The sequence below is a fragment of the Macaca thibetana genome, chromosome 6 (genome assembly GCF_024542745.1).
Source record: "Macaca thibetana thibetana isolate TM-01 chromosome 6, ASM2454274v1, whole genome shotgun sequence".
Classification (NCBI taxonomy): domain Eukaryota; kingdom Metazoa; phylum Chordata; class Mammalia; order Primates; family Cercopithecidae; genus Macaca; species Macaca thibetana.
The window spans coordinates 162,454,642-163,031,357 of record NC_065583.1 but is presented as its reverse complement, the minus strand read 5'-3'; the positions used below and the strand labels follow the sequence as shown (position 1 = coordinate 163,031,357).

Sequence of the window (576,716 nt, the reverse complement as noted above, 5' to 3'; positions counted from 1 at the left end):
CACTCAACAGGCAGAACAGAATAAAATGTGAATTTGTCTTTGGGGCAGTATATAATTCCATTTATTTTTTCTGTCTTGGGTATCCTTTCATTTCTTTTTCACACAACAGCTTTCTTTGATTTTCAAAAAAAATGTGCCATGTAGTATACATTTATTTCTCTTTGCTCCCCCTCATGGTGTGGGGGGAAAAAATTCCCTGAACAGATGTTGTGTTACGATTGCCAAACTAATTTTGCTTTTGATGTTCCATGCTCAAAGCTACTTTTTGGAGAACACATTGGTTAAATGTACTCCTTGTTGTGTACTGTACATTTAATAGCAGGAAGACAGTTGGAAAAGTATTATAACGCAGTTCCTGAGAACGCAAGTGTGGAGCATTCAAAGACAAGTAGAAAGAAAAATCTGGCAGAGTCCGCATGATGAGACACAAAGGTTGCAGTTACAAGTCTGTTAGCTATTAAAAACAATGTTACATTTTTAAGAGGTATACATAGGAATGAAATGCTCAGGGCAGGGAAGAATTTAGCAACATCCCAAAGATGCAACTTGATAAACATTAGAAGTTAGAATAAAATGAATGAAAAAAATTTCAAAATTAACAACAAACAATTCTCAGGAAAACCGCCCCCGAAAGCAGTTAGCAGTGAATCTGCAAAGGTTAGGCTCTCATCTTCCAAAACAAAAACACATATGCATGTTTTCTTTCTAGCCTATATCCTCTGTAGTGAAAAGTGGAAGGTTACAATCAAGTTTTAGTGAAACACAGCGTATCCTTAAAAGAAGTTACTACCAGCTTGGCCATTTTCAACCGAAGAGATACCGAAATGATGGACAGAGAGATGAGTGAGATAATAAGTGAGATACAGAGCTAGATGAAGGTGCTTGAGGTTTTATGATGAAATGCAATGCACAGGAAACCAAAAAACACAGAAATAAAAGATGATTATGGAATGCGGATCCATTGATTGCTCTTGAGAGAGAACACAATAAAAAATAGTTTTCACGGGCACTGTATTCGCTTACTAGGGCTTCCCTAACGAAGTAGTACAGACTGGATGGATTAAACAACAGAAACTTAGTTTTTCACAATTCTGGAGGCCAGAAGTCTGAGATGAATGTGTTGGCAGAGTTAGTTTTATTCCGAAGTTTCTCTCCTTGGCTCATGGGTGTCTGCCTCCTCCCTGTTTCCACACAGTCTTCCTCCTGTATCTGTATCTGTACCTGTATCCCAGCCTCCATTTCTCATAGGAACATCAGTCATACGGGATGAGGGCTCATCAGTGACCTCATTTAACCTTAATTACCTCTTTAAAGACCTAGTCTCAGCACGGTGGCTCACTCCTGTAATCCCAGCACTTTGGGAGCCTGAGGTGGGTGGATCACGAGGTCAGGAGTTTGAGACCAGCCTGACCAACATGGTGAAACCCCGTCTCTACTAAAAATACAAAACTTAGCCAGGCGGGGTGGCGGGCACCTGTAATCCCAGCTACTCAGGAGGCTGAGGCAGGAGAATCACTAGAACCCAGGATGGGGAGTTTGCAGTGAGCCGAGATTGTGCCATTGCACTCCAGCCTTGGGGACAGGGCGAGACTCTGTTACAATAAAATAAAATAAAATAAAATAAAAAACCTAGTTTCCAAATGCAGTCACATTATGGGGTACTGGGGACTATGACTTCAACATATGAATTTGAAAGTGAGGGGGATAATTCAGTCTAAAATATGTACCAAATAAAGTGACCCAACATTGAACACCTGTTCAGCATCCAGAACTGAGCTACATGTCAGGGTTACACAGAAGTGGTCTCTGGTTCTTGTCCTCAAGGACAGACGCTCGCAAACAAGTGTGACAGATATTGCATATAGATCTCTGTACTAACGCATTTAAAACACCCTGCATAGAGCACTAGAACGTATATGTTTAAAAAATACAAATGATTGAATAAGTTAATGAAATTGAGGAACATATGCAGAACGTGTGACATTTGAGCTGTGACTTGAAAAATAAACAGGAACTCAGTAGACAGAGAGCAATTCTTTTTTTGTTTTGTTTTCTGGAATAACTTTCATTTTATTGTACTTTATGTTCTCGGGTACAACGTGCAGGTTCATACATATGTATACATGTGCCATGTTGGTGTGCTGCACCCATTAACTCGTCTTTTACATTACGTATATCTCCTAATGCTGTCCCTCCCCTCTCCGCCTCCCCAAAACAGGCCCCAGTGTGTGATGTTCCCCTTCCTGTGTCCGAGTGTTTTCATTGTTCAGTTCCCACCTATGAGTGAGAACATGCAGTGTTTGCTTTTCTGTTCTTGCGATAGCTTGCTGAGAGTGATGGTTTCCAGCTGCATCCATGTCCCTACAAAGGACATGAACTCATCCTTTTTTATGGATGCATAGTATTCCATGGTATATATGTGCCACATTTTCTTAATCCAGTCTGTCATTGATGGACATTTAGGTTGGGGAAAGGATTCCTATTTAATAAATGGTGCTGGGAAAATTGGCTAGCCATATGTAGAAAGCTGAAACTGGATCACTTCCTTACACCTTATATGAAAATTAATTCAAGATGGATTAGAGACTTAAATGTTAGACCTAAAACCATAAAAACCCTAGAAGAAAAGCTAGGCAATACCATTCAGGACATAGGCATGGGCAAGGACTTCAAGTCTAAAACACCAAAAGCAATGGCAACTAAAGCCAAAATTGACAAATGGGATCTAATTAAACTAAAGAGCTTCTGCACAGCAAAAGAAACTACCATCAGAGTGAACAGGCCACCTACAGAATGGGAGAAAATTTTTGCAATCTACTCATCTGACAAAGGGCTAATATCCAGAACCTACAAAGAACTCAAACAAATTTACAAGAAAAAAACAAACAACCCCATCAAAAAGTGGGCAAAGGATATGAACAGACATTTCTCAAAAGAAGACATTTATGCAACCAACAGACACATGAAAAAATGCTCATCATCACTTGCCATCAGAGAAATGCATATCAAAACCTCAATGAGATACCATCTCACACCAGTTAGGATGGCAATCATTAAAAAGTCAGGAAACAACAGGTGCTGGAGAGGATATGGAGAAATAGGAACCCTTTTACACTGTTGGTGGGACTGTAAACTAGTTCAACCATTGTGGAAGACAGTGTAGCGATTCCTCAAGGATCTAGAACTAGAAATACCATTTGACCCAGCCATCCCATTACTGGGTATATACCCAAAGTTTATAAATCATGCTACTATAAAGACACATGCACACGTATGTTTATTGCAGCACTATTCACAATAGCAAATACTTTGAACCAACCCAAATGTCCATCAATGACAGAGAGCAATTCTAAAGGGTATGTCAGGGAGGAACCATGGCAGTCCAGCCAACGCACAGAAATATTAGAGGGACTTAGTCAAGGCTTATGGCACCCCCAAGGAGCCATCAAAGCACAAACAAATGAATCAATACAAAAGTCATTAAAATGTTCTAAGAGATGTAGTAATATATTCTAGACAATTAAGGGAAAACTTAAATTATATGTAAAATCCTACTTTAAGGTTGGGTCTCCATGAATTTTTGATCAAACTGTTGCTCCAACTTTAGAATCCAAAAACAGTTCTAAAGAGTACATTAGGAATTCCTGATCCTCCTGGTATTTGGAACAGAGATAGATGTAAGTTAGAATGAAAATCAAGCTAACACATTTGCACAGGTATATGGATGTGATTTTATGTACATAAGGTATTTATCAGGGACTCACCATATTGAAATGTTCAGAAAAGTTAATGCTATTTTCATTCTCATTCATCTTAAGAGAAAACTCAAGATTTTACTGTCTCAGATAACCAAAAAGATAATTCTTTTAGTAAAGATGGTGAGTACGAACTTTCGTGTGACTGTGTAAACTTTGTAAACTCATCAACTGAGAATATACTCATCTTTTGAAAAGTGGATCTATTCCAACTCAGTTTATTTTTCTGATCAAGGTCAAAAACACATACCTTGGGATGCTATTCATGTAGCTTAAATGGAATTCAGGGGAGTCAAAAAGCATAGGGCTTCATGTTGATAAGTGATTTACATCTGATTCCTAAATTAATTATGTATATTAATTCCCACATTCTAGCTCAGCCTCTCAAATACCACAATATTTATTTGTCATATACCCCATTTCAAAACACCCAGAGGAAAGAAAAAGGCCTTGTTATTCACTCCAGACAGGGAGCAACCTAGTTATCTATCTATCCTGAGGCACGCAGCTCCCCAATTATGTGCCTATTCTTGTGTGAGCTTGATCTACAGATAGTAGTAACTACAAAGGTCCTAAAACCAGGTCTCTATGAGTTGACATACAACAGGTTGAGAATAACTGAAACCACAATTCTTCAGGAAGGTCTGAACACAAGAAACCATTAAGGATATATAGTAGATGTGACAGGAATGTCCAGGCTCTCTTCTTTAAAAAACAAAACTGTGAAGAAGGAGGAAAGCATTTTGATGCTGAGTGTCTTCTATTTTCCTGGTCCCATGCTATCCAGCTGGAATGCAAGCTTCTTGCTTCAGAGCCATTTACTGTACTCTTAGAATTTGAAACCACATTTGCTCAAAGTGTAAATTTTTAATGATTGGATGTTTATAAACTGATATCTTCAAGATAACTTGTCTCCATTTAATAAATTCTATAAATTAATACATGTGGTGATGTGACACTGATGCTCTCTCTCACCCAACCCACTGGATCTGGATTTCCTGGACCTGGCAAGGAAGGATACAAGAAGAGTACAGAGAATTTGTAGCAATGAAGGGCCAAGGAAGACCCTCCTGTAAACTATCTTTAAGATCTCCAGCATTTCCTGCGTGGCTTATTAAACATGTCACCAGAAGAATTACACCAGGACTTCAGTGTTTCATTGTTTTTCTCCATCTATCCAAGACCAAGACTTAGTATGTTACATTCAGTAAAATATAGACTGATCTTTTTAATTTTGGATATGAGACTTGATGCCATCCATAAACAGAAGCATTTGAAATATTCCCCATATTAGCACAGCATCCCACCACCTCTTAGGCCTGTCTCTAATTATTTTGTCCAAATACAGGACATTTTAAAATGCTAACACAAATGTTAATGAATATTTCATATGCAATATAAATATTGTACACATATCTCTATGCACACAGATGATCATAATGTATTTTTAAACAGTGACAATGGTTGTTTTACTGATTATTATATCCTGCTAACTAACCAAATTTTAGAAATATATAGTTTTTTTCAAAAATTCACAAACTTACTAAAAATAATAAAAGATAAGCACTATCTAACCATTAAGTATTCCAATGAACTCTTTGAGAATATAGAATAGAAAATGTAGTAACATCTCAATTACCTATGTAAATGGCCTTCTGATTTCTGCTATTATCTATTTTTGGCAACCACTATTCTAAAACTGCATTCCCACTTAAAAAATAAAAGAAGAAAAACGTGCAGACGTGTAAATGGAATTGAAGGCTACAGTCATGGGGGAGTTTCTAGTTGCTAGGGAAACCAGATCCTTTGTGTGCCACATTTAAATGCTTACTCCTTGGCAAACTAAACATGGCTTGGTGACTTTTTGTGAAAAACAAAAGGTAAAATTATATAAAAATATATGTATTAAATAAACAGTAAAAAATTGTTCTTCCAACCTGTGAACATTTCTATTCAGTCAGCACATCGACTGAAATATCTCACTGTTGTTGAGAAATAAAAATAATACTAGTGGACACTATAGATAATACCAGTGAGCAGAGCTGAAAATATCAAAGCATTATTAAATGTTTATACTGTAAACATATACAAATTATTTTTTAATCAACAAACATTTGAGTACCTACACTGCGCAGGCACAGAATTAACTGTGATGTTTGTGGTTAATGCTGCCCTTTGAAGGGATCTGCTTACACCAGCTACTCACTATCAAATAAAATACAGTATAGAAGAATCCAGGGCCATGTAAAGTTATTATGAACACTGCCCACCAAAGCACAATTAGGTGTCATCATGTTTATTTCACAGGCATCGAATCAAATGCTCAGAGGGATTAAATAACCTAACCAAGTGTCCTCCTAATCATTTTTTATGTGTAGACATAGTTCCAATTAGAATGCATGACTTTTGAGAATATGAAGAATGAATTATGCTAAAAAGGGGGAAAAATAAAAGATATCCCATTGATATTCAATGTGTTTGTGGTCATTGAATTATGACTTGTAAGTTATATCTTCTGACTGTCTCATCTGACGCTTGGATCACAGATTCCGTCTTCTCCATGCAAGAATGGATCTGGCCTTTGTCTGTTGCTTCTTTTCCTCCTATAAATCCCCTTTCACATATCCTATCTATATTATCAATCCCATCTCTTTTGACTCGAATACATGACTCATACTTAGCATTGTTTGCCTCATTTTCCTTTAAAGGCAATCACAAGTAGGGTTTCATGTTTATTAGGCTTGTCTTCAGAGGTTTCAAGCACTGGATAATTCCCTCCTCAGGTTCACTCCCCATTGTACCTCCCCATTTGCCTTAAGATTCTTCATTCTTAGGGCAATGCATCATCTGCCTATTCCATAAAATGTTGTTTTCCAAACCAAAGATGACCTTCATTTGATTTCTTTATTCAAGACAAGTATTGTTTACACTTATAATTTATAATTTCTTATAAAGAAAAAAAGTTATATAATTTAGGAGTTATTATTTTTACACTCTATTCAAATAAGATTTCACAATTGATAATTTGGGAGAAAAAAGAATCATGGTCCACTTAGAACAGAATTATTGGGGTCTGTTTGAATGACTTATACTTATTAGAAAACTAAAGGGTTGGTTCAAACATGCTCAAAGTTTTTATTTGCGAAGGATAAATCATCTGTATCTGAGAAGAAAAGAAAAGAACAGAAACAAAAGAAAATATAAAGATAAAAGAGAGGCAAATAATAGAGGAAAAAGCCGCCATGGGTAATTCACAGGGAAAATATGTGGTAGGATTATTTTTTGCTTTTTGCTCTGTGACTTGGCAAAAACAGAAGAAGGAGTTGTGAACAAAGAATTTAAAGGAAAAAGAGAAATCTTTCTATGAATATCTTTCAATCAGGAAATTTCCATGTTTTTCTCCATGTATGGGAGGATCTCGTACACTGACACATTACACAAGTATGCAGATGAATTTGAACAGAAATATGAAATACCAAGATGAGCCAAAGTTTTTAAACCTGGAAGGAAAATTGAGAAGATAAACTTATATTAAGCAGCAATTTACTAAAGTATAATCTGTAATAGTAATGAATTTAAGTGTGCTTGCCTTCCTATACAATCCTCTCTACCTGTTTCATTTTTTTTTTTTTTTTTTTTTTTTTTTTTTTTTTGAGACGGAGTCTCGCTGTGTCGCCCAGGCTGGAGTGCAGTGGCCGGATCTCAGCTCATTGCAAGCTCCGCCTCCCGGGTTTTTACGCCATTCTCCTGCCTCAGCCTCCCGAGTAGCTGGGACTACAGGCGCCCACCACCTCGCCCGGCTAGTTTTTTGTATTTTTTAGTAGAGACGGGGTTTCACCGTGTTAGCCAGGATGGTCTCGAACTCCTGACGTCGTGATCCGCCCGTCTCGGCCTCCCAAAGTGCTGGGATTACAGGCTTGAGCCACCGCGCCCGGCCACATTTTTCTTATAATGTCAGTATTTTAATAATATGTTTATTGCTTAAATAATTATGATGTTTTTACAAACCATAATTAAGCAGTTAATTACTATATTTCTGTTAGAGTTACTGTGAGAGTTTCGTTGCTTTACCAGGATGTTTTGGTAAAAAATGTAATGTCCAATTCTTGACAGCAAACCCTAATTATGAAAAATCAGAATGGCCTTGCACTGCCTCAAGGGTACAAATTATTCAGATGCAAGTGTATGGAGAAAGAACACGACACAGATCGAGTTCGGTTCTAAAGCTGAAAATGTACACAGTGGAGAAAAATCTGGATGCAATACCTAAGAGCAACAAGAGATGCAGGACGTTTCTGGCCTCAGAAGGCCCCATATTGCTGCACTTGGAGCAGTCACCTGTCAGAGTTAGAGCCTCAAAGTTAAGTTATGAGAGATTTCTTCCTACAGCTATTAATGCCTAGTAAATGTCCAACAAAACTGGAATTACTTGTGCAGAATATTTTCTCATAATGAGAGCTACTATCTGTTATGAGCCAGGAAATATTTTGCACATAAATTACAACTAATAGTAACAACAGTCCATGTATAATTAGCCTTAGTTTACAGATATGGAAACTTCCCTGGGTGTTCATGTAGCTGGGAAAGTGACACCATAAGACAAAACTGCAGGCAAAGAGTTGCTTGATGTGGAATATGAAGAAATGGTTATTGACACTGGAGACTCACAAGAATAGATTAGTATTTTCATTATTCTTAGAATGAAGTGCCTTGAACAGAAACATATTGTCATTTGATGGGATTCTTGTGTTGTCAGCAACATCTTCAGGAATCTATTAAGACTACCACAGAAAATGAAATGCTATTTTGCTGCTGAAATTTTACCAGTAATTTTATTTCTGATAAAAAGAAAATGAGTATAGAGTTATATAGACTGGTGTGCTGTTCCTGCTTTCCCATTTACTACCTAACTCACATCAGGAAGGTTAGCTAACATCTCTAAAGTTGAGTCTCAACATCTGTGAAATGATTCCTTCCTCACAGGATTGGTGAGTGTTAACTGAGGTATAATATATGGAAGAGTCTAGTGTGGGAACTGCCATACCCTTTTCATAATACATATGTGGTTTAACAATTAATCTTGTATTATGTCTTTTTGGCTAATCTTATTGTTCCAAATGGATTGCAAGTTCATAGAGAATAACCCATGTCTGAACATTCTTCAATATCTCAGGGGAGACTTAGGATACTGCTGGATATAATGTAGGCACTGAAAAACTCCCAGTGATTGGCAAGTTCAAAGAAAAGCATCATAACAACTCTTAGTCTGCCCTAATAGCTCTTGTATGCCACACTCCTCCTTCTACATCCCATCCATGGACTCCGAGGAAATTATAGAAAGAAGTTACAGGGCCATGTATATGTCTCAAGGGCAACTTGGAAACAGGGGATTGGGAGAGTTGTAGTATTCGACAGGCAAGGCTGACATTGTAGCTCCTGGAGGAATGATGAAAATAAATCAGGTGTCTGAAGGCTTTCAAGCCTGGAGAAGGTGGTGAAAGGGCTCCCCAGGGTTATACTTTGAGTATTACATGCATGCACCCATGAAACCTCCACCGTGCTACAGCAGGCTTTGCAGGGCACAAAATGACAGGTTCTTTCCCCAGAAACTCACTTTTTCTTATGCATCACCTTCCCCAATTATTCTCATAAAACCAGCAATAGTAGTCACCTTTCAAGAGATAGTTGATATTCATGGCACAATATTTTAAAAGAAATGAAGAATTTGAGGCACCCTGGTGTTGCTTTCCTTCTTCAAGCTCACTGAACAGTTGAGACTAGAACCCAGAAAGTTTCACATTTCTAGGTCAAATTTCTCTTAATCCACTTAAGTATAAGGTATTATTTGATGACATATATACGTACCCACATATATACATACTCATGCATACATATTTATACATATATACATATAAGCATATGTATTAGTATATATACACATATGTGAACATTTATAGATACATTCACACATATTTACACACACACATATATAATTTGGAGGGAATCAATTATCCTCAGAATGAGTTTTCACAGTAAATATAATAATCAAATATGGGAAAATAATTGACACTCTAAATCATATGTTGTAAATATTCATTAGTGTTGTGTAACTAAAATTCCAGCAAGCTAGTTCATAGCAAGTATACTTCAACAATTCAATATTTGTGTATCTATTTTTAAAACAAGTTTAAAAATGGAAAACTATTATCAAATAAATTATAAAACATTTTTTTACATTAAAAACACAAAAACAAAAATGGGTTTTGATTTTGTTAGCTGTTTTAGGGAAAGCTTTCTGTATTTTAGTTTAGAATCAATCAAATTTGTAGCAAGCCAGCCCTAGTAAACTTGTGAATTCAACAAGTTTATATAACAAGTAGTATAACATACATGAATAATTGTTATGTGACATACTTAAAATCACCTTTCAATCATACTTCTTGCTTCTTTAAATAGAAAAATGTATAAAGTATACAAATCAAAAGTCATCAGTATAAATTATAATTTCTCTTGGAAATTAGAGATTTTCCATCTTTTTCACTTTTTTACCCTGGGGAGTGGTGGACATAAATAGGAGGAGAAATGGCTGTCCCCGACGATTTGAAAGGTAGAGAGAATCAAAGATGGAAGAAGTGAAGAAAGAGGAGGCTGGAATTATACCTTCTACTTGGTGGAAGGCCTGATGACTCTGAACTTGCCTCTCCTCCTCAGCTCACCTCTGCCCACACCATCAATGTGTCTTTCAGGGCCTCTGGCTCCTGTAGGTACGTAAATATCAAGTCTCCTAGCTTAGAGCTTTCCCAAAATGGTAACCTACAATTGACTGACTAGGGCCAAGACAAGTTAATTAACCTCTGTGGGTCACTTCAAAATAAGTTCCAGAGGAATTAAGAGTAAGGGAAGTGCAGGCTAGGTAAATTAATGCCCTAACATTTCTCCAATCCTTCAAAATCCATTGTTCTTAATTGAAGACAGAGCCAATCTCTGCATATAATCATTTGCTCTCTGATTCAAGGAAAATCCAGAGAAACTTTGTTAGCAGATGCTCTGTTGTTAGAAATTCATTGCAAAGATAACTAAAACCCTGAAAAAAAATGCAGAAAACATGCTTGCTTCTAAGAAGACATCTGAAGGCAAAGAGAAGTCTTCATTCATTTGGAAAAATTCCAATCACCAAAAGATGTTTATTTTAATGAGTTGTCATGAGGTGTTAAGAGGTATAGAGATCTGTGCATTGCCGAAATTTGCCCTTCTTCATCCATGACTCTCCTTCCCTCTAGAGCTGGTGCTGATGGGAATAAGAGCTCTTTCTTCTAGTGCTGTTTTTCTTCATCTTGCTTTGGTGAGTATAAAAACTAACTAATCAAAAAATACACTCCCCCAAGAAAAAAAATGTGCATGTCAAAAAACTATACCTTGGCCACAAAAATCTCAAATTTCCACTCTAAAGTTCTTTTGCATAAAATTTACTTCTACCTTTCCTTTCACGCTCCGAAAAAATGAATTGTATGACCAACCATCTCCATTGCCTATGTGCAAAATCAGACTTTCAATTAAGATCCCGGTGAAAGTGAACTATATTCCTCGTGATGAATTCCTGGAATTGGCTTGAATTTTACCCATATCATTCTCACCCTTGGTTCTTTAAACTCACTCAACAATATTTATGAAAACCCTAGAATGTGTAAAGCACTGGAAAGAGGCAGGCGGGATGCCTTAGAGAAAGGCCAATCTTGCAGACAACTATTGAGGTAAATCCAAGAGCACAAAGGACACGCTTACCTGGGATGAAGTTGCCTCCACACCCCTCCCTCTCCTTAACCCTCACAGCACCTTCACCACTCTATGCCTTGGACCAACTAGACTAGTCTAATTGCTTGCTTGTACCTCCTCATCCCAGTCATCACATGAGACCCATGACTCCAAGGTCATTCCTCTTTCCCTGGATGTTAATCTTCATATTGCTCCAGAGGCTGCCTTGCCTGATCCCATTACCAACCCTCCATCTCCTGACATATTTTCTTTCACCTAGATGAAACTCTAGGCAAATTATCAACCGTAACCCTTAGCCTCAACATCTTCTCTGAAAGTCCCCATCGCCTTCTAAACTTGCCTGAAACCTGGCTCTTCCTGAGTACAGGGATTCCCTTCCAGACCTCTTGAGCTGTGACTGTTTACTCCTCCACTCCCTGTGTGCTATGGGGTCTGGGGCTGGAATGAGTGACTCTCCTGTTTACCATTTCTAAACACTTTTCCTCTCTTCCCCATCAAAAATCCCAGCATTGAATCATCCTGTGCTTTGCCTCCTTGGCCTTCTTGGGATGGTTACCTCCCACGCCTCTCCCAGAAGAGTTCAGCTACTGACTACTGACACTCTTTCCCAATACTTTCCTACCCTGCCACACTTCCCATCCTTCCAACAATCTGGTCTCTCAATTCTTTCTTTAAAAGATCCCCTTAGCCCCACCTTGGCCACTTATTCCCATGGTCATAAATTATTTTTATCTGAATTTCAATAATCCTACACATCATCACTATCTTTTAACTTTTCAACCCACACTGTCTATAAACACAATCTTAGGTTATGGACTGAATCTTTGTGTTCCCCAAAATTTATATCATTTTCTTCCATTTTTATTTTAAGTTCAGGGGTACACGTGCATGATGTGCAGTTTTGTCACAAAGGTAAATGTGTGCCATGGTGGCTTTGCTACACAGATCATTCCATCACCCACGTATTAAGCCCACAAGCCATTAGCTATTCTTCCTGATGCTCTCCCTCCTCCCACACCCACTCTGACCGGCACCAGTGTGTGTTGTTCCCCCTCATGTGTCCATGTCTTCTCATGATTTAACTCCCACTTATAAGTGAGAACGTGTGGTGTTTGCTTTTCTGGTCCTGCTTTAGTTTGCTGAGGAGAATGGCTTCCAATTCCATCCGTGTCCCTGCAAATGACACGATCTTGCTCTGCTTTATGGTGGCATAGTATCCCACGGTGTATATGTAGCACACCAAAATTCACATCTTGAAGCCTTAACCCCTAATGTGAGGATATTTGGAAGTGTTGCCTTTGGGAAGTGATTAGGTTTAGATGAGGTCATGAGGGTGGGGCGCCATGCTGGGGTTAGTGTCTTGAAAAGAGGAGAAATAAAGGGCAGAGCGCTCTCTCTCTCTCTCTCTCTCTCTCTTTCTATGCACCCCCATCCCTCTCTCTTTCTGTCATATGAGGACACAGCAAGAAAGTGACCAGGAAGAGGGCTTTCACCAGGAACTCAATCTTCTAGCACCTTGATTTTAGACTTCCCAACTTCCAGAACCATGACAAGTATATTAGTCAGGACTCTCTAAAGGGACAGAACTATATATGAAGGGGAGTTTATTAGGAGAATTGACTCACACAGTCACAAGGTGAAATCCCACAGGCTTTCTGCAAGCTGAGGAACAAGGAAGTCAGTTCCAGTCTCAAAACCTCAGAAGTAGGGAAGCCGACTGTGTAGCCTTCATTCCGTGGCTGAAGTCCCAAGAGCCCCTGGCAAATCACTGGTGTAAATCTCAGAGTCCAAAAGCATAAGAACTCGGTGTCTGATGTTCAAGGGTAGAAAGCATCCAACAGAGGAGAAAGATAAAAACTGAAAGACCCAACAGATCTGCTCGTTCCACTTTCTTCTGCCTGCTTTATTCTAGGCACCCTGGCAGCTGCTTAGATGGTGCCCACTCAGATTCAGGGTGGGTCTGCCTCTCCCAGGACACTGACTCAAATGTTAATGTCCTTTGGCAACACCCCCACAAACACATCGAGGAACAATACTTCGCATCCTTCAATCCAATCAAGTTGACACTCAATATTAACCATCAGAAGAAGTAAACATCTGTCGTTTAAGCCACCTAGTTCGTGGCATTTTGTTGTAGCAGCCCAAGCCAACTGAGAAACTGAATAATTATTTAAAACCATCCAGACCTAGAATCTATTGATCAACCACCTTTTTAACTTTTACTCATCCAAAACATCTTCTTTTTCCCTTATCCAGCTCATGTTACACATTCAATTACCATAATTACTCACCTGTAGGCAACTTCATCTCCCTCACTTGTCTCTTGCCTGTTTTACCAATTTCCTCCTTCCATTCTTTCTTGGACCCATTCCCATCATGTTTTTGCCTCCACAACTTTATAGAAACTGTCTTTCTTCAGGCCACCAATCATCATCATGATCATGATCATCATCATCATCATCTTAAATCTAATGGTCATTATCTGCCATGACCTATCAGCAGATTTCACAGGACTGATCCTCACCTTTTCCTCCAAACACTTCGTTCTCTTGGCTTCCAGGATGTCTAATCTGCTTTGTTGTCCTCATATCTCTCTGTCTCCTTTGCTGGCTTTTCCAATATCCAGTTTCAAAGGTTGGAGTTCCCCAGAGCTTATTTGTTGGATTTCTTCTATTTTCATTCTACACTCACTCCCTAGTTGATCTCACTTGCCCTCATAGTTTTAAGTGCCCTCTATCTGCTGAGGGTTCTCCAGCTCTCTCTTTATACCCCCAGCTCCAACTTTTTCCCATGCCCACATCTCCAATTAGCGTCTTGATTTTTTCACAGGACACTTAGTAGACATATCAAAATGTACTTGCTCAAAATAAGCTTCTAATATTTGGCCAAAATCCTCCTGCAGCCTTCCCTGCATCTGTTAATAGCTCCATTCTTCCAGTACACAAGCCAAAAACAGGTAGTTGTATTAGACAGCTTTTTTCCTTCACACCCCCTGTCCAATCTGTCTGAAACTCATTTTTGTTCTACCTTCAACTTATATCCAGAGTTTGACCATTAATCATATATTGTCACATACCTAGTTCATACCACCATAATTTCTAGCCTGATTTACTTCAATAGCCTCCTATTTGATCTGATTTCTTCCACCCTTTCTCCAAGGTAATCGATTTTCAGTGCAATATCAAGAGTAGTCTTATTAAAGCTGCAGCAGACCAGGTCTTCCATTTACTCAGAACCCTCAAATGTCTTCACATATAATCAGAGTAACAACAAAATACTTATCACCCACAAATTCCTACCTTATCTGGCTCCCTATCACCTCTCTCACTTTTTCTTCAACTCTTCTCTTCCTTACTTGCTCACTTCAGCAATGAGGGCCCCTTGATGTTCCTTAGACATACTTGGCACTGTCCTATCTCAAAGACTTTGGGCTTGCTTTTCCACCTGCTAGAAAGCCTCTTATCCTAAGTATCTTCCTGGATGGTTCCCTCACTTAGTTTCTTCAAAGTCACATCTCAAGGATGTCTTTCCTGGCCATCTTCTGTAAGTTTCAATGATGCTCTTTATTAGCTTGTGTGCCACCCCAGATTGGGGCACTTGCCTTGCTTTGCATTGGAGCAACCCTGATAATAGCTAGGCCATTCCCACAGCCATGGATCCAGGTTACCATCATTGCCATAGATTGAGGAACCCCCTGTAGTCCCAGCCCCTCCTGTTGCTCATGGTTACTGAGCATCAGTGTCTTGCCTCTTGCCTTCCCCATGTATGTCTCCTGGCGACTTCCTTGCAGCCACTAAGTCAGAGACCAAAAGACCCAGCCAGTATCCCTGCAGACACAACCTGAAGCCATCAGTTCACCTCCTCTCCCCTCCATCTCCTCCCTAACACTCTGCCCTGTGACACAGCTGCTTTACATCCCTCTCAGAAGAGGTACTTGGACAACCAACAACCGTCCATCCACAAACAGTGGCAACTTCAATAAAACACCTTCTTATCTTTTCTTCCCTTTAAATATCAATATTATATTCCAAAAGTACCACTCTTAATATGTCGCTCTCCTGGTTTAAAACCCTCCCACAGTTCCCCTTTGCCTGCAGAATAAACCAGCATATCCTTAAAGTGGCACTGAAATTTGGCAATAATCTCCAGTCTTTTCTTTTACTTGCGCTGTATTCCAGCCAAAATAAACCAATCACTACTCCTACACCATATCCGTAAGTTTTCTAGCTGTGTTTCTTGTTTCATAACTTTATCTCTTCCAGAAGAATCCTAAGGACCCTCATTTCTTCCTATAAAACATTTCTATATTTTTCTGATCCAGATCAAATGCTCCTTCTTTTATGAAGACTTCCTTGATTCTCATTTCCCTGTGTGATAGCTTGTAATGTGTTTCCTAGTATTATTAGTTATTCACTCATTTAAACTTTTCTTTTAAATTCTAAGCTCCTTGAGGGTAAAGGCAGTATGATCTATCTCTACCACCCTTCCAGTACAAAGTTAAATTACATGAGCACATGATATTTGCTCAAAAATGTTAACTCTAATCAAACAGCAGAGCAAGCTGTCTGGCAACACTCAGAGAGGCTGCGGTGTTCTATAGTTCCTGAGGCTCAGTAATACTGCACAAAATCAGAAAAAAGCAAGAGGCCTGGGGTCAGGTTGATTGGTTCTGATGCTGCTATTTAACACCTCTGTGGTTTACAGCAATTTTTTTCCCACAAGTCTCTTGTCCCTCCTAGGTTCTGCATAAAAATAACAGTATCTACCACACATGATTCTGTTGAGAATTGTGTACCATTTTAAATGTCTGGCCCAGGACCCAAAACTTCATGTCCTGATTTTGCATTCTAAACCTCCAAGGCCCTGGGCCTCCCTGTGTTATTTCTGATGCAGCAGCCTTAGGTCTCACAGTCACAAGGACTATGACACTTGGAAGCTGCTGGACATGAAGTGTACTCCACTGATGGGACTATGGGCTGTGCGTCTTCTCCACATCCATAAGAGCCTCAGGCCAAAGGACTTATCGGCTACAACAAATGATGAGTTGGGCATGAAAAGCCCTTCTCATCTCTCCTCATTGAGTTCCACATAGAAACATCACAGCCTACGAGACTTAAAGCCAGAAAGAGAAGATGTGCCTTTTTAAACAATCAACTTAGCAGAGAGTGTGGAAAATAAAACCTCAAAGGAACTTCACAGTATTTTTCATATTTATTTCCTCACAATGTCTAAACAGTATTACAGAATTGTGCAGAATTTCTGAGACACAAAAAAGAAACAGAATAATCCATGAAGTAGGATGAAAAGGGGAAGGAATTATTTCCTTGTCTCTAAAAGAATCACATTAGAACTTCTTGTGCTTCCAGTAATAATGTTAACATGCCGATCTAAATGCATCTTGTCTTCAAGCTTGAGATTTTGTGTCATAGTAATAGAGGTTTAAACAGTGTTTATAATTATATGAAATTGCATGGCTTGGGAGTGGAAAAGAACTCAGGCAAACTTCATCAACAACACAGAAGAGGTGAAAACTCAGAAACAACGTATTAGAAATCAATACAATCCCTTGTGAAATATAGCATTTCACACACAGAATCATAAACTCAGCCCACTGATAACGTTAGCTATTAATGCCATGGCAGAGGAATTAATTTCGTTTGGAGTAAAAACGTCACTTCTGTGACTAAACTTCAAAGATGTCATTTTAAATGAAGAGAACACTGTATTAAAGTAACTCAAGCTGACACAAATTTATTTCTCAAAACAAACATTTTACTGGAAGCCCATACATTTCCAAAATTACTTTGCTTTGTAAGAAAAGTGGCTGACCTTGAGATTATGCTACATTCACTCAAAAAACCTGAAGTCATTGCCCGTGAACAATGTTTAAGTAGAGAGGGAAACCTAAACACATATTTTTATATTACACTTACACATACAAATATATATGTACTTGCATATGCAAATCTATTTTTACATATGTGTATGTGTACGTATATTTATACCTAAGACTCCCTCAACCACTGACTGATAGCCCACAATCTATGTTCTATTTATCTTAGAACCTCAGCATTTGGTTCAGTGCCTTGAATGTAGTAAGTGATCCGTAAATTTGTTCTGTTTACCTGCAATCTTTACAGGTCAAGTTGCCTCTAGGGATTTAACAGATTCAAATATGTCAAATGTCTTAATGAAATAAGGTCAGAAATTTAGAGAGCTGACCATACCAAGTAGACAAGTATTCTATTATTACATTTCTCAAAAGAACAAAATCTTATCAGGGAGGTAGGTATAAAGAGGTTCTTAAATGTGCCATAAGCATGCTTCTAATCTACCAATTCTTGATTGAATGAAGACCAGCAACCAGAAAGTATGATTTTTGTTCTCTGAAGATCATCTAGATTAATTATTGAGGAAACAAAGAGACAGAAGCCACATACTGAGTCCCTTGGTCAGTGTACCGAGACCTGGATCAGGGAATCCAGGGGGAGAGCAACAGCAGTGATCCCTCCACCGATGGGCAGAAGAGGACTCTCAGGTGTAGTCAGCACTAATGTGAATGGTTATGCAAGCAAAATATTACTTCCTGGTTCCATTTTTGCATATCTACTATGTTCCCTATGGAATGCATTCGTAAACATAATACACAAAAATCTGTCATTAGACTCTCTTGGGGAGAAACAGACAATGAAATATAAACACAATAAATAATTATATAGTGAGTTTGGAGGTGGTGGTTTCTATGGCAAATAGAGCTGGGAAAGTAGAACCAGAAGGGCAGAGGGTGATTGCAAATGTCAACAGTGTGGCCAAGTCAATCTCTTGCAGAAGGCAATCCATGAGACAAGCACATAAAAGGTCGAGGGATGAACACATCTAGAGATGAACTTAAGCCCTAAAGGAAAACTATTAACTAGAAGAGAGATGAGCATTTGTATCTAGACATACAAGTATAGGTGGAGGAAATAAAAAGGAATAGAAGAAAGTAGAGAAGAAAATAGAGAGCATTGTAATACTGAGGCTGAGAGCTGGATCTTCCTAGATAAAGAGCTTTCTTAGGTTGAGCATCATAAAGGGGGTGGTTAAATAGTTCTGTATTTCCCCTAATCAAGCTCCCAAGATGTAGGACAAGGCACTGCAGGGGCCACCTGGAACTTTCCTTTGGCTTATACTTGTACTATTAATTGAACGCTTTGAAAAGTATTGCTGGACTGACTAATGAATATTTCAGGAAGCCCAGATATATCTGTACAGCATAGTAATTAAAAAAGGAGGAATAAAACACATATTCATCAGAAAATTAATATTGCTGAAGGCTGATTCTTCTGAAGAAATGCCAGGTGACCTTGGGGTCTAAGGGTTTCAGGCCCCTGGGCTTCAGTGGATTTTTTATACATTTCCATCTACGTCCTTGGGAGCAAGCAGGAGTACGCCACCTCATTCAGCCCTGCCTCAGTCGGCGTTCTCCAGCATTGCTCTGTCAGCATTCACACATTCATTCTGTGCTGAACATTGTGACGTTCAACGACAGTGCATGGTGATCCCTAGCAGTTACTGTTTTTAATTGTCGGTGTTGTCACCACAGAGAAGGCAAATAGAGGAGAACATTCCAGACGTGTGTGTGTGTGTGTATGTGTGTGTGCACGTGCATGTGTGTGTGTTTAGAATGAAGTGGAAAGATTGCAAGTACAAAGACCAGAAAATGTATGACTAGAGAAAAGTTAAAGGGTTTTGTAAAATCAATTTATATGCTTAATCTTGTTTCATATGTATTATAGAAAGGGTTTTGCATATATAGGTGTTTACAATTTATTTTTAAACCATGAAAATATTTTCATGCATGTTTAAAGACATGTCATTCAAGTGTTAATAGCATGTTTCTCCAAAGTGAGTAAACTTGCAGAATTTGGGACAATGTTTAGCACTGAAGATTTCTATCTCAAGGAGCCCTAGCTAGTTATAGAATGAACTCTGCTCCAATCTATCTTGTCTCCCACTTAGCCTGGTTGATAAAGGCAAGACATCAATCAGGAAAGAGCATAACTATCTAGTGTTTTAGGGAGAAATATGGACACCTTAGCAAGAACATGAAACTGTTTTGGAATAATTTGAGTTTAGAGAGTTTAGAAGAACATAGGTCAAAAACATAACTTCTTGAAAAATGTCATTGTCATAGAAATCAGACTCTACACTGGAGGGATGCAGTCTCCTTAAAAGTTTCAAACAGGATTCCTTTTAACAAACACTAAACTGATAAATATACCCTTAAAAGCTGTGATATTTAGATGCGTAAAATCTAAATGTTCAATAAAAACAAATTTTGGTTACATAAATACATGCCCAACATATCCAACTGCCCTGTCAACATTCTCTTTCTCTGTAAATGATAATTTCTCTGTAAATCCAGTTAATCAAGGTGACCTCCAAAAGTGCTGAATCCTAGCTCTTCCTCGTATAACCCTCTTTCCTCCAGCAGAAATCTCTCCTCCTTTCCATTCCTTTTCATAGCTCACCTCCAAGAAAGCTAAGTGTGCAGCTGATATGGACGACAGGTGGTTAAGAGCTGTGTTTCTGGATAGTGCAGACGTGGATTTCAATCTTGGTCTGCTACTCACCTGCCGTGTGACCTTGAAAGTGACTACTTCACCCTTCTGAGTCTTTTTTTTTTTTTTTTTTTAGTTGAGATGGAGTTTCATTCTGTTGTCCAGGCTGGACTGTAGTGGCATAATCTCAGCTCACTGCAATCTCCGCCTCCCAGGTTCAAGTGATCCTCCCACCTCAGCCTCCCAAGTAGCTGGGATTACAGGCATGGACCACCACACCTGGCTAATTTTTGTATTTTCACCATGTTGGCCATGCTGATCTCGAACTCCTGACCTCAAGTGATCCACCCACCTTGGCCTCCCAAAGTTCTAGGATTTCAGGTAGGAGCCACCATGCCAGGCCTCCATTCTGAGTCTTAACATCCTCATCTGAACTGAAGATAAAAATAAAACCTACTTCATACTTCTGTGATAATTAACTAAAATAACATACATAAGGCATTTGGCAATTAAGTATTCAATAAAATTTAAATATTATTATTGAGCATATTATTACTACTAGATAATGGGCTAGGAGGGAGTCACAAACAGGCCACGTGAACTCATGTGAAAAAAATATTAAATACGCTGCTCCATAATTGCATTGTAATATCTAAAAGCTACAGCAAAAATACATATTTATATTTTCCTGTCTTCTGTAAGAATAAAATGTTTTGACATCTAAAAACAATTGACTTTTTTAGGATTGGGCAAGCAATTGAACACTAAGTGACTGTCCAGTCAATGCATGCCACTTTGCTTCATGTTTCACTGAACTTTCATTGACATTTGTTTTAACATGGACCAAAGATGGATGAAGAAGGATAGAAGGGGACCCATCTGGGAAGGCTGGGCCTGAGTTCATAATGTGATATTTGCATGACATGGCATTACTTGTCCCTCACTTCTTGTCTGGATAAAAAAAACACTACAAAATGTAAACTACCAATGCATTCTTCTACTCCCAACAAACCTATCCTCCATCAGAGTTATCTCTCTAAAATGCAGAAAGAAATTTAATCCCCAATTGCAGATACATTCCCTGCCTCTGTAGAATTTAGCACAGGACCCAAGGCCATTCACAAGCCAATGCTATGCCAGAATAATCTATTGCTGTTTCTAATCACAAATCCAAGACTCTAACCACCCCTTACTAATCAGAGCTCCCAATCGAGTGTGTCATACAATCTCATCACGGCACGTGCTTCTCGATCTATCGAAAATACCCGAAAAGACTGTTTCTTGACCTAGTAAAATCCACACTGTCTTTCTCCTCCTCTGTACCATCTCCAGTTGTATCTGATTTTGTCACCTCTCTGTGGATCTGGCTAACAGACTCAGAGTATTAGGGTGAAAAGTAGAAGCAAAATATTTCTTGCTTCTGGACTTTGTGGTAGAGACCAAAGGGAAAATACCGAAATTTGGTGCCTGAGAATGAGAATGAAATTTAAATTTGGGGAGTCCAGTCTGCCTTTTCCTATACCAATAGTTATAAATTACCAAATATAACTACATAAATAAGACACAGAAGGGAAAAGATGAGGGGAGATACTGGTAGGAGTCACAGAGCTAAAAATACAAAACAGATACAGGCAATAGGAGGCCGTCTGATTGTCATGGGATAGTATTGAGATAGAAACAGGGATGCGCCCCCCAGATTCCCCTTCAAGGAAGAACCTTTGCCTACCTATCAGCAGACAGCTTCTGACTACCAGCTCCTTCAGTCTTCCTCTCAGCCGCAAAGAGCTTCCTTGTCTAAGGGACTTTGGAATCATCCTTGACTCCTATCTATTGTAGTCCACACTCAAATTGACTGGCAAATACAGTTAGCTCTGCCTTTAAGCTTCTCATCAGCACCTCTACCATTGCGATCTTAGTCTCAGTCAGTGGCTCTCACTGGGAATGATTTTGCCTCCTAAGGGATATTTGGCAATGTCTGAAGATACTTTTTTCTTTTCATAAGTGCTGCGATGCTACTGGCATCTATTTGACTCTCTACTCATTGATGAAGCCAAGGATGCTACTAAACATTCTACCATAAACAGGATGGCCTTCTACAAGAAAAATGATCTGGGCCCAAAAGTCAACAGTGCTGAGACTGAGAAATGCTAATCTGAGCCACCACCACCTCTTACCCGGGTGACGTCAGTACCTTCCTCCAGACTCCTCTGTTTCTTTTTCAGTCTGGGTTATCTTTCAAGAATATTAACTGGTTCACAGCACACTACTCTCAATTCTCTAAGGTTCCTCATCACATTAAGAATAAAATTTACAACTCTTGCCTTGTCCGCAAGGCCTGTTTGAGTTGGCCTCTGACCACTGCTCTGACCCTTCTTTCTACTTCTCCTTCTACTCTCCCTGGATCACTATTCCCACGTCTCATTGGCCTTTTATCGTTCCTCCAAAATGGTAGGGCCCTCCTGGCTCAAGACACGCATTCTCCCTTCAGATTTTTTCCAGGCCACATTCTTCAGCTCTATGTTCAAGTGGCCCCTTTTCAGAGAGGCCTGCCATGACCACTGTATCTACATTGCATCCTTCCCTTCATTGCCCATCACCCTTGTCCTGCGGTATTTTTCTTCATAGCACATATCATAATCCTAGTTTGTATTTGTTTATCATTTATCTGTCACACTATACGGCAAAGAACTTGGTCTTCTTTGGTCTCCACTATATCCCCAACACCTCAAACAATTCTGGCACACAATAGGTCCTCAATAAATATTTGCTAAATGAATGAATGTATGAAGCTACTTGCAACAGCTTTCTCAACATCTGTGTGGGAAAGTGGATTAGTTTCAAGAGTAGCAGGGAGGGCATGGTGGACTGTTAGAATATAAGTTTCCCCCATAGGCTGCTGGATCATTTCTGATTTGGTGTTAAACTATTTGTTCATTTATATTTCTTTCTACCATTAAATAATATATTGATGTGACCCTAAGAGGTTAATAGATATTCAGCTGGTATTTTTAAATTTTTATGTCCTATAATATCTACATTCTCCTCATCCAAATGTGACATTTTTATAGTAGCAACATTCTGAAAGTGGTAACTCTATAAAAAATACTCTGTCACTAAGAAGGGAGATTATGATTCTTTTGCCTATTTTTAAGTCTTTAGCAATTCTTCTCTTGAAACCATCTTTTAATATACAGTATTTTCAGAGGAACTTTGAGGAAATGGAGCAACATATTACCCACAACTGGGAACAATTCTGTATTTTCCTATTAGTTCTTATATTCCAGGTAGTGAACTTGAGCTTATTTCCTGATGAGAATTATGGTTAAAGCATGACTGCCAGCCACCTCCTAGCATTGTGGATATATAATGCCATGCTCTCCATCCGTAATCTCCTTAAAGCTTCTTCAGCCTTCACTGTCTTTCCTAAATCTTTCTATCACTATGAACTTTGTTGCTTCAATTCCAGAACATGTAGAGTTTCAAACAAAAAATTACACCAGAAAAAAGTTTTAAATGAGCAAGGAAAATTTTATTCAAGCTACTGCAATAGAAGAAAGAAAATAACTGAACTCAACTTTACTGAAACACTAGGCAGGAGTGTTTTTAAGTACTGGGGCGAGCAAGTGGAAAAGTACTGGAGGACATTAGGGGTGAGGTTAATTGATGGACATGTTGAGCACATTGAGTTATTTCTGAATTTGCAAATTTTTTTTTCTTTGTGATTAAATCACCTATGTCTGTTAATTGACTTCCATCAAAATTAGACTCTTATCCTCCCATAAAGAATGGAGATGGCACAGGGGCACTATCTTCTTTGATGTTTACACTTCGGAGATGGCTTTCAGGCCCTTAAGAAAGAGATTTTCTTGGCTATAAAATTGGCAAAAGTGTGGAAATCGATTTACATATCAAAAGGACAGAGAAAGTATTTATAATTGTGTTTTTCTAAAATTAAGGCTCTAAGAAAAAGGGAAATCAGGGCCTATGGTCAAGAAGAAACCTGTCTAAAGTTTAGTCAACCCGAAAGGAACATTAAGTCTGCTGGGGTCAAGATTGCATTATTAGTAAACTGCTGTAGATGCATCCATTTTAGTCAGTACAGTTGTTGACTAGAAGTCTCCATTATTGAATTCCTATCCCCATTTCCATGAAATCAATTATCTATTATAGCATGTGTGTGCTTATGTGTTGTGTGTGCCTTTATAAAGGACCTTTGGGGACTTTGGAAGGGTTCTTGTTGTTTTCCCTGCTTACAGCAGACTGAATGTTTGTGTCCTCCCAAAATTGATATGTTGAAACCTTAATCACAATGTGATGTTATTAGAGATGGGGCCTTTGGGAAGTAATTAGATCATGAGAATGGAGTCATCATTAATGGTATTGGTATCCTTACAATAAGAGGCCAGAAATCTAGCTAGCTCTCTTTCAGCCATATGGGGATACAATGAGAAGTCAGCAAGCTTGCAACCTGGAAGGAGGCCCTCATCAGTAAATGACCATGCTGGTCCCTCAATCTTGGGCTTACCAAACTAAAGAACTGTGAGAATTAAGGGTTTGTTGTTTATGCCATTTAGTGTATGATATTTTGTTATGATAGCCTGAGCTGGCCAAGACATTGCTATGGGCTCTATTTATAGGCAATATTATCTCCCATATTAACTTCAATATAATGATTGATATCATTAATTTTATCAACAAGTGAGGTTCTATAGAGGACTTCCAGACCTGGTCTGGCAATGGCCAAATGCGGAAATTTCAAGGACAGCAAGAAACCCTCACTAGATCCCCTCACCTTTGTGACCTCCCTAGAAAATGTGCTGGGGCTGTCTGAGCATATTGATTGTAAATTCTCAGTGAAATTTATGAAAATTACCCTGGAGCTTCACAGGTCTTGCAGCTCATAAGACTACATTCAAACACCTTTCTCAAATTAAAAAGTTACTGTCAATTCTGTGATTCAAGTAATTGAGTGCCTGAGGAAAGAAAGCCACTGCAATGGAAAAGGAATGCAGACCTTCAGGCTGCTGTCTTGCTTTGGCTCAGCGGATGCTCCAAAGTTGAGATAATAGTGATGTAGGCCCCCATGCTTCTCCAGAGCACTGAGCAAGAGTGTGAGCCCTGAGTTTGAGAATAGAGCCTCTTGGGTTCCCAGGGCACAGAACTAAGTCAGCTAAGACTTCCATTGTTGACCTCATTGTCTACCCATTCAACAGAAAAAGTAATATATTCTATTCTTCCAAATTAATCTTCTAAGTCACTTAAAAAATAAATCTCACGCAAGTGGATCTTCCATGTAATAACAAAATTAATTGGATAAGGTAGTTGGAGAGGGAGGCCTTCAAGATCATGAGAAAGAAATGAAAGACAGTATGCAAGAAGCAGAAATATATATATATATATATAATCTCAGCTTGTATTCAATGGCGATTAACACAGAGAGAGACCACTTTGCACACATTAGCTTATCAATTTTCACTATAATGCTTTTTTCATTACCACTGTAGTAAATTGGAATATTGTCCCAATTCTTCACTATCTTATCATAAATTACAGAGACAACCACTGCCCCTGCCCCCCAACAATTTCCACCTGCTCACATGTAAATAAAGCTGTGTTCAAAACACGTTCTTAAAATGTTGAGAGCTGGAAACTGAATTAAACATTGATGTTTCTGCCTGCTTATGGAAAATTCGTATTTCCATTTTATGGTGTTTTCTGGAATTGGACTTTCTCAAAGCTTTCTTTTACAAAATGGAGAAAAATGCACACAAACTCAGATGATCTCATGCCACTAAGAAATTAGCTGTTTAACAATAATGTGAAGGATTTCACTGAATATAGAATTCCAATAAGACATATTTATATTTCTCCTCTTTATGAAAATAGTAACAAGTCAGTAGCTTGTCAATAAAATTAAGTATACAAATGCTCTATTTTCTGGCTAGTTCTCTTCCCCAATAATAACAGCATAGCACTTACACATCAATTGTACCATAACCTTAAATGAACTAAGGGCTATAGTCAGCAAAGTCAGAACAGACATACCTCAGGTGTGGCTTTGAGGGTAAAGATTTCACCTCACCTAAAGACTATTACTTCAGATAATATGTACTAACTATTGTAAAGTACCAGATATTATACTAAGCATGTAGCATTATGTAATTTATGCAAAGTTATACAAGTCTGGCTGGGCTACTTAAGTTAGTTTCTATTCTAAGTCATAAACTTTATATTAAATGGTATATACCTTTTAAAGAAGGAGTATATTTATATGATTCAAAAATAAAAACTTTAAATATATATATAAACTTTAAATATATCTATTAAATATTTATAAAGTTTTTATTTTTGAATATATATGATTCAAAAATAAAAACTTTATATATAAACTTTAAATATATATATTAAATATGTATTAAATATATATAAAGTTTTTATTTTTGAATCTCATATATATATAGTGTCCTTCCAACCCTTGTCCCAAATCCACCCAACTTTCACCACCATCTTGTATCATGACAGACGATTACAATTTGTCATCTTTTGTGTATCATACCAAAGTTCTTTTTGCATATCCTCTATTGATTTTAGTTTAATAAATAATTCTCAGCCTAAAATGCTGGTGTAAAACAGAATAAAGTAATATTTCAATAAAAGCAAAAGCTAGTTTGATGATAAAATACTTTTTACTGAAGTAGATACATTTTTCTATATCACCTTTTCTTAATACAGCTGAAGTTTTGTAACTCTATTTCACTACTTCATTTTTAGCTAGGGCTCAAATCAATCAAGAAATATGCCCATTTGTCTCAAACAGGTTTGGCAAATAATTGTGAATTACACCTAAAGGGGAATCTAATTTCTAAAGAGCAAGCATAAACAGAAATGAATTTGCAACGTTATTCTCAAATCTAGTATTGATGTTTCACAGGTGTGCTAATTAATTAGAGGATCAGATCTTATCAGACACAAAATGTTCTTTGAGAATTCACGTGAAAATAGAGTTCTAACTTTCTCTGTTACATTAGTAACTGAGATTGCCACTGCAAAGGAAGGAAAGAGATTACTGGTAATTATTATCCAAACTGAAATAAGAAGCAGAATTGCCAAAAATGAAAGTAGGACAAGCTCATACTTTATTGTCAGGAAAATTTTATTGGGCCTTGATTTGATGTCCTACATTTGTTTTAACTTCATCTTTCAAATAATATTGTCTGTGACTTCCAAAGAGTGACAATGTAGATAAATGCTTGAAAAGCTAAAATTAGGACAAAAGTCTCATAACAACTTGTCAAGATTAAAATATGTGTCATAAGAACATGGTTGTGTTTCTTAATTGGTGATCATTTTAGTTGACTATTGCTGTAATAACCTTGTATAACAAAGCACACCCAAGTCCCGTGGCTTATAACAACAAGCATTTATTTTTCTCCCTTACACTTTTGCAGGTTGGTTATGACGGTTCAACTCAGGCTATGGGTCAGCTGGTCTTGGCTCTAGGCTACACGTGGACTTCAAATCTGTATCATTCATCTCTACCTTGTCCTTGGGCAAACCCAGAGCATGTTCTTCTCACAGGGAATGTGCTTTCAAAAGCACAAGAAAGCAAGGCAAAATAACATCAGCATATTTAAGCCTGCAGTTTGTGTCACATCTCATGCAATGATACAAGTCACATGGCCACGCCCAATATGGAGCATATGCTGTATGGGCTAGTACTTCAAAGCTCCCTGGTAAAAGTGAATAATTTATAACAAGATAGTGAAGAATTGGGGCAATATTCCAACCTACTACAATGGTAAAGAAAATAAGCATGATACTTTCAGAGGTTAGAGTCTTTGGCAAAACTTCGGCATATCTTGACTGTCTAGCTGTAGAAAAATACCAAGAATTGTCTGTAGAAAGCCAAAGCCAGATAACAGGTTAAATGCTAGCTTTAGTCTGCAGATATATTTATACATTTATTTAGGCATTGGTTCTTCTAAAAAATATCAAATGGTTCCTGATTGCTCTTCCAAAAACTACCAAATGCTGTGTAATTTTCAAATGCATTGTCTAAATGTGACAATGGAGACACATTTGTGAGAAACAGGCCATGTCCCAATAGATGTCACACCTAGTAGTGTAAGACACTTAGAATGTGTAGGTACAAATGCTTTGAATGTTAGGAAACAGAATTATCTATCGTTATGCAAGCATTAAATACAAGCCCTTAATGTAGTCTATAGAGTGTCATCACCAGATTTGATGTTTGTAAATATCACTCTGTCTTGTGTTGTAGTGAATAAATTAAAGGTAGTCACGGATCAGGAATGGATAGGGTAGACAAATTAAGATATCACAGGAGTAGCTTAAGAGGATAATATTAATAGCTTTGACTAGGATGGTTGCAGTCAAGGAAAAGAATGAAAAGTTTAGGAAATAGATCCAACACATTTGATATTGGATTAATGAATGTGGAGGTGAGAGAGTCAGGGAAGTCAAAGGTAGCACCAAGTCTCTCACTTAGGTATTTAAACAGATGACATGCTTTGCTTAGATGTGAACAGTGGAGGAAAAATAGACAAGGAAGATTATAAGTATTGCCTAAGATGTAAATTTGAAGTGTACATTTGGGATATACAATGGAAGGTATATAGTACACATTTGAAAATGTGGTCTGAAGTTCAGAAGAGATCTCTGGTCTAGAGATGTAAATGTAAAAGTTATATGCATAAAAATGGTAATTGAAGACATAGGAGTAATGAGATCGCCTAAATATAGATTTAAAAGGAAAAAAAAAAGGCCTTAAAATAAATGCTGAGGAACACCAATATTAAATGGTCTGGCAGAGGAGGAGGTTGAACCTGAAAAGTCATTTTAGGAAGAGATGACAGAGAAACACATTTAGGAAAATGTGAGTGACAAAGCCAAGGAGGAAAAATTGCTTCTAAAAGGAGGAAGTAGTCAGAAGTGTATAGCACTGCTGAGAAGGAAATATGTCAGGTGAGAAGCACCCTGTGTATTTCATGACCTGGAAGTAATTGGTGACCTATACAGCAGCTTTAGATGAGATGAGGCATAGAAGGTAGAGTGTAATATAACAAAAATGAGAAGAGGATGGGGAGAGTACATAGCAAGTGTAGAAATTCATTTTGTGGATGAGATCAAATATAGACCAAGAGGCCATGTGGAGTTTAGAGAAGACATTGAGCATATTTAAATTATGATGAGACTGAGGCAGTAATGAGGCAGACTTTGCAGATAAGAAGACAAGGTGCATAATCAATAAAGCAGAGTACTTGTAAAAGGCTCAGGAATGAGATGCAGGGTGCAAGTGGAGATAATGGTCTGAGCAGAAAGGAAGATCATGACCGCCATTGAATTAGGAGAAACAGATTGATGTAGGTGGAAGGAAGTTTGTACATTTCATTGTCAGAAGTAGATATATTTCCCTTCTAAGACTAATATTATATTTATTTCATAGTAGATCAGGTCAGTTCCTGGGGATGAGGAATGACCACTAATAATTACAGTTACTACTTACTGAGGATATACTATGTGCCAGCCATTGTTTAATAGAGGCCAGGAGGGGCCACTTAATCACTAGAAGACAGAAGTACTCAATTACCATAATTGTCAGCAAAATTTGAGCACAGGTCAGGGGGACTTATCTATAGTAACACTATGCCTGCTGAGAGGCAAAACAAAATGAGCAGCCATTCAGAAAAAAAAAAAAACAAAATTGGGGGAACATTGAGCGATGTCAGTGAGGATGGCGGAGTATGAAGCTCTGAAAACATTTTTATTTGTTTAAAAAAATGAGAATATTAGCCAAAAAATGCAAATTAAACTTTTTCAGGACTCTGACAATCAAAGATTTGCAACAATCCAGGGAGCACTTCTTTGAAAAAATAACTGAATCTTGCTAAGAGAAGTAAGTCCTGGTATTTTAACTTACCCTATTCCTATAATACCCTAAGTCCTGGTATTATACGTACCCTATTTTCACTTATTCCTATTCCAATCTCCCCAGTTCTGTAGGAGCCTTGAAAACCAGCAACTTCACAATCACAATGAAAACCAGAAGACTAGCAACCACTGGAAGGGTTCAATATGTTTGACTCTCTTCTCTCCTCTCCTCTTAAATCCCAGTTCCAGGAAAATGTCATTATTTGATTTCTCTGGAAGTTCCCTGGGAAACTCCATTTGCAGAGCTTGTGTTTATTTGACCTGACTCAGAGTTTACCTGATGCAAACAGCCTTTTTCTCAGGAGTGTTTGCAAAAAAAAAAAAAAAGAAAAGAAAAGAAAGAAAGAAAGAAAAGAAAATAGTACAATTGTTTAACATCATTATTGACTGTGGCAGTGATAACAATGGGGCAAAAAATAAGCTGACCCCAAATTTTTTTAAAAGAACAGCTTGTGAACTAGGGGTCCATAGAAGACTTTGAAAAGCTTTCAGGGAATCTGAAAGGCCATGCACTGGCATAGGGCTGTGTGTATGCTCAGGAAACATCAGGAAAGGTCATAAATTATCATCCCTGGCTGACTTTAAGGCTCTTTGCAAGAAGGAAGTTAAGGCTAAGATAAGAGTTGTAAACTGCCTGAGACGTGCCAGCACACACAGAGCACACACAGAGAAACCCTCAGCAAGGCTCAGAGGCATTGATTCCAGGAATTTAGGTAAATCATCATTACCTGACCACTAACCTAACCAAGCAGAGGCTGTTTTGGCCACACATAACTAAGAAAGCAGAGTTTAAAACAACAAATTCAGGCCGGGCCCGGTGGCTCACGCCTGTAATCCCAGCACTTTGGGAGGCCGAGGCGGGTGGATCATGAGGTCAGGAGATAGAGACCATCCTGGCTAATACGGTGAAACCCTGTCTCCACTGAAAATGCAGAAAATTAACCAGGTGTGGTGGCGGAGCTTGCAGTGAGCTGAGATCACGCCACTGCACTCCAGCCTGGGCGACAGAGCGAGACTCCGTCTCCAAAAAATAAAAATAAAAATAAATAAATAAATAAATTCAGAAAAGTGACCAAACAAAGCAACAACAGTAGAATAGTAGCAGCAAACAGCAGCAACAGTAAACTCTGAAGTGACTAACAAAGCAATGGCAACAGAATAGCAGCAAACAACAATAGCAATAAACCCTGAAGGGGCAGGGAGAATCTGATTTCCAGAGCTGCTATTTTGTATATTTTAAAAGTCCAAATGTAACCAAAAATTTAAGGTACATACAATGAAGCAAGAAAACTATTGCCCATACGTAAGGGAAAAAAAGGCAGTCAATGGAAACTTCTTGAGTAAATTTAGACTTTGGATTTACTAGACAAACATTTAAAACCAGGTTTTTAAAAATTATTTTTATTTTACTTTAAGTTCTGGGATACGTGTGCAGAATGTGCAGGTTTGCTACACAGGTATACATGTGCCATGGTGGTTTGCTGCACCTATCAACCCATCATCTAGGTTTTAAGCCATGCATGCATTAAGTATTTCTCCTAATGCTCGCCTTCCCCTTGTCCCCAACCCCCAACAGGCCCCAGTGTGTGATGTTCCCCTCTCTGTATCCATGTATTCTCATTGTTCAACTCCCACTTATGACTTAGAACATGCAGTGTTTGGTTTTCTGCTCCTGTGTTAGTTTGCTGAGGATGATGGTTTCCAGCTTCATCCATGTCCCTGCAAAGGACATGAATTCATTCTTTTTTATGGCTGCATAGTATTCCATGGTGTATATGTGCCACATTTTCTTTATCCAGTCTATCATTGATGGGCATTCGTGTTGGTTCCAAGTCTTTGCTCTTGTATATAATGCTTCAATAAACATACGTGTGCCTGTGTCTTTATAGCAGAATGATTTATAATCCTTGGGGTACATACCCAGAATGGGATTGCTGGGCCAAACGGTATGTCTGTAAAACCAGCTATTTTTAATATGTTAAATAAACAAACAAAAAAAGTCCTTTTAAAAAATGAAAGAAACATATGAGAATAATGTATTGACAAATAGAGAATATAAGTAGAAATAGAAATTATTAAAATATAGAAATTATGAAGTTGAAAAGTACAATAACATGTTAAAAATTTCCTAGAGAAGCACAATAACTGAAGAGAGCTGGCAGAAGACAGAATCAGCAAACTTGAAGAATGCTCAATTGAGATTACCCAGCTTGAGAAATAGAAAGAAAAATTAAAGAAGAAAAATAAATAGAGCCTCAAAGACCTATGAGGTGCCATCAGCATACCAACCTACGCAAAATGGGAGTCCAAGATTGAGAATTGAGAGAAAAGGGGGCTGAAACAAAATTTCAAAAAATGATGACCAAAAACTCCCCAAATTTGATGAAAAGTAGTATTTTAAACATCCAAGAAACATAATGAACTCCAAATAATATAAACTCAAAGATATTTACACTAGACATGTCATAATCAAAATGTCAAAAGACAAAGATAAAATCTTGAAAGCAGCAAAGAGAAGAATTCATCGTATGAAAGCAATCCTCAATAAGACTAAAATCAGTTTCTCTTCAGGAGTCATGGAGAGCATACAGTGGGAAGCCATACCCCAAGTGCTGGAAAATAGACTGTCAACAAAGAATTCTGTAATCAGAGAAAAATCCTCAAAACTAAAGGAGAAATTAAGACATTCCCAGATAAACAATTCCTTGTCCACTTCCCAAAGCTGAATCAGTTTAGACTCAGAAACCGTTGCTTAAAAAGGTGGTCATGTCCCCAGAAAAAAGGTCCCTGCAGCATCACAGTGTGTGTAAAATGTAATGATTCCTGTACTCCTTCCACAAAGAGGCCTATAACCATTTACCTAGATAACTGCACTGAGGAAAGAGAAATAGTCAGATACTTTGAGAGCTACTAGACACAGGCTATATGTTGGTAGCACCTGGATTCTTAAAAGCATTGTCATAGCTCCTTATTAGAGTATGGTGATGTAGGGGCCATGGTATAAGACCTTATGAAAATTTTGGCTTACGGTGTATTTAGAGTCTATGAACTCACTCTGTCGTTATTTCCCGTTTCCTCATGTATAATTGAGACTGATATATGTATTGGTCCATTCTCACACTGCTATAAAGATATTACCCAAGACTGGGTAATTTATAAGCAAAAGAGGTTTAATTGATTCACAATTCTACATGACTGGGGAAGCCTCAGGAAACTTACAATCATGGTGGAAGGCAACAGGGAAGCAGGTACCTTCTTCACAAGGCAGCAGGAGAGAGAGAGCATGCAAGGGAAACTGCCACTTTAAAACCCATCAGATCTCATGAGAACTCCCTCACTATCATGAGAACAGCATGGGGGAAACGACCACCATGATCCAATCACCTCCCATCATGTCCCTCCCTTGACATGTGGGGATTACAATTCAAGATGAGATTTGGGCGGGGACACAGAGCCAAGCAATATCAACATACTTGGATGCTGAAGTAACCCATACATTGGATTTTTGGTCTCTGAAATCAAATCTCTCATATTGGGGACAGTTCATCAGAGGCCTTTGAAACTGAACCATCCAGAAGCTGGTCTGATATGGAACTGGAATGGCCTATTGAAGGTGTCACTGAAGTATCATCTCAGAGGCAAAACTATGCAAGGAGTGGGTGTCATCCTCTAAGATGCAGTATCACGTTGCATCAGAGCCCTCTATCTGGTGTCACATTCCCAATATGAAAAATGCATGGGTCCAGGAAACAAAGGATGAAAGCAAGAATGATCTCATTTCCCAATAATCCACTGGGGATTTTGTGCTCCCCATCTCTGCAACACTGGACTCTCTATGGTTAGAGATCCTAGACCCAATGGGGGTTGGGATGTGCCCATTTGCTGGAGGACACAGGAAAGGTCCTATTGAATTAAAATCAGTGGCTGTTGCCAGGGAACTTGGACTTCTTGTGTCCAAGGACTAACATGAAAGACACAGTCTCTTTCAGAGACAAATGACCTTGAAAGGTGGAAAGATCTACAACTTCTATCACGCAGTGGAGTAAGTAGCAATATGTGTGAAACTGATGTGATTCCATTTGGGTGCCCTTTTGTAATCTTGCCCAGTTGTGACTGTAAGTAAATAAATGCAAAAACCCAAGCATGAGAAAGTGACACTTACCAGAAGTTCAGGTCTGTTGGAAATAAGAGTTTGTATCATATCACTATGACAGCCACTGAAATCAGCAGAGGAGCAAATGGAAGGCAACAGGAATTTAGAAATAAATTTAGTAAAGGAGGGAAGAAGTGAGTACCCATTTTAATCCTCAGATCAACTGTGGGAAACAAGACCATGTATCTCTCGTCAATATGAGACTCCTTCACAGGCAGTCGTTGTTCCAAAGCTCCCTGTTGAGCTGTCTGAAACTTCCTGAGAGCTGTGTTACGGTCTGAGGCTCTTCCTACCCAATCTTCCTTCATTCTCACCCTCCCTTCACAGGTATAATGCCTGCATCACAACCTAAAGCCTTTCTCTGTTCACTCTCCTGTTTATTTTCCCCAAATTCAACCTCTGGCATTTCTAACCTACCTTGGCATCTACTTCCCAGAAAACCCAACTCCCTCACCATAAAAAGGTGTCAAGAGCCACAAGACATTATCACAGATGGTCAGTTGAGTCACGTAGACAGGGTAAAGAGACTGAAACGGAAGATCACTAAGCCCATTTTTACTTCTCATTTTTACTAAACATAAACAAAATTCCTTTAAAACTTTTAAAACATTTGTCTTCATTCTTCAGTCTTCAAGAGAATATTGAAGTTTAAATCTGGATATAGGAAAAATTTTTATTAAGTTCTGTGATGCCTCTTTCCCCTTAAGGGAAATTTAAAAACTGACAGTAGTTTAGGTTTAGACATTGGAGAATTACTGATCTCAATTGTACAAGAAATTTGAGGCAACGTTATGCTTGTCAGTAGAACCTAGCCACATGAATGTCATAATTCCTGTCAATTAAAATAAAGTCGTTGAGCCAATAATAATAAGATCCTCTTCTTCTGACTGGGTCTTAGGAGAACATATCAGTGTGGAATAATCACTTCCTCTGGTTTAACAGTCTTCAGTGAAGGCCACTCAGAATCAAGCCTGCTTCTAATGGATCTACTGGAGAGGTGGTAGATGACGGTACAGTGAGTGATGGAGGGCCAAGGAAGGTCTCCATCTAGACACTCCATTTACTTGTTCAGATAATACTCTGGGTCCTAATTTAAACCTAATGACTTTCCTGTATGAATAATTCAAGCAACAAAAACAGAAAACTCTCTGCAGACACGGTGTCAGGGTATGTTAATATCACATCAATGTCCAGCCACATCCATTTTAAGAGAAGATTCCTAAATCATGAAAATAACCTACAGTAACCCAGGAGTAGAAGATGGAGACAAAAGCTCAGTTCAAATAGCTAAATCAGTCCCACTCAGCCTCCATGAAATGAAGAGTGCAGGGAGTAAAACCAAAAACTCCTGGGCCACATAAGAATGGGTAACTATTGCCCTTCATATCTTTTCCTTCTCTATCCACAATGCTCCCAAATATTCCTCTTTCTTTTCAAAAAATAAATAAGTAGTTGGTTATGAAACTGTAGATACACTAGGGTGAATTTAGCTAAGCCTAACTTAAAAAGCGATTGTTTAAATGATACCATTCCACTAATTGAATGAAGCTTAAACTCTATTGGATTAAGTTAGTTGTGTGGCATAACGATGAAAAAAATAGGACTTCAGTGGCAAATAAATTTACTGTTAACATGCACTACAAAATCATTTCTTTGTCAAGCTGCCTGTCACCTTTAAGAGTCATTCAAAAAACATCTGTGTAGTAATTGTCACCTAATCTTAGCCTTGGGAAGTGTGTAAGGTTTGAATGGGTGGAGAGAAAGACTGATATTTCATATGAAAAGATTAATATTTCACATGAAAAGGCAAATTTGCAGATTCAGGAAGTTATTAATCAGTGGATAATTGCATAGAGATGAGGAATGATTGATAAGACAGAAGAGTTTAGATGGAGACAGGTTTTTTATTTTTTAAATTTTGAGATTTTTAACAAATAGCCTATTTAATTTTTTTTTTTATCCTTACAACCAAGGTAAGTGATATCATCTCCATTCTGCAGATAAGAAAACTAGGATTTCAAGAGACTATCTAGTCCAAGATCACACTACTAGAAGGTTGACAGGCTAGAGATAAAAGCTCAGGTCAAATAGCTAATTCATCTCCATTCAGCCTCCATGAAATAAAGAATCGTAAGGAGGGGCATGATACCAGAAAATCCTGGGCCACTTAAGAGAGATTTTTTCACTGCTGGATAAAGACAGTGAACTTTATCCTGCAGGCAAAGGAGCTACAGACTCTTCTGTGTTTCAGACATGATGTTGAAAGTGGATTGTTATTCTAGTGGAAAGTAGGGTGATTCGTTGGGGATGAAACGGTGGTCCAAAAGTGGGAGGGCTTTGCGAGAACTCCAGTGCCCACCGCTTGTCTCCTTGGCTCAGCCTGCTCTGTTTATCCTTGTGGGGCTAATGGAAGAGACCTAAAAGATGTAGTTCACAGTTGCATTTTATTTCTCCACAACTACTATTTTTCCTCTTCAATTAACCAAAGGATAACTTGGAACTATACTTTTTGTCTTATTTCCTCACTACCTTTACATTTAGAGTCTTTCTAGAGCAAGGTATTTTGCACAAATTTCTAAATAGTAGTTTATAGGCTAGCAACTTTGAAGTCTATAGGATCTCCAAAAAGGGTTCTGTTATTTGTCCCTTGAACATGTGAACATTTTTTCAAAAACTTGCATGTTTATGCATAAGAGAACCGAAAGAACATACCCATGCTCATAGCAGCAGGATTCACAAGAGCCAAAAGGTGGAAGTAACCCAAATGTCCCTCAGTGGATGAAATGAAGAAAATGTGGTATATACCTAATGGAATATTATTCAAACGTAAAAGGGAAGGAAATCCTGCCTCATGCTACAACATGGATGAGCCTTGAGAACATTATACTAAGTAAAATAAGCCAGTTAGACAGACAAATACTATGTGATTTCACTTATATGAGTGATCTAAAGCAATCAAATTAACAGAAGAAAAAAGTAGAATGGCAGTTGCTGGGGCTGTGGGGAGGGGGAATGGGGAATTATTGTTCAGTTGGCATAGAGGTTTAGTTCTGCAAGATGAAAAAGTTATAGAAATCTATTGCACAATATGAATTTACTTACTACCACTGAACTTTACAATTTAAAATGGCTAGGATGGTAAATGTTATGCTTAGTGTTTTTACCGTAATAAAAAATATTAAAATAGAAAAAATACTTATTCACAGCAGTACATCCTTGAATAGAACATTTCATGATTAAACATCATGCCAACTAGGATAATAAAAAGTACTTATTAAGCACAAAAATAAAAATAAGAACTGAAAAGAGCTGTTGATGGAGCAGAGCTTTGCACTTCCCTTGGGTCCAGAAGACATCTAATGACAACCACAGGTGTGAAGAAGGCAGGGACTGAAACCCAGGGTTCCAGTGAGAGGTTAACATTCACTGAGTTTACGGATACATCAAGCGAGGCTCTGCACTTTTATTTGCTTTATTGCTTTTTTCCTCTCCCTAGACCCTGGGCCTAAATGCAGACATGATGGATGCTCTTGTCATATTGTGTGCTGATAACTGTCAGCCTTCCCCTCCCATTCTCACTATAATTTCCTTTAGGAGGTTTGACTTGCTACTGGCTGAGTTCGGAGAAAGCCATTCTTGTCAGACTTAGGAGAAAAGAGAGAGAAGAAATATGGATTTGTGAGTCCAGTTTAAATGAAGAGGTAGCACTTTCCCTGGAAATATTAAATTGGAGGCCATGATTCAGGCTTTCAGGTTTCACTCTAGTTATTCAGCTTTCACTTAAAAAACAGGACTTGGAAGAAAAATATAATCTCAATATTTATCAAAAACATTCAGGGAAAATCATCCCAGTGCTCCCTTGAGAATTAACAAAAAATAACAATTAATAACATACATTTTATTTCACAGATGCCAAGTATTTCAGGTGCCCAAGATCTTAGGAATTGTTAATTGCATGCATAGTCCTTTGAGGAGGACTGTGTGAGCCATGTGGCCTGTTTAGCCAATCAGGAAGCAACAGGGAATGTCATAGAGGGAATAATTGATGGGATTAAATATAATGCCACGCGTTGGAGGCAGATCAATCCATCTCATTTATAAATGAAGGGCCATCCTGACAGCCAGTATCTAACTAACACAATAGGGAAGACAAACATGAATTTGTTTCTAATCTGAAGATATTCTGAAAGCAACTAATTGAATGGTATTCAACATTAGTGCTTACAATTTGATGTACAGATGCCACTATAGACATGTCTGAGAAAAGTTAACAAATAGAGGAAGCTAAGTAAATGGTCACCCCAATTCAATAATAATATGATTTGGCTATGTCCCCACCCAAATCTCATTTTGAATTCCTGCGTGTTATGGGAGGGACCTGGGGGGAGATAATTGAATCATGGGGGCAAGTCTTTCCCATTGTGTTCTCATGATAGTGAATAAGTCTCATGAGATCTGATGGTTTTAAAAAGAGGAGTTCCCCTGCACAAGCTGTCTCTCTTTGCCTGCCACCATCCACGTAAAAAGTGACTTGCTCCTCCTTGCCTTCCGCCATGATTGTGAGGCCTCCTCAGCCATGTGGAACTGTGAGTCCAATTAAACCTCTTTCTTTTGTAAATTGCCCAGTCTCTGGTATGTGTTTATCAGCAGCATAAAAATGAACTAATGCAGTAAATTGGTACCAGTAGAGTGGGGCATTGCTGAAAAGATACCTGAAAATGTGAAAGTGACTTTGGAACTAGGTAAAAGGCAGAGGCTAGAACAGTTTGGAGCGTTCAGAGGAAAACAGGAAAATGTGGGACAGTTTGGAACTTACTAGAGACTTGTTGAATGGCTTTGACCAGAAGCCTGATAGCAATATAGACAATAAGGTCCAGACTGAGGTGGTCTCAGATGGAGATGAGGAACTTGTTGAGAGCTGGAGAAAAGGTGACTCTTGTTACGTTATAGCAAAGAGACTCGTGGCATTTTACCCCTTCCCTAGAGATTTGTGGAACTTTGAACTTGAGAGTGATGATTTAGGGTATCTGGTGGAAGAAATGTCTAAGCAGCAAAGCATTCAAGATGTGACTTGGGTGTTGTTAAAGGAATTCAGTTTTAAAACAGAAGCAGAGCATAAAAGTTCGAAAAATTTCAAGCCCACCGCAGAAATTTGCATAAGTAACAAGGAACCTAATGCTAATCCCCAAGACAATGGGGAAAATGTCTCCAGGGCATGTCAGAGGCCTTCACAGCAGCCCCTCCCATCACAGGCCCAGAGGCCTAGGAGTAAATGGTTTTGTGGGCCGGGTCCAGTGTCCTGGGTGCAGCCTAGGTACTTGGTGCTCTGCATCCCAACTGCTCTAGTCGTGGCTAAAAGGTGCCAACATAATGCTCAGGCCATGGCTTCAGAGGGTGCAAGCCCCAGGCCTTGGCAGCTTCCACATGGTGTTGAGCCTGCAACTGCACAGAAGTCAAGAATTGGGGTTTGGGAACCTCCACCTAGATTTCAGAAGATGAATGGAAACACCTGGATGCCCAGGCAGAATTTTGCCATAGAGGCAGGGCGCTAATGGAGAATCTCTGCTAGGGCATTGTGGAAGGGAAATGTAGGGTTGGAGCCCCCACCCAGAGTCCCTGCTGGGGAACCACCTAGTGGAGTTGTGAGAAGAGGCCACCGTCCTCCAGGTCCCAGAATGGTAGCTCCACCGACAGCTTGCATTGTGCGCCTGGAAAAGCCACAGAAACTCAATGCCAGCCCATGAAAGCAGCCAGGAGAGAGGTTGTACCCTGCGAAGCCAAAGGGTCAGAGATGTTCAAGACCATGAGAACCCACCTCTTGCATCAGCATAACCTGGATGTGAGACATGGAGTCAAAGGAGATAATTCTGGAGCTTTAAGATTTCACTGCCCTGCTGGATTCTGGACTTGCATGGGGCCAGTACCCCCTTTATTTTGGCCAATTTCTCCCATTTGGAATGGTTGTATTACCCAATGCCTATATCCCTATTGTATCTAGGAAGTAACTAAGTTGCTTTTGGTTTTACGGGCTTATAGGTGGAAGGGACTTGCCTTGTCTCAGATGAGACACTGGACTGTAGACTTTTGAGTTAATGCTGAAATGAGTTAAGACCATGGGGGACTGTTGGGAAGGCACGATTGGTTTTTAAATGTGTGGACATGAGATTTGGGAGGAGCCAGGGTGGAATGATATGGTCTGGCTGTGTCTCCACCCAAATCTTATCTTGAATTCCCATGTGTTGTGGGAGGAACCTGGTGGCAGGTAATTGAATCATAGGGGGCAAGTCTTTCCTATGCTGTTCTCATGTTAGTGAATAAGTCTCATGAGATCTGATGGTTTTATAAAGAGGAGTTCCCCTACACAAGCTCTCTCCCTTTGCCTGCCACCATCCATGTAAGCTGTGACTTGCTCTTCCTTGCCTTCCACCATGATTGTGAGGCCTTCCCAGCCATGTGAAACTGTAAGTCCAATTAAACCTCTTTCTTTTGTAAATTGCCCAGTCTCAGGTATGTCTTTATCAGCAGCATGAAAACAGACTAACACAAATAATATCAGAGGAGCCTCTGATTTAAAACCTCAACATATCTTGTCAGCGTCCCAATAACCAAGGCAGAATATGTTGATCTTTATCAAGTGGTAATTCCAAAAAGTTTAGAGATTTAGCACAGGTAAGCTCCATTGGGAACCATCTCAATCCCTTTGGAGAAGCAAAATTAGGCTGCAAACCTCAACCAAAGAAAAAAATCCCAGGAGATAACCTATCTTTTATTTTTTTCAGACCTTCAGTTTCCTAAAATTTTATAGATTTTAACTCAGTGTGAACATAAAACATTAATATCAAATTTAACTTCTTGGAAAATAAAAGTTTGCTTTCATTTCTTTTTTTCCCTGGTATACTGCTACACAAGTCAAAGTTAAAGACGCTCTAGAAAACCCAGGCAGCAATTTTATTACAGCTGGCTTTTGAAAGTTCACAGAAGGCTGCAATCATAAATGTCATTTTCATTAGAATAATGTGAAAGGTTACATGCCACACAGAATAAGACAAGACTCGGCCGTGGTTTACCATCTTTGAGTTTCCCAGTGTACAAATGATCCCTCGGGCCTTACAGCCACAACACCTCACAGGCAAACCAAATTGAATATATGTAAAAGAAAACCCTACTGGAAAGAATGCATGAGATCCTGGCAGCAAAAATTCTATGGAAGTTAACATTTTCTCATTTAACATACTCCCTCAAAAAAAAAAACAAAAAAAAACAAAAAAAAACTTGCCCCAATGCTCAGCATTATGCCCGGGAACGCACTTCTAAATCTGCAATGTTTGGAGCTACATGATAAAGTAACAGCAAGAGCTCTCTTTTCTGAACACATAAGCTGATTTAAGACCACAGGAAAGACCATCTCCGGAAGGAAAAGGAACTCTGTGTGTGTGTGTGAGTTTGTGTGTGTGTGTGTATGTGCACATGTGCACACACACATGCATAGTCAGTTGTGTCTTGTGCATTTATGAGTATTCCTGAACAATTTTAACAATTCTAAAATGTCACAAGAGTTTGGCTTCTTGTTTATCATTTAAAAAACCAACTAGATATATTGAACCAGGATGCCAGTATGAAATTTAACTTTCCATGGCAGCGCCAAAGTGGACAATACTGGGGGCTTCTGGTCACCAGTATCTGCATGCCCCCTCTTCATCTTCACTTGGGTCTCTGCTCACACCCATCACCTCCTCAGAAGCTCACCTACGACTCTCTGATAAGACAGCATACACTTTCCCTGGCAAGGTTAATTTGATGAGTCAACCTGACTCGGCTACGTTGCCCAATTCTTTGGTCAAACACTAATGTCGATGTTGGTGGGAATGTATCTTGTAGACATGATTAACATCTATAGAGGACTTTAGATAAAGATGACCCTTGATAATGTGAGTGGGCCTTATGCAACCAGTTGGAGTTCTTAAGAGCAAAAACTGAGGTTTTCCCAAGAAGGAATCTTGCCTCAAGACTGCAACGTAGAAGTAGTGCATTACATCAGTCCCATGTGGGAAAGAAAAACAAAAAGGAGTAGTAGTCCTTAGATTTCCAACCCACCTAGTCTATCCTACAGATTATGGACTTGGCAACCCTCACAATTACAACCACATGAATCACTGCCTTACAATGTCCGTCTCTCCCTCTCTCCTTCTCTCGATATACATATATACTTTACTGGTGATGTTTCTCTGGGGAATACTGACTGACACAGCCTGCTATTCTGTAAGTTTTCCATCTGACCACAGATCTGTCTGTAAAGCAAGGTCACTATATTGAATTGACCTAATCCAATTTGGCCCATCAAGAATGGTCAGATACTTTTGATAAATATCACTTGTCTCTAGCAGTTAAAGTTACATGAAAGTTTTAAGCCTTCTCTTCCACTACCTGGTTACTAGGGATTTGTTACAATGAAAATGTGTTTTAGATGAAATAAATAAAGCAAACTTTAAACAAAATAAACAGATTTTAGCTTACTTATAGACATACATTCTATTGGTTCTGTTTTTCTGCAGAAGTTTTATGGATACATCCCCTTTCTCTAATTCATCATTCTTCCTAACAATTGTCAGCACCTGCTAAAATACATATGTGTATGCTTATATTTCATGAGTACCTAAGACAGTGTCTGGGATCTAGAAGGCACCCAACATATACACATTTATGGGATGCATGGATGAGATGCTGACTTTCTCCAGTCACTAAAATGCTTTACACGAATTAACTCATTTACCACTTCCTTCCAGCTAGCTTATGAGATGGATGCCATGTTCTGCTTCCATCTCAGGTGCTGAAACTTGGTTGTAGCAAGGTAGAGGGACTCCCCAAAAGTCACATAGCTAGCACAGGTGAAGATGGCTATTAAACCAGGAAGTTGGTCCCTGCAGCCCAGGCTCTCAAACACCACATTCTAAATCCTCTTGTGGGACTTTTCAGCTTCAACAGGATATTGTTTAGAGAGACAACCTTTTTTTCTTTCAAGTTAAAACCACTAATCACATATAATAATAAGGTTAAAATATTCTGCTAAGTCCGTGATCTTGGGAATCTCATGTGATTTGGAGGCACTCTGTTAGACTAAAAATGAAAAATTTTTAATTTAAAGGTGAAAAGAGGAAAAGGAAGATAAAAAAAGGAACGTTCAATATCATCAGATGTTAAATAGACTTTAGTGAAAATAGTTTCCAAAAAATTAAAATAGAGCAAATGGGCTCACTGCAAAGATTCTAAAAGGAAACAGAGCTGAAAGATCATGGGAGATGTTTGAAAATGAAATAATTCTATCTTCACAAATTATCCTAGTGAGGAAAAAACCAATAAGGTAGCAAAATCTAACAAGAAGGCGGCAGAGGCACAGGGCGATTCTCTAGCAAGCCGCAGAATATGATGCATGATAGAAATAGCAGCCACAATGAAAACATTTTCCCTCTGGCCACACCTTCCACCGGTCCCAGCTTCTGGTTCTGAGTCTCCAAGTCTGGTTAAAAACTGACTCAGAGTTTCTGGGACTCTGTCCCCACCTAGAGGCCTAACAGTAAATAAGAATGAGGGAATTGTAAAATGCAGAGCCGCAGTGCCTGAGTAAACACAGCTATACTCATCACTGATAAAACAGCCTTTAATTATTCTGTAAGCACTTACGAAAGGAAGGGAGCATGCCTAGGAGCCAATAGCAAGTATGTCAACCATGGAGCTTTCTCTTGGGATACCGAGCCTTGATTTCAGCAACATTTTTGACAAAAATTGCTTGGATAGGTTTGTGGACATCATTAAAAAAAAAAGCATGCTGGATTGCATGGTTAGTTAGCCTGATAGCTGAATAAGCAATGGTGTCCAAACATTGTGGATCTCACATGATGATATCTGACAATGAGTCTCCATGGTACTGGGTGGCAAGCTACAGACACTGCAAGGCTGGCATAGGTCTGCCCATACCTGATTGGAAGGCAGGTATCTTTATCATTAATAGCTTCTCACTCGAAACGTTTGTCCCCTCTCCTTACTCTCCTCCTAGGCTTATGTCTAAACTTATTTTGCTACTGGGATAAAGCGGAGAGGAGTCAGTCTCTGTAACTGAGGCAGAGTTACATGTCCAAACTACATACACATCTGACAATGGCCAGCTGCAGAGACAAAGGGGCCAAAGCTGGTATTTGCAGATGGCAGCTTGGCCTCAGGCCCCCAACTGAGCACTGCCTATAAAACTGTCTGACATTGCAGGTCTACAGGGTTGCTGTGGTGTGGTCAACACCTCACCCCCAGCAAGAGGTCTACCCCAAAGTCTTTGGGTGGAATTCCTTTGTCTTTGGGGAGATTCAATGGGGGCTTCCTAGAAATCAGGACCCTCCCTAGCTACATCTGTTGTCATGGAAAGGTCAGATTTCCTGTCCCACCAATCTAATCCCCACGGGAAATGGGTCGGACTTAAGGTTCTGGAGATGGTCATGAGCTTCTCCCAACCAGCTCTGTCATGTTTCTACCTTCTACAAGACTTCCCTGGTGCCATTGGAGCTTGTCTACAGGTACTGTCACTGAACAACCACCAGATGAAATTGAGTCTCAGGCCCCAAGTTCAGAAACACCACAATCTTTAGGGGAAATATGTCCAGTGGCCTTTTCCTCAGTGGTAAGAGAAAGAGCCACGGCTCTCTGAAAAGCGTTTGTTCTCTGAAGACCCTCAAAAACATTCTGTTCCTAAAGACCCCTCCTTTCCCTTCCAAATCTCTGCGAAGTCATCTCCTTAGAGTGTAGGGAAGACACAGTGAGGCTGTCAGCTCCTTCGGCAGTTCTGGCTCAGGTTGTTAAGGTCTTCATTGAGCCTGGACATTCACAGTCAGTGCGAGACTGAAAAGCAGCATTTAATGTGTCAAGTTATTGCTACAGAAAACACTGTATACGACCACATTACACATGCTAAATACGAGTAAACAGTGGGATGTGGCTGCCATTAGCTGTATGCTATAAAGATAGTGAACTGTTTATTGTCACCCAGGCTCTCTGCTCCCTGGCCCACCTAAAGCACTGTGCTGGGCAGACCAAAATGCCTTCCCCCTGAAAAAGAGTTTAAGAAAGCAGAGACCAGTTCTGGGTTGAGTGCTGTCAGAAAGGAAGGGGGAGGCAGTTCAGAGCTCTGATCTGTCATTTTTCCCTAGGAGTAGGAAGGATTTAAGAGCCCACTGCTGTTAAATCACATAGCACAGGCCCAAGTCTTACACTCTGCCTCTCCTAACTGCCTCTTACTGAGAGGCCCCATGTTTCCTCTGATGCTTATTTTCCCACATTGTCACAAGTTTGATAAACTTAACTTTGACTCTAGTGAATTTATGGCAATCTTTGTCTAATGCAAATGGAAAACCAGACACTGTTGATTGCCATGTATTGTTTGAAGAGGATCTCTTGTCTTCCCAAACTTCACTCTGCATATAAATCAAATCGTCGTTTTGTTAAAATGCATACTCAGATTCAACAGGATGATGGGGGTGGGGCCTGAGAGCTTGTATCTCAAGCATGCTCCTGGTGATGCCCTTGCTCCTGGCCTAAGGCACACACTGAGTAGCAAGGATCTGGTGCGCTGGATCTCAAACCAGATATTTTTTTAAATCACCTGGAGAGCTGCAAAAAAACTACTGAAACTTGGATCTCACTCCCGGAGATTTTGATGTAATTACCACCATCAAGGCAGATGATTCCAATACGCAGCAAAATCTGGGAAATATTTTCTACTATCCTATCATAGAGTGTGGAAGGCATTGAGGAGCTAAAATATCAGTTGCAAAGAAACCTGTACAGATGAGCTGGGGCATGAGAAGGAAGAGAGAAAAGACGCAGAATTCAGAAGTATTTTGCATTTCTGGGATCACAGAAGTAAGAAAGGTGAGCCAGGAATAATGGCATGCTAAATAAGGTTATAGGTCTGGCTAGAGTGTGCTTAGTGCATTCTATGTTGCCCTGGTAATAGGCTTTTAGCCTGTGATAATGATGATAATGTGCAATCTACATGTAAATTAAATAAACAGTAATAAAAGACAGAGTTCTGGGAGTACGGTCAGCTCCACCATGAAGAAAGGTCAGGTAGGACAATAGAGGTTTTGAGCCACAGAAAAGAATGAAGACACAAAGAGGAAGAATATAAATTATGCATAAAAGAGCTAAGCAGCTTATGTTCTCCTAGGGCTTCTGGGTCCTGCTGACCTATAGTTTCTCCCACTGCCCTAGGTCAAATCAATATATGTAATAAATTATGCATTTACTTCCCTCACCTTTCTACTCTTCAATTATCACTTCTGGAAAGCGAAAGACATGTGCCTTCCCTACAATGCCCAGAATAAATCTGTTCCTTGACTCACTGATTCCAGCATCACCATCATCCAGCGCATTGGGTTTGTCCAGATGAGGGATCAGAATCAGAAGTCAAGAGAACCACCAAGAAATATGGTGATGAATCCTCTCTGCCGTGCACCCAGAGGTCACTACACCTGCTCATGCAAGAGCCCAGCTGCTGTGGAATTTTCACCACCAGTAGTTTCCATGAAGGATGGCTGCCTTTGCTTTGAGATGCCTCTGCAGAAGCTACCAAGGTGAATTTATCAGTCTCCAAGGAGCCTTGTGTTTGAACAATGTCATCCCAAGCATACTCCCCAATTTCAGTAAAGATCTATATTCTGCTGAACCAGATAAATGGACCGCTATAAATACAAAGAGAACATTTTTTTGTTTAATATCAGATTCCGATAGATACGGATGGTAGCCTTCAGCCTATTGCCTTCTATGACTTTTATATGTGACCCTAGCCAGTCCTAAAGATGCGCCTTTTCCTTAAGCAAAGTAACATGTCTGGATGAGAATAGTCCCTCCTTAGAACATCAAAAGCCCTCACTTGCTCTCACAGTGGAGCAGGATGCAGCTAAATAATTTATGAATACCTCAGCTATATAAAGGAAATTAAAGATGACATTTTTATTCTTTAACATTCTTCTATTCTCCAATGCTCATTTTCTCTACTGATTATGTATAAATTCCTGAGGATAATTCCCACAGCACACAGAGCTCTGATCGTGACTACTAAGATCAAGAATTATTTGTCTTTGTGATGATACCTGCAGGAATTGGCCAGGGTGACAAGACCAGTCTCACTGGGGTAAGGGGCACAGATAGTGTCTGTCTGGGGACTCAGATTCTAGAGCACCCAGGCCACCCAGCTCCTTCTGGTTGATCTCTTAAATTTCACTCTTGAGTGATTGTCCCTTGATCTCATTTGAGAGCTCACGTTTGTGCTGTGTTTAATTGTGAATTAAACATCTGAGCAAGCATTCTTATTTCAGCTCAGGAAAAGCTGAAAGAAAGCTGAGCAGATGAAGATAGTCAGGGTATGGAAGAATGACTTCCTCTCTCTCTCAAAGACCCAGTTCAAGCTTCTCCTATTGCTCTGTGAACCTCTCACCTCCTTTCTCCCTTGTCCCCCCACTTCCTCGCCTAGCCAGACAGGAAGGAAGCTGAAGGCCAGCAGGGACCCTAGGCTCCCTAAGAGGAATAGCGCCCAAGAGGATCGCCTGGTGGAGGTCACAATTTGAACGGATGCTGCGGATGCTCCCAGCTCTTGCAAAAGTCAATGCTTCAGAATATACTGATTTGCTCTTTCTTCCTCTCATTCATCTTGATGCTTGCAGTTGCTAAAAAGAGAAAAAGCCTTCAGAGCCTAATCAGAAGTTAGAGCTTCAGCAGCTTCTACTCCTCAACACATACTCCCGCCTGGGTCCTCTCCCACCTTTCTGTTCTCACCTTATTCACGAGGCACACCTTTCTAGAAGAGAACCAATAAAAATAGCAGCAGTTGTAAAACAATGTTTTATGTGTTGTTTCAGGTAAATATCTGTCTCACAGTAGGGAAAGCATTTCCAAGCATAGAAATAAAGAAAAGAGAACATAAAGTAAAAGATTGATGGGTTTGATCACATAAAAATTTAAAATGTTTATGCAACAAAAGCTTCCAAAAGCAAAATCTGAAAAACACAAACTAGAAAGAAATTGGGACACCATAAATAACAAGACAATGAGTCATTATTCCTAATACATAAAACGCTCTTACACAGTAGAAAGAGATGGATACGCCACTAGGAAAATTGGCACAATGGGAAAGGCTGATGCACAAAATAAAAAAATACATATGGATGATAAAAATATTTCTTAAAGTTCAACTTATGGTCAAATCAAAGGACTTTAAATGCCAGGCCCATTTTTAATGCATCATATACGCAATTGTTTTACAATAACACTCGGTATTAGTGAGGTTATAAGACAGTGGATATTTATATGCCATTAGTGAGAATGTTACCTGTTACATCCTTTTTAATAGGTAATTTACCAATATGCATCAAAATTCTTAAAAAAATTTCTATAATGTTTGCCTTACTAACTCTAGTTCTATGAATTTACTGTGAATTTACTGTGAGGAAACAAAGATATAAACAGTTATTTATTAATAAAGATGTTAAACACAGGGTCAGTTATAAAGGAGAGAGAGAAATAACTTATATGTGTGACAGCCTAAATCTTAAACATAAGTGGTATGTAATATCCAGAACAAGAAATATTTGTCATTCATTAAAATCTGTATTTTAAAATGATATTTGATGATAAGGATAAATATTCACACTTTTAAAAATGACTTAAAAGTTATGAACAGTGTGGTCTATAAACCTGCTTCTATTTATTCATGAATGTGTGTGGGAGTGTGTGTATCCCTCGAAGTGGTGACGCATACACAGTGGGGATCCAGGAGTAATGTGACCAGTCAAGACTAAAGCTTCTCATGGAGCTTTATTTTTCTGTATTCCTCCAATCTATAATTAATATATAAATATCTTCAGAAAAAAATAAAATTTTTAGAAATCATACATGTTTTAATTGATCAAAATGTCATTATCCATTATACTCTGCAACAGAATATCCAATCTACTTTTTAATTGCATTTCTATCAAAATTGCCATCAAAGGGGCTGTGGCCCTGGAAGAAAAGAATATTTCTACATGACAAACCCAGCAAACACTGTGCCCTCCGCATTCGATCATACTAACAGACAACTCTTCTAATAATGTTTGAATCTGTTACCAGCCGACAGATAATAGGTAATCCCCAAACTCCAAATTAAGGTCTTAGATACTTTAGGCTGCTGTAACAAATTACCATAGCCTGGGTGGCTTAAATAACACTCACTTATTTCTCACAGTTCTAGGGGCTGGGAAGTTCAAGATCAAGGTGAGGGCAGATTCAGACTGCACATGGCCATCTTCTCATTGTGTGGCCAAGAGCAAGAAGCAGCTCAGGAGTTTCTTAGGTGCTCCAGAGAACACCTACATGAGGGTTCCACCCTCATGACCTAATTACCTCCCAAATACCCCACTTCCTAATACCATCATGTTGGGGAAAATGCAAACATTCAATCTATAACAAGGTCCATACACGACCATTATAAAGATCTCAAATATTTTTGGAACAGTGCCTATTTTGAAGTAAGCTATAATTATAAAGCTTTTGGGGTCAAACATGGTGGTTCACACCTGTAATCCCAGCACTTTGGGAGGCTGAGATGGGCAGATCGCTTGAGCCCAGGAGTTTAAGACCAGCCTGGAAAACATGGCCAAACCCCGTCTCTACAAAAAATACAAAACTTAGCTAGATGGCACATGCTTGTAGCACCAGCTACTTGGGAGGTTGAGGTGGGAGAATCACTTACGCCCAGGAGGACTAGGCTGCAGTTTGTTGTGATCTCACTACTCTAGCCTGGGTGACAAGGCACGTCCATGTCTCAAAAAAAAAAAAAAAAAAAAAAAAGCAAACATATGTATATATATATATGGCAAAAAGTTTGTAAAAATTGCAAGACTTAAAAACCACATTGAACTCTATGGAATGAAATTACTCAATGTAACTGAATTTTTATGTTATTGTATTTCTTCACCTTTATCTGGAATTTTTCTCCTAGAATTGTCAGATTTAGAGTGGTTTGGAGATTTAGCCTTCAGTGGGATGGGAAAGTACACTGTGAGGAGAGTTCTTTACACATGGCATCCCTAAGCAGCCTATGACCAAGCTCAAATATGGCATTTTTCTATGTCCTAATCCAACTGAAAAATAGGCATTATAAAATATTTCTCCATCTGGTGATGGCACATTTTCCACATGGAATCCTCCATCAAATGTCATAATCTCCCAATTGATCTAATTTGGTCTACATTTTCTGCTCATCTTTTGTTCTTTTAAGAAATGGCAGTGCCTTTACAGTTTGTCTTTTGTGGTAAGCTGCATCTTTTCCAAAGTGCAGTGATGTGTGGTTCCCAAGATGTGTTAATCCTGGTGAGATTTACCTTTCTCTCCTAGAGATTTCACTAAGTACCAACCCGCTCCTGGTGTTTATCATTTTAATGAGTAGCCTTAAAGAGCATCTCCTCAAAACACACTTTCAGGGAGTCTCCTAAAAAAGCTAATGTGAATTCACCGATCCTTCAATATTTAAAGACATTTCATTAGGAAGGATTTCTTGAGCCATCTCTAAAGCAAATGTAAGAGCTCTGATTTCTGTCTCACATTGGCAATAACAGAGTTAATTTAGTCAAGTCACAACCTCTCTAAGACTTAATTTCTTTTCCTGAAAAATAGAGAGTGGATGCATGTGTGTGTCATGTGTGTGTTATGTGTTCATTATATGGAATATAACCTAGAAGGATGCATACCAAAATGTTAACAGTGGTCACCTCTGAGCAAAGAGATGATGGGTGGTTTAAGCTCCGCCTCCCAGGTTCACACCATTCTCCTGCCTCAGCCTCCTGAGTAGCTGGGACTATAGGCGCCCGCCACCAGGCCCAGCTAATTTTTTAAATCATTATTATTTTTAGTAAAAATGGGGTTTCACCGTGTTAGCCAGGATGGTCTCGATCTCCTGACCTCAATGATCCACCCGTCTTGGCCTCCCAAAGTGCTGGGATTACAGGCGTTAGCCACTGTGCCTGGCCTTTAGATGCTTTTAAAGGTCTAAGATTTAGTAAAATAATAGTTCGAATACAGTTTTATAATCTAGGAACAATACAATATTATAACTAGGATTATGAATTAGTTCCTACACTTAAAAGTAAGAGTTCTGAATTAAAAAGTAAAATCATGTAGGCTGGGCAGAGATTTTAAAAATTATAATTATCCACATTGTTCAGAAAAGACAAAGAAAACATCTTTTTATCTTTTTAACATCTTTTGTATAAATTTACAGAATATCATCTTAAAGTAAAAGCTGGGAAAAGAAATTTTTTTTTTTTTGAGACGGAGTCTCGCTCTGTCACCCAGGCTGGAGTGCAGTGGCGCAATCTCGGCTCACTGCAAGCTCCACCTCCCGGGTTCACGCCATTCTCCTGCCTCAGCCTCCTGAGTAGCTGGGACTACAGGCGCCCGCCGCCACTCCCAGCTAATTTTTTGTATTTTTAGTAGAGACCGGGTTTCACCGTGTTAGCCAGGATGGTCTCGATCTCCTGACCTCGTGATCCGCCCGCCTCGGCCTCCCAAAGTGCTGGGATTAAAGAAAATTTATGTGCTCCTTGGGATTTTTCAGATTCAAGGGCATTTGATAAATTCTACCCTCTTTCTCAGCAAGTTATAACCCAATTTAAAACTAAGATAAAATAGTAAAGCAAATAGAAAATCAAACTAGTACCCATATTGCTGCTAAAGCTCATATTGGAGAATGCAGCATATGTCTGGTACAAGCAATTTTCTGATGCTGAATCCCCCAGTTGGACTGACTAACACCCTGTCATTGCTGTAGTACCGGACCATGCAGCACTGAACCACAGGGACAGGCCTCACTGCTAAGCTAACTCATGACAGCAACTAATGGAGAATATTTGCAATAGACTAAATGTTTGCGTACCCCCAAAATCCATACATTAAAATTCTACCCCCCAATATGATGGAGGAAGGGCCTTTGGGAGGAGGAGCCTTTGAGAGGTGATCAGCTCTTAATAACAGAGCTCTCATGCATAAAATGAGTTCTCTTATAAGAGATGGCCCTTTCTGCCATGTGAGGGCACACTGAGAAGACACTCTATGAGCCAGAAAGTGGACCCTCACCAGACGCTGAATCTGCCAGTACCCTGATCCTGCACTTCTATCCTCCAGAGCTGTGAGGAATACATTTCTGTTATTTAGAAGATACCCGGTCTATGATATTTTGTCATAGCAGCCCAAATGAACTAAGACAACAATTGGTATCAGTAACTAGAACAACTCCCAAGAGGAAGGGGAGATAAAGCCACAGACATAAATAAATTCCCGCCTTGTACTAAATGGTCCGTTAGGAACACATGCAGAAGGCATGAGTTAGCGGGTGAAGACCTGTCAATCAAGAATATTGCACGGGCAGTCATTCAGCGAGGATTAATAAGTGTCTCCTGTCAATCGAAGCAGGCGTCTCTGTTCAGTATCTTGACACCACTGGATATTAAAATATTCCACATCCATGAATTTATTTTTGATCTTACATTTTCTTTAATTCAGAAGTATTTTTTTATTTTTTAACTGACAAGTAAAAATTGTATGTATTTATGGTATACAACATGTGATATATATCTACATTATGGAATAGCTAAATCAAGCTATTTAACATGTACATTTCTTTCATATGCTTAATTTTTGTGGTGAGGACCCCTAAAATCTACTAGCTTAACAATGTTTAAATATATAACACATTGTTATCTTTAGTTGTCATGATGTACAATGGATCTCTTGAAGTAATTCCTTCTAACTGAATTTTTTTGTCCTTTGACAAGTATTACCCCAGTGCCCCTATCCCAAGCCTTGGGTAACTGTCATTTTACTTCCTATTTCTTAAGTGAGAATCTTTTACGTTACACATATAAGTGAGGTAATGAGGTCTCTATCATTCTGTGCCTGGCTATTTGCTATGGTTTAAATGCGCCCTCCAAAACTCATGCGGAAACTTAATCCCCAATGTGGCAGTATTGAGAGATAGGGCCTTTAAGAGGAGAGTGGATCATAAGTGTTCCGCCGTCATTCATGGATTAATTCATTCTTGTTTAATAGATTAATGGGTTAATGGATTAACAGGTTATCGTTCAAGGAGAATGGGTGGCCTTGTAAGAAAAAGAAAAGAGACCTGAGCGTTAGTGTGCTCAGCCCCCTTACCACGGGATCCCCTGTACTTGCTCGGGACCCTTCAGAGAGTCTCCATCAGCAAGAAGCTTCTCACTAGAGGTGACTCCTCAACATTGAACTTCTCAGCCTCCACAATTTTAAGACATACATTTATTTTCTTTATAAATTACCCAGTTTCAGGTATTCTGTTATAAGCAACAAAAAATGGACCAAGACTGTATTTCTCTTAACATAATATCCTCCAGGTTTATCTGTTTTGTAATAAATGACAGGATTTTGTTTTGTTTTGTTTTACTTCTTTCTAACTTTCAGTTTCAGTTTGGGGATACGTGTGCAGGTTCATTACATGGGTAGATTCCATGTCACGTGGGTTTGGTGTACAGATTATTTTGGCAGCCCGGTAATAAACATAGGACCCCCAATAGGTAGTTTTTCAATCCTCACCCTCCTCCCATTCTCCACCCTCCATTAGGCGCCAGTGCCTGTTGTTCCCTTCATTGTGTCTATGTGTACTCAGTGTTTAGCTCTCACATGTAAGTTAGGATATGTACTATTTGGTTTTCTGTTCCTATGTTAATTCACTTAGGATCATGGTCTGTGGTTCCATGTGTGGTGCTGCAAATCACAAGATCTTATTCTTTTTATGGCTGCGTAGTATTCCATGGTGTATATGTACCATATTTTCTCTATCCAGTCCACCGTTGATGGGCATGTATGCTGATTCCATGTCTTTGATACTGTGAATAGTGCTACGATGAACATATGCATGCATGTGCCTTTATGGTAGAATAATTTATGTTCCTTTGGGTATATACCAAGTAGCGAGATTGCTGGGTTGAATTAATTGCTGCTGTAAGTTATTTGAGATACCTCCAAATTGCTTTCCACAGTGACTGAACTAATTTACATTCCCACCATCAGTGTATAAGCATTCCCTTTTCTCTGCAACCTCACTATCATCTGTTACTTTTTGACTTTTTTTTTTTTTTTTTGAGATGGAGTTTCACTCTTGTTGCCCAGGCTTGGGTGCAGTGGCACAATCTCGGCTCACTGTCCCAGATTCAAGCAATCTTCCTGCCTCAGCCTCCCGAGTAGCCAGTATTACAGGCACCCACTACCATGCCCAGTTAATTTTGTTGTATTTTTAGTAGAGATGGTGTTTTGCCATGTTGCGCAGGCTGGTCTTGAACTCTTGACCTCAGGTGATCCACTTTGTAATTCCCAAAGTGCTGGAATTACAGGTGTGAGCCACCATGCCCAGTCATTTTTTGACTTTTTAATAACAACCATTCTGACAGGTGTGAGATGCTATCTCATTGTGGATTTGATTTGCATTTCATTAATGATTAGTGATTTTGAGCATTTTTCCATAAGCTTGTTGGTTGTGTGTATATCTTCTTTTGAGAGATGTCCAAGTTCTTTGCCCATTTTTAAATGGGGTTGTTTATTTGTTGCTTATTAATTTGTTTAAATTCCTTTTAGATTCCAGATATTAGACCTTTCTCAGATGCATAGTTTACAAATATTTTCTCCCATTCTGTAGGTTGTCTCTACTCTGTTGATAGTTGCTTTTGTTGTGCAGAAGAAGCTTTTCAAGGGAGCTATAATTACAAAGGTCCCATTTGTTTTTGTTTTAGTTGCAATTTCTTTTGGAGCGTTTATCATGAAATCTTTGCCAGGACCTATGTCCAGAATGGTACTTCCTAGATTTTCTTCTAGGGTTTTCACAGTTTTAACTTTTACATTTAAGTATTTAATTCATCTTGGGTTGATTTTTTTATATGGTGTAAGGAAGGGTCAAGTTTCAATCTTCTGCATATGGCCAGGCAGTTATCCCAACATGATTTATTGAATAAGGAGTCCTTTCCCACTGCTTGTTTTTGTCAACTTTGTTGGAGATCAGATGGTTGTAGGAGTGCAACTTTATTTCTTGTTGTCTCACCTATTCCATTGGTCTATGTGTCTGTTTCTCTGTGAATATCATGCTGTTTTGGTTCCTATAGCCTTATAGCACAGTTTGAAGTCAAGTAGTGTGATGCCTCTGGCTTTGATCTTTCTGCTTAGGACTGCACTAAACTTTTAGGCTCTTTCTTGCTTCCACATAGATTTTAGAACAGTTTTTTTTTCCAGTTCTGTGAAAAATGTCATTAGTAGTTTGATAGGAATAGCACTGAATTTGTTCATTGCTTTGGGCAGTATGGCCATTTGAATTATATCAATTTTTCTTATCCATGAGTATGAAATGTTTTTCCTTTGTTTGTGTAATCTGTGACTTCTTTCAGCAGTGTTTTGTAATTCTCATTGTAGAGGTCTTCCTTCTCCCTGTTTAGCTGTACTTCTAGTTATTTTATTCTTTTTGTGGCTATTATGAATGAGATTGCATTCATGATTTGGCTCTCAGCTTGGATGTTGTTGATGTATAAAAATGCTGAGTTTTGTACATTGATTTTGTATTCTGAAAGTTTTCTAAAGTTGTTTATCAGATCTAGGAGCTTTTGGGCACAGACTATGGGGTTTTCTAGGTACAGAATAAAATCATTTGTGAAGAGACAGTTTTTCTCTCTTGTTTTTCTACTTCCTTCAGGTGTAATGTTAGATTGTTAATTTGAGATGTTTCTAATTTTTTGATGTTGGTGCTTAGTGCTATAAACTTCCATCTTAACACTGCTTTAATTGTGCCCCAGAGATTCTAGTATGTTACATGTTTGTTTCCAATAGTTTCCAATAATTTCTTGACTTCTGCCTTAATTTCATTGTTTAACCAAAAGTCATTCAGGAGCAGGTTGTTTAATTTCTATGTAATTGTATGGTTTTGCGATATCTTCTTGGTATTGATATCTATTTTTACTGCACTGTAGTCTGAGAATGTGGTTGTTGTAATTTTAGTTTTTTGAATTCATGGAGAATTAATTGAGGGCCAAACACATGTTTTATGTTAGAGTATGTGCCATATGCAAATGAGAGGAATGTATATGCTGTTGGGTGCAGTGTCCTGTATCTCTATGTCTGTTAGGCCCGTTTGGTCAAGTGTTGAGTTTAGGTCATGAATATCTTTGTTAGCTTTCTGCCTCAATGATCTATCCAATATCCCCAGTGGGGTGTTGAAGTCTCCCAGTATTTTTGTGTGGTAATCTAAGTCTCTTTGTAGGTGCCTAAGAACTTGTCTTATGAATCTCAGTGTTCCAGTGTTGGGTGCATATATATTTATGATGGTTAAGTCTTCTTGCTGAATTGAACCCTTTATCTTTATGTAACACACTTCTATGTCCTTTTGTATCATTGTTGGTTTAAGGTCTGTTTTGTCTGAAATAAAGATAGTAATTTCTGCTCTTTTTTGTTTTTAATTTGTTTAATAGATTTTTCTCCATCCTTTTACTTTGAGCCTATGTGTGTCATTACATTTGAGATGGGTCTCTTGTACAGAGCATACAGTTGTGTTTTGCCTTTTTATCCAACTTACTACTTTGTGCCTCTTAAAGTGGGGGCATTTAGCCCATGTACATTCAAGATTAATATCGATATGTATGGATTTGGTCCTGTCATTGCATTGTTAGCTCATTGTTATGAAGACTTGATTATGTAGAGTTTTACAGTGTCTATGGTCTATGTACTTAAGTTTTTGTGGTGGCTGTTAACAGTCTTTAGTTTCCATATTTAGCACTCCTTTAAGGACCTCATGTAAGGCAGGTCTGGTGGTAACAAATTCTCTTAGCATTTGCTTGTCTGAAAAGAATGTTATTTCTCCTTCCCTTGTGAAACTTAGTTTGGTCGGATATGAAATTCTCAGCTGGCATTCCTTTTCTTTAAAAATGCTGAATATAGGCCACCAATCTCTTTTGGTTTATAGAGTTTCTGTTGAAAGGTCTGCTATTAGCATAATGGACTTATCTTTGTAGGTGACCTGCCCTTTCTCTCTATTTGTCTTTAATATTTTTTCTTTCACATTGACTTTGGAGAATCTGATGACTACGTGTATTGGGGATGGTCATCTTGGATAGTATCTCACAGGACTTCTCTGAATTTCCTGAATTTGAATGTTCATCTCTCTAGCAAGGTTAGGGAAATTTTCATGGACGATATTCTCAAATATGTTTTCAAGGTTGCTCCCTCTCTCTCTTTCAGAGATGCTAATAAATCATAGGTTTGGTGTCTTTACATAATCCCATATTTATTGTAGGTTTTCTTCATTCTTTTTTATTCTTTCTTCTTTCTTTTTGTCTGACCAAGTTGATTTGAAGAACCAATCTTCGAGCTCTGAAGTTCTTTCCTCAGCTTGGTCTATTCTACTGTTAATACTTGGGACAGTATGAGGAAAGACTTCTAGTAACTTTTTCATCTCTATCAGATCAGGCTGGTTCTTTCTCAAAATGGCTATTTTGTCTTTCAGCTCTTGTATAGTTTTACGGGATTCCCTAGATTATTTAGATTCAGTTTCAACTTTTTCCTGGATCTTGATGATCATTGCCATCCAGGTTCTGAATTCTTGTTTTTGTTATTTCAGCCATTTTAACCTAGTTAAGAACCATTGCTGGGGAGCTAGTATAGTTGTTTGGAAGTAAAAAGATATTCTGACTTTTTAAGTTGCCAGAGTTCTTGTACTGGTTCTTTCTCATCTGTGTGGACTGATGTTTCATTAATCTTTGAAGCTGCTGTTCTTTGGATGGAGCTTTTCACTTTTATATTCTTTGATATCCTTCAGAGTTTGACTGTGGCATAATTTGGGTTCAGTCAACTGGCTTCACTCTGGATGATTTCAGGGGGCCAAGTCTCAGCTCAGCGCTCCTGAGCTGTATGCTATAACCCTGAAGGGCTGGGACTAGGCCCATGGCTTTGTCCTCTGGCCCCTCAAGTTTAAGCACCTATTGTGCTGGTGGGGCTGAGGTATTCCTGGTCCTCTGGTAACAACAATCCAGTGGGAGATGCCAGCAAAAGCGCTTCATCAGGGCAGTAAAGTTCATGCATACATTATTGTGTTGGCAGCAGCTGGGAGGCTTTAGTTCCATGCACATGTTTGCAGGCTGCCAAAGCAGTGAGGAGAGGCTGTGGGTAAGACTGTGCTGGTGGGGATCCATCTGCAGAAGTGCTCCAACAGTTAGATGGGTTTTGCCAGTGAAGGAGCTATAGCAGTGCCCAGGTGGGCATCCAGAGCTGTGTTGCAAGTGGGCATCGCCAGGCAGGGACCCCAGGAGAGGCCGGCAGACAAGGGATGCTCAGATCAGACTGATCTTGTCCCATGGGAAAGACAGCCCTGCTTTGTCCAGCTCTGACAGTCAAGAAAAGCCAAAGCCACCTAGAGGAACATGGTGAGCCTTAGGGGATGGGTGTCTTTGGCTGTGCTCCACTACAGCTATTCACATGCTAGACCCTCTGAGCTCTATACAGGCTGGAGTCCTGTTTCTGCCAGCTCTCCTTGCAGATGTCGCCACTAGCTCAAATCTCCATGGAGTCATGAGGTCTCTTGCAGCTAGGATTCTGGGGGTCTGTGACAACAGTGGGCCACCCCGTGACCATTCCACCCACTCCTTCCCCTGGAGTCACTCAGGGCCAGGAACAAGTTCTGGTGCTCAGCAACCTTAAGCAGGGTTCCCAGACTCCACTTCCTTCAGTCCAGGGTCTGCATCCTCCATCTGTCCACTCTCAATGTCTTCCTTGTGAAGACCTGCTTGGAGTGTACAGGTCTTTTTGACAGTCTGCTCTCAGTGAAAGAAACTCTTCTCTGATGAATCTGGTCAGCCATCTTGGTCCCAACCCCACAATTTCTATCTTAAGGCTCACTAGTATTCCATTGTGAATATATACCACATTTTCTGTATACATTCATCTGTTGATGGACACTTAGATTGATACTGTATCTTGGCTATTGTGAATAAATATGGGAGTGCGGATACCTTTTCAACATACTAATTTTATATGATTTGGGTGCACACCCAGTAGTAAGATTGCTGGACCATATGGTAGTTCTATTTTTATTTTGTTAAGAAACTTTCATACTGTTTTTCATAGTGGTTATATTAATTTACCTTCCCACTAACTTGTGCAAAAATGACTTTTTCTCCACATCTTTGTCAACATTTGTCTTTCCTTTTTTAGATAGTAGTCATTCTAACAGGTGTCAGTGTCAGTTGGTATATTACTGCGGTTTTATTTGCATTTCTCTGATGACTAATGATTTTGAACAGTTTTTCATATACCTGTCAGACATTTGCATGCCTTCTTTGAAAAATAGTTATTTAGGCCCTTTGCCCATTTTTTAATTGTGTTACTTTATATTGGTCTGTTTTCATGCTGTTGATAAAGACATACCCAAGACTGAGAAGAAAAAGAGGTTTCAATGGACTTACAGCTCCACACGGCTGGGGAATTCTCAGAATCATGGTGGGAGGGGAAAGGTACTCCTTAAATCTCATTGTGGTAGCAAGAGAAAATAAGGAAGAAGTAAAAGCAGAACCCCCTGATAAACCCATCAGATCTTGTGAGACTTATTCACTATCACGAGAGTAGCACGAGCAAGACTGGCCCCCAAGGTTTAATTACCTGCCCTTGGGTCCCTCCCACAACACATGTGAATTCTGAGAGATACAATTCAACTTGAGATTTGAATGGGGACACAGCCAAACCATATCATTCTGCCCCTGCAGCTTTTGAGTTGTTTGAGTTCCTCATACATTTTAGATATTAACTCTTTATCAGATGTATGTCTTGCAAATATATTCTTCCATTCCATGGGTTGTCTTTGCAAGCTGTTGTTTTCTCTGCTGTGCAGAAGTTTTTTAGTTTAATGCAATCCTATTTGCCTATTTTCACTTTTATTGCCTGTGCTTTTGGGGTCATAGCCAAGAAATCATTGCCCAAACCATTGTCCTGGAATTCTCTCTCTATGTTTTCCTCTAGTGGTTTTACAATATTAGGTCTTATATTTAAGTCTTCAATCTACTTTGGGTTGATTTTTTACACAGAGTGAAATAATGGTTTAATCTCATTCTTCTGCATGTGGATATCCAGTTTTCCCAGCACAATTTATTTAATAAACTGTCTTTTCTGCTGTTGTGTGTTCTTAGTAACTTTGTTAAAGATCAATTGACTGTAAATGTGTGGACCTTTTTCTGAGCTCTCTATTCTCTATCCCACTGGACTACGTGTCTGTTTTTATGCCAGTGTTTTCATTACTATAGCTATGTAGTAGATTTTGAAATCAGGTAGTGTGATGCCTCTGGCTTTGTATTTTTTGTTCGCGATTGCTTTTGTCATTCAGGGTCTCATGTGGTTTCATACAAATTTTAGAATTATTGTTTCTATTTCTGAAAAATGTCATTGGAATTTTCATAGAAATTGAATCTGTGGATTGCTTTGGGTAGTATAAATGTTTTAACAATATTAATTCTTCCAATCCATGAACACAAGATATCTTTCCATTTATTTATGTTCTCTTTAATTTCTTTCATTAGTATTTCATAGTCTTCAGTATACAATTTTTCAACTCCTTGCTTAAATTTATTTGTAAGTTGGTTGTTGGTTTTTGTTGTTGTTGTTTTGCAGCTACTGTGAAGGGTATTGTTTCTTTTATTTCCTTTATGGATAATTCATTGTGTATAGAAATATGAAAAATTTTATGTTGGTTTTGAATCCTGCAACTCTACTGAATTCATTTATTAGTTGTAATAGTTTCCTGTGGAGTCTTTATGATTTTCTCTTTATAAGAGTATGTCATCTGCAAACAGAAAAACAATTTAGTTTCTTCTTTCCAATTTAGATGCCTTTTATTTCCTTCTTTTACCTAATTGCTTCAGCTAGGGCTTCCAGTATTATGTTAAATAGAAGTGATAAAAGTGGGCATCCTTATCTTGTTTTTGATCTTAAAGGAAAAGCTTTCAACTTTTTACTGTTGAGTATGATATTAGCTATAGTCTGTCATATAAGGCCTATATTGTGCTGAGCTAAATTCCTTCCATACTGAATTTGTTTAGAGTTTTTAGCATGAAAGATCTTGTGTTTTGCCAAATGCCTTTTCTGCCTCTGTGAGACGATTATATGGTTTTGTCCTTAATTTTGTTAATGTGGTATATCACATTTATTGATTTGCGTATGTTGAACTTTTCCTTGCATCCCAAGAATGAATTTCACCTGATCATTTTAAACAATCTTTTTAAGGTGTTGTTGAGTTCAGTTTGCTACTATTTTGTAAATAACTTTTGTATCTATATTCAATAGGAATATCGGCCTGTAATTTTTCTTTCTTTTGCTGTCTTTGCCTGGCTTCAGTATCAGGACAATGCTGTCCTCCTAAAACAAGTTTGGAAGTATTTCCTCCTCTTCAGTTTTTTGGAAGAGTTTGAAAAGAATTGCTTTCTTTAAGTATTTGGGATAATTCAGCAGTGAATCCATCAGGCCCTGGGCTTTTTCTTTGATGGAAGACCTTTTATTATTAATTCGGTCTCCTTACTCATTATTAGTCTGTTCAGATGTCTATTTATGATTTAGTCTTGTTAAGTAGCACGTGTCTAAAAATTTGTCTCGGCCAGGCACGGTGGCTCAAGCCTGTAATCCCAGCACTTTGGGAGGCCGAGACGGGTGGATCACAAGGTCAGGAGATCGAGACCATCCTGGCTAACCCGGTGAAACCCCATCTCAACTAAAAAATACAAAAAACTAGCCGGGCCAGGTGGCGGGTGCCTGTAGTCCCAGCTACTCGGGAGGCTGAGGTAGGAGAATGGCGTAAACCCGGGAGGCGGAGCTTGCAGTGAGCTGAGATCCAGCCACTGCACTCCAGCCTGGGTGACAGAGCGAGACTCTGTCTCAAAACAAACAAACAAACAAAAATTTATCTCTATTCCTTCTAGGTTACACAATTTGTTGGTGTATAACTGTTCATAGTAGTCTCATGATACTTTGCGTTTCTGTGGTATCAGTTATAAAGTTTCCTCCTTTATTTCTGATTTTATTTTTTTGAGTATTCCCTTTCTTCATAATCTAGCTAAGGGTTTGTTAATTGCGTTTATCTCTCAAAAAAAAAAAAAAAAAAAAAAAAAACACCTTTTACTTGTGTTGATCTCTATTGATTTTCTAGTCTCTATTACATTTATTTCTGCTCCAATCTTTATTATTTCCTTCTGTTAATTTTGGACTTAGTTTGCTATTCTTCTTTCAGTTCATTGAGATATAGTGCTAGACTGTTTATTTGGTATTTTTCTTCTGTTTTGAGGTAGGAGTTCATTGCTATAGACTTCCCTCTTAAAACTGCTTTTGCTGGGTCCTGTAAGTTTTGTTATGTTGTGTTTCCATTTTCATTATCTTAAGATATTTTTAAACTTACCTTTTATTTTTGTCTTTGACTTGTTAAAATAAAGATGATAAGTCTGACCTAATGAACTCTTTGTGGTCATAAGATAACAAATTGTAAATAAGACCTAAGTCCATGCCAAGCAGGGGTTAAGTTACAAACGCTTACATTTAGATAATAAACTATGTTTTAACTGCCATAAGACTTTTTCTTTTTCTCCAGCAGCTAAGCAAGCAATGGCCTCAAGATAAACAGTACAAAATAATTGCCACTCATTGATCACCAGATGCGGACTGACCACTCCCATTCCATTTCACAAGTCATAACTACAGCCTTGATTGAACAAGAAACTAATTGTAGTAACTTTCTCCTGCTAAAACACCACAGAAAGTTTTGGCCAGCAGCCAAAGTCTGCACATAGACTTTTCTTACCTCCTGTAAAAGACCTCCTGAGGTAAAAGCCAAATTCCACCTATTTTATTGTTAAAATTGCACCCCAAAGTGAACATGGCTTTTATGTATGTTTACTAAATGTTTTCTCACTATGCAAATATTTTCTCACCCTTATAAATATTCCTAAACTCCCCACTCCTAGCTGACTATGTGTGCTAAGCAAATCTTGCAAAGCTTAAAGTCCAGATTTTCCCCATTTTTGGTAGAGTATATACTCTTGGTTTCTCCCAGGTCAAGCTATCCAGATTTGTGAATCATATTTTATTGAAAAATAAAGTTTCTCTTTGCCTCCTCTGTAGATCTCATGATATTTTTGATAACAGGACCATTGATTCTTTGAGAACCTCTTGTTTAATTTCTACATATTTATGTATTTTCTGAAATTTCTTTTATTACTGATCTCTAGGTTTATACCAGTGTTCAGAAAAAGATATTTGATATTACTTACATCTTCTTAAATTTGTTAAAACTTGTTTTGTGACCTTACATATGATCTGTCATGAATTTTTCATTTAGCTGAAACTTATTTAATAACCAATTACATGGTCGTGAGATAATTCTAAAATATGGTTTACCCTTCACTGCTTTCTTAAATGGAGTTAGCAAGCATAATGGTAAATTATTTTTTTCTGCATCCACCCCTTGTCAGTATCTGCCACCACACTCAAGTTCCTGTGTATTCTAGCCAAATGGCTTTCTTAACTCTAGAGGATTTACCTAATGCTATGGTTTTAATGTCCCCTCTAAATCTCATGTTGAAATTTAATTGCCATTGTTACAATATTAGGCAGTGGAGCCTTTAAGAGGTGATTAGGCCATGAGGGCTCCCCACCCCCGCCCATGTGTAGGTTTAATTCCTCTAAAAGGGAGGCTTTGGGGAGTAGATTCTCTTTTGCCTTCATGCACTGTATTAGTCTGTTCTCACACTGCTATGAAGAAACACCCAAAACTGGGTAAATTATTAAGTAAAGAGGTTTAATTGACTCACAGTTCAGCATGACCGGGAGGCCTCAGGAAACTTACAGTCATGATGAAAGGCAAAAAAGAAGCAGGCACATTCTTCATAGGGCAGCAGGACAGAGTGAGTGCGAGCAGAGGAAGTGTCAGACACTTATAAAATCTTCAGATCTTGTGAGACTAACTCATTATCGTGAGAACAGCATGGGGGAACTGCCCCCATGATTCAATTACCTCTAACTGGTCCTACCATTGACACATGGGGATTATGGGAATTTTAATTCAAGGTGAGATTTGCAGGGGGGACACAGAGCCAAACCATATCACGCACCCTTGCCCTTTGGCCATGTTATGACACAGGAAGCAGGTGCCAAGCAGGTGACAGCACCACATTCTTTGACTTTTCATCCTCCAAGACTATAAGTCAAATAAATCTCTATTGTTTATAAATTACCCAGTTTGCGGTATTCCGTTATATCAGCAGAAAACAGACTAGGAGAAAACTAGTACTGAAAGATGGGATTATTACAGTAACAGACACCTGAAAATGTGGAAAGAGCTTCAGAACAGAGGCTGGAAGAGTTTGGAGGAGCAGGCTAGAAAAAGCCTATGTTGTTATAAATGGAGCATTAAGCGTGATTCAGATGAGGGCTCAGAACAGGAAAGAAAAGTAGGAAGAGTCTGAACTTCTAAGAGATTACTTAAGTGGCATGATCAGAATTTTGGTAGCAATATGTACAGAAAAGGCCATTCTGATAAGGAACAAGATATTGAAAGCTGAAATAAAGGTCATCCTCATTATACAATTGCACGAAAACCTGGCTGAATTGTGTCCATGCCCAAGGACTTCATGAAATGCAGAACTTAAGAGTGATGAATTAGGATTTCTGGTAGAAGAAATATCTATGCAGCAAAGTACAGTGGCTACTTTTATCCACATACAGTAAAATGTGACTAGAAGGAAATGGCTTAAAGATGGAACAAAACAATTTGGAAAATCCACAGCCTGGCTGTTTAAAGAGTGAAAAGGCACATTTAGGAGAGCAAACTAAGGGTGTGTTCAAGCCACCATTTGCCAAAGAGATTAGTAATGATAGAAGCCAGACAGATGCTATTCATTAAGACAATAAAAGAAAGACCTCTAAGTCATTTCAAAGATCTTCAAGGCTGTACCTCCCATCACAGGCCCAGAGCTCTAGCAGGGCAGAGTGGTTTTGGGAGAAGAATCCAGGATATCCTCCATGGACTTACTGCCCAGGGCCACCTCAAGACTGTTTCAACATTTCAGTGCAGCACTCTTTAGCTACTCTAGCCATGGCTTAAGTATGCATATGTGCAGCCTGACCCACCACTTGGAAGGCATAAGCAGTAAGACTTGGAAGCATCTATGCAGTGCTAATTCTACAGACATACAGAATGCAAGAGCTGTAGGGGCATGGCTGTCTCCACCTAGATTGCAAAGGACATTGTAGACAGCCTAGGGGTTTAGGCAGAGAGTTGTGGCAGAGATAGAGCAACTGCGGAAAGCCCCTGCTAGAGCAATGCCAAGCAGAAATACAGGGTCAGAGTCAACACAGAGAGTCCCCACTAGGGCACTGCCTAGTGGAGTTGTGGGAATAAGGCTACCTCAGAGACTCCAGAGCTGTAAGGCTAGCAGCATATAGTGCCAGCCTGGAAGAGATGCAGGCAAGAGACACAAACCTATGAGAGCTCCTGGGTGGGAGGAGTCCAGCAAAGCCAGAGGGACAGGGCTGCTGAAGTCCTTGCAGGCCGACCTCTACCAACTGTACCCAGGATGTGAGACATGGAGTCACAGAGATTATTTTAGAGTCTTAAAATGTAATGTTGGTCACCCCGTTGGGTTTTGGGCTTAACTGGAATCAGTTATCCCTCTTTTCTTGCCTCCTTTTCCTTTTTGGATTGATAATGTCTATCCTATGCCTATCCCATCATTGTATTTTGCAAGTTGATAACTTGTTTTGATTTCTAAGCTCACAGCTGGAGGAAATTTGCCTCAGGATGAGTCATGCCTTGAGTCTCATCCGTATCTGATTTAGACAAGACTTTGGGCTTTTTTTTTTCTTTTTTCTTTTTTTTAGATGGAGTTAAGCTCTTGTTGCCCAGGCTGGAGTGCAATGGCACCATCTCAGCTCACTGCAACCTCTGCCTTCCAAATTCAAGTGATTCTCCTGCTTCAGCCTCTGGATTAGCTGAGACTACAGGCGTGTGCCACCACGCCCTGCTAATTTTTTTGTGTTTTTAGTAGAGACAGGGTTTCACCATGTTGGCCAGGCTGGTCTTGAATACCTGACCTCAGGTGATCTAACCACCCCGGCCTCCCAAAGTGCTGGGATTACAGGTGTGAGCCACTGTGCCCGGTCTGACTTTGGGCTTTTGAGTTGGTGCTTAAATAAGACTTTGTGGGCTATCGGGATAGAATGCATGTATTTTGTATGTGAGAAGAACATGAGTTTTAAGAGTCCAAGGGGAAAATGCTATAGTTTTAATGCCCCCTCCAAAATTAATGTTGATATTAATTGCCATTGTGACAGTAGTAAGAGATGAAGCCTTTACTAGGTGATTAGGCCATGGGAGCTCTGTCTACATGTGTGGGTTTAATGCCTTTATATGGGTACTCTCTTGCTCTTGAGTGCAGTCTCTTGTCCTTCTGCCATATATTAATGCAGGAAGAAGGCCTTCACAAGACACGGAACAAATGCTGGCATCCTGTTCTTGGACTTTCCAGCCAGCAAAACTGTGAGCCAAATAAATGTCCATCGTTTATAAATGACCCAGTCTGTGGTATTCTGTTGTAGTCGCAGAAAATAGACTAAGGAACCTACCATAGTGGCATGGAGTGGCCAATGTAGAAACTTACAATTCGTCTTTAGCTAGAGCTCAGAGACTTAGGTGGAACAAAGTTTCTAAAGCCTATTCCATAGAGCTCATTGTAATCTGGTCTTAGTCTTCTAGTTTCTGCTTCCTTCATGGAAGATGAACCCAGCACAAAATCAGGTCCCTGTCTAATCTTGCCAACTAAAATTAGAGCAAAAACTAAGAGAAGGCAGCTCTCCCAAGCCCACTCACTGGGAAGAAAACTTTCCAATAAAGTTGCCTCCTCCAAGACTGTTAGATTTATATCATTTAACTCCTCCAGTCAGGAACCTCATACCCATGGACCTAGAAAAAAAATGGGGGGCTTCTTGTATTTCCTTGGTAGTGAAATTTTTCTTTCTCCTAATTTTTATGTCTATTGTAGCTCCATTCTTCCATTTCTTACCTACCAGGATCCCTCCCTTCTGTGGGAGTGGGAGAAAGGGAAGTCATAGAGCCGAGTGCTTGTTGTTATTTTAAGACCACTGTTATAAGCATCAATTACTGCAATGGGTTGAGACAGACAAACCTGGATTCAAATTGTTGCCCCACAAGTGATGTAAGGATTTGACCCAGATCATGATAGTTCATTTCTTTAAGACTTCATTTCCTCTGTCATAAAATGGCAAATAATGCCTCTGTCATAGCACATTAAATGACTTAGCATGGTACCTGGCAAAAAAGTAGCTCCTTTCTTCTCTCCCTGTTGCTTTTAATGGGTATTCAAATAAACAGGCTGACTGCTCCCACACAGGATATCCTCAGCAGTACTCAGCTTTTAAATTCTTGCCTCCTCTTTTGTTGCCAGCTGACACTTCTTGCTGCTGCTGTCTCTTCAGCTTCTAACCAGCTGCTACACTTTTTAGAGCATTTTTTGACTGCTGGCTAAGGGTGCCTCAGCCCTCCTCTCTTGGCGTAGAGTACAGAAGCTTTGTTACAGATTATCAGTTTGTAGTGGATGTTTGTCATATCTGTTGCTGTCCAGCACCTTTTGAACACTTTTCCTGTGTTTCATTAACCACCCTCTACCCCTGAGGCCAGTTACTAAGCTAGTGTCTTAACACAAACAAACCCTTCTATATTCTGTTTTGTGATGCTGGACTAGCATTCTGTAAACCAGCATCTGCTTTGTTGGCTGCTTCCTGTTGGATTATTTCAAAGGGAATCTAGAAAGAGACTGCAAGTCTTGAGGAATAAAAAGAGACACTGTCCTTCTCTTTGACTTCTGCTCCTATCAGCATCACTCAAGCAAATCTCCTTCACCCTGGCAGTGGCACTTCATTCTGGTAGTAGCAGTTGGTTCCCGTTTGCAATTTTTCTACTTGCACAATTAGCCCCATTGGTCCTCAGCAGAGTCAGTACCAATCAGCCAGGTAGCTCTCCCTTCTCAGGACTCTGAGTCCCAGCCCAATGGCACCACTCATCTAGGAATCTAAATTTTAGTAACTCTAACTTCTTCCTTTTATTCCCAAGTCCCAGAGGTGCTATCTGTTTCTTGCAGGTGCTACTCTATATACTACTCTATATTTGTGGAGCTTTCGCCTTTTCAGTTTCCTAGTCAACAATTCCGTATTAATGCATTTATTTGCATTAAAATACCTCTTTAAAAATTGGTCTGAATATTCAACCCTGACAAGACCCTGACTACAAATCTCTATTACAAGTCCCACCTCTCTGAACTCACTTGCCTAGTGACCATGACGACTAAGGCACAGGCCTTTGCCAGAGTGCCCAACTTGTACCAGTTTGTCTGGGACATCCCTGGTTTTAGCACCAAAAGTCCCAAACCAGACAGTTGGTCCACCTTCCTGTGGCCCATGTGTCAACAATCAGATGTATCTCAGAATATTCAGAAGAGAGCTATCCAGGGATTTCATTTGTAATTTTTTTGGATTAGAATTAAGATATACAGAAAAAGTCTGTCATATCTTAGTGTTCAACAAATAAGCATATTACCCTTGACATTCTGTAAGTATATTAAATCTGTGACACAGGGTCGTTGAGAGGATGACTTATATTCAGTATGCACTTTCTATCTTCAACATGATTATATTAGTCTTGCTTGGGGTGTATTTTGCCATAGCAAAATACCACAGATGGGGGGTCTTAAACACCAGAAATTTATTTTCTCACAGTTCTGGAGACTGGAAGTCCAAGATGAAGGTGCTGGCAGGGTTGGTTTCCCATGAGGCTTCTCTTCTTGTCTTGCAGTTGCCTTCTTGCTGTGTCTTCACATGGTGGAGAGAGAGAGAGCTCTCCGGTGTCTCCTCCTCTTCTTCTAAATCCACTAGTCCTATTGGTTAGTGACCTACCCTTACCTACCCTATCCCTTAAAAGGTTTTATCTCTAAATACAACCCCACTGGGGATTAGGGCTTCTATATATAAATTTTGAGGGGACACAATCTAGTTCATAACACTGATCATAAATAAGCTGGGGGTATAAATGTTGTCCAAAATCCATGGAATCTGTTTTTAAATTAATATAAATAAAATAAGAGCAATTCTTATGATCAAAATAGTTTATTTTTTATTAGTTTAAGCATATTATACCTGTATTCCCTTACCAACTGCATACCCAATAATTTTTTCCTTTAGAGATTCATGTGGGATCCATTTCACTGACATATGAGTTGACATCACTTGTCTGAAAGAATGATGCAGTTTTTGAAAGATGGAATATGAAGTGTTTCCCATATCCTTTCAGCAGGTCAGAAGTAAGATTTAATGGCCTGATGTAATTTACAATCCTCATACCATGTGTTTGAAATGAACAGCGTGGTTTGCCTAGTCTGGCTGTGAATACCTGTCTTGAACCATTGCTGAAATTACCGAAAAGCACCACTGTCTATTGTGGGAAATGCGTTATTATGATTACAGCTGTACTTTAGATGCCATTATGTAATATTTTGTCAATGTGAAGTGTCTCATTAATTAATTCTTTTTGGGTTTTCAAACAGGTGCTAAGGGATGCCATCACCAGGAGAAAGGAAAACAACTTATCCCAAGTAAAATGGGGATAATTCCCACCCCTGCCAGTTCCACAAAGCTTGAAATGAGAATGTGGACATGCTAAAAGCATTGGAACATTTAAATTGAAAGAAAATCTTGTGGTGTATATTTTGTAGGTAAAAAGTGCGATGAAATTGCATTTCTGGCAAAGCAGGAGAAAGAATGATGGCTTAATCTTATTAATCTTGTTTTTCTCAAAGTTTAGGCCTTTTTCCCGTTATGGTAAGGTTGCCATGACAATCCAAGACAATTGAATCTCCCCAGGACAGAATGATTCATTAAGGTGAGGGCAGAGAATGAAGGTAATTATCACATCTGAATCACTGCCCCAGGGCCTTACCAAGTAGGAGATGTGACTTGTCAGTGTGTTACCAACAGAAAATTTTGACCACTATAAATGTCACCAATTTCATAGCTCTTGTCTTGGCAGGAACAATTGCAACCCAATGATCAGACACAGAATATTATGAGTCAGTTAAACAATTTCCTTAGCTGAAGATTAGTAAAAAGTGGGCATTAAATATTAATTAAGATAATAGAAGGGTAATGCAAAAAATCACATTCAGGTTTTTAGTCAGCTCAGCTTCCCTGCCTTCTCTCAGTCATAGCACACCCAAAGGTCCATGCCTCGCTTAACATGGTGAACTACTATTCAACATTTAATTCTCAGTTAAGATTTTGCATTCTCTAAAAAGATTATTCTGGCAACCAAAATCTAAGGGCAGCATGGAGTTCCATAGTCCCCTGTCCCATTCTTATTAAGGATCTTCCCATGCTGTTTGACTACTGACTTCTCTGAATCACCCCAGTGGATTATAAGGTTATAAGGAAAAGAAACATATTTCTCTTTCCTCATTCATTCATTTATATATTCAGACAATCAACAAATATTTATGGAATACCTGCTACATGCCACCTACTCTTCTAGAAACAGGGACAACACAGTGGCAAAATGGGAATGTCCCTGACTTGCAAAGATTGCATTCTAGTAGAAGAGACAAATAATATGTTAATGCATGTGCAAAATAGTGTCAGGCAGTCACACTGTGGCTCCTAGCAATCTACGATAGAGGAGAGAGAATCAGGAGGGCATTATCTTATTTAGGGTGGGTGGCCAGGTAGGGCCATGCTGAGGAAGTGGGAGAGATGCATGTAACTACCTCAAGGATTTGCTTTCTAGGCAGAAGGAAAAGCAAGTGCGACGGTGCTAAGTTAGAAGTGGGTTCTGCTGATTGAAGACATAGCAAGGAGGCCAGTGTGACAACGCAAGAAGTGAAGACCTGTAGAAAATATGGGAGAGAGGAGGTCAGGAAACAGACTTCGTGGGTCTTTAGAACCACAATAAAGATATGAGAATTTAAAACTCCGGGGGAGATAGGAAGCCTTGATGGTGTTTTACTGGCTGGGGATTAGGTTAACAGTGGAAGAAAGGGGAGCCCTTAAGAAGCTACTGAAGGAGTTCAGGCAAGAGGGGATTATGTCTCGGAGTAGAGGCGTAGAAGCAGTGACTGTGACAGGCAGTTAGATTTAGGACGTATTTTAAAGGTAGAGCCAATGGCGCTCCTGACAAATTGGTGAAGGAATGTTACAAAAACAAAAAATAAAGATGACTCCTTTGGGCTTGAGCAACTGGATGGTACAAAGATGCCATTTAACCAGGTGAGAAATGCTAGGGAGGGAACAGGTTTGCACAGGGAGGAGGGAATCAGAAATTTTGTGTTAGGAATGTTAGTTTTGAGAGTGGTATGAATAATATCCGAGTAGAGATATCAAGTAGGAAATTGAATATAAGCAGCTGGAGCCTGTGCTACACATTTATGGATCACTGGAATTTAAAGGGCATTAAAGCATAGGATTGAGATTACTTAGATTGGGGTCCATGAACTATGGCTTGCAGCCAAATCAGGGCACCTTCCTGTCTTTGTTCAAATGCTGTATTGGAATACAGTCACATTTATTCATTGAGACATTGTCTGTGGATGCTTTTGTGCTACCATGGCAGAGTCGAGTAATTGGTGACAGAGACTGTGCACCCAGCAAAAGCCTAAGATATTTACTGTGGTCATTTATAGAAAAAAAAAAAAATGCCAACTCCTGACATAGAGATAAAGAAGAGAGGAGGTCTGAGGACTGGGCCATGGGATCATCCAATGTCTCAGAAGTCAGAGAGAGGAGGACACAGATAAAACAATACAGAAGGAGCAGGAGTGAGACAGCAGAAAAAGATTTTTTTTTCACACTTGTGCTCTTCAGCCCTAGAACAGAGGCCACACAGAGAAGATGCTCAATAAATATTGATGAGATATCAAATTAAGGAATAAATAAAGTATTAAAAAATTTAAGCAGCCGGGCGCAGTGGCTCATGCCTGTAATTCCAACATTTTGGGAGGCCGAGGCAGGTGGATCACAAGGTCAGGAGATCGAGACCATCCTGGATAACACAGTGAAACCCCAGCTCTATTAAAAATACAAACAAATTAGCTGGGCTTGGTGGCCGGCACCTGTAGTCCCACCTACTCGGGAGGCTGAGGCAGGAGAATTGGTTGAACCGGGGAGGCAGAGGTTGCAGTGAGCCGAGATCATGCCACTGAACTCCAGCCTACGTGACACAGTGAGACTCTGTCTCAAAAAAAAAAATTAATTAAATAATTAAAAAACAAAAAATTTAAGCAATTGGAAACGTTTTGCATTCCAGTCTGCCAATATGGTAGTCTTCAATATGGTCCTTTAATATGATCCAGTTTTCCATATGATCCTTTGACAAAATATACTGAGGCTACCATGAGGTTTTTAGAGGGAAAAATGATATTTTTAAACTCAAGTACGGGTAAGATGAAAACAGCAAACTCCAGACTCAACTTTTGATCTTTCAGATTTCCCTTTTCATCCCAAAAATAGCTTCTGTGTACTGTTATTGCAGGATCCACAACAGAGAAGAGATGAATCAAAATGAAAGCGCACCAATTCACACTGCTCTTCACACCCCATCACTGCAGACGATGGGCACTTCAAAAGCCAATTTGTGTAGTGTAATTTATTCTAGCTGCCCAGTGGAAATAAGTAATACCCTTGGGCCCTCTCATCATGCAGGTTATTTTATTTTTTAAGTTGGGTGAGCATTTCTCACATCTTTCAGGTGCACTGGGTATCTAAGAGAAAAATCTCTCACCCTGGGGGTTATGTGTACTCTGCTTCCCAGGACTCAGGCTTACTACCAGATGGACTATGCAGCAGTTGACCCCTTTCCCTGCATTCAGCTGAGAACCTTCTTGAACAAGAAGCCTTCATGAGACAAAGGGTGAATAGGAAAGCAGTTCCCAGTCAGGAACCCCTTCGATATTTTACAGGATATCTCTATCTCCAACATATTCCGTAATGCCAAACTTTCTATAAGATATTAAGGAAGTACATTCGATGTTGATAGTAATAAGCATCAGCCTGCACTGAGAACCTGCTTTGCTACATTGCCTTAGGAAATCCTTACAACACACTTTGGAAGAAGAGTTATTTTCTTTCTATACAGAAGGTCACTTGAGCTCAGAGAGGCGTGGTAGACTTATTCACTATTACCCAACTTGTAATGTGAAGAGCCAGATTGTTACCCCAAATCTTTGTGATCCCAAAGTTTCAGGCTTCTTTTTTTCCATCGCCCCGTGCTTCTGCAAGGCACACTACTGAACTATAAATGGAATAGAAAATAAATAACGTTCCTCAGGACTGAGTTAAACAATTTCATTGTCCACTCAAAGCATAGATCCATTTTCCTCCTGACTTGCTTGGGTGGCAATAAAATCAACCTCAAATCAAAAGATCTAATGTCAATAAATATTACTGTAATTAACTTAGGTAGTTTTTGAGACTCAGACAAGCTATCAGTTCAGTTTGATTGGGTAAGATCACGTAGCAGTGTCTAATTTAGAAATCATGCATGGTTACATTGATAAGCTTTCATTTCTGCCAAACTTTATGTCAAGTAAATGCTATCGACCAAGAAACTTCAGGGTGCATTTCCTTAATCTTTACTAATTATTCTGTTGACTAAGTGAAAATTAAAATTCTTATCCAGAACAAGCACTTTCTAAGAACCATCTTGTGCTCTGAGGCATCCTTCATGTGAGGTAGCAGATGTCTCACCTGATAGTCTTTGGCAAAACTTTTCATCTTTAATCTGCAGGTTTAAATTCTGCCACGCTGTTTTTTAATCATCATTTAACTTCTGTTCTTACTGTTTCATTTATCCTGCAGTTCCGAGTGGAGCTGTGCGATTCTGGAAATAATATTCTGTAGCGGTAAGTGTGCTCATTTTAAAAAGTAGAAAAAAATACTTTCTCACATACTTCAAACTTATAAACTATTCCAAGGTACCTACTTTCCCCTCAGCCCTGCAAAACATCATTTAGTCCATCTGTCTTTTAACGCAATTCATTTTCTTCTCTATTTCTTATTTATTCATCAGTTCCCACTTAACAATGGTTAAAAGAAATGGGGTGATAGGTCTTTTCTCTCTACCATATTCTGTTAGATTTTTATTAAATTCATTATAGTTTTATAACACTTTATCAGGAAGCTATCATATGCTTTGTACAAGGATAGATAATTTGGTGAATATGAAATATATATGTTATATATGTACATACATACTCACATATATAAAACAATAGATTATAATTTCAGATTGTAATAGAGATGCTCAACCACTTCTACAAACTTGGCTAAAAGACTTTATGTTTCTGAATAGTCATCCTCTTTGAAGTTATTAGCTGAGGGTAGAAGAGGCCACTTACTATCAGTTCATATCCACACTGGTAGACAGATTATCGGGCGCACAAAGATGTCCACACCATAATTCCTGGAAACTGTCTCTGCAGATGTGATTACCTAGAAGACCTCAGAGTAGGAAGATTATCGTGGGTTATCTTGGTGGACCAGATGCCTTCGCAAGAGTCCATATGAGAGGGAGGCAAGAGGGTCACAGTCAAGGAAATGTGATGATGAGAGCCGAGTAGGGAAAAGGCAACAAAGCAAAAAGAGAGAGCAATTGGAAGGTGTTGTGCTGCTGACTCTGAAGATAAGAGAATGAGCCACAAGCCAAGGAGTGCTGGCAGCCTCTAGAGGCTCAAAAAGGCAAGGATTGGATTCTCCCCTGGAGTCATCAGAAGCATCAGAGCCCTGCCAACCCTTTTTAGATTTCTAACCTATGGAACTCTATAATACATTTGGCTGTTTTGAGCCACTAAGTTGGTGGTAACTTTTATAGCAGCAACGGGAATCTAATGCATCTACCAAATCAATTCTAACAAAGAATAAAATGAGAACTGTCATAGTCAGGTTGCCTTGACACTGGAGTTTGTGCAAGCAAGGCTTGTGCATAAAAGAGAACGAACCTTCACTGATGTCCATGGCTGTAGGCCAGTACCTCGTGATCCTTAGGGTCATTGTGTTACATGGTAGTATCAACCTTTTGTGGTTTTGCAAGTCTCAGTCTGTGTCTCAGAAGGCAGAGCATATGTGTTTACCATAAAGGAGAAATCATTCTCAGTGTCAGTCATGTGAATACAGGCAAGTCTTCAAAGCTGTGAGTCCAAGAAAGGGAATTCAGTGCCTCCCCTTTGATCTGGACACTGAGGTGACAAACCAGAGCAGAAGGGCTCAAAGCAAGCTTTCTCCTGTAGAATCATGCCAGGAACCAGCAAAAGAAGACCTTGGAAGCTTGTGATTTTCCTTAGGAACCCAGCTAGCATGCCTGGTCTACAATCCTGAGGGACTGACTGTATTTTATAAATGCATTTACTTTCATCTCTTACTTGTCAGTAAACTAGGAAAAAAGTTGCATTTTTTTTTCAACTTTAAAAAAATGCATTTTCTCATGGAATCTGTAGGATATTTATGCAGGAATTGTAAAAGATATATATAAGGGATCATCTCTCCACATCTGAGTCAGTATTTTATAGGAAAGGCCACCATGACTGCTGGTACAGCAATTAGAGAATAATCCCAAGGAGAAAGTGATTTCCAGGGATCTAGTCTAGGACGGGGACTGGATGCTCTTTTCCACCAGCTCATTCTCTTTCTTCTGATTATCTTGAGAATGCCAGTTTCATTTTTATTGAGAAAAGCTGCATTTCAGGGCAGCACAATGAGTGCTGTGGGAAAGCAGGAGCACACTCACATGGATTGGAAAACTTAAGGGCAGGAGGGAGACAGGAGCCAAGTCTTAAAAGGTAAAAGGATCTGAATAGATAAAAAGGAGGAAGGAGAATGCACTGGGCAGAGAGATGCCTGTGAGTGTAGGGAAGGCAGCAGGAATAAACCCCACTGTGTCCCTAGAGTGCTGACTGGAGGGGAATTAAGGCAGGACCAGGAAGGACTGTAAACTATTACTAATGGGGTGTGCACCAGGAAGCCATTCTCTCTCCAGGAAGTGAAACAGCATGATGACATTAGTGTGCTAGGAAGGCAGGTGGCAGTAAAGAAAGACAGCATGGATAGGAATATTGACCAATTTCAAGAAAAGGCTGGTGCGCAAGGATCACTTATGCAAGCATGGTAGGCACAGGGAGAGAGAGGAAGATGGGATGAGCCTGATAATACATGGAGGAAAACATGACAAAGCTTAGAATTACATTGGATGTAAGAAAAATGGAAATAGATGAGGGTACCTTGATAAAATATGAAGAATTTAATAAGGCAGGTATATCAGTTTGTTAGGGCTGCTATAACAAAGTACTACAGACTGGTGGCTCAAACAACAGAAACATATTTTTTCACAATTCTGGAGGCTAGACGTCTGAGAGCAACGTGTCAGCAAGGACACTTCTCCTGAGGTCTCTCCCCTTGGCTTGTAGATGACCAGCTCCTCGCTGTGTCTTCACGTGGTCTTCCCTCTGTACCTGGTCTCCTCTTCTTAGAAGGACACCAGTCATATTGGATTAGGGCCCCCTCTAATGACCTCATTTTAACTTAATGACCACTTTAAACACCCTATGTCCACATACATCATACTCTGAGGTACTGAGGGTTAGGACTTCAACGTAAGGATTTTAGGGAACCCAACTCAGCCCCTATCAGTAAGGTAAATTGGGGAGAGGAAGCAAGAAGACAATTTTAACTTTGAACAAGTCGAATTAAGGAGCTATCAAGCCAGCCTCCTACAATCTCCTGCTATGAAGGTTCCTAAGTAGCAAAATTACTTGCAGTCCCCAAAGGATGATTCATTTGTTTTAGCAACTGTGAAAGCAATAAAATGTTGGGAACTCTAGAAATCAATTTCCTATGGATCCTCAAGCCCAGAGAGGCTCCTAATTTTCTGCAGCACTCTACGACGCTTTTATACCAAAATGTCTCACAGTGTCTCACAAAATGTCTCACATTAGCCCCATTAAATGCTGTGTAATCACAAGCTTTCTGTAGCCAAATAAATTTGAGAGGTCCTGCATACTATTGTATCCCTCCTGGAGAACCACAATGCACATTGATAAAGGCAATTAGAAATCTTTCAGCAAATAAATGGCAGGGTTTGTTTTTGCTTAATCTGCATTCTCAATCTGATTTGACCATAAATACTTTTGCTTAATATAGTCTTTTTAATGTCCTACAGAATAGGGTTTTGTGAAAAGCTGTTCTTAGACCTATTTTGAAACTCAAATTTTGGCCTCAATGTCCCCAGAGTAGGATTTTGTGTATAACATCATCAGGACATGAGATAGCCCTCTGACACCTAGAAATAATGTATGCTGAAAGCACCAAGCTATGGAACCTGAGATAGGGAGAAGAAGGTAATGAGGGTAACTGTTCTCTATTGCCCTAGGTAGAAAGAATAATGCCCCCTACCACACCCACACACACACACACACACACACACACACACACACACACACACACAGATCTCTACATCCTAATCCCAGGGACCTGTGATTAGGTTGCTGTATGGCAAGGGGAAATTAAGTTTGCAAATGAAATTAAGGTTACTAGTCATGTGACTTTAAAATAAACAGATTATGTGGGATTATTCTGGCAGGCCCAGTGTAATTACCACTTTTCTTAAATGGGTGACAAGGCAGTAAAAATGGCAACATGAGGAGAACTCCATGGCCATTGCTGGCTTTGAAAATAGGAGCAGGCCATGAGCCAGGAGGTTCTGATGGCATGTGATATGGTTAGGCTCTGCATTCCCCCCCACATCTTATCTTGAATTATAATCCCTATAATCTCCAGGTGTCAAGGGAGACACCAGGTGGAGGTAATTGAATTACGGGGCAGTGTTTCTCCTACGCTGTTCTCACAAAGTGAGTGAGTTTTATAAGGGGCTCTTCCACCTTCGCTCCTTGCACTTCTCCTTCCTGCCGCCTTGTGAAGAAGGTGCCTTGCTTCCCCTTCACCTTCCACCATAATTGTAAGTTTCCTGAGGCCTCCCCAGCCATGCTGAACCGTGAGTCAATTAAACCTCTTTCCTTTATAAGTTATCCAGTCTTTGGCAGTTCTTTGTAGCAGCGTGAAAATAAAGTAATACAGTAAATTGGTACCACAGAGAGTTTGGTGCTACTATAAAGATACCCAAAAATGCGAAAGTGACTTTGGAACTGGGTAACAGGCAGAGGTTGGAACAGTTTGGAGGGCTCAGAAGAAGACAAGAAGATGTGGGAAAGTTTGGAACTTCCTAGAGATTTATTGAATGGCTTTGACCAAAGTGCTGATACTGATATGGACAGTGAAGTCCAGGCTGAGGTAGTCTCAGATGGAGATGAGGAGCTTGTTGGGAACTTGAGCAAAGGTGACTCTTCCTATGCTTTAGCAGAGACTTGCAGCATTTTGCCCCTGCCCTAGTGATCTGTAGAACTTTGAAATTGTGAGAGATGATTTAGGACATTTGGCAGAAGAAATTTCTAAACAGCAAAGCATTCAAGAGATAACTTGAGTCCTCTTAAAAGCATTCAGTTTTATGCATTCCCAAAGAGATGGTTTGGAATTAGAACTTATGTTAAAAAAAGAAGCATAGCATAAAATTTTGGAAAGTTTGCGGCCTAATAATGCAATAGAAAAGAAAACCCCATTTTCTGAAGAGAAATTGAAGCTGGCTGCAGAAATTTGTATAAATAATGAGGAGCCAGATGTCAATTGCCAAGATAATGGGGAACATGTGTCCAAGGAATGTCAGAAACCCTCACGGCAGCCCCTCCCTTCACAGGCCCAGAGGCATAGGAGGAGAAAATGGTCTTGTGGGCCAGGCCCAGGGCCTGGCTGCTTTGTGCAGTCTCAGAATTTGGTGTCCTGTGTTCAAGCCATGGCTAAAAGGAGCCAATGTACAGCTAAGGTGTTGCTTCAGAGGGTGCAAGCTCTAAGCCTTGGCAGTCTCCACGTGGTATTGGGCCAGCAGGTGCACTGAAGTCAAGAATTGAGGTTTGGGAACCTCTGCCTAGATTTCAGAAGATGTATGGAAAGGTCTAGCTGTCCAGGTAGAAGTTTGCTGCAGGGTTGGTGCCCTCATGGAAAACCTCTGCTAGGGCAATGCAGAAGGGAAACGTGGGGTCAGAGCCCCAACACAGAGTCCCCACTGGGGCACTGCCTAGTGGAGCTGTGAGAAGAGGGCCACTGTCCTCCAGATGCCAGAATGGTAGATCCACCAACAGCTTTCACAATGGGCCTGGAAAAGCTGTAGACACTACGTCAGCCCATGAAAGCAGCCAGGAAAGCTTTACCTGCAAAGCCCCAGGGGTGGAGCTGCCCAAGGCTGTGGAAACACACCATTTGCATCAGTGTGAACTGAATGTGAGACATGGAATCAAAGGACATCATTTTGGAGCTTTAAGACATGACTGCCCCACTGGATTTTAGACTTCCATAGGGCCTGTAGCCCCTTCACTGTGGCCAATTTCTCTCATTTTGAATAGGTGTATTTACCCAATGCCTATACCCGCATTGTATCTAAGAAGTAACTAACTTGCTTTTCATTTTACAGTCTCATAGACAGGAGGGACTCACTTGTCTCAGATGAGACTTTGGACTTGGACTTTTGAGTTAATGCCAGAATGAATTAAGATTTTGGGGAGTGTAGGGAAGGCATGATTGGTTTTGAAATGTGAAAGGGACATGAGCTTTGGGGATGGGGGGCAGGGGTGGAATGATATGGTTAGGCTTCATGTCCTGACCAAAATCTCATCTTGAATTATAAAACCCATAATCCCCACGTGTCAGGGGAGGGACCAGGTGGAAGTAATTGAATCATGGAGGCAGTTTTCCCCATGCTGTTCTTGTGATAGTGAGTTCTCATGAGATCTGATGGTTTTATAAGGGGCTCTTTCCCCTTCACTCAGCATTCTTCTTCCTGCCACCTTATGAAGAGGGTACCTTGCCCGCCTTCAACCTCCCCATGATTGTAAGTTTCCTGAGGGCTCCCCCATCGTGCTGAACTGTGAGTCAATTAAACCTCTCTCCTTTATAAATTACCTAGTTTTGGGCAGTTCTTTATAGCAGTATGGAAATGGACTAATACAACGTCTAAAAGCTGGAAAGGGCAAAGAAATAGATTCTCCCCCTTGGGCCTTCAGAGTGAATACAGCCTTCCTGACACCTTGGTTTTAGCCCACTGAGATCATTTTAGATTTCTCACCTCCAGAACTGTAAGATAATAAATTCATATTATCTTAAACCACATTTTTTGGAAATTTCTCATGGGAGTGATTAAAAAAATTAATACAGAACCTCACGGGATAATTTAGAAGGCTCTTATGAATTGTTGATTTCTAAAGGTAAGTTACGTCCTTGCTAGAGAAGTAACATAATAGCTAAACACAAGTGCTTAGTATTTATTTTGCATGCCAGTGATATTTATAATCTAGCTTTGATTATAGGAGAGCAAGAGCAATGCCATCCTAATTATCAGATCTTCTTTGCTGATCAGAGAATAGTATATCTGTTATTTAGGGATGTTTTATTTATTAATTGGAGTTAATTTTTCAGAGCAAATCTGTGATTAAAACTAAGATGATAGAATATCATGCATCAAAGACATGGACTTCATTTGATTCACTCAGACCAGGGTTCAGTCACACCTACATTTGTTACTCACCATGCTGGGCTGAACATTTCATTCCAGAAATATTGATTGTGCTGCACCCACCACCACTTCCCAGGCACTGTGATGGAGACAGGCAAGGTTTCTGCTCTCATGCAGTTTACATTCCTGTAGAAGTGAACAACCAACAAAGGAAGCAAATAACTAAATAATATTTGCCTCTCAGGCAAGGGGTGATGTGTTCATTTCCTGGGGCTGTGTGGATTTAACAACAGAAATTTGCTGTCTTACAGTTCTGGAAGCTAGAAGTCTAAAATCAAGGCATTGGCAGGGTTGGTTCCTTCTGAGGGCTGTGAAACGGAACCTATTCTACGCCTCTCATGTAGCTTCTCATAGCTTTGGGTGCTTCTTGCCTTGTAGACGACATTCTCCCTATGTCTTCACGTTGTCTTCCCTCTGCATGTATGTGTCTCTAAATCTAAATTCCCCCTTTTTCTAAGGACACCGATCATACTAGATTGGAACTCACCCTCATAGCCTCATCTTTACTTGAGTATCTGTAAAGACCCTATTTCAAAATAAAGTCACAATCTTAAGAACTGGGAGTTAGAACTTCTATATCTTTGCAGGGTGGGGAGCACACCCAATTCATAACAAGGAGGTGGGGAAGACCCTGAAACCCACTCAGTGGAAGTAGGGAGGTGCTAGTTGAAGCCATGGAGATTCCTCCAGCCAGCCCTTCCTGCTGTTATGCTGGGAGAGCTATGGCTAACAGCACCATCTCTGGCTGTGTGATGGTTAACACTGAGTGTCAACTTCATTGGACTGAAGGAATCAAGTATTGATCCTGGGCCTGTCTGTGAGGGCGTTGCCAAAGGAGATTAACATTTGAGTCAGTGGGCTGGGTAAGGCAGACCCACCCTTAATCTGGTGGACCCAATCTAATCAGCTGCCAGTGAATACAAAGCAGGCAGAAAAACGTCAAAGAGCAAGACTGGCCTAGCCTCTCAGCCTACATTTCTTCCCTGTTAGACGCTTCCTGCCCTCAAACATCGGACTCCAAGTTCTTCAGTTTTGAGACTCAGACTGGCTCTCCTTGCTCCTTAAGCTTGCAGACAGCCTATTATGGGATCTTGTGAGGGTGTAAGTTAATACTTTATAAACTCATATATATATATGGAACATATATATACACGGAACATATATATATGGAACATATATATATATGGAACATATATATACGTGGAACATATATATATATATATGGAACTGATAGGAGATATATATATATCTGTCCCTCTAAAGAAACCTTACTAATACAGGCTGTTTTGCAGAGATTATTCTTTCACTTGCTCACTTATGCTCTCCCTGGTGTTAAGCTCTCTCAAGTATACAGAATCCCTTCTCCAAGGTCTTCTGAGTGTTGCTTACCTTCCCTTGATTTCACCATTACCCAGAATCTGCATAATAATATTGAACCTAATCATCTTTCATGAGAGGACGCTCTTGCACAGAAAGATCATTAGCTGACATTTGATTTGGGGTTGGGTGAAATTATGTCTTCTTTGAGCATTTTCAGATATTGTTTGGTCATGTCTGAAAATGAGAGGACTGCGTAACAATGTACATATTTGTGTGTTGCTTTATAAGAAACTTTTTCATAGATATTTTACATTTTGTCTTCTCAGTGGCTCTATGGGGCATAAATGAATATCCTTATTTAATGAAGACAGCCTCAGAGACATTGCCAGCCATGCCTAAGATCACAAAACTCCTCAGTGGTAGGTATGAGATTCGAACACAAGTTGGTACGGTTTCGCTTAAGTTCATCTATCACTTGAAATTATTTGAAATTGGAAAATACAGTGATGGTGAAGGCTAATTAAATACTAGAATGTGATCCTCTCACTCACTAGATACATTTTTACCAAAATCATTCCTTTCTGCTGCATCACACTCCCTTTAGATGAATTGAGAAATTGTCACTTTAGGATTTCAGCTCCCTCCTGACTGCACAGCTAATAAATCTTTCTTCCCTGTAAGAGACATGTCATGATCAATATTTTCCTGTGCTGAAAACCCTACGTTTTAATCACAAAAGATCTAGCTTCGAACTTCATTCCATTTTGTTCACTTTCATTCTCCTCGTATTGAGATTTTTAAAAAAACACGTATCAAAAGAAGTTTTCAAAAGGCAGATTATCATTCCCACATGGGGAACTGCTCTAAATGTGCTTTAGAGAGAGCTTGATGCTGCCAAAATGGCTCAAAAGGCTAACAAGTCCATGGGTGGTTATTAATTGAGAAAGATTATTGTCTGTGTGCTCCAGAGCAGGAGGGAAAAGACTCTGCTCATTATAGCTCTACCCTCTGTTCTTCTCATAACCTTTGCTGGAACTTGCAAGGTGGCAGGCCAGTCCATGGGCTTCAGGCTAAAGGAGGAGAATGCTTAACATGAATAGGTCAAAGAGCGTACTATCTCATAATGAAATCTCAGAGAGAAGTACTTAATTCCAATGCTGGAAACTTTGAAAAGGTTAATGGCAGGGAAAAATCCATGGCCAGAAGACAGACAAATTCACACCTATCCAGCATGTGCGGTTGTTACCTGAGAGGAAAGCTCTGTGTGTTTAACCACAACATGAAAGTGAGGAATCAAATTGCCGGCATGACTCACGCTTCTTTATTTCCTTGATTATTGCCCACATTGAATGTATTATTTGGCATAGTGGGCTTCTCAGAATTTTGATAAAATTACATGACTTCCGCAGTGAGAATTGCATTGGTTTCTCTATCCTTTTTTCCACATCCTGCCATATCATGACAATAAAACACACAAGGACTTCTAGCAAAAGGCTTATTAGAATGTTTTATTACCAAAAAACCTCTTTATCATATGAAACATAAACGCACTGGAAAGTTTTCAAAAATGGCTTCTGGTTTTCCCTTGAAATTATAATAAAATGTGATGAAAAATGCGGTGTTGTCAACCATTTAGGAAGGAAAGTTAATCTTGAGCCAACAACCATATCTTTCAAATATCTCTCCAAATAGCGTGCAAATCAATGTGGTATTTAGAACTTTGATTTCCAGGAAAGAAAACTGACATCCAATTCAACTGGAGCTTTAAGAGGGTTAAGCTCTTAGAGATGCCTGTTTTGAAGTCAATTTTGTCAACCACACCAAAAATGACTATCTTAAATCTCTATAGCTCTTTAAAAATTACCAAAGACAGGTATGATGTCCTCTGACCCCCTCATTCAACTTGAAAGGTAAGAAAGACCAGGTGTATTGTGGTCTGAATTTTATTAGTTAGGAAGTTGAGGCTCAAAAACGCCACACAATTTTCTTTAGTTTCAGACAGTAATTGACACACCTGGGACTCTGGTTCTCTGTGCAGGCTACATTATAACTCACTGATTAATAAATATATTCTACTTAGCCCAAGAACTGTTAGATGCTTCCAAATCATCTGCAGCTTCAGTTATCATTCAAAGACTGATGATGCTCAAATCTATCCCTTTGGGCAGACCCACAGACTTGATTTCACATACTTGGATATCCCATGAGCTCTTCAAATTCGACATGTTCAAAATTAGATTCACCTTCAACAGGCTACTCCTAATAGCACCATCACTCCCTTGGTTGGTGAAGATATGTGTTGCAAATAAATTGTTGGAGGGAACTTTCCAATGTAGCCAAATGCTATTCACTCAAATGCCTCTCTTTATGGTCTCAGCACTGACAAAGGCACTGTGCCATTCTGTATCTCCTCCCACCCCAGGATGTGTTTACACACTGTGTCCCTTCAATATTTTGAAGTCTTTGAAGACAAGGACTATGTAACTGTCACTTGATGAACACATCATATTCTATGCTAAAGTTTATCAGAAATCTCTGAAAAGTTTTAAATTTAGAAAAAAATGTGCGAGGCTGGCACAGAGGGTCTCTGTATACTTCACACATTTTCCCCTATTATTAACATCTCATGAGTATGCTACATTTGTCACAATTAACAAACTAATATTAATTATTATTAACTAAAGCCCATACTTACTTAGCTATCCTTTGTTTTTATCTAATGTCCTTTTTCTGATCTAGGATTCCACATGACATTTACTTGTCATATCTATGTAGGCTGCTCTTGGCTGTGACAGTCTCTCACACTGTCCTTGTTTTTGTTGACTTCAAAAGTTCTCCAGACAATGGTCAGGTATTTTGTAGAATGTCCCTCCATTTGGGTCTCTCTGAGGTTTTCCTCATGGCTTGACTGTGCTTATGGGTTTTGGGGGAAATACCAAAGGAGTGAAGTGCTGTTCTCATCATATGATATCAGGTGTACCTACTGTGATCATGAGTTATCACCAGTGATGTTAACCTTGATCACCTGGCTGAGATAGTGATGATCAGATGTTCCACCATAAAGCTACTCTTTCTCCATTCTAATACTGTGCTCTTTGGAAGTATGTCACTATGAGTAGCCCACACTTAGGGGCACAAAGTATAATACTAAAATCATTTGGAATCCTGCAGAGGAGATTTGTCTCTTTCCTCCCATTGATTTTGTAAAAGGAAAATAAATTGTGGGGTCCCCAAACCACTAAGCGGGAAAAGTCAAATGGAATCGCTTAGGACAAACCTTCCTCCCATTCTATCCAAAGTCATCTCTCTGCTCACTGAGATAAAAGCATATCTAACTGCCTCCTTTGGAAAGGCGAATCAGAAACTCATAAGAATACAACCATTTAATCCCTTATCTACCAATGACCTGGAAGCCCCCTCCCCACTTCCAGTTCTCCTGCCTTTACTTCGAGTTGTTCTGCCTTTCTGGACCAAACCAATGTTCATCTTACACATATTGATTGATATCTCATGTCTTCCTAAAACGCAAAAATCCAAGCTTTGCTCAGACCACCCTGGGCACATGTCATCAGGACCTCCTGAGGCTGTGTCACGGGTGCACGTCCTTAATTCTGGCAAAATAAACTTCCTAAATTGACTGAGACCTGTGTCAGATATTCAGGGCTCACAATTAATTTATTCAATCATCTATTCAATCATTTATTTATGTCGGTATGGACTTATGGATATTTATTGTATACTTTGGGTTATAGATTAGTACTTCCTTATTTTGTTGCTCAAATTGTTCCACCTGTGGCTACTGGGCACTCTTTCATCTGGAAAACCTTTTTTATTCACAAAAAATATATACAAATATAATTTACGTATGCAAGGCTGATTTTTACAATTTGAGAAAATAACATATGCCATGTAATTTAGATGCTTAGGCCCTGACTTTAATGAACAATAACATTGGATTCTGGGTTTTTTTTCCCATGCTTTCCCCTCCTTCCTCCTTTTCTTATTTTAACAGCTGTAAAAACATATAACCCTTACTGATCTTCGTATTGCACCTAACTAATCACCACATCCAGCCTGGCAGGATAATGAAAGATTTTTATCTCTTTTACGGATGAGAAACTAAGACACAGAACCACTAAATGATGTGCCCCAAGGCTTTCCATGCCACAGTAGGGAAATGAAGCCTGCAATTCATCAGGCCAGTCCAGTCCTCCTGCAGCATGCTGGGTCACTGTGGCCTCCCCCTTTCCGATAATGGTGGGCCTTGCAATCAAGGTAGTTATCATGCCCTTTGCAAAGGCTGCACCTTTCCTGCAAAGGTTAGCTGTTGTTTTGCTGTTCCTCAAGCATATTTTGCCTCCCCCTGCATATAGAGCCCAACAGAGCAGGAAATTTCAGCTGCTTCTCAGGACCACCTAGAGTTTTAAATTCCCAGCTCCCCTAAGAAACTTTACAAATAAGCTCCTCGTTTTTGCCCCGATCCGCCAAGACCTTTATTCAACATCCAGTTGCCTGTTAGGTTTAGCCTTCCTTTCAAAACAAACAGGATTCATTTCTGTTTTGAGAAGTTAAGCCCTACTAAGCCACCGTCCAACGCTGACAGGAGATGAGATTTTGAGCTCCCAGTGCTGCATTACATAGGGAGGGAAAAGGAGTACAGAAAAGGAAGATAGAAATGGTGAAATAAAAATGCCTGGGGTTCTAATCAGCACTTTGCCTGTAATTAGCTTCCTGATCGCCCCCTGGCTCCCTCTGGGCCTCAGTCTCTCCATCTGTAAAACACAGTCTATAGACATCAGAGCCTTTCAAGCCTGGCAAATTAAAGTCTTCACAGGGATAATTGCATCTTAGACATAGATAACTGGAATAAAAGTTTCACTAACTGATACCTTTCTACATGTGTGTGTTCTGATATATTTTTAACTTAAAAAATTAATTGTATATTTTAATTGACATAAATTGTATACATTTAGTGTGTACATGATGTTTTCATGTACGTACACATTGTAGAATGGCTAAATCAAGCTAATTAGCGTATGCAATACCTCATATACATTTTTTTGTGGTGCTATTCTGAGAGGTCATGTTCTATTTCACAGCACTTTTAAAAATGCAAGTGGTCTGGGACTCAGTACAATTGGGTTTCCCAAGCCATTAGCAGATCATTATCTGCAGTTTCCTGAGCGACTAATGATACAGGAGTTAAGAAGAAATCACTTAGGCAGATAGTAAGGATATGGGAGTCCTCGGTAAGGCTCTTCTTTTTCATGAAAAGCAGCCCCAAGACACGTTCTAACAAAGCGGAGCCACAGACGTAGGCAAGAAAACCGGAAGCTTGCATGAGTGAATGCTGGCAGGAAGGAGGGACTACACATGTTCAAGATGGCGGCTCCAACTTCTCTTCTTGTTGTCAGCCACATATACTGTAAGGAGCAGACAAGATGGTGCAGAACCACTGGAAAGCCTATTTGCATAATAAGATTAGGGTGGGGCCACCAGCCTTCCCTGTGCACTATGTAAGTGTCATACCTGATCGAACCAATCTGTAAGCCTTATGTAAATCAGGCACCTACTCCTCAAACCTGACTATAAAATTCGGTGGATCCACCACCAACCACCAGTCCTTTCCACTTGGAGATCCATCTCTCTATGGAGAGAGCTTTTCTCTTTTCTCTTCTCTTTCTCTTTTCTTTTCTCTTCTCTTTCTCTTTCTCTTTCTCTTCTTTCTTTTCTCTTCTCCCTATTAAATCTCCACTCCTAAACTCCTCATGTGTGTCAGTGTTCTAAATTTTCCTGGGTTTATACCCCACACAATGTAGCCGCTTCACTAACAGATCATGGTCTAAACATTCCAGGGCTAGATGGTGTCTGAGATGCTGTGCAGCATTCCCTTGCCAAACTTCTAAGTCAGGGCTGACCCAGATTCTTAGGTCAGAGCCGACAAGTGCATCCTGTAATCCTGCCTACTTTGCCCTGGATTTTGTCCTGACTCTGCAGGAACCACCTGTCCTTGAGCAAGGACCTCAACTTTCAGAGTCTCAGTGTTTTCATCTTTAAAAGAGGCCTATTGTCAGGAGTACATTAGAAAAATGCTCGTAGCAATGCCTAACATTTCATGCAAACTATGTGGTGTTTCTATTGTCATAACAGATTTGAGGAAAAATTCTTCTTATCTGGATCTGAGGCATCTTCCCTCAGGAATGAAGGGGAGTAGTGCAGGCTGCCCCGGGGAAGGGTTGTGGGGAGCCAAGTAAATTTTTGGTGTGCTTTTGGGCCTGGTTCTCTCTTATGCCAATTGGCTGTATTTTTAGGATGTCTTAAGTTATGTGGGTGCTGAAAGTTAGTCAGTTCCCTAGATATTCCTCAACCAAGTACATCAAGTTGCCATTAAATTGTAAAAACAGTATCATTTAATCATGTGATTGTCATACTGAAACCACATTTGCACAAATTAAAATAGTGAGAAAATTATGACAGTGAAAGAGATCTAACCAACCTCCAAGCTGCCCTTGTTCATTCCCGGCTTTAGGCTGAACTAACTTTGGGAATAATTTAGTTTTTTTGTTTGTTTGTTTTGCTTTTTCTGTTTTGTTTTTTATTATTATACTTTAAGTTCTAGGGTACATTTGCACAACGTGCAAGTTTGTTACATACATGTGCCATGTTGGTGTGCTAGGGAATAATTTAGTTTATAGTTTAAATGGTAATAACCCTTCCCCAAAACTAAACTGCCCTTGTAAAACTAATCAAAGTTCACCAGGTTAGGAGGATGAGTGGGGCTTGAATTCTGCTAAGATGTAGGTAGTCAGTCATATTCCAGAGGTCACAAGATTTGCAACTTCCCCAATTCACTATTGTAGAAACTAAAATTGGTGTTTTGAGATGTCCTTTCAGGCTTTTGTATTTCTGATGACCAGATGGCCCCACCCACATCTGAAACTCTTGGCTTAACTAGTCTTGTGGTCCCCACCCAGAAGCAGACTCAGCACACAAGGAACATTTTCCACATCCCAACCAATCAGCAGCACCCATTCCCTTGGCCATCAAACTGAGCTCCTTTTGAAGAGGCACTAACTCCAGGGAGGTGGGGGGTGGGGTTCTGTTCCTGCAGACCCCTGATTCGGTGATGGATGAATAAAGTACACTGACACACAGATATTCTGCTCTGCCAGTCCAGCTGAGGGTCCAAGCCACTCATAGGCTCTGAGTTCTGTAAACAGTTGCAACTTGGCCTCATCAGATAGTCAGGCTCGCATTTGTTCAATAAGACTGATTAACAAAAGTTGTGAGTAAACACCACTAGAGGGTTAAGATTAAAGGCCAGATTCTGAGGCTTAAAGCACACCATTTGTGGGTAATAAACCTCCCCAACCCCGACAGCCTCAAACCTCCCCAATCCCGACAGCCTCCCCCTGAGTAGGAGGCAGTAAAGTACTGAGGTAGGACAAAGGTCAGTCTTAAGCCCATATAAGTAAACAGGTTAGTAAGCTAAACTTCTCATATTCCTTTGTACTTGCAACCTAATCTTTCTGGCTCCTGCAAAGACACCCTGGCTGCCTTCAGCCAAGCAATCTGAAGCGATGCAAACTTTCGGGCATTCCAGGAGAGTTTTTGACTATTACTATAACTATCTTTAATATCTTTCCCACCAGCCTGATTGAACCCCAACACCAAACTACACTTTAGAAACCCTAGCTCTGCATTTTGGGGAGGTTAATTTGAGATTGATTTGTCTACAAGGCATAGCCACCTCTTGTCAATTAAACTCATTCTTTATTGTAATGTCATGGTCTCAGTGAATTGGTCTTATCTGTGCAGCAGGCAAGAAGAACCCATTGGGTAGTTACAATACCCTATAAAATAGAGGAATTTAGGCTGAAATTAACAACAGAGTCATTTTCAAATCCTCTTTTACTTTGCCTGGAAATCTCCCTCACGGTCTTCTTCCCTCTGTCTTAGACCCTTCTTACCTGTCCCCAATCCCCGCATTCACCCATCCAAGGTTCATGGATAGCTCATCTCCAGGTTATTCAGCCCTCCAAGAGTGTTTTCAAGTAAGAGAGCAGGCAGCCCCATCCAACGCAAGCAGCCCACTTTGTCAGTAGGTGTCATCTTTGAATGAAGCCTTCTAAGAGGAAGAAGGATTGTTGCTACCCTCCGTAACACAGCAAGCATAACAGAAAATTCAAATGAAAAATAAAGAGCCTACATTCTCCCTGTTTAAAATAAGAGACTTCTTCCCTTTTCTTAGAAAAATTATTGTAGAAAATGTATAATTGTAAATTATTTCTCTATCTCTCTGAAATGCTTATAAATCATTTTAAAATCTACATAGAGGCTAGGCAGGGTGATTCATGCCTATAATCCCAGCACTTTGGGATACCAAGGCAGGAGTATGGCTTGAGACTAGGAGTTCAAGTCCAGCCTGGCAACGTAGGAAGACCCCCATCTCTACAAAAAATGTTTGAAATGATAGTAAATCTTAAAAGGTTTCTTTCCGGTGTTAAGACCCAGGAATGTCTTTCTCCAGGACCCGAGAGCCATCTCTTTGAAATGCAATCATCAAAGAAAACAGCATCCCCATCTTCCAGTTACGTGGGAGGATAGGAGCCTAACGGGTGAGCATGTTACTCCAAGATGTAAAACCAACCCCACTATAAGATACATTAAGTTTATCTTTCCTTTGGATACAGCCAATTAACTAATATGGATGGTCTCTCCAATTATAAGGTGAATTTAGAATGAACTGTGTGTGATAATAGCACTGTCAAGTCCTACTTGAGAACTGGTTATTATTGATTATGTTGAGAAAATGTGTATGTAGTGGGTTGTATCTGCATGTCTATATAAAATTTTTTTTTCGTGTCTTCACACTCTCTTTAGTGAATTGCCTGTGACACACATTACATTTTGGTTTAATGTTATTCAATGATAAGTGTTGGAGTCCCTATGAGGGCCTGAGGCAGAAATTCAAATGCACAGGACTTATTAAAGCGATGCTATTGGAGAAGGGAAACAGAGGAAGGAAAACAGAGAAGGGGAATGATATCGTTTGACTATATGTCCCCACCAAATCTCATGAGGCCTGGTGGGAGATGTCTGAGTCACAGGGGTGGATCCCTCATGGGTTGATGCTGTCCTCGTGATACTGAGTGAGTTCTTGTGAGATCTGGTTATTTAAGTGTGTGGAACTCCCCCCCCCAACACACACACACTCTCTTGCTCCTGTTTTGTGTCCCTGTGACATGCCTGTTCCCACTTAGCTTTCCGCCATGAATAGAAGCTCCCTGAGGCCTCCCCAGAAGCTGTGCAGATGCTGGTGACATGCTTGTACAGCCTGCAGAACCATGAGCCAATTAAATCTTTTTTCTTTATAAATTACCCAGTCTCAGGTATTTCTTTTAAGTAATGCAAGAACAGCCTTATACAGAGGAAGTCCAGCAACAGTGTGGTCTCAGCTGGAGACAAACTTCAGGTTGATCCCACAGAAAGAATCTGGAGCATAATCATAACACAAAATCCTCCCACCTCAAAGCAAAGAAGCTTCCATTCTGCTCCCCCAAATTAATCAATTGCTTGTTCAGAGCTGTGTGTGTATGTTTTCTGGGTCAAGGTGACTCCTGTCAGCTGAGGGCAATATTCCAGAAAAGAGGTTACCTTGAGCCATCAGCAGCCAATTCTCTAGCAGTTAGTGGGTGGGTGCACAGCTTCTCTTCCGAGCTGATATTGATGCCCAGGAAAATGGCTGGGGAAAAATAAGCAAGTGCAGTGAATTAGCACCTGTTTTAAGGAGCCAAAATCATGTGTGAGGAGGTGATCTGGATTGTGAGGAAAAGACCACCATGACCTCCTTCTAGGCCTTTAATCCTATCCAGCCACTTCTAAGCACACGGAAAGGATCTTCGCTTCTGCCTTGCCCCCTTTCCAGTCTTCTTTCTATGGGAGGATGGCAGCATCATTTAGAGGACTTCTAGTGGCCAGTGGGAGCTCCTTTCAAAAGTGTGAGCAGACCAGCAACTGCAATATGATTCTGGGGTAATGCCAGCACCAAATAGAGATTAGAGTTTGGAAAAAGAGCAGCATTGGGCAGCCAGCCCATGCTACCTCTGTGAAATATGCCGTGCTAGATGTTACAAAAAGCCAGGAGACAGAACCATTATTAGTCCCATTTTACAAATAAGGAAATGGAACATAGACCCTTTAAGCAAATTGTCCAAAGTCTTGGAACTAGTGTAAGTGGAAATTCTAATCCCAAACCTATGATTTCAAAGTGCAGATGGTAATCTCTGTAGTATAGTATCAAAGACACGAATTCTGTTTCTGCTCAGTGTGAACTTAGGAACTCACTAAGTATCTCTGACCCTCAATATATTCATCTGAAATGACATATCCTAACACAAGTCCTACTGCCTCAGAGAATCAAGCAACACACCAGATATGAAGTGGCTCAGAAAGGTCTAAATCTTTTATTTTGAAGTAAAAGTATAAGCATTGTTAATTACCCTGACCATGAAGGGGATAAGAAATCAGAGAAGAAGCCGGGCGCGGTGGCTTAAGCCTGTAATCCCAGCACTTTGGGAGGCCGAGACGGGCGGATCACGAGGTCAGGAGATCGAGACCATCCTGGCTAACACGGTGAAACCCCGTCTCTACTTTAAAAAATACAAAAAACTAGCCGGGCGAGGTGGCGGGCGCCTGTAGTCCCAGCTACTCGGGAGGCTGAGGCAGGAGAATGGCGTGAACCCAGGAGGCGGAGCTTGCAGTGAGCTGAGATCCGGCCACTGCACTCCAGCCTGGGCGACAGAGCGAGACTCCGTCTCAAAAAAAAAAAAAAAAAAAAAAAAAAAAAAAACAACAACAACAAAAAAAAGAAATCAGAGAAGAGTCCCGCTAAATGGAAAATCATAAACATACTAAGAAAACAACAAAGTAGAGAATTGCTTGGAGAGCCTTCCCTGGCTTCCTGGCCACCATGGAATCATGGAGCATACTCCAACCATGGCACCAAGTGAACCCCACAAGCTCCAGCAGAAGCATCTTCCAAAGGGCTCTTGAGTGTGCCATTCACATGAAACACGTGCCTGTCTGTGAAGATCCAGGCTGTCTCTTGGTGACATTACAGGGATATTTTACATCTGCGACCTGACAAGTGGTTTCCTGCAGCATCCTTATGTATTTTATAGTTTTTATTATATTTCTGAGCCAGCAGTGATAAACGCCTTCTAGAAAGAACCCTATTCTCATGTGAAAAGAAGAGAAGGGATAAAAAATAAGCAGGCTTTATGGCCACAGGAATGTTTGATGTCTGACCAGCACTAACTGTTCCTGTGTAGAGATGGAAATTTTTTCAAGAAGAATGTCAGGATTGACTGCATTCACCTTGAAACATTGGTCCCTTTGGGCTGTAAATTTCTGCAATCTCTGGAGGCAAAGCTATTTGGAAGGGAACAGCAAGGGCAGGGCAGGGGGTGGGGAGGGAAATAATCCTCACTTCAGTAGCAAAAAGGAAGATCTCCTCTGAAGCTTAATCTTGGGCAATCTCAAGGACAAAATACCACTGATCTATACTGGCCTTCTGAATGAAATGTATAATTTGTTAGGTAGAAATTTTAAAACTACCACCCTCTCCAAGTAAACAAATCTTATTAGAACAGTTTAAAATACCAATGTACTTACTCCTGTTTCACCAGTGGGAAACGATAATTCTGAAGAATTACGCAATTTAAAAACGATGAATTATAGGATTTTAGTGTTGAAGAATCCTTAGATAGCAATTTGTCCATAATGATTTATAGTGTAGGAACCCCCTAAAACCAAATCCTGGTTTGCCATAATAAGGATCCTAATTCCCAGAGTCCATTGAAAAAAGTATCAAAGAATGAGATATAATATTATACTAACTCTTCCACCTGTATCTAGAGGACTAGCCACAGTGACAGTATGTATAGAGTTGAAAGGACCAGAGGTGAGAAATAAAATAGATAAAGCAGCTGAAGTTGGGAAAATGGTGAAATCAATGAGTTCTTCAATGTAATCTGTGTCTACCATGGGGTGAAGGGAAGGCTTCTCTGCCTTCTGAAGATCTACTGAAAATGAACTGACAATAGGCAGATAAATAGGAAAAAAAGGCATACACATTGATTTAACATGCGTAAGCACAGGGCAATTGCAACAGAATGATTTCCTAACAACCCGACGAGGTATAGATGCTCACATACCCTTCTGTCAGAAAGGAAGGGGAGATGAGAGTAATGTGGTCTTTTTGAGGAGTGATAAATGACTTTTAGGGGGAATGAGTGGGTCCAATGCTCAGATAATGGTTAGCAAGTGATTCTCTTTGGGAATTGAATGGGACCAGAGAACAGATAATAGCTTGGGACAAAGTTCATCTGGGTTGTCGATGTGGGGTTCAATTTTTAGTTTCTTTCTCTGTGATGTGTGATATATCTTTTAATTTTCTCTGGTAAATGACATTGCACAGGGGTGATTGAAGGCAACTGTGTTCCTCTTTGGTGGGTCCAGTTTCTGGGTAGATAAGGAACTTCAGAGAACAACCTTACCATGTGCTTTGAGAGAGACAGAGGGTTGAAGAACAGGAGAAGGAGGAAGATCAGAGACCTTGTGGCTGCTTCTTTAGCTCAGCGAGTCAAAGCACCGTATTTTGGGGTACGGTTTTCTGAGCCACAATACTGCTGATACTGATGAAAATATAATTTTATATTACGTACCAAAAAAACACAGTTCAGTTGATGCACAAATTTTAGAAACTCACTACTCCACTTAACATAAACTAGTTCATAAAACTTAACAGTAGAATGTAAGAAAAATGTTCATTTATATATGGTATCATAAAATCTAAACTAGAAGAATCTCCTTCCATTTAAATAACTATCTAACAAAGAAGGGGTAAATTTCAGAAACCACAGCTGAAAAATACCATTTTTCTTTTAATGGTTTTGATCACTAGCACTGCTGCTCAGTCACTCCACATTTTAGACCTGCAATAATCCTTCCCTCAGCCCTCCAGTGTTCTCTCTTTTGATTGGAGTATATATACCATTCGGTTTACTTTGTGTGATATTTGCTTTGACTGTTATCTACTTCATTCCTGCCCTCCCCTTCCTACTTCTTCTTTAAAAAAGAAAAAAAAATTGGTGCTTGTTGAAGAAGTTGGATTGACAGCCCAAGAGACCAAAATCCTCTGTTTATCCAGAGAAAAAAATAAAGAGAAAAGCAATGAGACTGAGAGCTCCCTGACCTCCAGTGTAGTTCACATTACTACTGAATCCCTGGCTCTCAGAAAGCTCCCACAGAGGTATTGGTGACCTGTGAGGCAAGGTGCAATGCTGGCTGTCTACTGGGGAACTACCTGTCTTGGCATTCAATGTGAGTGGTAGGATACAATCTGCAAAGAGATATGAAACCCATAGGTCTCCTAGCTGTCTCATTTTTACCCCAAACTGCAGTGGATTTGGCATAATTCAGATGCCGCGCTTTCAAAACTTGTGTGTGTTTGTGTGTGTGTGTATATGTATGTGTATGTACATATGTGTGCATGCATGAGGATGTACATACCTGTAGTGCATTCTCTAACTTTCAGTGTATTCTATAACCTAGAAACCTTGTTAAACTGCAGATTGTAATTTGAATAGTCAATATGTAGCCTGAAATTCTGCATTTTGAACAAGTTATTTGGTGATGCTGAGGCTGCTGACTCAGGGATCACTTTTTTTTTTTTTTTTTTTTTTTTTTTTTTTTGAGAAGGAGTCTCACTCTGTTGCCCAGGCTGGAGTGCAGTGACGTGATTTCGGCTCACTGCAAGTTTCACCTCCCGGGTTCAAGTCATTCTCCCACCTCAGCCTCCTGAGTAGCTGGGACTACAGGCGCTCTCCACCATGCCCGGCTAATGTTGTTTTTATATTGTTAGTACAGACAGGGTTTCACTGTGTTAACCAGGGTGGTCTCCATCTCCTGACCTCGTGATCCATCCGCCTCAGCCTCCAAAGTGCTGGAATTACAGGCATGAACTACCGTGCCCGGCCCCAGGGATAACATTTTGAGTGGCAAGGGTTATGTTTACTAGAGAAAGACCAGAGGTATTTGCTACCCGTCAAATATAGTTCCTCCCTCAATTATTTCTAGAGTTGGTTTCATAATAGAAATAAGGAAATTACCTTGATACTTCAGCCATTAAATCCCTCCAGGGTAAACATCATCATCACTTTCTGTATTGGCTCATTTTCATCATGGTGTCAAACACTGATGGGATAATGAACCTATGACTCAGGAAGAATCGACGTTTGCTCAATATATGTTCTATTATGTACAAAGTAACAGCAGTACTTGGGCCATATGGCCTGTAGAGCCTAGGCTACTCATCCCTTGCCCATATCCTTAAACCTGGGCTGTTAGCTGGTACAAAACTGCTTAGCTGGTAAGGAGCTTGCTCTAGGAGCCTCCAACTGACAAGAATCATTTATGACCCTACTTTCAGCTGGAGAGCTGACCGCATTTCATTCTCCAAACAATTGTGTCATTTTGTCTGCTTTTATCATAGTGGTTGTTTCAACATGCTACCATTTTGGGTAACAATGACTAATATGCCTAAAATTTTATAAAATAGCTACATAATGACTCTTGTCCATGAAATAAATGTTAATTTTTTACTTTGGGGGAATTAAGCACCTAGACTACTAGTCTATCCTCAAGGCAGAATCCTAGGGCATTTGCTTATATAAAGATGTGACAAGATATTCATTAGTATTAACTTGTCAAAATTTTAAAGTTTTTTTCCTCGTAATTGTGAGCCATTAACAATAAGTTTGACTCATGATGGAACTGTTCAGCTTCTAAGGGACATCTTTTCCAAAGTGGTATAAAAATCCATGGATAGGAGAAGGACATTGAGGACACAAACGTTTCCTATGGAATAATTTTTTAGGGTTAAAATTTGAGAGTTTCTGAGTGGAAAATTCTCAAAGGGTATCACTATTTGCAGACCTCTTTTGAAAGATAACTGATGTGGCAGAGACACTGTCTCTCCCTATGACCACCAGAAACCTTATACATATCTCAATGGAGATATGTATAAAATGGCATTTTATATGTCATATTTTATACACATACATATATGACATTCCATGTCATTTTTCCCTTTGTCTTTTAAATTTTTAAATTGTTCTGTTTTTTAACCCAGTATCATGTGCAGATCAAGACAGCAACCATTAGCCCCTCACGTCACTGCCCTTGCCTTTCCTCCTCTGAGCCTACACCTTATTTTCAATGATCTCTCAATATGACATTATTATACATTTATGTCAAAAGAAATGACTTATTCTCTCTGCTCTGGGAAAACAAATAGTATCTTATTTTTCTAGAGGGTTTCTTTTCATAAGACCAGATTTTTGCTCTTTAAATACTTTCTAATTTTTAAAGACTTTTTCTTAACAATTAAGAGAAAGATCTTCTGAATTATACAATGAATTCTGTTAAAAATAGAGCAGTAGTCACTTCTCATATTCAATCAAAATCATGCTTATTTTCAAAAATGTCTAGGTTTGAAATCACTGGATTAGTGAAGTTGGAATATTCCATAATAAGATTATCTTATATATGAAAAGGAGTTATATGCTATATGTAAAGTATGCTATCTTAAAAATGTTTACTCATTTAGGCCTAAGATTTCTAAGCCCTCATTTAACAGCCTAGTGGTCTAAAAGCATATCTCCCAAAACTGCTAAAAAGATGTCTACAACCAAATTTCCTAAATTGTATTCTTCATAAGACCAATTATGGGAATTAGTAGTAGGTATCAATTTCAGAATAAAAATTTATAGTCACTTAAATTCAAAAAGCACAAATCCAAATAAAGTTTAACAGACGAGTTACTGCAGAGCTGCTCTGAGCTTTTACAGATTCATACCAGAGACTGGCTAGGTACTGGCCAATTCCATTTTCTATTCCAAGACACATAGACTACATTTTCCAGCTGCTTTATTTTTAGATTGAGGCCATGTGACTGATTCTGTCCCATAGAATCTGGGCAGAGTGATATGTGCCATTTTCAGATCTGACCATCAAACATGCCACCTCATTATCTTTCACTCTTCACTCTTTGGGAAGCAGAATTCAGAGCATCCCTTAGAGAACTCCAAGGAAGCTCTAGAAGATGAAGCTACCAGAAAATGGAAGGAGCCATATCTTTAAATCACCACATAGAAGACCACGTCTTATAACCCAAGTGAAGCCTTTCTTGTGTGAAGCCACCAAGAAGTTAGAGATGCTTGTTACAGCAGATGGCTTCAATCACCCTGACTAGTACATGTGCTAAGCACTCTGAATCTCCAAGGAGTGGATAAGTAGATAGCATTTCCTAAAGTTAATTTCAAGTGATTTTTCTTTCATGCAAAATTTTGAGATATTATTTTTCCACTAGTTTAGTCCCATCATGAATGCCATTCACAAGCCTTATTCTATAATTAAGTTTCTGAATCAGACTTTCTCAATGTAATCTCATAGCAGAAGAGGAAAATAGAATAGTCCATCCAAGAAATGTGGCAGAAGGGGAAGTTGAAAATATTTAAAAAATGAGAAGACATGACCTGCCATTGTTGTGAGCAGGCCACGTCAAAAACATGGAAACGATTGTGGCTGCCTCTAAGAACAAACTGGTCCCTGGCTGACAGACAGCAAGGAAATGGGAACCTCAGTCTTTTAACTGCAAGGCAGTCAATTCAGCCAACCAGCTGAAGGATCCTGGAAGTGGATTATTCCCCAGAGCCTCCAGAAAGGACCACAGCCCTGGCAAAAACCTTGATTTTTCCCTTTTGCGATTCTAAAAAGACCAAGCTGAGCCATGCTGCATCTAGACTTCTGATCTACAGAACTGAGACATCATATATTTTTGTGGCTTTTGAGTCAATAGTTTGTAGTAGTGATTACAAACTAATATAGAAATTGGTACATTAACGTAACAATTCCTTCATCTCCTCCCAGTGGAGTGATTACTCTAAGCAAGCCAGTAAGTAGTAGCAATGCAAAGTTAAGACGAAACGGCTCAGGGCTTTTATCCTTCCAGCCACTGCCCCTCCACCCCACACAGTGTCCCAGGTCACTGGGCCTTCCATCCTCACCTGGCTGTCGGGAGGCATCCCTCTTCTCCCTGCAGGGGCTGTCAGAGGAGGCCTAGAGTGGAGTCAGGATTTTTACCATCACACAGCAGTAATTAGGCCACGTTCCCTGTGGTGTCAGAGGTGATCATGTGGGGAACCAAGTTCCACATCCCTCTCAGCAGTGATAAGGAGGCAGAGGCCCCTCTACCAGGGGTCATGGAGTTTAAATGGAGAACCTGAGCCAAAGAGAAGGAGAGTTTAAAAGAGGGGTAAAATCAGTGTCAAATCTGACACACACAAAAATCAGGTAAAATAATTGTTTGCAAAAGCTTCTATTGTGTGTTATTTGGAGACCACTGTGACTTTAGACAGAAAGTGATTTGTAATGGAGGGTGGGGTTGCAATGGATAATCTTCTGAGTGTAATTAACATTATGTAAAAGTAGACACAAAGTATAATTTGTTGTTTTTAATAAAACTTGACTATGAAGAAAGGTGTAGGGAGATGACTCGAGGTAAAGAGAGGGATGTCTGTTATACAAGAGGAAAGAGACATAGCTCTGCTTATACAATGAAGAGAAAAGGCCTTGAGAGAAAAACAGGTGAACAATTTCCGAGCAGGAGTGATTGGCTGTTACCGTTCTCGGCTGTTACAGTTCTCCAGAAGACCATGGGACTCCAATTACCAAGGGATTAGCCTTGACTAGGGAAAGGCTTCTGTCTTGAAGACAAGATTGCAGACCAAGCAGGAAGGCTGAGCAGAGAAACCTGCTTTTAGTAGCAGGGAGTCCAATCAGTAGAGTGCTCCTGCAATGGTTTGGGGATTTTCTCAGGAGGTTAGAGGCACAATAATTTCCTAACAGTAAAGAGACAGAGATGTTAAGTGTTTTTAGGATTGCGTAAGACAGTCACAGTGAACAAGTATAATTAAGGACTGAGTCTCTGATCAATAATTATAATAAATTAAGGTAACAATGTTTTAAATAGTGTTTCTTTTGAGCATTTGCATTATTTTGAAAAATCATTTCTTGTCTTCCCTGGTAATAAAAAAGAACATTAGTAAAATTGCAATGTTTTGCCAGTCATTTTAAAAAGTGAATTATAGCTCTGCCATCTCCTCGGTATTTTCAGCCAATTTCTACAATTTATTTGGGAAGCGTAAACCAAACAAATAAGCCACATTTTCAACTACACAATCAGGAAGGGAAGATCACTTAATAACATTTCTCTCCCTCAATCAGTGCTAGGCTGCAACATTACTCATTGGTAATAAGTGGCATGTTCCCCTTTTTTTACCTCTATCTTTATTTTCTTATTTGTTAAGAACAGAGCGCAAGTGTGACTTCCTGTCCTAGTGAACGAGAGTCCAGTCCTAATCTGAAGAACCCAAGACACACAGTCTGTTGCATAAGTGTCAGAGACATCCAACATACAGGATATTTGCTTGGCGTGATGCCGCACACCTGTAGTCCTAGCTACCCGGAAGGCTGAGGCATGAGGATTGCTTGAACCCAGGAGCTCAAGGTTACAGTGAGCTATGATCCTGCCACTTCACTACAGCCTGGGCAACAGCGTGAGACTCAGTCTCTAAAAAAAACTAATAATAATTAAATAAGTAAGTAAAATAACCAACACACAGGAGCTCAGAGACAGTGAAGCAGGAAGGGGGCGTGTTACCATCACAACAACCAGTCTCATCAGTAAGCCCTGGAGAGACCTGAATAGAATGAAAATGTGGCTGAAGACATGCAAGAGAACAGAAGCCTGATGAGAAGATCCCTGGACTGAAAAAGAAAAAGAAAATCATGTTTAAAGCTAATAATACTTAACTGAACAATCTCTTTTCTCTCTCTCCCCACATCCACTTTGATACTAATGTCACCTATCAGCACAGGAATGCCTTCTCCTAATTCCCAATGCCTGGACCGAGCAAGAGAGCAGTTCTGTATACATTTCCAAACTGTATATGTCAGCATGACTAAGTACATCAGGCACACACACTGTCTCAAGCTCTGTCAAATTGCACTTTTTTTGTTTGTTTGTTTGTTTTACCATGGGTTATAATTGAACTCCACCCGGCAGTGAAGTCACACTGGGAACATTTAAAGACAGGCTGGAAACATAAAACACTTACATATTATCTTGTGAGGTAATAGAGCATCTCTTTGTATTATGATTTTTTCCACATCACGAACTAAAGAAGGAGTCATGGAAAGATTCCAGGAAAGTTAGGTGATGCTTGCCGTGGGTCCATCACACTTTCGTCAAGGGCTTCTTCAAGATACTTGACTACTTTGGAGCTCAGACATACTTAAAAGGGAAAATTAAATTAGGTCTTTGATTTGTTGAGGTCCGTACACATTCAACAATCTAACGAAAGTGTTGGGCTCCAGTTCTGAAATGTGAACTCTATTACGACACGAATTTCAGAAGTGTCATGAGTCACTGAAGTCCAGTTATGGACTGTATTATGAGTTCATTGTATCCCTCAAATAATACGTTCAAGTTCTAACCCTGGGTACCAGTAAATGTGACCTAATTTGGAAACATGGTCATTGCAGATGCAATCAAATTAAAATGAAGTCACACTGGAAAGGAGGAAGGAAGGACATCCTAAACCCGATATGATTGGCATAATAAGAAGAGAAGAAGAGACAAAGACACACAGGGAAAATACCATGTGATGATGAAGGCAGAGATTGGACTGATGCATCTACAAGCCAGCAAACCCAAGGATTGCTAATAACCACCAGATGCTGGAAATGGCAGGGGAAGATCCTCCCCTGGTGCCTTCCAAGAGAACATGATCTGGCTGACACCTTGATTTCAGACTTTTAGCCACTATAACTGCGAAATAACAAATTTCTGTTGTTTTATGCCACCCGGTTTGTGGTGCTTTGTGATGGCAGCCTTAGGAAGTGAATATAGATTCCATGGCAAGAAGCTCCAGACAAAGTGCTTGCAAGGTTTCTCTGTCTCTCACATCCACACACACCCCATCAGAAAATTCTGCTGGCTTTACTGCGAATTACATCCAGGATCTGACCATTTTCACTAATTCCCATTCTAGTTCTCTAGTCGAAACCACTGTCCATCATCTCTAGCTTAGATATCCAGATATTTCTCAATGCTAGAGCTAGTCAATGCTAGGCCACACACACCATTACTTATTGCTAATAAATGTCATCTTCCCTCTTTTTGTCTATCTCTTCAGTTTCTTTCTTTCTTGTTACAAATCAGTGTGGACTGAAAAACAGGACTTCTCAACCAGGAGTTGGCAAACTAGGTCACATGGGTCCCATCCCACCCAAAGGTGCCAACTTTCCAGGGGAATTCCCAGGTCTGCTATGCCTAGGCCAGTGTCAAGGCTCCTGAGAGATTACACAGAAGCTGCTTCCCCAATCTAGAGCCCTTTGCATTTACAAACTTTGTTCTTAAAATTTTATTGGAACACAACCATGTCCATTCATTTATGTTCTGCCTATCATTGCTTTCATGCTACAATAGCAGAACTGAGTGGTTATATGAGAGTATGGCCTGTAGAGCCTAAACTATTATTTGGACCTTTACAGAAAATGTTTTCCCACGTTGCAGACTATATGGGATCCTGGAATTCTCTGTCCACAAGGCTCAGAACCCCCTTCTGGAGGTAGATGAGCTTCTTCTCCAAATCTACTCTCTCAGGGATAGACTGTGAGCCAGATGTGTACCACTGTGCCTTGGCAGGAGTGGTCAAGGATTGGTGACTTGCTGAAGTGTGGTGTGGGTTATGCTTGGACATGCAGACTGCTGTGTCCACACACATAGGTGTAAGTTTCCTGGATTGGAGGATGAAGTTGGGAATGGAAAGAAAATGGCTCCCCTATGCAACCACATTCCAATGAGAAAGTTCACAGGATCCAAGAATTCTAAATTTGCACCTGGTCTTATTGATTGCTATGAAGATGTATTTGCCAAGGTTGGAGGAGAAAACACATTTTATTTAACATATTTTGGGGTGATGTATGACTTTATAGTCATGGGCCACATCATAATGTTTCAGTCAAGGACAGACTGCATATATCATGGTGGTCCAGTATAATTATAATACTGTTGTATTTTTACTATACCTTTTTATGTTCAGATACACAAATGCTTACCACTGTGTTACAATTGCCTATGGTTATTCACTACAGTAAAACTCTGTAGGCTTGTAGTCTAGGAGCTTTATGCTATACAGTATCGCCTAGGTGTGTAGTAAGCTATACCAGCTAGATTTGTGTAAGCACACTCTATGATGTTTGCACAACATGCGCAACAATGAAATCGCCTAATGACAAAATTGCCTAACAACACATTTCTCAGAATGTATGCCTGTTGTTAAGCAATGCGTGACTGTATGCGGACATGCAGGTTGTGAACTTTCACTGGACTTGTGCACTATTAACTGTTAATGGATCTGCATTAGGGGAAGACGGTGGTAGACTTTCAATTCCATTTTCTATAGATTAATTAAACTGGAAGTTTCTTTCCATAGGACATACAGCCTCTTGTACTCCTGCACAGATATTTTATAGTAACCATGGCCTAGACAGCTGTGGTCAGAGAGAACTGAGATTCCACTTCCATCCAGGTCAGGAATTGTGCTATTTTCCTTACATCTCTGTGATTAGTGATTACAGAAATTGATAGCAGGCAAAATTGGAGCATATTTGACCCCAGAATAAGGGTCCATTAATCTATTGATGTTCTGTAAACTCAATTGATAAGAACAAGGATAAGGATTAGCTATTTTCAAGTTCTCATTTTGTTGAAACCGGTGGTCTTTTCAGCAGCCCATCAGAATTTGCAAGACTATCTCCCAATTCTTAGAACCTTCATCAGCAGAACATGAGTCAGCTGTGAAAACACTTGTAATTTATTCTTTCTTTCATTCTATTTCCCAACAGGTGAATTTAGACATAAATCCTTGTAATTACTGTGTGTTTATATACTTTAGTTATCTTATCAAGCTTTGCCAGTGGCCACCGTTACAAGTTGCTCTGGTAAAATATTCCTGATGTTTGCTATTAGAAGAGTCACTGTTGAGTTTTCAGCCACAGATTCTCACAACATTCATTCAAGAGATTTTCAACAAGAACCATATGCCAGGCTGTGCACATAAATATAATTGCTAATTATGTACCAGTGTGGACATATCAGCTCACAACATAGATGCAGTCCATGCTGTAATGGAACTTATGATCCAGTAGATGAGTCAGAAATTAAACAAAAATTAGTGCCAAAAATACCTACATGAGCTTTTCTTACATGCTACGAAGGATCAGTGAAAGATTTATAAACCAGTTATGAAAGATGAACCAGCCCTAACTGGCAGGGAGCAGGGTAGGTGACAGAAAGCTTCTTTGAGGAAGTTACATTTAAATGGAGGCCAGTAGAATGCAGAAATGTTATCTGAGCAAAAACAAAGTGGTTTTAAGGGCCCTGCAGCAGGAAAGAATGAACTTTGATTAACTGAAGAAAAACCAATGTGGCTGAGGAGAAATTAGCAAGGTAGAAATGGTGTCAAAGACTGAAGAGGGGTGCAGGAGCCAGATGAGAGACAATGAGTCCTTAACGCATCTGAGATGGGCTGGATGGTAGGTTTTTTAGTCATAGTAAGCCAAATGGCAAAATCAATGATATTATGCAGGTTTGTATATATCAGGAAAGAGAACAAATTCCCACATTTTTAGTGACAAAAATCAAGATACACTACTACTACTAATAATAACAGGTAAGTATTTTTTGTAATACAGCTCTATTAATAAAACAAACTTCTTTTGCAGGAGGATAACATATTGCTTAATATGGCTTCAAAGTGAATATTTCCTATGACTAAATTGATTAAATTTTCTGTTTTTTATCTTTGAAAATGTCTTTTCACACATCTATGTACTAGCAAATACTGATCTGAATCCATGAGCACATGATTTTGTTTGAGCATTTTCATCATGTAGAACCAGGCATTTATAGAATTCTACTACAGTAGGTTCTTCTCTTGATATTTGCTTTCTAGCATGTCATTACGTTGCAGATTCATCCTTTCCAATGGAAGGTTAGGTGGAAGCTCCTCAATGCATAAATCAATTTTGAAATACAAAAATTCCCTTGGCACTTCCATTAAAGTCCAGAAAGTACTGCTGAAATTATAAATGGAGTCTGTGGAAAAGTTGTTTGTTTTATTATATTAAATGGTGCTTGATAATCTTTCTTCCAGAGTCCTAAGGAGGGACAAAAATGTAAGATTCTAGCCCACAATTAAACGGTAGTTTGTTACCTTAAATGATATGCGGTTTTGTCTATTTTAAAAATGTTTGCCTAGATGCCTTAGCAGAAACCAAAGTTTCAGCTATCCAGAATTCAATTTCTATTTCAAACATTATCACTATTCTTTCTGTTTTAGATAAAAATATTTTGGCTATTTACCAATCATATGGATAAAATAAAGGGAAACATAGGGCAAACAATTCAATTGTGGAAGAAATTGAACTGAAAATGTGTAACCTCCTAGGTTCACTTCTTTCTTAGCTATTCTCATAGTGTTTCTCATCATAGGTGAGTTCTTAACATAGATATTCTTTTAGTCAAAATACTGTTTTATTTCAAGAATCTCAAAGGAATTATCCTAAACCCTTTGATGGCAAAAAAATGTTCATCATAACAGTTTCACAGAATCAATCCTAAGTACCTTAATGAAGAAGAGAATTTAAAGAGTTTTTTTCAGTCTTTTCTGGGAAAACATCCCACACACTGACATGACTGGGTAGAGGGATTTACTGTGATTTTGCTTCTCATTGTACCAAAGCCTTATTTCTTCCAAGACAAGCAAAGGAACAGAGGAACAAAGCAACATTGGTAAGTAGATTTAAGAGATAAATGCTGAAGTTAGAAAATGATCCCTAATAAATACTCTTCTATTTTCATTTTCTAAAACTGCATAACAAATTCCCATAAAGTTAAAGGCTTAAAATGACACTCACTTACTAGCTCGTAGTTCTGTAGAAAATCCAACACGACGTGACTGGGCTTTCTGCTAAGGTCTGAAATTGGCCTGGCTGAGTGCTCATATGGAGGCTCTAGGGGAAAACCTGCTTCCAAGCTCATTCTTGTTGGCAGAATTTAGATGTCTCAGGTTGAAGGACTGAGGTCCCCATTTCCTTGCTGACTGTTAACTGGGCCAGTGCTCACTTCTTAGAGTCAGCCTCAGTCCTAGCAAATTGCAACTCCCTCCAGTAAGGCCCACACAGATAATCTCCCTTTCTTAAAGTCAGCTGTGCCATATAACACTTTAATCAAGGAATAAAAAAAGCCACCAAATTAACAGTGCTAGAGATTGTGAAGAGTGTGTACACAGAGAAAGGGGCGATGTGGGAACTATTTTAGAATTCTACCTACCACAACATCCCATGATACTCCAGTTGAAAAACAAAAGTTCAGATACTCGTATATATCTGTACACATACATCAAAGTGAAATTAGTTTTCCTTTCTGATTTTTCTTAAATTTCATTTCTGAATCTCAAAAAGTAATCTTCATACTAGAAATGATTGTATAGCCCAAGATTTGTAGCTGAGTACTATGATGATTCCATAAATAAAAATGATAAACTATCAGAGGGCAGAAAAGCTTCATGGACATGAGATCTCAAATAATAATTTCACCTCTAAGGCTAACATCACTCTTCTTTCAGCCAAAAATTTCTCACCTAAGCAGGTTCCCTACATAGATTATGATAGTTGTGAACATTAAGCTAGAAGTTTGCAACAGTGACTATTTGTGAAAGTAAGACTATTAAAAATATTCATCGTGTTTTTCTAGAAAAATAAACATTTTTGGAGATGCAAAAAATGTTCTATTATGGGGAATGCTAATGTATTGGGTAAAGAGAATCCATTACTTCCCAAAAAATACTAACTTGTAATAGGGAGGACACTAAAAGTGAATGCCTTTAAAATTATGACTATTATTAACAGTTAAAGTCTAAATTCAAGGACAAACCAATGTGAAACTGCCTTTGCAAAATTATAGCAGTGAGATAGATCTAACATAGCTGACTCTATCTTTGCTCATCTTTGCTCACAGGCCAAGCTAACTATGGAAGGAATTTAGCTTATAATTTAACTTTAAAACAAAGATGATAACAGCCCTTCCCAAAACTAACACCCTCCTCACTCAGGGACAAGAATGGCCTGTATAGCATTAATGAAAGGCCATAAGGCTGGAATTGTGGCAAAGGCCTGAATTTGGATAAGACCTAGGCATAGTTAAATAATAACTAGTCAGTGTCTCCTAATATACTTACTGCTCAGGAGTCATGTAGCCAGACGTCACAAGATTTGTAACTTCCCTAATCACCCCTATAAATGACATCACTATTTTAAAAACCTAACACTGGAATTTCAGATACTTTTCAAAGTCTGCATTCTGGTGGACTGACTGATGCCAACCAGACTCATGACCCACACAAAAGAACGGACTCAACTGGTTCTGTGATCCTTACTCAGAAACTGACTCAGCACATTAAGACAGCTTCAACACCCCTAAAATTTCAACCCCATTCAATCAGCAGCTCCCATTCTCTAGCCTCTTGCCCAACAAATTGCCCTTAAAAACCCTAGCCTGAGTTCTTGGGGAGGCAGATTTCAGAATTATATCCAGTCATCCTTATGCAGCCTCCCTGTGAATAGTAAACTCTTTCTCTGCTGCAACACCTACTTTCCTCAGTGTATTGGCAATTTCTGGGCAGTGGGCAAAAAGAACCCAGTTGGATGATAACAAATGTGTTAAGGATCTTCTTATCCATGTATTATTAAATTGTGTCTCTTTTCTAAAATATAGGTCAGACCAAATAAATCCTTTAGCTACCTTATTTTTTACATTGTCATCTAGCTAGTATTTGATGTCTAATGCTAAACATATTTTATTAATTTATTTCAGAATTTAGACAGCTCCCAACACATTTTAGGTATTTAAAGGTAGTTTTGTAACTTAACTGAATTGAAAAATATTTTTAATGGTAACATAGTATAAGGCCACAAAGAAACATAAAATATTATAATAAAATATTGCATACTCATATATATTTATTCATTGATAAAATCATCAAAATACTTCTGAATATAAAATATAGAATTTTTGCTGTGGTTACTGAGATTCTATTCAAAAAAATCAGGTAATCAGCATATATAAGCATTAAATTAAAAAAGAATGTATTTATAGCAGGAGAAAAAGATTGATTAAAAGCAAGAAAACAGTGTACAAATCAATTCAAGATTATGAGGATTGGCTGCAAGGTTGTTTTGATTTCAGGATGAACTTTAAAAACAAGACTTTATCTCAGTTGCCATGGAAAGTCAGTTTTTCTGTGCTGACATTGGTTTGCAATCTATGTCTTTCTGATTAACATTCTTTCTGCTAATATAAAAGAAGTCCAAAAAATTAACTTTTTGGAGTGAGAAAGAAAACTATTATTAGATGTCTCTAAATTGACTAGGATAAATTATACTTATTTTCTTCTCCAGGAATAAAACCTAACCCAATCAACTGGCTGCCAGCTCCCAACTTTCCAGTCTGTTTCAGTTATCTTTGCTGCATAAAAAGCCATCCCAAAACTTGATCATGTAAAAAATACACCATTTTATTCTTGTGTATCGTGTGGGTCAGACAGCATATGGTGGCCATAACTTGTCTCTTCACAATGTCTGGGGACTCAGCTGGGAAAACACAAATGACAGAGAATGACTCATACCACTCTGGGAGGGAATCATCTGGAAGCTTCTTGGTTTTCTTACCTGTAAACTGAAGCATTTGAACATAAATAAACTATGAATTCCCTTGTAACACTAAAAGTTTTTATTAAACGTTTTTTCCTCTCTTATTGTCTGCTTTTTTGTTGTTATTGTTAATTGCTTGCTTCTTCGTTACTATTTTTATATAGCTTTACATATGGAAAGCAGGCAAGTTGAAACTGTATTCTGAAATGAGTTCACCAACAGAAATGATGGTAGATGAAGATAGTCCCCAAGCTATCCTTATTTAATCCAGCTGTATGGTATTGCATTTCAGCAATTTTTTGAGTTTGATGGTTTTTCCTAGTTCTTCCTTTTGGGAGTAGAGCATGGAGGGGCATTCCTGGATTAAATTGGGAACCTACCCACAATTAGTAAGATGTGTCTTTGAGTAAATGTGCTCCAAGACAATAATTGGGACTCAGGAAACATGCAACCCGACTTCACAATCCCCAGACATACCTGTAGTGAGATTAGAAATCAGGTAAACTACATTTTTCTCTTGAAATAAGCAGAAAATTCTGACTAACCAGTCAAGAGGAAAATCCTCATCCAAAAAGCCTTATTAGGAACCTAGTCCAAAGAAAGATAATTTTTAATCTCCAATAACTATTTCCCCACTTCTGGTATGGCTGCTATTTACGGGCAGCCTGGCAAGCAAGTGCACCTTTGGAAAATTAGGACTGTCCTGTCACCCATCTGTCAGTCCAGTGGTATTGCAGACTGCCACTGACCACCTGCATGGACTTCTCTGCACAGAATTAGGACAGTCCAGCTGCTGCCAAGTCTCTTTAGAGTCTGAAACACCAGTTAGAAATCACAATTGTGCCTTAAAATTTGAGTTTCTAGGAAAGAAGAGGTGGCGGTAGATGAAATAATGGTCTATTTAGAGTTAATAAACCTATTCATGTATTTTCATTGCACTTGTAACCATAGACAGGCCAAATTGTACAAGACTGAACAAACAAAATCATCTTGAGTTTCACAGATACAATAGGAAACGTAGTAACTTTGCAGCAGGGAACCAAGTAAAAGGCAGCCACGGTTCTATTCATGATCTAAGGTAAGTGAGCCTTGGCTGTCAGAGTTAAGAGTTAATTTCTCAGGAAGTGGCATGGGGTGCTGTCTACCTTGGACTCCATCATATCCCTAGAACCTAGTACAGTGCTTGGTACCCAGAGGGTGCTCAATACATTTTTGTTGAATTGGGTGGACTTAAAAGGCAGTGAAATATATGGAGGTCAGGGACATGGGAGACCTGAATTCTAAACTTAGCTATGCCAAAGTTTTTGAGGCTTTTTGTTAGTTTATCTACAAAATCATAAATGTGGAGTGGGGCTTTCCAATATGTATTTTAGTGCTAACTCATCTGACTCTGTGATTGCTATGTCTTTGAATTTTGGTAACAATTTGAGCAAAATGAAAGTACTGAAGATGATCCTCAATCCAATCACTCAGATTTCACAAAATTTAGGACAACATAAGCTCAAGTCCTGTGGGAGGAAGGGCTACCATGAGCACTCTGTCACCATTCCCCAACACACAAACTTGTACAACCTTAGCCTGCAAACTGGGTAAACCCAAAGGCCCTCCCTCTGTAGAGAAAGACACCAATGCTCTCCTTGCTGTCTTCAAAAGAGGACTGTGAGGTATATTTGTAGGATTTCTTAAAATTCCTCCTTATAAGGGTAAATTTTTGCCAACACCATGAGAAACCCTGGGAGAAATCATCTAACCATCCAGTAGAACAGAGCCAGTTATTCTAGGCAAGCCTCACCCTTAACTGTGCCTATCTTCCTGGTGAAATAGTTCCTTGTTCACCATTTATCTATCATTTATGCTTTCACCTCAGCATTAATGTTAAAGTATAAGATAATTAATACAAGGTATCCTGTTATCATAATGTAAAATCAGTATATCAGTATCTGACCTGTTTGTTGAATAGCAATTGCCCAAATAATTTTTAAAATAAAATTATAGTGCTATGAAAACCAGTGATGCATATTGAGTGTGTGGGCAATGTTGTATCAATGAACAAGAGAGTCAGAGACAATTTTCTTTACATCAAAATGTATAGTGTCCTTCGTATATTGTGAAGTTGCCACTGCAATGTGCCTACCCAGTGGGAACTATGTTTTCCCACCTTCTCTTACACTCAGGTGGCCATGTGAGTGGCTCTCATCTATGGAATATGAGTCCAAGTGCTCTGTGTCACTTTTGGACAAGAGTTTCTAAGAAGCAAGTTTGCCTTCTCTACCCTCTCTTATCCTCTTTCACAGGACACTGAGGGTTTAGAGATTATTAGTCTACAATATGAAAGAAATCTGGGTCCCTGAGTCACTGCAGGGAGACAAGCTAATTAGGAGCATTTACACTATTGATTTGTTACACAATGAGATTCAACATCTATTATGTTTAGTCCTTGACATCTTAAGGTTTATTTGTTACAGCAGCTTGTATTACCCTAACTAATAGACTGAAAAAGTGAATACAATCGCCTAGTCTCAATTTCCTCCCAGTGATGTAGAGACAATAGAAGCCACCTCAGAATACTGTTGTGAGAGTAAATGAGATAACAAATACATACATGAGCAGTCAGTCTGGCTCTTGGTGTTCTACAAGTACTCATTAAATAATAAGTACAATGTCACTTGTGCCTTAATTTTCCATCACTCCTGCCATCTAGGTGTAATGGCAATCCTTCAAAAAAGATTATAATTAATTTTGTAAAAATAATAATGTTTAATTCCTGTGATTGATCCCTTTCTTTGTGGACATTAGGGGAAAATGTTAATTTAATACAGCAGACCACCATTCATGCATCCCCCCCACACACACAAACACAAACACACAAACATCAAAAGCATAAAACCTTCCTTTCCAGCCAATAGTGTTTGCAACTGCCACAGGTCTGATTTGAAAGTAAGAGTGGAAAGATCAGAAAAAATAAACAACAGAATGCTCACACCTAATAACTCTTCTTATTAGTTTCCTTCTCATTATTGCCACTCAAGGACATTTCAGCCTAAGGCTTCAGAATAAAACACACACACAAGCAAAAAAACACACACACAAAATAAAATTGCACACCACCAAAAACTAAGGATTGTTTCCTTGATCTTGATTGCTATAACTGCATCCATCTGTCTCTGCGGCTTCAATCAAGATAATGAATTTTGTGGAAAAATCGTTAAAATATAAATTCCTATGCTATTTTGAGGGAATGTATGCCCATGAAGAGCACTTATGAATTTTAAACTTATGCTGATTGTAAATTTCTCTTGCACCATATGACCATTAGGATATACGTAATTCAGTTTTTAAATTGTTTTTAAAAAGTCCATTTTGAAACCAGGCAGTACAGTCTCATAGATCAGCTGAAACACTGGACATTGTCTTGTGAGTTCTTTGCTCAGTTTACACCACACCTGGACGTCAGCTGTCCCTTGCAGAGTTGGGTCATCCCCATAGGCATAATGGATTTGTGTGTTGTGATCAAGTCCCAAACATGTCTGGTCAGTCAAACTAAAACAGAAAGACGGTCTGTAAATTACGCACAGTGCTGATGCTTATGAGGCATTTTAATTTTAGAAAAATTATGTGCTATTTTCATCTTGACTATGATATAAATAATATTAAATAATTTAGAAAGTATAAAAAAGAAAATTTCCCACTTCAATATTCAAAACCTACTCCCGTTAGCAGGTTTGAATTATTCCTCACTATGTGTATTTTGTCCAGACTATGTGCCATTTTTTACACTGTGACATATAAAGTCATAATTAGGTGTTCTCCAAACATCACCTTAGCAGATGGTTTACAATTACTAGAAGAGCAAGAAATTTACTTTCCAGAGCCACTCTGTGTGACACTAGCAGAACTGGTTTATAGAGCTCATGCTGTGTGGTTGAGGATTTTTCTTTAAAAATAAATAAATAAATAAAACCCTTGCAGTAAAAATGTTATATGTTCAGGCCCAGGAGCATGCTGGGTGAGGTCAATTTCTCAGGCTTTTCTCCCCGTGGAAAACTACCAGATACCATCCCCTATGGATTTACTGAAAAAAACACATGTTTATATTCTCTCCCCAGACATCTTCCAAATCTGTGTGTGTGAAAGAAAATTTCTCAGCACAATTCTGCTTGTTTTCAGGTTCCGTACTGATAAACAGAAGAAAATGATGCCTGTAACAATAATAAATGCCAGAGAAGGAGAAAAATTTTTGTTCCAAAGTCTCAAACTACGGTAGGTGATATCTTTGAATGAACAGAGAGAGAACTCTTGGGAGTAGAAAGTTAGGAACTTTCTGGATCACGTGGCAAGTCATTTATAAATAAGGGCATTGACTGAAAACCACTTAAAGTATGTAAGATAAAATAGTATTAAAATCAGATCTTAAGTGATTACATTGTATAAGATTAATGAGATAATTGGGGGAAATCATTTAGGTAAAAAGAAGTTAAAAATTGAAGAACCCGTGTATATCAATTTCCTGGGATGGTTGTAACAAAATACCACAAACTGGGTGAGTTAAATAATAGCAATTTATTGTCTCGGTTCTGGAGGCTGGAAATCAACACGTCGGCAGGGTTGGTTCTTTCTGAGGGCATTGAGGGAGAATCTGTTCCAGTCCTCTCTCCCAGCTTCTGTCAACCTCAAGTTGGATTGTAGATGGCATTTTCCCTGTGTCTTCATGTCTTCTTCCTCTCCGTGTGTCTGTCTCTGTGTCTAAATTTCCCCTTTCGTTAAGGGTTATAATCACATTGGATAAGGGCTAACTCTGATGACTTCATCTTAACTTGATTTTCTGCAAAGACCCTATTTCCAAATAAGGTCACATTCACAGACGCTGGAGGGTTAGGACCATTTTTACACCCTTTGAAAATCAGTAAAATACAGTATATACCTATGGTATTTAAACACCTGTTTTAAAATACTGTGCTATATCTCACAACTAGCACACTGTCTATATCAGTTTTTTTTTATAATAATAATAACCAAAACCAACAAAAAGCCCCCAAACGAACTTTAAGGGTATTAACCTGAGACATTTTCTGCTATTTTTATGTATGAGTTTCACCATCTATAAGACATGTTTGTTGACAATTATTAACTCAGAAAATTACACATATAACTTATAATAAAAGAGGTTTTTCCTTTCTTTTAGTTAGTAAGCTGAATTTTTAGATTTTCTCTTTTTTTATGGATCAGCTGGCAGCAATTTCTATATAAAGCTTTTTAAAATTCAGGGTCTATCTGCTGTCTTTATCTCAGCAATTATTTTACGAACACAAAGAAGTGAATTGCCAACTGGTTTTAATTCTATTCTTGGATCTGGATGAACAGCATTACTCTATAAAGGCGTTTTGACTTTGGCTTAGGACACACAATCTTGGAATGCAGCGGTCAATGTCACCGTTGCTCTAGAGATCTCAAACAGCACCTATTACGACTTTTTCATTTTGTAGACCACCTGAACCCCCATAAGGACCTAAGTCCCCACTAGAATTTGGGAAAGTCCTGAGATTTGGAAAAGTCCTGAGATCTCTCTTCTACAAGACATGGAAAGCACATGTCAGCTGGGAGCAATGAACTAAAATTTGTTGACATTGTATACTCTACCTAAAATCTAGAACTTCATACACCCTTCTCAGTTTATGTCAGAATAGCCTGTCAGACCCAAAGCAAAGTACAACTTTATGATTTGCCTTTATAAAGGTTCTGTGTGTTTTTTTAAAACAACTTGTCTGAATGAACTTGCATCTTTCAAAGCCAGAATTATTTCAACTTTCTCATGAGCTGTAAGTTGTCAGAAAAAAAACACGAATCATTTTTTTATGGGCTTGACAATTCTATTATTATTTTCTGTGGGCTTTGCTGTTATGATATGATACAGGTACAGGTACACATAGATATTTGTGTCCATACATGCCTCAACCAAGAAGAGGAAAGATGGGATGGAAGGGAAAGGGAAGTGTGGTGAGTAAAATTCTGAGAAGGTGGTCAAGATGCCCAGACTGGTGCATACTCCCGTGTAATCCCTTCTTCTGGAATATGGGCAGGACCCATGAATGTGAAAGGATATCATTTTCATATTTAGATTACTTTGTAAGGCAAAGTGAAGATAATTTTGCAGAAGTAAATGAAATCCCTAATCTGTGGACTTTGACCAAATCAAATGGAAGATTATTCTGGATACCCCAGCCTCGATATATGAAGTACTAGAGAGCTTCTCCTGCTGGCTTTGAAGGAGCAACTATTCTGTTGTACAGACGGTCTGTGGCAGAAAATGGAGAGTGGCTGTTAGGAGATAAATATGACCCCCAGTCAACTGCCAGCAAGAGAGGGGAGCCATCAATTCTACAAATGTGAGGAAAGGAATTCTGCCAGCAATCTAAGAGCACAGAGAAAGACTCTGGCTCTGAGATCACACTGACCCTCACGCCAACACTTTGATTTTGACCTGGGAAACCCTGACCTGAGGACGCAGCTAATCTGTGGCTGTGATTTCCTGATCCCTGGAAACTGAAATAATAAATGTATGTTACTTGAAGCCCTGTAGCTTATGTGGCAAAAAACAAGGAATACAGGAAGTCTTAGAGGAGAAAGATCCTGGAGAAGAATGGAAGGAAAATTCATTCGACACATGAGGTTTACCTTTCTCATCCACTCTGTTTTAAGATTTCCCATTGTTTGGCAAACAATACTGACTGGGCCAGGAGGAACACACCTGGGTATCTGGAAATATGTTAATATATCTCTCCTTTTGTCCCCATGGCATTTTTTTTTACAGTGATGAATGTTACTATGGCAACATCACAAGATTCCAAATGATTTTTCTGATTCGTTGAAACAGTAAATTAAGGCATGCAGTGAGCAATGCTTAGGTTCAGTGAATGGTCCAGTCACTGGCTGCAATAAATCTGCTTCCATTGCTCCACCTGCTACCTAAAAACCTGCTGGTAAAAAGTCCAAATTAGATGGAATAGTTTTTACATGTATAAAAGAGTCATATCCACCATGAGAAGTATAACTGTCCATATTACAGATAGTTAGTTACAATCACTGAAATAATTCTTTAAGCTATCTTAAAACTTAACTCCAGTGAAACAGTTTCAATTATCTTTGGTTGACTATCAATACAGCAGCAAGAAAAGTCATTCATGTATTTAGTCGTTAGCTAATTGTTTCCATTACAAAACTGGGCACTTCTGTTAGGAGACTTATTTTAGCAAAACTAAAAAATTTGACCTAATCTAAAGGGTTTTTGTTTGTTTGTTTGTTTGTTTGTTTGTTTTGTTTTGTTTTGTTTTGTTTGAGATGGAGTCTCACCCTGTCGCCCAGGCTGGAGTTCAGTGGCCGGATCTCAGCTCACTGCAAGCTCTGCCTCCCGGGTTTACGCCATTCTCCTGCCTCAGCCTCCCGAGTAGCTGGGACTACAGCCGCCCGCCACCTCCCCTGGCTAGTTTTTGTTTTTTTTTTTTTTTTGTATTTTTTAGTAGAGATGGAGTTTCACTGTGTTAGCCAGGATGGTCTCGATCTCCCAACCTTGTGATCTGCCTGTCTCGGCCTCCCAAAGTGCTGGGATTACAGGCTTGAGCCACCGCACCCAGCCATCTAAAGATTTTCAAAAGGTAAACAGAGCTCCCAAACAAGTGAGGTGTCATTTTGACAGACACCTGATCACAATTTAATAAGGACTTGATCCTTAAAATATTCCTAACCACTAGATTTAAAAAGAAGAACAATGCAGTAAAACCTCTGAGAGGCTTCTCATCATGTCATGACTTCTGGGAAAGCCATACATGTCCCCAGGCCCACAGGGTGAATTGCAATCAGTCTAAGCCAGCAGTTATCAGTCTTTACCTCTCAGCTGCATCTCTTGGAGAACTCATTAAGAACAGCTTGCAAAGGTCAGCTCCAAGAGTTTCTGACACAATAGACTTGAGATGTAGCCTGAGAACATGCATGTTTAACAAGTTCCTGGGTGACACTGATGGTACTGGCCCAGGGAGTCAAATCTGAGAACGATTCCAACCGTTTTTCCACCCAGTAAGTGATTCATTTAAATAGAGGCCTCTGCTACCTCTGAGCATTAAGGTGGGAAAGCAAATCTTTCCAAAGTTTTGGAAAGATTTTCCAGGATTAGAACTGAGACATACAGCAGGCTTTCTCTCTTTCTTGCTTCTGAACTTTGTTGACTTCATCTGATGCCTACAATTTGGGCGTTTATCTATGGAAGAGTCAGGTTAAAAGAACAATCCAACAGCAGGTTGGAGAGGTAGAAAGAACCTGGATTATGCAGCTGTTGAACTGCTGAGCTAACTATCCCTACAACACTCTGCCTCTGAACTTGTTATTGTATGTGATTTATTGGCTTTATGCCACTGTTGGTTCAGTTTTCTGTTACTCAGTCTAAATCTCCATAACAGAATCATCAAAAATTGGAATAATCTATTTGTATTAAAGAGTTTGGATTAAATGAGAAACAATCATCATTAATTAGAATTGTTTATTATATGCTCCACACATTATTCATGTCCTGGGTCCTGCTGCCTTAGATATTTAAATAATCAGTCTCCAGTTGTGAAAACTGATCAAAATTCAAACAGTATTTTGATGAATTATGAGAACTGAAGGAAAGAGTGGAACAAAATAAAATTATTAAAATGTACAACTAAACTTAGAAATATATTGCAAAATATTAGTATTCCAGACATTTCTGAGTATATGCATTACTGTCACTAGTGGGAAGGCTAAAATGAATTAACTTATTCAAATTAAGGAATGTGACAGTTGGCTTGTAAGGAGTTTTTTATGTCATTTTACTTTTATTCAAGGTTAATGAACTGTTTTATTAAGATGATTCAGAGGCTTCAGGCAACCTATTTTGCAGAGGATTTAGCACCTGAGTGTCTGCCTGCCCTGCCCTCTGAAGAGCCTAATCCTGCCAATGGAATGGGAGAACTCATCCTTGGTGTCAAAATGGGTCTGGGCTTTAGGTTTCAAGTCCACGCTGGAACTCCTGTTCTCATTAAGAACTCTTTGGGCTGTGTATTTCACAATGGGATATTTGGCTTTGTACATTTTGGTGAAGACATCATCCTGGGGACTCCAGCTCCTCAGCCTAGTAACCCGTAGACTCATGAGGGAGTTTTGCAGGAACCAAGGACTTCTTAGGCTATCCCTGTGGTGGAGGTTTTCCTGGTCAAGGCATTATAAGGGGGCTCCTCTTCCCTAAAATCCCTTTCTCAAAGTGACAGCAAATGCCACATCCTTTGTTGAAATGTAGCTGTGTTGATCATTCTGCTACCTGTTGCCACAGCACACAGCGACTGCCCAGTCCAGGCTGCCAACAGCTCTTGGGCCAGATCAGGCCAATGCCAGCTCCAGGCAAGCACCATGGCCAGCGCCAGCACCATGGCCAGCGCCAGCACGAGGCGGTGCATCCTGGGTAGCAGAGTCCTCAATGCTGCCTGGCACGCCTGTCATTTTGTCATTTCATTTGGAACCTACTATGACAAGGCCTACCTTGCAATCCTAAGGCCCAGATATTTGTAAATGAAAATCCACCAGAAAATAAGTTTATTATTTTAATTCATCCAAAGTATATCAATCCCACCTGTGGGAAAGACCCTAGAAAGTTTATCATGAATCCTCTACTATAGGAAAAACAACAGGAGCTTCATCTTGAGTTCTGTTCTAGGTAGTTTGGTCACTGCAATGCTACAAGAACTTCATTACGAAGCAGCTCAGGGGCTTTCCGGGAGGTTTAGACATACTAATTAGTGTTCTTTTTTCTTTCTTTCTTTCTTTCTTTCTTTTTTTTTTTTTTAAGAAAGTAGTTTAGTTGTCCTGTCAAGAATTGTCAAAAATGATGTCAAGGCCAGGTGCTGTGGCTCATGCCTGTAATCCCAGCACTTTGGGAGTTCGAGGCAGGAGGGTCACTTGAGCCCAGGAGTTTGAAACCAGCCTGGGCAACATAGCAAGACCCCAACTTTACAAAAAAATTAATGGTGACAAATACACTTATGTAGAGGCAGAGAGATGGAGGAGTTGATCTGCTGAGATACATTTAAATAAGTCTCATCACTTTTAGAAAACACTTTATTCTGAAGTCTTTTCAAAGGCAAAGTTCTCTTTTGATCTTTGTGTATCACCGCCTCTTTGTTCTGTATTGCAAGTTATTTTCACAGAATTTCTTTGGCCATAAACAGAAGAACTGTATATACTTATAAAGTACGAAGAAATTTTGGTTAATCAGTACAAAAGATAGTTACAATGAATAAATAAGACCTATATTTGCTAGCACAACAGAGTGACTATAATAAAAATTAATTTAATTGAACATTTTAAAATAATTAAAAGAGTATAATTGGATTGCTTGAAACACGAAGAATAAATGCTTGAGGGGATGGATACACTATTTATCCTGATATGATTATTATGCATTGCATGCCTGTATAAAAGTATCTCATGTACTCCATAAATATATACACTTACTATGTACCCATAAAAATTAAAAACGAAAAAAAGAAGTCATTTGAAACGTGGTTTTCAAACTGTGGCTCTACGAAAGAATTTAGGCATTACCAAAAGAATAAAGAATAAAGTATCTTCCAACAAATGATGACTATTTGAACTGCCTGAGAAAACTACTCAGCGAGCCCACCATATTTATATAATACTATTACCATAATATTTTGCTGTGTGTGCTTTTTCTTTAAAAAAAAAAAAAGTCTACCGTTAAGTAATGAAAATGCAGCACCAAAGCTGATAGAATATCAGGCAATGTAAAAGTTTTAGAAAAAAATTTACTTGTATTCATTGCTTCTCTAGACTCTAATGTTTACGTTTTTCAGAATGTGTCTTATTTCCAATTTGTACTTGTGCCCCTTCTTCCAGTAACTTTGAAAAGTTTTGATCACTTATTCTTCTCCTTGTGAAAAAGCATCCATGAGATGTTCATTTTAAGTTAATTTGTCTTTAAATAAAATGTATGTTTTATTTTAGAAGTAATACTCAGAATATTAGAAAACAAGCGGAAGAAAATATAAAAGAAAACCATTTACATCCTCAATATCCAAAAATAGCCAATACTAATTTATATTTTGATAAATTACCTCAAAGTCTTTTCTGCTGATTTTAATCTCTTCATTTTTCCAAATTTATCAATTTAGGTTCATTCTCTGGTAATGGTTTCTCACTATCCCTAGCTGTTTTCTCTATGTCTGACTATTGACTGTTGGTAGTCTTCAGCTTTTGACCTTAAGCCTCTTGTAGTCTCATGCAGTACACCCTCAGGTTAATATGATCAATGAGCTGATAAATCCAAAACAAATATATTCATTTACATAACATTTTAATCATTACATCCATTTTTCTATTTGCTTACTACATAGCTCCACCCAAGTGTCTTCAAACAGAAACATCCAAGCTTGCCCTTTCTTCTCTAATCTTCTAAGATAACTTTGGTTGCAAATAAGAAAAAAAAAAAAAACAAACTTGTGGATCCAGGATAGGATCAAAAACTCCAGTACAGTTACTAAGTTGGCCTGATCTTGTTCTACCTCTCAGTTCTGCCAGTTCCATTTCAATTTATTTTATTTTATTTTATTATTTCTTAAGTTTTGCCTTTGTATAGATAGTCATTTGTGGTTACTAATGGCTGCCACCATCTTTCCCCACCACGTGCATCTGGGTCCTAGTCAAGCAGAAAATCTAGAGCAGAGCTGTGCTGCTATGATGGAGGTGATTTTCCCAGCATCCTCTGCAGAGCTCTGAGAGGGACTCGACTGGACTGGCCTAGGTCACATGTCTAACACTGAGCCAATCACATTGGCCAGAGGAATTCAATGGGCTGCTCTGTTCTCCTCAGGCTGGCCTCACCCTTCTCAGGGTTCCTGGATACCTTATCATGGACCGAAAGTGGGGAGGGAGAGACAAAACCCAGATAGAAATCAAGCAGATGCTGGACAGGAACAAATACCATTTCCCTCTCTCCTTTAGTTAATGGCACTCGATCGCTCAATTCTAAAAACTGACATAATATGAAATGCCTAAGTCTTTCTCCCCATTGTGGACACATGGTCAACAACCCTTTCACTTCTATTCCTGCAATATCATACGAAGTCTTTCCCTTTCTGCATTCCCATGGCTGTCTCACACCTGGCTTTCACAGATCTTCACAACTGATTCTTCCTGCAGCTTGCAGATAACCCCAGCATTCACTGGGCCTCCAGAGTGATGTATGTAAGTGTAAGTATGATTCTGCCCTTACCCACTGAGTGGCTCCCATTGCCTTCCAGACAAGTGCAGCGCCTCAGTGCTTCCCTTCGGGGCGCGTGTCCTCAGTTTTGCAGCACTACTTTGATCATATCCCTTCACATACACTTAGTTACAGGTACATCAGCTGATTTTGAGTCTCCCAGACAAAACATTGTCTCCTGTGCCTTCCTCCATTGCAGCGCTTGTTTTCTCTCCTAGAATATCTTTCTTTCCTAGCTCCCCGCTTTCTACGATTTCCCACCAGCAGTTGAGACAAGCTAATTCCCACTGTATTTGTTTCCTGTTCCTGCGGTAGTAAATTACTATAAACTTAGTGGCTTGAAACAGCACAAACTTATCCTCTGATAATTCTGGATGACAGAGGTTTCGAATGAGTCTTATGGGGCTAAAATCAAGGTGTCAGCAGAGCTTCGTTCTTTCTCGAGACTCTAGAAGAGACTCTGTTCCTTGCCTTTTCCAGATTCTAGAGAGCGTCTGCCTTCTCGTGACATCCTTACATCTGCAGTGTCAGCAATAGCATCACTCTGCGTCTGCTTCCATCATCACACTTGCTTCTTTTTTACTTTTTTATTTGTAATTTTTATGGACACATAATAGTACATATTTATGGGGTTCATGTGAAATGTTGATACAAGCATACAATGTGCAGTGATCGAATTAGGGTAATTGGGTATCCATCACCTCAAGCATGTATCATTTCTTTGTGTTACAAACATTCCAATTCCACTCTTCTAGTTATTTTGAAATATACAATAAATTCTTGTTAGCCATAGTCATACCTTACTGTACCACTGAGCACTAGATCTTATTCCATCTGTGTGACTGGATTTTGGGTCTATTCACCAACTGCTCTTTATTCCCGCTCCCTTCCTCTACCCTTCCCAGCCTCTGGTAATCATCATTCTACTCTCTGTCTCCATGACATCAACATTTGTAGCTCCCACATGTGAGTGAGAATATGCAATATTTGACTTTCTGCATCGCGTCTCCTTCAGTGACTCTCCTGTCACCCTCTTTTGCTTATGAGGATACTTGTGATTACCTTGGATCCACCCAGATCATTCAAGATAATTTTCCCCATCTCAATATCCTTAACTTAATAATTTCTACAAAGTCTTTTTTGCAAAGGAACATATTCACAGGTTCCTGAGATTAGGACATGAACATTTTTGAAGGATCATTATTCTTTCGACTACACCCATATATCTTCTAAGAACCAGCTGCAGCATGACCTGCTTCTACAAATGTGTTCCAACCTCAGGTCTATTCTGAGTTTCCTCTGGTTACTTGCTTACTACTCTGCATTCCTCTACTCAAGCCCTCAACACACACTGTCTTTTATCTAGTGATAATGCCCAACTCCGTGTCTGGCACAAACAAGGAAATCAGTACATGTATTATAATTCTACAGTCCTCTGACCACCAAGCTAAAAGATCAATAATTTTAAATTCCTGTGTCCTAAGCTAATCTTAATGTGGACAGTGTGAGTTACAGTGAAATTATTTTATATTTGAATGGCATTTGGACAACGTTCACTTTACCTTTTACTAAATTTCAAACACACAAATTTGATTTCTGACTTTCAGTATTTCATATGATATTTCATGTCAACTAAGAAACAGAAACACTAAATCTTTAAACAAAGCTTAAAGTTACTTCTTGCTTTCATCTATTCTGACAGTTATCACTAGTTCCACGTACTTCCTAGGAAAAAAAGTTCTAAGAAAAACAACTAAAGAAATGGTGGAAAGTACACAGTAATCCAACTCATAAATATGTGTATGACAGGAGTGTATCTTGGCTTCAATACTCTCCAACATTGACTCAAATGTTCCTTCTTCATCCCCTCTTAGAACCCTGTCTTGCCATCTGACAGAGTTACTTCTCAACTTTTGAACCACACATGGATCTAGAGATGCCATGGTTGCCATGCGAGAAACTGTGTGAGGCCTGTGGCCAAACGACACATAAGAAACCCAATCACCACCCCTGTCTCCTCTCTTTCATTAGAAGCTTCAAAGCAATCTCAATCATATAAGGTGTAACATGGTCATAATTCACAGGAGAATACTTAAGGCTCAATGAACTACTTGTCAAATGATAGAAAAATCAGTCCAGAAGAATTGTCCATAGATGGTTTTGAGTAAGAAAGATGTTGCATCCCCAGGAGTTCGTTGAAGAGGGAATCTGGCAAAAATGGGTAAGAAGGCTGTGCAGATGGTCATCATGATATTTCAGTGGAACTAATGTTTCATTATGTTAAAAGACTCAGTGTGTGTAACAGTGAGAACATCACTGCTCAGATTTCTCTAGTGACACAGTCCACAAAAGAGAAAATGGTCCCATTGTGGGTGGAGGTGTTTTCTAATTAACCTGCTTGGAATTGCTCATTACCACAGCAAGCAAATACCTGGAATTCTTCGTTCCTGATTGTGATCATAGAACCTTTATCTATGGTTGTCAACTGTATTTTTCTGTTGCCTAATATCTACTTCCATAGCAAACAGCAGGTGTCATGGTCTAGTTCTTATTTGTTCCACTCATCGTTGTATCCAAGTATCTGTCTAATGGTGTGTGTGTGTGTGTGTGTGTGTGTGTGTGTGTGTGTAGTCGTGGTAGTAGTAGTAGCAGTGCTTTGGTTTCATCTCATGGGCAATAAAATAATACTTTCATTGACCAGGGTACTGATCCACATATACTATCTCTTTAAATCATCCACTTTGATTCAATAGATCAATAGAAAACAGAAACTTCACTTCATACTCCATAAATTTATACAGTTATAAATTGTCAGTTTATGAGAAAAACAGGATTTTTCTGAAAAGCTATCATTTTATAAATTATATAACACATACAAATCACAGTCAATTAGAACTGAACTACACAGTTTCAGGTAAAACTAACCCTCCCTATAAATCTGTCTTCTTAAGTTCACTGGCTGCTAGCCAACCATATGGCCCTCTTTCTCACTCTGAAATCATTTAGCATTTATAGAGAAGAAAGTTGAGTATCTGTCTATCCTAATCACCTGCAAAAGATACTCATTAGATTGTGATTGTGATTTTTACCCATGATTATCACTATTGAAGATTATAATTAGGAAAGGTTTTGCTTGTTTCTTTGTTCATTTGTTTGTTTTGATTGGAAAGTCATTTGGTGTTAGAAAAAAATGAAGTGTGAGAGTATTCGGTTTGCATCTAATATTTAGCATATAGTTTGACATGCTGGCTTTTATTTCTACCTTAACTTGGATCACAACCATGAAGAATTTATTTTGGATATATAATACAAGGCTGGTTGAACATTTGAAAACTATTCACAATAAAATCCATCATAATTATAGGAATTGAGACCAAAAAGGCATTTGACAAAATTCAACACCTATTCATGATTAAAATCTCTCAGCAAATGAGGAATATAGGTAAATTTCTACAACTTGCTAAAGAACATCTACAAAAACCCTACAGCTAACATTGTACTTAATTGTGAGAAACTGGATGTTTTCTCCCTAATGTAGGGAACAAGGGAAGGGTCTCCCTTCCTATTTGACATCACATTGGAAGTCATAACTACCGTAGTAAGATTTTTAAAAAGAAATAAAAAGTATACAGATGGGGAATTAATCTATCCCTTTTTGTAGATGACATCATTCTCCGTGTAGAAACTCTCAAAGAATAGACCAAAAAAAAAAAAAAAAAATTCTGAAACTAATAAGTAAACATAGCAAGGTTGTAGAATACAATGCTTTCTTATATGCCAGAAGTGATCAACTGAAATTTGGAAATAAAAACACAATCTCATTACCAAAAAGGAAAAGAATTAAGTTCTTAGGTAGAAACCTAACAAAATATATACTAGGTCTGTTAATAAAAGGTTACAAAACTTTGAAAAAAGAAATCAAAGAATATCTAAATAAATGTAAAGTTACTCAGTGTTCATGGAAGGGAAGACTCAGTATTGTCAAGATGTCATTTCTTCCCAAATTGAGATATGGATTCAACACAACCTTCATCAAAAGTCCAAAGGCCAGGCGCAGTGGCTCAAGCCTGTAATCCCAGCACTTTGGGAGGCCGAGACGGGTGGATCACGAGGTCAGGAGATCAAGACCATCCTGGCTGACCCGGTGAAATCCCATCTCTACTAAAAAATACAAAAAACTAGCCGGGCGAGGTGGCGGGCGCCTGTAGTCCCAGCTACTCCGGAGGCTGAGGCAGGAGAATCGCGTGAACCCAGGAGGCGCAGCTTGCAGTGAGCTGAGATCGGGCCACTGCACTCCAGCCTGGGCGACAGAGCAAGACTCCGTCTCAAAAAAAAAAAAAAAAAAAAAAAGTCCAGAAGGTGTTTTATAGATATTGACAAACTGATTTTAAGCTTATATGGAAAACAAAAGAGTTAGAATGGCCAACACCATACTAAAAATGAAAAAAGTTGTACTCATGCTATTCACTTTCAAACCTTACTATAAACCTACAATAATCAAGACAATGTGATATTGGCAAAAGAATAGGCACATTGTCAATTTTAAAAATAAAGATCCCTGCAATGAACATAGTCGTGAATGTATATTTGCAATAGAATGATTCATATTCCTTTGGGTATATACCCAGTAATGGGATTGCTAGGTCAAATGGTATTTCTGGTTCTAGATCTTTGAGGAATCATCACACCATCTTCCACAATTGTTGAACTAATTTACATTCTCAACAATAGTGTAAAAGCATTTCTATTTTTCTGCAACCTCACTTGTATCTGTTGTTTCTTGACTTAAGCCATTATCCTCAGCAAACTAATGCAGGAACAGAAAACCAAACACAACATGTTCTCACTTATAAGTGGGAGCTGAACAATGAGAACACATGGACGCGGGGAGGGGAACAACACACACTGGGGCCTGTTGGGGGATGGGTTGTTGGGGGAGGGAGAGCATTAGGAAAAATAGCTAATGCGTGCTGGGCTTAATACATAGGTGATGGGTTGCTAGGTGCAGCAAACCACCATGGCACACATTTACCTATATAATAAAGCTGCACATCCTGTACATGTACACCAGAACTAAAAATAAAAAAATTTTTAAAAGAGCCCAAATAAAGAACCACACAAATATAATTAGTAAAACTTGGACAAATGAACAAAGGCAACTCAATGAAGAAAAAGTGTACTTTTCAATAAATGTTACTGGAACTACTGGAGATCCTTATGCAAATAATGAACCCAGAAAAAGAAAGACCTTATGACTTTTATTTAAACTAACTCAAAGTGGACCAAAGACTTGAATGTTAAATGCAAAACTACAAAATTTTTTGAAGAAAACACAGAAGAAAAATCTGTGTGACCTAAGTTTGATGATAAGTTTATAAATGCAAAACCAAAAATATAATTCATGAAAGAAAAAACTGATAAATTGAATTGTGTTAAAATTTAAAACTTTTAATCTGCAAAAGACACTCTTGGTAGGCTAGAAAGACAACCTATAAACTGGGAAACAAAAATTGCAAAACATATCTGTAACAAACTTACCCAAAATATAAAAAGAGCTCTCAAAACTCAACAATAAGAAAACCAACAACCCAATTAAATAGTGTGCAAAATATTTGAGCAGACACCTCACCAAGGAAGATACACAGGTGGTGGACAAGCATACAAAAATATGCTCAACATCATTTGTAATTAGGAAATTAAAAATTAAAATAAGAATGAGATGCCATTAACTAAACACCACCTATTATTATGGCTATGTTTTAAAAATATCAACACCAGTTGCTCACAAGAATACAGGGAAATGGGAACTCTTATTCATTACTTGAGGGATTGCAAAATGGTATTTCAGAAGACAGTTTGGCAGTTTCTTACAAAGCTCAATGTGGTATTAACATATGATGTAGTAATCGCACTCCTAGATTTTTACCCAAATGAATCAAAAGCTTATGTCCACACGAAAACCTGCACATAGATGTTTATAAGAACTTTATTAATGATCACCAAAAACTGGAAACAAACAAAAAGTGCTTTAACAGGTGAATGAATAAACTGATATATCTGTACAATGGAGTATTATTTGTATGACACAGAAATCTTAATTGCATACTGCTAAGTGAAATAATTCAGTCTAAAAAGTCTACATACTACTGTGTGATTCCAATTACATGACATTCTGGAAAAGGTAAAACTGTGGGGATTTTCAGATATTTGGAAGTATAGAGGAGAGTTGAATGGGTGAGCAGCGGGAAATTTTTTAGGGTGGTGAAATGGGTTACTATGTTACTACAATCATGCATTCATGGTGCTACACATTTGTCAAAATTCATAGACTTTAACAGTGCAAAGAGTGAACTTTATGCAAATTTTAAAAATATCTTTTAGAGAGTAGGGGTATATCAGGATGGAATGAAGAATGTAACAAAATAATTCTATCAAAAATACATAAAACCACTTTATTGACTGAGGTGAGTTCAAAAGGTGCTGACCAAAGTAACATTGGAAAAGAGTGAAGTCTGTAAAACCTAAAGACAAAAGAAACTGCACATAAACACCACACTCTAATTGTTAAAGCTTTTTTCCAATTCTGGGTACAGATTCATAACACTAATAATGCTATATGTTTTTACTGGAATTGAAAAATTAAGCACATGGATGGCAGATGGTGAGATCCAGGTCTCTCACTGTTGAAGTGGGAACTTACAGACAGACCAGAGGAAGAGGCTACAGTGATCCATGTGGTAATGAATTAGAGCTTAAACTCATGTTTAGCTTAATAAAGGTACAGATTGTTACACATGGAAGTCCTTATAGAGATGTGTGCATAAATGGGCTGGTATACATATATTTCCTTGTTCTATTCAGCTAGGAAGGCCTAGAAGCAAGACACCTCAAGAAGCGATGAGCACACCTACTGCCCAGATATTGGTTTCTAATGCCATTCACCAATGAAAGGAACCAGGAATCCTTTGGAAAAATAGCTGATTCAACTACTAGGATAGAAATACACAAGATGAGCCTGAATCATCTTATAGTGATGAAAAGTAGAGAAGTGCTAAGTGTGTGCGTGTGTGTGTGTGTGTGTGTGTGTATATATATATGTGTGTGTGTGTGTGTATATATATATATATATATATATATACATGCACATGCACACACACAGACACACACACAACATGGCCAAAGCTAAAACAACTTGAGCCAAAAAACAAAATAATATTAGTTTATAATCCAGAGAATAAAGTAAATGTCCATGAGAAACCTCAGAAACACTAACTTTAGTTAGATGATCCAAGTTAACATCAACAGTAGTAAGTGATATTGAGAGTATGCACTGTTGGTATGATGTGCTAAAAATTGGCACTTTACCTGTATTGTCTTCTCCAAAAAAGCACCACATAATCCAAGTCTAATTACAAGAAAAACTTCACACAAATCCCAACAATTAATAATGTAGATTATAATAAGTAGAATAATGGAACATTCTGCAACATAACTGGCCCAAACTCAAAACCTTCAAGGTTATTGATATGGTTAGGCTTTGTGTCCCCACCCAAATCTCATCTTGAATTGTAATCCCCATAATCTCCATGTGTCATGGGAGAGACAAGGTGGAAGTAATTGAATTATGGGGGTGGTTTCCCATGCTGTTCTCATGATAGTGAGTGTGTTCTTACAAGATGTGATGGTTTTATAAGGAACTCTTGCCCCTTCGCTTGGCACTTCTCCTTCCTGATGCCTTGTGAAGAAGGTGCCTTGCTTCCCCTTTGCCTTCTGCCATTATTGGATGTTTCCTGAAACCTTCCCAGCCATGCTGAATTGTGACCCAATTAAACCTCTTTCCTTTATAAGTTACCTAGTCCCGGGCAGTTGTTTATGGCAGTACGAAGATGGACTAATACAGTTATCAAGAGCAAGTAAAGTCTCAGAAACTTTCTCAGCCAAGAAAAACTTAAAGAGACATGATAACTAAATGTAACTTACATTGATTGGTTGGGATTCTGGAATGGAAAATGGATATTAGGGGAAACATTAAGAAAATCAGAATAAAGTAGGACTTCAGTTGGTAGTAACGTATCAATATTGGTTCATTCATAAAAAAAATTTACCAAACTAATATAACACATTAAGAATAAGAGAAACTGGGTGTAGGGTATATGAGAACTCTATAAACCCCTTAAATTTTTAGGTAAAACCAAAATTGGTATAAAATTAAAAGTTTATTTTTTAAAAATAGCATTAAAATTGATAAAAATACATTTTACTCTCCATCTTATGCTATTTGATATGGTTTGGCTGTGTCCCCACCCAAATCTTGTCTTGAATTCCCACATGTTATGGGAGGGACCTGGTGGGAGGTGTTGAATCATGGTGGCAAGTCTTTCCCATGCTGTTCTGGTGATAGTGAGTAAGTCTCATATGACCTAATCGTTTTAAAAAGAGGAGTTTCCCTGCACAAGTTCTCTCTCTTTGCCTGCTGCCATTCATGTAAGATATGACTTGTTCCTCTTTGCCTTCCTTCATGGTTGTGAGGCTTCCTCAGCCACATGGAATTGTAAGTCCAATTAAACCTCTTTCTTTTTTAAATTGCACAGTCTCGGGTATGTCTTTATCAGCAGCATGAAAATGGATTAATACACTATTCTTTTCAATTGGTTCCAACTCAGGTGTTTTATATACCCCTACTATTCACCATCAAACCCCAACATTCATCTCAACAATGAGGTCTACTTTTGTCTTTGGTGCTTATGATTGAGGAGAAGGTGTCATTTCTTAGGACTGGCTTCTGAGGTGCTATCATTCCAGCGAAGTTTCTTAGAGCTCAAGGAAGTAAATATGCCTTTGTGTTGAAATTTAGGACACTATTTGCATTCTTAGTTAAACCAGGAACAGTAAATCAACACATTTTAGTTATCAAATGATAAATTAAAATGAAATATACCAAAAGTCAATATAGAATACTGAAACTTGGCCAGGCACGGTGGTTCACGCCTGAAATCCCAGCCCTTTGGGAGGCTGTGAGGGGTGGGTCACTTGAGGTCAGGAGTTCAAGACCAGTCTGGCCAACATGTGAAACTGCATCTCTACTAAAAATAATAATAATAATAATACAAAAATTAACCGGGCATGGTGGCATGTGTCTGTAATCCCAGCTACTCAGGAGGCTGAGGCAGGAGAATCACTTGAACCTGGAAAGCAGAGGTTGCAGTGAGCCAAGATCTTGCCACTGAACTCCAGTCTGGATGACAGAGCAAGAATCCATCTCAAAACAAACAAACAAAAAAAAGGAATAAAGAAATTTGTTTTTCTGAAACATTTCAGTTCATCTATCACTGTAACCATTCTTGTGTTCCATTTTAAGGGACTAAACATAAAAAGCTGAAATTTTAATCACCAGTCTGTTTTGATACAAATATTTATGACACTATGGTTTATTCAGTGGGTATCTAAGGTTTTTAAAAGAAATGTTTCAACAAATTTCTATTACTTACCTCATTTTAATATGTGAAATTTCTTGTAGTTCATTAAAGTTAAGTCAATGTGCCTGTGGTACTACTTTATGTTTATGAACAATATGAACATGCCCAACTGCAAAAATTGTGTAAGCCACTTGATGCTGAGTTTGTGGTTGATGACGTTGGATTTTCTTATAACAATCAATGACGTGAAAGATATTCCTCAAGCTCAGTGGAGAGGAAATTCTGAAAAATTCTCCTAGATATTTTATGCTATTATTAGGCTTATAACATCCTTTCTTTACACAAGTTATGTTGTTATATCTGTCATATCTTTCCTTGATTTGCATGACCAATTTTTTGGAAGAAAAAATATTCATAAAAAATGGATCTAAATGACATATCCTAAGCTAGGAAAACTACATAATTTTCTCTCAGATCTAGAGACTAGCACAATTGCTGTTTATTCCTTGCTTTAAAAGACGCTCATTACTATGGACAGCCATGTGTCAGTTAGAATATTTGTTGAGAATCACTGTAAGAAATCATCTAAGCTGTTGACTAAATGCTGATTCATTTGTTACTCAGCTGTGTACAGAGGAATCACAGCCAACTGGTGATTATTCAGCTCTTTAGTTTAGCAAATAACTGAGTACCTACTTCTGTACATGTGCTCTCACTATGTCAGAGAGCAGAGGTCAGCAACGATCTTTGCTAAAGGGACAGACAGCAAATATTTCAGGCTTTGTGGGCCATAAAAAAAAAAAGTCACAGTTGCTCAACTCTGTTGTATCATAAAAGCAGCTAGAGAAAATATGTAAAACAATGGATGTGGCTGCATTGCAATACAACTGTACTTACATCAGGCCTGATTTGGCCTGTGAGCTACAGTTTGCCAATTGCCCTCATGGAGCAGGGAGAATGGGACAGAGAATTGAGATGGCAGAAACTGTTCACTCTTTGAAGTCTACAATGTACTTTGCTTCTTTCTCTGCCTGGAAAACTCAGTTTCATTTTTCCATGCTAGCTCACATATTCTTTTTCTCCATGAAGTTATTCTCAGGTTCACCAGATAGTTTTCCGGATTTTCACTATACTATTGTGACTACTAATTTTCAAATCTGCTGTTCTTGCTAAACGATGGGCTCCTTGGGAAGAAAAGCACCTCTGTGATCCAATCAAAGGCATATTGTATACAATACGGCCAGTTCCCCTGGAGTTGAGCAACTTGGTGGCCCTTCTTGGGGATAGGAAAAATATCTTATCTCTGAATCCTCATCATAGAAGAGTGTCATTATTTAATGAACAAATAAATATAAGGAAGAAAGTGATAAAACAACAGCAACAACAACAAAAAAAACAGAAACATGTTCCATGAACTCAGAAGAATTAGAGAATGCCTTCAACTGGAGAAATGAGAGAAAGGTATACAGAAGTCTGAGTGAGGAAATGTAAAGCAGGAAATAGCATCTATTGTAGACCCTGTGTATGGCAGGCAGACTCCAGCATGGCCTGCAATGATCCTTGCCCCTGGATATTCACGCTCTGTGCAATCCTCTCCTCCTGCTTTTTCGCTGAATATAATGACATAATTACTTACTCAAATGAATAACATAGATGTGGTGAAAGATCTCTTCCAAGATTAGATTAAAAAGATACTGTGACTTCTGATTTAATCACTCTCTCCCTCAATCACTCTGAGAGAAGCCAGGTGACACATTGTGGACTCTCATGGAAGGGCCTTATGTGAGGGAACTGATGTCTCCAGTGTCTCCAGCCAACCTCCAGCCAGGATCTGAGGCCTTGCAGCAGTCACAGAAGGGAGCTTGCAAGTGGAGCCTTTATGAGTGCAACCTCAAGATGATAGAAGCTCCAGCAGATACCTGGATTGCAACCCTGTGAGAAACTCTGAGCTAGAAACACCCAGCTGTCCTGTTTTGGGTTTCTGACTCACAGAAACTCTGAGATAATACATGGGTGTTGTTTTAAGCTGCTAAATTTTGAGGTAACTTGCTACACAGGAATAGATAACTCATACATCATGTTAAGTATTTTAGATACATTTTCCCATTAAATCCTCACAATAAACTTACAGAGTACACACATTAGTCAATTCTACTAATGCTATGGTTTGGTTGTGGTTTATCCTTGCCAAAACTCATGTTGAAATGTGATCTCCCTGTATGGCAGTGTCGGGAGGTAGGACCCAGTGGAAGGTGTTTGGGTCATGGAATGGATGGATCCCTCATAAATCCTTCTTACGGGAGTGAGCTCTTACTCTTACAGGACTGGATTAGTTCCTATGAGAGCAAAGGTGTTACAAACAGTCCGGCTTCCTTGGTTTCTCTCTTCTACTTCCTCTCTCTCCATGTGATCTCTGTGCACATTCCTGCTCCCCTTTCACATTCTGCCATGAGTTGAAACAGCATGAGGCCCTCACCAGATGCAGCTGCCCAATCTTGGACTTTGCAGCCACCAGAATTATAAGCAAATAAGCCTCTATTTTTTATAAACTACCCAGCCTGAGATATTTTGTTTTAGCAACACGAGATGAACTGACACCCCTGATAAGGAAATAAAGGCTCTGGAGACTATTGAGTCTGTCCAAAAATGCCCGGTTATTGAGCAAACATGCCATTCAAATATTTGCTCTTTCAGTAACCACACACCAGAATAGACATGAAATAAGGAAAAAAATGAGGCTAGAGAAAGAGACTGCTCTAAAAGTCACCATGTAAAGTCTGCTCTATTTCAGCAGACCCTGAAAAAACATCAGTGATTTTTGTCCTGTTCACCATATAAGCAAGACCTATATAGCATGTCATCATGAAATCAACTTGTTTTAAGGAGTCTCTCACTATCTCTTTAAATCTGCTCAGTAAGACTATCCTTCTTCTCTGGAAAAAAGAAATGCTGAGTCTCATAACATTTTTGGTCAATCTTAATTGATAGAAATGGTTACTTCATCCCAGATATAATCTTAATTCAGTGATTAAGATTATCACATTTAATACACTGGTCAACCCTTCAACCCTCATTCAGATGTAATGCCTTGCCCTTCTTTCAGCAGCAGGTGGGCTACTGGGTGCCTGCAGGCAGCATGCAACCGACCTTTTATTTCTACCTCATGATGAATGGCTGTCTCACTTGCCAGCTGATATGTCTTATCCACCAGGATTGAAGTGGGTAGCAGTGGGAAGGAAGAATATGGTGGGTGGAAGAATTCATCTTTGTCTCATACTGTTGGGAGAAGGTTTCGTAATTTCTGGACCTAGAAATTACTTGAAGTTGACTTCTCACATACTTTCTTCAGAGTCTTCTGTGCCCCCACCCACCCTCACGGCCTGCAACAACCTTGACAGAATCTGGATCTTGCCTTCAACTAGCCTCTCCTCATCCCCCGTCAGCTTCTATCCCTAGCAGTATTCTTCATGCAACTTTACTTGGGTCCCTCCACCCTAACATCTGCTCTCTGGAGGGGAATCCTCTTTCAAATCATCCCAGACTCATGTTCCTGTGGAAGGTACTGTGCACTGGCATCCTGGGTGTAGCCCTTTACTCGGCTGTAACATGCTGCCTCAGCTTCCTCTTGCAGGAGCTAGGAACCATCCTGAAGTATCCTTCAATGTCAGGGAACATGTAGTGCCCCCCATTGAAGCACCCCTGTTTAGTCTTGAAGATCCTCCCATCTCTGCTGATTGCCAGAGGGTGGGGCTCACAGCACAGCTCTTTCCAATAATATCCTCAAAATCATCTCCCAACTTCAATCTCCAAACTCATCAAAACATTCCTTATGGGTGGGGAATTTCAGAGTTATGAAGCTGACTCTCCGATATCTCCTTTGAAGATCTGTTTCTAGTCTATAATATTGCTGAAATTTCAACTTTAACATCGAGTTACAACACAAGCAGAGTTTCGCTTTAGGGGGATTCGTCTCATGTATGTGGGTGAAATTGAACTTGGAAGGCACTGAGGGAGGGAGACATAATAAGCAGCTATTGAATAATCTAAGCTACAGACAACTGAGGGCTGAACTAGGGCAGCTGTAGTGGGAATGAGTATAGAAAGCTTGTTTCAAGAGTCATGGATGAGGTAGATCAGTAGGAACTGAATTAATGTGAATAGAAAGAGGGGCTTGAGAGCTGGAAGGAAAGTTTGGTCAATAATGGAAACCAGAAGTCAGAAGGAGTGTATTTGAAGGGATAAATAGGCTGATCAATCATGTCGATCTTTAGGTACTCTTGCAATATGAGGTGGAGATAAACATCAGTGAATTAGAAAATGGGCCTTAGAATTCATTAAAATAGCAAAATCATCTGCATGGAGGTAATTACTGAAACCCTAGTAGTCACAAGATTAATGTTACAAAGTAGGTAACAGTAGAAAATGACTAAGAAAGGGAGAAAATGTTCTTTTTCCTTGAGATAACAAAAACTCTCAGGAAAGTGAAAACCCAGGAAGAAAGCAGGACTTTAATGAGAGGTAGTCATTAGAGTCAAAAGCTGAAGACAGGTTAAGGGAAAAAATACTCCTGAATACAGCCCTCAGGAAGATGTCCATCACCAGAAATGTTTCAGTGGAGTTACTGAAAGCCAATTCCAAATTCCGAGGGTCACAGATTGAATGAATCCTTAAGAGGTGGAGGCAAAAAATGTAGATTTATCCTGGGGAATTTGTTAGTGAACAAGAAGAGATCTCTAGAGAAGATGAAAGGGTCTAAGGTACATTTTAAAATAAGGATATTTGAATACGTTTGTAGGTAGAGGGGGAAGAGCCAGTGAACAGAAAGTTATTCACAGAAGCAGAAGAGAAGGGCGCTACCAGGGAATCAGGATCCCCAAAGTTCTGCAGTAGGACGAAGGACAGGCACAGGGAAATGGGCTGGCCTTAAAATTACACAAAAGCACATCTCCTAAACTAAAGGGAAACAATAAAATGTGGGAAGAAAGCTCAAGACACAAAAGAAGAAATTTGAGAAAGTCCAAATTAAAGGGTTTCTTTTTAAACTTTTAATAAAGTAGCAGGTGTGGTCATCTGGGAGAATGAGGAGATTAGGTGTTGTTTTCTTGCAATGAGTAAAAAAATTTGAAGCCTCCACTGTGTGGGATGGAATTTTTTAAACACAAAATTAATCAGACACCAATAAAGGATATTTCGTAAATACCGAGGATTCAATGGAAACTAACCTCTTCTTCCTCCACCCTAATTCCATATTAATATCAGTTTCTTTTTTCAGGGTTACTGATGGATATTAGGCTGTGACTTTCTCTGGAAGTGCTTGTCAATTCAAGTAGAAGAGTGGAGAAAGCAGATACAGAATTACTCTGGGCAGGCATTTTTCAAAGTAGTTGTGGATGTAGGTCAGGGTGGGGAGAGAGCGACCTCTGAGTGGCTATCCAACCATTGGTCCTGAAAGCAGACAAGGAGGATGAGATAAGGTGTCTACAGTTCAGCCCACAGGGATATCAGGTGTAGGGAGATCCCCTGAAACTATTACTATGGAATAAAAGATGAAATGCTCCCGATTATTGTAAATACAAAATTGCATGCAGGATTGTGTAAAGACAATGCCAGGTTGGGCTGCCAGAATGAGCCAACAGCGCATGATGTGCTTCCCCCTGCAGAGTCTATAAACGGACGTGCAGTCAGGGAGGTTTCACATCACCAAGATTCCTATCCCAGAAAAGCAGATGTTCATAGCTCTGGGAATGGAATGTGACCCTTGTGGTGAGCCTATAAATAGATGTATGAGGGGCACCTGTCCATATGGATAAGATAGGGCTATAAACGCCCTCATCTTGTCACAGCTCTTCTAGGCCTCTTTAGGGTTAAGGCATACTGCCTTCTGAGAATTTCTGGTCTAACCGGTTGTTTAGCTTCACGTCCTGTTTCTATGGATTGTTTGTAACCAGCTTTTGCTGCAACTGTTACTGCTGATTAATATCTTGCTAATCACAGGTTATGGAAAGACTGTTTCTGTTTTAAGGCTCTGTTAGAAATTACTGATGCACATACTATATTGTAAATTCTTACCTCTGTATACTGTCCTTCTGCATATAGATGTTATATTAAAGAATTACTTCATCCCCTTGTGACCATCTCACCTCATAATCAAATGACCCTAATTCCCTCACTAACCTACCCCTGCCCTCACTAAACTGAATAATAAATGCTGGTATATCCAGTGCATGGGCGGCACTGTGGGACCAGAAGGCGGTGACCCCTCTGGACCCAGCTTTCACTGTCTTGTGTGTGTCTATTATTTCTCGACCTGCTGATCTGCCTGGGAACAAAGAAAGAACCCCACTGCATTGCGGGCTGCTGGCCAGATCCCACAATAGTCAGGTGGAGGTGGAAGGGCGACAGGTAAGAACCAGACAGTAGTCCCGAAAGAAGGGCTCGAAGTCTCTCAATGTTTGTGGAATCAAGAGCTGAGAAGCAAACTGAGAGTTCTCAATTAGAAGACCAGAGAATGCTTAGGTTGTTTGTTGTGTGTGTGACTGCTAGGAAGGGGAGCATAACTCCTGATATTCCAAGCCCCCGCAGGTGGTCTTCCCATTTACTCTGCCCCACGGGTGGTCCTGTGAATTTCCTGATTGCTGACTTGGGAAGAAAAAAGTCAAGTGCTTAGGTCAGCTTCTACCCTTCCCCTCTGGGGTACTAGCTCCCCTCAAGAAATGTATCATCTCTGCCGCTCTTCCACAGTTGAGGTACAGCTGGAATCAAACATTTTCCGCAACTGGCCAGTTAATTGTAACCGGTTCTGCGGTTCTGGTCTATTTGACCCTCACGCCAAGCTACATGTTGAAACTTGGCAGTTATCAATTATTTTATTTTCCACGGGTCACTTGAGAGGCAGGAGAAAGAAGTGAATTTTTTTCATGGATGCATCCGGGGACTGTTAACAGCCTACTGAGACCTCCTGACATCTGGAATTCTTCTGGTTTATTTCAGTTAGAAGCTGAATCTAGAAGAGAACCCCACTTAAACACTGTCCTGTTCCTTTCCAGTCCCATTTCATAGACGCCATGTGCTTAATCTGAGGGTCACGACTGGTTCTCTGATGAACGGCCAGCCATGGGCAATGCGGGATATCAAAGCCAGCCACAAAGAGTCAGCTGGATCTAATTCTACTTGCTAAGGAAAGTTTGCCAGTAACAGAAAATTATTCTGACTGGCTCTTGGTTTTAAAAATGTGTAAAGAAGGATAAAATTGGTCATATTTTTGTCAGAAGAAAATATTAAGGTCTGGCAGGATAACAAACAGTAGACTCAAGAAATTTAAATTTGGCGTAGTAGATAAAAAAGAAACTCTCACAACTTAAAGCCAAGTTATCTTAGGCCCTTGCTTTGGCTGCACAGGTGGATAAATACACAATCATTGCAGTGGCCATTGCCCCAGCTCCATATAAGGGAACAACTTTATGACTGTCTTTCTAACTACAAAGGTATAAATTCCAAACCCATGCTACATCAAGTTTACATTATACGTGTAGTGTTTGAAAATTCTATTTCTGACAATGAGATTGTTTCCATAGTAACTAATGCACTCCTAAAGGGGGGAAAATGTGCACCAATTTCACACCAAAAAGTAAAAATTAAACTAAATAACAGCAGATCATGGCCATTTCATTAAAAGGTTATTTTCTCACAAATGGTATTACAAATCTCACATGCTTCTTTGAAAAATAATATCCTCTTCCCCATCCTTGTGCCTTCTCACTGAAAGGCATATGACAGAAGACCTTTGAATAACGCACTGAAAAGATTCATCAAGAACCCCCTAAGTAAATGAGAATGAAGGTAGATGATTATAAGGCATACTATAACTTAAGTGATATTTTGTTTTATGAGGTTCTATTATAATAATAATTTCCACCTCATGTATAAGGGAAGCACCTAAACAGAATTAAATTTAGGTGCTAAAATTATATTAAATTCTATTTAAGCTCTAAATTTCAGGTAGCTACAAGAAATCTTGGATCACAAAAAATTATATTTATCATATACCAGTGAATATCTTTGAATTAATTCCTTTGCCATTAATTTATTTTGCTGTTGTTTCAGTTATAAGAAAAGTTTTGAGCAAATATTTACTTAATTGAGCTTATTAAACCAATTTTTTTTCTCTTTAGTCATGTTGAATCACTGTAGTATGAAAGATAAAAGTGAATTTATAAATTTTCATTTAAGCATGTATTATTATTAAAACAAGGGAGGCAGGGCAAAGGCTAGAATTTAGTTTTGGTTAATTGAATGTGTCCTACTCTAACAGCCTACAATAAACAAGTAAATTTAACACTAACACTGAGATTTCTTAAAGTCATGGAGTCTTTCTGCAGCTAGATATCAATATCAATCCTTTCGTCTGATCTTCTCACTGCTTTCTATGTGGTGTCTTTTTCTTGCCATTTAGAAATAATATCTCCAATAAACATTGAAAGCATTATGCTTTGTATTTTCTGTAAACCACCAACTTTGAAATCTGTGGAATAAAGTCATATATACTTTCTAGTCATCTCTCCTATTGGCATCCATAACAGGAATATGAAAAATGTGAAATAAACAGAAATAGAGGAAAGTAAACTTGTATCCCAAAAGGTGTGAAAATATCACCTTTCTTTTATGAACAATACAAGAGCAAGGCAGAGTTCTTTAAACCAAATGTTATAGTTGTAACTCCAGACAGTAAAGCAACAATAAGATAATACAACACGAAGAGAAATTAGATGTAGATACTAAACAGATGGATGATACATAGATGTTCCTAGAACAGCTGCTACAACAATAATACTTGAACAGTCTTTGGGAAAATTTAGGAGATTACTTTTCATTTCTTCAATGAACTGTATTTAAGATTCAGATCTAATAAATATTGCCACTGCATTCCTACATGTGCCTATTAGCCAATCTGAAGTACAATAAACTGAACATTCATTTTTAAATGTTTGCAGCTTATAATGGCAAACACATTCAACCTCAGGGTCACTGCTGTCATTATCAGATTATGTCCCTAATTGATCACAAATGGCCATAGCTTTCCCAAAATGATTCTGTCCCCAAATGTTGTTGATTACTATATACAGCATTCATCTGGAATGATACATGATTTCCAGTGCCATGTGAAAACCATGTACCTTGGCTCCTCTTTGGAGTAACCCAATCCATCAAAAATCCAGCCAAGCCCAGAAGACATTTTGGGTTTTGCCACACATGCTAGAAAACTGACAGCTGATGGAGGACCAAGGCTCCATTTTAATGAGTCTCCCCAGTGTTGAATCCATCACTGCCAGACTGACAAGTATCAAAACTTGGCACCCGCCATTAGAAATTGTTTAACCTAGAAGTCTGCACAGTGTAAGGGTTGAAGAGCTGCCAGCCTCAAAGTTTGTAATAATAAAAACTTGCTTAACTAAGCCACGTAACCAAGTGATACATCTGTCTCACCAGGAAGAGCCCTGAGGACTGAAGCATGAAACACAGGCTTTTCCATACTTTTAGCAACTGTAAGTAATTATTTAAAATGTTCTTTTGAATTTCCAGGGTCCAAATACTGGGTACAGAAACAAAGCATTTAAGCCAGGCGCAGTGGCTCGAGCCTGTAATCCTAGCACTTGAGGCCAAGGCAGGTGGGTCACTTGAGGTCAGGCATTCAAGACAAGCCTGGTCAACATGGGGGTGAAACCCTGTCTCTACTAAAAATATAAAAATTAGCTGGGCCATGGTGGCAGATGCCTGTTGTCTTAGCTACATGGGAGGCTGAGGCAGAAGAATCACTTGAACCCAGAGGGTGAAGGCTGCAGTGAGCTGAGATTGCACCTCTGTACTCCAGCCTGGGTGACAGAGGGAAACTCCATCTCAAAAAAAAAAGAAGAAAGAAAACATTTAAATCTATAAATGCAAGTTATTTGTGTGAACAATTATTATTTAGAGAAACGAATGCAAGTATAGCTAAACAGCACAGGCCCACGTAGGAAGATCTGGAGCCTAAAACAAAATCGACTCTTTATCATAGGAACGACGATTGTGAATGGCCTTGTGATGAAAGGCCTCATGTGAGGTGTGGTCTCTAGGGTATATGAAGAGAAACATATACTGGTCACCAATACACATGTGTTTCTCAACATGTCCCAGGCCCCTTGTGGTTAGCAGGAGGTAGGTGCCTATTCTGGACAATGAGTCCTGTGTGGGAATGAAGTGTGCCACTTCCTGAGTGGTTGTGGGTTGTCCACATGCTCTTCCCCTACTACAGTGATCCATGTTTTGAGATGCCAATGTCACTGAATGGTCGTGTCTCTGTAGGCGTGGGTCTCTAACCACCACCACCAACCCTCACTGAATGTAACATAGGGAAGAAAAGGTTTGTATGTATGGCCACTGAGTTACTGAAATGAATTTGCTGCTGCCATATTGCTTAATCTTACCCTGGCAGAGAAGGCTGAGAATAATTAATGACCCTCAGGCAAACAATGTAAGAGTAGAACAATCTCAGTTACCGAAACAAGAAATTCCCTATGACTAAGAACAAGAATTTTGCCAAGGCCATGGCCGGGGACAAGGTGGGAGGGAGGAGTGTGTAATGTAAAAGTACCGGTAGAGATCTTAAAATCCCATCTTTCAACAAAAGGGATTGTTTCCTGAGACAGAGTGCCAAGCTGGCTACTATAATTAATTTAAAATTTTAAATTGAAAAGTTTAAACAAGATTCATACAACGAGCAATTCCCGGTTTACTGTTAAAATTATTTAAGTAAAATACTAGTGAGTCAGTCCTCTCATGCCGAGTTGATTCTCAGATCATAGTGGCCTCAGTGGAAAAGAGCTTCAGGTAGCAGGAGTTGGTTCCAGGCCAGATTCATGCTAAGCCTACCTCATCTGCCTATCAGCATAGAATAAATCTCTTAGCCTTCTGTCCAAAAATTTTTCATAGAAATTTAATGTCTTCAGTATTGATAATAGACTATATCATTTGACGGTATTAATACAGCAGTACTACTTAATGAAAATCAGTTCATAATTTTTTTGTTTCCATATATTTCATAAAACATATATTCAAAAACATTTCTGATCGCCTTTTGAAACACAGCAACCAGCAACATGCAAAAATAAAAGTTAGAATGTCTTTACCTATTGGTTTTGGCGAAGACAAATAGAGGCCTCCATCTTTGTGCAAAAAATGCATCAATATTGTTTTAGCCAGTGAGCTTCAACATGACGAAAAAAGAAAACAAGAAATTAAAAGTGAATTTTGATTTAAATTTTGCCCAGATACAAATTGGTTTTGTTAAATTTAGAATTAGAATTCATCAAAACACCCACATTTGTCTTTAAAATATTAAACCAGCAATTTGACAGATTTCTTTCTTTCTGTGTTTTCTTTACAGCCTTGATCTGTTATGTTATAGATAGAACTACATCTAGTTTTACTAACCAACATTCAGATGATTTACAAAAGAAGAGGAGGATCACCAATGAGGAAGGCACCCCGAGATTTATGAAGAAGAGGTATCCTGATAAGAAACTGGAATTTCATATGGAATGAAGTCTCATAGTCACAGACCAAATATTTTCTGGTCATATATTTTGGCCATTACCAAATTACCACCAAATGATTGACTCAAATTGATCCAAGCAAATGTCGGAAGCTGCTTTCAGTTAGTTAAAACAATGATCAATTTGCAAACGATCGAGTATTTGATATGAGTATTATTACAAATAGACACACTAGATCTGCATAAAAAATACTTTGATTTGATTAACTTACCTAGACAACTAAATGTTTAAAGTCATTTAAAGATTTTCTTTCTGGTAGTTTTTGCATGTTTTTGCAAAAAAAAAAAAAAGAGTTAAGTTCTTTTACTTTTTATGAATTAGTATAATATTTTATACCCCTGACTTTTAAGCTGAAATATTAAACCATCACTTTGGTTGTTGGAAATCTGACGGCAAATATATGCGCATGGTCGTACACATCACATACACAGGCGGCTTTAGAATACCATCCCACTTAAATCAATAGTGTAAAATTTATTGACCTAATTCTATCTTGAGGAGAAGGGAAAATGAGCAGTGGTGCTTTCTTATGACTTATGATTTTTCATACAGAGTTTCAGATTTGTTTATGATTATAAAGAAATCTATCCACTTCATGTCAAACTGATAAACAAATAAGACAGGGAATTACCAAGGGAAAGACATAGTTTTCAAAGAGCCTATAAATAAAAACATCAGAAGATATTTTGTGTTTAAAGAATTCAGGAACATTAAATTATTTTAAAATCATACATTTTTTCCTAATTATCACAGTGTCAAATTACTTATATGGGCAAAAACTGTTTCTGCATACATGTTGTGTGTACAGGAACACACACATATGTACACATTCCTCAACATGTCACAAGCCTCTTAAGCAAAGTGACATTAATTCAGCAGATGTGTTTTAGCATATCATGAAATTATAATAAAATAAATATGATAAAATAATAATATTAAAATATAATTAACTGTCAACTTACATACTGAGGTACCTGATTGATTTGACCTTCTCACAGAATCAACATTCTCCTCCATGTAAATGGGTCACTTAGTAACTATTTGTTGCAATGATATCACTGAGCTTATTCTTTAAGTCAATCTTGGCTCCTTCATCAGCCACCTGATCTGAAAATACAAGATGGTAGATAGGCAAGTGGACCAGCTTGTTAACCTTCCTGGGACAGACACCTGGTCTTGGTACCTCCAGCCAGGAGAGACATGGGGCTGTGATCCAAGGGCCAAGTAGAGAGAAAGAGGTATCCAGATTAGAAACAGGATATGAAATATGATATGTGACAAGAAAGATAAAACAATGCTGATTGAATTGGATAACCAGAAGAAGCAGCAAAGGAACAGAATGGGTCATAGGAAAGGTCTACAAGGCATTTCTGACTTCCCTAATATGACAAAACACTGAATCCCAGGTAGGAAGAACAGCCAAACTCCAAGTCCCTGAAAAAAAGCTGAGAATCATGTTCCCCTTAGAAATCACACTCCCAACAGAGTCATGTATTTATGCAGAAAACAGAGATGGGGTGTGATAGTTAATATTAGATGTCAATTTGATTGGTTTCAAAGACGCCTAGATGGCTGGTCCATGGACTGGGAGAGGAAGACCCACGCTCAATGTGCCTGGGCATCATCCAATTGGCTGCCAGCATGGCTATAACAAAGCAGGCAGAGTAAGGTGGGAGCACCTTGATGCTGGGTCTTCTGGCTTTCTTCTTTCTCCCGTGGTGGAAACTTCCTTCAAGCTCCTCCTGCCATTGGACATCAGACTCCAGGCTCTTTGGCCTTTGGACTCTTGGACTTGTACCAGTGGCTTGTCAGGGGCTCCCAGGCCTTAGGCTACAGACTGAAGCCTGCACTGGCAGCTTCCCTGGTTTTGAAGCTTTCGGACTTGGACCGAGCCACGACTGGCTTCACTCTTCCCCAGCTTGCAGAAGGCCTGTCGTGGTCCTGTGCCTTGTGATCATGTGAGCCAGTTCTCTCTAATAAACTCCCTTTTATAAATACATACATTCTATTCTTTCTGTCCCTCTGGAGAACCCTGACTAATACATGGGGCTTCTCCCTATTTTACACTGTGGCCTAAGTAGAGATAACCCCACCTTTTCTGTGCTTCTAGCTCACACAAGGATGGAGAGTCAAAGAATTTGTAAGGTCTAAGAAGGGGAAAAAGGAAATAACATAGAGTTAATAAATTGCCATAAATTTAGTTAATCTGAGTTACCAGGTAAACCAAGACAGAGTTCCTCAGTCCTTTCTAATAATAGGTAGCTGCTGTGAGGAATATCTTTACATCTTTACGGAGATGCTGACTTCAACATTATGGTCCTCAAGAGGATTACTGCAGCTAGCTTCATTGTCTTTTTCCATTTGAAAAGTAGATGAAGCTTTACTCTTTAAACAAATCCTATTATAACCAATCTAATCTACATTGATTGTTTGCTCCTCTGACTTCTTAATCTGCATAATATGTATACACTCATTTTGACATTTAATTCTAGATTCTCCTAAATAATATTGTAATTGTCTAATTTATTTCAATGAGAAATGACAATAAGTTCTTTCTTTAAATTTCCCACACAGGACTCAGCATGTTGTAGGCATTTAGTACTCAATCACTTGAATTATATGAAATCTACATGCTCTATGAAAGATTTACTTAAAGTGATTGAGCAAGGTTTAGCAAGAAGCCATTCTTTCCATGTATATTAAAATTATGTTATAAAAAAGCATGTTCTTATAGAATCTAAAAGGTAAGAAATAAGTTTTATTATGGCCTAAGAAGGGCTTAGTTTAACCAAGAATAGTGACTATATTTGATTTTCATTCCCAGGGAATCTGACTTCATGACTTAAAAGTCGCTAAAACTTTTGGCACCTATGTTGTGAGAGGCACTTTGGAACGGCATAGCAGAGATGTGAAAAATGGTGGGTGTGTTTTGAAAGGATTGGGCATGGGAAGAGACTTCTTCACCACTTTACCTAATTGCTTACCCAGTTATCTGCTTCAACCTCCAGTTGCTCACCAATGCCTGGGAATATAAATCTGAGTCAATCTTCTTTTCATTCAGTCATTGATTCTTTGATTTATTCACGCAGCCAATATTGATTACATGCTATTTTGTGTCGGTTGCTTTGCTGGGGACAGATTCATTCACAAGGCTGTCAAGAGCCCTGCCCTCATTTTCTCACATTCCAGTGATAGAGAAATAAACAAACATGCAAACTGATAGATAAAAGGGTAACTACGAACTACAAGTGCTAGGAAGAAAATAAATGAACCAGACAATAAAGTGAAAGCCTCATTAGCCAGGGTGGTCAGGAATGGCTGCATTAAGACCTGAATGCTAGAAAACAGCCACCCATGCAATAAGGCCGGTGAAGAACATTCCAGATATTGGTATCCCCGGATTGGGCCCTATCCTTTCTTATCTACTTGTGTTAAAAAGGAAATCCGGACTATTTCTCCACACCATTTCTAAGGGCGGAATTTCAAAGAGTTGGGCTGTTCCCTGGAAAAACACTTAGGTTCCTTTCCAGCACCACTCATACAGTTTTGCAGGTTTTTAAAAGTTATATGCATATCAGTGTACATAGGAAACTAAATGCCTCAATATACTGACAGTTTATCAGGAAAAAAACCTGCTCTGCACAGCCCATATTTATCTCATATCCCTTCTCCTTTATCACTTGTCACTCGTTCACCTCAGTCCTCTGAGAGCTTTTGATTATACGGAGCAAAGAAGCACACAATTGGCTTTTAACGGCAACTTCTCATCAGAAGCAAAGATGTGATCCTGGCCCCCCAAAAGCCCATCTTCTCTCAGACAGCATCACTTTGTTTTTCCACTGTCTCTGACAATTAAGTCAAGATTATACATTATTGTAAATGAAAAATGAATTGCAAGTCTTGAATTTAGGGCAGTTAGATTGGAACAGACATTGGTCTTTCTTTGTTTCTTAAACAATATTTCTTTGCATAAATGGGACAAAATGAGAAGGAAAACTCATCATCTTTAGACTCAAACAACCCTGAGTTTAGATGCTACTGCGTTATAGAATTGCTCAAGCTAAGAAAGAAAATACCTGTAGCTTAGATCTTTATTATTTTGAGTTATATTCATTAAAGAATTTTTTGATTAATTCTGCTTAAGGGTAGCATTTGATGGACAGAATTAAATGAAACCCTTAGGTTTTAAGGTATTAAGAGATGACAGTAAGGTAGCCCCTGATTGATCATTATGCCTGACTTGAGAAAAGAATGGAGCATTGCCTGGAGTTCATTTCATATGAGAAATTTCAGCAAGGAGATAACATTTATAGAAACAGGTTAGTAGGTTAACATTAACAAAATTGCACTGAGATATTAACTGTCATGGATATCAAAGGTCTTCCTGTCAATGTTTAACATGGTAATCCATAGCAGTTAATAAATAATTATTAGTTACCCCTTGAACTCTCTGTGACTTGCTCTAATTGTTTAATCTTACTATAAAATCAGTCCTGTCTACCTGCATTCAAATGAAAGATTTTAGCTATCAACTATGGATACATTTCTCCTGTAGAATTTTATTTCAGAAAAGACAAAGTTGTTTGTTAGAAAGAACTTATTGCTTTTGTTCTCTACGTGGATGTATAAATCATACAATATAACGAAGCCATTTTTTAAAGTTGCAAAAGAACAGCAACAACAAAAAAAGTCCTCCATATTTATTTATCCCTCTTGGAGCTTTAAAAAAAAAAAGATGGCCAAACTAATTTTTGTCCAAAAAATTACCCCTGGGCTTAACAGCTTGTATAATAAGTTACATTTCAGCCTTGGAGGGAAATTTGACGAACCAAAGTATACCCTTAGAAAACCAATGCTGTAATGGAGTGTTTGGTAGTTGTTACCTGTAACTACACCATGTAATGTAAACAGTTAGAAGAAGTAGGAATGAGAAAATTATGTTTGCATTTTTTTAAGTTAACTTGGGGAACAAAGCATATCTCTAGGTGCAAATTATCAATCTTTATAAAGAGCTTCTTTAGTTCTTCTGAATGTGCATGTATAATATAAACACTATTCGATAGGAGTATAACCCACTAAATATATACCAAAGGGGGAAAAGGAGAGTTTGGTGCAAGTATTTAATGTTTTCCAAGTAAAAACTTGTTGCTGTTGAGTCTAGTATAAAAAATAGCAAGACAGTTATATGTAAAAACAAAAAGAAAAATATTATAACAAAAAAAATAAAACCTCCCTTGGAACAGCACATATCTGAGATTACTACTCACTCTTCTCATTGGCAACCTGAATTTAGATTTCTTGTTTGTAGCCCAACAAGAATTTTTCAGACTGACTCCAGAGTCTTCCACAAGGTAGACCAGAAAGTGGCCCACTATGCCAGATAGTAATAGCCCAAGGAGTTTAGACAGAGGTCACTGCCTCATGAACAGGTGTGCAATTACAACTGAGGGTTTCCCTGAAGAAACAGAAATATCTTGTAGCACTCTCAAAAATCTCTAAACTAGTTTGAGGTCTCATGTTTAAATCTTTGATCCATTTTGAGTTGATTTTTCTATAGGGTGAAAGGTAGGAGTTCCAGCGTCAATCTTCAGCATACGGCTAGCCAGTTATCCCAGCACTATTTAATGAATAGGGAGTCCTTTCCCCGTTGCTTGTTACTGTCAACTTTATTGAAGATCAAGTGGTTGTAAGTGTGAGGCTTTATTTCTGAGTTTTCAGTTCTGTTCCCTTGGTCTATGAGTCTGTTTTTGTACCAGTGCCATGCTGTTTTGGTTACTGTAGCCTTACAGTAGGTTTAAATTCAGGTAATATGATGCCTCTGGCTTTGCTTTTTTCTTAGGATTGCTTTGGCTATTCAGGCTCTTTTGTTGGTTCCATATGAGTTTTAGAATAGTTTTTTTTTTTTTTTTTTTTTTTTTCCTAATTCTGTTGAGAATGGTGTTGATAGTTTGACAGGAATAGCTTTGAATATGTAAATTGCTTTGGGCAGTATGAGCATTTTAATGATATGGATTCCTTCAATCTATGAGCATGGAATGTTTTTCCATTTATTTGTGTCATCTCTGATTTCTTTCAGCAGTGTTTTATAGTTCTCCTTGTAGAGATTTTTCACCTCAGTGGTTAGCTGTATTCTTAGGTATTTTGTTTTCTTTGTGGGTGACAGGATCTGCACCCCAAACCAGAGCATTATGCAACATTTCCATGTAACAAACCTGCAAGTGTACCACCTGTATGTGTACCTCTGTATCTAAAAGAAAATCGAAATCACACAGCTCAAAGTGCTTACCAATGACTTCCCAATTACTTCTAGCCACCTGTGGAGACAAAAGTGACTCCATCTTGGATGCTAGTCTGCCATGTTGACTTCTGATTAGCCTCAGTCCCTTGAATGCCTCCTGATTTCTACTTTATTTAGTGTGCGTGGGGTGAGAACATGTACTCCTGCTTTAGATCAAAGCAACCCAACCTTGATACTATTGCACAAACTGTAGGCTATGACACACAGCATTCTTGCCTGTTCTAGAGGGTTGTCTTTAATTGTCTTGTACGGACCATGTACTCCTTTCCCTATGGTATACAAGCCCTGGGTGTGGTGGGGTTGCTGTGCACAGATCTGTCTTGCAGCTGCCCAAGACCATGCTTCTGTCTGTAAGTTCCCCAATAAAACACCCTTTACTGATAAAATAAAATAAAGATTGAAAATTTTAAATATTCCCTAGGTGGCCAGGCACAGTGGCTCAGGCCTGTAGTCCTAGCACTTCGGAAGGCCAAGGCAGGTGGATCACCAGAGGTCAGGGGTTCAAGACCAGCCTGGCCAACATGGTGAAACCCCGTCTTTATTAAAAATACAAAAATTAGCCAGGCATGATGGTGCATGCCTGTAATCCCAGCTACTCAGGAGGCTGAGGCAGGAGAATCGCTTGAAGCCGGGAGGTGAAGGTTGCAGTGAGCCGAGATTGCACCACTGCACTCCAGCCTTGGCAACAGTGTGAGACTCTGCCTCAAAAAAAATAAATAAAATAAAATAAAATAAAAATTCCCTAGACTAATGCCAAAGCACGAATGGAGGGGAGTTTTCTCAATAGTAATTTACTCCCAAGGAAGTGTAGAACTCGAGTTCTGACCTTTCCCTGGAGGCAGAACTGCTTGGGGTCAGCTGTGGCCCCTGCACTTACTAACTTCCTGACCTTGCACAAGTTACTTAAATTCTGCTTGACTAAAATTTACTCATCTGATTATGGTTACAGTATGGTTATGACAAGAAAGTATACAACATGTTTTCATGTTGGGCAGAGGATATAATGTTACAGGGAAAAATGGTTCTAATGTTAAATAAAAAAAAAAAATGTTAAACAGATCCCAAATTTACAAAACGGTATATACTGTGTGTGTTTGTAAACTTCCTTTAAAATATTTGTTTAAAAAATGCCAAAAATTTGTGCGACTTAGGTTGAGGTAGTGGGAGTCGCAAATGAGGGAGAGGCGTTAGAGAAGTAGTGGAGTTTTCATGTAGGAAGGAGAAATGAGCTGATGCAAAAAAAAAAAAAAAAAAAAAAAGAAAAGAGAGAGAGAGAGAGAGAGAAAAAAAACACTACATAGGAAAAAGAGAAAATCCTAAAGATATAAAATGACCTTGGCGAGCTGAGTATTCGAAGGAACCCTGGAAGAGAAAAAATTAGAAAGTTACCGCAACATTAGGTGAAAATGGGGTAAAGGATCATGGGAATTTCCAAGTTTTGATGTATTATTTACTGAATGCTATGAATGCATCCTGTGTTACCTCATCTCCACCTAATCTTGTGTTTCGCTTTGCTTTTTCTCCTCCAACAAACATGGTAAAAGTATACATAGTTCCTTAATTGTATGCTGGGCTTCGTCTTTCTTCAAATCAGACACCCATCTTAAGTAGTCCTCTGAATAATCCTGATCTTATATAAATCACATACAAAACATTGTATAGAAATTGCATTTTATTTTTTGTATAAATTGGATTCTAATATACACACATATATTCTTTTAGCTTGATTAAAAAAATGACGGAAATCTTCCCATATCTATAACCCCACACTTACTCCATTATTTATTTTTTTCTTAATCCATAGTATTTCATAATGAAAGTGGACCAGGTTCTATTTACATTGTTCCTACGCTCCCTTTATTACAAGCAACACTCTAGTGAATGTCCTAATAAATGTCTCTCTGAGTTTATATGCAAGTATAATGAAGAGTCTTTGTAGATTTCTGGATGTTCGACGCTGACAGCTTTCAAGCCTCACGCCACCCCCTCTTCCCCTCTTGCCCCACATCTGGGGAAGCTGATCGAAAAGCCCATGCTTTCTCTTCCCTTATGCCAGTAGGAAATTCAATTCATGCAAGCCCTGGCCCCACACAAGAACCCACTAACTGCAGTTAAATTCCAAGCCACTCACTCTTCTTTTTTATTTTAATTTTTATTTTAAGTTCCGGGGTACATGTGCAGGATGTGCAGGTTGTTACACAGGTAAATGTGTGCCATGGTGGTTTGGTGCATCGATCAACCCACCACCTAGGTATTAAGCCCAGCATGCATGCATTAGCTACTTTTCCTAATGCTCTCCTTCCCTCCACGCCACCCCCGACAGGCCCCAGTGTGTGTTGTTCCCCATTGCCACTCACTCTTCTTTGCTCTCTCAAGCTATGTCACCCTGCTTGGGAGCCTGCTCGGCTCTCTTCAGAAAGCTTTATTATGTGATAATTTTTTTTCATATTCTCTTGGCACATGCGTGGCATCTAGATATCTGCACCAAATTTGAGTAGGTACTGATCCCATCCTTCCACAGGGGAACCACAGGACAGCAAGTATTTATGTGGAACTTAGTTCTCAAGGTAGATATTCTTTATTATTATTATTACTATTATTATTATTATACTTTAGGTTCTAGGGTACATGTGCACAACGTGCAGGTTTCTTACATATGTATACATGTGCCATGTTGGTTTGCTGTACCCATTAAATGCAAGAAATGCAGCCAAAGACACCCCCAAAGCTATTAATATAGCCATTTATATTGGCTATATAAATTTATAACACCAACAAGCAGTATAATGGCCCATTTTGCTACATCATTACCAACTAGATATAATAGTTTTTTTTTTTTTGAAACTTTTGTACCCTCATAAGCCAAAAGGGAGAATAAATATAGAATTCACTTGCCTTAATTTCTAATTCTCTGATTGATAATGGTTGATAATCTTTTCATTTATTTGCCTGCCATTTGTAATTCTTTCTGTATGCATTTCTGTATCTTGTCCTTATTTTTCATATGTAGGAACCCTTGATTTGTCAGTACTATTGGTCTTCATTTGTAGTACATATTGCATATATTTCACTCATTCTAATTTTAGTCTTTTAACTTTGTTTATGGTGTCTTTTTCTATAGGCAAGCATTTAATCTTTATATAATTCAATCATTCAGCTCTTTTCATTTTATCTTTTTGGTGTTCAGTCACGCTTAGGAAGGACTTTCATACCTTAAGATTATAAATTTGTCTTCCCGTATCTTCTTTTATAGTGTTTATAGCTTCATATAGTTTTCTTACAATTATATATTTAATTCATTTGCAATTAATATTGAAATATGTCATGATATAGTCATTGTGTTTTTCCAGATGAATGCTTAGCTACCTTACTATCACTTATTAAATATTTGACTTTTCTAGTCTGGCTTGAACTGCAAATTTTATCATATACAAAATTTTCTCATTCCATATATATGGATATACACATTTTTCATTTGTGTGCATAAGTACATATAATATTTCTGTACTTTGTTTTGTTTCATTGAGCTATGTGACTACTCATTATTTTTAGAAATGAAAGAAATCTATCTTTATAATCATAACCCATTAAAAAACATTACGTCCACTTCACCAGGAATTTTTTTCAAACTTCCAAATTTTTTGGCTATTGTTTGTAATAAACTTAAACATTAATTTATCAGATTCCATACAAATTTCTTGTCTTTATTTCAACATCATTTTAGATTAATTTTTAAAAATGTGATATCATTATTTTACTTAGTCTTTCCCTCCAGGATATAGCATATTTCTCAATTTCTTGAAGTTTTCTACAATTCCTGAAGTTAATTTACAAGTACTAGGTTTTAATAAGCACATAGTTACACATATTACGTTTCCGAATGTAGCACTTACATCAAATGTGTATGTTCATAGTAGCATTTCTTTCTTTTTTCAAACTGCCATAACTAACTTTTTTTCAAACTGCCATAACTAACAGTAGTATTTCTTTCTTTTTTCAAACTGCCATGTCTCTGTAGATAGTATTTTAACGTCAGGAAACTATTGTGCCTTTACAATAGAAAAACGTAGCATTTCTTAATGTATTTTCTAAATGTAGTCAGATATTTTGGGTACTTTTTGACATTGTTTGATCTATCTTTGACTGCCTTCACAGGAATTAGAGGTTATTTTAATGTAGAAAACTCTACAAAAGAAACAATTTTTGAATTATATTTTTAAGTATATTTTGGTAATCAATACTTAATACGGAGAATTTTCTTACAATCAAACAATTATTTAGTCATCAGTTGTTTTATAAACTCAATGTGTATAAATCACATTTTCTTAAGTTAAAAAACCTCTACTTTCTGTTAATGTTTTCTATCAACAGTTTGCACGCAAATTAATTTGTGTAAATCAATGGACTCATTTGAATGTTATTAACCCTCAATACTGCAATTAGTGGCATTAGTGTGTTAGGAAACAACAACCATTTAAGGAAAGCAGATGCTAAGACAAGAACATCAGGGATTTAATGACGAGAACCTTCCTCATTAACAATGCTGTTTGTCCCAGATCAATGAGGCCAAAGTAAACAGGAAACCAAGATTCTATAATCCAGTCAATAACAATATGTGGTAACAATATTAATCTCTTCGTAACCTAGGCTTACCCTGCTGTTTAAAAGAAAAACCTTATATACCTTTTGAAAATTTCTCGGAATTGATGCCAAAAAAGGGAGGTCCAGCACCTAGGAAGTCGAAATAAAAAGTCTATTATGAAGTGTCAGGAAGTTTCTGTACGTTTCACAGTCCATGAGTAGAAAAGAATTATGTTAACAGTGATAACCCAGATATCTCAGGTTCTTGTCTCACATAAACATCAACTCTTAACAGTTAAACCCTTAAACGTTCATCCATCTCAGCTGGGTGCGGTAGCTCACACCTATCATCCCAGCACTTTAGGTGACTGAGGCAGGTGGATAACTTGAAGTCAAGAGTTCAAGACCAGCCTGGCCAACATGGTGAAACTTCTCTACTGAAAATACAAAAATTAGCCAAACATAGTGGCAGGCGCCTGTAACCCCAGCTACTTGGGAGGCTGAGGCAGGAGAATTGGATGAACCTGGGAGGTGGAGGTTGCAGTGAGCTGAGATTGTGACACTGCACTCCAGCCTGGGTGACAGAGTAAGACTCCATCTAAAAAAAAAACCCAAAAAACCAAAAAACAAAAAAAAAATTCATCCATCTCTAAGAATGTCTGGAATTTCAAGTCTCACACATAAAGACACGAGTAAATCTACCCAGTTTCATATGATCTCCAATGTTTCTGACATCTGCTTTTGTGAGATTTTGTCTACCCTCTTCCTCCAGGACCTCTCTAGGCGCACCTGAGTCCCTGAAAACCAAACCTGCATGCCTGAGGCTAAGTTGGGGAGACTATCTCTGGTGGGGAGATTATCTTTTCAGGAAGCTGAAGTCTTAGGTGTGAACAAGAATGTATTTTGAGTCCCTCAGTTCCCTCTGGAGGTCTCCTCTTCTATAGGACCTGGGCATGAGTTTTATATAATAATTGTCTTAAGTATACACATATGCCAGGAATTGTGCTAAGAATTGCAGATGCATAAATGAATAAGATATAGGCTGTGACTTCAAAAGACTCGTGATCTAATAAAGGTGATGCATATTTTAGAAAACAAATAAAATACAGAAATAGACCAAAATTACCCGATTGCTCTTTTTTTTTTTTTTTTTTTTTTTGAGACGGAGTCTCGCTCTGTCGCCCAGGCTGGAGTGCAGTGGCGCGATCTCGGCTCACTGCAAGCTCCGCCTCCCGGGTTCACGCCATTCTCCTGCCTCAGCCTCCCGAGTAGCTGGGACTACAGGCGCCCACAACCGCGCCCAGCTAATTTTTTGTATTTTTAGTAGAGACGGGGTTTCACCGTGGTCTCGATCTCCTGACCTTGTGATCCGCCCGCCTCGGCCTCCCAAAGTGCTGGGATTACAGGCGTGAGCCACCGCGCCCGGCTCCCGATTGCTCTTAATACATGTTTGCAGAAGTCACTTCATTGTTAGTCACTACTGCCTTATATTGTCTTGAAAGTGATATTGCTACCCTGTCAATATGTGTCCTTCACACCTTTGGGAGGCTCTACAAGCACAGTACAATTCAGCCTTGATATTCAAATCTTTACTCTGTTAATGAAGACAGGAAAAGCACGCCCATTCTATTTATCCAAAACTACCTCTCTATTGGCTTGCCTAACAGTCAGGAGTTGTCCAGAGAAAAAAATAATCATAGTTTGACAATTCCAATATCCCCATATTCTGATGTATGTTTCTATTCTACAATAACCCCTTGATTTTCACTCATGTCAAATACTTTGTATTTGTATAATATAAATACAATATTTATATTATAATAATATAATGCAAATGAAGAATGTAGCTTTTTTGCAGTAACTTATTTTCTGTCTCTTAGGAATACTGTTGATAATAAAGTAGGAGGAAGAAAAGACAATCTTCTGGCATTCTAATGTTCACAGGTAAGCAGGGTAATAGGGTGGTCTTGGACTCAATTTTTACCACTCTACAAACCAAGTTTAAGTGCTGACACCAAATCTGTTAACACATTCAAAAATCAGGTCTTTAGGGTTTAGGTTCTTAGCATATGGCCTCTTCCACGTTCCCTAGACGTTAATTCCTAATTTACAATGCAGCCACTGAGGAAAAATTGTCAAAGCTTTAAACATATTGGAAAAGAGAGGTTTGCTATCCACTGCCAAAAGAAAAATTAAATACCTATTGAAATGCATAACAAAATACTTTATCATCAGAGGGCAAAAGTAGCTTTCAGTACTTTATTTAAACTTACATATGTTATTACTGTCTGGCAAGTAAAGTAGCTGAAAAGCTTTCTAGATGTTTCCTTCACTTCATAGAAAAAAAGTGATTTGTTAATGTTTTCTTTCTTCCACAATGGCACTAGACTATAATTATACAAAATCCCTTATGCTGTAACGAGGAAAAAAGAATGGGAGTGTTTACATGTTTAAGTGAAATTCTTATTTCCCTCAAATTCTGCCACAATTTTTAAAATGTGTTTTTTAATCTCATATTCCAAAGTCCCCCATGGCATATGCTACCTATGAATAATATTTTTAAACCCACATATGCCAAAATGCTGCTACTGTTCTCACATTATTAGTCAAGTAAAGTTCCTAATTCCACATAACAAAATGTTCCCAACACTTGAAAACACTTACAAAATTTTGCATTTTTCTTGAGTTCCTTTTTACCCTGAAGCTCACAAAATTAATTTTAATTTCCTTGAAAAACACCATGAAACTAAAAGCAGATTTCGTAACACCCATGAGCCTTTAAACAATAGCCCAAATTGACAGTTTGTATTTAATCTTCGTTCACCACTGCCTTCAACTTCTATTCTAATAAATGTTTTTGCCTTCTCATTGGGCCTTTTTACCTGCTGGCCCCATCTACGTAACATTCAACAGCTTTTAGCCCAATCCATTTAGCCTCTAATATTCAATTAAAACCATAGAAGCATGCCCAGGCAAAGGCGAGATACAGAATAGGAGAAGACTGAATCTCCTCCTCTTTCTACTGTGCAATTTTCCAACATACCACTGCCCTTCCAACCTCTCTCCACCATATTTGAGAACTACTGATGGACAATCTCACCTCTTTCTGGCTCTCAGTTTTTGTTTTCTCATTTTTCCAATTCTATCTTCCTTACTTGCTATTCTATGTCATCTCCCTGTTAGCTCAAATCCTCTCTAATTTTCTTCTCTCTTTTGAAATGGAGCCACACACACACACACACACACACACACACACACACGCGTAAGAACTAAGGGGGAGAAAGTCAAATGTCTGTCTTTGGGCTATCATCGGAATTTTCATTGACTTTTGTTGTTGTTTGAGAAGGAGTCTCACTCTGTTGCCCAGGCTGGAATGCAGTGGTGTGATCTTGGCTCCCTGTAACCTCTGCCTCCTGGGTTCAAGCAGGTCTCCTGCTTCGACCTCCTGAGTAGCTGGGATGACAGGTACCCACCACCACACCTAGCTAATTTTTGTATTTTTAGTAGAGACAGGGTTTCACCATGTTGGCCAGGCTGGTCCACTGACTTTTTCTATTGCAAATTTTGTTCCTTATTGTCTTCAAATATCTCCAGGGCTGTTTCCCACCCTGTCCCACCCCCTCAATCCAAACAGCTAAAACCTGTCATATATTTTACCTGAGGGTCACTCTTCATTCTTTGTCTAGCAGATCCATCTATTCTGGTGTATCATATGTACTTCAGCAGATAGTTAGCCTTCCTTCAACTTTAAAGTAAATAATGTCCCCTTGCCTTTGTTCTGTGTCAAAGGAATTATTTTATTTTGGGAAGTTGAATCCTTTGGTGCTGTCGCACATCCTCTGAAGTAACACTGCACATGTATGTTACCTGTACCTAGAGCACTGGGAATTTAGTATCCCTTCTCCCCTCCAGAAGTAAATATTGTATGCAAAAACGCTGAAGACTCAATAATTCAGAGAATTCATTCATTGTTCAACAATTACAATAGTGTGTGGAGCCTTCCATATGCCAGTTGTGAAGCTAGGCATGGGAGATAAAAAGATAAATAAAAAGCAATCTTTGCCCTCAAACACAGTCCAGTGAGAAAGGCACACAGCACCACGTGGTTAGTTCTGTGATTGTGACTGTCAAATTATGTTGTGTGAATGTGGAGAAAGGTGCCTAACCCAGAATGGATGCATGAGGTCCTGGAACATTGCCAGGGTGAAGTGACACCGTAGCTGAACTGAGTTTTGAAAGATCAAAATGAGACGGTGAGAGGTGAAAATTGAATTGAAAGGGTACCACGAAAATGTGCAACATTTACAAACATCCTGAAATGTGAAAACTGAGTGGATGGGGAGTAAGGAAATGTGAAGAGGTTCAGATGTTGGGAGCTCGACACATGAGCGGAAGAGGAAAAGGGGCCAGATACTGACAGGTTTTTCATGCCGAACTACAAAGTCTGATATTATCTCAAAGATAACAGGGAATTACTGAATAATTTACAGCAGAAAAGTAGCATGATCCTGTGTTAAAATGTTTTAAAACCAGTGTTATATAAAGTATAAAAACATCATCTTTGAGGACATTCAAGTGCATTCCAGCTCCACTGTTGCTTACCTGTTGGACGTCAGACAGATGTAAGGGGTCTGAACTCTACTTTCTTCATTTATAACTGGCAGCACAGCCTGTCAGTTTGTTGTTATGAGGATAAATGACAAAGGGACCCTATTTAAAACATCTAATCTATGACCTGTGTGCGGCTTACACTCTGCTTGCCCTCCCCTCCCCCGTCTCCCGTCCCTTTCTACTCTTTTGTGACCACTCTGTGGCCTAGAAATCTGATTCTTAAATACTGAATTTTTCCTGGCTCCCTGGGTCCCTGCTTCATAGCCAATGGGAGGACCCGGCAGGGTAAGGAAAAAACTCCTTCTTCCCTTACCCTTCAAATTTCCAACTCTGCGACTCCCAGGGTGGCTCTGCATCCTGTCTTTTTTCCCTCTATCTTGCTACACCTCTAGAGTTTCTCATTAGAGTGTCTTTAGTTGATAGGTCTGATCTGAGTAGAATTCTTTTTCCCAACGGAACTCCATCTATGCACCCAGCCTATAAACGGCCATTGACTACAAATTTATAGAGATGACCCAAACACCAAAGAGTGCTTCCCATGCCAGCACTGTATAACATGTGCGATCCCAAGGGAAAGCAACGTTATCATGTATTAGTAGCAGTCTTAAATGGAGTACTAATTCTTTTTCATTAGGGTTATAAAGAATAAAGAATGGCGAGTTGTTGCTAAGCAGCTGGTGTGAGGCTCATTCTTCAAAACCCATTGCTTCTTTAATTTTGAATCCTAGAACTTTCCTCATGAAATAAGTGCTACATGTGGGAGAGGTGAGAGTACATCTGCCATCATAGCTCTTTTTGGTGCCAAAGTCCCCGCTGTGGGAAGACAGCAATCTGTTGTAACTATTAATATTGCAGAAGGAAAATCCACAGTAGAAGAAATTTGCAGAGTCAAACACCCTACAGTCAGAACATTAAAAAGTTAAGAATTCTTTAGCCAGAATGGTGTATCCATATTTTGCTAGTAGCTTAGCGACATATTAGTCTAGACTTAAATTATTTTCACTGGTTTTGACAAGAAAGAACATTTTTTTTTTGTGGGAAAGGAGGCAAAAAAAAAAAAAAAAAACCCTCTAAATCATTTTAAGAGCTTTAAATTCAAGGGAAATTCTCCTTATTTACTGAAATATGTTTAGCCAGATCTTAGTGTAATAGAGAATTTCATAAACTCAAGTATTCTTGATAAACAATGGACACAGCGAGCATAAGACCTTCTTTGTGTATATGAAAGTCGTCCCATGAGAAAAAATGGACAAGCATGGCAATTAAAAATTCTTCATGATGCTGGAAGATGAAAAAAATGTGGACAACTGGTTAATGATCAAGTAAGCCTGATAAAGTATAAAAGAATAGATATAAATCAAGTAGGAGAGTATTTTATCTGTCATGTCAAGTTTGTATCTTGTAAGTAGAAAACACTCAGTATCAAACAAATATGCCTTGTTAAAAAAAGGATGTCCAGATTGAGCAAAAGATTTTAAAAAAACAATGAAATTTTCTTCTTAATCCAAAGGATTTGCCACTCTTCAGGATGTACTGCTTTCTAGAATGTGTTATATTCAGGCATAAAATTGTTTTCTACTTTGCTAATCACTTCAGAAATGAGTTTTGGGCTTGAGATGAAGGTTGACAAGACAGAAACTGAAAACTGAACTTTTGCAAATTACAAACAATAATAAGAAATTAGAAATAAAATACAACCTTTGGAATTTCATTACAATTTTGGGGAAAGAGATTTCAAAACAACACACATAGAGAAAATTGTTTGCACAAAGGGAGTCTGATTCAGATATTTTAAAGAAAAAGTAGGGAAACTTCCAACTGAAGATAGCCAAGAGATCACACGCTTTTGCCTTTTTTTGAAACCAATGTCCCACTGATGTGACCAGAATATAATACAACAGAGGATAAATCACAGCAGAATCAGAAAAGGTCTTCACCAGCAAACAAGATGAAGAGAAATTTCTCAAAGATATAGAACTGATGGAATCAAACTGATGATAAAGCCCAACAAAGGGAACCCAAAATACAGGCATCAGATTGGACTAAGGCAAAGGACGTTTCTACAGGAAAACCACCATTGTCAGGGTTGAGAGTAAAGGAGGATTCTGAAGTGCCTGAATTCAAATCCAGACTCCACCACCTCCTACCTGTCTTGGTGTCTTTAATTAAAGAATGGGAATAATAATAGTATTAAATTCAGAAGGCCATCCCTTAAATAAATACATGTCTTGTTATTTTGAAACAAATATATAATGACAAAGTAAATACATAATTATATTAATGTCACTAGCAACCAATAATTTCAGCATGAGTAAAAAGAATACAATCTTAAAAAAGATTCCTATGAAAACATGATTTGTTTATATCTGTCAATGTGTATGTTTCTAGAGAAAAGAAATAGAAGTTGTGAAGTGCCCAATAGTAATGAGCGCCTCTTAATGCCTACATTGTGTTTTCTAAATACCACACTATACTAAAATTAATCAAGACCCCTTGGGAGAAAAACGTATAGTTGAAAATTTGGGAGCAGGAAATGTACAAGGTTCAAACATCATTTTGCATTAAAAAGCAAAAGATGGGGTGTGGTGGTTCACATCTGTAATTCCAGAGCTTTGGGAGGCTGAGGCAGGAGGATCACTTGAGGTCAGGAGTTTGAGACCAGCCTGGGCAACATACTTTTACTAGATATTGAAAAATTGCTCTCCATAGATTTTCTATAGTTTCATTCCCACTAGCAATAAAACAGGCATGTGAACACGCCTGTTTCTCACTTGTTCACCAACAGAGGATGTGTCAAACTTGTAGTATTTGGTCAATCTGACAAATGAGAAATGGTTTCACAATGTAGATTTGTATTTTTAACCACCTTAAAGTGAGTGAGGTTGATCACATTTTCATGTTGAATGACTCTTTGTACATCTTTTTCTGTAAAATGTATCACATTTCTTGCTTATTTTTAAATGGTTGTTAGTATTTTCTTCTCAAGTTTTAGAAAGCTTTAGTATGTACTAAGTGATATTAAAACATTTTCTGTGACATAAACCATAGTATTTTTCCCAGTTTTTCTATTGTTCATGGCATTCTTGAATGAAATAAAAGCAAATTGTATAGGTGTGTACAAAATATGATATTCTTTTATATAAAAACATTTGTATGTATAAGCATATTCTATTTATATATAATATGTCATATATAGTATATAATCCATACTATCTACTATGTATAATATAACATGTGGTGCATTATATATTCTGTACCTAGAAGGGTATATACAGAGTTCATGTTAATGATTATCCTGGTAACTGGGAAGGGTAGTCATAGGGAACTTCCACTTTTTATCATGTTTGTTCTGTTTGGCTTAAATTTTTTCAATAAGGAATATGTCCCTCTTTTCTGCTTCTTAAACAAACAAAAAATGAGAGTTAACCGTTAGTTTCGAAGTTTTCTTAAAATACTTTGCCAATATCTAGGCGATTTATGTGACTTAAGGAGAGAATTCTGCAAGTGAACTCTCAGTGTCTACAGTCCAAAGTAAAGAGGCGACGTAAGAATTTCAAAAGAATAGAGCTTTCTTCTTGACCTTGATTCAATCGCCTGAAGAAATAAGTGTTCTATTAATTGCTTTCCTGGCACGTTTCAATTGTTCCTGTCTCTGCAGCACATTGTTAGCACCATTTCTTTTCTATGTATCAGCTCTGATCGTTGCCTTTAGCAGTGAGCTTGGAATAAATTTTAATACGAGAGACCCATTTACTCCTTGCTAATTTGGTTTCATAAGCCACAGTGGGGACAAGTCATTGTTCTAGTGATAATACGAGGCTATGATGTGTTTTCTCAGATATGTAATTAACATATTTCCGTTTTATCTCGGTAAACAAGCCAGGCTAACAAATTCAATCCAAAGAATCAGGAATCCTTACATAGCTTTGAGGAAAGCTAACATTAGCATTCTAAGACTTCATTTTGTATCTCTCCATGGAGACATAATAAACGGGAATTACGTCATACAATTTAGTCTCTTAATGATTTAGAGAGAACTTTCAAGTGTTTCAAAACTGTAAGAGAATGATGAATATGCAACTTGAGCCATCATACCTAGACAAATGGATTGTCAATTCCTACAGCATTTATTTCAGAGGTTATCAACACTGCCTTCTGTCTTTTCTGAGCTGCTTTGCAGAGTCAGAATTGTCTTTGACCAACATTAACAATAATGACCAGGTCCTGATCATATATCAGCTTGCACTACACCACTTTTGAAATGCCGAAAACTCTGTGAGAGATTTTCCTAAGTTCTGCCACTTTGCTAGTGTTTGCTACAATGATGGGAGTATAAAGACACATCAGCACCTCTAGTATGACCTTTACATTAGGATGCTTACATTAAATTGAAGCTCCCAAACCACAGCTGAGAAACTTTTGCTTCTGGAAGCATCCAAATTCCCCCTCACTGATTCACAAAGATCACCTGTGAGTCAGCATTCACTGCAGACAACCACGGGTTCCACACCTGTGTAAATTAAATTAACATCAGCTGCTTTAACTGAGGAACCCCGAAATCTCAGTGGCTTAATACAACAGAAATTTATTTCTGGCTCATATAACAGTTCAATGTATGTGTTTGCAGGGGAGTTCCGCAGGTTGCTCAGGTACAGACTCTTCCATCCCACCTTTCTGCAACTAGATGTTGACATCCATGTAGCAGAGGGAAGAACAGAGACAGTGGAGAAGTAATCTCTGCTTCTTAGTTACATGGGCCCCAAAGTGACAAATGACATTTCTGCCCACATTTCATTGATGAGAATAGCTGTATGGATTCACTTTCATGCAAGGTAAGTTAGTACATGTAGTCCTTGGCTACTCAGCTGCTCCCAGGAATTGGAACAATGGAAGAAACTACACAAATCTGGTAGCCATGTCTACTACAGGATCACAGAGCCTCGCTGCAGGAGACTCAGGCTCAGTATAACTGAGCTTCCTACGGTCACACATCTGAGCTGGATGTGTGTGTCCTGGAGGACTGAAGAAACAGATCTCTGAGGATGCATACAAACCACGAATCAAACCATGCAGCCCTGAGCTTTACCAGGAAATATGTGTAGTTGACAGAGACACAAGGCTTCCAGCTAGGACTCCAGTTTTTGTGAATATGATGAACAAGATACTAGGATGGTTCTGCCTACTGCCCAAAGAATTCTCCACATGACTCATGCATCATGCCTGTGGCACCTCCACTGTTCATTATTTCCTTCAGCTTAGGACATGGTGCAAACACTTCTGGAAAAGAAAATAGGGTAGGCACTTATCATCTCTTAAAGACTGGTGTGAAACTCTGGCCTAAAGGCAAGGAGTACATGCAGTTGATGCTGTTGGTGCTCTGCCCTGACCCCTTTGCACTCAGATTGACCTACTGCCCGAGGTACTGCTCCCCAACTACTTTGAGTGTTGGCTGCTCGTGGCCCACAACTGTCCCTTCTGCAGACAACTGTCCTCAGCCTAAAGGCATCAGCCTTTCCTAAGAGATTAGGCAACCTTTACCCCAACCTGGGACAGCCCACAGCCAATCACTGACTGATAAGGGGTACAAAAGCCAGCTCCCGTATCTCAAAATAAGCTGAATCTGTGGTGCAGATCATGCGCTCTGGAGCATTCACTGGGACCAGGATGATGCTGGTCCCCTGCCAAGACCCCGTCCATCAGCATTCCCCCATGTTCTATCCTGCTTCTTCACTCCCCTTCTCCCAAGAGCCCTCCTTCAGTACATCACATGCATCTGAATCCCTGGCTGTGCTTCTACAAACCCTGACTTAAGATACAGGGGCTAGTTTTGAAGGAAGGAGAATGGAAAGGTACACTCATGGCAAGGGGAGACATTACTTACTTACAGAGCTGCCAAAGGGCCTGTGCTAACCAGAGTACTACAGAAAGGTACTGAAAGGGTGACCTTGAAAGATGATACAGAAGAGGACAAGAACGAATGCTGCCTGCTTTGCTCTCCGGGGATTTGGCACACACTGATTCATAGGAAGAACCATGTTGTAACAAAAGACAGCAACAGTCAAGAAGGTGCAGGGCTATAGATGTTGACAGGCTTTCCAAATGCTTTCAGGGCAGCAAGGCAGTGATGCACAATCCAAGCCAGACCAACTGAATGTCTTTGTCTTTTCATACAAAGCCCAACACATTTTATTTCTATTGGATTTTGAGGCTTTCTACCCAAACTCATAATTCTGTCTCCCATGGAAATTGCTTAGTGGCCTCCACCTCCCTAACAAACTCTTTTTTGATAAATTGGCCCCTCTGGGAGCATAGTTACTGTAGAGAAAGTAGATTTGTTGCTTTGTATGCCACTCAAATCTGTACTTCTCATAATCCTGAATCTCTTTCATGCTCTCCTGTCCCTGCTGTGTCTCCAGAGAGAAAAGGACCAGCTAGAGGCCAGGTCCATGATGCAGAGGGATGATAACACACCTGTGGTTTTTGACTTATCTCTTTCCTTTGCCTTATTAATACTATGTCATGAAGGCCAAGAAACAAGGGAAATGGAAAATTTGAGAAAAACCTGAGTGAAGTGCAATATATAATTAGAGTCAATGGATGCAGGAAAGGGGGTCTCTGAGTTGAGCTCTTTCTCTTGAGAGTTTGAGCAGGAGAATTGCTTCACAAGGAGAGCAATAAATGGTTACCCCAAAGGTAATTTTACTTACAGTAGAATAATTGTAGAATAAGAAAAATAACTGAAGTGTGGTCATCCCAGGGATCCCTTCCTAGGTTTTTCCTCAGGGTTCCTTCCAAAATACTTGCATATGTATTACTAACCTGATTGTATCCAACTTGGAGGAAGGGAGACAGGAAGTGTTCTAAAAATGTAACTAAATTCTCTTTTGCTACCTGAAAGTCATGTGATTCAAATTAGTCAAGAAGAGGAGTTCTTTTACATTGCAAATAATCATTCAATTTTAATTTATAGAGGTTTATTTTTTATCTATTGTTTTGTTGTCCAAGTGATGAACACTTGTACATACACTGATTCCATGAGAAAAATGGAGCAGAGATATTCTAACTTGGTTCGTGTTGACTGGAATTTTTTTCTTTCACCTCCTAGCCACACTGTCTTTCTTCAGTGCAAATATTACTGTCTCTGGTACATAAAAATCTTCCAGTGGCTCCCTAGTGCTCACAGACCAATGATCAATAACAGGAAGACAGTTCCAAATTTTGTTTCCTCTCTAAACCCCTACTTCCCCAAGCCTTACTTACCTAATTCCCCAGACATTAAGGAGCACCAATGTCGAGCCCCTCCTTAAATGTCTCCTTTCCATACCTTCTAAACCTTTTCTAACCACTCCATTGCTTATACCCAGCAGTATTATTATACCAGCTGACAGACAGCCTTGCAAAGACCTTCTCATGTACACCAGTCTCTTCTAGACTGCAAGTTCCTTGAAAAGTAAATTGATTTTTGAAACCTTGCACCTATCACAGCATCTGGCATTAGCTAAGTGTACAACCAACCTTTGTAGACTTATTAAATTTCACATTCAGTTTGCAAAGTATCCTGCTGCTTCAGGATATCACCAGTCATACAAGATTAAATTTTATTTAATTAAAAGCAAAATTCAGAGGGCCAGTTTTTCTCCACGTAATTATTACACATTAGAGTCAGAATCAATACATGTTTGTGTCAAATTTTCACACAGAAAAAATATAAAAACAACATGCTGGAATGACACATTGTTTGATGTTCAATATCTTCCGCCACCAAAAAAAAAAAAAAAAAAAAAAAACAGAATATACCTGTAACATCAAAGCTGCAGTTCTTTAATTCCTAGCAAATCACTGCATTTTCATGACTTTGTCTTTATGGCAGTGTTCATCTCATTTAAATTTTATACCATAGTCTTAAAGGTCAATTCTCAAGTGTTTCAAGATAGAAGAAAATTTGGTATTTTGTTTTTAATACCAGGATACTCCAGCGTTTGATATTAGTGTTTCTATCCTATTTTAGGTTCTGTCACGTTTTGTTGTAGGAATTTGGGGTGCATTTAGCTCTCTGGTTTTGGACTCAATAAATAATTATTTATGAAGGATCTGCTGATATGGTTTAGCTCTGTGTCACCACCCAAATCTCATCTGAAATTATAATTCCCACATGTCGAAGGAGGGACCTATAATCCCTACGTGTTGAGGGAGGGAAGTGATTGGATCATGGAGGAGGTTTCCCCCATGCTATCTCACAATAGTAAGTGAGTTCTCATGAGATCTGATGGTTTTATAAGTGTTTGGAATTCCTTCTTTGCTCTCACCTTTTGAGAAAGGTGCCTGCTTCCCTTTCTGCCATAATTGTAAGTTTCCTGAGGCCTCCCTAGGCATGCAGAACTGTGAGTCAATTAAGCCTCTTTCCTTTATAAATTACCCAGTCTCAGGGAAGTTCTTTATAGCACTGTGAAAACAGACTAATACAATCGCATTGTCTGCCTTTGTTGGCCCAATGTAATATATTCTGACAAAAACGAGGACCAGGTAAAAAGAAAGCTGGACCATGTGTTAAACCTATTTTCAAGTACTAACATTCATTTCAATATATACCATGAAATTTGGATTTTAGCAATGTTAAGCATTGCTTTTGAAGATTCTAGGGAGTCGCATGTCAGTGGGCCTGCTTCTGAAGATTCATGAAGCTGATTCTAGCTTGGAGACTTTAAGCAGAAGCCTGTTATTATGTACCTTGGTGTCTGTGGAACCTAAACATGAATCTCCCACCACCTGTGACTGACCTTATATTAGGGTTTTCATGAGTTTGTGGAAACATAAAAACCCACTTTGTACCGTTATCATCAATAACTATGACTTAATGGAGACAAGCACTCTAGGAATAAGATCAGAATAATGGCAGCTAAGATTTCCCCATCGCTGTACTGAGTGCTTCACAGACTTTATCCCCATTTAATCTCCTTGGAAATCCCAGACAGTGGTAATTTTATATGCTTTTTCTTTTTCTTTATTTTTTTGACACAGGGTCTCACTCTGTCACCCAGGCTGGAGTGCAGTGGCGCAATCACAGCTCACTGCAGCCTTGACCTGCTGAACTCAAGCAATCCTCCCACCTCAGCCTCCTGAGTAGCTGGGACTTCAGGCATGTACCACCATACCCAGGTAATGTTTTTGTATTTTTGTGGGTGGTATAGGTTGGTCTCAAACTCCTAGGTTCAAGCAATCTACCTGCCCTGGATGACCAATGTGTTGGAATTACAGGCATGAGCCACCACCATGTTAAATCCATACCTTACCAATGAGAGAGCCAAGCCACAAAAATAAAAATTAGGAAATCTTACATTTTGGAAAGCTATGTATTCGAGGAAAGAAGGATGAGAGTAAGGAGGGAAACAAAGGCAGGGTTCCCAGTATTCCCTTTGACTGACTCTTGAAAGCTGCTGGTGCTCACCCCACTCAATATGAGCTATACACAATCTAGTACGCACATCCTCCCAGAAGCTGCTGTGTTTCTGGGAGACACTCAACGCTGGCTGCACAAAATTCCGAACATGTACTTGTTTGATTGAGAATCGGCTACATGCAATGTGCTCCACTAAGCACTGACAATAGAGTAGTAAACATGGTAGGCAAAGTCCCTACTCCCAAGTCACCTGCATTCCAAAGGGGTTAGGCCAGCAATTGTTCAGATTGTCCAGGTTGTGTGGTCCTCTAGGTAATCCAATTTGGGGAGACTTCTTTCAAATAAGAACACCAAAAGTTATGACTATAAAATTCGGTACAAAAGTGAATATTTAAAATTAAAAAAAATTTACAATAAATAAATTTGAAACCTGACAAATACCATCAATACCGAACTGCAGAAAAATAACGTAACATTTTAATTAATTACCTGCTCAACCCAGCAGTCAGCATGGTTCCTCTCACACATGAGGCACTAATAAATAAGTCTAAAGTGCTGATCCCTAAGATTACCTATGCCCTACATTTTTATTCTATGGGTGCATTATAGGAGACTCTTTCAAGGGCTTTGTGATTATAATTAAGACCAGGAAAACAAATACTGCCTACCCATATCCTGAAATATCTATAATGACTCATCCCAGACTCCTCTACTGAAGCAGTGACTTAAGCAAACAACTTAAGGCTAATTAAATTCCATTACTATTCATAATATCAAACTGAGTAAAAAGGTGACCAATAAAGAACCCAACAGCACACCTATAATCTCAGCACTTTGGAGGCCAAGGCAAGAGAATTGTTGAGGCCAGGAGTTCAAGACCACCCTAGGCAACATAATGAGACCCCTCCCCAATATCTACAAAAAAATTTAAAACATTAAAATTAGCCTTACACGGTAGTATGTGCCTGTCATCCTAGCTTACTTGGGAGGCTGACATGGGAGGATCGCTTGAGCTGGAGAGGTCGAGGCTGCAGTGAGCTGTGATTGAGCCACTGAGCTCCCGCCTGAGTGAAAGAGCAAGACCACTTTAAAAAAAAAAAAAAAAAGAAAAGAAAAGAAAAGAAAAAACCAAAAACCAAAACAAAACAGAAACAAGAAAATAGAATGGCTTGCAAACTGTAAATTACAGCTCTTACCCATGAATGGTGCCTTTGTGAAATAGGCCATCCCTTTTCCAGAGAAAAATCATCATTTTACCTCCAGAATTCTACTCCTCCATGCAGCTTCTCTGTGCAAAAAATCCTTGGATAGAAGAAATGCCTCCTGGCCTATAACTGATTTTAACACTGAAAATATTAAGGCCACATAACACAAGCCTGAGTAGGCAGCATATCTCACCAAAAGCATCTGCTTTTCTGTAAGTAGCCAACCCATGTTATCAAGGGTCCATATAATCTTTGCAGACCACTTTCAGGTAAAAGCATATTGTTTTCAAAGGTTACTTAGAATTGAAACTACTTGGTTCTATTCCAAAGTATCACCTCAGTCGAGTGATTTGTTTAATGGGAATTGCCAAACATAAAAAGATCAAACAAATTTCATTAAGTTCAAGAATCTATGACTCCTACAACTCAATAGTTTAAAAAATAACGAATAATTCAATTTAAAAATGGGTTAAGACATTGAATGGACATTTCTCCAAAGAAAATGTGCATATGATCAACAGGTAAACATATATATTTTTAAATGGTCAATGTCACTAATCAGGGAAATACAAATCGAAATCACAATAAGATATTACATCATACCTTTCAGGATGCCTATTATCAATGGAACCAAAGCAACAAATATTGATATGGATATAGAGAAATTAACAGCCTTGTACACTGTTAGTAGGGGTGCAAAATGATGCAGCCACTGTATTAAACAGTACAGGGATTCTTCAAAAAAATTAAACTAGAACTACCATAGGATACAGCAATCCCACTTCTGATATTTCTCCAAAGGAATGTAAATCAGGATCGCAAAGAGATATTAGCACTTCCATGTTCGCTGTGATACTATTCACAATAGCCAAGATGTGAAACCAACCTATTGACAGATGAATAAAGAAAATGTGGTATATACAAACAATTGAATATTATTCAGCCTTTAAAAAGAATACGACAATATGGATGAACCTGGAGGACATGAAACTAACAAAATAAACCAGTCACAGAAAAACAAATACTGTATGATTCCATTTATATGAGCAAATCAAAACTACAATAAGATATTATCTCACCCATTTTGGATAAAATGGCTTTTATCCAAAAGACAGGCAATCATGAATGCTGGCAAGTATGTGGAGAAAAGGGCACACTGTTGGTGGGAATGTAACTTAATACATCCACTGTGAAAAGCTGTATGGAGGTCCTCAAAAGACTAAAAATAGAATTCCCATGTGATCCAGCAATCTCACTGCTAGGGATATACCCAAAAGAAAGGAAATCAGTATACCAAGGAGATATCTGCACTACCATAATTTCATTGCAGCACTATTCACAATAGTCAAGATTTGGAAGCAACCTAGGTGTCTATCAACAGATGAAGGGATAAAGAAAATGTGGTATGTATACACAATGGAGAACTGTTCAGCCACAGAAAAGAGTGAGAGCCTGTCATTTACCAGTGTGGATGAAACTGGAGATCATTACATTAAGTGAAATAAGTCAGACACAGAAAGAAAACCTTCACAGGTTCTCACTCATTTGTGGGACTTAAAAATTAAAAGAATTGAACTCATGGAGATAGAGAGTAGAATGATGGTTACCAGAGACTAGGAAGGGTAGCCGGGGCTGAGGTGCAGTGGGAATGGTTAAAGACTATAAAAATACAGTTAGATAGAATACGTAAGATCTAGTATTTGATAGCACAACAGGGTGACTAGTCAACAATAATTTAGTGCACAGTTGAAAATAACTAAAAGAGTATAATTGGATTGTGTGTAACACAAGGAAATGATGAATGCTTGAGGTGATAGATACCTCATTTACCTGGAGTGTATTTTATGCATTGTAAGCCTGTATCAAAATATTTCATGTACCCCATAAATATATGCACTTACTATAGACCCATAAAATTATTTTTAAAATAAAGAAAAGAAACTTAGAACCTTTAAGCATAGGATCAATATCTAAGTTTCCTCCCCAAGTTATAATGCCTGACTAAAAGAGCAGAGGAAATAGAGGAGAAGAAATTATCAAATGAATTATAAAATTAACTTTTCCAGTTGAAACAGCACAGCAAATTCCAGTCAAATAAAAAAAAAGGACTCACCAAGACTCATTCCTATAAGGTCCAGAAAACCAAGGATAAAGAAAAGATCCTACAAGGTTCTGAGGGTTAGAGAGATGGGAGAATAGTTGCAGGAAAAAAAAAAAGGAAATCAGAATGAAACCTGGAAAAGGGAACCTAAAAATTCTAAACAAAGATGCCATCCAGCACAAAAGTTTAACTCCTAAATTAACAGTGAGATATTAAAAAACACATTTTAAATATGCGAGATCTCAAAGTACCTCCCACATTTTTTATTTTCTATAATAAGAATACAATAGGTAATGACTAAAGTGGATACATCAAGAAACAGCAAGCATATTCAATTTCTTTAGAAATATGGAAATAAACACCAGGGTGAATAAAGCACTACTAATTTGGAAATAGTTGGCTTTTTGTAGTGGAACTGAGGGGCAAGAAAGGGTGAAACAGGAAATAGCTGTTTATTATTAAATCCCCTCCAGTACTACTTGACTTGTGAATATTTGTTCTTGTATTACATCAACAAATCGTTTAATTAAGAAAGAGAACGATAGATATATTTGCTGTATTGATAATTACCCAAAATGTGCTTTCCCAACAAAGTCAACTCTGACAAACTTCTGATGAAATTAAGTTTTTAGTACTGGACTAAAACCACCCAGAAACGTTTCACACACGGAACATAACCTGCCCTGCCTACCTGAGTTCCTGGATATTGTGCTACTGAAATAAGTCTCTGCTGAGAACTGAGGCAGGGGCCACTCTATAAGGTCTCCAGACCAATGTCATTCCAGATTCTGATACAGAGGAGCCTCTGTTATCTTTTTTTGATCCATGGTGACAAGGCTCTGCCCAGCACAGCATGATGACAGCAAAAATGTCAACTGTGTCCCCTGAAATCATGAATGGAAATTCACCTTCACTGATGACTCCAGAGAGTCCTCCTTTATCCAGTGAAATGGACTACAGTTCTGTAACTCCTGAAAATTCTAATGTGGATACTATCCATATTTCTGTACCCGACACAGCTACAATCTCAAAAGAGACCTACATGCCCATTGTTCATAGAGCTCATGTGTTAACAAGAGGTAAGAAGGCATTGGTCGCTATGTTTCGGAAAGAACAGCTTCACTTCATCTGAGTCTCTGTGGTTCTGCACCAGGTGGGGAGTTGGAGGGATGTGGGGAGGGATACTTGAGTGCTTCAGCATCTATTAGTGGCTTTTGTTGAAGATCTGTTCCTTGTTTACTGTCACCTCAATAGCCGCCCAAGGAGGAAGTGACAATTTCTAAGACCCTAGTGGGCCAAAATATGCTCTTTCCTTTGATCCTAAGAATCATCTGAGAAAACGTATAGCTTCTGTGGATATTAAAAATAGAGACTGTTTTGTCAGGAGCTCTCCTGGGAGATAAGCTTTGCCCCACCCTCCCATCTCTTTTGAGAGGGAGAGACGGAGGAGGTCCTGCTGCTCTGGTTGCTGGCTGAGATAATAAGAGGGAAAAGGGTCGCACTACCTGCCTGCCCTTGTTGAAAAGCTGCTGTGACGATGCAGATAGAAACCCTTTCATCAGAATACAGTTGAAGGATTTTAATATGCTTTTCACTCTAAATTTATTTGTCTTTCAAAAAGGTTGTAATCAAATCAAAAGTATTATTTTATGAAATCATTTCCAATTAAGATGGACTTAAAGAAAGATCATTCATCAAACTCCTACCAAGAGTGAAACATTTTAACATCATCATTGCTCTTATTCTGCACAAACACAGTGTATTTAGAAATGAAGAAATGGACAATGGGAAGATTAGTCAACTAAGTCTCCCTAGATAGTACCATCTGAGGATAACCAGGGCAATGGAACGCTACCACTCTAAATAAGGTCCCTAGGTCAACGTCATTCTAGATTCCAGTAAATGGTACAAGCTTGCCTGTGAGATACTTAGAATACAAGTTTATTTTTGGTTCTTCTATTCCTTAAAATGTACTCAGCTGGATAAAAAGTGAGGCAGACTCAAGATTTTTGATCACTGTAAGAAAATTAAAGCCTTATGGCCAGTTCATAATCACAGTTAAGAAATTACATCTGATTGCTTCCTCCAGCAAGAAGCACAGAAGGGAGTCTTCAGCCTTCTGTTTACAAGTTGCTATTTCCCCTTCTCCCTGACCTGTCCTCCCACATCATGGCTGCCTCTAGGTTTCTTCTGGATCAGATATAGGGAGGGAGGAGGCAGAAGGGCACAGAGGCTTCCTACCTGGTGTCCTGTGCTGACTGCCTAAGAAACTGGCTTATGAAAAAGCCAAATCCATCTCTAGTGGGCACCTTCATGAACTCTCTGGAAACAACTCTCAAGGCCAGGAGACACAGTTTTCCTCTAGGTGTCCCCTGGCCCTCCACCCTGGGTTTCTCATGGTCCATTCCACAGAAACACCTTCTCCACTGGAGTCCCATCACTCTCCAAGGAGGTCCTCTCAAGAAAAATGTAAAATGACAGCAGATCAGCTCTTTCACATGTGGCCCACAGGAAAGACCCAGGAAGGACCCACAACAGCCCTTCTTTGTTACTGTAGCCCTCAGAACACTTTACAAGTCACCCTGTGAGAGAGATTTCTAAAAGATACTGTGCTCCATCCTCAGAAGAGCTTCATACTATCCTGTTAAAGCTCAAAGCTATCTCATTAGTAGCTTAGGGAAGAATATGAGACTCACAGAACTCCATAAGCTCTCAAAAAACATTCCACCTTCTCTCAAGTCTTCTCTCTACATTCTTTTTGAATCTTTTAATATCCTCCCTACATGTGATGAGCTTGGGAATTTGTGAAATTGATTCCCACGTACTTCCTTTAAAAATCAGCATCTCCATCTGAAGACTTTCTTGTATCTTGATGACTCACTCAATACTTACAATGAACCTTCTGATACACGGGTAAAAGACCAAAACCGAGATTCAAATCCAGGCCTGCTAACTTCAAACCCATCCTCTTTGCTACAAGACCGTAATGATCCCAGGAACGCTACGGCCACTGACAGAACCACAGGGACTCCTTATAACTGGCACAAGATTTACCAGCACAGCCTCTATAGAGATGAACAAACATTCAAGCTATTTTAGATACAAAGGTCAAAATAAAATTGACATTTTAAGAAATATGCATTGTTGGTAGACATAGAGGTTGATAATCTGTAGGGAAGCCTCTCAAAATGGTAAGACATCAAGGCAACAAACATTCTCAGTAGTGAATATACAAAACACAGCCTCATCTAATACAATTACCAATTGGCTCACCAGTGAGACCTCAGCAATTCTGCTGTGTCATTCCATGAATTATCAGAATTGGAATATCCATGAGAGACCCTCTATCTGGCACCCTCACCTTCTAATTAGGCGACCAAGGCCCAGAGAAGTGAATGACTAGTCCAACTAGCTAAGGGGGGAACAAGAACCAGGAGTCAGAACTCAGCATAGTTTTTTTTTTTTTTTTCTTGAGATGGAGTCTCACTCTGTCACCCAGGCTGGAGTGCAGTGGCATGATTCTGGCTCACTGCAACTTCCACTTCCCAGATTCAAGTGATTCTCCTGCCTCAGCCTCCCAAGTAGCTGGGACTACAGGTGTGCCACTATGCCCAGCTAATTTTTGTATTTTTAGTAGAGACAGGGTTTTGCCATGTTGGTCAGGCTGGTCTTGAACTCCTGACCTCAAGTGATCCACCGACATCAGCCTCCCAAAGTGGTAGGATTACAGGCATGAGCCACTGCACCCAGCCCAGGACTCAGGATACTTATGCCATGTCTTCATCCTTTCACTTGATATTTGGAATGGTTTCCCAAAAATTTAAAGGAAGAAAAAACATTAACAGATAGAAGGCATATTTTGAGAAATTACATTCTCAGTGACAAGGCTCAATGAAGTCATCAAATGCCACCTATATTTCCATTTCGTTTTGCATTATTAACACTATACCACTTTCTTAAGACTAGGGTACAAAACAAGACCAGAGATAATACATGATAGATTTTATTCATATGCCACCTCTCCATTTTTATGCAAAAATATAGCAAACTATGTATTCTGCTGTAAAGATAATTTCCCAAAATGTACTGAAAAATGAAGCTAAATGAGTCAAAGTATCATTTATGCTCAGCATGACACACCAATATTGCACCTTGCTTAGTTCAAAAGTAATACTCTGTTGCAGGTTTTATATTTTGAGGCTTATTTACATATTTGTTTCCAATAGTTGAAATATTTGCCTTGTTAATATTGACATTTTCTGATTAGACAACTTATTCTGATAACTAGACTAAAACATACAGGTGGGGTTGGGCACAGTGGTTCATGCCTATAATCCCAGCATTTTGGGAGGCCAAAGCAGGAGGATCACTTGAGCCCAGTAGTTCAAGACCAACCTGGGCAACACAGGAAAATCTCATCTGTACGGAAAGAAAAAAAACTTAGCTGAACATGTGATGTGTACCTGTGGTCCCAGCTACATGGGAGGCTGAAGTGGGAAGATCACTTGAACCTGGGAGATCAAGGTTGCAGCGAGCTGTGATCATGCCACTTCCCTCCAGCCTAGACGACAGAGGAGACTTTGTCTCAAAAAAAATAAAAATGAAAAAATTAATTAAACCTATCAGTGAGTCAAAATATGTTTCAAATGATTATTTATAAACAGGTGTCATTTCTAATGAATCTGCTGAAATACTTAATATCTTGCTGCCAAACTACTTCAAACTCATTTGATTTTATTTATTTCCATAATTGTTTAAGAAGCCACCCACAGAAAAATAACTCAAGAAGTATAGTTGAAAATGGCCGAATAGAAACAGCTCCAGTCTGCTGCTCCCAGTGAGACCAATGCAGAAGGCTGGTGGTTTCTGCACTTCCAACTGAGGTACCCAGTTCATCTCATTGGGACTGGTTAGGCAGGGCTTCTCCAAAGGAAATGCAGCAAACCCAGTCAGGGACTTACAGATGAAACTCTTTCCTCCCTCAGAGAGAGCACCTAGGCAGAGGGGAGGCTATGGGCAAAGCTTCAGCAGACTTAATCTTTCCTGCCTGCTGGCTCTGGAGAAAGCAGCTGATCCTGACAAGGGATATTCTTCCAGCACAGCACAGCAGCTCTGCTAAGGGACAGGTTGCCTCCTCAAGTGGGTCCCTGACACCCATGCCTCCTGACTGGGAGAGGCCTCCCAAAAGGACTCGACAGACACCTCATCAAAGAGAGCTCGGGCTGGCATTAGGCCAGTGCCCCATGGGACAAAGCTTCCAGAGGAAAGAGCAAGCAGCAATCTTTGCTGTTCTGCAGCCTCCACTGCTGATACCCAGGTAAATAGGGTCTGGGATGGACCTCCAGTAAACTGCAGCAGACCTGCAGAAGAAAGCCCTGACTGTTAGAAGAAAAACTAACAAACAGAAAGCAACAACAACAACATCAACAAAAACCCCCACACAAAAACTCAATCCAAAGGTCATCATCTTCAAAGATCAAAGGTAGATAAATCCATGAAGATGAGGAAAAAACAGTGCAAAAACGCTGAAAATTCCAAAATCTAGAATGCCTCTTCCCCTCCCAGTGATCACAACTCCTCTCCAGCTAAGGCACAAAACTGGATGGAGAATGAGTTTGACAAATTGACAGAAATAGGCTTCAGAAAGTGAGTAACAACAAACCCCTTCTTAGCAAAATGAGTATGTTCTATCCCAATACAAGGAAGCTAAGAACCTTGATAAAAGGTTTCAGGAACTGCTAACTAGAATGACCAGTTTAGAGGGGAATATAAGTGACCTGCTGGAGCTGAAAAACACAGCACAAGAACTTCACGAAGCATACACAAGTACCAATAGCCAAATAAATCAAACAGAATAAAGGATATCATAGATTGAAGATCATCTTGCTAAAATAAGGCAGGAAGACAAGATTAGAGAAAAAAGAATGAAAAGGAATGAACAAAGCCTCCAAGAAATACGGGACTATGTGAACAGAAAAAACCCATGATTAATTGGTGTACCTGAAAGTGATGGGGAGAATGGAACCAAGTTGGAAAACACGCTTTGGGATATTATCTAGGAGAACTTCCCCAACCTAGCCAGATAGGCCAACATTCAAATTCAGGAAATACAGAGAATACCACTAAGATACTCCTCAAGAAGAGCAACCACAAGACACATTATCATCAGATTCTCCAAGGTTCAAACAAAGGAAAAAGTGTTAAGGGCAGCCAGAGAGAAAGGTCAGATCACCTACAAAGGAAAGCCCATCAGACTAACAGTGAATCTCTCTGCAGAAACCCTGTAAGTCAGAAGACAGTGGGGGCCAATATTAAACATTCTTAAATAAAAGAATTTTCAACCCAGAATTTCATGTCCAGCCAAACTACACTTCATAAGAAGGAATAAAATCCTTTCCAGACAAGCAAATCTTAAGGGACTTTGCACCAGGCCTGCCTTACAAGAACTCCTGAAGGAAGCACCAAATATGGGAACAAAGCAGTACCAGCCACTGCAAAAACACACCAAAATATAAAGACCAATGACACTATGAAGAAACTGCATCAACTAATGTGCAAAATAATCAGCTAGCATCATGATGACAGGATCAAATTCACACATAACAATATTAACCTTAAACGTAAATGGGATAAATTTCCCCAATTAAAAGACACAGACTGGCAAATTGGATAAAGAGTCAAGACTCATCAGTGTGCTGTATTCAGGACACCCATCTCACATGCAAAGACACACATAGGCTCAAAATAAAGGGATACAGGAATATTTATCAAAAAAATTGAAAGTAAAAAAGAGAAGGAGTTGCAATCCTAGTCGCTGATAAAACAAACAGATTTTAAACCAAAAAAATATCAAAAAAGACAAAGAGGTTATAATATAATGGTAAAGGGATCAATGCAACAAGAAGAGCTAACTATCTTAAATATGTATGCACCCAATACAGGAGCACCCAGATTCATGTAGAGACCTACAAAGAGATTTATACTCCCAAACAATCATAGTGGGAGATGGTAACACCTGACTGTCAATATTATATCAACTAGACAGAAAATTAAAAAGGATATTCGGGATTTGAACTCAACTCTGGATCAAGTGGACCTCACCCAAAGTCAACAGAATATGTATTCTTCTTAGCACAACATCTCACTGATTCTAAAATTGACCACATAATTGGAAGTAAAACACTCCTCAGAAAATGCAAAAGACAGAAATCATAACAACAGTCTCTCAGACCACAGTGCAATCAAATTAGAACTCAGGATTAAGAAACTCACTCAAAACTGTACAACTACATGGAAATTGAACAGCACACTCCTGAAGGGCTCCTGGGAAAATAATAAAATTAAGGTAGAAATAAAGAAGGTCTTTGAAACCAATGAGAACAAAGAGACAATGTACCAGAATCTCCAGGACACAGCTAAAGTAGTGCTATGAGGAAAATTTATAGCACTAAATGCCCACATCAGAAAGTTGGAAAGATCTGAACTTGACACCCTAACATTACAATTAAAAGAACCAGAGAAGCAAGAGCAAACTAATTCAAAACCTAGCAGAATACAAAAAAAAAAAATAACTAAGATCAGAGAAGAACTGAAGCAGATAAAACTCTTCAAAAAGTCAATTAATCCAGAAACTGTTTTTTTTTAAAATTAACAAAACAGATAGATTGCTAGCTAAACTAATAGAAAAAAGAACAATTAAATAGACACAATAAAAAATGATAAAGGGGATATCACCACTGATCCCAAAGAAATACAAACTACCATCAGAGAACACTATATACATCTCCATGAAAATAAACTAGAAAATCTAGAGGAAATGAATAAACCTGGCAGAGACACACAAGAAAAAAAGAAAATTTCAGGCTAATATCCCTAATGAACATTGATGTGAAAATCCTAAATAAAATACTATCCCTGAAAAAATCAAGCAGATAGTATGACGAGACTGCCACCTTGGAGGAAAATGACCTGGAAAAAATATGGGATGGATTGGAGAGGGCAGATAGAAGGAAACAGGGATAATAGGAAGCCATTGCAACAGTCGATTAAAAGAAAAGGTTACGTGAAAGTCCAGCTGCGTTAGTAACAATTTAGAAAGACATAAACAAATCCCTTCAAGTTGATTCGGGCCAAGCAGTATGGTTTGGCTTTGTGTAGCCACCCAAATTCCATCTCAAATTGTAATCCCCACATGTTGTGGAAGGGACCTGGTGGGAGGTGACTGGATCATGGGGTGATTTCCCCCATGCTGTTTTCATGACTGTGAGGGAAGTTATCATGAGATCTGATGGTTTAAAAGTGGCAGTTTCCCCTGCACTCTCTCTCTTGTCTGCCACCATGTAAGACATGCCTTGCTTCCCTTTCACCTTCTGCCATGATTGTAAGTTTTCTGAGGCTTCCCAGCCATGTGGAACTGTGAGTCAATTAAACGTCTTTTGTTTATAAATTACCCAGTCTCAGGTAGTATTTTTATAGCAGTGAGAAAACAGACTAATACACCAAGATACATTGTCATTCATATTAATTTAGCTCTAGGCTCTTCATTGGGATTATTGCCCCTTATGTCACATTGTTTTTATGGAGCACTTCATTCAACTTACATCATTTCTAAATATAAAGTTAGCATCAGGAACTAACTGCTCAAAGTATAAGAACAACATAAACTAATGAGAAAAAAAATGAGATACTTCACAAACATCTTAAGTTCTTCCAGCAACAAGAGTGCCAAATCTTACCACACACAACTCCTCACTAAAAAAGGCAAGAGGATCACCTGAGTTTGAGGCTGCAGTGATCTATCAGAGCATCACAGCACTCCAGCCCAGGTGACAGAGTGAGCTTGTCTCAAAAAAGAAAGTGCTATAGTACAAATCCAGTTGTTTTAAGATTATTTCTGGATTAAATAAAACAAACCTGGACAGGTCTGACCTATATTGATTAGCCTCATAACCCTACTATTCATCTCATTATGTTATGTGAACTACAAGGCAATGGACACTATGACGTTTTCCCATATGACACAAAAGTTCATTAATCATTAAAATATGATTAAGTACAATTAAACCCATATATTGGCTTTTTCATATAATGTTCAATTAACTCATGACCTGGTCAAATAAGATAAAACATGACAATGAGCCTACTGGGGAAGTTATTCTCTGTTACATGGATGACATTTGTAATGGAGTTAAATGGTTAGAAATTTCCATCAAGCTGTAACTGAATCTTGCCATTGTTTCCCAAGGGTCTGAGAAACAGGAAAGGCCAATCGTGAATACCTGTGTTTCTTTCCATTTGTTTTGTTTTGTTTTAATTCCAGCTCTATGAAAGAAAAAGGGAAGAAAGGAGACACGGAGAGAGATGGGCAGACAAAGGAAGGGAGAAAAGAGAAAAATGAAGAAAAGAGAGAAGAAATGGAAAAGAAAAGTATAAAGATGGAAATAAAGTCTGCAGAGGAGAGAAGTGGAAGGAAGAGGAGAAAAGAAAGGAGAGGAAGGAGAATAGGGATGGTGAGGGGAGGAGAGACAGGAGGAGAGAGGAAAGGAAGACTAGGAAAGGGAAGGAAGTAGAAAGCAAAATCTGAAATGAAGTCTTCCTTACCAAAAAAAAAAAAAAAAAAATGAATAACTGAAAAAATCAGACCTTTCAGTAAAGGAGATGCACAAGGTTAGTTTTTCATTTAATGTAAGAATTGAAGGTGTTGGATTGGTGGGACCTGGAGTAAACAGAAATTGGAGCTAACTCCACTATTAGGATTTAGTTTGGTCAAAGAAAATTGGACAAAATTAGATATATCAAGACAATAGTTTTAAACAATTGCTTTATAGAACATTTATATTCCTTAGCAACTTATTTATCATACATCGGTAAAATTTCAGGGCATTACAGGGAAGTTCTGCAAACCTTCATGTTATTTTCAGAACATTATTTTCTACTGCTTTGGATTTTTTCCCATTTCTAATCTTTTTTTTATTCTTTTTCTGTAAGATATATATTAAAAACACCATAATTTTTTTAAGCCACAAGAAAGGATAAACATACGGTATAACAAACGATTGATGACATTTCATTTTCCTCAAATTTTTGCAATTTAAAAAGTTACGCTAAATTTTCTAATATTGTGCTTGATACGCATGGTGCTTTGGTATGCTGAGTGTTTTGATTTAGAGGAAACTGAAAGGCCTCAGAAATAAACCTCAGGACCAAGCTCCCTCTCTGAGCTTCCTCCACGCCCTGTCTCTCTTGTCCCCTTTCTTTGCAGAAGTACCAGCAGGGACTTTTTCTGAAGTTCCCTTATCTGATTAAAGGAAGTTCTTGCAGAAGAACTGCAGTTGTCTTAAAGCCCTCCCTAGGAATCTTATCAAATAACTCACCAGGAAAGGTTGATGGAAAGAGACTAAAAGTCATCACCTCACCCAGATAGACTTTTCATCTATTCTTCTCAGGGAAACTCTGAGAGATTGCCAGGGAGACTTTTGGGACACTTTATCTGCATAATAAGACAAACTTTGTTTACAGTGAAGTTACACCCCTCACCTTCCCACCACATCTCTTGGAGCTCCAAGGAGCTATGTTCCAGGCCATTGTTCTTCAGGCTTATTCATTTCATCTGAAAATCATGTACCACCCCTCACAATTGCCCACATTTCCCCAATCTCCCTTCCCCTCTCTCCTATGAAGAGGCTATATAAGCTTCAACCATCTGACTTTTCTTTGAGTCTCATATTTTACATGGCTCCTGTGCTTATACATATTAATAAATTTATATACCCTTTCCTCCTATTAATCTGTCTATTGCCATTCATTTCAGCAAAACTTAAGAGAGAGAACGTAAGAGAAGTTTTCCCTCTGCCCCTACAGTAGATGTAACAGGCACAATTGACAAAAAAAAATTTTTAATTAAACTTTCCAACTGCTTTTATTTCATATTTTAAAATATTACTTTCTCTTATTAAAAAATGTGATCTCATTACAGAATATGAAGATCAACAAAAACAAAAAAGAACACTTATAACTGCAGCCACTCAGAGGCATTTAACAGTATCTTAATATCCTAATGTTTCTATCAAAACTATATATATTTTTACCAGATCACCTGGAACTCTAGCCATTTGTGTTTAATCAATGTCAGCAACAATTTGGTCAATTACACGGATATGTTATCTTCTGACTTCCTCAATTTGTAATTTCATGTCATTTCTGGAAGCACTCTCAAGTTCTGATATCCATCCAGAAAGCCTGTTTTCCTAGGATGTACAGCCGGCAGTGGAGCTAACCAGCTCTAGGCTGGCAGGCACGAGCTCATGAACCACACTCTGTCTAGGTTGCCAGTATAGTTGCTTTACCTCTAGCAAATTTTAAACATTCACTTTACTAGTTACCTGTGCTCTTTATGCAGTTAAAGGTGGTTTCTAATAGCAAAGACTCTTTGGGAGAGACAAAAAAAAAAAAAAAAAAAACCCAACAACTCACGATTTGTTTTTGTACTGGAAACAAGCAACAGGCATTCTACCATAGATCCAAGAACCAATAATGTAAAAAATGCAGAGGTGGGCAGCTGAAAATATAGCCAGGAATAGAAGCAGAGACAAAGAAAGTAAGGATATAAAAAGGAAATCATCCAATGAATGCCAAACTGTGCTTTGAATAGCATGTACTGACAGAAGACCCTAAGTAATCCCCCAGAGACCTTAAGTTCCCCGTAAGGAAAAGCAAAGCTAGTAAAACTAAAATAATAGCAAAAACTATCACTAAAGGTTGCCTGTGAAGAAACACTAGTGCATTTTGTAGAACTAAGCTAAAGGCATTGACTTAAAGAGAGGTTTCCAACATTCAAGACTCTAGGTAAGCTTTATAACTCCTGATTTTAAGAAATAAATATGAATTAATTACTTATTCATTCATTTATTATAATTTCTATTTTTTCAAATATGTTATGAGACAATTTTGAGAGTACTTATTCCCAATCAAGACAGTTTCCTATTTTATGATATGACTTTAGCCAAGCAAGTAATAATCAGTGGAGAATGCTCTTAGATCTAAATTAGGGCAATGCAATGTCTATTAGCAATTGCTATATTGTACAAGCCTGTTCAACTGTAATGATACAAGTCATCTTTATATCATCCACATATTCTCTCCCACACAGAAATATAACCCCTTTAGGGCAAATACCCAGTCCCTGTATCTCCCACAATTCTTAACAAAGCACCTGCCAAAAAGCAGATCAATATAATAAGAGGAATATCCAATAAAATTAAACTACTTACTCTTTTATGAAGGTTAACAGCCTAGTAAAATTTTCAGCCGTTCCTTGTTAGAGGTGGCTGAAGTCTTCAAGATAAAGCCATGAACTAACCCAGGTTGAAACACCCTAACAAATTTTTAAATCAGCAAAGCCATCCTATTTTTATTTTTCTTTCAAGACAGAGCTTGCAAAGCACTTGCACAATTGAATAGACTTTTATTTATTTGCCTTTTCATGTTGTTGGGTGAAATGTGAATTTCCACTAGTAGATTTCATTGATTTCTGTCAAGCTGGATAATGATTTGTAGAGTTAGTCTGTCCTTTCAAGAAGAAGGGAAAGAAAGATACTATATCAAGCCTTCTCCATTGTCAGCAAAATATTGGGAAAAAATTACTCTGCATTGACTTTAAAAATGATAAGATGTACATCTCAGAATTCAAGCCATTTGGCTTAGGCCACTAGTGATATAACTTGTACAAAACAGGAAATGCAAAGAACACTCATTTATTGGCCATTTCCAAGTAGTTCGGGATGCCAGCGGTCTGGAATGCATGGGCAGTCCACCAACTAGCCCCAGGGAACTGTTCCAGTTCACAAATGATCATTTGGCATTCTAGGTGAGAGATATCTAAAAGCAAACACAGAAGGGCAGCAGCAGGTCAGGAACTGACTGGGAGCAGCCACCAAAGGGACATAAGCTGCCCAGCAGAGGACAGGACTCCCAGCCCAACTCCAGAGACGCGAGTTTTGATACCACTCCTTTCAGTTAAAGAACAGAAGAAGCACAATTCAGAGAAGAGAACTTGAAGATAATAAACCATTAGAATATGTGTATTATAATGCTTTGGGGATTTAACAAATGCAGTTGAGGATTACTCCTGGGCACTGTGTAAAATTTTTCAAAAAATATTCAGGTAATCCACAACTGACCTCAAAAGAAGGGTGTTATAAGGAGTGCCAGCCCCCGATTGGTCATACTCAGGGCTGGAATCAATGTCCAAAGCTCTGCATGGGGAAGAGATCTGGACACATGTTTCTAGCCAAAGCTTTGATTGCTCATTTCTGGAGGCACATTTAGAACCAGCTGACTTTGCATGCCCATGGGTAAAATTGTTCGCGGTTATGGCTGGGTCCTAAAACATCCGTTGAAGGTAAAACATCCTGTAGCTCTATTTCCTAACCAAAGAAAACGTGAAAATCTGAAATGCAATTATAACCAGGACATGCATTTCTCTGGAAATAACACTTCAAGTTCAGCAAAAAATGTCATTGGAATAATGCTTCTCTATAGGTGAGCCTTGTCCCTGGAAAACTATAGGTCACGAATTTTTCCAGTTTTTTTTTAACATTTATTTTAGCACAAGGCAGGGGCAACAAAGCTAGATTCTCTTTAAAAACCATGGGAAAAGTTAAGCAGATCAGAAACCTTCTTCAGAAGAGACACTAAGTGTGTCCCATGCACTCATCCTACAGCAAGAGACAATGCAGACTTCTCCAAGGGTGACACACAGAGTCAAGAAAAGATTATGGGGGCATTTTAGCTTTCAATGTTTTTGTTTCTGTTTTCCAGTTCAAAATATCTGTGATGATTTAATCATGACAACTTGGTCATCTTGATGCAACTTCTGGGCAGAAATATTCTGCTCTCCTTCCCTCTCTGTAAACTTGCCCAGAAGTTTGAGAATTTGAGCTAACACCTCTATTAGATGCTAATTTTATGCAATTCTTTGGGTTATGTGTGACTCTCTTGCCTCCTGGGCCCTGCTTAGGGCAAGAAAATCCCTTGCTCTCAGCTACCACCATGCAGCCCAGCCCATCTGCCATGTGTGTGGCCCCTGCCTCTGCCACCAGAATTCAAGCAACAGAGCTTAGCCCATTGGTGAACTGTAGCTTGTACAAAACAGGGAAATAAAAATAACACTACCCACACAGAATGGAATTTAACGTACTTGATGACCATAGGCAGAGCTAAATGATGTGTATTAGTCAGGGTTCTCCAGACAGACAGAACCAATAGGATATATGTATGTATGAAAGAGCATTCATTAGGAAGAATTGGCTCACACTATTACAAGAAGTCCCACAGTAGGCTGTCTGCAGGCTGGGGAAAGAGAGAAACCAGCAGTGGCTCAGTCCAAGTCCAAAAGCCCCAAAAACCACAAAAGCCAACAGTGCGGGCTTCGATCTACAGTCAGAGGCCCGAAGGACCCCAGGTAGCTTCTGATGCAAATCCCAGAGTTCAAACGCCAAAGAACTGAAGTTTAATGTCCAAGGCCAGGAGAAGCAGAAGCAAGCATCCAGCACAAGAAGAAGAAAGAGAGCCAAAGACTCAGCAAGCAAACTTATCCCACCTTCTTCCACCTACTTTGTTCCAGCTGTGCTGGCAGCTGATTGGATGGTGCCCACCCACAGGGAAGGTGGATCTTCCTCTCCCAGTCTGTGGGCTCCAATATCAATCTCCTGTGGAAACACCCTCACGAACACACCCAGAAACAATACTTCACCAGCCATGTAGGCATCCCTCAAACCAATCAAGTTGATGCCTGATATTAACCATCACATGATGCAAACTAAAAGAATTATACTTCTGCACAGCAAAAGAATCAACAGAGTGAACAGAGAACATGGTAGAATGGGAGGAAATGTTTGCAAACTATGCATCTAACAGGGGACTAATATCCAGAATCTGCAAGGAACTCAAACGACTCAACAAAAACCAAAACCAAATAATCCCATTAATAAATGGACAAAGGACATGAATAGACATTTTTCAAAAGGAGAAAAATAAATGACCAACAGGTATATTTATTTTAGTGTTCAACATCACTAGTCATCAGAGAAAACATTTTGTAGATAGAGATTCTCTACTTACCCATTTATACATCCTTTTGTAGAAAGTTTGTATAAATCATATCATACGTTTATTACAGCACTGTTCAGCATAACAAAGATACGGAATCAACCTAAGTGAACATCAGTGGAAAATCAGATAAAGAAAAACATGGTATAGATACACAGTGGAATACTATTCCACTATAAAAAAAGAATGAAATTACGTGTTTTGCAACAACATAAATGGAATTGGAAGTCTTTATTTTAAGTGAAAGAAGACAGACACAGAAAGACAAATATCACATGCAGAATTATAAGTGGAAGCTAAATAATGTGCACACATGAATATAGAGAAAAGAACGATAGGCACTGGAGACTCAGAAGGGTGAGGTAGTAGGAGAAGATGAATGATGAAAAACTACTTAATGGGTATGATGTATATTGTTCAGGTGAATAAAAACCCAGACTTGACTACTACACAATCTACGCATGTAACAAAATTGCCCTTGTACCCCATACATTCGCACCCAGAAAAAAGGACTCAGAAGGCTGAGGTGGAAGGATTGCTTGAGACGAGGAGTTTGACACCAGCCTGGGCAACATGGCAAGTCCCCATCTCTACGGAAAATAAAATAAAACAAAGTAACCAGGCGTGGTGGTGTGCACCTGTTGTCCTAGCTACTTGGGAAGCGGAGATGGGAGAATCCTTTGAGCCCAGGAGTGTGAGTCTACAGTGAGCTATTATCAATGTCACTGAACTCCAGCCTCGGTAACAGAGGGAGACCCTCACTCTAAAATAAAAAGAAGTGCAGGAGAGTTAACTCCCTGTGAAGCACACTTTGAACAATGGCAACAGGAAGCAGGAGGAAGTCAACCCCTACCACCCACATGGGATGCTCTGTGGGCACAGCTTTTCCATGCAGGAGTCTTTGTCAGTGCCCTGAGCAGAGGAGCTGCACCTGTGGGGCCCAGCGGTGTCTTTTCATAGCTCATTGTGATGCAGCAGTGGTTGGGGAATGCATCTCTTCCCATCCTTCTTTCTTGGCGCACCTTTGTCTTCACTCTTATTCTGCTGCCTGGGGTTGCACTGCCCAAGTAAAGCATCAATATTTCACGTCTTTGCATCAGATTCTGTTTTCTAGGAGACTAAGTCTTAGATTGAATTTATAAAGTTTCACCTAAACTTGATTTTTGAGTTATGTCATTCATCCAAATTCTAGAATTGGGACACAACTAAAAGTAAATTCTAGATCCTTGGTAGAATACTAAGATATATGCAAACTCATCAATTTTAAAATAGAGAAAATCTGCCAGGCACGGTGGCTCACGCCTGTAATCCCAGCACTTTGGGAGGCCGAGGCAGGTGGATCACGAGGTCAAGAGATCAAGATCATCCTGGCCAACATGGTGAAATCCCATCTCTACTAAAAGCACAAAAATTAGCTGAGCGTGGTGGCACATGGCTGTAGTCCCAGCTACTCAGCAGACTGAGGCAGGAGAATCGCTTGAACCTGGGAGGCGGAGGTTGCAGTGAGCCAAGATTGCACCACTGCACTCCAGCCTGGTGACAGGGCGAGACTCTGTTTTTGGTTGTTTGTTTGTTTTTTAAAAAACAGAGAAAAATATTTGAAATTTTTTATAAGTAAGTACCTTCTTCCAAGTACAATAAAAATGTTACTGTAAAACAAAACAAAAAAAAAAAAAAAAAAAAAAAAAAACAAGGTTACAGTCAAAATTTATGGAACTCTGTGGTGAACAACAACAACAAATTATCAAAGATTCTCATTTTTCCTCTTCATCTACATTATAAAGATAAATATGGTATAGGAAACCAGTAAAATTTCCACTGCAACGAACTTCATGCTCTAGACAAATTTATTTCTTATGGTTCAAAACATGTATATTTCTCGGCTGGCAGCAGTGGCTCATGCCTGTAATCCCAGCACTTTAGGAGGCTGAGGCAAGTGGATCACCTGAGGTCAGGAGTTCAAGACCAGCCTGGCCATCATGGTGAAACCCCGTTTCTACTAAAAATACAAAATTTAGCTGGGTGTGGTTGCACACACCTGTAATCCCTGCTACTTGGGAGGCTGAGGTGGGAGAATTGCCTAAACCAGGGAGGCAGAGGTTACAGTGAGCCGAGATCATGCCACTGCACTCTAGCCTGAGTGACAGAGTGAGAATCCATCTCAAAAAACAAAAACAAACAAAAACATGTGTATTTCTCAAATGGCTGGAATTCATATGCTCAGGCAAGTGAAAATAAAATAGGTATGTCCAAACTCTCTAAAATAATTAGAAAATGTAAGCAACTGAAGTAAAAACAGTTAAGAAAATAAAAGACACCATGAATTCTCCAAATGTGTAAACAGATGTACACATTGTCATTTTCTTTTGAAGGGTAATCAGGATCTGAGAAGGAAGGGGATAATGAGAATAAGGCCTGCAGTGAGTTAGGCCTGGGAATTCAGAGATAAATAAGATACAGTCCCTGCTCTTGATGAAGTCACAATCTATAAACTAACAGGCAAATAAAAACTCACCACAAAAAAAAATAAATAAATATGAGAGTGCCTTAGTATGTTCAGGCTGATATAAGAAAAAAAAACATAAACTGGGTGGCTTATAAACAACAGATATTTATTTCTCACAGTTTGGAGGCTGGAAGTCCAAGATCAAGGCACTGGCAGGTTTGGTGTCTGGTTAGGGCCTATCTCCTGGTTCTCATAGATGGTTCCTTGTTGCTGTGTCTGCACAGGGCAGGAAACGATAATGACACTCTCTTGGACCTCTTTTATAAGGGCACTAATCTCATTCATTAGACCTCTATCCTCATTATTTAATGACCTCCAAACTGTACCACCTCCAAATACCATTGCATTTGTGAATAGGTTTCAGCATTTGGATTTGGGAGGAGAACTAACATTCACACCAAAACGTAGAGTAATAAATTATATGTCCTAAAAGCACGGATGACAATTCACCTTGGAGGAGGTCAGAGAGATTAGTAGGTTTTTCTAGTTAATATGCTACCGTTAACTGAGATATGAATTGGTTTAAGGAAAGAAAATAATAGCTTTGGTTTTGGACATACTGAATTTGAGGTAACACTTGCCCATGAAGGTGATCTGTAGACAACCGAAATGCAGACCTAAAGTTTAGAAGATACTTCCAGTGTAAAAAGAAGATATGATATTTGAAAGGACATAGGTTATATTGATTTCATAGCATGAGGCAGTCCAGGGAACACATATCAGTAAAACAGGGGAGTGGGCTGGGAGAAGGCAAAAAGCCCAATTTTGGAGTCCTTGAGAACACAAATATTTACAACTAAAAGGGAATTAGAGAAAGAAAAGAAAAAAAGGCTGAAGAATTAATATTGTTAAAATGTCCATACCACCCAAAGCAATTTACAGATTCAACTCTATTCCTATCAAACTACCAATGACATTTTTCACAGAATTAGAAAAAAAAAACTATTTTAAAATTCATATGGAACCAAAAAGGAATCTGAATAGAAAAAGCAATTCTAAGCAAAAAGAACAAATCTGGAGGCATCACATTATCTGACTTCAAACTAACCTGCAACTTTACAGTAATCAAAACGCAGGGTACTGGTACAAAAACAGACACATAAACCAAGGGAATAAAATAGAGCACCCAGAAATAAAGCCACACACCTACAACCATGATCTTTAAAAAAAAAAAAAAAGTCGGCAGAAACGAGCAATGGGAAAGAACTTCCCATTCAACAAATGGTGCTGGGATAACTGGCTCACCATATGCAGATTGAAACTGGTCCCTTTCCTTGTACCGTATGTGAAAATTAACTCAGGATGGATTAAAGACTTAAATGAAAAACCTAAAACTGTAAAATAAAACCTAGGAAAAGGTCTCATTTTAACCTAAACAACTTAACAAGCAAAAAACAAACTACCTCATTAAAAAGTATGCAAAAGACATGAACAGACACTATTCAAAAAGGAAACACGCACACAGCCAACAAGCATATATTTTTTAAAAACTGCTCAACATCACTAATTGTTACAGAAATGCACAGAAAACCACAGTGATATCCCATCTCACACCATTCAGAACAGCTATTGTTAAAAAGTAGAAAAACAGCAGACGCTGGTGAGGGAAACAACAGTTGCAGAGAAAAGGAAATGCTTATACATTGCTGATGGGAATGTAAATTAGTTCGGCCTTTGTGGAAAGCAGTTTGGTGATTTCTCAAGGAACTTAAAATAGAACTACAATTTGACCCAGCAATTTCATTATTAAATATTTACTCAAAGGAATACAAATCATGATTTCATAAAAACACATGTATATTAATCTCTGCACTATTCACAATAGCAAAGACATGGAATCAACCTAAATGCCCATCAACGGTGGACTGGAAAAAGAAAATTTGGTATATATACACCACAGAATACTACACAGCCATTAAAAAAAGAATGAGGTCATGACCCTTGCGGTAACAAGGATGGAGTTGAAGGCCATTATCTTAAGTGAACTAACTCAAGAATAGAAAACCAAAAACTGTGTGTTCTCACTTATAAGTGGAAGCTAAACATTGTGCACCCATGGACACAAACAAGGGAACGATAGAAACCAGGGCCTACTTGAGGGTGGAGAGTGGGAGGAGGAGGATGTTCCAAAAACTACCCATCATGTACTATGCTTATTACCTAGATGACAAAATAATCTATACACCAAACCTCCATGACACACAACTTCCCTACATAACAAACCTGCACATGTACCCCTGAACCTAAAAGTTAAAAATTAAAAAGAGAAGAAAGAGTAGTCAAAATTAGGAGGAAAAGCAAAAAAATATTATCTCAAATGAAGTCTATAAAGTTTTAAAGAGGAAGAAGGTACTCCACAGTTTTCAATGCTACTAAATAGCCAACTGAAATATCCAAGAAAAGTTACCAGTGGATTTGGCAGTCAGTAGGTTATAGTAAGAGGACATTTTCAGAGGAGGAAATAACCAAACCAAATTGAAATGATCTAAATATAGAATGGTCAGCAAGGAAGTAGAAAAGGTGAAGAGATACCAACATACAACACGGAGGTTCCATCATTATGCTGGGTCAAAGAAACTAAATAGCATAAAACACAATTGCTGGGTACAGTCTGCTGCAGCTCTTTCTGGGGTCTGCACCATCTGCATCTGGTCCCATACACAGTTTGATATTCTTTAGTGTCATTTGTTGGCTCCAGATTAAGGATCTTCTGAGGACCCTTCTGGGTTCTGTGGCTAGCTGGGATGTACATACTTAGTAACTCACTGTGGGGAGTAATTTCTGCTTGGATAGAAAAGGCAGACTCCGTATGTCATATGAGCTCGTGCTTGTATAGAAACTGTGCCAGTCGTGTGTCTTTTTCTCTTAAATCCATTTTCTGCTCTTCCTTTAAGGAACTACATTTTCAAGGATCCCTTGTCATCTCGATTCCACATAGTTTTAACTATTGGATAGTACTGGCAGAAGACTGGAGGGCAAGAAGAAAGAAGCCAGATATTGGGAAGGAGTAGGGGCATTTCTCCCTCTTGCTCTGTTTCACACAGCACATCCAGCAGTGGCGTCTTCCATGGAACTCTAGATTTTACCATCTCCCTGTCGTGATTCTCACTCCCTGAAGGAGACCCTGGTTCCTATGCTCTGGTACCACCACCAACATCACTGCCTCCCAGTGTCTCTCCAGTCTTAAGAGTGAGCATAGCTTCCAGCTGTTACTAATCTCTTGAGTGTTTCAACCATTCCATTTGGCTTCTCAGATCTTCCCTTCCCTAAGAACAAATTCCCTGAATGAAGCTGCCTCTGTTGAAAGGCTCCAGTGGTTTCTGTCTTCTGATTGGACCATAACAGAGAAATCACCATAATCAGATACCATAATCAGATCTAGGAAGCACAGTTTTTGGATTATTAGCAAAGACGTGTGTGTGTGTGTGTGTGTGTGTAGTGTGTGTACAATTGTCACTTAATACTTGCAGGGAATTCATCTCAGGGCCATCCACGGAAAACAAAATCTGCACACACTGCAGTCCTGTAGTCACCCCTGAGGAACCTGCGTATACAAAAAGTGGGCCCTCCATATTCTCAAGTTTGACATCCCTCGAATACCGTATTTTCCACTCACATCGGGCTGTGAATGTGGAATGCACCCCTAAGCAGGGACCAACTTTTATTGAAAAAAAATCCATATATAAATGGACCCCTGCAGCTCAAACCCGTGCTGCTCAAGGATCATATTCAGCCCTCATCATCACCCTCCAGCCCTCATCATCACCCTCCAGCCGTCATCATCACCCTCCAGCCGTCATCATCACCCTCCAGCCGTCATCATCACCCTCCAGCCGTCATCATCACCCTCCAGCCCTCATCATCACCCTCCAGCCCTCATCATCACCCTCCAGCCCTCATCATCACCCTCCAGCCCTCATCATCACCCTCCAGCCGTCATCATCACCCTCCAGCCCTCATCATCACCCTCCAGCCGTCATCATCACCCTCCAGCCGTCATCATCACCCTCCAGCCGTCATCATCACCCTCCAGCCGTCATCATCACCCTCCAGCCGTCATCATCACCCTCCAGCCGTCATCATCACCCTCCAGCCGTCATCATCACCCTCCAGCCCTCATCATCACCCTCCAGCCGTCATCATCACCCTCCAGCCGTCATCATCACCCTCCAGCCGTCATCATCACCCTCCAGCCGTCATCATCACCCTCCAGCCCTCATCATCGCCCTCCAGCCCTCATCATCGCCCTCCAGCCCTCATCATCGCCCTCCAGCCCTCATCATCGCCCTCCAGCCCTCATCATCACACTCCAGCCCTCATCATCACCCTCCAGCCCTCATCATCACACTCCGCCACCCAACCCTCAACCCAAAGTGATGAAGCTTAACAATGTCTTTCCTAACAAAAAAATTAAATATGTTAAAAAAGCAGTGAAGTATGAATACAAAGAAAAACAATACCCTGAAGAACAAAAATGGTATAGTAAGGGCTCTCACACAATGTGGAATGATATCCCTAAAGAGTACATTAGCTGAAGAAAAAGGGAGAATATTGGAGGTTAAGAGGTATTAGAAAGAAAAGATATATCAAGATAAGATGCATACAAATTGTGCTACACAAAATCTGAAGAAATTGGGTTATTATCCTGCTTAGCCAAGTATAGATCTGTGAGGTGAGGGGAGGTAGGACTCAAGGGGAGGGGAGAGAGAGGGAAAGAACTATACTAGAAAACAGGGGAAAAGAAGACTATTTTTTTAATTTAAGAGAAACAAGCATATTAAATATAAGTCTCTGCTGACATAATTGGGCAAATAAAGCCTGTGTAGATACGACTTTTCTCAAGGGCCAAAAACTGTAATGCTGTGTTTCTCATTGAGTTCACCTGAGGTGATTCATTAGAGTCACTTATGGTGCCTTAAAAATGAAATAAAATAAAAACAAATTCCTGGACCCACCACTCTAGAATTATTAAAACAAACTCTCTAGAGGATGATGCTTTCAAATCGATTTTTTAAAGAAAACAATGGAGGAAATTTAGAGTTCTCAAAGTTAGAGAACCCCAGGTGAGAAAGGTACCTGCAAGACTTCCAAGGGAGGGCAAATACTAGCAGAGCTGAATGATCTCATGATATCCAACCAGCAGTAGAGGCAATCTTCATTAAGAGAAATGGGAAACATTTTTCTCGTTTTAGAGATCTCAAGATCTAGAAGAAACATTTCACAATAAATATTTGGGGATAGTTTGGACACTGACAGTGGAAAGTCGCTTCCAACAGACCTGGGTAAGCCTTCTGTTTGAGGACTGATATAGTTTGGCTGTGTCCCCACCTAAATCTCATCTCGAATTGTAGCTCCCATAATTCTCATGTGTTGGGGGAGGGACCTGGTGGGAGGTAATTTAATCATGGAGGCAGTTTCTCCCATACTGCTCTCATGGTAGTGAATACGTCTCATGAGATCTGATGGTTTTATAAGGGGTTTCCCTTTTTGCTTGCTTATTTTCTCTCTTACCTGCCCCCATGTAAGACGTGCCTTTCACCTTCCACCATGACTGTGAGGCCTCCCCAGTCACGTGTAACTGTGAGTCTATTAAACCTCTTTTTCTTTAAATTTTACCCAGTCTCAGGTATATCATTATCAGCAGTGTGAAAATGGACTAATATGAGGACCATCTTGGGAGAATCCTGTCTAATCCTAGAGAAGAATGAAATTTTTATTTCTATGTTTATTTTATTGTTTAGGATGTAAATATACATCTGAATTTCCCACAATCCTTTTATTTTTTCTGCATTTGTGGTTTTGTCCTGAATTTTAACCAACTTTATTCACTATAGTAGTTTCTTTTAACTCTCAATTGGAAGGTTCTGGGACATTAAACAAACCAAAACAAAATGAAAAAGTCTCTTTTAAAAATATTATTTTATAGAGCTATTTGCTGCACATATTTTACACACAGCATGATATTACTTCCTCAGGGTTTTTTTTTTCTTTCCTTTCTTTCCTTTTTCTTTTCTGTTTGTTTAGCAATAACTAGATAAGCTATCTTTAGGAGACAGCCATAGACACCCAATACTACATGCCCAGCATGTTTGAGAGAGCTTCCAGACCATTTGTGACACCACATAATAATAAAACATTTTCAATAACTGGCACAATTTATTATTATTATTATTATTATTAAGTTCTAGGGTACATGTGCATAACGTGCAGGTTTGTTACATGTGTATACTTGTGCCATGTTGGCGTGCTGCACCCATCGGTATAACTCCCAGTGCAATCCGTCTCCCCTCCCCCCTCCCCATGATAGGCCCCGGTGTGTGATGTTCCCCTTCCCGAGTCCAAGTGATCTCATTGTTCAGTTCCCACCTATGAGTGAGAACATGCGGTGTTTGGTTTTCTGTTCTTGTGATAGTTTGCTGAGAATGATGGTTTCCAGCTGCATCCATGTCCCTACAAAGGACACGAACTCATCCTTTTTTATGGCTGCATAGTATTCCATGGTGTATATGTGCCACATTTTCTTAATCCAGTCTGTTACTGATGGACATTTGGGTTGATTCCAAGTCTTTGCTATTGTGAATAGTGAACTGGCACAATTTTGAAATGAAAATTGAGCCTGGTGTTAAATTTTAAAAGCGATTTTGTTTGGAAATATTAGTTTAGTCTGCAAAGAAACATCAAAACATACAGCTAAAGGAACTAACAGGCTTTGAACTTTTAGCAATAGACTGTGAACATTTCTCATTCTTTTATTTTTCTTTCCTTCCATTTCTTTCTTCCTTCCTTCCTTCTTTCATTTCTTCCTTCTGATATATATGAAAGATATAATAGTTAGTCAAACAGTCATATTCTCTGCCCTCATTGGGCTATAGTCCAATGAGGTAATCAGAGATTAAGCAAATAATTGCACAAACAAATGTAAAATTTTAAAGGAGATATAAATATAAGAGCATCTGACAAGGAATTTGACATAGTCAGAGGGTCAGATGACAGGTTTCAGTGCCTTTTAGACATCCAAGAAGAAAGGTTACATAGGTGATTGGTTATATGGTTAAAGTAAAAAAATGGATTGTTGAACATTACTGCTGGGAATGTAAATTGGTAAACCCTTATGAAAAACAGTATGCAGGTTGCTCAAACAAATAAAAATAGAACAATCATATGATCCAGCAATCCCACTACTAGGTATATATCCAAAGGAAACAAAATCAATACAACAAAGAGATACCTGCAACCCCATGTTCACTGCAGCATTATTCACAGTAACCAAGATATGGAGTCCACCTAAGTGTTCATCAATGGATGAATGGATCAAGAAAATGTTGTACGCATACAATAGAAAACTATTCCCATTGTAAAAAGAAGGAAATCCTGCCATTTGTGATGATATAGATAAACTTTGGGGACAATATGATATGTGAAATAAGCCTGGCACTGAAAGGCAAATACCACATGGTCTCACTTATATGTGGAATCTTTTAAAGTTGAACTTATAAAAGTAAAGTATAATGGTGATTACTGGGGATTTTTCAGAGGGAGGTGAGGGTGTTGGAATGATATTGGTCAAAACTTACAAAACTTTAGTTAGATAGGAATAAGTTCAAGAGGTCTATTGTACAAGATGGTAATTATCATTAATAACAATGCAGTGTGTTCTTGAAAATTGCCAAAAAGTAGGTATTGGGTGTTCTTACCACAAAAAAAAGATGTTTATGAAGTAATGCATGTGATGATAAACTTAATGTAGCCCCTCCACAAAGTATACATTTTCAAAATATCATGTTTTACATAATAAATATATATAATTTTTACTCAATTTAAAATTTTAACTAATTAATTTTTAAAATAGATGAGTTATAGGTAATGATTGTGGTTAATAGATTGATTACAGCCTAAAACTCTTCTGATCGACAGGTGTTTCCTTTAAACTATGAATGTGGATAGCCTGGATGAAATTCATTCCTTCAAGTAATGATTACTAAGCATGTGGCACTATGGTAGATACACGTGTAGTCTTGGGCATTAGAAAAAAATAAAGATAAAAGAAATATCTTTCTCTTTTATTTAATTAGACTAACCTGGTCATTAGTCTAATTGAAAAAGCAAGATAGATATTCTTGGAACAGTTAAGTAGAAAGCCCTACATAATTCAAAGCCAAAATGAGAATTGAGGTAAACGCTGACGGGAAGTCCAAAGCAATCAAAGGCTCCACGCAGAGGGTTAGGAATGGAGAAGGGAGAAAGGGAAGAGAAAACGCTTCCAGTGAGGGAATAACTATAGCAAAGCACATATCTGCATAGAAAGTAGAGCACCTGGAAAGACAGTGGTAGCTAAGTCAATTAGGTTAGAGAGTTCGTAGAGATGTTGCTGGAGCCAACATCAAAGGGTAGGGTCTGTGTATGCATATAAGTGTCTAGGTGTATGGGCATATACATGTGTGTATTAGGCTGAAGCAAAAGTAATTGTGGTTTTTGCCGTACTTTTAATGGCAAAACTGCAATAACCTTTGTACCAACCTAATAAATATATATGTACATCATGTATACGTATTATCTGTTAATTAGTATGTAAGATCCCAAATACTTTAAAAATGTAGCCAAGACTGAGACTCATAGGTTGAGAATAGGTAAGAATTTGAGTCAAACTTAAGAGAATTTAGAAATTGAGAAGATAAGTAAGACTGAATAGCTCACCACACAAACACACACCCTCTCTCTTGGTGTTCTCCATCTCCCTTTGCCCACCACTACGGGCAAAGAGAGGAAAGCTATTGTTTATTATCACTGACTGTCGTTCAAGTCACCTCAAAGGCTTAGAAAAAGCTACCAGTAGTTCGAACGTCCTAATATCTGCTATTTTGTTGTTTTTTGTTGTACTTTGTTGTTTTTTGTTGTATTTTGTTGTTTTTTGTTATTTGTTTTTTTTGTTTGTTTAGTTGGTTGTGTCATTGTTTTGTTTCGTTTTGTTGTTTTGTTTTCTCCTGCCTCAGGTTTATTTGTACAAATAGCACAGGAGAACCCCAGCCCCAGGCAGATGGTAGCCCAGGGGGCTCACACCAGTCCTTCTGTCCTCACGTTGGCAAACAGAGATATCTACTCTGAAGCCTTTGTAGGGGCCTGGGCACCTTTGGGAGCCTGAACTGGAACTGAAGCTGGAGCTGCAGCCAGGGCCTTGGTTTGATCCTTGGCCTTGGCCTTTGGCTGGCACAGCCTGAGCCCCTTGGCAATGCGGGCACGAGCACACTTCCCAAGCTTGGAGTGGGCAATGTAGGCAAGTCGATCTAGCTTGCAGCTGACACCTTTTGGAATCTTGGGCTTAACCTCTTTGGGCTTTACAAGGATCTTGATAACCTCAGCGCGTGCACTTATGGCCTTGGCATTGTTGGCCTGCATCTTCTTTAGGCCCTTCTTCTTGTGCTTCTTGGCAAAGTGCATGTTCCTGAGGAACCTGGGGTCTACCCCCTTAAGAGAGTCATATCTTTGTGATCAGGGTTTCTTGATAACATTTCTGTGCCATTTTCGGGACTGGTTGTGTGTGGTGTGGTTCTTGGACTTGGACATGTCTGCACCTTTGAGACAGGGTCTCACACTGTCACCCAGGCTGGCGTGCAGTGGTGTGATCTGGGTTCACTGCAACCTCCACCTTTCAGTTCAAGTGATTCTCCCGCCTCAGCCTCCCAAGTAGCTGGGATTACAGGCGCGCCATCACGCCTGGATAATTTTTGTATTTTTTGGTGGAGACAGGGTTTCACCATGTTGCCCAGGCTGGTCTCAAACTCCTGACCTCAAGTGATCTGCACGACTCAGCCTCCCAAAGTGCTTGGATTACAGGTGTGAGCCACCGTGTCCAGAGTGCTGTTTAGTTTTAACTTAACCTTATAAAGAAGAGGGAAATCTCATCACTCTCTATATATGCCTGAAAAAAATGGAAAAAGAATAAATATGTTGGTAGTACCTATGAGCAACACCATCCACCCACTGCCAAATGAAGAATAAAATCTTGGAAACGCATCTAGTTGTATTAAAATGCCTTTGTCATTATAGAAATAATCCATCACTAGGAAATGTCTTTTGATATCATAAGTAGAAAATGAAAATGCATTAGCTTTGTTGATAGCTCTTAAAATATGAGCTCTTTTGTTATTGTATTGCCTGCCACCACCCCTCTCAGGCTATAACCAGCTCAAATTATCACAGAAGTAAACAAGGTAGAAGGCTTTTCTTAAACAAATGATTCTTGAAAATACACTTAAGTAATTGTACTTAAGTACTTAAGTACAACTTCTTAATTTTTGTCTTTTTCTTTGTTGCATTAATCAGCCCCTTTCCCTTTGTTTCACAATAAAGAACCAACCTTACAAAAAAAGAAAAGATGCAAACGCTTAGAAAAAGCAGAATAATCTCTCTGAGCAGAGGCTCTTCCTCTGCAAGACAAGGGCCGTGTGTCCTGGTACTGGTCCAGTGTCTATCACAACCAGGTGGAGCGCCAAGCATCTCATGTCTAGCACCTCACTCACTGCTTACCACTATGAAGTGGCCATCCTCCTGTTCCAGGTTGGACCACTGGCCTACAGTCAGATGGTCCCAAAGCTCCTGAGGGACAAAATAAAGGTTCAAAGGCAGGCACTTTGGCACCAGTATCTGTGCTATTAGCCACTATGTTACACTATCCTATAAAACATGCCAAACCTAGCTCCTAGGATTCTCCTGCAGTCCGAATGAAACAAATTATATAAAGCATTTAATACTTTTTAAGCAGTTATAAAAAGTAAGTCAATAATTTGATGATCCCGGGGGGAATGAAACATCCTAGGCTAATATTACTGATGACTTATTATCCCAAGATTTTCGCTAAAATGTTGTCTGATTTGGCATGTCAGATAATTGTGCAGAAAAAAGGAGGGTTCTGCATGTGTCATGGTCCCATAAAATATTATTACTGACATTGTGTCTCACCATGAGTAAAATAAAGTCTTGATAATATGCAATACCTTATAGCTGTGGTGTTCTAATTAAAATTATGCGTAAAAACTATAACTTTTTTTGAAATGTCATACAATTTCAGAATATAAAATTATTATTTAAACTCATTCTATATTTTAGGTTAGGTATGTATTATATTTAGTGCACTGTCATTTCCTGAAAAATTCTGAATTATTTTTGAATATAATTCATTTGAAAAACTATACTGTTGGGATTATCAAAACTAATTGTTTAATCTTAAACTTAGGTTTACTCTATCAGTTAAGAAACATAAGCACTCAAATGTGTACTGTTATCATTACTCTTTTCCCATCATTTTTCCTCATTTGCTTATAAATCACAAGAATATTATAGAATCATAAGACAATCTAAATGTTAGAAATTGTTCTATGTTAATGTAAAGCATCACAATTTTCATTATTATTATTAATATATAATATAATTATACATTATATATAATTTGATATCTATGAAATTATCATTCTTGGATTTCAGAACCTTTTTATTTTTTTCATTTATGTAATGTTTTAGAAAAATATTTTATTTTCTTCTGTTGCTAGAACCTACTTAAATCCATCAAAGTGACTTGTACTTGGTTAATCGTTAGTTTAGTAAGCAAGAACTTTGTGTGAAAAGTTGTGGAATGCCTAATGTTATGCAATCAAAAGGCCACCTCATGCAATGTGGCAACACTGACAAAAATCTTAAAGGTGCATTGTCCTAAATCCCCTCCTGGGAGGTTCTTACCTAGGTCTTTTCCCTCCATCAGTGGGTGATCCTTGGGTAATCACAAACATCTAAGAAACTGAATAATCCAACATTCTAACACACTAATTATTTGAAAAGATATGGTATATAGTAATTGTTTCAAGAGTTGAATATTGATATTTACATTTAGATCAATATCATAATAAATACAAATAAATATTGATATTCTAATATTTATTGTATGTAAGATATTTAAAAGATGAAGTAGTACTTAAATTGGTTAAGCACTAACCATGTGTCAGCTACTCTACTAAGGGTGTTCTATACATTACAGTTAGAAAGAAAGAAAGCATACTCGGCTGAACATACAAGATGTTTATGTGGAGCCAGGGATTAGATGGTGACATCATTTGGATGTGTGTCCCTGCCCAAAACCATGCTGAACATAATCCTCAGTGTAGAAGGTGGGGTCTGGTGGGAAGTGATTGGATCATGGGGATGGATTTCTCCTGAATGATTTAGCACCATCCCTTTGGTACTGTCCTCGGGTAGTGAGTTCTCTCAAGATCTAGTTGTTTAAAAGTGTGTGGCACCTCCCTTCTATTCCCGCCCCCAGCCCTGGCCTGTGTCTCACTCCTGCTCTGCCCGTATGATGTGTCTGCTCCTCCTTCGCCTTCTGCCATGATTGTAAGTTCCTTGAGGCCTCCCATGAAGCTGAGCAAATGCCAGCATCAAGCTTCCTATACAGCCTGCAGAACCATGAGCCAATTAAACCTCTTTTCTTTGTAAATTACCCAGTCTCAGGTATTTATTTACAGCAGTGTGAGAACAGGTTAATACAGTTGGGATATTAGGAACCTGAGTCAAATTTTATAGTACTCAATGATATTTCATTCTCGGAAGCTAAGAATGCTCTATTTGGCTTTTTCCCCCTGAGGTTAATGATGAATAATAGGGTAGAAATGAAAGTCACTTTATTAATAGCAGGCCACCATCTGATACACTCCCACAGCAGAATTCCTGGTGAAGTTGGACAGGAGCCCACAGCTCAGGCTAGAAGTCTAACAAAGCCACAGTTTCCCACTAGATTCCTGGATTGCTGTAATGACGGGTACAGCAAAGCACAGATATGAAAAAAGGAGAGAGAAGAGACGAAACAGACTCCAAGGGAAATAGCCCAGTCACCACTCTCACAAAGAATCAGCCAAAGACACAGAGATGAGTCACTTCCATGTGACATGCCAAAGGATAACATTCATGATAATATAAATGTATGACATGTAGTTAAAAAAGGCAAAATTTTCCAGATATCCTTTGTTATTTGCATCTATTCAGGACTATGTGTGGACAGTGGGATTATGGGTATTTTTAACTTTCTTAATTAATTTATTTGCTAATTTTCTTATCATGAAATTGTGGTGATTTGAATTGAGAATCTTTTTAACCTGAATCTTTTTTCAGAAAGCCATTGAACAATTTAGATGTCTCTTGGAAGTTTATGTTTGTTTTATCTAAATAGGCTCTGTGGGAAGCCCTAGGCCAGATATTTAATTCATGTAGTACTTATGATAATTTGTGCAGTTATAATCTTAATTATTAATTGTACCCTGCTTATGTTCACAAGGCACACGTCCCATTTGCCCCACCTTAAGGGAATGATGGATATATTTTGTTTGTAGGCTCCATTGAATTCTTGTAGTTATCACATTAATACCAACATCATCATCATCATTATCATAAGTAATTAAGTGCACTTATGCGCTGATCCCTCTCTAGATATTTTACACAGATCTCATCAATCCTTGAAATAATCCTATGCAGTATGTTGCAGGATCAACCCCATTTCAAAGATAAGAAAATTGAATCGGAGAGAGGTTAAATACCTTGATTTTCTAGATCACATGGTTAGAAAATCGTGGAACCAGGATTTGATCCCAGATAACAGATTTCAGAGCCCAAGTTCCCAACCTCTTTGTTTTGCTTCTCTGAAGCACATGGACAAAAAGGAGAGCTGGGAATAATGAGAGTTAATGTAAAGTTCACACACCTAGAACCAAGCAGAAATGAGCATTGTTTTTCTCCATCTGCATGCTAGAATTCTAATTGATGTGCTGTATGTCTTTCCCAGCATGACTACCTCACAGTATGCACCATAAATCTTGCCCTAGGTGTTCTACTGGGTCACATTTATCCATCAGTCCAAACGGCAAATGGGTTAAAGAATACTTTGAGTCCTTGCATATAAACTTTATGTATGGTATAAGAAGAAATATAACAAAAAGTCCAAATCTACTTTCAATTGAGGACAGAGGTAGAGTCCATAGTCACTGAGACTTTAGGACAGCTCCTGTCTTCACAGCTCAGGTTCTATCCTCCTCGGTCTAGCTCCACTTACCTTTCCCAACTTGGATGCCATTTTAACAGTCTACTCAACTACTACCACTCAGAAATTCTTCCATGCCCACCTTACTATTTACCAACTGTGGGAAAAGCTGACCACCTATTCCTGCTAATTTCCCGTTTCTGCCTATGAGCTGCCAATAATTACAAGAAAAGAAATAAAACCATGACAATTGGCTTGACTATAAATGTTCATTGTCTGTTTCAATTCAGCCTTTCTGTACCACTCAGAAGCAATTTTCATTTAGTTCTGCTTTATTCATCTTTCCTGCAGTGGCTGATACTGCAAAACTTCCCCCCCCTCCCCACTCCATCCTTCCATCTCTATTCTTCCCTCACAATCATCAGATTGTCTGCATCTTGTTCTTCTTAGAAGATTAAGACTGTCAGATTTGAGTTTCCTCCATTTCCGCCCCAGATTATGAAAACCTCTCTTATCCTCAATCTCTAGGTATTCTCATTCCTACTCTTAAAAAATCATATCTGCCCTCTTGACTACAGCAATCCCTTTTCATTGAGCTCTTTGGCCCTCATCTTCCTGCATTTTCTTACTTCATTCTTTATACTTTTCATCTTGGAAATAGGCATTATATCCTTCTTCACTTATGCATTTGAAATTTGGTCATGATTTCCTGCTATTTAAATAAAATAAGGGTTACCAGCTTTCCAGCTTTCCGTATCAGAGTCTTAATATCTTTTTCTCCCCATCTCTCTTGGTCAACCAATTCCTTATCACTTTCATTCATTCAACAAATATGTATGTGCAGTCCTAGTATCTGGCTCTATCCTAGTAAATGAAATAGGCAAAAAACTCTGTCTCTTGGAGCTTACATTCTAAAGAAAAACAGGCAATAAAATAGATTAAAAGTAAAATATGCTCAATGTTAGATCATGCAAGAGAGAAAATTAAATCAGGGAAGGGAGATATAAAATGTCAGGGGATAACAAGTTGAAGTGATGGAGAGGGTGAAAGAGAAGTGTAGCAGTCTGGAGGACATGAGAGAATTTGCTGAGTAAACATTTGGGGCACTCATGCGCCAGGTAGAGGGAACAGCAAGAACAAAATACTGAAGGCTGGATTATACCTGATGTATACCAAGAATACCAAAAAGGCCATGTAGCTGGAACAGAATGTACAAAGGAGAGACTGTCAAGAGACAGGGTCAGAAAGGTATCATGGAATCATATCTGGTAGGACTTTTGTAGGTCACTATACAAACCCACTTCCATTATGAAAATATGTTTCAGTTGGGTTAGAGAATTGATCCAAGATAAGAGTGCATTCTGCAAAACAGGGAATTATTTTTGTACCTATAACATAAAGTTCAAATAAAAGCAGTCCAGAACTGGTATGACCATCATGATCCAACCTCCATTTAAGTATCTGTTCTGCTTTCATCAGCTTGTGGCTTTTATTCTCAAGATTACTTCATAGTAAGAAAATGGATGCTGGAACACCGGTCGTATGCCTGCATTCCAGCTGAGTAAGCCCCTTTAAAGGGGAATTCTCAAAAACCACCACCTAATATATGGTCTTATATTTTATTGTCTATTCATGATTATAATAGGGGTTACAAAATCATAAATTTTAGCTAAACACATTGCCATCTCCTATTTGGGGAGAGAGGAGGTTGAATAGGCAACTAGTTGCCGTAGATAATTAAAATTGTTACAGCTTATAACCAGAAAACAAAGAATATAGATACATTTAAAGGTGCAAGTCTAAATTTGGAAGGCACTTTGTCCACAAAAATAAATACTATAAGAATGCTATTAAAAGTAAATATGTAAACTAACTTTTCAAACTGTTTTAATGAGTATTCCATCAGTGGGAAATTTTTAAAGAACACTGGAAAAGCTCTTTTAATTATGATATGCGAATGCAGAAAACATTACTCTCAAAGAGAATTATAAGCAAAGAGACACTCAAGAGAGGCATGGGTCTACTCCATTCTTATTACGGCACAGAAATTCAATTACGGTAAACCATTCCACAAATTATCTACCAAATTGACATTCTCTGAAACACTCGTGTCAACAAATCCTCAGGAAGAATGATTAGGCTTGAGCATCACTTTACCAACTTTAAATGTTACCCACATACACGTCTGGGAGTGCCATACAGAGCTCAGGAGAGAGAGAATAGATACAAAATACAAACTAAACAATCATAAAATTTAAAAAATGTGAAGGCAAAACTAAAAGAAGGGGAAATCATTCAGTATATCTGCTGGCATGTTAAATAGAGAAAGGAGGGAGGTAGATTTGTTATTTTAAATTCTTTTTAAATAAGAAAAATCATAGGTTTTAGGCTTTATCCCTGAAATCCTCTGTGAAGTTCACAAAATCTTCCTATTGAGGTCCTTAACATTCCCATTTCCAGAGATGATTTATTGTACAAAATTATTTCAGATCCTGTAAGGTGGTTTTTCAGCAACCAGATGGTACGACCTTCCAATGCAGAAGTTTATCTCTACCTTCAGGAAGCAGTAACCCAGAGTCATTCTCTATGGGTGCTAAATGAACATTAATTAATGATGAATGGGGGATGCTTTACCATCTGTTCAGTACTGATTCAAAATATACTGTTGTTACTTAATTGGATTAGTTTTAGTCCTGTAGTTTCAGCTGAATGAACACTAATGGCTGGAACTATGAGATGCCTTGGCAAATCATAACTCCCATTTTGAATTCCTTGTCTGGAGGGGTGGCTAATTATTGAATGATAAGTAATCCAAATAGAAATGAAAGGTCCTTTCTAACACTTGGTTTTCTTAAAATGATAAGGCATCCTTCAGTAGAATAATTCAAGTCGTGGATAACAAGTGATAGCCAGGAAGACTAGGAGTTAATGCAATGAATTACAAGAAAAAAAAATGTAAAACAAGGGAAAATAAAACAAATGGGATTCACATATGTAATAACTAGCACAACATCATTTTTGTTGTCATTAAACAAACCCTCAGCACTTCCTAGCACATATCAAAGTTGCTGCACTCTGCTACTCTCTGGAGAGAGGTACTGTGATATGCTTTGCCAAGTCAGTCATTTCATATTAATAATATGATAGCCATTTCTTTACAAAGGAGAAATTGAGATTTTTTAAAAAATTACTTAAGGCAATAGATTTCTGAGACGTTACATTAGATATTTTCAAACTTTCAAATTAGAATAAAAAATAAGTAATTGGGTGTGGCAGGGAAAGTCGTGGTTCAATTTTAGTATATTTTCTTGAGTCCCTGGATTTCTTGCTAGAATGACTTATTGATAGCCCAAATAAAGTGTTGCACTTTGTGCAATTTTCCTAGTCTGCTTTCAGCTGCTCCAACACAATATAACCATTTCAGATATTTGATGACATCAGATTTAAAAGACAATTTAAATCATACATTTAAAAAGCACTTTCAGATTAGCAGAGTACACTGCAGAGGCCAAATGCCAACTTTCAAATCCCAATTTCACCATGTACCCAGTGTGTGCCCTTGGCACACCTTCTTCCCTCTACAAGCCTCAGTTCTAGAAGAAAGTTAAGTATTTTTTTAAAAAAATCTATATCATAAAGTTGTTTTGCATATCACATCAAATAATGCATGTAAGGTGGTATGGTTTGGCTCTGTGTCCCCACTCAAACCTCACTTTGAATTGTAATAATCCCCACATGTCAAGGGTGAGGCCAGTTGGAAATAATTGAATCAGGGGGGCAGTTTCTTCCATACTGTTCTCATGGCAGTGAATAAGTCTCATGAGATCTGATGATTTTATAAATGGGAGTTCTTCTGCACATACTCTCTTGCCAGCCGCCATGTAAGATGTGCCTTTGCTCCGCCTTTGCCTTCCACCATGACTGAGGCCTCCCTTGCTACATGAAACTATGCGTCCATTGAACTTCTTTTTCTTTAAAATTACCCAGTCTCGGGTATGTCTTTATCAGCACCATGAGAACAGACTAATATATAAGGTTTTGGTATGGACCTGAGTATATTAGGGTTTTCCAGAGAAACAGAACCAATAGGATACATATAGGAAGAGATTTCATGTGAAAGATTGGATCACATGACTATGGAAGCTAAGAAGCCTCACTCTGCTATCTGCAAGCTGCTGAAGGCCCAGAAAAGCCAGTGTTGTGGGTCGTCCAAGCCTAAAGACCTGAGAACCAGGGGAACCAGTAGTGTAAGTCTTAGTCCAAGTCTGAAAGTTCTAGAACCAGGACCACTGATACCCAAGTACAGGAGAAGATGGATATTCCTGCTCAAAAAGAGACAGTGAATTTGTCATTTCAATGCCTTTGTGCTTTATTCAGCCCTCAACAAATTGGGTGATGTCCACGCACACTGGTAAAGATCTTCATTACTCAGTCTACCCCTGTAAATGCTCCTCTTTCCCAGAAACACCCTCAAGAACACACCCAGAAACCATGTTTTACCAGTTTTCTGTGCATCTCTTAATCCAGTCAAGTTGACACACAACATTTAGCCATCACACTAGGACTTGACATATTTTCAATAAATGCACATCATGCATATTATATAGAAATTTCCAACTACACCACTTGTCCTATGGGAGGCATCCTCTGAAGGATCATTGGTACATGGTCACCATGACATGGACCTAGGCCAAGGAGGATTTAACCAGGGGAGAAAGAATGAATAAGGAGAGAACTGGTAGAAGTATGGAATAGTTTACCTTCTTTTGACCACAGGAGGGAAGTAGAAATTTGGCTGCACCACAGGCTCTGAAGTCAGATGCCTGGTTTGAATTTTAGCGCCATCACTTATTGGCTTTGTGATGTTGAACTGATTGACCTAGAGTTTCTGTCCTTCAGTTTCTTCATCTATAAATTGGAAATAATTACAATACTAATCCTAACTGATTGAGTTGTTATGCAGAATGCTCAAACCAGTGTCTGGTATAAGATGAGCACTAAAAACTCTCCACAGTAGCTCTTTGAATTATTATGAATTAGAGTTAGATGTCAGTCAGGAAAACAGAACCACTAAAATGCTATGGTAATAAGAGGCTTGCTATAGCAATTAGAGCACACACAAATGTAGGAAGAGTTGGGGAAGTAAAGGTCTGGAAGATGGAGATGGAGAATCAGAATAAGCCACTAACCATAATGGTCAGAAGGAATGTTGTCTGGTGCTTGGTTTTCGCATTGGAGCTGTTTGTTGGTGGGGCCAGGAGTTGGAAGCTAGAAGCTGAGGCCTGCTAGGTGCAGCTGCATTGGTCTGTCACTGTGTTGGCTTCCATGGCTTTCTGAGAGTAATGGCTTCTGGTCACTTACATTTTCTAAATGTCCATCCTAGAATCATAAGGGGAAGGGGACTCTGGGAAACATAGTTCACAGACATTGATGAGTTCAGTAACTCCAAGTTGACAACGTGCAATCAAGCAGAGAGGTCTTGTTTTGGCTTGGGTTCTCTTAAAAACAGAACCTCAGGTAAGGGTCTGAGTGTGAATAGCTTATTTTAGAAGTGATCCCAGAAGCACTGGTAGAGGAGGAAAGAGAGAGACAGGAAGGAAAGGAAGCCAGTACGGAGTGAGTGGGTGCAGGCTAAGCCCACCGGCAACTCAGGTTCAACCCTGCTGGGGTCATCTGGGGAGCTGTGCAGAGCAGAGGGTAAGAAAAGCCATACCTAAATCTAGAAAACCTCCAAGTCCACATTCTTTCTTAAATATCTACATTTTAAACGCTGTAATCTATATTTTAAATATCTACATTTTAAACGCTGTGGAGTTCTCTCAAGGCCTGGGGTTGAGAGGAGTAATAAACCAAAAAAAATTGGAAAATTCTTCCTTCCTTCATGACGCAGTTAGAAGTTAGTTGAATAGTCCCAGAAAATTATGGTCTACCATTCAATAACTGTAATAAACAGATTCAAACATCTCCAAATCCCTATTTCTTCCTGAAATCACTACTGATCACTCAAAATCTAGTACAAATGACTCCTCACTGCACACCCCTCCCCTGACAGAATAAATACCACTCTCACAATATTCAAAACCTGTATCTATTTTACAACTTACTTTGTGCATTACAATTATTTCTATTTCTGGATGTCTCCCCCACCAATCTTGGAGCATCTTGATGGCCGATGTTGTGTCTTAGTCAGGACTGTATCTTCAGCACCTAGGACAGTGCATTTTGAGCCTGAAGGATGCCTACGAACTGTTTGTTGAATGAAATGGACAGATGAATAAATGAATGAATGAACAAACCAGTGAACAAATGAAATATTTTGTGATCCACCACTATCACTATTGTACAATAATATAATGTCAGGAATGGAATTCCCCAAGATGGAAGTCTTTTCTGCTCAGTTGAAATTAAACAGTCAACAGCTCAAAATATACATTTCAATTTGCATCCTAGAATATGTATAGCTTTAAAAAATAAATAATAGCAGCTTTTATTTACAGAATAAATGCTTACTCTGTGCTAAACGCTATGCTATGCTATACCGTTTGGGTGCATCATCAGTGTTAATCCTGATAAAAGTGTAAAGAAGTGTAAAGAATATTGTTATTCCCATTTCCATATGTACTGTCACTTAGACTAAACATTATGGGAAAAAAAAAATTATGCCATGAGCACATTGCACAGCTAGGATTTAAACCTCAGCCTGCCTGATTCTAAACTTTATGCTCCTCACCTGTACTCTGTAATACCTTTAAAAATGTTACAAATAAATCAAGGTATGTGGTTATTCAATGTGGAAGAAAATAATAAAACAGTTCCAAAAGCTTACTGTTTTGCTTTAGTTTCTACCTCTATTTGTTCAGTGCTTCAGGGTGTGTGTACCTTTGATAACTATTTTATTGGGGGACATTTAAAGTGACTCTATAAAGAAGCCCTTTTATCACTGCAGCATGTAGGTTTGGCAGTGGTTCCAGTTTCTTTGATGAAGCTGTTTCATCTGCGATTTCTTTGCATTTAATGTGCAAGTGTGTTTTACACTGTGTCCAACCATTCTGGTGGTAGCATATGGTTAGCTTTGTTAATTGGGCTTTTTGTTATGCTGTGTCTGCAAAGCTCCTTTTAATTTATATTCAAATGTTTGTCATTCTCTGGCAGTCTGTTTTGTGATGTCTGTGTTTATTTTGTGACCCATGACTATAGCATGTTTTTCAATCTACATTCTGGCAGATTATTAAAATATGCCCACCATGTGCTGGCTATATACTACAATATAACTCCTGCTCTATTTCCTTAATTAGATAACAAAGTTGGAGGGGGACGGTTTTGGCTTCTTCTAGGCAACTACATTGTTAGGAATGATATAGATGGGATGAAAGTTGGTTTCTTTGTCAAAGACAGAATGCTAGATGATTCAGGTATTCATAAAAGCCTATTGATATGGTTTGGCTCTTTGTCCCCACCCAAATCTCATCTTGAATTGTAATTCCCACAATTTCCATGTGTTGTAGGAGAAACCCAGTGGGATGTGATTGAATTATGGGAGCAGGTCCTTCCTGCACTGTTCTCGGGACAGTGAAAGAGTCTCATGAGATCTAACGGTTTAAAAAAAAATGGGTGTTTGCCTGCACAATCTCTCTCTTTGCCTGCTGCCATCCACATAAGATGTGATTTGCTTCTGCCTGCCTTCCACCATGATTGTGAGGCTTCCCCAGCCATGTGGAAATGTAAGCCCAATTAAACCTCTTTCTTTTGTAAATTGCCCAGTCCAGGTATGTCTTTATCAGCAGTGTTAAAATAAACTAATACAGTAAATTGGTAGAGTGGGGTGCTGCTGAAAAGATACCCAAAATGGGAACTGGGTAACAGGCAGAAGCTGGAGCAATTTGGAGGACTCAGAAGAAGACAAGGAAATGTGGGAAAGTTTGGAACTTCCTAGAGACCTGTTGAATGACTTTGAACAGCAGTCAAATGGTGACATGGACAATAAGGTCCAGGCTGAGGTGGTCTCACATGGAGATGAGGAACTTGCTGGGAACTGGAACAAATGTAACTGACTCTTGTTATGTTTTAGCAAAGAGACTGGTGGCATGTGCAACTTTAAACTTGAGAGAGATGATTTAGGGTATCCGGCAGAAGAAACTTCTAAGCAGCAAAGCATTCAAGAGGTGACTTGGGTGCTGTTAAAGGCATTCAGTTTTAAAACAGAAGCAGAGCACAAAAACTTGAAAAATTTGCAGCCTGACAATGTGATAGAAAAGAAAAACCCATTTTCTGAGAAGAAATTCAAGTCAGCTGCAGAAATTTGCATAAGTAACAAGGAGCAGAACATTAATCCCCAAGACAATAAGGAAAATGTCTCCAGGGCATGTCAGAGGTCTTTACAGCAGTCCTACCCATCACAGACCTGGGGACCTAGGAGAAAATAGTTTGTGGGCCAGGCCCATGGTCCCTGTGCTGTGTGCAGCCTAGAGACTTGGTGCCTTGCATCCCAACTGCTCCAGCCATGGCTGAAAAGGACCAATGGAGAGCTCGGGCTGTGGCTTCAGAGGGTGCAAGCTCCAAACCTTGGCAGCTTCCAAGTGGTGTTGAGTCTGTGAGTACACAATAGTCAATAACTGGGGTTTGAGAATCTCCACCTAGATTTCAGAGGACATAGGGAAATGCCTGGATGCTTAGGCAGAAGTTTGCTGCAGGGGCAGGGCGCTAATGGAAAATCTCTGGTAGGGCAGTGCTGAAGGGAAATGTGGGGTCAGAGCTCCCACACAGAGTCCCTACTGGGGCACTGCCTAGTGGAGCTGTGAGAAGAGGGCCACTGTCCTCCAGACCCCAGAATGGTAGATCCACTGACAGCTTGCACCATTTGATTGGAAAAGGTGCAGACACTCCATGCTAGCCCATGAAAGCAGCCAGGAAGGAGGCTGTACCCTCCAAAGCCACAGGGTGGAACTGCCCAAGACCATGGGAACTCACCTCTTGTGTCAGCATAACCTGGATATGAGATATTAAGTCAAAGGAGATCATTTTGGAGCTTTAAGATTTGCCTGTTCCACTGGATTTGGACTTGCATGGGGCCTGTACACTCGTTGTTTTGGCCAATTTTTCCCATTTGAAATGGATGTGTTTACCCAATGCCTGTACCCTCATTGTATCTAGGAAGTAACTAACTTGCTTTTGATTTTACAGGCTCACAGACAGAAGGGACTTGCCTTGTGTCTGATGAGACTTTGGACTGTGGACTTTTGAGTTAGTGCTGAAATTAGCTGAAATTTTGGGGGATCATTGGGAAAGCATGATGAAATGTGAGGACATGAGATTTTACAGGGGCCAGGGATGGATTGATATGGTTTGGCTCTGTGTCCCCACCCAAATCTCATCTTGAATTGTAACTCCCACAATTCCTATGTGTAATAGGAGGAAACCACTGGGAGGTGATTGAATTATGGGGTGGGTCTTTCCTGTGCTGTTCTCTTCATGGTGAATGAGTCTCACAAGATCTGATGGTTTTAAAAAATCAGGAGTTTTGCCTGCACAAGATCTCCCTGCCTGCTGCCAGTCGTGTAAGATATGACTTGCTCCTCCTTGCCTTTCACTATGATTGTGAGGCTTCCCCAGCCACTTGGAACTGTACCTCCCATTAAATCTCTTTCTTTTGTAAATTGCCCAGTCTCAGGTATGTCTTTATTAGCAATGTGAAAATGGACTAATACACCTACCATTTGAAAGGCACTGTTCAGGATCCAGGATAGTAAAAGAAAAGAAGGTAGATATATCACCAGAAATGATACTAAGCCCAGATTCTTAAATCTAACTGCCTGAGTTCAAATCCCAGTTCCACTACTCAACAGCTGTGTGACCTTGGACAAAATACTTCACCTCTTTATGCCTAAATTTTCATTCTATTAAGGTAGATGATAATGGTAATATCTACCCCATAGGATAAGTGGAAAGATTAATGAGCTAATACCTATAAAGTACTTAGAATAATGGACACAGTAACGCTCAAAAAATGTTAACTACCGTCACTATTATTATTTTTTACAGTTGCTAATAAAGGTAAGAATCTGGTTAGCACAGGGGGTGCTATGAAGCAGAAATAAGAAACCAAAATCAATTTATTTAAACTACATTCTTCAGCAAATTAATAAATTTACAGAAAAAAAGGTTTCATGGTTGCAAATGGACTGGAGATGCTGAGATGACTGCACACATCACAGAGCCTGCATTAGGCTGATGTGCATTGTGACTTGCTGAAAGAAAAGAGGACATACAGCTTCAAAACTTATTAAATACAGGACTCTCATCTAGATGAGCATCTCAAGGGACTAGTTTCCACAGAAAATCCTTTGGGAAGTTCTTGTGTAAAAGTTCAGGACAATCACAACTAGCAATTCAAGTGCTGCAATTAGAGGAAAGTTAACATTAAGGGTATCACCCATATTTCTAAATGTTTATGGTTGAATTCCTGGAAATATGTGGAAATTACAATTATGCAATTATGTGATGCCACACACAGCTTATCACAAAGCAATTTTTGGTGTCAACATCGGAGACCAGATCCTATGGCATTTTTGGTATTCTGTCCTTTGATGGAATGAAAGAACGTAGAGAATTTTGTCTCAAATTTTGCTCCTTGCAGAGAATGCAAAAATATATTGGTTTGTTTGTTTGTCCTACAATTTATCAAATGCTTCTCTAATTGCAGGAGAATTGGGAAATAAAGACAGAGGATTAAGAGGAGACCTACAGGAATGAAGTAACAATAGACAGAAAGTAATAGTGTCTGGCAGACATCACTATAGACATCACTATAGAAGCATTACCGCTCAGTTCAGGAACTCTTGCATTTGGCTTAAAAAAAAAAAAGTTTATGTGGAAATATTTGAGGAGTTTTTATGTACATACAACACAATCCTTAAACATTCTTTCTACACTCTTCTAGATGCTAGAGGGAAATAAGGAGCCTGGTAAACACGGTCCTATGACTGCCCTCGCAGGTAATCACACTGTGAATTTTAAGTCATAACTCTGAGCAGAATAAATTAGGAGCTGTGAGAACATAGGGATGAGTCACTTAATTCAAGCTGGCTGGGAGAAAAGTGGGGATTCCTTCTAGAGAAATGGGAGCTAAGATGAGAAGTGAGGATGCATAGAAGTGAGCAAGATCATGGGGTGTGGAAGGAAGAAGCAAGGGTTATAAAAGAGAAAAGCCTCTGTGCAAAAGAAAGAGCAGGGCTGAACAAAAGATAAATAGGATCACTATGATTGCAGGGAAGAATGAGGAGAGATGGGGCCGGGCATGATGAGTCACACCTGTAATCCCAGCACTTTGGGAAGCCGAGGGAGTTGGATTACTTGAGGCCAAGAGTTCGAGACCAGTCTGGCCAACATGACAAAACCCCATCTATACTAAAAATACAAAGAAAATTAACCAGGCATGGTGGCACATGCATGTAGTCCCAGCTACTTGGGAGGCTGAGCCACAAGAATCACTTGAGCCTGGGAGGCCAAGGTTGCAGTGAGCTGAGATCGAAACACTGTACTCCAGCCTAGGTGACAGAGTGAGACTTTGTTTCAAAAGGAAAAAAATGAGGGGAGGCAGGACAGAGGGGTAAGCCATGTAAGCCAGGTATAGATAAGAAATGGTTTCACAAGTCAAGATAAAGGGCTTGCAATTGCTCATGACCAATTTGCCCTTTAGGATACAAATTTCCAGCTGGTGCAAGAAAATTAGGTTTGGTGGGAACAATATTGGTGGCCAGAAGAGCATTTAGGAAGCTGTGTTAGTACAGGAGTCTCCACCATACAATGGTAGAGAGGTAAGGAGAAAATTCAGGAGGTAAAATTTGCAACTGGTTTGATGTGGGGGATAAAGTGAAAAAAGCATTCCAGGATAATTCACAACTTCTTAGATATAGGTGTTACTCACTGATTTAGGGAACAGAGTAAACAAAACAAAGGGTGCAGATAATGAATTTAACTTGGAATATGTGAAGTTTGAGGTGTCCTCTCAGATGTCTACAAGGAAACGTCCAGTGGACAGTTGAACATTTGGAACTGAATCATAGAGGCTGAAGATAGAGACTTGATGGGGTCTTCCTGGAGTGAGATGATGCCTATGGAGAGTATGTTGAGAGAGAACTTCTAGGATAGTATCCTGAGAGACCGGTTGAAAACAAAAGACCCTGAGTAAGACCAAGAAGTCACGGGAAGAAATGGAGAAGAAACACTGGCAAGAAGAATGAAGGCATGTCCAGCTAGGTCATGGGATGCTGAGAATGAGGAAGGTGAAGCCCGAGGAGCATGCTTTCAGTGCTGCAACACTGCTGTTGTCTCCACAAACTAGCAGCACCCGCAGGGGTAGACTGATGGCATTGAAGACCAAAGGACCGTGAAGAATCAGGATGAGATGTGCTCTCCAGAGGCTTAGGCGGGAAATACTTACACATCCAAGTTTATCCCTCTTTCAAACACAACAATACCAAAGAGAAAGCCTCCTTTCATGACCCTGTACCCTCCTTCCATGACCCTGCACCCTCCTTACATGACCCTGCACCCTCCTTCCATGACCCTACACCCTCCTTCCATGACCCTACACCTTCTTTCCATGACACTGCACCCTCCTTCCATGACCCTACACCCTCCTTCCATGACCCTACACCTTCTTTCCATGACACTGCACCCCTCCTTCCATGATCCTACACCCTCCTTCCATGACCCTACACCTTCTTTCCATGACACTGCACCCTCCTTCCATGATCCTACACCCTCCTTCCATGACCCTACACCCTCTTTCCATGACCCTGCACCCTCCTTCCATGACCCTACACCCTCCTTCCATGACCCTGCACTCTCCTTCCATGACCCTGCACGCTCCTTTCATGACCCTGTACCCTCCTTCCATGACCCTGCACCCTCCTTACATGACCCTGCACACTCCTTCCATGACCCTGCACCCTCCTTCCATGACCCTACATTCTCCTTCCATGACCCTACACCCTCCTTCCATGACCCTACACCCTCCTTCCATGACCCTAAACCTTCTTTCCATGACACTGCACCCTCCTTCCATGACCCTACACCCTCCTTCCATGACCCTGCACTCTCCTTCCATGACCCTGCACGCTCCTTTCATGACCCTGTACCCTCCTTCCATGACCCTGCACCCTCCTTACATGACCCTGCACACTCCTTCCATGACCCTGCACCCTCCTTCCATGACCCTACATTCTCCTTCCATGACCCTACACCCTCCTTCCATGACCCTACACCCTCCTTCCATGACCCTAAACCTTCTTTCCATGACCCTGCACCCTCCTTCCATGACCCTACACCCTCCTTCCATGACGCTGCACTCTCCTTCCATGACCCTGCACGCTCCTTTCATGACCCTGCACCCTCCTTCCATGACCCTGCACCCTCCTTCCATGACCCTGCACCCTCCTTCCATGACCCTGCACCCTCCTTCCATGACCCTGCACCCTCCTTCCATGACCCTGCACCCTCCTTACATGACACTGCATCCTCCTTCCATGACTCTGCACCCTCCGTACATGACACTGCACCCTCCTTCCATGACCCCACACCCTCCTTACATGACACTGCACCCTCCTTCCATGACCCCACACCCTCCTTCCATGACACTGCTCCCCATTATCTCACTTCTCCCGCCCTCCAGTGGGAGTGTACAGGGTCATGGAAGGAGGTTTTGTCTTTGGTACTGTTTTGTTTTAAAGAGGGGAGAAACTGGGCTGCTTAAGTAATGATGAGAAAAATCAGGTGGAAGAAAAATTTTGAAACAGTAGATGAAGTAAGGCCTGAGAAGAGGTAAGGAGGGGTAGAACCCTGAGTTCAATAGTCCTTCATTTTGTACTCATGCAAAACACACATACACACACACACATAAATAACACACAGATATGTATCTATTCTAACACCTTTCTATGGGCCTTCTAAACCTCTTTCGAAACAGTTGTTTATAGTGAGCTCCACGTGGGCAGGAATTATGTGTGTCTTATTCATCATTTTATTTATCATGTCTATAATAGATGCTTAGTAAACATGTAGTTAGACATAGCAGGTGATTGTAAGTATTTACATAATGCACGTCATAGGAAGGAGAACATAATACAAGGACTACAGTCTACAGCATGGTATTTCAATCCCTAAATGTGTCTCACGCTTAGCAGTAGCTCAACACAATCCTTTCCAACTCAAACTTTGGGGCTCTATCAAGAGGCAGCATAGTTTAGTGCATAGTCAGTCTACTCCCTTGGACCCAGCAGGCCTGAGTTGAGTACCATACACTACCACTTACTAGGAGCAGTGGGTGTCAGCCAGATTGTTCAACTTCTCCAAACCCCAGTTTCCTGATCAGAGAAGACAGGAGGAAAATAGGCCTAAGGGAGGGGTGACTCCATGGAGCAATAAAACCTTCTAAGGGTTGTCAGGGAACAAAAAATTTGAATCATGAGCTGTATATCTTAGCACCCAAAGATTTTCAGGATTCAGGAAAGCAAACTCTGACAGAGCCTTGTCAAATAGAGATTTTTAAAAACCAAGGCAGGTTGTATATTGTATATTATATATTATGTATTATATATATATAATGACTTTGGATTAACATTGAAATCGCACGCAAACTGTTGTAAAATTTGTTCTCTTAAATGCTTCTCTAATACACTGATGGTCCCAGCTCCAACTGATATCACACAGTTAGTAAGCAACTAATCTAGGGCTCAAATCCCAAACTAATATTCAAACTAAATCCCTAAGCCTTCCTACAAATCGGCAGTTCATCAAAAAAAAAGTATCTGGGGTCATGCGCAGTGGCTCAAGCCTGTAATCCCAGCACTTTGGGAGGCCAAGGTGGGCAGATCACAAGGTCAGGAAATAGAGAACATCCTGGTTAACACTGTGAAACTCCCGTCTCTATTAAAATAATACAAAAAGTTAGCCGGGCATGGTGGCACACACCTGAGTCCCAGCTACTCGGGAGGCTGAGGCAGGAGAAACACTTGAACCCAGGAGGCAGAGGTTGCAGTGAGTGAAGATCACGCCACTGCACTCCAGCCTGGGTGACAGCGAGACTCCATCTCAAAACAGAAAAGAAAAAAGATATTTGATAGGTGACAAATATATGAAATGGTGCTCAATATCATTGATTATCAGGTAAATGCAAAGTAAATCTGCAGGAGATACCATCACACCATCACAGAATGGCTAAAACTACTGAAGGAGGTTAGAGAAAATAGGAATCAGCCTGAACTATGAAGAATATGTCTAAAAGAATCCTTTGTAGAAATGTAACTCCAGTTAGATTATAAGGCATCTCTTTATCCAAATGATTCACTAATAGCTTGTGAGTAGAATTACCGATCTTTGTTTCTGACATAAAATTCCTAGTTCTGAAGTATTATTTAATTTATCAGAGTTTATTAAGTGAAAAACCTTCCCAAAGTGTGGCCCCTGCACCAGCACAAGCTCCTACTCAACTCAGTTCATGTTGAGTGTTTCTGAGGCATTAGGAAGCCCAGGGTTGGAGACCTTTTGAGTATCTAGATCCCTTCTCCATAAGGTAGACTTTCCCATTGTGGTACAGTGCTACTGGTCCTGGGACCTCTTTACATCAGTGGTTATGAACCCTATTTGCACATCAGAATTTCCTAGGAGTCACCTAAGAACTAGGAGTCTCTAGCCCCACCCATGAAGATTCTAATTTAATTGCTCTAGGATAGGCCACTGACATCTGGAATGTTAACTTAATAGGAAGAGAGTGATGAAAACTACTGCCTCATACAGTGCTCATGGAAGTATCCATTGGGATAAATACCTTGGAAACTGTTTTCCAGTAACCGCGAACTAAACAAATGGAGATCCTATGATTCTACCCCCAGGCACACGACTAAAGTAGTGCATGCATATATGCACCAAAAGTCGTGTACGAGAATGTTCAGAGCAGTGTTATTTGACATAACATCAAATTGGAAACAACCCAAATGGCCAACAGTGAAAGGCTAAATAAATGGTGGTATATCCATACAACGGCATACTACACATCAATGAGAATAATGTGCTAATGCTACACACACAAGTTGAGGAATTTCAAAAACATAATACTGAACAAAAGAAGACAGACACAAAAAGGTACATGTGTTTGATTTTATTTTTGTAAAAAAAAAAAAAAAATCCATGATGATAGAAGTCAGAATAGTGGTTATCACAGGGAATGGTAATAACTGCAAGGGGCCACAAAAGGGAACCTCAGGGGTGCTGGCGATGTTGTTTCTCAATCCGAGCAATCTTTACACAGGAGCGTTGATGTGTGTTGATGCCTCTAAGTCAGAGATTACCAGGAACACACCTGTAGAGAACAGTTACTTTTCTTACTTGCTGCAGCAAGAGAGATCAACACTAAGATAAACCGTGATATGTCTCCAATGGGAGGAGTTAGGCAAAGGGTGTTCTTACTGTTTTTGAAGTTGAAATTAACCGTAGGACAGTACAGGCAGGCAATGGTTCGAATTTGTAAAACTGGGGAGTGTCTGGAACAGTCAGGCATCTTATCTTTAGAACACAGGATCCCTTTGGAGTCACCGTTGGGTCAGTTTATCTACCCCATTGTCTCAAAATACACAGATCTGAATAGGCTGGAGTTCAAGGAGTTTGAATCTAGTCTACAGCACACCAGATGTTTGGTTTGGTTTGGTTTGGCCCAACTTTTCTACTTTTGCAAGTTATAGTGCAACCTCTTTTGAAAAGTCGATTTTCTGTTTCAATTCTCCATTCTTCCTTCAGAGTTATTCTGCCAGCAGGGCAAATTTTATCTTTATTAGTATGTATTTGTAGACTATGTGTAAATATTTATATATTTTATTGAATTTTACACTTAACATACACGCACTTTCTTGACCTATATTATACTTGAATTAAAATTCGATAAAACCAAAAAATAAATAAATTTCCTCATTTCTACTCTGCTTCTCTTCTCTTTATGTTCCCTGGTTGTTAGTCCGTCTTACCCACCATACTGTAATTCCTTTTCGGTCCTGTGATCAGGCTGGATACTTTCCAAGTCCTCCTTGGGAATGTAGCCGCCTCTGAGCCTACACATCTTTCCTGAGAAATAAGCTCTCCTTTCCTCTCTAAGACCTGTTCTCTCCTCTTCCCACAAGACATCCTCTGGTTGTGCTAGGATTTCTCACAACCCCCTACCACAGCCTCTTTCAGAGGAAGGGAAGAAGGAACACACATTCCACCTTAGGTTAGCATTCTACTTATCTGTTCTATTTTCCTCTTAAATTACATATATTTCGAAATGATGTTGTTAATGTGGCTGTGCTGTTTATTTCAGAAACTTTCCAGCTCAGGTTTTACCATCTGGGCTTCTCAGACTATGATAGATACGCACACACCCAACACCCATATACGTCTTAAAACCTTTTCACAATATCATAATTCTGCAGTGAGTGCTACCCAGGTACGCATGATCTCCTGTTTTATTATGATATCCGAAACCAGGAGGCTGTGCTGTATCTCTCTATGATATTTCAGCATGCACTTTTTGTTACATGGGGCCAAAAACGAGAGAAGAAAGTAGATTTTTTTTTTTCTATTGGAAATTTCTTTCTCTCTTCATTTTTTTTTCTTTAATTGTAGATACACTGATGTAACATTTCACTGTAGAAAGAAAAGCTCTTATTATTTACCTAGCAGTGGTTATAAAGCTAATAGAAGCCCCCTGTGCTGATTTGTAAGACTACTTTGCTGACACCTACTGGATAGGATCTTTTACACCAGCTATAAACTGCAAGTAAGGCAACAAAGATTCCCTATTCTAATTGTGATGCATGAAATATCTTTTAAATAATAAAATAAATAAAATTAGTTTTACTTTCTTTGTGTAATCCAAATAGAGATCTTCTGTCTTTTTTTTTGTTTTGTTTTTCTTTTGTTTTGTTCTTTCTTTATTTTTTAATTTTTTTGTTGGACAGGAAATGTATAAAGGCCAAACATTTCACATTTTTCAGCCTGGAAAGAAAAAGTTCCTCTTTTATTTAATATGGTAATGAATGGAGAAAATCTATTTTTACTTAACAGGCTGTACCTAAACTGTCATATTCCTGCTGATAGATTTCCCAGCTTAAAAAAAAAGAGGAGATTTTAAAAATATTATGTAAATTAAACAGCTGGTTTCCACTGAGAAGTTAATGTGCTCTCTTCAGTCATTAAGTAAGGCCCCTTTATTCCCAACCAGACACTTATAAGCATCAGGAATTCCAAAATAAGCAACAGGTTTATTTAACAGTTAACTAGAGGTAAAAAAGTTCTAGGTCTTAGAGCTGTAAATTAAAACCCTGTAATAGAATTTACAGCTACAATGGAGCTTAAGATTTGCCTGATTCAAATTTTTCATTTTTAAGTTAACAGATAGAAGGGTCTTAGATGAGAATGATATGAGATGTTAGCATTGAGCCTGGAACCTAGAACATGAACCTCAGACCAGTGCGTTTCACACACTTTTTAATATATCATTGGCCCATAAACGCTGACTTATTATTTATCCCTTGATAGCAACCTTTTGCATACATATGAATTAAGAGAATTGCCTACTTCAACTCATTGGCTTATCAGATGCTAACTAACAACATGGCATTTGATCTGGTGAAAAATATGGGGGAAAATGTATTAGTTATCTATTGATGCATAAGCAATAATCACAAACTTAGCGACTTAAAACACCACCTTTTTATTATCTACGGTTTCTGTAGATAGTCCTGTAGTTCCTATGTGTCAGGAGTCTAAGCATGGCTTAGCTGGGGCCTCTGCCTTAGGGTCCCAAACAGCTAAAATCAAGGCGTTGCCTGGGTCTGTGTTCTCATCAGAGGCTGAACTGGGGAAGGATCTGCTTCCAAGCTTTGTCAGATTGTTGGCAGAATTTATTTCCTTGTCACTGTGGAAACAAGGGCCTCATTTTTCTGCTGTTTGTAGGACAGAGACTGACCTCAGCAACTAGTGATTGCCTAGAATTCCTTGCCATGTGAGCTTTCCCAACCAGGCTGCTCGCTTCCTGGAAGCTTCCTTGTTCAAAGCCAACAAGGAAGAAAGAGATTCCAGCTAACCAGTGCTGAACTTTTATGTAATATATATAATCATAGAACCGCATACGTATAACCGCTAACATATAACATAGATACATTACGCTTTCCATATTCTATTGACTAGAAGCAGGTTACAGACCACACCCACACTTGAGGGAAGGGGATTACTCAGGAGACTGAACACCAGGAGGTGGGGATCTTGGGAGCCACTCTCAAGTCTGTACTGCACAAAAGACATCCAAAAATGCTGACTTACACTCATATTCAACTTGCATTTAAAATATATGACAGTGGCCACATATATAATTTTGCTTGGAAAATGCTAATTGCTGTATATTTAATTTAACCCAACAACGCCTAAGTGCTGCCGGTGCCCTTCCGCAAATGAAACAGCTCCAGGGAAGAGCTGTGAGCATGGAGGCAACCACCGCCCAGTCACCACCACAAACTGCGGGACCCCACACTTCTTTGGGCATGTTCACACATTCCTGCCACTCAGAAGAGTGTGCACGCCCTACAGGAAGAGAAGGTAAATGTGGCAGAGGAAAGCTAGTTTCAAGAGAGCTACAAAATAGGTAACAAGAACAAGATTAGCCCATGTGTGTGAGCATTACAGGCACATAACTGTTTAAAGTTGTAAGACTAATTCTTCCACGAGGAGTATGGCCAAAATATTTACGGCTGATAGTATGCCACATTTTTTGAATACCTATTTCAATTGTCTTGATTACATTTTAAAATAACACCCATTCGAGAAACTTCTACCATAAGCCAGGCAGTTATAATCTTACCAACTTATGTGTCCTCCATTCATTTTTTAAATTCATAGACTGGATTTGAATAGCACTATAAATAGTGCTAGAACAGACATACAACATGTTTTATTAACATGAGCAATCTATGCTAAACTGTTTCCTATACTGTTTCCTACATTTATAAAGAATTTGTCAATGATGGCTACATGAGAGGAATTGTGTGACTTTCAAGATGAGTTACCTCTACTTGAGCATTGACTCGTCAATGTTAGCACACTGCCAGATTGATAATGATATTCAAGAAGTCTCATTTAATCTTCAAAATAACCTTGCAAGTCACAGTATGACTCTTACTTTGTAGATGAGGAAACTGATGCTTAGAAGTTAGGCAACAAGCCCAAGGTCAAGCAGATAGTAAATAAGAGTATTCTGACATCATATCTACTGCTATTTCCATCATATAATACTTAATTAGTGTTCCTATTTTAAATTAATTTCTTATGCCTTAAAATATGTGCAGGAAAGTCTCTGCTCCCAACTTATTTCCTAAAGATAGCCAAGAAAACCTATATACTTGTCAATTTTAAGTTGATTTGAATTGGGTAAAGAAATGGATATATATAAAAAACAAAAAGTTCTTGGTTATCCAAATGCTGCTATGACAATGGTCTTCAGAGAAGGGCAATCTAAAGTTGTGCCCATGGCTACTGGGATCCCCAGATACCTTAGGGGCTGTGAGAACTCAACTAGGGAGTCACCTAAGATGCTGCTAGGCCCTCTTCACACCCGTACAGCTGGCTGCAGTTCCATGCTATGTGCTCTGCATTTGAGCAGACCATGGCTAGGTCCCCATGCAACCCAGGATCCTGGTGGCCATCCTGGTCCTGGCCATGGCCATGAGCCCCTCAGGCACTGCAGGACCCAGCAATCCACGGTGCTTGCCAGAGAGGACCCTGCACTCAGCAAGTACAAGAAAGCGAGCAGTGACACATAGGACAGCCACACTGCAGGTAGTGCACGCCCACAAACAGATCACATCTGGGCAAACTACCTTCTGGAAGGGCAGATCAGCCAAACCACATGTGCCGAGTCCATGACTGACCACATCTGAAGAGGAAAGCCCCCTGCCCTTTCCAGATCCACACTGTTCCCTGGGGGGCCATGATCCTCATGTCAAAATCTAGTGGTCAGAATTCAAGAGTATTGTGTGACACAAGGAGCCGCACTATGACCACCTCTTACTTGTAGCCCCCCGTCCCTGGTAGAGCACCCCTACTCCTTTGGGCATTGGCTTCTAACGCTTAGATCTGTGACACCCCCCGCCCCCATTGCTGGAAGTCTCTCCAGTGTGCCAACACCCGAAGACAGACGGAGAAAGCTTCTCCAGGCATTTTTTTTTTGTTTTTAACAATTAAGTGGCTCTAACATTGTTCCTTTCTTTTCTTTGCTTTTCAAATGCATTCATTATGTCTATGCACATGTTCAATTTTATTCAATAGGAAAGTAACATCAGCCAAAATCAAAAACAAAAACAAAACAAGAAATTTGGGTGGAAAGAAGAAAGTAACTGTGAACTTTCCTGACAGGCAGGACAGTGTAGCAAATCATGCAAAGACCAGCCCGCTATTGGCTCTGGATGTACGCAGGACAGTTTAACTTAAAAAAAAATAAAAATAAAAAAATAAATAAAAACAAGACTGTTACAATCAGTTGGGAAATGATGAATTATTTAAGAAACTGTCTTCAGAAATTGGCCACTTAAAAAATAGATTCAAAAGATACCACTATTTAACCCCAAAACAAATTCTTATCACATTAAATATAATTGCAGAAACATAAAAATATTATACACTTGTATTGGGAAAGGGCTTTCTTAGCATAGGCCTTAGGTTAAACACACACGAGCGCACGTGTGCACACACGCGCGCACACACACACATAGATGACAGCCGTAGAAGCACTCCACTGTTCTTTCTTGCCAGCATCCATTCCCCACTTTGTTTGGCAAAAGAATATTTCTGATGCTTCTGTGAACCACCCCTTCCTGTTGCTCATTCCTCGTGACTCACCAGGGTTCCTGCTCTCCAGATTTACATCATAACCATGTCCTGACCCCTCAGAGTAACATCCTTCAGGCCACTTCACATACATTGGATGTGACCTGAGCCAGACCAAGCAAAGCCCTCCAAGGGCCTTGCTGGGATTTCCAGGAAAAGGACTCTCTCCCTTCAGGGTCTTGGAAACTGAGGATCTTACAAGTCTCAATCTGTTGAAGATATGAAGAAGGAGGATGAGAAGGAGGGAGACGTTGGAGAGCGGAAGGAGAATGGGGGAAAGACAAGGAAGGAAATGAAACATGAGGGAGAAAAAGGAAAATAAGACAGTGATTAAGAATACTCCTTCTGCAACTTATCTTTAAAATAAATTGTTTTAGCTTTAGGATGCTCTTTGAGCCCCAAAATTACTTTGGAAGGGAATCACCAATTATCAAGATTTGAATTCCTTTAAATAACTATATTCAATCTTGCTGTTTTGGAAAGTGCCTGAAAATTAAGGCAGAAAAAGTGATCTGCTAATGGGAATGAAAAATACTTTCATTAAGAAGGGAAACTGTGAGTGTGTGTGTTTTCTCTTTTGTTGTATTCCACACAGGAATCTAGCTAAGAATTATCTTTGTTTTCCTTTATCACTCTCCATTGAAATTCATGGATCTTAAAGGAACCTAAAGGATAATGAGAAAGATGTGATTTATTATTATTCAGAAAATGTTAATGATCAAAGAAACCAAGAGCTTATGTTAGCATAAACTACTTAATGTCACATTCTGTATTTACCAAAATGGATGAACAATTATGTCAACTAATTTATACTTAGTCCATTGTTGGAATAATTTATTTATGAAAATTAACTTGAATAACATTGCAATCAGTGGGAGAACTGGGAAGGAGGAAAGCATAAATAGCATAAATAAATAATGAAGTGAAATAAGTGAAGAGAGACCATCGTTCACACTTAGAAACAAGTTAGGGCCGTGTGTTCTCTCCTTACACGGAAGAAAGGAGTGTGGTCCATTCTTTCTCTCTTCCACTCTTCTGTCCCCTATTCACTAGGCAATGACCTCCCTTCCTGACGTCTTGTGATGGCCCTTCTCAGCTTTGCTTCCCCACAGCCCAGTGTTCCCTCGAGCCAGCAAACTGCTGTCTAGGGTGGGCTCTTCTAAGATGACTTGATCCCATCCAGTCACAGCAAAAGGCAGCCAGATTCACAGATTCACAGACTCAAGCCCTGGGTCTTTTGTTTACTATCTGCATGACCTTGAGCAAGTCTCAGGGCCCCGTATATAAAATTGAAAAACTGAAATATCAATACTGTATGACTGCTGTAAGGATTTAATAATTTTAGATACATGTGTTTCCTATAGCGTCTGGCACATAGTGTCAGGCAAGGAGTAAGATACCAGGATCCCCTTCTTGGAAGTACTCACAATCTTTCCAAATGGTTCTCTTGGTCCCTTCACTTTCCTGGGATGAGAAACGGATCCTCGCCACCATCCCTAAGCTGACATCTCCCCTCTATTAGGGACTCTGCCCATGAACTCCCCTTAAGGATCCAGTCTTTTGGTTAAACAGGCTGGATGAAAAATCAGATGAGCTTCAGAGGACCAGCTTAGCTATCTCTTAGCAAGTCCTTGGATGGGGGTGTCTGCCTACTATCTTTTTGATGTGAGATTCTAATTGTCAACTTAAAAACAGCCAGTATTCCAGATAACAGTCAAGCAATTACCTATGGAAAGCCTTTACTATGTCCAGCAGAGTCTAATTCATTAACTGACTAGCAGGAGATCTCAATATGAGTCAGTTCTTGTTAAACCACACCTAATTAGGGTGGTAGAATTGGAACTACCAAGTTAACACAGGTGGCAAGTCTCTGTCTATCTTTCTTGTTTTTCACCTCTGCACATCTCTACACTCGTCCCCCTGCTCTCATTGAACAATTTGTAATGACTCAAACTTCACCATTTTATACCTTTTGGCCTGGCCTCCCTGTAGTTCCTCTGAATAGGATGCCCTTGCCTCCTTCTCTGAAACTTTGTCTGGGTTACCAGACAGTAAGTGGTCCCCAGAGCCCTTGCGCGTCCTCCTGTTTCAGCCTTTGCACACAGTCGCCATGCGTTATTCCCATGTCTGTACCCCCAGAAGACTGAGAGCCTCTCAGATGCAGAAGCCTCTTACTTTTTGGGCTCCAGTGTAGTGCCTGGCTCTTCACAGCCATTTAGGATTTGAGTAAATAAGCAATAAAAAATAATGTATCAATGGATAAATTTTTGTTGATTTGAGGCCTGGATTTCAGAACTAGTCCTGGGAGAGAGGAACTGAGTTTCTTTACTACACCACTCTGTGGGTCATTTTTGTTTGGAAAGGAGGATTAAGAACAGTAAAGTGAGATTGATGAATTATTCTGCATTCAAAAAAGCAAGAGTTGTTTAGTATGGGATAAAAAACGAAGAAGGAAAAGAAAAGTGGTTGGGCAAGAGAAAGAACCGCCAGCTGCGTAGTGGGAAGCTGAGTAATGAATAGGAGACAAGAAGTAAAAATTAAGTGGGTATGTTGTACTTCTAGAATGGCTGTATGACAGACCCAGTATACTCTCAGTACTAAAACCACTTAACTGGTGAAAATTGTTTTTTTTTTTTTTAATCATGTAAAGTCTCTGGAAGTGTCATAAGCATATGCAGCAAATGGAGGAACACATATTCAATAAAATCTACTAAATCTCAGTAGGAATACAAAGTCTTTGACATTTGAAATGTGATCTGCTTCCACTCCAAGCCCCACTCCTTATTATGGGATCTCTGCTTGAGGGAGGTGTAGCCAAGAAGATGGGGCTATCTCCACGCCAGCTCGCCGTCCAATACTGTGCTTTCTGGATCAGGCTGCTTCGATCTCTCAACACTTCAGTTCTTGATTGTAGAAGCTCTCCTCCCAGTGGGAATGGTGGAGGGGACTCAGGTTTCCTTTCCCCACCCAATTCCCACTTTGGGGGCAGAAGCTGTATTCTAGGAATGGCAGGTCAGGAATACTGAGGACCCACCAACCCCACCCAAAGAAGCTAATAGGGCAGAAGATCTGTGCTTGAAGAAGGAAAACAAGAAGACCAGAAGCTGTCAAAACCTCCCTTTGTCTCCCTCTTGTAGATCAGGGAATGTCATTCAGGTTCTGTCCAGGGAGAGGCAGACCAAGGAGGGAGGCCATAAGGACAAAGAACTCCACAACTCTGCCCGAGAAAACTAACTTTATTTGGAACAGAGTATAGAAAATTGCACACTTAAGCATTAGAAACAATGGCAATATTGGTGGAAAGCAATTGAGAGGGGTTGGTAGTTCCATTATACTAGTAGCAACAAATGCAATGGAAAAGCAGAAGTTTCAAAAAGAAAGCCCAGCACAGAAACAGCCAAGAAGAGGTCACAGTCAACCCTGGAGGCTGGGAAGACTGACTGTACAAGCTGCAGACTGTGTATAAGCGCAGACACTTCACAGCCATTTAGGATTTATATAAATAAGCAGTAAATAATAATATATCAAGGGGTACATTCTTGTTAATTTAAGGCCTGAATTTCAGAACTAGTCCTGGGAGAGAGAAACTGACTTTGTTTGCTGCACCTCTCAATGGGTCATTTTTGCACCAAATACTAAGGAGGTTTGGTTGACCCATCTGACTACATGCTGACTAGAAAATAAGCAATTCTGACCCAGGGACTATTCCTGGGAAGCCAGGCTTAAAAAGAAAATCACACTCATCCCTACAGGTCTGGAAGACTGCGTGCATGTTCAAAACTGCATCTTTTCAGGGGTGACTGAAAAAGAAACTTCCAAGCCACTAGTCCCTGGTGGAATGTGGAACAAAAGCATAAAATCCCCAAACTATAAAACCAGGCCCTATGCCATACATGTATCCAAAGATAAAAGATGAAATGTGCACTGGCTAAGGAACTGAAGCACAACCTTTTGATGAAAAGTGGCTTACGCTGACTTGAGACCTACCCTCACACAGCTGAACTAAATGACAAAAACACGGGACAAAATATAAGCTGGAACCTCAGAGCCTGTACTGCCAGGGAAATGGAGTTCACAGAACTAGTTCAACCAAGTCTCTAAACAAACAGATGAAACAAACAAAGAGCAAAAGCAAGCCCCGGTGCGGGGAGAGGGGAACAGTCAGTATACAGATTAGCTACAATACATGATCTGAAATTGTCCAGATTTTAACAACAACAAAACCTAGAACATGCAGAGACACAGGAAAGATGACCCATATTCAAGCGTTTAAAGAGGAAGCAAAAGAAATTATCTTTGAGGTGATACAGATGTTAGACTCAGCAGGCAGGCTTCAAAGCAGCTATTATAAACATGTTCATATAACTAAAGGAAAGCCTGTGTAAAGACTTAAAAGTAAACATGGTTTTAGCTCTCTGAGGAATTGCCACACTGATTTCCACAATGGTTGAACTAATTCACCCTCGCACCAACAGTGATAAGCGTTCCCTTTTCTTGGCAACCTCACCAGCATCTGTTATTTTTGGACTTTTTAATGCATGGCCATTCTGAATGGTGTGAGGTGGTATCTCATTGTGGTTTTGATTTGCATTTCTCTAATAACCAGTGATATTGACAGTTATTTCATGTGATTCTTGGTCACATGTATGTCTTTTTTTGAAAAGTGTCTGTTTGCGTCCTTTACCCACTTTGTAACGGGGTTGATTTTTCTTGTAAATTTGTTTAAGTTACTTATGGACGCTGGATATTAGACCTTCACCGAATGCATAGTTTGCAAATATTTTTTCCCATTCTGGAGATTATTTGTTTAATCCATCGATAGTTTCTTTTGCTGTGCAGAAGCTCTTAAGATGAATTACATCCTGTCAGTTTTTGCTTTTGTTATGATTGCTTTTGGCACATTTGTTATGAAATCTTTACTCATTCCTATGTCTACAATGGTATTGCCCAGATTGTCTTCTAGAGTTTTTATAGTTGTGAGTTTTACACACAAGTCTTTAATCCATCTTGAGTTAATTTTTGTGTATGGTGTAAGGAATGTTTCAATCTTCTGCCTATGTCTAGTCAGTTATCCCAGCACTGTTTATTGAATAGGGAGTCCTTTCCCCATTGTTTGTTATTGTCAGCCTTGTCGACAATCAGAGAACAGATGGACACAAAGAAGGGAACAACAGACACCTGGGCCAACCTGAGGGTGGAGTGTGGGAGGAAGGAGAGGATCAGAAAAAATAAGTATTGGGTACTAGGCTTAGTACCTGGGTGATGAAATAATCTCTGCAACGAACCCCCGTAACACAAGTTTGCCTATATAACAAACCTGTACATGTACCCCTGAACCTAAAATAAAAGTTAAAAAAAGCAAAAGAAAGTAGGATCATAATGAGTCATCAATAGAGAAGATTAATAAAAGAAATTATATGGAGAAACACATGTAAATTCTGGAGTTGAAAAGTACAATACTGAAATGGAAAAAAAATCACTAAAGGAATGTGTATTAGTTTGCTAGAGATTTCATAATGAGATATCACAAACTGGGTGGCTTCAACAACAGAAATTTATTTTTTCGTAGTGCTTGAGGCTAGAATTTAGATCAAGTTGTCCATAGTCTTGTTTCCTTCTGAAGAAGAAATTTGTTCCATGCCTGTCTCCTAGCTTCTTTTGGTTTGCTGGAAATCTTTGGTGATCCTTCACTTCTCCAGCATCACCTCAATCTCTGCCTTTATCTTTACAAGGGATTCTTCTTGTGTGTGTCTCTGGCTCCAAATGTCTATATTAGTCAGGGTTCTCTAGATGGACAGAACTAACTGGATAGGTAAATATATATCAAGGGGAGTTTATTAAGTAGTAATAATTCAAACAATCACAAGGTTCTACAACAGGCCATGTGCAAGCTGAGGAGCAAGGAGAGCCAGTCCAAGTCCCAAATCTGAAGAACTTGGAATCCAATGTTTGAGGGCAGGAAGCATCCAGCACGGGAGACAGATGTAGGTTGGGAGGCTAAGCCAGTGTAGCCTTTTCACGTTTTTCTGCCTGCTTTATATTCTGGCCATGCCAGCAGCTGATTAGACGATGCCCGCCCAGATTAAAGGTGGGTCTGCCTTTCCCAGCCCACTGACTCAAATGTTAATGTCCTTTGGCAACACCCTTACAGACACCCCCAGGAACAATGCTTTGCACCCTTCAATCCAATCAAGTTGACACTCAGTATTGACCATCACATTTCCATTTTTACAGGGGCACCAGTCTTATTAGATTAGGGACCCACTCTACTGTAGTATGACTTTATGTTAGGCAATTACACCTGCAACAACCCTATTTCCAAATAAGGTCACATGCTGTAGTATTAGGGGTTAGGACTTCATTATATAAATTTGGGGGGCCACAGCTCAACCCATAACAGGTGCAAAAGTAGATCTGAATTCACAGAAGACAGAATCAGCAAACTTGAGGATAGATCAATGGAGATTACAAAATCTGAAGCAACAGATGAAGTGGAAGATAGATCAGTATAGAAGATAAATCATAAAGATAGAAGATAAACTTTGTATGAGTCCATTCTCATGCTGTTATGAAGAAATACTCAAGACTGGGTAACTTATAAAGAAAAGAGGTTTAATTAACTCACAGTTCCTCATGTCTGGGAGTCCTCAGGAAACTTACTATTACAGCAGAAGGCACCTCTTCACAGGGCGGCAGAAGAGAGAATGACTGTCCAGGGAAGAGGGAAACCTCATAAAAACCATCAGATCTCATGAGAACTCACTCACAATCATGAGGACAGCATGGGGGAAACCGCCCCCATGATTTAATTATCTCCACATGGTCCCACCCTTGACATATGGGGATTATTACAATTCAGGGTGAGATTTAGGTGGAGACACAGAGTCAAAGCATATCAAACTTCAAGGTAGATCAACAGGCATTATGAAATATGAAGAACAAAAACAAAAATGAATTTTAAAAGATGAACAGAGCCTCAAGAAATGTGGGATATCATTAAGCACAACAACATATGCATAATAGATGGACAGACCAGAAGAGGAGCAAAAAAATTCTTCAAAGCCATGGATGAAAACCAACTGCAGTTGGAGAGTTGAGATAGGGAGCACGAAAATAGATGGGAAGTAGGAAAATAGGTAGGGTAAAGAAATGACAGAAAACTGTTTTATAACAGCACTCTCTGTTCAACTTTACTTTCTATTATTTAATATGCTTTGTAATCCTATCATCACATTAGCCAACTCTTCAATAAAAAGTCTACTACACACAATGGCCATATGTGATCATTGTTGGAGAAAATTCAGGAAAAGAACCACTGAGATGGAGGAGAAAGCAATGGGCGCAAGTAGTAAAATAAAAGAAAGATTGAAAAAGAAAAACCAGAGTTGACTGAATCAGAAGGAGCCAGGAATCCTCTGACAAACTGTAGGAAATGTTGGGCTTCACACTGCACTTAAGACAAGGAATGAACTGAATATCCAGGTACAAGGAAAAACCAACCAGATTGTGATTTTTATTACAATTGTTATAAGTCCAAAAGTGGAGACAACTATTGTTCAGATGATACCAAATGAAGGCTTTATGGAAAAAGAACTTTGTCTTAATTGCTTTTTCCTAAATTGCCACGTGGCTTCAAACTAATGTTTAAACAATGTGCTGCGGAGCATATGAACTCATGTTGCTTCTTTCTTGCCTCAGATAAATATGTGTGTTCTTCTTTTAGGGACTGTTTAATTCCGATCACATTTTTGCATACCTAGGAGAATAGGAGTAAGTCAAACTTACAAGTGTGAACTCTGCTGTGAGATCATTTCCTCATCTCTCAATATCAATCTTCTCACCAGTGGGAAAGAATTGCAAACGTCTTGGCTGCAGGCTCACTTCACACTACATCAAAACCTCAGTTACATCCAAGCAGCAAGCATTCCAAAAGGAATCTGCCATTCTCACCATATTAAATCTCTTCAAAAATAGTGTACTTATTTTGTTCAAGATGAAGACTTTTGTGTAAAATATAGAAACTCTTTAATAAAGACTCTGTAAGTCTTACTTTGACGTAAACTGTGAATAGTCAATAGGTATGCGAATCCAGAGAAGAGTGAGTTGCACCTGCAGAAGTCTTTCTTTCTTTGATGAGAATGTCATCATGGTGGGGGCGGGTTATAATCTAAACTGCACAAACCACTGCAGCTGCCCTTTTGTTGTCTGCCACACTGCAAGAACAGCCTTTCTCTTGAATGAAAAACACTAACTGTGATATCATCCTTCTCCTTCTAATAGAAAATTATTTTTCACAGAACACACTGTGCCTGAGACCCAGCACAGCCAACAGGCAGTTGAGAAATGAGCAGTACAGGCTCCAGCCCCTGAGTGCACCTGCAGGTCAGGGCGTCACTGATACAGCAGGTGTTTATCTCCAGGCTGAGTTCCAGGGTGCGCTGATCAAGACTGGTTACAGGAATACTGAACTGAATCTTGAGCATTTAAAGGAATGAAAATATGAAAATAAGCAGAGCAGCCAGGCACACTACACCACTTACTTGCTCTGTAACCTTGGCCCCTGGCCAAATTAATTTTATCAAGCTTTATCAGATGTAAAATGAAGATAATTTGTACCTAACAAGGTTGTTCTGGGGCATAAGGGAGACACTGTGGGTATTCCACCTAAGTTGACGAATGTTAGCTCTTTTTCCTACTGTCTGCCCTAGCTTGTAAAATAGATCCAAAATGAAGTCTTTACAGAAAGAGATGAAATATTTTACAGAAATATTTTTTATAATTATCTCTTTTAAAAAATTTTTTTGTTTTTGTTTGTTTTGGGTTGGAGGGGTTGATCGTTTGTTTGAGACAGGGTCTCACTCTGTCACCCACCCAGTCTGGAATGCAGTGGCACAATCATGGCTCACTGCAGCCTGAGACTCCTGGGCAGTGTTTTTCCACCTCAGACCCCTGAATGGTTGGAACTACAGGTATGTACCACCAGGCCTGGCTAATGTTTTTTGTAATTATTTTTTGTAGACACAAGGTTTCACTATGTTGCCCAGATGGATCTCGACCTCCTGGGTTCAAGCAATCTGCCTGCCTTGGCCTCCCAAGGTGCTGGGATTACAGAAGTGAAACATAATAATATGGTTTGGCTGTGTCCCCACCCAAATCTCATCTTGAATTGCCATGTGTGGTGGGAGGGACCTGGTGGGAAGTAATTTAATGATGGGGGCAGGTCTTTCCTGTGCTGTTCTCCTGAGAGTGAATAAATCTCACAAGCTCTGAGGGTTTTAAAAATGGTAGTTTTCCTGTACAAGTTATCTGTCTCTCTTTGCCTGCTGCCATCCATGTAAGACATGACTTGCTCCTCCTTGCCTTCTGCCATGATTGTGAGGCCTCCCCAGCCACATGGAACTTTAAATCCATTAAACCTCTTTCTTTTGTAAATTGCCCAGTCTTGGGTATGTCTTTGTCAGCAGCATGAAAACAGACTAATACACACCACACCTGGCCTATTTTTGGTTTTTAATAAACACAGTGTGGAGAATTCATGACTGTAATTTAGAATGGAAGGAGGTTTGAGCAGAAAACAGTTTTCAATGCTCAGACAAAGAAGAATGATGAGAATACTCACTTCACATACAGACATCACACTTAATATCACTTTCTGAGAAATTATTAATCGTAAACATAAAGTCATTATGAGACAGAAAATGCCACAGGGCCCTTGTATCCCCTTTTATAGATAGTGAGTAGGGAGCCTGTACATGGAGAAAAGAACCATATCATACCAATTCCATTAAGCCTGTTGTGTTTCCAGAAATAACGTCAGCAGTTGATAAATGCTCGTTGGTTGATAAACTGATGGACTGGTTCATTATAAAATGACAGAGAGTATGCAAGATTACTACATGGAAAATATTTCTAACCCTGGCTAAACATTCCTACCCTGAGTAGTGAGTAGTGCTCCACTCTTTTGCAATATAGTGTCTGCTTCTCAGTTTTTTCATCTTATGTGGATGAACAGGAGGCAGGTGGCAGGAGTTACACTCATGTTTTGGCTCTAATTGGCACTTTTTAAATTTTCTGCAAAATAAAAGTTGTTTTGTTAGCCAACCCTCAAGCAATTGACTAACTGATCCTTTTAGCAAGTTGGCAGAATTCATCTAGGATGGTTACAATTTAGAAATGCCGTTTTTAAGGAGCCCCATAGGGCTGATGTTGAATGACTGAATAGCTTGGAGAAACTTAAATTAGAACCTCCTGGGATTTACTAGAGCGGCTGGAAAGTGTATTTCCCAGTGCTTCCTAATGAGTCAATGAAGAGGTAGGGCATCGTAAATGGTTAATAGCACATTCTGGGAAACAACAATTTTGGACTGAATTATGGCATCCAATCCCTGCTAATTAAGTGGCTTTGGGCAAGTTATTCAAACTCTCGGAGTCTGGTGATCCTCATCTATAAAATAGGCATTGACCACAATATTTGTGAGGGTTAAATAAGTTAATACTACAAAAGAGCTTTCTCAAACTTTAATGTTTAGGCAAATCAGTAGACATCTTGATCAATTGCACTCTGGTTGAATAGGTGTGGTGTGGAACCCAAGAGTATGTGTTTCTAACAGACTCCCCGGCAATTGTTAAATTGCTGACCCTCAGACCATATTTTCAATAGTAAAACTTTCAGGAAGTCACCTCAGTCCTGGCACATTGGAAATACTCAGTAAATACTAGATGATGATTGATGATGACGATGATGATGATGATGATGATGATGATGATGATGATGATGATGGATTGCTTAAATGCCTAGAATAAAAGAACTCTGCAACCCAGCCTTCCCTTTAGCTACAGGATGTCTCAATAACTCTCTGCCAAACCTCAGGACCAGTGTTTTTCAAGAGAAGTTTGCATACAGGAAAAATATGGTAACGTTAACGCCATAGACGGAATAATGGCCACTCAAAAATAACATGTTCTAATCCCTGGAACCTGTAAATGTTACTTTACCAGAAAAAAGAATCTTTGCAGATATGTTCATGAAGTTTAGAATGTTGAGATAAAATCATCCTGTACTATCTCAGTGGGCCCTAAATGCCATCACGGGTGTCTTTGTAAGACAAAGAAGGAAATTAGACTCATATATGGAAGACAAAGTGATGAGCAGAAAGAGGCAGGGAAGAGTTAGATGACAACAAGCCAAGGAATGCCAGCAGCTTCCAGAAGCTGGAAGAGGTCAGAAAGGACCCTCTCCTAGAACTTCCAGAGGGAGGACAGCTCTGCTGACACCTTGATTTTGGACTTCTGGCCTCCAGAACTCTGAGAGAATATTTTTCTATTGTTCTAAGCCATTAAGTTTGTGGAAATTTGTTACAGCACTTACATGAAAGGAATACAATGGTTTAATTATTTAATAAAACACTTATATGTATACAAGCTAAATAGCTAATATCTCAAAGTTGTGTACTTTACAGAGTAAATTATTTCTCTTTATTTAAAAACGGATTCTGACCTTCATGAAAAGCATAAAGATACTAATGGTAGATTAACAATGAGATTTTATTTTTAGGAAATTAGAAAAATCATATACAGTCGCCCCTTGGCATTCATGGAGGATTGGTTCCAGGACATCCTTCAAATACCAAAATCTTGCAGATGCTCAAGTTTATTATATAAAGTGGGGTAGTATTTGTATATAATCTATGCACATCCTCCTGTATGCATAATACCTGGCATACAGCAAAATTCAAGTTTTGCTTTGTGAAACTTTGTGGAATCTTATTTTCTGGGTATTTTTGACTCATAGTTAGTTGAATCCATGGATGTGGAACCCACCAGTATGGAAGGCCAATGGTTCTATGGTTCTGTGTAAAATGTAGAAGGTGTCAAAGAAAGATATCCCCCTTCTAACAGGAGAAAAAGTCGTATGAACTATGAATTATAACTTAGAAATCTGGAATTGATGGGAACTTTGTTTTCTATGCTTCACTGGTCCACATTATTCTTTCACGCTTTAAGAGACACCCTTGGAATTTTTCAGACAAGCATCTTTGCAGTTGGAGTACTGGGGGAGTTTACCCAGAAAATATCTAATGCCATCCTTGCCCTCCGGGCGCTCAGGATTCACCTGTCTGCAAACCCTCACATCTAAGGGTACTTGGTTGCATCAGCAAGCATCCTACCTGCTGTCCCTTAAAAAAACTGGAAACAAAATTAGCACAGTTTGTCTTTTCAAATGTAACCACACGTTAAAAGGAATTTTAATGAGAAAAACTTACAACCCAGAATTCTATGCCCATCAATTATATCTTGCAAAAACGAAGATGTAATAAACACTTTTCCAGACAATAAATGCTGAAAAATGCCAGCAGAAATGCTCTTCAAGAAATGTTGAAAGAAAGTCTTAAAGCAAAAGTCAGGTGGTAGCAGATGCCAACTTAGATCTACACAAAGTAATGAAGAGTGAAGAAAATGAAAATAGTAAGATAAATATAAAAAACCATTTCCCTTATTTTTAATCCGTCTAAAATGTAATTTACTATCACAAAAAAATAGTTGTACTGTATTATGGGGTTTATAACGCATGTAAGAGTGAAATGAATGACAAAAATAGCACACAGGATGAGAGTGGGGAAATTATAAGAGTCTTATACATGAAGAGATACAATTTGAATGTAGGCTGTGATAAGGAAAGATGTATATTGTACACCACTGTAAAAGAAAAACTGCACTGGACACTTATTAAAAATGGCAAGGAAGACTTTATTCAAGACTACTGAAATAGGGGAGAAAGATCGAACTTAACTCCACTGAAGGATTTTTAAATGCTGGTGTGAGTTAATGTCCTCTACTGGATGACAGTAGAAAAGAAGGTTAGTCAGTGTGATTAGGGCACCTGTGTTTGCTAATTGTCACTTATCAAAGGGAGGCTCCCTACCCTCCCATAGATACTGGGAGATAGAGGCTCCATCTATCTTTCTTGATTATGTTTCAAAGGGATGTTTCCCAGATTCTTGAGAAAGATTTATATTTTAAAAGGGCAGAGAAAGAATTTACCATTGCAACTTTTCTAGAGTAAATACCCTTAAGAAAAGAGAATCAAGAGTCTGTGGTCAGAAAGAAGATTATCTAAATTCCAGTCAATCTGAGAGGGACATCAGAGTTGTCTCGGTCACCTTAAGGAATCCATCAAAAATAAGTAAAAATAAGTGAGTTGTAATTACTAGGTAAAATTGGAGATAAAATGGAACCATAAACAACATCCAATTCAAAATCAGGCAGAATAAAATGAACAGAGAAGAGATGGGACAAATAAAAAAAAACTAGTTAGACAGCATATTTAAGTTAAACCTTATTCATCATTACATGAAATATAAATGGTCATTAAAAAAATCACGAGGTCAGGAGATCGAGACCATCCTGGCTAACACGGTGAAACCCCGTCTCTACTAAAAAAATACAAAAAACTAGCCGGGCGAGGTGGCGAGTGCCTGTAGTCCCAGCTACTCGGGAGGCTGAGGCAGGAGAATGGCGTAAACCCGGGAGGCGGAGCTTGCAGTGAGCAGAGATCCGGCCACCGCACTCCAGCCTGGGTGACAGAGCGAGACTCTGTCTCAAAAAAAAAAAAAAAAAAAAACAAAAAAAAACAGAGGTTGTCTGACTACATTAAAAAGCAAGACCAAACTAACTATTTAAGAAACTCACTTTAAATATAAAGGCATAGATAGTTTTAAAAGTTAGAAAATGAAAGAGTACATAGATAAGATCAAAATAAATCTGTAGTGGCTATATTAATATCAAACCAAGAAACATCAGAAAAATGAATACTGCCAATGATAAAGAGAAATACTATATAATAACAAAGAGGTCAAGTCACAATGAAGATGTAATAACTCTTAATTTGTGAATTATCTGTCAGCAGAGCCTCAAAATCCATGAAGAAATATGCAGCATCTTCTCAGCAACATTTGTACTGTCTGGGAGCTTGCTAGAGATGTGGAGTCTCAGGCCCTACTCCTGATCTTAAGGTTAAGGTCAGATGAATTAAGAATCTGCATTTATAACAAGATCCCCACATAATTAAACTGCATAGGAAAATCTAAGAATACTGGTATACATTATGCCACACTTCTAATAAAGAATGAACACTCAGGTGGTATGTTTGCGAGGCAGTTTAAGAGAATGTGGCAGTTTCATGGTTTCATTGAGTAACGGCACTCAGCAACAATAGTATATAATAGAGATTTGAAAATTGAGGAATATATAAAAGAGGCTTTATATGAGAAGCATTGCAGTATAATGTTCTAAAAAGTAGTTTTCACCACCTCAACTCTCTTTAGTTATAAATTGCTTGGAGGATTTTTAACCACAAATGTATGTTCTCCAATTATTTTATTGGTGGGTGTTTTTAATGGTATCAACTAGCTCAAACAGTATTCCTGCTTTATCCATGGGGGATACATTCCAAGACTCCCAGTGGATGCCTGAAACCATGGATAGTACCAAACCATATATATACTATGTTTTTTCCCATACACACACACCTGCGATAAAGTTTAATTTATAAATTAAGCACAGTAAGAGAGTAAAAATAACTAATAATGAGCTGGAACAATTAAAACTATATACTGTAATGAAAGCTATGTGAATGTGGTCTCGCACTCTCTGAAAATATTTTATTGTACTGTACTCACCTATTTTTGGACCATGGTTGACCACAAGTAATTGAAACTTTGGAAAGCAAAACAGTGGATAAGAGAGGACTACTCTATTCAAAACAGCGTTTCTCAACCCTGACCACTTTAACAGGATGCCCTGGCCCCTCCCCCTAGATATTTTTGTTTAATTAGACTGGGCTGCAGCCTTATTATCAATATTTTTAAAAAATCTCTCCAAGTGATTCTCAAGTACAGCCAAGGTTACACACCATTATTTTAATAAATGAAAGGTTTTTGTAGTAAACAAAAGTAGTAACTTTGATTGTGACCCAGTATCTATTTATTTGACATCTCCCTTCTGTCATCTCACATGGACGGTCACCAGTTAGTGAATGAAATACATGACAGGCTTTGCAGTCTGAACAGGCACAAAGGAAAAAGCAGTATCATTTAATAACTTACGGTGTGAATATCAGCATCAGACATCAGCATTAAATGGTATATTATACAAACTTAGCATATTTATGCATATCATGCAGAGAGAAATTGGAGAGGTTCTAGGGCTTTACTTTAGAATTGACTCACAAGCATGTTCCTGTCAAAACAACAAAAACAAAACAAACTCCAGGAAATCACTTTGCTTCTAAATTGAAAACAAGGAATGAATGGCATTGATGGAGATGAAGCTGGGCTTAATACCCTCATGAGGAGGAGTAAAAGGACTGTACCTACCTGTCATAGTCAACTGGCTGCCATAGCCAAGTACCACACAGTGGGTAGCTTAAGCAATATACATTGATTTCTCACAGCAGTTCTGGAGCTGGGAAATCCAAGACCAAGGCACAGATGGATTCAGTGTCTGGTGAGGGTTCTTTCCCAGTTCATAGATGGTGCGTTCTGCCTGTGTCCTCACATGGTAGAAGAGGCAAAGGGCCTCTATTGTAAGCTTACTATTCCCATTTATGAGGGCTCTGTCTATGACCAGATTATTGCCCAAAGGCCCCATCTCCAACTACCATCGCATTGGGAATTTCATCATGTGAATTTTGGGGTGGACCCACATATTCAGACCATAGTCCTACTGGTCATTAAGGGTTCCTCCTAAAAACATGTTGTCGCACCAGGTGGTGGCTGTTCACTCTCTCTCCTCTATACCTGAATTGACCTGTAACAGGAAGGGGGACAGAAACTCACCTTTGGTGAGCACTCCTTTGTTCTGGGTACTTTCAAGTTGTTTGTCTTTATTGTTCATCGCAACAGCCTCACAAGGAAGGTATCATGTCATGCACCCATTTTGCAGATAAGGAAACAATGCCTCAGAAATGCTAACCAACTTTCCAAATAAACCCAGCTTGTAAATGGTGCATCCAGGGTTTGAACCAGTCTGCAAGTTCCAAACGCCCCTTTTTCCCTGTCACCCTGCTGCCTCCCTGGCATCATACTAATCAAGAAAGGATGTGACCAAGAAGCCAGTTGATGAGAAGAATCTCTGAGAGAAGGAAGTTTTCCAGGTGGGACACTCCAAAGCCTAGGGTTACTCACACCCCTATTCGTATGCATTCCAGATGATGAAAGCCATTACAAGGTGATTTGAGCTAGGCAAGGAGTTGGTAGGCATGGGAAAACTAGAACCTCTAACAAAGCAAGGCAGGAAGTAAGGGCTTGAGATGACAGTGTCGATGGGGGGCTTGCATATTAGCATCCAAATCTAGAACTCTGAATCACTTTTTCCCATGGGCATTTAATTACGGGGTAGCCTGTGTACTTGTGATTAGTGGTGTGATTATATATAAAGGTGCTCATGGTTAACAGAGCCTTTAGTGAGCTGGCTGGGGTCTAAATAATGCAACTAAATAAGGGTGACTGATTAAGCCAGGAGATTCCAAGTGTGGGGCATTCCTAAACTTTTTATTGGTAGCAAAATATTATTAACAATAGTTCTATTAGGCCAGGATTAATTTGAACCTGTAGCTTCTGACATAATCTCATGTATGAGATTCAGACCTTTTAACATGTGGTCAAATTTGAAAGACAATCTGTGGTGCTCTCTCTAAGTCAACCATTGTCCACACTGCAAACATAAGCTTCAGTGAAAATACTGACTGTGTTTCCTGAAGGGCAAAGGAAGGGTCTAGTCCCGCAACGAATAGCCAGCAAAGGTCTCTTTGAGTCCAGCTCTCTATCTAAATGCCAGTAGTCCTCCAAGGGGCTCTCATCTTAAACAATTAGCAGTTTAATCTGGGGAGTGTCAAGATTACGGCTAAAGGTGGCAGCAAGGTAGAGGAAAGGATCTTTTTACAAAGACACAATTTGAGGGTTTTACAACTAAGCAAAGGTCTGTCGCAGTCTCTATAAACTGAAAACCACCTTGGAATTTTTATGAGAGGCTGCAGACCTTCTATTCTGAAGCTCACCACTAGCAAGGACTGTCTGCCACAGACTCTATCCCAGTAGAACCATGCAGACATCATTGCAGCGTGATACAGACGTACATCATAAGCAACTGTGTAAGGCTCTGATGTAATATTTCTCCTATGAGATGTATTTATATCAATTGTGAAGAGGTTGGCATGAAATTATATTGCTAATGTCTGTTTAATTTCCAGATGATGTTACATTCTCTTTTATCATTCACCTAAAGACGTACTCATTTTATTAAAAAGATGTAAATTTTCCCAAAATAAGCTAGTTGATTTTGTTCATGCACAAGTCATTGATCTTAGAAGATATTTTCTGTGAACAATAATATACTTACATCTAAATGCAAACAGGCTAGCATCAGAGGACAAAAAAATTAAATTTGCAACAATTCTATACCTCTAACATTAACTTAGAAAATTTCTCTCACTATTCCACACTCAGCTCTAATTTGTCAGCGGATCCTCCATCCATATGAAGTACCAATTGGATCAAATAATGTGTTCTACTCTTTTCTACTGAAGACTGTTGATAGACTTTTAGCATGAGAAAAACAGATTAGGGAAATGAACAACAAAAAATATAAACCAAAATAAGCTAAAGCAAATACAAATGTATTCTCCAGCTAATGCTCAATTTTCTGATTTCTAATACAACTAAAATATCTAGAAAAAAATTGTTTTTTTTTTTAGTACTATGATTTAATGTATCATCTTTTTAAAAGTCTTTCATTTGTCCTATTTGTAAATCTTTATTATCTGGGTTATCAGGTATCAGGGGATATCATATGTGAATAGCAATGTATTATGTCCCAGAAACACTAAAAACATTTTCACTATTGCTAGAATAGCAAAAAGTTTCATTGCTGCATACAAATGACCACTTTTCAAATGATAAAACGCTGAAATGTTTTATAAGCTCTTTTCCTAGAGGTCTCCCGGGATTTGCCTTAGTATTTGCATAAATAAATTATAAATGGATCCATCACAGCTGACTGCATTGAGTGAGGTGAAACTCAAGAGTGAATTTTAAACTGTGCTCAGCAGTAAGGAGGAGTGTTCAATATCGCTGCAGCACAGGTTTTCATTCATAATCCTTCCCAGGTCTCTCCATTCCGTGACTTTCCAGGTAGTCTCTTCGGTGTCCTTCATCACAGTTAATCGTTCTCTCTTCGCAGCTACTCAGAATGGACACTGTATGTGGTCTTATTAAAATCGACTCCTGCACAAAGTATTGGGGAAGACTTAATTGGCCTTCCAGGCTAGCATGTTTGTGATTACGTTTGATATGAATGCTGTGCATATTAGCCTAAGTGAAGAAATAAATGAAGAAAAGTATTACAGTGATCATAAAACATTACTAGAACAGGGGCAAAGCATCATGCTACCCAACGTGTCTTGGCTCTGCCCACAAGATGCACAGCAAGGAGCAATAATGTATTGCCCAATGAAAAATACCATTTGGTATGCAAATTAAAGAGAGGACGAAGCTTCCGTTCTTGGCCCTGCATCCACCCAACATAAACTCAAACTTGGAGACAATTAAGTATGCCTATAAATCCAGAGCCTTGGAAAACTAAATGGAGTCCTAAATCAGAGAAAGACGCTAAGAAGGCAGAGAAAGAATACTCATTAGCCAGGTCCACACAGTGGTTTTATGGGTGTTCCTAAGAGAAAAGAGCTGATAGGACTTTTATAAGACCTCAGATAAAATCCTTTAAGGCATTGACATTATAATATTAGATCATAATACCGTTGGCACTTTGCAAGAAAACTCTGAAATCCGGGGGAAGAAGAAACCATTTTTAAAAGGCTCATTTGAGGAGTTTTGAGATTAATTCATTGTCTTGATCAAAGGTTATTGTTAATAAACAAATTCTAACAGTGTCTCAGGAAAAGAAATCTGAGGCCATTTATCCACCACTGCATCCCACTCTTGATACTTCATTCTCCACTTCAAGTTCCTTCCCTCCCACCTGCTCTCTGTATTTTCTTATTTTATGCAAATGAAAGAAGAGAGTAGAATTCTGTCTATAAATACTATTTATCTGGCTGCTTAGATTTATGGTTTTCCAGGCTGAAGACCAGAACCAGAAAAGCCCGTCAGGGTGCAGATCAGAGAAGCAACACATTCTACTACTCTTGCACAGATAACATTAATTTTGTTTCAAGTGCAGCACAGAGAAAGTCTCATCATTTAAGACAACTAAGAACATGTTTGTAAATTCACAGTTTCTTAGCCAAATCTCATATCTGATTCTAAAGCTGACCTTGAATCCTTCTTGTCCTCCTTCTCTGGGGATATTTACAGAAACCTGATATGCACATGTCGGACATAGCAGATGCCAGTCAATTGACCAGGACACATGAACCTCAAGAATACTACTAGATTTCCTCCTCGTGTTTTCAAAACCGACTGATCGATTTACTGGTTTTCCAAAGGATTCACACTATGGAGAGCCATATTGTGAATATAAGTGTACCATTTGTTTATCCTTAAGAGGCATTATTTTGATGTGCTGACAGGGGATACTAATCAACAGTGATCAGTTACTTAGTTTTTAAAAATCACTCCTAATACTTGCAAAAGAAAATTATTTAAAAGGTAAAAGCAATTATGCATGTCATCAGGGCCACTTCAGGGAAAAAAGCGTGCTGCAGATTTTGGGGAGAAGATTGTCTTTAAGACAAAATTACTCATACATATGTTTTATTATTTATATCATTACTAAACATCTTCATATTGAAAAAAATTCAGAAACCACATTTTCAGTGTACACTCACATACCTAGGTTTTTTAAAATTTTTGTTGGTACATAGTAGGTGCATATGTATTTATGGAGTACACAAGATATTTTGATACAGGCATACAAGGTGTAATAATCACATCAGGGTAAATGGGGTCTCCATCACCTCAAGCATTTACCCTTTGTGTTACAAACAATCAGTTATACTCTTCTAGTTATTTTAAATGTGCAATTAAATTATTATCGACTATAGTCATCCTGCTTTGCTATCAAATACTAGATCTTATTGATTCTTTCTATTTTATGTACCCACTAACCATTCCCACTTCCCCTAATTTTACATAATGCTTCATCTTTAAACAAAAATGTATCACTAATAATGACATTGATACTGTATATTTTCTCTAAACGATAGAATCCTACAAGCTACTTAAGTATAAAATTTGTGGCTGTCTCATCAGGTCTCTTAATACTGAATTCTTTATAATGAGATTTTTCCATTGCAAATGGCATTTAACAAAAAGTGCTCCTCATTCCAATGACTTAGAAGCACATGATTTCCATCCACCACTACTCCGAACTGGCAGCCATCATAATAAGGTGTGAAATGTCATTAAAAAGTAGCATTCCACAGCCCTCCACACCAAGTCAGGTTTTCCTGTTACCTATCCTATCCTGCATATACTGTGCCCACTTTCTCCCTTTAGGGAGCAAGAGGCCAGTCCCCAGCGCTTGGGGATCTGAGACGTTTTCCTTTTCTCCTTTAAATCTAAATTTAGATGTCACCTTCTCAGAGCTGCTTTTCCTTATGGCGCAATCAGATTAGGTCTTTCCAGGCAAAAAGTGTCTGGAGTAGAGACGTTGTTCAAGGACACTGGACCCTGGCTAGGCTTTTTCCCCTGATGGTGACATGGCCTCACTAATGTTGAGGTGGTTCAATGTTTGCCAACATTTCCTTAAAGGGATGCTTAGAGAAGCCAAGGTATGCTTCTACAGAATGGTGAAATAAGCCCCATACATAAAAAGATAGTTCTTTATGAGGCAAGACTTTCCTTTTAGACTGAATTCTGGAAGGACCTTACCTGCACAGAGAGGGTCACCAGAAGCTGTGAGTTGTACAAGGGAACAAGAGAAACAGAAAACCAGAGAAAAACCAGGCAAGGATGAGCAGCAGCTGCTGTGGCACAGGGAAACACCTCCCTGCTATTGCGTGTATGTCCTCAATAAAAATAAATGTCAAAGAAGAAGAAGAGAAGTCTTTGAATGTTCTCACCACAAAGAAATGATAAATGCATGAGATGTTCTATATACACATTACTCTAACTGGATCATTATACAACATAAATATGTATCAAAACATCAAATTGTACTCCATAAATGTGTACACTTACAATGTGCCAATTTAAAAAATCAATTTAAATTTAAAAAATAATAAAAGTCGAGAGATTATGAATATTTAAATTAGCTTGTTTAATCACTCCACAGTGTATACATATATCAAAACACCACATTTTACTCCATAAATGCAATATAATCAGCTAATCATTAAAAATATCAATAAAACAGTAAAACTAAATGGGGACATTGTAACATGGCTTCTGCCTGACAGTGGTGACACAACTGATATGCTGCAGTCTCCTCTGTTATTCTCATTCATGACATCCAGTATTTTCCTTCATAGCACTTAATGCACAGTCTTTATATTATCTTCTAGACACCTAATGTACCTCATGTTATACAACCATAAATTTAGATTATATATAACTACTGATATAGTTTGGGCTCTGTGTCCCCACCCGAATCTCATCTTGAATTGTAATCTCCATGTGTCAAGGGAGAGATCTGGGGGGAGGTGATTGAATCATGGGGACCATTTCCCCCATGCTGTTCACATGATAGTGAGTTCTCACGAGATATGATGGTTTAAAAGTGTGACAGCTCCCATCCCTTCCACCATGTAAGATGTCCCTTGCTTCCCCTTGGCCTTCCACCATGATTGTAAGTTTCCTGAGGCCTCCTCAGCCTTGTGAAACTGTGAGTCAAATAAACCTCTTTTCCTTATGAATTACCCAGTCTCAGGTAGTTCATTATAGTGTTGAAATGAACTAATAAAGAAAATTGGTACTGGGAGTTTGGGGCACTGCTATAAAGATACCTGAAAATGTGGAAGCAACTTTGGAACTGGGTAATGGGCAGAGGTTGGATAAGTTTGGAGGACTCAGAAGAAGACAGGAAGAGGTGGGAAACTTTGGAACTTCCTAGAAACGTGTTGAATGGTTTTGACCAAAATGCTGATGCTGATAGGGACAATGGAGTCCAGGTTGACATGCTCTCAGATGGAGATGAACTTATTGGGAACTGGAGCAAAGGTCACTCTTGATATGCTTTAGCAAACAGACTAACAGCATTTTGCCCCTGTCCTAGAGATCTGTGGAACTTTGAACTTGAAAGAGATGATTTAGGGTATCTGGCAGAAGAAATTTCTAAGCAACAAAGCATTTAAGAAGTGACCTGGGTGCTCTTAACAGCATATGGCTATATGCATTCACAAAGATATGGTTTGAAATTAAAACTTATGTTTAAAGAGGAAGCAGAGCATAAAAGTTTGAACATTTGCAGCCTGACCAAGTGGTAGAAGAAAAAAATCTATTTTCTGGGGAGAAATTCAAGCTGCCTGCAGAAACTTGCATAAGAGATGCCAAATATTAATAGCCAAGGCAATGGGGAAAATGTCCCTAGGGCATTTCATAGATCTTCATGGTAGCCCCTCTCATCACAGGTCCAGAGGCCTAGGAGGGAAAAACTGTTTCATGGGCTGGGCCCAGGGCCCCACTGTTCTGTGCAGCCTTAGGACGTGACACCTTGCATTCCAGTTGCTCCAGCTCTAGCCATGGCTAAAAGGGGCCAAGGTACAGCTTGGGACATAGCTTCACAGGATACAAGCCCCAAGCCTTGGCAGATTTCACATGGTGTTGGGCCTACAGGTATGCAGAAAACAAGACTTGAGTTTTCAGAACCTCCACCTAGATTTCAAGGATGTATGGAAATGCCTGGATGTCCAGGCAGAAGTCTGCTGCAGTAGCAGAGTCCTCATGGAGAACCTCTAATAAGGCAGTGCAGAGGGGAAATATGGAGTTAGAACCCCCACACAGAGTCCCCTCTGGACCACTGCCTAGTGGAGCCATGAGAAATGCGCCACCATCCTGTGGCCCCCAGAATGGATCTACCCAGAATGGTAGATCCACTGACAGCTTGCACTGTGCACCTGGAAAAGCTGCAGGCAATCAATGCCAGCCCTTGAAAGCAGCCACAGGGGCTGTACCCTATGGAGCCTCAGAGGCAGAGCTGCCCAAGACCTTGGGAGGCCACTTCTTGCATCAAAGTGCCCTGATGTGAGACATGGAGCCAAAGGAGATCATTTTGAAACTTTAAGGTTTAATGATTACCCTCTTGGGTTTTAGACTTGCATGGGGCCTGTAGACCCTTTGTTTTGGTCAATTTTCCCATTTGGTGCTTTTGATTTTACAGGCTCATAGGTGGAAGGGACTTATCTTGTCTCAGATGAGACTTTGGACTTGGACTTTTGGGTTAATGCTGGAATGAGTTAAGACTTTTGGGGACTGTTGGGAAGCCATGATTGTGTTTTAAAATGTAAGAAGGACTTGAGATTTGGGAGGGGCTGGGATGGAACAATATGGTTTGGCTGTGTTCCCACCCAAATCTCTTCTTGAATTGTAATCCCCACATGTCAGGGGAGGAACCTGGTGGGAGGTTATTGAATCGTGGGGGCAGTTTCCCATGTGCGGTTCTCATAATAGTGAGTTCCCACAAGATGTGAAGGTTTAAAAGTGTGTGGCTGTTCCCTTCATCTTCTCTCTCTCCTGCTCCACCATTGTGAAGATGCGCATGGTTCCTCTTCATCTTCCACCATGATTATAAGTTTCCTGAGGCCTCCCCAGCTATATGGAACTGTGAGTCAATTTTAAACCTCTTCTGTTTATAAATTAACCAGTCTCAAGTAGTTATTTATAACAGTGTGAAAACGGACTAATACAACTACATATGTACCTGAATAATTGCTATATTCTGCATTTATTCCTCTCAGGTGAACTCTATGAGATTAGGCACTGTGCCTGTTTTTTTTTTTTTTTTTCACCATTGCATCACCAGTTCAGCAGAGAGTCTTCACAGGAGGTGCAAAATAAGTATTTTTTAGTAAATCAATATTGGGACAGTTGAAAAAAACTGTTGCATGACTCTGCAATGGTACCAAGCCCCTGGCAGTTTTTTCTCCATGTCCAAGAACATCAGGAAGCCTCTCCATTGCAGGAGAGATTCATTCAATCAGTTCTCCTTTGCCTACCTGACTGTGGAATACCTAGCACCTTTTGGTGGGAGGAGCCCGGGAAGGAGTGGGCAGCTATGCAGAAAGGGGCCTCATTGACTCATCACTGCTTCAGAGGCCAACCATGTTGAATTAGTTCGTAAAAATTCTTAGTTGTTTTCATGGTCTTTTTCTACTTTGGGTCTCCAAGACTCATGCATGCAAACTAACAGATGTGCATCACAAAATCATAGGAATGACACATTTTCAAATTATTTGATAAAAAATCCAGTTTTGAAAGCTTATTTCTAGATACTTAGTGTCAATTACCCCTCTTTCTGATAAACGACAATTATGAATGAGGCATTTAGTAAAAACATTTTATTAATTCCATGATGTCCACATTTTCATTACTTGCTTTTCAGAATGAAATGATTGATTCACCACAATTCACACAAATTAACTGATACATTAATCCACACCAAAAGAAAGAACTCACATGAAAACAGTATCATCTACGATGGGGGGAGTCACAGGAGCCACTCAGGCTTAACTCTCATCATCATGAGCATAAAATAATGATCCTGGTCCATAGAATGAAGCCCAGCGAGAGGGGCCCACACTTGTCTCCTAGTATCCACCTCCCAAAAACCATTTATCAAAACAAATGCAGTAATACAGATCCAGAGCTAACCAAAAGTTTGTAAACCACAATTCTAATTTAATACTGACTAAATTTTCTACTCAATGGGTTAGATGAAGAGTTATTAATAACCTGTAACCAGAATTTAAAAAAATATATATGTGAAAAGATCATTTGATAATGTTTCCTAATTAATAAAAGCCCATAGGACATCCCTACACACTGTCTAAGATTTCTATCCTTTCTTTATATTTTCTCCTAATCATCACATTTTTTTCAAGCCAACTATAACTCTTGCTATCACATCTGTTCTTATTTTTCTATCTTGCCATCTAATCTTTGTCCATATGCAAATATATTTCACTGTTATAATCACAGTGTACTCAATATTTTGTGAACTAAATCTTTCACTTAACAGTCTGAGTCTACCATTTTCATATTATGGAATCTTCAAAATTATTTTTTATGGTTGCCTAATATCTCCTAATTTCCTTAAGCATAGCCTGATTATTGAATATTTATGACATTTCCATTTTTTTGTTATTAAATGTAATTTTATAGAGACTATTTTCAGTCTTTTCAATTGTTTCCTGGATACAGAGAAAATAAAGATCCAAGTGTGTGAATATTTTTATGGTTCTTACTGTATTTAATCATTTTACAAAAAAGATTGGGTTGATTTACAGTGCTGTAGCAATTTGTGAGTGGATATTTACCGAGAGCATGCTATGATTTACTTTTAGCTTTAATTTTTATTATAAGAGTTATCAATTAGTATCTCATTATTAATTACAAGTCGGCTTAAACATTGCTCTACATTTATTCTTTATGCTTACATAAATTGTCTATTTACATTCTTAACCCATTCTTCTATCTCCTTCTATTTTTTAAAAGGTATTTTTAATTGGCTGCTTGAAACCCTGAAAATAAGTCTCTTAACTTGACCTAAATACGAAAGGCAACAGAAGCAAAATCAGCACAAACTTGCCCTGTTACCTTCAAGAACTTGGCTGTTACCAGGCCATATTAACAGAAGAATAGTAATTCCTTCCAGAGAAATGCTGTGTGCTTACCCTAGTTGGTCTTCACAGCAAAGTAAGAAGAAAATGCACTACTGTGGATTTGAGGGCCACACTTTATCACTAAATAGTATTTTCAACAAACTCAGACATTGGTCACTAATGATGAAACAGGTAAAATATAAGCACCCAATTAAGGAGTGGGGAAAACCTATGCAGCTCATTAATTGCATAAACGACCTGACATACACTGTCCAGCAGTCATACAGAAACAAAGGTTACAATAATTTAGATCTTGCATTTTCCAAAGCATTGGGTGGGAACACTCCCGACATGTTACTTGACATCACAGAGAAGGGCAACCCCACGGAGCACCCAGTGTTCAGGGGTCTGGGCCGTCCTGAGGTCCACAGCGGCAATGTAGTTCAAGTCCGTTCGAACTGGCTTCTTATAGATGGGACAGGAGTAAAACCGAGGATCTCGTAAAGCTACAAAAAAATCATAAAAGAAAAGAACTTGGTGAATTTCCCACTTAAGTGCCCAAGGAGAGTGCAGAGCCATGCTTCTGCATTCTGTAGGTCATTTCAAAGACAGATGGGTTTGGCAGAATGAGGGACATTCTTTCTGAGGCCAGGCAATTCCTGGATGTGACGCAGATGCTCCCACAGGGTGCCAGTAGCTGTGGCAAGACACCCAGACAGCGTCTGGTGGCCTCTGCTGGCCCCCTGCCCCGAACCATGGACAGTAACTCAGCCCACATGCTTCCTCTCTCTCCTTGGCACCTGTCAACTCAACATCCCTCTCCACCTGTTCTCCTTCATCTCCCCAACAAACCTTGAGCGCACACACGTCAGTTTTAATCAGGCATCCAGCACCAGTGGGCATTACTTTATTATTTCAAAATTTTCAACCCTGCAGGCCATAGTTTACATCACATCTTAAATCCCAGGACAGCGGGTGCTTCCCCACCCCCCAGCTAAATCAGGTATTGTGAATTCTCTATAAATGTAGAGAAATAAAATTGCTGGGAAGCAGAGAGTAATGGACCAATTCACCTCTCTGAGACTCAATCTACCTTTCCGGAGTAGAAGAATAGATGCAGTTTCCAAAATGACACTGCAATGAAAGGCAATCTATGTGTGTCCATCCTTCAGAGATCCTTTCTAACACATCCATCTCCACCCACAGGCTCCCTTTCTTTCCGGCCTTGGAAACCCCATACTCAGAGACAGGCCCAGGTCTGTGGGGAATTAAACTCACACAATTCATGAGGGCCCTCTTTAAAAAAAAAAATGAGTGAAATTTACAAATAAAAAAGTAGGCTTTGGAAGGAGCTTCTGCCTGTGAGCAGCCTGGGAGTTTAAGCCTCATTAGTGTCTAATGAGAGCCACTCTGTACACAGTAGTTTACCTGCACACCTCCTAACATGCGTCTCAGGAAGTAGTGTATTATTTTATACACTTCCAGATTATACATTTTTCGAGGACAAGAGTGTGTCTACACCCATCCCTGTACTCTTCTGGAAAGTCAATATTATATTTTTAAAAAACCCTCACTTAACTATTGAAGTGAAATGACATTTAACTAAGAGGATGCTCTGCTTTTGTGAATTAATGTTACAAACATGGGCACTGAAACATATCAGAGTTATTGAATTTATTTCTCAAAACTGACATGCTCAAAAATTTGCCTTTTCCAGAAAATTATAAAAGCAGGCACTATCAGAAGCTAAAGTCTCATTATTTGATCCAACAGACCTTTTAACCTGCTGTGCCCTGTGTTTTCACATATCCACTATAAATTTAATTAATTGTATTAGAAGAAGTGAAACATTTGAATATAATAATATTTTACATAAGTTTCAATATAAAATAAATAATTCTAAGGCAGTGATTCTTAACCAGGGATGATTCTACCTATGGGGGACATTTGCCAATATCTGAAGACATTTTTGGTTAACACAACTGTGGGCTTGCTACTAACATCTTCGTGAATAGAGGTCAGGGATGCTGCTAACATCCTATAATGCACAGGACAGCCCCCCTGCCCCCGCCAAAACAAAGTTATCCAGACCAAAAATGTCAATAGTACCAAAACTGAGAAACCTTCTTCTAAAACAACGAAGATATTTTACAGTATTTGTTTCCTTAATCTCATGAAATTAATCATTAGAAACAACCTAAAACGATGTGATACCTAATTTTTAAGTCTCAGTGTAATTTTTCCAATTTCTATGTGTATATCACTAGTAATAATAATTAGGCAAATATATATGAAAAATTCTGAACAAGTAAATGAATGACAACGAATCATGCAATGCAGTTAACACTAACTATACTCGCTGATATAGTTAAATCCTTTAATCCTAGGATCTTTAAACATGTAACAAATATATAACTCATTCTTCTTCTTGCTGCAAATTTGATTAACAATCATTTTGTAAACTTGAAGTAAGGTTTTGGTGCCTTACATCTGAATCTCATGATAATTACAATAATTACAACTTGAGAAGTATTTGACTACTTGGATTTTAATCCCAAAAGAAAAATGGAGGAAAAAAATAGCATTCTCTTCAATAAGCAGGTAAAAATAATTTTCTGAAATATTTATCCAATTCTATTTATTTTTAATTGCTTCAGAGTTGAAGGTGCTCATGCCAAGTCACAGTGTGCAGCAAACTTCTGCGGCAGGATTAGAAGCCACCGAAGATATAATTTCATAGTGAAAACGCTGACAGATGCTAAACAACTACATAAGCAGATGATTCGAAACCATCCCCCTGCTTAGACAAACAACTTTGAAGACAAAAATAAGCATGCGAGGTAGGTAGAACAAATCAACTAAATATGTTTAAAACCTTGGGGCTCCAGAAGGAGGAGGAGAGAGGAGAGGTTGTGCAAACCGGCAAGCTATACCCTTTAGGATCTTAAAGGTTTTAATAAAACACCTTGGGGGAATTTCATTTTCTGACTGTTTAACTTCCCTATCTATCTTGCATTTTTCATCTACATGTGAGTATGCATCCATATATTGCTTCCAACATCCAAAATAACCATTACATAGAGAGTCTCTATAGAATCGTTAAGTCATTCTTTTATTTAACCACCCTTTTGCTAGTAACATTTAAATCACTGGACAGTTCACTCTCAATATACACTATTTCTTTCACTCCTTTAAAAAGCATTTGAGTTAAGCATGTTAATAAGAGTAACAATTGAAAAAATATGTATTAAATGCATCCTATGTTCATTGTCAGTACATTGTCAGTACATAGGAAGTATTTAATACATATTTTTCCTAATAACATTGTGAGTGTAATTCTCTCAGCAATCCTGTGTGACGGGTACTACTATTTAATCACTTTACAGATTCAAAAACTGGAACAGAAGGAAGGCGAGTTGTCCAAGATTAGAAAGCTGTAGTGTTAACTGAGAATGAAACCTAGTCAGAATGGATCCGTGGCCTCTCCACTTCATCTCTGCAATACTTGGGATGTGCTATGCATGTATACCTCTGTCTTTGCAGAAAACATGAAAATGAAATGGACAGAACTAGATACCTGAGTTCAATTTGCGGCATATTTTAGATAGGCCTCCAAAGCCACATGACTAATGACTAGGATGATAAAAGCCAGGAGAACCACTCGAATATCCCGGCCCCCGGCTCATGGTCCTCTACCGGTGAACAGGGGCATAAGCACTTTTCAGACTGCAGCATGACGGAGGGAGGTATGGGGAGGGAGAGCACCACCCACAGAGGGCTCTCCCTGTGCCCTCCCACTGCCTACAGTCTACCTTAACAGGTACCTGAGAAAAACTAACTCAGGACTTCAATATTCAATGGAGCTGTCCTCATTTTGAATTTAGCCTTTATTTTCAAGTTTCGTCCCAGGCGCTGAGAGGACACATAAACACAGAATCTCAAGTAGAAGACTAACCATGGGAATTCCCAGAGGTTTGCATATACCTCACGACAAACAAATGTGATTCTGATACCAGCTTTCACTGTCAGTAGCCAGGAATCATGGGCAAATTACCCAGGGTCTCCAAACCTTAATTTCTCCATCTGCGAAGTGAGGACGATAAATTTGACAGAGTTGTTGTAAAGATTAAATAAGTTAACACATGTATGGGTCTGGTATAGTATAATGCCTGGAATGTGGAAGGTGCCTAAGATAGAGATGTTATTTGACACTTCTTTATCTCTCTGTCTCCACACACACACACACACACACACACACACACACACACACACACAGGCACACACACACACAGGCACACACACACACACACACAGGCACACGCACATACACACAGGCACACGCACATACACACACACACACAGCACACACACACACACACACACACACACACACACAGGCACACACACACACACACACACACACACACACACACAGGCACACACACACACACACACACACACACACACACACACAGGCACACACACACACACACACAGGCACACGCACATACACACAGGCACACGCACATACACACACAGGCACACGCACATACATAGGCACACACACACACACACAGGCACACGCACATACACACACAGGCACACGCACACACACACACAGGCACACGCACATACACACACAGGCACACGCACATACACACACAGGCACACGCACATACACACACATGCATCTACTTACGCATGGACCTTTTCACTAAAGCAACTTCCCAGACTCATGTTTCCCATGACTTTAACAGACTTCCAGGTTTACAAGCTGACAGCCGATTAAACCCTGTGGGCTCAGGAGCCAGGAGGTCTCTACTCCTGGTCACCACCTATGGCTACCCCCACCCCAGTCCCAAATCTGCACAGTCTCACGTCAAAATGGGTCAGACGGCATTCTTAGATACATGTTTTCCTTAGCAGGAAATAACCCTTGAGACCCCTCTTGCACCTGCTTGGTGATCAGAGGTACACAGAAGGCTTGCCTCGTCCCTCACAAATGTTCCAGTCACAGTTTTCCAGCACATCAGCTACAGTTCTGAAGTTCGCTGCGAATCATCAATCTGCTCATATAATAAATCTGTGAAGACACATCTCTTTCTTCTATTTGTCCTTTCCAGCTTCCTTTGAGAACAGAGAATCTAGACGGTGTGCGTGTGGCTTTACTCTCTTGGTGAATTGAGTACTATTTGAATGACTTTTCCGTGATTTTCTAGCAAGAAACATCATTTCTTTTTAAAGTTTGAGGGTGTATCACTCAATTTTTAGAGTTAAAATAAATATCTAGATTTCTTCTTGTAGAAAACAAATAAACCAGTCCTATATCTATATTTTAATGATTATTTAAATTGAGAAATTTCCTTCATATTAATGTAAAAACTGTTAACTATAAGAATTCCAATTTTTAAATGCTGCACTTTGGTCTTTAATGATGCTACACACCGCTTTAAGTCAATCAGAGCCCTGCTCAATTATCAAAATGGAGTAAAAATTAAATGTATCACATGAAAAGGGTAACAGAATGTTAGTTTTCCATTACTAAAGAAACACCTCTTCAACAACAAAGCGATTTTAACAACAAACCAAGTTTCCACCAGCTCTTACTGAAATCAACAAAGGAATAAAGAACTAAAGTTTTCTTTTAATACTTTGAAATTAGCCCCTTTTCCTTTGCTTATTTTATTTTCTCCCTTACCTGCTGCTAATGAGCATCACCACTGGCTAACACGCAGCAGGGTGGACATAGTTCTTCTATAAAAATCTGTTCTTAAATCATAAAGAATTGCCAGTATTATAAAATTATTACTTTATTACTACCATGCTGAGATGTTCAGTGTCAAATTGCCATGGATTTTTATAGTTTAGTCACAAGAAAAAACAGTAACATGTAACTCAACTGGAAAAAGCTTTTCATTTCATTTTATAACGGAAACGTTTTTACAACATGTTGACTAGATGCAATGATATGATAAAGCAATTTTTCTAAAATACTATTTTTGGCTAAAGGAACACTTGATTATTATTTCTATAAAATAATTACCGTCCCAAGATCTCACACTACCCTAAGAACCAGTAAATACAAAGCCATAGGCAGTATGCTTGCCTAAGCCCACGTAGACACATTTATCTTTTTTGATTCAACTAATAAATATTGAACTACACCATGTGCCAAGCAGTGTGCTGAGAACCTTTGTGTTCCTAATCTGATGCTCAACTCTCCCCTTCACAGGCTCTTCTTCCTTCATAACACTGGTCCCCTCCCAAGGTAATCCTTATTCCCTTCAACAAATCACAACCTCTCTAGCTTGTTGTTCTCAAAGCAAAAATCATTTCTCTAGCAAACTTTTGAAAATACTAAATGAGACATGGTGTGAAATCCACCTTTAAACATTCTCCATAAATATCAGTTGTCTCTTCCGACTCCCCCATTTCCACCTTTACCTGAAGAACCTCTTTCATGTGGAAGCTTTGTTATCCACCTACACACTGCTGACATCCAGCTAACCTGGACCAGGTCTGTCTTCTAAATCCCAGAACTAAACTCTTCACCAAACCCAGCACATCCATTACCACCTCATGACTTTCCACTCTTCCCTCTGCTCCAGGATGCTAGCATAGCCCCTTTCTGTCACTTGGATCTCAGCTCAGTATTCCTAACAGAACTCCTAAATTATCTTACACTCAAACCATGTGTATGGCTTGAATTTGTCCCCTAGAATTTCATGTGTTGAAAACTTAATCACTGGTACAATAATATTTGGAGGTAGAGTCTGATAAAAGGTGACTGGGTCAAAATGGTGAATCCCTTATGAATGAATTAATGTCATTATCATGCCAGTGAGATAGTTATTGCAAGAGTGGGTTGCTATAAACCAAGTCCAGCCCCTGGTGCCCCTCTCTGTCTCACATGCTTACTTCTACCTTCTGTTTGTGACCATGGAATGACTCTCACCAGATGCTGGCATCATGCCTTTGGACTTCCCTGCCTCCAGAACCAGGAGCAAAATAAACTTCTATTGTCTATCACATGCCCAGTCTGTAGTATTTTGTTATAGCAACAGAAAATGGACTAAGACACCATGCATGTGTTTTTTTGCAGAGAAACAAGAAGTATCTGAAATCAGTATGTTCATTTCTAGTCAACTCTCATTATTCACAGTAGTTATGTCCTATGAAGTCACCATGAATATTGAATTAACAAATGCCAAGCCATTGCTCCTAGGGGAAACACAGGGTTAGTTTCCTGCAAGCCTCTGGTCACAACATTTCCATCAAGCAGTCAATACATAATCTTGTTTTATGTGTGTTTCTGTTTAAGGATATCTTGTTAATATATATTGTTGATTTATTATGATTGCACTGGAGGCCAACAGCACTATGACTAATGCCTGAAGGAAGTTTGTCCAACACATGTATTTTCTCTATAAGGCACAGTCTTCTTGTGCTCAGAAACAGCAGACTTAACACTACACTTGGGGGCCATTTTAAATAGGAAAATGTACCAAAAAAAAAAAAAATTGAAAAACATGGTACTAAAGAGACCACAAACAGGACACTTAGTTGTAATATGAAAGCTGGAACAAGAAGGCCCAGCCTCACCTTGTTTGGCCCCAGCTAGGAATATGTATGTCTGGCAACTCCAACTGCTTGCTGCTTTGCACATGTTTGTGAATGACCATGCGAATGACCATAAAAGTGTCATTAGTGTTGATTCGGGGGCTACAGAGAAATTTTAGCAGGTGGGCAAATTCACAAATACAAATCTGTGAGTAACAAGGCCCGACTATATTTGTTTCTTTTATGGCTATCACCCCTGTTTGCGACTCAGCTCCACAAGAATGGGAAGCCTGTTTGGTCTTTTCTCAGTGCTGCCATCCCAGCACTAGGGAAGTGCTTGGCAGATGGTAAGTAGTCACTGAATGACCAAGCTAGCTAATGCTATTTCCCTCCGCCACGAAAAGTCTAACTCCCCATAACTATCATTCTTGTCCTCCAAAGCACATCTCAAAAGCAATCACCCCTAAACTCCTAGACATCTCTATGTTTTCTTTCTGAGCATCTCTTTTGTAACATGTATCAATTTGTATTTTCATTATTTACTTACTATGGGTCTCCTTCACCAGACTGTGAGTCTCTGGGGGCTGGATCTGGTTCATAATGATCTTTGCATCCCTAGCGCCTAAGGTTATGACTGGTAACTATTAGACATCCACCAAATGTTTCCTTAAAAAACAAATACTTGGGGCTGGGCGCTGAGGAGGCTGAGGCTGGAGAATCGCTTGAACTCAGGAGTTGGAGGTTGCAGTGATCTGAGATCGTGTCACTGCACTCCAGCCTGGGTGACAGAGCGAGACTCTGTCTCAAATAAATAAACAAACAAACAAACAAACACTTATAGTTCATTAATTATTTTATCCCTTTACTTGTTAGAATCTCTTGTGCTTCTATCGTAAAATCAGTACTTCCTTGGAATCCACTACCATGGCTAGAGTTTATGGTTTATGCTTCTAAAATGAACAGGGAATTCCCTCATGTGCTAAAATGTGGTTATCGCTGTAGAGATGTCAGCTGAGTGAAAGGTGACCAAAAAAAGAGCCTCCAGAAAACATCAATCCAACAACGGAAAATAGTTTAGGCATTTTTAGACTTGTCAAGTACAGCTTTGATAATTTTGTTAAAGTAGAATCACGTGTGTACTTCACAGAAGTGTTATTACATTCAAAGACAGAAATAAGAACCCAGTATTTTACCATTAGCTATAGGATTAAGCCAAATGCCTCTGAATTCAATCTAGATTTCACTACCTGGTTCAAACCTCCAGGTTGGTAGAGCCACAGACTCCAACTGAGCCCTGTGCAATCTCATCTAGAAAGCCTCCTTACCACAGCTCACCCCACCACATTGTATCCATTCTTCAAAGCTCAGTCCAGGCCCAAATGCTCCTGAGACTCAGCCCCCGCCCACTTCATCCCGTGTTATCTCACTCTCCTTCCCCATGCTTATTAACCATGCCAAACATTTCTTTCTTATCTCGTCAGCTAATATTTCCTGAGTATCCACACGTATTAATCTGCTTTATTAGATAAGCAAGTACTATCTAGAACTATTGCCTCCTCAATATACTCAAGAAAGTGCCTAGAGGTCAGTAAGTCCCCATTAAACATGGGTGTGAATGTAAAGCTGGTTGATAAGAGAGTAAAATCTCTACTACATGATGACAAAAATAATGAACTCCCGTGTTGATAATGTCATCCAAACGAACAATGTGAACACTTACTGAAGGTACAAGACAACTTACTATTGTTTTCTGCATAAATCCTTATGACAGGCATCAACTCAAAGAGCACTTTTGGCTTTGATTCAATGAGTTTCATGTTCCTCTTGTCCCAGCCAGCACCTTCAAGATACAGGCCATAGACATAGACGCCCTCTGTGGGAGGGGCAGAAATGTCATCCTTCATCCATTTGGTGACTTCATTGCAAAGCACCATATTGTCCAGAGCCCAGCCTTTGTTGGCCCGAGTTATTTCCTATTCAGGGCAGCAAAAGATGAATGGAGCAGTTAGAGGTTTGTCTTAATAGAAAGAGCATAACAATAATGAAAGCTTGGCTCCAAATCACTCTAATTTGAAGGAAGTACAATAGTGCCTAAAGAATTAGCAAGATTCTCTCATAAAAAAAAAAAACCACATCCTAATTTAGCTATGTCTACTTTAAAAAGAAATACAAAGTCAAATCAAATACAAAAATAAGAAATAAATATTTTGAAAGTTGAGCTAGCAGCCTGAGAACAAGTGGCTGGGATTTATGTTCATGACAATGTAATTGCTAGTACCAAAAAGAGACAGTCATTCTCTGTCTTATTATAGTCTTTAAAACTATAATGAAAGAAAACCCTGTGGAGGAAAATTATAATAACACAACGGGTGCAAATCAGAGCTCTTACCTGTCGCATTGCAGTTAAAAATCCCTGGGGGTTAAAAAAGCCTGTCATCCAAAAGCAGTGAGGTCGGCCATTGAAAACCCACGAGGTAAACTGGCCATTTCTTTCTATAAGTTCAGTAAACCAGAAACCCAGCGTACTTGAAACCCAAGAAACCTGCAGTGAAGACATTTAAACAATTAATTGATATAAGTTTAACACTGCAGTGTAAACCAGCTATGTTCACTAAAAAAAAAAGATGAAATATCAATTTCACTTTTATAATGAAAAAAGTCTCTAAGTCATGAATTTTCCCTGGGTTCTGGCATAAGTGTTTCAAATTATTCTTTCTCCTTAATAATAGTAATGCTACTAAGATATGACAGAATATACTAGTCATCACATGAACATCAGATCAATTCACAGAACTGTTCAAGATATCTAATGTCAATCGAATCACTTTCCATGTACCAATATATTCATCACTGATTCTGCTGTAAAGGAATCAAAACAATTTATTGGATTAAATTTCAAGGCTTTCATCATTTTTCCTTAGGTTACAATTTCAATTTATAACACATAAAAAAGGATTTTTATTTACATAAATATGCTCACGGCCTTATCAAGATAAATCAACACTGTAAAATAGATCCCATGGATAATAAGATGTAGAAGACTTGCTACACTTAATTGTAATGGGGTGAACAACAGTCCTTTCCCAGAATGTTTGTCACTTTAGAATACATTTTTGTTTCCTCTCTTGGAAGGAGCAAAAAACGGAAACCCAAGACTCTTTGTCATCCACAAATTATTTGCATTTATTGCTTCTGACTTTCTCCCTGAATTCACCTGTTTGGCTTCCATTACGACAACTGGCATGGATATGTCATTAATGCCATGAGCAGCAGCAGTGGACGGTATCTTCAAATCATAGATTATAACATTTTACTGTAATTGCAATATTTTATGTATGAATAAATGTAGTAATCAACCTGGGTATAACACTTGAATTTCAAACACCTTAAGAATTAATTTGCCTATTTTCAAGAGTTATTGAGATTCCAAAGTCTGATAATAAGCTGAGAAGAATAAAAACCTGAACAAAAAGATCATAATTTAAGAATTAAATCACTCATTGTCTGCTATCATTATAGGTCTGTTAACTAAAAGAGATGTGTATTTTATACTACGTTCGGTCTGAGGGCAGAGGGAGCTGCTAACGAGAGTGCCCCCTGACAGGGATTCCTGTTCCAGAGCCTCCCAGGTCCTACCGAGGTGGATGATCTGGTTTGGTAGGGAAGGAACTCATAATGGCCAGTGATCTGGAAGAGTCTCCCTCAGTCCTTGGCAATGAGAAGAGGCAATTTAGATAGAAAACTCTCTGGTATGGGCAATGGATTTATTAAAGATGAGAAGGAAATAAATGGGTCTGGTCAAAGCTGATTCTGAGTCTCTAAGCTATGTGATGAGAGGGATGGGGGGTGGTGTCATCAAATAACATGCAGAAGACAACAAGAAGCAGTCCTACTCACTACATGCTGCCTGCAGAACTCACTACCTCATAATCTGCTGAAGCTCTGGATGACACACCTGAGGCTCAGCACTAAACAAGTCCTACCGCCCTCCCATTTAGCCAAGTAACCTACAGAGGCCAACGCTCTATCCCCCCACCCACCAACCTCATGTCTGTATGCTGCCCTCTCTGTGCAGCCCCAACCTGACGCAATCCCCCTCTGTCCTTGGCAATAACAAGAGGCAAGCCCCCCTCCCAAGCCTTTCCACTCTACCTTCAGCATCTTCAATGCCATGATCAGGAAACTCTTCTAGATCCTCCACCTCATTCTGGAACATCCTCTCCATCCCTTCTCTTAACTGAAGTCTGCCCCCCACCCCACACCTTCAACCCGGCACAGACTGTTTCCTTCACAGCCTTCTCCAAATGTAGGCTACTGCTTTCCTCATACTCAACAACCCTCAGGACCAGGGGAAGAGGAGACGACCTTGTCATTTCTGACTGTTGTTGCCAGGTCATCATGCTACATCATTCTCTTCTTTTGAGTCTCATGCCATCCAGACATACTATCCTTACCCCTACTTGCTTCTATCACCTACTGGTCACTTCCTCTTATTCATGAAGGAATTTAGCTCCTGGTTTACTCTTCTACTCAATCCCCCAAATAATCATGAGGATGATGATGATGATTGTGTTGGTGGTGGAGGTGGGGGTGGTGGTGGTGGTGGTGATGGTGGTGATGGCAGAGGCAGTAATTGGTGGTAACAGTGGTGGTGATGGTCATAGTGGTGATGGTGGTGGAGGCAGTAATGGTGGCTGTGGTGGTGACAGTGGTGGTGATGGTCATAGTGGTGATGGTGGTTGTGGTGGTGATGGTGGTGGTGGTGGTGCGGTTTTGCTATAAATAATCACAGGCACTTACACAGCACTGGCCACATGCCAGGAGCTGTTCTAAGCACTTCACACATATCAACTCATTTAATTCTCACAATAATGCTAGGAATTATATAATGCTATTATTTCCCTTTTACAGTTAAGGAAACTGAGGCACAACAAGGCAACTAGCGTACCCCAAGTTAGATAGCCCATAAGAGACATGATTTGAACCTGGGTATTCTGGCCAAGTAAGTGCATACTCAAAACCCGTATACTGCCTTTATTTACTTTGATTAATCATTCTAGGTGACTTCAGCCACCCATGTGAATGATGCATTTAACATCCTACTATCTTATCTCATGACCCTCTGCTCTCTAATGACCCTGATGTCCATTCCATTTTATTCCTCTGCTCTCGTACTCTCATGTTAAATTTTGTCATCCCCAAACACTAGCCTGTTGGGAAGTGCGTTTTTTCCCCACTCCTATATTTCCTTCGATGGGGAGAGAGCTCCTTGTCGATAACACTCCAAGATCCTTGACCCTCTCATTCTCCCCACTCCCAGGAGGTAAAGAAATTCATCTGGTTTCTGGCTGTTTCAGAGATGGGTTCTGCTCATCAGATGTCCCATGTGCCCCCTATACTTCCCAGCCTCACATGCAGTTAGGTTGGGTCCAAGGCTCTAATTCTGATTCACAGACTGTGAATGAAAGTGGCATGGGTCACTTCCTAATCCAGAAAGTCTAGACCTGGGGTGCCTCATCCCTTTCCCTTCCCTCTGCTGTGATGACTTCAGAGGCCACATGCTCCAGGTGGTACAGCTCCCAGATGACAAGGCCTCCATAATGAGGGTCCCAGAGTAACTGTGTGGAGCCAAGGATGCACCCAGCTGGTGTGGGACATAAGGAAGTAGGGTGCAGCTATAACAGCAGGTCCTGAAGTATGATCGGTGGCTTAGCACTAGGGTAGCAGGAGGTTGGAGAAGCCATAGCAGCAGTGGAAAGATGGAGATACAGTTAGGAAGCCCAGCCAGCCCGCCCCTTCTGCTTTTATTGCTTCTGCTTTTATTGCTGGGGGTAGCAGGGGGAAAGGGAGCACACACTCTCTTCTGCTCCCACACTCTCTTCTGCTCCTGCACACTCTAGCTTCACAGGGAAGTCTCTGTAGAGGAAACTGTCTAGCGTCGTGCTGCTAGTGGGTAAGTCTGTCTAATTCCGAATTCTGGTTTTGAAACCCCACAACTCAGGGGTTTCAGCAGATAGAAGCCACATTGTTCAATATTAGCTTTATCAATAAATGTTCTCTAATCTACACTACTCCTTTTCTGCCATTTAATTGCTTTGGAATTCAGACGGAGAAAAGAGCTAGCTATTTAGCTGCCTTAAGAAATCCAACATGCACCATTCCACATTCCATTCTTCAACCATAACCTCCACTTCCAGTTCACTTATTCAAGGACAGTCCTTGACCTAAGCATGGTATCTGATTCTTTGGTTCCATGATTTTCACCTCATCCATACATTTTGTCCCATCTCCATTAGGCTAGGTGAAATAAGCCAGGCACAGAAAGGCAAATACTGCATCATCTCACTTATGTGTGGAGCCTGAAAGAGTTGAACTCATAAAAATAGAGAGTAGAATGGTGGTTACCACAGACTAGAGGGTGGGGTGATGAGGGAGGGAATAGGAAGTTGTTGATCAAAGGGTATAAAATTTCAGTCAGATAGGAGAAGCACGTTCGAAAGATCTATTTTACAACAAGGTGACTATAGTTTATGGCAATAGACTGTATTTTTTCTTTTTCTTCTTTTTTTTTGGAGACAGTCTCAATCTACCACCCAGGCTGGAGTGCAGTGGCATGATCTCGGCTCACTGCAAGCTCTGTCTCCTGGGTTCATGCCATTCTCCTGCCTCAGCCTCCCAAGTAGCTGGTGCATGCCACCACACCCAGCTAATTTTTTGTATTTTTTAATAGAGACAGGGTTTCACCATGTTAGCCAGGATGGTCTCAATCTCCTGACCTCGTGATCCGCCCGCCTTGGCCTCCCAAAGTACTGGGAGTACAGGTGTGAGCCACCGCACCCGGCTGCAATGCACTGTATTCTTGAAAATTGCTGAGAGTGGCTTTTAGGTCTGAACCACAAGAAAACGTTAATTAAGTATGTGAGGTAATGCCTATGTTAATTAGCCCAGCTCAGCCATTCTACAGGATACACATCTTTCAAAACAACATGTAGCACACCATAAATGTATATAATTTTTGTCAAGTAAAATACATTTTAAAATAAGTCTTTAACAGTTTTTGTCCCATCTCTTCGCCTCTCGTCTTCACCTGCTGTCATTATAATCTCCCCATTGAGAATGGCGTCCATGAGCTAGCTACCTCTCCCACCATGGGTTGAATTGTGTCCCGGCCCAAACCATACGTTGAAGTCCTAACCCCCAGCACCTAACAACATGATCTTTTTTGGGAACAGGGTCTTTACAGAGGAAATAAAGTGAAAATGAGGGCATAAGGGTGACCCTACTCCAATATGTTGCTGTCCTTATGAAAAGGGGAAATTTGGACACAGAGACAGATATGCAGAGAGGGAAGATGTTGTGAATGTACTCAGGGCAAAGAAAGTCACACAAAGACAAAGAGAGAGATTGGACTAGGACTGCCACAAGCCAAGGAGCTCCTGGGGCCACCAGAAGGTAGAATGAAGCAAAGAAGGATACTCCCCTAGACACTCTGAAGGGAGCATGGCTGGTCAACAGTTCTATTTTGGACTTGCCACCTCCAGAATTGAAAGAAAACAAATTTCTGTTGCTTAAGCCACCCAGTCGGTGGTATTTTGTTATGGCAGCCAAAAAATCCCAGCACAACTGCCACTGCACTCTCCAAGTGGGTGTACAACACGGAAGCTCCTCAAGTATCCGCCTTCCCAGGCCTACTCCTGGCAGTCGAAGCCAGCTGGAGGCGATGCACACTGGTGAAGGCTGGTTTCATTCACATTCATAACTTGAGATCTCAAAGGGGTGAATCCTGTCACCTTCCTATGCCTGCATTTCTGTCCTAGTTTCCCCTTCCTTCCAACCTTTAGGTGTGGCAGGGCAAGCGAATGAGGAAGCGGAGTAGAATTGAAAATCTAGGGAGCAGCGACACTGGGAGTGACCTGTCAGGCCAGCCCTACTTGGGTTCACGCTGTGGGTGTGGAGGCCCCCAGACTATGGCAGGAGTCAGATGGAAAGGAAGCCATGGGGCAGATCCAGATTTCCTCAAGAAATAGGTTATAGAAGACACCACCTCCTACTCTTTTCCTATGTATTTTTCCACCATAATTAATCTTAGCAACTTCACTTACATCTCCCCATAACATGGGTGTGCATATGCATACACATTGCACGCGCACATACACACACACACACACAAATACAGAACAAAGAGAAGAATACCATTTAGGCTCCATCCCTTCAAATGTCCTCTACTAAAATACACTTATTTTCCTACTTACAAAGACACTCAGGAACTCATTTTACTTTTCCAAGTGAAAAATTATTCCTTAAAACTGTATCTGTCTTTAGCACAATTACTAACAAGTAACCAGTGAGCATGCTGTTAAATTCTTATCCGCTGAGTTTGATATATACATACTACATACTATATTTACAGATACAGTGATACTGGAGGGGGGCAGGGAAGTGCTGGGTAGAGAAGGCCACAGTCCCTGGCGAAGGTTCCACCCTCAGGCTTGTGCCCACAGACCTAAGTGAGAACAGGCACTATTGTTTTCATGCCCAAATGTTGCATTTTCCAAGACCACTCTGGTCCACCATGTCCCCCATCCTGTGCTCATATAAACCCAAGAGACCATAGTGGACACACACACAAGTGGCTGGATGTCAAGAGGAGCAGAAGCGCAGAGGAGCACACTGACAGACACCAGCAGATACTGGCAGGACCAACAAACACCACTGACAGCAGGATGACATGGAATTTGCTCAGGCACGGTCAGAGAAGAGTGCAGCCACTGGGTGGCCCAACTCCAGGGGAAGACCACCTTCCCACTCCATCCCCCTTCTGGCTCCCCCTCCACCTTGCTGAGAGCAACTTCCATCACTTAATAAAACCTTGCACCCAACCTCTAAGCCCACATATGAGCCAATTTTTCCAGTACACTAGGGCAAGAACCCAGGATACAGAAAGCCCTCTGTCCTTGCCATAAGGAAGAGGGTCTAATTGAGCTGATTAACGTGAGCCACCTGCAGATGGCAAAACTGAAAGAGCGCACTGTAACACACGCCTGTTCGGGAGCTGTAAACACTCAACCCTAGACACTGCCATGGGGTTGGAGCGCCAAAACGGTCCCCACGACCTGCCCCTCTGCATGCTCCCACTAGGGATTTGAGCAGCAGGGCACGGAAAACCGAGCCACACCCCGTCACATGCCCTGTGAGGGGGATAAGGGAACTCCTCCCATTTCAACAGCATATAGCAGAAACTTTTTTTTTTTCTTTTTGGTGTGACTTTTGATGTGAGGGTGAGGGTAGGGGGCAAGTTTTCTTCTATGAAACCAACATCATGGGCTTTGGAGTCCAGGGGCTTGGGTTCAAATTCTGATTCTCTGGCTACTTAGATGTGTAATCTGAGAAAAGACGTAACCTGTCCAAACCTTGAGTTTCTCATCTGTAAAATAAGAGCAATAAAATACAAAATTTAAGTAAAATAATGCATGTAAAATGTCCTAGCAGAGAACCTGATCCGTGGTATTTGCTTAAAAAAAACTTCCTTCCCTACCTATGGTCTAAAAGTACAGGGTCGTAAGGGGCTTAGTCCCTATGCAAAAGAACCATGTTGAGTAAATTATCCTTCGATGCTTTCCACTTGCCAATTACAACTCTTCACAACAACAGGTGAACAGGCAGAATAACAGCAGGCTTATACATACTTTTTTCCACCAAGCAGGGATTCTAGCATCAAACATGCAATCCAGCGCATCTCGCAGATTTTCACTCATGATGATGGTGCCATCAATAGCCAGTTTCAGCTCAGTGAGGGTGCTGCGGACAAGGCTGAGTACCCTTTGCATCCTGTCTATTTCCTGCCTGAGGAAAATGTTCATAGGCTGGAATGGCCCCATCTTCTGCAGCCTCTCTTTTACCTGCCATGGAGACATTCAAAGCACATGTTAACAATTAGCTACTAAGGATTTTACAGACCTTGTGCCCTGGGGCCTCTGAACAGATCTGAATTCTTACTATTCCATAAATAATAAGCTTCTATTTTATTGCATGGCAAAAAGAAAAAAGAAAACAGAAAAAAGTATCTGTTAGATGACCAGCCCGAATTTTCATGCCATGTGGGAAGGAACAGGCAGCCATGAATTCACAGAAGAATGTAAATTGCATGACCACAACCATGTAGTCTTCTAAAGAGCAAATGCACTTATTGGGAAACTCCCTTTCTGCCAATCTGAGCTCTTTCAAACCCACATGTGGACACACACAAGCAGACATGTACACACACACAGCCATTCTGCTGGCTGTCTCAAGAAACCAGAATTCTCTTTTAAGAGCTTCCTGTTTCTTTCATCAAAGCAACCATCTACCCCACATCCATTCATTATCATCCTGCAAGTATTTATCCAGAGTCTTCTATGTATCAGATATTGTGCTTGGCCGAGTTGCTATAACTTAAGGTAGCACTACAAATTCAGCAAAAGGACGGAGACTCTTCTAACTCCTGCTACTTACCATGTTTATTTACGTAGTTATCATTCTATTTTTAGACATTTTTGTCGTTTCCTAAATATTTCAACCCCTGTTAGACATGAATGACGCCTTTCCTGATCCTATAATGAAGAGTGCTTATCAAAGCTGACAACAGTATTGATTTTTCTCCAAGCAAGTGATCAGAGGTTATTCCAGGGACATTATCCCCTTAACTAAAGGTCCTTAAGTTCAGTCTGTAGTATTAGCAGCCAAAATTAGTAGCCTGCTCAGTAGAAAACAGTGGGGGTACAGAAGACACAAAATGCTACAGGATTCCTCTTGAAATGAGGTACGAAAGGGAAAAATACAAAGAAATAGGGTGGTTCTGTGCTAGAAGAACCAATTGATTGTCCAGGTCATCTCTTAAAACTATGGAAAATCAGCTACCTCTTACTCTTGGTTTAATCAAATAGTTTTATTTTTTTATTTTATTTGTTTTGTAAATATTTTTTAAAATTTTTGTGAGTGCATACATAATTGAATTGTTTGTAACTCAAAGGATAATTGAAGATTTAAAAAAATACTATCAGGGTAACTCTTTCCACAATACTCATTAAGATGTCAAAAAATAAAACAATTGGGGGACAGAGGCAAGACTAGATTGCAGCTCTGACTCGGACGGACAGAGCAGTGTTCAGAGGCTTGCATTGTGAACATTAGCTCCGGATCGACTGCAAGAACAAAGCAGCAATCCCAAGAGGACTCACAGACTCTGTGAAGGAGGCAGACTGCTCCTGCAGGACCCAGGAGACACCCCAAATACTGTGAATGCCCCAACTGCAGAAGAGGGAAAGAGAGAGCCTCCTCTCCTGAACACACACCCCCACTGAAGAAACTGAAGTAGGCACAGCAGGACAAGCCCAATGAGAGGCTGAGCTTAGACACACCTAGCCTTGCCCCCGCCCCCCCCCCCCCCGTGGTCCTTCCCTGCCCACCCTGGTAGCGGCAGACAAAGGGCATATAATCTTGGGAGTTCTAGGGCCCCGCCCATTGCCGGTTTCTCTTCATACTACCACAGCTGATGCTCTCTGGAAAGCACCACCTCCCAGCAGGAGGTCAACCAACACAAAAACAGAGCATTAAATCACCATTGCACTCCACCACCAACTCCACCAGAACAAATGTCGCTATCCACAGCTGTGAGACCCACAGACAATGTTCACATCACTAGACTCTGGGCAGACAACCCCTAGTAACGGCCCAGAGCCTTGCTGGGTGGCTAGACCCAGAAGAGAGACAACAATCACTGCAGCTCGGCTCAAAGGAAGCCACATCCATAGGAAAAGGGGGAGACTACTATATCAAGGGAACTCCCTGTGGGACAAAAGAATCTGAACAACAGCCTTCAGCCTAAGACCTTCCCTCTGACACAGCCTACCCAAATGAGAAGGAACCAGAAAACCAACTCTGGTAATATGATAAAAATTGACATTCTAATGTCACACCTCAAGGAACTAGAGAAACAAGAAGAAACCAAACTCAAACCCAGCAGAAGAAAGGAAATAACCAAGATCAGAGCAGAACTAAATGAAATTGAAACAAAACAAAGCAATACAAAAGGTAAATGAAAGAAAAAGCTGGTTATTTGAAAAGATAAATAAAATTGATAGACTATTAGCAAGATTCACTGAGAAAAGAAGAGAAAAAATCCAAATAACCTCACTAAGAAACAAAACAGGCAATATTGCAACTGACACCACTGAAATACAAGAGATCATTCAAGGCTACTATGAACACCTTTACACACATAAACCAGAAAACCCAGAAGAGATGGATAAATTCCTGGAAAAATACAGCCCTTCTAGCTTTCATCAGGAAGAATTAGATAACCCTGAACAGACCAATAACAGGTAGTGAGATTGAAATGGTAATTTTAAAATTACCAACATAAAAAAGTCCAAGACCAGAAGGATTCATAGCAGAATTCTACTAGATATTCAAAGAATTGGTACCAATCCTTTTGACACTATTCTACAAGATAGAGAAAGAAGAAACCCTCCCTAATTCATTCTATGAAGCTAGCATAACCCTAATACCAAAATCAGTAAAGGACATACCCAAAAAAGAAAACTACAGACTGATACCCTTGATGAACATAGATGCCAAAATCCTTAACAAAATACCAGCTAACTGAATCCAACAACATATCAAAAAGATAATCCACCATGATCAAGTGGCTTTCATACCAGGGATGCAGGAATGGTTTAACATACACAAGTTAATAAATGAGCAGAATTAAAAACAAAAATCACATGATCATCCCAATAGATGCAGAAAAAGCATTCAACGAAATCCAGCATCTCTCTATGATTAAAACTCTCAAAAAATCACCATACAAGGGACATACCTCAGTGTAATAAAAGCCATCTATGACAAACCCACAACCAACATAATATTGAATGGGGAAAAGTTGAAAGCATTTCCTCTGAGAACCAGAACAAGACAAGGATGTCCACTCTCACCACTCCTCTTGAACATAGTACTGGAAGTCCTAGCCAGAGCAATCAGTCAAGAGAAAGAAATAAAGGGCATCCAAATCAGTAAAGAGGAAGTCAAACTGTCACTGCTTGCTGACGATATGATCATTTACCTTGAAAACTCTAAAGACTCCCCCAGAAAGCTCCTGGAACTGATAAAAGAATTCAACAAAGTTTCTGGATACAAGATTAATATACACAAATCAGTAGCTCTTCTCTACCAACAGTGACCAAGTGGAGAATCAAATCAAGAATGTAACCCCTTTTACAATAGCTGCAAAAAAATAGAATACTTAGGAATATACCTAACCAAGAAGTCGGAAAACTACAAAACACTGCTGAAAGAAATCACAGACAACACAAAAAAATGGAAACCCATCCCGTGCTCATGGATGGGTAGAATCAATATTGTGAAAATGACCACGCTGCCAAAAGCAATCTACAAATTCAATGCAATCCCCATCAAAATACCACCATCATTCTTCAAAGAATGAGAAACAAAAATTCTAAAATTCATATGGAACCACAAAAGAGCCTGCATAGCCAAAGCAAGACTAAGCACAAAGAACAAATCAGGAGGCATCATACTACCTGATTTCAAACTATACTATAAGGCCATAGTCTCCAAAACAACATGGTACTGGTGTAAAAACAGGCACATAGACCAATTGAATAGAACAGAGAACCCAGAAATAAACCCAAATACTTACAGCCAACTGAACGTTGACAAAGCAAACAAAAACCTAAAGTGGGGAAAGGACACCCTTTTTTAAAAATGGTGATGGAATAATTAGCTAGCCACATGTATAAGAATAAAACTGGACCCTCATCTCTCACCTTATACAAAAATCAACTCAAGATGGATTAAGGACTTAAATCTAAGACTTGAAACTATAAAAATTCTAGACAATAACATTGGAAAAACCCTTCTAGACATTAGTTTAGGCAAGGATTTCATGACCAAGAACTCAAAAGCAAATGCAATAACAACAAAGATATATACTTGGCACCTAATTGAACTAAAGAGCTTTTGCATGGTGAAAGGAACAGTCAGCACAGTGAGCAAACAACCCACAGAGTGGGAGAAAAATCTTCACAATCTATACATCTGACAAAGAACTAATATCCAGAATCACAAAGAACTCAAACAAATCAGTAAGAGAAAAACAAACAATCACATCCAAAAGTGGGCTAAGGATATGAACAGACAATTCTCAAAAGAAGATATACAAGTGGCCAACAAACATATGAGAAAAATGCTCAACATCACTAATGATCAGGGAAATGCAAATCAAAACCACAACGCGATAACACCTTACTCCTGCAAGAATGGCTATAATCAAAAAATCAAAAAACAGTAGATGTTGGCATGGATGCAGTGACAAAGGAATGCTTCTATGCCACTGGTGAGAATGTAAACTAGTACAGCCACTATGGAAAACTGTCAAGATTCCTTTAAAAAGTAAAACTACCATTTGATCCAGCAATCCCACTACTGGGTATCTACCCAGAGGAAAAGAAGTTATTCTACAAAAAAGATACTTGCACATGCATGTTTATAGCAGCACAATTCACAATTGCAAAATCATGGAACCAACCCAAATGCCCATCAATCAATGAATGTATAAAGAAATTGCAGTATGTATGTATACCACATATATATATGTGTGTGTGTGTGTCTGTGTGTGTGTATATATGATGGAATACTACTCAGCCATTAAAAGGAATGAATTAACAGCATTTGCAGCGATCTGGATGAGATTGAGGACTATTATCTTAAGTGAAGTAACTCAGGAATGGGAAACCAAACATCATGTGTCCTCACTGATAAGTGGGAGCTAAGCTATGAGGACACAAAGGCATAAGAATGATATAATGGACTTTGGGACTTGGGGGGAAGAATGTGAGGGAGGCAGGAATGAAAGATTACAAATATGGTGCATTGTATACTGCTCAGGTGATGGGTGCACCAATACCTCACAAATCACCACTAAAGAATTTACTCATGTACCCAAATACCACCTATACCCCAATAATTCATGAAAAAAATTTAAAAACATTAATGCAATTTAAAAAGATGTCAAAATTAACTTTCATCATCATAAATTTGCTTAGAAACTGCTTATATACTAAAAATACCAATTTCCAAAACTTGTGAGATGAAGAAGCTGCAGAAGTAATGATATACATGTAGACGCTCTGAAATAAAGAAGGCCTGAATTTTAAGGTGTACATTAAACTACATAAAGTGTATTTTTTAATAATCAGGCGTTTTAATAATACTTCGCTTTCTTTTGAACAAATGCAATGTAAAGTACCTCAGGGAAGGTTCAGAAAAGCAGTCCTAACCCATCAGTACACACTTGTAAATCAATCATAACTATTAACATTCTCAACAGGTTTCCTTATGGTTTATATATTGTTTTTATATATAAGGTTTATATATGTATATATGGTTTATATATATAAGATTACATTACATTCACGGATGCAAAAACTTCTTTATCTGGTTCTTTAAGAAGCTGGTTTTTAAAAGAATATTTTTTAATTTCAGGAAAATTATTTTTTGCCCTCCTTTCTTCTTCCTCACTCTCCCAACCAAAGCTATCCAACCCCAGCTGACATTTTGTTAGAATTTCATCAACTCACTTCAAAGGGGACATAGTCTGGGGGCAGCTTCTCCAGCATATCATCAGCCAGCCGGGCCACCACCGCTTCCCGGGTCTCATCCCCTCCACCAGAGCTGTCCTTGGGTTGGATGCCTAGGATGGTGTCCAGCACGCCCTTGGCCAGCTTGCTCTGATAGGTGATGTCAGCATTGGGGTGCAGCCCAAACACCTCAGGGCTGTCGTAGGCAGGCAAACTCTGAACAACAAACACCTCAGGTAAGTACAGACTGCCAACATAAGCACCGTCTAAATTTCACTATCTTGGGAAACAAAAATGCTTTTATGAGGATATGCATTGACTTAAGTCTTATTGGTGTCAAGTTACAAACCTTGATAATTTCCCCAGAAAATAATCAAAAGTTTCCTTTAAAAGCCAATTAACATTGAGGAACAGACACTAGGTTCACGGCTCTTTACAACCTGCACCTCAAATAAAACTGAATCAGAGAGAGACTGTCTTGTTACACAACATGCGAGATAGAAAGGGAGTTGTGGATTCGTGTTTTGCTTTCTGATGGTCTAACTGAATTCAAACCAGTTGTCCAAATCAATGTTGTATAGCTAATGGTTATTATGTTTAGAAGAAACCAGGAAATGACAGCTCTAGTAATCATGGTCCAAATAAAGGCAGCAGGTGGGACTTGTACTCTCCCAAGGAAAAAGACAGACTAGGAAAAGAGATAAACTGAGAAAGCAACAGAGTCAGAGAGAAAAAACAGAGACAGAGATGTGTGGGACACAGGCAGAAGCAGGAGAAGCAGGCAAAAAGATCCCCCGACTGTTCGAAAAAAAGGACAATTTACTGACAATTTGACACATATTTCTATGTATGAATCTTATCCTTAACTTAATTATTGTCATACTCATATTTCCCTCCCTTCCTCTCCCTCATTTTATTCCCTCTTGCATAATGTCTTCTTATGAGCTACCTCAAATGCACTGTGAGATGGGGTTATATAAAAAATATATGTACAGGCACCCCTAAATTTATACCTTCATGGCCACTTTTCCTATTCAGTGCTGATGATTTAAAGATACATGCAGTGCAGTAAGACAAATATATTTGTTGATTTGAATTAATAAAAGTGCAGAGGTGGTAATATATGATAAACTCATTACATTCATATATCAAAAAACATGTAAATATACTGATAAATTTAGCTCTCTGGGGCTGTTATGTTTTAGTTTGTTTACTCTGAGATAAATCTTAGAGGCCAAAGAGATGACTAAATAATGATATAATGAATTTTAGGTATAGAGAAAGAGGACGCAGTCACCTTAAAAATCAGAATTTTTTCCCTACGTATTCCCAAACTGCCTGTAGAAATCTACCTATTCCTTCTTATGTCAGTGCTTCTCAACCAGGGACAATTTTGCCCCCCCAGGGCACATTTGGCAATTTCAGGAGGCATTTTTGGTTCTTGCAACTGGGTAGGGGGTTGTTATTGGCATCCCGTGGACAGAGGCCAGGGATGCTGCTAAACAGCACAGGCCAGCCCCCTATGACAGAGAATGATCCAACCCTGAATGTCAATAGTGCCAAGGTTGAGAAACTCTGTCTTGGAGGAAGCTCTTACACAAAGCAGCTTCCTGGACATATCCTTAAGCCTGTCCATTAGGCCAGGGTTAAGGAGCAGATGTCATGGGATTAGTCAAATGGATTGGAAAACAGACAAATTGGGTCGAGAAGCTGCCTTTGCCCTACTGCTGTGGCAGCCGAAGTTTCACAGACAGAGAACTCCAGGTGATTTGTGTAGGTCTCCTAGTTCTAAATCTCCCTAATCTATCATCTTCCTCAAAGAAAATTCCTCCCTAGGGCATTAAAAAAGAGGAAGATGGAAACACGATTCACACAAAACACACACTCAGAACAAACATAAACATTTTAATCATCCATTGAGTATAAAAATACAAAGAAAGCCTTCACAGCAAAAGCATTAGTATATATCACCATTAAAATTTATGGTAAAAGCAACACAGAGAGTATAATTAATACCCAAAACTCAAATGGCTACAGATACTTGCTCTATGCATAAAATTCTGAAGTTGACAAACCTGGATATATTGAAGATAGTTATCCACTGTGCTGCATCTTGGAATGTTGTATCCTTGGTAAAAATTGAAATCTAGTCCAAACATATTTTCACTGAACCAAACCTTAGCAAATGTGTTCAACAATCTCTTATCATAGTCGTCAGTGACTCTGCCTCCATATTGAATCTCTCCTATCATGTAGCGGATGGTGGTCCAGGAGACGCCCTGGGACAATTGATAGAATAATTATGTAGAACTGACTACCGTTGCATTATTATTTCCCTGCCAAGTCACACCCATGTATTCACTTTCAACAACATTTAGTCAGGCATTCTTCCTCAGTACTGCAAAGAGAAAGTGCAGAAAGAAAAGTAAAAAGGTAAAGAAGAGTAGTTACTCAATGCTCATGTCCATGATTTGAAATAGCCTTCCTTGATGCATTCGTATGTTTTCATACTTCAATATAAATAGAAAATAGTGTTTGCTTTTGAGCTTATTGAGGCAGTTCTTTAGAAAGCACACACTTCAAACTAATCTGGACTCCCATTTTCATTTTTTAGGATTTTGAAGAACAAGTTTCCCCACCCACACCCTCTGACAACAGGCCCCTTGAGGCTGTCTTTGGAATGTCAACTTGCCTTTGAGAAATAAAATAATAATCAAAATTTGACCAATATTTCCTGAAACCAAGAGGCAAGTGTGACCCAAATTGCTATGACTTCAAGATGACTTTGCAAGCACAGCAAATTCTCTTATATAATTTACCCCAAAGCTAGGAGGTCCTGTGAGCTTGATGGCCCAAGCCCACAGCCACCAGAGGCACGAGGCAGCACGCACAGCAGTACCTTTTTGACATCCATGTCATCCAAGTGGTTTTGGATGAACTGCACAGTGGCATTAAAGTCCGCCTGGTTAAATTCATAGGGGATATTCCACCCCAGGGCACCGAACTTGCGCCTCTCCTGGACGGTGGAGTGCAGGAAAGCCACTGCGTACAACATGGGCTTCCACTGGGACCCGGAGGTCACATCCAGCAGGTCTTGGCTCACACCTGTTGTGGTCAGTTGGGTGAAAAATGTATCATCTCTCAAATGTCTTTTCTACTACTTTTAAAAGTAATCATTTTTGTAAGTCCCTGATATTAAAATTCACTTACTTTGGATTATTTTTATGACACTCGAGTGACAATAATAATTTAACTTTTGGGTGCCCAGAGGCCATTTCTTTCTGAAAAATCTTCAAAGAGACTTTGGGGAGAGGAGGAGCTTGCTAACATGGGTCAAGTTCATGCCAATCTAGCAAGATCATATGAGGGCAAAATCAAGATGGAAAGGTAACGACAGTTAAACAAATTCTGCCGCTATTACTGTAACTACTACTCTATTATTATTACTGTTGTTTTGAGCATATTCTTGGGGCACATACTTTTAACTAATTTGATATTAATTAAGATAGTATATATAGAAGCCCTTTGCACCTGAGTACATGCTCCAAATAATAATGATTGATACATATGCATATACTATATTGTATATATAATTAGATTTATTTATTTTCTTTTACTGCCATTATCCTTCCACCTCTGTTTTATCCCCACATTGTCTTATGGATTGGCAGGAATTTCAGCCTTGTTAACAACTCCCCAGAAGTCTCTTTGCAGGTTTTCCGGATTGAAATACAATAATTATATTTATTATGGTTATGAAATACATGATTTTAGTTACAATTTATTTCAATTCTCCTGGAGAGATTCTCTTGTCCCTATTTTATATGTGAGAAAATTGAAACTCAGATTGAGTGACTCGCACCCAAGAGAACGAAGTAATTGTCAACAGCAAGGGCCAGAATCAGGATTTCCGACTGAAAGTTCCATGTTCTTTTCATGACCACAAATCCCATACATAAAGAGGCAGCGGCCAAGAGAGCGACCTCAGCCCCAGTCATGATGGGGGCATTTGGGCCTGAGTTTGCTGCCACTGGATTTTTAACTTAGCTACCTTCTGACATATGGCCCTAATGAAAGGCAGGCAGGCATCACCGTAATTCAGACTCTCCTCTTGGAAGAGACTACTGTACTACTTTAGGTATGGAGCACAGAGACCATAAATGACAAAATTGTTCATTTTTGATGTTAATTATGTCTAGCTGGAGAACAGCATGGGCTTAAATAGGGCAGTACTGGGAAAATAGGAAACTAGAAGGTAGGAATCATGAACTCTGATTCGTTAACAGTGCCGGGGCATATTTACAAAAGAGGACCATCACCTCCCCATCAGGTTAAACAGCAGTACTATTTGCTATAACCGTATCCTAGTTAATCCTTTTATAATTTTTTTTAGGAAAACAATTTAAGTACAGAAAACTCCTATAGACTCAGAAGTATTTCTGGACTCACCACCATATGTTCTTTTCAGTCCTGCCCGGAGGCCCTGTGGAGGATCGTTGGCAAATTTAATGGACATCTGAAGGAGTGTAATGGGAAACTGCTTATGAACCTCGGTGGTCATCCAGAGGCGGAATGCATCATGTACAAGCTCAGTTTCTATGATTGTGTCCATCAGCTCATCCATGAAATCAAGTCCCAGATGGCAGTTCTGCAGAAGTGCCCATCCTCCCTAAGTCAACAGCAGTAAATGGAAGTTAGGTGGTTTTGTGTTTCGCCCAAATTCGAAATTACGACATTCTTTAGTAATTAAGTAATTACAATTTAAGCCGGGCGCAGTGGCTCACGCTTGTAATCCCAGCACTTTGGGAGGCCGAGGCGGGCGGATCATGAGGTCAGGAGATAGAGACCACTGCACTCCAGCCTGGGCGACAGAGCGAGACTCCGTCTCAAAAAAAAAAAAAAAAAAAAAAAAAAAGCCGGGCCTTAAGATTATGACCTGAATCTTGTAGATGATTTTAGCAAAAATATTTTATAGAGAGGCGGATTGAGGAGCCGATTGTTACGAGATCCCCAATTTTGCCTGAGTGGGCTACAGAAAGACTTTAAATTAATCTAGGTATAATTCAGGCAAAAAATATGGCTTATTATTTTCTAAAGCTCTTGCTCTTTTTAGTGTGATTCCCAGGTAAGGTTCTTCCACATTCTAAAGGGTGTATGCTCTAGTATGCTAGGATTGTACCAATACTATGTGGGAGCAGAAAGTGCAGGTAATCAAAATTCAGCAGGCAATCGTTCTTCCAAGTAAAGATTTCATTGAAAACATCCATTTCCTCAGTGTGCTGGTATCCTCCAATCTAGACCCTGTTTTGCCTTCTGTAGAAAATCAACTTCTCATTTTTCATTAAGGCAGGCAGAATTTGGGGAGTTATGTGGTATATATCAGGTTGCATCTCAGCTTTCTCTAAATGCTAGTTTAGGATTCAACTTTCTTGAACCTCTTTTAAATGTTAGTGATGATGCCTTCACTCTCTCTGTCACTGTCCTTAAGAGTTCATGCCTTTAAAAATTTTCTTCATTGTAGTTTTAATGGAAATTGGGGAGGGATCTGAGTTAAATGGATGTTTTCAATCAACCATCTTTACTTGGAAGTCCTTTTATGTTTAACTTTGATTATATTCATGATTGCAACCACATAGTATTGGTACAGGCATACTACATACTGAAACAAATGCATGGACTGAAAAAAATAGCTTGTCTCAATTAAACATTTTTGTTTTCTGAGATTTGACCTAGATTAATTTAAAGTGGTTTCTGTAGCCCAGGCTGGAGTGCAGTGGGCGATCTCGACCTCGGGAATCACACTAAAAAGCTCAAGAGCTCCCGGGTTCACGCCATTCTTTGCCTGAATTATACCTCCTAGTAGCTGGATCTTTGGCGCCCACAACTCAGCCAAAATTTTTTGTATGTAGACGGGGTTTTCACCGTCAATCTCGGTACTCCTATACCTTGTGATCCGCCCGCCTCATCTACAAAGTGCTGGGATTACAGGCGTGAGCAAAATCTTAAGGTGTTTTTCTATAACCCATCTTAGATCACTGACTAGAGCAGCATGAGTTGTCTTTCCAAAAAAAAAAAAAAAAAAAATCATTAGATCTAAAGTCTTAGCAGTTACTCGTAAAACTGATAATTTAGAGATTTCACATTTCCCTTATATTTTCTTCAGAAATTTACAGTACTGATGAATAAATTATCCAACCTTTACCCTTTGAAAATTTCAATTGATACCATTCACAATTCAAAACAAAAAGGAAATTCAATATAAAACACAGCAACTAAAAAAAGACTTCAGCTTCTCTCTTTTATCCAGCATAGAAGTGAATCCTGCCCTGAGATTCCTTCTTTTGTATTTTGCTTTGTTTTGGTTTTTGAGAAAGGGTCTCATTCTGTCACCCAGGCTGGACTGCAGTGACTGCAGCCTCTACTTTCCCAGATCAAGTGATCCTCCCACCTCAGCCTCCAACATAGATGGGACCACAGGCACATGCCACCACATCCAGTTAATTTTTTTTTGTAAAGATGGGGTCTATATTACCCAGGCTGGTCTTGAACTCCTGGGCTCAAGCAATCCTTAGCCTTGGCCTCCCAAAGTGCTGAGATTAAGTTGTGAGGCATCACACCCAGGTGATCTAAACTTCTTAGGTGAGAACTCCGATGTTCCATCTTCACCCCCAGAATCCCATTTCTTTGGGATTGCCATTCTCTGCATTAAATGTTTTGTTTTCAACCTACTGAGTATACCATCCACTTTGCTATCCTTGGGTAGTTGATTTATTTGCCACATTGCCTCAAAAGTTTTAATGTTAGCTTAAATTTTTTTTAAAAAAATGCTGTTTAGTAAACAGCAGGCAGCATGTAAATTTAAACTCCTAATGATTTGTATTTTTCTTCTGCATTGCTATTCCATAATCTGTAATACGAACAGCACAAAAGTAGACACTCAGCCTTACGTTCGCCATGGTGTGCTGCAAGAGCTTCCGAGCATGGACCTCCTGGCCCTGGCCCATGGACACATAACAGGTTTCTATTTTTAATCTCTTCCCCAAGGCAATGATGGAATCTGTGGGGTCTGAGCCCATAGACAGGAGACAGATGAGTGGCGTCCGTGGATCAGATTCCTCCCACATCTTTTCCAAGTCTAGAATAACACCTTCGGCATATTTTTCTCCCATGGAGTCCACGATGTACTTGCGGGCCTGCCAAAAACAGCACACAAGTCAGCAAAAGCCGTTCCAACTGTTTCATGTGGATAATGTAGTATAGTTTCCAAAATTCAGTTTTGTAATGATCTCAATGATGTCCACAGTAACCCTGTCAGGGAAACAGGGTAGAGACTGTTTTGTCATATTTGTTTGTTTATATCTCCATTCTGTAGGTGGGAAGACTGTGTTGCTTACTCAGTACAAAATCAGACCAAAGTTACAGTACAAAAATCAGTACAAATAAAAGAACCAAAGTTGTATGACCCCTGGTCTGAAACCCGTTTCAATACACTGGTTGCTTCCTGCTACACCAGAAAACAAAAATACTGGGAAACTATTGTTTAGGATGCTCTAAGGCAAATATTTATGCATGTAAATAATAAAGTAAGCAACACAATACCTGCAATGTAATGGGTACTGATCAAATAGATAATTACTGAGTGACTACTTGCATGAAATGTATTGGATATTTGTTGAATGAATGAATGAATGAATGAATGAATGAGTTTTTAAAGATTTAATTCATATTCTCTCTCCTCATCATTGTCGTCGTTCCTTCCCATATTTGGCTCATCCCTTTACTATTAATTTTGTTTTGAACGAAATCCATACTCAAAATATCACAGATTTTGTCAACTTTATTACAACCATAGAAACACATTCTGGTAACAACAAATTCCTTTTTCAAATGAGGTGAAAGTGTTATAATTTATTTTTCAACAAATGGTATTGTGAATACGACCCTTAGTCTATATTCTCTGCCTTCTAAATAATTAAATTCCCTCAAAAACATTTTTCCTCCTATTCGTGTGATCTTCTTCCACCTTAGACGGGTAAAACCCAAGTTTCTCTCCCCAGCAGCATTCCCCACAAAAATCATAACTTAGGCATGGGTGCAACATGACCTGTAACTCTCCCAAGGGCTAGGCAGGTGAGCCTCCCCACTCCAATTCCCATAGAAACACAAAACAGCTTCAGATGGAGCTTCCCTTGAATCAGACAGGTTTCAGATAGACCTGGACCAAACGGGAGCCAGAGCTGGTTCAGTCATCATCCTTGACTTTAAAACATCAGAGTTTGATTTTCAGCCAGTAATGTGGGCTCATCCCTCATCTTCAATATCTTGCTATCCCCTATTCATCCTCAAAATGTACCCCAAGCATCTGAGCTTACAAATTGGTGTGATGTTTCCCACTCGTGTTTGCCTTCTTTGTGGGTTACAATGAAAGAGAAGTGGCCACCACAGAGGACTCTCCTGGCTTACTATGTCCTCTCGTAGCTTGGTAAGAGAGGTAAAATGGGTGCCACATGAGTCTAGACTGTTGAATGACTGGCTTGGTCCTACTTTCTGATTCCACCTGGTGTGTGGAGACTTCTCACGCAAGCTTCATCGTTCGTATAGCCAGGGAAAGGGTGTCTGAAACTTGGTCATCATGAAATGTCCATCTTCCTCATGAGAGTGCAAAACACAAAAAGAGGAGCGTTCACATTCCCTAACTCAGACCAGCTAATGCAGAAACAGCTGGGCCATTTTACTGTGGATCTCTTCTCCTTCTTGTAAAGTCATAATCCTCCTCATAAAGTCCATTCCCCCATACCAATGGCAGATTAAGAGGCATGCCAACTTTGTAGAATACACAGGATTTCCTGCCTTGGCAACTATTTCTAGATGGCTTTGGGGAAGGACCTCTACCTGGTTTCCCAAAGGAACAAGAAATGGTGGTCAGGCCCTCTTTGACAGGACTAGGCCACTGGCAATGAAATGACTAACAGCACCTCGGCTCCTCACCCACAAAGAGGCTCACACCTTCCAACCTTCCTCTTTATTAGTTCAGTGGCTGGGAGGTTTTGAGGAGGTGAATTTCAGTCCAGTTGAACTTGAGGCACAGGGTGCTATTTATTTTCATGCCTCTCAATACTTTTTCTAGGTTGGGCAGATCCAATATCTAAATCTCTACCTTGCATATAAAAACTTACATATTTTTCTACAGCCTCTGGCAGGTGTTTGATAAGTTTGACTGCCATGTTCTTTGACTTCCCCAAATGTCTACTCCATGTGCACATTCAGTCACAGTCACCAAAGCAGGGAGTCCTGTGATCAGGAAGGACTTCAAAAGCTGGACACGGAGGCATTCCACAGTTGCAGCGGTTTCTCAGCCACATGTACCGCCATCACTGCAGCATCTCTACAGTGCAACTCATCAAGATTCAAGCACTTTCTACCCCAGGGTAGCAAAGGTCTCAATATGGCCAATTCTGCCATATAACTCAGCATTGACCCAGTTCAGGTATTATCATCCAAGCCCTGAGTTAACATGCTAGAATACTGAGGGGCCAGATGGTAAATATTTTAGACTTTGGTGGCCAAATCATCTCTATTGCAACTCAACTCTGCCATTGTTGCAGAAAAGCAGTCATAGGCACACAAATAAAAAGCATGGTTATGTTCCAATAAAATGTTAGGGACACTGAAGTGTGAATGTTATACAGTCTTCACTTATCACAAAATATTAGTCTTCTGGTGATTTTTTTCAGGTATTTAAAAATATAATTCTTAAGTAGCCAGCTGAACATAAACAGACAGTGGGCCAAATGTTGTTGGCAGGCCCTACTTTGCCAACCTCTGGAACAGATAACAACAGGGAAGGCTGCCTCACTTATATCTGGAGAAAGGACCTTTCGTCATAATTCCAGTTCCTGGGAAGGGATATTCTTAAATAGGGTCACCGTCATGGTTCAAATTGGCTGTAAGCCTAAGGGATGTAATGAGTCTATGGGGCAAATACGTAATATGCAAGGATGCTCAGCAACCCCAGGTAAGGCCCCACTGCAGTAGGCATGGATCTGAAATCACACATGCGTGCATTAGAAAGAGCACATTTCTCATCTTCTTTACCTCAACTTCAACCCAACACCCTGCATTATCTCACCGGGCCAGTAGGACAATAATTCCAGGCATCACTCAGTCTCCCCATCTTCCCAAAGTCTTGGGAGCCCATCCCTTGCACCAGTGTGCCCTGGATGCAGGACATGGAGTCAAAGGAAATTATTTTGGAGATTCAAGATTTAAGGACTGCCCTGCTGTGCTTCAGACTTGCATAGGGCCTACTAGTCATTTCTTTTGGCCAATTTCTCCCTCCTGGAATGAAAATATGCCTTACTACCATTGTATCTTGGGAGGAAATAATTTGTTTTGATTTTACAGGCTCATAGGTGGGAGGAGATGAGTCTCAGAGAGACTTAGGACTTTGGACTTGATGCTGTGACAAGACTTTGGGGGATGATTAGGAAGAGATGATTGAATTTTGCAGTGTGAGAAGGACATGAGATTTGAGGGGCCATGGGAGGAATAATATAGTTTGAATGTTTGCCCCCTTCAAATCTCATGTTGAACTGTAATCCCCAGGGATGGAGGTGGGGCCTGGTGGGGGGTGTTTGGCTTATAGAGATGAGTCCCACAGAATGGCTTGGTGCTGTACTCATGATAGTGAGTGAGTTCTTCCCAGATCTGGTTGTTTGAAAGTATGCAGCATCTCCCCACGCTCTCTTGCTCTGGCTCTCGCCATGTGACATGCCAGCTCCTCCTGCACCTTCTGCCATGATTGAAAGTTTCCTGAAGCCTCACCAGAAGCTGAGCAGATGCCAGCCCCATGCTTCCTGTACAACCTGCAGAACCATGAGCCAATGAAACCTCTTTTCTTTATAAATTACCCAGTGCCAGGTATTTATTTACAGCAGTGCAAAAACTAACAAACCATGTTAGATGATTCACCTCATGCAACAGGTATAAACCTTGGCCCATGACCCTCTCCTCTGTCCCAGGCAGTGCAACAGGTTTTAAGACTAGAGAAGTGAACAAATGGTCCAGCTCTTATGAAGCTTGACCCCCACCTCCATGCCAGGATGAGACACACATTGAGCAAGTAATAGCAAAATAACTAGTTTGAAGGATTTATGACTTGCAGGGAGACATGAAAGTATGAAACCGATTAATCTTGCAGAAATATATCAGAGAAGGCTCCCTTGTGAAAGAAGCATTTAAGCTGTTGCTTGGATAATGAATGGGATTTATTGAGGCAAAGAGGACAGCTAAGTGGGTCAGAGCCTGTGCATTCTATGCAGAAGAAACATATGCAGAGACCATGAGGCAGAAAAGAGCAAGTCACTGGCTAGGGACAGGACGGACACCCATCATAAGTGATGTAAGAGTTAATTCAGGTGTGGTAAGCCAGACTTCTGCACAGCCTGCCAGCCTTTAAAGACAGCCAACACCCCACAGAGGAGTGCTGCATTTTCATACATTGCTCTTCACACAACTCTGCAGAACTTGTTCATCCCCGTATGTGGTCCCAACGCAACAGATTCAGCCTATGAATGGGGGAGAAAATGAACAAACAACCTGCACACCTGTGCCAACCTCGTTTTGTTGAGTATTTGTTTTTTGAGATGGAGTCTCACCCTGACACCTAGGCTGCATGCAGTGGCACGATCTCGGCTCACTGCAGCCTCCACTTTCCGAGTCCAAGCGATTCTCCTGCCTCAGCCTCCCAAGTAGCTGGAATTACACATGCTGCCACCATGCCTGGCTAATTTCTGCATTTTTAGTAGAAACAGGTTTTACCATGTTGGCCAGGCTGGTCTTGAACTCCTGACCTCATGATCCACCTGCCTCACCCTCCCAAAGTGCTGGGATTACAGGTGTGAGCCACCGTGCCCAGCCTGTTGAGGATTTTTAAGACACAAATGTGTACCTCTCAGGAGACACACTCTGAGAGTGCAGCATTTTTGCAATCAGGCATGCCCAGATGTGGACAGTCAACACTCAGCCAAAATGCAGAGAATAAGAAATGCAGGACTTGGATGCAGCTGGAATCCATCATTCTTAGCAAACTATCACAAGAACAGAAAACCAAACACCGCATGTTCTCACTCATAGGTGGGAACTGAACAATGAGATCACTCGGACTCAGGAAGGGGAACATCACACACCGGGGCCTATCATGGGGAGGGGGGAGGGGGGAGGGTTGCATTGGGAGTTATACCTGATGTAAATGATGAGTTGATGGGTGCAGCACACCAACATGGCACAAGTATACATATGTAACAAACCTGCACGTTATGCACATGTACCCTACAACTTAAAAAAAAAAAAAAAAAAAAAAAAATGCATATAGCCTGATGCTCCCTATGGGGAATGAGATTGAATGTATCTACATTGTAGACCTTCTAATAAACTTCCCAGAAAGTTGTTTTCAACCTTCCCAGAAAGGTTGAAAATCACAAAAGGATTCTAAAAGGAGAAAAAGAACTTGAGAGGAGAGAACATTTATCCAATGGATGTTCTAAACCTTGTTTAGCGCTTGGGTGTCACAAGGGCCATGGGAAGATACCACAGGACTTGAAAAGTCAATGAATGGCGCCATCTTTGCATTTCTTCTTGCATGTGCTGAAGGGTACAGAAGAAGAAATGTAAGGAGAACAGGTACGAGGCCATGGCTGTGGTAAGTCCAGGGATCAGAGAAGCTGGAATGAAGATAAAGTTACAAAAAAAGAGTTACTTAAATCTCAGCATTGAACCAAATAGAGTTTCTGGAAAAAGATAAGAAAGAGACTACTCAAACATTTCTTTCCACACTGTCCTTAAGCAAGGCAACCATTTGACAATTCAGTTGGGCAGGATAAAAGTAATGAAACTGAGAAGAAAAACTGAAAGGAAAGGTGATCTCAGTGCCCCGAATTGTGAAACTCATTTTTCTTTTCTCAATAAATCATTGAATCTGGTTGTTTTCACGATTCCACAGTACCTAAGTGCACTTGGAGGTAGTTACTCCATAAGTTTTTAACACTCCCTCTGGAGAATGAAGGAGAATATATCTTACATTCTATTATAAACCCAAGGCTATTGCTACTCCACAGCTTATTTGGAAAAGCCCTTAAGGAGTCAACCTGGGCTGAGTATCAGAGTTAAACTTTTCATCATAAAGGCAAGACACAAGTCCTTATAGTGGGTAAAGTCCCATGATACTAAGCCAGCAAATTAAAGGTCTTTAAACAGATGAATCATCTGGAGGCAGGATTCACATTTAAACCATATGTGAAATTCAGTTGTAAGACAACCTACTGACATCTAGAGCTGTGACATTCTTCTGGAGAAATGACTACAGTTTGGGCACACTGTCCTTCCCCCAGTCTCTTCACCCTAACGCCTTTATATTCTTCCTGCTTTCAGAAACACTGTTTTACTACCAGCAAAATGGAGCAGCCATATAATTTTTGATTGAATATAAAATGATATAAAAGAATAATGCATTACCCTTATGTTATACCTATATGCCAACCTTAGAATCATGGTTTTCTCATTTACTCCTATTGTAGCAGTCAGGTCAGAAAAAGTTACTAAATCACTTAGCCCAAACGTATGTCTCAATACATTCATTTGTGGTTTACTTTTCCATTTTTCACACTTATTGCTAGAAAATCACAGAAGCCTACAAGAAAATTCTCACTAGAATTCACATTTTAAATATTTTTTTAATTTAAAAGAAAATTATCTTTAAAAATATTATCTCATTTTTCTCTTTAATATGGACTTTTTACCTGGGCAATGGTTCTGTCTGGACACCAGGATCTAATAAGGAGAAGACGTCTGAAGCAGTCGAGAGATTTACCATAGGCGTTTGGAAGAGGTTCCTCCTCTGGGTTTTCCTTATCAAACCAAATTTTCCACATTTTCTCATTTCTCGATATCTGAAAATACCATGGGATAAAAAATGTGTCATGCCACCCAACAATCTTTCAGTAACAGGTCATAGATATGTTTCATCAAACCTCTGACCTCTCCAGATATGTGTAAATTATATTCCTTGGTTATTTTTTTATTTTATATTATAGTGCCAAAAAGTTTGATTGTCTAAAATCTAATGTCATTTGCTCCAAAGTCAGTCTATATTAACATCAGCCTACAACTACATTTCAAAGTGGGGAGAGTCCTGGGATGTTTAATTTCTTCTTTGCCTTTGTGGTAACAAATTTGTAAAGAATACAACAAAAATCAATGGAAACTCATTTTCATTATTTCAACGAAGTCTGATTTGCTCCACAAAATCTTCTCATGTCAGGAACCAAATCTCATTCACTAATGTTTCCTCATTTCCCAGGACCACTCCTGACAGAAAAGAAGACATTTAATACATGTTTATTATTGAATGAACAGCTTTCTGATCAATACTCTATTAATCTAGAGTAATTGGAAATATGCCAGTTAATATCATCAAATGAATGATCAGACACCTGCTACCCTTAGGCAATTAGGAAAGAGTAAAAGGACATAGTACATTATCCTCTGCAGCTTAAAACACCAGAGAGAGGTAGGAATTACATAGTAAGCAGATCAGAAACACCAAACAAACAAATAATGTCTACAGATAAATATAATCTGATGTTCTCTGATATATTCCCTTTCATTAAGAGTTCAAATGTCTTTCTTGGGATATAATCAAAGGCAAATCATTCCAGGTTCATATTTAGAAAGTACCATGTAAGAATAAAAATAGTAACTTCTCTCAATCATAAAGACTACTTAATATTGAGGGGTTTCATGCATAAGATATCATCTCCAGAAGGTAGCAACTTCAATATCAATGGTCTGGGCAAGGTTGCTGGGGGTAACTCTATAGAGGAATAACTCAGAAGAATGGTTTGTACCCCCAAGTACACAGTAGTAATAAAAAACATCACCAGTGATAAGCCAAAACATAAAAGTATAGCAGAACATAAGCAACTGGCCAACTTAAACTGGGGAAGTCAAGAACCAACTTTAAGATATTTCCTGGCCAAAAAAAAGGCTTCAACTTATAGCTGAATAAAGCCACCCTGCTGCCAATCCCATTTCTCTATGGTCACCTGATTTTCAAGAACCTGCTTCTTGGCTCGTCCCAATTTAATTCTCTATACCCAGCTTCCATGATTCCAGCACATGCAGAGATCATCAGGAGCTGGCTGATTCTAGAAGGATGGTAACTTCTAAAGACAAGAGGCCAAGTGCTTGCATGAGATTCATACCCAGGTGCCTAACTAAGTCAAATAATGGGAAGGGCAGGAGGGGAAGAAGAAGAAGAGAGAGAGAAACAAGAGGCAAGAAAGGAAATTTAGCATTTAGAGGCAATCTGTTCTTATGTCTTTTCATTTAACCTCTAGAAAGAAGGAAACGCCTTTTTAAGTCTAATTATTTAATCAAATTGGATCTATCAGTTTTTCTACTTCTGAACCTCCGATTGGTGATACTAACATATGGCCTAGGATGATACTAGTTAAAGTTCCTGGGCACATTTCTTCCTGCAAGACCAGTTAATGATGAGCGGAGTATGCTTTATCAGAGTGTAGCTGAGCTTCAAGGAAGGTCAAGTACATGTAACACCATATTAAGAGTGCAATATTAAGAACTATCTCTCTTCCACAAATATTATATCTAGTGATAAATCAGAAAGCTGCTCAACTTGACATTAGCTTAAGTTAATTCAAAGCACTGTTACCTGGTCAAGGACATCTGAAAACTGTCTAAGTTTGCTAAGTTCCACCAAATTCAGCCACGTCATGTCCAGGATCCATTTTGATGGTTTTGGAGGACAAGCTTTAAGGTCTAATGAGGCACCTCCTTTAAAAGTAAACATTAAATTATCAGATTTTCCTTCCTTCACTGTAAAACAATCTATTTAGTAAAATTTGTATTAAACTATTTTAATTTCAATTATTTTACTACTCTTACTTTTTTAAGCACAGAAATATAAATCATAGTGAAAAACATGCAACATTTAATAAATCAATAGATACTTTTGAATGGGTTTTTTAGAAAAACCCATTTAATCACCAGTAATATAACTCTGGAATCAGGCAGATGCGGGATTCTGTCCTAGTCTTCCCTGGACAATGTCTGAGACAAACCATTTCATTTGTCTGGGTCTCTAATTCCAAATAAGTAAAATAAGAATAATTAAACCTGTGTCACGAGCGTCTGTGTAAAACACACAAAACAGGATAGACGACATGGCAGAGGGTCACTAAATGAGCAACAATTGCCAATATTAAGAATTGCCCAATGTTAGCACAAGCTAATGTTCAATAGATAATTAATCTAGAAAAGTTAGTAGTACTAGATGTGCTTGAAGGATTCTCTTCTATAAATCAGTATATTACTTACATCTACCTTGAACACACCCCAAGGGTTCCATGCTGTATCACTTATGTCTGTGGTTATACCCTAAGTTAATCACAACAAACATTTCCATTTGGTACTGACCCTTATCTTTTCGCTGATGATTTACCAAAGCTCATGTAACCCACGTAACTCTGACAGTAATGTAAGAAAAATGATACCTTAAAAATGCTTTTGTTGCCCACGTTAGAACAATTGAATGTGTGAGCAATTGTATTTTAAGAAAGAGTTACGAAGTCTTCTCTAGGATAAAATATAGTGTTTAATAAATACCATCTATTGAAGAATATCGAGGAAAATATGTTCTAGGCATTATTCTTTTTTTTTTTTTTTTTTTTTTTTTTTTGAGACGGAGTCTCGTTCTGTCGCCCAGGCTGGAGTGCAGTGGCGCAATCTCGGCTCACTGCAAGCTCCGCCTCCCATATTCACGCCATTCTCCTGCCTCAGCCTCCGGACTAGCTGGGACTACAGGCACCCGGCACCATGACCGGCTAATTTTTCATATTTTTAGTGGAGAAGGGGTTTCACCGTGTTAGCCAGGATGGTATCAATCTCCTGACCTCGTGATCTGCCCACCTTGGCCTCCCAAAGTGTTGTCTTTTTTCTTTTCTTTTCTTTTCTTTTTTTGGAGATGGAGTTTCACTCTTGTTGCCCAGGCTGGAGTGTAATGGCGTGATCTCAGCTCACAACCTCCGCCTCTCAGGTTCAAGTGATTCTCCTGCCTCAGCCTCCCAAGTAACTGGGATTATAGGTACGCACCACTATGCCTGGCTAATTTTGTATTTTTAGTAAAGACAGGGTTTCTCCATGTGTTTCAGGCTGGTCTCGAACTCCTGACCCCAGGTGATTTGCCCGCCTCAGCCTCCCTCCCAAAGCACTGGAATTAAAGGCATGAGCCACCATGCCCGGCCTACGCATTATTCTTAAAATGATAAAATCAATTATTATATTTATTATATATCAAATATTATACATATTTTCATAAAATGAAAACAGATTGTTTTAACACCAGTGAGCAAAGACCTAAAGACAATGCATTGTGTTGAATAAAATGTTGCACCTTAGCAACTGCCCATTTTCCAACAAACTGAAAAGAATAACACACCCATCAGAGGGTTAGGGAAAGGCTATTCATGAAAAGGAAAGAGTGTTCCTCGCAGGCCAGAGTATTATTCATTGTTTATTAGTGGGTAACTATGTTTTGACTAACCTGCCTGCTCCCAAAGTACACAATTAGGCACAAAGAATGATTGTAACTTGGGGGAGAGGACATATTCCTGAATAATGTGGTAACAAATTACATAGACCCTTGAAAGATAAATAGCTGAGAAAGGAATAATTTGAAAAAGTTGTCCAGATGATTGAGAGTTGTGCTGTTCCCTTCTTTTCTCAAACTCTTGCTTTGAGAAAAAAAAAAAAAAAGTAAGTTTGGGTTTTTACCATAATACTTTGTGAAAATGATACATGCTTACAATGAAAGTTTTATACAAGCTATGCCACACAATCGTAAACTGTCACAGCTAAGGCAGACTTAGAGAATAATCTAGGCTGAGCCTTTCCCATCTTAGAAATGACTAAAAGACCAGCAAAAAAACACCGTTGAGGTCAAGAACAGTGGCCCACATCTGTAATCCCAGGACTTCGGGTGGAAAGGCAAGAGGATAGCTTAACCCAGAAGTTTGAGATCAGCTGGGGCAACATAATGCCACCTCATCTCTACAAAAAATTTAAAAGTTAGCTGGATGTACTGGCATGAGCTTGTAGTCCTAGTTACTCAGGAGGATTACCTGAGCCCAGGAGTTTGAGGTTACAGTGAGCTGTGATTGCACCACTGCACTCTAGCTTGGGTGACAGAGCAAGACTCTGTCTTAAAAAAAAAAAAAAAATTGAAATCTGTTGCAGCTAGTGGGCTCAACAGCCATTATAATAGAATATCATATTCTAGGAGGCATTCTGCTTATAAACAACTGAGATTTATTTATCACAGTTCTGGAGGATGGGAAGTCCAAGTTCAAGGCACCAGTGATTTGGTGTCTGGTGAGAGCTCACTTCTGGTTCATAGAAAACCATATTCTCACTGCAATTCTCACGTGGTGGAGGATTTAGGGTCTCTCTTGAGCCCTTTTTTTGTGCGTGAGAGGGAGTCTCGCTCTGTCACCCAGGTTGGAGTGCAGTGGCATGATTTCAGCTCACTGCAACCTCTGCCTCTCAGATTCAAATGATTCTCCTGCCTCAGCCTCCTGAGCAGCTGGGACTACAGGTGTGAGCTACCACTCCTGGCTAATTTTTTTTTTTTTTTTTTTTTTTTTTATTTTAGTAGAGACGGTGTTTCACCATGTTGGCCAGGCTGGTCTTGAACTCCTGACCTCAAGTGATCTGACTGCCTCGGCCTCCCAAAGTGCTGGGATTATAGGCTTGAGCCACCGTGCTCCGTGCCTGCAAGAGAGGGGATCCTCTCTTACAAGACCATCAATCCCTTATCATGACTCTACTCCTACTACCTAATCACCTCCCAAAAATCCTTCCATCTCATGCCATAACTTGGGGTTTAGGTTTTCAGCATATGAATATTAGTGAGATACAAACATTTGCACCATAACACTATCTAAATAACATTTTAAATTATGTTAAATGATTTTAAAGTCCTTACAGAGAGTGTTTATATCACCAGGTAGCTCTCATCAACCTAACAACTTGAAGGGCAGATTTGCAACATAATCCTGCTCTAAAGTTTCCTCTGAAATGGTTTCATAAAGCAGTGTTATAAACAGTTGTTGAAAGTCAAAGACCCATGACAACCAGTCCAACTCATACAAGCATCAGACTAATCAAAATAACTAAAGTGCTGAAGATAATATAAAGATGCCCATCATTTGCTAAGCATATCCTATGTATCAGGATTTACATAAATTGTGTAAATTCTCAATAATCCTACTATGTAGATTTTACTATCCTTGTATTACAGATTAGGAAACTGGAGCTTGAAAAGGGTAGATGACCTTCTCAAGATCACTCATCAAGAAAGTGACAAAGCCAACAGATATTTTAACTCTCAACTTCCTAACTCTAAATCTTATGTTTGCTATCATCAAGACAAACTGTGATGTGCTTCACAGTATTTCAACAAGAGCTGGACACTCTGTTCGAAGCTATTTCTGTGTGGAAATACATTTCATGCCTGAGTTGAGAATGACAGGAACAACAATCCATTGAAAACCTCTAGAAACTGGAGACTAGAGTCACTGAGGCCAGAAATCAGTAACATATTAAGGGTTCACCAAAGAAGGCAACTCTTACATCTACACATCTTTCTCTCCAGATACTCATCTGCCAATTATTCTGATTTAGGAAATTTGGAAAATAAAGTTCAAATAATAGCTAAACAGTAAATCTTTAATAGTTACAGACAATTAAAGAGAAATTGTCCATAATTTAACCATTTCTAAGTTCAAATCTAAACAGATGAGTCTTTGTTGCTACTATAAGATATATGTATATATACACACACATGCATATGTATATGAATATGAAAATGCATTTGCATATGTAAGACTATGGACCTGTAACCCCCACCAGGGCACAGCATGTGCATATCCGCATTCCTTCCCTTCTGTTCCCCTAGGGGTCATCTTCAAGTTCCCCTACAAAACTACTCTCCATGTTAAGCATGAAAATCTCCTGCTAGCTAAAATTATATCTTGTTTCTAAAGAATTGGTTTAGAAAGGCATACTAGATGAATCTATTTAGACCCTGGCATCATTTTCATAGTGTTATGGGATGAATATTGTGTCTCCCCAAAACTCATAGGTTGAAACCCTGTATCTCAGTTCTGGTGGTCCTGGGAGGTGAGGCCATTGAAACATAATTATGATTAGATGAGGTCATGATGGCGGAGCCCTTAGGAATGGGATTAGTGCCCTTATAATAGTCACTAGAGAGCATGCTTCCTCTTCTCTGCCCCCCAGCATGTGAAGATGCAATGAGAAGACAGTTGTCTACAACCCAGAAGAGGCTCCTCACTACAACCCACTGTGCTGCACCCTGATCTCGGACTTCCAACTTCTGGAACTGTGAAAAATAAATGTCTGTTGTTTATTAGCCACCCAGTCTATAGTAATTTCTTATAGCATTGAGAATTAAGACACACAGTCACTTCAAATACTGTTTTCAAGACATTCAAGAATGTGATCGTGGATTTATGTTTTCCAGGCTTCCACTGGGCTGTTTCGTTTGAATGGCTCAGGGGACCTGGCTGTGAGCAATGCTTCAGTAGATGCAAAATAAATCATCCACAGGATGAGCTGCACAGTGTCCTCATCCACTTTACTCATCACCCAGTTGCTTTGTTTTATTTTCATCACACCAGCCTCACTCTACCAGAGACCCTGATGCCATCCCTTCTGCTTTAACCCTCTTCCCCTAAATGTCCCCATGGCCAGCACCTCCTGCTCTTTCAGGTCTTTGCCCACCTACCGATCTCTTAGGAATGCCACCCCATTAAATATCCCATTGAATACCCCACTTAAAGCTTGAAGCTTCTCCCACCTCACATGCCCTGTAACTTCCCATCCCTCTCATCTTGCTCTGTTTTCCATAGGACTTACCATCTTCCCACTCACTATAAAATTCATTGATTATTTTACTATTTTTTTCTGTACCCTCCCTAAATCTATATATGCTTTTCAATGGTTTTTGTTCACTGACATGCCCCAAATACCTATTCCATGCCCAGGTATACAGTAGGTCCTCAATAGATAGTTAACACTCAAGAAAAGAACAAATAAAATATCTCATCTAAATGCAATCTTACATAATGCAAGGAAATTGTTATAACCAAAAAATGTACTGCAAAGGGCTTTCACAATAACTCCTCCATCTGCACCTGTGTGCTACAGTCTGTATTCTTATATTGACCTTTAATAAGAGTGAGAAACTCTTCATGCTTGACTCGGTTCCTCTGGATGTCAATCTTTAGGGTAAGCAACAAGGTGAACAGGAATTTGTGCTCCTCGTACAGCCCTCGGGCAGCATACTTATAAACCTCGTAGGTCATGTGCTCGATGATATTAGCAATCCTCTTGCTTGTAATTGGGCTCTTGACAGACCTGGTGAAGATAACATTTATATCGGGCTTATCCCGCTGCCCTTTTCAAGTGTCTGTAAAAACAATTGTCTTTAATGGAAAATAAGTAACTTTGGAGGAAGAAAACTTATTTTTACACATCAAAAATAAGCCTCCTAAATCTAAAATAACAAGCATTCTCTCAACATGAAATAACATAACAGAATCCTGAATGTTGTCTAAATCAATTCCACCTGCAGGGCATTATTACTCACAACAAGATCTCGGGAATTTTCTTGTTTAACAGAAACACACGAAGACAAAGGAATCAAATCAATGGATAAATAGTTGGCAGAGTTTTCTCTGGGCATAAAATGGTGAACCAGAATGATTTGTTAACACATTGGTAATTACACTGATCTGAGATTTAAAAAAAGAAAAAGACTCTTACTAACAAAGGGGAAGGAAGCTAAAAATGTAATGTCATTATTTTGGTGCACAGATCTAGAATTCAGCTTAGCTTCCTGAGTACTGACGTACCTGGCTAAGGAAAGGTCAAACAAGCCCAGAAACTGGCGAAGCGAAGTCTGATACATCTCATTAACCAAGCGCATCTCGGTAATGAGGAAGTAGAGGATGCTGCCCCGTGTAGCCACTGGAAGACAAAGAGCAAGGTTGTATGTGCTACGAAAGAGGAAAATAAATGACCCATGCAGAGAGACCAGCTTAAACTCTAAATGAAAACAACAACTTTTATTTTTATATCTTATCAGTGGCTGCCTACCAGATATGGGATACAAAGTGATACTCACTTATTAATATATTTATTTCTTATTTACAACATTTTGTAAGTAGTCAGCTATTTGTATTTATTAAATGGCACTTCTCATTTTAGAATCTCTAGACCCCTCGTAAAAATATTTTTTCTATTTTTACTGCAGGTAGAAAAGACAACCAAAGAAATTCCAAAGGTTGTATGTTTAACACCCAGCGAGCGAGGTAGCCATTAGGGACCTCATCCTTAAGTTCCAGCAAGAAGCCATGCCTAACCTGGGCTTCAAGTCTGGAAAACGACCCATTGCAAAGATGATGCTTCTGCCTCTCTATCAATAAATGACAGTTTAATTATTATTAGTATTATTTTTGATACGGAGTTTGCTTCTTGTCCCCAGGCTGCAATGGCGCGATCTTGGCTCACTGCAACCTCCGCCTCCCAGGTTCAAGTGCAGTAGCCTTGAGTAGCTGGGATTACAGGCACCCACCATCATGCCTGGCTAATTTTTTTTTTTTTTGTATTTTCAGTAGAGACAGGAAAGGGTTTTGCCATGCTATCCAGGATGATCTCGCCATGTTGGCCAGGTTTGTCTCAAACTCCTGACCTCAGGTGATCAGCCCACCTCAGCCTCCCAAAGTGCTCGGATTACAGGCGTGAGCCACCGCGTCTGGCCGATTATTTGTTAAAAGGAATAATAAAATACTAAAAGATAGCCAATCCAACTGAATTATTTAGCAGGCTTTTCTTGTACAGGCCAATTTGCAAATTGGTGGCTGAGGATGAAAATCTCCCATGAGACCACAGAACTACCTTCCTAATACAAAAACTATAAACAAAACACCAACGTAGTGTTACCAAACAACAAACAACTGGGCACTAATTCCTCAGATTTCTAATTTGCAGTCATCAGATTTTTAAAAATTCTCCTTCTTTACTTTCTAACATCAAAATAAGTTCATGAGAATCTTAAAGGATTTACTAACATGAATGACAAGTACTCAGAAAATGTATAGCATTATAAAAATTTTTGACCTCCATTTTACTGAATATTTCCCAACAGAAATTCCACAAAACACCTCCACTTTGCATAATCATTTGTATAACTCCCTCACATCCTTCCATTTCTCTAATTCTCGTTCCTCTCTCATTTCATTTTCCTGTGACATTTGTCTTTCATTACCAAACTCACCAGGTCTGTATTCCTCCCGGGCTGAGTTAATTTGAACTTCTGTCTCAGCAGAAATTTCTAGCTTCTGTGTCACCTCCTCGGCTGTCCTTTTTGTGTTACTCAGCACAACAATGAGACTCTCGTCTTCTACCAGGGACCCCTGGGTACTTGTCAGGCGGTAAAGCAAGTTATCTTCTAGTTCCTTCATTCTTCTTTTGTTTGCAGTTACATCTTCCATCAGATGAGTTCTTTCTTTCTCCAATTCCTATTAGTTTGCACAAATATATTTTCTACCTCAATTAACAAGTCCTGTTGAGTATTCCTTAAGACATTAACCTACATGGCTGCTTTCAAGTTCCTCTACTGTATTTATCATAATCAACTGCAGGAAATATGGACATCAAAAAAGGAGAAAGGCTGGGCACAGTGGCTCACACCTGTAATCCCAGCACTTTGGGAGGCAGAGGTGGGCAGATCATTTGAAGTCGAAAGTTTGAGACCAGCCTGGCCAACATGGTAAAACCCCGTCTCTACTAAAATACCAAAAAAAAAAAAAAAAAAAATAGCTGGGCGTGGTGGCGCATACCTGTAGTCCCAGCACTTTAGGAGGTGGAGGCAGGCGAATCATTTGAGGTCAGGAGTTTGAGACCAGCCTGGCCAACATGGTGAAACCCTGTTTCTACTAAAATACAAAAAAATTAGCTGGGCGTGGTGGCTCATGCCTGGAGTCCCAGCTGCTTGGGAAGCTGAAGCAGGAGAATCCCTTGAACCAGGGAGGCGGAGGTTGCAGTGAGCCGAGATCATGCCACTGCACTCCAGCCTGGAAGAAAGAGTGAGACTCCATCTAACATAAAATAAAATTAAAAATAAAATTTTAAAAAAATGTAGAGGAGAAGTAACAGAGGAAGGAAGAATAGGTGCCAAGCAACATGAAACCAGCAAAAAATACTACCAGCATCCTTCTAATCACCCATTTATTTTCTAAAGTCAAATCAGTTTCAAGTGATTGCTGTGATTATATTTAACATTATACATATAATCTTCTTTTGAAGGGGACATATATTTGAAAACAAAGATATATATCTGATTATATAGGTTTACTTCTGTCTACTTTCTTAAGAGAGTTCCATTATTGTTTAAATGTGTTATTTCAAACTTGCTAATTGAAAAAGTATCCAAGTCTGTGAAAAACTACTCTCCGAAATCTTAGGCAAGCAACTTGAGCTGCAACTGCGGGCACGTTTAAACTGAAAAGTCTTCTTGGCCTGCTGTTGTCTCCAAGAGCAGAAAAGTTTTGCATCTTTTCTGAGGGAGCTTTGTAGACAGCTGGGAGAGTGAAGCCTTGGAAGACTATTATCCTTATTGGCCATTTCTTCCTCTTGGCAGCTTGGAAAGGGAGAGAGAGAGGAAGAGGAGGAAAGAAAAGATGGAGCTGGTGGCAAGGGTGGGGGAAGGAGAAATACGTGTGACACCACGCAAGCCACAGGAAGAGGAAGCCCAAAGGCAGGGAGACAAAAGAGAAATATGCTTCTGGCACCAAGTCAAATTGTACATGGATATCAACTTGCTATATGAGAGACTCTATCTGTGACGCTAAAGAAAAGAATCTAAAATGGAAGGAACAAAAAATAAATGATATTTACAAATTTAAAATGAAACTTATGTATTAAGAGAGTTTATTTGAAGAGCTTCCTGGATATGGAGTCTATTGACAATTTACCCACATTTAACTGCATTTATAATGTACAATTCATTATAAGTAAAATATGGGGAAACTAGGGTTAAGTGCAGGTGACAAACAGCAAAATCACAGGAGAGCATGTTTGACAGTTTGACTGGACTCACAGCAGCTACCTGAATGTATGGTACCAAGCTCAAATCTCTAGATCAGCTTCAGAAATGTATATTCTCAATTGGGTACTCTGGATATGACTCAGTAGGTGATATGGTTTGACTCTGTGTCCCCACTCAAATCTCACCTTGAATTGGAACCCCCATAAGCCCCACGTATCAAGGGTGGGAACAGATAGAGGTAATGGGGTCATGGAGGCAGTTTCCCCCACGCTGTTCTCGTAACAGTGTGTGAGTTCTCACAAGATCTGATGGTTTTATAAGCATCTGGCACTTCCCCTGCTTGCACTCACTCTGTCCTGCCACCCTGTGAAGAAGGTGCCTGCTTCTCCTTTACCTTTCACCATGATTGTAAGTTTCCTGAGGCCTCCCCCGCCATGCAGAACTGTGAGTCAATAAAACCTCTTTCCTTTACCCAATAAAACCTCTTTACCCAGTCAGGTATTTCTTCATAGCAGTGAGAGAATGGACTAATACAGTAGGTTTTATAGATTCTACTCCCTATTGAGAGAGCCAGAAATCTAAAGTGATGCAGTGATGAATCATATGAAAGCATATAAAACATGGACTACTCACTGATTACATGATTAATTACACAATTTACCTTTGTTATGATTCAGTGTGCACACAAACACGGAGGGAAAGGAGAGGCCAGACCTAGCCCAAACTGTCACTGTTAACCATTACGCAAGTTCTTTCCTTTAGTGGCTCTTCCAAGTATTCATTTTTGGTACTTAGTTTATGCTTACGAGAAACTTATCCCCATACTACTCCACGAATTACATCTTGTTTTAAACACTATCGCTATGTTGATAACTCCCAAGTTTATATCTCAGCTTCAGATCATACCTCCTTTCAACATCTCCATTTGGACATCTAAGAGACGTCTCCTACTTAGCACCATCAGCAAAACAAAACGTCTGATCCTCCCTTGAAACCTGCTCCACCTCAGCCTTCCACAGCCTGGCAAATGGCAACACTATTCTTCCAGATGCTCTGGCCAAAACTTTTGAAACCTGCTTGGTCATTTTCTTTTCCTCAAATTCAACAACAAATTCATTAGCAAGTTCTATCATCTCCACCTGAAAACGAGATTCAGAATCTAATCATTTCTCACTCCCTCCACTATCACCACCCGATTTTAAACTATCATCGTCACCTCCCCCTCTAAATTAGGAGGTCTAAACAGGTCTCCCTACCCCCGGCCTTACCCGCCGGTCTACTTCCAGCCCAGGAGTCAGAATGATGCTATTAAAACATACTTCCTCTCTCAAAACCCTCCAGTGGCCAATCTTGCCACTCAGGGTCAAAGGTCTACCAAGCTGCCCCCTCCTTCATTACTGCTGGGACCTCATTTCCTACTTCTCTCCCATTTTTCACTTTGCTCCAGCCACACGTGCTATTTCCTACATCAGTGGTTTTCAAATTTCAGTGCATGAGGATCACCTGGAAGGCTTGTGCTATAGGCTTGGAACAGCATCTGGGAATTTGCACTTCTAATCCCATGTGATGTGGTGCTGCTATTCCAGGAAACACACTTTCAGACTCACTGTCTTAAACCCATAAAGAACTCTCTTGCCTCAGGGCCTCTGCATTGGCTGCTGCTCTGTCAGGTCTGTTCTTCTTCCAAATAACTCACTCTCTTCCCTTACTCAAGTCTTCCTCAAATGTCACATTCTCAGTGAGCCCCACCGTGACCAACCTCTCTAAAATTCTAGCCCACCAGCTGACTCTCCAGCTCTCCTGCTCACCAGTGTCTGTACTTTTTATAGCATTTACCACCTTCTAACATAATACATAAATTATATGTTATACTCTAGTGATAGTTTGGTCTTCGAGTCTATTTTGTTCATTGATAAATTCTCCAGTTAGAGAAACAAAGCCTGGTACATAGTAGGCACTCAATTAACACTGCAAATTGAATGACTAAATGTTGCATCTGTTTTCAAACTGATAAACTGAAACACACAGTGAACTGGAAAGTCTAGTCTTTGTGCCAGAGATACAGACGTGGAAATGCTCAGTCTCTGAAAACCATGACGTTAAAAATAAAGGATGTGCTAACAAAACTGCATGAAAGCAAACAGCGAAGACCAGTGGCCTCGGCTTTATGTTTCAGCCAGTTCATCACCATTGACTGAATGGTTTGAGTTGGTAAGACCCCACCAGACTCTCAACTCACACTCTGAGCACAGTGAATCAGGTCTGGGGCCAGTCGAGGAAAGGAAGAATTCCCTCTTTAAGCAAAACAAAAGTTCAGGATTTGTATCCATTCTTAATTCTTGAAGATGTAGCAACTCAAGCAAAACCTGCTCTTATCATCTTTGTTTCCATCTGTTATCTGGTTACATATGAAAGCTCCTTAGTGGTTATTTCAATTCATTGATTCACGAGATGAGAATTTCAAATTTCGGAAAATGTAGAAATGAGTACAAATAAGTGACATTTAATGGCTGCTATAAAATTCATTTCCATAAGCAGTTATAATAAAAGCCTTCACATTCTGGTTGTACTAGGAAATAAAAGTGATAATGAAAATTCAAGCAATTTTTATTGCCATATTTATAAATTTCACACACGATCACTATCATTTCCGAGTTCCTAAAGGTAAGCATTTAAAGGTCTTCACCTGAAGACAGGTAAGGGAAGAAATGTAAAGCAGTAGAAAGACTGATGGTTTTGACATCAGGAAGACATATGTTTGAATTGTGGCTCTCAAAACCCATCAGCTACATGACATTTGCCATGTTTTAAAACTCTGCAGGCCTCAGTATTTTCATCCACAAAATGTATGTAAAAACTGCTCTTGGATGATGGTGAAGATATCGCCAGTAATGCAGCGAAGGCAGTGGCTAGATTACGATAACTGCTCAAAATGTCTCTTCCCTTCCATCTTCTCCCTTGATTCATCATTTCTGGACGAATTTTCAGAAGCACGATAATGCTTATTGTAAAAATAAGTAGTTTGAAAAATCAAGTCGAAATGTGGCACAAAGTAAATGATAAATGATACTTTGAATTTCACATATTATCATAAAAGTGCATAATAAAGCAGCTGAAAAGGGATAAGAAGGGAGAACTTAGAATGCAAAGGACGAATGCTTTCGTGTCAACTGGGAATGAGAGCATGGACTGTCAAACTCAAAAGCAGCACCAGGTCTTATCAATTCTTCCTGCACACAAACCTTTATCTTCTGCCCATTTTTTCAATCACATAACCACTGCCCTACTTGAGAATTTACTTGTCATTCATGGACTACTCTAACAAAGCTGGTCTTCCTGCTGACGCTTTTCCACTCATAGTCACTCAGGAGATCTCCCTTACCTATTTTGAAAGGTCCAAAATTCTCAACATAGTTGGCAAAACCTGTCACAATCTACTTTTCTAATCTTATTTCTACTTGAGAACTATGGAATTGAGGTTAAAATCATGCCTCCATGTTGCTTATGAAACAAATATTAATAAAATAAACATAGTAATGATGTATACGATGAGTGGCAAACCATTCAATTCTTGATTAAAAAATAGTAAATAAAAAGATTGAACGTTATTAAGATGGCTGTGGTCAATTTAATATCATTGTTAATAAATTTATCGATTAAAGTAATTGCCTATATTCCCAAAGGATTAAAACAAAGCTAAGAAGTACATTTCCCCAAAGTTTGAAACGCATGAAAATAAAATATACTAAGTAAACAGTATAATTTAAAGTACTATTTGGAATCCCAAAAGCAATCTGTATATAAAATAGAAACAAGTAGCCAAATACTTGGGCACTAGAAAGTTACTGGCAAAAGAAAGGTTATCTGAGAAAAAAAAATAGAACAATCATTGCTTGCTTTTTGTTCAAGGTTAAAAGATGAAAACCTACTTAGGGATATGGTTATAAGCATATTTTCATTTATATGCTGATTTAAACATATTTGTATTAAACGATTACTTTCATTGCACCAATTCATAAGAAGAAGATAAGACTCTTTCAGATTAATATGATGAGGCAAAGTTAATCAAAATAATTTTATCCATAAATCTCTTTCCCACCAAAAGGATTATCTTTCAGCAGGCAGATTGATAGATAGATAGATAGATAGATAGATAGATAGATAGATAGATCGAGATCGATAGATAGAAAAGTAAAGATTTGCGCTAAGTATTCTATATAAATTCTAAGGCTGCAATGTAAAATTCTTATATAAACGGTGACATATTCCAGGCCAGGCGCGGTGGCTCAAGCCTGTAATCCCAGCACTTTGGGAGGCCGAGACGGGCGGATCACGAGGTCAGGAGATCGAGACCATCCTGGCTAATACGGTGAAACCCCATCTCTACTAAAAAATACAAAAAAAAAAAAAAAAACTAGCCGGGCGAGGTGGCGGGCGCCTGTAATCCCAGCTACTCAGGAGGCTGAGGCAGGAGAATGGCGTAAACCCGGGAGGCAGAGCTTGCAGTGAGCTGAGATCCGGCCACTGCACTCCAGCCTGGGCGACAGAGCGAGACTCCGTCTTAAAAAAAAAAACAAAAAAAAACACGGTGACATATTCCAAAGGGAATTTTAAAAGTACAAAATAGATCAAAGATCTAAAAGTAAGACCTGAAACTATAAAACTGCTAGAAGAAAACGTAAAGGAAATGCTTCAGGACACTGGTCTGGGAAAAAAAGTCTATGAATAAGATCTCAAAAGCACAGGCAACAAAAGCCAAAATAAACAAATGGGGTTATATCAAAAAGCTTCTGCACAGCAAAGGAAACAATCAACAGAGTGAAAAGATAACTTACAAAATGGAAACAAATAGTTACAAGCTATTTATCTAGGAGGGGATTAATATCCAGAACATACAAGGAACTCAAACATCTCAACAGAAAAAAAATCGATTAAAAAATATGTAAATTATCTGAACAGACATGTCTCAAAAGACATAAAAATGACCAAGAAATATATGCAAAAATTATCAACATCACTATTCATTGGGGAAATGCAAATCAAAACCAAAATGACATATCATCTTACCCCAGCTGGGTTGGCTATTATCAAAAAGTCAAAAAATAACAAACCCTGGTGAGGATGCTGAGAGAAAAGGAAACTGTTAAACACTGTGGGTGGGAATGTAAACTAATACAACCACTATGGAGAACAGTATGGAAGTCCCTCAAAAAACTACACACACAGATACACACACTGAAACAAATAGAACTACCACATGATCCAACAATCCCACTACTGGGCACGTACTCAAAGGAAAGGAAATCAGTGTATTGAAGACATGTCTGCACCCCCATGTTTACTGCAGCACTATCCACAATTGACAAGACATGGAATTAACCTAGGTGCCCAACAACAGACGAATGGGTGAAGGAAATGTGGTATACGTACACAATGGAATACTATTCAGCAATAAAAAAGAATAAAATCCTGTCATTCACAGCACCATGGATGGAACTGGAGGTCATTATGCTAAGTGAAATAAGCTAGGAACAGAAAGTAAAACACTACATATTCTCACTCACATGTGTAAGCTAAAAAAAAAAATGTTGATCTTATAGAAGTGAAAAGCAGAACAGAGGATACTAGAGGCTGGGAAGGGTGGGGGAAAGGGTGAGAGAGGGAGAGATTTGTTAAGATACAAAATTACAGCTAGATAGGATGAATAAATTATAGTGTTTTATAGCATTACAGGATGACTGTACTTAATGATTATAATGTATTACATAATTTCAAATAGTTCGAAGGAGAATATTGCATGTTCCCAACATAGAGAAATGATCAATGTTTGAGATGACGGATATGCTAATTACCCCAATCTGATCACTATACATTATACTATGGAAATATCACTGTGTACCCCATAAACATGTACAATTACTATATATCAATTAAAAATAAAATAAAAATTTACATGTACAGGGTGGTTTGGTAAAATTTCGTGAACATGGCATTTGTTAATTAAATGATTTTTTACTGTAAGTAGCTTAAAGAAGCAAATGAAAACTAAACTTATTTGTGTACATAAACTGCATTTATAACCGAAGTTTTGAAATCAGTAAAAGACAAACGGCAGCCAGAGTTCTCATTCTTAAAGGTATAACTCAGGCTCCATTACCAAATATCATTTCTCTTATTAAACAAGAGAGCTCAGAAAGAGATTTCCTTTTCCTCCACCAACAGTGAGCTGGTGATAATGACGTCTATTTAATGTCCTTCTTAAATTACTTCCCATGTCAGTTTCACCAAGTTCAGGAACTTGTACCTCAAAAGGAAATCACACACTTGTTTGCTCATCCAGAATTCTGAACAATGATGATCCCTGAGGCCTTGTATTGTGTGACCAATAGGAGCTGTTGATCAACACTGGCATTTTTCTCCCAATGGAACATAGATTTTTTTTTAAGTTTCTATTTTATTCTCTATGATCCAAGTGAGAGTGAGTCTAAGAGATCTGGTTTCTATAAAGGAAGGTTGTTGTAGGCCTACTGGTTTCCTGCCTGTTCAAAATGGTCTAGATACATCACCTTCTGGTAATAACAGCAGAATGTCCAAATCTACTCACAGGCACATCAGATAAACAACTGGATATAGCCTTGATGTGAATTTGAACAGCACATGCATTTAAAATGACTGTCTTGAAGCACACAGAAAATATAAACTCTGTTAAAATTCACGCTTCCTTGCATTCATATGCTCTAGGATTTCCATGTGTTTCTGAAGCAAACAAACCTGAAGGTCTAACAGGTGTACAACTGAGCATTCATGAGACCCGATTATGTGTGATAATAAGGTCCCTCATTGCCCCTGTATCCCCAGGACACAGAACAACTGATTAATTTTTGGAGTCAAAGATGTATCTTTCCGTTGCATGAACAATTACCGTTCAGAGCCTCCTTTCACAAGAAGAACCAACAAACCTAAGAAGTCATGACTCATTCCCACTGAAGAGACTCAGCCTTTGTTTCAGCCCCACATTCCTCAGATGGTTTCCAACATCAACTTCCTATTCTGTGTGGGATATCCTATTCCTTCCTGTGTGTAATCTTCCTAGCGTCCACAGACCTCCTTAAATCAATAAAATTTCAAATTGATATTTTATATTTATAATCACCCAAGAAGTGAGATTATAGTCAGAGAGAATGCATTGTCACTGAAGTCAAAGGAATAATTTGGACTTTAAAACACTGATATATCTGTGTTCACAAAGCACAGACATAAGACTCTTTTCAATAGAGTAACTAGACTATAGGAAATGGCCCAAAAGCAGCAGGGATCAACTCAGACCCATTTGCACCACCCAGATTGAGAAGGTCCAGCAGTGTTAGCAGATTCAGGAATATGCTGGGAAGTGAAGAAGCTGCAAAATAAAAGCCCCTTAGAATAAGCATACTGCTGAAAATCCATCAAAATTAAGCCCAGCAGCTCGCTTCTTCTACCACAAGACCTCATTTTGGGAACAAAATAAATAAAGGTTAGGTGTTATAATGTTGTTCACATTATAAAAGAAAACGAGTGTCTGTTATTATGAAAGAAAAAAAAATGAGTGTCACATTATTCTGGCTGATCATTTTGTAAGAATTATTTGCTGTGAGCCCGAACAGATTCTGATAATGAGATGATATTAAAGGAGTAATTTTCTCAAGACACTCAATTTTCCTAAGAAGTAAGAAACAGCCTGGTCCTGCATCCACACTGGCTTTTCAGGGTTGCTCCAAGTGTTTTCAAATGAGCTTAACAAGCTCCTTATCTCATCTTAAACCTCTGCTACAGGAATTAAGCCCCAGGGATGGGTTATTTTTGTTGTTGTTGTTGCTGTTGTTGTGTTTTGCTGCAATCCAAGTCTGTCAGATCCAATTATTTGTTCCAAGGAGACTGTATTCATTCAGTTGAATATAAGAAAACCAAGGACAAGAATATTATTCAAACTGCTATAGGGCCTCTTATCTCCATGAAGCCAAGGCTACAGGTGGAAGGACAGTCTCAAATACCAGTGACAGAGGTGGCCCAAAAGACCCTCAGGAACTCCCACTTGCTCAAGGTCACATGCTATTGCTCAAGAATCCCAGTTCTGCCTGAAGTAATTATTCGACAATGCTAAATTTCCTCCACCACCTCTATTGAGATTTAACTCGAGACTCAAAAACTAAGCAAGTACATATTTTGAAGGCTGTCATTACCACAACAGCAACTCAGTGGCAGGAATCAGAATTAGTATCTGCCATTCCGAGATCACTCAACCATGTGAATTTATGAAGCTGGATTAAATGCTCCTAATGCAGCTTCCAACTTTATGACCCTGTGATTCATGAGCTATAAATTAACAATAATGTTCAGGAAAAGAGAAGGGAGAGAGAAGGAGAGGAAGTGGAGGAGAAAGAGATAGACATGTGGTAGGCTCAGAAGGGCAAGCACCGTACAACACACAGAAAAGGTACAGAGAAGGGGAAGGACAGACCCCGAAGACTTTGCTGACTGTATTAACATAAATAATCTTCAGGTCAGCATAGAAGGTGTCACTAAGTTAACTAAACTCCTCATTATTATTGAACCCAGGAGTAAATCAATAGCAACGTTAAGAGTTCATGCAGTTTCACCATAACATTCCCATTAAAATCTTCCACGTTTCTTTGCTGAAGCCTCACGTGTTCCCTAGAGAAAATGTCACTCAAAAGAAGGAAGTTTACAAATGTGTGGCCATTTTTCATTGAGCATTAGGTTATCCCATAAAACAGAAGTAAAGAAGGCATATGTGGAGTTATGTTTCATTAGCATAGTTATGTAAGTAGTCTTCAAAAGTTACAGAGTGAAACTCAGGTGTCACGAACTTCTGTCTTCTCACATCAGACCCTGTCAGGACATACTACAGGGCTCTCTTAGATCACAAATGAGAACTAACAATGTTGTTTGTTATGAGTACGAAGTTTTAATTTTTATATTCTAAAAGCATAATAATGAATCAAATGAAAGAAAAACCTAGATGTGTACCAGAAAATTAAAAGTCAACAGGTTAGTAAAACTCATAACAGAACACACTTTTCAGCAAAATCAAGTAATTTAAGACCAGAATAATGATGCTGAAGATGAGACTGATTCCTCGTAGTTTCACCATCAGCCTGTATCAAGGCAATCGATGACATATGTAATTTATGAGACATATGTGAAACATACGGGTAGATGATTGGTTAATAATTTCCTTTAGGAAAAAAAGAAGATACTTGGAGATACTTGGAGATTAATGGGAAAAAAACACAGGGAATAAAAGGGGAGAAACTCAGTCCTATTACAACTGTTATTATCTTAATTTTGTCAATGAAATATGACATTAAAGCAATGCAGAATGGGAGGGAGCCACACTTCACTCACCTGCTTCTCTGTGAGAATGACCCTCCCAAGTAACTGATCTTCTAGACCTTTCATGGTGACAGTGAAGTCAATGATGGAGGTACGGGCACTTATCTCAGGGGTATAGGCTGGGTTAGGCAGTTTGGTGGTAATGTAGAGTCTAAAGCCATCCAACACATCTACTTCCTTGTCACCAACTTTCACCTTTTTTATAAAAAGAAATTTAAAAGTAAGAAAATAGAGATGTACCTTACTATGTCTTTTTTGTATCAGATCAAGTATTGTTTTAAATAATGACATAACTGGAGATCATTTGTATACTAAAAAAGAAATGGTCATGAGGCATCTGCACAGCTTCAGACAACTAGGAGGAAAGGAGGGAAGCAAAGGATGGAAGGAAGACTGAATATAGAATTTAACACCAAAATTGTGATCACATTGCAGGAGTGAGATGGATCCCTTACCCAAAATTCAGTTCAGAGGTTGAGACTGATGATGCTACACATGCATCAAAAGAGTATAAAAAGGCTTGTTACTCACATGATGAGACTGTGGGAGAGATCAGAGCAGGTTCCCAAACAGGTCCCAAAAACTGGCTTGAGAGAGCAGGGAGGGGAATCTGCTCTAGGACTTTATGGTGTTTAGGGGGTAGAGCTGGGCTGAGGGTTCCCACACATAGGTGTGGACAGGGTGTTGCATGGTTTGAATTTTCAACTTGTGCCAAAGGAGGGGGCACCCAGGTTTTATCAGCTTGCCCAGATGTGAGTGGGGCAGAAGGGGAGAGGGGAATGGAGAAGCTTCAAAACTATCAACATCAAGAGGCAGTCAGACCCCTTCACACACTACAAAAGTGAAGTCAATATTCCTAAAGGGATTGCTCTTGGATATTTTAATCCAAAGTCAAGAAGTGTAGAAGAGAAAAACAAACCTTTCCCATGGACTCAAATTTAAGTTGCTGCCTATTAAGAGAATTCTATCTATGTCACATTGACCTGGCCTCATGGTAACTGTTCTGCACATTGTCATCCAGACGTTTAACCTACCTTAAAGGTAGACCCAGTTTTAATGAAGTTTCTTTCCAAAACATTATCTAGTGCTGGATCTAGTTCCTCTCCAACATCTTCAATAAGCAAGGGCCTTCCAAGAGAAAGGCTGTCTTCCAGGTGGTTTCTGAAGTACTTGTGATTTAAAGACGTGATCTAGAAACAGGATCACAAGGTTCAAGGTTGCTGTTGACAGACATTATTATGAAGCAAGCACAGGGATAACTGTTTTCAAATGCAGCCTAAAGCATTCTACTGCAAGAGGCAAATACAAATTGAGCATCCAAAATGTCCCAAAATACAAAACTTGTTGAGAGTCTACATGACGCCACAGTGGAAAATTCCACACCTGACCCCTGTGCTTTCTGATGGTTGAATGTACACAAACTTTGTTTCATGCATAAAATTGTTTTAAATATTCTATAAAATTACCTTCAAGTATATGAATAAGGTGTATGTGAAACACAAATGAATTTCGTGTTCTGACTTGAGTCCCATCCTCAAGTTATCCCATTATGTACGTGTAAATATTCCAAAATCTAAAATCTGAAACACTTCTGATCCCAAGTATTTAGGATAAGGGGTCATTCACCTTTTACATAGATTTTTAGAGATCCTGGATTTTGAAACCCACACTTGGTGAAATTGTAAAGAAGTTTAATTGTTTCCATTGTTGTTTAGTAAACCATTGTTTTGTTTTATTGGGAAGCATGTAAAGGTTCTGTGTGGCAGCAATGTTTTTTCTTCACCACTACCACTTTTGTGACAAACAATAATGTGATAATTAGGAAGTATTCATGCAAAATGCTGCAGACTTTGCGTGATACAGCTCTGCCATTCTCTACTCATCAAAGAGAGCCCTGGACTCTGACAGAATAGTCTGAAACCATTGAAAGATGGCATTGGTAGAGATTAACACATATGCAAATAATGAAAGTTTTAGAAAATATTTTCTTATTAGATTTAAGCTTGCATCTGCTACTGCTCTACCTAGGATTACAAAAACATCTCTAATGTTTTCAAATATTTCTTTACTCTTGGATTTTTGTTTATTTGAGGCAATAAAACTTAACCGGTAACATAAACATACTAATACACAAATTACCTGGAATTCATTTCGGCTTTCTTTATTTTTAATCCAGATCTTGCCTTGAGTCTGTGGATCAATTAACAAAGGGTAACGAGATGCCTTCATGACAATAATTCCATTTTGAATGGACAGGTCATCATTTGGCAGACCTTGGAGGTTCCATTCACTAATAGTAGGAGCATCAATCAACATCTCATTGAGATTTAGGTTCTTTCCAAATGGAATTTTCCGGGCTTTCATTTCCTTCCGCCAGTCATTTAACAGAAGATCACGAAACTCTTGGTTAAATGGACCAGAATAAGATAGAAAAGCTGTAGCCAACAGTACATCCCCTAAAACAGAAAACAAACACCACTGAAATACTTTAGGTTCATCCTTGTAATTGTACAGCATATTAAAAATGAAAAAAATGTAAAAGACAATAATTCTTTTAAACTAAATTCCACAAATCAAACTGGAAGCACGTGTGGCTGTGCGAGTGAATAAGTAGTAGTCTGGTTTATTAGTCAATAGGGTCCAAGTGGCCTACCAAGCGATACCTGCTAGCAGTCAAGCACTGGATTATTTTTACTCTCATTGGAAGTGAAAAGACGGCCTCTAAGTTTAAGAGAATCAAACCTCCTAAGACAGAGCCTTCATTAAATGTGACCTTGATCAATATACCCATGTACTCACAGAATTCTAAAGTGACCTGATAATAAAAGGCATGAAGATAGTTAACACATCTAATAAGGACAGCACAGATGCCAGACCAATGTCTCTTTCTCTGAAATAGCTGGAGAAACACACACACACACACACACACACACACACACACACACACACACACACACACACACAGGAATTTGAAATAATCAAGCATTGTTTTTTATTTGGATTAAAGTATAAGCTGTCTAAAGTATAAGCTGTCGAATTCCCTATCACAGTCAACACACAATCTCATTAATAAAGCAATTTACATACCTACGAGTCTTTTAGTTTGTGCAGCAAACTCTTGGCTTTGCTGTGTCCATCTTTCTTTTTCACCTGCCAAGCCACTGATGAGTGTGGAAGCTGTCTGCATCTTGTGTCTGCATCGCTCTGCATCTTCAAGTAAGGTCTAACAAAAGTCATAATCACAAGAAAACTTTTACTGAAATAAATATAGCCTCTGCCTCAAAAATGTAACTGTAGAATATACCATATTATCTGCCTTCCTGAGACATGTGAGCCATTACTTCACAAGAAGCATGACATTCTATTTCCATGTGTCTGTCAGCCCAGTCCTCTCTCCTTTTCCCTGTCCTCTATCTTATCCCCTGCCCATGGTACTTGGCTGGATGGAGTTTCACTCTTGTTACCCCAACTGGACTCCAATGGTGCGATCTCAGCTCACTGCAACCTCTGCCTCCCGGGTTCAAGCGATTCTCCTGCCTCAGCCTCCCACATAGCTGGGACTATAGGCATGTGCCACCATGCCCCATTACTTTTGTATTTTTAGTAGAGATGGGGTTTCTCCATGTTGGTCAGGCTGGTCTCAAACTCCCAACCTCAGGTGATCCACCCACCTCAGCCTCCCAAAGTGCTGGGATTACAGGCATGAGCCACCACACCTGGCCAGTGCTTATTTCTTAAAAACAAATGGCTCCAGTGGCTCACGCCTGCAATCCCAGGACTTTAGGAGGCCATGAAGTGGGCGGATCACTTGAGATCAGGAGTTCAAGACCAGCCTGACTAACATGGTGAAACCCCATTTCTACTAAAAATACAAAAATTAGCCAGGCGTGGTGGCAGGCGCCTGTAATCCCAGATACTTGGGAGGCTGAGGCAGGAGAATTACTTGAATCCAGGAGGTGGAGATTGCAGTGAGCCAAGATCGTGCCACTCAAATCCAGCCTTGGCAACATAGTGAGACTCTGTCTCAAAAAAACACAAAAAGCAAAAAACAAATGGCTCTGTTTCTTAGTGTTTAAGCAACAATTGCTTATTCTACTTGTAAAAATCTAAACTTATGAAATAAAATGGGTATGGACAAAGGTTTAGCTACATGACAAGTCATTGGGTGTTCAAATATATATATACATGCTAAGTGTCTAACAATAGAGGATTATTTAAATAAATTATAGTGTATCCATGAATAAGAACACTCTGAAGCCATCAAAAAAAATCCTATAAAAATTTTTATGACCAAGAAAGAAGAGCACAATATATTAAGTTAAAACTTCAATTTATAAAATGGTATTCCTAAATTATCAGTTATGTTGAGTTTAAAACGCATGTGAAAGGCATATATTATGATATGAATAATAACAGAATATGATTAATGTTTATCTCCAGGGTTACCTGTATTTTCCATAGAGACATGAATTGCTTTTGTAATAACACATTACAGTGCTTTTCAAAAGCAGGATATTTATTCCGCTTTGTCCTAATCTATTTTCTTCCTCTAGAGTTAAGGCAAAAAAACTAACAGTCCATCAGACAGGCACATCCCCTAACCACGGCCCCTCATATCTGTTTGTTTCCTTCAAGAAGGAAGGTGCCAGTTGGGAAGGACAATCCTACATCGTTTATTAGAAAAAAAAACCTTTTTATTTGTAAGATACTTTTAATATTGATTTGCTTTCGCTAAATTCTTCAATCCCAATTTCATCAGCCAAATCAGAAAATGACCAGGCCTCTCCCTTTCTGGCTTTTGTTTTCTGGAAGCCCAGGCTTCTTTGGGGGATTACAATTTGGGAGAAGAGAAAGGAGCAAATGTTGAGAATGCAAGAGAAAGAAAACCGTAAGTTCCGTGTGTTCCCCCCAGCCTGTTGAGGGAAGCACACGGGACTTACTGGGTTCCCTGAGTAGTACCCCCATCCTCAAGCCCACTCTCTCATAGGTCCCAGAGAGGTGACCAGCTCTCCCGCAGGCCTAGGCAAGCTGAACCCTAGGCAAAGGCACTGGCTTCTGCATGGGGCATAGCCAGGACACACTCTCCTTCAATGGGCCATGCAGGCCTGGGCCATGGTGAACTGTAGATTGGAACCCTTCTCCTGCCTTTTGGGAGGCCCACAAACCCCCGGACTTTCATGGAGTCCTATGGAGGGAGAAGAGCAACAAAAATGACTGAAGATCAAGTTCAGAAGTTGGTTGTAGGAATGTCCAGATATTTTATTTTTTTAATAAGGAATTTGACATTTGTTGAAATTCAAGTTTTAGAGTTAGAGCCATACTGTTACAGTTCTTCTGTGCTCCCATGATTATTTACCTAACCAATAGCAGATGCTCCAAAACAATAAAGCTTGCTGAATGAATTAAGGTAAAAATGTTAAAATTTACATGTAATAAAATGAGAAGGTAAAATATTTTCCCTGTGTTCAGTAGAGCTTCCTGATACAAATAACCATCCAAAATGGTAGAAATGAACACTCCTTCCAAAGTAGATTCTTTCAAACTGCCATCATGTTTTCCATACATAAGTGAATTTTATGAGGCATAAGTATACAAACCCACATAAGTGCTACTTCTTTTTTATAATTTAATTTTCATTTTAAGTTCAGGGGTACCTGTACAGGTTTGTCATATAAGTAAACTTGTGTCATGGGGGTTTGTTTTGCAGATTTTTTCCATCACCCAGGTATTAAGCCTAGTACTTGTTATTTTTCCTGATCCTCCCCCTCCTCCCACTCTCCACCCTCCAATAAGCCCCAATGTGTGTTGTTCCTGTCTATGCATCCATGTGTTCTCATCATTTAGATTCCACTTACAAGTGAAAATATGTGGTATTTGGTTTCTCAGTTCCTGTGTTAGTTGCTAAGGATAATGGCCTCCAGTTCCATCTATGTTTCTGAAAGGACACAATCTCATTCTTTTTTTATAGCTGCGTAGTATTCCATGGTGTACGTGTACCACATTTTCTTTATCCAGTCTATCACTGTTGAACATTTAAGTTGATTCCATGTCTTTGCCATTGTGAATGGGACAGCAATGAACATACTCACACATGTGGCTTTATAACAGAACGATTTATATTCCTTTGGGTGTATATCCAGTAATGGGATTGCTGGGTCAATGGTATTTCTGTTTTTAGGTCTTTGAGGAATTGCCACACTATCTTCCAGAATGGTTGAACTAACTTAATTCTGACCAACAGTGTATAAGCATTCTTTTTCTCTGCAATCTCACCAGCATCTGTTGTTTTTTGACTTTTTAATAGTAGCCGTTCTGACTGCTGTGAGATGGTAACTCACTGTAGTTTTGACTTGCATTTCTCTAGTGATCAGTGATATTGAGCTTTTTTTCATATGATTATTGGCTGCATGTATGTCTGTTTTTGAAAAGTGTCTATTGCAATGAAAGCGAAAACTGACAAATGGGATCTAATTAAAATAAAGAGCTTCTGTACAGCAAAAGAAACTATCAACAGAGTGAAGAGACAACCTATAGAATGGGAGAAAATTATTGCAAAATATGCATCTGAAAAAATCTTAATGTCCAGGATCTATAAGGAACTTAAAGAAATTCACAATTTAAAAAAAAATCTCATTAAAAAGTGGGCAAAGGACATGAACAGACATTTTTCAAAAGTGCTACTTCTTTAAAGCTTCCAAAAGCTTTTACTTTGCTTGCAGAAGACTTATCTTTAAGAGAATATACCATACATTCTGCAGATAGTGAAGCTGAAATGTGTATCTAAACTCTTTTATTGGGACCCCTGTAAAACTAACAAGGCAGGAATTTCAATTCTGCCAAGAAAGGCTGAGAAGAGGTAGGGGTGAATTTCATTCAATTATCAAGGTAAAACAGAGTGAATCTAGCTATTATCTACCAAATATAGTATTTATCAGAGGCAGATACAGATTTTATTAAGCCAAAAGCTTATATACTCTAGGGAGACCACTTTATTAAAAAAAAAAAAAAAAAAAGGATGTATTTAAGAGAAAAAAAGTGACAAAATCCTGGTTACTTAGAAACTCAGGTACTTTTCCTCTGTGATCTCTTTAGACATTTGACTTGAATGCTCTAAAATGAGAACAAAGATAGGTAAGGCACCAGGCTGCCTTGGTTCATGACTGTAATTCCAATATTTGGGAGGCCGAGGCAGGTGTATTGCTTAAGCCCAAGAGTTCGAGACCAGCCTGGGCAACATGGTGAAAACCTGTCTCTATAAAAAATTAGCCAGGCATGGTAGTGAATGCCTGTAGTCCCAGCTACTTGGGAGGCTGAGGTGGAAGGATCATTTGAGGCCAGGAATTCAAGGCTGCAGTGAGCCATGATCATGCTAGTGCACTCCAGCCTGGACGACAAAGCAAGACCTTGTCTCAATAAATAAATAAATAAATAAATAAATAAATAAATAAATAATAAATAAATAAATCCACCCTGCCTACTTTGCAAGTTATTTCAAAGATTAAATGAGGTAACATGGGAGGACATGATTTGAAAAACATAACAAAAATGCTACTACACAAGATGCTATCATTATTACCATCCCCGACTAATAAAGAAACTCAGAATGGCTATGTTCCAGCACTGACTGCCATCTTGACTGACCATCCTGTCATCTCACCAAAGATCCTTGGTGTCCATTATGTGCTATGTATGTATCATGTATAAATTCAGTGAATCTCCACAAAAACCCACACTCTTGGAGAGAGAAGCCATGGAGATGTGTGACAGTCCCTGCCATGACAAAGGACAGTTACCTGCTTTTCAGTCATGGCCTGTTCATACTCAGCCTGCACCACGTCGAGTTCCGCCTGCTTGTCATCCAACTCGGCCTGGGCTTTCTGCAGATCCTGCATGGCCAGGAGATGGCGATTCTCTTGCACCACCAAGTTAGCCTGCACAGGACACGCACAAAGTGAAGAGATGGGCAGCCAATCTCAAAATGTCCCTCATTTCAGGGTCTGAGAACTCAACTACACTGCGTGTTAATACCTTTGCTTTGTTCCAGCTCCAGAATCCTTTCAAATCACATTAAGTCCTGAACAAATCTTAATGTGAATTTGACATAAATGTGTATAAGCAGAAAGTTACAGTTCATTAGAAAGGGGGTCGCAAATATTTTCTTTAAAGTGCCAGATAGTACATATTTTGGGCCAAGAGGCAAAATCAAAACTATTGCTCATGTACTTATTTTAGAACTATTTAAACATGTAAAAACTACTCTTATTTCACAAGCCATCCAAATATAGGTAGTGGGCTAGATTTGGCCCACGGGTCACAGTCTGCCTAGATCAGAACACTGTAATATTAAATGCATATAGGTAAATTATAAAACATGCTAATATTAAGAGTTGTAGAAGAAACAGTATTTAGAACTATTTGCCTAGCAGGACTCATCACTGTTGAGGAATAATAAAGGATGGAAAATGATTATGTACTGATTATAAACATCTAGGTTTTGTGTATCGTGGTGGTCTTGACATTGTTCCTGTCACTTTCACATATTTCTTGCCTTCTGGAAAGCATATTTGATACCTTGAGCTGTGACTAATTAAAAAGGTTTGTTTTTAAAGAAGCTATTAAGATACAATTAAAAGACTTAACCAAAAGCAATATTAGCAAAAGATGAGATGTAAAAAAGTAGTTCATTTTTCCCTTTCAAATTTACAAAATGTTACTATTGACTTTCATGGGATGACTAGAAGGCATAGTCTTTCTGAAGTGTTTGAGAAAAGATGATTTTTAAAACACTTTTGAAATAAATTATTTTCCTATCTCAAAACTTCAGGCTTCCAAACTTGGGCAGAATAATCTTTAAGGAAAACCTCAAGAGTTCCATAATTGACTAGATCCAGTGATGGGCAAAAGCATCGCTTGTAAGTTACAATTTAAAAAGAACCTGACTGGCAGAACATTTTTTTCTCAGCCCTGCAGTAAGCTGCAACTGTTGCCATGGCTCCAACACGGAAGGAAAAAGTAAGGTCACCACGTCAAGCAACTTACAAATTAAAGTCACCTACTAATGACAAACTATTGCAAACCCAAAGAGTTTGAACATTTTCTACTACTTTACTCACCAATAAATAAATAAAATTTTTATTAAACGAAGCTGTCAACAATTGCTAATCAAAATCCTTCAAACCCAATTAATTGCTCAACTTAGGAGTTGTAGAACTCTGTGCAGGTAGCTTAAACCCGGTGAGCTTCAGTTTCTTCATTAAAATATTGAAAAACTAACTCCTAGGACTTTTTGTACGGATTAAATAAGAAAACATATGTAAAATACCAAGTCTAGTCCCCAGCACATGAGTTCAATAAACAGTAGATGTTGTTACTGTTATTATCCATGTACAATATTTAAGTTCTGCTTTTTTACAACATCCTCTTTATTTGTACCTATACTGATTTCCATGAAGTTTTACAGAAGAAATCTCATTATAAGGAACTTGAATAGAATCTAAATTGCTATTGCTGTAATTCATACTTGTTTGAATTTATTCACTACTAGAAGTCACTTAGCCCAACTATAAGGATTGCAAGATGAAAGACAGCAGCTCCTCAGTGTGTCCATTACTAATTAGTGTCTAAGAGATTCCACCTGAAGTTTACCGAATGCCCTTGACCTCTCCTCATTTAAGAAGCAGGGGATTGCAAGTGAAGCCCCTCCAGGAAGAAGGGAAGTTAAAGGCTTAGGTCTGAATTTCTTAATATATTCAATAGAATCACCTGGTGACAATATGTACTCACTTCCTCTTCTACTCCTCCCTACACAGCAAACATGGATCTGTGTAATAGCATGTATTCTTCTGACTGACATAAGAGGAACCTGACAAGCTGTGTGGTCCAAGATGCTAGATACTTATAAGAATATAAGAGAACAGACTTCTCAGAAAGAAAACACAGGTTGTAGGAGCAAATAAAAAGGTTCCCACTTCTGATACTGTTCCCTTCCCTTCCTACTGTAGGACCCAGATTGTCTTGAGACAAGCTGAAAGCTGAAATGTGGATGGCATTGAACACAGGGGAAGAGATCTCCTTGTTCTTATGCAAGCCTTGTTCAGAATGTCCATGTTTAAAGATTTCAGCTATGTACTTAAAATAACAATAATAACAGAAAAAACTATGCATCATGAATTTAATTGTAGTTCTCTTTAAGACACTATGCATGGTTACCCACTGGAAAAGTATGCGAAGAATGACCTGTACTTTTCACTTGATATAAATATTGGTTCTAATTCAGTCAATATCAGATTGTCCATTTTTGAGCTACGCTGAAGTCTTCAATAGTCACAATATCCATGGTGTCAGACAGCATGACATCGATTATTTGCTCTGAAATTCTCGGACTCAAACGACTCTTTGTCCCTTTAGGTTGTCCTAGGACCTCAAGAGCCTCAATGGCTGAATAAATGGTCTTGGTATCACAACAAGTAGAAACAAAATAGAATTTGCAACTCTATGCCTATCTTCCTGATACTCTTGATTACTTGTATGATGACTATTAAGTTTCCTGGGTAGTTTACAAGTATAAGTAGAATTTAGTTGATGATTAAGAAAGATGAGACTCATACAAAAGCAAAATAATCAACCAAGCCATGAGATATGATTTTGAGACTTCAGCATTTCATTTTCAAAAAATACACTCTCCATTGCCTCTCCACTTGCTGAAGACTGCTTCTTTTAATGGTAGGGGAATATGCAAAAATGAAGCTTAAGTATTCAATTACACAAAGGAAACATAAAGCATGTCTAAAAAGTCACATTAAATAACAACCATTCAGATATTCAGTTTCTTTCCTGAGAGACAAAACAAAAATGGAAAAGGGAGGAATATGTCATGCCTTAAGCCAAGCCAAGACCAGCTTCCAGCATGTTGTGTCTTGACCCTACCTCATTCATAGGATTCTCTGGATACAGATCTTAAATATCAGCAGAGGATTCTATGCTACAGTTTGCAGTGTTTTTGTTTTGTTTTGTTTTTTTGTTTGGTTTTTGTTTGTTGTTGTTGTTGTTGTTGTTTTTTCAAGTTTGCATTGTGGAGGAAAACTACCCAGCAGCCCACAATGGACTTGTAGTGAGCATCATTGTAGAGAGTCCGTCCCTGTGAATGGACTTGTAGTGAGCATCATTGTAGAGAGTCTGTCCCTGCTTAGAGGCTCATACGGTTCTGATTAGAGCAGGATTACAAAGAAGAAGGAAACATCCTGTGCTTGGCCTTTCTAATGCTCCCTCTCCCCATGGACCTGAGTACCCTAACACCAGAAGCCACAGGTACACGTGCTCCTGTGAAAAGATAAGATCGGCTGACCTGTAGACTCCGCCCAGCCACCTTCACCCAGGTCTGCCTAGGAGGCTTACCTTCAGAGGCAGCACCTCTCTGTTTATAGAAAAGAAGGAAGCCATGGCTTTCGTCCAGGAACAAAGACCAGCTACGTTTCCACATACGCGTTTAGCAGTTTCGATGTTATAGTCAGGCATTTCAAAGTAAGGACTCAAAAACTCTATCACCTCTTCATTGATTGTGTCTTTTGGGAATTGCTATGGAAGAAAAGAGTAAAATAAAGTCAAAACACTTCTTTCCATGAAGTCATACTTGCGTCATGCTCTCAATGTTACTGAAACGACTGAACGACCACAAATGAATGAAGGGCATTGTATTTTGTCACTATTTTAAGATATTAGGCAAAAGTCCTAAAGGGAAAAGCACAGTAAGAAATGATAGCAAAGAAGTCTATGAGAGCACACTCTGTCTTCTGTAGGAAAGATACCAACCTTAAATAAATATAGTGAGATCCAGGGAAAGAGCAAATTATTTAGGTGACAAACACTAATATGGTTATTAGAATTCCAGAGCAATAAAGATTTTTTGTCATTAATCCTAAATAGATGAATTATAAGCCCATAAAATCCCCAATGAAAAACAAATACACGTGTATTCAGTCTGAGGACATATATATTTAGCATTTATCAGCAACTAAACGCTTAATACATTCAGACAGAGGTTTTATTAAACTCACCTAAAATGTGAAGATAACAACTTGGACATTAGGCTTTGAGGGTGATGAATTAATTTTTAATCACAGAACTATCAAGAATATGAGAGAATTATTATCTTCTGGTGGGATAAAATTTTAAAATAGTAGCAGAAATGAATTAAGAATGCCTTTCTGCATCAGAAAAAGCAGACTGACCAAACAATGAAATTGGATCTTTTAAAAGTGGTGTTTGATCATTTAAAAGAGGATGATTAAATGTTTTCCAAGCAGAAAGAAATTTAGCACCTAAATAATTTAGTGACACAAACCTTCACAGAACACATAATGCATAGTAGAACACACTCTCATTCAGACCTCGTTTAATGTAACTCATGTTTATGAGACTTGAAAAATCATAACCCCCCAAAAAAAAAAAGCCAGATGAATGTCTGGGAGCAACAGAAGGTCAGGGGTGACAATGACAAATAGCAAGGGAGAGTCCAAGAGCAGGGGCTTTGCCACCAGGTAAATGTCAGGAACCTGGAATCACTTCTCAGGATTCCACCCAAAGTCCAAGTCCATTGGCAGAATCTCATATTATAATTATCTGGGACAAGTCTGTTTGGCCCACTAGTTTCATAAGCTACTTATTGTTACAGCTGTTGTATGCGCCTCACCACAGGCTCCAGCCGTAGCGGTCACTTGAGCAATGCTGAATTGAAAACTGAAAGAAAGATGGTGCTGAATTCACAACTTGGGAAATAGAGGTGAACTGGGTATTCCCAATTAATTGCTTTGAGATTTGAACATGAAAGAAAAGACAATAAAGCTTCCAGAAGATGATGTAAATGGCGAGTTGATGGGTGCAGCACACCAACATGGCACAAGTATACATATGTAACAAACCTGCACATTGTGCACATGTACCCTACAACTTAAAGTATAATAATAATAAATAAATTAAAAAAAAAAAAAAAAGCTTCCAGAAGAAAACTAGAAATCTGCCTTGGATGTGGGCAAAGATCTCCTAAACAGAACATAGAAAGCACTATTAGGGAAAATATTAATAAATTGGACTACATTAAACCTAAGAATTTCTGTTTATCAAAAGACACCATTAATCCAGGGAACAACTAATGCCAGAAAGCAGCAGAAGATATTCGCAAACATATAAATGACAAATTAGTCATATTTTATATATTAGGAAATTCTACAAAGTAATAAAACAAAAATTAACTGGACAAGCAATTCTAACAGGCACTTAACAAAAGAATTCCCCAGAGGCTCATAAGCCTATGGAAAGGTCAGGAGATACAAATTAAATCAACAATAATAAGACACCACTACAAACTCATCAGAGTAGCTAAAAGTAGAAAACAGTGAGGATGTTGAGCAACTCATACACTGCTGGTGGGTATATATATTGACACACCATTTTTGAAAACTCTTCAGCACTACCTACCAAAGCTGATTAAATGTGTATAATCGAAGTCCCAGAAATTCTACTCCTGAGCATGAAACCAACAGGAATGCACAGCTAGAGCCACCAAATGACCAATATTCACAGCAGCTTGATTTATAATAGCCATAAATTAATACTAACCCCAAAATTCATCAACAGTACAGGGACAAACAAAATGAAGCATATTACAGTGTTTCACACTGGTGCTGGTTCAAACAGGCTTGTAAGAAATGATTGTTAAATTTCCAGGAATTCTGCAAGCTTGTTAGGACTCAGTCATTATCAAAAATTAAAATATATAAGCTTACAATTAAATAAACAATATTTCAAGCAAAGGTTATAGTCAAAGCTTATAACTTGCTAATTCTGAGACTAAATTTTACTATCATCTGTGCTTTTGAGGTCATTTACAACTATTGTATCTGTATGGTGGAAACGCTACACAATGGCATACTACCATGCACCTCTTCTCAACTCTAGATTCAGCAACATCATTTTGGCAGCTTAAAATAGCCATCATGGGAGTGCTTACACCACGGCAAGACTTCAAATCAGAGCTTTTTTTTTTCTTTTTTTTTTCCCCTTTTCCCTTAAGAATCAGTTGTTAAACATTTCTCACACACACTACAGTACATTTATATACCGGGAAACTATATAACAATGAAAAAGGAAAGACTGTCATTTGCAACAAAAGGAATGAATTTCACAGACATGTTGAATGAAAGAGGTCAAAACAAAAGCGTTCATACAATATGATTTCATATATGCAAATTTCAAAACAGGCAAAGCGAACTATCTGGATAAAGGTAAGGATACAATTATCTTAAGGAAAGTTATTGACTTGGTTGGGGCACAAGAGAGATTTCTGGGGCCTGAAAAGATGTGTTTTTCTTCCAGTGTTCACAAATAGGTATATACATATGTAAATATTCATCAAGCTATACATTTAAAATTTGTGCATTTATTCATGTTAAGTTCTATCTCATAAAATTTAAAAAAGCTGTAAATTAACACTAAAAAATTACTACTGAGAAATGCAAAATACAAATACTTGTATATATTTGTATTCATGTGAATATAATATAAACACACACTTATTGTCTTCTTAAAATGATTTTTTTAACTTTTATTGAAGTATACGTAACACTGATGATGCCTTAATACAACTAAAATCTATCAGGAAAAACTCTAATGCTAATAATGTTTTATATTCAAAACAGAAAGTTTTACTCTGAAAAAAACATGTATGCAGAGTGAATTCTTTCTTTAGAAACTTACTATACCAAAAGGACTCCTATGCCAGTGAAGAATGAGTTCCCTCTTAGCCCATCACCACTGAACTACCAACCTGTAAGTTCTGTAAAAAGTTCCCTGCAGTCATCAGTTTTAAGGATTCCTGCCAGGAGGGCATGGTACAGCTTTTTTCCAGGTCAATTTTGACAGCATTGACTTTCCTTTGAAACAGCAGCAGTACGCAATCCATGATCCGCATGATGAGATGAGGGGGACGGCCCAACGTGCGGACAGTGGCGATGTCCGAAGGCCTAATGGTCTGGGGGATGAAAGGAAGGATCAACCAACCTCAGACAGGAAAGCACAGACAAGCAAACCTTGCATGTCCAAATGCTGCTATTTCAACAGAGGACAGAAAATTGTTTTAAGTTAGATGCAGAGGCATGGGGTCTAGATGCATATTTAATCCCAAGGAAACACCATGTCCCAACAAATTCAAATTTCTACTATTCAAACTAGCAGTGAGAGGAAGGAAATGTTGGCGAGCAGATAAGGAGCTGTGACCTCTCTAAAAGTGCACAGATGGCTTTGTGCCAGAAAAAAGAAAGATATAATCTGGAAGAAAAAGAATAGTCAGCACATAAGTAGATTTCGAGGTTCAAAACCAGGAAAATTACAGTATTTGCAGTGCTTTTTTACTCCTTAGCTATGTAGGTCAAGAATCTGCCTCTCTGTCTTAAACAATTCAGGCTTGTCACTGTGGACCGACACCAGAGGGTAGCCGCAGGGCTGACAGATTGAATAATTAGAGGTTTCTTAGCTGGGAACTGACCTTTAAATGACGGGACTTGAGCAATATGAATTTTACGAAGCTCTCTCTTAGAAAAGTTCCGTTCAATTTCTAGTACATATATTCTTACAGAGTAAATGATTTAATAGTCACATACACCTGTTTTGGTTGATAATAACTGCTCAATCGCCTAAAACTCACTATGGAATAAGTATTGAAAAAATGTTAAATGTAAGAATTGGAAACAATCCTATCTCTAGGACAAATAGTATATATTCCTTCCTTCCAGATCTTCAGAACATCCATCTGGTTTGTATTTGCATCCTTTCTATCAAAAGACAGTAACCAATGACCTTCTAGTAAAAGTGAATGATTTTTTCTCCAAGGACTGAGGAAAAAGAAAAAACACTAAACTTGGTCAATTAGGAATGTAACTACATACCTTGAAAAGGTTTGTATATATATAGTTTTGCATTTGTTTTTTGTTTTTTATTTTGAGACCTGAGTCTCACTCTGTCACCCGGGCTGGAGTGCAGTGGTGTAATCTCAGCTCACTGCAACCTCCCCCTCCCAGGTTCAAGTGATTCTCGTGCCTCAGCCTCCTGAATAGCTGGGACTACAGGCACACGCCACCATGCCCAGCTAATTTTTCTTGTTTTTTTTTTTAAAGTAGAGACAAGGTTTTACCATGTTGGCCAGGCTGGTCTCAAACTCCTGACATCAGGTGATCTGCCCACCTCAGCATCCCAAAGTACTGCGATTACAGGCATGAGCCACCAAGCCCAGCCTATTTTAATATATTAATACTAGCATTTATGAAAGACAGACAGCTGGAAGTTAGGGTGAATGTGTAGTAGGGAACTGAAAATGGCAAACAGACCTTTATTTGAGGGGCGCAGCTATAAAAGAAAAGAGAAAAATAGAACAGCAGACAGTGAGGAAAGTAGGGCAGGGTCAAATTAAAGTTATATAAAATGTAAGGGCCAGGCATGCTTATTTTACTTTAGCTTTAAAAATAATTTTCAAACAGAATGGTGCTCAGCTGTGTTAGATGCCCAGGTAAAAGAAGTTGGAGAGGGGAACAAAAACTCAACCTGTTTCACCTAAGCATTAAAGTCTTCTTTTTTCTGCAGGCCAAGAAATATGACTGTTATATAATCTCCTATATGCTGTGGCAATAATAGAACAGTTATCTAACATCTGGAGATATTTTTTATTTTTGCTCTGAGCTGGTTAAAGTCAGATTAATATCAAGATAGGAAGAGACACATTCTCTGCACAAGATTTGTTATCTTATTTGTTGTATAGATTTAGGTAACCTGATGTCAAAATGTTAGCGTTCGTACATACCTGGAACTCTCTTAGTAAAAGTGAGTCTTCAAAACTGGACCAGCCTTTAAGGTGTGGCCTAGTTCACTAAACTTATTTCATTTTCTCAAACTCCAGCCTCCTTTGTAATTTTGCCATTGGTGTACTGCCACACAGTTTGATATGGTTTAGCTCTGTGTCCCCACCCAAATCTCATCTCAAACTGTAATCTCCACAGTCAAGGAAGGGACCTGGTGGGAGGTGACTGGATCATGGGAACAGTTTCCCCCATGCTGTTCTCATGATAGTGAGTGAGTTCTCAGGGGATCTGATGGTTTCAAAGTGGCAGTTTCCCCTGTTCCCTCTCCTGCTGTCTTGTGAAGAAGGTGTCTGTTGCCGTTCACCTTCTGCCATGATCGTAAGTTTCCTGAAGCCTCCCCAGCCAAGGGGAACTGTGAGTCTTTTGTTTATAAATTACCCAGTCTCAGGTAACATCTTTATAGAGTGTGAACACAGACTAATACACAATTCTACTGTTTAATAGCATTGGAAGCCTGCTCAAACTCTCTCATTAATGAGCTACATCAGATCAGTAGTTCTTTATTTGGGTAATTCATAGACAGAAAACATTGTATCTTACAGATCACCTACTCCAATGGCCTCAATGAATGAGTGAGGGAATGTTGCCTTAGAAAGTTGATGTGACTTTTCCAGCATTACAGCTTATTGATGACAGAGTTGAAATGAGGACCCAGGACTCTTGACCACCAGTATATGGCACTGCCCAACACTGATGAGTGAAGAGAGTGAGATGTTAAGTAGAATATGCAAAACCCATAAAGAGCTAATAAAGTCTCTGGCAGAAAATATTACTTGAAATCACTCCAGTGGATAGAGCTTTGGTATGAACCAGTAGAGCATTTCCTTGCTGTGATTAATCTTTTTAGCCTGAGTCTGCCTCTTAGGCCCTAAAGTTGACATCTGTTATATCACATAGATGTACCTGCAATGCAGCTTCTGCCTCTTCCAAAGCTGGTTTTGCTGCTTCCAGTTTTTCTTCAGCAATGGCTTTGTCTTTAGAGATGCTGTCCACAATGGCCTGGGCCCTGTCCTTCACCTTCTGTACCTCAGCCCTGACCTTTTCAGCAGCCTGTGCTTTCATTGTCACTTCTTTTAAGACCTAATTCCATACAAAGCAAACAATACTTCGTCAAAAAGTATTAAACATCCAGCTGAAAATGCACATTTTTGCCTTGATTTGTTGATTTTGTCCACTCACCCAGTTTTTTATACATAAGATTAAGAGTATTTTATTCCAATGGAAAGTAATGTATAATTTGATAGTTAAAGCCACTGAATATGCATAGACCATTAACACTTGTGAACTTGGAATTCAAAAGGAATGTGGCACATATGTAAATGCCCACCCACCGTGTCGGCTTTATTGTTGGCCACTTGTAGCTCCTTTTCTTTCACTTCCAGTTCTTTACTCAAGGCTGCAACAGACTCTGAAGCTTCTTTGAGCTTTTCCAATCCAGTATTCATTCTGGGATTGAAAATCCAAGCAAACAATGTTAAAATGTGTAGGACTCGGATGCAATTTTCAAGTACTGGTCCACTAGTGAGTAGTAATGGTTATATCTGAAGATTGCGTGTATGCAAGTAGCAAACCCAAGAGGGCTTAGCAAAAAGGATACAGGTCCAGGCTTGACTCTAGACGGATAATACGTATGTTCTTTACAGACCTCGTGCAAGAACAGTGAACCTGCTAGAACACGCATCATGAAATTAGGAACCATGAGGCTAGAATCTGTATCATGCAGGAAACATACTTAATGACATTAGGCTAAATGACGATAGACTTCAAATGCTTGAAGCCCTGTCATGGAAGAAGGAAAATAATGCCTGTTTTTTCAAAAGAGACTAAAGAAATTAAAAGAAGAATGATGTGGGCTTAAGAAACAAATTTAAAGCCATCAAAACAGCTGTAGGAAGGAACTAGCTGCCTGCCTGAACCTGAAATAATGTGACCTTAAAGATGGGAACCCTCAGAGTCATTTCGTGTAACCACCCACCCAGGGATTCCTTACCCTGGCTCATTCTAGCCATGCTCAGGAAGATGATCTGATTGTTCAGAAAAGCAGAGGGCAGAGCAGTGACATTTGGAAGAAACTTCAGGGAAGCAGGGATGCTCCTTAGGCAGTGAACATATGCATCAACCTGGCTTTTCCCACTCAGTCACTCAGAAGGGATGGGAAGAGAAGGGTGAGAAGAGGGAAGAGGGGATGTCTGCATTCGCAACTCCCTTCCAGGTCTATTACTTCTATCCTGATGTCACTCAATATTATAGAAAGCAGTGGGCCACATAAAAACCTGGCAATAGTTTATCCTACTGGGCAAGGAATGGTCAACAGGCTCTAGAGGAAGGTTTCCCAACCTCAGCACCACAGACATTTGGGACTGGATACTTCTTTGTTGTGACAGAAAAGAACTGCAGGAAGTTTAGCAGCATCCCTAAGCCTCTACCCACATATGCCAGCAGTACCCCTCCCCTGCCCTGCCGCCTCAGTTGTGACACACAAAAATGTCTCTGGTCATTGCAAAATATCCACCAGGGCAAATCTGTCCCTGGTCGAGAGCCACGGCTTTAATATAGCTTTGTATATGAACATCACACTTACCTGTTGGCCAGGGTCTGTACCTCCATATGCTTTTCTCCATATATGAGCTTATAGCCCTGAATAAAGGAGAGGTATGATTTGGGCGTCACATGGGTAGAACGTCGGAATCTCTGGAAATAATCAGCACATTTCTCGGCCACCCCATCCTGGAAGGAGCCCATGCATTGGACCACCTCCTTCTTGATTTCCCAACTGCAGTCAATATCATAGGAAGCAAGGAAGTGCTCAGACACTAGAGAGCATAAAGATGACAGTGTGTGAAATATGCATGTAAGTTACCCTTTGAAAACTTAACTGTTTACTTCTAATACTTAGACATTTCTTAGGAATGCAAACCATTTTTGTAGCCCCAGCTAGGTCGATCTATGTCAGCATTTTTGGCCCCAGGCCTATAACATCAACAATTTTATTTTCTGTTTCATATATAAAAGTATAAAAAAACTTTAAACCTCTCATCACTCTTTGTTGTCTGGTGCTTGTGCAGAGGCATCTCTTAAACACAGCTGCAGGTTCTGGTCAGCAGCCACCTGTTTTATGGCTTACATCAGGACAAATGGTGCAAATAACTCAGAAATCAGTGCCCACCTGGTACTCATATTTAACAATGCCATTTATTTTGTCACTCAGAACCTGTCATACCCTTAGTTCCCCCCTGGCTCTGACTGCATTTGGCATGTGGAAACGCTCATCACTAAATTGTTTTATGCCGGAGTCATCTTGTTCTTAAATGTGGCAGCTGGTCATTTGTGGTCACTTCTCATTTACAGTATTCTTTAAGAATGTTTGGGTAAAAAAAATCTCCTGTTGGAGACCTTTACCTTCCCCACAGTGCCAAATGGGGGACCAATTCTAAGACAGACTTCCCTGCTATGGGAATAGGCTCATCAATCACCACGTACACCCAATGCCTGTTGCAGAGCCACCACAGAAATGGGTGCCATGGAATGAAAGAGGAACGTGAAACCTGGTCTCAACCCCAGGGAATTTGTAAGAGTCACACATAATGCAGTTAAAATTATCACAACCATTTCTATGTATCTCAGAAGAAACAGCCTATGTATGTAAGTATTGTAAAGAGAAATATGATCAATAAAATGGGAGAAAAATGAATCAAGTAAGCAAGGCTTAAAAAGGCAAAGACATAAAAATAGTATTTATCACCATCAGTACTCAATTACTAAAGTTCTTAAGGTTGTTATTGGGGGGCTGTATTCATATTTATGTAAATAATAGAGAAAATTCATCAGCTTGGTTACAAAAACAGTTTACCATACACTGAAAGGCAATAATTAAGATAATCAAAAGTCACATTTTCTCATTTAGCCAACCAGTACCAAGAACTGTTTAAACTCTAAGAAGTTCAAGTCTGGGCACTGGAATCATAGAACAATTCACACTTACGACACATTTTGTGTAGGTGTTAACCGCAATGGCTGCGGTGTCTACCATGTGCCAGGCATGATGCCAAATGCTTTACTTGGCATTATGGGATATTCTCGGGGAAGTGCCCACTTTCTGAAAACTTCTTTGTATTTATCACGTAATGATTTTCTTCCTTCTTATGTGAACAGACAGTATCAATAATGGTGACCTTATTCTTTACGTAGCAAATTGTCTTTTTATCTCTCCAAAAAGACAAAGAGAATAAAATCAGGATGGATTCTAAGCATATTTTTCCACAGACCCAGGCTCTCTGGTGCAGGAAAGGTTACAGAGAGAAACGGAACACTCCCTCTTAGAGTGACCCGTGCCTGCTGAGATTCAGTCAAGGGGCCAGAAAACCCTCTGTCATCTTCAATATCCCATCACCAAGGCAGCAATGCCAGTTTTGGAGCTACCTCCTGGCATTTTACAACATAAAGTAAAGCATATTTTTCTTTAAATGATTCGTCAACAGATTCAGTCCATTTAAATTCATACATACAAAAAACTCACTTTTTTTTCAAAGGTATTTAAAAGTTATTAAAATTACTACGAAATCCAGTATCAGCCCTAGGGGCTTCTTTAAATTAGAAAAACTTTTCTAATTTATTATTAAAAGTATTAATAACATAATACTTTTATTTATTGGAAATATTTCTTATGATCCAAATGAAATGCTAACACAAACGAATGATATATTTCTTTCTAGATGCAGCTGGAGATAATAATTTAATTCAGAATCAATATCCTTAAGGCAACAAAAATAATAGTCTTTCTAGAAACCTTGTTGCTAATTTTCTAAAAAGAATAAATAACACTGAAATCCCTAAGCGTATAAGTACTTCTAATCCTCACAGATGCTATTCTTTCAGAATAACATTACGCAGGTTACTGTTGGGTGTGGAAACGTTGATTTTCCCAACAAGATTTTCTATTTATTGAAGAAAGAAACCGTGTCTTACGTCTTTTAATTATTTTATCCATTACTATGACTAGCATAGTATCAAATATTTATGTAGTATGCAGGCTGTAAATAGACTAAATTGGAGCTATAACCACAAAAATTACTGGTTATCAAAAGGTTTAAAAATATTTAAATGTGCAGGTAAATTATGTAAAGCATCAATGTTATAGATACAGAAGGTCCAAGAAAATGGGAAAATTTCAAATATTCCCAAGAGAACAGAGGAAGGTTGAAGGATGTGATGTATCTTGATTAAGCCTTGGAGCTTGCATAAATCAAAAAAGATGGAGAAGAATATTCTTGGTAGAGGGACTTGTGTGAAAAGAAAAGGATGACTAAACCATGTTCAGAGGGCAAAGAGGTATATCCAAAGTTGAACTAGAGAAAGACTGCAAGTGATCAAGGCCATATTATGGAAAGATGATGAATTTCTACACAGTCTGATCCATTCGTTCAACATCATAAGTATCAAACACCTGTAGCTGCTGAAATTGTGAACAAAGGATGTGTAGTTCTTGACCTCATGGGAGTTTTTAGTCTAGTCAGACATTAATTTAGTTTTTAGTCTAGTACACATTAATCAAATAAATAACACAACTAGGTACACAAATTACACACTGTGGTTAATCCCAAGAAGAAAAAGCACAGAGTGCTATGGAATGGATAACAGGGGACCTGGCTTAGTGGGGAAACGGAGGGAAGCAAAGGAAGATTCTCCTGAAGAGATGACATTTAGCTGAGCCGGCATTATCCAGACAAAGCAGGAGTGGGTGGGGAGAAATGGGAGGAGGACAGCATTGCATGGAAAATAACCGCCAAAATAAAATAAAATAAAATAAATTTTTTAAAAAAGCATATTCAAGGATCCAGGAAAACAGAGCAGGAAGGAAAAGGGACCTCAGGAGAGGCTGGGGAGGTAGGTAGCGGTCAGCTCTTCCCACCTTGAAGGTCATGCTAAAGGTTGTGCTTTTTCCTAGGAACAACAAGAAGACATGGAAGGTTTTAAGCAGAAACAAATGCATCTGTATCTGTGTTTTTACCATTTTGCTGTCTGCAATGTGAGATGGATGAGGGACAGGTGAAAGAGGTGAAGAGATCATTAGAAAGCTATTTGGGTTTTCCAGGTGAGCAGCAATGATAGCTTGGCCTAGGATGTCAGAGAAAGGGAGATGACTTGGTGATGGGTAAGACTTGAGAGCTGGGGAAAGGGGAGGTGTTGACAACAAAGGGGTCTCAGGTTGCCTAGTCTGATGAGTGATAATGGCCCTTCCTGAAAGGGGGAGACATTTTGAGTTTCAGACATTTTGAGGTTAAGAATTTGTGAAGCATCCATAAGAATGGACCAGGCAGGCAGCTGACTACACAGATTTCAAGCCAGGAGACAGACTAGACTGGAGAAAAAATTGATAGCACATATTATAAAGGAGGCTGTGGATGAGCTTTCCTGGGGAGAGACTCTGGAGTACAGAATTGAGTCTGTCTTGCATCTGTTGACAAGTCTGTCTTGTCTTGAGTCTGTCCAATAACATCATGAAGCTCAATATGTACATTCTGAATAAACGAACAAATAGATTCTGAATAAACGAACAAATAGATTCATGCATCAAGGTCAGGATATTTGCTAGTGACTGAGGATAAAGAAAGGAAAGTTTCTCTGCCCTCCGTGTAATCTTGGTTTGGGTTGGTGTGATAAGATTTAAAAGAATGGGACAATGAGAAATTCACAAAGGAGGGATCAATAAGACCTTTGTCTACAAAAGAAGAGATGACTGAAATAGGAACTTAACAAAAAGAGCTTCATATTTAAATCATCTCAATTATGGCATATTACAGTATCTGTCACCTGAAATTGTTATTTTTATTGTTAGAGATAATACCTTAAAGAGCATTTTATGAAGTACTTGCATACTGATAACTGTATTTCATAATAAACTTTAACACAGCTCTGAAATACTCTTGATCTGTGCTCTGCATGTATATCCTACTTGAGTTTTAAAATCTTACCTCCAGTTATATTTAAATTTTTATGGGACTTTAAATTTTATTTTTATTTTTATTTTATTTTTTTTTTCTGCTTTTACATCTCTTTTTTTTTTAAATTTATTTATTATTATTATACTTTAAGTTAAGTTGTAGGGTACATGTGTATAACGTGCAGGTTTGTTACATATGTATACTTGTGCCATGTTGGTGTGCTGCACCCATCAACTCGTCATTTACATCAGGTATAACTCCCAATGCAATCCCTCCCCCCTCCCCCCTCCCCATGATAGGCCCTGGTGTGTGATGTTCCCCTTCCTGAGTCCGAGTGATCTCATTGTTCAGTTCCCACCTATGAGTGAGAATGTGTGGTGTTTGGTTTTCTGTTCTTGTGATAGTTTGCTAAGAATGATGGATTCCAGCTGCATCCAAGTCCCTACAAAGGACACAAACTCATCCTTTTTTATGGCTGCATAGTATTCCATGGTGTATATGTGCCACATTTTCTTAATCCAATCTGTCACTGATGGACATTTGGGTTGATTCCAAGCCTTACTATTGTGAATAGTGCTGCAATAAACATACGTGAGCATGTGTCTTTATAGCAGCATAATTTATAATCCTTTGGGTATATACCCAGTAATGGGATGGCTGGGTCATATGGTACATCTAGTTCTAGATCCTTGAGGAATCGCCATACTGTTTTCCATAATGGTTGAACTAGTTTACAATCCCACCAACAGTGTAAAAGTGTTCCTATTTCTCCACATCCTCTCCAGCACCTGTTGTTTCCTGACTTTTTAATGATCGCCATTCTAACTGGTGTGACATGGTATCTCATTGTGGTTTTGATTTGCATTTCTCTGATGGCCAGTGATGATGAGCATTTTTTCATGTGTCTGTTGGCTGTATGAATGTCTTCTTTTGAGAAATGTCTGTTCATATCCTTTGCCCACTTTTTGATGGGGTTGTTTGTTTTTTTCTTGTAAATTTGTTTGAGTTCTTTGTAGGTTCTGGATATTAGCCCTTTGTCTGATGAGTAGATTGCAAAAATTTTCTCCCATTCTGTAGGTTGCCTGTTCACTCTGATGGTAGTTTCTTTTGCTGTGCAGAAGCTCTTTAGTTTAATGAGATCCCATTTGTCAATTTTGGCTTTTGCTGCCGTTGCTTTTGGTGTTTTAGACATGAAATCTTTGCCCATGCCTATGTCCTGAATGGTACTACCTAGGTTTTCCTCTAGGATTTTTATGGTATTAGGTCTAACATTTAAGTCTCTAATCCATCTTGAATTAATTTTCGTATAAGGAGTAAGGAAAGGATCCAGTTTCAGCTTTCTACTTATGGCTAGCCAATTTTCCCAGCACCATTTATTAAATAGGGAATCCTTTCCCCATTTCTTGTTTCTCTCAGGTTTGTCAAAGATCAAATGGCTGTAGATGTGTGGTATTATTTCTGAGGACTCTGTTCTGTTCCATTGGTCTATATCTCTGTTTTGGTACCAGTACCATGCTGTTTTGGTTACTGTAGCCTTGTAGTATAGTTTGAAGTCAGGTAGCGTGATGCCTCCAGCTTTGTTCTTTTGACTTAGGATTGTCTTGGAGATGCGGGCTCTTTTTTGGTTCCATATGAACTTTAAAGCAGTTTTTTCCAATTCTGTGAAGAAACTCATTGGTAGCTTGATGGGGATGGCATTGAATCTATAAATTACCTTGGGCAGTATGGCCATTTTCACGATATTGATTCTTCCTATCCATGAGCATGGTATGTTCTTCCATTTGTTTGTGTCCTCTTTTATTTCACTGAGCAGTGGTTTGTAGTTCTCCTTGAAGAGGTCCTTTACATCCCTTGTAAGTTGGATTCCTAGGTATTTGGGGACTTTAAATTTTAAATCACTGGTCTTTTCTCAAACTTTACAAGACCAAAGACAGAACTGTGCTGTACATTTATTTCACAAACATGTCAAAATAGTCTGTGTTTAAAAGCCACAGATTGGAAAACCACTATTGTCAATAGTGATGCACTGAGAATAAAACTTCCCCAGTAGATAAGAATTTGTTTTAAAAATAGGTAATTGATAGATGATCAATAAATAGATGATGGATAGATGGATGGATGGATGGATGGATGGATGGATGGATAGATAATAGACAGATAATAGATGGATAGATAATGGATGGATAGATAGATATTAACAGATAGATATTTAGATACATAATAGAGATAGACAGACAGACAGATAGATAGATAGACAGATAGACAGACAGACAGACAGACAGATAACCTAGGTTTCAGTCTCAGTACTGATCCTACTAACTTTTCCACCTATGGCAACCCTCAACTTCACGCTCTTCAGTTTTTCCTTCTCTAAAGGGCATCTCTTGGTTAATCAGTCATTCTCAGACGGGGTACCACAGAGCTGTAGAGGAAATGGTGAGGGCAGCAGAAGTGGGGAATAAGAGGATGAGGCTCCAGAACACTTCCTCCCACAACCCCCATCCACTTTTCACTGTGTTATCTACCAGGACTACTTGTAAGGTATTACTGGGAAATAAGGTTCTTCTGCATAAAACATTTTTAAAAGTTTGAAAACTACTGTCCTGAATCAGGGTCCTCCTGATGTTCTGATGTAATAGGGATGAGACCTGGGTATGTGCATCTTTTAAAATATCAACAGACAATTTCTCACCAAAAGCTTTCAAAAAAAAAAAAAACAAACAAAAAGCAAAAAGCTAAATGTATGCTCTCTAACCTCTCCTCTACTATTTTTATGTTCTAATTTCATTTGCAAAGTAACGAAGCACTAATGATCCATGGCATGGAAGATCAGAAAGAAGCAGAAGCAGCAAAGGGTCCAGTCAGAGACCATGCTGCTTAACATCTTTTGTCAAGGATAGAAACCAGCAGATAATTGCTGGACAATGTTTTCCTCTTTGATTCTCAGCATTGCAGCCTTGAGAAGGAAATAGCCAAGAGATACTTGGCTTTAACTACTCTTGGGCTAACAAACCTACTTAAAAAGAACACAAATGCTGTCCATGAAATTAAACCTCTGTGCCTTGCTGTGACATCCTGGAGCCAGCCTGGAGATCCAACTGAGGCAGAGACTTCAAGCATCCCTGAAAAAACTAGAATCCTTGAACACTAACCCAATGGGATACAAACTGAATACCTCATTCTCTAAAAACCACACTCTGAGAAAAATTAGCTACCAAACAAGAAAGAGCATCATCTTATAATAGAAATTCTCAAATATTGGACAGAATGAGTTACTCAACTCAGCAGAGAGAGAGCAAACAGCAGAGAATGTAAATAAATAAGTAAACACTATAAACCAGAAGCCTGGCATACACATTTCCATACTAACCAGCAACTAAAGCATCTTTGGGCCATCGGCTGAACCAGTCAATTGTGCATCCTGAAATTAAGGCAGGGAACTTCAAAGCTCTGTTTCGAAACTTCTCCCCCACTGGCGAGAAGCAGAGTACAATATGAAGGTTCTGTCGGACCCGACTCATGAAGTAGTCGTGCAGGTTCTCATTGGTAGGAGGGCACTTGGGGAATTCTTTTTTCATGACTGACACCAGGTTGCTATTAATTTCATCAGTTTCATCTCGCGCAAATAGATTAGAGACCTTAAAAAGAAGTACAAGCATGCAAATTCAGTACACACACAGGAAAATAGATCACAAATGTAGAGCTTAATACATAGAATGTCTTTTCTCCATTTGTGTTCTCGAACTCACCTAACGAAAATTAACGGAAAGTTTTCAAGGTGAAATACACCACGTTTTAAAATAAACAAATGATTCTACTATTAACTGCAAAGTTGTAGCTCTGGGAGGGAGTAAACGGATATGCCAAAAATCTAATTAGCTTTCTTTCTAACTTTGCCCTTCTGTTTTTTTCATTTGTTACTTGGAACATTCACTGATGTTTTAAATGCCTAGCTCCAAATTTTGATGTAGAGTTTTATTCTTCAAAAACCCAATAGAAAAACCCATCCTTCATACTGATGACTTAATACCCATTCCCAATAGCACTTTTCATGCCATTAACGGAAGAAAATATGTAGAGCTCTAAGTTGGAGGAAATCTGAAGGGATAAAACACATAAAGAATGAATGAATTCCTACCTCACCTGATGATAAAACATTGTTCATATATTCCAAAAATGATTCATCTTTAATCTCATTGTCTGTGAAAATAAAAGTGATTCCTTTGCCTTGCTGACCAGCCGTTCTATACAAAACCTTCAGATCTTCCATCAGATTTGATGTGTTGTAGGATCTAAAGAAATATTTTCATTTTGTCATTAGCCAAAATGTTTTCATGAGAGGGAAAGAACCTTGTAACAATGCATTATGCCATTTAGCCACCAAAAAAAAAAAATGCTGATTTTGTTCCATCATATAGGTATGTGTTCTATATGAATGTTACTGATTAATTTTTAAAACTCCACATTTCATAAAACATTATAATTAATGTTTTTGCACAAAAAAAACTATACTGAAAAGTCAACCTGGAACAAAAATAAAATTTTTACCACAACCAAATGTCATTACATTTCAAAATGTATCATTTTGAAAATTTTTTGACAATGATAATAGAAAAGTCAAATTCAATTACTGATATTTGATTGGCAATGGGTATTTGAGATGACAATTCACTAATTAAACTAAATAAATGCAAGCTTTGGTTATACAGGGTGGGTGAGATGCCATGATATAAACAATGCCTTCCTCATCCCCCAACACCATTATCATCATTGCATGTTTGTATTATACATAAATGAGCTTGTTTTCTGAGCAATCAGTAGACTGTACTAGAATACCTGGAAATGTTATGAAATATCCCACTCTGAAGGTTCTCTAATTACCCAAAGTGATCTTTAGGTGGAAATAAACCTACAGTCAAGAAATATTAGAGAGTTCCCACTGTGGAGTGCTACATTATGCCAAAAGTATAAATAAAATTATCCCAATTCTGGAGACTCAGACTTACTAAATTATTATTCCTACTTTAGTCACTAAATAAACTCAGAATTCAGAGTGCAAGAGCAAACAGCCATCTGATTTTTTTAAAACTAGTGAATACTTAACTCTACCTTTTTCTAACTTCTGTAACCTATACCCTAGAATTGGAAATATCACAACCATGCATCAATACTTCTAGAAGACACCTAGAGAAGTGAGATCAGAAAACAAATACTTCTAGAAGACACCTAGAGAAGTGAGACACCTAGAGAAGTGACATCAGAAAACAAATACTTCTAGAAGACACCTAGAGAAGTGACATCCGAGAACTCAAAATACAAATACTTCTAGAAGACACCTAGAGAAGTGACATCCGAGAACTCAAAATACAAATACTTCTAGAAGACACCTAGAGAAGTGACATCCGAGAACTCAAAATACAAATACTTCTAGAAGGCACTTAGAGAAGTGAGATTCAAGAGATCAGAAAACAATTCAAAGACACAGCCTCCAAAAAAGAAAGGAAGAAAGGAAGGAAGGAAGGAAGGAAGGAAGGAAGGAAGGAAGGAAGGAAGGAAGGAAGGAAGGAAGGAAGGAAAAAGAAAGAAGAAAGAAAGAAAAAGAAAGAAAGAAGAAAGAAAGAAAGAAAAAGAAGAAAGGAAGAAAGGAAGAAAGGAAAAGAAAGAAGAAAGGAAGAAAGGAAAAGAAAGAAAGGAAGAAAGAGAAAGAAAGAAAGAAAGAAAGAAAGAAAGAAAGAAAGAAAGAAAGAAAAGAAAGAGAGAGAAAGGAAAAGGAAAACATCTCACCCAGCTTCTTGTGATATGGGGAAAATTTTCAACCCAGTCTCTTGGATCTCAAGGGCCCACTGCCTCAAATAACATGACCTAAGACACCTAACAAATAGTCGTGCTTCCCAAGTGAGAGGCTCTCGCATCTCAGCCTTAGCCACATGGCTGTACAAAGCCTTTAGAAGTTTGATAACATCTTGAAAGCTATGAAAAGGAAAGAAAGACCCTGGCCCTTCGTCTCATCAGTAATGGATCATTCCTGGTGTGACATGTAGAGGAACTAGTCTGCCACAGTGAGAGTTGTGGTTGAATACGCTGGCTGCGCCGTTGTGGTGCAGTAAAAGTCACACCAGAATAGAAACTGGAAGTCTTACAATCAATTCCCAGATAGATCCAAGATGATGGGCAAGCCATAGCCTCTCTGAGCTTCAGCTGCAAGACGGGCTGCTGCTATCTGTCCTACTAACTCACGAGGTTTTTTTGAAGATCAAATTAGCTCATGCATATAAAAGTGCTTTAAAAACTACAAGGTTTTATACAAATGTTAGGAACAAAACTTTGATTCCCATCCCTTTCCTGTACAAGTTGTCTTTCATGTAGCTTGGTTCCTAACCAAAAACTAGAAGAATCATATGCAATGTAACTAGAATTATTTCTCTCTGTCCCAGTACTTGAATTAAACAGTAATCTTTGGATTTATTCTCCAAGAAGAACCCTATAGGTCAGACAAAACAAAAAGTGTAACAATAGCTTAAATATTTGAATCTCCAAACCCAATGCTTAGTAACTTTCAGCCTTCAACCTAGCAGGTATCTATGGGCCTCCCTCAATGAGACAGGTCAGCAACATGTTCTGCTCATCAGTGCCCGACTTCTTGCTCCTACACCTAGAAATTAATGTCAAATGATTTTCAGCCCAGCCTAACTTCCCAAACTGGCCTCCTGGTTCTAACCTTATCTTGGTTAATCCTGAAAAATCTGTTTCACCTCTCCGAATCACCTCTGTTTATCTCTTCATGTTCACTTTTCATGTGCTAATTATGTTTTCTCCCTGCACTACACCCACATCTGTGGTCAACTCCTCTGGGTTTCCCTGTCTTGATAAGTAGCAGCACCATCTAGGTAGTTTCCCAAGCCAGAAACCAGGATGTACCAAGCCCTGAAGCTCCAACTTCCTGATGATCTCTTCCATCTCCACTCTCTATTCTCCATTCTCACTGCTGCTACTCATGACACCATCATGGCTTGCCCAGACCCCTGAAACAGCCTTACAACTATTCCAATTTAGTTCCATCTGTCTATTTTCTGTATATAAAATGTACTTGACATGTCCTCCCTAGGGGCAACTCATCAATGGTTTCCTATTGCTCTAGGAGGAAGTCTGACTTTTTATCTTCACTTTAAAAGGCCTCCATTTCTCTTCCATTCCCACTTGCCACCCTACACTGTACACTCTGCAGTATTTAACTTCTTCCAGGGCTGACTTCACCTGTGCTGATTCTTCTGCCTGGAACACACTTTACTGTTCTTCTGCTCTCAGTCTTCCCATATCGAGGTTTCAGTTTAATCACTTTCTCCAGGAAGTCTTTTCTAATCATCCCCTAGACTAGGTTGGGAGTTCTTCCCTCAAGCTTCAATAGGATTTGGTCTGCATGTATTTCCTTATCATGGATGGTGCCTATGAATCACACCTTATTGGGTGAGTTGGTTGCTTAGTTGTCTGTCCCCTTGAGTTGCTACAAAGTCCCTGACGATACAGCTATACTCACCTCGCTCACCTAGCCAGGGCTTAACACATAGGCAGCACTCAATAACCATTTTGAAACGTTTGAATGAGTAAACCAATATTCATCTATTTTTCCACCGTACTAACATTCTTGAAATCTGAATTAACACTCAAAAGGGACAATTTTCTTCTGAAATTCACCAAAAGAAGTGCACGTAAGACACTGTCATATATAACATAAAAGCAGGGAGGTGGCTACTAAGTGAGAATTCGAAATATTTCAAAAGCAAGTTATGAATATGAAATGTTTATGGTCTCTGACAAAGGTTGACAGAGGAAGATGATAAGTCAACATTCAAGAAGGAAAACGACTGTGACTCTTTTATGTAAGGGAAATGCATTTGAACTTCAGGTGGCCTCTGAGCACCTTTTATCAAAATCCGTGTTAGGTTAGTTAAAGTAAAAGCTTGTCACCTCGTCAGAGTGATCTGGAAGGAAATGTAGCCGGCAATGAATGAAGCCAACCTCGTCAGGCTCTGCTTTCCTGATCCGCCCACTCCAACCAGGAGGGCATTTCCCCGAGGAGTACGAATGACACGAGAGATCTGTAATACAGAACAAAAAAAGCATGTATCTTTCAACATGTAAATGTTCTACTTTTCCTATTTATTCACTATGTGAATGAGGTATAATTATTATTTTGGAAGACATAGGTGTCTCAAGATCAGACTGGAGATATACTGGTTGAAGGAATGAGGGCACTTCTGAAATAGAACAGTGTTGGGCTGCATCAGATGGGGTGGGAACCATGGGGTGTACCTTTAGAAACCAGGAGGACACCAGGGCAGAAAAGTCAGCACACAGCCCAGACTGTGCTTGCTCTGGCTTTTAAAGGAGATATCTATCTAAAGGGGACTTTGAGGATTCCTGTTAGTTGGTTCGACCTAATAGGGTATGATAGGAAAGAGAACAGAAATGTCAAAACAATGTCTACCCTTGGCATGCAGGGCATGTGGTTGATTAGAATATCCTCCACATTTGAAAAGCGTTCAAATTTAAATTGAAGGGAAGAAAACCCCCCAAAATAAGGTGATATGCTTTGGCTGTGTCCCAACCCAAATCTCATCTAGAATTGTACTCCCATAATTCCCATGTGTTGTGGTGGGAATTATCTCCTGGTGGGAGATAACTGAGATAACTGAATCATGGGGGCGGCTTCCCCCATAGTGTTCCTATGGTAGTGACTAAGTCTTATGAGATCTGATGGTTTTCTCAAGGGTTTTTGCTTTTGCATCTCCCTCATTTTTCCTCTTGCCGCCGCCATGTAAGAAGTGTCTTTCACTTCCTACTGTGATTCTGAGACCTCTCTAGCTATGTGGAACTATAAGTCCAATTAAACCTCTTTTTCTTCCCAGTCTTGGGTGTGTCTTTATCAGCAGCATGAAAATGAACTAATACATGTGGTATAGATATTGGGATTTTAAAAAGAAAGAAAATGAGCATAAACACCCTCCTATTACTTGGCAAAGAGGGTGATACCTAAGGTATGTACCAATAAGTGATTATAGATTGGCAGGGGGGACCACTTCACGCTGTTCAATAGCCCCAGACTATTCCACAGCCCCCTTGTGGCAGAAGTCCATGTTTATTTGGCTTCGTTTGTGTTGAATGGACTAATGACACCATCAGTCTTCCAAACCTACCCAGGACAGACTGAGTATAGAATTCCCCTTGATGTTCTTTATACCTTATGCGAGAACTGTTTCTCTTTCCCTCCTAACTGCAGTTTGAGCCTAGGGGTATCACTGCGATGTCCACCTTTCTTAGAAGAATGATAGAGGGTGGGCAGGGACTGGAAGGGGTCACTTCTCCATGGCCAGGGAATCTTTCTGTAGTCACTGGGGCTCTGCATTCTGCCAAGGTTTTGTTAAACATCCTTTCTCAGAATTCCCTCACTAGCTGCAGTACATTCTACTCCTGTTGAAAATATGCCTGGTTTTGAATTACTTTCCCCAGTTTAGTGTGAACCTTGGGAAAAGGATAACATATTTTCCATCTCTATGTGGACCTGAGAACCTGCAGGACTGGCAAGTGCATATGCCCTGTTCTTCCAGCCTCCTGCTTGTCTCCTCTATGTGATTCTCGCCAAAGTCATTGTGAGTGGAGAGGGTCATATATGCCTCTTCAGATCTTCCCCTGACACAGCTTCAGGAGGGAAAGACGGGGCAAGTAAGGAGCTACTGGAAGCCACACTAGAACATTCTGTGCCTTTCCTTGCTTGCCACTTTTCAACCATCATCATTTCCTTTATTTGATGTGGGTGGATATATCAAGATGTTGTTAATTAGGTATTAAGGAATCTTCATCCCAAAACCTTTACTTGGAACTGGGCCAAGGTCTTATATTAAAATGTTCTATTCTCAGTTTCCAACACATGGTAAACCCGCAAAACATACCTGACAAAGGAACAGATACATGAACAGAGAAGGCTTGCAAAGCAGACTCAAAACCTCATAATCTAGTTAAATCCAGCGAGACCCTCAAATACGGCTATTTTGTCCTGTTATACGCAGATTGTGTGATGGAGATATGCGTTTTCAATTTCATCAGCGAGTATTCAGAAATGAATAATGTCCACCCTGCCCCTCAGGAGCTCACACTGGAACAGGGGACAGAGGCTGGGGTCATGAGCCACGGTGAGCACTGGCACAGAGACAGGAGTGATGGGCAACCAGAGGAAAGAATGCCGGGAAACATCCCCGCCTGGGTGAGGTAAGTCTTAGGTGCAGAGCTGGACTTTGACCTGGATGACTAGAAGTGTATCACACAAAGAAGGTGGTGTGCCACGCACGGGCTGAGCTACCTTTTCAGAAGGAGTGAGACACACAAAATCTCAGAATTAGCAAAAGGCCTGCAGTGTCCCCTGAGGTGAGAACTTCAGTATGGGATATGGAAATATCAGGAAATAAGGCAGCAAAGGATTGTTTAGGACTTATCTGGGGGACTTGATTAAATTCCAAACAATGTATCCAGATTCTCTGTGTGGTTCTCAGCGGTGGTCCATCCTGTCAAGACTGAGGTCACTAAGACGGGAACCCACCCGACTAGAGTCTAATCTTCTGATAGGGAGGCAAACACACAGACAGATAAACTTTCCACAAGGTAGTATGGGTGGGGAATGCATGTTGGGGAGGCGCTCCAGGATCATGATATGTTTACCCACCAGCAGCCTGTTGTTCTGGATCACACACCAGGCAGAGCATGACTCAGGAGGCTGGCTGGTAAGCAGGAACTAGATCATGCAAAACCATGTACACCATGGTTTGAACTTTCACCAAAGAGACAAAAGAGGCATCACACAGATACGCTGTATTGAAAGAAAATTGAGTTTCTAACTAAGAAAGGAACTAAGAAATAGGCTTGGTCTCATATCATATCCTGTTTTGCTGCACTTTTTCCCTGCAATTCTGACTCTTGGCTTCTATCGTGCCGTGTAACTAGGCCACGTATTTCAAGGCTCACAGCAGCATGACACAGAGTGTGGATGCGCTGTGCACAAAAGATGAGAGAAGACAGGGCCAGCCGGGAAGTGGAGAGGAATGCAACATTTTAGCTCAAAAACTCTAGTCACGGATTCTTCGGCCAATTCCAGAGCAGACAGACAAGAGGCAGAGAGTGAGAGAAAACACCAGCGAGGCCGCAGCACCGAGGCCTTCACACCTCCAACATCACACCCAAAGTGTTTCGAGAAAGCCTCCTCACTCTTCATCTGGGCTGCGAATCATGGAGAAAACAGCAGTTCCAGTGAACTTGCTCAAGCACGACACTTAACATAAATAACTGCATCTTCAGCTTGAGCTATGAAATCCCAGGTCAATCGGATTTTGTCTCTAGCAGGCAGGCAATTTGTCATGAAATTGCCTTTGGTGATACTCACTTAGAAAATACATTTTCCCTTTTCTTTTTCTTCCTTTTAATTATTAAAAATGACATAATGTTTATTCTTCCTGAAACAACACTTAATCGACTATAAATTAAGAGCTCATTTCAAAATGTTATTTATAGTTGGCTGTGGAAGAATATTTGAGCTCATAATTCAGTACAGATGTCTCAGATTCTACGAATCCACAGAGTTGCCAAGCCAAGTGCCCTCGTGCTGGGGAGACCCGACTCCCGAACAACCTCTCTGTCTTCCTTCCCTCTCTCTGACTTACTCCAGCCTTGCAGAAATGCTTTTCTCACTTTCTTGCAGGGAAGAGGAGCAGACAGGCAATCCCTATATTCAGCAGAATAGTTGACTAGATAACCTCTAAAACCCCCTCCATTTGTAGATTCAGTAATTTCTAGAGGTGACAAATTGTAATTATGCAGTGGTTCCTCATGGTTGAACCTAAGATCATGGAAGACAACGTCAAATCATTTTCTTTCTAACTAAAAGGATGTAGTCTGGAAAAGTAGTTGATATCAACAAAGTGAGAATATCAACAATGGATTTTAAATGGCATTATCTTGCACTGTAGATAAATTAAGTCACATACGTTTTCAAACAAAATAATACATTTCACTTCCAACCTTTTAGGATCAACTGTTCTAAAAATGGATACGGTAATGACTCATATCAGCAGTCACTAACCTTTTTGGCACCAGGGACCAGGATCGTGGAAGACAATTTTTCCACGGATGGGAGGGGGGTGGGTGATGGTTTGGGAATGATTAAAGCGCATTACATTTATTGTGCAGTTGATTTCTATTATTATTACATTGTAATTTATTATGAAATAATTATACAGCTCACCATAACGTAAAATCAGTGGGTGTCCTGAGCTTGTTTTCCTACAACTAGATGGTCCCATCTGAGGGTGATGGGAAACAGTGACAGACCATCAGGCATTCCGTTCTCATAAGGAGCGCGCAACCTAGACCCCTCATATGAGCAGTTCACAATAGGGTTCGCGCTCCTATGAAAATCTAATGCCGCTGGAGGCAGAGCTCAGCTTCACTTGCTTACCTGCTGCTCACCTCCTGCTGTGCAGCCCTGTTCCCTACAGCCCACAGACAGGTACTGGTCTGTGGCCCAGGGGTTGGGAACCCCTTCTCATATGACAAACTAGAATAGAAATTATATTTTCCTGGTGGATTTCATTCTAACAGAATTTTCATCTCAAAGTCAACCGTTTATACACTATTTTTAAATTATTGTTTCTAATCATGGTAAAATACACATAATCTAAAATTTACCACTGTAACCATTTTTAAGTATATTGTTCAATATCATTAAGTACATTTACATTGGTGTGCAACTATCAGCACCACTGATCTCCACAACGCTTTTCATCTTGCAAAACTGAAGCTCTGTACCCATTTAACACTAACTCCCCAATCCCCTCTCCACCCAACCCTGGAATTCTCCATTCTACTTTTTGTCTCCGATTTTGGCTACACTGGGGATTTAGATGAGTAGAATTATACAATATTTGCCCTTTTGAGTCTGGCTTACTTCACATAACATAATGTCCTCAAGGCTTATGTACTATTTTTTATAGGATATTCTTTGCATGATACAAAAAGATGCAGACTTTGTCTGTGTTCTGAACTCAGATGTCAACCATATTCAGCCTCCGTGGTGAAACCATGGAGCTGGAAGCTATATAGAAACACTGAATAAAATTATCACATCACACATTTAAAGTACACAGGCTCTTATTTCAAGCCTATAAGGTGCGACATGTTGCATTCAGCTTAGAAATTAAATTGGAATATAGCATGGAGTCTAATTTTAAACTGAAGATTCTCCTAGGAAATGAAAATAAAAGAGGGAGAGGACTCTGGCGTGAAACCAAATGTCTGTCACTACCACAAGGCACTACTCGGAGTGGCTACCGTACCTTGACTAAGTGAACCATGGCATCAGCAAAGAACACCATGTCCACGCCGGCGCCACGGATACTCTCATTATACAGCTGCAGGAACATATTCAGACGCTCTTTTAGGCGACTAAAAGATTCAATGGGCTCATACATTTTAGGCATTTCAGCATCAGCCTCTTCAGATGTTTCACCTTCGGTGGGAAAGAAGAATCAGTTAAGTTTCTTCAAATACCTGCATTTTGCCTTCAACCTAAATTAATGCAATCAAAGCTCTACAGCCTAACACTGAATAACATTCATTTTAAGCAAAATGCCATAGTGTGCATTTTGCAAAAACAGAAGAAAGGAAACAACAGAAGCATTAGGATTTTTGTGATCATATGCAGTCTCTGTACTTTCCTATCTAGCAAGTCAATTTCAAATAATGTTATCGTCATTTAATTGAATTTGAACCCACAACTGATTGTTGGCATTTCAAAGCTCCTCCCAGACATATTAGCTTAATGGTCAAGTGAAAGTCAAAACAGTAGGGACTGAATGTCAGAATCAGCAAGGGAAGTTAAGAATTACATAACTGTTTGATAAGAATAAAAAGAAAAAATTATTGTGTTTACTCAGGAAATTTTTATAATTCACGAATCTCAGGTCAGTGGTAAAAATAGAAGTGACTTATAATATGGGGTGGAGGATTGAGAGAAATAGAAAAACAATTTCCTAAATGAATAAACATATTAGATTATTTCACTAGGGCAAGATGTATTAAAATCGATATACTTTTTTAAAAAATTAGAAATATATAACACACCAGCTTAACACTTTTACAGTATTAACTACAAAGCAGAGGCCGAGGTGGGCAGATCACTTGAGGTCAGGAGTTCAAGACTAGCCTGACCAACATGGTGAAACCCCATCTCTACTAAAATTACAAAAATTAGCTAGGCCTGGTGGTATGTGCCTGTAGTTCCAGCTACTCAGAAGGCTGAGGCAGGAGACTCGCCAGGAAGCCAAGGTTGCCATAAGACAAGCCTGTACTCTAGACCGGGCAACAGAGCAAGACTGTTTAAAAAAAAAAAAAAAATCATAAAACCCAAGAAAAAGCTAAATGGGGCATCTATAAATTCACAATCAATTAACATTAGTAGCAGGGGAAAAAAAGGGACACATTAGCTGAATATACCAATAACAACTTAGAATTTCACCGGATACGAGAAGAATGAGTGGATCTTTCAAATCTTACGGCGTAAGATTTTCAATTGACTGTGTCCTAACATAATACTATATTAACCTTTTGATAACAAACAAGGAGATGGTTTAACACAATCATTAAGACTGACCTATCTGCAAAGCTCTCACTAGTCAAATTCCAATAGTCACAACTCTTATAAATGCCCATATCAAGCTTTGAGAAACAAAGTGTCTCAATGACACAAAAGATTATGCATTTGTCTCTAGACCCTCTCCCAGGCCCCCAAAATGCAGCAGTTGTATTTTGGTCCTTGAAAAACCATAATCTGGTTATTTATCCTTCTGAATTACAGGGAATAAATTACATAAATTTTAATTATCTTGTAAGATGCCCTTACTCTTACAGGATTTTTGTACGTGTTTGACCTGATTGAAATAAAATGTGTCAGCTTCTTTCTGTAGAAGGATCATTCCAATTGCATCGCCAGAAATAAACATTCTTTTGCAATTGTCACTCAGAAACTTTTGACAGATCACACTTATGGTTATCAAATCTAGAGAGGCACTGCCTAGTCGTTTCCAATCATTTTCAAGATAGCATATTTTTAAACATGCTTTTAAAAATCTGCAAATTAACTTAAAATCCATCCTCAGTATTAGAAGAGGTTATTAAATGAAAGAAAAATATTTTTAATTAAGCCTAGTTACTTCTGAGGGGGAAAAAAGTGGAGCACTGCCTCTTTTCATAAGAAAAGTCATATATCTCAATTTCCCCTGGAACCATAACCACAAAAGCTTGCCCCACATCAGCCATCTCATTCCAATTACATTTAATGACCCTCTCATACATTTGGAAGTTTTCCTTTTTATTTTCAACATTCAGGATGACCTGAATAATAATAATTATAATTATATTTGCGTCCTTTCATTTAGCAGTGACTACGGGCCATAGACTGCCCAAGCCATTCTACAGATAACATTTCATGGACTCCCCATGGTGCATGTGATGCATATAGTAACACTTTTACTTTTATAAATGAGGAGAATGAGGTTCAAGAGAGTGCCGAGATGCCCAGCTAATTAATGTGTGGTGGATTCCTTCCTCAAACTCACCTCTATCTGCCAGACTGCAAGTCCTGTGCACTCTCTCCTACCCTATCCTGCCTCTCCACTCTACTTTAATATCCAAGCATGATATGCATAAAATAGTTCATCTTTAAACTCCATGATCATGCATTTATTCACTCATCCTAGTTTTATTGAGCATCTACTATGTCTCAGGCTTGTATCAGTAAAGTTTACTAGAAAGAAACTCAACATCCATAAACTGAATCTTCTGTCTTCAGATTTCCCTTTAGGGAACACCTTTTGGGGAATTCCAAATTCCACTTCAATAGTTTACCTGCAGCTTCAGGCGCATCTCTCAAGAAATCCACAAAATATGTGTCAATTCCACAATCCACCAACAGTTTTTTCTCTTCACCAAACTCCTCCTCTACCAAACTTACTAAAGCCTTATCAAACCAGGTCACATCACTGGACACTGTGAAACGGTCCGCTATAACACGTTTACATTCATGCTTCCAGAGCTTTAACAGGTCCTGTTGAAAGTATAATTAAAATGTGTTAGTAATTCCTATTATGCCGTAACTGGGAATTCAAGTTGACAGTACTGTAGAGTATTATTCTTCCTGATTGAAGATGCAACATTTTAAAAAGTTAGGGTTCAAATATGCTCAACTTCACTTCAAATGGGTATCATTTAAGTATATTAAATAGAAAGTAGTCTGTTCATTTGCAGTCTCTGAATTAAGAAGAAAAAATCCTCCAACAATAATATTGAAAATTGCTCTGACCAATCAACAAACTAACATTCTATGTAAGAGTCTTCAGTTTGTGAAAAATTAGTCTTTTAATAAGACATCTACATTCATGTGGCCAGAGTACAACATAAGATATAAAACATGAACAACTCTCATGTATACAACTGAAAAATTGCAAAGGTGTATTCACTTAACACAAAGTGAATAAAATTTGTGGCAAAAACTGGATTATCTGAACAAAAGAAAGCCAGCACCTAATCCAGATATCCAAGGCCCAAAGTTAACTGCAAGTTGAGGAAAGTAATTGCTCAATACTCCTGTTTATATAGCAAGAACAACAAATGTATGTGTAAGCTCATTATTTTATATGAAAGACTGGTGGAAATTTCTTAGCTTCGTAACATTTTTCAGGTTACAGATTTTTAGGCCATTGCATTACTAGTGATAGAATGCTATCTGGTTGCCTGAATATAAAAGGAGTTCAGTGAAGTATATTCAATGATTCAGTTAAGACAAAAGTTTATTATAACATCAATTGCTGGAATTGTTTATGCTGATTTAAAATAAGCATCAAAAACGGATACTTCAATAGTAATCTTTGAGAACTGACTTCAACAATTCCATTAACTTGTAAATAACTTTGAGGGAAAAAAATCAAGTTAAAATATTCACGCTGCTAAACAGACTCTCACTTCTCTGCAGGAAGGAAAGTGAGTTTTCCCCAAAATATCATTAACAGATGCTTCTCAAAAGAAGACATACATGTGGCCAACAAACATATGAAAAGAAGCTCAACATCACTGATCATTAGAGAAATGCAAATCAAAACCGCTATGAGATACAATCTCAAACCAGTCAGAAAAGCTATTATTAAAAAGCCAAAAAATAACAGATGCTGGCAAGGTTGCAGAGAAAAGAGAACACATATATGCTATCGATGGGAGTGTAAATTAGTTCAAGCATTGTGGAATGCACTATGGTGATTCCTCAAAGAGCTAAAAGCAGAACTACCATTTGACCTAGAAATCCTAGGGTATATACCCAGAGGAATATAAACCATTCTACTATAGACACATGGACGTGAATGTTCATTGCAGCACTATTCACAATAGCAAAGACACAGAATCAACGTAATTGCTCATCAATGGCAGATTGGATAAAGAAAATGTGTTACCTACACACCATGGAATACTACACAGCCATAAAAAAGAATGAGATCATGTCTTTCATGGAAACATGGATGGAGCTGGAGGCCATTATCCTTAGCAAACTAACGCAGGAACAGAAAACCAAATACCACATGATACGTCCCTACCCAAATCTCATCTTGAATTGTAATCCCCATAATCCCCACATGTCAAGGGAGAGACCAGGTGGAGGTAATTTAATCACAGAGGAGGTTTCCCCCATGGTGTTCTCCTGATACTGAGTGAGTTCTCACGAGATCTGAGGGTTTTATAAGAGGCTCTTCCCCTTTTGCTCTGCACTTCTCCTTCATGCCATCTTGTGAAGAAGGTGCCTTGCTTCCTCTTCATTTTCCACCATGATTGTAAGTTTCCTGAGGCCTCCCCAGACATGCTGAACTGTGAGTCGATTAAACCTCTTTTCTTTACAAATTACCCAGTCACCAGCAGTTTCTATGGCAGTATGAAAACGGACTAATACACCGCATGTTCTCACTTATAAGTGGGAGCTAAAAATGAGAACTCATGAACACAAAGACGGAAATGACAGACACTGAGGTCTGCTTGAGGGTGGAAGGTGAGAGGAGGGAGAGGAGCAAATAGATAACTTTTGGGTACTGGGCTTAATACATGGGCGATGAAATAATCTGTACAACAAGCCACCATGACACATGTTAACCTATGGAACAAACCTTCACATGTACCCCCAAAGCTAAAATAAAAGTTAAAAATAAATCAACAAATAATTTAAAAAAGAAAAAATAATCAGCAAGTTTGGTTACCTATATTGCAAGCATCTGGGACAATGGTGGGTTTTTTAAGTAATCAACACTTGTGCTTAATCAACAGTTTTGTTGATATTTTCAGCGTCTCTGTGTGTTTATATGGAGAAATCCCCTGAAACCCATTTGCTTAATTACTTCTTTAGCTCTAGAAAGGCTTAAAGAGAGGCCAACCCTGTCTTAGCCTGGGCACATAGGCTACGCTTTGGAACAAAAGCATACTGGATTTCTACATAGCGTTCTTAGTTTGAGGGAAATTCTTATAACACTGGGAAATGTCATATTCAAGTGTGTGTACAAATGATCATTTTTCTATTAAATGAACTTTGTAATCTGCTGCCTCTCTTCAATTTTACCAATGTATGTAATTCGTTTAGTGCATCCAGTTACATGGAAAAGAAAAATCATGGATGATTATCAACAAAATGGGTTTTTTAAATTTTGAATATTTATTATAAAGATAATTACTTTTTAAGTTAAAATGTCAAGCTTAAAATATGAAGACTATTATACAATAAAATCCACAGTGGTTGTTTCTATTATTTAGTATAAGAAACATATCTTCTTCTTAGACTAGAAGTGGGAAAATAAAATCAATTATTTCTTTTATTCTATTCGCTAAAAAGTAATTGTGTATATGATGCTCTGAAACACAAACCTAGTTGGAATTTATCATTGACATTTTCTGACAGAATTTACTTCTTTCATTATGTTAGTTAAAATGCAGTAAAGATACCCATGCTGAAACATTCCAAAATATGTTCAAAGTTCAAGTAAAAAATAAAGTAGTAAAAATATTTAGAATATATGATTAATAGCAATGTTATCTGTTTTTCTTTCCTCAGTGTCACCTACATTTGGTTCCTTGATGACCTCTGAAGCAGTGTTCAGCATTCCCTGCCAGATCCGAGAAAGATCTCGTAGGTTAAACACATAATGGAATTTTGCAGGGGTAGGAAGCATTTTCATCTTGGTCATCTGCCATAGTCGGCGTGTCAGGGGCACCAATTTTGTGACAGAATCTCTCACTTCTTCTGAGAAACCCCTCTGAGTACAGTAGTAGCCTACCCCAATCACACCTGAAAGTGGGGAAATTACAGCATTTTGATTAGCCATTCAACGAAATTAAATGAAAATGAAAAACATTATAGCATAGAGTTTGCACACGTCATTAAACATTTTAATAGATAATCATATATACAAGAAAAGTATGTTGATGTTCTCTTGCTCTTTCAAATACAGCATCCCAAAAAATAGATACAGGTTTAAGAAAATGAATATTCAAAACACTGAAAAATTGATTAAGAAATACTGCTGAAAACTCTGGCTGCACCACTTCAATATTACTAAATGGGTAACAAGGATAAATGTATGAAGTTACCTTATAATAAGAAAAGAAAAATATTTTTATAAGTCCTCTAAGGTTTCTACTTTCTGTCGTTGCCTTTCCATGCACTATAAACTACTTTCATTTACTTTATATGTAAAATTTTCCAGGCAATAAGGAATAATTAAAAATGATAACATTCTTTCTGTTCCATTTTACTTTTCCCAAGCTTAGATAATTCCAATGTCTGTTGGTTTCCAGACCTCGCTCCCTGCTGTGACTGGAGATTACTGCCACACTTGACTAGCCGGGGGCACCCAGATGACATTTTCGTTTGCCAGAAATTAATTAGGGTAATCCTGATGAGCTTTTTCTCAATAGCAGCTTCAGAAATTGTACACTAAATACTTAACATAAATGTGTTCAAACCTTTACATTCTTTCCTGCACAAATAAGTTATAAGTGCATTATCATTACTCGGGTAGGCAAACATGGTTACTTATTTGGCTAGTGATTGTTCAGCTAAATTATCTACGAAATACTCCATATTTAATCAATAACTTATTACAATCCAGTAAATTACTCTGAATTTCAGACTGTGTCTAATCTGCACTCCGGGTGCCATTATTTCTTTAGCCAAAATCATTCTGTGGGATAGTTAAAGTATCACCTACATAAACTTTTGACATGGAACATAGCAATCCAGACCTCAAAACTATGTACCCATGAGGAAACAATCTCATCTGCGGGGCAACAATTTCATTTCTATGTTCATGTAATGTTAAACTTCCTTGCTTAAGAAGTTAGAAAGAGTTAAAGAAAACCATAGATGGAAATGATCTACCGAGGCATCCAAATCAGGACACACCTAGAATCGATCCCTATAGGAAAGGAAACACGCTGCTGAGAGTGATGGAGGCTGCAGACCAAAGAGCCACCCAATGCGCTTTCTGTGTGGCTCTCGGGTGAAGATTTCCAGGAAGGAACACAAGCAGGTATTCTTCCTCACCCTTCCACCCCACGCCCTCTCGACCTTTACTTTACCAAAGATCTTGTCCATGGAAGCATCAGAGGGCAACGTGCAGTTAAATATAGAGAACTGCCTCTTGAGTCTTTGGGGTATGTCATTGCGTCCACCACCAGGATGGATCATGGCTGCCAAAAACTGGATGTCCACGATGTTGGTGAACTCCCCAGGCTTCTCTAGGTTATAGAATCCATTTTGTTCCATCAGCTGTCGCACTATCTCATTCGTAACCTAAGAAAGACAACTTTCAGAATTAAAGCATCATTCCTTTCCATCCCTGGAACCTAACTCCTTGAGCGTTTCCAAAGAATGAACTTTACTGGAATTCAGACATTATATCTTGAAAAAGTAAAAAAAAAAAAAAAAATTTAATTTTTAAAAACTCTTCATAGAATAAATCAATACCAAATTAAACAAAATGCACAATGGAATGATGATACCTGGTCTCCCCACTCATTGATTACTGGCATATTCACATCATCAATAAAAACAGTCATCTTCTTTCCCGCAGGAGGGCCATACGTTGTACCCATTCGTTTATCCACATAGCTCTCTATTGTCCTCTGTGAAAAAAAGAAAATCAACTGAAACATCTGTGAAAATATCCCCTAAAACATTGTCAATTATTCTAAAAAACAACAAAAACTGGTAACCTTTGAACTGATATGAATTACTTAGAAAAAGCCAAATTTCCCCCCTTAATTCTAATAAATTCTAAAGTACCTAAAATATTTTGTATAACATTCACAAACTTTGAAAATCCAGTTGAATTTAGAAGGAAATGAAATTCTAACCAATGTGAATTTGAGTGGGATGAGATTCTTCTGTCCATTTCTAAAAATTTGCTTTTGTCTTATTAAGCTTCTGTTCGTGACACTATGTTCCCCATTATTCAAAGTCTTGCTAATAGTTTCCCTACAACCAGCAACAAAATTAAACAAGGGTACTGTGTGAGAAGCTTCTGAGGTCTGCACTCTGAGCTGCACAGCCCATCATGGTCTGAAGGCTGAAACTGGCTGCTGTCACCTGGCACAGCTCATACCCACTCTTTTGGGCAGAGGCAATTACACTGATTGAATTCTCATTCCCTGACACAGAGTGAAAAAAGCCCACTTACGTCTTCTCTCTCATTTTTACATTCTGAGCTTAGGTGGTGCAAGAGAAGACCATACTGCACTCTATAAAAAACCTTCCTTAAGGCTGGGCGCGGTGGCTCACGCCTGTAATCCCAGCACTTTGGGAGGCCGAGGTGGGCAGATCACGAGGTCAGGAGATCGAGACCATCCTGTCTAACATGGTGAAACCCTGTCTCTACCAAAAATACAAAAACAATTAGCCGGGCATGGTGGCAGGCGCCCATAGTCCCAGCTACTCCAGAGGGTAAGGCAGGAGAATGGTGTGAATCTGGGAGGCGGAGCTTGCAGTGAGCCAAGATCACGCCGCTGCCTTCAGCCTGGGTGACAGAGCGAGACTCTGTCTCAAAAAACAAAAACAAAATAAAACAAAAAAACCTTCCTTGCAGTACGTAAAAAGATATTAAAACGAGAAGAACTGGGACACATTTAAGCAGTGTGTACAGGGAAATTTATAGCACTAAATGCCCACAAGAGAAAGCTGGAAAGATCTAAACTTGACACCCTAACATCACAATTAAAAGAACTAGAAAAGCAAGAGCAAACACATTCAAAAGCTAGCAGAAGGCAAGAAATAACTAAGATCAGAGCAGAACTGAAAGAGATAAAGACACGAAAAATCCTTCAAAAAATCAATGAATCTAGGAGCTGTTTTTTTTTAAAAAAAGATCAACAAAATTTATAGACAGCTAGCAAGACTAATAAAGAAGAAAAGAGAGAATCAAATCGACGCAATAAAAAATGATAAAGGGGATATCACCACCAATCCCACAGAAATATAAACTACCATCAGAGAATACTATAAGCACCTCTACACAAATAAACTAGAAAATCTAGAAGAAATGGATAAATTTCTAGATACATACACCCTCCCAAAACTAAACCAGGAAGAAGTTGAATCTCTGAATAGGCCAATAACAGGCTCTGAAATTGAGGCAATAATTAATAGTCTACCAACCAAAAAAAGTCCAGGACCAGATGGATTCACAGCCAAATTCTACCAGAGGTAAAAACAGAAGCTAGTACCATTCCTTCTGAAACTATTCCAATCAATAGAAAAAGAGGGAATCCTCCCTAACTCATTTTATGAGACCAACATCATCCTGATACCAAAGCCTGGCAGAGACACAATAAAAAAAGAGAATTTTAGACCAATATCCCTGATGAACATCGACGCAAAAATCCTCAATAAAATACTGGCAAACCGAATCCAGCAGCACATAAAAAAGCTTATCCACCATGATCAAGTGGGCTTCATCCCCGGGATGCAAGGCTGGTTCAACATATGCAAATCAATAAAGGTAATCCATCACATAAACAGAACCAACTACAAAAAAACCACACAATTATCTCAATAGATGCAGAAAAGGCCTTCAACAAAATTCAACAGCCTTCATGCTGGAAACTCTCAACAAACAAGGTATTAATGCAACGTATCTCAAAATAATAGGAATTATGCATGACAAACCCACACCCAATACCATACAGAATGGGCAAAAACTGGAAGCATTCCCTTTGAAAACCAGCACAAGACAGGGATGCCCTCTCTCACCACTCCTATTCAACATAGTGTTGGAAGTTCTGGCCAGGGCAATCAGGCAAGAGAAAGAAAGAAAGGGTATTCAATTAGGAAATGAGGAAGTCAAATTGTCCCTGTTTGCAGATGGCATGATTGTATATTTAGAAAACCCCATCATCTCAGCCCAAAATCTCCTTAAGTTGATAAACAACTTCAGCAAAATCTCAGGATACAAAACCAATGTGCAAAAATCAAAAGCATTCCTATACACCATTAACAGACAAACAGAGAGCCAAATCATGAGTGAACTCCCATTCACATTTTCTACAAAGAGAATAAAATACCTAGGAATCCAACTTACAAGAGCTGTGAAGGACCTCTTCAAGGAGAACTACAAACCACTGCTCAACTAAATAAAAGAAGACACAAACAAATGGAAGAATATTCTATGCTCATGGATAGAAGGAATCAATATCATGAAAATGGCCATACTGCCCAAAGTAATTTATAGATTCAATGCCATCCCCATCAAGCTACCAATGACTTTCTTCACAGAATGGAAAAAAACTACTTTAAATTTCATATGGAACCAAAAAAGAGCCTGCATTGCCAAGAAAATCCTAAACCAAAAGAACAAAGCTGGAGGCATCACGCTACCTGACTTCAAACTATACTACAAGGCTACAGTAAGCGAAACAGCATGGTACTGGTACCAAAATAGAGAGAGAGACCAATAGAACAGAACAGAGGTCTCAGAAATAACACCACACATCTACAACCATCTGATCTTTGACAAATCTGACAAAAACAAGAAATGGGGAAAGAATTCCCTATTTAATAAACGGTGCTGGGAAAACTGGCTAGCCATATGTAGAAAGCTGAAACTGGATCCCTTCCTTAAACCTTATACAAAAATTAATTCAAGATGAATTAAAGACTTAAATGTTGGACCTAAAACCATAAAAATTCTAGAGGAAAACCTAGGCAATACCATTCAGTACATAGGCATGGGCAAGGATCTCATGACTAAAGCACCAAAAGCAATGGCAACAAAAGCCAAAATAGACAAATGGGATCTAATTAAACCAAAGAGCTACTGCACAGCAAAAGAAACTACCATCAAAGTGAACAGGCAATCTACAGAATGGGAGAAAAATTTTGCAATCTACCCATCTGATAAAGGGCTATCTAGAATCTATGAAGAACTCAAACAAATTTACAAGAAAAAAACAACCCCATCAAAAAGTGGGCAAAGGATATGAACAGACACTTCTCAAAAGAAGACATCAATGCAGCCAACAGACACATGAAAAAATGCTCATCATCACTGTTCATCAGAGAAATGCAAATCAAAGCCACAATGAGATACCATCTCATGCCAGTTAGAATGGCAATCATTAAAAAGTCAGGAAACAACAGATGCTGGAGAAGATGTGGAGAAATAGGAGTGTTTTTATACTGTTGGTGGCAGTGTAAATTAGTTCAACCATTGTGGAAGAACAGTGTAGTGATTCCTCAAGGACCTAGAACTAGAATTACCATTTGACCCAGCAATCCCACAACTGGGTATATACCAAAACGATTATAAATCATGCTACTATAAAGACACATGCACACATATGTTTATTGTGGCACTGTTCACAAAGCAAAGACTTGGAACCAACCCAAATGTCCATCAATGATAGAGTGGATTAAGAAAATGTGGCACATATACACCATGGAATACTATGCAGCCATAAAAAAGGATGAGTTAATGTTCTTTGCCAGGACATGGATAAAGCTGGAAACCATCATTCTCAGCAAACTATAAAAGGAACAGAAAACCAAACACCACATGTTCTCACTCATAGGTGGGAGTTGAACAATGAGATCACTTGGACACAGGGCAGGGAACATCACACACTGGGGCCTGTCTAGGGTGGGGGGCTGGGGGAGGGATAGCATTAGGAGAAATACCTAATGTAAATGATGAGTCGATAAGTGCAGCAAACCAACATGGCACATGTATACCTAAGTATCAAACCTGCACCTTGTGCACATATATCCTAGAACTTACATAAATAAAGAAATAAACAAATAAATAAATAACTGAAAAAAGGGACACTGGAAGGGGAAGGAAGAGGATGTGAGGAGAGGACTCCAGGCTCTTGACTGGTGTTCTCGTGTCCATGGAAGTGCAATATGGCTTGGGAATCAACTGTCCTTCAAAATGTATGCACTGAGTAACCAGAGTCTAGCACTGCAAAGCAAGCAGAAAGGGCTTTGAAGTTCTCAGACTCTAGAAGCTTCAAAACTCGAAAGCTCATTTCATTTCTATCACTGTAGGAATCTACTAATGCATGATTTTAAATCATGTTAAAGATGTTGTATAAATACAGAAGAAAGTGGAGGTATATTAAGATAAAATAAATTCTCCTTCTCTTATCCAAAGAATGTTTTATTTAATGACAAAAACAAACCAGTTAAAAGTGACTTTTATGAACAAGATATAACCACAAAATGAGATAAAATATAAGACAAAAAAAGCAAAACTCTATACAACTATCCTTGAGAATCTTCACAGTAATTGCACATTGTACGTTTTCATCACGATTTTATTTATTTATTTATTTATTTATTTATTTATTTATTTATTTGAGACAGTGTCTTGCTCTGTCGCCCAGGCTGGAGTGCAATCTTGGCTCACTGCAGCCTCTCCCTCCTGGGTTCAAGTGATTCTCCTGCCTCAGCTTCCCAACAGCTGGGATTACAGGTGCCCACCATCACACCCAGCTAATTTTTGTATTTTTAGGAGAGACAAGGTTTCACTATGTTGGCCAAGCTAGTCTCAAACTCCCGACCTGAGGTGATCCACCCACCTCGGCCTCCCAATGTGCTGGGATTACAGGCATGAGCTACTGTGCCTGGCCTCATCATTTTAATGAATAATAGCAAGGAATATGAAAATTTTTCACCATTTTTAAATTGAATGAGATATAAATGTATCACAACTCATTCAATTACAAATCTCCCATGAAATAGTACAATGGCAAAAATAATTTCATATCCCCCCCACATAAATGCAAAATTGTTTAATGTACTAGGCGAAATTTGCTCTTCTTTTCAATTAATTTAAATGCACCTCCTTATGGCCAATTAGGACTTTCAGACATTCCCATGTCTATTAATGAGAACACTTTTTGGCACATGAAGATTTTATTTATTGGGAGGCTTTATCAAGAGCTAAAAAGTATTAGGTGGGATAGTCAGAGTAATACAGAGTAATAGCCACACACCTATACTTTCTTCCCCTCCACTGCAACCCTAATTTTTTTGAAATGATAGGAAATCACCACTATCACCACTAAGCTATACATGTCATAAAAGAGTTAAATCGACAAAAGCACAACAAAATAGGGAGAAAAATTAAGTAACTTGAGAACCTAGAAGTTGAGAGTTCTTTCCATTTTTAGAATTGTTGCAGATTCAATAGTTACCTAATGAGTGTGGAAGTTTGGTAAGACCACCTGAAGGCCTGAAACACAATGCAAATTGGCTATGCCTTCTCTGAAATGCTTGAAACCAGAAGTGTTTTGTATTTTGAACGTTTTCGGATTTGGGAATATTTGCATATATATAATGAGTTATCTTGGGGATGGTACCCAAATCTAAACATAAAAGCCATTTGTGTTTCCTATATACACTTTATGTACATAGCCAGGAAGTAATTTTATACACTATGTATGTATGTATGTATGTATGTATTTAAATGTGTATTTATATGTTTATTTAAATTTTATTTTAAAATATTTAAAATTAAGTATTTCATATCTATACAATTTTGTGCGTGAAACAATATTCGTGTACCTTGAACAATACACATTGGACATGCTTGCATGGGGGAATCTGGTAGTGTGCTGAAAAGATATGAAAGCTGGGGGGTGCTCCAGCTTTTCAGAAGGGAGGTTGGGCTGGACCAACCTCCAGCACCCAGATTGGGTGCTCCCAATCTCTTTGATTGGTGTTCCCACCTCATCCATTGTTTTGCTGTTATGAACTGCGGTCCAGTTAATAAAACCAAGTAGATATGTTCACTTATTAGATTACTGCCTGTGTCCTCCACTAGAAGGTAAGGAGGGAAGGCACCTTGTCTTCCCTATTTTCCTCATTACTTTTTGAGCTTGCCAGTGCTCAAAAAGTTTTGAACTTTGGGGCAACCTGAATTTCAGATGTTCAGATTAGCCATGCTCCTCCTGTACTGCATGTTCTACTCCTTTAGATAGCTATCCATTTGGGGCTGTTTGAAAAAAACTGTACACTTGGACATCTGGTCTGTCTGAGCTGGATGTTCCATAACATCACAAAAATAAGCACATTCAAACATCAACTCCTATTCCTTGCTCAGCACAACGTCTGCACCCCTTTGGGGTGTTCAACTCAGAAACTGGCACCAACTACCTATTGCCCCATCCAAACATTTCCACATCTAACAAGACTGAGTTTTTCTATTATAATTTCAACACTGCTTTCTAAAGTATCTCTTCCTACCTAAACGACAGTAGGCCCCCATTCCATTATGTCTTTCTTTCTCACAGGGATTAATGTCACGACCTCTTAAATTGCCTTCCCTGACTACAGTCAATCCTGGAAACTTCTTTATGAGTCATATACAATGGCTATATTGCATGATTTATAAATTTACCTAGAATTTTTTGTCTCCCCCAAAGAAATCCGTCGAAAGAATCACCGGTCATCTGTGTAGTATTCTGCCACCCACATTCCTCCCAATCTCTTTGATTGGTGTTCCCACCTCATCCATTGTTTTGCTGTTATGAACTGCGGTCCAGTTAATAAAACCAAGTAGATATGTTCGCTTATTAGATTATTGCCTGTGTCCTCCACTAGAAGGTAAGGAGGGAAGGCATCTTGTCTTCCCTATTTTCCTCATTATTTCATCCTCAGTGTTTAGAAGGGTGTCTGGTACTACGTGTTTGTTGGTAAATATTTTTTTTTTTTTTTTTTTTTTTTTTTTTTTTTTGAGACGGAGTCTCGCTGTGTCACCCAGGCTGGAGTGCAGTGGCGCGATCTCGGCTCACTGCAAGCTCCGCCTCCCGGGTTTACGCCATTCTCCTGCCTCAGCCTCCGAGTAGCTGGGACTACAGGCGCCCGCCACCACGCCCGGCTAGTTTTTTTTTTTTTGTATTTTTAGTAGAGACGGGGTTTCATCATGTTAGCCAGGATGGTCTCGATCTCCTGACTTCGTGATCCACCCGCCTCGGCCTCCCAAAGTACTGGGATTACAGGCTTGAGCCACCGCGCCCGGCCGGTAAATATTTTTTACATAGATAAATAAATACAAGAAACCTGGAGTCATCTTTGACTTTTCTCACTGTCTCCTATGCCTCTTCTCCAACGACCTTGATATGGTTTGGCTCTGTGTCCCCACCCAAATCTCATGTGGAATTATCATCCCCAGTGTTGGAGGTGGGGCCTGGTGGGAGGTGACTGGATCATGGAGGTGGTTTCTAATGGTTTAGCACCATCGCCCCAGTGCTGTCTCATGAGTGAGTTCTCACGAGATCTGGTTGCTTACAAGTGTGTTGCGCCTCCACCTTCGCTCTCACTCCGGCTCCGGCCAGTTGAGAAGTGTCTACTTCCCCTTCCAACATAATTGAAAGTTTTCTGAGGCCTCCCCAGTCATGTTTCCTGTATAGTCTGTGGAATCATGAGCCAATTAAACCTCTTTTCTTTATAAATTACCCAGTCTCAGGTCATTCTTTATAGTAATGCAAGAATAGACTAACATAAACCTCTACTCAACCAATCACAAGTTCTGGCAGTTCCACTTCCTAGTCAAGGTTGAATGCATCCTTGTTCTGTTTCCTCTCTCACTTTTACCATCTTGGTCCAGCCCAACCTCCCTTCTGAAAAATGACTGCAACTGTGTCCTCTCAGGTCTCTCTGAGTGCAGCCATGTCTCTTGCATCTTGTTTTCCACTCTACCTCCAGAACGAGCTTTCCAAAGGGCAATGCAATCCTCCTCAGGACTCCAGGGGGTTCCTCGTTAGTGACTTACAGGGAACTCCATGGTGCCCACTACTTACTCCTCCAGTCTCACTTCCAGACAGTCCTTCTCACTGTCTTTGTTCTGGACCCTCAGGATCTTAGTTCATTTATATTCAGTTAAAAAAAAAAAACCATATAGACTATGAAGTGGTGTTCACCTTATAGGCTGGCTTCCAGCATTCATTATGGGATCCTTTCTTATATATTTCTAGAGTAGCCATTTCTAAGCCCAAAAAGAACTCTCAGGATTATCATTAGCCAAATTCACTTTGTGAAATATTGATTTAGATGAATGATCTTCTAAAACATGTCACTTCTCTCAATCCAGTTACTGATTTTAAAAAAATTAAGTCTCTAGCAAGGACTTGTACTAAGGACCTATACTGTTCTTTAAGAATAGACAATCACTTTACTCTGAAATTGGAGAATCATAGTCGGCATGACAGCATCTTATGCAATTTATAAAACCTAAACAAGATTCCAATCTCATTGTCTATCTACACACACAGGGATATCATCATTAACCCAAGCTGTGACAGCAGCATTTTAAGACATGAAAACCAGATGGTCAGAAAACCAGGTAGGCTGAGGAATGGAGCTCCCCTCTGGCTCTTTTCTGAGCTAGCAGCCCTAAACCTAAGAACAATTCAGTTACTGAATTAATTTCTTATTAGACAACTCAGCTTTCATAATTCCTAGAAATTAATATAAATATTAAATTCCCCCAAGTAATGATCAACTCTTTCATTATGCTGATTTATATAATCCCCTATGGAAACTAATCAGCTCCTCCTCCGGACTCCACAGTACAGCACTGAGATTCTGCCATAAGTACCACTTATCTCGCCAACCACATTTGGTTATGCACATGCCTGTTTCCCCAACAAGACAAAGGGAGGAAAGCAACATCGGAAAGGGTATTGGAAGGATCATGTGCAGCTGAGGCGATGGTGCATTGCCTAGTTCTTAGGTACAACAGTCACACAGTCATCTTTGTGAAAGAGACACAGTGCAAAATCTGCACCACCTTACATAACAGCTCTGACTAGGCTGAAAGACAGGAAAAACAAATTAAACTACTGCTTCTCACATTGATCAACTCTGTGATTTCATGTAAGCCACTTAATATTTCTGGGTATAATACAACCCAGAAATGAGAGTGTGTATAGATACATAAATCATATGTACATACATATATATGCATATGAATATGCATATATGCATTATGCATTAATGATATAATATATATGAAAGCAATTCATGAGCTTGCTAGAGTATTATGCATTAATGATATATATGAAAGCAATTCATGAGCTTAATGTAGTACAAAATGTAAAGCTATTTTATTTTTTCTGTGTATCTCTATATGCTAGCACCTACATCATTTTTCATGCATGTTACATACAATTAAATAGAAATATAAAATACACTTAATTTTAGTTTTTCATATATGTGCTATTAGCTAAAACATAAAAATGGAGAGTTACAGTCTTTATTAAGAAATCTACTGCCTAATAACATCTTCCCATTTTATTGTAATTCACTAAGACCAAACGAAAATAGTCTTACATTAGGAAAGTTTAAAATGCTCAACAGTACATTGTAAAAAGTAAAATACGTCAAAAATCACAAGAAAATACAATAATGCATAGCTGGAAGCTAAAAATAAAACAAGCGCACTAAGTGATAAACCAGCCCTTTAGATATTAATATAGATAAAGGAAGGCCATTGGAAGGAAGCACGTGGGTGCACAGCACAGCACAGCCCATGGACCCTGGTTTCCAGCTTCGGTTCTGCCACCAACTAAGTGAATTCAGACAATGCTTGAATCTCCTTCCACCTGAGTACCTCAGTCTTAACAGTAAAACCTGATATTTTAAGAGAGCTTTATGATACAAATATACTTTCACATATTATCTCTTGTGTTCTGAGGAACCAAAAGGATTTTCTGCAACCACACGGATCCCTTGCAGGAAGAAAAGATGAGGCAGGAATGAGCTCCAGGACCCCAGCTCCAATTCCACCAAAGCAAATCCATGTTTACTTATTTTATAGATTAATCTACTGCACAAGATGTCATTTGGAAAAGTGGTTCTGGGTCTAAAAAAAACACTATGGAATTTCCATCCAGGCTCTAGGAGTCTTATTTTTTAAAAAATAAAACCTATTGCTAACGCAACCATTTGTAAGATGGTGGCTATATTCAAAACACTTTATAATTATTTTTAGAAATCTTTTCAGAATTTATCTTAAGTAATTTTTGCTGTCTTCTTTTCACCTTTTTGTATTGCTTAAATTTCTACTTCTATGTATGAATTATTTTCAAAAATAAAAAAATTAAAACAATATTAGTTTGGGGGAAAAAATGAGGAATCTTTCTTAAGAAACTGACTAAATTCCCTTAGCCAAAAAATGGGATGACTGTATAATTTTTGTCCAAACCAGATACTTTTGATAGTGGCAAAGGATGCTATTAATTATTAATCTGAGACAATGAAAATAACCTGGATTGTCCCAGGCAAAAAGTGACAAATAGTCCTTCTACTGATGAAAGATGTGAAAGTTACATCATGATGAAAACAACCTGTCAGGAACAGACACGTGCCCTTCATTGGACAGTGTGCCATCATGGTAACAGCTGAGAAATGGACAGTATCTATTTTCTCATCTACGATTTCAGTTTGGTTGGGATCCAGATACATGGGAGATGCAGAGACAAACACTCTGCTCCATCAGCCCTGTTTAGCATGAATGACTGAAAATTACAGTGAGAAAGTTAATTACAACAGTTTGGCTAATTGAAAGCTGTCTGAAACTAATGAGTCTTGCTTAATAGAAAGCCCTGATGCTCAACAGTCAAAACAGTCTCTGGCACTAAACAGAGTGGATGATCCTGTGATGCTTCTGAACAGAAAAAAGAAACAGTGACGTGTTAACTCCACCTTAACACTGAAGAACAGTGGGGAATCAGGCTAAAGCCTTGTGTATCAGATAATGGGAGCCTAAAGAATACTTTATTCTTCTTCTATTTATTATATTTGAATATGGTACCACTTCTAGAAATTTATTATATGGTTTATGAATTTGTATAGCATACAACAGGTGTTCTAGATAACATATGGCTTTTTCCAGGAAATGAGTAAATATTTCACGTTAAGGAGACAGAAACCACAGATCTTTAATATCTGGCAGAGATGTCACAGAGTTGGTAATGAAAATGCAGTGACAAGGCCTTGCTGTATAATAAAAGATTGGGCTGGCCTTTGTTCCTGGAAATGTCCTGATAGAAAGAACTCTGTTATTCACATGGGCCCCTCATACCACTCATGCCAACCACTCATTACCAACCATGTGATGAGAAGGTTGAGGTTTTTTTTTTTTTTTAAATTTATTTATTATTATTATACTTTAAGTTGTAGGGTACATGTGCATAACGTGCAGGTTTGTTACGTATGTATACTTGTGCCATGTTGGTGTGCTGCACCCATCAACTCGTCGTTTACATCAGGTATAAATCCCAATGCAACCCCTCCCCCCCCCCCCCTCCCCATGATAGGCCCCGGTGTGTGATGTTCCCCTTCCTGAGTCCAAGTGATCTCATTGTTCAGTTCCCACCTATGAGTGAGAACATGCGGTGTTTGGTTTTCTGTTCTTGTGATAGTTTGCTAAGAATGATGGTTTCCAGCTGCATCCATGTCCCTACAAAGGACACAGACTCATCCTTTTTTATGGCTGCATAGTATTCCATGGTGTATATGTGCCACATTTTCTTAATCCAATCTGTCACTGATGGACATTTGGGTTGATTCCAAGTCTTTGCTATTGTGAATAGTGCCGCAATAAACATACGTGTGCATGTGTCTTTATAGCAGCATGGTGGGATTGTAAACTAGTTCAACCATTATGGAAAACAGTATGGCGATTCCTCAAGGATCTAGAACTAGATGTACCATATGACCCAGCCATCCCATTACTGGGTATATACCCAAAGGTTGAGGTTTTAAGTCACATGATATCAGCTGACCTGGGAGGGGAGCTGATGGAGATTTGAGTTCAGTCTTAAAGATCTTGGCTGAGCACAGTGGTTCATGCCTGTAATCCCAGCACTTTGGGAGGCTGAGGCAGGCGGATCACAAGGTCAAGAGATCTAGACCATCCTGGCCATCATGGTGAAACCCCATCTCTACTAAAAATACAAAAATTAGCGGGGTGTGGTGGCCCACACCTGTAGTCCCAGTTACTCAGGAGGCTGAGGCAGAAGAATCACTTGAACCCTGGAGGTGGAGGTTGCAGTGAGCCAAGATCGTGCCACTGTGCTACAGCCTAGCGACAGAGTGAGGCTCTGTTTCAAAACAAATAAAAAGATCTGAGTCCTGTCCTATGGCCAATGATGTGATCAAGTATGCCTATGTAATAAAACCCCAATAAAAACCCAGGACACCACGGCTCAAGTGAACGTCCAGGTTGGTAATATACATGATATACCTGGAAAGTAGCACATTCTGAGGACAGGGAAGGTTTGCATTTGGGACCCTCCCAAACCTTGCCCTCTGTATCTTTTCTTTTGACTGATACTTCTTTGTATCTTTGTAAGAAAGCTGTAATAATAATCACAGCACTTCTCTGAGTTCTGTAAGTCATTCTAGTGAATTATGGAAACTGAGAGGGCTGAGGGAATGGCCTAATTTGTAGCCACTTGGTCAGAGGTATGGGTCTTTTGAGAACCCCAAGCTTGTGGCTGGTGACTGAGTGAGGGCAGTCTTGTGGGGACTTGGCCCTTAACTTCTGAAATCTGCGTTAGCTCTGCCGTAGTTACTGTCAGAATTACACTGTAGGCCTAAAGAGTTAATACAGTCTCATGAAGTGTGGATCATTAGAAAATCACCCCACATAATGAAAAAATATCACACTCTGATCTCATTTTTTAAAAACCTTTACCCTCAAATAACGTTATAATTATAACCTTTAAAGAGAATGTCCTCCTAAGGTAAAACTAACGAAAGCTCTTTAATTGTAAAGCGGTATTAAAGGAACACATATAATGTTAGCATCTTGCCAACCTAGGGTAATTTAATGTGTCATTTCCCAAACACAAAAATGCCACTGCTGAGTCACTGCAATTTGGGGTTGACCTCCATCCAGATCTGCCCACCCAGATATGAATGGCATTTATTTGACAGAAGAACAGCTCATACTGAAAATCTCGTCTCCTCCAGAAGAGTATAATGAAGTTGACAGTCTTATTTAGAAGTTTAATCAATGGCCTTAGTGTATTGGCACTCCACTGTCACCAATTGAATTAAGTGATAAAATGTCATGATTCAGCCATGCCTTCAACAAGTTTCATTGCTCTGATATTCTCATTCCAACAACTAAAGAACAACAAAGTTCATTAAAAGCAAAGTTCTTTGGATTTGTGTTCCCCTAAAAATTTCCCTTCCATTTGCAATTTATGACATGTATCTGGTAATATATTAATGTCCTAATAAAAATAGGAGAGATCATTTGCAAATCACTGAAGCATGTACTGACATTTAGGATTTCCTCCTCAGTTTCAATAAGGTCTTGTACAATTTAGGACCAGGAGAAAAAGAACCATTTAAGCCACTGCAAACCTAGGTCATTCCTGGTGGTTTCATTGGGAAAAAAAATAAACAATGCAAACTTGAGGGGTTTTTCTTTCTCTCACACTTCTGTGATACATAGAGTAAAATATTTCGTATCTAAGGGTCTAAGATTTTATACCTTGTTGCAACTGAGGATGGGAGCCAGGGTGGAATGTTAAGTCATGGAACAACAAGATTAAAGTGGCATTTTAGAAAATGGGGATTGGAAGGTATAAGAGCTAGACTGAAAGAGAATTCAACTTGAACCAATCATAGCTGGGGATTCTTCCATGCCAATACTCTGGTATGCAATCATGCAGAAGTGGATTACCTAGAGGTAAACAAGGAGCATGAAGATAAGGAAACAGATGTGAAATGCATTTCTTTTGGTACTGTAACAGCCTTTGAGACCTGAGCAAGATGGATGCATTAAAGATGATTGCAAAGTACCTAGCCTCAAACAGTATTAGGAACATCTTCAGGCAAGCAGACTCTAGGGAGAGGAAGTAGGTTTAGGTGGGGAATAAATGATTTTCTTTCAGTTTTGGATTGTGCATGTTCACAATGTTTTCTACATAGATATTTTAAACCGCATTGAGGTCTATAGCACCTTATATAACCTTTTAATGCTTCCATAATTTAAGATGTTATAATCTAACTAGGGAAACTATTGCAGTTGAATAACTGAAAGAACGAAAAACATAAGTGGGTGATTTATCATGGCTATGAAAGTTCAGATGAAATTCAGATTAAACAGAGTATCCTCCAAAGTTTGTCACAAACTTGGGCTTACTGAGCCATACCAAAGAGCCAGTACCTGGAACATCAGTGGGGTGGTTGCAGAGGAAAAATTCAGACTCTTGATCATGTGACATTCAGGATCATATCTGGACATAAATCCTTTAATTATGACTGTTTTGGCTGTTCCTTGTTCACCAATTAATAGTACAGCCTAAAATAGTGGGAATTGAAAAAGAAAAAACAAGAAATGAAATAAATGAGTGTGATGGGCTGAATTTGTCCCCCCAAAATTCATATGCTGAATCCTCAGCCCCTAGTATCTTAAAATGTGATTCTGTTTGGAAATAAGGTCTTTAAAGAGGTGACGAAGGTAAAATAAAGCTGTTGGAGTGAGCCCTAGCCCACTCTAACTGGTGTCCTTATAAGAAGAGGAAATTTGTGGCCAGGCATGGTGGCTCACACCTGTAATCCCAGCACTTTGGGAGGCTGAGGCAGGCAGATCATCTGAGGTCAGAAGTTCGAGACCAGCCTGGCCAACATGGTGAAATCCCGTCTGTACTAAAAATACACAAATTAGCCAGGTATGGTGGTGGGCACCTATAATCCCAGCTACTCGGGAGGCTGAGGCAGGAGAATCACTTGAACCCAAGAGGCAGAGGTAGCAGTGAGCCGAGATTACACCACTGCACTCTAGCCTGGGTGACAGAGACTCCATCTCAAAAAAAAAAAAAAGAAGAGGAAATTTGTATACACAAAGAAACACCATGGGAAGACACAGTGAAAAGGCAGCCATTTACAAGCCAAGGAGAGAGACCTCTGAAGAACGCAAGCCTGCCGACACCTTCATCCTGGACTTTCAGCTTCCAGAACAGAGAGAAAAGAAACTGCTGTTGTTTAGGCCACCCAGGCTGTGCTATTTTGTTACAACAGCCCTAGCAAACTAGCTCAGTGATCAAAGCAGAAGGAATCCTTTGGGGAAAAGCAAGTCAAAATTTACTGTCAACTCATACGTAAGAAATACTTACTTACTTATGAATTAGAACGATTCAACTCATATTTCAGTGAGGAATAATAAAAGAATAGGAGATAAGGTAACATTTTCTTGGATTCAAAACTGCAACATAAAACATTTTATAATAAATGCAGGATGTTTCATGTCTTCCTTTAAAATATGCTACTGTTCATTAAATTAAAAGTCATACCTTGCCCTGTTTAGCCATGGTTTGAATTAGAAAGTCAGTCCTCACATTGTCAACATTTGGCACCAGAATAGAGCCATAGTCTGGGGTGGTATCGGACGGATACAGGTATTCCTGGGTACGCGTGTTCCAGTGCGTCCATGTACCTGAGATGAACAGAAGACATTTCCATCTCCATAGTAATAATTCAAGTCCGAACTGTAATGAGCAGACATCCTTGACATCTTATGAGGTCACCTTCCAAATTCTCCCCATAAAATAAAGATCATTAAAATTAGCGATCTAAGTATACAAGTATGTGTTAACTGAGTCAAAATGTCCCAAGGAACAATTTCAAGGTGTAAACCTAGGAAATACTAGGAAGTATTTCAGAATTTTTGAAAAAATATATTAGTTTTCAATAGCATGATGTATAAAAATACAGAACACTGTGAGAGTGGCGTGAATCTAAAATCATTCATCACCTTCGAATGTCGAATCTCACACACTTTTCATTAGGCAAAAGATCCTAGGCCTATGCGTATGTATATTAAATATTTAATACATTATTATATACCCATATATAGGTACTTCATTTTTTGTATAAATGAACTTTATATATTTATAACCTTAGAATATATATATTATAACCTTAAAGTATATATCCAAACAGAGATAAAGATATACAGCTGTGGGTATCTATATACCCACGTATTTGGCAAAAATATACTTTAAACTTTGTAACTTTTATATACATTGCCGATTCTATTGAATGAACGACAGAAATGGATCTGATTTGGTTTTTTAAATGTTTCTTAATTCATTGAAAGTTTAGTGCACAATATATTTAACAGGAAGAAAACGTGCATTTGAAAAACAGATTTTTTAAACAGAAACCACTGCCACTTTCTCCACACACGAACGTTTTCATATCTTACAGCCAAGAATGATACACCTCATTTAGAAAAAATATATATACTGTGTAAATATTGGCCATGTAGGGAAGAACGGCCCCCATGGGTTCCGTCTGGACGGGCAGGTGTCCTCACCGTCGGGCGCCACGTAGTAGTCGAAGGCGGTGTCCCCGGGGCCCGCGGGCGGCGGCAGGTCCAGCGTCCCCGCGGGCCGTGCGCGCAGCCAGAGCTCCAGGCGGCGCCGGGCGTCCAGCTCCAGCGCCGCCCCCGCGCTCCACAGCAGCGCGAACACGAACAGCCGCCCCAGGTGCGCCCGGCTCACCTCCCCGCCTTGCTCCTGAGAAGGAAAGACACTTTTTTTTAATTACTTGATTCTCAAACCCAAACACTGCTCTAGGGTTTCAATGAAAACAGTAAACATAGAAACAAGACACTAGTTTTCCTCCAAGAACAAGGGAAAGGATGAATAAAACTGGAGAACAAATGAAGAACCAAACTGCCTTTAAAAATAACAGGGTTGGCCGGTCGCGATGGCTCAAGCCTGTAATCCCAGCACTTTGGGAGGTGGAGGTGGGCGGATCACGAGGTCAGGAGATCGAGACCATCCTGGCTAACACGGTGAAACCCCGTCTTTACTAAAAATAGAAACAATTAGCCGTGCGTGGTGGCGGGCGCCTGTAGTCCCAGCTACTGGGGAGGCTGAGGCAGGAGAATGGCGGGAACCCGGGAGGTGGAGCTTGCAGTGAGCTGAGATCGCGCCACTGCACTCCAGCCTGGGCAACGGCGAGACTCCGTCTCCAAAATAATAATAATAATAATAATAATAATAATAATAATAATAAATTTTTTAAAAAAAACAGAGTTCATCGCAGCACTGTTCACCACAGCCAAGTTGGAGACAACCTAAGTGTCCATCAACAGATGAATGGATAAAGAAAAGTGCTACATATACACAGGGGAGTACTATTCAGCCATAAAAAAAGAAAGAGAGCCTGTCATTTGAACAACATGAATGGAACTGGAGGTTATCATGTTAAGTGAAATAAGCCAGGCACAGAAAGACAAACTTGGTATATTCTCAAGCATTTGTGGGAGCTAAAAATTAAAACAATTGAAGTCATGGAGATAGAGTAGAAGGATGGTTACCAGAGGCTAGGAAGGGGAGTAGGGAGTGGGGAAGAAGTGGGGATGATTAATGGGTACAAAAATACAGAGTGACTTGACTGCAGTCAGCAATAATTCGTTGTGCACTTTAACTGAGGGAGTACAATTGTAATGTTCATAACACAAAGAAAATGAAGAATGAGGTGACAGATACCCCATTCACCTTGATGTGGTTACTACACATTGCATACCGGTATCAAAACATCTCATGCAACCCATAAATATACATACCTACTATGTACCCACAAAAATCAAAAATTACAACACCCACAATAATAATTTTGGGATACCTGTTGCATGACTTTGTAAACCTGCAACTAAATTCCAAATCCATGGTTAGCTTTATTTTTTGTTAAAGGGATATGAAAAAATACCAAAATATGTGGGATCCATGTTTGAAATATTCCCCCTCCCCAAGAGCTCTAACCAAATCTAGTTTCAAACATAGTACTCTCTGCACAGCACGGCTACATTATTAAAAGAGAAAATACAGTAGTCCCTGCGCAGCATGGCTACATCAATAAAAAAGAAAATACAGTACTCTCTGCGCAGCATGGCTAAGTTGATAAGAGAGAATTTCTCTAGAAAGTTGAGCAATTTACCTTGAGAGGAATCAGGCCTTGGAGCATGTTAATGCTCTGCATGATGACAAAGGCCTCCAGCACCTCCATCTTGTATTCTAAGTTCTGGACACAGAAGCGATACAAGTCCGGGAAAGACTCGGTGTACAGCTGACGAAGAATTTCTGCTTCTTGAGGCGAGCGTTTCTTAAGAAAACCCTGTCAGTTCACAGATAAGTGTATTCATGAAACTTACTAGCACACTAGGAAAATGGTCATTTGGGAACAAAAATTTTAAAAGTATCTGTTAGTAATGATAATATTTAATGATTATACCACACACGATGTTCCAGGCTTTGTTACAAACTCCTCCGCGTATTAATTCATTTAATCTTCAAAACAACCCTACAAGGTAAGAACTGTTATTATCCTCCTTTTACACATGAGGAACCAGAGGCCCAGGAAGTGTAGGTAGCCTGCTCAGGAGCCCACTGCAAGCAGGTGGCAAGGGCAGAATTCAGCCCAGAAAGCCTGGGCCCACATGTTCAACTACTATACTATGTATATGCTCATAGATGGAGAAATAGTCTTCAATTCTTGATTAAAATATGCTGGGAGAAAATGACAAGGCACATCTACGGAAATAACTCAGCGGGGAAAGTAAAGAATAAAAGATGAACAAAGGAAATCCATACCCAGATTTTTTTTCTTTTTTTGAGACAGGATCTTACTCTATCACTCAGGCGGGAGTACAGTGGCATGATCTCGGTTCACTACAACCTCCGCCTCCCAGGCTCAGGTGATCCTCTAGCCTCAGCCCCCCAAGTAGCTGGGACCACAGGTGCATGCCACTACATCCAGCTAATTTTTGTAATTTTTGTCAAGACAGGTTTTGCCATATTGCCCAGGCTAGTCTCAAACTCCTTGCCTCAAGCAATCTGCCTGCGTTGGCCTCCCAAAGTGCTGGGATGACAGGCATGAGCCACTGTGCCTGGCCCCCAGATTTTTTTAATAGAAAACAAAGATTTACTACAATTAGTTGTTTCTTTTTATTTCTTCTAATTTAATTAATAAATGATGTAGAAAAATATCAAGGATATTCATGAAAATGGAGAATTTAGTCATTTGGGAAACCTAGTATTAAGAATCTGCACCTCATTCATAACAAAATACCACTTAACACACAGTGTTTCCTTAAGATGAGGCAAGTTCTCTTAAGGTCAAGAGATCAGCTCATTCTTCACCTCAATATTTCAAGAAACAATTAGAGACTCTGAACAGAAGCAATAAAATGTTGATTCTGAATTATTCATTAGTTCATGAATTTACCATGATTCTACCTCGACAAAAACACAACACAGCACTTTTGAGTTGATGGAACCGAAAGACGACATTCACCAGGGCAGGTAACCAGCTTAGCTCCCTGAAGCTGACAGACTGCCAGCAACACAACTTTTCAATTGCTCTGCCCTCTAACAACTCTCAGAGCTGGCTTTCCTGTTCTAAACATTTCCAATCTGATTCTTCATGAGTCTTGCTCTTCCTAACAATTCCCAAAAAAGAAAATGCATTATTTAAAACATATAGGATATTATGAGGTGAGTGTAGCATTAATGTAAAGGTCTTATTCAGTCAGTATGGACAGACTATAGCAAAAGCTTATTTTATAAATATCAAACTCATGCATTAGCTAGTATTCCTTAGCTAGTTGTATAAAAGTACTTTTCAAAAATCTTTACGAAATTGAACTATTTCGGAAAAATCACATATATACATTTTCACTTGTACTTTGCTGTACCTGTGGTTTCCAAGCCTGGCTAGGTGGGAAAAAAAATGTTGTGGCACTTAAAAGAAAAAAAAAGAGAACAATCCTGAGTTGCCTCCCAGAGATTCTAATTTGGTAAAATTGAAGTATAACCCAATCATCTATATTTTAAAGAATTGTCATTAGTGATTACTTTTGCAAAGACAGGGCTGCAACCCTCTGCTTTTCTTCTCCTTAATGGATGGATAAGTTAATTGTGAAATCTGAAACCTTTACAACTATTTTTAGTGACACATTCAACTATATGTCAACATCATTTTGCTGTATGATTCCCTTCTTCTTCACAGCTTCATACCAAATCTAAAGCGTTTTGCAACAGAGTTGAGTAAATTATGGAAAGACATTAGTAAAAAGTTAGGATATAACCATATAGAAATAAAAGTTTTAAGATGTAATGATATAATGTAAAATAAACATCTACTTTATTTAAATTAGGAATTCAAATGTTTTCAATCAAAATCATCTTCAAAAAACTTAGGTGATGAAAATAATACAACCAATTATGTAAAACAAGATTTTTCATGTGGCTTATCTAATAAACATTCTGCTTTACATTATAATATTTATATAGCAAAATATCTAAGTTTGCAAGGCATTATTTATAATTCTGATCAATATATTCTAGGGCATATTGCTGGTAATAAAATAATATACCTGATTATGAATTGATGAGATGTTATCTGAAATATTATTGCCAAGTTCAAACTTAGAACTAATGTTATAACTAATGAATCTCATAAAAATTCCTTTTATGCAATTTTAATAAAATGACTTCAAGTTAATGTTCTAAGATGGTCCTCCTAAACTTTATGTGAGTGTGTACCTTTCAAAAATATCATGAATCCCCAAAGTGATCAAATTAAATTTTACTTATTCCATCCTCAGACACAGTTTGGCAAGACTGTTGGTTCATACAGGCCTGGCAATTACTCTACAACCCAGAGGCTGGAAATCCCAGTTCAAAAGTGATTAGAAGAGTAATGAAGAAACATGTTAGGAGCAATCAGCGTTTGAATGTCCCAGTGCATTCAAGGTATCTTCCATAAACATTAGCATAAAAATGCAATAACACTGCCATCTGCAGAAAAATTGGCACACACACTAAAAGAATGCTAACGGGTCTGTTTTCCTTTTTAATTATACAAAAGAAGGATTCAATTATACCTCAAGAATAGGACTCCAATCAAGGATAGAAGAGCTCATGAAAACCATTCCATTTCTTGAGACGGTGGCAGGAGAAGCATTGTCAATGTTATGAGGCTCAAAAACAATCTTGCAGTTTGGAGCCATGGGAATCCGATCACCATTGGCAAGGGTTAGAGTTTTGTTATCATCCAAAACAGAATTCAGATTTTCAATCCAGATGGCATCTACTGGACCATCAAGAATTATCCAGATATGTTCCCCTAGAATACCCCACCAAAGGGAGAAAAAAAATACATACACACATGCAGCGCATGTACACATAAGTTTAAAAGAGTTTGAAGAAGTACTATATTTGATGTAATTTTCATTAATTTTTAAATACAGTTTTGCTCTAAATGAGTACCTTGTTTTATCACAAAGGATCTTCAAAGATCTTTATATCACAGTCAAGGCCCATAATTAAATCAAAAAGTCATTTGTTTATTGGACAAATATTCATTGAGCACCTTGCACATGTCACTGTTCTAGGGGCTGGGGATATTGTGGTAAGTGAGACAATATCCTGCTTTTGCAGAGCTTACATTCTAAGGAGTAGAGATGACAAGCAAACAAATAAAGAAAAGTTTAACATACGAAAAATTAAGTAGAATGAGGGCATGGGGCATGTTTTAGATAAGGTGGTCAATAAGACATTCCAGGAAGAGAATGAAGTGATGTAAAGATCTAGAGGTAGAATATTCCAGACAGCAAGAACAGAAAGTGCTAAGCCCCTGAAGCAGGTACAGGCTTAGTGTAATACAATGGACTGAATGTTTGTGTTCCCCCAAAATATCCTCATGAATGAGATTAGTGTCCTTATAAAGAGACCTCAGAGAACCCCCTTGCCCTTCTGCAACATGGGGTACAGCAAGAAATTGGCAGACTGCAACCATGAAGAAAGCCTTCGCCAGAACCCGACCATGCTGGCTCTCTGATCTCAGACTTCCAGCCTCTGGAACTATGAGAAGTGAATGTCTATTATTTATAAGCCACTCAGTCTCTAGCATCCCAAACTAAGGTGATCATGTTCCAGGAACAATAAGAAGTAGAACCTGAATGGCAAAAAGAGGAGGAGGGGGAGAGGTACATGAGGGCAGTGGGAAAGACAGAGCTATGGAACCCATTCTGGTTTGCACCTAAGTCTAAGGCGTCCAGTAGAGATCCTCATAGAGTTGTTGAGTTGGGAATTCAGGAGAGAGGTCAGGGCTGGAGATTAAAATGTGAACGCCACCAGTTTAGAGATGGGATTTAAAGCTATGAGACTGGGTAAGTTTCTTCTTGATAAGTGTGGAGAGAGAAGAGGGCTGAAGACAGAGGCTCTGTACCCCTTAGGCTTCTGGCACGGTCTCCTGTGTTTGTTCCCCTTTCTTCCAGACTTCTCATGGAAGCAGAAGTGGAAAAAGAGCTAGCAGGATCCCTGCAACCCAGGGAAGGAAGGGATTCAAGAAAGCAGGCGATCAACTGTGCCAAAGGCTACTGAGGGCAGTACCAGACTGAGAACTGGCAATTTGTATTTGACAAGCTGGAGGTCGGGGTGTCTTTGATATCGCAATTTCAGAGGAGCGCTGGGCACAAAACCTGACAGCAGTCACACAAGGAGATACTTGGAGGTAGAGAAAATGACAAACATCGGCAGAATGCTCAGCAAGAATGTCATTGTAAATTTAGGTTTTTGATTTAACAGTAGCATTCCTCTTCATTTCTCAACTACTACCTTCTTTTACTCACCAACACCACGACCTGTCTTGTGTTTCTACATTTTCTTTGTTATGCAACAACTGTGGAATTGTCTATTTCAAATAAAATGCTTTGAAAATCCCAATCAAGTTTATTCAACTAGCAATTCAAGTAAAATAAAATGGTGATCTAATCACCAGAGTCACTTGGAAAGAAAAAGCATATGTTGCCTTTTTTTAATGTGGAAAGAAGGGGGAAAAAACTCCTCTGAGCTCTTGTTCTTTTAAGTCACATTTAGTCTCTGGGTCTGTGTTTACAATGGATTACTGGAACAAATCAGAAATAAAATTTGATTTATTTCCAGTAGAAGAAAAACAATTTCTAATATGAGCACATTTTTTAAATGAAGCATTTTCATTGATCTTTGGACAATTAATATTAGCATTATCAGCTACATTCCTTAAATGAGAACTTCAATGGTACTACTTTAAACATTTTTCAGAAGGACACTGTTGCCCAAAGGGTAAACCCAGGAAGCCCAAGTATCTCCTCCTTCCCCTGCTTCTTTCTCTCTGCAGTTGTATTCACTGTGCCTTTTGCCTACTCACTCAGGAGTGAGGAAATCAAATGAGAAGACATCTGATATCACCTCTTCCCTCCTAGTTTATATTCTGAGAACACTGGGTTCAATTTACAAAGTCCATAAGTGAAAGACTATTCAGACTGAACCGCCAGCCCTTAATGAGTTTGTTTAAACAACTGAACACCAATGTCCATCTACACAGAATAATTTATTAGTTCAATGGAGACTTCATTTTTACTATACACAATTTTCTCTCCCAAATAACCCATTTTCCCTGTGATTTTATAGAGAAATCAATTCTTTAAAAATAGGTTGTACTTAAATGAGAGTAACACTGGTAAAATATTCAGTGAAAATAGTTATGGTAAAATCACTTTATTCAATACTATCAATTTTCCTTAACAGCTTTTTCCATCTATTTTATTCTAAGACATCACAGGGATATGGACTTTTTTTTAGAAAATATTATTTCAAAAAAGGGAGCATTTTAAATACTGTAATCAATAATTTCATTATTTCAGCATTCACAAATATCATACTGATTTATGACTTCTTAGTCTTGGCTAAGATATTATACTGTGAATACAGTTGTTCTACTAATTCTGTATAGCCTCCAAGGATTTTATCTAGAAGTGTATCTCTAAAATAATCCTTGTAATTTATCTTCTACCTTTCTTTGCTCTTAATGTTTTCCTCCAAAGCGTAGAAAATATCCCATCAGTCCAGTCATTTGTGGCAACGTCCAGCCGACCAAACATCTGTGGGGCAGTAATCGCTTTGGGATTCATCCTCATTTCCCGGTGTGGTTTTCCACAATCTATACCAAGTAAATCCAAATTTTAGACATCTCAGATGGGAAGTGAACCATCATTAAGCAATATTGCACTAATTTGTGGTGTACTGTCAGCAGGTGCTCAAAATATGAAAACTGCAGAGTTACATTGAAAATATGTCTTACTGCATTCTAAGTTACCATAATTAGCTTCATTATATCATATTGACTAAAGCACTTTTTTATCTTCTTTAGAGAAAATTGCATATTGTTTGGGGCGAAAAAGGATACCATGCCGGAATTTATGAAGGTACTAATATAATCTGGAAGCTCTCTAAATTTCACGGCTCAAAAAAAATCCTTGGTTTAAGCTACACTAGATTAAATCTTGTGCCTGAAATACCACCTAGAAGATGCCTCATTCTGTCCATGATCAGCTTTGATTTGTGATATGTTTTCTTGCTCACCTTGAAAACAATAAGTTAAATGAAATTTGCATGAATCAAGGACTTTCTTTTGTGGCCAGGAAATGTTTTCAAGAAGAAATGTATCCAAATCTTTCAAACCCTAAGCTGACTACTCTTCAATGGGCTGGCATTCTGTGCATAAGGGACTATGGTTAATGAGCAGAAGAGTGAATAATAAGGTTTAAAGTACAAAATTATAAAAATGGGCTGGGTGCGGTGGCTCACACCTGTAATCCCAGCACTTTGGGGGACCGAGGCAGGCAGATCACAAGGTCGGGAGTTCGAGACTAGCCTAGCCAACATGGTGAAACCCCATCTCTACTAAAAATACAAAAATTAGCCGGGCGTGGTGGAAGTGCCAAAGCACTTCCTTGGGTATATCATTTTCTCTCCAATCCCTCCTACTGGCACAGGCTCTTTTTTCTGCTGGAAACATTTTTTATCAATCTGGTACTCAACCCTCAAGCCTCGGATGAAGTAGCACCTGGTCTGTATGCCTTTCTATAATTCCTTAGAGGATTTTCTGATCTCCTTGGCCTCTACTCACAGGATACTTGTCCAAATCTTCCTTATAGCAATTCCCCATTGAGTTATAATTATCTGTATGTTTATGTCCTGCTTCTAATACAGAACCCGACAGATCTTCAAATTATGGAATGTTAAAGACACATGATGAGATATATGCTAAATCAGGGAACAAATAATAAGCATCGGCCTTGTACTTCTTCAGCAGAAGTTCAATTATCTTCTCACTCTTTTGGAGTATTAACATTTTCAGTTAGAAACAATGTGTTCCTTAAGTAAGATGAATGTCTCCTCTACCACTAAAACCGAAACCAAGTTAAACAGCAAATAGTCCAATGATTAATTCATCTTTGCAAGGAACTTCTCCAGAATCAGTGATGCCATACAGATTACATAATTTAGACATACCATACATAATGTATCTATATTGTTTAATATTTAGTGCTCCTTTTGTTCAAGTCATTGTATCATGTGCATTTATAGTTTATTGTTAACAAAAGGCAGCTTCGTAACTGCAACAAAAATATTACTGAGAAAAATTTGAGAGAAAGAACACAATCATTTAAAAACATAAAAATCCCAAAACAGAATCTTAATAGCATACACAAAAGACCACGTGGTAAGTCCTGCAGGTTGGAGTGGTCAGTTTTGGTAGAGGTAGGTGTTAGCTGAGAACACACTGTATCTCAGTCTGAGGACTGCCTGGTAGAGAGTCCTGAGAGACAGAATTCACTTCCTTCAATAACTGAGGAAACAAAGACCAAATCCAACACGTACAGGGGCCCACAGTGAATACTGGCAATCCTCAGCAACCACCAACAATGTACCAGTGTTGCATCAGTAGCAGTGCACTGAGGTTCCAGGAACTGCCTGAGAGCCCACCCAGGTACCTCTTTGCTGGGTGGGCTTTCAGGAGGCTCCTGGAATCTCAATGCACTGCTATGTATTTTGCATTCCAACAGCCAAGGCTCTGTGACATTTTGGAATGTCTACGGGATGCCAATGTTTTTAGAAAGAGAGTCATCAATGTCTGATCGGAACTAGAGAAGACAAGAATAATCATGAACATGGTAATGTCCATTATCCTTAGATGACTTTAGATGTAAGGCTTAGGGACATCTGGAAATGAAATGCATTTATTTAACTTCACTAAAACAAATCTGATTCCAAATGGGAAGGTAATTTATGATTGGAATTGGGATGACTTCGGCACATAGAACATAAGAACATAAGAGTTGGGTTTGGAATTATTTTCTATTTATTGGGAGACAGTGTATTGTATTTTGTATTTACTGGGAAATGGCATGGTATGTTGGGAAAATTGGGCTTTTTTAAAGCACGCCCTGACCTTAACTCTGAGTCCCATCACTTGCCATCTTCGTGACCTTGGACGTTTTTGAATTTGAGCCCTGATTTTCATACAAAATACGGATAATAATAACCACCTCTCAAGATCATTGTGAAAGTCAAATTACATAACATACGTAAAACATACAGTGCAGTGCATAACGTCACCTAAAAATGTTTTTTTTTCCTCTCTGGTCCATTAATGTAATATGTTATCTCTAAAATGTTCCCAATAATTAATAAAGCAGTATTTCCTCCTATAAAAATATATTAATGTATCTGCCTTTGCATACCTCATGGGCATTCAAATGTGTCACCACTATTTAAATGGGCCACTCCAGGCACTGACCTTGGCTGCCCCATACCTGTCATGGCTCTCATCAACGTGTGGATGCAGGTGGTCTTCCCAGCCCCACTGGGCCCCAGGGTCATCACCCCATGCCGCACCCTCTGCGTTTCGAATAGCTGGATGACCTTCAGTTTCCAAGGAGGATGGTTGATTAAACCAGCTTCTTCAACCTGAAAACATAAGAGAATCCCCACATTGAAACACAACAATGACAGCCAGGCACGGTGGCTCACAGCTGTAATCCTAGCACTTTGGGAGGCTGAGGCGGGTGGATCACAAGGTCAGGAGTTCAAGACCAGCCAGGCCAACATGGTGAAACCCCATCTCGACTAAAAAATACAAAAATTAGCCTGGCATAGTGGCATGAGCCTGTAATCCCAGCTACTCAGGAGGCTGAGGCAGAAGAATTGCTTGAACCCAAGAGGCGGAGGTTGCAGTGAGCCAAGATCACACCACTGCACTCCAGCCTGGGCAACAGAGCAAGACTCCCTCTCAAAAAAAAAAGAAACACATCAATGACAATCTCAATTTACCATTGTGCTGCCAAAATAAAAAACACACACACAGACATGGGGAAGAAGGAGGAGGATTTGCTTTTTAATGAGTACACAGTTTCAATTTGGGATGATAAAAAAGGTTCTGAAGATGGATGGTGGTGATAATACTTGCTCAACAATGTTAATTCTTCTTAAAAAGGAATAAAATGTACATTTTATGTTGTATTTTTACCATAAAAAATACATTGCATGAAAAATACATGTTTACATAGACAAATATCTGGCTGAATGTAGTGAAGATGCTATCCCAAACTAATAAGAAATATCCACATTTATCTTTGGGAATTGAAAACATTTATATAAATATTCTATTGAATGAACATTTGAGGAGCAACTTAAAGACTCAAATGGCAAAATGCATTTTAAATGTTTAATTTAAAAGGTGATACTTCTCACTAGAAAAATGGATAGCATACTATGTTGATTAAAATTCCATATAAATTTCAAGCTGTCTTTATATGTCCACTGCAGAGTTTCTATCATCAACGCATGTATGGAAGTTACTCTGTGCCAAATATTATTCTAAGATCAATCTTTATAATAACATGATGGAAATCTTTATAATAACATGATGGAAGGGATACTATTAACATCTTCATTTTACAGATAAGGAAATTGAAGCAGAGTGACTAAGCAATTTGCCCAAGATGATTAATCTTGTGAAACTATGGAATGTGTGTTTAAGCCCAAGAAGTTCAAATCCACAGTCCATGCACTTAACCATCATGCTATGCTTGAACTCACAGTACACAATGATTTCAATTTTACTTAAATACTTGTTTATAATAATCATGTATCACTTTATGCTATGACTTGCTCTTCAAATTTTTATATGCAGCAAATTACTAACATAAGTCATCATATTAATTACTTAATGCTTAGCTTTTTTATATTTTTAGATTTTTCTTAGAGATAGAGTCTCATTCTGTCACCCCATGTTGGAGTGCAGTGGCGCGATCACAGCTCACTGCAGCCTCAAAGTCCCAGGCTCAGGTGATCCTCCTGCCTCAGTTGTGTGAGTAGTTGGGACTATAGGCATGTACCACTGCACCAGACTAATTTTTTAATTTATTTGTAGAGACGAGGTCTCACTATGTTGTTCAGGCTGGCTTCAAGTAATCCCCCAACACTGGCCTATCAAAGCACTGGGACTATTGGCATAAGCCACCACATTCGGCCCAATACTTAGCTTTAAGGTAGTGTTAAAATTAGTTTAGCCAAAAAATGAAGAACCCACTTGCAGACAAATTATCACTCTTGCCTGATCAGGAAATTTAGACATTTATGTACCACATTTTCAAAGCAAAATATACACTAAGTACTGTTACATTTGATTTCCTTGTTTTGTTTTGTTTTGTTTTGTTTGTTTTTGAGACAGAGTCTCCCTCTGTCACTCAGGCTGGATGGAGTGCAGTGGTGCCATCACTGCCCACTGCAGCTTGGCCTCCCAGGCTCAAGTGATCCTCCCACCTCAGCATCCAGAGTAGATGGGACTATAGGCACATGCCACCATGCCCAACTAATTTTTTGGATTTTTGGTAGAGACAGGGTTTCACCATGTTGCCCGGACTCAAACTCCTGGGCTCAAGTGATCCATCCACCCTGGCCTCATAGCATGCAGGGATTACAGGCATGAGCCACCAGACCTGGTCACATTTGATTTTTATTACAAATATTTTCAGGGAATTGAAGTGCAATTTATAAATATGAGCTAATCGCCACTTCTATAAAACATTTTTTTCCAAACTCTTCTTCATAGAAAAAGAAATTGAGGCATAAGGTTTACATAATTAATTTCCATTCCTAGGAAGACTATAAAAAGTTGAAGCTGCACTAAGTACCATGGGAAGTCCAGACACAACCTGATATACATAGTGTGGTGGGTTGCCCCACCCTACCCACCGTATCCCACCGCCAGAGTCTGAGCAAGAAGCCACAAGTACTGAGGAAAGAGAAGCCACATGAGATCACTGCAAATAACATGCAGAGGCAGGAATCCAACAATCAGGCAACACAGCAAACACCAGGGCAGAGCCAAGCTAAGCCAAGCTCCAGAGAGGCAGCTAGATGAGCCCCATCCACACTGCTGACCAATCACATTTCATTTCTGAATCTGGTGTGGAATGGTTTCCACCAATAACAGGGCTACTCGCACATGACTAGCTGACACATGGCTGTGCAATGGTAGGAGACCCAGGGCAGGGGGAGTTTGACCCATGGTGTGCATTGGCCTCCCTTAAAACAGCAGTGTTAGCCTCACTGTTGTTATTTCTGCTGCTCAGAGTGCACAGGTTGGAGCCACAGCAGCCCCACTTTATTCCCATTAAATTCAGATGAAACAGACACCAGCCCTCGATGCCCTGTGAAGCATATTACCTGTCTACTGATTGCTGCTTCCAGTTCAGGGTAACCTGCCTTGTCCAGAAGAATATTTGGAAAGAGATCTTCAATCAAACTCAAAAACAAGGGCTCATCCTCATCAATCTAAAAAAGAAAAGAATGGGAAATCAGACCAATTATTCTGGCACAAACATAGCAACATGCAGATAAACTGGAAATGCCCAACACAGTCCGGGTTATTGCAATGTAGCCACTAACAAATAACATGTCACCTTTATTGAAGTTAAGTAACATTTTCCTCATCTTTCCCATAAATTAAAAAAAAAAAAAAAGAGGAAGAGAACAGGGAGAAAGGAAAGAAATGGAAGGAAAGACAATACTGTCTATGTGACAATCTTTCCATAAAATAGTCAGTTTTGGGGGATACCATACAGTCTACAATTTCTAATTTAAACTTAAAAGAATTTTCAAATTGGAAATTAATAGCAGGTTTGTGAACTGGAATTTGGTGTATATTTTTAATTTAAAATAAAAATCTATCGTTTTGTCAACCTTTACATAGATCCACGGATAGTGGGCATTGATTATCAGTCTCTATTGTGAAATAATAGTGTGAAACTATCACACACTTGTAGAATTTACACATCATTTCCTACCAGGCCCTACCAGACTCCAAAGCTGAGATTTAAGTTCTAAAACACAAAAATGATTCAAGGTATTTGGCATCTTAACATGTGTATTTTTCTTTAATCCATTTCAATTCTACTGGAATAGGCACATTTTAGAGTGGATAGGAGTCATTACCCAAAAAAATGTCTGAAAAAGTATAATTTAAAGTGATGCTCTCTAACACTTTATCTGACAATTAGGCATTTTAAATGAGCTTTTTAAATAAATATTTTGAAGTCTCATATATGGGCAGTTAGTTGAACTGATATTCAAGTAGGTGGAACATTTCCATCTGTGAGTGTTACCAGTTTAGAAAGATTCATGTCCCGCAGTACACGCATGACAATCGTGGACTCCGTATCCATAGGATTGGCTCTTTTTGCTGCTCCCAAGGTCCGAAGAACCGACAGAATGTTACGCAGGCCAAAGTCATAATGAACCTAGAGAATGTGAGATACATTGGGCTTATTTTCAACATTAAAATACTTGCAGAAGCCACATGAATATGACAGAAATTATATTCACAATAATGAATAAACGCTGGTTTCCCTTCAGAAAATGCATACACACAATGGGGCAAAAGATTTCTATATAGATGTACTTTTTGAGCAAACGGGGAATATCCCAAAGAGTCCTCCCATGTGCCATCATTAGCTTAAGCCCTTAGATCAGAACTAGCTGCTATAGCTTGACAGGGAAAAAGGAATAAATTTCTTTCTGGAGTACAGACATCCCTTTGGGTTTATTCTTAATCAATCATACATAAGGAAATTTGCTCATCTCTCTAAAGTTAAAATTCAGAACCAGAATTAAACTGGGACTGCACTCATGACTGTCATATACATAGAGATATATGTGTCTTTTTCGTGGTAAGTAAGAAGACAGGAGAATCAGGGAGAAAACAAGCAGCTGCGCTTCAGGATTACCTGGAGGAGGAAGGATAAGGACAAATTAGAAAGTCAAGCTCCCAGCTTTGTCATTCCCTTACTATATATTTATTAAAACTCAATTATGTCAAATTTCCATATATAAAGTGAATAATCAAAATTTACTTATCCAATCATTGTAGAAAACAGTAAGGTGGTTCCTCAAAAAATTAAAAACAGAACGATATGGATCCAGCACTCCCAATTCTGGGTATATAGCCAAAAGAATTGAAAGAATGGGCCAGAGGCACAGTGGCTCACACCCATAATCCCAGCATTTTGGGAGACCAAGTGGAGCAGATCACTTAAGGCCAGTAGTTCGAGACCAGCCTGGCCAAGACGATGAAACCCCATCTCTACCAAAAAATTACAAAAATTAACAAAGCGTGGTGGTGTGCATCTGTGATCCCAGCTACTCAGGAGGCTGAGGCATGAGAATCACTTAAACCCAGGAAGCAGAGGTTGCAGTGAGCCGAGATTGCACCTGCACTCCAGCCTGGGCAGCAGAGCAAGACTCTGTCTTGCAAATAAATAAATAAGTAAATAAATAAATAAATTTAAATAAATGGTCTCAAAGAGATATCAGCATATCCCTGTTCATAGCAGCACCATTCATGATAGCCAAGAGGTGGAAGCAACCCAAATGTCCATTGACAGATTAATGGATAAACAAAATGTGGTATATGCATATAACAGAATATTATTTAGCCATAAAAAGAAAGGACATCCTGTCACATGCTAAAACATGAATGAACCTTGAAGACATTATGCTAAGTAAAATATGCCAGTCACAAGAAATCAAATATTATATGATTTCATTTATATGAACTATTGGCAATAGTCAAATTCATAGAAACAGAAAGTAGAATGATGGTTACCAGGGGCTAAGGGAGAAGAAAAAGAGAAGTTGTTGTTTAGTGGGCACAGAGTTTCAGTTTTTCAAGATGAAAAATTTACAGAGATCTATTTCACGACATTGTGAATATACTTAACACTATTGAAATGTACACTTAAAATGGTTAAGATAGTAAATTTAATTTTATATGCTTTTACCACAATAAAAAAGGTGTATAGGAAAAAACTACAGTTATCTGCTGAGGTAATTGGGAGCAGTATGCCTCACTTAATACTAGTCATTTGGAAGATGCAGCACATAAAAATATTCAAATTGAGTTCCCACCTTCAGGGAATTTAAATTCTAATAAAGATAATAAGATAGAAATGTGAATAAAATTGTATAAAAGTAACAATGACTTAAAAGTGTTGGTGAGTAAAATTAATCATGAGAAACTTCCTATCAGAGTTGGACTCAGTTAAATCTGTGGGCATGAAGGGAAAGTCACAGAATGTTCACCAAGAAATCAGTATGGGTCCAACTATTTTGCACACATTGATTTATTACATTTCACAATGACCTTGTGAACATAGGTGGTAGGAGTGAGGGAAGTAGTGAAGTGGTAGTGAAGATAAGAGCAGGAGCCAGTGATGTGGGAAGTTTTTTCCATTCAAGAAACAGCATGGAAAAAATATTTATTTGAAAGATAAGTGATATGGTTTGACTGTGTCCCCACCCAAGTCTCATCTTGAATTGTAGTCCCCATAATCCCCATGTGTCGTGGGAGGGACCAGGTGGAGATAATTGAATCATGCTGTTCTCATAATAGTCAGTGAGTTCTCACAAGATCTGGTGGTTTTATAAGGGGCTTTTCCCTCTCTTTGCTCAGTACTTCTTCCTGATGTCACATGAAGAAGAACATGTTTGCTTCCCCTTCTGCCATAATTGTAAGCTTCCTGAGGCCTTCCCAGCCATGCTGAAGTGTGATTCAATTAAACCTCTTTCCTTTATAAACTACCCAGTCTCAGGTATGTCTTTATTAGCAACAGGAGAACAGACTAGTAAATTGGTGCCACATAGAGTGTGGCACTACTATCAAGATACCTGAAAATGTGGAAGCGACTTTGGAACTGGGTAACAGGCAGAGGTTGGAACAGTTTGGATAGCTCAGAAGAAGACAGTAAAATGTAGGAAAGTTTGGAACTTCCTAGAGACTTGGAAGGCTCAGAAGACAAGAAGATACGAAAATGTTTTCAACTTCCTAGAGACTTGTTGAACGGCTTTGAGCAAAACACTGAGAGTTATATGGACAATGATTTCCGGCTGAGGTGGTCTCAGATAAAGATGGGGAACCTGTTGGGAACAGGAGTGAAGGTCACTGTTACTATACAAAGGGACTGGTGGCATTTTGCCCCTGCCCCAGAGATCGGTGAAACTTTGAACTTGAGAGAAATGATTTAGGGTATCTGGTGGAAGAAATGTCTAAATGGCAAAGCTTTCAAGAGGAAGCAGAGCATAAAAGTTTTGAAAATTTGCGCCTGATGATGCAATGGAAAAGAAAATCCCATTTTCTGGAGGAGAAATTAAGCCAGCTGCATAAATTTGCGTAAGTAATGAGGATTTGAATGTTAATCACCAAGACAATGGAGAAAATGTCTCCAGAGCATGTTAGAGACTTTCATGGCAGCCCCTTCCCATCACAGGACCCAAGGTCTAGGAGGAAAAATGGTTTCCTGGGCCAGGTCCAGGGTCCCCCTGCAGTGTGTAGGCATGGGACTTGGTGCACTGCATCCCAGCCACTCCAGCTGAGGCTAAAAGAAGCCAGCATACAGCTCAGGCCATTGCTTGAGAGGGTGCAAGCCCCAAGTTTTGGCAGCTTCCATTTGGTGCTGGGCCTACAGGTGTGCAGAAGACAAAAATTGAGGTTTGGGAACCTCTGCCTAGATTTCAGAGGATGTATGGAAACACCAAGATGTCTAGGCAGAAGTTTCCTGCAGGGGTGGAGCCCTCATTGAGAACCTCTGCTAGAGCAGTGCAGAAGGGAAACATGGGATTGGAGCCCCCACACAGAGTCCCCACTGGGACACTGCCTAGTGGAGCTGTGAGAAAGTGGCCACCATCCTCCAGATGCCAGATTGGTAGCTCTACTGACAGCTTGTACTGTGCACCTAGAAAAGCCACAGACACTCAATATCAGGCCATGAAAGCAGCCAGGAGCGGGGCTGTACCCTGCAAAGCCACAGAGGTGGAGCTGCCCAGGACTTTAGGAGCCCACCTCTTGCATCAGTATGACCTGGATGTGAGACATGGAGTCAAAGCAGATCATTTTGGAAATTTAAGGTTTAATTACTGCCTTATTGGATTTTGGACTTGCGTTGGGGCCTGTAGCCTCTTTGTTTCGGCCAATTTCTCCCATTTGGATCAGGTGTATTTTTTACCAAATGCCTGTACCCCCATTGTATCTAGGAGTGAACTAACTTGCTTTTGATTTTACAGGCTCATGGGTAGAAGGGACTTGCCTTGTCTCAGATGAGACTTTGGACTTAGACTTTTGAGTTAATGCTGGAATGAGTTAAGACTTTTGGAGACTGTTGGAACGGCATGACTGTATTGTGAATTGTAAGGACATGAGATTTTGAAGGGGCCAGGGGCAGAATGATATGATTTAGCTGTGTTACCACCTAAATCTCATCCTGAACTGTAGTTCCCATAATCCCCACATGTCACTGGAGGATCTCAGTGGAAGGTGATTTAATCATGGGGGCAGTTACCCTCATGCTGCTCTCATTATAGTGAGTTCTCATGAGATCTGATGGTTTTATAAGGGGCTTTTTCCCCTCTTCACTCAGCACTTCTCCTTCCTGCCACCATGTGAAGAGGATGTGTTTGCTTCCCCTTCCACCATGATTGTAAGTTTCATGAGGCCTTCCCAGCCATACTTAAGGGTGATTCAATTAAACCTCTTTCCTTTATAAATTACCCAGTCTCAGGTATGTCTTTATTGGCAGCATGAGAACAGACTAATACAATAAGAATGAGTGAGTAAGGGCTCCAATAAGCAGAAGAAACCAAGAATGTTGGAGACAAAATGTTAGGGTCAGACTAACCAGAAAGGCTCAATGGCCAGAGCCAGAAGAATCTGTGTGTGTCTGAACACTCACAGGAAAAGAACTTTTGAGTAGGAATGTAATTAGGTTGAACCTGTGGGTATAAAAAGTATTAAAGATTCAAAGAAGTTTGAAATAGAAGCCTAAGTGATAAGATGGAACAAAGGTTATATATGTTAGGAAGTGTTATTCATGTTATAGTCTTATGTTTACTGCACTGTGTCATTATTTAGCATATATTTTTAGTAATTTTCACTGATAAGTACTAAAAAATTGTGGCATGATGCCCACCTCCTGGTGGTCACATCCTTATATGATATCACCTTGAGAGTAGGCAGGACCTGTGATTTGCTTCTTCTAACTAATAGAATACAGCAGAGACAACAGGTTGTACATGATTATGTGTGCGTGATTATGTGGTCACATTAGACTGTAGCACTCGTTTTGCTGAAAACACTTTCCTTGCTGACTTTGAGAAAGTAAGTGGTCATGTTGGGGAAACCCACATAGCAAGGAACTATGCACTGCCTGTAGGAACTAAAGGTGGCCTCCAGAAAACAGCCAGCAAGAAATCAAAGCCCTCAGTCTTACACCCTCAACTAACAGAATTCTGCTAACAACTGGAGTGAGCTCAGAAGTAGACTGTCCCCATTCGAGCATCAGATGAAACCACAGCCCCAGCCAACGCCTTGATTGTAGCCCTGTTAGACACAAACCACAGGCCTCATTTCAGCTAACTCCTGACCCACAGACACCATGTAGTAATAAATGTACATTGTTACAAGACACAGAGTTTGTGGTATGATTGTTAGATGACTGTTATGCAGCAATAGATAACTAATGCAGAAGTATATGTTTAATTCCATGACTTTTAACTATGAAACCTCATGATGCCTGAACCTGCAACCCTAAACAGTCGAGGAAACTAGCAAGAAGGTTGCAACATATAAACAAGACAGTTAGCAAACCTTGGTCAAATACTCAAGTGAGCTTAGAATTAGGAAGAATAAATCATTGAGAGGTTCCTACAAATAATGAAAACACATAACACACATGACAATGAATCTATAAGTGGTATAAACAGCCAATGTTAATATCCATAAATCTTTGGCTCTTAAACCAGTGCACATAATATTCACTTCATTTCTATGCTGTAAATATTAATTTATTTAATGTATTTCTTGATAAAACTATGCATATAAAATTATTTTTGTAGTAATATACCTTTCTACTTAGCATCAATAAAATCCTTTGTCAACAAGCCTAGTCTAATATTTCTCAAAATGAGAACATTCTGCTGAATAGAAAAATGAAACATGCCTAAGTGCATAAGACCTCCAGGATGACACACCTGCTTAGAAAGCTGCTCCTCACACAGTTTGTAGAGCGTGAAAAACTTCCTGGCCAAAACAACATTGTCAATGAAGCCACAACTAGCCAACTTCACCCTTATGATAATCTGACGGTCAGGCACCATCATGGCCACTGAGCGGAAATTAATCTTCAAGTTTTCAGGGAGTTCCTGCCGTCCGGCATAGCCAGGATTCTAAACAGAAAATAAAGTCCAAGGATGAATGATGCAATCAAGCACAAGTCAGCATGATATTAAAAGATACACTATGTACACACAAGTCTGGAATGACAATCAGGGAACTCATTTACATATCTCACTCTCCTTTTACCTGGACAGGCTAAATCATGAGTTATTCATATGATCTTTGCTTAACACCAAAGGGTTTTCAACAGGAGGTAAAGTTACAATCCCAATTTCCATTCAGGAAAATAGATAAATAGATGACATATGACCAGGGAGATGCATGAAAATTGTGATAAGAAGGCTGAAATTCAGTAGCTTTTCTAGCCACTCCTTACCATGGTTAAGAAAAGCCCAAATTCAGGGTTCATAGTCACATTATCTCCATCAGTAAAAATAAAAGACTTTTTGTGCTCCTTTTTACATGTCAGAATAATAGAAATTTGCTGGGCTGCAACCGAAAGAACTGGTAGATCAATACGGTTAAATTCGTCAAAACAACCCCAGGATCCAGACTGTGCCAGTCCTTAGAAAGGAAATTAAATGAAAAATCCAATTAGTATATAATTTTGGAAAACCAAGAAAAAGGATATTATGTAGCTGCCCAAATGAGCCAGATGTAAGTTCATTCAAAAGAAAAGTGGAACAAATAGATCTATGCATCAAGTGACCCAAAGCAGCTCACAATTTGGCACTGTATCTGTAAACACCCAAGCTGCAGTGATAAAGGAACATCAAAAAAAGGCAGGTGATAGTAACATTTGGTCCACCCAACCTGGCAGGATTGAAGATTTTCCAAAAAATTTTACAAAGTTGAAAATGATTCTAAAATGTGGCCAATTGTTGAAAACAAATTTTAGCAAAGTATTCCATCTTGGCTGAAATTTCTCACCAAATTAAAAAATATAACCCATACCTTTAAAAATCCGTCCAAGTCCTCGGAAATCCATCTGGTCTGAACAATTGAAAACCACGACGTATTTCCCTAGGCATCGTCCCATGTCTTTAGTGGTTTCTGTTTTGCCTGTGCCTGCAGGTCCAGCAGGGGCTCCTCCCATGCTCATTCCCAGAGCTTGAGCCAGCGTGATGTAACATCTGCATGGATAGAAACATCACTAGAACCAGCCCCCAGGCACCTGGAAATACTTCTGAGACATCACAGTGACATGAAACACACACAAAATTAAAAACCAGAAGGCCACTGTCCCTACCTAACATTTCGAATACAACATCCTAAAACACACTTATCCTTATCAATGTTAACACATGTTGAGGAAAAGGAAGGGGTAGTCTATGATCAACTAAGTTTAAAAACTCCTTAAAAGGTTAAACAGCTTTCTTTACTGATGAATTTTTCAGGCTTTCTTATCATAATATACAGAGAGAATCTCCAGGTATAAAAATAATACATTGCATTTCCAAAATGTATTTGGCAACACTTTTGCAGAGATCTATCCCCATCTAAAAAAATGTATATATATAAATATGTATATATAAATATATATAAAAATATGTATATATAAATATATATAAATATGTATATATAAATATACATATATTTCTGTGAAACAGATCGGGATCCTTTTAAATAGATTAATCCCTTTTGAATCTAAGAGTTGGCCATTTGATGTAGCTGGGATTTAAAACACACATTGCTAAATAATCACATCTTGAATCTATTTCTGTGAGTAACTACTAAACTTGCACATGCTTTCAACTGCATCTTACTATATGAGATTAACAAATAAAAGATTGGTGAGAGAATACAAGAATGCCTGCAAATGAAAATTTTTCACCTGATAGCTTGCAGATGAATTACTTGTTTGCCAGCACCACCTGGTGTTACCAAAGGAGACAAATTATAAAGTGGTGCTATGTAGTGTTTTCTTATGGCCAAACTATAAAGCATTCATCTGACTTGAAAAAGATTTCCAAGGAAATGAAGTGACTATCCAGCTTGAGCAGTGGAAATGAACACTGAGTGCAACAGCTGGGGGTGGTTCCAGGTTCTCAATGTTATTGGAAATGAGTGCTATAAAGGCAAGTAAATGACTCAGTCCTTAACGTATGCAGAGCCTGGATACAGAGGAGAAGACCCAGGCATGAAATCAAGAGGATGCCTGCTCTCACTTTGAGTCTGCCTTTTAACCCAAGGTCTGATTTCTCCTGTTGCATTTTTGCCATGCTTCCAGAGCAGAGTCTGTAACAACAATAGACACCACAGTGTGATCCACATACATCATCTAGTTTCATCCCTAGAGAACCCTAGAAGGAGGCTACTGTTCCTTTCCCCCATTGTACAGAGAGGACGAAAAAGGCTCACAGAGATTGACTGACTTTTCTCAGGACTGCGGCAGGAGAACTGAGACAAGCCAAGTCCTCTCACTTTCCAGCTCTGAGACAAGCCCACCCTATCCGGGAAAGAAAAATAACTAATGGGCACTAGGCTTGATACCTGGGCGATGAAATAAACTATACAACAAACCTCCATGACACAAGTTTACCTATGTAACAAACCTGCACGTGTACCCCCGAACTTAAAAATTAAAACCTGGAAAAAAAAGATTAAATAAAATACCAAACACATAAAAAGGGAATCCATGTCCATCAACTCTGATCACTCAGCTGCTCTGTTATGCAGACCCTTGTTACAACTGAGATGACTGGATTCATAAACTGAAGAAGTAGCAAGTTGCTTCAAACAGATCAATCCTATTTACATGAAAAGCAGGTGGGCATGCCTGGAGACTTCTCCCTGACTCAGCTAGGTGGGCCTTCAGACGCACTTCTACACTGGCACCCAAACTGCCTGTCGGTGACAAGCATGAATCTGTCAGAGCATCTCCCTGTGTGTCTAGAGAATTCTATATGTGGGTGTACCTCCCTTCTTGCCTCCCTTCTCTGCTTTCCTTTCTAGTCTATCGGCTATTTTCAAAACCATTTCCATTCATGAACAGGGTTTGAACTTTACGTGTTTAAGTTGCCTGTGGTCAACTCCATTTTAGTTTTCTACCTTCCAGTTAAACTGCTATAAACCCTCTGCGGTCAGGAACTAGGTCTGGTTCACACTTGTACCCTCAACTACTTGCCTTATCCCTAGCACCTTGTACTATATGAACAACATCTGTTGAATAAATGGCTTGCACTGATCCAGCCATACATTCTTATCTGGTCCCTCCTGTCCCAACAGCTACAGGAATTAGAGATGCAGAATGTGACCCTGATGCCAAATGAAAAGCGACTGACCCCGTGACCCAGGGCTCATTATCACTCGAACTAACCAAATCTATCACCAGCATTCGTCTTAAGTATCCATAGCACTGTCGGTGCGTTTTGTCACAGGTAAACCAGAAGTGGTTTCAACTCCTATTGGTTCTAAACTGCTGAAAAGTTTCCTAAGAAACAACGGTAAATGCGTCAGCAGGGTATATTTGTTCCTTGAGAACTTGGTTTAGTTACAGACTCTTTGATTATAGGACATGCTTAAGGAGAAACCAGAGAAAAGGTTGCTAAAGAATGTGTTATCATAGGCCAGGCACAGTGGCTCATGCCTGTAATCCCAGCACTTTGGGAGGCCAAGGCAGGCGGATCACGAGGTCAGGAGCTCAAGACCAGCCTGGCCAACATGGTGAAATTTCATCTCTACTAAAAATACAAAAATTAGCTGGGTGTGGCAGCACATGCCTGTAATCCAAGCTACTCGGGAGGCTGAGGCAGGAGAATCGCTTGAACCCAGGAGGCAGAGGTTGCAGTGAGCCAAGATCACGCCACTGCACTCCAGCCTGGGCAACAGAGTGAGTGAGACTCCTTCCCAAAAAAATTTTTTTAAACTGTTATCAGCAGTTTTGACAAGCAACAGTGATAGCAAGAATAATACTAACAATAAACATTTGCTGTGTCACGCCCTGTGCTGGGTACTTATGCTGCCTCTAGTCCATGCAATGATTCCAAAACAAGGCAATCAGGGAGGTTAGGTGTCTTGTCCAAGACTACACAGCTGCTAGGGACAGAGCTGAGCAGTCAACACTCAAAACTCACAGAAGCTGTGGGAATGTCAGAGAAAGGTACAAGTCTTGTCTACATTTCTTATCAAGCAGATAAGATGTCTCCATCAGCCCTCAATTTCCTCTGCCCTCTGCTTAAGTGACAGCAGTAGTCAAGACAATTCTAGTCTTCATTAAAAATACTATGAGTTTTGGAGAAAAGCACTGTATGTTATCACATTATAATAGCTATTTTATCATCTGAAATGTCTGCAACTCTGCCCACATGGCATTAAGCTTCCCCGAATCCATGGAGCTGCCACAGCTGTTAAATTCACGTCAGTCAGTGAAGGGATGATAACATGTCAGTGCCTCCAACATTTGACTTTTTTAAAGTATTAATTTCAACAAGGAGTTTTCTCTTGCAAAAGGGAAGCAAATCTTGCAGTGGAATCTCAGTTACTATCGAAAATTAATAACTCACTTCCCACACAATCAAGTTAGTTAAAGGAAAATAAACAAGTGGGCATTTAGGGTGAAACAGACAAACTTAAGAATCCCTTCGCTTACATATTTAAAAATCCTTATTTTGCTTTCAAAGTTCTCAGGTTTTTTGACATCAAAAGATATACAAGATAATGAACACAGTGGAAGAATCAAGTTGCAGAAAAGACTGTAAACTATGATACCTATATGTGAAACTGAGAAAGGATTTTGATATCTAAGCATCCACAGTTTTCAGAGGGATAGAAAATAAACTGTTGATCATTTTGAAAAATAGAAAAGTTTTCCCTCCCACACATTCTACTTCACATTCTTCTGTACCATTTACATTTTTCACCATTAAGATGCAATTTTGGAAATAATCACTTCTTTCATTTATTCAAGAACCATTTATTTAGCATCTGTTATGTGACAGAACAATTCTAGCAAACACATCACATGAAGCTCATGCACCAAGGATCTTTCATTCTAAAAAAATAATAAAAATAAAAGATTATTTAAAAATAAGAAACAGGGAAAATCAAGCTGGGTAAGAGGGTTATGGGATTTGGAGATTGTGGGAGGTCGGGAGACCCTCTGAGGTGACTCTCTAGCAGAGGCCTGAAGGAAGAAGGAAGCAAAATATGCCACTATTAAGGAAAAGGGTTCCAGGCTAAGTGTGTAACAAGTGCAAGGGCCCTGAGGCAGGACTGTGCCACAGCTGGTACAGGTGCCACAGCTCGAGCAGGTGGCCCGAGCTGAATGAGGATAGAGAAGCAGAGAAGTAGCAGAGGCCAGATTGTACCAGGCCTCACAGGCCCATGTGAGGACGTTGGCTTTTACTTTGCATGAGATGGAACCATGGGAGAAGTTTTGGGGCAAAGGATCTGACTTACATTCTGGTGTCTGAACTGAGAACAGACTGTACAGGGACAACCATAGAGGCAGGAAAGCCAGTTAAAACATTATCAGAAGGATCCAGGTCAGAGACTATGGTGGTCTGGATAAAAGTAGCATGATTCCTGTAATCCCAGCACTTTGGGAGGCCGAGGAGGGCAGATCACCTGAGGTTAGGAGTTCAAGAACACCCTGGCCAACACGGTGAAACCCTGTCTCTACTAAAAACACAAAAATTAGCCAGGCATGGTGGCTTACGCCTGTAGTCCCAGCTACTCAGGAGACTAAGGCAGGAGAATCACTTGAACCCAGGAGGATGCGGTGAGCGGAGATTGCACCACTGTGCTCCAGGCTGGGCGACAGAGTGAGACTTCTTCTCAGAAGAAAAAAAAAAAAAAAAGAGTAGTAATGATATAAGAATAATTGTAGGCAGATAGAGAGGGTTAAAAGGAGTCCTCGGTAAGGTTTTTTTCTTTTAATAAAAGCATCTCCCGAAACATTTCTTTTCTAACAGAAAAGCGGCTTAAAGAGCCAGGCCGGCAAGCTTTGAAATGCAAATGCTGGTGATTAGAAACTGGGTCCATCCAGCATGTCAATTCCCACCCTCTTCTCCTTGTCACCATGTGCGCCAAGCATCATGGCTGCCTCCAGATAACTCCACGTGTGCAGGAATCATGGCGACCTGCATTTGCATATTAAAAGACTGGGGTGGGAGGGCCAGTTTTCTCGAGGGCTACATGAATGACACACCTGGTCAAACCAATACCCTAAGCCCTGTGCAAATCAGACACCGCCTCCTCTAACCTCCTAAAATAACCGACCATTTTCCCGTTTACATGGTTTTTGTCTCTCCGCTCCAAGCACCCCTTCTCTGTCTCTGTACCGGGGAGGTTTTTCCTTTTTTCTTGCCCATTAAACTTTCCACTCCTTGAAACCACTGCACGTGTGTCCACGGCGTTTATCTAATCGGCGCAAGACAAAGGACTCTGGTGTTCCTCCAGGCATCGGAGCCGTCATAAGGCAAAGGGGTGAAAATTGTCATCACATTCGAGAAGGAACCTGAAAGTAGTGCTGACCAAATTGATGGTAGATTATTGGAAAATGAGGTGAGAGCGAAGGAAGGGCTTCCAGCTTACTCCAGGGAGTGCTGGATTGCACTCTGGGAAGGTGATGTATTCACGGGCTTTAGGGGTTCGGACATTGACATCTTTTGTGGGGGCATTATTCTGACTATCACACTTCCCCCCACCACTCTGATAAAATGGAATGGCCACTTGCTAAAATGAAGATGAAGACAGGAGGACACTTTTGTGAGGCTGATTTAACGCTAAGGTTAAATATCCTGTAAGCATCCAATGGACATGTCACACAGGCAGATAGGTATGTGTGTCTGGAGTTCAGGAGAGAAGCCCTGGTTTGAGGCAGAGTTTGGGGTTTTTAAAGTCATGTGGGATCACCTAAGGAATGAGTAGAGGTGGAGAAGAGAAGAGCCTGGCAGGTCTATGTTTAAAGGTCAAAAAGATGAAGGGGAACCAGTAGGAACAGGTACAAAAGGACAACCAGACCATTAGGAGAAACCAGGTGAGTGCAGTGTCCTGGAAGCCATGTGATGAAAGTGTATCAAAAAGGAGAGAATGATCAACAGCACCCATGCAGCTGATTGTTCAAGAAAGACGAGATCCAGGAAAAACCACTGGATTTAGCAACAGGTCTGGGTGACTTTCAGGAGAGCTGTTTTATCAGTGATGGGGAAAGTATGACAAAATAATGGTCTCCCTAAAATACTCATGTTCTAATCTCTGCAACCCGTAAACATCTTACCTTCCACAGCTAAAGGGACTTTGCAGATGTCATTAATGTTAAGGACCTTGAGAAGGGGGGATTATGTTGGATAATAAAGGGGACTCAACCTAATCTCATGAGTCCTTAGAAGCAGAAGAGATAGGCAGAAGAGTGGGTCAGAGACACGAGACAGAAGAAGGAGGGGGGATTCAAAGCATGGAAGGCACCTGACCCACCACTGCGGACTTTGAAGATGAGGGAAGGAGTCAGGATCAAGGAACGTAGTGGCCTTCAGACGCTGGAACAGCCCTGAGCTGACCTAAGACAATGGGGACCTGGGTCCTCCAACCAGGAGGAAAGGAATTCTGCCAACAGCCTGGAAGAGCGGGAAACAGAACTCAGTCTCCGGGAAGAAACACAGCCCTGCTGACACCTGATTATAAGCCCGTGAGACCTGCATCAGACTTCTGATGGACAGAACTACAAAAAGAACACATTCGTGTTGTTCAGCCTTCTAAATTTGTGGCAATTCTTTAGGGCAGCAATAGAAAATTAGCAGAGAGCCTGAGTGAAGTGAGTTGAAGAAAAACAAGGTGGAGAGAAACTGTGTTTTTGAGGGGTTTTGAAGGGAGCATGGAGCGGGAAGGAAACCGGGGCAATCACGGTAGGGTTTGCTGTGTGGAAGCAATCACAGCAGGTTTGTGTGTTGATGAAAAGGATTCAGTAGAAAGCAAAAATGGATGATGCTTCCAGAGAGGAAATCCTGGGGTCAGTGGAGGCGTTGGCTTTGGACGGCGAACCTGGAGAGAAAGCCGCTGCATGAGAACAGTCACCCAGGTTAATGCACATGGTGGTGGAGATGAACGCTTCTATCTTCTCAAAAAAGTCAAGAAATAAGGCCTTCGGTGGAGACAGAGGAAGACAAGGAAGTGCTGGAGGCTTGAAAGGCAGGAGACATAAAATAACTACATAAGCATTTTATAAGAAATTCGTATTTGGGAACTCTACTTTTTTTTTTTTTTTGAGACTGAGTTTTGCTCTGTCACCCAGGCTGGAGTGCAGTGGCGTGATCTTGCCTCACTGCAACCTCCACCTCCTGGGTTCAACCGATTCTCCTACCTCAGCCTCCCGAGTAGCCAGGACTATGGGCACACGCCACCACACCTGGCTAATTTTTTGTATTTTTAGTAGAGACGAGGTTTCACCGTGTTAGCCAGGATGGTCCCCATCTCCTGACCTTGTGAGCCGCCTGCCTCGGCCTCCCAAAGTGCTGGGACTTCAAGCGTGAGCCACCGCGCCTGGCCTACTTTTTAAATGAACATTATTTTTAATGGACAAATCATCATTGTATATAATTACCAGACACAATGTAATGTTATGTTATATGTATACAATATGGAATGATTAATGCAAGCCGTTTGACCATAATGAGCATTCAGCGCATCCCTGAAGCAGAAACAATGTAGTTGATACTACAAAGTTCAAATTAGACTAAGCAAATCACAGAATATTAGCCCTGCAAGCACCCTTAGAGACAACATAGCTCAAGGGTCCCCAACCCCCAGGCCATAGACCAGTATTAGAGCTGAATGAAGATAGAGTATTGGTCCATGGCCCATTAGGAACCGGGCCACGCAGCAGGAGGTGGGCGGTGGGCAAGTGAGAGAAGCTTCATCTGTATTTACAGCCACTCCCCATGGCTCACATTACCGCCTGAGCTCTGCCTCCTGTGGTATCAGTGGCAGTATTAGATTCTCATAGGAGCACAGCCTTTATTGTGAACTGCACATGAACCCTATTGTGAACTACGCGTGTGAGGGATCTAGGTCGCTCGCTCCTTACAAGAATCTAATGCCTGATGATCTGTCACTGTCTCCCATCACCTCCAAATGGGACTATCCAGTTGCAGAAAAACACACTCAGGGCTCCCAGTGAATCTAAATGATAGTGAATTATATAATTATTTCATTATCTATTACAATGTAATAATAGAAATAAAGTGCACAATAAATGGAATGCACTTGAATCATCCCGAAACCATCACCCACCCCCTTGTCCGTAGAAAAATTGTCTTCCACGAAACCAGTCCCTGGTGCCAGAAAGATTGGGGACTGCTGGCTTAGCTCATCTTACAAATGAGGAGACTGAGTCTAGGGAGGTTGCAGTGGCAGGTGTCACTAATACAACTCATAAATAGCAGGCCAAGGGAAGAGTTAACACCCTGGAGGCCTTGCCAGTGGTCTCTCCCCACTTTTACCTGCACTGATACTCGATTTCTTTCCTGCTTAAAAAAAAAAGAAAATCTTAATTGTCTTTTAGTAAGAACAACAGATACTCAAGCAGCCCCCCAAGATCCACTGTGATTTGCACCTGACAACTCACAGCAATTAATTCCCTTTCCTGCCCATTGTGCATCCACACAGTGTTTATACATTTAAACTCTGCCTCTAGAAGACTGAAGGCAGAGGAAGCAAGGTCAGTGTCAGTCACAAACCTAAATCCCCTGTGAAGACACAGGTGTAAAGCTAAAAATACTAAATTTCAAAGGTTTTAGTATAAAAGAGCCTATAAACCCTAAGAGAATTTAAGCAAAAATCCCCTGAGCAACTCGAGAGAATAAAAACGGTAGGGGATGGGGAGAAGGGCTCCATCACCTGTCTGTAAGTGGAGTTATGACAAGCCTGTCAGTGCAGCCTAAAAATTCATTCTGGTATATGAAAGCCACATCTGTGATGTGAATCATCATCTTGTCAGAATCTTCGTTAAAGTAAAATCTGCACTGTTTCAGCCACTCAAAGTCCATAGGACTCTTGATATGCATATGACACTGAAATTCAAAAGGTATATGTTAGAGCTGTGATGAGAATCACTCATTAAATATACACATTAGCATTCATGTAGATCATAAAGTGAAATAAATGAAACTCATAGACAATCCAACTATTTCAGAGGTGTCAACTATATCACCAGCCAACCCATTCATCTATTGATGAGTAAAAAAAGAAACTTTGGAAGACATGAGAGTAAGAAAACTCAAGAGAAACCCCTAATTATGCCCCTCCAATTTAAGTGGCTTTACACATTTTAATAATAAGATATTCATTTCTTAAATTTCACCCTTAAATGCCTAATGCCATAGTCCTAACCATGAAAAAAGTATGTTTTGGCATACGAAGACAGAACTAAACAATCTCATTAGGAAAAAGACATCTCTTAAGACTATAACAAAGTACATTGTTGGGGTTTTTTAATCCAGTAATTATTTTTCCCAAGAATTACATTGGGCCAAAATTTCTAACATCTAAATGACAGGCCATTGCCTGGCAATGCTTTTGTCCAGATCTTTTAGCCAAAGTTTTAAGCCACTTTCATCATTTTCTTTGACAAATAAGAAATCTAAAATTAGCCCGAGCCCTTCATTTCTCAGAGAGACAAGTAGTGTGCTTAACTATTAAGGCAGGAGATTAGCACACAATAGCTTCAATGTGCTACCTTTACTTCCATTACATCAGGACCAATCTTTCATAATCTTTTTTACATAATGTGGTGAGACAAATCCAGAACATTATTATGAAAATAAGAGCTTTTTGCCTCTTACCTAGTGTATTTTACAGTAGATGACAAATTTCACTTCTTTTTATTTCCCATTTTCTATAGCTACAAAACTCTCTTTTCCCACCCTGTTCTCTCTTTAAAAGCAAAAATGTGGGACACCTGAATGTCAGAAGCTCTATTAGGAAAGGCCATTTGCAATCAATGACATAAAATGTAGCAAAACTTGTTAAGAATGTGATTTTTCGAAAGCCTTAAGGGAAGTCCTAAACAGCTCTACTAAGCAATAGTACTAATAATTTTCATAGCAAGAAAGTAGTGATCTTCAATTAATAGGTAAAAAGCAAAAAAGATGTATGAAGGCTTTTCAGATGCTACATGACAATTTTAACATTAAAAATCATCACGTTAAAATATTTTTAATAAAGTCTAATTGCCTCAATAACATCTTAGCATAGATCATCAGAATATGATTTACATTCAGTTAAGACTGAAAAGAAAGCTTTTTTTAAGACTGAAAAACAAACTCTGATTACGAACATGATTCTTAGCCAGAATTTAATCTTTTCCTTGAATTCAATCAAACTAGTTCTACCGGGTAAACACAGAGAGTGTCTAGAATTTGTTTTTCTCTACATGCCACAGCATTTATAAAGAATTTACCAGGTCATCAAAGATATCCCTTTGGTGCACATGAATAGTAATCAGAGTCTCATATTTCACTCGTTCCGTGGAACTCAGATCCCTCGTGGTGATGTCTATCAGTGTATTGAGTAGCTCCAGGAAAGTCTCATTAGTTTTCTGCATGATTTTTTTATCAAACTTGGCATTTCTAAGGGCTTCTTCTGAATCTCGTGTCCATATCATCTGAATTCCTAATAATCCAACCTTATGGAAATAAAAAAGGCTTTATGAATTTGTATGGCGTATTTATGTATTTAAATAGAAATTACAACGTGATCAATAGTTGTGATTCTTACACGAGTGTAAAGCCATGATTACATCAACTTTGATATCTTTTTTCATAACCTATGGAAATTCTATTTCTTATCATTTTAAGTCATTTGTGTTGAAGTCACATTTCTCCCTAGATAGATTTTAAGTTGCCTGCAGGCAAAGAATGTCTGAAACTTGCTTTACCCAAACTAGCATAATGTTGAGACAGAGCAGATGCTCACCAAATTTTTATTAATCACAGTAACGAAGAAAACATTGTTTCCTGTATTTTAATGCTGAAATCTATTTTTCATTTTTTTAGTAAAGTGTTCAATCAGTACATTTTCATGATTTTTGTACATTGTTACATCAAAAGATTGAGTAGGAAGAAAACTGTTTTAAGTTAAAGACAATACATCAAATATATCTATAACCCAAATATACATTTAAGTCTACAGATATATGACCATATAATCTGTAGTTAAAAATCTTTAAGGTTAAGTATATTTAATGAGTCCTTATGAAAATCTTAATACTGGTCTAGAGTTAAATTATAGCCGTTTGTGAAGCTTACAATAGGTAATGTCTGAGATTTAAAATGACTATTTTACAAAACATACTTTCCAATTTCAATACACTGACCTGAGCAGGGAACGATGAAAGAAATTCAATTAGTTGGAAACCTGTTTCTTGAATATTTGCAGCTGCCTGGCGAATCACAAGATGCAATGAGGACTGAGATTCTTCCAAAAGAGAATTAAGCCAAACTTCTACATTGCCCTCTGCCATGACAGGTTTATCCAATTCAATCGTCTCACCCTCTCGAGAGGAAATTGACAGAATTCGATCATAGATCTATGTTAGAAACAAACAAACAAAAAAAAGCTATAGTCATATAAAAAGTAAAAACTAATTCTTGACTTTGACTTGTCCTTCCCATAGAAAGTAAAGCTACAGATTATAAAATACTGTAAAAGCCAAATATAAACTACTTAAAAACAATTTTTTTAAAAAAGCCATGAATCTAAAAGCCAATACAAGATCAATTTCAGGCTGGGCGCAGTGGCTCACACCTGTAATCCCAGCACTTTGGGAGGCCGTGCCAGGTGGATCACCCGAGGTCCAGAGTTCAAGAACAGCCTGGGCAATATGGTGAAACCCGGCTCTACTAAAAATACAAAAATTAGCTGGGCATGGTGGTGGGGTGCCTGTAATCCCAGCTATTTGAGAGGCTGAGGCAGGAGAATCGCTTTAACCCAGGAGGCAGAGGTTGCAGTGAACCGAGACCATGCCATTGCACTCCAGGCTGGGGGACAACAGTGAGACTCCGTCGCAAAAAAGAAAGAAAGAAAGAAAGAAATCAATTCTAAATAAACTATACTGTAAGGGGGGAAACTTATTTTCTAAAAGAAATATTTAATACAAATATGATGATTTTTAAAATCTCTAAAGTTTCCCAAATGAAATGAGGCTTCTAAAATCTAAAATGTTATACTAAGTCCTCCTTAGCTGTAGACAGAAGTGATCTACCAAAAAGCTAATGGGGCTTCAGCTTCAGGGCCCCTCACTTACACAGACCGTTTCCAAGGTCTTGAATATGAATTTGTATTTATAATTTTACAAGATTTAGCACCCACACAAACAAAATCTGCCCCTGACTGTAGAAACCTTATGGCAGGAGCAACAAAAAACAAAAGCAACACGATCTTAAGAAGCAACTGCTAAGAACAAAGGCTAAAAGTCTGTGGGCATTTAACTAACAAAAGGGAGCTACACGGTAAATAAGATGCTGAAAGATACTTAAATTATCTTCCATACAACTTGAGACAGTGAGAAGCTTTGCTCTTGGACCATGATGTCCTAGTGCTGTGGCAGAGGATTTAAGCAAAACATCAGGAAGATTTTTCTGATGAATTAAGTCCCTTCTTTCAACCCACACACCCAATAAAACAACAAGAAACACTGATTTTTGAACCATTAAAATCCATCCTGTTTTCCTTCCTCTCTGTCCCCTCTAACCAAGCCTTGTTACAGCTGTTCAGCCTTTTTTATCCCGATTTTGCAATGGCTTCTTACATCGATTTCCTTGCCCCCTTTTATTCCGCCTCCTACACTGCACCAGAGAATGTTTCTGAAACACAGATCAGGTCACTATCCTGCTTAAATGCCTCGCATGGCTTTTTATCATGTTCGGGATGAAGCAGAATTCCATCATGTGATGCGCTTGGCCTTTGGAATCTTGCCCATCCCCACTTCACTCTTTGCTCATGGCTCCCTGTTGTGGGCCCAATTGTGACTCTCAAAAAGATATACTGAAGTCCTAAGCCCTGACACCTGTGAATGTGACATTATTTGGGAATAGCGTCTTTGCAGATGTGATCAATTTAAGATGCAGTCACCTCTAGCCTCCAGAACTTTGAGAGAATACATTTCTGTTGTTTTAAGCCGCGGCAGCCCTAGGAAATGAATACACTCCCTCACACAGCCACGCTGCTGACATCCTAGGCTTCCCACACCTAAGGGCACCCAGAACTCCCTTGCACATGCTCTTCTTCTGACCTGACCGTACTTCCCTTCACCTGCAAGGTTATATTCCACTTACCTTTAAAACATCAGCGCAAATTTACATTCTCCTGCAGAAAGCCTTCCCTGACACCCCCATACACCCAGGTGAGGGCTCCCTGATGGGCATTCTCATGATCTTTGTGCTTAATGGAGCACAATAATAATCATTGAAGTCCCAAATTATCAGCAATTTAATTGCCCAATTTCTCTGAAGTGTTATACTACATAAAACTGACTTCACTGTTGATCACAATATATTCTTCCTGGGAACCCCAGGCCAGCATCATGTCTAGCAGATAGCAAGGAGCTTGACCTTAACAAGTGGCTTTTCATTGCTTCGAATGGAATAGCTCTAACACCCCCCTAACTGCACTCTGAGGGCTACTTGTTTACTTCCCTGTCTCCCCGACCCGAGCACAAGTTCACGGAAGGCTAGTGTATTCCCAGTGTTAAGCATGACATCTGGAACATGGTAGTTGCTCAATAAATGTAACACTGCATGCTAGGATGAAGAAATGAATGTTACTAGGGTTTTGTATGAAGCACCAGAGGGAAACTGAATACGATATCTAACAAGAAGAGTCACTTTCCTAGGGAATTTGGGTGGAGGGATGGATTAGACAATAGATTTCGGCAGCTGTGCAGGTGTGGTCTCCATCAAGTTAAATGACCTATCGTGAGTCGCATGCAGCTTCATGATTCTAGACACATGGAAGTGTAAAAAAAAAAAAAATTGAATAAAGTATGCCGAAACCAGATTAAAACAATTAAATCATAAGGGCAAGTCTGTTAAGACGTTATTTTGTGAACAGCTGGTTTTTTATCTTGTTGGATTTCTGACTAGTTAACTTTGTGTGTAAAACCATGAATGCTACATAAAATGCATTCTTAATCTTAAACTAGCATTTTTTTAATTTGAATCTACACTTTGGATAACAAGAAATTATACAGTTCTGAAGGTAAATTGGGCCCCAAGATTTTTTTTTAGTCACTGGCCAAGAGCTAATGAACAGGGAGGCAACCCTTGTTATAAACCCGTTTTCAAAGAGCTACTTAAAGATAGTTGAGGTTCTAAGGTACGGTGACTGTTGGCCTGCCATTAGAATTAGGCGAACCTTGTCATGGAACTTGACAGATTTAATGTTGTCAAACACGTTCAGCAAATGGGCCTGTATAGTGTGGGAGTCCGATGCCTGCCCCAGAATCTCTAGAAGGGCAGGATCTGAGACGAAGAAAAATCGAGGAAAGCACAGCCGCTTTTTCTCCAAGTACCTGCGAGGAGAGGAAAAACATAAACCTTTATAACCACACAAAGCTCATCGTTCAAAGAATAAATTAACCTGGATGGGAAAAGGGGGGAAGATTGTGAGACTTGTAACATTCTGATTTTCCCACATGACTTCTCAACAATTTTTCGATTTTTTAAGAATTTTGTCAAATAACAGTCCATATTCTGATGGAGAAATAATTTTTTCCCAAAATTGGTGGCCGAATTCCCTCCTTTTTCACAAGTATAATGTACACCTGTTGCACAGTCTGGAAAATCTTGTACATTCTAGGTAGAGAGTAAGATAAAAACACACCCAGGCAGGTTTTGGTTTTGGGTTTGGGTTTGGGTTTCCAAGCCCAGCACTGTGTCATCTAAAGGCTCCCTACAATACTTGAAATTGTAACTTAAAAGAGAATCCAATGAATTCATCATCCAAGCAGAAGCAAAACCCAGCTGTGACGAGCTCCGTGGAAAAGCTGTGGCGCTCGTCTCTGCCTCCAGGAGTTTCCAAAGTTCACTGGATGTTCCGATCGCTGAGCTGCTTTCAGGCAGGCTTTTGTTTCTGTATTTCTTTCTGTTACGGTCATTCCTGATGCTACGGATATGTGTATTCTGTTGTTTTCTTAACTATAGCTTTCTATCTTCATTTTCTAGCATATTTTGTTACGATTATTTTAATTGTACTTCTTTTTGAAACTTTACCAGCTGTTTTAATTTCTTTTTTAATTTTTGCTCTTCCCTTATCACTTGTATTATTATTCATTTTAGCCCTTTTTCGACTTTTTTATTTGAGACAGAATCTCACTCTTTCACTGAAGTGCAGTGGCATGACCTTGGCTCACTGCAACCTCCACTTCCCGGGTTCAAGTGATTCTCCTGCTTCAGCCTCCGAAGTGGCTGCAACTACAGGCTTGTGCCACCATGCTCGGCTAATTTTTTTTCTTTTTTCTTTCTTTTTTTTTTTTAGTAGAGATGGGGTTTCACCATGTTAGCCAAGGCTGGTCTCGAACTCGTGACTTCAAATGATCCACCCACCTCAACCTCCCAAAGTGCTGAGATTACAGGCATGAGCCATCACACCTGGCGTCAACTTTTATTTTAGGTTCAGGGGTACATGCGCAGGTTTGTTATATAGGTAAACTGCATGTCGGGAGGTTGGTATACAGATTATTTCATCATCCGAGTAATAAGCATAGTACCTGATAGGTAGTTTTCCAATCCTCACCCTCCTGCCACCTCCACCCTCGAGTAGACCCCAGTGTTTGTTGTTGACAGCCAAACTCCTGTGATGGTATAGAGAAGATACCTTATATTCACGGACACAGTCCGATGACCCCAACTCAAATTACGATCTGATCTGTGTGAAGACCCTTCATGTCCATGCTGATCCTCGACAGCTTGGGAGGGTGTCATTTTTGTATAAATACGATTTCTCAAATGTTTACACAAGGCTTACAAATGTTGCTCATAACCTCTTCTTGGTAACAGAATCAAAAGGGAAAGCTCAGTAAAAACTTAATAAATAAAATAAAAATTTTTTTAAAGTGTGAACAATTTTAGAGTAGACATTTTCTCTGCGTGGTTATAAAATAATGCCCAAATGTTGGGTGATAGAGTACAATATGTTCATAGTAAAAAGAAAGAATAAAAAAGAGAAAAATAGGCCAGGCGCAGTGACTCACGCCTGTAATCCCAGCACTTTGGGAGGCTGAGGTGGGTGGATGACCTGAGGTCAGGAGTTTGAGACCAACCTGGCCAACATGGTGAAACCTCGTGTCTACTGAAAAAAAAAAAATGCAAAAAATAGCTGGGTGTGGTGGTGCGCCCCTGTAATCCCAGCTACTCGAGAGGCTAAGGTGGGAGAATCACTTGAACCTGGGAGATGGAGACTGCAGTGGGCCGAGATTGTACCATTGCACTCCAGCCTGGGTGACAGAGCAAGACCCCATCTCAAAAAAAAAAAAAGAGAAAAAACAGAGAGGGGGTTGTGCATGTGTACGTGTGTGTGTGTGTGTGTGTGCGCGTGTGTGTGTGTCTGTCTGTCTGTCTGTCTGTGGTGGTGGGTGGAAGATGAGGGAGAGAAAAGTAATAAACTCAGCTGTAGGTAGTCCAGTAGATGGTACCTCAGCAAGTGGTGACTGAACCTGCATGATGTTTTAGTGATCCCTGCCCCTCAGTCCTTCCATGTTGAAGAACGCCCAGAGCAGGGAAACTTTCAGAAACACTTTCCTCATTTTCTCTGACCTGATCCTGGTGTTAGGCACATAGCACTCATGCTGCGTCTATATCTAAGAACTGTCAGTGGTGCCTGAACCACATTTGGTCATGCTAAATAATTATTAGGCTAAATGGAATGGCGCAGCATCCATCATTAGAAAACAACCTTTTTGTCCTTCAACAGTTACTTGACTTGATCTAATAATTTTATAAAGGAGATCAACTAATTAATCCCTAAGACTCCATTTTTCTAGACCTTTATGTTAGAAGAATTACTTGCAAATGGTTTTGCTTTAAAGTGAACATTTAAAGGGTACTTTACTGACATTGGTGTTGGCTACAGCCATGGTGTTTAAAAAGCCTCTTTAGGTGTATAGTGATAACTCTATAGCAGCAATCCTCAACCTTTGTGCCACCAGGGACCAATTTCATGGAAGACAATTTTTCAATTTTTCTACAGACCTGGGGTTGGGGTGGTTTCAGGATGATCCAAGTGCAATATATTTACTGTGTACTTTACTTCTATTATTGTGCACTTATGTTTCTATTATTATTACATGGTAAAAATAATTATACAACTCACCATAAAGTAGAGTCAGTGAGAGACCTCACCTTGTTTTCCTGCAACTAGATGGTCCCATCTGGAGATGATGGGAAACAGTGACAGATCATCAGGCATTAGATTTTCATAAGGAGTGCGCAACCTAGATCCCTCACATGTGCAGTTCACAATAGGGTGTATGCACAGTTCACAATAGGGTTTGCACTACTATGAGACTGTAATGTTGCTGCTGATCTCACAGGAGGCAGAGCTCAGGTGATATTGAGAGTGATGAGGAGCAGCTGTAAACACAGATGAACCTTCACTCACTCACCTGCTACTCACCTTCTGCTGTGCAGCCCTGTTCCTAACAGGCCACGGACTGGTTCCAAGGTTTGAGGACCTCTGCTCTACAGCACAGGCCTTTGAAACACCCATCACCTAAATTAGAGTAAACGTGCAAATATTTGCAAACAGAAAACTTTGGCCCTACCGCTAGCTTCAAGGTAGTGGGGTGGACATCCATGTAAGCATGGTTTTGTTCAGACTCCTCAACTTTCCTAAAAGTCCACCAACTTCCACATCTCCCCAGCTATATGCTGAAGCCTAAGAATTTGTCCTTAACCAGCAGTGCAGACTGCCTGTCCTCTGCATTGTTGTCAGGGTTTACATCTCTCACGTCTTATGCTGCCCAATACCTTCCACCAACATGGATATGAAAGTGATATTCATGGAGGATTCATTAAAGTGTATGCAGTGATTCCATTCCCTTAGTTCCCTGGAAGAAGCCATTCCATTAGAGAGGCTCATGTTTGATTCATGCTGTGATAAGAAAGTAGATGAAGATTCTGCTCTGGGTTCCCTTTTAAAAGGATACACAATAGAAATTCGTCCAAATTATCAATTTGAGGACAAGAAAACATAATGTCTCCCCAAGTAACTTTTATTCTATGAATCTCATGAACCTATCATTTGTCACCGTTTACCTTGGGCCCCAGGAAGGATCTTTGCTCTCTAATCTAAGGTCCATTTGTAGTTTTTCTCTGCACCAATTTTACCCTCTGAGCTTATTAGCCCTTTTTTTCCTTTGACCTTAACTTTCTCATTGCATGGTTATTTTTCAGCAGCCGTCCCAAAACTTTTTCTGGTTAGCCAAGAATAAATAAGTAATCCATATTGCTTACAAGCACCCCCATACAGGTCTTTTTTCCATTTTTAGTATAGTCACTTTTTTTGTTCAACTTTAATAAACTATCTATTTCATCGAGATGCTGCCAGAGCACCATTTGAAGCCCAGTATTTTAGCCATCACCCGTGACTACGAGGGCAGCCTGGCTTCGATGAGCTGAGTCCTGCAGTGCACAGGACAAGCTGGCTATTCACAGGACACTAGTACAGGTCATGAGGCCTTCAGGATGAATTCATGGGGAAAGATAACTGTCTCCGAGTGGGCCAAGGAGACATCATTATTTAAATTAAATGCTCAGGTGCTTGAGTTTAACTTCCTTGTCAATGTACACTTAGCATATTACTATGTAACATATTTCTACTCACATTATTGTATTGTGATTAACCAAGGGAAAAAAAACAAACAAAAAAACTTTATGACTCTTGGAATTCACCAAGCCTCCATACGCATAAATGTGTGTGTAGATAGATATTATATTAGATACTTTTTAATATAATCCTGATTGCATGTATATACTAAACACTGTTTCATATAATGAGCATAATAAAATATGTTGGTTCTATAGATGTTTATCCAAGAAGAATATCAGAAAAACGGGTGTATTAATTTTTAAAAGCAGGCACTGTATGAGAATGTTCATACAGTCATCCCAGTGATGGAAGCAACGTTAAGTCCCATGAGTCCAACATCAGGACAAATCTAGCAAGTGTTTGATGAGAACATAAGGCTTCAAAATATCAGTTTCATCTGTGCAACAGCTTTATACATGAATTAAGCCTTAGCAAACGAAAACAAATTTGGCTAATGCTATCTAGTCTCCCTATATCCTTTTGTCTCAAGGATACTGAGAGCTTTCAAAGAGCCAGGGAACTTACCCAGTAAGGGATTTCTGGCATATCTCCAACTGGTCCAGCAAGTGCGGTAACAGCTGCCCCAGGGTCTCATCTCCAACACAGCACTGAACTACATTGGGCACTTCATGTGCCCGAGTCATGATCTTCACCCAAGATTTATCTATGTTAGAAAAGCGCTTGGCTTCCTATGAGAACAAGGTAACAAAGCACACTTAGATTTGGACACGTCTGTGATCTCAAAGACAAAGTATCTCACATTCCTCCAGTTGAGGCTAGAGTTTTAACGGTCCAGATATCCAAGCAATATACGCCAAATGTCATACACATTTTATTGAAGTTCGTATTGGGCTTTCTGTGCCGTATCATCCCCTGTATTAAGTAAGTATCCTTAGCTCAACCTTGGGACTCCCATTATGTTAAGTTAAAACAAGAAATGAATACAAAAGTAATAATACAATTCAAGAAAATATGAAAAGAAAGGACACATCTTTCTTTTCAGGGGTTATCTCTAAATGAAGTACATTTCCTATTTTTATATTTTCTATATTGAGCACTGGATTGTTTGTTTATATAGAAAAAGTATTCAAAAATAAAGATACAAAATTAATTCCAGTATAACTGGAATATTGTAAAAAAATTTAATGGCAAATGCACAGATTATCTTGAGAGGGCAGGAATCATAGAAGTTTTCTTCTTTTTTTTTTAAGACAGGGTCTCACTCTGTTGTCCAGGCTGGAGTACAGGTGCTCAGTCACAGCTTACTGCAGCCTTGATTTCCTGGGCTCAAGTGATTCTCCTACCTCAGCCTCTCCAGCATCTGGGACTACAGGCATGTGCCACCATGCCTAGTTAATTGTTTTTTGTTGTTGTTGTTGTTTGTTTTTTTGTTTTTTGTTTTTTGTAGAAACGAGGTTTCATCAAATTGGCCAGGCTGGTCTTGAACTCCTGGGCTCAAGCAGTCTTCCCACTTCAGCCTCCCAAAGTGCTGGGATTACAAGCATGAGCCACTGCACCCAGCCCCAAATTTTCAATTTCTTCTTTAAAGCCTTCTGTATGTACCAATGAGTATATACTATCAAATATGAAAGGAAGAAACTACACCTAGCACCTTAAATACTCTGCATAAAAATTTCTAAGTCCAATTTTAGATTCTTCTTCACTCATTAAAAAGAAAAACATGGGAATCCTGGGCATGATGACCAAACAGGAATAGCTCCACTCTGCAGCTCCCAGCGAGATCAACGCAGAAGGCAGGTGATTTCTGCATTTCCAACTGAGGCACCTGGCTCATCTCATCGGGACTGGTTAGATAGTGGATGCAGCCCACGGAGGACAAGAAGAAGCAGGGTGGGGCATTGCCTCATCCAGGAAGTGCAAGGGTTTGGGGAACTCCCCACCCCAGCCAAGGGAAACCATGAGGTACCATGCCGTGAGGGACACTGCTATCCGGCCCAGTTACTACACTTTTCCCATGGTCTTCGCAATCCGCAGACCGGGAGATTCCCTCGGGTGCCTACACCACAAGGGCCCTGGGTTTCAAGCACAAAACTGAGTGGCCGTTTGGGCAGACACTGAGCTAGCTGCAGTTTTGTTTTTTGTTTATTTTTTTTTTACATGGAGTTTTGCTCTTTTTGCCCAGGCTGGAGTGCAATGGTGCAATTTCGGCTCACGGCAACCTCCGCCTCCTGGGTTCAAGCGATTCTCATGCCTCAACCTCCCAAGTAGCTGGGATTACAGGCATGTGCCACCACGCCCAGCTAATTTTGTATTTTTAGTAGAGACGGAGTTTCTCCATGTTGGCCAGGCTGGTCTCGAACTCCCGACCTCAGGTAATCCACCTGCCTTGGCCTCCCAAAGTGCTGGGATTACAGGTGTGAGCCATCACACCCAGCCATTTTTTTCATACCCCAGTGGCACCTGAAACGCCAGTGAGGCAGAACTGTTCACTCCCCTGGAAAGGGGGCTGAAGCCAGAGAGCCAAGTGGTCTTGCTCAGTGGATGCCATCCCCATGGAACCCAGCAAGATAAGATCCACTGACTTGAAATTCTCACTGACAGCACAGCAGTCTGAAGTCAACCTGGAATGCTTGAGCTTGGTGGGGGTACGGGGGTCCACCACTACTGAGGCTTGAGTAGGTAGTTTTTCCCTCACAGTGTAAACAAAGTCACAAAGAAGTTCAGACTGGGCAGAGCCCACCACAACACCACACAGCTGCTGTAGCCAGACTGCCTCTCTAGATTCCTCCTCTCTGTGCAGGGCATCTCTGAAAAAAAGGCAGCAATCCCAGTCAGGCGCTTATAGATAAAACCCTCATCTCCCTGGGACAGAGCAACTGGGGGAAGGGGCAGCTGTGGGGTGCAGCTACAGAAAACTTAAACGTTCCTGCCTGCCAGCTCTGAAGAGAGCAGCAGATCTCCCAGCACAGGGCTCGAGCTCTGCTAAGGGACAGACTGCCTCCTCAAGTGGGCCCCTGACCCCATGCTTCCTGACAGGAGACACTTCCCAGCAGGGGCCAACAGACATCTCATACACGAGAGCTTCGGCTGGCATCTGGCAGGTGTCCCTCTGAGACAAAGCTTCCAGAGGAAGGAGTAGGCAGTAATCTTTGCTGTTCTGCAGCCTCTGCTGGTGATGCCCAGGCAAACAGGGTCTGAATTGGACCCCCAGCAAACTCCAGAGACCTGGAGAAGAGGGGCCTGTCTGTTAGAAGAAAAACTAATGAACAGGAAGCAGTAACATCAACATCAACAAAAAGGACAACCAAACAAACACTCCATCTGAAGGTCACCAACAGCAAAAACCAATGGTAGATAAATCCATGAAGATGAGGAAAAACCAGCACAAAAAGGCTGAAAATTCCAAAACCAGAATGCCTTTTCTCCTCCAAAGGAAAACAACTCCTCACCAGCAAGGGAACAAAACTGGACAGAGAATGAGTTTGACGAATTGACAGAAGTAGGCTTCAGAAGGTGGATGATAACAAACTCCTCCGAGCTAAAAGAGCATGTTCTAACCCAACATAAGGAAGCTAAGGACCTTTATAAAAGTTAGAGAAATTGCTAACTAGAATAACCAATTTAGAGAAGAATATAAACGACCTGATGGAGCTGAAAAACACAGCACAAGAACTTTGTGAACCATACACAAGTATCAATACCCAAATCAATCAAGCAGAAGAAATGATATCAGAGACTGAAGATCAACGTAATGAAATAAAGCGTGGAGACAAGATTAGAGAAAAAATAATGAAAAGGAATGAACAAAGCCTCCTAGAAATATGAGACTATGTGAAAAGATCAAACCTACGTTTGATTGGTGTACTTAAAAGTGATGGGGAGAATGGATCTACGTTAAAAAACACTCTTCAGGATATTATCCAGGAGAACGTCCTCAACCTAGCAAGACAGGCCAACATTCAAATTCAAGAAATGCAGAGAACACCAAGAAGATTCTCCTCAAGAAAAGCCACCCCAAAACACATAATCGTCAGATTCACCAAGGTTGAAATGAAGGAAAAAATGTTAAAGGCAGCCAGAAAGAAAGGTCAGGTTACCCACAAAGGGAAGCCCATCAGATTAACAGCAGATCTCTCTGCAAAAACCCTACAAGCCATAAGAGAATGGGGACCAATATTCAACATTCTTAAAAGAATTTTCAACCCAGAACTTCATATCCAACCAAACTAAGCTTCATAAGCGAAGGAGAAATAAAATCCTTTACAGACAAGCAAGTGATGAGGGATTTTGTCGCCAATAGGCCTGCCCTACAAGAGCTCCTGAAGGAAGCCCTAAATATGGAAAGGAAAAACCAGTACCAGCCACTGCAAAAACAAACCAAAATGTAAAGACCATTGATATTATGAAGAAACTGCATCAACTAATGGACAAAATAACTAGCTAGCATCATAATGACAGGATCAAATTCATACATAACAATATTAACCTTAAATGTAAATGGGCTAAATGCCCCAATTAAAAGACACAGACTGGCAAATTTAATAGAGTCAAGATTAATCAGTGTGCTATATTGAGAAGACCCATCTCACATGCAAAGACACACATAGGCTCAGAATAAAGGGATGGAAGAATATTTACCAAGCAAACGGAAAGCAAAAAAAAGCAGGGGTTGCAATCCTACTCTCTGATAAAACAGACTTTAAACCAACAAGGATCAAAAAAGACAAAGAAGGGCATTACATAATGGTAAAGGGATCAATGCAATGAGAAGAGCTAACTATCCTAAATATATATGCACCTGATACAGGAGCACCCAGGTTCATAAAGCAAGTTCTTAGAGACCTACAAAGAGACTTAGAATCTCACACAATAATAGTAGGAGCCTTTTTTTTAACATGTTAAAGAAATATTTAATTACAAAATTAAGCTTACACATAGTCTAAAAATTTTCAAATGTACTGTATTTTATAGCATAAAAGTACAATTAGTAAAATGATTCACTAGTAATTTAATTACATTTAATTTACTTTTAAGTAAAATTAAAAATGCTTCTCTCTCACTATGATGCAGAATATTACTCTGAACGCCTACCTCATGCATCACTCAATATGAAAAGTAAACTAACAAGAGCCACTCCACTTAGATTTTCATCATAAATCTTACATTTTAATACCCATACTCTTCAACAGTGGGAGACTTTAACACCACACTCTCAATATTAGACAGATGAATGAGATAATTAACAAGGATATTCAGGACTTGAACTCAGCTCTGGACCAAGCGGACCTAATAGACATCTACAGAATTCTCCACCCCAAATCAACAGGATATACATTCTTCTCAACACTGCATCATACTTATTCTTATATCGACCACATAATTGGAAGTAAAACACTCCTCAGCAAATGCAAAAGAACAGAAATCACAGAAAACAGTCTCAGACTACAGTGCAATCAAGTTAGAACTCAGGATTAAGAAACTCACTCAAAATCGCACAACTACATGGAAACTGAACAACCTGCTCCTGAATGACTACTGGGTAAATAACGAAATTAAGGAAGAAATAAATAAGTTCTTTGAAACCAATGAGAACAAAGACACAGCATATGAGAATTTCTGGGACACAGCTAAAGTACTGTTTAGAGGGAAATTTATAGTACTAAATGCCCACAGGAGAAAGTGGGAAAGATTTAAAATCGACACGTTAACATCACAATTAAAAGAACTAGAGAATGAAGAGCAAACAAATCCAAAAGCTAGCAGAAGACAAGAAATAACTAACATCAGAGCAGAACTGAAGGAGATAGAGACATGCAAAACCCTTCAAAAAAATCAGTGAATTCAGGAGCCGGTTTTTTGAAAAGATCAACAAAACAGATAGACTGCTAACCAGACTACTAAAGAAGAAAAGGGAGAAGAATCAAATAGACACAATAAAAAATGATAAAGGGGATATCACCACTGATTCCACAGAAATACAAACTACCATCAGAGAATACTATAAACACCTCTACGCAAATAAACTAGAAAAATCTAGAAGAAATGGATAAGTTTCTTCTAGAAATTCTACCAGAGGTTCAAAGAGCAGCTGGTACCATTCCTCTTAGAACTACTCCAAACAATAGAAAAAGAGGGACTCCTCCCTAACTCATTTTATGAGGCCAGCATCATCCTGATACCAAAACCTGGCAGAGACACAATAAAAAAACAAAATTTCAGGCCAATATCTCTGATGAACATCAATGCAAAAATCCTCAATAGAATACAGGCAAACTGAATCAAAAAGCACATTGAAAAGCTTATCCACCACGATGAAGTCAACTTCATCCCTGGGATGCAAGCTGGTTCAACATATGTAAATCAATAAACATAGTCCATCACATAAACAGAACCAATGAAAAATACACATGATTATCTCAATAGATGCAGAAAAGGCCTTCGATAAAATTGAACACCCCTTCATGCTAAAAACTCTCAATAAACTAGGTATTGATGGAACGTATCTCAAAATAATAAGAGCTATTTATGACAAATCCACAGCCAATATCATACCTGAATAGGCAACAGCCAGAAGCATTCCTTTTGAACACTGGCACATGACAAGGATGCCCTCTCTCACCACTCCTATTCAACATAGTATTGGAAGTTCTGGCCAGGGCAATCAGGCAAGAGAAAGAAATAAAGGTATTCAAATAGGAAAAAAAGAAGTCAAATTATCTCTTTTTGCAGATGACATGATTGTATATTTAGAAAACCCCATCGTCTCAGCCCAAAAACTCCTAAAGCTGATGAGCAACTTCAGCAAAGTCTCATGATACAAAATCAATGTGCAAAAATCACAAGCATTCCTATACACCAATAATAGATAAACAGAGAGCCAAATCATGAGTGAACTCCCATTCACAATCGCTACAAAGAGAATAAAATACCTAGGAATACAACTTATAAGGGATGTGAAGGACCTCTTCAAGGAGAACTACAAACCACTGCTCAAGGGAATAACAGAGGACACAAATACATGGAAGAACATTCCATGCTCATGGATAGGAAGAATCAATATCATAAAAATGGCTATACTGTCCAAAGTAATTTATAGATTCAACACTATTCCCATCAAGCTATCATTGACTTCCTTCAAATAATTAGAAAAGAAACTACTTTAAATTTCATATGGAACCAAAAAAGAATCCATATAGCCAAGACAATCCTAAGCAAAAAGAACAAAGCTGGAGGCATCATGCTATCTGACTTCCAACTAAACTTCAAGGCTACAGTAACCAAAACAGCATGGTACTGGTACCAAAACAGACATATAGACCAAGGGAACAGAACAGAAGCCTCAGAAATAACACCACACATCTACAACCATCTGATCTTTGACAAACCCAACAAAACAAGCAATGGGGAAAGTATTCCCTATTTATTAAATGATGTTGGGAAAACTGGCTAGCCATATGCAGAAAACTGAAACTGGACTCCTTCCTTACACCTTATACAAAAATTAACTCACGATGGATTAAAGATCTAAACATAAGACCTAAAACCATAAAAACCCTAGAAGATAACCTAGGCAATACCAGTCAGGATATAGGAATGGGCAAATACTTAATGACTAAAACACCAAAAGCAATTGCAACAAAAGCCAAAACAGTGTGGCAATTCCTCAAGGAGCTAGAACTAGAAATACCACTTGACCCAGCAATCCCATTACTGGGTATATACCCAAAGGATTATAAATCAATCTACTATAAAGACACATGCACACGTATGTTTATTGCAGCACTGTTCACAAAAGGAAAGACTTGGAACCAACCCAAATGCCCACCAATGTTATACTGGATAAAGAAAATGTAGCACATATACACCATGGAATACTATGCAGCTATAAAAAAGAAGGAGTCCATGTACTTTGCAGTGACATGGATGCAGCTGGAAACCATCATTCTCAGCAAGCTAGCACAGGAACAGAAAACCAAATATCACATGTTCTCACTGATAAGTGGGAATTAAACAATGAGAACATATGGGCACAGGGAGGGGAACATCACACACTGGGGCCTGTCAGGGGATGTGGGGAAAGGGTAGAGATAGCATTAAGAGAAATACCTAATGTAGATGACGGGTTGCTGGGTGCAGCAAACCACCATGGCACATGTATACCTATGTGACAAACCTGCACGTTCTGCACATGTATCCCAGAACTTAGAGTATAATTAAAAAAAAAAAAAATCCAAACCTCCTACTTAAAACCTTTAAAAAATAAAAAGAAGATAAAAAACATGCACAAATAAAAATCAAAAATAAAGTAAAATTTAGTGAGTGAATACATTTCACTACTGCCTCCAAAATAAATGGTCTGCAGTCTAATTTGATCTGTCATCTGTAATTAAACTGAAAACTAACCAAAGAAGTTCGGAAACCTATGTCATGAAAACATTTAATATAATCATGCTTCTAAAACTCAAATATATTGTTAAAATGTTATAATCCTGCATACAGCTTAAGGTAATTGAATAAGAATCCTTAAGAATTGGTTACAGTGTTCATTTAAAAATCTCAAAATATATTCCATATATACCTAGTAAGAAGGTTATGACTTGATGATAAATATATAGTCGACATCTCTAAAAGAAGGTCTTTTTGTTTTGGGGATTTTTTCTGCAAATTTCCACCCCTCAAATGTACTGTACAGATATAATTGGGTACATTGTATAGTATGGATTACTTTAAAACGTCAGTAGTAGAACAAATTAGCCTACCATTGTCAAGATAACTGCACCATAATTCTACAGTTCCAAATTCTACCTTGAAATTATCTAAAGAAGCATATCAATTATGCAACCACTTATTCTTTGTTTTTTAACGGTCTATTATCTATCAAACCTCCACAGTTTTGCAGCATTCTTACTCTGATTGTCACCCCTTTCCTTTCCACAATTCCTCACTCCTGTTGCAGAATAACAGTATTAACAGTGACAACAAAATATTGAAGGAAAGGGTTCAATGGAAGTGGAATATTATTGCATTATTTAAGGGTGTATTCGTTCTGAGATCTTGCTCTGAAAAAAATATGATGAAATCATAAAGAAGATTAGGAAACCTTGGGCAACTGCTTGGCAATGTCTCCTCCCACAAAGACGGCTTCTAAATAAATCCACAGGTTTTGCACTGTCATCCAGCTCTCGATGATGTCTGTTGAGTTGGAAAGGTACTGCACCCATTTTTGAATCTGGGCTTTGAATGGCATATTGTACCTAAAATAAGAAATAGGTTTAGGATTTGGTTTTGGTTTTGGTTGTGCTGTGGTTTTCAAACTAAAAAGGTTTTTTAAAAGTCTTAATTTTTAACCTCTTTCTTTACAACCTTCATTATGTTGCTGGCTTTTAAAGTGATGCAACCAAGTGATTAATTCATCCCCATTTATTGTGCATTGTTAGTCTAGCTTTTTCCCTTTCGATCCAGAGTGTAGAGAAGGGTGGGAGATTTGTAATCTAAGGAGTAGGTCAGGCATTAGACTTGATTCCACCAAGCTTCCAGGGTGATATAATTATCCTCAGTGCTGCTACGGCTGTGAGAATCATATTTGCTCTCCTGAACTTCTGTGCCTATTTCATGGAGTCTCTGGTTTTTCATATAATATGGAGCCTTTATAGAATCATCAGTGGGGACCAGACAACTAATTCAATCTTCAAATATGATAACACCCGGACTCTCTCATTAGCCTCCCCTTTTCTGAGTCTCTTCCTAACTTCCCATGTACCTGTGTCCAACCCACTCATGTTTGATATACATGTGTGCAAGGTTACTGCCTCTTCCATAGTTAATCTGTCTTCCCCTTTTCCTCTTTAAGACAGACTGCCTGCAGGTAGCCTCCCAATGTCCTTTTCTCCTTCTGCTTTTCCATGTGGGCTCATAACTACCCAGCTAAATTACTGAATTTCCCGGCTTCCCTTTGCAATAATGTGCAGTCAGAAGACTAAGTTCCACATCAACAGTGCTTAATTTAGCTGAACACTGGAATGATCTCATAGCTGAACACTGGAATCATCTCGCCAGCATTAAAAATTACTGATGCCTGCCTGGGTCCTACCTACAGAGACTCTGATTCAATGAGTCTGGGACGTGGCCCTGGCATTGGGATTTTTTTTTTAAGTTCCTTCGGTGTATCTGGCGTGTTGCATTTCTACATGAAATGTTGAGTAGCGGCATTGGATGTAATGGGTAGCATGGGGAATAAGGTCACACCTGGGAAAGACAGATGAGTGAGCCAGACCAAACCTGGGTCCCTGATGATGTGGTGAAGTCCCCATTCCAACCTGAACCATCTATGTTAAGAATTCTTTTACACGTGAGCAATATAAGCATCAGTGTTATGTTAGCCATTTTGTATGTGGTGCTTCTGTTATTTACAGACAAACTTAATCCTAAATGATTGTACAGCCTATCTTTATGTTTCTTCTTCTCTTTCTTATCCCTTCATGGATCTCTCTAGCCCCACATAATATGGACTTGAAGTCGTATTATTGCATAAAAGTTTAATTTCCATATTCTTAATTGTTAACCAAATTGTTTTAATATTCCACGCATCTTTCTGAATATTTGTGTGCTCTTCACTGGAATATAGGTCCATAGAAACAGAGATCTTTCCTTTATTTGTTGTTCTATCCACAGCACCTAGAAGAGTACATTGCTCACATAGCAAAGGTTCAATAAGTATATATTGAAAAAATATTCCTCCCAATAACTCTATCTGTAGATTAGATGCTATTGATAAGAAAAGTTTCCCAGCCCAACTAGATAATTTTTACTTAATTTATATTTATATGTGTATCTTTTCTATCTCCCTAGGGTATATTATTGTCTGTGTATCCTTTATTCTGGTTTGGTATGAATACTAACCAAGTTCATTAAAACTCACCAAATCCTGAGAAGTCCAAACTCAAGATCACTAATGTTCTAACTTTATATCCCCATATTACTTTAGTGTAACAAATAAACTGAAATAAGAGAAATTTTTTGAAATAGCATGAAGTACACGGTATTTCCAACATTAAAAGTATTGATACACAAATATACAGAGAATTGGGTGATATTTTAAAGCGAGAATAGAACAACAAATTCATATCTCAATGGTATCTACATTCTGCACAATTACCGTATATTTGAGAAGATTCTGGGGAACAAAAACATTATTTCAGAAAGAGCAAATGGAAGCAATGAAACAAGGAAATGTAAATTCATGACTGTATAGTTTGTATGTCCAAAATGTGAGGGGTGGCCACTACGCATTATACACACGTAACAAAAGTTCACATGTGGACGGATGCAGTGGCTCACGCCTGTAACCGCAGCACTTTGAGAGGCCAAGGTGGGCAGATCACCTGAGACCAGGAGTTTGAGACCAGCCTGGCCAACATGGTGAAACCCTGTCTCTACTAAAAGTGCAAAAATTAGCCAGGCATGGTGGCTGTTGCCTGTAATCCCAGTACTCAAGAAGCTGAGGCAGAATCACTTGAACCCGGGAGGCTGAAGTTGCAGTAAGCTGAGATCGCAGCATTGCACTCCAGACTGGGTGACAGAGCAAGACTCCGTCTCAAAAAAAAAAAAAAAAAAAAAAAAAAAAAAAAAAAAAAAAAAAAAAAAAATTCACACGTACCCCATAAATTTATACAAATATAAAAAATAAAGTATGTAAACAACTAAGAGTTTCTAGTCCATAGAAACTGGCAAAAAAGGTTTTTCGAGTAAAATGATTATTCTGGAATTCAAAATAATGTTCCTTCTAGATTCTACAGCCTATAGAGCTGTAAGCTGTGCAGTCAGGCTTGTCAGCAGAAAAGTTGAAATGTCCCCAAAATCTGAGTAGCTAATGATAACGTTGCGTTATTTTGTCCAGTGGATGGTCTCAGACATATCCCGCAAATAGAGGATAATGAAATAAAACCAGAGTTACACATGCTGGAACAAGTGACTGAGGCCAAAATGAAACCAAGAATAATTGAAATATAATCGCTTATTTATCTATAAGTGGGTGCCTGAATAAAAACATGTTTTGGATATAAAAATTAATTAATTAATCAACTTAATGAAAACAAGTATTTTCAACATTGAGTAGACTGTATGAAGGCTATTATTGTAATGGATTTTTCATTAATTTGAAATGTTTGCTATCATGGTTCTCAAATCTAAGGGAAAAGATAGATGTGTTTCCCACCTGTTGCTCAGTAGGGAACCCAGCAACATCAAGCTGTCCTCCATGTTGGCGATGATTTCTGAGGTACTGTCTCCTCGCAAGAGGAGCTCTCCACGGGTTTTAAAGCTGCTGAAGGTGAATGTTTTATTGTCCCATTCATTGATCACTTGCTTCAGCTTTTGCTCAATGTCTCTCTCTTTCACCGCACTGATACAGATGTCCTATCAAAATGGCAAGCTCTCATGTTATTGCATGAAAGTCATATGTCCTTCCTTAACAGTCCAGGTGAAAGACCCTATCTTCGCTATTTGCTTCATATATATATATATGTAAACTTTTGTATTTCCAGACCTAAAATGCAATATAATAAATAGAATGTGTATATGCAGATACTGATGCATGAGGAGAGATGGAGATAAAGATATGACTGAAAAACAGAACTTTAATTTATAAAATTTCCCAGCAAACTTGTCCAGGAAGAAAGATGACAGAAAATATATGGAAATCACTTTTAAATTTTGGAACTTTAATCACTGACTCAAAATTCTATGTATTTCTGATTTACCTCTAAAGTTAAATGAATGCAGCGTGTGAATGAACACAGGTAGCAGAAACCTGATTTCTCCCATGGCTCTGGTCACTTTCCCGGTCTCCTCTGCAGCCTCACCCTTCTCCTAGACCATTAGTCAAGCCCTTCCTTTACCCTCATTTCTTCCCACACTCTGTTGCCCTCTGTGTGAGCTCATTTACACCTATGAATTCAATCACTTTCATATCTCCAGGCAAGACCCACATCCATTTGCCTACTGAACTTCCCTGCTGAGATGTTTCAAGGAAACCCCAAACACAGTCTGTGAAATATCAGACTCATGTCCCTAATCAAGCCCATGATCTTTGTACCTTGTCACCCAATCTGACCCCCTTCCCATGTTCCCCATCTCCATGGTCAGCACCTTCATCCACTTGGTTCTCTCAGCAAAAAAGAAAAATCTAGAGTTCATCTTTAGCCCACCCCTTCCTTCTCCTATCATGTTCCCTTCATCACCAAATTTTCTTCAAATATCTGTTGATCCTTTCTCTCCTTTCCAGCTTTACTACTTCCCCTCTCATCTAACAGCCATTATTTCTTGCCTGAGCTACTCTTAGAAACTCTCAGTTGGTTTTTCCATCATTCTTCCCTTGTCCTCCTTCAATTCTTTCTCCAAAGATCACGACCAGTGATCCTTACAAACGGCCAACCTAACCATGTCAGCCCCTGCTGAAAACACATCTCCCAGATGGTGCCCACTGCCCGATAACATCAGGTAGGCCCACTCCACCTCCCTGGCCTCTGCTGTCTCCTCTCTGCCCTGCCTCCACACCCCCGCCACAGGGGCCTTCTTCTGGTTCCTCAAACACACTTCAGATGCTCCATGCATAATGCACGATCTGCCTGGAATGGCCTTCTTTGCACTTGCCAAGCCCCTCACCCCAATCACACAACCATACTCCCTTCACCCAGCCAGTCCTACGTATGCATCCCAGCCCTCCCTAGCTTTATCACCCCCAGATGAGCCAAACTCGTCTATCATAGGCTTTCACAGAACAGCGTACATTTTATTCAATGGTATTTGCCACAGCTTATAACTATGCCTTTATTTGTATAATTATTAAATAATCTGCGAATGCAGGACTGCATTGTTATATCCTGATACCATACCTGTCCCATCTTAGGCACGATAAACATTTGTTGAAGGAACTAGTGGCTGAATGCCAGGAGAAGAGTTTCAATTGTCTGAGTGTAGTTTACTGATCCAATATTCCGTAACATATAAATGTTATCACATCAATCCCATGAGACCTTGCAATCTTCCACCACATCATGCTCTCTGTCAACTGTACCTCTATTTCCTCTTTGTATTTCAGAAGAGGTGCCTCCATGATATTTCTTAACTTAAAACTTTCATTCCCCACATCCAGACTGTGCCCGGTGAGGGTGGTTATCCTTTCCCAGTGCCGCTCCATCATGGCTTTACTGGCCATGTATTCCAGCAGCGGGCAACACTCGCTGAAATCATCAATGATCTTCTTCAGGTCCAAAAAAGCCTGCCAGTCCTTCAAGGCCCGGGGCAGCTTCCGACACCTGTGACGGGAAACCAACATGAAAGGCCATTGAAATATGATCGTAGACAGCACTGGACCAAGAGGGTCTGCTAGTATTTCTATCAAAAACAGCCTCTTTGAATACCTATCCTATTTTTAAAACCCATGACTTGCAGGCTATCTGCTAATATAATATAAAGATGACTTTTATATTACAGAAAATTGTCCTCCCTGTTAGAAAAGACTTTTTCCAATCCTTCACAACTATTACCTAGTTAGAGGCATTATTTTAGAGGGTAGAGGTGCTGTTCAAGCTAATTCAATTCTACAAACACGTACTGAGAACTTAGTAAGCACAAAGCATAGCATAGTGTATCAGGCTGTCAAGTGAAATATACAACAAATAGCTCTCCTTTTTTTTTTTCTTTTTTTTTTTTTCTGAGACAGAGTCTAGCGCTATCTCCAGGGTGGAGTGCAGTGGTGCGATCTTGGCTCACCGCAACCTCCACCTCCCAGGTTCAAGTGATTCTCCTGCCTCAGGCTCCCAAGTAGCTGGGATTACAGGTACATGCCACCATGCCCAGCTAATTTTTGTATTTTCAATAGAGATGGGATTTCACCACGTTGGCCAGGATGGTCTCAATCTCCTGACCTCATGATCTGCCCATCTTGGCCTCCAAAAGTGCTGGGATTACAGGCATGAGCCACCACACCCAGCCAGGTCTCCATTTTCTTTGGCTTCAACAGCTACAACAATACAGAAAAATCATGGGCCCCTGCTTTTGTTCCAGATGATAATCTAACATTAACTTCAAATGTTTCCTAAGTGCAATATAAATAAAAATCAGCTCCCACCAAGCTGCAGAAAAGCCCCTAACATGATTCATCCTGATGGATAGAATGTGCTTATCTCATTGTCTATGCACAGGAGTAATTAATAAATAACATTTGACAAGAGTGATGTCAATGGACAACAACAATGCAGCAAGATGTGCTTTTGAAATAGCTGGGGTGAAAAGAGAACTTGGCTGCCTATCAAAGAAGAAAGCATTTGAAGTTCAATTGCTGGGCATGCTAAACATTTAATTTCTTACCTGTTCTGGAATTCCAATAGTTCATTGTTGATTTTTTCAATATTCACCTCTGACCAAAGAATATCATAATAGCTATTTACAGTTTCTATGACACTGTTGTACAGAGTGTATATTTTCTGTAGAAGATGTAGTTGCTTCTTTATTTCAAGAAGCTGAGGATACTGTGTAACTGGCAGGCCAAAAAGCTCCTCTCCTCCAGTATATGTGATGTATTTCCGATAGATATTATCAAATTGGTTCTAATAAAAACACAAGTGAAAGTTCATCAAAATGATTTATACATGAACAAACATGCAAATGAAAATATAAGACTGGCAAACAAGCAAGCCAGAGATGTATGATATCTGGGCACATGTAAATAGGAATACTAAGTTGGCACAATTAATTCATAGAAACCACTTCTAATTGTAATCATATTTTTAATGCAAGTACATACCATATTCCACAATAGCGCTCTCTATCTTACAAAGAAGAAAATATAATGTATTTAAAACACAAGGTTTCATTGTTTAGAAAACCATAGAAACTAAAAATATTACCTGAAACATAACAAGCCTGTCACTGGCTTCCTGGGGCTTCAAGCCACTAGCCATTGGACCATTCTGAAAAAAAGTTAAAAAAAAAATAGAATGAAGTGTTTGCATATAAATTTCATGAGCTCAAAGTATTTAAATATTAAAGTTAGATTTCATCCATGATAGGAAACTTAGTTTTTATTTGTTAGAAAAAAAAGAGCCTTACAAAGTGATTCATTTGTAAATATTTTTCCAGTCTAAAAAAGACAAATTAATGCCAGAAACTTTTAAGATTAAAAATATGTATTATTCATTTCTTAGGTAACATAGGCAAACAGGAGTCAATGCCTATCCTATAAAGAAGCACATATAAAGTCTGCTTTTGAGCTAAATGCTATCATATAACTCATAGATTTTTATCATTCTAATACACACTTGTAAAGTGGCCCATAATCTTAACATTCCAATCAGAGTTTCCTACATTAGAAAACCTTAAATATGTGGATTTCTGTGCTTCTCCATCCATGGAGTTGGTACATGGGTCCAATCTTCTAACTTTATTAATTTTGTGGTTTATTGTGCTACTTGTTAATTGGTACAAATTTTACCCTAAACTCTATATATTTCCCTTCTGTAGCACATTAAATTGCCTAGAGATGGGTCTCATTACACAACATATTTACATTAGAAGATTCAGTACTTAAACATATATGGGTAATTAAAATATGGACTCCATGGGGGCGGGGCTCGATCTGTCTTATCCACTACTGTGTAGTCAGCACCAAGGACAGGGCCCAGCACTTGCTGGGCTCTATATTATTTGTGGAACCAAGGAACGCTGTGGAAAGGAGGACAATTATAACTACATGTGAATAGTACTTTTCTACACAAATTTAGAATGCTACCAAACAACTTCAGTAACAGACCAAATTATACAGTGTTTGCACTTTTTTAAATTTACCATTTTCTGTTGAAATTATTATGTATGAACTCTGATTTGGTTAGGCTTTGTGTCCCCACCCAAATCTCATCTTGAATTGTAATCCCCATAATCTCCATAATCCCCACGTCTCAAGGGAGAGACTAGGTGGAGGTAATTGAATCATGGGAGCGGTTTTTCCCATGCTGTTCTCTTGATAGTGAGTGGGTTCTCATGAGATCCGATGGTTTTATAAGGGGCTCTTCCCCCCTTCACTCGGCATTCTCCTTCCTGTTGTCTTGTGAAGAATGTACCTTGCTTTCCCTTCACCTTCTGCCATGATTGTAAGTTTCCTGAAGCCTCCTCAGCCATGCAGAACTGTGAGTCAATTAAACCTCTCCTTTATAAATTACCCAGTCTCGAGCAGTTCTTTACAGCAGTGTGAAAACAGACTAATACAAACTCTAAGGGGAAAGGATTGTGAAAAGAAGATGTTTTTCTCTCTCATGCAAATAAAATTCCCATTCCTTTGGAATTCCTAGGAAGTTTCATAGAGTTTTACCCATAATTTTTAGACAACTACATTTTACATGCTCTATTCACTCATCCCCAAAAATGCAAACAGAGAAAGCCAGAGACATACCAAATCATAGTCCAGATAAAACTGGTGACAATCTTGAAGGAATACCTCCACAGCACTAATAAGCTCTTTCTTGAAACTGGGCTGCAGTGACACTAATTCATTCTGGACTTCGCCAGCACGTGTCAGCAGCTTCTCCCAAGCATAGTGCAGTGTATCAACTTTGTCCATCTCGTCCCTTGCTATTAGAAGTCTGTATCTGTTAAGCAGGGCATAAGATTCCTTTAAAAAAAAGAAGAAAAACTTAATTTTGGCCAGTCAGATGCATAAATGTACACACAGTCATTTATTAAACGATAAGAATGGAAAATACCAGAATAATAGTGAAACCACCCTGACAGTTCTAGTTACTCTACCTTAAACTGCAAGAGGTTAACTGAGCAACTGAGCCGTTCAGCTTTAGTTTCCTCATCTGTAAAATGGGAAAATCTTCTGGCTGCTTCAGATGATCTTTGAGAGTATTGAAAAATATCATTTTAAATGCTTTTTGAAAACGATAAACCATTAGACACATAAAAGATATTTTGACTTAGGTCCCCAAATTGTATTGGCTGACTACAAAATTATAGCAAGTAAATGAAAAACAAAATAATTTAACTTCTAATGTTGGCATAACAAAATAAATCAGGGTTTTAACTCTGCCTGATTTCACATGATTGATAAGAGGTTCCCATAGTAAGACACAAAGGAGGGTTCTTGAATCAGAGCCTTCAGCATGTAAAATCCTGGACGGCTTTCTTCACTAAAAGATTAAAATGAGGCTAAGGTTGGTTTTCAGAAGAAAGAATTTTCTCTAAATATCCCTAGTCTCTTCTCCCACCATTACTCATCCCCACAGAGGTGGAATGAGGGCCTGATGGTTAATTTGAGGCAAAAAGAATTGTTGATTTGAGCAAGCATAGCCCCGTGCCTTTCTCTCTCTTCCCTCCCTCTCCGTGGAGGCATGTCTGTGGTCTGCACCTCAGTTCCATAAACTGGATCAGGGCTATACAAAGCCCTGCAGCTTTCCAACACTGTCTCTGATGGATGAGGATGTATAATAATCGTGGAATTTAGTATTCACTATCTTATAACGTGTGTGTGTTTGGGGGTATGGAAGGGAGGGGAATAACTGGAGTAATACACTAAATTATGTCTTCCAAATAGCTTCCATCGGGTATAAAGGTGATGTTTTGATCTTGTCTTCTTGATTCTACTTTCATTCTTAATTCCCAGGTGGGAGAAAACAGGATTGCCAGTTACTGTACCTCCTCTTCATACTCAAGGGTCTCGCCTGATCCTGCACAAAGAAAGGTCTCTATGCCTTGATGTTTCAATCCAAGGAGAGCAGGATGGACCATGTGATCCCCCTGGCCCAGCACAGCAGAAGTGAAAATGTGTAGTAGTGTGTACCATTTTCAGGGTAATGCGAAATTTTTCAAAATTCAAACAGGGATGCAGAAAATGGGAGACTAGAGTCTGATCTGGACCATCAGAATATAAGTACAGACATTCCAATTATGGTGTGATGAAAAGATGATGCTTTTACAACTGGAGATTTTTTAATTCTACAGTTATACTAGTCTCATTTAAAAATAACAAATATAGTCACCCATTTCTGATAAGACATTTTCATCTGGAGGTTAACACCGCCCCCCAACCCCACAGAGCCCCCGTGGCTGAGAAGTTCTTTTCCTTAATGTCTCCACTCTTCGGTCTTTGTCAAAAATCACAAGTGGCAAATACAATTTAAAGACATGCACCATCAATTCTGATTATGAAAAGTTATTAATGATATTAATAATTCACACTCTTATGTCATCTCTAATAATATAAGTATTACAAGATGAATAAAAAATGGACTTCAAAATTGCACACACATACACAGACATGAAAAGAAGCTGGAAAGAAATATACCAACACCTTGGTATGTACTTGATTGATAAGATTATGGTAATTTTGAAATTTTATTTTATACTTTTGTTTTGTGTTTTCTGATTTTTCTGCAATGCTATTTTTTAATTAGGGAAAAATAGTTTAAAAAAAAAAGGCTGTTTTTTAAAAAAAAAAAAAAGGCTGTTGTTAAGAGTGATTTTGCTGGTGGCTTAACATGAGATTTCTAAGGAGACTCCTTAGAAAGAGATGATGTTTACTCAAGTGAATCTATTTAAGGATGTCTGCTTGTAAAGCAATTAACTGTCTTTTTTGCCACTGCTTAAATTACACTATGTATGTTGATAATATTATAATTAAATAAGTCAATAAAAGCAGACTTCACTGCAAAAAAAAGACATTTTCATCTGGAAAAGATAGTATGATATGGTATACAAATAAAAGTGATGTGCAACACTGATCAAATTATGTAACTTCTTTGACCCTCAGTGTCCTTATGTGAGTAGGAGCCACAGTAAGGCTGAAATGAGTTAATGCATATATGGACACTGTTAGTGCCCCCATCCAGGTCCTGGTTACCAGCTGGTATTCCCATCCCCGACTACTGAGAATGCTGGCTATCAGGACTGCAGCTGTCCGCTTCCCCGGAAGATTTTCCTCAGCTGAATGTGAGCCTTCTCGTGGGGAGGTTATAGCCAATTTCCCACTGACTTAGCAGTAGAAAGGGTAGTCTCCTTTGCATGAAGGAGGGCCCAACTCAATAGATGTTGTAGAGCGCCCATGGGATCATTCTCAAGTTAGTCCATAGCTGATTAGCTTCCTTTCCTGATTCCCTCGCTCCCCTTCTTTAGTGAACACTCATCAATAAATCACTTGCACAAAAATCTTTATCTCAGGCTCTGCTTTGAAGGACCTTAGGTGACATGTGAAGGCGAGAACTGGTCCATGGAAGGCATGCTATAGGGGTTCGGTATCATCAACAATATTGAAAGTATTGTCTCAGTTTAGCAACCATTTAGTAACTTCACTCCAGACCCAGTCAATATTTCAGCTAATAGCATCGAACATGTAGAATATTTCCATAATGAACAAATGATCATTAGTTACCTCAATAGGTCCTACTTGAAAATCAATGGAGATTTGCTGCTCCCTTATTTCTTTCAGTGCTGCCATTGCAATCCGAATATCGTCTAGGTCCTTAATTGGACGATTTAGTTTCTTATTGAATTCTTCAATAAGCATAAAAATGTTTTCCATCTCACTCCGGTATTTTTTGTTACAGTGGCATCCAATGACAACCATCCAGGCCTTTGTCTCAGCAGTCAGGGCAAACTTCAAGTCAGCTGTAAAAACCCAAATGTCTACAGTTCAGTTTTAAAAACTCAAACCGGTACGAAAAGTCAAAGTGTCGCTGTTCTCCAGTAGTAAATACATTACAGTGTATAACCCTCTAACCCATAACAAATTGAACTAGAAAAAAATCATAATTTTTCCTAGTCATTATATATTCATTCATTTTATAAAGTCTGTTTTTACAACAATTCAATACACATGTCAAAATGCTTTTTTTTTAAAAGCACGTATCAGAACCCTCTGGGATAATCCTCAAATGTTTGTTATTGTTACTTATTAAATAAAGGGTAAATTCTAATTCAAAATATAACACACATCTTTCTCTGACTTAGCCTTTTTTTTCAAGGTTTAGCAGCAAAGTGTTCAAAATAGTCCAGAATCGATAATTATGCAGAAGGAAATTTTTAAAAAATCTACAAATTGGTCTTTTAGCTTGAGGCCCAGAGTCAGTCTTTAAGACAGGCAGAACTCTCTGGAATACTAACCTAGGTAAAGGGACAGAACAACGCTGGCTGATTGATATAACTATATGAAAGAAAATGAACCAACCTGTGTACAGAGCAATGGGACCCACACAGATATATTCAGGCTCAGCATTAATTTCCTGCTCTAGGTTTTGGAAATAGAGGATCTGGGACTCAAATTCAGAGAGCAAGGGGCTCTGTGTAATAAACGTTTTAATGGCTTCTTCTTTCCCCTTTTGCCAAATGTGATTGTAGCGTTTGAAGCAATCCATGGATGCAATAACTTCCTGAATGCAAATAACAACAGATTTATGTTAAGAAGGAAGAATCTGGAATGGCACGATGATATAAGTGAATATTTGCCAACTGCTGATGGTTCCTATGGATTTATTAAAATGTTGAGTGAACTGTGTGATTATCTGGAAATGCCAAAGAACTGAACTGGGACTATATACAATAGTGTGGACAATGGCCCAGGGCTAGTAGCAGTTTCACTGTTATCATCCCTAGCCAAATGGGAGAGAAGTGGTTTCTAGAAACTAGAAGAGAGTCCTTGAAGATGCTGTGCACAGGACCCTCTTGCTTGGAGCTGGGCCTTAGGTCAAAAACCACAGCTCAAGGTCCCACTACAGGGAGGGTGCCATGGAAAACATCCTCTGAGGTCATTCTCCTCTGTCCCCACTCCCCTCAGATCTCCTCAAAGCTTCTTCATTGACTGAACCCACTGGAAGCCTCAACGGGAATCTACTGACATGTTGCCTAAGGTCAGATAGGTGGAGGGGGTGGAGATTAGATCTTAGGGGCATGAAGGACAAACAGAACATAGCCAACATCACTCCAATGAGAGATTGCCTGGAATCACATAAAATGTATAAATTCATATAACAAAAATTGACATCTGAACAATACTGCATCTTACCAACCAGGAACACAGTGCATGTTTCCATATCTTGTCATCTTTTTCAAAAAGTTCTTATTAAGTTTTAGGGTAATCTTCATAGAGACCCCAGATACTTCTTATTACACATGTTTCTAGGTATTTTCCAATGATGTTGTCACTGTAAACAAGATCTTTTCCACTATTATTATAACTGGCTATGAATGGCATATACATTTTTAAAAATTTATTTGTAAATGAACAGTCTAGTTTGCTAACCAAGTATGCATCTGTAAAGATGAAATGACTCTCTGGCAATTGGTAAATAGGGGATAGTATTGATCTAATGCAGAGGTCATGTTTTCAAATGCTATTTTTCCCAGCAAAACAAATGCTACTGCTTTGTACCAGCTAAAGCAGCAAGCCACAGAGGAGTACAGCCCTGTGTGCTATGCCCCCTCCATCACTTCTTCCTTTTGGACTGATTTTGCTACCACCTGTCTTAAGAATATCTTTGCATATTGTTTTCGCTCATAAGTTAGTGCTTAAAAAATGTTTTCTCATGGACATAGAGAGCAGAATGATAGATAATAGAGACTCAGAAGAGTCAGATTTCTCATCAGCTTCAGAAGGGAGGGTGATGAGAAATTCGCTAATAGATGCAATGTACATTATTTGGGTGATGGATACCCTAAAATCCCAGACTTGGCCACTATGCAATCTATGCATGTAACACAATTGCACATGTATCCCATAAATGTGTACAAATAAAAATAGATAAATAAATAAATACCAATCAAAGCAGAAAGAACAACAAGAAAGAAAGAAAGAATGAATGCAGAGTTTGGCTTGTTTTTTGTAGAGTTTATCTTTGCTTCTACGCTCCACAACCTCAACTGTTCCTTTTCCCACTTCTACCAACCTTCTTTCATCTTTTATAGTAAAGTTCTGTAATTACTATAGTGTTATTAAATGTGTGAATATTTTACTATGATTGTTACTGTTAATATTTTACTATGATTATTATTGTTTTTATTACTCTGGTTACAAATTGCATAGATTTTGTGTCTGCCTCAATCTTGTTTTTCTCATAATCCCTATTATTTAATATTAAATATGCAACTTCTCAAAACAGAATGATTTTCAGGAACATGTTTATTGTATTCTATGAAAAAATCATATAATTATCTTTCCATTGATGACTAACTTAACTCTTGTTGGGCCACAATTTCTTTTTCAGATTAGCCTCTTGGATTTACTTGGTAGACAATTGAATCATCTACAAATAACTAAAATTTTGTCTTTTCTTTTCTATTTAATTTTTTTGTTGTTGTTTATTTATTTTCGTAGAGACAAGATCTCAGTGTGTTACCCAAGCTGGTCTCAAACTCCCGGCTTCAAGTGATCCTCTCATCTCAGCCTCCTAAAGTGCTGAGATTACAAACATGAGCCACTGCGCCTAGCCAAAAAATTTGTCTCTTCATTTCTAATTCCTTTGTGAATCAAGTTTTTCCACTGCCTTATATTATAATTTCAGAGTCACATCTGCATGAAAAATAAATTTAACTGATAAAGAATAACAAATGCAATTATTTGAAATAATTGAGCATTACAGGATTCTAAATGGTCTGATTATTTTAAGTAAATTGCACCAATCTGCACCAAACCAAGAAGCAGTTCCACTCCAACTCCCTCAGAGCCTCAGGTTTAATGGATGGTGATACTTCCCATCCATTAAAATGCAGAAAGCTAAACCTATCACTGCCTGTCCCAACCACAAATGATTCGTTTGCATGAACTGAAGTGTTGACATGCAGACCGAGAATGCATTGCAACGGCATGTAGACATAATCACATATGTATGATGGTTTGAAGAATTAATTACAGATTATTGAATATTCCCAGAAATTGGTAGAAGTTCCAGAATCTGGAGCTCTCTCAACACCCAAGCTTATAATATTAAGAATATACCCTAACTAAATATGTTGGAGGGTATTCTTCTATATTAAAGTGTTTGTCTTTATTAAATTAGAAGTTTTTCACATGGAGGTAACCTAGACCTCGAAAGGAAAATGACCTCAATAGGAAAATTAGATGAACTACACATGTAGAATTGTTCTGATTATGTAACCAAGGTTATTTTGATTGTTTGGTCCAGCTCAACGTAGTTTGTTTGTTTGTTTGTTTTGAGATGGAGTCCCACTCTGTCACCCAGGCTAGAGTGTAGTGGCACCATCTCAGCTCATTGCAACCTCTGTCTTCTGGGTTCAGGCAATTCTTATGCCTCAGCTTCATGAGTAGCTGGGATTACAGACATCCACCATGCAGGCCTGGCTAATTTTTGTGTTTTTAGTAGAGACAGAGTTTTGCCATGTTGGCCAGGCTGGTCTCAAACTCCTAACCTTGGCCTCTCAAAGTGCTGAGATTACAGGCATGGGTCACCACATCCAGCCTCAGCTCATCTTTTCAAGCCAGGTTGTGTTATAAGCTGATGACCAACCTATGGGCATGCTAAAGGCAGGTTGCGTTTACACTCTAATTCAATCAGCTACAGCAACAGGAAAGGGGCAGGGATCATAGGATTTTCTGTGGTTGAGGCAGAATCATTCAGAAAGGTCTATGGCTGTGAAGGGCTGGCTATATCTAATACTATGACTAAGAGTACATATATTCTCCCAGAAACAATTTGGCTATCCTATAAATCTGGAGTAAGTTCTTCAAGTTGTTATAAATGCCAACCTTTTCTACTATTTTAAGAAAACTAATATCTGAGCATTTCCTTCATATAAAAGCAAATGTAATAAAAGTGACACAGAGGCCGGGCACGGTGGCTCATGCCTGTAATCCCAGTACTTTGGGAGTCCCAGGCAGGTGGATCACCTGAGGTCAGGAGTTCGAGACCAGCTTGACCAACATGGCAAAACCCCATCTCTACTAAAAATACAAAATTAACAGAGTGTGGTGGCACATGCCTCTAATTCCAGCTACTCAGGAGGCTGAGACAGGAGAATCGCTTGAACCTGGGATGCAGAGGTTGTAGTGAGCCAAGACTGTACCATTGCACTCCAGCCTAGGCAACAAGAGTGAAACCTCTTCTCAAAAAAAAGACACAGAGATAAGTATTTTGTTGCCAGCACTGTGTGTTAATTTTAACTATGATTTCTTACTCTTAGAGTTTCATAATAGCAGTTGATCATACTAGAGAAACTAGTGGATCTTATTGCTGATTTATTTTATTTTATTTTCTAGGAATACTGAGATACTTGAAAATATTTCTGAATATTTATTGTTATCATGGAATACTTTGCTTACCATTCAGTATAGAGCCTAATAATCTAAGTACTAGATAAATATTTATTGAGTTATATGAATACTGTCCCTAGGGGAAAATTAAATACAGGACCTTCGATATATTAAGAAAGGAAAATTAAAAGTGAATAAATGCAAAAGATGTCCAGTTCCCTTGGGAACACATTAAAACTAAACTTAATAATATTTCCTCACATTGTTACAGCAATGGTAGCTTTTCAGAGTGCTTTCAAATGAATGTAACTCATTGTATCAAAACTGAGGAATAGAAAAATGCACTCACTGAACAACAACTATTCCTTACACACTGGGAAACATTATTAACAAGTCAACAAGTCTTACTGGCCATGTGAATTAGAAGAGTTTTTTTAAAAAAATAAAAGATGACTTCAGGGTTTTACATCCTTTTGTCTGTAAAATAGATTTGCATGAACAAAAAAGGGGAAGTTGAGAGGAGATTGTGTTGAAAGAAAAAATTGCCTTGAATGTACATTCATTTCCAGTTCAAGTTTGTATTGATAGTACTAATATCTTCTTTATTCTCAGTTTCATCTAATTTCTATGTGGCAATATAAATAAATTTTTATCTGATATTTTATAACATTTGCCTGACTACTCAAATATGAAAAAATGACTACAAACCTTATTCTGTTTCAAATATGTTAGTATCATTGGTTCTTCGAAGGTGAATTATAACAACAGTCTGACTTGTAGTTTGGAACATTGTAGATTTTTTTTAAGTTAGATTCATTTGCATTAAAAGAAGATATTAAAGGCATTAAACAAAACACAGTATGAGAGTAGGAATAATTTTCTTTCATCTTGCAATCTAGAATGAAAGATCTTCAGTTAGATAAACATTTGCTGAGCACACACAAGATGCCATTAGCTGTCCCCAGAAAGTACAGTGGGTGAGACCCAGGCTACATACAGAACAACCTTGTGATGATCACCCTCACACAAATGCATGTTGCAAAGTAAAAGGTCTGGCTGCCAGACCCTCCTGACATACCTTTTTGGTGGAGTTGATAATTGTGCTAAGTACAGAAACTAATTTTACAATCTCTTTGTTTTCAGAAACATTCTTATAATAGTTCTTGGTTTGCACAGGAATGGGTAAATTTACAGATGCTATCTCCAAGGTATCTAAAAAGAAAAAAAGAAGAGAAAACTTTACACTACTAGCAAAAGATGTACTTTTAGAAGATGAGGATATTTCTGTAATAGTAAAGCAAGGACTTCTGAAAATCTTCTCCTTTATAAAAGCAATGAAAATAATGGAAAGAATTGTCAATGTCAACTTTTCAGGACTCTGTAAATTAATCAAACCTTGCAATAATCCAGAAAGTGTTTATTCAAGAACAATGCTGAATCTTGGTAACAGCAGCAAGTTTTGTGTTGTTTTGACTTGCTCTAGTCCCACTGCCGCTCTCTGGCTACAGGGTAGCCGGGTAGCCTTGAAAAACAGCAGCCTTACAACCATTACTGGAGGGAAAAAAAAACCCACCACCGGTAGCCTAGCAGTCCCTGGAAGGGCCAGCCTGGGCTTGGAGCTCCTTAGGGAGCTCCACAGAATTTTCACTCTTTGAGCTGTCTGGGAGCTCCCTGGAAAAGCCTTGTTCAAATAGTTAATTTTTATTTGACCTGATTCAGAACTCTCTGAGAAAAAAAGTCCTACCCCCAAAGCATTTGTCAAAAGACTATCAGCAACAATTGCTTAACTTCACAGCTGCCTGAGGCAATGATATTAGTTGGGGGCAAATAAGAGATTGGCCAAAGAAGTTAAAAATCTGGGGAATGAGAAGAATGAAGTCAGTAACATGGCTGAATAAGAAGGTCCTGGCTCTCCTTCCACCCATGGACACACCCAATACACATCTATTCTCAGATCAGTCCCATCTGAGAGAAAGTCAGAGACCTAGGGAGAGCCTCCTACTTATGTTATAACCAAAAACACATCCCCATCAAATGGGCAGGAAAAGTAGAGACACACTTGGACACGGATCCTGCCCTGGGCACTGAACCAGAGAATTGGGAAAGGAATCTGCAACACACAACCTCTCTCTGTGGAAATGAGACTTTGGACCTCACATGTATCACCATAACTCTTAAGGTTCCCCATGGCTCTTAATTCAGCAGCTCTGAGAGTGGAGTGGATTAGACACACACGAGTCTCCCTAGACCACAAGAAAACAGTGGGGGCTTCACACAGGCATGAAGCACTTACAGAGGCTTCATTCCGTGGAAGTTGTGCAGAAATGGGGCTTTAAAACCATGGCCCCTTGTTTCTCCCTCACACCAAGTGCTCCAACATTTACAGCTTCCACCTAAGGGACTACATTCTAAAACTCCCATCTCTGGGAGCAGACGGGACTGGCATTTGTGTGTCTCTCTAAACCACAGGAAGAAGCGGCCATTTAATATGAGCACATAAGCACTTCAACAGGCTTTGTCCCCCAGGAGCAGTGCAGAGAAGGGGCTTAAAAAGCACAGGTTTCTGCTTCTGTCCAGAAGGGGTTAATGCTAGGCACTGAGTGCCCCAGCTTCTGCAGCCACCTCCCAAAGGACTCAATCCTAAACCTCTTAGCTACTTGAAGAAAGGACATTAGGCATACGTGAATTTCCCTAGATCACAAAACAGAAAGGAAGTGTAAATGGACATGGAAACACTACCAGGGACTACACCCACTCAGAACAATGCAGAAAAGGATCAAGAATGTGCAGCTTCCATTTTCTTTCTGGGAAGGGGCTTCTGGAACACCCCCTAGTGGCTACTTGATGGCCTGGCTTCTAAAAACCATACATCAGAGAGCTAATGAGGCAAACAAACAGGACCCCTCCAGCAGCTGGAGCCAGAGCTCAGCACTTCATGAGTTTTCCCTCTGGCTCACCTAGTGATAAGCCTAGGCCTAGACATTCTTTCTGGAAGGAGTTATGACATGCACCAAGTGCCATAACTTCTATAGCTCCTACCCAAAGGACTGTCTCTTTAATGATCTAGCTAGCTCTGGGAGTCAGTGGGTCTTTGTACTTTTGAGTAGCCATAGACCATGGAACACAAAGAGGTGGATGTACAACAGGCCAATTTCCATCCCTTATCTCCCCAGAATCAGACGATGCAGCCTGAACATGACTGCAGGCATTTGCCACAGATCCTCTCTCTGGCTTAATGCAAAGAACTGAAGATAAATGCCTGTGCTCAGCTTCACGTTGAAGACAGGAAAAATTGGAGCATGCATTCAACACACCAACATTTCCAGCTACATCTAGAGAATCTGGCTCCTACCTTACGAATCTTAGGGGTACTGACAGGACATATCATATCCAAACCTCCAGGGTAGGGGGGACAAAAAACAGAGAAAGCAGTCTGGACAAACACTAAGATTACAGAGGCATCTTGAAATCTCTGGCTAGTCAAAGTAGTGAGATCCTCCCACATGAGGTCAGTCTGACAAGACTGAAAGAGGTAGCTGTCTTTTATAATACACAGAAACCAAAGAAAATGAAAATGGGTTTTCATTTGACCCCAAAGAGGGTCAAAGAAAATGAACAAAAACAGAGAAATACAGTTCAAATAAAATAACAAAATAAATTTCCAGAAACTGTTCTGAGTGAAGTGGACATATGTGATTTATCTGACATGGAATTCAAAATACAGATGCTCCTTGACCTATGATGAGGTTACATCCCAATAAATCCATCATAAGTCAAAAATGCACTTAATACCCTCGTAAGCCTATTATAAAGTTAAAAAATTGTAAGTCAAACTATTCTAAGTACAGATGCTCCTTGACTTACTATAAGTTACATCCTGATAACCCCATTAAAGTCAAAAAGAATGTGAAGCCAAACCATTGTAAGTCAGGGACCATCTGTAATATTCATAAAGATCCTCACCAATATCAAGACAGAAATACAAAAACAAACTGAGAACTTCAACGAAGACAGAAAGTAAAAAAAGCACCAAACAGCAAATATAGAACTGAAGAATGCTATAACTGAACACAAAAATTTAATAGTTTCCACAGAAGACTAGATCAAGCAGAAGGAGAAAAAAAATCAGCGAATTCAAAGAGAGGTCACTGAAAAATCATCCAATCTGAGGAGCAAAAAATAAAAAGAATGAAGATATCTTAACAGACTTATGGGACACCATCAAGAGGAACAACTTATGAATTATTGGCTTGCCAGAAAGAGAAAAGAAAGAGAGAGGAAACATACTCAGTGAAATAATGGCAAAAACTTACAGGCCTGAGGGAAGAAATAGAAAGCCAGCTCCAGGAAGCCCAAAGGACATTAAATAAGATTAATTCAAAAACACTCACACCAAGACACATTATAATGAAATTGTCAATAGCTAAAGATAAAGAAAGAGTTCATGTTGAAAGTAGCAAGGGAAAAGTGTTTCATTGTATGTAAGAGAACATTCACATTCATAAAATTATCAGTAGATTTCTTAGCAGAAGCCTTGCAGGTTAGAAGGGAGTGAAGTGATATATTCAAAATACTGAAATAAAATAACTGCTAAGAATACTATATCCAGCAATAACATCTTTCAAAAACAAAGGGATGGTATAAACTTTCTCATACAAACAAAAGCTGAGAGAGTTTATCACCACAAGACCCACCTCACAGGAAATGCTAAATGGAGATTAAGCTGAAGGAAGAAGATATTTATTAGTGACATGAAAATATAATACTCACTGATAAAAGTAAGTATATTGGCAAATCCAAAACACTCCAATACTGTAATGGTGGTGGGTAAATCTTTAATATTTCCAGTAAAAAAAGTTAAGAGGCAAAACTACTAAAAACAACTAGAGCTACACAAATTTATTAAGGGATACAAATTATAGAAAGGTATAAAGTGTGACATCAAAAAACTTGAAATGTACAAGGTGGGGAGTAAAAGTATATAATTTGTATATGCAATCAAAATTAAGTTGTTACCAACTTAAAATAGCCTATAATGAGTATAACATGTTTTGTGTAAGCCTCAGGGTAAACACAAAACAAAAGGCTACAACAGATACACAAAAGAAAAAAAAGAAAAGATCCAAAATATATCACTATAGAAAGCTATCAAACCACAAAAGGAAAAAAGAAACAAAGGATCTACAAAACAACCAGAAAACAATTAACAAAAAGGCAAGAGTAAACCTGTACCTGTCAACAGTTACTTTGAATGTAAATGTATTAAATACGCCAATCAAAAAGCATAGAGTAGCCAAATGGATTAAAAGACCACAAAAAGACCCAACTATACGCTGCTTACAAGAGACTCATTCCACCTTAAAGTTCACTCATAGATTGAAAGTGAAGGGATGAAAAAATATAGTTCATATAAATGAAAACGCAAAATAGACTTCAGATCAAAAAGTGTAAAAAGAGACACAGATCATCATATAGTGATAAGGGAATAAATTCTTCAAAATGATATTATAATTGTAAATACATATACACCCAACATTGGAGCATCTAACTATATAAAGCAAATATTAAGAGATCTGAAGAGAGACACAGACTAGAACACAATAACAGTAGGGGATTTTAATACCCTACTTTCATGATTGAACAGATCATCTAAACAGAAAATCAATAAAGAAATACTAGACTTGAACGACACTTTAGACCAAATATACCTAACAGACAGAATATTCCATCTAACAGAAACAGAATATACATTCTTCTAGAGTGCATACAGAACACTCTCTGTGATGCATCATATGTTAGACCACAAAACGAGTCTTCCTTAACAAACTTAAGATCAAATTACAACAAGTATCTTTTCCAAACCAATTGTGTGAAACTAGAAATCAATCAGGAAAAAAATCAAACAGGAAAAATCATGCAAATGTTTTAAATATGTGAAAATAAAACAATATGCTTCTGAAAAAAACTTCTCAAATCAGATCAAAGAAGTAATTAAATGAGAAATTTTTAAACATCCTGAGACAAATGAGAATGGAAACACGACATATCAAAACTTACTGGATTCAGCAAAAGCAGTTCTAAGAGGAAACAGTATAGCAAAACGAACAGCTAAGTCAATAAAGGAGAGAGATCTCAAATACATAACGTAACATTACAACTCAAAGAACTAGAGAAAGAAGAACAAGCCCAAAGTTAGCAGAAGGGAGGAGATAAAGATAAGAGCATAAACAAATGAAATCGAGACTAGAAAAACAATAGAAAAGATCAATGAAGCGAAAAGTTGTTTTTCTGAAAAGCTACATAAAATTGACAAATCCTTAGCTAGGCTAAGTAAAAAAGAGGACTCAAGCAAATAAAATCACAAATGAAAGGAGATATTACTACTGATAACCCAAAAATACAAATTATCATTAGAATGCTAAGAACAATTTTGTGCCAACCTAGAGGAAATGAATAAATTCCTAGAAACATATAATTAATCTACCAAGATGGAATCAAGAAGACATTGAAAATCTGAACAGACCAATAGTAAGAAAAAAGATCAAATCAGTAATTTAAAGTCTACCATCAAAAGAAAGCCTACCACCAGATGGTTGCACAGCTAAACTCTACCAAACATTCAAAGAACTAATACCAATATTTCTCTAGCACTTCAAAAAATTAAAGAGAAGGGAATACTTCCAAACTCATTTTACAAGGCCAGCATTACGCTGATACCAAAGCTAGTCACACACACTACGATTTTTTAAATCTACAGGCCAATATCACTGGTGGACATAAATGCAAAAATCCTCAACAAAATCCTAGCAAACTATATTCAACAGTACATTTAAAAGATCATTCGTCATGATTAAGTGAAATTTATCCCCTGGATGCAAGATTTGTTCAATATATGCGAATCAATAAATGTGATTCACCATATTAACAGAAGTCAACTAAAAGTATGATATTAAAATACATGGACCTTGATACTTTGTCAACTTCAAATTGGCTCATAGATTAATATTCTGATCTAAAATAAATTGAGAATTACATGGAGGGGTTAAAACACATTTAAGCTCAATGAATGTTGATTTACAATGCCTCTTTTAAAAGACTAAAAGAACATTTACCTTGAAGTTCATTTTCTCCTATTTCAACATCAGAATCACTGTCTTCATTACTCTGCAAAGCAGCCATTTTTCTTTCTTGTATCTTTTTCTACAATGTAAAAGGATATTTTTCAGCTCTGTCCCATCTGTAAAAGAAGTGGTTTCCATATGAAACCATTCCTGCACCCCACACCCACCTTGGACAGCAGTTCGCTGCTCCACTGTCTGACCCCCTTAGGGACACTGATGATGCACTCCCCGGCTTTGTTCAGGGTCTGCTGTACATCTTCCAGGGCAGGGGCCATGACGATGTTGGGAATGGCCAGAGTGACGCTTGCCCGGAAAATGGGCAGACTGTTCTGCTTCATGTTAGAGGCACTGTTACTGTCTGAGTTAACCCAAAACAAGGAATAATTCACATTTTTCATTTAAAATAAGATTTGTTTCCTTTGTAACCATAAGAATTAAAACAATACATAATAGGTATAAAATCCAATAAATACTTGTTGAATGAATGAGTCAATTAAAACTCATGGAGGATCTGGTATTGCTGAATATAACAAAGCAGTTCAGGGGAACCCAAGGCACTTTTTGCTGTTTACAGCTTCTCAGAATACTCTCCACAAAGAAACCCACTGTGTGGGATCAGGCTAAATTATAAACACTTCTCTAAAATATTAGAGATGATTCTTCCAAATAACAGGATGCCAACAAATTAGTTAAATGTAACTAAGTAAGCCAGGAATGAAGAACAAGACTATCGGCATAAGCCAAAGTTAGAACAAATAACCACTTTGGAATTTCAGATAAAACATAGATCTTTCCTACCATGGTGTGTATAATCCAAATGTGGAATAGTTAAAAAAAAATGGAAAAGAAAGAAAGCACAATTTGCCATTCATATTGAAGGAGCTTTAAAGGTGGAACACAGGTATAGGTATGTAGATATAGACATGTATGTATCATACATAACTTTACATCATACATAACTTTACATAGTTGCAAATATCTGTAATACATAAGCTGATAAATAATTGTGATTGAATATTTAGCCTATCAGCCAACATTTATTAAGTTCTAATAATAACCCTGTGTCAAAAGAAAGAACTATCCTCCATCTTGAATGAAGTAAAACATAATACTCCATGGCACCAAACAAACAAAAATCTTTCAGAGTTTCCACTTTTATTTACCCACTTTTAATTAAATATTAAAGATGTTTTCCTTCAAATGCCAATATTCAAGATACATAAAAAGATTTTATTATCCTATTATTTGAGTTTTCATTAATTACTATTATTTGTTTTCTTTTTACCATTTTTAACTTAAAATTTAATTTCAGGATGCCTCTAGATTTGACAGATTTTTGTGGCCCACCTGAGAAATACACCACCTGTTTCTGAACTGTGCTGAGGAAAAGACGATGCTATTGAAAATGAGGAAACCAGCTAGAAAGTACTAAATTAGCATAAAAATAGTAAAATGCATATATATCCTTTGAAGAGTGTGACATTAGTAAGATGTTTCCACTTTGTAAGACTGGCTGACAAACCTAATGATTTAACAATGAAAGAATCTTTTCCATATAACTTCTTTTAAAGTATGTACCTTTTTCTTTCACCAGTTAAAATAATTTTATGTATTTTCATCTTATTACAAAAAGACTAAACGTACTACCAATTTTCATGTTATTAACAAAAGCTTAAGCAAACTGTTTAACCTCCCTGTGCTGTGCTCCAGTTCTCTGATTTAACATGAGAGTAAAGATAGTATCTACTTAATAGAATTGTTGGGATGATCAAGTTCATAATGTTTAAAATTACAAGAAGGCACTAAATAAACGGCGGATATGGCCAGGTACAGTGACTCACGCCTGTAATCTTTGGGAGGCCAAGGCGGGTGGATTGCCTGAGCTCAGGAGTTCGCAACCAGCCTGGGCAACGCGGTGAAACTCCGTCTCTACTAACATACAAAAAATTAGCCAGCCATGGCGGCTACTCCCAGCTACTTGGGCAGCTAAGCCAGAGAATCACTTGAACCCAGGAGGCGAAGGTTGCAGTGAGCAGAGATCGTGACACTGCACTCCAGCTTGGGAGACAGGGCAAGAATCCGTCTCAAAAATAAAAATAAAAATAAAAAAATAAATGATGGATATTTTTAATTATTTAATTTTAACAGGAACGTACGCATGCATACGCACGCACACACACACACACACACACACACACACACACACATACCAGCAACTATGCCTGATCATTCACTAAGCAAACCATATGAGATTATTACCCCGGAAGTTAATTGTGTGAGAGGAATGAATGCGTTTGCGAATGGCCTCTAGTGTATTCCTTGTAACTTTCAGAAGAGCATCCATGTTCCGATGGTTGAAATGAGAGAGCAACTCGCGGGCTTCTTCCTCTAACATCTCGGTTTCTTTCTTTTTCCTCATGACTGTCGTCAAAAACAGGGAATCGGCTCTGGCATTAATGAATGATGTCAAGGTGTCAAAATTTCCTTCTTCTCTTTTTGCTGTTACAAGATGAAAGAGATAGCGATAAGTTAGATGGATGGATGGATAGATGGATGGATAGATAGATAGATAGATAGATAGATAGATAGATAGATAGATAGAATCATCTGTTGCAACTAAAGGATAAATTACATGCAAGTTTAATATCACTTAAACCTCACACTTCTTAGGAAGTGAGGACATCAAAAAGTAGGAGGAGGAAATCAGGAATCAGATGGATTGATGGAGGCATCTCCTTCTCAGTATGAGTAAACAGCCAACAAAAGAGGCAAGAACTGAAAAAGCTACACTGGCCCCCAAGGGCCTGGGTTCTGGTGCTACCTCCCACCAATAGCCCTAAAACTTTGGGGGGATAATTTCCCTTCTTCATATCTCAGTGTTCTCCTCTGTCCTGCAAAAGGTTTGCTCAGTCTAGATGCTCTCTGAGGGGAATTCCAATCAATCATCCATCCAACTCTATTGATAAGGTAAAATAAAACACCCACCCATACATAAATGCAAAGAAAACTAACAAGGGCCAATGAAAAGTGCATGTTTGCACAGTTTAACCAAAAGTAGTAAGAATTAACAACATAGAGTCACTAAAATATGTTCAGGGCCATAATTTCAGATTTATACACATCATTAGAAAATTGAAAGGATGTTTTATAGAAGTATGAAATTAATTGCTATCTAGAAAATTCAGTTTTAGTTTTTAGTAAATATCATAGAAAAACAAGACCCTTTCATTACCCCATCTCTTACCTGAATTTTCATTTTTGTAATTAATATTATTTTCGTTGGATATTTTTTCACTTTCTTCTTTAGATAAAACTTCCACATCCAGCAACATATTTACAAGCTCATTGACTGCCTCCTCCACTAATGAGCTTTTAAAATGTAGTATTTGTGCACCATTTACACAAAGATCCTAACCAAAAAAAAAAAAAAAGATAGCACAGTGGTATATTGTTTATCTAGCTCTTGAGAGCACAGAAGCAGTGGAAGGAATGCTGTGGCTCAGCCTCCAGGTGAGATTTTAGCCCCAGTGATGCTTGGCCACATCCTTCACACTAGCACAGGCCAGGCGTCCTGTAAAGGAAATTGTTAAGGACAAGGGAATCAACTGGATCAGTGTAGATGGACCAGAATTACAGGCACTTCTCCATCAGTAGAGAAAATACCTTCAAAAGCCATCAGCAGCCTCTCTTCCCATCACATTTCCTTCATATCACATAAATCGGATCCAGCCACCCTTCTTTCTCTCCTTGTCTTTGCCAACAAACCATAGTCATCCCCTCATTAATTTCAAAGACATTACCCAGCCCTCTAACTATATTGTACATTTCTCAAGAATGGATTTAATAAATATAAACTAACATGATTTGGGGCATGGTGATCAATTCTGGAGGAGATTAGGTAGACAGATAGTTATAGACGGATGATACAGACAGAATCAGTGATTTACCACCTAGTCAGAAAGTAAGCCCATGAAACAACAGACTGTCAGTTAGTCACAGTGTCCAGCTCCATTGCAAGTTCCAGCATTACACATCTTTAAACTTATATGTCTTGAAACTAGGATTCAAATCCTTGCTCTGCATGATCCTGAAAATCCTTCTCAGTCTCAATTCCCTCATATGTATAATGGTGATAATAGTAGAACTCACTGTAGTTTTTGCAAGTATTCCATAAAACAAATGCAAGTAAAACACTAAGAGCAGTGCCTGGCATAAAGTAAGCACACAAGAAGTGCTCGTTGTTATTACTGGTTGGAAAATCACAAACATCCACAAAACCTAAATATTTGCAAAGGTCAGTCATCTCATTCTACGTAAACTAACTCCTCAGTTCTCTGAGAGAACACTAATATTTTTTAAAGTCTGAATCTTAAGTCCTCTGACTCTACCTTGGAGAGAAACACACATGTGGTCTCCATTCTCAGGGCCAGCTCTCACAGGGAATCCTCAAGTAACTTGCGGCTCTTTCAGTCCTCTCAGTAACACAAACACGTGTTTGAAATCATAAAATTCCTTTGTATTGAGGGTTCTAGAAGATGAGATTGATAACCTCTCAAAGACTAATATAGTTCCAACAACATTGTTTACATCTCTTAACTCTTTCTCTCTGTGAGAAGGCATAACCATAAAAATGTAAACAGCATAGAAATTAACAAAGCAGAATATAAACACAATGAGGAAAAAGAAGTAATAAATAGACTCATTAAAATATCCCCTAGGACAAATAAAATAAATGAAAGAAGCTGGCTCTACTTATCCTGCTTCATTTCAACAACTAACCTCCATGATGACACCCAAAAGCTGAAACCCACTAAAAGGGCCTGTCTTTGAATCCTGAATGGTGTCCTCCTTGAATAATCAGCGTGGAGCTCCACCATTTCCTCATTCCCATGATGCTTCAGCTTTGGCAAACTAGGAATCCACTAGATGCCACGTCTTCTCCAGGTCTCTTCACCCTTACTCCCTGGTTCATGCCCTCTCCTAACATGATTTCACACTTCAATCATTATTTTGCTAATATCCTTCACTCCATCACTCTCTGAACCTTCCACTGCCCCACCCAGGAGAAGCCCAACCCAAATGAACCAGGTGACCTACCCTTTCCACCGGCATGCATAGGTCATGGTGATGCAGATGCTTGGCACTGGGAATTCATGGTCCCCGAACTCAAACTGGCCCCTAATGCTACTTGGGAATCATTCTACATGACTATAGCCACTTCCCTCTACCAAGCTTCATAAGAGCTGTGTCTTCAAATCCCTGTGTCCTCAAGTTGTTATACCATCCTTCCTTATCATACTCAAAGAATGACCCTGATTTCTACAGCACAAAGCAAATAGAGGTCATGACACAGGGACTCAAACAACTCCCACTACACTCATGCAGAAGACAAATCGGCCTCCATCAGGAGCCCCTTTTCCTCTTGTTTCAGTGAATGCAATCATTCTCCTTTTATTCAAAGCTAACTCTACAACTTGAGCTCTGAATCACAGCTTCTCTGGCTTCCTCAGAAACCAAGCCTACCCCTTTCTTCCTCTCTATTGATTTTCCACCTGAGCATAAGAACACCCAAGGTACTTCAACTCAACACCTTTCTCCAGCTGCAACATGCTTCCACTTCGGAGCCTTTGCACATGCTATTCTCTCTGCCTGGCATGTTCTTCCCCTAAAATGTTCACATGGCTTGTATTCTCACTCCCTCCCTTCAAATCTAACCACAGAAGTCATCACTGACCATGGACATAAAATCACAACTTTCTGTCAGGTAACTCCTTTTCTCCATCATCCTTTTCATTTTTCTCCATCATCCTTTTCATTTTTCTCCATAACTGAATTATGAAAAATAAACAAATTCAAGAGAAGTGATTTACTAATACCTATATTGGTAATCAAAAATGCAAATTCAAATTGGGTTCCACGATTTTGCTACTTAAACTAAAAGTAGGAAACTATAATGAAACAGTGTTTGTTGGAAGTGAAATTGGTACTACTGCATTGCTGGTGGCATTGTAAGTTGGTAACATCCCTTTGAAAAGCAATTTTGCCACCAATATCAAGAGCCATCCAATAAGGCCATACTCTCTGACACAATAATTTTATTTTGGGGGAGGGAATAATATTAAAGGAGAAAATACATGATACATGCATATATTCACTGCAGCTCTTGACGAATTAGCAAAACTTTGGAAGCCATCTTAAGGTTCAGCAATAAGAAACTGGAAGTTAATTACAGTATATCAACACAGTAGAATATTCTGAAGGCACCATTAAAAGGCTGCCTATGAAAGCCATGTAGCAACATGAAGAATATTTTGTGAGGAAATGCTAACTGGGAGAAAAAAGTACTATTCAAAACCTGATATATATGGAGTAGAGATGACATCTTTATTAAAAAGCTTAAAATGCATTAATATTATAATAATGATGGTATAATTGATTAAAATACTAGTTTCTTTCCATTTTTAAAATATTCTAAGACTTTCTTTTAAATTGAAAACAAGTGTATTTTTATAAAACAATCATCAGAAAAGGGGTAAGAGTAAAACCATGGAGGCAAGCGATTTCTCAGAGGAAGAGATCGTTTCTTAAATGATCCGGAAGAACAAGGGGAGGGTTAGGTGTACCCACAGTTAGTGAATGTGAGGAGGAGGGACTAGAAATTTCTAACATGTAGACAGTAAGTTTTGAGTATAAAATGACTTAATATAACCTGCCATTCATGCAGAAAGGGGTGAACACAGCAGGCCTGAAACTGTTCTCCTTAGAAAGTCCTGCTTGGGAGGTGGTACCTTGGCCGGCGTCTGGAAGCTTGGATTTTGGGAGAGTTCCCCCTGTTGCCCTGCTGATAAAGATAGTTCACTGTGCCTAAACTGCTTGTGCACACAATGTAGCTTATGCTGAACACCAGATTGCTTCTGGAAGTCTGGAATTCTGGTCCATGTTAAGCCCAGTGTGTGACCAGACCCAGTAAGAACCTTGGGCCCTGAGTCTCTAATAGGTTTCCCTGGGCAGAAACATTGCACAGAGGGGACAGTGAGCTCCAGGTAAGCCTCACAGGAGGGAGAAAGCATGAGGAAGCCTGGACAGGGACTCCCCAGACACCACCTGTCTTTGTTCCTTATGATCCGGCTGCGTCTCTTAACTATGTCAGGGCAGTGCAACTACGTGCTGAGTTCCATGAGTCCTCCTAGTGGGGGTGGTCTTGGAGACCCCGACACACCGTATTAAAATCATGATCGAGGAGTCCTTATCCTCAGGATGCCCACTGGGAATATTGTAAATGACGCTAACGTGACATGCCTGAAGGGGCACTTCATGGAGTGCTGCTCCCAGGAGCTTGCTCCTGGCACAGGGAAGAAAGTGTCCCATTTGCAAATGTGTTGGAGAAATAATGAGCTAGGAAAAGTTAAATGAAGGGCCAGGCGCAGTGGCTCACACCTGTAATCCCAGCACTTTGGGAAGGCGAGGTGGGCAGGTTGCCTGAGCTCAGGAGTTTGAGACCAGCCTGGGCAATACGGTGAAACCCCATCTCTGCTAAAATACAAAAAATTAGGCAGGCGTGGCAGCATGTGCCTGTAGTCCCAGCTTCTCTGGAAGCTGAGGCAAGAGAATTGCTTGAACCCAGGAGGCAGAGGTTGCAGTGAGCCAAGTTCACATCACTGCACTCCAGCTTGGGCAACAGAACAAGACTCCATCTCTCTCAAAAAAAAAAGTTAAACGGAGATCTTCTGAGGGCCTTTATCTTAATCTGTTAATGTGTAGTGGATCTGTAAGCACAGCCTTCACCCTAAGCAGTTTGCACTCACTCCCTGCCTCTCTCAGGATTCCCAGCAATGGTTCCAGAATTGTGTGCTATAGAACACCAGTTTGGGAAACACCCCTCACCAAAAATGTTTAAAGAAGAAATTTTGTCTAGAAGCTGTTCAAAACAATTCTTTTGTTAATTAACCCTAGCTGATGAGAAGCACTTCTGCAAGACAGCTCTATCCTTCATTAAAAAATGGAAAAATTAGGCCGGGCACAGTGGCTCACGCCTGTAATCCCAGCACTTTGGGAGGCCGAGGCGGGCAGATCACGAGGTCAGGAGATCGAGACCATCCTGGCAAACATGGTGAAACCCCATCTCTACTAAAAATACAAAAAATTAGCCAGGTGCGGTGGCGGGCGCCTGTAGTCCCAGCTACTTGGGAGGCTGAGGCAGGAGAATGGCGTGAACCCGGGAGGCGGAGCTTGCAGTGCGCTGAGATCCTGCCACTGCACTCCAGCCTGGGAGACAGAGCGAGACTCTGTCTCAAAAAAAAGGAAAAATTCCAAATGTGTTCTGTGGCAATTTCTTTCCTACTGATCTGAAATGATGTGCTCCTCATAGCTAAGTGACTGTTTACTTATATACATTTCTCTTCATTGGCTAATTATTGTCAGAAGATTTCATGTTTGAATCACATCTATCACAGAGCATTGCAAGTAGAGAGAAAAAACTAATTTAAACTTCAAAAAAGTGACCTTTATAGGAAAATGAATCACCAAAATCTTTAAACAAAAAAATCAAGCCTTTAATGACCTTTGTCATTTGGAGAAACTCTTCACAGGTAAGCGGCTCTGCCTGGGGCAGCTGACAAAGAGGCGTGCTGCTCATTTCTTCTAGAATGGCATCAATGCGGAACTCAATCAAATCATTGACCCTGTCAAGCAGCAACTCCAGGTCCTCTTCGGGAAAAAATAAAAGTAAATAAAAGAGATTAAGTAAAGCATTTTGTTTTTTAAAGACATCAACACTTGATTAAATGACAGTAGTAAAATCAGCTTTAAAGATTCACAGTTACATGTGTCCCCCCAATTCCCACTGTTTCACACTTGGTTGTTGCTAATAAAATATCCAAATTGTTAACTCTCTAATACTAATATTCTGTAGGGAGAATAGAAAGTCTATCTTGGTAGCCCGTTCTAATTTATGATAATTCTTATTATGAAGTTTTAATACATTTTATAAATGCCTCCTTAGGGAATTTTAGCCAATTTCCTTTTGTTTTGTTTCCTGGGGCCATCATTCCTTCTCTGTGACCAGTTTCTCAGCCCCTGCCTGCCTAACTCTCACTCATACTTGAAGATCTGGCTCAAGTGCATTTCCCCGCAGAGGACCTGGGTGAATCCGTGTGCATTGGAGTGGTCCCTCCTTCTGTAAAACCACAAATGGAACAGCCTTCCATCTCTGCAGATTGTCTACCCATGTGTCTTATCTTCTTTAGAATTCATATTTTTTTATCCTTACATCTTCAACATTTAACCCAGTGCCTATTCCACAAGAAGTGTTCAACAAATTTTACTAAAGTGAAAGTTCCCTAATTTTTCTTTCACTGTAAATATCACAGGGTACAATTATTTTTAGTTATGCTGAAGTAATATTGAATGCTAAGTTCAACTGATGCAAAGGCCAACTCTGAAGCAAACTAACAACAACTGCTCATCAAAAGTAGGAAGGATCACTAACGGATATCCATCTAAGAGTAATACATTTTTCAACAATGCCATACAGTAAGATTTCTCTTTTTCTAATACTCCTTTCTCCTGGAAAATAAAGTTGAAATTGAATACAGGAAAGTCAATGTTACATACCAATGATGTATCAGAGATGTAAACACTTCCTTAAATAAATACCTTTATTTCCTAAAGAATAAAAGCCTAAAAGTTTTCTATTGTTTCTAAGCTAATTATTAAAGAGGCTACTCGACATACCAAATAGTTCTGCCTGGTAAATTGATTCAATACCAAAAGAGAGCCAACACTTTCATTTAAGTATGTGTGAGCAATACAATTCTCTACTCTTTCTAACAGAATGCTTCATCTTTAAGGACACCTGTGTTAAGCTGAAAAAAAAAGTCCCCAAGGATGTCCACATCCCAATCTCCTATGAATATTACCTTTTATGGCAAAAGGGATTTTGCAGATGTGATCAAGTTAAGGATTATGTTATGTGGACAGTGTCCCAGATTATCTATATTCTCTTAAATGCATGATGCAAATGACAACCTGTAAGTAGGACTGGCTCACTAATCCAATAAAAATCCAACTGCTCTTGAGATTTTACCTAGTTTTCTCGCAAAGAAACTTAATCTTTGTTCTATTTTAGTTCCTTAAATTACAGAAAGAAAAACATAATAGAAAACAAGAACAAGAAGTTTCTCTAGAAACTAACTCGTTAGCTTGTCTCCAGCTAACATTCTAATAAAACATCCAAATTGTTAGTACTCTAATACTAACGTTCTAAAGGAAGGATGTTACTAAATTCTACCTTGGTTTCCTGCTCTAATTTGATTATGATAACTCTCATTATGAAGTTGTTATACATTTCATAAGTTCCTCCTTAGGAAATTTTAGCCAATTTCCTCTTGTTTTATTTCCTGGGGAGAAATATTTATTTTGGAAGAAATATTAATTTAGAGCAAGGAAATTGGGTTCTAAACTCATTGTTACTTCTTACACCTCTGTAACATTAAAAGCCATTTATTTAGCATCTCTGGCTTGATATTCATTCATATTCAAAAACTCCATTATCATTTGTTTTTGAGTCCAGCTCCCAATCTATAAAGCACAACAAAGGTGAGGTATGGGCTCAACCATAATTTCTCACTCTACTCCCCTCCAACCCAGTACTTCTTAAATATTCCTAAATATAAAGCACCTGGCTATTTAAATAGCTGGACCTTCTGGAACCTAAGGAAAGTACAGTGAAAACCTCCTGAAAAGACAAGCTCTTGACAATTTAGATTATAAATAGACTAGGCACTATGTTAACAGCCATAAATACCAGAACAAGAGAGAGACCTGAGGGGCAGAGTGGGGGGAGAGAGAGAGGATAAAAGGAAGCATCATGAGAGCTATCTAAAAGGGAAGCCCAGGAAGAGGTATCCAGAAATAAGGTAATGGGCTTGAGGGGTAGGATTGGGGTTACAATGATAAAAAAATGAAGAGAGACTAACTATATAAAATTATTGCAATTATGAATCTGCAAGTATATGGGTGTCTACTACACACCCAACTGAGAATAACACAAAACAAGTATGAAAATGAAACAGTCTGGATTTAATTATTTCACATTGCATTCATAAATCATAACACCATTTTGTACCCCATCAATTTTTCCCCACGCAACTCCCTCTTCACAGAATCCACAAATCTATACCATTATAAATTATCAGTTTACAATAAAAAGTTAAAAAATTAAACAGCCTGATGTTCAGGCCCTTTGCAGTCTGTTTAAGGAGAAAGATGAAACTGTACTAAACCATTAGAAGACAACCAAAATATCAAGTCTGTGGTCCCAAACGTGAACCCAACAGGAGGTCGCAGAAAGAAGTGGTCACAGGAGGCAGAGTAATCAGAGTAGGCTTCTGGGGGCAAGACTTACTCTGAGCTATAAGAGCGGGGAGGACTGGGCCATAAAGAGGAGAGGGTGTAAGACACTGGCTAGGAAAGGAGAATAGCAATGTCTAAGTCTTTCTGAGAAAAAAAAAAAAAAAAATTACCATGTTCCAAACTGTGCTACAGTGTCTGCCACAGAAGATCTATAAGGTGTTAATGTGTCCTCCTGGAAGACAGTCAAGGAATTCTGGGAAATACCACACACAAAAGGCCACTTTTGGAGAGCTAATGGACACGGGCATGTTAAAGGCTCTGAAAAGTCATCCAGCAAAGAAACCTGTCCAACTGCTCCTCCTGGATTTCTCAGACATATTTGAGGCCTTCTTTGCAACATACCTGTACACATTCCAGAAAATCGCATTTTGTGGAATATACTACCTTACATATATTTTAGACTATTATATCTTTTTTTAATGAAAATTGTGTTCGTTTAAATGTTTCCCATTTATCCTGTTGTTCAGCACTGTACCCTATCCAAATCTCTACATCTTTCAAATCAAGCTCTCAAAATATACTAACCTATTTACATAAAAAGCTGAATAACTCTAAAGATACTTTAAATCCTAATATCCAAAAATACAAATAAATGAAAATATGTGGTTAATCTCTGGGGATAAAATTAAATAGTGAATATTTATAGTTTCCAGGAAATTACTGAATTCACATGCTTTGGAACAATTCCTTATGAAACAGCTTAAGAATAACACTCCCCATTTCATTATTTATATCTCCATATTTATAAGAAATTATACAACAGATGTTAGGAACTCAGCCTTTAGAATTCAGAGATAGTAATTATTCAGGCAGACTTACTGATCTTTGCAAAAGTGTTTTCTAAATATGTCTCAATATTCAGTGATGTCCAGGTCAGTGCAGCCAAGCCGGGTTGGAGAGCTTCATCCACTTTGGCCAAGTGAGGGACAATCAGTTGCTCAATGGCAGAAGGGATTTTTGACTTCACTCTCTGATATTCGGCTAGCATCATCTGCAATGAAATTGGTGGTAAGTAATCAATGAATATCTCACTTCTAATGTCTGTTAATATCTCATGTTTTATACAAAATGACTACTTTTATTTAGGGTCAAACTGTAGGGCTCTAATAGCCTGGCAGGTAGAGTAGCCAAAACAATAAAAAGAAAAGAAGACAAGGACTCTCTCCATAATTACAAATTCCTAATCCAAAAAAATACAACTGAAGATGAACAAGAATTTAAGACTAAGAGTGCCTTACCTCCTACACAGCCTAAAAAGGAGAAAACCTAAGGCCAATAATTTTTCTAAACCATGCAGAGACACGGGTATGGTACCTTTCCCTGCTCATCACCAGTCTTGTTTGTTCCTCTTTGTACACTGGTACGACACGCGTGTTGCTCCTCTGGGAACCTCTTGCAGACCACACCCATCACCCAAAACATCTGGGTCACCAGAGGTCTACCTCAGTCCTTTGCTAGGATTATAGGCCAAATCTTGTTGCCGAGACCCAAAGCACACGGGGAACCAGTGCTGATTTCAACTAGTGTCACGGCTTTGAATTTCATCCAGATGCCAGACACAAACACATTTACATCTCCAGCCCAGATCTCACTCCTGAAAGTCTAGATTCACAAGTGGCAGCAGCCTCCCAAAGTTTCCACATCAATATGTAACAGATATTTCAAACTTAATAAGTCCCAAACTGAAAGTTTGTTCTTTTCCCAAAACCTCTTCCCAGCGCATCCCCCAACTCAGCTGATAGTGACTTTATCCTTCCAGTCCACAGGTCAAAACCCAGAGTCATCCTTGATTCCTCTTTCACTTTCATGCACACAGGTAACCCATTAGGATACCTTGTTTGCTGTCTAAACTGTATCTAGACTTATTGGGAGGGTGAGTGGAAGCAGAGAGACAACGGTAGACCATCCCAATAATTTAGGTAGGAGCCAATGATGGCAGTAACTGCAAATGTGGAAAGCAAGTCAGATTCTGCTTCCACTCACCCTCCCAATAAGTCTATGTACAGTTTAGCAGCAAAAATGATCCTTTCAAAATGAGAATTCAGATCATGTTACTCCTCTGCTCACATGGTTACACAGCCTCCCATTTAATTCAGGGCCACAAACCTTTATACAAAGGACTTGGCTAGGTGCTTGGTCTAGAAAGATCTACCCGATTTTGTCCCATTACTTCTCTGATCTCATCTCCAAACACTCTTTCCCTCTCTTACCTGCACTTGCCTGACTGTCTTCCTTTCTGATCCTGAGCCTCAGGGCCTTTGCACCTCCTTCAAATAATTACTCAAATTATACTTTCTCAATTATACCCGTCCTGACTACCTGTTTAAGCTTATAAACCACCACCAAACCCACTCACACATTTTATCGCCTTTTTTTGTCCACAATAACTATCACTTTATTACAATAGACTACATTAATTTGCCTACTTACAGTGTTCATTTTCTGTCTTACCCAATTAGACTTGTTCTACAAGGACAAGAATTTTGTCTGCTTTGTCCAGTGAGCCTGAACCAGTGCCTGGCACATAGGAGATAATAAATCAATATCTATCAAACTAATTAGTTGTTATCGGAAGGACTTTTCATCTGAAATGGAGATTCTCATCTTTCATTGAAATGTACATAATGTCGAACTGTGTCAGTATTATTTACAGAATGTCAAACTGTGTTAATATTTTGTTCATATGTGACCATGTCAATATTAATAATCATTAATTGTAAGAAACTAACCCTTAATGTGCCTCATAAATACAGTTGGTATTAAGACCATCTATGTGCATGTTGGTATTACCTTGATAATAGATTAATGTTTTCCAAACTGTTCCGCCTGGAGTACTAGACCAAAGAGATTCTGTAAGAAAAATGGCCCTTTGATAGATAAATTTTTAAAATGCTGCATACAATATCTCCCCTCTTGAGTGATCACAGCTAATATTAATGATTCTTAGAAACCTGCTTACGGAAGTAAGAAGCCTTGCAAGGCTTTGAAAATTTTGTTAAACTCAGTATTTCCCAAGTGGACCTCATAATCCTTTCCTCATATAATGTTTTTCCACAATTTCTATAAGATTCTTTCAATGTCCATAAAAGCCGCTTTAGAAAAGTCTAAATTTTCTGGTCCTATTAGCAGCTACTTACACATTTCCTGAAACTTGTATCCACTGCTTGTCTTTTTTCAACGTCCACCAGTTATTCTATCTGGAAGCAGTTCTTAGAATCTGCTTCTAGCAGGCATTCTACTTCCCACCTTTAATCCCAGAAGGTATTACTCAACTGCTTTGACAAAAGAGAAACCCAGGCTTAGAAAGTGAAGTCATTTACCCAAAGATAATGATTTGAATCCAGATTAAATTGGCTTCAGAACCTGTATTTGTAACTATTAGCCTGTACTTGGTCTTTTCTTTCTAGTTAAACTGTCTTCCAAGGAATAGATGAAGAAACAAATTCTCAGTTACTTTGGCATATCTGCAGAAACCTGAAAGCTCTAGCAAATATTCAGCACAATAACTGCAACACTTCAGATGGTCCCCTAAACCTGCCAATAGATCTGCTTTGACCAGCTACTCATGTTGAGCAGGAACTTTTAACTCTCAACCTCCAAGACAATAAATGTTAACCAGATGATAATTTACTCCCTTGAATTGTCATTTAAAACATTCTTTGATCCTCCTCCCTTCATGGGGTGGGGACCATATCCCCTTTCTTTGAATCTGGGTAGGTTTACAGTCCAACAGAGTATAACAGAGATGATGCTATGAGACACCTGAGGCTATTATAAAGACCATGTGGCTTCTTTATTGTTCACTGTAGTGCTTGTTCTTGAAACCCTGAGCTGCCATATAAGAAATTCTACTAGCCAGAGGCCTCCATACTGGAAGGCCATGTATAGATGTGCCTGTTCACAGGAAAGAAACAGACACTAGAAGAGCCCTTCTTGGACCTTAAAGACTGAACATCTGCCAGATGAATACCAATAAACAACCTTTGTCAACAATACATGGAACAGAAGAATCACCTAGCCAAGCCCCGCTCAAGTTGTTTACCCATAAAGTCATGATATGGTTATTGAAAACCCTTCAACGTGCTTACAAGTGTTTGTTGCCTGAAACAGACAACTGAAACAACAACTCTGCAAATCAAGTTAAATTATCAGTAATTTCATAATCGTATAATTATGGTTTCTTAGTAAAAATATGATTTTCTTTATGAATATGTAAATTGACTAAGTAAGTTTCCTAATGTGAAACAGTCTAAAAGGATATCTCCCAACATGCGGACTGGTATTTTATGAGTCTACATTTGAGGAACATCTGTCTATTACCAATACAACTTTTTAATAGGACATGAAGTGGTGGGAAGACAGTGCACTACAGGTCTAGGTTCTGGTCTTACTTCTGCCACTTTCTAGCTATCAGACCTTTGCTAAATCTTTTAACTTCTCTCAGCCACAGTTTTTTCATCTATGAAATAAAATAATAGCATTCTGTACTACTTACCTAACATGGTGGTAGAAAAGATCAAATGAGATAATGAGAACGAAGATGGTTTTAAATGAAAAATACAATGCAAGTGCATGGACTTAGTATTGTCATATGATGTTCACCACCATGAAATTTTAACAACGGTTTCCATGTTGTCAGATTCCATGGCTGCATCTCTGATCTCACCTTTTTCATCCCCTGGGTAGCAGCATTTGTCACTGGTGACCAGTCCCTCTCTCTGTAGCCTTTTCATACCCTTGGCTTCCTTTGTTTGTTTTTTTGTTTGTTTGTTTTTTGAGACAGATCTCACTCTGTCATCCAGGCTGGAGTGCAGTGGCACAATCTCAGCTCACTGCAACCTCCGCCTCCTGATTCAAGAGATTCTCCTGCCTCGGCCTCCCAAGTAGCTGAAATTACAGACACATGCCACCATGTTCGGCTAATTTTTGTATTTTTAATAGAGACGGAGTTTCACCATGTTGGCCAGGCTGGTCTCGAACTCCTGACCTCAGGTGATCTGCCGGTCTCAGCCTCTCAAAATGCTGGGATTACAGGTGTGAGCCACCGTGCCCTGCCATCCTTGGTTTCCTTGACACTTGGTTTATTCCCAGCTCAAAGGTCAATCCTCTGTTTTATGTGCACATCTGTCTTCTTCTTTCAGATCTGTTAATATTGGAACAACCCAATGCTTGGTCCAGTGGCCCTCCATTCTTCTCTCTGTATTCTCTCCCCTAAGAGATCTCATCCAGGTCAATGACACTAAATAAAAATGATATTCTGATAACTCTCAGAAGTATGCCTCCAACTTTGGCTTCTCCACTGAACTCGAGACTTACATATCCAACTGATGGACAACGTTGCCACTTGGCTGTCTCGAAACTATCTTGTACTCAGTTGGGAACTACTGATTCTCTCCTGCTTCCCCAAATACACTAGTTCTGGTTCTTGCCATCTCCATACATTGAACTTACAGTCAGGGCCTCTGCATGGTATTGTGCAAGTTATAAAGAACACAACCTACACAGCACTCTATGGCACTCCTACTTGAATTCATTGAATTGCTCACACCAAAAACAGGAATTATTCCCAAGTTCTCTCCTGACCTGACTGTTGACATAACTCTAAATTCTCCGAACAACTCTGCTGCCATCCTAGTTCAAGCTCTCATCTTCATCCAGGGCCAGTGCAACATTTCACAAACTGGCTTCCCACTGATACCTTTGTCCCCCTTAACATCCACTTTCCACCCAGCAGTAAGAATAACTTTTATTATAAAAAGAGATTGTGCCTTTTTCAGTGGCTCAAAATCCTCCAATGGTTTCCTGGTACACTCAAAATAAAACCCAAGCTTCTCAACTTGGCCTGCAAGACCTGAAACGGCCTGGCCCCAGCCAACTCTGCAGCCGCACCCCATGGCACTGTCCCCTCAGTCACTCCATTCATCCTGGCGACTTTCTGCTCCTTGAATATGACACATCGCCATATTTTTTTACAATACATTCCAGAGCTAGCCAAGAAAGGGGGAAAAAAATAAAAGTAATATACCTTCATGTTACTGAAGTTCCTTTTGTATCTCTCTCGTTTCTGGAAGAGGGAAGCTGCCAATGGAGAGACTTCCAGACCCATCTGGGCCATGCACTCTGTTTCTCTAAATAAGATTAATATCTGAGGGTCAAAGTTTACAAACAATTCCCCTGTGCCTGGGGCCTTCACCAACAATGAAGCCTCAAGACCTACATGAATTTCTTCAATCTGTGGGAAGAAACCAACATCACTACTATTAGAAAGTTCAACTCGTACAGAGTATCTGGCTCAGCTATCTCTGGGAATAAGGATCATTAAGTGTTGTTCCATGGATTTGAGTTTCCTAAATTAAGGGCAGTAAGATCACTCACTCTTCTCCTAAATCCAGTCTCATAAAATAGCCTTCAAGTTCTTGGTGGTGACGTTGGGCAGTCAATTCAATAAAACCTTTCAATGACTCTCACGCTGATATATAAGTGGACACTGCAACAGTAGTGACGTCTCAAAAGCCATTTAGCTACTTGATACCTTCATGCCTACTCTATTATTCTTCCTAATAAAAGTTTCATAAAACCTCCTAAACTCAGTTTTTACTCATCTAGAAAACCAATGAACACAGCTATGGAGCCATCACATCCTGACAACCTACAAAGAAATACAGGTATTGGTAGGATATGCTATGATTAACCAGTTGTACAACCAAAGAAAATGTGAGACTTTGTTTAACAGATTTAGGATCTGAATGAATTTTAAAAAGGAAGATATCCTAATAGATTGGGCATAGCAACCAATAGACAAGACCTTCTCACTTTGGAGTTTGTAAATTAAATTAAAAATGGGGTTCTGTTACCTGGCTTGTGATTTTTTTTTCAAACCTAATAATTATTTTTCTTTGTGGACATATTACACTCTGAATGCTTAGATTCAACCCATCTGCCTTACAAAATACCTACAAATCCAACTTTCTACAGAAATAACACTGTCAAATGCTAGAGGAGGGGTTCCCATGATTCCAACAATGGGAAGAGTATAAATTTAGGAACTCACTTGCCGAAGCCACGCCCTGTGGAAGAGGACCTCAAACTCCAGGAGGACCTTGGCTATCCTGTTGTAACTGCGAATTATAGGTTTGGCTTCTGCCGTGCTTAGCACAGTTGGGTGCTGCTGGAAAAGCTGCATGGGCTGCTGAATCCTGTGAAAGAGCTGGCGGGCCCACAAAATCTTTCCAGCGATGGGAGGCTGGTTTCGAGCCAGAGGAGGGTCGTATTTCTGCTTTGTATACAGCTTTGAAATCATATCAATGTCAGCCCCATAGTTCTCAAGGATAAGTCGATATTTGTCATCAATACCAAGATTAGGTATATTCAACCTGATTTTTTTTTTAAAAAGTTAAAAGTTTGAATTAATGGAATAAAATAAAATAAGTAAAATACACAATAAAAATATCTAGTAATCTCATTTATTAATTTATTTTTTTAAATGCTAATGGAAAAGAATGAGATATTTATGTGGAATATTAAAAGAACAAAAATAAAACTCATCCATAAAATGCTGGCAAAACTACTAACTTGGGAAGACTTTTTTCAAATTATCTATACATTAGGAAATATTCTTACAGGCAGTCACAAGGTACTTCAAAGCTAAGAGTATTCTCTATTTGCAGAAATAAAATAAAACCTGAATCCTTAAAACGATTAATCCTCTGAAAAACTTAAAAACTATGACCTTGTGACCCAAATTGCCAAGAGAGTCTTTCCTTTCCATCAGAATATGAAATAATAATAGGAATAACAACAATAAAAGCTAAACTATCCCAATTTTAGAAAATAGACAATTTCTTGAAACTTTTACCTTTCAAATTTCTTCAACATTCTTAGAGCTTGATTTGTGTTTTGAATCTTCTCAAATGTAACATCCATGAACTTCTGCAACTCGTTCTAAAATACAATAAAATCTGGTGATGAACAACAGAATTGGGAATTTACTGTTTAGCCACAAGATAAAAGAGCTTTCCATTCTCTGCAAACACACATAATATGGAACAAAATGGAACCGAAAATTGAATGAGCTTAAAAGAAAAATAAATGCCCAGAAGCCAGAAACAAAGAGACTTGAAAGCCAGGGCAGCCATGGGAGTTGGCACCACGTCAGGTTCCATGGGTATTGGGCCAGACACAGAGCCTGGGGGGTGGCATTGGGGCCTTATCAGAATATGGGGAGAAGGGTTATGGGGTCCTAACACTCTCAACAGATCCTGCAGAAAGCCAGGATCCTTGACGTGCTGCCCAGTACATGCAAAGGGAATTGATTCACAAGTTGGGAAAGCTGCAAAGAGGCTTGCCATCTGCCCAAACCCTTGGATAGTTGGCAAAAAAGTCACCCTACAATAGGGTTCCCATATTTTCTCATCACAGCTACTCACTTCTACCACTGGAATGCCAAAGCACCCATAGACAGTGCACAAACAAATGGGCAGGGCACTGTTTGGCTCTTGGACATAGTTTGCTGACCCCTGCCCTAGAGGAACTGAAATCCCACATGTGTGCCACACCTAGATAAGGGGTCCAGGTTTAAACTACACATGAAATGAAAGGGATATAACCCAAGACATTAACATAAAAGCTAGTCTGGGAAGGTAAAACCACTAGGACCGCAGCAGAATTCAGGAAAAGTCACTCTATAGAAACACTTTCAAAGCCCAGGACCAAAAAATTGCTACAGGGAAAAATAAATAAATACATAACTTTTAAAGAAGCTCACAAAGTTTCTGAAAACCCCACGAGAAAATGATCTTTGAGAGAAAAGGAGCAGAATGCACAAACAGAATTAGTAACCAAGAACTAGAAATGACAGAGCAGTCTAAAGGAGACTATGAAATAAGTATATTTAAAGTGATTAAAGAGTAAAGAGGAAACAGAAATCATAAAAAGAACAGAACAGAATAAAATAAGAGCACTCAGATTTTTAAAAACAAAATTTAGACATATAAAGGGGAACATAATTACAATTCAAAATACAATAGATGCAAATTGTAAACACCTGAAAAGAAAAATGATGAACTACAAGACTGTTTTCAAATAAAATCACCCAAAGTATAGCCGAGAAATAAAGAAATGGAAAAATACAAAAAAAGATGTTAACAAACATGGAAGTTAGAAAAAAAAGGTGTAACATACGTCTATTGGAAATCTTGGAAGAAGAACCTAAAGTATTTAAAATGATAAAGGCTGAGTATTTTCCACAATTAAAAAAAGACTTAGTCCTCAAATGGAGGAAGCACATCAAATTCTGAACAAGAGAAATATATTTTAATCACACCTAAAACTCACATAAAGATGCCAAAAGTAAAGAGAAAAACAAAATTAAAAGAAAATAATATTAATATTAAAAGAGAAAAATATTAAAATCACAAAAGGGAGAAATCAAATTATCTATAAAGCAATAACTATTTGATAGCAAATACCTTGTTGAGAACAATAGCTGACAAAAATCAACGAAAAAAGATCTTCTAAGGGCTGAAGGAAAATAACACCCAAACTAAAATCACATATAAAACGAGAATAAAGTTCAAGATTGAGGGAAACTTTATAGGCATTTGGGTGTAAAGACTGGAAGAGTTTACCACTAACAGACTCTTGTTAAAACTAAAGGATATACTTCTTTAGGAACAATAATGAACCCAAAAAGAGGGAGAGATACAATTAGATTACTAATGAGGTGTAAGAATAAGCAAAGCAATCTGTAAATATGTTGCTAAATATAATTAGCTATTAGTAACAACAAGTTTGAAAAGTTGAGCAGCAAAGGTAAAACTAAAATTCAAGACAACCATAGCATGACTGAGAGGTAGGCTGATAAAACAATTAAACTTTTTAAAGTCAGGTATATATGCTAAAACCACTAAAAATATACATACAGCATTAAAACTATAAATAGAAATATAAATAGAAGAGGAATAAAGAGAATAACAAAATGTAATCAACAAAATATAAAAAGAAAGAAGTCAAAGAAAAAAAGCTCACCTCATTGAAAATTCAAAATAGATTGTAGAAGTAATTCTAACTACACTAGAAACAACACTCAATGTAAATGGCTTAAACTTGCAATTAAAGGAAAGGGTCTCAGCTATTTTTTATATATACATATATAAATTATACAGAGCGATATGGATTATATATGGGTATTATATATAAAAATTATAGATATATGTATTATAGATACATGGATTTTATATATATGGGGATTATATATGTGCATGTGTTGAATTATATATAAGGATACTATTTATAAATTATAGATATATGGATTTTATATATATATGGATTCTATATATGTGGATTGCATGTGTGTGTGTGTGTGTATTATATGTATATAATCCAACCATTGCACTTTTAAAGAGACATGTTTAAAATATAATAATTAAGAAATAGTAGGCCAGGTACAGTGGCTCACGCCTTTAATCCCAGAACATTGGGAGGCCAAGGTGGGCAGATCCCTTGACCCCAGAAGTTTGAAACCAGCCTGGGCAACATGGCAAAACCCTAACTCTACAAAAAATACAAAAACTAGCTGGGCATGGTGGCGTGCACCTGTAGTCTCAACTACTCAGGAGGTTGAGGTGGGATGATCATTTGAGCCCAGCAGATCGGGGCTGCCACGAGCCAAGATCACACCACTGTGCTCCAGCCTGGGTGACAGAGCAAGACCCTGTTTCAAAAAAAAAATGAAAGAAAGAAAGAAATAGTAGGAAGTAAAAGAACAGAAAAAATGTTTATTTCAGGTAAATAATAACCAAAAGAAAGTTGAAGTAGCCATATAAATAATTCACAAAATTGATTGTAAGACGAAGAGCCTCACTGAAGATAAATATGGTCATAATTTAGTGTTAATGGGAACAATTTCTTTGGCAGATATGCCAATTTCGAGTCTGTGTTTAACCAATCGAATCAAAATATATGCACAGATTCTTAGAAACCCATGGATCAAGCATGCTATGGTTTGAATGTCCTCTCCAAAACTCCTGTTGAAATTTAATTGCCATCGTGATGATATTAAGAGGCGGCACTGCTAAGAGGTTATTAGGCCTTGAGGGCTCTGCTCCCATTGGTGGATTAATGTTATCACAGGAGTGGGTTGTTATAAACACAAGCTCAACCCTCTCTTGCTTTCTCAGGCTCTCTCGCTCTTCACCTTTCTGCCATGCAGCAAGAAGGCCCTCACCAGATGCAGGCTCCTCAACTTTGGACTTCTCAGTCTCCCGAACTGTAAGAAATAAATTTCTTTTCTTTATAAATCACCCAGTCTGCAGTTCTGTTATAGCAACACAAAAAGAACTCAGACAAAGAAGATCAGAAGATATTCAGTATACCACTACAAATATTAGAATGGTCAAAATCTAGTACACTGAAAACACCAAATGCTGGTGAGGATGTGGAGCAACAAGAACTCTACTAACTCATTGCCAGTGGGAATGCAAAATGGTATGGCCATGTTGGAAGACAGTTTGGTGGTTTCTCACAAAACTAAAAACGCTCATACTATATGATCCAGCAATCATACTTCTTGGTACTCACCCAAAGAAGTTAAAAACTTATATCCACACAAAAATCTACACACCAATGTTTATAGCAGCTTTATTCATAGTTGTCAAAACTTGGAAGCAACCAAGATGTCTTTCAGTGTGTGACTGGATAAACTGTGGTACCTCACAACTGAATAATGGAATATTATTCCATGCTAAAAAGAAATGAGCTATCCAGCCATGAAAAGGCATGAAGAAAATACAAACACATATTACTAATTAAAAGAAGCCAATCTAAAAGGGCATATTCTGTATGCTTCCGACTAGATGGAAAAGGCAAAACTACACAGACAGTAAAAAGATAGTAGCTGCTGGGAGAGGGAAGGATGAATAGGTGGAGCACAGGGGTCTTTTCGGGTAGGAAAACACTTTGCATGATATTATCACGGTGGATGCACATCCTTATATATTTGTCCAAACCCACAGAATGTATAACACCAAGAGTGAGCCCTAATGTAAACTGTGGACTTTAGATAATAATGATGTGTCAATTTAGGTTCATCAGTTGTAACAAATGAACCACCCTATTGGGGGATGTTCATAATGGGGGAGTCTATGCATTCTGGGGAATGTGGGGGAATACAGGAAATCTCTGTACTTCCTCTCAATTTTGCTGCGAATCTAAAACTTCTCTTTAAAAAATATTTAATGAGGGCCTAAAATATTTGAATAACCCAATTAAGTGTGATATAGTGACATTGGAAGACCCCAAATCCCGACAGAAAACACTACTTTTTTCAAGTACACATGGAACATCTGCAAATCTTAACCACGAACTAGGCCACGGAGGACATCTCAGTAAATACCAAAATACTGACATAAAGTATTCCATGTTCTCACATCAAAATATAATAATCTAAGTCAAAATAAAATAAGAGCCCATAGAGTATAATAAAAAGCCAAAAATGCTTTTAAATAATCCATGAGCAAAATAACAAATCATAATGAAAATGATGTGATACTTTAAACTCAACAACAACATATGTACTACATATTAAAATTTGTAAGAAACAGCAATAGTGACACTTTGTGGAAAAGACATAGACTTTCATGCACCTATTTTAAAGAGAAAAAGAAAAGAAATTGAAATTAATGAGCTACGCTGCCAGTTGAAGAAAGGTAAAAATAATAAATCCAAAGAAAGAAGAAAAAAATGTTTTAAAGCAAAATGTAATAAAATTAAAAACAAAGAAACAAGAGACAAGATTAACATCTCCAAAGCTGCTCTTTGGGGAAAATAATAATACAGACTAACCTTTGGCAAAATTAAGCAAGAGAAGTGGGGTGAATGCAATTTCGCACCGAAAGCATCTGTCAAATCAGAATCTAGCAGAATGAGGCCAGGCATGGTGGCTCACGACAGTAATCCCAGCACTCTGGGAGGCCAAGGCAGGTGGATCACTTGAGGTCAGGAGTTTGAGACCTGTCTGGCCAACATGGTGAAACCCCATCTCTACTAAAAATACAAAAAATTAGCCGGGTGTGGTGGAGCATGCCTGTATGGGTGGTCGTTAGGGATTCTTCTGAGAACGTCACACATCTTACACTATCATGTAACTGTGACCCTCCCCCGCAAAAAAATTGCACCAAAAAACTAAGCACAATTTATTCTTTGTGTATCCTAAGCTTTAGTGCAGAGCTATAATTAAAATCTAAATTTAGTTAAATAAAACATAGAAAAATTATTTCCTTATTTTATATTTCATGCTTCAAGACAAAGTGAACAACTTTTTTTCAACTTACCCGTCAGAAGTTTTAATTAAGTCCTTGCAAACTTGAAGAGACATTAATTGATGTAGTATTAAAATGAGGAGACTAGTTTGATATGCAATAAGAATTAGTACCTAAAGGGGTTTGATTTCAGTAATGTTAGGTCAGAAGTAATACAGTAAGACAACCAGTTGGCAATATCCAGACCACCACAGGAGACACTACCTGTGGAGGAGACGGAGCTATTGGCGGGGTGGGGAATGGGTAAGCTGCAAATCTCCTGCCTGATACAGCAAAGCTCCAAAACGGAAAGATCTGGAAGCCTATTACAATACTTCCTTGCCCTCAATAGTTTCAGCTACTTCTACTGGAAGTATATGTATTTTTTAAGTGACATTATTTCTTCTGCTAAGTCCACATCCTAGGATGAAAAAATGTTCTTGCATTAAAAAACAGCACAGTTAGCCTACCTAAATAAACATCTACATTTTTTCACTACATAAAAAAAACTCTATTTATAAATTATGAAAACTAGAGCATTTATAACCCTTCCACTGCCTCCCTCTCCTTCAGAAAACAGCAAATCTCTACTGAGCCCTAACAGTTTTTCTGGTTTTTCCTTGCCTTTCTACCCTATGGCTTTGCAAAGGCCTGGGCTGAACTCTTTGTCAACATGTAAGACCTAGACTTAATTTTCTTGTTCTGAGCCTTGGTCCATCCTTACAGTTTGTGGGATCTGGGTTGTGGAATCTTCATATTCGTCTTCCCATTAGTAGGGGTCTCAGCTCCCACTAAGTTTTCTTTTAACTCAGTTTGCCACCTCAACACCCATCCTTTACTAAGTAGTGCCTTCTCCATCTGCTGGGATCAGCATGCTTCTAGACTCCCAACAGCCCACTTGGTTCCAACACGCTGCCCTCTTTGACCTGTTAGTACCAGCATGAACCCTAAATCTGGAGAGGATTCCAGGCTGTGATCCCTTTGACAGGGGAGCCCTGGACACCACCCTGATGCAAATCACTCATGAAGTCTTACACTCGAGATGCCACTGTTGCTGAGTCTCTCCAAGACCCCAGGATGCATCACCGCCTTTACTCCATCCAGAGTCATGGGAAGGTATTTTTGCCCCAGTTTTATAAAGGTGAGGGCTGAATTCATGAATGGGTGAGTATTTAAAGAGACACTGCAGAACAGTTAGTTAAGAGAAAGAGAACGGACAAAGGAATAAAGAAGTGTAAGTCAAAGAAAAACTCATTGGTAAACCAAAGACAGAAGTGAACAAATTCTGAGGTGGAAGACAAGACAGATAATAGTGTTGAATTTCTTTTAAGAAGGCTGAGTAGAATGGGGACTAATACAGTAGTCCCCTCTTATCTTCAGGAATATGTTCCAAAACCCCCAGTGGGTGACTGAAACCAAACCCTATATATACTATGTTTTTGCCTGTACATACATACAAACATAATGATGTTTAATTTACAAAATAGGCAGAGTAAGAGATGAGCAACAATACTAATAATAAAATACCACAATTTTTAACAATATACTGTAATAAAAGTTATGTGAATGTGGCCTCTCTCTCAAAATATCTTATTGTGCTATACTCACCTATTTTCAGACCACAGTTGACCCTGGGTAGTTGAAACCATGGAAAATATAACCACAAAAACATCTTTCTAGCATCAACCACAGCCTCCTCCTCTCTGAAGGCTTTCCTAACCCCAGCCAAGCAGAAGTATCAGATTATCTTTTCCTAGTTTCACATTATCAAATCCTATGTAATGTTTCGCAGGCCTGATCTCCCAATACATTTTTGTAGGCCTTGAGCTATGTCTCTTTATTTTTGAATCCTCACTTTTTCATACAGTATCAGAGTAGCATTCTTTCATAACTAGCCACTTTAGCCCCATTTGCCCTTTTTTAAATGCTAAATTCATTACTCTGTTCTTATGTATGTGCTTATATTTTAATCATTTCACCATCTGCCTCCTTTCTGACTATGAGCTGCGAAGGCATATCTACTTGATTTATTTCTATATTCATAACCTACAGCATAGAAGTATAATACATAATTGCTGTATAGCAAATGCTTGTTTCATTGCAATAAATCTACATCTTCTTATTTACATATGGGAATAAAACATGATCCCTGCATTTGAGGTGCTTACCATCTATGTTCCACATATAAGCTACAGAAGTACCACGTGGTCAGACACTGCTGGGGAAACACAGGTGAATATCAGAATCTGCCATTATTCATCAATTTCCATCAAAAAGAGACCAAGATCCACTATCCTTATGTCTGAATCTGCCCCCAAAAGAATTCATTGCATGGCCGGGCGCGGTGGCTCAAGCCTGTAATCCCAGCACTTTGGGAGGCCAAGGCGGGCGGATTACGAGGTCAGGAGATCGAGACCATCCTGGCTAACACGGTGAAACCCCGTCTCTACTAAAAATACAAAAAACTAGCCGGGCGAGGTGGCGGGCGCCTGTAGTCCCAGCTACTCGGGAGGCTGAGGCAGGAGAACAGCGCGAACCCGGGAGGTGGAGCTTGCAGTGAGCCGAGATCTGGCCACTGCACTCCAGCCTGGGCGACACAGAGAGACTCCGTCTCAAAAAAAAAAAAAAAAAAAAAAGAATTCATTGCTTAAATTATTATAGGCACTCTTCCCTCCCATCACATGAAGACTGCTGCATGCCACAATGGTTAAAAAAGTTGAATTCTAAAGCCGATTGCCTGGGTTTCACCCCAACTCCACCCCTTGTTATGCCTGTGTTGGGCAAACCACTTCACCTCACAGGGAAGTTTCTCAGTTTCCCCCTCTGCAAAATGAGGGTAACAAGAGGATCCACTTGACACATTGTTATGATTATTAAATGAATTAGCACATACAAAGTGCTTAGAACAGTACCTGGCACATAGAATTAGCTAGCTTTGTTACGACTCATTCTAACACGGAACTCACTCCTCCTAAGGTGTCTCCTTTTACTCTGAAGTGCACACATTTAATGCAAATCAGAAACCCTGGGAAAGAAGAAATAGAGTGGCTATTTTCCTCTTATAGTCAGAAAGATAGACATTTACACCTCACCGGGATGAGAAAATGTCCGCATATTCATTATGGTAGATACCTGTTGTGTGTCTTCCCATCTTACCCTCCCTGACTCCCCTTTCCTGATAATAAATACATTCCCAATGACCCAGCGGATCCCATCCTGCCTGTGTCCACCACAGGATCTCACAATTGAGAGGCCCAGTACTAGGCACCTCACCAGAACTGGCCAGCCCAACCCCTTCCTCGGGAATCTGGAGCTGGCCTGGTCCTGTGAAACAGCCTCAGAAGCTGCTGATGCCATAAACTGCTCATGTGAGCTGCAAGGCAAGACGGCTGGTCTGCAGTGAGCAGTGAAAGAAGGAAGAGAGAAAGGGGTTGCAAGACCAAGCAGGGTCCAGATGCTGAGCTGGTCCTGGCGCCACCATTACTAAGGCCAGTGGCAACCAGGCCTTGGAATCTGCCAGACATTGCTGACCATTTGCCTGAGCTACCTCTGGTCATAATCATTGCTACACAGTGACAAATGGAAATAAGCATCTATATTCTAATCATGCCGCAGTGTTCAACAGAAGATGAAAGTTAACTTTCTAAGAACTTCAATGGAAGACATGGAGAAGTCTCATATACATCATTAGCCAAAGCTATATTTATGACCCTTTAATCCATGAAAAACAGCCTTCAATTATTAATCTGAAATCATGAAACACAGGCTGAGGTTGCTCTCGGTCACCTCCATGATGAAGACACTTCTGCCTTCTGAATGGGTAATGATTAACAGCATTATACAGAAAGGAAAAAATAAACACACGACTGTCAACAGGAATTGTATTATACAACCTACATGAAGGTCATTAGTCTGCTTGCAAAACTCTTCATAATCTTGGTCAAAATCCATTTTCCGCTGGTCTAAGAAATTGTATTCCTTTTTCTTTATGGTTGCCACAATGCCCTGAAATATTATGAGATAAATTAGATAGTATTTCAATATTCTTAAATTACCTAACTAAATATGACCCTTAAATGTAGAGCCTATACAATAATTGCCAAAAAAAATAAGTTTAAAGGAAGCTTCATTTTTTTACTCACATTGTTTCATGCTTATTATTTTATAGGCAGTATAAGGTTGCCATACTGCATTCAAAGAAATCACTTGGACAGCATTTTCATGAAGTTTTATGTATTTTTGAAAATATAAAATAAAATAAAAGTCACATCTGAAAATTGGGAAAGGTTTTTTTTTCACTAAAATTTTATTGTTAATCATATCTGAAATAAATTTTTAAAGTCCAGAGTAGAATTTACCAAAATATTTTGTGTTGAATAGTTTAAATCTTCTCAGAAAATAAATAAGGCTTTCACAGAACACAAACAACATAGGAAGAAAATAAATTATGTTATATCTACAGATGAGTTACTATCTTCCAAGCCCCAAACGTCTTAAAAATGTCAAACCGGAATCCACCACTTAAAACCTTTCTAAAATTAATTGCTGCCTACTGCCCTGCAAAGCTGCAGCCTATGACTAGGAAAGTACAAACTAGGAAGTTCATCTCCTTGAAAATACTATTATCAGAAGCTTTGTTTGCTTTGAATAATGAGCTATAATGCTCTGTGATTCTTCTTAACCAGGTACTAAGCCATTCTCAAACTCAGGTGCCCACATTGTTGACAGAAGCATATAATTTTTATGAAGAATATTGGGCCTCCTTCTTCTACAATCTCCTCTTCAAAGTCACTTCCATTTAAACATCAAATCTCTCAATAGACAAAAGTGTATAAACAGCATAACTTCTTGAATCAAGTTTACTAGATAAAACAACCTACTCTTTCATGTTGCATACTACAAAATTAGTTCTATTTAGAAATTGTGTGTGTGTATATATACATATACTTTTTTATATAACATGCATATGCATGGAATGTTATATAAAATATACATACACACACAATATATACATGCATGGAATGACACAATGTCTAGGATTTACAGTGCTGATGTTCCTTAATATCAAATGAATCAAAAGTGTGTGCATACACACACACATACACATGTAGCTTTCTAAAAGAAGTATAGAAAAGCTACTACATTTTGATGTAGTAATTTTAAAGATTTGGGGACTTGAGAAAATCCTGCTCTATGATGGGATTTAATGGTCACTTAAGATTATTAAGTTAAATAAAGGAAATGATTAATCGTGACCTTTACAGCAATTATTCAAACTCGATCTACTTAATTATTGTCTTGACAGATATTTATTGCACATCTACTATCTGTCAGTAAACTTAAAATGTTTCCTGCTATATAAAAATCTTTTCTTTTTCTCTCCCAAAACTTGGTATACTCAGGAAATAAAAAAGATTCCTTATATTGGTCTAAACTGTTAGAGTACAAAAATTAGTGTATACTGGTTAATTATATGATCCTTTTCAAATTCAAGTACCAAAAAACTTTAAGATTTAGTGTCAGCATCCCCAAAAAAAGAAAAAAATTGACTATGTCCATATTAAGAATTTAAAGCAAATTGTTTGTAAATTGCTTTTCTAACATCTTCAAAATGTTATTAGGTCACTATGCCCACTTTCAAAACTAAAATTAGTCACACAGATACCATGACAAGATAAAGCAGTTAAAAATCAAAATAATTAGGGAAGTCAGATCTAGAATAAAATCATGTCCTTTATATTTTTTAATATGGGTCCAAATAAAATGCTTAAATGCAGAGATAACTGAGTGCCACACAGTACCTGGTGTCGACTAATGCCTGACACAGTATAGTCTTCATTAAATATTTCTTGGATGAATAAATAAAATAATAAGTTACATTTAAACATTTTTCTTGTGCTACTAATGAAAATGCTTTTTTAATGGTGATTAATTTTAGACTATTGGAAAGTCATTCTTATAACCACACACCTGAAAAGAACATATTAGCACCATTACACAATTCTCAAATAAATCTAATTTCTTTATGGTTAAAAGGCCATGAGATTATTTATATTTTACATTACAGATGGATGATTTGAATCATTCTAAACACTGTTATTTGCATAAAATATTGAAGTTTAGTTGTGGATTATGGTAGAAAATATAGCTTGAAAGTACAATACCTGGTATTTAGTGACCATGTCTTCCAGCCCTTCGATTGTGGAATCTTGCAGGACTGAATACGTCTTGAGGGTTGTAAAGATGTCTATTATCTTGCCAAGGCGTCGGTGAAAAGTTTCAAATTTTCCAAAAATATACATCTCGCTAAAATCAAATTGTTTTGCATTTGGATTTTGTTTAAGCTTTTGTTTTGTCTTGTGAAAGCAGTGCTGGTATTCCTTAAAATCAAAAGAAAAATATACAAAAATATACAACAAAGGGAACAAGAAATTTTATTTTTTTAAGTGAAGGCAACAGAAAAATTAGGATGGAATTATAAGCCTTTTCATAGTTTCATGCCTTTGCATGTACTCACTCATCAGCCTGGAAATCATCTTTTCACCTCCTCTAATCTAGCAATTCCAGATTCTAATTGGGTTACTCATGATGCAACTCAAAGGTGTGGCCTTCCCATCTTGGTCTCACGGTTTTGGTAATAGCGTCCTTCTGTGACTCTCTCTCCATTCATCTTTAAGACGCTTAAGGAAAACTACCTCATATTAGTTGTCTTTGTATCTCTAGTACTTACTGTGGTATCAGGACATAGTAGGCTCCCAAGAAGGGTAAAAAAAAAAGTGAATAAATTTCCTGGGAAGGTATATTAACATTCCATTTTCTTAATAGTTAAGAATCACTGTTCTTTTTAGCAACCAAAGATGTAATAATTACAAAATGATTTAAGATGGTCTCAGCAAAAATAAGACAAAAATAATAGAACCTCTAAATACTAAAGTAACCATTACCTGTTTCAGTTTAATCGCAGATAGTATTTTTTCTACAACAACATCCTGTGGCTGGGTCCAGATGGAAGCGGTTCCATTATTGGTAATATAGGCTTTACATGCAGATATAATCTGATTTGTCACCTGGGATTTTCCAATAAAATGATGTTAAGCACATAAAACAGCCATGGATTGTAAACTGAACTAGAAGGTCCTTAACTCTTCCACTTCTCAGAGTTCACCATCTTCTAACTTGAGCTTGGGTTTATTTCTTTTTCCATCACAGATCACAACCAATAACCCTTTGATATTGTCAAAATCATTTGTGAAATCGCAGAGTTGGAAGCACCATGGAAAATCAACAATTTGGGCCACCTTGTTTATGCAGGATGAATGTCTTAACCAACCACGGAATGATTCATTTCCTTCCCTAAAAACTGATGAGTTTCCACAAATCTCCTTAGGTAATCTGCTCTAAATATCTAACTCACAGTTTACTAGCACCATGTAAAATACTGCCAATCCTGATCTTTTCATGTGACCAAGATCAGCAATGGAAATGTCAAAAGGAGAAGGCCACAGAGAGAAGGAAACTAATGTACAAAACCACTAACATTTTATTCATCTCTCCAAACTTTACAAAAATCCTCAGAAATATATTAATTTTTTGCATAAAGCACAAGGAAAATTAAAATGACTATGCTGTATCCATGGAATGATATGATGCCCAGGATTTACAGTGCAAGGGGTGGGGGTATAGGTGAAACAAGATCAGCCATGCGTGGATATCTGCTGAATCTAGGTGATATGTACATGGCATTATAGTATACAATTCTCTCTCCTTTTGTACCTAATTCAACATTTCCATAATGAAAGGTTTTCCATAATTAAATGGTGGTTTCATTATTTTATGCTAAATCATGTTTTGCAAATAATATGCATAAAATCTACATTAATAACACAAATTTACTTTTGGGTGTCATTTACTCAGGGAATACTCTTGCAACCCTAACATATAATTTTAAAGTATAAGGAATTTGGGAGGGAATTTTGCAGTCATTCCTCCTGTCTACCTGAACTATCTATATGAGGGAAGGAAGTTTCCCATTGAGCTCTTAAGGCTGCATGTCTTTATTCCCAGGAAGAACTGTGCTTCCTACTGCGTTAGTATTCAGAACACAAATCTTCATGAGTCAAAAACTCTTCTATTTTAATACAACATTTAAGATTTTTGCTTTGATAATGAAAAAGTCATTTACTTCTTAGAGACTATTCAGAATGAGAATAGCAACAGTGCTTACCATAAACACTTACGAGTTAGGACATAAGGTTTAAGCATCGTTATGTTTTTTGGCAGAATCATTATAATTGCTTTATAGATTCCTAGAACATTGCAAGTGGCTTTTATTACCATGATTACTGTTCTAATAACACCAAGTAAACAACTGTGGCATCAAATAAATTTGGAACAGTGGCATATGAAATATGAAACAAGAGATAGTTAAATATAGCTTTCCTTAATTAAAATTTACCCGGTAGGAATACATGATGTGCTAAACCACATAGGGAAAGAAATCTTTTTTCATTTGTATTATATAAATAATAAAATATTTATCATAATAATTACTTTGGGAAATAATGCTTTATGATTTGCTAGAATCAACCTCTGACATAAATTTAATTCTATCTCTATTGATAGCCTAAGCCTTTTTAAAATTTTAAGATACATACATATTGAACTGAGCCAAGATGGTAATTTTTAATTATCAAAAAATTGATCATTGGCAAAGAAATATAAATGAACATGAACTCTACATCATGCACTTACCTTTACAAACAGAGATGTGATCTTCTCAGAAGTGTTATAGTAATGAGAGATATTATAGATCATTTTAATTGCATTTATAAGTGTAGGAATAGCATCCATCATGGATAGCTGAAAGATACCATCAAAGTTTTCAGAAAAAAATCATCAAATTCAGCAAAATTCTAATAGACTAACCATTCCATCTGCATTAAAATAAAGTTTAAGAGATTTCTATTAAAGATTTTAAAATACTATCTAATGCTTTACATGAAAATAATATATTTAATATGAATTTTATTATATTAGTCATATATGGTTAATCAAATTTTATTTCAATGGAAGAAACATTGACCTGCTGTTAATGACAAGCAACAGCGAGTTACCTGTTAACTATTATTAAGGATGAACTGTTAATAACAGTTAATGTTGTAATAAGTAAAAGCAGGCACTTCTTAAAGCTAAAAGATTAAAAGAAAAATCACCAGCTAATGATTTTTCCTACAGTTCTTTGAGATATATAGTTCAGAATGCCCTTTGCAATATTTAATGGAAAATGTAACATGCAATAAATGTTTTAAAATATAACATCTCATATACATCTTTAACAGATAGGAGATAGACTGTTTAGAGAAATAGATATAGAAATATAGGTATCTGTGTGTATGTGTATATACATATACATATACATATATATTTTTTTCTTGAAAATAAAGTTTCTAAGACCTTTCCAATGAACTGTAATATCGATGAACCAAAATTCAATATTCAGTTCAGCTAGTGCAAAAAGAGTTATCTATAGACTGAAAGAGTAGAAATCCTTAACTCACTGGATCACTGCTGTACAAAGGGTCACAACATTTTTCAAGTGTATACAAGTATTTCACATTGTCCTTCGCTTCATTAGTTGCATCAGTGATTCGAATATCCATCTCCCGCCAAGTCTAAGCACAATACGGAAAACCAATTTTAATGTAATTATTCATAGAGGAACTTCCAACATAACCGCTGCTAACAGTCACCACAAGTCTGTTAGGCCAGACTTTCTGTGCATCTCACATAAAACTGAATCCAGAGAGGCAAGAGATATTGCTATGCAGGAAAGCAATTTAAAACTTTTGACTAAACTTTTTAAAGCATATCTTCGAGGGCTTCTCATATAAAATCTGTGCCATGACTATCCTAGAGCACCAAGAGGACAGCACCTCCCTTTAAACTCACACCTTTTCCCCTGCACCAGACCCATTTGATACCTCACTACCGTATTTTCTATCTTTCCTCTATTCTAACCTGAACTCCCTTCCTATATCCCTATACATTTATCCATTAATGTAGTAATTGTTTATTATCTGCCAACCATATGCCAGTACTGTGCTATGAGCTAGGAACTTAGAAATGGAAAAATAATCTAAAAGTGAGAGAAGTAAAAGGAAATTATTTAGCATGTCAATACATTCCATTGACTTCATGGAAGTCCGACTGATAGTATTTCTGAACTGTATTGCAAGGCTGATCTCTGCTATTTCATTGAGGAATAAAATAAAGTAAATCTATAGCATGTTTATTGTAACAAATTATTATTGATTATTTAGATTATTTGCAAGTATCAAAACATGCAAATAGCTAATAAGACCCATGCAAATAGTTAACAAATAGTCTTTCTAGCACCAATGCCAGGTGAGTTAGGCAGCCTCTATGATGGTCCCCAATGACCACAAACTCCCTGTATTCAAGCTCTTGTATTCGTCCCTTCTCCTTGATCATGGACTGAATCTAGTGACTTGCTTCTAATAAGGAGAATATGGCTAAAGTGATAGGATGTCACTTCCAGAATTAATTCACATAAAGATCGTGGCTTCTAGGTTGGGTGCTCTCTTGCCCTCCCTCACTTGCTCCCTTTAAGGGAAGCCAGCTGCTATGTTCTAAGCTGTTCTACAGAGAGGCCCATGTGGGAAAGAACTGAAGGAAGCCTCTAGCCAACAGCCAGCAAGGCGCTGAAGGCAGCAACAACCAGATGAGTGAACCCGGAAGCAGATCTTCCACGAGTTGAGCCCTAAGATGAACCCACATCACAGCTGCAGCCCCATGAGATACCCAGAGTCAGAGGCACCCAGCTAAGCTGCACCCAGATTCCTGGCCCATAGACTCCGAGATTAGAATATTGGCTGGTTTTTTTGTTGTTGTTGTTTGTTTTTTTGAGACAGAGTCTCACTCTGTCACCCAGGCTGGAGTGCAGTGGCACGACCTCGGCTCACTGCAAACTTCCACCTCCCGGATTCAAGCGATTCTTCTGCCTCAGCCTCCCAAGTAGCTGGGACTACAGGCACGCGCCACCATGCCCAGCTAATCTTTGTACTTTTAGTAGAGATGGGGTTTCACCATATTGGCCAGGCTGGTCTCGAACTCCTGACCTTGTGAACTGCCTGCCTCAGCCTCCCAAAGTGCTGGGATTACAGGTGTGAGGCACCGCGCCTGGACTATTGGTTGTTTTAAGCTGCTAAGTTTGGGGGTTGTTTTGCAATATAAAACTAATATACAAGGACTAAAAAATAAATATGGATTGGGTGAGTTTTCATTATTTTTATTTCTAGCTTGTCTGAAATCATAATATATAGATATATGTATATAAACATGCTATCATGTTCTGTCTTAATTACATGCAATGCCCTCTAATAACATATATACATACATGTATACCAGCTAACAAATGTCTTTAATTCAAAGACTATTGTCACAGCCTCCAAAGTTATATGAGGGAAATATTATGTAATTGTAAATGTTTTTCCTCAAGGTATAATAACATTCTTTGCTCCTAATCACTCTATAACTTGAAAATATGCATAGAGAACTCTTATTCCCACTTCACGAGGCAAAATGAAATGGCTGACGACCTTCAGCAGTTTTGACTTGGCCGCCGCAAGCACCGCCAGCACAGCCTTCACATCTGGGCTTTTCAGTTGTTCCAAAAGGTAGTTAAACTTGGAGAGTCTTTTTTTCCAGTGCTCCAGCTCCGCTCGTGGCCCAACGTCATCCGCTTCCTTCCGCAGCTGATTGTTTTCAGCAAGAACCTGCAAATGTGCGGAGAAAACATGAGCCATTGCATGGGGCTGGAGATACTAAAGTTATGCGCGAGCAAAAAAAAATAAGGAAATCAATTATCCTATCTGGATCATGATGTATGCGTATTCCATGCTTCCAATAACAATCTTTTACTAACTTAGCATGTATCCATTTTTAAAACTTCAGTGAAAATTTCTTTGACCTGTTTTAACTGAAAACCACTTATGCTTTCCTCATATGAAAATAGCTTATATTTTGGGGGGTTTTTTAAGATTTTTGATTCATACTTTTTTCTTTTATTAATGCTTATTTTACATATTTATGGGGTACATGTGAGTATTTGTTATATGTGTAGAATGTGTCATGGTCAGGTCAGAGTATTTGGGGTATCATCACCTTGCGTACTTAACATTTCTATGTGTGGGTAACATTTCAAGTCCTCTATTCCAGGTATTAGATTGGTGCAAAAGTAATTAGCCATCGAAAGTAATGGCAAAAACCACAATTACTTTTGCACCAACCTAACACTTTGAAATATACAGTATACTGTTGCTAACTACGGTCACCCAATCTGCAATGGAAAACTACCTATTTAATGAGCTGTAATGAGCTTCTGAAGGCCTTGACTTCAGGAATTTTTCTTGGCTATTCATTTACTCTATAACCTTGGAGGAACATGGCCTTGTTAAACTGCATGGTTCAGGCTAGTGGATTTTAATTGTGCTTACTTTTTAATGTAATGTCCACCTTCATTCCTTCATTGAGAACTTTTCTGAATTTTTTTTTATCATTAAGTCTCAAGCTCCCTTTTGGAGGACATACTAAATGAGAAAACTCCTCATGCTTCTACAGGGGTTCTCTCCAAAGTAAACTAGACCTTGAGAAAAGAAAGAGGCAAAGTGCAGCCTTCGAGTGGTATAAGTACATACAGCCATTTTCTTTCATTTCTTAGAATTCTTACTACCTCTTCTTAATTCATGACAGTAAATGAAAACCACATTGGACCTCTCACCTCCTCACGGATTTACAGTAAAACTCTTAACAAAGAGTTTTATTCTTAACAAAGAGTTCACATATTCGTATGTGAATACACCTTCTTCCACTGTCTAGTGAAGTAACGTGGCACCTGAAATGGATGTTTGGTTTCTCAAAATTACCTGTTCTGTCTGTTTGATCCATACTTTCATACAATCCTCTATTTTTGCCAAGGTCTCAGGGTTATTTGCTAGAGTCAAGTAGTCCGTAGGTTCCTTTAGGTTTTTCAGGTCAAGTATGTCACACTTTTGAAGATTCACCTAATTAGAATGAAAATTAAATAATAAGATGATGCTTTTGTAAAACACACAGACCACGGGCCCTGTGTTTTCCACTTTGCTGCACTCTGACAGCGCTCTGGAAAGCCCGTCGGGTAGCACATACCTCCCCTCCACTCCCACGTGCCTTTGTCCACGCTGCCGCGAGACTGACGGAACCTTTCAACACTTCCCTGTGATCCTACACACCCTCACAATTCAACCCAAAGCCCGCTGCCCTCTCCCACTCAGAAAGAATGCCTCCTCCCACCTGGGGACCCATCCTATTTTGTTAATACTTTTATTGCAGTATGAAGTGGACCCATATGAGAAAAAACACTGCTTTTTTCCACAGAATGTCAACAATTTTATTTGGTCCAACCTGCATTTTGGTCTGCCCTCCATCACAGTTAATCACAAATATAATTCGGGTGTTAGCTGGAGTCATCCTGTGTCTGTCTGGATAAAATTTGCTTAACTCCCCCATTCCACATCCTTTGGAAAGCATAATGCCCCTTCCCCAATCCCAGCAGGATCAGCATTCCCGGGAAAGGAGGGCAGAGTGTCACACTGTCATCATGACCATAGGATCCATTTCCCTTCCTGCCCCTACATGCCTGATCTGGGCTCTGTCGTCTCTGTTATTCCCTTATCTTCTCTCTCTCTCTCTCTTTCTCTCTCTCTCTCAATGTCTTGCGCTCTCACTCTATCTTTATCTCTCTCTCACTCACACACACACACACACACACACACACACACACGCATGCATGCATCCATCAACCTCTGCCCCAAGTAATCACAAACACAGACTTATTATAAACAGCACAAATCATACAGAAGCTAAATCTCACATTTGCCAAAATTATTCTTAAAGGCCCTTTTGATCATTGACTGAACCACAGGATCCAACTTGCTCTCTCCAAACATATCAGTTCCTCTTTCCTTCTTCTGCTTCTTCAGGATCTCTTCCCACCTCCATCTGCTGCCCACCACACACACACAGACACTTCGGTTCCAAATTCCTTTCATTCTAGGATGCACAGCAGTGCCATAAGCATTTCTGACTCTTGCCTTTGGAGTCACTCATCTGACTGACAGGGTAAAGCCCTACATCACTGCCAACGTTTTTATGGAACCCCTGAATGTGTTGATCATTACAAACTGTAGAAATTGAAATCTAATCACCACCACGTCTTGAAGGAGCAATAAAATTGCCTACCAAAATTTTTGAAGAACTGCAACATAGAGGAATTAAGACCATCCAAGAGAAGCATTACACACTTAGGTACTGTGCTTGTTGACCACCTGATCATTTTTAAAGGAACAGCTTATTCGTCCTCACCTTCTCCTTCAAACTCTCCTGTGCACCCGACAGGACGTTCACAAAGCCTTCCAGGGAGCTCAAGAACTCCTGCCGAATGTTAGCTGCGTCCTGAAGGCCCTCGAGCTCACCCCAGCCATGGCTCATGGCTCTGAGAGCAGGAATGAAGATGTCGGACAGCAAACGTCTCACGCTGTTGAGCAGGCCTCCATCTGCCACATCTAACATGTTAAAACTCACCTCCTGGAAAACAAGCAGGAGATCTTCTATTGTAAAAACGATCCTCAAATGCAACACAGCTACTAAGTCATTTCTTAAATATTGTCACTTTACCAAATACCCAGTAAATTATTAGTTTGTGACGGGTGTGGTGGCTCACACCTGTAATCTCAGCACTTTAGGAGGTTGAGGCGGGGGGATCACTTGAGGTCAGGCATTCAAGACCAGCCTGGGCAACATGGTGAAACCCCATCTCTATTAAAAATACAAAAATTAGCCAGCCTTGGTGGCGTGCACCTGTAATCCCAGCTACTCAGGAGGCTGAGGCAGGAAGCCTCGCTTGAACCCAGGAGGCGGAGGCTGCAGTGAGCCAAGATGGTGCCACTGCACTCCAACCCAGGTGACAGAGCAAGACCCTGTCTCAGAGAAAAAAAAAAAAAAAAAAATTAGTTTGACAACCTTGTTAAGAAATAAGCTTTACACTATTCTAAATTGTAATCATCAAAATAAAAGCATGAAATAAATAGAATACCAGATGTTTATCAGTTTATTTGCTCCAAGAAGATAGTATACCCATCAGAGGGAAGGGGAAAACTTGTACAGATGCACTTAATTTTGCACAAAAAAAATAAAGTTATATATCCACTTTCAGAAATCTTAAATGTATAAAATTTGCCATTAAGTAAATTATGCATGGGGAATTCTTTAGAAAAAGAAAGCCCTCACTGTTATACACACACTCAGAAGGTTATATCAACTTGTGTTAATAAATTGAATATTAAGTCCTCTTACTCAAAAGATTTAAAGGGAATGTCCTCTTAATTTCTTGCTTTAAAATTCTAAAAAATACTTCTCTGAAAGTAGTTTTAGATACTGTAGTGAATATACTATGATTGTCTCCACCGGATGAATATTTGTGTGCAAGTTGTGTGTTTTTTGGTAATTCAGAGTAAACAATGGCTCTTGCCCCTTACCCGGTGGATGTTGTCAGGGGTGATGGCTTTGGAAGGGTCAGTCCTGATGAAGAACACACATACCCCAGTAAAAGCCACATCTTTTCCCTCGGTCACGAACACCTTAGGTTTTTTAATCTTTCCAGAAACAAGATTTACCCCTCCTAGAGAGCCAAGTTGTCCTACAAAAGCAAAATAATTTTAGTTTCACAAATGCTTTTCACAGTCCATGTGGTTGCCTTTGGAATGAACTTTCTCGTTAAAATATTGCCACTGTTGACTTGTCCATGTGCCTTAGGTGGGTCCACCTCTTGAACAATCTCTAGCATGAGCCCTACAGGGATCTAAAAAAGTCTGTTTGATTCCAGATCACAGGTTCACTTCACAATTGTTGTTTGGGGGCATTGAAAAGAGGGAAGGAGGACAAAGTATCTACTGGTATGTACTGTGTTCCAGACCCTCTGCTAGGTACCCTGTGTACATTATTAAAACTCACAACCCAGCTGGGTGCAGTGGCTCACACCTATAATCCCAGCACTTTGGGAGGCCGGGGCAGGTGGATCGCTTGAGGTCAGGAGTTCAAGACCAGCCTGTCCAATGTGATGAAACCCTGTCTCTACTAAAAATACAAAAATTAGCTGGGTGTGGTCATTGGCACCAGTAATCCCAGCTTCTTGGGAGGCTGAGGCAGGAGAATCACTTGAACCCAGGAGGCGGAGGTTGCAGTGGGCAGAGATCACGCCACTGCACTTCAGCCTGGGCAACAGAGCGAAACTCAGTCTCAAAAACAAAAACAAAAACAGCTCTGAGGGAGCTGTGACATGTTCCAAGTCAAACAGCCAATAGTTGGCAGAGCCAAGGTCAAAAACCTGCTCTGACTACAAAACTCAGGACCCCACTTCCCCATGCTGTCCCTACTCTGTCACAGTCAGCATACTAGGTTATCTTTCAAATACTGCTGGAGTCAGGGTCTTATAGAGGTAGGATTAACAGCATGGGCTCTAGAGTCAGACTCTCAGAACTTCAATCTCAGGCTGCGCTCCCAGCCGTGTGACCTTGGCAAGTTACTTTATCTTTCTGTGCCTCCGTTTTCTCATCTTCTTATCTTAAAAATGAGAATAATATGGCCAGGCCGAGGTGGGCGAATCACCTAAGGTCGGGAGTTCGAGACCAGCCTGATCAACATAAAGAAACCCCATGTCTACTAAAAATACAAAATTAGCCAGTGTGGTGGTGCATGCCTGTAATCGCAGCTACTCAGGAGACTGAGGCAGAAGAATCACTTGAACCCGGGAGCTGGAGGTTATGGTGAGCCAAGATCATGCCATTGTACTCCAGCCTGAGCAACAAGAGTGAAACTCCATCTCAAAAAAAAAAAAAAAAAAGAATGATACTAGAACTTCTAGAACTTAGCATTTGAAATTGTTGTGAAAATCAACACACTGTATAAAGCCCTTAGAAAAGCATATAAGAATATTAGCCTCTGTAAGCCTTATTATTATTAGTATTTGAACAGTCATCTTTGATTATCCAAGCATGTGGCTCATTGAGTAGATAATTTCAGTACATAGAATATACTCTGAGCTATTCCTTTATGTTCTAACCTGTCTAAAAAGTGTTTAGATCTCCAAATGGACTGGTAGCTCAATCAGGATCACTGGGGTGGGAGGATGGTGCTAATGGTGGACTTTGGGATGGGGAGTGGACCAGAAGTTGAATCATAAAATCCTGGGATTGGAACCTCTTGGAGTAACCCTCCCTCAAGGATCATCCTCCCATGGTGCTAGGCTAGAGACATGGGCTTGGACAGTGAGCCCTCATTAAAGGTAACTAGTAGATCAATCTCCCCCTCATTCAAAATTGAATCCCACTCCTGGCTAATACCACCTGGGTCTCATGAGTAATAAGATGTTAGGCAACAAGTTTCAACCAAGGCACCAAGGCATGATAGACATCAGAAAACAGAGTTTCAAAGGAAAAAGAAAATTCTGCAGAAATTTCAAAGTGGTTGTCCTAGAACTGATTAGACATCTTCTTCCTGGCCCCCATCAGAATGCAAAAGGGTCAAGAGCATGTAGACTAAGGAAGGATTTTGTGAGGACAGTTATGCTAAGTATTAGTCCGTTTTCATGCTGCTGATGGAGACATACCTGAGATCGGACAATTTACAAAAGAAAGAGGTTTAATTGGACTTACAGTTCCACATGGCTGGGGAAGCCTCACAATCATAATGGAAGGCAAGGAGGAGCAAGTCACGTCTTACATGAATGGCAGCAGGCAAAGAGAGGATAAGACCCAAGCGAAATGTGTTTCCCCTTATCAAACTATCACATCTCGTGAGACATATTCACTATCACCAGAACAGCACAGGAAAGACCTGCCCCCATAATTCAATCACCTCCCACAAGGTTCCTACCATGACACGTGGGAATTGTGGGAGTTACAATTCAAAATGAGATTTGGGTGGGGACACGAAGCCAAACCATATCATGCTATGCAAAGGGTGAGGTTATAAAGTGTTCCTACTTTTACCTCAGGTCAAGAATGAGATTGCAACTGTCCCAGCTTGCCCAGGACAGGGGGGTTTCCTGGGATGCAGGACTTTCAGTGTTACAATCAGCAGTCAGTCACTCCAGTCAAGAAACAAGGTGTTCAACCCAACCACCTAAAGAGCTTGATTTATGTCTCCTGGAGTTTAGGAACAAAATGACTGTGATATGACACCTGACCAAGAAATCTAAGCACAGTGCTCAATAAGGCATATAGAGAGAAACTGGACTGTACTGGGAGCTAACAGCACGAACATGGAGGGCAGGGACCTAGGAACCCAGGTGGGGGCACTGCTGAAAAGATCCAGACTGAAGCCACCTTAAATCCTACTCAAAAGGAGCACCTGAGGGAGGATGGGACAGAGTGAGCGAGACTTACACTACCAAATTTCAGAGGCTATCATCATCAGGACAGCCTGTCACCTCAGGAGAACCCACCACTGTGCCCACAAGAGCAAGGTAAGAGTGCAAGATCAGCAGCTCTTGACAGCGCCAGTCCAGTAAAAACTTTCCTGACCCCCTTCCCTCTTACCTCTGCCCTGCCTCTGGCCTCACACAGTCAGGCCCTTTAGTTAAGCTGATGTGGACAAGGGGTGGAAGATGAAGGTATGGAGAAGAGCACATGGTCCTCCCTCTTCTCCTACTGAGAACTTCAACCTTCAGAGAAATGGGGGACTCAAGGGTGAGGAGGGAAGAATATTTCACTTTCCATCAACTGGACAGTTTTTCTTTTTGAGTTGACATTGTGTTTGTAATTTGAAATGACTATAGACATTTTTGTAATCTAAGAACGTCCAGGAAAGTCATGAGATTGCCTGCATTCTAATCCAAGTTCAGAAGAAGAACTATCACCAGTGAGAAGATTTAAAGGTTAAACTTGCTTTTATGTTTACATCCTATGAACACTTCTTGGTCCAAGCAAAATTTACACAGAAGGTCAGTTTCATCCAGTGCTCCGTTCATGGATAAACTTGATCTTTCATTTGAGCTTATGTTTTGCAATCTGGTGTAGAAACCAAAACTTCTATCTCTTGATTTTTCACTCAAAATGTAATAAGTTTTCTAAGCTTTCTAAAATATCAAACTGACAGCTTTGAGAAAATGCCAGTTTGAATTTGCATGCATAATTTCCTCAGTTTTTAAACAAAGAAGTATAGTCTTACTATATGCCAAGAACAATAACTATTTTCCCTTTTATCAAATGGGTCATAAAAAGTATGTATATAATAGTTTAATATATCAAATAATACATTTAATCAGATATTGACTTATGTTCCTAGGTAGGCGTTTAAAATTACATTAATCCACTTAAAAATAGACTAGACTATGCCAGTTGAATCCATAGAAAGATTTGCAAATCTGGGCCAGGCACGGTGGCTTGCACCTATGATCCCAGCACTTTAGGAGGCTGAGGAGGGCAGATCACGAGGTCAAGAGATTGAGACCATCCTAGCCAACATGCTGAAACCCCATCTCTACTAAAAATACAAAAATTAGGCGGGCGTGGTGGCGCACACCTGTAGTCCCAGCTGCAGGCTGGGACTGTACTTTGGGAGGCTGAGGCAGGAGAACTGCTTGAACCCCGGGAGGTGGAGGTTGCAGGGAGCCAAGATCACACCACTGCACTCCAGCCTGGTGACAGAGTGAGACTCTGTCTCAAAACAAGCAAACAACAAATAACAACAACAAAGAAAAAAAGATTTGCAAATTTTTCATAAATGAGAACAATGAAAACTGTCATCCAATATTACTTATTTAAAGCAGTCAGTAGAAAATAAACAAAATGTGATATCTAACTAAAAAGGGGTGTTACACATACTGGCAACAATTCCTATGCTAAAAAGAAATAATGCCTATAATCCCAGCACTTTGGGAGGCCAAGGCAGGTGGATCACGAGGTCAGGAGATCGAGACCATCCTGGCTAACATGGTGAAACTCCATCTCTACTAAAAAATACAAAAAAAATACAAAACATCCCGAGTAGCCTGTAGTCCCAGCTACTTGGGAGGCTGAGGTAGGAGAATGGGGTGAACCTGATAGGTGGAATTTTTAGTGAGCCGAGATCACACCACTGCACTCCAGCCTAGGCAACAGATCGAGACTCCGTCTCAAAAAAAAAAAAAAAAAAAAAGAATGCCTATATACCTGCAAAACAGGTGCTCATTATAATTTCCAGACCATAAAACACAGAATGAACTAGAATATAAGAAAAGGAAGTCAAACGTAATCTACTTTATTATCTTTATTGCAAGTACAGCCTGAGAAGGAAAACAAAACATCTCCAATAAAGTTAGAACAACCAGGCTAAATACCAACTGTAATCTGTCTCCATCCTTGAGGTGAAACAGAACTTTTTCCACAGGGCCACACCCAACACACTAATGGTTTCCCACATGGACCCACACACACACCTCCCTCACGCCCGCAAGGTGAAACAGGTCCATTCTCACAGTGGCTTTCTTCTTCAAGCTACTCTCAGATAAATCTAATGACACATTTCTGGGTCATGTCACATCAAATTCAGATACCTGTTTCTGCTTCCTCCACATCTTGATAATAAAACATGAGGTGTCGGAGACCTCCAACAGCAAAAAGTTGATCAATTCTTTCAATCTGGGAAAAAGAAAAAGGCAAGATAATGACTTTCAATCCAAATTAGAAACTGCACTTAAATCAGAATTAATAATATAAAAAAGGAAAATGTACTGTTATCTTTCATATTCAAACAGGACAGCATCTAATGTATCCTATAAAAAAGGAAGCATTTATGTTAAAAGAATAAATGTCTCACCATAGTAAAGACTCTGTTCAAAAAAGTAATTTCATGAATCTTAGAACTATTTGCTACTTATGCACATTTGAAAAGCATTGTCCACCCATATTTGCAAATTTCCTAAAGTGTTGAGCTGTGGAAGGGAGGTTTAAATAGAGAAGAGTGCTTTAGTCAACTGCAGATAAGCAAAAACAAATCTTTCAAAACTTAGTCTAACACCCTAGAGATAATGAATATTAAATTGCAATAATCACCAAAACTGCCATGAGAATGTATCTGACTATGAACACACCTTCCAGTAGCAACCTGGCACTAAACTGGGACTAACAGTCCCATCCCTGAGGCTCACTTAAGTCTACAAGCCTAACAAAGGGTCTGCTACCAATAGAAACACTTCTTTTAAATAGTCAGTGGCACAGTTTGGAACTCATATGAAAATAAAAAGATAAAATCTACACACCCATTAGGCATTAGGATGGTTACCACCAAAAAACAGAAAATAGCAAGTGCTGGTGAGGACATGGAGAAACTGGAACGCTTGAGCACTATTGGTAGGAATGTAAATCGTGCAGCCATTGTAGAAAACAGTATGAAGGCGCCTTAGAAAAACTAAAAATAGAATTGCCACACGGTCCAGGAACTCCACTTCTGGGTATATATCCCAAAGAATTGAAAGCGAGGTCTCAAAGAGATATTTGTATACCCATGTTCATAGTAGCATTATTCACAATAGCTTCCACAAAAGGTGAAAGTGACAGATAAAGGGATAAACAAAATATGGTATAAATATACAAGGGAATATAATCCAGCCTTAACAAGGAGAGAAATCCTGGAACACATTACAACGTGGACGAACCTTGCAAATCTTATGCTACGTGAAATAAGATAATCACAAAAAGACCAATACTGCATGCCTCCACTTGCATGAGGTATCTATGGAATAGTCCAATTCCTAGAGACAAAAAGTAGAATGAGGGGATTGCCAGGGGCTGGAGAGAAGGAGGAATGTGGAGTGGTAGTTTAATGGGTACAGAGTTTGTTTTTGTGATAAAAGGCATTCTGAAGATCTGTTGCACAGTAATGTGAATGTACTTAACACTAATGAACTGTACACTTAAAATGGATAATATGGTGAATTTTGTTATGTGTATTTACTACGTCTTAAAATAATGTTTTTAAAGGATAAAATCCAGCCTGAACAATTAAGTGGGAAAAATAAGTCCCCTTCAATTTCCACCATGATTGAAGATGCCACAGGGAAGAGGAGGAAGGACTCTCCAAGATTCAATTCCAAGCCAAGAATGTGGTGAAGGGCATGCTTCCATCACAGCCAGTATTGAAGCTCCTATCCCTCTCGTCTGTGCTTGACAGCCTGAGCCACATGCTTTCTTTAAACCTCCAGGTTCTGAGATTCCTGGGTTGTGAGCTTAACATAGCAGTTTATCCTGGGATCCCTACAGAGCTGAACTTTTGCTTGCTTCTTCCCCTTGCATATTCCCAAATCCAGATGTCTAAATTGGGAAGCAGGGTGGAGTTAAGCATTTCACCTCTGGAACAATCTCCCCAAGTGGCCCTCTCTGCTTTTATGCCTCCATATTCTGGGAATAATATTATCTACCTTCTGGTATTATGAAGATGGAAATGAAGTCATAGATGAAAGGGATTGAGAACAGAGACCAACACATGGTAAACATTCAATAAGTGTCAGCTATGAGGAGAAAGAGGAGAAGCACATTTCCTCAGCTCCTGCTTGATCCATACTGTAGCTTACCCATTTTCGTGTTATCCATTCTTAATTGTTCCCCAACTCCTACTAACCCCACCAGAGCAGCCCAGCAAGAAGGAATGAAGCCAGTGGTGTGCCACAGATGGCTCGTACTGGCCCAGGATATCCAATGGATCACAACTCTTTCCACCTCAGCATTTCGTAACATGATGATAGTAGTTTGGAACCAGCCATTGTGGGAGTATTTACACCACAGAAATTAGCAGATGCTCAAACCAGTACCTCCCTGCCTACTTCCTCCATCCTTGCCCAAAGTTAGTTGTTAACATTTACAAGCCTACCACTGAAAAGAATTCCCAACAGTGTGGCACCCTGTCAACAAAAAGGGCTTGCCTTATTTCTTTTTTTTTTCCTAATGTCTAATTAGTTTCTTCAAAAAATCTTCAGGAATCATCATACGGCTGTTTATATGCTTTTTTCACTGCCCAGGAAATTATATCTTCCCATATTTTGGCCTTCCCCAACCAAGGTCAAACACAAAGCAAATCATACGCCCGGTTTTAAAGAAAAATTGTAGCAGAAGATGGGAACCAAGGTTAGGAACAAAAGAAAGCAGGTTCAGCTGCCAAACCAAAGTAAAAGCCAGAAAATCATGGCACAAATTCAGTGCCTAGAACAGAAGAAATGCACAAAAGATGAATTGGCAACTTGAGAGGAGATTCTGTTCCCCGACTTTAGCTTCCAAAATGGCACTAGAGCCCAGCTTCACTGGACATAGAGAGATGCAGACAATGCCGTCAGAATCACGGAACTCAAATGACAATTAGAAGTGCCCCTATTGAACATGGAGAGCTGGAGAGTCTTAAGCTCATTCTGCAAGCACCAGTACAGTCAGAATGGAGCCCTGTCCACGTTAAGACAGGCACCTCCCTCTGGGCACAGCATAGGATCCTGCCACAGGACCACGTCAACAGACCATCTGTGCCCTCTATAATCAAGTCAGTGAGAAGTCAAATGCATCCCACCTGATCCCCTTCAAGAACGGCATCCTCCACTTCGGTTTTGTTCAGGTCCAAACAGGAAGCCACAATTGCAAATAAGTAGTTATGCCTCCCATCCAAAAGAGCCCGCTTGGCTTCCTTCTCTTCCTTCAGTCTTTGCTAAAAGAAAAGAATAAAAATGTTACATGGAAACTGCTGTTCTCAAGTGGATTCATTTTGTAATAATTTCATACAATTGTTGTTTTTCAAGTCTTAGGTATCCAGATAACAGACAGCTTAATGGTACCAATTTTTATGTACTATCTTCTGTTTTTAGAAATAATTTATTTCTCTTATGAAAATAAAGCATGCTCATTGTTTTGAAATTGCATAATACAGGAAGCCAAAAGAGAGAAAAATCTTCTGCCATCCAGAAATTATTACTGTTAACATTTTGTTCTAAATCTTTACACACTTATTTCTATGCATATATAAGCATTCAACAGAATACCAAAAAAATAGAGATCTCCATTTTTATAAACATTTTCCTAAGCCATTAAAGTAATATTTTTCTACAGTATCTCCTATCTTTATTATTTACCTACAGCTATATAGTTGGTCTTCAAATTAACTTCTGAATGCCATTGCTTGCTCTTTAACTATTAATTGTTAATTATGAGAATAAGGCATGCTTAATGTAACCGATGTTGGCAGTTTGAAGGATGTCTTTCCTTATGCTCTATGCTCATACAATCATATTCAAACATATGCCCACACCTATATTTACATCATACTATAAAATGTTTTCATGCATTTTTCCCTTAACATCACCGACTTCTTTCTAGTTTAATACAGACTATTCCATCCTCTGTAATAGCTGCAAAAATATTCAGTATGAATGTACCATAATTTATTTAATTATTTTGACAATGGTAGACACTTGGCTTCCAATTCCTTCTTGGAATAATACATTACCTTTAATGCCAACCAGTAGCTCCCACTGGGAAGAGGAAAAGTGGACCCTCTGGATCCCTTCTTTTAATCAACAAACATTTATTAAACCCCTAATACGTGCCAGCACTGAAGAGGACAACACTACCTGGTAACTTCAAAAAAGCTCATGGCCTGGCTGGCAGGATGTGAGCTGAAAATTTAAATATGACAGATGGCATGGCGGTTGCCACAGGGGCATCAGATTTATGGGTCTCCAAATGCAGGGGCATTTATGGGTCTTCAGAGAAGGAGTAAAAAGAAGGATCTCCCACTCTAGCCTGGAGTTGATAAGGGGTGGGGGTGGGGATGACAGGAAAGCTTTCAGGAGGAGGTGGCTCAAGCCTAGCATTGAAGGAGGGTTGGTCATACTTCTAGGACAGTTGCCTTTCTGCATACACAAAGGCCGAGAGGCACACGAAAGCACATTCTGAAAACCACAAGGCAGCCAGGATGGGTGAACTAAAAAGAACTAGGAAAACATAACAGGAAATGAAAAAAAAGTCAGATCACAAATATTTTCTGGACCACATTACAAAGTTTAACTGTTATGTGAAATCCATGGAGAATCACTGATGATTTTCAAATCAGAAGAGACAGGTGTTTAGCTGCCTATGCAGCATTGAAAAATCCATCATTCTAACAGTAGTGTGGAAAGTGGGCTGATGCAATGCACGCCCAGAGGCAGTCAGGTGGGTAATGGTGGCATTCCCAGACACTGGGTTCATCAAGAGGAACAGGTTGAAGCAACACAATCATAAGTTCGGCTTTTGGATGTGTAAGATTTTGAGGTGAGTCAATACACAGGTGGACGAGGCAGACAGGCCACTGGAAATGTTCAAGGGGAAATGGCATTGCAGATACAGATAACATGCAGGTTCTCAATTCAGCACAATGACTTTATGAGATAGACCATTGTTGTTGTGAGGGGCAGTCCTGTGCGATGTGAGGTTTTAGCAGTGCCTTTGGTCTCCAACTTCTAGGTCCCAGTAGCCCCCACCACCGACTCGTGAGAATAAAAAATGTCTCTAGACATTGCCAAATGGCACCTGTGGGACAAAATAACCTCCCCTGTTGAGAACCACTGATATGATACAGACATATATATAGATATAGACACAGGCACATATAGACATAGACATAGAGAAGACGGTCAATATAAAAGCTACAATGTCAATCAGTGTGAAAACAATGTGGTACCTGTTGCAGTTGTGCAGTACGGAACCTGCAAAAGTACATCAACAGCTCTTTCAACCAGCAGATGGTGTGTGCATTCAATAAACATTTGTCAAATGAATGAATAAATCAAAGTTTAAACCATGAGTGCAGACATGATTTTCTAACAAACATATGGAAATGAAAACACAAAAAAGTGAAGAAAATTGGGGACCACCAGTATCCCAGGAGCAAGGAGAAAAAGAAGTGCAAATCAAGAAAGCTAAGGATGAGGCTGGGGGCAGTGGCTCATGCCTGTAATCCCAGCACTTTGGGAGGCCAAGGTGGGCAGATCACCTGAGCTCAGGAGTTCAAGACCAGCCTGGCCAACATGGTGAAACCCTGTCTCTATTAAAATACAAAAATTAGCCAGGCAAGGTGGCACATGCCTGTAATCCCAGCTCCTCTGGAGGATGAGGGAGGAGAATCGCTTGAACCCAGGAAGCAGAGGCTGCAGTGAGCCGAGATCGTGCCACTGCACCCCAGCCTGGGTGACAGAACGAGACTCCACCTCCAAAAAAAAAAAAAAAAAAAAAAAAAAAAAAAAACTAAGGATGAATGTGCAAAGAGATAGGAAGGAAACCAAGAAACCGCAGCATCAATAAATCATGGAGAGTGACCAATAGCAACAATGCTATACAGGATTGGTTGGGTTAATTAGGATATCTTTAAGCATTATTTTTACAGGATGGTTGTGGCTTCTTATAGCTCTTTTGCAGTGTGACTGTGCCACTAATCTGTCAAGAAATAGATGTATTCCCCCTCCCCTTGAATTTGGCTAGCCCTCTGGCCAGTTTTCACCAAAAAAAATCTGAGGGTAAATGAGATGGAATTTCCTAGGCTAGTTCTTAAGAGATCTTCACCTTCTGCCTTTGCACTTAGAATGTTTCCTCAGAACTCAGTCACGTAGGGAGACCACACAGAGGAGAACAAAACGTTCTGGTCAGTGGCACCTTCTGACCTTCTAGCTGACTCCAGCACCAACTTTCAGCCATCTAAGTAAGCTGTCTTGGATGTTCCAACCTAAGTTTCCCCTACAGATGACAGCAAGCCAGCCAATGGCACCTGCAGAAGAACCACCCAGCAGAGCCCAGTCACTCACAGAATTAAGAGAGGTAACAGATGATTGTTTCTGCTTTAGGCCCTTAAGTTTTGGTATGGCTTGTAATGCAAAAATAAATAACAGAGTAATTTTGTTAGAATAATTTCATTGGTTGGACAGAAATAAATATAGACTTGAGAAAAGCATGATTGGAAAAAGAAATATTAAAATGCTGAATATAAACTACTCTTCCCAGAAACTTGACTATAAAGGAATAGGGTGTGGTAGTAATAGAGAGGAAAATTTAGAGTCAAGGAAGAATTTTTTAAGGTACAAAAGAATTATGGAAAAGTAGAGATGAAAAAGTTGGAGATTTCAGAGCAATTGAAAGGTTACTGCTAGACCTATAAAATTGACATACATTTCTCTGAACTTGAAGGACTACCTATCTGAGAGACAACTTTGCTGGGGAGGTGGCAAGAGGAGGCAGGATTCAGGTTTAAAAAACAGATAATCTACCTGTTTTCTCACCATTTCTTTAAAAAGGAACTAACATAGGTCCTGACATAAAATATACACTCCATAAACATCAAATAAAAGTAAATTTAAAACTTTTCTCAAATGTCACTAAAGCCAGGAAGATGTCCTGTTGTTTTGAACTGTTTTCTACCTTCCTGGCAGGGAGAAATAAAAGACTTTTCTCTAAGTGATCGCTCTAAGTTTGTGCTAAATATCTTTAGCAGCTTGAGAACTCAGAGGTCAACCGGGGAGCCAGGAATTCAGCAACAACACAAAGAGCTGGCAAATGCTTGGTAGCCAAAAATAAAAATAAAAGAAGTAGAGAGCCAGAAGATTCAAGATGTAAAGGAACAGAGGGCTTCCAAAGAGCACAGAGATTTTAAAAAGATTCTTCCATGGCAAGGAACTGAGGGCTTCCAAAGAACACAGAGATTTAAATAAGATTCTCCCATGGCAACACATTACTCCATAACCCAATTGTTTCCGATTCCAGAGGAAAAAATATTCTAATGGAAAAAAAGAGAAATCACTCCCTAAAATAGAACACTAATTATTCTATTTTGTTTAAATATCACAGGAGAAAGAAATTTCCAAAGCAGCTTTATTTATACAAAGCTAATTATTGACATATTTTTAAGTAAATGTTTTCAGAAGCTATTTAATATATTTAAAAGCATGTTAAGACTTGAATATATGTTCTTATTTAAACTGATTGTTCTATTGCCTAAAGACAAGTAATATGAAGTCAATCCTAATGTCATCTAGATGAAAGGCCACAATGTTTGTCAATCTCAACTTTCATTGCATTACACTAAGGTATCCTGATAATACTGAGATTGTTTTTTAACTGCCATAAAAAAGTCAATAATGTCAAACAAATATTTAGTAATTAGAACAGTGCACTGTCAATCCACAAACCTAACCCTGCAGCTTTCTGGCTGCTAGGGAACCACAGCAACAAGCAGTCAGGTGACTAGGTCTCCGGGGGTTGGCTTGTCCTGCTGGCCTTTGAAACACCTAGGACACTTGGAAAGTGAAGGCAGAGAGGGATTAAGAAGGCAGGAGGTAAACTATGTCAAGACTTTTCTGGAGTCCTATTAAAATTTTTTTGCATTGCATGAACAAGCACCAATGGATAGGGGTTAGGAGCATGGCCAGAAACCTATTCAATATCCAAGGAAATCTAGAGCAGTATTAAAACATTGCGGCAATTTGTGATGAGCTGTTACTACTGCCTTGAAATGGGAGAGTGGCTAGTGTACTATCTCACAGGAAAGGAGCTCTGCTTCCCAGGTGGCCAATCCCTCTTAGACGAAGGAGCACTGCTGTCAGAATGAGGTGGTAGGTTCTAGTCCCAGCTCTGATACTAATTGCAAGACCTCACATCTTTCATTTAACCTCTCCAGGCCACAATTTCCTCAACTACAAAATGAAAGTGTTGGACTAGGTGACAGGCAAGGTTCATTCCTTCTCCAATATGTGGGCTACTTCTCATGACTTCAAACGTTTATACAATCTACAGACTCAACATTTTAAAATACAAATCCTAATGAATACCCCAAAAAGCTCTATGACTGTCTCAAAACTAATCCATCCATCCAATGTTTAAAATATACTAACCTTTGCCTTTAACTCTGTAGAACCAAAGCCCAAGTCTGCATGTTTATATACATAAGTTGTGTATAAACTACATACATCATCAGTCTTCCATTTTGTCTCCAGGCTTATAATCCTCAGCTATCCTCATTTATAGAAATGAAGATAAAAGTAAAAGGAGATAAAAGTCCCAACTTGAAAGATGTTTGTGAGGGTTAAATTGCATGCAGTTTGGTGATCACACTAAATCAAACAGCACTCGAATTAAAATGCATGACCAAGGATTTCATCCTGGACATCAAAATTTAAGTGAAACAAAACATTTTCATAACGATTGCTTTTAAGTGTACAAATGTTTAAGCTTCCTCCACCCTTATGAAGCTCTGCCTTGTTGGCAGATTTGTTCCTGACACAGATCTACTCCACTGACCCCACTGGCAGCCAGCAGAATTGGATGGAGGATGGGGCTATTGGGTCTGAGAGTTCCTTTGTGCCTAAGCAAGGACATCTTTTCCCAGACCCTCCTGAAGCATATATTTTGCACTGTTTGCCCTGGTTGCATTGCCAGTTTGGTTCTGTTAGTCATCATTTGCTCACTATGTTTTGTTTTAATTGTCACAAAATCCCTATGAAGCAGACATTATTATCTCCACACCAGGAAATCAAGACTGTGAACCATTAACTGCTTTCCCAAAAGCACACAACTAAGAAAGTGGCAGGGCTGGAAATCAAGCCCTTGCTGTCTACAGGACCAGACCAAGACATAGGGTGCTCAAGGGCAACTAAAAATTTTGCATAACTTCAAACTGATATTCCATAAGCACTTTTTTTAAAATATGCACTTAACAGTTATCTAGTGTGCTCTAGCAGGAGACCCCATACAACGGTTATAAGAGGAGCTGTGGATGGAGACCAGTTAACTACACCCATTTCCTGAGTTATATCAGTGATATTTTGGTGCCAGTGTGGACTGGTACCTAGGTGCTTCCAGCTGGGATGCATGTATTCAGTTCTCACTGCACTTCTGTGTCTCTCTGAAAATGATAACATCCTCACCCCATCTTCTACTCCTGAAAGTGCCTCGGAGGTTAGTTCCTCACTTGGGTAGTCAGTAGGTGAGGCTCCAGATTCTCCCTACTCACTGCTGCTTCCATCTGACAGCATCACTATTATCTACACCATACTGCATATACCAGGTCCTCGTACAGTACCTTTGCACAGAGAAGTTGGTAGGGAAAGGAATGGGTCCTGCAGTCAAAGAATATTTTGTTGTTAAAAGAAAAAAGTTTTTCTAGGTGACATGATTAGCTTTATTGCACGTCTGAATCTGAGAAAGAGAAAGAGATCTGACTTAAGGAAGTCCAGTTGCACATATTGAAGTGAATATATTTCTATTTGTTTGATTTAAGTATTTTGTTCTTTATATATGTATATACATAGAGTAACATACCAAATATAATACAGGATCATATGGGTTAAAATCCCCTTCTGAGATAATTGTAAATAATGTACTCTATGAATTATAGCTGTTCTCCCATCCCCATCCAAGGTTTCCCTTTCTATGGTTTCCATTACCTGTGGTCAACCTTGTTCCAAAAATATTAAATGGATAATTCCAGAAATAAACAATTCATAAGTTTTAAATTGTGTGCCCTTTGGAGTAATGTGGTAAAATCTCATGTCGTCCAAATCCATACCACCTGGGATATGAATCATCCCTTCATCCAGCATCTCCACGCTGTAGACATTACCTAACCATTAATCATCAACATCATCTTCTCCCAGCATCCAATCATTGACATCATCATAGCTCAATGATCCAGGATCACCCAAAGCACATGGTCCTCCTGCTATACCATCAGATGGTCAGTAGCAGCCAAACACTATATCACAATGCCTACAGCATTCACCTCACTTCATCTCATTATGCAGGCTTCATATCACCTCACATCAACCCACGAAGGGTAGATACAGTAGAAGAAGATATTTTGAGAGAGAAAGACCACATTCACACAATTTTTACTACAGTATATAGTTATAATTGTTCTATTTTATTATTGTTGTTGTTAATCTTTTACTGTGCCTAATTTATAAGTTAAGGTTTGTCATAGGTGTATACATATGTATATATTTAAAAATTTACAGATATAAATCACATATATATACACATATATATGAAAAAAAATAGTATATATAAGGTTCAATCCTACCGATGGTTTCCAGCATTCACTGAGGGTTTTGGAATATATTTTCCATGGATAAGACAGAACTACTATATCGTTAAAGTTCCTTATCTAAAATAACTAAAGTAAATATATCCATAACTGGTTTCCCTTTGGCTGTCAATGTCAATCTCAAGTCCACAGATAATTGATCACTTGATGAGAACACAGTGCTAATGAAACCAAGGACATGAATTTGATCATCTTAGGCCAGTTAACTTCACTTTATTTCACCTTCCCCAACTGTGGATGAATCAGGACAAATTCATGAGCAGAAAAAGAAAATTATTCAAAGTGCGTGCATGGCTGAAATACCTGGTTATTGGTAAAATATGTATTTCTTTTCTTTTTTAAAAGACACCCAAATGGTTTACTTCTCTATCTGCCACATACGTAACCTGATCCTTCTTATCTCCTGAGCAGTAAAACAAAGTAAATAACAAGAGAATCTCATCATTCCTACAAGAGCACGGGCTTTACAGGGAAGGGATGCTTTCCATTTTGATTTTTTCAATAGCAGCAGTGTCAACAACAGGCCCTGGCACACTGAAGATCCTCAATTAATATCTCTAAATAATTTTAAAATTATTTTACAAATCATTCTCAAGTAATTAAGGGCTGGAACAAATTATTCTAGATCAATGTGAGTCCACGATTGCAGAATCAAAATTAAGCCAATAGGATCCATGCTGTTGTGCCTGGAACATAAATGACCACAAAGAATTCTACCCTGGGTAGGATAGTAGCTCCCCCTCAATTTCACAGCAAATACAGCTAACCTTGCTTTACCTGCCTCCCATTTTATTTTGTTGAATTAGAGAAACTGAGGGAAGCAGTTCTGTAACTCATTCACCCTTAGAGCCCTCTACAATCAACCCTATTTCCCTGTCTTCCCACAGAGAGAAGCCTCCCTCTTTGTCTTCCAGCTTTTCTGTTTCAACCCACAGGGCCCTGTCTCCTTTCCCAGCCTCTCTCAGAGAGAAGAGGCTGCTCTGTGATGCTTCGCAGCCCAGCCTAACCTGCTCTTTAATTGGCTGGGAGAACCACAATTTAGAGACTCTCCACTCCTAACTGTACTTTTCAAGTCTCACCTTTTCTGACTGCCCTTTCGTTTCATGTTTCCCGGTGAAGGGCCACAGCCGCAGAGGAAGCACGGCACCTCCTTCCCGAATTAAGAGCACTTCAGTCAAGTGGTTTCAGGAAAGGAAAGAGACACCACGCTGGCTAATCCCACTCACAGCAGGTGCTTTAGTGAAGCCCTCCTTTATTTAACAAGAGCCACACTCTCCCTCTATTGCTAAGAGATAGCACTTAAGCGTGTGGTACCATCCATTTTCTTCTGTTCAGGGATAAACTTTGGCACCCTGTCTATTTTTGCTGGAGTTTCCAAGGCCTCTAACTCTCCCCATTCACTCACTCCCTTACCTATCATTCCTTCCAGGCAAATAAAGAACTCTCTCTTCAGCATTTGTGATGTGTGAATTTTTCACCCAGACCAACCCCAAATCTGCTGTAGGCATATCCCCGTCTGCACAGCCTCACCTCTCCCTGACATTCCATCACCCAAATTCTAACTTAGAGTCTGTTTTCTGTGCACCAAACTTCTGGACCTGAACTGAGATTTGGTGGACCTTCACATGGCCATGTATCCTCTTTCCCTAACCCCACAGTGATTTCACTCCAAAATCAGGAATGCCTCTCATGTAGAATTTCAAGAGGTCGCTCTGGCAGCAGGGAGCATATAACTCAAATGGCCCTTACCCATATGCTAAAAACATATATATAATATGTCACCATTCACATTATATATGGCACAGGAGTGTATATAATATGTCACCATTCACATTATATATGGCACAGGAGTGGAATTCCCAAACTTCCCTTATTCACACAACAAACCACTGTGCTTAAAGCTGGCCACTCATTCGAGTCATTGGAGAGCTGTAAAATACTGATGCCTGGGCCCCCCACCCCTGAGAAATTCTGATTTATCTGGTCAGGTGCAGGGCCCAGGCACTGGTATTTCTCAAAAGCTCCCCTGGTGATTATAATGTACAGCCCAGCCTGACATCACTGTTCTCAAGGAAGTCATTTTATAAATTGATCATGATGGATTACTATGACCAAGTTCTCACTTAAGGTAGAAACTTAATAGAGAAAGTCCAAGGACATAAATTTTGGGATCTTCTAACTCTAACTTCTTCTTTTCTCCTTACTAGACTTGGGCAAACATTGAATGATAGAAAGAACAAGTTCAGCTCTAAATTCCATGGGGTCTAGATGGGTTTTTCCCTGCCACATCACAGAGCACAGCACTTAGTACAAAGTAGGCATTCAAGAGATACTCGTGGAATGGATAGGTTTTGCCATACAGTTACATTCCCCCAGGGTCTAGCTATGGCACGATAATGATGGGGCATCTTTGGGCCTTAACTAGTTCAGGCTAGAGAGTGCTCACCAGGACTGGCACAATGACTCACGTCTGTTATCCCAGCACTTTGGGAGGCTGAGGCGGGAGGATAGATTGAGGCCAGGAGTTTGAGACCAGTCTGCCCAGCATAGGGAGACTCCATCTCTACAAAAATTACAATTAAAAAATGAGCCAGATGTGGCGATGCATGCCTATAGTCCTAGCTACTGAGGAGGCTGAGGTGGAAGGATTGGTTGAGCCCAGGGGTTCTAGGCTGCAGTGACCTATGATGCCACCACTGCAGTCCAGCCAGGGTGACAGAGTGAGACTCTGTCTCCAAAAATGAAAAAAAAAAAAAAAAAAAAAAAACATTTAAAAACAGACAGTACCTCTCTCTTCCCAGCTAAACCCTAGATCCATTCACCTGCCAGTGCTCTAAGGAAATGGTTTTGATCTGCTCTATGTGAAATCTGTTGACTTGGCCCAACAGGCCTGGGCCTGATTAACAGGATGCTGAAAATGGTTTGGTTAATTTGCCAGAGAATGAGAAAACGGACACCTTTACAGATTTCAAAAGATAATCTGAGAGCAAAGGTTCTTTCTGTCTTGGCTTCTACTAAGCACCCCACTGGAAACAATGGCTGCCCTCCTGCAGAGCTTCTCAGCAGGGCAGGGAGGTGTGCTCTCTTCCCCCACAGCTTCTACCCACCAGAGAGTCACCGTTCAGAGAAAACTTGCAGCAATCTGAAAGTTCATGAGCAACAGCATTCCCTAACACAAATACATACAGCACAAAACAGGAACAATACACATTTCACTGCAGTGGGGAGAAGACTTTTCTCCATTTTGAAACTAGCTTTGCAATTAGGTAAATGTAACAGTCTAGAGGACTATCATCTATCTTTCAAGTTATTCTTTTTTCTGGAAGTCAACAAAGTCAACCAATAAAATTATAGACTTCAGTTTCATTTTAAGGAAGTAAGGAAAAACAGAATTCACAAGTCTGGAATTCCTGTCCATCGTACACCTGTAACTTGGTACTAAGCATTCTTTATCTCTGAGAAAAGCAGAAAAAAAAGACAGACATCAGATCTGGACCATAATTTTTGCAAATGAGTGAATGAATATATACAGAATAATTTCAAGTTTTTAAATTTAAAATAATGTGTGTTTATTGTACAAGAGAAAAGATATATGGCTTGATTTTGTTTATGGTACATTTGGTTGTTATTGGCATGATATTTATGGATAAAGCCAATTATTACATTACAGTAACCTAATTATAACATAGCGTCATTGCAATAATAGTTCCAGACCTTAGTCTGGAACTTAGTTAAACATATACGGACTTGTAGTTAAGTACATACATACTTATACTTAGGTAGCTCTGGAATGTTTCCCATTGGTCATTTTAGATCATGAAGTTATAATATAATAAGTTATCTTATCAGTTGACAAAGTTTCTTTGCTTGGCCAAACTTTAGTCAGGCTTCTGAATCTTCTCCTAGGCCCATCTGTACACGTCCTTGTAAAATCTAGTTTTGGCAAAGAACTCTGCTAAGTCAGTTAACAAGAACCCCCGGTAGAGGATACTCAATATCTGATCACCTTCGATAGCTGATTGGGTTCCTCATCCTCCACCATCCCCCACGTGCTGTCTCATCCTCCTGGCCTTTCTTCAGCAAGAATTCTGGTAGGTCTTCAGTTTCGCCAGAATCCCCCTCCCCATTATGTTTCCTCTTAGCACTTTTCTAACCACTGACCCCTGCCCTACTTCTTGGCTACAAATTCTCACTTGGCCATGCCATATTCACAGCTGAGCCCAATCTCTCCCCTAACTCCCCATACAGGTCCTTATACTTAACTCGATGGTCCTGAATAAAGTCTTACTTACCATGCTTTAACAAGTGTCACCGAATAATTTTTTTCTTTAACACAGTGCACTAAGTAGAAACTGTGTAATTATTTACATAATATACTGCAATACTATTAAGATAATTCTGTTAATATCAGACTTCAGTGGAGTGAACCAAACTAGCATCCTAAATATATGATTGAAACCTCCAAAATACTTGACTTACTCTCAAAGCATAGTTCATGTCAAGGAAGAATCTAATTCATCAATTATGCCTGAGATTTTATCATCAATTGTGGTGTTTCAGACTTGGTACTGAAGTACAGGAAAAATGTTCAGACATGTGAAATGTTTAATTCATTCAACTTATTCCACAGGCATCTATTAAGGACCAAGCACATACTACGGACCAAGCTCTGTGTTAAAGGAAGATTATTTTAAAATGAAGAGAACTCACAATTCAGCAAAAGAAAGAGACATGTGGGCAAATGTCATTTCACTACAGAGATGTAACAAGGACTCCATAAGACATCGAAGGAAAGTGCTGTCAGGGTACAGGAAGGAAACTCTCGCCTCCTCCTCAAAGTGTCAGGGGACGCTTCTCAGAGGAGGCAACACTAGCACTTGGTCTTAAAGAATAAGCAGCGCATGGACTGGCTGGAGTCAGCTCTTCCAGAATGGTCTTCTAACTCCAGCAAGCAAGTTCAGGGGCTTGGCTGGAAGACGTTCACCTTGGGAAGGATGCCTCAGAATCTTGGGGCTTGGGCAAGTGAGGGGTGGCAGGTGGTGGCGTACTTAGAAAATTCAGAGGTAGCATGCCTGCTCTTTTGTGGTAAAAACAACAGGCTGGGGGCATCGTGTGAGCTTCTGGGGATACACAAAAAGATACAGTGATCAAGCCCAGTAGGAAGCATGGGTTAATGGTTGAAAACTGAGTCCCAGAGAAACCTCCATTTTCTTCTGACATTAATTGGCAGTGGAAGAGGTTTCCAAATCCCTCTCTATGCATTTGCATAATAAAAAGCTGCTGAGCTGAGCCCTATGCTAGGGAAGCTCATTCTTCAATGTGACTTCCAAAGGCACAGCCTTGCATCTCACCGTCTGTGACCTCATTTGCTGGCATATAGAACAGGGGAGTGATTTCAAAGCCTAAACCTTGCTGCCTAGAATCTGTCTTAACTATTTCTAATCACCAACTAAAATGTACCGGTTTGAAAGAATACAAGAGCCCAAACCACCATGAATGTTTTTTACCCCAGGAAAGCATCTTCCCAAAGGATGCAGCATGAATTTCTATGTGCATAGTTTAAGTGGCAATATGCAGAAAAGCCTACGAATGCAAATCTTTTTTTTTTAATTTAAAAAATCAACATGTAGCCGATGCGTCACGTGAACATTAGTTAAAAAACGTGTTTCTCACAAATTCATCAGTGTATGACTATGAACATTTTTAAGTTGTTTTTTTTTCCACCCAGGTGTGACAGAGGATAATCCAAAACACACGTGCAAAGGTACAGACAACAGCACCTTACCGTTAAAACTCGGGTGACACTCTGCTTCCAGAGCTGTCTCCTGCCAATCCTAAACATTGTAGCAGTGCAGGGACAGGCTGGAGTCCGTTGTTCTGGAACAGTCTTCTAACTCCCGGGAGACCTGCTCAACACCCAACAGGCTTCCAAATGGAAAGTCTTCTGGAGGACCAGCGTTTTCCTTTCACGTTTCTAATTTGCATGTATTATTCACTGCATTCACAGAATAAAAATTAAAACTCCACTTATACCACTCAAGTTTTTCTCCCAGAGTCTCTGCCCTGGGGCCTCTCCTCTCTCTCGAAGCCTGGTGTTGTTAGGGTAATACTGTTTATGCACTATACAGTTGAACCGTGCCTCTTAATCATGTTTATCAACCAATCAAAGCATTTTAACAGCTCGGTAGCAACACAGCTCCTTCTGTTGTTCAATTAATTCTGTACACTGGCCAACAATAAGCATTGGGTCAACAGAGATATCTAAAGAGTTTCTTTGAACAATGAGAAACTTTAAACCACATCAAATTAGAAATCCGAGAAGCCACAGCTCTGAATATATTGTCCACCTCGACAAACTCAGTCTTACTTTGTCTAAACAACTTTGCAAGCACGATGCACGGCCAGCATTGTGACTAATTGTGACTAATTGCCAGATAGGCTAATTGTGACCCAAAGGAGCCATTTTCTCCCCCATAAAGAATAAGAAGTCTATTTCATATGCAAATAGCAAACCATGTCCATAAATTACTTGTGCTCACACAGTTGCACATACACTTCAGCCAAGATAATTTATCCTATGTGGCTCAACATCTTGATCATCCTAACTGTGAAGACGTAATGGGAAAACACTGCCAAACGCTTTGAGAGATCTCTCATGGATGGTTTCTCCCATCGAGATGAATAAAAGGCAGAACATTTAAGGTTGGTCTTGCTGAATCTAGAATTTAGTCCTTGGAATTCACGGTCCAGCAACTCAGATCCTAAAAGGTCATCTAAGAATAATCAGGAAATCGGGAACTCATCCTGGTGACATCCTGCTAGTCAACCTCTGTGGAGCCTGACTCAGAAGCCAGGGTGCTGACATGGTATCAGAACATGGAGATGCGCCTGGTCGATATCCAAGGCTAGGGCGTGGCCTCCATATGTCAGGTTAACAGACAACATTTAGACCTCAATATAATTTGGTAAGTCAATAACTAGAACACAGGAAGTTCAAGTTTGTTTGCAGGATCTTTTCTTTCTTTTTTTTTTTTTTTTTGAGACCTGCAGGTCTCACTCTGTCACACAGGCTGGAGTGCAGTGGCATGACCACCGCTCACCACAACCTCAACCTCCCAGGCTCAGTTGATCCTCCTACCTCAGCCTTCCTAGTAAGTGGGACTACAGGCAAGTGTCACAACACCTGGCTAGTTTTTGTATTTTTTGTAGAGACAGGTTTGGCCATGTTGCCCAGGCTGGTCTCAAACTCCTGGCCTCAAGCAATTGCCCAACTCGGCCTTCCAAAGTGCTGGGATTATAGGGATGGGCCACCAGGCCAGGCCCTGCAGGATATTTCTTGAAGTCAATCTCTGGTTGTTGGTAAGTAGCTGTTGTCCATTTCTAATAAAGAGCATTGAAGATGGTATCTAGACTCAGAGTCCCTCCTCTGTGTGGCACGGAAGACAGCAGAAAATAGCAGTAGGATAGGATCCTCTTCACATGGCATCTCCTAGCCATCCCAAGATTCCTCTGTCAACACATGACCTCAGGACAAACATGTTACAAGTCATTACATCACTGATTATCTTTCATTAGTTACATTTAAATTGGTGCTTTCCTAACGGTATTTCAGGCACCATCCTCATTGCAGCAGCAACCCATTTACAACGCATCGCTTGGGGAGAGTTACTTCCTGGGAAGATTTCCACAGAAGGCTGATGGCATGCATTTTGTGTTTGGCAGGCATAACCATGACTCTCTTGAGGCTTCACAGCAAACTGCAAAGCCTTCCAGTCTGCGTGGCTGAATTTCAACCCCTCGGGCAAGGTAGATGGCGTGTTAAGGGTCTTCTTGAGAGTCTCAGGCTCACTGGAAGTTGTTGAACAACACAAAGCAAAGGCAAGGCTGAATTTACAACAGGCCACCTACCCCCACCCAGTCCCTGGCAGAACGAAAGTCAATTTCTGGTATTTGGAGGGAAATGATCAAACATTGTTCAGCAGGAAAGTCAGGAAGGTTTGCCTGCAAATAGTTCCCACCAGGCAACAGCTTCAGCTGGCAGGGCTCTATATATAGGACTCACGCGAGGGAGGTCTGCAGCCCCGTCTGTGTGGATAGTGCATCCTTCCAGGCTGAAAATATTAGTCATACACAAATCCTGTCAGACACAACAGGAAAACAAGAGTAGACAATGGACCTCATGTAGGCAGAAGGCTTCATCCAGAATTCCAAGTACCTGCGGGCAAAGTTTGAAGTTCCACTTTCATTCATTGAACAAAAGCTTGTGAGTGCCTTTTAAGGAGCCAGACACTGCGCTATACACTATGAACAGAACAGCTAATAAAAACAGACGTTTACTCAAACATTTAAAAATATTAATTGTAGAATGCATAATTATCCCATGCAACACTCAGAATGAAAAAATAATGCTGCCTATTAAACGTATCCATTTTAAGGTTCATTCTGATTTCACAGATGTTAAAGTACATCTTTATGTACTTTATAAATGTACACCTCATAATCAATAAAAAATGGTCATTCTTGCCTTTACTGGGGGCAGATATTAAGCAAATATATAAATAAATGTATAATTACAAGTTAAATGCTACAAATTTTGGTAAGTGTCATTTTAAAAGAAAATAAAGCATAAGTTTTATTTGGACATATGTTCTGAATTGTTACCTTTATGCTTACATTCCAAAGTGTAAAATTTTCTAAACTCATCTCTAAATTATGGAGTCTTTTACTCTGCATCTTGAAGCCTCATATGTACATCCTGTGCCATATGGCTTAATAGAAAAGTGCAACTCTAGGGTCAGACAGACCGAACTTAAATCCCAGCTATGTGACACCAGAGATTGTGTCTCCTAAATTAGACGTTAGAAATAAAATCACTTACCTAACAGACTAGTAATGATTTAAATATATTTAAAACTCCTAGATCCTCATAGGTACCTATTAAATGAAATATATAACCACATTTTTCATCTGCAAAAGAGTTATGACTACAGCCTGGCGCGGTGGCTCAAGCCTGTAATCCCAGCACTTTGGGAGGCCAAGATGGGCGGATCACGAGGTCAGGAGATCAAGACCATCCTGGCTAACCCGGTGAAACCCCGTCTCTACTAAAAATAAAAATAAAAAAAACTAGCCGGGCGAGGTGGCGGCGCCTGTAGTCCCAGCTACTCAGGAGGCTGAGGCAGGAGAATGGCGTAAACCCGGGAGGCGGAGCTTGCAGTGAGCTGAGATCCGGCCACTGCACTCCAGCCTGGGCGACAGAGCGAGACTCTGTCTCAAAAATAAAATAAAATAAAATAAAAGAGTTATGACTACAAGTAATGGCAATATCAATGGACGGGACAAATTCCTCAATCTTAACCCACACATTTCAGTCGAGAGCTGGTTGAAAATTTTGCTCTCAATTTCTGAGTATGTCCCACAAAAGAGTGGATCCAAGTTTTATCCGTTACTAGCTACACATTTTTCATGGATTTCCATCTCTAAGAATGTCTTACTGAGGCCCAACAGGATCAAACACATTCATCAGTTTAATAGCCTTGTAAACAATGATACAAACTACAGCATATAAAAATGGGAAATGAGTTCAGTGGGATGAGAGAGTACCATATTTCACCCATTAGGCGTTGCACATTGGTCTCTGTGCTTTACCATATTGAAATGTGGTCATACCAAATGCAACATGATATTGCATCTTATATTCAATGTCCTCTTATAACTGCTGGCCAGACAAAAATCATGACATGAGTGTCCTTATCAGAGCTTGTGCACACCCAGCTGTCACCCAAGTGGCACCACAAGGTCACAACAATACCAGGAAGTTACAGCCAACAAACTACGGAAAGCCCATGTGAGGAAGAAATGTGTGTCCTGGTTGTTTTCTAAAAATCTTCGCTGACACCTTCTGGGAAGATCAAGAAAACACCAGCACTGCAACTTGCAGGAAGGATGTTAGTAGATTGGAAGAAAATCCCAGAAGAGTCAGACCCTACATGTGAAAAAGTTTTAGAAGTTTCTTAACTAATTCATTGCACTTATCTTTGTATGGATGCACAGGGGTAATATGTGATTTTTTTAATATCTATGTTTAAAAGAGCTTCTTCAATTAAAATAAAATTGAAATTCTAAGAAAGCAATGAATCCTAATTTAATGGACAGGTGTTTTTCCTTCTTGGTGGTGAATGACATAGTAATGTGTTTCATCTGATGATGGATTAGGTCAGATGAATACAGTTTTGTGAGTTCTTTTTTTTTTTTTTTTTTTTTTTTTTTTTTTTTTTTTTGAGATGGAGTCACCCAGGCTGGACTGCAGACGGGGTTTCACCATGTTGGCCAGGCTGGTCTTGAACTCCTGACCTCAGGTGATCCACCTGCCTTGGCCTTCCAAAGTGCTGGAATTACAGGTGTGAGCCACTGCACCCGGCCCAGTTTTGTGAGTTCTAATAATCAAAGGAAACTTTTTGGAGAAGGGAGAATTTAAAGCAAGCCCTACAGAAGAGTAAGATTCAAATTAGTAGACAGAAAAACTAGAGTGTAACATATGTGAAAAATTATCTTGGAGACTGGAATTCAACAGAGCCTGTATTGTGCTGCAATTTTAAGTAAAAATGATTGATTAATCTCTGAAAGGTATGTTGAAGCTGAACGGTGGGTGTCAATCTAAGGTAGTGGCCCTTGCAGGCAATTAAGGAGTCACTGAATTAATGAAAGTCTTGTTCAGGAAGCTTACGCTGGTATTACAGCTGCATGCAGGTAGGACTGAAGTGGAGAGAGACTGAAGGCAGTCTCCCAGGCATGAAGAAATAGAGAATTCAATAAAGGGAGGTGGAAACAGTGGTCAGCCAAACCACCTAAAAATGAATAAACTCGCATATTGGGGAAAAACCCCACCCCCGATATTTATCGTGGGTTCTTTTTTATTTCCCAGGTGTCTCAGCTGGTTTGAGAAATAAAGGAAAAGAGCACGAGAGAGAAATTTAAAGCTGGATGTCCAGGGGAGACATCACACATCGGCAGATTCCACGATGCTCCCCAAGCCGTAAAACCAGCAAGTTTTTATTAGCAATTTTCAAAAGGGGAGGGAGGGCACAAATAGGGTGTGGGTCACAGAGATCACATACTTCACAAGGTAATAAAATGTCACAAAGCAAGTGGAGGCAGGGTGAAATCACAGGACCACAGGATGGGGCAAAATTAAAATTGCTAATGAAGTTTCCGGCACACATTGTCATTGATAACATCTTATCAGGAGACAGGGTTTGAGAGCAGACAACCTGTCTGACCAAAATTTATTAGGCGGGAATTTCCTCATCCTAATAAGCCTGGGAGCGCTACAGGAGACCGGGGCTTATTTCATCCCTTTGGCTTCGACCATAAAAGACAGACGCCTCCAAGGGGGCCGTTCATAGACCCACCCTCAGGGCGCATTCTCTTTCTCAGGGTTGTTCCTTGCTGAGAAAAAGAAGTCAGCAATATTTCTCCTATTTGCTTTTGAAAGAAGAGAAATATGGCTCTGTTCCATCCAGCTCACCAGTGACCAGTTCAAGGTTACCTCTCTTGTTCCCTGAACATCCCTGTTATCCTGTTCTTTTTGCAAGATGCCCAGATTTCATATTGTTCAAACACACATGCTCTACAAACAATCTGTGCAGTTAACGCAATCATCACAGGGTCCTGAGGTGACATATATCCTCCTCAGCTTACAAAGAAGATGACAGGATTAAGAGATTAAAGTAAAGACAGGCATAGGAAATCACAAGGGTATTGATTGGGGAAGTGATAAGTGTCCATGAAATATTCACAATTTATGTTCAGAGACTGCAGTAAAGACAGGCGTAAGAAATTATGAAAGTATTAATTTGGGGAACTAATAAATGTGCATGAAATCTTCACAATTTATGTTCTTCTGCCATGGCTTCAGCCAGTCCCTCTGTTCGGGGTCCCTGACTTCCCGCAACACTCACAAGCTAAATAAAAGGGGCAAGTCTCCTTGTCCCTGTCCAATATTTTGCTGTCCCTAAGCTACTCCTCTAGAGAAATCCTGGTTGAAGTAGGAAAGAGAAAGAACAGGTAGAACAAACCAGAAAGAAAAAAAAACACACACACATACAAATAATGATGGAACTTGAGAACCAGTAACAGAGAAAAGGACACCGTTGTCAGAGAGGATTCCATGTTTCCCAGCTTGGGTAAAGAATCATCATAACTTAAGCAGACGTAGAGCAATCTAGAAAAAGTACATTTTGGAGATGAGATGACTAAGGAAATGTAAATAAAGTTCTAATTCTTTACTTTTCCTTTTGGTCTTTCCATCCTAAAAACATGACGGCCAGTGTGATTATATGCCAGACCAAAAACATCCAGTATCTTTTTCTTTATACTATCATAATTTAAAAACTCACAATAAAAAGAAAAAACTCTTAATAAAAAGGAAGTAAAGGAACCAATAATAGAATATTGATGCCATAATCATTTGCGCTGTACTCACAAAAGAAGATAGTGATTCTAAGAGCTTTAAATGGAGTGATACGGTTTGTTGATTTTGCCACCATTTTTATGGATTGAAATTACACAGGATAATCTCTAAAAGATGTGCAAGTTTCCCGGGAGCCTCATCTGTCAAAATTCAAAAGACAGGATGGGCAAGAGAGAACAAAACTCCAGAGGAGGACACAGAAAGCTGATGCATTTAGAGTAAACACTAAGAGCATCTAAGTTCTGCCGTTTGGAGGAAGAGAGAGGCTTGGCGCTAAACGCATTCCCCAGATGTCATTTTGCATAGTGCCTTTCATGTAGAAAGTGTAAGAATTAGGAATGTTTGGCACTAACGGAGGGATACATTAAAGGAAACACTATCTCAGGAGCATCTCTGTCTTCCCTGGTAACACTTCCACATACCTGTAGAAATAATGTTGTCCTGGCCTCAGGACGTTACGCTTCTGATCCTGAATCCTGCACATACTGGTTGGTTGTGTGGTCTCTGATTAACAACCAGCCAGCCACCCTGGCCCCACTTTCCCCTAAATGATATGAGACAGGTGGCCCCATGATCTTGCAGATACCTTCTGGCTTCAAGAAAAATGCACAAACTCAGTGACGGATCTCAGATCCCAAGTATACTGCATGCTGAAAGTAACTGCAACGTTATCTTAACATGATTTCTACGTGTACTATCTTATAACATGGTACACAAAACATTAGAAAACTTATGAGACCACGTGATCATCTGAGATGAGGCCTATCACTTAAACACTGCAGTACTGTTATGCCTCTGATAATAGTGTTTTCTCCATAAGAGTTTTTTTCCTTTCCAGATGCCCATATTTTGAACAAATTATGCTCCCCAAACCATGATACTTTTTTGGTTTTTGTTTTGTTTTGGTTTTGTTTTGTTTTGAGACGGAGTTTGCTCTTGTTGACTGGAGTGCAATGGTGTGATCTTGGCTCACTGCAACCTCTGCCTCCTGGGTTCAAGCAATTCTCCTGCCTCAGCCTCCCAAGTAGCTGGGATTACAGGGGAGAACCCTTATTAATGCTTCACTTTACCTTTTTGCTACACCACTGGGCTCAATTGGAATATAAAGTTTATTCATATACAGTTTTAGAGCGCCACCACACCTGGCTAATTTGGTATTTTCAGTAGAGACGGGGTTTCTCCATGTTGGTCAGGTTGGTCTCGAACTCCTGACCTCAGGTGATCCACCCACCTCAGCCTCCCAAAGTGCTGGGATTACAGGCATGAGCCACCACGCCCAGCCATATTCTTTGTATATAAAGCTGTAGTGCTTTCTGAAATTTTTCTCCCAAGCCTAGACACACAAAGTTCATGGGTTGTGAATGAAGACATACAAATTCAGTTTTAGGTGCAAATCACCAAGATTACTATAGTAAGTCTTTCTGGCATCCTGCTTTTGGTTCCGCTGCATAGCACAGTTATGTTTCATGTTGAGTCTCTTCAGATAGTATCGCCTAGCTTGGTGACTGCAGTTGTTACTTGTTTAGAACCAAAATTTCAGCATTATAGCATACAGAACCAAGAAAAAAAAAAAAACTTCTTTATTAGAAGCTTGCTTGTAGTTATCATCTAAAGGACAATCAACAGCTTGGGAATAATCCCATGCCTTAATTGCTTGTACTTTCAGAAATTCAAAGTCCAAACAAATATACAACCACAATTAATCAGAGAGATAGGAAGAGAACCCTTATTAATGTGATACTTCTTGCTTTATGGTCTTTACCTTTTTGCTACCTTTTAATTGATATTGTTCCACTTCACACATAGGGCATCAAAGCCTGATTATTTTCCTGAATATAAAGTAACAATATTCATATACTTTTTTTTTCTTTTTTTTTTTGAAGCAGGGTCTTGCTCTGTCACCCAGGCTGAAGTGCAGTGATGCAATCATAGCTCACTGCAGCCTCAACCTCCGGGGCTCCAGGAATCCTCCCATCTCAGCTCCCCAAATAGCTGGAACCACAGGCATGTACCACCATACTCAGCTAATTTCTTACTTATTTTTTGTAGAGATGGGGTCTCCCTATGTTGCCCAGGCTGGTCTCAAACTCCTGGGCTCGAGCAATCCTCCCGCGTCAGCCTCCCAAGGTGCTGCAATTACAGGCGTGAGCCACAATGCCTGGCCCATATTCTCTCTTTTTTTATTGTGATTGAGTTTATAAGGTATTTATTGAAAAGGAAAATATATTTCATTTCACAAGTCATTACTCATGCCAAGATCTGGTCCCTGGTTTTGAAGACATCAAGGAGCTGTTAATAATGGAGAGAAACTCCCCAGCCTGCATCCTCCTGCACTTGCTCTGTCCCATCAACAGACACACACCACCCTGCAGAAACCTGACACTGTGGAAAGGAAAGTCGAGGGCTCCAGTTTCCCTGAGGGATCATTTTGGGAGCTAACTTTGCTGTTATCACAGCTGTGTTAGTTTTCGTTAAAAAGAGAAAGTAAAAAGTAGAGTTAGGTTTACCAGCAAACATAAAAATTCTCCTTTAACCCTGCAGGTAGGTCCTCTTTGCTTTTCTCTTGTGCTAAGATATCATGAAAATGGTAACCTCAAAATCATGTTATCTTCCTATAGAAAACTTTAATGAGAAAAGTGAATCAAATGGCATTTAATATAAAATAAAATCCTGATAATAGGAATTGTTAGTTGACTCAAGAAACATCTTCTAAAAGCAAGAAAGAATCACTCCAGCCCAGGGCCTCTAACATCGCCCCATCAGAAGCACATTAATTAACCACCATCATAGAGAGATTTCCCAACTTGGGATAGCTTGACTTTTATCATAAATAAAAATCCATGAAAATAAGCAAGACATATCCATAAACACGGATGGTTAGCACTCACACCCACACTAAGGAGTTTGGAACTAAAATGAGATGCATTGATTTGAAAGGCAGAAAACTCCTGATTACAAGAATGTGATCAGAGAGAGCAAATCCACTTTTTTAAAGCATGCAGCAATTTCTGCAAAGGAAGTTTTGTCTCTGAAAAGCTTAAGAATAGGCTCAGGGAGACATCAAAAGAAGATGTTTCTAGCCAGAGAAAGAATGATTTGATCACCCCAGAAATAGAGCACTTGGTGGCAGATCAGAGTTCGAGGGGAAGCTCAGGGGCTGTGCTTTTGATGACTCCCAACCTGCACCAATATCACCACAAATTCAGAGGGCAGGGATCGATATGTCTTACTCATGAGTGTATTTCTGAGTTTTCCAACTGCTCATTAAATGAAGACCAGCCCATTTATAACCTCATCCAGGACCTAATTATGTCTTTAAATGTCAAACTACCTACAATTACAAATTGTATTAGTTACTCCACTACCAAGAAAACAAAAACTATATTGCACTGGAAGACAAAAATAACCCATTTATTTACCCATTGGTGTTTTCTTCAGCATTTTTTTAAGAGACAGGGCCTCACTCTGTTGCCCAGGTTGGAGTGCAGTGGTGCGATCATAGCTCACTGCAGCCTGGAATTCCTGGGATCAAGCGATCCTCCCACTCCAGTCTCCCAAATAGCTGGGACTATCTGTGTGTTCAGTATTTGACCTTTCTTAAACACTGTAACATAACTTGTGATAAACGTCACTACTAGTTAATGTGTTGTCACAAGACAAATCTCTGACACCACTGTTTCCTTCAAGAGCAAAATGACTATTAATAAAATATTACTTTAGACATAAACATAAACTTCATTTTTCATACACATAAAGCATATAAACTTCATTTTTCATACACATAAAGAATAAGTTCATCGTATTGCTAACAAGACTAAATTATAGAAACTCTGTACAGATCAAATGTCCCTTCAGAGTTTTTTTAAGGATGGATTTCAACACTTCTTACTAAAACCAACATCACAACTTCTTGACAGAGCAGAGGTGAAATGACACCCAATTAAAGTGAATGTACATATACATTTCTGTCATGAATACATATGGCAATAGCTTTAGAATGTAACACCTTGTTCCTGCTTCTAAAAGAATTGTCAGCTTCCTGATTTTCCATCTATCATTAACTCCTCTACTGAAAACAGTTAGCATTAGGCCTTATATTCAAATGTAGCCCCTGGGTAGGTTCAAACATTCAAATGAAATGGCACGATTAGCTGCATAAATCAACTGTCATTGATTGAAGTAAATTCCAAGTTGGGGACGTAAATGGACCTTGATATGAAAACATAAAGAACAAGATAAGGCAAGAATTTTGAAAATATAGCCCTTACCTGGTGATTCAATATTTGCAATGGAATTAATCTGAACAATTATTTTCTTTGGATTGTTTTAACTTTCAAATATTATATGATTTAAAATGTTGGATGGTTCCTGTTTTGTTTTATTTTTGGTTTTGTTTTGAGATGGAGTCTCGCTCTGTCACCCAGGCTAGAATGCGATGGCGCGATCTTGGCTTGATGCAACCTCTGCTTCCCAGGTTCAAGTGATTCTCCTACCTCAGCCTCCCAAGCAGCTAGGATTACAGGCACCTGCCACCACGCCCGGCTAATTTTTGTATTTTTGGTAAAGACAAGGTTTCGCCACATTGGTCACGCCGGTCTTGAACTCCTGACCTCATGTGATCCTCCTGCCTTGGCCTCCCAAAGTGCTGGGATTACAGGTATGAGCCACCACACCCAGCCGGTTCCTGTTTTAATAGGAACCAAAGACAGTAAAGAAAGACCCTAAAGGTCAAACCTGGTGGTAAAATTTCTTTTCTGCATAATAAGAAAATTAAGTCCATATTTTAGGTGTGATTTAAGAGGAAATGTTACATATTTTAAGAAAATACTTTAGTGTACTCATTCATCTCACCAAAGGCAATCAAAACTTATTTATTAAGCTTCCCTGATACACCCTGCACGATGTTATTCAATTATAAAACACCTCCTTCCCAGAAAGAGCTTATAATCCATTAAAGGAGATAAAACTAACTAAGTGAAATAATAAAGTACTAAATTATAAGACCTTATCAAGGTTGCAGGAATCCAGGCTGCTATATCAAGCTCATGAGTCGACACATGTAAAATATACCCCTTTATATGCAATAAGGTTTACGAGATAAGGAAAGAACTTTTCACGAAACTCAGTTTTGAAGTTGGTCTAAATTACTTTAGTGAAGGAGGAGCGATTGCACGCCTAAAAATTAGAAGGAAACATTTTAAAGCTTAAATAAAGTCTGCATGATTTTCCTTTTGTAATAGAAGAAAATGAAGGAAAATACGTTCCTGAGAGAGGTGTTCCAAAAGGGAGCAAGCGCAGGCCAGGGAAAGTCGTTTCTCTCTGCTTCTCCACTTTCTTCCTCCCCCTTTCCCAAAATAGAGAGTTAACATTTGAATCTGTTCCAACAGAAAATTCCAGAAGGAAGGCACTGTTTCCTTGTTGCCCATAAAACTGCCCCAGCATTGATCTCACTGCTGTTTTTTGAGTGAAGCCGGTTCCGCCTTCCATATTGGGACATCTCTGCCTCTTTCTCTCTTAACCTCCCCGGCTGCTTTCTATCTCCCTTCTTTCTGACCCTGAAGCCTAAAGGAAAATCATCTCAGCCAAGTCTCACACGTTCTCTCTTACTCAACACCAATTTTCTCGCCATTCTGTGCTTCATTTTGAGACAACTTAGGACCACACAATCCACACGAAGTCAAAGGCAGACTGATATGGTTTGGCTCTGTGTCCCACCGAAATCTATTGTAGAAGTGTAATCCCCACGTGTTGAAGGTGGGGCCGGGTGGGAGGTGACTGGATCAAGGGATGGTTTCTAATGGTTTAGCACCATCCCCCAAGTGCGGTCGCATGATCGAGTTCTCACAAGAGCTGGTTGTTTAAAAGTGTGTGGCACTTCCCCCCCTCACTGTCTCTCTCTCTCCTGCCACCATGGTGAGATGTGCTTGCTTCCTCTTCACCTTCCGGCCACGATCGTAAGTTTCCTGAGGCCTCCCCAGCCATGCTTCCTGTTAAGCCTGTGGAAACATGAATCAATTAAACCTCTTTTCTTCATGAATTACCCAGTCTCAGGTATGTCTTTACAGCGGTGTGAAAACAGACTAATACACTGACCAAGAGAATTCAGCATCCTGAGTGGGTTTCACTGCCAAACAAAGAATGGAAGAAAACAGGATGTGCCCAGCTCATTACATAATAATAACAAACATAAAGAAACAAAAATTGGAGGGGTTAATTCACTGTGTGAAGTAGAGCAATAAGAGAAAATCTATTGCTTTTTTAATCCAGGAAATACACAAAGTTGAAAACAGCAGTCTCTTAGGAGAAAATGTGAGGCGAATATGACTAAAAGAACTAAGGCTGAAGGCAATTTTCCTCCAAACTGTTATTCTCATTTGGGAATTACTTTTTTCTCTTTAAAAAAAAAAAAAATTAACAAAATGGAAAACATTTTAAATCACAAAAGTTTGTCTTACGGAAGGTTTTCAAAATAGTAAACAATGTATGTAGAGTTTATATTTCCCTAATTAGTTCTATTTAACTCTGGTAGAGATTAAACCTTTTTAAAATCAGTTCAAAACTCTTATTTCAATATTAAATTTTACTCTAATATACAGGGAAAAGCAAGATGTGAGGGGAGGGAAGGTCCTTGCCAAGAGCATACAACAATGAAGGAAAAAAGAACTTCAAGAATCTCCTACCCTTCCCTGCAAACCACCACTGCCATCCACACTCACCAGTGGGGTGGTACATGCTCTTCCCTAAACTCACTTTCATAGGGTCTGACACACACTTCATTCCATCTGTGCTAGTCACTGCCCCATTCATGTATCAAGCCCTTCCTCTATAGCATTCTTCCTGAATCTCATGGCTCCCTTCTCTGAAATTCTACAGTTCATTCCTTGAATCTAATCATTTTCATACTAAACAATAATTACAATTCAGAAATATACTTTATGCTGGGATATTTTTTAAAACAAAGACTATGAATACTGTGACTAGCACAGTATCTGCCATATAGCAGGTGCCCATTAAATATATGTTGAATGGTAATTTTTAGACATCACCTATCCTATGTATAGTCATGAACCAAAACTATTTTCTCTCATGTCCTTTTTCATGCCATTGTTGTTCTCATTTTTGTTATTGTCTTTTTTCTTTGTTAACTTGTTGCTATAGTGAGTTTTGAGGATATGCAGTAAAAGAACTCATTAGTAAGTGTAAAAGGCAAATCCCAGCCCCTTCTTTGAGTGTCACTCTGCCCATGTGTGCCCCTAGTTAGACAGAGGAGAGAAACTGCTTCTCCTGCACTTCTACGTTCCTCTGTTAGCAGAGACCAAAGCGTGAGGTTTACAGCATGACTCAACTGCCACTTTTTTTCCTGCATAGTAGATGCTCTTTTTTATTATCATTTTATTGAGTGATTATCAAATGGGATAGAATTGCATACTGAAATTGCATGAACTGAATTATTCATGAGAGTGAATTTCAGTATACTGAGCATCAACTTACCATGGCTCGGCTAAGATTCACAAATATTTTCCTTACAGGGAATTGTTGTTGCAATTTTATTTGTAGTGCAGGGATGTCAAATTGGCAAAGTTCTACTATTAGTAAAGGATCTACAGACCGTGAAAACAACACTGTACCTGCAATCAAGAGACAGGTTTATCTAGCTTTTTTCTTTTTAAGAAGAAATCCTCAGATTCCAGTTACAAGATTTACAGCATTTCAAACTCATGCCCTATAAAATCTTATGTTCGGAGGTTAATAAAATGAGATTAATCCAGAGATGGTGCATGTTGAATTCTTTTCTCCCTCCAAGCGCAATTCACTACCGAAGCACAGTCTATACTACAGACTCTGGAAACAGCTACTAGTGGAGGTTAGCTGCCATCCAGTGGCTGAAAGTATAACTCACCCATTAACTATTGCTTGAAGAGCTAAAGAAATACAACACGGACCTCTGTCTCATGAGTACATCAAAGGTTATCAATTATTTACACTTACTGTCTCATATTTACAAAGAAGACAGAATGGTGGGAAAGCTACTGAATGCTTTAATGAAAGAGAAGCCGGTCTTCTCTTTTCCAATTCTAACCCATAAGAAACTTGTCTTTATGTTCCGATGATCTCCCTTTCAAAAATTTCCAATTTAGACATTTTCTCTATCTACATCATATGACCCAAGTTAAATAATAAATAATTATAAATAATAAAATATATCTTACTGTGTGGAAGATGGTACATTGAAGAGGCAAAAACTTTTATCTCAATCTTTAAAAAGGAAAATATGTAAATATATCCATATAGTAATCCCAATATTGATAGTTACATAGTGAATTCTTTGAGTTGATTTTGATCATTTTCTCTCATTTAAAATGCAACAGCATCTTTTCTTTAAGATCATTAACCGCTTTTAAGTAATTCCAATACCTGTATTTTAAAATATACTTTATTTTTTATTATGAAAATAATAAAAATTGATTGGAAAATAGAAAAAAAATCACCATAATATGAACACTGTTAACATATATTCTTCTACTCTATGAGCAATAAATATTCTAGCTCCCATTTTCTTAAAAATAAAATATACACATGCATATGTCTATATGTACATATACCTTTATTTTTAGTTTAAAATGTATCATGTATGTGTTCTCATATTATTGAATATTCTTCAAAATATGATCTCATGATTGCATATCATATTGATTACACAGTCCTTGATTAATGTAGCCAATTTTTTTTTTTTTTTTTTTTTTTTTTTTTTTTGAGACGGAGGCTCGCTCTGTCGCCCAGGCTGGAGTGCAGTGGCGGATCTCAGCTCACTGCAAGCTCCGCCTCCCGGGTTCCCGCCATTCTCCTGCCTCAGCCAATTTTTTTTTTTTTTTTTTTAGAGATGGGGTTTCACCGTGTTAGCCAGGATGGTCTCGATCTCCTGACCTCGTGATCCACCCGTCTCGGCCTCCCAAAGTGCTGGGATTACAGGCTTGAGCCACCGCGCCCGGCCAATGTAGCCAATTTTTTTTTTTACTTTTAGATTTGTTCCAATTTTTCACTATTATAAATAACAGTATAATGGATATCCCTGCATACAAATCCTTGGTATAAATCTCTACTTATTAATTTCAATAAATTATTATAAAATTCATCTCTCCAAAATTATACTCTTTGGTTTCCATTAGAAATTTAATGTAATTTTGTTCACTTCACATATATGATAGATGAGAAATAGTAAGTTGCTGTTATCTTCTTGCAAGTTTAATTTGCAAGTCTTTGACAAGTGAAGCTGAACATGTTAAAAATATTTACTGGGTATTTGTGTTTTGTTTTGTTTTGTTTTTATTTTTGTAAATTGCCTGTTCATGTCCCTTCCTATTTTTCTTCTGATAATTTTCTTTCCATTGATTTTATTTTTGAGACTGGATAAAGATACAGCACACATCCAGAAAAAGGAATAGGTGCTTCGATATTACTCTCATATGGAGTAGAATTAAAGACAAAGGCATTAAAGATTTGGACCAAGACAACCACTTTATTTTTGTAAAAAGTATAATTTACTATGAATATATAGTAGCTATGTGCCAAAAACCAGTACTAAAATAAAATAAGCAAAATCTGTTAGAATTACAGGTAACATTAACAGAAAAACTATAGTTAAAGGATGTTCTAATAGAATGTTTTAATAGGAATATATTAAACCTTATAATCTCCCCCAAATTATTATCTTACAGTGCCATAGTTAACAAAATTAATCATTTATTAGAACACACAAAACCTTAATGCATTTTAAAGAGCAGTCACACAAGTCACAAGCTCCTACAATGTTATGTAAGAAATTAATCATGAAGGAAGTTTATGTTTCTCAACAGCTTTCTTTTTCTTTTTTTTTGAGATGAAGTCTCGCTCCGTCACCCAGACTGGAGTGCAGTGATGCGATCTCAGCTCACTGCAACCTGCGCCTCTCAGGTTCAAGCAATTCTCCTGCCTCAGCCTCCCGCATAGATGGAATTACAGGCATGTGCCACCACGCCCAGCTAACGTTTGTATCTTTAGTAGACACAGGGTTTCACCACGTTGGCCAGGCCAGTCTCAAACTCCTGAACTCCAGTAGTTGGTCCGCCTCGACCTCCCAAAGTGCTGGGATTACAGGCATGAGCCTCTGTGCCTGGCTCTCAACGGCTTTTAAATTTAGAAGGAGTTCTTCTTTGAGTCTTGGCAGAACTCCAAACTGCAAATACAGGCCATTTTGAATAAAATGAATCGCACTGAAGACTTCAGAAGACTGATAGAGAGGGAAGAGGCAGACAAGTGTGGATTCTCTCTCAGTCTTGGAGAATGCCAGGTAGTGAAGATCGGGAGAGATGCCCCTCATCAGACCAAGTTAGCCAAACCAGCCCCAAGTCAGAACCTGGCTTCACATCTTCATGCCATGAGTGCCGGTCCCTTTTCAGACCAGCCCAACGCCCAGGACAGTGGGGTCCTTGAGAAAAGGCGGGGGGCCACCAAGGCAGAGAAAAGCTGGGATCTGGAGATGGTTTTACCCCCGTGGGTCTCCCTCGTCATTCTTTACCCCAAGTCCTCTCCCTGGAATTCTGTGTGAGTTCTATCAAGATTCCTCGGCTGGGCACGGTGGCTCACACCTGTAATCCCAGCACTTTGGGAGGCTGAGGCAGGCAGATCACCTGAGGTAAGGAATTTGAGACCAGCCTGACCAACATGGAGAAACCCCGTCTCTACTAAAAATACAAAATTAGCCAGGCATGGTGGCGCATGCCTGTAATCCCAGTTACTCGGGAGGCTGAGGCAGGAGATTCGCTTGAACCGGGGAGGTGGAGTTGCAGTGAGCCGAGACTGCGCCATTGCACTCCAGCCCGGGCAACAAGAGTGAAACTCTATCTCAAAAAAAAAAAAAAAGATTCCTCATGACTGAGTCCAGGAAAAACACCCCCAGAACTGGACTCACTCCCAGCTACAGTCAAAATGCAAAGACAAGAATAGAAAAGGAGTGTTCTGTTTCCCTGCAGGGTGAGGGGAGCGCTTTTTTCTTAAAAAAAAAAAAAAGATCCAAATCTGTAGTTTTTGATTTAGCACGCTGCAGAAGTTCTTTCAATCCCAGGAGATTTTTAAAAATTTGTTGAGTTTAGGTTACGCGGGTGGAGCAAATGCAAGAAGCAAGGTGAGGAGAGATGAGGTGGACCCTGCTATGTTACAGCGAATGTGAGAAGGTGCACGGATGAGTGAACCTCAACACTAGAGGGGTGAACACTAGGCACTGATGGGCTCACATCGTCTTGCTGGGGTATGATTGAAATCAGCATCCCATTTTCAGAATTCCTACTCTCCGGGTTGGCAAACTATGGTTCATGTGCAAAATCTGGCCCATTGTCTATTTTTGTAAGCAAAATGTGATTGGAACACAGCCGTATTTATTCATTTCTGTATTGCCCATGGCTGCGTTCATGCTACAATGGCAGACTTGAGCAGTTACAACTGAGAGCTGCAAAGTCTGTCATACTTATTTACCTGGTCCTGTACAGAAAAATTCACTGGCTTCTGGTCTAAACCAACATCACACACAACTTGGCTGTGCCTCTCTTCTTACATCAGCACAGGGAACCCCTGGCCGAGGCACAGCCCGGCTCCGTGCTCACTTCCCTGGGAGTCCCTCAGTATCCCTCCTCCCACACCCACCCCCTCCCGGTGGCTACTCCACACGCACCACGCCTCACTTACTCATCCACAACCGGCCTCACGCTCAGCACGTAGGTGCCCACGTGTGCCCACTTCCATGGGGTCATCTTTTTGATACCGAGTACTGTGAGATGGGATTGGGCTCAGTTCCACAAGCAGGGAGAAGAACTGGAAATAGGCTGCAATAGCTTCCTATCATTCCCCCTACCTTCTTTGGTATCCCAAAAGCCTCTGAAATCTCCACTCTTTCTCCAACCTCCAAGGAAGGAAAGAAATTGGAATGAGTTTCCCCAGGCCCAGTTCTGCTGTGGGCAGATTTCTTCGAGTCAGGAAAGGCAGGTGAGGAAGAAGCTTCTTCGCTGAATAAGTTTTTCTATACCTCCCTCCCTCAACCACTTTCCAGTTCTTTTTTGTATATATTTAATAATATAAAAATCATCTTTTTAAAATAAAAGAGAGCATTACTATACCCATTTTGCAGATGAGGAAGCTGAGAGTGAGAAAGGCAAAGTACGTTTCCAGTATGTGTAATTTTTAACAAAAGTGAGTGTTCCTACTCCCATCGTCCAAATGAGGAAACTCAGAGATAAAAAGGGAAAGCGAGCCAGGCACGGTGGCTCACGCCTGTAATCCCAGCACTTTGGGAGGCTGAGGTGGGCAGATCGCCTGAGGTTAGGAGTTCAAGACCAGCCTGGCCAACATGGTGAAACCCCATCTCTACTAAAAATACAAAAATTAGCCAGGTGTGGTGGCAGGCACCTGTAGTCCCAGCTACTCAGGAGGCTGAGGCAGGAGAATGGCTTGAACCCTGGAGGCAGAGGTTGCAGTAAGCTGAGATCGCACCACTGCACTCCAGCCTGGGTGACACACCAAGACTCCTGAAAAAAAAAAAAAAAAAAAAAAAAAAAAAAAAGGTAAGGTAACGTGACTCATTCAAAGCTCACGGACAAAATGATCCCATCTTCACTACATAGCATTATGAGCCTCTGAGGGAGATGCGTCCCTCATTCCTCCTACTAATCCTTGATGCTCAACTCCCTCCCAACCTGACCCAAAGCTTCCTCCTTCAAGAAGGCTGCCTTGATTGATACTCTCTCCTGACCTGGGTACTCCTCTACACAGAACTCGATCATTGGAATTTTTATTATTTGTTTATATCATTTTAATTGTGTCTGTTTGTGCTTTGCTTTCAGTGCAAAGCAGGTGCCAGTGCATATATATACTTTTTGAGGTTTTCTTTATTATTAATAGCTTTACTGAAGTATACTTGATATACAAAAACACTGTACATATTTAACATATACAATTTCATGAGTTTGGATATATGCATATACCCATGAAACCATCACCACAATGAAGGTAACAAATATATCCATCACCTTCAAAAGTTTCCTCATGCTTCTTGTGGCTTTTGGTTTTGTTCTTATGTTTTTTGTGTGTGGTAACAACCCTGAACATGATTGATAAGCACCTGAATTATTGTATGTAAATTGAATTTTTTAATCAAATAATATTTTTATTTATATTACATAATGCAAGTTTTTCGCAGGAAACCAATGTGACTCTAAGAAATGATGAAAATCATGTTTTGATACCTTAGAAAACAGTAAGTTTCTCAAAAAAGCATTCAATATGCTGCAATTTTAGCATTATAGGACACATCTGTGTTTTCTAAAGATTCTTTTTGGATTGCCAGGAACCAAAAAACAACACTCTCATAAAACCCAGATGTTACAGAGAAACTGAAACAGACACTTGTTAAAAATTTTAAGACATTTTATTCAAGCTACTGCAGTAGAGAAGACAGACCTCAGTACTGAGCTTAAGTCCAAATACAGCAAAAGCAGCTTGAGATTTTTAGCCAATGGGCAGGCATCAGTAGATGGAAAATTACTAAGAAGAATTTGATGAGATATCAAGTGTGATGGGAAAGAAGAACTTGATTAGATATAAAGGGGATGGAAGGTATTCTCCCTAAACTGGCTTAGCAAGATTCCTGCTAAAACTGGGCTTGGCAGGCCAAGGACAGGGCCAAGAACTCAGCTAGTCAAAAAGAGGGGCCTGACAAATTTTGGTCAGGGAAAGAGTCCTTGTCACAAGTAATGGGAATTTAAGACGCACAAGCAAAGACAAACTGTCCTGGCAGCTGTTCGGCCAGCCTCACAGATAAGTGTCACGTCCATCACACCCCACAGCGGCAGTGCATCCACAGTGGCCACGCCCCAAGAGCAGGGAGCATCTCCCTGCCCAAGTGCTCCACCATTTTGAGGACGAGCTACCTTCTTCCTCTCCCAGTGTTTATACTGTTCCTATCACTGCTTGGTTCAGCCAGAGCTCCTGCTTGGTGTGAGACAAAGTAACAATCATAAAAAGCCATATTTGCTCATTTCTTCTTGCCAGAATACTTTCCCAAAGCCCCTGACTCTGAGATGACATACAACTCTCTAAAAACAAAAAGACAAACAAAGCAGAGCATATGGCCCCCCACGCCTCTTGCCTAAATCATCACGTTCCTTAAAAAGTAAATGACCTGGTCGGGTGCGGTGGCTCACACCTGTAATCCTAGAACTTTGGGAGGCCGAGGCAGGTGGATCACCTGAAGTCAGGAGTTCAAGACCAGCCTGGTCAACATGGCAAAACCCTGTCTCTACTAAAAATATAAAAATTAACTGAGTGTGGTGGTGTGCACCTGTAATCCCAGCTACTCGGGAGGCTGAGGCAGGAAGAATCGCTTGAACCCGGGAGGCAGAGCTTGCAATGAGCCGAGAGCACACCATTGCACCCCAGCCTGGGCAACAGAACAAGACTCTGTCTCAAACTAAATAAATAAATAAATAAATAAATAAATAAATAACCTAGTCTTGTTTTTTCCTACACGTCAGATAATGTCTGACAGGATTAGTAATTATACATCCATAATCTAGAGCCAGATATACTCTTATACCCAAACATTAGTAAAAATTGCTCCCCCCGCCCTCCTCCCCCACAGTGGCACCATCATAGCTCACTACAGCCTGGAACTCCTGGGCTCAAGCAATCCTCCTGCCTCAGCCTCCTAAGTAGACGGGACAACAGGTATGTGCCACCATGCCCGGCTAATTTTTATATTTTTTGTAGAGATGTGATCTCTATCCTCCTATCCTCAAGTAATCCTGCCACCTCAGCCTCCCAAAATGCTGGGATTACAGGCGTGCACCCCTGCACTCAACCACAAACTTTAATTCTGCTTCAGTATAACTTCTAAACAAGTCTATTATAACATGTACTGATCCCTGGCCTGCTACATAAGCAGTAGGCTAAAACACTGTCCACAGTAGTCCACAGTAGGACTGTTCCTCAGCTATAGGCCTTGGCCTACAGTCCTCAGTAAAACTTTTTAAAATAAAACTAATCTTAGTTCTTTAAAAACTTGATTTTTTTTTCTTTAGCTGACAATCATGGCACCCCAGATAGGACTCAGGGCAGACAGCCCAGGGTCACCTAGAACACTGCAAGGACTGAGCACCTTAATACGAAAACAGGCCATTTGAGCCCCTCTGGCACCTCCATGGTTGCAAGTGACTGGGTGAGTCTCTCCTGAGGCTCAGACCTCCCACTTGGTTGATGGTCCTGGAATCAACTTCCAATGACTGGGCAAATGGCAGGAAAGGAGGTTATTGGAATTATACTGAAAAGGTACACAGGACTGACAGGAGGATCAGGCTCAGAAACCACATGGGAACCAAGACGGGCTAGAGGCAGAGAGATCACCCAAGGTCACGCAGGAGGACATGGACTCCAGCTGTGCTTGACTCTCAGCCCTGCCTCAGTGGTCACCAAAATTGGCTGTAAGTAGCCTCGACCTTAGATCAATCCCTCCTGATTCCAAGTCCCAGAACAGAGGACCCAAGTGAAGTCCCTGAACCATGGCAGTGGCCATAGGATTGGAGATGAGACAAAACTGACAGAACCTGGTGGCTGAGCAGAAGGTGGGGATACAAAGATCTGAGGGCAATGCCAAGGTGTGTTCAAAGACATATACAGTATCTGAAGTAGGATCAGGAATGAGAAGAGAAAATAGTGAAAATACTGTGAATTAAGCAGATAAATGCCTTTGGGCCCCAGGACCCTTTCTCATTTCTCACCCCAAATCTCCTCTCTGTTGTCCCCTTTGTACCAGATAGTAATACCTTCAATGTCCAAAACGTACCATGTGGCTCCCAATACTGTGTTCCGTGAAAAATCCCTCCACCTCATCCACTGGGGAAGCTCCTGTTCTTTGTTTCCAACTTGGTTAGTACTTACTCCTTCACGGTGCTTTCCCTAATGCCAGTCCCTCCCCTCCATCATCATAGCCTTCCATTCTTACACACAGCACCCAAGAAAGTCAACGTGTGTTTCTATAACTCTCTCCCATTCTACCAGAATGAGCCCCTCAAGTGTTTATTATTGAGGGGGCATTAACAATATTTTAAAACCTATATGTTAATAAAAATTGATATGTAAGTCAACAGACAAATCCTTTTTTAATGTCTTCCCTTTTCTTCTCTAGATAAACTGGACATGACTGACAAGCACCTGAATTATTGTAGGTAAACTGAGTTCTTTGAAATAAAATAATATTTTTATTTACATGTCATAATGCAAGTTTTTCCCAGGAAACCAACGTGACTCTAAGGAATAATGAAAAATCATGTTCTCATACCTTAGAAAACAATAAGTTTCTCGTAAAACATTCAAACTATATATAGAACAACTAACAATGTCTTATGTTTCACGTATCATCCCAAAAGACACGCTTTGTTTAAGGCATTATTTGGCATAGAGAACTGCATCAGTCTCTTCCAACCAATCTCCTCCATTAATTTGACAGATATCCAGTGGCAAAGTCCTGGAGAATTTCTCTTTAGTATCAGTTATATTATTCACGGGGCTGGATGTTCACTCAGTTCCTCCTGAATTAACAGCAAATATATTCAAAAAGGTCCTAGCCCTCCTAATACTGATATTTTTATATATTCAAAATCTTCACTAACAACTGTGGGAGGCCGAGGCGGGTGGATCACGAGGTCAGGAGATCGATTATAACATGGTGATTTTAAAAATATTTTTTATTTACAATAGATAATTTGGAGAAGCAGGTGGTTGCACTCCATAGATCTGTCTCATCAAGTGGTACCAAGGGATCCATGGATAGGACACCAAGGATCCGTAGGTGTAACCACAGATACCACTGGTTACATGGATAAGTTCTTTAGCGGTGATTTCTGAGATTTTGGTGTACCCATCACCTGAACAAAGTCTTTTATCCCTCACCCCTCTCCCATCCTTTCCCCCAAGTCCTTAACGTCCATTGTATCATTCTTATGCCTTTGCATCCTGATAGCTTAGCTCCCATTTACAAGTGAGAACATACAATGTTTAGTTTTCCATTCCTGAGTTACTTCACTTAGAATAATGGTCTCTAATTCCATCCAGGTTACTGCAAATGCCATTATTTTGTTTCCTTTTATGGCTGAGTAGTATTCCATGGTGTGTGTGTGTGTGCATCTCACATTTTCTTTATCCACTCATCGTTTGATAGGCATTTGGGCTGGTTCCATATTTTTGCAACTGTGAATTGTACTGTTAATAACATCCATGTGCAAGTATCTTTTTTCGTATAATAACTTCTTTTCCTCTGGGTAGACACCCAGTAGTGGGATTACTGGATCAAATGGTAGTTCTACTTTCAGTTCCCTACGGAATCTTCACACACTGTTTTCCATAGTGGTTGTACTGGTTTACATTCCCACGGGCAGTGTAAAAGTGTTCCCTTTTCACCACCTCCCCGCCAACATCTATTCTTTTTTGTTTTTTTGATTATGGCCATTCTTTTGGAAGTAAGGTGGTATCACATTGTGGCTTTGATTTGCATTTCCCTGATCATTAGTGATGTTGAGCATTTTTTCATGTTTGTTGGCCATTTGTGTATCTTCTTTTGAGAATTGTCTATTTATGTCCTTAGCCCACTTTTTGATGGGATTGTTTTATTTTTTTTTCTTGATGATTCGTTTGAGTTCCTTGTAGATTCTGGATGTTATTCCTTTGTTGGATACATTGTTTGTGAAGATTTTCTCCCACTGTCCGTTTACTCTGCTGATTCTTTCTTTTGCTGTGCTGAAGCATTGCTTTTTTGTTTTTTGCTTTTTGCTTTTTGAGACAGTCTTGCTCTATCACCCAGGCTAGAGTGCAGTGGTGTGATCTCAGCTCACTGCAACCTGCATCTCCTGGATTCAAGTGATTCTCGTGCCTCAGCCACCCAAGTTGTTGGGATTACAGGTGTGCACCACCACACCCGAATAATTTTTGTATTTTTAAGTAGAGATGGGGTTTTGCCATGTTGGCTAGGCTGGTCTCGAACTCCTGACCTCAAGTTCACCCACCTCAGCCTCCCAAAGTCCTGGAATTACAGCCATGAGCCACTGCACCTGGCCTAGAAGCTTTTCAGTTTAACTAAGTCCCATCTATTTATCTTTGTTTTTGTTGCATTTACTTTTGGATTCTTGATCATGAAGTCTGCCTAAGTCAATGTCAAGAAGGGTTTTTCCAATGTTATCTTCTAGAATTTTTATGGCTTCAAGTCTTAGATTTAAGTCTTTGATCCATCTTGAGTTGATTTTTGTATAAGGTGAGAGATGAGGATCCAGTTTCATTCTTATACATGTGGCTTGCCAATTATCCCAGCACCATTTGTTGAATAGGGTGTTCTTCCCTGCTTTATGTTTTTGTTTGCTTTGTAGAAGATCAGCTGGCTGTAAGTATTTGGCTTTATTTCTGGGTTCTCCATTCTGTTCCATTGGTCCATGTGCCTACTTTTATACTAGTACCATGCTGATTTGATGACCATAGCCTTATAGTATAGTTTGAAGTTGGATAATGTGATGCCTCCAGATTTACTCTTTTTGCTTGGTCTTGCTTTGGCTATCTGGCTCTTTTTTGGTTCTATATGAATTTTACTATTGCTTTTTCCAATTCTGTGAGGAATTATGGTGGTATTTTGATGGGAATTGTGTTGAATTTGTAGATTGCTTTTGGCCATATAGTCATTTTCACAATACTGATTCTACCCATCCATCAGCATGGGATGGGTTTCCATTTGTTTGTGTTGTCTGTGATTTCTTTCAGTAGTGTTCTGTAGTTTTCCTTGTAAAGATCTTTCACCTCCTTGGTTAGGAGTAAACCTAACCTAATCAGAGAACAGTGACAGTCTGACTTCCTTTATACTGATTTGGATGCCCTTTCTTTCTTTCTCTTGTCTGACTGCTCTGGCTAGGATTTCCAGTACTATGTTGAATAGAAGTGGTGAAAGTGGGCATCCTTGTCTTGTTCTAGTTCTCAGGGGGAATGCTTTCAACTTTTCCCTGTTCAGTATAATGTTGGCTGTGGGTTTGTCGTAGATGGCTTTTATTACCTTAAGGTATGTTCCTTCTATGTCATTTTTGCTGAGGGTTTTAATCATAAAAGGATGCTAAATTGTGTCCAATGCTTTTTCTGCATCTATTGAGATGATCATGTCATCTTTCTTTTTAATTCTGTTTATGTGGTATATCACATTTATTTACTTGCATATGTTAAACCATCCCTGAATCCCTGGTATAAAACCTAATTGATCATGGTGGATTATCTTTTCGATATACTGTTGGATTCTGTTAGCAAGTACCTTGTTACAGATTTTTGCATCTATGTTCATTAGGGATATTGGTCTGTAGTTTTCTTTCTTTGTTATGTCCTTTCCTGGTTTTGGCATTAGGCTGATAGTGGCTTTAGAGAATGATTTATGGAGGATTCCCTCTTTCTCTAACTTTTGAAATAGTGTCAATAGGACTGATATCAATTCTTCTTTGAATGTCTGATAGAATTCAGCTGTGAATGAATCCATCTGGTCCTGGAATTTTTTTTGTTGGCAATTTTTTTATTACCATTTCTATCTCAGTGCTTGTTATTGGTCTCTTCAGAATTTCTTTTTCTTCCTGGTTTAATCTAAAAGATTTGTATATTCTTAGGAGTTTATCCATCTGCTCTAGGTTTTCTAGTTTGTGTGCATAAAGGTATTCATAGTAGCCTTGAATGATCTTTTGTATTTCTGTGGTATCAGTTGTAACATTTTCTGTTTCATTCCTGAGTTTATTTGGATCTTCTCTATTCTTTTCTTGATTAATCTCACTAATGGTTTATCAACTTTGTTGATCTTTTCAAAGAACCAGGTTTTTGTTTCATTTATCTTCTGTAACTTTTTTGTTTCAATTTCATTTAGTTCTGCTCTGATCTTGGTTATTTATTTTCTTCTGTTGAGTTTGGGTTTGGTTAGTTCTTGTTTATCTAGTTCCTTGAGGTGTGATCTTAGATTATCTATTTGTGCTCTCTCAGACTTTCTGCTGTGGGCATTCAATGCTAGGAACTTTCCTCTTGGCACCACTTTTGCTGGATCCCAGAGGTTTTGTCACTATTATCTTTCACTTCAATGAATTTTTTAATTTCTATCTTGATTTCATTGTTGAACCAATGATCATTCAGGAGCAGGTTATTTAATTTCCATGTATTTGCATGGTTTTGAGGATTCCTTTTAGAGTTGATTTCCAATTTTATTCCACTGTGGTCTGAGAGAGTACTTGATATAATTTTAATTTTCTTGAATTTATTGAGACTTGTTTGTGGCATATGATCTATCTTGGAGAATGTTCAATGTGCTGATGAATAGAACAGTTGTTGGGTAGAATGTTCTGATAATGTCCCTCTGTCGTTTTTAACTGTTGTTGCTTTAAAGTCTATTTAAAGCTATTCCTGCTCGCTTTTGGTGTTCATTTGCATGGAATATCTTTTTCCACTCCTTTACCTTAAATGTATGTGAGTCCTTATGTGTTAATGAGTCTCCTGAAGACAAGAGATACTTGGTTGGTGGATTCTTACGCATTCTGCCATTCTGTATCTTTTAAGTGGAGCATTTATGCCATTTACATTAGTATTGAGAAGTGAGGTACTATTCTATTAATCGTGCTAGTTATTGCCTGAATACCTCGTTGGTTTTTTTCTTTGTGTTATTGTTTCATAGGTCCTGTGAGATTTATGTTTTACGGAGGTTCTACTTTGGTGTATTTTGAGGATTTATTTCAAGATTTAGTGCTCCTTTTAGCAGTTCTTGTAGTGCTGGCTTGATAGTGGTGAATTCTCTCAGCATTTCAGTTTGTCTGAAAAAGACTGTATCTTTCCTTTTCATTTATGAAAATTAGTTTCGCTGAATACAAAATTCTTGGCTCATAATAGTTTTGTTTAAGGAGGCTAACGGCAGGACCCAATCCCTTCTAGGTTATAGGTTTCTGCTGAGAAATCTGCTGCTACTCTGATAGGTTTTCCTCTGTAGGTTACTTGATGCTTTTGCCTCACAGCTCTTAAGATTCTTTCCTTCATCTTGACTTTAGATAACCTGATGACGATGTGCCTAGGGATGATGTTTTTGCGATGAATTTCCTGGATGTTCTTTGAGTTTCTTTTATTTGGATGTCTAGCTCTCTAGCAAGAGCAGGGAAGTTTACCTCTACTATTCCCTCAAATATGTTTCCCAAACTTTTAGATTTCTCTTCTTTCTTGGGAACACCAATTATTCTTAGGTTTGGCTGTTTAATATAACCCCGAACTTCTTGGAGGCTTTGTTCATTTTTTGTGTGTGTCTTTGTCCAGTTGGGTTAATTCAAAAGCCTTGTTTTCAAGCTCTGAAGTTCTTTCTTCTACTTGTTTTATTCTATTGCTGAGACTTTCCAGTGTGTTTTGCATTTCTCTAAATGTGTCCTTCATTTCCAGAAGCTGTGATTGTTTCCTATTTAGGCTATTTCTCTGGAAATTTTTATCCTGTATCGTTTTTTTATTTCTTTAAGTTGGTATTCACCTTTTTCTGGTACCTCCTTGAGTAGCTTCATAATTGACCTTCTGAATTCTTTTTCTGGTAATCCAGTGATTTCTTCTTGGTTTGGATCCACTGCTGATAAGCTAAGGTGATCTTTTAGGGGTGTTAAAGAAACTTGTTTTGTCATATTACCGGAATTGCTTTTCTGGTTCCCTCTCATTTGGGTAGACTATGTCAGAGAAAAGATCTGGGGCCCAAGGCCTGCTGTTCAGATTCTTTTGTCCCACCGCGTGCTCCCTTGATGTGGTGTTCTCCCCCTTCCCCTAGGGATAGGGCTTCCTGAGAGCTGAACTGCAGTGACTGTTATTTCTCTTCTGGGTCTAGCCACCCAGTGGACCTACTAGGCTATGGTCTGGTACTGGGGAGTGTCTGCAAAGAGTCCTGTGATGTGATCCATCTTCAGATCTCTCAGCTGTGGATACCAGCACCTGCTCCAGTGGAGGTAGCAGAGGAGTGAAGTGGATTCTGTGAGGGTCCTTGATGGTAGTTTTGCTTAATGTGCTGGTTTTGTGTTGGTTGGCTTTAGCCGGGAGGTGCTGCTTTTAAGACCGCATCAGCCGTGGTAGTATAGGGAGGATACAAGTTTACCCTAGGGTCTCCTGGATATGTATTAGGATTTCTCAGGTGGTGGGCAGGGCCATAGAGCTCCCAAGAGATTCTTTTGTCTTCAGCTACCAGGGTGGGTAGAAAAAGACCATCAGGTGGGGGCAGGGTTAGGCGTGTCTGAGCTCAGACTCTCCTTGGGCAGGGCTTGCTGTAGCTGCTATGGAGGATGGGGGTGTGGTTCCCAGGCCAATGGAGTTACATTCCCAGGGGGATTATGGCTGCCTCTCCTGTGTCATGCAGGTCGCCAAGGAAGTGAGGAAAAGCCAGCAGTGACAGGCCTCAGCCAGCTCCCACGCAGCTCGAAAGCCAGTCTCACTCCTACCGTGGCCCCCCAACGGCAGCAAGTTTATTTCCAGGCAGCCAGTGAACAGGCTGAGAACTTGTCTCAGGCTTCAAGCCTCCCTGCTGAGAAAGCGAGCGGGGCTGTCAGGTTCCATGCCTCCCCACCTGGCCCAGTTTCTATGCTCATAGCTGCACTCCCCATTTGCCCCTTCCCCAGGATTCTGTCCAGGAAACTTCACATTCGATCAAAATTGTTACCAAGTTCAGCTGGAAGTTTCCATCTCCCTGTGGTCTTTCCCCAGTTCCACTGGCAGCTCTCTCCAAGGACCCCTGTGAAACAAAGTCAGGAATGGCTTCCCTCGGGACCAAGAGTGCCCACAGGGCTCTTCCCGCTGCTTCCTCTACCTCTACATTTCACTTGCTCTCTCAATTCATCTCAGCTCTGGGTAAGGTCAAATCCTTCTCCCGTGAGCTGGACCTTCAGGTTCCCCAGGGAGGATGAGTGTTCGGGAGCAGGCTTTCCCCCTCTCACACTTTGGGCACTCAGAGTTTCTCAGCTGTCTCACGGAGCCTGCAGCAGCGAGCCACTTCCTTCAAAGGGTCTGTGGCTTCTCTCAGCTTTCCTGGTATGTCCCTGCAGTAGTTCTTGGAGCAAAAGTTCATGAAGTGAGTCTCCACATGCTGCTCTGTCCATTCGAGTGGGAGCTGCAAGTTAATCCTGCCTCCTATCTGCTATTTTTTTAGACTCTGAACATTATTATTTTGTCCCCCAAAAAAATGCCCATGTTCCTGGGCAACATAGCAAGACCCCATCTCTAAAAATAAATAAATGTTTTTTAAAATGTCCATGTTCTAATCTTGGAAGCCTGTGACTATACTGTAACCTTACATGACAAGAGGGGCTTAGCAGATTGAATAGATTAAGGATTCAGTGAGGCGGAGAGGATCCTGGATTATCCAGGTGGGCCTCATGTAATCACAAGGATCTCCATAAGTGGAAGACAGGAGAGGCAAGTTCAGAGAAAAGTTGATGTGATAAAAGAAGGGCTGTTGCAGCAATGCCAGGGGGAAGCCAGGAGCCAAGGAATTCAGATGACCTTGAGAAGCTGAAAAAGGGACAGAAACGATTCTCTCCTAGAAGTTCCAGAAGGAATGCCTGCCAGCATTTTGATTTCAGCCCAGTAAAACTGACTTTGGACTTCTGCCCTCTAACCACTGTATAAGAATAAATGTGGGCTGCTTTAGGTCACCAAGTTTGTTACAGTAAGAATATGAAACTAACATAACCACTAAGTCTTCGAGAGTGTTTGTTGCCACGTCATAATTCATAAGCTCGAACCCATGAGATGGGTGTGTTCGGGGATAGCCCTGCAACTGAGCTGCTCCTCTTCTGCTGTGGCTTCAAGTACTTTCTCTGTGCTTCAGTTTCCTCATTTGTAAAATGGAGAGGAGGAGGATGTTAATTATAGGACCCAAATGAGTTAATCTTCTTTTAGAAAACCCTTGGCACACAGTAGTGAGATATGGATATATATAGTCATATAGAGATATACATTGTGCAAGTTGTCAAAATCAAAATGGAGTCATTTATGTTAAAAAATAAAAAATAAAAAAACTTGGCAAATAGAACCAAAGAAGGCCATAAACAGAAGGTTCTCGTGTGTGAATACCCGATGGCAAGAACAACCACAAAAGACTCTGAAAAATCTACAACCTTGCATAAAAGCCATTGCAACCTCAAAATACTTCTGCAAGGACATCTGTCCAGCAACTGCCTGTCTGACTTCCGACAGATGCCACTCTTCTTATTAGTCCATGTGGCCAAGGATAATTGTCTAAAAACAATTATGTAATCATCCTCACTTTTCCTTTTAAAACTTTTGCCCTCCTTTACCTTCCTGAATATGCACTTAGTTTGTTATGCATATGTATTCCCACTGAGATCCCTATTCCTGAATCAGCACCATTTTCTTTTTTCTTTCCTTTATTTTAATTAGTTTTGTTTTTTGTTTTTCGTGTGGTTTTTTTTGTTTTGTTTTTTTGTTTTTTTTAAGACAGGGCCTCACTCTGTCACCCAGGTTGGAGTGCAGTGGTGTGATCTTGAGTTACTGCAACTTCTGCCTCCCAGGCTCAAGCAATTCTCCCACCTCAAGTAGCTGGGACTACAGGTGAGCACTACCACCTGTAATTTTTTGTATTTGTTGTAGAGATGGAGTTTCACTATGTTGCCCAGGCTGGTCTCGAACTCCTGGACTCAAGCAATCTGCCTGCCTCGGCCTCCCAAAATGCTGGGATTACAGGCATAAGCCATCATGCCCAGCAACATCATTTTCTTTTAGAGAATCTCCCTCTCTATTATTTGGATTGACAACACATATTCATTAATACCTGTGATAGGATGGCATTTGATGGGTTTTAATGAACTTGTCCCATTTAATCAAGGTAAAGTTCAATAGGGATGGTGAAAAGGGAGATTTCCTGGCCCAAACCTACCTCCTATAAGTCCCATCCGTCCTTCTCTATGTCCTTCATGTCCAGGGAGGTTGAAACATTGAACTGGTGCCTGCATGACACCCTTTGCTACTCACCCTCTTTTCCTGGTTTTCTATATCCAAAGTCCTAAAGAGACTACAATTTCTATGAGTGGGCAGCCACAGCTTCACAGGCCTTAATGAGCATCTTTGCCCATTAAGGTCCCACTACTACCACCACTACTCCCCCACTGCCTCTGAGCCCACCTTGCCAGGAGGAGACACATGATGGCTCAGAAGCCATGGAAAGCTGGTATTGGTGGCCAGGAGGCTGGTAGGAACCAGGGCAGCCCTATAGCACGATGTTCCAGGGCTTCTCAAGAGCTGGGGAGTATTGATGAGGCACAGACTGGCCCTCTGGAGTCCACAGGGTGAGGGAGCAAATACAGTGGCAGGCATCCAGGAGGCAGAATTGTAGGGGCGTTGATGAACTTGGGCACTGTATTAGTCCATTTTCATGCTGCTGATAAAGACATAGCTGAGACTGGGCAATTTAAAAAAGAAACAGGTTTACTGGACTTACAGTTCCACGCGGCTGGGGAGGCCTCACAATTACGGCAGAAGGTGGAAGGAGTGTCTCACATGGCGGTGGCAAGAAGGAGAATAAGAGCCAAGCAAAACGGGTTTTTCCTTATGGAGACTTATTCACTACCACAAGAGCAGTACAGGGGAAACCGTCCCCATGATTCAATTATCTCCCACTGGGTCCCTCCCACAACATGTGGGAATTATGGAAGTAAAATTCAAGATGAGATTAGGGTGGGGACACAGAGCCAAACCATATCTGGCACCAACAAACAGATGCCATCCCATAGCTCTGTGCCAGGATTAATTTAGTCCGTACACTGTGGATGATTGAGAAATTTAAAGGATCCCAAGTGAGAAGACAGAATAGACAGGGCAAAAATGGGGTATTTAAGGGTTCTGAGACAGGGTTTACTTACCATATGGAATGAAAGTATTCAGCTTTCCAACAATTAGTATGGCTGTACCAGTACATATCTGATGAATTTCAGCCTTATATAAATTTCTGTTTTGCAGTCTTCAGTGTCTAGTGGATACTGAAGATTGGCTCACTCAACATGCATTCTAATACATTTCTAGTATTTGTGTTATTTTGTATCATACTAACCTGTAGCTAAAAACTACATTTCCCAGACTCCTGTGCAGCTATCTTGCATTTAGGGTTCCATATATAATTTTGGCCCTCCAGTCAGCTAAACTTGCACAAGATTTTGAATCAGAACTAAATTCTGCCAGGCACAGTCGCTCACACCTGTAATCCCAGCACTTTGGGAGGCTAAGGCAGGAAGACTGCTTGAGCCTAGGAGTTCGAATCTGCAGTGATCATGCCACTGCACTCCAGCCTGAGAAATAAAACAAGACTCTGCCTCTAAAAAAATTTTTTTTAAACAAGAACTAAGTTCTGAGGAGAGAGATACAGTGTGAGACACTGAAGTCCAAGTCCAAGATAATCACAAGCACACTTTGTCCTAGATTTAGTTAAAACTAACATAAGGGAATGCATTAGAATTATGAAAATAATTCTTTGTGCAAGAAATTAAGGGTAAGCCATATGGGCTTTTTCTTACTAGATACCATAGTTCCCCCTTATCCACAGTTTCACTTTCCTCAGTTGCCTGCAGCCAACAGTTGTCCAAAAATATTAAATGGAAAATTCCAGAAATAAACAATCCATAAGTTTTAAATTGCACACTATTCTGAGTAGCATGATGAAATCTCACTCACATTTGTACTGTGTCCCAGCCAGGAGGTGAATCATCCCTTTGTCCAGCGTACCTGTGCTGTATACACTACCCGCCCGTCCATCACTCTGTAGCTTTCCGGGTTAACATCTTAAACCATCTCAGAAAGGGAGAGCATAATACAGTAAAATGTCTTGAAAGAGAGAGGCCACACTTAACTGTTATTAAAGTATATTGTTATAATTATTCCATTTTATACTAAGTTATTGTTAATCTCTTATTGCGTCTAATCTGTAAAATGAACTTTATCATAGGTATGTATGTATAGAAAAAAAAAGTGTATATATACAGGATTTGGTCCTATCTGTGGTTTCAGGCATCCACTGAGGGTCTTGGAATATATTCCCGGAGGATAATGCGGGATTACTGTATTCACGCAGTTACAAAGACTTCATACCACCTGATGCAAGTGACTTCATCACCTATGAAAAATAACGTTTATATAAATAATAAAAATAAAAATAACATAAAATATATTGGTTCGATTATATAGAACTTCAAGGTATTTTCTGGAGAGTAAAAGTATTAAAATTCAAACGTATTTTGTCTCAATTCCCTAACCTTGAATGGTGTGTCACTAAACTATTTTTAGACTTCTCCACAAGGTGGGGCTACTTCCAAGCGATTCTGTTGCTAAGGAGGGACGCATAGGTGTTTTGGAAATGTTTCACTACAGTGTCACTCCCGTTAGCAGTCTTGGTAGGAAGGCTTATTAACTGCAACTCTCGGAATCACTGGGAAAGGAGCTGTAGTCAATATTTCCAGCATCCTTTTAGGAGCTGTAACTTCTCAGCCTCTGCTTGTCCATGCAATGATCACTCAGGTGGAGGCCTGCCCACGACATCTCCCTGGTCCTCTGGGAACTCACTGGAAAAGCCATCGTGAAGGACGTCCCCAGCTCCTTTCTCAGCCCATTCAGGCCACTCTAACACATTACCATAGACTGAGTGGCTTACAAACAACAGAAATTCATTTCTCACTGCTCGGGAGGCTGGGAAGTCCAAGATCCTCTGCTCCCTCATTCTCACACACCCCAAGCTGCTCCGAGTCTTGCAAACAGAACTTCCTAACTTTCCTCCCTCCCCTCAATTTTCCCCTCCTCCTCCCTCTTTCCTGGCTCTGACTGAATCCTCCCCCTTTCTTGCCTCACTGGTTCACTGCCAGACTAATAACTCCAATTTCTCCATTGAAGGCGGAGGGAATTTTCCAAGATCTCACGCACCAGCATTCTGGGTCCCAGCCCAGGATGCGATCCAACCCCAAATGGGATCCAACTGTACCTGGGCACATCTGGACATGAGAGATGAGCGGGGGAAGTCCTCGGTGGGGGCTGGGAGGGTTCATAAGAGTTGAATTACAGGAGGGTTTTGAAGAATTTTCTTCCCTTCATCTTATTTTGGCCACTGGGAAAGAGTCTCAAACAGGGGCCCAGGGGAGAATCATGAGAAGGAGAGAAAGAGAGGCGACTCTCCCAGAAAACATTCCAGGCCCTACACCTGGTTCAGGCCTGACTCCCATGGGAAGAGGCAGCGTATATAAGCTCCATGGCGGACTCTGTGAGAGCTGAGTGGAACAGCAGGTGCAACTCTGAAGCCCAAGGGGCGAAGCATCATCCCTATGGAGGGGAGAATATGGAGCACTTTCATGCACGGACACACGGTGGCTTCAAGCTTGTAATAGCACCTGCCTCCGGCCGAGAGAGAGAGACCTCCCACCAGAGCCCAGCGCCCTTCACCACCACTGCAGTGGTTAATTTCATGTGTCCGCTCAGTCAGGCATGGTACCCGGATATTTGGTGAAGCACTACTCTAGATGCTGCTGTGAAGACATTTTTAGATGAGATTCACATTTAGATCAGTAGGCTTCTAGTATGGGAGATTACCCTCCAGAATGTGGTTGGACTTCTTCCAGTCAGTTGAAGGCCTTAATAGAACGAAGACAGAAGACCCCATGGTAGAGAGAACTCCAACTGCAGACTGTCTTTGGGCTCAGGCTGCAACATCTACTCTCCGTGGTCTCCAGGCTCTGCGCGTCTATGTGTATATATGGGTGTATATACAGTCACATACCACATAATGACATTTCAGTCAACGATGGACCACACATATGACAATGTCCCATAAGATTATAATGCCATCTGTTTACTGTGCCTTTTCTATGTTTAGATAAACAAATACTTAGCATTGCGTTACAGTTGCCCACAGTACTCAGTAACCTGCTGTTCAGGTTTGTAGCCCAAGAGCAATAAGCTACACTATACAGCCTAGGGATATGTAGGCTATAGCATCCAGGTTCGTAAATACACTCTATGATGTTCACATCATGATGAAATTGCCTAATGGCACATTTATCAGAATGTATCTCCATCATTAAGTGAATATGACCGTGTATGAGTATTTAGATATAAATACACATCCTAGTGATTCTGTTTCTCTGGAGAACCCTGGCTAATACAACGTCTGCCACCTGGTCCCACCACTCTACTCTCACCTAGCCAGCTTCCTCTGCCCTCCATTGCCTCCAAATTCCACTCAAAGTAAAAGCCAACATCTCCACGAAGGCCTTTAGAAGCCCACCCCATTTACACACAGACACCCTAGTTCCTTCCCCCTGCTGGACTCATCTCCTGGTCTCTCCTTGTGACTCCCTCCCACTACCTACACTCCCACCTAGGGCTTTCTGGCCCACTGTTCCCTTTGCAGCAGTGGCCTCTCCTATATGTGTATATGCCCAAAGCCCACGCGTCCGGCAAGTCCCTTCTCAAACATCACCTTCCTCATGAGGCCTACTCACCCACCTTATTCAAAATTTCAGTCGCCCCACCACACACGCTTGAGGCTCCTTACCTTCTCCCTTCTTTCTTCCTATAACATGAACCATCTTCCATTACACAAACAAAATGTGTTGGTTTAATGCCATTGTCATCACCGTCAATTGGAACTTAAGCTTCCCCAGCACATGGATTTTTTAGTTTCATTCACAATGTACCCCAGACTCCTAAAGCCGAGCCTGAAACATAGTAGTGACTCAACAACTACGTGTGAAATCAGTGACCCCCTCCTTGGTCCGACAACACTACCACCACCAGCCCCAGCGGCTCCCCTCTCGTCAAAATGCCTCTAAAGAATGCTTTCTATGACTTCCATTGCATTCTTCATTCTCTCTTGAATTCACACCAACCTGGCTGTCGTCCCCTCAGCCACATGGAAACAGCTCATCAAGGCACCAGGAACTTCACGTTGCTAAAGCGTATTGATCTTTGTCTTACTGATCAACTGCATTTGGCAAAGTTGATCCCCTCTTCTTGAAATGCCTTTTTCACTTCACCAGGACATTCCATCTCCTGACTCTGCACTGACCCGCTGGCTTCTCCTTCTAAGTCTCTCACCTCTCAGACTTCTAAGGTCATGTTGGCTCACAGCCCAGGCTTCAGCCCTTCTCCATTCACTCTGACTCCCAGGTGACCCCAATGAACCTCCAAATTCTTATCTCTAATCCTAACCATTCCTCCAACTCCAGACATGGATGTCCAACTCCCTGTTCTCTGTGGATGTCTCACATTCAGGCATCAAACTCAGCATCTCCCAAATCATGTACCATTTCCATCCCAAACCTGCTTCTCTCTCAGTCTTCCCCCTCCTTCCAGTGCTAAGGCAACCAGTCTTGCGGTCATCCTGTACTCTGCTTTCTCCCATCCCCCTTCACTTCTAACCTACCCTCAAACCCCACCATCTCTGCTGCAAAATACATCCCAAATCTGACCACCTCTTAGCTCATCCACCACTACCACTCTGAGCCAAGCCACCATCATCTCTCACCTAAACTACTGCAGTAGCACCAAAATAGTTCTATCTTTCCCCTTCCACTTTCCCACACAGAGACCAGAATTGTCCTTTCCGAGTGGAGATCAGTTCATGTTCTTCCTCCTAGCCCCCATGATTGCCCCCATACCTCTCCTACTCCATCTCCTACCACTTTTCCTCTTTGCTCACTCCCCTTCAGGCACTCGGCCTCCCTCAGATGTTCCATTAAGATGCCAAGCAAGCTGAGGCCACAGGACCTTTGCATGTGATCTTTCCTCATCTTGGAACCCCATGTACCAGAGAGCGACATGATTCTCTCAAGTCCTTCAGGTCCCTGTTCAAATGCTCCCTTACCAGTGAGCCAACTTCTGATCCCCACGATATAAAGTAGCAAGCCCTGCCTCCCACCCACTCTCTGCAACCTTCTCCAGCTCCCTTGCTTCACTTACTTTCGCCCATAGCCTTTGACATAGTATGTACTATCCCCACTAGAATGGAAGCTAAAGAGGGAAGGGTCTTGGTCTGTTGTGTTCACGGCTGTATTCCCAGCACCCAGAATAGCCCGTTTCATAGCAGGTGTTCAAAACATGTGTGTTGAGTGAAAATCCAGATGATTCAGATGTCAGTGGTCTAGGAAGCACACTTCTGAAGAAAATGCACTTGGTCATGAGCTCTTTAAGGTCACGTATGTGTCTTGTTCACACTTGTGCCCCAGCACCCGGCACCACACCTGGCTTAGAGTGGAACATTATTAAAGAGACTAAGGAGTGGATGGAGCTGAATGCCAGTTATTCCTCATGCCTCATACTTCCTTGTAGAGGAACTTCAGGTAGACTCACACTCCTGGCCTCTCTCCCCATCCCTTGCCTGCGGGAAGAAGCAAGGTAAGTGGATTTTTTTATTTGGAACTACAAAAGAAGTGAAATGTGCTGGCCCTCTCCCCCATCTTCCAAGCAGTTGCTGTCCGTCTGCTCTCATCGCTGCTACCAGGACAGCCCCTAAGAGGGAAGCTCCATCCATCCAGCTGGTGGGGATGTCTGAATGGCTGTAGACTTCTAATCAGCTTTATCAGTAATAACAGATCAATATCTTGATCTCTATCAGTCTGACATCATCTTGATCTCTGAATCCTTCTTGGTCAAGGAGGGGAAAGAAGCGTTACAGAAAAGTAAAACTGGAGGCCACAGTTTAGATGTACCCAAGGCCATCCACCCATAACTATGTGGCCAACACTGAAGTCATCCTGATTTCCACGAGATGCTACAAATGCTGGCTCTAATCATAACTGAAACACAAGACGTAAGCTGTATGTCCTTGTCAGCATGATTTGGTGAAATGAAACCAATCAGCGATAGACAAATCTGCCCTAACAATTCTACTTGCCCTAAAAAGAATGTTCATGTACAACAACCAATCAAGAAAAAGGTCAAAATACTTCCCTTATTATGCTTCATAAACACCGTGCTGCCAAGCTGCAAGGCGAGCTTCTTATCACCTGGTTTCAAGTCTCCCAGACGCCGAGCTACACTTTCTCTTATTGTATGACAATAAACTTTCAAATTTTTCCTAATTTCATCTGATTGTATTTTGGTTAAAGGGAATTATTTGTTAGACCCTCACTCCCAAGTTAGTTGTCCTTATTTTCTCTATTTGCCTCATCCCACCCCATTGCTCAGCCTTTCGGTATGTGTATACACATGTAGACATACACATTATTGCCTGAGTGAGTAGACATACGCACTACTGCCTGAGTGAGTAGACATACGCACTACTGCCTGAGTGAGTAGACATACGCACTACTGCCTGAGTGAGTAGACATACGCACTACTGCATTGCTTTCATCATCATTTTGGTTTCCTTCTGCCTTTTTGCAAGAGGCAGAGAGAAATCAGCAGGTCCCTCACTCCCGGAACAGGAAGACCACAGCAAGGACTCGTGGTGAGCTCTGCCTTCAGAGCCTCTACTGCTCCCCTTCTGCTTTCTCTTCCTTCCACTTTTTGGTGAACTTAGAATCTCTCCACAACCTCCGTCTCCTAATTTCCCAAAAGGGGCATATCTGGTAGATGAGGCAGCCATTCTTAAACCTGGCGGGCATTTGAACTAGCTGGGATGCTCGGGAAAATACTGATTGTCAAGCCTGCTGCAAACCCACTGCATCAGAACCACTGCACAAAAGGCCTAGGAATCTGGATTTTTCTGACTCCTAGTTGATGCCGAGGCAATCTCGAGACCAGTCCCCGCAGCAGAGTGGGCACAAGCGCCCAGCTGCCTCCATGCTGGATGAAAGTGAGGGCTGAGGACACCTTCAAAATGGAGTTCATTCCTCTTCCACTGAGCTTGTGGGTGAGGGTGACCCTCCAGACAACACCCCAACCTGCTGGCTCCCACCCAGACCTGGAGCCTGAAGTCTTTCAATGGCTGGGGCAGTGGTTCTTGACCTTTTAGTTCTCAGGAACCCCTTACACTCTTAAAAATAATCAAGGACTCCAAAGAACCTTTGTGTGGGGAGGTTACAGCTATTGATATTTACTGTACAAAAATTAAAACTGAGACATGTTTAAAACACAAGAATACACAAACACGTTCCATCAGCATCAGTATGACGATGCCGCCCACGTCACAGAGCCCCGGGAGACAGCCGCACAGGCCAGGTAGGATGTGTGCGCATAGCTTTGACCTCTAGGACCGTCTGAAAGGATCTGGGGTCCTGGACCATGCTTTAAAAACCTCCAGGCTCTGGGAATGAGCAGAGCCCCCAGGCTTCCTGGAGGACACTGATGGAGGCATGACCAAACTTTGGATGACATCATTTCCTGTTTAACTGGAAGAAAAGAGAGTCCTCAAAAATGCCATCTACAAGGCAATCAGCTAAGGTTTTGTGGAAGCTAAAACACCAGAACCACAAGCCTGCCTCTTGGCTCAATCACTCAGACAATTTTCAGACCCAAGCGCCAGCACCACAGAAAACACCCATTATGGTCAGCAGACTACTGGCCCCCAAAGACCTCCATGACTTAATCCCCAGAACCTGTGGCATGTTCGGCTGTGTTAGGTGGCAGGTGGAACTAGAGTTGCTAGTCAGCTGATTTTCAAATGGAGATTACCCTGGGTTATCCAGGAGAGCTCAATGTAATCATAAGAGGCCCTTAAATGTGGAAGAGACAGGCAGGAGACGGGGACCAGAGAAAGACATGACAGGAAGCACGATGGAAACATGCAATATTGCCGGCTTTGAAGGGGCCTGGAGCCAAGGTATGCAGCCGCCTCTAAACGCTCAAAAAAGCAAAGGTGCAAATCCTACCAAGAGCCTCCAGGAAAAAAGGCAGCTATGACTGCATCTGACTGCATTTGACTCGATTTCAGCCCAGAGAGATCCATGTCTGAATTCTAACCTGCAGAACTGTTAGATAACAAATGGGTGTTGCTTTAAGCCACTAAGCTTGTGGTTTGTTACAACAGCCAAAGGAAGTGAATACCACTGGCAAAACTGAACAGCACCTCACCAGAAGAACCCTGGAGTCAGGAATTCCTTCCTGCAGGCAGAGCTTGGTGTAAACAAGTAAGCCAAGCAAGGAACTCACACCACAACCCAGTCAACAACAGGATGCCCATGAGAGCCCCTGAACCCCATTCACCTCCCTAACCCTGTCCGCAAATGGCCCAGGCTCTGTGCCAATGACCAATCTCCAGAGGATTCACTGAAACGTCTGCTTCATTCAGGATTTTTTCGAATGGGCATTTTGGTTTCATCAGTCCTCTTTTTTCCCCCTCCGTGACTTGCATCAGTTGCCATGAGGATGATTAAATAATTTAGCACTTAGTCCCCTGCTGTACTCCTTGGCCTGGATCATGACCACACCAAAGGAGTGACCACCAGCAAGAGACCTGGAGACATCCCCAGTAAGTGTAAAAGCTGGACACAGTCTTTGGGTCTCCTGCCAGAGGTGGAGGGGATGGGGGAAATGCATTGTGGCTCCGAGAGGAAACACTGGGGAGTGAATATTGGAAGGACGGTGTGTGTGCATTCTGAGCTTCCCAGCAGCCCAAGGGTGGAAAGTAGTGTGTCAATCACTACAGCCTAGAATACAACATCGCCACTTCCCTGGTAACCTCCCCTCTACTGCTTCTAGGCCAATTCGAGTCATTTCAGAAATGGCTGAGCCCTTTCACCCTACAGGGTTGACTGGATCAGAGAAGAACCCCTGGCCAAACTGGATCAATCAGAGTTTCCATCCCTGAATTTGGAATTGGAGCTAAGCTAGATCCTGTCTCTTTGATGGTGGTAAACACCAGGGATTGGCTTCTCTCTCCAAAAAGACTATGGACACAAACAAAGCCAGTCTTCAGAAAGACAGGAACAAGAATGAAGCAGACATGTCATGTGTGCAGAGATGAGAGCCCTGGGTTATCTGCATCTGTTTCTTGCACCTTCCTGACACCTGGCATCATCAATACCCACGCTGTAATTGCCCGAGACAACCCTGGTCCAGGCCCCTTTCACCGCTTTAGTAGCTATACATTTTCTGCAAGCAAAAGAATCCTAACCCAGACACCACTATTGTAAGGGTGGCAAGTATTTGTTACAAAACAAAGTAAGATCCATAACCAATATTTACTTCGTTCCTCTATAGATTCCTGCAAGCAAAATCTGGGATGAAGAGTCTGCATGCCTCTCACCACCTGTCCCATGGCTTCCCTGTTCCAAAAGACACTTGGGATCTGCTTGTCACCCATGATGCGTAACTAGTAGTGCAGAGGAATTAATGCACTTAAGTAAAACATTCACCAGTGGGAAGCCAGAGCGAGGGAAAATTCTCCTTCCTTCCCCCTCCTCAACTGCCCTGGTTTCATGTGGCCTCATGGCAGAAGCCCATCAGACTGCTACCTGGATGCAGCCAGCTAAATAACCTGCCCTCATATTGATTCTCCCTCCTCCCCTGCTTCTCCTCACTTTTCCCTCACCCTTGCCTTCCTGGGATTGGACTCCTCATACATTTCATAACACAAATCCTTGCCTCAGGCTCTGCTTTTTAAGGAACTCATTCCAAGACACTCTTGGTTCAAATGAGGTCTATGGTACACTTAGACACTGAATATAGTAGAGATGAAAAAGTCCTGGCTAGTTTTCTGGTAACAGAAAATACAATATATACTAAATTAACTGAAGCTGTAAAATAACCGGTACCCCTCCAAGCAGATTACAGTGACAGCTACTTTAGTCACATAACACTAATCGACTGCTCACACCAGAGAATGAAAATAAGATATTAGCAAATAAACCAAGTTTAAGGCCTCACTACCTCTCAAATAAAAGAGGATTGAATGTTGTATAAGAATCTAATCTTGCCAGGCACAGTGGCTCACGCCTGTAATCCCAGCACTTTGGGAGGCTGAGGGAGGCAAATCACCTGAGGTCAGGAGTTCAAGACCAGCCTGAACAACATGGTAAAACCCCGTCTCTACTAAAAACACAAAAAATTAGCCAGGCATGCTGGCGCACGCCTGTAATCCCAGCTACTTGGGAGGCTGAGACAGGAGAATCACTTGAACCCGGGAGGTGGAGGTTTCTGTGAGCCAAGATGGCGCCACTGCACTCCAGCCTGGGCAACAGTCTCAAAAAAAAAAAAAAAAAAAAAAAAAAAAGAACGTAATGTTGTTTAATCTTAAATAAGATTATTCAATAGGACTCTTCAAATAAGGCCTACTTTTGCCTGTAGGAAAAAAAAAAAAAAATGAACATAGAGTCAAAAACTAGACGAACCTGTCACATGGAAACCCAAACCAAAATAGGATCAAACTCAAAGAAGCCACTTCGTGGGAAGCCGCTAGGTGGTGCGCTTTCACCATCTTTGCCTGTTGACAGGTTCACTCCGGGTTGCCTCCGCTCTTATTTTGGTTGATAAGGATTTGCTATTTTGACAAACTGAAATTTACTATGCTATCATCTGAGAATTTAAGAAATCTGAAAATTCGAGAAGTAGAAACTCACAGTATCATAGATAAAATAAAAGTAGAATGAATGTCAATCACAGAGAATTCTTTAACTTGCCCAGCACTACACAAGCTTTGATGCCACTGCCCCTTTGGTCTCCCATTCTGGAGAGGGAGGCATTTGTATCACAGGATGTTTGAGGAGGGTTGTGGCTCTGTTGTACTTTAATTGGAAGGAAAGTGTGTGTCTGCTGTTTACAGGAGGTGTTCTTTCAACCAAAACACTTTTTTTTTTTTTTTTTTCCTGGGAAACAGAGTCTGGCTCTGTTGCCCAGGCTGGAGTGAGGTGGCATGATCTCAGCTCACCGCAACCTCTGCCTCCAGGGTTCAAGTTATTCTCCTGCCTCAGCCTCCACAGTATCTGGGATTACAGGTGTGCACCACCAAGCCTGATTAATTTTTATATTTTTAGTACAGATGGGGTTTCCCCATATTGGCCAGGCTGGTCTCAAACTCCCGACCTCAAGTGATCTGCCTGCCTCGCTCGGCCTCCCAAAGTGCTGGGATTACAGGCATGAGCCACCTCACCCAGACCAACTCTTTTTTTTTTTTTTTTTTTTTTTTTTTTGAGACAGAGTCTTACTCTGTCATCTGGGCTGGAGTACAGTGGTGTGATCTCGGCTCACTGCAACCTCTGCCTCCCGGGTTCAAGTGATTCTCCTGCCTCAGCCTCCCAAGTAGCTGGGATTACAGGCGCCTGCCACTACACCCAGCTAATTTTTTGTATTTTTAGTAGAGATGGTGTTTCGCCATGTTGGCCAGGTTGGTCTTGAATTCCTGACCTTGTGATTCGCCCGCCTCAGCCTCCTAAAGTGCTGGGATTACAGGCAAGAACCACCGCGCCTGGCCCAAAAAAATCTTTTAGAACAGCATTTCTGAAATGCAGCCCGGGTAGAGATGGAGGGTGTGTGGTAAGCAGGGTCACTGGAGGCCCAAGAAAAGCAGAAAGAGCCGGGTAGTGGGGAACGGGTTGCTTGCAGAATGGGAAGTGAAGTGTAGGCGTACTGTGATAACAACAGTGGGTGGTACTATTTCTTTCTAATGATTCATGTGAGGAAATATTTTACAAGAAAAAGTGCAGCTTCACAATAAGAAATCCATAAAATCATTTACTGGAGTGCTATACAATGAAATTCTATGCAGCCATCAAAAATGGTTTTGAAGAAGCATTTTAATTAAGTCAAAAGACATTTATGATATGTTGTAAAATGAAAAAAAAAATCAAGTTCCAAAAAAGTATGATCCAATTTTGTAAAAACTAAATTTTTGTAATAAATAATTTATGTGTGCATATATGTAGAGGGAGACTATTAATGGTGATGAATACTTCTGAGACTCAGAGGTAGGTTTACAGATGTTTTTAATGTTCTTTTTCCTTGGTTTACTTGTCTTTTTTATTTTCAATCACTAGCATTACTCTATACCAGGCACTTCACAAATACTGACTCAATGTTCACAACAGGCCTGCAAAGTAGGTACTATTACCACCCCCGTTTTTATCGATTAAAACATTGAAGCACAGAGAGGTTAAGTGACCTACTCAAGGTCACACAGCTAATGAGTGGTGGAGCCAATTCAGACCCAGGAAGTCCGGCTCCAGCTTCTGTGCACTTAACTAATAAAACATGAGAAAAAGTAAATTAAAAGCATAAAGAAACAGCAAGGAAGGAAGGATGAAAGGAAAGAAGAGAGGGGGCAGGAATAGGGGTAGGGAAGAGACTCAAGAGAATAATACACAGCTGTTCTAAAAACTTTAAAAAATTGGGGCCGGGCAGCCAGGCGCGGTGGCTCATGTCTGTAATCCCAGCACTTTGGGAGGTCGAGGCTGGTGGATCACGAGGTCAGGAGATCGAGACCATCCTGGCTAACAAGGTGAAACACCATCTCTAATAAAAATACAAAAATAAAAATTAGCCGGGCGTCGGAGTGGGCGCCTGTAGTCCCAGCTACTCAGGAGGCTGAGGCAGGAGAAGGGCATGAACCCGGGAGGTGGAGCTTGCAGTGAGCCCAGATTGCGCCACTGCACTCCAACCTGGGCGACACAGCGAAATTCCACCTCAAAAAAAAAAAAATAGGGGCCAGGCGGGGTGGCTCACCCCTATAATCCCAACACTTCGGGAGGCCAAGGAGGGCAGATTGCTTGAGGTCAAGAGTTTTAGACCAGCCTGGCCAACATGGTGAAACCCTGTCTCTACTAAAAATACAAAATTAGCTGGGCATGGTGCCACGTGCCTGTAATCCCAGCTACTCGGGAGGCTGAGACAGGAGAATCACTTGAACCTGGGAGGCAGAGGTTGCAGTGAGCCAAGATTGCACCACTGCACTCCAGCCTGGGCAAAAAGAGTGAAACTCTGTCTCAAAAAAAAAAAAAAAAGGAAAAGAAAAAATGTAACCAGAAAAAAAGATAACATTGAAATATTTAACCCTAAATAAATTCACTGCACAGAGCCAGAAACATGCAAGCAACACCTTTTAAATAAGAGGCAGTTTGGGGTTTTTTTCTAAAATCCCTCCTGCGGGCTGCTTCCCCTCTCAGGGCACAGGAGGTGTCGGGGGCTGGACTGACTCCTTGCCAGTTGCAAGTCTTGACTTTGCCTCTCTAGCGCATGCCCCAACCTGACCGGCATGAAAGCTCTAATTTTTCTTTTTAACTAGGTAAAAGAAAACCACATTGTAAAAAGAGGGAAAGGGGAAATGCCTCAGCTGAGAGTATAGCAAACCTTAAATGTTAGTCTGCACTATTTAAAAAATTTCTCTCCTTCAAGACCGGAGAACTGAAAGGAAACAAATTAAGTCCATTGAGGTCTAAGGCAAAAAAAGAAAACAGTTCGGGTGGACTAAGACGGCTGCCCTGCTTAGTACTGGGTTGAGAAAGAAGACATGGGCTGAATCATTCCCGTCTGCTGGTCAGACAGACCCAGACCTAAGGAGCCAAGGATAGGGATTAGGGGAAAGAAAGGAAGGAAAAGTGGGAGGAGGAGGAGGCACAGGGGAGAAGGGAGGAGGAAAAGGAGAAAGAGGAGGAGGAGGAGGAGGAAGGGGAGAGGGAGATTGTATACAAGGATGAAGAAGGAGTCAGGAGGAAAGAAGAGTAATGGAGAAAGGAGGGAGGAGGTGAAGACAGAACACAGGTGTGAGGGGAGCCTTTCATTTTTCTAGGACTGAGGTTTACATGTTGAGAAAGGGAATACAAATATATCTTGAAAACCCATGTAGCCTAAAAACGAGAAGAGAACTATTTCTTTTTCTCTGTCCCTCAACACAGACTTCAGGCAAAAATCTCCATCTGCGAAAGAGATAAATGTGTCTACTCCTGAAAAACAGGGTCAGGATTATATTCTGTGAGGAAGTTTGAGTGTCATCTCTAACAAGCATGAAGCAAATCCTCCAGTACACGAAACAGAATGAACAAACTTTTAAAATGTAATCTTCAGATAAATAAAGCTGGTACTAGACAAGAGATGAAGACAAAAACCCAAAGAGCTGCAAAGTAGCTTTGCAAACTCACAGGGAATGAATCAAGGTTCATTTTGCCCATAGGACTTACAGTTTCCATTGAACAAGTATATTTTAAATAGTCAAGGATTAGATTGTCTTAAAATAATATTATTCATATCACTGCAAATGCCAAGTCTTGTTCTTCAAAATCTCACTCTTCTGCCTCAATTGACTGATTCTTCCATCTCCTCCACAAGCATCCTCATCCCACCAAGGCCTCAAACCCCAACAGAAAAACCCACCATCGCCCCAGATCACCCACAAAATCCCATAAATCACAGTTAAGAAATTCAAAAACAGATAGACTTAATAAGAAGAATGAAGGAAAGCCCAGGATCTCTCTTTTCAGAATTTTTGTATCACTTTCTTGTAAAGGTCATTTGTACCTAATTTTGCTTTGACCAAAATGGATAAAAATTTTAACCTGATTTCTTTGCACTTCTTAATTTACTAGTGATGTGCTGGGCCCTGTTTTATTTCATTTTGGTGCCAGTGGCCTAAAAACCTGACTTTAAAAGTCTAGTTTTCAGAAACTCCACTGCAAAAATACATTTTCATATCCAGGGGATTCCCTTGTAATGGAATTGTACTTACATAACATATTTAATGAACAACTACCGAGTGATTGGTATTCCACTCTCCTCTAATGTCATTATTTCCCAATACTAAAAGGAGATCAAAAAGGTAAAAATTCATTATTGGCCATTTTAAAATCTTTATAATAAGATTTAAGTTATTAATTCACTGCGTGTATATTTCCATACAGTTACCAAGACATAATTAAAAATCCCAAGGTGAAGCTTAATCAGCCTCTCCCCTCTTAAACCAATCATCACTACAGAGACTGCTAGGCAGTGACCCAGTTACTTCTTCAGATGCCTTAATTAGTCCCAGAAACACCAAAGCTCCTTTTTGAGAAGTGGAAATCTATTTCTGTTATTCATTAACACCCTTAAAGCATATTCTGCAGCTATTAAACATAAGCCAATGAAAGGGCAATGGGAAGTCACAGACACAGGGCATGATTAACATCCTCAATGAAGAGGCAATGGGCATCCACTTTCTTCCTTAGTGATGCCCGTCCACACGTGCTTAGCTTTCCAATGGAGAATGCAGAATTCTAACATAGTAAAATTAGGATCCAAAGTCATTATGAAGTTAATGAACAAATGTAATCATGATGCAGATGCTCAACACATTCAGAAAGGAGTAAAATACTCTGTGTTTTTATTACTGTCTCTAAATTTTCTCTTTAAGCAGGTGGAACATATTTTAAAGATAAATGAAGTGGCTTGGAGGGATTCTCATTTTTAAGGTTCTAGGTCTATGCAAGCCTGGGAAAAGGGGACTGAATACCCAAAGGTTCTGAGATTTACCAGCTTAAAAAAAATCATATATTCTACCCCACCATACTATCAATTACAAATATAATGAAATATAGGGCCGGGCGCGGTGGCTCAAGCCTGTAATCCCAGCACTTTGGGAGGCCGAGACGGGCGGATCACAAGGTCAGGAGATCGAGACCATCCTGGCTAACATGGTGAAACCCCGTCTCTACTAAAAAATACAAAAAACTAGCAGGTGGCGGGCGCCTGTATCCCAGCTACTTGGGAGGCTGAGGCAGGAGAATGGCGTAAACCCGGGAGGCGGAGCTTGCAGTGAGCTGAGATCCGGCCACTGCACTCCAGCCTGGGTGACAGAGCGAGACTCTGTCTCAAAAAAAAAAAAAAAAAAAAAGAAAGAAATATAGATTACATAGAATTTAGAGTCATGAAAAGCTCATATAGTTAATATGTAAGTGAAACTGCCCTATATGCTCAGCATTGAGTTAGACATAATCATAGGTGTTTCCTTAAGAGCTTAAGGGCATAAATAAAGTGAATCCTATATCCCATCTTCCAAAAAAGCTTCACATGCATGAGAACAACTATAAAAAGAGACTGGCTTCGTGGGTGGTTGTGGAATCAGCTTGCCTACTGTACAGTCATGGCCCATGCAATGATAAACCCAGAAATCGGTTGTAATGTGCTGGCTTCTTGAGATTAATCTGACCCAAACACACATTCCACACCCTCCCCAAGACTTCAGCAAATCCCAGGGGGCTAAGGGTGCAAGATCACCCCCAGCTGTGACCTTCCTCTGGGGGAACCAGGTGTATAATGCAGTCCATTACTCAAATTCCATGAAGTGACAAAGTGGCTTGTGATGACAGCAGACCTCCTCAGAGGTCGGAAGGAGGAAGGCAATTTCCCGGTGAGCCTCAGGCATGCCTGCTGTCAGGCTGTCCTCTGCTCACCTCTGACCCGGAGGATCTTCCCATGACTCCTGCCCCGCACGCATCCCAGCTTCCGCCTGCAGGCTTCCCACTGCGCATCCTCCCGCACGCCTCCATCTCTCCGCTTTTCAGTCACCCACCGGCCGGCCCTAAGATGGCGGTACTGCTATAAATCATTCCCCATGCTAACTCTGCCTCTGCCCCCAGGTCTTATCTCCTCTCTCTCATGACGTAACCAGAGATCCCCCAGTCCCCAACAAGCAAAGACAATTTCCTCCCCAAAAAGGAATTTTGCCATTGAGATCATGAATTATTTACACCGACCTAGAAGAGTACGATCATCATTCTGTAAAGGCCAACAGTAGATATATTCAAGAAATGTAGACCTTAGAAATTACTACTATAAGCAATTTAAAGTCTTACCATGCAAAATAACCTGTCCATGAAGAACAAAGATAAAAGAGTAGAATCCTATTGTAAAATGACTTATTACGCATTTCTGATATGAAAAGATACCTAAACCCTGACACAACTACTTACACTCAAAACCTGACATGACACAGAAAATAAGGTTATCTTATTCTTCAGTAGTATTGCTATAAAGGAGTCATACCACAGGTCGACTAGTCTCTTCTGCTCATAAGCTTAAATGGAAGGAGAACCCACAAATTGGCTGGAGATGAATGACTTCAATTTGAGAACTCTTCACCCACCTCTTCCCTTGGTTCTCAGCACAGATGCTCAGATTGCTGCTCACCTAATTTGTCTACTGCCATTACCGCATTTGCCTATAAAATTTCTTCTGCCTGCGTGGCTAGCTGTTCGCCTGCTTAGGTTCACTGAGAACAGCTGCTTGCGTTCATTACCACAATCCGTCTCCAGCAGGATCCATCCATCACACATGAGTTTCAGCAAACAAGAATCCACACAAGCCAGAAGACCCGTTCCAGGAGCTCAGAGTGGCAAGCTTGTCACAGACAGGACCTGGAGTGGCTGATAGAGGCCAGTTTGAGACTACACCCCACATTGACCCTTCCCATGCATTTCATCCTATAATAACCACATGCGTTTTGGGGCTGAGTTGGTTTTCACTTCTCAATTCATTTGTGTAGGTTTTTCAGCAGTGCTTGGCAAGCTTGTCTTCCCAATGAGGAGGCTGAGAACTAGTGCCCTATTTTCAGTGTCTTAAGTCTCCCACATTGCCACACACAGTGCACCACATATACAGCAGTGGCCAGTTACAGACAACGCCCTGATGTCCAAACCCCCAAAGTCAGCCCTCAGGATAACTATGACGAAACCAAAGTTAATCTTTAGCTCTTTTCTTCCATCCTTGTATCCTCTTTCTCCCTCCTGTTTCCCTCCTTCCATTGCATGAGCTTCCATGTCACCAGAGTAGCAACTGACTTAGGACTACATGGCCTGAATCTCGATTGAGTGGGGCCTGAGACTTATGCAAACTGAGGGGTCCATATTAAGAAAGAGAATAGAAAATTATGAACACAAAACCAAGTATTAAAGTGAATATGTATTTAGAAAGAAAAAACAAAATACAACAAATTACAAATTTTTTTAAACGACAACACAAAATCCAGGTTTAAAAAAGCAGCAAAATGTTTTAGTTAACTTCCTGAAGGACTTCCATATCAAATATACAGATGGTATGGACAGATAATATAGATGATATAGATATATAGGTATGATTTGGGCCACAAACTTTTTGGCCCTCTCTTTATTCAACAACTTGGTAATATTTTCCAGAGCGAATACAAAAATAATTTAGTCCTTCCTTCAGCAGAGTTGACTGGAACTTGACTTTCATAATGGAGAGATGGAATTCAAAAAACACACAACTTCACAGAGAGGTGCATGGCTATCTGCAGTACAGTTTACAGATTAGTACCCTACAAACACAGGAATTCTGATAAAGCCTATTATACACAATTCCTACCATAAAGGAAGAAATGTGTGGTGTGTTTACAGCTGTATCATCGCATTATCAGAAATAACCTTGAAGGGAGAAAATTTCTGTTTTTGGTTGACGAGACTCCAATTTGCCACTTTGGGTACATCTGATGATTAAAGGTGTCTCTCATACACTGGCTTTCTGGCTTTCTGGCTCGTGCATTTCACAAGTAGTCTCTCCTCCACGGAGCACACGCTTCCATGCCCCACCTCCTAATACTATTGCACTGGGCATTACATTTCAACAAGAATTTTGGAGGGACACAACATTTAAACCACAGCATTTTCCCCCCGGCCCTCCAGAATTCATGTCTTTCCCACATACAGAATACATTCGTTCCATCCCAATAGTCCCAAAAGAACTCTGAACTGGTTCCAACTTCCACTTTAAAGTCTAAGTCCAAAGTCTCATATCAATAGCATCTAAATCAGAAGTGGGTGATATTCAAAGTATGATTCATGTGAACCTATGAAATCAAAGAAGTTATGTGCTTCCAAAATACAACTTTGGACAGACATAGGATAGACATCCCCCCTCCAAAAAGGAGTAATAGGAAAGAAGAAAGAAATGACAGGATGTGACCAAGTCCAAAGTTCAAGAGGGCAAACAACATTAAACCTTAAGGCTGACTCCATCTCCCACCTTCTGGTCACTCTGGGGCAGAGGTTGGACCCCCAAGGTTCTGGACAGCCTGGCCCCATGGCTTTGCTGGGCACAGCCCACAGGGCAGCTCTCACGGTTGGAGTCTTGTGCCTGCAGCTTTCTTAGGCTGGTGTTGCACACTGATGGCTCTATAATTCTGGGATCTCAGGGGCAGCCCCAATCCCACAGCTTCAAGAGGCATCGCCCTAATGTAGGCTTCCTGTGGTGGTCCCAACCCCACCGTTTTGCCAGGCATTGACCTACTGGGGACTCTCTGTGGTGGTCCCGCCCCTGCAGCAGGTCTCTGCCCAAACTTCAATGCTCTCCAGGGTATCCTTTGAAATCTAGGTGGAGACAGCCATTCCCCCACAGCTCATGCACTCCGTGTGCCTGCAGAGTCAGCATGAGGATACCACCAAGGTTTACCACTTGTTTCTTTTGGAGGGGTGGCCCTAGTGGAGCCACATCCATGGTGTTCTCTCTTGAACATGTTTTCTCACTTTTTATAGGTTAAGAATTTTCCAACCTTTTAGGTTCGGCTTCCCTTTTGATTATAAATTCCATTTTTAATTTATTTCTCTCTTTTCAGAGTCAAGAGAAGCCACACCACATCCTCAACATTTGGATTAGAGGTTTCTTCCATTAAATATTCTGCCTTCCACAAAATACGATGACACAAAAACAATTCAGCCAGGTTCTTTGCCACTTTATAATAAGGATGCCCTTTCCTCCAGTTTCCAGTAACATATTCCTCATTTCCATCTGAGACCTCATCAAATGACCTTTACTGTTCTTATGTTCTACCAACATTCTGCAGTCAAATCTCTACCCCTGAGCTATACTCCCTCTACCAACATTCTGATCACAACCACTTAAGCAATCTCTAAAAAGATACAGGCTTTTTCTACAGCTCTCCTCTTCTACACCCTCACCAGAATCATCTTTTATTTCCATTCATAGCAATGCAGACTTTTTCTAGCCTGCTCCTCCAAACTCTTCCAGCCTCTGCTCATTTCCCTGTTCTAAAGCTGCTTCCACATTTTCAGGTATTTGTTACAGCAGCACCCCACTTCTGGTACCAATTTCTGTCTTTGTTCATTTGGGCTGCAGTAATAAAACACCTTAGATTGGATAATTTATAAATAATAAAAATATATTTCTCACAATTCTTTTTTTTTTTTGAGACAGAGCCTCACTCTGTCACCCAGGTTGGAGTGCCATGGCGTGATCTCGGCTCACTGCAACCTCCACCTCCCAGGTTCAAGCAATTCTCCTGCCTCAGCATCCCATGTAACTGGGACTATAGGTGCATGCCACCATGCCCAGCTAATTTTTGTATTTTTAGTAGAGATGGGGTTTCATCATGTTGGCCAGGCTGGTCTTGAACTCCTGACCTCAGATGAACTGCCTCCCTTGGCCTCCCAAAGTGCTGGGATTACAGGCATAAGCCACCATGCCTGGCCTATTTCTCACAATTCTAGAGGCTGGAAAGTCCAAGATCAAGATGCTGGCAGGTTCAGTGTCTGGCGAGGGCTCACTCTCTATTCCATCCATGGCACTTCGTTGCTGCACCTCACATAGTAGAAGGGCTGATGGGACTAACAGACTTCCTTAAGCCCTTTATAAGGACATTACTCCCATTTATGAGAGCAGAACCCTCGTGAGCTAATAATTTCTTAAAGGCCCCACCTCTTAATACTATTGCAGTGAGGATTAAGTTTCAACATGAATTTGGGAGGGACACAGACATTTAAACCATAGAACTTTACTTTTGCAGATTTTACAAAAACACATGCACATTGAACATATTGCTTGGCCCTTCCCATGTAAGTGAAGGGCCCTGAAAGCCAAGCTTAAATAGCTCCAGTGTAAACCCAACTCTAGGCTACCCATTCTGAGTTGGGAAACTGAATAACTTCTATTAAGTACCTTATCTCACCTTGTATTTTACATTTATTGACTCATTTTATTCTAAACATTATCTTATGAGGAAAGTAACAGCTCCATTTTATAAATTAAAATGCCTAGCATATTTCTGAGAGGACAACAAAAATTGTCCAAAAAACTCTTGAAATGATTATTTCTAGTAAGGGAGCTAGTGGGCAGGGCTGGGATAAATACATGCTTTTAATTGCACACACATTCATATTGCTTGAGAATTTCTTTTCTTTTTTCCCCATGGCCGTTGATTTCCTTTTTTTTTTTCCTTGAGACAGGGTCTCACTCTGTTACCCAGCCTGGAGTGCAGTGGCTCAATCTCAGCTCACTGCAACCTCTGCCTCCCAGGTTCAAGCAATTCTCGAATCCTGCCTCAGCCTCCCGTGTACCTGGGACTACAGGCATGCGCCACCATGCCCAGCTAATTTTTGTACTTTTAGTAGAGACGGGGTTTAGTAATGTTGGCCAGACTGGTCTCAAGCTCCTGACCTCAAGTGATCTGCCCTCCTTGGCCTCCCAATGTGCTGGGATTATAGGCGTGAGCCACGGTGACCAGCCTGCCATTAATTACTTTTAAAATTTTTATTTTACTGTAGTAAGAACATTTAACATGAGATCTACCCTGTCAACAAATGTTCAAGTATACATTATTGCAAACTATAGGTACAACATTGTACAACAGATCTCTAGGGCTTACTCATCCTGTTTAACTGAAACTGCATACCCATTAATTAACAACTCCCCACTTTCTGCTCCCCCAGCCCCTGGTCACCACCATTCCACTCCTTGCATCTATGAATTTGAGTATTTTAGATACCTCACCTAAGTGGAATTATGCATTATTTGTCTGGGACTGGCTTATTTTACTTAACTTCTTCAACGTTGTTGCATATTACAGAATTTCCTTCATTTTAAAACTGAATAGTATTCCATTGTATGTACATAGCACATTTTCTTTATCCATTCATCTGTTGATGGACATTTAGGCTGTTTCCACATCTTAGCTATTGGAAATACTGCTGAAATAAATATGAGAATGCTGCTATCTCTTTGGGATCCTGATTTCAGTTCTTTTGGATAAATATCCAGAAATGAGGGGTGGCTGGATCATCTGGTAGTTGTACTGGTTAATTTTTTCAGAATCTCCATACTGTCTTCGGTAGCAACTGTAGCATTCTGCATTTCTACCAACAGCGTGCAAGGGCTCCGGGATTTCCCCATCTTTCCAGTACTCACCCTCTGTTGTTGCTGTTGTTTCATGATAGCCATTTTGACAGGTGTGTGGTAATACCTCATTGAGGTTTTGACTTTTAGATTGAAACACAATTTATCATGTATTTTAAAGGAAAAAAGAATTCACACTAACAGAGAAATTACTGATAATAGGTTCATGCATCATCATACTGTTATGGGTTGAACTGTGTCCCCTCAAAATATATTTGGAAACCCTAACCACTCCCAAAGTACTTCAAGGTGTGGCCTTCTTTGGAAATAGGGTCTTCGCAGATTTAACCAAGTTAAGATGAGGTCACTAGGGTGGGCTCTATCCAGTCTGACTGGTGTCCTTCTGAAAAGAGGAAAGTTGGACAGAGACAAGCACAGAAGGAAGGCAATGTAAGGACACAGGGAGAAAACAGCCATGTGACTGGAGTGACGCAGCTAGGAGCCAAGGAACACCTGGGGCCGCCAGAAGCTGGGAGCAAGGCCCGGAAAAAGCCTTCGGAGTGAGCACGGCCCTTGCCAACACCTGGATTTCAGGCTCCTAGCCTCCAAACTGTGAGAAAGTAAGTTTCTGTTGCTCTGTGGCACCCAGTTTGTGAAAATTTAGTGCTGCGGCCCTAGAAAATGAATGTGTTTCTCTCATGATAGTTATGATGAGCATTTTTTTAATGTTTGTTGGCTGCTTGTATGCCTTCTTTTGAGAAGTGCCTGTTCATGTCCTCTGCCCACATTTTAATGGAGTTACTTGTGAAATACCATCTCATACCCATCAGAATGGCTTTTGTTAAAAAGCCAAAAAAACAGAAAAAAAGAAAAAAAAAAACGGATGCTGGCAAGGCTGCAGGGAAAAGGGAATGCTTATTAGAATGGGAATGTAAATTAGGCCAGCCACTGTGGAAAGTCTTCTGGAGATTTCTCAAAGAACTAAGAAGTGAGCTACCATTCAACCCAGCAATCCCGTTACTGAGTATATATCCAAAGGAAAATACATCAATCAACCAAAAAGACACATGCGCTGGTATATTCACTGCAGCACGGATTCACAATAGCAAAGACAATGAATCAACCCAGGTGCCCATCAGTGGTGAACTGGATAAAGAAAATATGGTACATACACTCCACGGAATACTACATAGCCATTAAAAAGAAAGCAAGCATGTCCTTTGCAGCAACATGGATACAGCTGGAGGCCATTATCCTAAGCAAACTAACAGAGAAACAGAAAACCAAATATTGCATGTTCTCACTTATAAGTAAGAGTTAAACACTGGGTACGCATGAACGTAAAGATGGGAACAACAGACACGGAGGACTACTCAGGGGGAGACAGAAGGAGAGTACAAGCACTGAAAAACTATTTATTGGGTAATATGCTCAGTACCTGGGTGAAGGATTCATTCATACTCCAAGCCTCAGCATCACACAATATACCTCTGTAATAAACCTGCACCTACCCCCTAATTCTAAAATAAAAGTTGGAAAAAAAGAAAAGTAATGCAATTATCTTCCCTTGAGATACTTAGTTTTTTTGTTTGTTTGTTTGAGACGGAGTCGGAGTCTCGCTCTGTCGCTCAGGCTGGAGTGCAGTGGTGCGATCTGGCTCACTGTCAACTCTTCCTCCCAGGTTCATGCCATACTCCTGCCTCAGCCTCCTGAGTAGCTGGGACTACAGGCGCCCGCCACAACACCCGGCTAATTTTTAGTAGAGACAGGGTTTCACCGTGTTAGCCAGGATGGTCTCGATCTCCTGACCTCGTGATCCGCCCACCTCAGCCTCCCAAAGTGCTGGGATTACAGGCATAAGCCACTGTGCCCGGCCTAGTTTCTCTTTTTTTTTTTTTTTTTAAGGATACTTTATAACTGAAAGGGATGACTTTAGTTCGGTAAAATTTAGAAGCAAAAGAGAAGCTGAGGCGCCAATCACACCCTATACAGACAGCTAAGCACATTGCGTAAAGCAGATGCTGCCCACCACCTGCCCCATTAGACAGTTCATGCACCATCAAAGCCAGAATCAAGCAACAAGCCCAATGGCGATCCAACTCTCTGCTGGTGTGAATTTTTTCTTTTTAAGACAGAGTCTTGCTCTGTCGCCAGGTTGGAGTGCAGTGGCGCAATCTAGGCTCAGTGCAAGCTCCGCCTCCCGGGTTCAAGAGATTCTCCTGCCTCAGCCTTCCGAGTAGCTGGGATTACAGGCGCCCATCACCACGCCCAGCTAATTTTTGTATTTTTAGTAGACATGGGGATCCACCATGTTGTCAGGATGGTCTCAATCTCCTGACCTCGTGATCCGCCCACCTCGGCCTCCCGAAGTGTTGGGATTATAGGCGTGAGCCACCGTGCCAGGCCAGGAATTTTAATATCTTTAGCTATTTGTACAATACTGAAAAAAATCATTTAGAAAAAACAATTCAGATGCATATTTCTAGTGAAGTGCATATGTGTATCTTTTCATGGTTGCACATCTGAAGAGATCATTATGTTTGGGGAGTTTTTTGGCTATCTGATGTTTTTATGTTTTTTTCTAAGGTTAAAATTTAACCCATAAATGTACTTTTAAAGATGACAATATCAAAAAGTTGGAAAAATTTTGAGGCTGAGTTTACATAATTCTAAAACCAGATCAGCTTGACTAAATTTAGTAACTTCAATGAGAAAAAAAAAAATGAAGTTTATTTATTTGGTTTGTCTGGCAAAACAATATGTGCTTAAATAGTATTTTATAAACAATGTTTTATCACCAAGATATTACCATTATAAATATAGATCCATATTATCAAAATACACAGATACACACATACATAGTAGCTGAAAAAATCTACAAGTATTTTTGTTTAGCAGACCAGAGTTCCCACTAATGCCAGAAATTTGCAATGTCTAATAGAAGAATTTGAGTTTACTTTTTTAAAAGGATTTTCCTTACTTTGATTAATTTTAGGATCTACTTCTTGATATAATCTTTCAACTGTACTTATTTTTTATTAATAAATATATATTTATATTTGTTCAGAAAAGCCACTTTTGCAGAAATCAAAGAACAACTGTAAGTTGTGCTTATAAGAACAAAATCATTTTAAAGAAAATACAACTATGATAGTAATTGAAAACTGAGCAATAGATGCCTTTTTTGATAAACAAAAGAATGTACAACTTAAAGTTCCGGTTGATACAGCACCTGGAACTTTTGAAGCAAAAAGTTTTTGTTTTTAATGACTAGCATTTTTATAGCATTTCTGACTGTCACCTAATAATAGAAATACATCATTCTTGTCATTTTTCATTTTGTCTTAATAGCAGTAAATTAATCTAACTGATCTATTTCTATAAATTATATTCTTGCTATTAATTATAAATCTGAAGAAGAAAATATCAGAGCTACATATAAAATTCTTAAAAATGTTTTCACTTGATAATAAATAGTCCCTTACCAAAAAAGTTTGGGCCTGGGAGAATTTCATTTCTTGTTTTTTGATTGTGAAGAAAATGCATGTGCATTTTTCATCCTGTATTGATTTAAATAATAGAGATTCACTTATAATATGAGCAGTGCTTTGACTTCTTTGGTAGGTAAGACCTAATGGCAAATTAAAAGCCACTTAAGAGATTACCATTAGCCCTGGTCAGAAAGAAGACAAATTAGTCGTTCCTCCCTCTCACCTCTCTCTCATACTCCATTCATGACTTCCGAGGCAGACGGTAGTTCCAAAGATGGCCACCAAAACATCCCATCCAACATGCTCGTCCTTCAGTGTGAGCCTGACCTTCTTCCCAGAGAGAAGTGGGGTCTCCACTTCTCAATGGGGAGTGGAGGAGAAACTGTCACTGCTATGACAAATAGATTACAGCAGAAGTGACTTCCAAGGCTGGAAAGTGATGCAACCAAGCCTTGCTCTCCAGAATACTCTCTCTTGGAAGCGTTCAGCCACCATGAAAGCAGCCCGCTGCCCTGAGGCCGCCCTGCTGGGAGCAGGCCCAAAGTGACCCGTGTGAAGACACCACGTGGAGCTGTCTGAGATTACACAAAGAGAGAGAGGTGCTGGATCAGCCCCAGCTATTTCAGCCTCCCAAGCCCCGCAGGAAAGACCCCCACGCCAGAACCACCCAACTCATCCCTTCCCCGGTTTCCTGACCTACAGAGCCCCGCAGGAGAGACCCCCACGCCAGAACCACCCAATTCATCCCTTCCCCGGTTTCCTGACCTACAGAAATCGGAAGAGAGAATACAATGATCATTGCTATGTCAAGCCAATAACTTTAGGAGTAATTTGTGCAGCAATGACATCGAGAACAAGCTCCAACTTTCTGGAACTTCCTCTTTCACTAGAAAAGAAATGCTTCGAATATAGCTGCTTCGTGTCTGTTTAACTATCTTTTATTGTGAAACAGGGCCACCAAATCTAGGTCAAGAGTCCTCCTGGCCCAGCTGTTCCTTATCTGAAAGAGAAAAAGAGAGGAGAACCCTGGGAAATGTCAGGCCACGTGGAGAGCAAAGGGAGAGCTCAGTGACAGCCACCTTTCTCTGATGAGCTGCGGGCTAGCTAATTAAAGGCTTTTGCTGCCTAAACCAGAAAGAGGAAAGAAGGTAAAAGGCATGAGTACCAAACAACAGAATTGTTTTGAAATCCAAGCAATGTGGAGTCAGAAAGGCCTAGGAGTTAAAGAACAAGGAGTCCTTTTCTATTCCCTTTTTCCTATTAATAATGCATCTTGCGTTGCAAAAGTTATCAATACCCAATGTCAGCAGCACACTGTGGTGCGAAGGTCTGGGTTTCATCACTGCACTCACAAGCTGTTTGACTTTAGACAAGTCACTTAACTTCTTTGAGCCTCTGCATTTTCATCATTGAAATGAAACAACCACACTTACTCAGTGAGGTGAAAGGAAACTGCACGGGTATGTGGCATGCCTACCACAGGGCAGGCCTTCAGAAATGATGACTACCTTTCCATCTTTCTTTTCCAGTATTGGTTCTGCTGCTTGTTAGCTGTGTGACTTTAGGAAACTGACTTAATCTCTCTGAGCTTTGGTTTAAACTGTGAAATGATGGGTTGATCTAAATAGCCTCTCAATCTCCTTTATTACTTTCTTTGTTAGATTTCTGCAATCACCTCCTAACTTGTCTCTCCCTCTCTCGTCCCATCCTGTCCCAAACCATCCTGCACATGCTTCCAGAGTCACCGTGGTACTCAGTAACGCAGCTGAGATTTCAAGGATAAGTCCCAAAACTCAGCACACAAGCCTCTTCATGGCGGGACTTGAAAGTCCCTCTGCAGCCTCAGCCTCAACATCCTTCTATGACTCTCCCCTGCTCCAGCTGCACCAAACCACTCAGTAGCCCACCAGTGGCAAGCCCTCTATTCCTTTGCCAGCCTCTTCCCCTTCGCCACATTGTTACCTTCCATTCCATCATCTAGTCTCAACTCAAGCATCACCTTCCAGAAAGGCCCTCTTCTGACTCTCCCAGGCAGGAGTCTGTTCTCCAGCTTTCTGTGACAAAAACAGTCCAGTGAATGCTTCCAACTAGAACTTAACATAATCATTGAAATGGCCTCTCTGTTTCTTCCAGCTCAGTTCTAACCTCCCTGAGGGCAGGGATTTGTCCATCTTTCATCTCATTATCTTCAACATTACAGGAGCACAATAATAAAGGTTTGTTGGACACAGAATGCTGAGCAAACAACATACTTGAACGCTGTTGTGCCTGTGTCCACAAATTCACACCACTTCAGCTCCTTGAGGGGTTAACAGACTTTGGACATCCTAACTTGCGTCAGCTGATGAGGAAAATCTTCAAAATGCAGCACCTGTGTTCCTTTTAAGTCATCCTTGCACAATCGATAAGTTTTGGTAAAACTTTTTGGAAGACCAAAAATATGGTGTTTTATTTTTCTTCCTTATATGCTGGAGTTTGCATTTTAAATTCACATCCAGAATCAGCTTTGTGTGTTAAAGGACAAAACTCCATGAACAAAAACACACAGGTAATTTTCTAGCATGGAAAAGGCTGAGCATGAGTCTGGAGGGGAAATGGAAAAACAGACAGGGCAGGAGGGGGTGTCCCACACCCAAGAGCTGGACAGGGCTGGCAGGACAAAGGAGGCAGCCGGAAGGCAAAACCAGCAGGGACAAGGGACTCAGCCTCGTGGGGATCACTCCCAGGGAAGCTTATTCCATTCCTCAAGTCCTGATCCTGCAGCCCCCTATTCCAAACCCACTCCCCTTGCAGCCCCACACCTTTTGTCTTGCTTCTTTCCCCTCCCCACACCTCTCCACACCCAACCCTGGCGTTGTGTTCCCATCACCCACTATTCAAAAAGACGAAGTGGGCAAGAGTCCGGGCCTTCGCTCTGAATGACTTGAGTTTCAGTTCATCCCTGACATATACTTGCTCCATGCCCTTGAGCCAACCTTGAGCTTTAACCTCTGAGCCCCAATTTTCCCGCCTGTAAAATCCAGTTTACATACCAGCACGAGGCTATAATAGGTATTAACTGAGATGATCTGGACAAACTGCTTAGCACAGTAGGGTAGTCAGCCCAGGCCACCATAACAAAATCCCATAGGTTTGGTGCTTAAACACCAGAAATTTGCTTTCTCACAGTTCTGGAGGCCACAAGTCCAAGATCCAGGTTTGGTTTCTTCTGACGCCTCTCTCCTTGGCTTGCAGATGGCTACCTTCTCGCTGGGTCCTCACGTGGTCACCCCTTGGTCTCTGTGTGTCTGGGTTCTAATCTCTTCTTACAGGAACACCGATCATATTGGATTAGAGCCCACACATATGACTGTATTTGACCTTAACTACCTCTTTAACAGCCCTATCTCCAAATACGTTCCAAGGTACTGGGGATTTAGGAATTCAATGTACAAACTTGGAAAGGGCATAATTCAGCCCATAACACATAGTAAGCACTTAAGCTGTGGTACTTACCAAAACCTGCCTTGTCAGTTACAATGCTGATGTCCTTTTACTAAACTCTAAGTGCTGTGGGCTCACAGGAGGGCTTGGTCTTTTTTATTCTCTCTTATTGATGATCCCCCAGGCCTTATTTGGTCCTCGGCTCTGGCTGCAGCATCATCTCCTCCTGCCTTCTGCTGCTGTCTCCACAATGGGCTCCACTCCGAGCCTCCAATGGCCTTGGGTCTTCTCAGAGATCATTTCTTCTGGCTGGACGGATCTGTCCCTCCTCTGGCCTCTCCTGGTCTCTTTCTGGCTGTGGACCAGGCCTTCCATGGCTTCTCCATAGCCCCACAAGGCTGTCAGCTCCACCCAGGCGAGGACTCTTGTCTGTTTCTTCCCTGACATATCCTCAGCCCCAACACAGTTCCTGGTACTTAGTCGATCTTCCTTTGGGGAACACTGCCAGCGCCAGCAATGACACCGTTCTCCAAGCTAGGCTTTGCCTGGTTTCTGTGTAATGAACAATCAGATGGACATCTCCAGACACCACTGCACCACTGGCTCTTTCATTGTGTGGCCGACAGGCGAAACAGTGCTCAGAAATGATCCACAGAGCTTTCAGCCTTCCAAGGGTATGACTTTTTTTTTTTTCCAATGTCCAAGCAGTCCAGAAAAGTCACACCCACTCCCTGGGGTGGATGCAGAGCTGAGGCCACATCCCCACAGCCAAGCCCTGCTGGCCCAATGTGGAAGCTCTTCAAAAAAGAAAGATGTTCTCATATTCTGACTCTTTGTGTTACCTCCTCAGAGGAGAAATGATGACCTATGGGAGTCTGATCATAATTCTGTTATCCCATAATTCTATTACCCCATCTGGGATATGTACAATGGCAGGCTTTCTCTATTAAATAGATATTAAAATAGCATAAGCTTTGGATAGATTCCTCACAAGAATCTGACAATTATCACATGTGCACTCTCCTTTCTCAATACACTGACTCCATCTCCTGGAGGGCAGGCCGCTGATCTTGCTGTAGGATACCCAAAAACAGTGGGCGGGAGTCACAATTTGTTCATCTCATTTGGTCCTCACAAAAAAGAGGGGAAGCATCATTAATTGTGTAATGAATGTTAGGAGAGCTCCAGGGTCCTAAAGGGGAATTTGAAAAAAAGGTCTGTCAGAGAGCATGCAGTATGTAGGCTAGGTGCAGTGGCTCATGCCTGTAATCCCAGAATTTTGGGAGGCCAAGGTGAGCAGTTCACCTGAGGTCAGAAGTTCGAGACCAGCCTGGCCAACAGGGCAAAAACCTGTCTCTACTAAAAATACAAAAGTTAGCCAGGTGTGGTGGCACATGCCTATAATCCCAAGTACTCGGGAGGCTGAGACAGGAAAATCACTTGAACCCAGGAGTCAGAGGTTGCAGTGAGCCGAGATCGCGCCATTGTACTCCAGCCTGGGTGATAAAGTGAGAATCCATCAAGAAAGAAGAGAAAGAAAGAAAGAAAGAAGAGAAAGAAGAGAAAGAAGGGAAAGGAAGGAAGGAAGGAAGGAAGGAAGGAAGGAAGGAAGGAAGGAAGGAAGGAAGGAAGGAAGGAAGGAAGGAAGGAAGGAAGGAAGGAGGAAGGGAGGGAGGAAAAGGCATGCAGTATGTATTTTAGAAGGAAGGAAAGAAGGAAAAAGAGGATGAGGGAGGGACAGGGAAAGAGGAAGAAATGAGAGAGAGAAAGAAGATGGAAAGGAGAAAGGAGGGAAAGAGGAATAAATGAGGGAGGGAGGAAGGGAGGGAGGGGGAGAGGGAAGAAGAGATGAATGAAGGAAGAAAGAAGGAGGGTGGCCAGGTGCAGTGGCTCAGGCCTGGTAATTCCAGCACTTTGGGAGGCCGAGGCAGGTGGGTCACTTGAGCCCAGGAGTTCGAGACCAGCCTGGGCAACATGGTGAAACCCCACCTCTACTAAAACTACAAAAAATTAGTAGGGCTTGGTGGCAAGCACCTGTAATCCCAGCTACTCAGGAGGCTGTGGTATGAGAATCACAGGAGAATGGAGAATTGCTTGAATCCTTGGAGGCAGAGGTTGCAGATTGCACTACTGAACTCCAGCCTGGGCAACACAGCAAGACTGTGTCTCAAAAAAACAAACAAACAAACAAACAAAAACAAAAACAAAAGAGGGACAGCAAAGGCGGAGAAGGAAGGAAAAATGGAGGAAGAAAAGAAGAAAGGAAAGGTCATATTCCCCAGAGCCTTTCCACAGTACTTTAAACATAGTAGGTACTTAATAAGTATTTACTGAATTCAACTGAACTGCCCAGGTGTCTGTAATACCATTTTCTCAACTCCAGCTTCACTTTCTAAGCATTTTCTCTAGAGAGAGAGAAATAGAAAAAGAAAGCATTCATTCTACCAGTTTTATGCCCTTCACCCCACTCATGGGGCCTGGCCCGTGGCCGGGCCTGCCCCTGCAAGGACAGGACAAACTGATCCATGCCCTGTCTCGAAGCTTGTTTCCTGGCAGGACTGTAACTCAACAGTCTGGGAAATACAAATATCGCTAGCAGGTAACTTACTCTTGAGTTGAAGCCGTTGGTTTTTATTCGTAAACAAAGTAATGAGTGAGCAGTTGCTGACTCTTTTTTTTTTTTTTTTGTCTGTTAAAAGGAAGGCCATAAGAAGTAAAGCCAAATGCAAACAGAACAGAGGTATAAATAAACAGCCGCTCTGGTGAGTGCCAGGAAAGAGCTTAGCGTGACTAAAGGAGAAAATGTAACAGGTAAACTTCCTCCTAGCATTTCTTATGCAGCAGGAACCAATTCCTCGAAATAGCCATACTCACTGTATCCTTTTCCCAATACTGAGACATGCCTCAGCCACACCATTACCAGGCACCTGGGGGAAACACAAGGGACGCTGTCTTCCTGTGAGAATTGAACGTTCTGTGAAAGTCACATTTCAGGGATGCAACAATTTCTACACCACCTATTTGCTTGAGGGTCTATTTACTTCTATCTTTTCTAAATAATATAACCACAAAAATCCACATTTACAGAATGGATAATAAATTATTAGGGCTACCAAAATCCTTTCCAAATCAATATTGGACTAGGGGCACTAACGTGCCAATGACGAGGGTTAAGAAAATCAAGCAGTACAGGAAACAGAGGGCTGGGCCACAGGTTTGTTTCATGGTTGCTGGTCTTCACTTTGATCTGCACCTGCTCATTTACCATCTTCCACCATACTTCCAACTTAAGTAAAATGGGGATTGCTTACTTAGCTGGGGAGAGCAAGAGTTGTAAAACAGTGTTAACAAACATGTGACCTGAGTGAATAGAAAACAGAAAATATTTACCAAAGGATGCTAAGTGTGTCTTAGAAGAAGAATGTTGTGCAAACATTTTTTAGGTCACTATTCTTTATAATTTTTTTTCTAACTATAAATTATGTATTATAAAATCTGTATATTCATTATAGAAATGTTAAAAATAAAGAAAATTAAAATCCTCTTTAATGCCACTAGCCAGAGATAATCAGTATCAATATTTTGGTGTATGTCCTTTTATTCTGTTTTCCATAGATATTTATATACCATTTTTATTTTCATAAAATTGGAACCTATTGCTTCAATAATTTACTTTTTTCACTCATTAATTGTAACCATTTTCCCATGTTATTAAACATTTTCCAGTAACACTTGGAGGGAGGGGAGAGGTCTTTATAAATTTAACGGGTAAAAAGAGGTACATCAATTTAATTTCCTAGTTTACTATGGGAAGTTAAATAAGAGATATTTGATAATTTTCAAAGTTCTTTAAGTTCAACTTGAACAGACCAAGAGAAAATTAGAGGCAAAGAGCATAGGGCTGAAACATGAAAGCAAACATAATTAATAAACTATAAGAACCCAGATGAAAGTTAATAGCCATGCTTTATATCCTTCAAGGGGAAAACTTGGTAAATTTATGTAAGATTGCATTATATATGGATTTAAAATTAACACATATAAAAAAGTCATTGGTTTATTGGTATTAGAAATAACAATGTCATCTGTCATTTTAGGGTCACCATTTTCTTTGACAGAAAATGAGAACAGTCACTTGAAATACTAAAAATAGCTAATGAGTATGTCTTCAAGAAACACAAAATATAGTGAAAATTCCAAGTATTTATGACATAAATTATATGAAAATAAGAATATTAATATATGTCTACCATAAAAGGATGCACACAAGAATAAAAGCCAATTTTGAGCAAGGTAAATATTTACAGAGAGCAGGAAAATGCTGAAGTATTATTTGCATAATCTAGATACATTGCTCTTAATTCAATAAGTATAAATTTATATCTTTAAAATCATGACAAAGTGCATATTTTATCTATTAGCATAATAGTTATATGACTATAGTGTACCTGATGAAAATATATATGAAAGGAATCGTCCTTGAAGATAAATGCAAAAACAAGTACTGTACTTGGATTATTCTTCATTCCACAATATTCACTTGAAAAAAAAAGAGCCAGACTAATGAAATGAAAGCTGATTTAACTGTACAGCGTGAGTTTCCAGCTGCACCTGCTCCGATGCCCACCGAGGCAAATGTAGGAGACAGAAAGAACCCACCCAGCGGGACTTTCTCTGCACACCATACCCCTCCCTCTCTCCAGGGGAACTAAACATTCGCTTTTGTCCAAACACAAAGGCTAATGAGAGCTGGTAACAGCCAACAAACGACAGACACAAAAGCGACCTTTGTCACACCTAGATATCTCTGATGCTCGCTATGGGACAATAGGTGGCTCAGGTCCACGTCGCAGACAACCAATGGCCTTTTTAGCATCAAGAGGAAGAGGAGGAAGTCCCTGAACTTAGTGCGTTCTGCATTTTGGGGTGCCCTGGTGGGCGTGATTGACAACTACCACCTGGAGAAAAAAACGTGTAAAACTCCAGAAACAGCAGTCCCAGCCCCAAAAGGTCAAGAAAGTGCTTTCGGCCCCCAAACTCTGAAAACCCCGAACCAGAAGCCGAGCCCCTCCCTGGTCTCTGCAGCCAACCTCGGGAACCAGAGAGCCCCGAGCCGCTCGGCCGCGCATGCGTCGCGGCGGCACTGGCTGGGCGTGGAGGCCGCGTGGCCAGAGCGCGCACAGTACCAGCTTGTCCATGGCGTTGCGCTGCGGCGCTCCGCGGAGACTCGTAGCGTGCTGGCCGCGGTCCCCAGGTGCAGGGAGGACCCCGCCGCCGCCACCGTCGCAGCCGCCGCCCCCTGCCCTCGGCTGCTCCCCGGAGTCCGCTCAGTCAGCCCAGTCAGCCGGGCTCGCCGGCTGTTTGCTGCTCCTGCCGTTGCCATGGCGACGGGCAATGCTTCACTTGGGCCTGGCCCCCGCCCCTCGCGCGGCGCGGCGGCGCTTCCCGGGCGCCGGCTCTCGAGCCGTTTGCACCATCGCGAGCTCGGAGCCGGCTCCAGTTCAGGGGAAGCCCAGAGCTTCTGGCCTGCAACGGGGCCCCAGATGCCGTTTCTTGACTATTTTCCATGAGGTTTCTCTTAGCTCTCCCCTGATTGTTTAGCATTTGTTTGAATGCGGAATTTGGAGTGTTTCTAGCTTTAGGAGGAAAAAATAATTCAAAATGAAATTTGGAAGATTTCGACATTAATTCGCAGAGTCTTGATTATTAGTCTTAGATTTTAAGTTTTAGATTCTTCTCATTGCTTCCGTGTCTGGTACCTTAACAGCTGTTTCTCCAGCTAAGACCTCAACAGAAACTTTTAACTTTGAGTTTTAATCTATAGATGATAAAGGTAACTTTCTAAATACTGTACACCCATCAGAATAATACTTCATTGGCATGTATGAATTCCAAGGAACTTTGCCTTAAAGCACCTTCCAAAGAAATTTGAATAGAAATATTTCATAATCTGCAAAATCTCTCTCATCTGGGCCAGCACTGTCCAATAGAAATATAAAGCCCGACACATGTGAAAGTTTATGTTTTCAGGAGCCACATTTTAAAAAGTAAAAGAAGCAGGTGAAATTAATTTTAATAGTACGTTTCAGTGTCTTCATTCATTAATGAATAAAGTCATTACTATGTTTCAGCCAAAATATTATTTCATTATGCTACCAATATAAAAATTACCCATTAGACATTTTACATTCTTTTATCGTACTAGTCCTCGAAATCTGATGTGTATTTTACACGTACAGCACATCTCAGTTTGAACTAGCCACATTTGCTCAATGGCCAGTGTGACTGGTGGCTACTGTATTGGTCAGAGCAGATCCACTACGCCAGTGCTTTCCAACCTTTTTGGCACCAGGGATTGGTTTTGTGGAAGACAATTTTTCCACAGATGGGACAGGGAGTGGTTTCTGGATGATTCAAGCACATCACATTTATTGTGCACTTTATTTCTATTACTATTACATTGTAATATATAATGAAATAATTATACAACTCACCATAATGTAGAATCAGTGGGAACCCTGATCTTGTTTTCCTGCAACTAGATGGTCCCATCTAGGGGTGATGGGAGACAGTGACAGATCATCAGGCATTAGATTCTCATGAGAGTGTGCAACCTAGATCTCTCCCTTGGGTGGTTCACAATAGCTGGTGTTCCTGTAAGACTCTAATGCCCTGGCTGATCTGACAGGAGGCGGAGCTCAGGTGGTAATGTGAGCCATGGGGAGTGCCTGTAAATACAGATGAAGCTTCTTTGGCTTATCTGCCTCTCACCTCCTGCAATGAGGTCTGATTCCTTAACAGACCATGGACCAGGGTTGGGAACCCCTGCACTAGACTATGAACTCCAGGAACTCCATGAGGTGGGGAGGATTGCATCTGCTCACCAGGCCTACTAAATACCTGATTAACTTCTTTTTTTGAGACAGAGTTTCACTCTTGTTGCCCAGGCTGGAGTGCAATGGCACGATCTCAGCTCACCGCAGCCTCCACCTCCCGAGTTCAAGTGATTCTCCTGCCTCAGCCTCCCAAGTAGCTGAGATTACAGGCGCCCACCACCATGCCTGGCTAATTTTTAGTGGAGATGGGGTTTCATCATGTTGGCTAGGCTGGTCTCGAACTATTGACCCCAGGTGATCTGCCTGCCTCCACCTCCCAAAATGCTGGTATTACAGGCGTGAGCCACCATGCCCAGCGTTTTTTGTTTTTTGTTTTTTGTTTTTCAGTTGAGACAGAGTCTCGCTTTGTCGCCCAGGCTGGAGTGCAGTGACACAATCTTGGCTCACTGCAATCTCCACCTCCCAAGTTCAAGTGATTCTCCTGCTTCAGTCTCCTGAGTAGCTGGGATTACAGACGCATGCCACAAAGCCAGGCTAATTTTTATATTTTTAGTAGAGATGGGGTTTCGCCATGTTGGCCAGACTGGTCTAGAACTCCTGACCTCAGGTGATCCACCCGCCTCTGCCTCCCAAAATGCTGGGATTACAGGCATGAGCCACTGCGATGGACCCTGATTAACTCTTGAACAAGTGATCCCGTTCTTAGCAGAGGGGGCAAAAATTCTTAAGTGACAAAAAACGCTCTTCAGAAACTGAGAAAAGTAGAAAGACATTCCAGCCGTCTGCTTTTGTAGGCAGTTTGTGTAACTTTGCCCCGTGACAGGTCTCGTGTTAGCCTGAAAAGGAAGTCAGCCTGGGACTCAAGGTTGCTGGGCTCCTTGCTGCTGTCAGGGAATGCACAGTGTCATTGTCCTGCCTCCCTCACTAGAATATCATCAGAGTTCAGTGTAACCCTCATTATCACCTTAGAAGCTTTTAGAACCAAGCCCTCAAGAAAACAGTGTTTGTTTTAACAGAGGTAAGTACTGCTTGGTCAAAGTAGTCAAAGTACGCAGCTTCAGGGGAAAAGTCTGTCCATAGAGGGCAGGTGTAAGAAGGGGACATGTGAGCTAATACTTGTCTAGGTAATTTTGTGTATTCACTCATTTTATCTTAAAACATCCTCTAAATTTGGCCATTATCATCAGTGCCCCCACCTGTTACAGATGAGACAGAGAGAGATGAAGTGACCTCCCCAAGGCTACATAAGCAGAAGAGTAGAAGGAGCTGGGAGTCCTGACAATTTGGTTCCACCTGGTGCCTCTGGACTCTATGGAGACGACAGACAGTAGTGAAGGTGAGGAGGCGGGTTGACGGAGGGCCATCTTCAGAGAAGCTTCTGTGTCGGGTGCTTCTGTGCCGACACGGGTCTTTCTGATTTCAGAAAGAAACCGGGGGTAAAACTGGGCTAATACAATCTTACAGTTCCCTGATTTGTGTCTTTTTAGGCAAAATGTGGCCTACACATTTTTGTCTTTGATGTTCCCTTTCTGCTAAAAGTCCTTCGCTCCCAGAAAGATGTGTGCTGTTTAGGATCCCCAAGCTAGAGTGGACTTTCTTGGGTCTGGCCTGCGTTTCTGAGCTTCCCCAGCCATCCTGGTCTACCATTAATACTTATCGACTCCCTCCCCCGGGCACTACCCCCATAAGACCCCCTTGTGGCTTTCCTGCTAATATTATAGATTAATTTCTGCAATGAGAAATTGTTGGTCAGAACAAGATAGCTGGCTCAGGTGGCTCTCACACCCTTCCTACAGTCATATTCATAAACTTGACCTTCTGGAGATGGAGTCAGCTCAGTGATGGGAACCTTGAGTGAGATGACTGGCTGGTGGGGAAGATGCTGGAGGTGAAGGAGCTTGCAGGCTCCCTTGATCTTGCCTGTCCAGACCATGGCTGGAAATGATCCTACTATTGAAGGAATTAGATTAAACTGCTTCAGAAAATAATTCCATTTCTTTCTTTTCCTAAAAACGAATTTTTTTTATTTATTATTATTATTTTTTAAGATGGAATCTTGCTCTGTGGCCCAGGCTGGAGTGCAGTGGTGCAATCTCGACTCACTGCAACCTCTGCCTTCTGGGTTCAAGCAATTCTCCTGTCTCAGCCTCCCAAGTAGCTGGGACTACAGGCATGTGCCACCACACCCAGCTAATTTTTGTATTTTTAGTAGAGACGGGGTTTCACCGTGTTGGCCAGGCTGGTCTTGAACTCCTGACCTCAAGTGATCTACCCGCCTTGGCCTCCCAAAGTGCTGGGATTACAGGCCTGAGCCACCATGCCCAGCCTCCTAAGAAAATTTTAAAGTAAGCCTCAATCTAAAACCTCCACTCAACTGGTCTTTTAACAAGAGAGTTATCCTTGGTGCCTTCATTGCCTAGCACACAGTAGGTGCTCAGAAACAACTCTTGAATTTTAGAAGACTAAATAATTGGACACATGATGATTTCTTTCTTTTCCACCCACATAGACATGAAGACTAATCACAGAGAAGCATAACATTTCAGATCTAAGGATAACCAATTGAGATTATGTTTTATTTTATAGAAAAGACTATCACTTTATGAGGTTAGGTGCAGTGACTCATGCCTGTAATCCCAGCACTTTGAGAGGCTGAGGTGGGTGGACCACGAGGTCAGGAGTTGGAAACCAGCCTGGCCAACATGAGGAAACCATACCTCTACTAAAAACACAAAGATTAGTCAGGTATGATGGCACACGCCTATAATCCCAGCTACTCAGGAGACTGAGGCAGGAGAATTGCTTGAACCCAGGAGGTGGAGGTCGCAGTGAGCCGAGATCTTGCCATTGCACTCCAGCCTGGGCAATAGAGCAGGACTAAGCCTCAGAAAAAAAAAAAAAACAAAAAGAACGAAAAGAAAAGAAAAGATGATCATTTTATTAAAAAGAAAACAAAGACTGACTAACTGGAGGCCACATAGCTATTTATTGACTGAGACAGGACTAGAAACCAAGTTTTCTTTTTGTGCTGTGTTTTAATACATTTTAAGGCTTTAAAATCATACATTTCATTCTCTAGGTCTGCTTTTCAGGATTACAGAACTTTACAGTGCTCTCTTAGCTCCTTGGCCCTCCATGCAATTCATCATTTTTCCCATTATTACAATCATATAATAGTAACCTCTTTCTATTTTGCAAAAGAGAGACAGAGATTACTAAATAAAATTTTGTTGACTGTTTTACTTTCATAATTTTGGGGGAGAACTTTTGTTGCCTGTCATAAACTGTGGGCTAGCAAGTGTCAACATACAATGAAGGAATTAATCAGTTCAAAAATCAATATTAATTCACGTGATAAACTTGGCAGCGGCAGAAGTCACTGTTTGTTGGCTCATCCATCCATGTTTCAGTGTCTTTGCCTGCCTCTAGCAGAGCAGAGCAACAGGAAACTGTCAATATTTCCCAGTCACCCTCGCAGCTGTGGGTGCTGTGACATGATTCTGGCTTAAATGACAGTCTACTAGGGCCCCTGGGAATCCTTTTGCTTTCCTGATGAAAGAGGCAGACCCAGCTGTCTCTTTCACACCTTCTTCCAGCTGGAACTTGGCCCTAATGCCTGGAACTGTTGCAGTCAGCTGTATTATAAGCATGAGGGCAAAAACATTCAAATTACAGAAATGATAGCCTTGACATCTCTAAATCTCTAAACCAGCAATAACAGGTGCCTGTCCCAAACCCACTTGTTACATGGGGAAACTGAACCCCTGTCTATTTAAAGTGTTGTCAATTGTGTTTTCTCTTGCCCAAAACTAAAAGCATTCCTAATCAATACAGCAACTATCAACTATTCTCAGGTATTTTCGTGGGTCAATTTTATTTTACAAATATAAGACTTTTAAGTTGTATAAACAGAGGTTCATTTCACCACCATCCCAACCTTACAGGAGGATGGGTGGCATGAGTTAAACAAGCAGTGAATAAAATCTCAAATTGGTTTAGCTCAAGTCCACCCAAGGACAGATGCTGGGTGAGTGGCATCTCTTCCCCTCCATGACTGCCCCCAGCTCCCTGGGTGTCCAGAATCCCACTGTCTGCTTTGGAGGTAGGGGATACGATGGCTTACAAGTGTCCTTGGATGCTGAATCAGGAACGTCTACCCCATGTCGTAAGATGAGCTTGCAAAGTCTCCAGGCACAGGAAGGCATCAGTGTTGTATGAGCAGATGCCCAGGCATTGGCCCTCCTTGGGATGCTTTGCCTGATGGTGATGAGCAGGGCTGCAGGCAGGCTCCCTTCCTCATTCACAGATGCTCCTTTAAGGATCTGTGGCTGATGATGAACGGCACTCACTCTTTGCAGGCACCCTTTTCCTGCTGGTCATTGTGGTCCACAAGCTCACGGGTAGTATCCTCAGGTCCCTTTAGCCACTTGGCCGCTCAGTCTGCTCCTCCCGGTCTCTCCCAGCCCTGTTTTCCTGCTGATAACAGCTAAGAACTCCATGACATGTGCCATGGCATCCAGGCTGCTACTGCCATGCTGCC

General features: G+C 39.6%; 1 protein-coding gene and 1 pseudogene across 1 annotated transcript; both read right to left on the bottom strand.

Annotated features, from left to right (window-relative positions):
• Positions 1 to 197,405: 197,405 nt before the first annotated feature.
• LOC126956972 (60S ribosomal protein L29-like) lies at positions 197,406 to 197,873 on the bottom strand (annotated as a pseudogene).
• A 50,855-nt stretch (positions 197,874 to 248,728) lies between these two features.
• On the bottom strand, positions 248,729 to 497,394 carry DNAH5 (dynein axonemal heavy chain 5). Its single transcript, XM_050793010.1, has 79 exons — positions 497,361 to 497,394; positions 490,347 to 490,480; positions 487,351 to 487,435; positions 482,294 to 482,454; positions 481,122 to 481,343; positions 479,645 to 479,782; positions 478,319 to 478,495; positions 476,258 to 476,371; positions 475,452 to 475,559; positions 473,645 to 473,767; positions 472,865 to 473,080; positions 470,598 to 470,705; positions 461,261 to 461,346; positions 460,457 to 460,778; positions 459,431 to 459,637; positions 454,225 to 454,396; positions 450,554 to 450,699; positions 445,238 to 445,403; positions 444,253 to 444,492; positions 442,161 to 442,351; positions 441,985 to 442,072; positions 435,951 to 436,084; positions 430,838 to 431,039; positions 430,043 to 430,278; positions 427,067 to 427,285; positions 425,529 to 425,591; positions 424,990 to 425,228; positions 423,695 to 423,935; positions 421,835 to 422,034; positions 418,721 to 418,874; positions 410,185 to 410,348; positions 405,208 to 405,364; positions 402,170 to 402,382; positions 401,255 to 401,479; positions 399,694 to 399,866; positions 390,811 to 390,989; positions 390,233 to 390,420; positions 389,712 to 389,906; positions 383,798 to 383,932; positions 382,860 to 382,967; positions 379,943 to 380,096; positions 377,137 to 377,283; positions 374,186 to 374,427; positions 371,239 to 371,415; positions 369,608 to 369,809; positions 368,583 to 368,725; positions 367,457 to 367,591; positions 352,776 to 352,898; positions 352,353 to 352,566; positions 350,837 to 351,060; positions 347,595 to 347,793; positions 345,026 to 345,198; positions 339,615 to 339,745; positions 335,788 to 335,941; positions 335,020 to 335,287; positions 327,290 to 327,521; positions 326,040 to 326,154; positions 325,612 to 325,788; positions 322,626 to 322,829; positions 319,199 to 319,378; positions 315,598 to 315,735; positions 310,892 to 311,027; positions 309,944 to 310,260; positions 308,839 to 308,994; positions 307,817 to 307,999; positions 296,639 to 296,882; positions 295,215 to 295,329; positions 294,527 to 294,717; positions 288,932 to 289,053; positions 286,998 to 287,147; positions 280,149 to 280,394; positions 277,651 to 277,870; positions 276,101 to 276,306; positions 275,277 to 275,480; positions 273,202 to 273,417; positions 267,253 to 267,465; positions 259,956 to 260,108; positions 259,308 to 259,539; positions 248,729 to 250,512 (listed from the first exon to the last, which is right to left on the bottom strand). The coding sequence occupies exons 1-79, from the start codon at positions 497,392 to 497,394 to the stop codon at positions 250,361 to 250,363; spliced, it is 13,851 nt and encodes a 4,616-aa protein (XP_050648967.1). The 3' UTR covers positions 248,729 to 250,360.
• Positions 497,395 to 576,716: the final 79,322 nt, after the last annotated feature.

Coding starts and splice junctions, on each gene's coding strand:
- DNAH5 (XM_050793010.1), bottom strand. CDS start 497,394: ATGCTGGATGAAGGGATGATTCATATCCCAGGTG. Junction 461,347..470,597: donor AGCAGACTAATGACCTTCAT/GTAGGTTGTATA, acceptor ATTGTATTTTAG/AACGAGTTGCAGAAGTTCAT. Junction 259,540..259,955: donor TTTTAACTGCAATGCGACAG/GTAAGAGCTCTG, acceptor TGCCCTGAATAG/GAAATAACTCGGGCCAACAA.